Source organism: Zootoca vivipara, chromosome 7 (genome assembly GCF_963506605.1).
Source record: "Zootoca vivipara chromosome 7, rZooViv1.1, whole genome shotgun sequence".
Classification (NCBI taxonomy): Eukaryota; Metazoa; Chordata; class Lepidosauria; order Squamata; family Lacertidae; genus Zootoca; species Zootoca vivipara.
The window spans coordinates 44,628,998-45,064,906 of NC_083282.1; the positions used below are offsets into that span (position 1 = coordinate 44,628,998).

At 43.6% G+C, this 435,909-nt stretch overlaps 8 protein-coding genes and 1 non-coding gene across 16 annotated transcripts; 6 read left to right on the forward strand and 3 right to left on the reverse strand.

Annotated features, from left to right (window-relative positions):
* Positions 1 to 9,164: 9,164 nt before the first annotated feature.
* On the forward strand, positions 9,165 to 26,664 carry PLK3 (polo like kinase 3). Its single transcript, XM_035122518.2, has 15 exons — positions 9,165 to 9,484; positions 13,396 to 13,503; positions 13,601 to 13,717; positions 15,255 to 15,384; positions 15,646 to 15,733; positions 16,992 to 17,087; positions 19,056 to 19,254; positions 19,739 to 19,865; positions 20,501 to 20,610; positions 20,719 to 20,839; positions 21,500 to 21,583; positions 22,040 to 22,202; positions 23,011 to 23,140; positions 23,707 to 23,817; positions 24,396 to 26,664. Exons 1-15 carry the CDS (start codon positions 9,287 to 9,289, stop codon positions 24,588 to 24,590), a joined length of 1,977 nt encoding a protein of 658 aa, XP_034978409.1. The 5' UTR covers positions 9,165 to 9,286; the 3' UTR covers positions 24,591 to 26,664.
* A 2,322-nt stretch (positions 26,665 to 28,986) lies between these two features.
* DYNLT4 (dynein light chain Tctex-type 4) lies at positions 28,987 to 32,167 on the reverse strand. Its single transcript, XM_035123528.2, has 2 exons — positions 32,020 to 32,167; positions 28,987 to 30,110 (listed from the first exon to the last, which is right to left on the reverse strand). Exon 2 carries the CDS (start codon positions 30,088 to 30,090, stop codon positions 29,383 to 29,385), a length of 708 nt encoding a protein of 235 aa, XP_034979419.2. The 5' UTR covers positions 30,091 to 30,110; positions 32,020 to 32,167; the 3' UTR covers positions 28,987 to 29,382.
* A 4,780-nt stretch (positions 32,168 to 36,947) lies between these two features.
* On the forward strand, positions 36,948 to 79,541 carry BTBD19 (BTB domain containing 19). Of its 4 annotated transcripts, none has more exons than XM_060276945.1 (8): positions 36,948 to 37,215; positions 43,257 to 43,464; positions 46,362 to 46,415; positions 64,849 to 64,908; positions 73,877 to 73,945; positions 74,402 to 74,533; positions 76,015 to 76,162; positions 76,757 to 79,541. In XM_060276945.1, exons 1-8 carry the CDS (start codon positions 37,127 to 37,129, stop codon positions 76,873 to 76,875), a joined length of 879 nt encoding a protein of 292 aa, XP_060132928.1. In that variant the 5' UTR covers positions 36,948 to 37,126; the 3' UTR covers positions 76,876 to 79,541. The 4 variants fall into 4 exon arrangements, with proteins under 4 accessions (XP_060132928.1, XP_034978408.1, XP_060132926.1 ...); XM_035122517.2 differs by having other exon boundaries at positions 76,015 to 76,140; XM_060276943.1 differs by lacking the exon at positions 36,948 to 37,215 and adding an exon at positions 41,202 to 41,936.
* Positions 79,542 to 98,941: 19,400 nt separating this feature from the next.
* EIF2B3 (eukaryotic translation initiation factor 2B subunit gamma) lies at positions 98,942 to 179,587 on the forward strand. 2 transcript variants are annotated; one of them, XM_035121471.2, is made up of 12 exons: positions 98,942 to 99,418; positions 99,850 to 100,006; positions 101,136 to 101,275; positions 115,727 to 115,886; positions 117,182 to 117,293; positions 135,678 to 135,767; positions 150,728 to 150,858; positions 151,213 to 151,403; positions 155,119 to 155,196; positions 156,716 to 156,864; positions 172,882 to 172,985; positions 179,371 to 179,587. In XM_035121471.2, the coding sequence occupies exons 2-12, from the start codon at positions 99,859 to 99,861 to the stop codon at positions 179,421 to 179,423; spliced, it is 1,356 nt and encodes a 451-aa protein (XP_034977362.1). In that variant the 5' UTR covers positions 98,942 to 99,418; positions 99,850 to 99,858; the 3' UTR covers positions 179,424 to 179,587. The 2 variants fall into 2 exon arrangements, with proteins under 2 accessions (XP_034977362.1, XP_034977361.1); XM_035121470.2 differs by having other exon boundaries at positions 98,942 to 99,143.
* On the forward strand, positions 157,633 to 157,739 carry LOC118089585 (U6 spliceosomal RNA). The gene has a single exon (XR_004693143.1). It is a non-coding gene; the product is annotated as a U6 spliceosomal RNA (small nuclear RNA).
* Positions 179,588 to 205,550: 25,963 nt separating the features above from the next.
* PTCH2 (patched 2) lies at positions 205,551 to 265,856 on the forward strand. Of its 3 annotated transcripts, XM_060276946.1 has the most exons (25): positions 205,551 to 205,626; positions 207,206 to 207,338; positions 212,130 to 212,617; positions 213,710 to 213,902; positions 240,550 to 240,739; positions 241,036 to 241,105; positions 242,014 to 242,105; positions 247,691 to 247,886; positions 251,312 to 251,433; positions 252,811 to 252,958; positions 253,498 to 253,629; positions 253,759 to 253,914; positions 254,591 to 254,683; positions 254,802 to 254,927; positions 255,190 to 255,308; positions 255,868 to 256,270; positions 257,163 to 257,475; positions 258,283 to 258,425; positions 258,768 to 258,948; positions 259,189 to 259,472; positions 260,587 to 260,724; positions 261,400 to 261,542; positions 262,317 to 262,416; positions 262,716 to 262,964; positions 263,646 to 265,856. In XM_060276946.1, exons 3-25 carry the CDS (start codon positions 212,471 to 212,473, stop codon positions 264,057 to 264,059), a joined length of 4,152 nt encoding a protein of 1,383 aa, XP_060132929.1. In that variant the 5' UTR covers positions 205,551 to 205,626; positions 207,206 to 207,338; positions 212,130 to 212,470; the 3' UTR covers positions 264,060 to 265,856. The 3 variants fall into 3 exon arrangements, with proteins under 3 accessions (XP_060132929.1, XP_060132930.1, XP_060132931.1); XM_060276947.1 differs by lacking the exons at positions 205,551 to 205,626; positions 207,206 to 207,338; positions 212,130 to 212,617; positions 213,710 to 213,902 and adding an exon at positions 213,909 to 219,270; XM_060276948.1 differs by lacking the exons at positions 205,551 to 205,626; positions 207,206 to 207,338; positions 212,130 to 212,617; positions 213,710 to 213,902 and adding an exon at positions 213,909 to 219,239.
* Positions 265,857 to 275,702: 9,846 nt separating this feature from the next.
* On the reverse strand, positions 275,703 to 293,170 carry HECTD3 (HECT domain E3 ubiquitin protein ligase 3). Its single transcript, XM_035122633.2, has 21 exons — positions 292,401 to 293,170; positions 290,607 to 290,767; positions 289,284 to 289,376; positions 288,853 to 288,988; positions 287,093 to 287,208; positions 285,949 to 286,062; positions 284,235 to 284,317; positions 283,456 to 283,621; positions 282,962 to 283,043; positions 282,410 to 282,592; positions 281,296 to 281,348; positions 280,902 to 280,966; positions 279,769 to 279,872; positions 279,276 to 279,395; positions 278,932 to 279,021; positions 278,314 to 278,520; positions 278,089 to 278,218; positions 277,676 to 277,750; positions 277,174 to 277,255; positions 276,883 to 276,954; positions 275,703 to 276,129 (listed from the first exon to the last, which is right to left on the reverse strand). Exons 1-21 carry the CDS (start codon positions 292,755 to 292,757, stop codon positions 276,045 to 276,047), a joined length of 2,574 nt encoding a protein of 857 aa, XP_034978524.2. The 5' UTR covers positions 292,758 to 293,170; the 3' UTR covers positions 275,703 to 276,044.
* A 768-nt stretch (positions 293,171 to 293,938) lies between these two features.
* Positions 293,939 to 308,365, forward strand: UROD (uroporphyrinogen decarboxylase). Of its 2 annotated transcripts, none has more exons than XM_035122632.2 (10): positions 293,939 to 294,087; positions 295,374 to 295,486; positions 296,038 to 296,117; positions 300,966 to 301,028; positions 301,118 to 301,315; positions 302,189 to 302,350; positions 303,635 to 303,772; positions 306,086 to 306,186; positions 307,483 to 307,549; positions 307,850 to 308,365. In XM_035122632.2, exons 1-10 carry the CDS (start codon positions 293,954 to 293,956, stop codon positions 308,012 to 308,014), a joined length of 1,221 nt encoding a protein of 406 aa, XP_034978523.2. In that variant the 5' UTR covers positions 293,939 to 293,953; the 3' UTR covers positions 308,015 to 308,365. The 2 variants fall into 2 exon arrangements, with proteins under 2 accessions (XP_034978523.2, XP_034978522.2); XM_035122631.2 differs by having other exon boundaries at positions 293,970 to 294,077.
* Positions 308,366 to 311,244: 2,879 nt separating this feature from the next.
* ZSWIM5 (zinc finger SWIM-type containing 5) lies at positions 311,245 to 425,877 on the reverse strand. The gene is made up of 14 exons (XM_035124179.2): positions 425,106 to 425,877; positions 345,309 to 345,665; positions 335,475 to 335,623; positions 333,644 to 333,794; positions 324,506 to 324,685; positions 323,097 to 323,273; positions 319,749 to 319,895; positions 318,899 to 319,036; positions 317,936 to 318,196; positions 316,870 to 317,005; positions 315,264 to 315,418; positions 313,883 to 314,046; positions 313,408 to 313,489; positions 311,245 to 312,594 (listed from the first exon to the last, which is right to left on the reverse strand). Exons 1-14 carry the CDS (start codon positions 425,812 to 425,814, stop codon positions 311,732 to 311,734), a joined length of 3,669 nt encoding a protein of 1,222 aa, XP_034980070.2. The 5' UTR covers positions 425,815 to 425,877; the 3' UTR covers positions 311,245 to 311,731.
* Positions 425,878 to 435,909: the final 10,032 nt, after the last annotated feature.

Sequence of the window (435,909 nt, forward strand, 5' to 3'; positions counted from 1 at the left end):
AATAAGTGAAATATTGTTTCTCATTCATCAGCCTCTGTTTCTTAGCAATAGATCCTAAGCAATGATTCCCACCCCAAAACATGTCATAGCAAACCCTCCAAGACACTTTTAAAATGTGATTGTTTCCAAGTTGTAAATAATAATAATAATAATAATATAACAATAATGATGATGATGACAACGATGACGACGACGACGACGACGATAATAATAATAATAATAATAATAATTTAAAATCTGAATTTTGAGGAGGAAATAACAATTTCACCATTTTTATCAGCTGATCTGCATAACACTGCCTCGTTCTCCCCCTGCTGGTGAGAATGGTACAGTACAGTACAGGCATGCAACTGGTTCATGTAAATGACTCAGGCATGTGATTTGCTTTGCAGGTGTGTATGATCAGAAGTAAGGGACCCAGGTGGCGCTGTGGGTTAAACCACAGAGTCTAGGGCTTGCTAATCAGAAGGTCGGCGGTTCGAATCCCTGCGACAGGGTGAGCTCCCGCTACTCGGTCCCAGCTCCTGCCCACCTAGCAGTTCGAAAGCACATCAAAGTGCAAGTAGATAAATAGGGACCGCTCCGGCGGGAAGGTAAACGGCGTTTCCGTGCGCTGCTCTGGTTCGCCAGAAGCAGCTTTGTCATGCTGGCCACATGACCCGGAAGTTGTCTGCGGACAAACGCCGGCTCCCTCGGCCTCTAGAGCGAGATGAGCGCCGCAATCCCAGAGTCGGACACGACTGGACCTGATGGTCAGGGGCCCCTTTACCTTTATGATCAGAAGTATGGTTGTACTGAACTGCACTATATCAGGAATAGTAATGGTATTGATCCCTCCTGTGCTATAAATAAAATTTGAGCGCACTCTCATGGGTTTAGCCAAGGGGGGATCTGCTCTCCTACTGTAAATCAATACACATCAATACAAATATGAGGTTCTTCCCCCCCCCCACAAAAATTGTGCCTCTCCCCTCTGATGGAGCCCGTCTGCCCTCCTGCACACTTCCCTTGAAAAAGCCCTTTTAAATGCAGGCTTTTCAATTCTAGCTATTTCAGACTTTACAGGTTAAAGCAGGGGTCAGCAAACATTTTCAGCAGGGGGCCAGTCAACTGTGCTATATATATTCTTTAAAAGAACGAATTCCTATGCCCCACAAATAACCCAGAGATGCATTTTAAATAAAAGCACACATTCTACTCATGTAAAAACATGCTGATTCCCGGACTGTCTGCGGGCTGGATTCAGAAGGCAATTAAGCCAGATCCGGCCCCCAGGCCTTAGTTTGCCTACCCATGGGTTAAAGTCACTACAGTACCTACATGTTTTTTTTCTCTATACCCATGTGTATACATATATACCTGTCTACTTAAGATTCCACTTTATGCATTTAATATTGTGGAATCTAGTCCATGAACGCTTAAAGGTAAAAGGTAAAGGACCCCTGACAGTTAATTCCAGTTGCAGACAACTCTGGGGTTGTGTCACTCATCTTGTTTTACAGGCTGAGGGAGCTTTATACCTTCATTAATTTGTTAGATTTTTAAGGCACCACAAGACTCCTTATTGCTTTCACAATAAGTGTTACCATCTTCTATTGTCCGCATATGAAGCCAGTCTTAAAAGGAAAGCTGCAGGGACCTGATGAGAAGCTGGCGGCCCTAGCAAAAATCTAATGTTTGTCAAAGCCATTGTCACCCCCACCCCAGGGTTTGTTTGCCTTAGAAACAAAGATTGTAGGACAGGCGCCACATCCATTCCCATGAAAGATATCAAAAGACAGGAAACCCAGCTAAGCTCCATTTGCCTTCCACGTCCCATGCTGCAATTTATCTGGGTGTTTGCATTAGCTATGCCACATGGAAGTGTGACTTTTGCTAGACTTGCTCAAAATGAATCTCATCTGGGAAGGAAGGAGCAAGCCAAGTTCTGCACAATCCTTTGATTGGCCAGTAGAGGGCAGTGCCTTCCTGTCATTAATATTGCTCATTCCTTGCTGGGTGGAAACTTGGTACAGTATTTGCGTTTCCTGTGCTTTGGGACTGTGTCAGCAGCAACCCCTGGTGGAAATATATTGCAAAAACTTCTCAGGTGAAAATATTTTAGAAATACTGTATATTTTTCTCCACCGTCAGAAACAGATAATAAAACACAATTGCACCTTTAACCCAACCCAGTACAGTAACAGCTTATCCCTTTCAAGCAAGCTTCAGTCTGTCAGGATCTCTAAAGCCCTTCTTTATATCTGGTGCACAATTCTAGTCAGTTCTAATTCCAAATAGCTTACCTGGTCCCCACACTTGCATGCCTAATATGATGGGTTTCAGACATATTTAAGCCAGGATTACAAAACTCAGTACCAGAGCTACATTACCCAAAGGCATTGTTTGTTCTTTCCTTTGTGCCACTGCAACACAAGCAGCTTTCAAAGACACACAGACCTTTCAGAATAATTCCTACACATCACCACAAACATGCAAAAAGCACAAATTAGCAGCATTTCAAAAACCATTGCCAAAACTTGCAGGAAGGATCCCTGCAGCAAATCAGTACATAGGACCCAAAATAAAAAAACCTCCACCTACATGGCTCTTTGTCTTGAGATTTGACAGTTCTCAGTAGACCTACAGCTACTTCGGGGCTCAAATAACAGGTCACTTCACAGCAAACTCTGCCCTCAAAACTTAGGCTTTATCCTTCAAACTATTTACAGGTAGGTAGCCGTGTTGGTCTGCCATAGTCAAAACAAAAACAAAAAAATCCTTCCAGTAGCACCTTAGAGACCAACTAAGTTTGTCATTGGTATGAGCTTTCGTGTGCATGCACACTTCTGAAGAAGTTGGTCTCTAAGGTGCTACTGGAAGGAATTTTTTTATTTTGTTCCTTCTAACTATATTAGAGCTGGAGAAAAGGCCCCACTCATTTGCCAATCTGGCACAGAGCCCCCTCTCCTTTGCTCTCTTAATTACCCTTCCCTTTCCCTTTCCCTTTCCCTTTCCCTTTCCCTTTCCCTTTCCCTTTCCTTCTCTTAATGCCCCATCACCCAGGCAATTACCTGAAGCTAGCCTGGCTTCTACAGTATTTTAACACTTGTTGGTTCCAGGGGTTGAAAGGGGTCTCATACCCACAATCTCGTAACATTATGAACCTGCTTCTTCAGAGAGTGTGAGAAGAATTGCATTCAGAAAAGGTATCTCTTCAAGTGTTTCACTGAGTCGCCATTATTTTGTGTTATTATTACATATTTAAATGGCTGAGCTACCTTACATTTTCCTCCATAAAGGTCTGTAAATTGCATGCTGTAATAAACACACTTCACCAACCTAGCATCCTCCAGATATTTTGGACTATGAGTCCCATCAGCCCCAGTCAGCACCTGCTGGCTGCAGTTGATGGAGGGTGTGGTCTAAAGTATTTGGAGGGTGCCAGGTTGGCAAAGGCTGCTATAATTGCATGAGTTTTCCCACTACATTAGCTGAATAGAAGAGTGCGGTGTCCAGAAAAGAGAAAATATTCACACTGGTTTCTGACCCAGCTGTGGAGAACTGAGATAGAGCAATAGCTTGGAAATTGGAATCACTTCCAGATGGCCTGATTAGAGAGCATTTATTCTGGTTTGTTTGCGTACAGGTTAGATGGTTCAATCAAGTGTTAGCCAGTACATTTCCCCCATCACATTCCCTATAGCAAAAAGTCTGATTTCCTGAGGAAGTGTGATTGTTGCATAAGAGTTCCAAATCAACTGCAATTGGCTAGCCTGAATTGAGCAGTAAGTGGTTGAATCCCACTGGAAAATAGCAGTCTAGAAGCACCCAGACTCCATGCAGGTGGGGGGTTCTCTGAGAACTGAAAAACTTCAGACAACAAAAGTTAAGATCAGGTGGCTCTCTACAGATAATTTTCCTTCTGCTTACACTAAACACAGTGACAGTTGTCTGAGGGTGTTGTGGCAAGGGTGATAGACACCGGGACTTTTAAATAGTTTTATCATTTCCAATGACTGTGCTGTTACAACAAAACCCAGCACAGGTATAGAGTGTTCTCTTGAAGGATATTTACATGGTCAGGGGCAAAGGAGGACAGGGCCTCTGGTGTGCAGAAGCAGGGATGTTGGCCGATGCAACTGGTAAGGCACTTGCTGAAATGTCCTTTTCCTTTGCCTCTAGGTGGCATAAGTACTGCACAGTTGCATCTGGCACTTTTAGGCCAGTGTTTCCACGTATAACTGGAAAAGCAGGAACATTCCCTAGAAAATGTGCATACTTTTGCTTCTGGGGTGTTCTAAAGTACCGATACCGGAAAGCTGTCTCTGCAAACGCCACAACCCACACTTGCCTTGTGCAGTCACTTGAAAGTCATGCAGATGGGTAGGGACCCAACACATGCTAAAGATCACAGCACAAATGGATTGTAGAAATCGGATGCACTGCATCGACAGACACATAAAACCACCACTCCCATTAGCACCATGAAGAAGTCCGTTTGCTAATACAACATGTCTGCAGGGACAAACAATGCTGTCATCATCCTCCTCCCCTGCCATGATGTGGAAGCAGACAGTGATGAAAGAGAAGCTATAGCTGGTCCTTCACCCATGGTATGAATAGCTTCACAGTAGACATGGTAAACATCCATACCAGCAAGCTGGTTCAACCACTAGCCTTTCTTAGGATTCAGGTAGATTGTCTGCTTTGTTCTACAAAACTCACTTTCTTTCTGTCTTTCTTTCTCCATGTTATATTAAACAGCTAAAAAATGCTCTGGCGACTGGGGAGGGTGGGGTATTGATGATATTATAAAAACTAGCCAACTGGTGCTTTCCCCACCCCCACCCCCACCCCCACCCCCACCCCCACCCCCAAGCTGGCTTTCCCCCAGGTCAGATTCACTTCTGTACTCTCTCCCTTCTGACCCAGTCTGCACAAATTGCTCAGAAGGGAGAGTGCAAGAGAAGTGGAGGAGGCTGCTCTGTGTCCTCTTTCTTGGCATTGCTCAGAGAGGGCAGGTGAACCGACAGCGACACCGCAGAGGGCCATGAGGCCTGGAGTGTGGTAGTGTGGGCTTGCAGCAGGGATGTGGGCCATGTCAGGTGCCCAGTAACTCCTATCTCTGATGCAAGTCCATATTCTATAGGAGATAAGTTATCAATGGGGTGCCCATGGGTGGCTGTGTGCCCACCAGTAAAGGCCATGATACCCACAAAAGGTCTTAGTAATCATCCCCTCAAAAGTCTACATTGCAGAAGAAGTTGCTATTCCTGCTCAGTTTCTGTTTGCCTTGGCTCAGCCTCTCTTACATTGAATATGTTGTTGTTGTTGTTGTTTAGTCATTTAGTTGTGTCCGACTCTTCGTGACCCCATGGACCAGAGCACGCCAGGCACTCCTGTCTTGCACTGCCTCCCGCAGTTTGGTCAGACTCATGTTCGTAGCTTTGAGAACACTGTCCAACCATCTCATCCTCTGTCGTCCCCTCCTCCTTGTGCCCTCCATCTTTCCCAACATCAGGGTCTTTTCCAGAGAGTCTTCTCTTCTCATGAGGTGGCCAAAGTATTTGAGCCTCAGCTTCAGGATCTGTCCTTTCAGTGAGCACCCAGGGCTGATTTCCTTCAGGATGGATAGGTTTGATCTTCTTGCAGTCCATGGGACTCTCGAGAGTCCCCTCCAGCACCATATTTCAAAAGCATCAATTCTTCGGCGATCAGCCTTCTTTATGGTCCAGCTCTCACTTCCATACATCACTACTGGGAAAACCATAGCTCCTCCTTCAGGGATCACTGCCTTGTCATGACGAAGGGGCTTGAATAACTCAGAGATGCTATGAGTGAGCTATGCTGTGCAGGGCCACCCAAGATGGACAGGTCATAGTGGAGAGTTTTGACTAAACGTGATCCACCTGGGGCAGGAACTGGCCAGCCACTCCAGTATCCCTGCCAAGAAAACTCCATGGACAAAGACAACAAACACACACTAGCCATTTGATCTTCTTGCAGTCCATGGGACTCTCAAGAGTTGAATATTACACCTTGAATATGTCATTGGATGCCAAAGCCGGATACCCTCCCTCCTAGTCTGAACAGAGAAGAGATGCAAAGAGCTTCCTTCTGTATTCACAGAATAGTGGCTGGTGTAGGTGCCTTCCTGCCCCCCGCCCCCGCCCCCACAACTGATGGGAACATGCAATCTTGTGGCAGCGTCTTTTTCTGCATTTTTAGATGTGGCAGCCATATTTTTTTTTATGCCACAGTCCATTGCAGCCATTCTCTGACTGGTGTCCACAACACTTTCTCAAAGTTCTGAATGTGCCCATTGACCCCCCAAAAGATTTTCAGTCTCTGCTATAGTGTATTAGATGACAAGGTGCATTGATTCCCCATATTTTCAGACATGAGCATCATGGGGGGAAGTCACAAAGGAAAACAGCTGTGCCCATTATTTTGTGTGTGACTTGATATGCCTAGGATCTGGTTTGAGAGGCAAAACTGCACACGGAAGAAGCATATCCTGAAGGATGCTAAGCAAGATGCTGGGCAGAATCTAAATATCAGCATATAAACTGAAGCAGAGTAGCTCCAGTAATTTCTTATCTCTCATTTGTTTTATTCTTTGAACAGTAAATAACAATGCTCTTTTCTACACAATTTTATTTTGCACATATTTTTATTTTAGTTTTGGGGGTTGTTTTAACCAGCAAACAAATATGTAAAGGAAAAGGACTCTTATCTGCAGACAACCAACAAGTGTATGGAACCATTTTGAAATGAGTTCCACTTACATAGAAAAGTATAGCTATTCTCCGCACCCTCACACATGATATTTGCTTTCAATGTATACATACATTTTTGTATCTACTGGGCATGCCCAATAGGCAATTCTGAGATTCTACATAGCAGAGAAAAAGAAGCCACATACATAATGTAATCTGTACACTTTGGTTACATATACTGTATATCATGTCTGGAGTATGGAGGAGCTAATTCACATATATATGCCATGCAGGATTCTACCCACAAGTTTCAAAGTGTTAACCCAACTTAATTTTGGGTACTTTCATGTTTAAAACTGTTTCCTTACAAAGAGGAACCTCCTCCACATGGCCCCACAGTACTGTTGCCATGGCAGTTTGTGTTGTTGCTTCAGCGTACTTTTTAAGGGACAAAATAACTATTTCCAGTCGGCAGAACAAACAAAAGGACAGAAAAAACTGGGTAGGGAAATGGTGTGATACATAGAAACTCACCCACTATTCCAAACCCACCTGAATTCCTCTTGGGGGCGGGAAAATAGCCATAGGACAATTAAAACAGAGGAAGAGAAGTGTTAGCTACATTTTCCATTCTAATATGAAATCAAATGTAAACATCTGGAAAATAAATTCAGGGGAGATGGTAAGTTGGGTGGGAAAGACTTTAAAGAGCTTCTTTTAAATTTGTCTACCTGTTTAACCAATAAGTTATTTAAAACAGAGTTTCCAACCGACCCCCCCCCCCAAGTACTTGATCTATTATTGTGTGGCAGGAGTAACTTGATCATTCTGTGAATAAATAAGCACGTGAAGCTTTAAGGTATGGAGATGAACATTATCACCAGCTAATATTTCCACACCAAACTGCTCTTAAAGGCATTGTTACAAAGGTATTTGGAAAAGTTGGAAGCCCTGTTGAAAAGAGCAGATAATTTAGTTTTCTTTTAAAGTTGCATTGACAATTGTAATAAGTTTGCATTCAATATCTTGAAACAAGAGAGTTTTTATTAAATAGAAGTTAAAACAACTAGTTTTCCTCTGAAGCTCCTCCAGCTGGTCAGGCTCCACCCACTCATAGATTCTCCAGGGATCATCTTTCAACTCCCATACCAGTGTTTCTTATATGGAAAAGTCAATTACCACAATCACCACAGTCATCATATGCAATCCTAGTTCACAGGATGGATAATTTTTGGGAGTACACAGGTGCATTCCCATCAACTTGTGGTGTGGGGTATCAAGCATCTTGTCAGGTCACAATCCCACAAATTTAGGTTCGTAATAGAGTTACTTTTAGCTGTGCAGCTTTTCCTTTAATCCTTGCTTGATGTGCAGACTTTAGCAGATTATAATGCTTTTCTTCATGCTGTGAACGTAGACGGGCCATATCACCGCCTGAGGTGAAATGGGAAAGTGCTGCCCTCATACCCCTCTTTGATTACTGGGGTAACAGGGTAACATGACTGCAGCTTCTGGGTTCTGGTGAGATCTTGTGAGAGGTCTGTGAGATCTCACCAGAACCGGGAAACCAAAGCTGGTTCTCCTCACTTCTCCGGCATTGGTGGCAGAGGTGGGCACAGTACCTGTGAGGGTGCCACCCCTTGGGATTCTGCCATCCGAGGCGGCTGTCTCAGACCTCCTCATGGGCAGGGCGGCCCTGGAACATAGGGAATTGCCTTATACCAGGTCAAACTTTTAAAATAAAGAAGGACTGCAAATTCTAACATAATGAGGAACCTGTGGGACCCATCACCTTTGACCCTGCTGGGTGGGTCTGGTGAGTCGGAGTCCAAAATGTCATGCAGGTGTACTACAACTCCCACCAGACCCAGCAAGCATGACTGATGCTCAACAACGGGTGGAGGGCACCATGCACCAGGTTGACGAAGACTCCTCTAGCCAGTGCAGCACGGTTAAGATGGGGCAGAGGATGCTCTCAACATAAACTATAGGATGATGTCCCAAGTGGTCTCTCTCCTTTTCCTTTCCTTTCCTTTCCTGGGCCCTACTAAAGAACCCTACTGAGCCACATGAGGAATTGCTGAGGATCTTCCCCACAGCATAAACTAGCTCATGGGCTGGAAAGAAACAAGGCAGAGTTCACTGTCCTAGGAAAACCGAACTCAAGCCGACTTTGAATTGTATTCATTGGTCTGCCTGCCTCTCCCACTGTTAATACTCCAAGGCCTCGGTCGGGTGAAAGGGAGGGAGCGAAGAAAAGCTATTTTTATCCCTCTCGTTCCCTTTCATGCATTCTTCCGAATTTCCCCTTGGCCTCGCAGAAAAAGAAAGTAATCATGCAACTCCCAGCGGGCAGCGGCTGCTTTAAAAAAAACTAACTCCGCCCCCTGGCTGGAGGGAGGGTTCCCTAGCCGGTGACGTCTGCCGCGCCCATTGATAAAAGCCGCGGGATTCCCTGGCCGCGGGTAGAGGCAGCGTGTGCGCGCGAAACTTCCAGGGCGCCACGTGATTTTTTTGTGCGGACGTTGGGGAGAAGGTACCGGGGAGAGGGCAGACCCGCTCGTAGTAAGTGGGCCGCGTTAGCCATGGAGCCCGCTTGCTTCCTCCAGCCCCACCCGTTCGGCGACGCTGGGGTGGGCTCGGATTTGTACAAGCCTTCGCCTCCCGCGGTCGCTTCGCCCAAATCCGACCGGGTAGAGCAGCCGAAGCCAGCCGAACCTACGCGGATCATCACGGACCCGGTCTCCGGCAGATCCTACAGCAAAGGCCGCCTGCTTGGAAAGGTACCTGCGGTGTCTTGGGAGAGCGGTGGGCTACGTGGAACCGAAAGGCCAATGAGTTTCTACCTTCACAGCCCCGCTGCCTTATAATCTGAGCCGGCCGGCTTCTAGCGTGTGTGGCGTTAGTGAGTGATCGTGGTGGATTTAAGGGCCAATTCCGGACCCCCCCCCAAGCTACCCGCGAGTTACGACGGAGGAGACTTTCGCATATGGTGACGAACAGCGGCATCCGCGGCTTGTCGCGATAGGGGACCCAAAAGCGCCTCATCCGCTTCCCTTCCTCCCTCTTCTCGTTCTCTGTTTGCGTGCGTGGAGGGTTTCCTTCCCCCGCCAAGACTTCGCTTGGTCAGAGGCAGGCATGTCTAGGCACGATTCTCTCCCCCCGCCCCCGCCCCCCGCAATCTCGTTTTGTGTGGGGCTTCGGGTGCAGATGGGGCTTTAATATTTAACTACTTGTCATTCATTCCCCCACTTCGTATTTTACTGCGCTCTTCCCCGTCCACCCACCCCAAGCGACCGGAGCTTTTAAAGAAGGCTAGATAGAAATGGTTAAGCTACCCAAGTGGGTCTTAGTTTGGGGTGTGTGAGAACAGGAGGCAGGAAATGGCTGCTGTTTTTCTGAAAAAATATAATAGGCCATCTCTTAGGACTTCTTCAAGGCAGCTATGATTCCATTTGACTGAGTCAAGCACGTCTGGGACCGGATGTTCAAATCGTTGTTCTTAGCCCTTTGACGACTAGTAAGCCGTTTTCTGGTGGGTTTCTTTAGGTTTTGTGTTCTCTTGCGGATGCTGAACAGCAGCTACTGGTCTAATTCAGTGAATATATTCTGGGATGCCATGACAGATCCCGAGTGCATTCTTATACTATTTGTATAACATGGACCACAGGGATTGGGGGGCGGGGCGGGGCGGGGCGAGATATGGTTGGTGATTTAGATTATGTAATCTCCATTATTTATAGTCCTACTTCAACAAAGTAGGTGCTTGGGAAAGTTTGCCTACAATAGCTGACCACCATTCCTTACACCTTCTAGAGAGCTAGTGTGATATCATGATTGGAGTGCTGGGATAGAATGTAGCTGGCCATATTGAAAATTCTGTTTGCATGAAGTTTGTTGAGTGACCAGGCTTAGGCTGGTCATACTCTGACAACTGTTCTGTTCAGGGCTATGATTATGCTACTGTGACCTCCTTGGAAGAACGGTAGGGCATAAATGTAAAAGAAATTTAGCAGACAATTTAGGGATTGGATCCCGACAGTTTCTCATGTTTATCCAGGAGTGTCAAGTAGCTTGCTTAGCAAAAGCCTCATGCAGTAGATTGCTGATGGAGGCTTGCTAATCTGCAATATGGAGGTTTCGGAAGAGTGGCGAGTAGCTGTTTCTGCTTGAAGCATAGGTTGTAGATATTTTCCACATTTATTATGCTATTTTTGTGATATGCAAATGACATGAGAAAACATGGTATACATACATGTATAACATTATTCTTGTTTATAAAATCCAAATAATAATAAGCACATATCTGATGCTTACTGTTGCAAAGCCATGCGAGCTTGCTAAAGATGCTCAAATGGATTCTAGGCAAGGACTTAAGTGATTGGAGAAGGGGCCTTCTGTCTGCTGTCCCTATTAAAGGAGCAGGGCCTTCAGGGTTCCATTCATCCTTTGTTCCATTCTATAGCATCATTCCCTGGCAAATGCAAATTTTGCTCAGCAGCCGATTTAGTAACAAAGTCTGCATAAGGATGCAATTTTTTTCTTGACAGAAAGGAAAAAATGACAGAACATTTTAGAACAGTAAAACAAATGCAACACTGCGGTAATAGTTGTTGAGATGTTGCATGACTGCACTGGTTATATGTATTGCAAACACTGGTTTCCCAGACTGCACATACTGTAAATATTTCTTTTTTGCCTTAGAACTCTTCTGATTCAATTTTTTCCCCCTGGCTCAAAACCACCTTGCTCATTGAGCAATCTGTGTAATCAGGTTTCAGAGTAGGGGGTGGGGGGAAAGCAGCAGCATTTCCACTGGAAATCTCTCCTCTTGGTGAGCAAATCTGGCATTGTTTTAAAGATTATACTTTGAAGGAGGGGGTGCAGTCGGTTGGTTCCTTTTGCCCTACATCAAACAATGTGATGTGTCATATGGAAAATTTGCTCATTGTGTATGTGGGTGTCTTGGCACTTCCAAACGCGGTAGAGCTAATGTTAAATTTGGCAGTATGTATCATTCTCTCTCTCTCTCCCCAACCCCTGTTCTTACTGCTTCTTTGAAATATCCTTTCTGGCAATAGTAGCCAGAGCTGTTTCTGTCCTGATGCCCAAGCTAGGATTTTATGAGAAACTGGTTTCTCTTTGTTCAGGATGTTGTATAGGTGTGAGGCTTATTTTAGGTAAGGTGTAGGCTGCAGCAAAGATATATTTTATTTACAGCTGGAAAAACCTGTCTGTAGTCCTCCTTAAGTGCAGGTTGTCTTGTGAGAAGAACTAAACCACATTCTGTTTTTAAAAAAAGCATGATGACAGTGAGTGTGGGGAGACCCAAAGGAATAGACACAAACTCTAGGATAGTGAGAGCTGTAACATGAAATAAAATGTATGTCTGGAGAATGTACTAAACCATAGTCAGAAGTGAAACTGTTTCTTTAAAATGGAATGTTTTCACTGCATAACATGCTCAAATGTTTGAATTAGGAGAATATTTTGTTTACCATTATGAAAATAAGTTGGTTTTCAAGTTACACAAACTTGTCCATAAATTTTGAATATCCAAAGGGGCAGGACACAAATGCTGGACTTCCTCTGTTCAAGTTCCTCAAACTTGTCCCTCCTGACTTGGAATGGAACTTTTATTTTATCAAGCCCATACACTTGGCCTAGATTATAATTTCAATATATTGCAATGTCACTGAGGGAATGGAATGGAACGGAATGAAAGAAATGTCTTGGGCATGTTTCCCAAACTTGAAATTGTGATGCTGGATCCCTCTCATTTAAACAAAACTCGGAAGCCCGTGAAATATTTGAGTTGATTATTGAGTCTGTTCTTTAGCACCATGGTTGAGATATTACTGGCTTAAGTGGCTATGACCATGTTTTGAAGTAGTCCATCCTTAAAGGACTTGAAGGGTGAGTTTGCATTAGTTCTTGCCATCTGGCTGGGTCCCTGTTTTTGTATACTTTGCCTGAGGTGCTAAGGCAGTGATCTCAGACATATGTTAGATGTTTCTCACACTTCAGGTTAGAATGCTGTTAGTCATGCGGCAATTGCATTTTCTGTGATCTCATCCTACTTAGATCTGAATTGGGTCCTGTCCTAATCCTGTTTCCTTGCTTTTTGTGGTCTTGATGTGTCTAGTTCTAGTTTTCATCTTTCCTAGCATTCAGTGCTCTTAGGCGAAGAGCAGAGAGAATGCTGAGTAAGTTGCTAGCAGGCATATGAACCTCGGTCCAAAGTCCAACCATTGACAAGCAGCAAGAGCTCCAGGGTCTCTAGCAAAAAATGGTCTTTCCACTACTACTTATGAGCCTTTGAACTGGAGATTTTCTGTATATACAGCATATGCTGTACAACCAACCTTCTGAACTAAGGTCTCCTCTTCTGATACCCATTACGTATGAATGAAAGCAGGCAGTTCTTCCAGTAACTTGTGATACCTTAAAAGAAGAGCCTTAAAATCTATCCTCAACTAGTGTTTTATGTTGACTTCGTTTTGGTGGCAAATATAGTCCTAGCACTTTGGCTGAAGACGGCGGTTCCCCTATTTTTAATTAAGAAGTCAAATTGATGGTACAGGTGCCAGGGGGAAATGAGACCTGAGATGCTTCCCATGTTGCTAATCTATCAAGGACAAGAAAGGAGTTTTCTTTAGCCCACCCTTCTAATTGCTGCCTTATTGGTTTGCAGGGTGGATTTGCAAGGTGCTATGAAGTGACAGACCTCTCAAGCAACAAGACCTATGCAGTGAAGGTCATTCCTCACAGCAGAGTGGCCAAGCCGCACCAACGGGAGAAGGTATGTAGCTCCAAGTCCCGAGCAGAATGAGGATAGCTGGGGTGTTGGCCATGTCCTAGCTACCAGCTCTTAAACTTTCTGATTATGCTTCTTCCAGATCATCAATGAAATCGAGCTGCACAGAGACCTGCACCACAAACACATCGTGAAATTCTCGCATCATTTTGAGGATGCAGAGAACATCTATATCTTCCTTGAGCACTGCAGCAGGAAAGTGAGTCCCAACTTTTCTTTCTCCCCGTACCTTACCTTCAGGCATACTTTATTTCTGTTGGACTCGATGTTTTATTGCACTGTGAACAAAGGGCAGCAGAAATAGAACCTGTAGAATGGTTTGCACTGAACTCTAACTTGAGGCAGGCCTCTGCCTATTGGCTTATACTAGATCAGGCATCCCCAAACTTGGCCCTCTAGATGTTTTTGGGACTACAACTCCCATCATCCCTAGCTAACAGGACCAGTGGTCAGGGATGATGGGAATTGTAGTCCGAAAACATCTGTAGGGGTGAGTTTGGGGGTGCCTGTACTAGATGTATCATCCACTGGATACTTCCCATGGGTACAATGGATGAAAGTATGGTTTTCTGTTATGACTAGACATAGTAGGAAAAGGTGGGATATATTACTGCAGTACAGGGAGTTGCTGTGTTAGAATGCCTCTTATTGTGTCAAAGCAGGAGGACCAGTAATAGTGGCAATTAGTACTGCTGTCAGACATTTGCCAGGAGTGCTGGGGACCATGTAGGTCAGGCAGACCTTTCAGCATCCTTGGGAATGTAGGAATGTTCACAGGCAGGTTTCCTTACCGATACTGAATTGGCACAATTGCTGTTTGCCATTTGATACTCCTGCTTTGCATGATACAGCGCCACAAATGCTTGCATAAGAATCTGTCATACAGGTGCCCTTGGCATGGAAGCTGCAGCTGCCATGCATAACAGTCATGCTATTTTAGCTGCTTGTTCTCTGTTTGCAGTTCAAACCCCTGTAAACACAGTAAGTCAGCCACTGGCATCGTAATGGCTTTGGCTGCTCTGGGATAGATCAAACTTGATATGAAACTGCCCTGCAAGGATTACTTGTTGGAATAGTGCTTGTATAGAAAGAATTGGGATCGGATCCAGGATTTCACACAGGAACTTCATTTTTGCTAAAACAGAACTGGTTATTGCTGTCCAGAGGCTTTTCTCGGTGCACTTCAGTTGCATCTCTTAATGTTTAATAGAGTTCGTTTATCTTCATTCGGCTTGCTTGTAAGCCTTGCATGATTAAATCTGCAGTCTTCACATCCATTTTGGAATAACTGTTGGGAGAGGTCTAGTAAATCCCCCTGGACTCATGACCAGCCTCGTGTATAAAGGGCACATTGTAGCAAAACTTGGAATCTTTGTGATTAGACTCTGAAAAGAGATTTATTTTGAGAGAAGCCATAAAACATGAAGACCCATCCCTAGCTGGATTCAGAGGTTTAGGATGGGAGGAGGAGAAGAAGAAGCTGATAGTGGAACACAAGTATGTGAGAGTTTTGGAATACTTGCCCAAACCACTATTTTGAACCTGAGAGGAGGTTGGCTTAGCATTGCCCAGTGAGCTTCATGGCTGAGGAGTCCTTTGAATATGGTGCTTCTAATACTAATACTGGAACAACTACACCGCCCTGGTTCTTGCCTGCAATATACCAGGACAACGAGCCATTCTTAGACTAATAGTCTGCAAGCAGCATCTCTGTGACCAAACCTTTTCTCTTGCAGTCTTTGGCACATATCTGGAAATCCCGGCACACCCTTTTGGAGGCAGAGGTCCGATATTACCTCAAACAGATCATCTCTGCCTTGAAATACCTCCACCTTAAGGGCATCCTGCACCGCGATCTGAAACTGGGTATGTGCAACATAGCTGGGAGCGAATTTGTATTGCTGAGGTTGAAGTAACCTTCAGAAGAAAGCATCTAATCTCCTTGTAACTTAGAAACTTGCATTTAAAAAAAATACAAAAACTGGGTTTCTAGATACTAAAACCTATTCAGGAAATGCTGCTCTGTGGGGAATAAGCACAGCTTTGACTTCTAGGTACCTTGAGGAGGAACTGCTGAGACAGTTGTGCAATGTTTGACATTTAGAGCTTTGTTACTTTCTGTTGCAGGTAACTTTTTCGTCAATGAAAACATGGAACTGAAAGTTGGAGACTTTGGTTTGGCTGCCAGACAAGAGCCCGCAGACCAGCGAAAAAAGTAGGTGGCTTGATGTTCTGTATGATGCCTGGATCACTTTCGTATGCTCTTTCTCTGTTGAATGCTTCCCTAGCTTACTCCAGATTAAAGAGGTTCTCTTACAGTGTCTCCTTAGTCTGTTTATCCCACCACCCCCGCCCCCTGCTTTTGCAGCTGTGTGCATTTGGGGAAAGGGGAATTGGAGCACAACAGGGACACTGGGACTTGAAATACTCCTTTGCTTCAGCCAGGAACTTGGTGGTGAAAGGAACAAAGCAGTTACTGTGTGTGCAGTTCTGTCTAAGGCAGAAGCCTCATGTTTGCACAGCAGAAACAATGCCCAACCTTTTATTGGATTTCTGCCTCATGCAAAGTGTTCGTAGCTGCTGTAACTGCGATGGGCAAGCAAACAGCGTAGAAAGGAGTTCTGGATGGGGAAGGGTTCTTGCACACAACAGGGTAGCAGTGAGTGAGTATAGGTGCAAGGGACAGCCGAGTCAGTACTATTGCGATTCTAGTCAGAAAGATGTGACTGAGGCTACTGGGAGGCCCATGTAGCAAAGTAGTATGGTATTGGTTGGTTCAGTCACATGTTGCAGGGGCACTAGGTGGCTGGAAAAGGAGCTACAGTGAGATGCACAAGTCAGAACCTCAGCTGCAGCATGGAAAACTGGCAGAATATTGCCAGATCATTCTTTTTTGTTATCCACTCGATCAGCTGTGATCCTGTTGTAGTAAAATAAACCTTGTTCACTGTTTGCTTAGAGTTAAGAAACTATAATCCAGCCTGTACTATTGCAAAAGAGGGCGCCCAACATCTAACAGTAGAACTCTTTTTAAAAAGGGGGGGGGAAACGAGACCTTTTTAAGATAGAGTTCTGTGGTTAATTGAAACGCATGTTGTAACTTTCCCCAGGTACATGTTTACTCAGCTAAAATCTTTGCAGTAGGAAATGAATCTGAGAGGATGTTGTGAAAGTGGTATTTCTGTAGAAACTTGAGTGAAGTTGGAGTGGCTTGGCATGGTCTGTGGTAGAAGATTTTAAGATGTCACAAACAAAGCTGCCCTGAGCCCAGATCACTTGTCCATGATAGCCAAGGGATTGAGCCTGGGATCTAGTTCTGCATGCAAAGCATGTCTTTCCCCTTTATTCTTCCGGCGGCAGCATTTCCTATGCCAGAACCTCCCTTTTTGTATAGCTGCATCAAAGGTAGGCAGGGGTGGCAAGGAATCCCTGCTGTAGCCCAACTAATGACCCTATGTGTGTTTGCCTTCCAGGACTATCTGTGGTACCCCCAATTACCTTGCCCCCGAGGTGCTCCTGCGACAAGGGCATGGGCCAGAGTCAGATGTGTGGTCTTTGGGCTGTGTCATGTAAGTCCAAAGCACTTTCGCCCCCTCTGAAGGCTTCTTGCAGGCCTGTTTCAGTGCTGCAACTTCTTGGCTTTTTAGCTCTTTTTGTATAGCTAAATGGGAGGAAGCAGGATTCTTTGGCCAGCATGCTCTAGCACAACTTAAAGCTTGTTTAAGATTAAGTACTAAAAATAATAGACTACAATCAAAAGCTCGGAGTGGGCAGCAAATGCAGGAACCCTAAAGAGAAACTGCAGTGAAATTAAATGCATGAAGCATGGAGTCTGAATGCAGCCAAGCAGCCTAAATTCCAGCTGTTGGCACCTTGCTTCAAACAAAGGATTCCTCTTCTCTAAAAATGTTTAGCATTTTGATGGCTTTGTGGGGGAAATGGTTAGTTAGCCACAGAGTACCACTGCATATCCCTCTATCTGGGGCTCAAACAAAGAGGTGGTAATTGAAGTAGGGGTTATTGGAGATTGGTGGAATGAGGAAACAGTTTGCTCAAGTCTATCGGGATCAAATCACAAACTGCTTTGTAGGGCTCCTTGCTAAGTGCTTATCGCCTCCCTATTGCTTCCGACAAATGCTGAAGCGCTTGTGTCAGCTTGACAGCGTAGTGCTCCATGTTCTGCACTAGATGAAGCTCACAAACACTTGCCGAGGGCATCTTAAGAGGGAAAGTAGCAGTTGAAGCTTCTCAGTGGTTGATAGAAAGCTGAGGGCTTTGCCAATTTATTTTAAGTGCTCTTGGCTATGATAGTAGTGTGGAATTCAGGCTACCTGTTGGATCCCCTGAGCGATGGAAGTATTGGTCTGAGTATTAGATAAAAGATGCTTGTATGCTGAGCATATGTTGCTAGCATAGCTTGACTGCAACTAGACCAGGGGTCCCCAAACTACGGCCCCCGGGCCGGATGCGGCCCAATCGGCCTTCCAATCCGGCCCGCGACGACCCCCGCCGCCCGCTGCCGCCGCCCGCTCTCACGGCGCACGGCGCAGCGACAATCAAAAAAATCGGCAAAAAATCGCCGAAAATCCTTTGTGCGCATGCGTACAGGCCTCTCCCGACCCGGAAGAGGTCATTTCTGGTGCACTTCCGGGTCGGGGGAGGCCCATACGCATGCGCACAAGCGATTTTCGGCTATTTTTTTCCGCCCGTGTGCGTGTGCGCATGCGCACGGGCGCGCACTCCTCTGGCCCGCTGCGCGCGCACTCCCCTGCCGTCCGGCCCGCCGCTCGGTAAGTCTGGGGACCCCTGAACTAGACCCATAAAGCTTTGCCCAAAATGATTGCTTCAGTGTATTTATGGGCCATATTATAAGATGGTCTGTTTGGAGGACAAATTTGTTTACTTGATGAAATTCAAAACACCACAAAGCTGCTGCTAATCTTTCACAATCTTTATTGACAATTTCGTTAGAACAAATGGAAAAAGTGGCTGGCCTGTGGTTCACGGCTGGCTATTTGGCTCAGGTGCTATTCGGCTGCTTTCCGGAGTGTCGTCTTAAAAAATAGTTTGTGCCTTCAGCTCTCTTTGCCCTGGTTAGCCACAGCTTCCTGTTAAGTTTTCACAGCGCAGTTAAATGGAAATTTTATCTTGAGTGCTGGGGGATGAGGGAAGAGTGGCCTTGAACAGAGTGCAAAGGGGAGATCCCGCCTTCTCTCCTTTCCCAGTTTTCAGCTAGGCACAGAACCTCTTCTAGGAAGGCTTGGCTTGCTAGCTCTGATCACATGGTTAGGGCTGTCATGCTCTCCGGATGTGCCTCCGGTCTGCGAGCACCTAAAGCAACAGCAGTGTCTTATGAGCTTCATTACAGGGAGCACTTAACTGGGCGTTGCCGCCTGTCAGACTTCCTCCAGAGTTATTGCTGAGTCATGTGCTCATGGAGGCTGCCAAGGGCAGGCTGCTAGGCCAGAACTGCTCTTGAGCCTCCTCAGCACTGAGTGAATTCACCACTTGCCACCTTTCTTCTCCCCACCCCTCAGGTACACGTTGCTATGTGGGACCCCCCCTTTTGAGACTTCTGACCTCAAAGAGACCTACAAGTGCATCAAGCATGTCACATACACGCTCCCAGCCTTTCTTTCGGTACCAGCCAAGAACCTGCTTGTTGGCATCTTGAAACGCAACCCCCAGGACCGCTTCACGCTGGAGGAGATCTTGGACCATGAGTTCTTCACCAAAGTGAGCAGCAATCTTTTGTGTGTGTGTGCTTGTTTTCTAGGGATGTCACTGCCAAGGTAGTAAGCTAGGCTACACAACATGCTGTAAGGTGAGAAGTGGCAATATCTCTTTCTTGGGGTGATAACTTCTTCCTATTCATATGGAGTCTTATGACTGGGCCACCACCATTATTGGAATGGCAGTGATCTATTAATATGGGTGTTAGCTCCTGGGATCCTGCCTGGATTGCAATTTAGATAATTACATCCTGCTTCTAATTATCGCTTAACAATCCTCAGATATCTTTGCTCTGGGCTGCCTGGTAGTTATTATTATACCCTTTCCAAGCATGCATGTCATTTAGAGGACTTGCAAAACTTGTGAATGTGGCCAAATCCTGTTGATTGGCAATAGGGCCTTGAAGCTGGCATTGGCCCAGTATATTGTGTACAATCTGTTCTGATGCATAGCTCAGCTTTGCTAATTAGTTTCCTCAACTTTCAAGGGATACACGCCTGATAAGCTCCCGCCCAGCAGCTGTGTGATGGTGCCAGAACTGAACCCCCCCAACCCTGCCAGGAGCCTGTTTGTAAAGGTCACAAAGACTCTCTTTGGGAAAAGAAAGTCAAAAGGTAAGTTGCACATTGACCTTTTCTTCTGGGAGCTGGCTGTAGCGCCTGTGAAAACTTAGGCTCACACTTCTGCTTAATAAGAGCCCTGCTCAGTCACACCAAAGGCCCACCTAGGTTAGTGTTTGGTTCCTGCCAAGGCCAACAATATGCCTTTGAGAAGCACACAAGCAAGGCATGAGCCCCAATAGCAACATGTTGGTCCTGCCTGAAGGTAGTCACTAGTTTCCCCTTGATGCTTCATCTGCAGGGTTGGGAAACTGGGAGATATTAGGATTGGCAATAGACTAGACCAGGCATCCCCAAACTTGGCCCTCCAGCTGTTTTGGGACTACAATTCCCATCATGCCTGACCACTGGTCCTGTTGGCTAGGGATGATGGGAATTGTAGTCCCAAAACAGCTGGACAGCCTTCACCACCTGATGCATAGAATAGGAGAATATGGGGAAAGGAGGCTTGCCACTTGGATCCTTAAATTAACGCCAAGTGGCCAAGCTAGAGCAACCCCTAGAGAACTTCCATGTCAGTCCCTAACCCCTAATGTATGTACTTGAGAGTCTACTTTAAGCAGTATCTGCAGCCCTGTCCTGTTGACTTTGTGTTAGGATCTTATTAACTCGTATTCTTCTTACTTTAGTTAAGAAGGCTCCTTCAGAAGAGAGAGATGATATCTCCAAGCTGGTAACAGGCCTTGTGAAGACCTCCATCTGTAGGCAACTGAGCCACAAAACTGTCGAAGGGAATGAGGTAAACTAACTGCAGGAACTTGGCTGTTCAGTTGTGGCTTTCAGAGGAAGGAAAGAGAAACAAGGAAGTTACCCTGGTATGTGCTGATCAGACTTTCTGTCTCCTTAGGTCACTCCTTTGAATGGTCAGAGTCCTGGCTCTAGCCCAGTAGATACGGTAGCAGAGGAAGGCTCACAGAAATCTATCTCCAGGTCCATCCGTGGGACAATGGCTAGCAGCAGCTGTGAAGGTGGGAAGTGGCAATGTCTCGATGTATTTTGGTCAGATGGAATCTGCTGTCTGTCAGGACTAGCCCCAGGGTGGTAGAGGCCTTCAAGAGCAAAGCAGAGAAGCACTTCATTGTGGACAGTAGGGCCAACAAGCAGTTTAAGTCTTGAGCAGACTGACTCTGAACTGGCAGGTTCAGTCTCACAATGCCTATCAGTCATTGGAACTGAACAACAAATCCATTCTTAGAGGCGGGGTAACTCTGGATACTGGAGACAATTGAGGAGGGCCATTGCTGTCACATCCTCCATTGTTTCTGAAAAATTCATTTCTGCTCATGGTTAGATAATGAATTCTATTCTGGGTTCAATGGCATTTTGGCTGGGTCCTGTAGGTCTTAATGTTAGAAGTGGCTTAATTTGAGGATGCGAAAGCCGTGGCCTTGCACAGGTTGTTGGGCCCCAACTTCCTTCAGCCCTAGACTGCATAGCCAGTGGTTGGAGGTGATGAGAGTTGTAATTCGGCAATGGGGGCAAGGGGTCAACGGGTTCTTCAGCCTTTCTCTTCCCACTCCCATTTGAATTTTGTGCTTCGGGAGCAGAAAATCTCTTGAGCTTGACCCATGTAAGCTGAATTTGTAAAAACTTAACTATCTTCTTCCCCTCTTTCCCCCACCCACTAGTATTTGAAGACTGTGTCACAGCATCATCTGTCATTGAATCAGCCATTGGTCTTCTGAAGAACTGCCTATCTGTCATGCCACCAGGTAACTTAAGCTTCAGGGAGTGTCACAACCCCTGGGATGGTTAGAGACAAATGGGATGGTTAGAGACAACAAACTGTTGTCTTGGATGCTGGTATTAGGGAGGAGAAGCAGGAGAGGTGCAGCCCTAGTTCCTCTAACCTGCTAAAGAGGCTTTTAACATCAGGCTCCCTGGGTCTCGGTAACCTGATATTTGTTGCCATCCAGAATAAGGGCCACCTCCTTTTAGGTAGCATCCTGATGGAATGCAGAAACTAAGGGGTGGTGTGTGTGTCCATCTACCCATTTATCTAGATAAATGGTAATCCAATGATTTTGCAACATCTGGGGGTGGGAAAGATGAGACTGATTCTGTTCCTATCCCAAGCATGACCTCTTCTAACCTCATTTCAGTACCGCTTTTGAAATAGGTTTGAACCTATTCGCTTTATTTAATGAATACCTTTCTTTCCTGTCTAGCTGAGAGGAATCCCGCTTCCCTGGCCTGCCATGAGCACTTTGTCTGGGTGAGCAAGTGGGTAGACTATTCCAACAAGTATGGTTTTGGCTATCAGCTCTCCAACCACAGCATTGGTGTCCTCTTCAACGATGGAACTCATATGGCCCTCTCTGCCAACTGGAAGTGAGTGGAAGAAATGGACGTCCTGGAGGGTTTTGAGGTTGGGAAGTGTAGAAGTGTAGTCATGGTGTACCTTGACTAGGGCTCAGGTCCTACTAGCCACCTTCTGGTGTGGTGAGGGGGACTGCAAGATACTGTATGGATCAAATTCTTGGGTAATTCACAAGCATGGGAGAAGGGGCTTCCCCTACTTGGAGCAAGGCTAGAGGACTAGATTGTGGGAGGAGTTGAATATCGTGCTAAAGCAAGCATTCTTTTAGTGTGAGCATTTCTGCTTGCCAGGCAGAATGACCTCCCTTCTCCCTGTGTGTTCCGGGGGTTCTACCAACCCACCCAGAGTAGATTGAGGAGGAGAGGAGGGCAAGTCCAGTTTGCAATAGCAGGCACCCTTGCACTGGTTCCAGCTAGTTGAATGCACTTAGTTGAATCAGGCCCTATCTTTATGATTTTACGGTGGTGGGGACAGTCTGTGTTTGCCCACATAGGGGTTTGTCTTGGGTGATGCAAAAGGTCTGATTCAATAAGGCACAGACACCCTTTGAGGGTGTGTTAGAACCTTTGTTTTTTTAGCATAGCAGAAAGACCACTTTCATAAACTGAAGCTAAAGTTTTATGGGATCCACTTGGTACAAGAGGTGGCTTTTGCTGCTTGCACCAAATGGCTGGAGGGCAGTGTCACGAACTGAACTGGGTGCTTCTCTTCCCCCTGATGCTGCCATGTGTATCTACCTGCTGGCATCTGTTTGCCCCAGAATCCGTATCTGACGGCCAATCTGGCTACTGTAGCTAACTGCATTCTCTTTCCCTTCAGGAAAGTGCATTACAACCTGACAAACAGCAAGCATTTCTCCTTCCCGGCTTCAGCTGTCCCTGAGCAGCTGCAGGGGCAGATGGGTGTCCTGCAGTACTTTGCCTCATATATGGAACAGCATCTAATGAAGGTGAGCAGCTGCCTGGCTTGGCGTAGTTGGTATGTGTGTACAGAGTTAGTTGCATTGGCTTGCTGATGACTCAGCTCGATGCAGAAAACACGAGCTGCATTTTTGCAGAGAACAATTCCCCCTTGCTCTCAAGTATGTTTGACCATATTCAAGGTTCATAGGAAGAGCCTCCCTTGAAGGTCTTGTGGATACACCTGAAAGCACTGAAGCTTTCATCATGTTGGCCAAACTTTGGTTCGTGGCTCCAAACACCAAAGCATGTATTTGGTGGGCTCTTTACTGCCAGATTCTGCACTCCTAGTTGCCTTGCCATCTTTATGACTACTTCATGTACTCAAAAGTCTCGACTGATGGATGGAGTAGGACTTCCTTTCCCAAAGCAGAGATGATCCATTAAACGGATGTGCTAATTCATGTTCCTTGAATTTGGCCGGTACTTATCCTCTCCTTGGCTTGGCATTAGTGTTAGGGATAAGGTTACACGGAAAAACAACTGATAGGACTAAGCCAGCCTTGTGGTGTCAATGATTCTCTAATTTCTCTTTTTTTCTTCCCTTCTCTCCCAGGGAGGAGACTTACCCAGCATAGATGAGACTGGACAGGTTCCACTGCTGCTTCTGCAATGGGTGAAGACTAATCAGGCCTTATTGATGCTTTTTAGCAATGGAACCTTTCAGGTAATAATGGCACCAAGTCCTTTAAGCAGATTATGTAGGCCCTGTGTCCTACCTATTGATGGAGGTGGCACATGCTGGCATTTCATATCCACACCTTGGCTCAGCTGCTATAACTGTTGTGTGGGGTATAATCTGAAGTGTTGCCTTTTGCTTTGGAAAGAAGCTTTCTGTGGAGTGCTTCTGAGAAGCTGAAAGTAGATGCTGGGCTATGTGCTTTGTAGAGCACATTCAGTTTGTTATGGCTAACTCTGCTATTTTTGAGTAGCAGCTGGTGTCTTGAAATTATGAATTCTAACACATTTTAAAGCACCTCTACAAATACTAAAACATATCTGCTTTCCATAGGCCCTTTTCTAAATCTGGATTCCTATCCCTTCAGCAATTTGCCCTTTGTTTCTACTTAGATAGAGATGTCTGTGGTGGGGGCAGAAAACTACTCTCCATATTAAGGCTATGCTAGCAGATACCTAGGCGCAGGCTAAACCCAATTGAGTTGGGAGTCCCAAAGGGTAGGGAGTGCTGCGCAGAAAGAGGCGCAAGTATCAAGTGTCTGATGTGCTCCATCTCCTTTATTCTAGGTGAATTTCTACAATGATCATACCAAGGTGATCTTCAGCAAACCTGACCACACCTGCCTCCTCACCTACATAAACCGTGACAGGAATTCCTACACCTACAAGCTCAGCAGCATAGCAGAACTTGGCTGTTCACCAGAGCTCCAGCGTAGGCTCAAATACATCCTCAAGCTGCTTCAACAGCGAGTGGATGCATAAGGCTACAGGGTGGACACCTGGTATTCTTGGCCCTTTCTGTCCTTCCAAGAGCTGTGATGTTGACGGTGCAGGAGAAGGCAACTCTTGAGACATCAGAATTCTTCCTTAGACAGATGCCTTTCTACAAGGGAAAACTTCAAAACCAAAACTGCACTCGGATTGGGCCCAAGCCCTTCTTCAGAATCCATCAACTTCTGGGATGCTAGCCACCTAATGACTTTTTATTATTGTTAAACAAAAGGGATTTTTTTTTTCACTTTGACATGACTGCTCCAGTCCACATTGGAGAGGAGGAGTAGAGATAATTGCCTTTACTCCTGTGTGGCCGTTGCACAGATGGTTATGCACATTGGCTTGTTGATGGGGAGGGGAGAATCTGTGATCCATACACTCCATGGGAAACAAGTAGTGAGGGTAATAGCAAATCTTTTTTTAAAAAAAGTTTTCCGAGTTTTGTCCAGTGCCTAATGCCAAATCTGCTGTTGGATCTTGGCATCTCAGTGTATGAAGGGTTAGAGGGCTGCGAGTCCAGTTCATGTATTCAGGCTAAATCAAGTGATTTCTGTTGTGAGCCTTTTCAGGCTCTTGCAACACTACCGCTGCCTTCCCGTGGAATGCAGGTTTTTTTTTGCTCAGAGTTGCATCACTTGCCTGGTTCTGACTCATGGACCAAACAATAAATCTGTGAATTGGGTGTGGCTGCTGTGCTAAGAAGGGCAGCAGAAACGGATGCTGCAGAGGCAACTTCTTCTACAAGATCAAACTGCTTCCCTGCTTTAGCTGTGATAGGGCAACCACAATCCTTGGGGGACTAGTTAGCTGGCTGCCTTCTGGAATTGGTAGGGAAGAACTGCTACAACTCTTTAATTTGGGAGGAACAGAGGTAGGATAGCTTAATCTTCAGCCTGAAATCAGGGTTAATTCAAACACCTAGTGCTGCTGCTGCTAAGCACTCGAGGCTGCAAAGGTACATGTTGGGTAATGGAACTGTTACACTAATTAGGCAAATGGGCTTTTTTTCTTTTGTGCTGAGACTGTGAAACACCCTATTTGCCTCATTTTCTCAGCTGTTTTCATTCCAAGATGCAGCAGAGGGATTCTGTAAATTGCCATGGTACAGACTTGAACGGCTTCGTTGGAAGCTGCCAGTTTAATGTTTTGAACTTGACAAGACTATTTGTCCAGCTATGGAGCCTAAATGGTGTGAACATCCTAAGATTTATTTATGTATTTATGAGCTATTTATTTTGCACCTGTGTCTTGTCAATCATTGCACACCATGCCTCCAAAAACCCAGCTGTCTTGATTACAATAAAACTCATTTTTATTAAAAGCAAAAGAACAATGGTTACTTTGTAAGTGTCTCATTGGTGGTTAGGAGTTTCAGTGGGGCTGCCTGCGAGGCAGATAAAAAACTGTATCAATGTTTCGTTGGTCTAGACTACTATAACATATTCATGCTATAGAAAGCTGCTCCATATATTAGTATGTCCCCAGAGGGGAAACTTGGCAGGTGTGCACCTACAGACAGTAGACATACATCATGTGCTAGCTAGCAACGCAACATTAGCTGCAGATAATAAAAACAACTTCTGCTCAAGTAGTAGCAAAAATAAAGATTCTTTTATATACTTGGTTTGGGGAACAAAATTCACCTGGTGCTACAGAAAGAAGGTACATTGCTGGGCATTGCACAGTCAGGGTCCCACTGCCAAAAAGCCCCTCTTCCCAATAGCTGTCTGCTGCACTTGTTGGGGTCACCTGGAAAGGGATCTCTGAACTTGATCTCAACGTCTGGGAGGAAGCCATTGAGTGGGATTTAAAGATCAAAAACAATTGGGAGTGGAAATGGACTGGAAGCCAGTGCTGATGAGAGAGCTCTGGTGTAACATGATCAAAACATCTACTCTTGCAGGCCTATTTGGGACCAACTGAAGTTTCTGGGACATTTTCAAAGGCATCCTGCGTACAATGCATGGCGGTTATCCAAATGGGTGGTTACCAAAGCACATGAGTAATGGAAGCAAAGGCTATTTTGGTCTAGGCAGAGCATGAACACTGGGGACTTCCCTGTACACAGGCAACATGGTTGGAGGCTAGTTCAAGCATTACATCCAGTACAGAAATCTCTTGCAGCTGTTTGAATGTGGCTGAGATGTTCCTGCTTGTGAGAACTGATTTACACATTGCATAGACTAAGCTAATGAAATGCTGAGCTGAGATGTAGTGTTGGTGGGTTGTTCTTTTTAAAAAATCCCTCTACAAACAAAAAGTGTCCTTATTGTTGCTTGTGATTTTTGCTGTTCTTTCATAGTCAATGGGTACAATTTGCAGCACCTTGTCACAGTATAGTAGGTGAACGATTTCTCTAATGACCTGTCCAAAATGAACCCCCCTTAGGAATTATTGGCATAGCTGCCAAGTTATCCCTTTTTAAAGGGATTTCCCCTTATGCTGAATAGGCTTCCTCGCGCGAAAAGGGAAAACTTGGCAGCTATGATTATTGGAGGTACTTGGCATATGTTTCCCACCTTTTGCTGACTGCTTTTGTCATCACCTTGTTACCTCTAGCCTCTTATTTTACGATTTTTGATGAGTGCGCAAAGGAATTTCCTCTGGGTTGAGGTCATATGCAACAGTGTTTGTTAGACAAAGCCACCTGCTTTGTTTGGTGCCCTGACATCCCTTCTCTTGGTACTGTTGCCAACAGAGGCTTACTGAAGCATATCCGGTGTCTGCAAAAATGGGGCAGCTGTTGTAAAAAATGGAAAGGAGTTATTTTAGGGCAGAGGTACTCTGTGTAAGGTTGCCAGCTGTCTGTTTTTGAACTGGACTGAGGGGGTTCTACGTCATTCTCAGATTGGCAGCAGCCAAAATATGCCTTTATTGAATTGAATTACCATGCACAACTGAACAATGGCAGACTCCATAAGATGAGCCCTGTTGGATTTATTGATTGATTTCTACCCCACCTTTCCTCCAAGAAGCTCAAGGCAGTATTTACGGTCCTCCCCTCCCCATTTTACCCTCACAAAACCCCTGTGAGGTAAATTAAGCTGAGAGGTTATTTCAGCCAATGAGCTTCATAACTGAGTGCGAATTTGAACCCTGGTCTCCCAGGTCCTAGTCCAACACTTCCTCCTACATGTGGCGATTGGCTTGTTAAACTTAATGCTTGGACATATGTACATGTATTCACCATTAAGTGTGCATGGGATTGTAGCCTTTGTTTGCTATGTGTTGATTTGTCAAATGTTTATCAGGGTGAAGAAAGTTGTCATTCTTAATCAGCACTGAGACTTTTTTCTGAATGTTGGCTGCAGCATAGTTTAAGTGAAAAGCTTATTAAGATGGCTTAAGATGTTAGAGCCTCCTGAGGTCATGGAGTTAGTCTATTCCTTCTCACCACACCCTCATACCTACCAAAAGGAAAAAAAGTCTCTTGGAGATTCTTCTTAATCATCTAAGATACAATGTACTGGCAAGTGGGTTGATAAAGGAAATTATTTTTCTGGTACAATCAGATAATTGCATAGATACAAACTGTTCAAAGCACACCCACATGAAATACGGTATCTTCTAGCAACAGGTTTAAATTAAGCCTGTAACTTCTTATAGCACCTTGCAGAGAATTCATGGCAAATACAGTGGTACATCTGTTTAAGAACTTAATTCGTTCCAGAGGTTTGTTCTTAACCCGAAGCACCACTTTAGCTAATGGGGCCTCCTGCACGATTTCTGTTCTCATCCTGAAGCAAAGTTCTTAACCCGAGGTACTATTTCTGCGTTAGCCAAGTCTGTAACCTGAAGCGTATGTAACCCGAGGTACCACTGTATAGGCACGCAGATCCAGGATTGTTACAGTTGAAGCCAGTGTCCTAACTTTGAGTCATCTCCACACTATACAGTAGATGGAAATACATTGTATTTATGAATATTTCATGCCTCTTCTGCACTTGCTTTTCTCATGAAGTTGATGCTGATATGTGCTGAATCAGCAGTAGATGCATGTTTTCCATAAGCAACTGTATTTGGTCATAGGAAGATACAGATACAGGCTCTTACAACTTGGGCATGAAGAAAGATACCTTTCTACTTGTGGAGAAGATTCCCAATGTTATTCTGCCTGAGAACTGCTATAGAATCTACGTAGTTTAATGCTCTGTAAACGCTTTCGAGTGTTTGCCAAACTGCGCTGGTAGCACTCATGGTTCTTTCATGTCTTTGGGAATTAATTTGTATGATGCTAGAAAATATTACTCTCTATATATTGTACTGTCTATGTGTAGGTAAATAAGCAGCCTAAAGTTAAGCTAAAAAGAAACTAATAGCTCCTGAGCCATCAGAACCCTTCTATTTCATATTACAGTCGTACCTTGGTTGTTGAATGTCCTGGAACTCGGACATTTTGGCTCCCAAAGGCCACAAACTCGGAAGTGATTATTCCGGTTTGCGAAAGTTCTTTTGGAACCCGAACATCCAGTGGGGCTTCCGCAGCTTCTGAATGGCTGCAGGAGCTTCCTGCAGCCAATCAGAAGCCACAATTTGGTTTTCAAACGTTTTGGAAGTCGAACGGACTTCTGGAACAGATTCCGTTCGACTTCCAAGATATGACACTACTGTAATATATTTTTATCTGACAATGATACTAAGGATATTAAATTATTCCACTACTGTATTTCATATTAGCTTAAATATGGGTAATAACTACCCAAGTCACATTATGTATTTCTTTTATTGCTACCTAGGCAACAGGTAAGGGAGAGGGAACTTTAGGATCAGCAAAGCAAGCTCATTCAAAATAGAGTCCATGAACTGTGGCCACAGCAAAGAGTGATGAGTTAGTGAAAGTGGCAGATGCAAAACTGTCATTCTCCACATCCCAGAGGGATTGACTAGCAATGCGCAGACCTTGGTTGGCCTGTTGGCCCAGAAAGACGTTACACACCAGCTTGTAGCGAGGTGGGCTCAGCTCTTTGACTCTGTTCCGGATGAGGTCTGACAGGTTCTTGGCCACCTGCCCGCCGTTTGCAGGGTTATACTTGGCATCCCCTAGGGAGGTGGCTAGGACAGACTCAAGAACTTGCTGCACTTGGGAGGCATTAAATTTGCAGCCTTCATCTGGCTTCGTCTTGTAGCTATTTTCATATTGCGTCTCCCGCATGGGTTCAAGGAGTGGTAACCCAGAGAAACTCACTCGACCGCAATGCATCCAGGGTCCAATGGAGAGGCGCCTTCCCCCAGCAGCCAGCGAGTTCCTCCTGCTGGGAAAAGGGGCATTGAGGATGCTCATGATGGAGCTTCTCCGGGATGGTGGAAAGGGGGCTTTCCCTTCTTCGATACTCTGCAAACGAAGTAGTGGCTTGGGTGCCATATCTGTTGACTGGGAGTGCAGGGGGAGAGAGAGTGGCCCTGCCTTCGGATGGCCAGAGTCTGTGCACTCTGAGGACATCATCTGGTTTAGAGTTTCCTGGGACAGAACCTGAGGCCGCTCTGCCATGCCTAAGTGGTATTCAACTCCTGGGACACAAGAGAAAGAAAAACTAAATTACATCAATACATTACTGCTCACTAGGGCCACTATTCTCCCAGCAACCCATTTCTTTGTTCACCTGGACAAAAGTTTATTTACAGGAGCATTCCTCAAAAAGAAAAAGTTGACTCCCTCCTTCAAAACCAGCAACGTACAAATGTCTATGTAGCCAGAGTATCTGAGAATGTCATTGCATGACTTTATGCTGTTATTTTTGGATGCTTTTTGTTGCTATTTTAGGTTTGTTTTTAAATTTGCATGTTTTTATTGAGATTTAGGCCTTGATTTGTTTGGTTCCCTGCCCTGTGAGGGGGGCACATTATTGCACAAAAGGGCAGTGGATAAATATGTTAAGAAATAACAGACGGTTGAAAGAAAGTGATGGCGCTTGGGATAGAGGAACTGACTCCGTCCCTGGCGTAACACATCCAGGCTCAGAGGCTGGATTTGTCCATTAAGGAAAAATGTGTTGGGGAGGGGAGAGAGTGGTTCTAGGAAGTGGGGGTTGAAAGCAGGTTAGCTCAAAAGGCCAAGAAGTAGTTTTGTTCCTTTTTAAAATTACACATGAAAACTGAGATTTTCCCATAACTCTGTAACTCCAGATTCTATGAGGCAAGAGTCTTAAGAAAAAAAAACATAAAGGAAGTGGGATAAATGGGCCATTGCCAGGGACATTAAAACCAAGAAGGAAGAGTGGAAAGAACAGCTGCAAAATTATTTGAGCCTTCTTCACTTCTTTTCTGTTGGGATTGGAAGCAATACATACTACAAACTGCTTGAAAGTGAGTGAGGGTGCATACTAGAGATCACGTCTATGTAGGTATAAATGAAGACTTGGTTTCCTTTCCTTTCTTTGCTATTTTTAAAAACCCATTTTAATTTTTCTTTAATCCTGTGATTATTTGGCATAGACTATAATATTTTTGTAGGACTGTAGGCGCCTTAAGCTCTTGGAGATAGAGCAGGTTAGGAATTTAAGTGAAATATGGCTAATTTGATTAGAAACGGCATCCTATCTTTTAAGGAAACGTTTACATGATAACAATACAGATCTACTACTTTTTAAACTGACTTCCATGTCCCTTATTCAAACAACCACAGAAAAACAACAACAAAGGAATGATTTCCCATGGCCAATGATATTTATTCTAGAAAAAGAGGTGCCGGAACGCACCATGAACACCTCCCTTGTTCTTTTATAATGGCAATGGCACCCACCTGACAGGTGCTGGAACGGAGTTCAGGCAGGTTCTGGCTGAATAAAAGCCCTGGGTCTTTCAACTGAAAGTAATAGGAGTATTCTCACGCCCACCTGGTAACCTTTTGCATTTTAGGTCAGATTAACTAAAGATCGTGAAGCTGAGGCTCCAATACTTTGGCCACCTCATGAGAAGAGAAGAATCCTTGGAAAAGACCCTGATGTTGGGAAAGATTGAGGGCACTAGGAGAAGGGGACGACAGAGGACAAGATGGTTGGACAGTGTTCTCGAAGCTACGAACATGAGTTTGACCAAACTGCGGGAGGCAGTGCAAGACAGGAGTGCCTGGCGTGCTATGGTCCATGGGGTCACGAAGAGTCGGACACGACTAAACGACTAAACAACAACAACAACTAAACAGAACAGTATAAATCTCCCTCCTCCATTTTCAAATACTCATTAGGTGGGAAATCGGCACATGCTTAACCTCACCGGATACTGATTAAGCAAAAAGGATGACTTAAATGTGATTACAGGTAATTAATTCCCATTAAGTGATCTTGTGTGCACAGCACACAGGAGTTGCAGAGCATGCAAGAAAACCATTGAAAACACCAGCAAAATATTTTGCTCAGTCAGCAAAAGGTGTGATTTATAGAGATGGACCACAGTGATGTTCGAGTCTGGCCTATCTTACCTGGAAGCAATGAAGCCCCACACAGAGGCCAGTGGGCTTGATAGAAGTTGAGTCCTGCTACATCCGTGGCCAAGAGATAGGCTGTGGAAGCCGTTTAATACCCTTCATCTTGCTAAAGCTTGCTCAGGCTTGTTGCAAGGACCTGCCAATGCCCTCGCCCCCTACCTCCCTGCCTTATTCAGCTCCCTCCCCTGTCCTGGTAAATCATTGGCTGTTTAATGTGACAGTTCAATGAGGAGAGCCATCAAAGGCATTGCAGGAGGACTGGGCAGGCTGCCACCCAAAATACATGGTCTCCGTGGAGACTGTCTCACTCACATTATTTTTGCACAGCTTAGAGTGTGTGTGTGGCAGTTTATGCCTCTATGTTTCATGGGGGGGCAGAGGAAATATTTGGTTATGGCCTAATGTCCCTTGTAGCCATTGTAGTCAAGGGGGCTCCATGAGGTCATACATTCTGACCCCACCATTCCCTTCCTATTTGTGTCTATGGTTCATAGCTGAATATAGCTTGTTGTCCAAACTGGAGGTGATATTAACTGCATGCCTTGGGAGAGAGAGGGGAGGGATCTCTCCAGACTGGTGTTTGATATTCTTCAACATGTCCTTGACATAATGATAATGCACTAGTGGCAGGTTTATTCTGCTTTGTTGGTTTGTTCTGTGATGCTTCCCCAATGCTACCTCATTATTGCTGTCTGCAGGGGCTGCACACGACTTAAGCAGGACAAGAGGGTTGGACTGGATGGCCCTGCTTGGCAGGGGGTTGGACTGGATGGCCCTTGTGGTCTCTTCCAACTCTATGATTCTATGATTCTATGAAAAGTAAACCAGCAGGAAGTTGCAGGATACATACTGAATGGAAAAGCCATACAACCTCAAAACCTCAAACAGCATTGAAAGTGGGATTGTGTATGGCTGCCCTGGTAGCATCATGAGCACCGAATAATCATGAATGCGAAATTCTGGAGGGGCCCAGAAACCCCTTCTCTTCCTGCCACACTCCTGAAAAAACTGTGCCCTCTTTGAAGCTGCTGTATGCATTTTAAGCGAACCTACCTTTGGCAATCAGGGAGGATTCCTATGAACAGCAAAGATCAGCTTTCAGAGCAGAGCATCTTTGTAGGCAGGGTGTGGTGGGGAAGTCAGTACCATGGTAGAGTTGAGTTTTAGCTCTCTTTTTCCTTCCCACCACACAGTTATGAGGCTCCTCAGACTTCTCATAGACTTGCAAATTGCATGAGCTTCATTCACACAATTCTAGTTTCACCCTCATTCTCACTGTAGGCCCAAGTCCTGCCATGTAGACAAAACACTGTCTCACAATGGACTTATTTGGAATTGCCAGTTGCAGTAACTGGATTTCATTTATTTGCACTCTTTTTCCTTAGTGTCCCTAATGGAAAGGAAAGGAAAGAAGAAACTTAATAATAATAAGTTTATTTTACAATGTTTGTTACTGGTTCCAAAACAGCATGGCTCTTAAAAAAAATAGCCCACCGAGTACCTTGTATTCCAGAAATTTGGTTAGTCAAATATTATTTATTAGATAACATTAATTATAGGCATGTCTGCACATACACAGACCCCAACAGATGCCCATGTGTCCTACCATAAAGGGGACATTCCTCCATTTGAAGGGATGGCAGAGTACAATCCTCTATTTCAAGGGCTACATGAGCCAAAATTGGTTTAGAGATAAGGAAGAACAGTGGGAAGTAGGCACATGGGCCACACAGTTGGTGAGATGTCTTTTCTTTATATTTAAATTACTGTATTTTTATTTAAAAAATGCATCCATGCATATAAATTAGCACTGCAAATATTGTGCAAATCTGCGTCCCCTTTTCTTATGAGGCATAGGTTGCCACTCTGACACATACACACATTCCAAAATAAAATAGAAAAGTATATTGGCTGACTAAAGCTACTCAAAGCTGGATTAAATTTGTTGAAATGCCATCAACAGAGCCTTAGGATCCAGCTACCAGCTGCACATGAATGCATGTAATGAAACCGTGACGGGCCCTATTGCTTAACTGCAAAACAGCATCAGGAAGGGATGATTTGGAGCAAATAAATAGCAAGGGGAAGGGGTGCTCAATCCTGTCTGCTCCTTCACTGGTGCAACTCTATCTTAAGTGCATTTCCCCAGAAGGAAGAAGCCCATCATGGTTTTATTTACACATATACATGAAGAATGTGCCATTAAGTATACAGTTGGCTATGATCAAATGTCGAACCTATTCTTATGTTATCAGGTTGCCGTGGTTGCAGCTTCCCTGTGGCTCCATCAGTTCCAGTGATATCTTTGGTTACCCTTCATCCAAGCACTTGGCATCCACTTCCTGCAAGCAGTCAATCTATTGTCCAGCTAAAGGTGTTCACTGATGCCAGGTCAAATCTGACATTTAAGTAGAAGTCAAAAGGCACTTTCCACGTATGTCTTTTTAGAGGAAACAAAGTGATGCGGGGGTACAGCTGCGGTCAGGTGATTTCTGACTAACCAAGACTGCTTTCTTTACCTGCATAATAAAACAATTTTGACAGGACTAGCACTTAATTGCCAGGCAGAGAGTTATACAAATGGAAGCGTATTGTACACTTTGTTCTGGGGATAGGAGAGAGTAGTTTTTAACTTAGTCTGCGTACACATTACCGCTCATTCTGGTTCCAGTGCACTCTCACCACTGGTGTTCAAAGCCGAGGATACTACATGACATTCCTATCTGTCATGTAGTTTCTTGAGAAATACTGCTGTTTGGTATCCTTTCCCTCAAACCAGCTTCCATCTGATTTGAAAATGTAAGCTTTGTTCCCTTTGCAGTAAAGCTGAGGGGTGTACATTTGAGACAGCTGTTGCACATGTCAGATGACAGCTTCATGAATTCTAGGGTGGCGGAGTTGCAGGCGTGGGAAAACCAAACAGGTCCCTGACGTATCCACACAGCAACACGCAAATGCAACTTGAAATGCTGAGCAGGAAAACAAAGGTGCCGTGCTTTAAGGCAGTAATGTACATCTCACTTTAGGCATTAACTAGGCACCAGTACCTTGGGCAGTAAACCTTAAGGATTTCATTAAAGAGCCTTCTGCCCCAGAAGGCCTTGCGGAGACCGACAGTCTCCCAAATATATTATTTCAACAGCATGAAACCTATGTAGGGCAGCTCCTCAGCTAAGGATAGGTTTTGGTTACTTACAAGTGGGGTTGCCCAGTGACTGTTTAAGAAATTGAACTAGCTCCTCCTGCACCTTTAATGACTTAATATGACTAGCTCCTCCTGCACCTTTAATATGACTTTCCATCCCACACTGACCAACCTAGCTTCATTGGTGGAACTACATAATCCCTGCCCGTTGGAAAGTGCCTTAACAGATACAATGGACTGGCACTTCAGACCATTACTTAGGACAGTTAGTTTAAGGCAGTATTTGGCTTTGAATGGAAGCCTGAGGGAGCTGGTGTTAGCAGCGTCTCATTTACACCACAGAGGCAAAGACCAAATGAGAGCTACCTCCTAAAAGTGACAGGGGCTGTTAACTGGGGCCACTTATTATGTTTTATTTAACTTCCCACACTAGTCTGGTGATGCTGAAACAAGTAGCATGTGTAGTGTGTGTGTCATATAATACGATTCTTTCCCCATGTCATTGCTAGTTTCACCTCTCCTTAGGGCCAGATGACGTTATGGCATGGATATGGGGAGTTACCATGTCATTTGCCCCTCCTACCAAGTGGTATCCCTGCTTCACACATTACTTCAGCTGTGGGACATAATAATCCAGACATCCATTTTATTGTACACTCATTGTGTTGCTGCTCATGATGCTTTCAGGGTGGTCATACAAGATTCTGCTTTCAATACTATTCGCACCTGCAAAAGTTTTGGGGTGGTCATACTGCTTCATTTCCAATCAGTACACATTTCGTAACTTCCTGCAGATGTTCTGGGTTTGTTGTCCCATTTTTACTGTGCTATAGGCCCTCTGGATAGCAATAATGTAGTAGCATTGGGGAAGTATTGCAGAACTAATAAAGAGGAATAATAAAGAGTGGATGGGGAAACCCAGCCAGATGGGTGGGGTATAAATAATAACATAATCATCATCAAATCTGCCACTAATTCACGTTGCAAAATATGCCCACAATAAAACATTGGCCTGGAGGGAACCACAGAAACATCAGCCACACTAATTAGGTAAATTAAGAATCGGCCCTTGGAGAGCAGTGTCAAAGGCCTTTGAACTATTTCAGTGGCCAGGTATATGTTCTTAAGGATGTTGCTACGATCCTAAACATTTCCTCCCACCCAAACTACATCTCTGCATTGCCCTGAGCTACTATTGACAGAAAGATAGTGCTGGAGTCTGTTATACGTGGATGTCATATGACCTCAACACGTCACAATCTCTCTTTTTGTCACATGTGCGCGCGCACATGCATTCTGCGACAATGAAGCAATCATTTCTATATGCCTTCAGGAAATTATGCAAAAGACCTTAGCAACTCTGTGGCAAAGCAGAAACACTGAGGATACCAGATGCAGAGATGTGTCATTTTCATTTAGCTGACAGAGGAGTTGGCAGTCTTGTGACCTCCCAATGCCAAGGATGAGCTCCTGCCAAGTTTGAGCCAGTTCTGAGTCCCCCCCCAAAAATACACACACACAGGCAGTTTCCCCAACACAAAGGTACAGTTTGCTTGCTTAAGACAGCCCCTGGAATGAGTCTATCCCCCTTTCCTTTTTTATTTAACCCCCGCTCTCTCATTTTTCCACATTCTCCAGCCTGTTTTGCTGCGTTGCTCATGCTTTTTACAAAAGCCTTTCCCTTCAGGATTTCTGCGGTCCCTCCCAGAGCAGCTGGATTTTAGGGCCTGGGCAGCTGCTGTTGCCTGGCAATGAGCTATGTTGCTTCCCCCTTTTCTGGCCTTTCTCTGCATTCCTGCCTCGCAGCTGAGCGCCCAGCCAGCCATGACTTCTCTCAGCTATATCTTTATCACAGACAGACAGGCCAAGGAAGCCCCCGCTGAGCCCCTGAGCGTGCCTGCTGCCCTGGTCTCCTAGGCCTGGACCTGATCCTGATCCGGAGCCCATTCCCTAACCATGGCCTCTCCTTGCTCAGCTGTCCTGCTAGGGGATTCAGCTGCCTTTGCTGCCGCCCTCAGGACTCTCATCAACAACCCACAGTTCAGGTGAGCCAGCTGGAAGACCCAGCTAAGAGAGCCTGGGGATCAAGATGGAGCTGGGAGTGAAGGCCACAACAGGGAGGTAAACTGGGGAGCAGCTTTTAAGTTAGCTCTGCCAGGCTGTTGAGCTGGGAAGATTCATAATACTGGGTCAAAGTCACTGTGAAGAGAAGAAACTGACCCCACCTTGCTCCACTATCTGCCAATCTCTCTTGCAGAACTGGCTAATGACTGTCAAGGAAGAGTTATATGTTTGTAAGCGGTACAAAAATACTGTGGTGAGTGGTGACTGGTACAACATATACTGGTGTTATCTTGGATCCTCTGCTTTTAGGGATCGTGAAAAGTGGGAGGGGATATCTGAGAAAGGTTTTTAAATTATCAAAGAAAGGGAAATTATCCTCGCACCCATGTGCAAATAATCTGATGAAATATTTTTATATGCATTCTTGGTGCAGGGTGGGGAGAGGCTGGAACAGTTTGTTTTTAAATCACAGTTGTAATCTTTTTAGTGATAAGTCTATTGCTTTATCTTTTTGTAAACGACTCTGACTCCTCCCCTCCTTACAATCAAGTGGTATAATTTTTAATGAAATAAATAAGCAGTTTAGAATACAAAATATGTTATCAAGGCATGTGTCAGCTGTTCCTATGAGCTTTTCTGTTGATGTTTTTTCATGTGGAGATGGTAGTAAAGGTGAAACCATATACTGTATACCAGAAGCACAGCATGAGTGATCGGCTGCGCATTATTGTGTCATCTGGGAATGCTTTGGCTACCCAAAATATCAAACAATTCAGCCTTCACTTCACCAGTGTGATGCCCTCTTCTAGATGTTTTGACTGTCAACTCCTATCACGCCCAGCCTGCTTGCAGTTCAGAACATCTGGAAGGTGCCAGGTTGACAAAACTGGTTCAATTGATGGGCAGAGCAATCCTACAAGGGGCTGGGGATGTATGGAGTGGCAGATTCCTACCTTTCATCCATTGCCCTGCCCAAGGTAAGGGCCCTGTCCATGCTAGGATCCCCATCATGACACCATAGCACCCCACAGTGGGACTTTACACCTTGTTATCTGCCTCTTTCTGAGCTTTGCCTTTCATATAACACCTGAATCTATCTTTCATAAACAAGGGGGAGAAACGCTGGTGTAGCCTTGAGCACAGTTTACAGGCCAGGCCAGTGGGCTGTCCACACCAACATCTTGCTTTCAACAAACGTGGGATTATTTTGGCAACATGCTGCATGTCCTGCTGACCACTCTGATTAGCAGTAGTGTTGCTAGGTACTTAAAGGGTCACAAAACAGATCAGCAACAACCTGCATGAATATTATAAGGTACCTTAGACAAATGAAAATGGTAGGTGCCTCAGGTCTAACCATTGCTGCACTTAGATGCACATCCTGCGTTTTAAAAAGGGGGACCCTGCACAAAAAGCCAGAAGATCTGGGGGCCCGTACAAAAGACTCAGGGCTTCAGCCACCGAACCAAGAATGCCTTTGCTGGTTAACATCCACTGGATTTTCTGTGTTAATACTGATACTTGTTAGGTAATAGTTATTGAATAGATGCATCTTAAGCATCCTCTCCAAAGGTGCTACCCTCTTGAGTGAAGTGCTACTTACCGGGAACTTGGTACTCTAAAAGGTTCCATGTAATAGCTCTTAACTGCATGGAGAGCCTGTTATCTCTTGATTCCTGTTATGCAGTGCCTGAGCACACCCCCTTTTCCCAACAGTGATGATTGGCCCTTCAAACCCACTCCTGCTACATCAGTGATGGGCAAACTTGGCCCTCCAGCTCTTTTGGGACTACAACTCCCACCATCCCTAGCTAACAGGACCAGTGGTCAGGGATGATGGGAATTGTAGTCCCAAAACAACTGGAGGGCCAAGTTTGCCCATCACTGTGCTACATGGACAACAACATTTTGACTGGAAAACAACATTTTGAAACAATTAGCTGCTTTCACCTGTTTTATTGATCAAATTGAGCCTGTGTGTATATGTCATGTTACCTCATCTGTGCCTCAGATGATGGGCCCAGGACCGAACCTAGGCTTCTCTCAAAGGATTCTCAGCCCTACTTCCTTGATTGCTTACTTGATATTGCATACAACATGAGATGGGCATTAAACCTGTGAAATTCATTTAAAAATTGGAGCTTCAATCAGTGCTAAAGCCCTAATTTGTTAATGCTGGTTGAGTAAAAGTTTGAGGATTGAGCATTAATTAGTTTCTTAGTATTACTTCATATGTTTAATTCAGCTTAGAACCAATAATCATTTTTTGTCCTCCAAGTCATCGGAAATGGCAGAATTTGAGGTGGAGATTTCCCTCCTTATTCAATGTGGGATGCCTTGCTTTCTGGAACTATCAAGATGTGTTTTTCTAAATGCTTTTCTTATCCGAATTGTGCTACTGGTACAGTGGTCACATTCCATGGTTTTCATCTGTAATAAACAGGATCTTTTCCTATTACAATATCTAATTTAGAGATATAGCAATCGGGGATTCCATGGCACAAGTGAAGATTCTCTTCCCATGAAGAATTTGATCAGGATGTAAGGGATTTTTCTAGGGGCTTACCATACAAGATTGCATTATGTGGTTACTGAATATAGAGGTGTCTGCCTCTACATTCTAGATGAAATTTCAGTTTTTATCAGTTTATCATTTTTCCATACTTAATTTCAATGCATCATATTTCTGCATCACTTTGATTAAAAAAAATGTCCCCCAAATTTGCAAGGAGATTTGTACATTGCAGTAGTGTTGATGAGGAGCTGTCCCAACTGCATGTGAGGAGACCATTTTATTCCTCCACTGAGGGTCTTTCCAGAGAGATGGTTTGTTTGGTTTTGCACAATGTTGATTCCTATTTGTTCCTTGGGGATTCAGAGCCTTTGCTGAATGAATACTGCATTTTCCTAGCTGTCAAACGATATTATGTTGTCATTGAAAAAAAATGAAATTTTCTCCTCCCTGTTAACATGTCCATTGTGAACGAGAGTGCTGAATAGAATGTGCTCATGGGCATAGCCAAGGGGGTAGGCAGGGAGGGGCTGCCGCCCATAATTAATAAAAATAAATAGAAATACATAGCAAACTGGGGTTCTGCCGCCTAACAAAAGGCCTGCCCCCCCAACAACCTTGGCTACGCCCATGAATGTGCTCGTGTGAATATTCCAGCCTCCTATGGATAGCACCTATGACTTAATTAGTTGCACATAGCATCATGGCGTATAATAATTATTATTATTAAAATAACAATATCATCACCAATCATTATAACAATAATTATACTAGTGCAATATCTTCTTTATGGAATGCTTCCAACTAATAAAAAGACATATAACAGAAGGCTGCCTCCTTTGGTCTACAGTAGCAGATGCTATTTTGTGGTACTTTCACTTTATATTGATTTAGTTTACATGCCATCTTCAACAATGGAACATGTGTGTCCCCTGCTTTTACTTTCAAGCGTTGGTGTCCCCCTGCCCTCCTGCAGCAAGGCTGCCACTTGCATGGTATTATTCAACTGGTGCTAGCTAAGGGCTGGGGAAAACCCAGGGAAAGTGCAGCTTATTTAGCAACTGATACTGTCTATATGTTACTGCGGCTGTTTGCGTTGGTGTAGTTAGCAACTGAGATGATTGTTTTGTTTCAGAGGAATTGACATTTTTACGAACAGGTGTGAGTCAAAAGTGCAGATTAGTTTTCTGGTGCATAGAGGTCAGAGAGAAAGCCGCTAAGGTAATGGAAAATGAGGTGAAGTGCTGAGTCAATTACAGAACAGGCCCTGCTGTGTCTACCTGAGTTTACATACCCATGTAAGGTGGCAGGAAAATCTTCCTACATCCGTGCTTCGATTCAGAGCAACTGTAGCAGGGCCTTTCTCTAGGGGTAGGCTGGGTGGCGCAGGGCGCCGGGTTGGCAGGAGGGCGCTGCGCGGCGAAGTCACGCAGAAACCACCAGCCACGGAAAGAAACGGGGCGGGGGCACCGGAGCGATCTGCGCACCACGGCGCCCGGGCGCCCGACCTGCTTAAGACGGCCCTGGGCCTTTCTATAACTCTGGTGCCCTTACATATAAAGGTAAAGGGACCCCTGACCATTAGGTCCAGTCGCGGATGACTCTGGGGTTGTGGTGCTCATCTTGCGTTATTGGCTGAGGGAGCCGGTGTACAGCTTCCAGGTCATGTGGCCAGCATGACAAAGCCACTTCTGGCGAACCAGAGCAGCACATGCAAATGCCATTTACCTTCCAGCCGGAGCAGTACCTACTTGCACTTTGAAGTGCTTTTGAACTGCTAGGTTGGCAGGAGCTGGGACCGAGCAATGGGAGCTCACCCCGTCGCGGGGATTCGAACCACCAACCTTCTGATCGGCTAGCCCTAGGCTCTGTGGTTTAACCCACAGCGCCACCCGCATCCCATTACATATACTGCACAATCGGGCAATTCATAACACTGCTTGGAACACAGAAGTAAGCATCATGTGGCTGCTTTACTTAAGCCCATGTAGATTGCCAAATTATTCCACTTCTACTTCATGCTGATCTGGTCATGTGCAGCCACTGCCATGTGTTAAACTTATTCATCTTTTTTTCCATGTTGTGGCTTCCTGATCCCCTTCAGGCTCCATGCCCACCCACCCTTCAGAGTCCTATCCTGAGGCCAGCAGAATCCAGGTCACACTGGAGTGGAGAAGAGCAAGCCAGTCTGTACATTACATTAGCTACATAGATGTGCCTGCATTCGTGCACTTTTTACCCAAATTTCCAGAATGTCCCCCCTCCCCCACCCCCTGCAGCTCAAACCCAGCACCGAGGGGGTGGAGTTGTAAGGGGATTTTACCCCCTGGTTTGGTTCTGGATCAGATTAGAGTCACCCACACCTGTAATTTGTAGTATTACAGGATATAATAATGGCCACAAACATGGAAGGCTTTAAAAGGGGGTTAAACAAATCCATAGAGGATAAGGCTGTGGCTTCCAACCATGATTCTGGAGGTGGCATGCCTGTGAATACCAGCACAAATGGGGAGGGTACTATTGCTCTCAGGGCCTGTTTGTGAACTTCCCAGGGGCATCTGTTTAGCCACTGAGAGAGCATGATGATGGACTTGATGGGCCTTCAGCCCGATCCGGCAGAGCTCTTCTGCTGTAACATGTAGTTCGACCCCAGGAAACAATACATGAAGCCCAGATAGTGTATTTACTGAGTTTGTTGAAACTGAGGAGGAACAGCGGGAAACCAAGTGCGCTATTAAAAGCCCTATTCAAGTGCTTTATGCTTTATTTCTAAAATGAGAACTGCTGGGTTAATGTTACATCCTCTGTCTGGGAAGCTCTTACTCCATTCTTTCTGTATGGTGACTGGCTTTGTTCACGCAGTGTTGAAGAGAAGGCTCTCTGCTTAATGGGATTACTATTACTGCTTCATTTATTCTAGGACTAAATCTGGCACTCGGGTTGCCACCTGTCCCTAGAAAAATGTGATTGTCCTTTCTTGGGGGGGGGGGAATGTGTTCCCTGCCCTGTTTGGACTTCAAACAGGACACCTTTTTCATGTATTCAAGCACATTCTGGTCCTCCTCCTCCTTAAAACTATGTGGGCAGAGGGTGGGTCCGGTGGAAGTAAGTGAGCGAGAGCCTGAGTGGGAGTTTGTGCAGGCAGAAGGTGGGTCCACGAGGAGGAGAGCTGAGAGCAAGAATTATTGCTGGACACAGGCAGAGGGTTGGGCGGCGCTGGGAGGAGCAGTTTGAGAGAGAGTTTTTGTGTGGGCAGAGGGTAGGTGTTTGCAGCGCACGGGTCTTATAGCCCAGCAAGGAGGGCTTGTGATGAAAAAGTGGTGGGCATGGAAGGGCTTCAGCACCAGCTGCTCTACAGAAGAAAAGGGGATGCTGCTGAACATGTTGGCCTACTGCAAATTTTATTTGAACACAGGCCAGCTGAACTCTGCAATATGGTTCTTAATGGGGAGAGTAGGGCAGGGTGTTGAGAAGTGTGCATGGTAAACTCACTGCCTGTTTTCCCCACAGTGATGTAACATTTCTGGTTGGCAGAGAGCAGAAGGAAATCTTTGCCCATCGCTGCCTCCTCTCTTCCCGCTGCCAGGCACTCCATGCAATGCTAAGCCAGCCCCAGGAGATACAAGCCCCACTGATCCTGAGCCACATGCAGCCGGAGGTGTTCCTTGCAGTTATTGAGTATCTGTACACCAATAATGTCACCCTCAACAACAACATTGTAAGTATGACTTGTATTAGTACAGGCTTGGCTTGCAGTGAAGTGAGTCAATGGAGAATGGCTTAAAATTAGTAAATGGTATTATTAATGTGCTTATGAGGAAACACAAACCTTTTAAATCACCCTTGCAGATCAATTAAAAAATATGAGTCTTGACCGATCATAATAGGTCCTCCCTGCAACCTTTTCCATTGTGTGTCTGATTTTTACTGCTGGTCCTGTTTGCAGATTCAGTGTACACAATTTTAAATCATGGGTACTGTAAATATATATTTCTCTATAAAAAGTAACCCACACAGTCAATATTTTTGTTATTGTAGTTAAAAAGCAAAGGTTTTCGTCCATAAGATGATGATGATTGAAGTAAGCCGCTTCTGCTTATTATGTGCTATATTTATAATGGCAATCTGGTAAAACAGATATGTTAGTGATTATGCTAATAATGGGGAGAGAGAGATAGAGAGATAGAGGCCCTCCTCATAGCAATCTATTCACCTGGAAAGAATCATTATGCACCCCACATACATGCTTAATCTCAAGGCTATTCTAAACCACAGAAAGGGCAGTAACCCCCCTGGTATAATGCAGCTGTTGCTTGGTTGAATGTGCTAACTCAGTTCTAGTAAAACAGTAGTGATATTTGAAAGCTGAGTAGCATCAGTGTTTTAGTATTGGATTTGCTCCATCCTCTGCTGCATTGCCCTGTCTCTGTCTTGTATCACAGAGGCAGTGCTTTGAGCTGTGAAAATCCTGTCTCTTTTCACTGCAGAAGATCTAGAAATTGGGAGAGGAAGTGGGCTGGGTGTCTGTGCAAGAATGCTGACTTAATCAACCACCATTAGCAGCTTCCACATAATTGGGTTGTTACTTAGGTTTTTCTTAATTTAAAAGCTGTTGAATCAGATCTGTGCATCTCCCAGTGATTTCAGGCTGCAGCCAAGTAAGGCAATGAAATTACTTGTGAGTCAGTGCAGTAGTTTCAAGATTATGTTTAGCACCTAAAATGGAGCAGCAAGCTCATAAAATGGAGGCTTTTTTACTGGCAGAGATGAAGGAAAGTCTCTTTGATGAGCACCACGAAATCCAGTTCTCTTCATCAATGTAATATGTGTGGCACATCCTCTTTTTAGCTAACCCTTCTCTATTTTACGTTTTATTTTTAACAAATGTTTACGATAGGGGCTCTCTTTTTCACTTGTGCAGTGATTGTAGAATACTGTACAGATAATTTGGTCTGCGCCGTGCATTAGCAAGCAGGGAAGACCACATTTTTCTGTTAATGATTCAGGGACCTTTTCTTTGTTGGAAAGTTCCATCTGGATGAAGCTGTTTATTTGGATGAGGGCGGATGGAGCTGTGGCCCTTCACCATCCCTGACCATAGGATATGTGGACTGGATCTGATTGGATTTGGGAGTCCAACAACACCTGCAGGTTCACAGGTCCCCTGCCCTGATCTAGATTCACAGAAGTCTGTTCTGGGCTTGGTTTTGGGAAAGAAATTGCTGTCACCATGCTGGTTGAAAGTTTCAGTTTTGATCTGTAGATATATTATTCTAGCATTGTTTTACTGTATATCAACCACTGTGGAAATATTCCTTCAGTAAGGGCGGGATATAAATATTGTAAACCAATCAATATATTGTCATAGGAAGAAAGGGCCAACCTTAAGATTTGGGGGAAAACTTCCTGGTGTTAATCAGCAGATAGCTGCTGTTCAGGTACTGTTGCCTGCAGTACTGGAAGCATCCAATGACTCCTGTGACTCAGCTTCTCCATCAGGAGCTGCCTCCACTGGATGCTGGATAATTCCAGTGAAAACAGGAGCAGAAATTGCCAATGTTCACTTACACATCCTGTGTCTGGAATGCAAATCAATCCAGCAAATACGATTAGTACTCACTGATTTTATTTGCGACTCCAATTATTGTTTGTCACCAATAAGTCTTTTTTGGGGGGTGCGGGGGGTGCTCCAAAGCAGGTTAAAATAAAAATAAACAAAATATCAATAATAAAGTGAATTCAGGTTACAGGTAGGACTTCTGTTTCAGTGTATCTGAAGAAGTGTGCATGCACATGAAAGCTCATACCAATGACAAACTTAGTTGGTCTCTAAGGTGCTACTGGAAGGAATTTTTTTAATGTGAATTCAGGTATGGTTGCACACAGCACTGTCTCTGTGTGAGTAGAACAGACTTCTCCTCACACAATGGGACATCACCTGCCCCCCCTTTCCCCTACAACCCTCTGTGCACCCTTAATATTTGCTCTGTATTTGGAGGGGAACCCTCTGAAGCATATTTTTGTGGCACGAGTGCTGGAAGGGGGGAGGGTAGGAAGGCAAAGCCCCATTGTGTGAGCAGCAGTCTAATTGTGCAAGTCAAATTTTGCTCATAGAAACTTTCCAGAAAGCTGAAGGGCAAAAGACAGAAAATCAGGATGGATTCAGACATGGGCTATCATTGCCAAGAGAATAGAGAGCATCAAGTACCGAGAGTGTACATTAATCACTCCTATGCGATTACGGGACGTGGGTGGCGCTGTGGGTTAAACCATAGAGCCTAGGGCTTGCCGATCAGAAGGTCGGCGGTTTGAATCCCCGTGACGGGGTGAGCTCCCATTGCTCGGTCCCTGCTCCTGCCAACCTAGCAGTTTGAAAGCATGTCAAAGTGCAAGTAGATAAATAGGTATCGCTCCGGCAGGAAGGTAAACGGTGTTTCCGTGTGCTGCTCTGGTTCACCAGAAGCAGTTTAGTCATGCTGGCCACATGACCCGGAAGCTGTACGCCGGCTCCCTTGGCCAATAATGAGAGATAAGCGCTGCAACCCCAGAGTCAGTCACGACTGGACCTAATGGTCAGGAGTCCCTTTACCTTTACCTTTTATGTTTTGACTATAGGCCCTGGAGGTCCTGACTTCATCCATAGAGTATGGGCTGGATGACCTCAGAAAGGTAAGGACTATGCTTTGTGTCACTTATGGTAAGTTGATTCTTCACGAGGTGTATTTGTAATGTAATTATTTCTGCTTGTATATTACAGGGTCTAAGATTTTTTGCTCAATGACACAGCCTCTGGGATGCAGCGGGGGCATGTTATTGGCTGCTTTAAAATAGCCTGCTGATGATTGAACCCAGATTCCCCTAATCCTTATCAGTGGATCCCACACAGACATGCCTTCCATTGTGTGCTCTGTTTCACAATGAAAGGAGAATCCCACAACTGTGGGTGCTAGAAGGCCAGATCCATACAGTGTCCTCTGTCTGTATCCAAACCTGGCAATGTTAAACTTTGGGGTGGGGTAGTCCAATCTGCTTTTGGATGCATTAAAAGGGTAAAGGGACCCCTGATGTGGTGAGCAACCCATACTGAGCAACCCATACTTGGAGATCCTTCCTGACCATTCTGTTGAGCAAGGGCTCTGGACTCTGCCCCAAATCCTCTTCTAATGACGCCACTGATACTCAGGGAAGTGTTTCACCTTTCTAGCTTCCTCCTGTCTATGATATTGGGGGGGGGAGGTAAATCAATGATAGTTTTGTAAATGAAAGATGGAAAGAAAAATGCTTGCTACTGACAGTTACTATTAAGCTGTTTTGACTGAATTGGAACCCCTGTCCCTTCAACTCCTAGAGTTTAGTGGGCAGTAATGTTGGACTCAATGACTGACCTTACGTTGGGCCTGCCTTAGATGTTTATTTTCCACTAGCTAGTGCCTTCTAGCAGCCGCCTACAGAAACTCAAGCATCTGTGTTACATTACGTGTTGATTTCACTGTTGTGGTTGGGGTGGGGGCGGGAAACCTTTCTTCTTGGTTCTTTCTCACTTGTTTCAGAGGAACCTTGGCTAGGGGAATTGTGAGGGGAATAGAGGTAGGGAAGCCCCATGACAAACCTTGCAAAACAGAAACTCTCTGCTTTTAGGAACAAAGAACTTGCCTTATCTTTACAGGAGACATGGAAGCAGAGTGCACTGGCAGTTTTCAGGTTCACACCAGCCATGAAAAAAATACACCACGCCAGTACTGTCAGCAAAGCAGCCTTACATTGGCAGATTCCTGCTAGTCCAGGAGCTGCCAAACACTGTAAAATTATGTTCTAATTGCTCCAGTAAAATTCGCTTTATTCAGGAAAAACTAACCTGGACGGTTCCTGATTCTGACTGCACTTTGTGTCCATTTTGGACAACTTCCAGATCCCCTCCAGTTGTCCTGATTGGGAGCATCAGAGGCTATAGTGTCACCTGCTAGGAGCCAGACCAGGTGGGTGCTGCTCCTGGCCCCAATGAATCGAGTGCCTCCTATGCTCCCTCGCCAGTTCATTGGTGCAGGGCGTGCATGAGGTACCATGGGGTGCAGGAGAAGTACGTTTCTTCAGGCGAGAGGGCGACTCCTTAAAGAGACCCTAGTTCTCCTGGAAACAGAATTGGCCTACGCCTCCATGGACAGCTGTGAGTCCAAAATGACTCCCAGGCTGCACACCTCAGGGACACAGTTACCCCATTCAGGACCAGGGAGTCCTCCACACCTGCCCGCCTCCTGTCCCCCCAAAACAGTACTTCTGTCTTGTCAGGATTCAACCTCAATCTGTTACCCGCCATCCATCCTCCAACTGCCTCCAGACACTCACACAGGATCTTCACTGGTTCTGATTTGAAAGAGAGGTAGAGCTGGGTATCATCCACATACTGATGAACACCCAGCCAAACCCCCCGTTGATCTCTCCCAGCGGCTGCACGTAGATGTTGAAAAGCATGGGGGAGAGGACAGAACCATGAGGCACCCCACAAGTGAGAGCCTAGGAGTCTGAACACTCATCCCCCACCACCACTTTCTGAACACGGCCCAGGAGGAAGGAGCGGAACCACTGTATAACAGTGCCCCCAGCTCCCAACCCCTCTAGACGGTCCAGAAGGATGTTATGGTCGATGGTGTCAAAAGCCGCTGAGAGATCCAGCAGAACTAGGAAACAGCTCTCACCTTTGTCCCTAGCCCGCCGGAGATCATCAACCAGTGCGACCAAGGCAATTTCATTCCCATGATGAGGCCTGAATCCTGACTGGAAGGGATCCAAATGGTCCGCTTCTTCCAGGCATGCCTGGAGTTGTTCAGCAACCACTCGCTCAATCACCTTGCCCAAGAATGGAAGATTTGAGACTGGGTGATAGTTGGCCATGTTGACCGCATCTAAAGATGGTTTTTTAAGAAGCGGTTTAATAACCACCTCTTTCAGCGGGTTTGGGAAGGCTCCCTCACAGAGAGAAGCATTCACCACCCTGTGAAGCCATCGCACAGCCCTTCCTGGCTAGCTTTTTTAAGCTAGGATGGGCAAGGATCAAGGAGACAGGTGGTTGGTTTCACTCATCCAAGCAGCCTGTCCACATCCTCAGAGGTAACAGATTGGAATTGATCCCACACAACTTGACTAGACAGGACTCTAGCACTCCCCCGCCTCGGCCCTGCTCCCATGGTGGAGTCTACCTCTTCCCGAATCTGAGCGACTTTATCTGCAAAAAACTTTGCAAAATCATTGCAGGAGGTCATGTGGCCTGTACTGGGCCCCAATGGAACAGGTGGTTCTGCTAAATTGTGAACCACCTAAAAGAGTCTCCTGCTGCTGTTTTCTGCAGATGCAATAGAGGCGGTGAAGCAAGTCTTCTTTGCCGTCGCTATTGCCACTTGGTAGGCTCGACATTGAGCTCTAACCCGTGTCCAGTCAGCTTCAGAATGAGTTATCCGCCACCGGCACTCTAGCTGTCTCAGCGATTGTTTCATTGCCCTCAGATCCATGGAAAACCACGAGGCTGTCCAGGCTCCATGCAACCGGAGAGGGCGCTTCGGAGCCAAACAGTCAATAGCCCTGGTTAATTCCACATTCCAGCGGGCCACCAGGGAATCAGCTGAAAGGCCATCAACATGGAATAAAGCATGCCCTACCACTTTCTGGAAACCATTTGGATCCATTAAGTGGTGGGGGCGGACCATCCAAATCGGTCCCACCTCCCTGCAGTGGGGAGGCATGAATGCAGCTAACAATAATTTGGCCTGCAGTGTCAACTGCAGTTGGGCATTTTTTAAAATGTGCGTATGTGACTCTGAGTGTTTTAAATAGTTGTGTCCTGGGAAAGGTATGTTTCACCAAATTTGTTTCACTAGAATTCGTTCCTATCCTGACTGTCTTCCCAGAGAAGACTTAGCAGCAAAGACTCATAAAAAACGATGAGAAAGTAAGCAGAGCAAGAGGAGAGCTAGGTTCTTGGTGTGGGTGATTGAACTGGTGGTGACATTCTTTGGGTTAGAAAGAGGATCTAAGGAATGGTTGGGGGAAAGTAAACACAGGACAAGTGAGAGCTAGCTAGGAACATAAATTTTCCCAGCTGCTTTCGGATGACTTGAAAGCACAGGACACTGAGTTCACAGGGGAAATTCATGACTTGCCACCTCCCTGCTAGGTCAGGAATCCAGGAATAGATCTTATGTGACTATTAGTAGGAGTTTCCCATCTGTTACAAGGATCTGAGGCTGTAAGGGAATAGCAGGGAACTCCACTCTTGTGACTGCACACATGCAGCGCAGGGTATCTCATGGAAGGCAACTGAAAATCAGTATCATTGTCTTAGCACTTAAGGGGAAATTCTAAGAGATTAAACAGAAGAGGAAGTTTTAGAAAATGACTGTGAATGGATAGTCATGATGGATTTCATTTGAGATTTTCTCACAGAAGAGAGGTGCTGTACGGGTAGTTAAAAAGGTATAATAAAAAGGAAGTGTGAGGAGAGCAAGAAGACTAATGGGAATATTTAATGGTGGGGAAGTAAAACCATAATGAATGAATTATGATATCCTGAAGAAAAATAGTGATTAGCAAAGGTCAGTTGTGTTCACACTCCCATTTACTGTGCCCTCACTGCATTTCTGATCCTGGATTTTTAATCTGTGTTCACACAACACTATCCAAAATGCATACCAGTATGTATCCTGTACTTATAAAATACTAGTTTGATGTGTTGTTTCTCAAACCTGCTTAATACAGATTGGAGCCCTTAAGCTGCTCCTACGGTAATTCTTCTCTAGCAAAAGTGATAACACCTTTGCATAGAGTAAAGACACCCCCTCCCCATTTGTGAAACACAAACAGAAATGAATCTGACATTAATGAAGTCATGCTGATGTGAATAGCTAGCAGGGTTGGTGGGGGGTGGGAAAAGCAATGAAATGCACTAGGGAAAAACAACAACTTCAGTGCACTTTGAGGTGGTAATGTGAACCCAGCCTTTGCTTTGGGTTCCTTGATCTATCTGGCAGACCTTAATTCGAGAAATAATATGACAAATGATGGATCTATATGATGGTTTTGTGTGCCTTTTCAAATGACATTCTCTTGTGGTCTTTGTGTGTGTACCTTACACATCCCACAATATATTACTTTGGATTTACATTACTTCACCAATTATTGCATAAATCCATCCTTCCCTTTTTTCATCCCAAATAGGAGCCAACATACACCAGATTTAGGCTTCCTTCCTTAATTGAGGTTATCTGCTGTTCAGCCAGTTACATGCTGACTCTCTACTGTTTGCCTTCAGAGTTATTTAAACAAGCCTTGAAATATTTGCACAGTCTGTTAAATTCCATGATGAGGTGGAAAGGTCTTCTCTCTCTACCTTTATCCTTTGTCACTTTACAGAAGTTCAGAGCTTTTGTAAATTCATTCATATGCAAAAAGGTTCTAGTCAGAGATACTGGCAGGACAGTATGTGATTGCCAGAATATAAAGGGACAGATCAGGAATAGAATAATTCCCCTTAGCAGGCAAAACGACCCACCAACCCATTTTGAGGCATGTCCTCATTTTTCTAGGATCCAGCAGGAAGGGAAGCTGCAAACCCCTTGGGTACCAAACCTAATATCACCATGGTGTGGTTGCCCCCACAACTTTGATAGGAAATTAACCAGAAGGGCATTGTATGCCATCTGCTTTACCACATTGCTGTTCACCACATTTGTATTCTGTTCCTCCAGAGATCTCAGAGCAGCTATGGTAACACATGGTTCCATGTCATCTCGGCTGCACTCAGCTAGTTAGATTCAGCAATAGAACTGGGTTAGGTACCTGTGCAGTATGGAAGTGAATTAAATGGAGAAACACAGGGTGCTTACAGACTGTCACTATTTTGGGGTGGGTTTTAATCACATACTGGCAAATTAAGGTTTCACCATTGAAGTTAATTTGGAACTGCTGCACAAAACCATACCTTTTGCGATAAGAAAAAGTGGTGGGGAAATGCACTGGAAAATGTGAGATAAAATTTGCTTGACACAATGCCATCTAATCTTCCTGCAAACAAATTGGAATGAAAACTCAATAAAATGGCATCTGGAAGCAACCTTGGACTCTCCTTGTCTTCGGGGAAGTGGCAGAGAGAGACATCTGGGAAGAGGCTTGGGTTCTTCTTGCCTGTGATTTTAACACCATGTTTTGTTCCGATTATCATTTACAACCTATCCTGCTGGGAACTCGTGAGAAAGCAGACAGCTTCCATTCCCGGACACATCTGATGTTTCTTAGGGACATGTGAGCATGCCTTTGAGAGTGGGGCAGAGTTGTTAACAGCTTCTGATGTGACAAACAGAGAATGAGAGAAACCCATGCCCGGAGATCAGGCCCTTGTAAATGTTTATACAAGCAGATTATTTGTAGGACCTTTCCACACTGCCCTGCATAGGACTTTTGGCATCCCTACATACCTTTGAGCTTTACACGTTCACAGGGCCTTGAAAAATACAAGTGCTTCGTTACTTGAACCTTTGCATACTCTGTTTTGACAGTAGCTTGACATTAGTGAATTATACTTTCTGTTATTTAAATATGTTCAAATCTGTGTCTTGGCAACAGCCTTCAAAACCCTTTGGTGCTCACTTAACATTTTCAATCTTTTCTGCATAATGACGAGGGCCAAAATTTGATCTGTTCTTTTTTTAAGGGGATCTGCAATTCCTTTGGTTCAGCATAAATCAGGAGACTGGTTTTATCCTGTTGCCAATCTCCAAATGGAATTAACACGTGCAGCCACACTACCTCTAAAGCTCTACTCATGCCCAGTTTCAATGCATTCTGGAAAAAATCAAAACTAACCTCCAGAAGTATAGCCAGCAGCGCTACAATGAATATGTGCACATTTGGCAGATATATCACAGTTTCCCATGGTTGCTGAGTACTTTTACAGCTGTTTTAGAAAAATCGAAATCATGAAAATATGAATGCTTATGTACCTCCGTATAAGTGTGCACACAGCATTTTTAAGAAGAAGAAAATGCAAGTCTCTCCTTTTCGGATTTGCCCCTCAGATTAAGAGCATTTTCTATTTAGGAGTGAAATTAACTAGGTCAGCAGCTGCTGGCAAACTCAGTGGTGCAGTGGTAAAGTCAGTGGTGCAGGTGCTCTTCAGGACGATGCCCACAGCTGCGCCCCACAGCCATACCCCTTCTGAGACTGGGGAACAAAAATGAATTTTTGATCAATGCAGATGTTATGGCTTAAATACCAAAAGAGCCTTCCACCCTTCCCCCAGTTTGCTTAACATCCAGTCTGATGAAGAGGCTCAGCACAGATGGCAGGTGTTTTGGCCCCCTTGGACAGATAAACTAGCTGGCTCAGTACATTTATTGACTTATTTAAGCAGCTCTCTCCTACTTGCCACTCCATAGGCATGTCAAGACCTGTTGCTGTATTCCTTGTTCTGCACTGCTAGGGAAGGCAAGGATTTTGTAAAGGCCACCCAGGTGGGGACATGCTGCTCTGTTAGGTTGAAGGGCTGGGGGGGAGGGTCACAATGCTTCACTAGGTACTGTAACCCACAACAGAAGAGAACAATTGATCATAGATACAGGAAAATGCACTGCTATGCCCCTCTCCTTATCTGTTTTAGAGACACTTTATAACAAGTCTCACAATAGTCAGATTAGGGTAATGTTCATTTTCTTTTCTGGAAAGAGTCAAACAACAAAAGCCAGCAAAAGTTACGTTGGTAGATGCCAGCTCTTTAAAGCTATTGGATTTCACTTCCCTCCTCTACCTGGGATAATAGAACTCCAGAGTCTGGGTCCTTCTGGCCCTCTTGACCTAAGCCACAAAGCCTACGGTTCTCACAGAACATGAAGTCCTTGTTCCCAAGCCCCTTGTTCAAACAACGCAAACACACACACACACACACACACACACACACAATCCTCACTCCTATCTTATTCCAGCAAGCTAAACAGCATTTATCTGTGACATAGCTCATGGCACACTAAGGTCTCACTCTAAATGTATCAGGTGCCCAGGGCATTCTGAATTCCAACCAGCAAATGAATCGAGCAAGGGAAAACTGAAGCCTACAGCCGAAGTACCGTATATATCCCACCTTTCTTTCACAATGGAACTCAAGCAGCCAAAGTGTATAGATTATCAGGAGGTCTCCCAGCTAGACGCTAACCACGCCCAGACCTGCTTAGCATCAGTTATATTTCTAAATCATGTTCCTTCATATCATAGCTCTAGGTGAGACACCCTAGCAGAAAGGCATTGCATATTATTCACTTGTACCTATATTACATGGTTCTGGTTTACACTGCTTATGTTGCTTACAGAAATACATAGGGTTTCCTGCATTGGCAGGGGGGTGGACTAGGTGATCATTGAGGCACCAAATCTGTGACTTTTTTATTTGTATTTGGTCATTTGCAGAGGTGTACCTGGGCTCCCTTGTGCCCTTGGCAAGATGATGTATCGGCAAAGAGAAGTGCAATTTTTGTGCTCTACTGGGCCTGCACCCTTGGTGGGGGGGGGGGCAACTTAGCCAACCTCTAGGTATGCCTCTGGCCATTTGCTTCTTCCAGGCCTCTGTGTGTATTGTGTGTGGATGGGGAACTTGTGGAGATGTTGTAGGATTTCTGCTTCCATCATCACTGGCCTTGCTGACCAGGGTGGATGGAAAGTCCAGCAACATCTGGAGGGCCACAAGTTCTTCAAATGGCCTGCCGCTAGGAATGCATTGTCCACCCACGTTTTGCCTTTTAAAAACCCTCTTGGAAGAATTACACCAGTGCACACCCTAATGAGCAATGAATGTGTATGCTTATAAAGAAACAAAGAAACGTGTTATTTCCCATCATGGAAATTATGGAGCCCATCTGCCCAAATGAGCACAGCAGAATCTGCACAATTGTGCAAAACATAATCAAGGAAATTCCCTGCAAACCTTACCTTTTGAACTGGGAGAAATACTGAAAGAGTTGGGGCAGGGGTGTGGGATGTAGCTAACAAAAACATACTCAAGTCTAGATTCTAGAAATCACACCTGTGGCTTCAGACTTTTCTGGGATATCTGCCCAGTTTGGATAGTAGTGAATTGAAACATCAGTCCTTTGGTTCCATTTCATGCACACACATACCATGTCCTCAGAATAGTGAGGCTGGTCCATTGTATGTAAAGAGGGGTGGTTCCCAAGATTAGCAGACCAGGTGCCCCTGGGTTAAGTGCATCTTAAAGATACCACAAAATGGCACTGATTCATCAAATTAGACATGGCATGGTCTGTCATCAGGAAGGATCCCCTCTTTCATTTTTTTAAAGTAAAAGAAGCTGGTAGGCAGATGGGGATCAGGACCATGATGCTGGGGGGCAGAGGGTTTAATTTTCTTCTCCCCTTGCTGTTTTCCCAATTTAAATGCCTCCCTTCCAAAGCTTCTCTTTGCTCCAAGGTGGGGGGGGGGGGAAGAGATATGCTCACAGAGGGACTTAGGGACAGCTGACCTGTATTGCAAAGCCCAGACTGAAGCTAAAAATTGCCCTCACTTCAGCAGGGGATACAGCTGATTGTTCTGAATCAAAGTTAGTCAGAGCGGAAGGAACAGAGATCCCCTTAATCCATCCAGCCATGAGCTGGAGCAAATCTTTGTTATGCTTTCCCCCAAGAAGAGGTATTGGAAATACAACCCCTTGGCATGGCCCCATGGATCCAAGCTGCTCATTGTCTGTAGGTCAGCAGCTGCAGAGAGCTGGCTGGGGCCCATGTGCTCTGTGATGATTTAACAGTGCCCGCCCCCACCTCCCAGGCCTTTGCTTTTAGTATACAAGTAATAACTTCCCATTCCAAAGCCAGAATAGAGTGGTGGTTGTAGAACACAGCCTGCTATTCCCAGAAGGCGCGTGGGGTTATCTGAGTGTTATTTTTAGGAAATATCATCAGCATAACCAGCCTGCAGAAATAAAAGCTAAATAAACAAAGCTGCATTCCTGGGCTACTAGGCTAAACCCATTAGAGTTCCTGCAACCGATACACTGAGGATATACAAGTAAGCCAGAGAGTTGACCCCAAAGAAGCTCACTATTTTTAGCTCTGTTTGTATAGTTCCAGTCTTTGCAAGTAATAAGTGTTCCCAGACTCCCAGTGCTTAATTTGCTTTCTGGTAATGGCAACATGTTTTATTTAATTTATTTTCAGCATATGTACGGTATGCTGCCTCGTAATATAAAGTTCTCTGGGTGGATTACAATAAATAAGAAAACACAACATGTTAGATCTAGTGTTGAGCGTGTGGACTTCTCTTTGTGCAATGGACTTCTCTTCCCTTTCCGATTCTCCTTCTGCTGTCCCCAGATCTATTTTGGAGTGTCCCCTAACCCTCTAGAGCAGATTTTGGGAGGTGCCATGCTCTGCCCAACTCAGGGAGGGAGGGAGGGAGGGGAGAGCGAGTCAGCGGCCCGTCAGCTCCCCAGCCCAGCGAACTCTGCCCACACATGGAGCTTGCTAGGCTGGGGAGAGTGAGGCAGTGGCCCATCACCTATCCAGCCCAGCGAGCTCCGCCTCCGTGCGCGGCCCAGCCCCACCGTCCACTGTTGAGTGGCGGATGGCAGCCAGCAGCATGGGGCCTCTCCGCAACGGCGGCTGCTATCAGTGGAGGGGCCAGGGGGTGCTGCCCCCCGCAGAGTGGAGCGCGGGGCGGCCCGCCCCCCCACCCCCGTTACGACGCCCCTGATAAGAAGAATTACTTAGTTGGGTATGAAATAAGGGGCCTGCATTTTGTGTGTGTGTGTGTTGTAATGTAGTTATTCATTTTCATATTTAAACTTTTTTAACATGGTTGTGTTGAGATACAGCTTTGTTTACATAGGAGCATATGACATGAAGCAATTACATAAAATTCAAATTTAAGCAATAAACACTCAGATAAACATTTCTGAACATATTAGCAAAGTTGTTTCAAAGTGTATGTACCAAAATTATTGCAGATATCAAAAATCCCTGATCTACCGTAGTTTCCAACATTCTGTTTCCAACAGGGGTCAGCCAAATGTCTATGGAAAATTTGTGTAGAAAACTGAACCACAACTGGACCATAGGGCAGTGGTTTTTCAGCTGTTCTGTGTTACCACATTGCCTTGGTAGCAAATTAATAGCTAGTAGATCACATATTGCAGGCACACAGGAAAGGAAGAGGGTCAGGCCAGGAACCCATTATAGCTAGGAAGAGGCAACACATGAGATGAGCAGTACCAAAAACATGCTCCTGTGGCACTTGTAGTGAGAAAGGAATGTGGGCATGATGGGGCAGAAGCTTAGCTGGTAGCACAGGAGGATACCTAACATGGAACACCTATCTGGTAGGAAGGGGGTTTTCCTGGGAAGCTGAGGATGACTAAGGGCTTAGAAATGGGTAGCTAGAGCCAGCTGGCTTCCGTCCAACTGCTTCTTGTGAAGCTCGCCGAGCTCCAGACCACAGAGGTGGGAAAGGAAACTGAGATCATCCAGTCTGTTGCCATGTGCCAGGCCAGGAAATCCCTCTGCACTACATTCCTGAGTGCTGAGTCTAGTGTGACTTCAGATACCATGTTCACTGCTCTCTTTTCACAGTCTGTTTCTCAGCTTGATCTGTTTCTCTAACTTGATAGTAGGCCTAAACATTAACAGTTTTTTCTAATCACAGCAGCATACCTTGTCCTTTCCTGGGGGTTGCAGGCCTGTGTTTCCAGTATGGTGGGTTGGAGACAACTAGTGGAGGCTAAAACTTTATGGATGTTGAGGTTTTATCAATGGATATAGGAGGCAGAAAAGCAAAAAAATGTGATATGTGTATATAACTTCAACATAGAATGATGTAACCAGTTGTTGAAAGTTTGAAATTGCAGCCAAGTTACTTTTATGTATTCCCCACCAGCACCACTTTCGAAAACAAGCTATGGACATGTCTGCTTCAGGTGATTCGAACTATACTACTGGTTTCTGTTTACAACAGAAATACCAACCACAATGAGAAGACGTTTGAGTTATAATTGCAATGTACAGTCACCTTTCATGAATGGTCTGACTAGTTTCCAAATAAGCAACTCCTGCTGTGGTTTCCAGCCTGGGAATGGATGAGAATTCTGTTCAGTCTGCGTGCACTGAACTGATCTGTTTTGAACTTCCTGGACAAATGCCAAGATTGGAACACAACAGTGGGGACTGGCTGGCACACATTGGAGCAGGCAAGAGACCAATAGGAGGTAGAGCCAGGGCCAAGGACAGGCAGAGCCACCCACCTGACTGGTTGTAAATAAGAAGGCAGGCAGGTTGGGGGCTGGTTGAAGTTTGTGGGGCAATGTCCAGTTTGCTGAAATGGACCAGCCTCCAGTGGATAATTATCCTTCGATTTTTTCCAATTTTTATTATAAAATTCTTGTTGAACACCCTACCCACAAAATGTTTTAAAAAAACAACCTCCTGTAGTTTATGATAAAAAAACTTTTAGAAATGTGTACATTTCAAGAAAGTTGTATTTAAATAACTTTTGTGATATGTATTTAAAATCAAATTTTGCAAGGATTTTTTTTTAAACTACAGATTAATTTGAAAACAGGAAGGAACAAACTAATGAGTAAACACATGTGAGATAGATGTGGAATAGAAATAGACTGATCTGTCTATCCTATTCCAGTCAAGAATCAGATGAAGGCCAGTATCATTGTATGATATTGGCCAACAAAATTGGATCATCTTAACCAGATGTGCACCAAGAAGTCATTGCAATAAAAGCCCCTGTTATCAGACACTAGCCCTGCCTGAAGATTTCAGGCTCCTAATCAACTCTGTGTTAAATGGTTCCTTGCTGTGGCCTTTTTATCTCACAATACAAATGCCAACTTTTTTTTCTGACATGGTGCCTATGACAGCTCAAGGGCAAGTTGAAATTCACCCTGTGAAGTTTTGCCTGTCTGTCACAGGAAATCTGCCAGAAAAAGAAGGTGGCAATTTTATTTAACCCAACAGCTTTTTTTCTTAAACCCCCCCCACACACACCTTTCCTAATAAGCTATACTGTTAATCACTTTTGTAGACCCTTAACCTTTGTAGTTTGACATTAAATACCAGATTGTCAATAGGGCTTAGGATCACAAAGGCAGGAAATTTTCACACCTTCTCTATGGCATCCTTTGCCTCTGAGTTTACCCCCCCAAACCCAAACCCTTTGCTGGAATCTGTAGAAAGCTCGGCATCTAAATGCAAGTGGCTGTTTTCAGGCTGTAACCAAGCCTTGAGTAATGCCCAACTTCTCAAGAATCTCTGCTGCACTGGTTCTCATTTGGGTGCTGCATTCAGCTGCATTCAGCTGCAATTTTCTTATGCAGCCTGTGCATTGCCGATATTATGAAGAAACAGGAAGGGTGAGGCATTTACAATTCCCGTCTCTCTTCCTCCTCCTTCTCCACCTCTTCCATCTCTGTATGTCAAAAGCTGCTCTTTGGCATGGTTTCGCATGTCACAAGATTGCCTTTGCACTGGCATGACATAGATGCTTCTGCAGCTGATTTATTTAAAAAAATAAGCTATAAAATCCATAAATGTTGGCTCCTTCTCCAGTCTGGCACAGACAGCTTCTATGGCTGGCAGAAATCCCCACTACCTATGTACATTGCTACTACTGTCTAAAGAAGGATAGGGACTTCTCTTACCAAGTTGCAGTGGAAGGGGAAGGCTATTCCTAGCTATACAGTATGTTCATCCCTTAGCATCAATCCAAGTATAATACAGTTTGGCAGGAAAGAAGGGCATGTTCCCTGCCTCACTTTGCCCAAAGTGCTCTGTCCTTAGTGTTATCAAGGATGAAGGATAAATATGCACCATCAAGTTGCTGCACATGCTGTTGTTGAATATCCTGGGTATTCTGCACAGTATCCTGCTTCTCCCTCCCAATGTTTTGATGTGTTGTCCCTCCTCTTTCCCCAAGTCAGTTTCCTTAACTTTCCAAGACATTGCCTCCCAGTCCTCACCTTTGCATCCCAGAAAGCTTTCCCCACTAGATATGCTGCACTGCAGTAGGTAGCGTGATGGATTAGAACTGAGGGGACCCAGGTTGAAATCCCTACTCAGCCATGAACTTCACTGGCTGACCATCAGCCCAGGCATCATCTCTTACTCTGACCTATGTAACAGGGCTGCTGAGAGAATAAAATGGGAGTGTGGGTAAGAGGACCACGTTTGCCATCTTGAACTCCTTGGAGGAAAGGTGGGATATGACAAATACTGTATCTCTTTGGCCTGCTCTGTCTGTCTGTCTGTCTGTCTGTCTCTCTCTCTCTCTCTCAGCAAGATAAATGAGTCAGGTGATAGGTGCATTCACACCATTTGGGATAAAGTTCCCTAGTATGATGACCAGTCAACTGTCATAAAATAACAAACCAGTGTGAAGTACCAAGTGCTTTGGGAAGACTGTGCTAATGTCATCTCTTCATTTAGTTGGTTGGGTGATGCAGCACATGGGGTTGTAAAAGGTTCCCTGTGTCCTTCTTTGATGTAAAAATAGCTAGTTTGTGCAAGGCTGCCATAGTAACATGTCAGTTTCCTCTTAGTGGAGACCTTTGTCATTTATGCTTTCATAATTTCCACTGTGTTAAGAATATGATTAAAAAATGACTTCTTAAGGGGTGATTACCAACTAAATGGGAAGGAAAGCTCTGTTGTGAAATACACTTGAAATTCTGTTGCCTTACAGCTTCCTGGAGTGGAGCAGTAGTGGTCACAACCCTATTTAAAGACCTATTCATATTGTAGTTTGCTTTCTCCTTACACAGTGTCCTTTATTGCAGCATCTCTATGGTGGCCATTGTTGGTGCTCTCACACATTCCAGCCAACACTATATACAGACCTATAATATAGTATATACCCTGAGCCCATGTATCTGAGGAAACATCTTCAGTGGGTAACCAAGGTTTGTCCTTGACTTACTGCTTTTTGTTTGTTTGGGTTGTTTCATCTCTGGCACCAGCAACAGCAGGAGTAAGGTTTGATGTGTGAGCTGGCTGATAGTGTGTGTACAGCCAATTATTTGATTTCAAGAGTTTCTAAAAGGCAGAAAGCATGAGACCTATCAAATATCAAGTATCTAATAGCTCTTGTGTGAAGTGAAGTGAAGTGTGTGAAGAAGCTGAAGGGGGAATGTGATCAGTAGTTTCTAATAAACTCTTCTCCAGAACTTTTCTAATGCATTAATTTGATGGGTTTGTTGTTGTTGTTGTTGTTGTTGTTGTTGTTGTTGTTTTAAAAAAACCCCACACCATTCCAGTTCTAAATGCAATTTTGTGACTTGGAGAGGAAGCTATTAATGCCATGATGATGCTAACCATGCATCAGAATTAAAGCTTGGCTATTTGTTATGCTTTCAAACATGTCAGTTGTATCTGCTTCCTTATTTCATCTCTATGGTCTCCTTCAGGTAACCTTTTTTATTCAGCACTCATCCTGATTTGGTTGTGCAGAGTCAACACAGTGGTTAGATTAGACTGCTTGATTTTTACTGAGAATTCATTCTGATTTGCTTACAAAATACTGACCATATGGAGTGGGGTTGTAGGAAGATCATCAGGATACCAGGATACAATTCCAGGTAATCATGAAAATAGAAGCACTAGGAGAGAACGTAGGCGCAGTGAAAGCCAAGGTTATCCAAGTTTTTATTCCCATGTCTAGGTCTGCATGCTTTTTCCCTTTTCTTTTCTAGGCTCTGTTCAACTAAATGGCAGCTCCAGTTCTCTAGAGCAAATGCTGCTTTTGATCAAGTACATGCAGAACACTAGTAGTAAACCTTAGTTTACGTAAATACAATCCTGGTAAAAACACACACAACATAACAGGCTGTTTTTGGCTATGTAACATCAAATTTTAGAGTTAGAAGGGGACACAAGGGCTATCTAGTCAATGCAGGAATCGTTTGCCCTATGTGGGGCTCAAACACACAACCCTGAGATTAAGAGTCTCATTCTCTACTGAGGACAAACTATTCAGTTTAAAGAGGGTTGTGCTAAATGATGAAAAGTGCATTCATTTTACTGTGTGTGTGTGTGTGTGTGTGTGTGTGTGTGTGTGTGTACCAGAATTCAATGTTTCTGTTGCATTTTAAACCTCGCTTGGTGTGGGGAGTAGATGTGAAAAAACGAAAGAAAGGGAAATGGTTAAGCACCCCTTCCCTTCTCCATCGCAAACTTACCATGTAATCAACTGTGTAGTTTGGTCCTTAATCCTTGTCTATAAAATATGTGTGTCACTTATTTCTGATTCTGCAATTCCATTATGTTCCATCTGACTCCAATTTTAATATTTTCAGCATTAAATCCTAGTTCCCTCTAGGATTCCTTTTGCAAGAGAATATATTTGTTTAGCCAGCCTTGGTTGAAGACCAGTTGACAATGAGAGTTTTTTTTCATTTGCACTTCATGGTGAATGTGAAAGTATGTGATTCAACAAAAGCTAATTCTGGCTCATTCTGCACCACAGTGAATGGGACTATCATTGAAAAAGAGAGGACCCCACACTCCTGGCTGTTATGTGTCATGTTTAGTTGGCAGTGATAACGAAGGCGTGGAAGGATCACGCTCATCAATTCCGTCCTTGGGGAAAACCCTGCATGCTGCTGCACTTATTGCTCCCAATCTGCTGACATTCTGCTCATTGCTAGGAAACTAATTATAGCTTTGAAATCAGAGAGTGCAAGTGGGGGTAGAAAGCAAAGTAGCAACTGCGTTTCTCACAAGGTGTGGGAGTGGAAGACAGTGCCTTGCTCCAGGAAAAAAAAACTGGCACTAGGGATTAGGGATGGTGGCAAAATTCACTATTAGCAGACTGAACTGGCTTTTAGTCCACTTGTCTGCTATCTTTGCAAAGTGGTCTTTCTTTAGGTTTCCCCAATGCCAGTTTGATTGTTTTTAGAATAGAGTATGACAGCATTTGTACAGATACAATTTAGCCAGCTACCATCATCATCAAAATTTGATCTTAACTGTCTGTGCATGGGATACAGCTTAAATTTGTATTCACTTTAACTTCTATCTAGTGGATTCACTACTGAGTTGATTATGTTAGCCATTAACCAGCATTAACAGTCATTTTTAAATTGTTAACCTCTCTCTCACTAATTTGTCCCATGTGACTTACCGGTAGCTTTGTACAGATCCATCCAATTTGCCAATTTTGCTTTAGTTCTTCTATTACCAGCAGCATCTAGGCTCATTATTCAACACTGGGACTCATTTGGCTCTAAATTCTGGGTCATTCTGAAATATGCCCAGCTAGTTCATTTTTAATTCTTAGTCCCCTTGGCCATACTACCGGTATACTAAAAAGCCTCCTCTTCTTTGTTCTTCTTGTAAAGATTCATGAGATAACCTGTAATTGTAGTTGATCATCTCTGCAAGAGTGCTAGGGAGGTTTGGAGCATTTTTCTTTTTGTAATTGGCAGACGAACTCTGAGGACAAGACAAGGGTGTGTGTGGCACATCCTCCCCTGTAAATCCCCTGTTACCTCCACAGAAAACGTCAGCATCTTCCATAGCTGAGTGGTAAAACACATGTTTTTTTAATGCAGAAGGTCCCATGTCCTGGCTTCTCCAATAAAAAAAATAATCCTAATTTATTTCCCAGCCTAGTTTTAGACTGAATATTATAGCTTCAAATCTTTAAATTGTCCAAGAGGATATTTGTAATTCTACAGAATATCTTACCTTCTTTGGGAATGCTATTTTTGGTTGCTGTTGCAATGCATGTAGTCGGCAATCCTTTTCCACTTCATGTAGCCCTGGTGTAAGTGTGTGGGTGAGATTGAGTAGCATGCATCTGGGTCAGAAAACAAAAGTGACATTTGCAATACATGATGTGTGATTTGACCCATTAGCATTTGAAAATCACTGTTCAGTTGCAAGCACAGGAGGGGTTATTTTGAGCCGAGTGACTGTGTCACAGACAAGGATGACATCACTCCACTTTGCATGACCTTCACATGGTCCTATCTTACAATCTGTGCTCACTAATGAAATTCAAAAGCTTTCACTGGTTTTGTCAGTCCAGCAATCTCTGCTCCAGTATCTCTTATTAATAGTTATAGTTGTTGTGATGAGGATATTATTGCTGCTGCTGCTAATTATTATTACTGTTATTTTTATCTCACTTCTGGCTTTTGAATCATTACTCTTTTGTCACTTGCTTGATATACTTCACCTGAACGTCCAGCTTATGATTGCCTTGCAAAATTCTAGACAATCTCTCAGTGTTGCTACAGCAGCTGCCAAGGTTGAAGTGAGGGTCAGGCTGCTGCTCAGGCTCCACAATGGGAGTGATGAAGCTTAACTTTAAAATCTCTCTGACTATACAAATGCAGAGAAGTCAATTCCCAAGGCAGCAAGAAGCACAAAATGGCATAAACTTTGCTTTCTAGCAGCCCTCATTTCCATGGTTCTGAAAGCCTACTAATTTTTCTTATAAACCAAAGGGGCTAGAACTATCCCACCTAGCTCCACCTACCAAAATCTGCCTCCAAGGCTGCCCATTAAGTTCCACCTAATGCAAAACGTGGCTGGTTGAAGAGAAACTGTTTACTGTACTGCTCTTACTAGTCCTTTCTTTTTCAAATGGAAGGGTAAGGGAAAGGTTTGTTTATTTATTATTCTTACATTTCCAATACTTTAACAATTACACCACACTGGCTCTCAGTTGCCTCCCTGTGATTGCATAGGTGCTATAAGCATTTATCTGTAGTGGCTAGAGAAGGCAATTTGGGTGTGGCCATGCACTGGGTTTTGTGGGACTGAGAAAGAAGGTGTTATCTTGGGTCTGTTTTCTCTGCAGCAATATGTGGAGCAGCCCTCAGTTTGCAGTGCCATTGCTTAGAAAAACCTTATTGAAGGTCAAACTGGAACAGAGACAAAGTTCAGAGAATAGTTTCAAAGCAGCAATGTAGGTTTCCTGTTCCAAATTGGAGAGGCTGTAGCTCCAAAAATGCTGTAGATCTCAGGAAAGCGTTGGGTTGTTGCTAGTGCTACAAGCGTGTTCAAGATTCTGTCTTGCACAGTCTGATTCTCAACCTCTTTTGTTTCAGCTATGTGTTGAATTCATCAAGGACACACTGAGTGTGGAGCAGGCCTGTGAGGCCTTCCAGGTGAGTGGCATTTCTCCCTCCTCCTCCCAGTGCCTGTCAATCCTAGAGACCTAGATTAATTTACATGAAGGGGCAGAAGACCTTTCCTAGGACATCCTGTTGTCAGCCAGCTGAACAGTTCAGATTCCCTTCAGATTAGGCTGGTTCTAAAGATATGCATCTCCTCCAGTAATGAATATATAACAGACATGGGATTGTTTGTGTGATTGGGGGCAGGCTGCAGAGTGGTTAAACAACCAATCCATCTTTTCAGGGAACTCTGAGAACTGTAATTCAGTGAGGGGAATAGGGGGCCCCTATCAACTCTCAGCACCCTTAACAAACTACACTTCCCGGGATTCTTTGAGGGCTGGTTGTGACTATTCAAAGTGATATCATATTACTTTGAATGTATCATGCAGATGGAGCTTCAGATTTGAGGTGGTACCGTAATGTTTTCTCTTTAAGAGCGCCCTATCCACTTTCTTTAAAGCCACATACCATACCAATTTGTTGAAATGGAATGTAAGTAGTTATTTCTCTTTTGGCAGCCTATCTCTGTGAGGCGGGGATGTTGGCATGGATACTACCCACGTGATCCATCAGCCCAATGGGATTCTGGCCTTCAAACACTCAGGAAAGTGGCAACAGTGCCTTGATGATATATTAATTGGGACTAATTTAAAACCAGTCAGACGATTCCTAATGGGCAATAGTTACCCTATTCTTGGATCTCAATAGCTTAGCTATAGAAGGTTTTTGCTGCTATGAGGAAGCAAAGGCTTAATACAGTACTACTCTTGTTTTGGCAATACAGTACGTACACTCTCATCTCCTTTGGTATATAAACAGAAGAAATTGTCATAGCCTATCCCACTCCACCACAGACCTCATGAATACAGCTTGTATATTATTTTTACATGTTTATTTCCTAGCAATAAAAACAAAACAAAAAGCAACACATCATCCAGGGCTTGGTATCAATAAAATTGCTATTACAGCTTCAACCTTCATCTTCATTTATCTGCAGAAAAAATATCCAAGCATCAATTTCAGTTTGTGAGCTCTTTTTGCCCCTCTGTTATTGGAAATGGAGGGAAAAAACAGAGCCTAATCGCCCTCTCTGGAACAGACTTCATCAGCATGAGAAGTGCAGGTCTCAGAGTTAGAGCAAAAAAGCTGCCAATATTCTCTCAGCTTTATTGCAGATATTATGATTTTAGATTTTGTGGGTAAGAGACTAAAGTTTTGGAAAGAGGAACTGGCCAAGGAGGAGCAATGCATATGCTGGTGAGGGAGCACTAGAAATGAATCCTGGTATAAAAATCCCTTTTCCAGCTTTGTATTGCCTCTGTGGTGCCCTCCCTCCTTTACCATCTCCCTAGAGATTGTGCTGCCCCTTTCAGGGCAATAGAGGAACCATACACTCTTTGAACTTTACTCTCCCCCCTCCCACTCCACCATCTGAGTTCTCTCTACAGGACCTTAGCAAGGCCTCCTGTAGTGCTGCAGCCTTTGTTCTGCCGGCACCTGCCCCTTAAAGGCTGACACTGAGCCCTGCGGGCTGATTTCACGCCAGCTGACACACACAAGCCAAATCTAGCAGCTGAAATTCAGGAGCAGCCGGTAAATGGGACTCTGGCATCTACCAGAAACCACTCTAAGCTGGTGACCAGGCATTATAAAATGGGGAGGGGAGGAGAGTCCTGTTGTGCCCGGTTTCCTTTGCAACAATGCCTAGACGCTTCCTTTATTTTTGGTCAATTCTTTGTGTGTATCCTCTCCCCTGCCCCCCCATATACCGTGTATGGGCCAGAAGGATGAGGAGCTGCAACAAAAGGGTCTGTGCTCACTTTGCCTCAGGGAGCAGCCAGCCTTCTGTGCTGTATCAATTGCGCCCAAAGGGGAAGGAAACTACCATGCTGTAAAATCTTTGCCAAAGGCTGGGGCAGCATTCGATTGCTATGTCCTTGACACAGTAGGCCAAATACTATTGAAGGACCCCATTTCTGTGATCAGACATTGAGGAAACATTGAGACCCAGTGTGTTGTAGTAGTTAGAGTCCTCAGCTAGGACCTGAGAGACCAGGGTTCAAATCCCCATTTGACCATGACACTCACTGGGTGACCTTGGGCTAATTGCTATCTCCCACGCTAACTTACCTCAGCGGGTTGTTGGGAGGATAAAATGGAGAGGGGACAACTATGTATGCTATCTTGCGTTCCTTGAAGGAAAGGTGGGCTAGAAATGCAATCATCATCATCAGCAGCAGCAGCAGCAACAACAACAACAACATTACTGTCATACCTTGGTTCCTGAACGCTCTGAAACTCAGATGTTTTGGCCCCCGAACGCCACAGACCCGGAAGTTATTGTTCCGGTTTGCGAACGTTCATTTAGAACCCGAACGTCCGATGGGGCTTCCACAGCTTATGATTGGCTGCAGGAGCTTCCTGCAGCCAATCAGAAGCCGTGGCTTGGTTTTTGAACGTTTTGGAAGTCGAACAGACTTCTGGAATGGATTCCGTTTGACTTCCAAGGTACAACTGTATTCTCTGCTACAGTAATCTGATTTCATGAGGGTCTCAAATAGGCCTCACTTGATATAGTTTGCCACTGCTATAAGAATTTAATAATGCAGGTGTGGGAGCTCTGTGGCCCACCAGATGTTCTTGGACTCCCAGCCTCCATCAGTCCCACAAGTGGTCCCTGGTATCCATTGGGACTACTAGGGCAGAAGGCAGGGAGGCCAACAGTAGGCAGAGGCAGCGCCAGTCATGAAAGGTGGCACTAGCTAGTTGTGTCCCCATCCTCATCCCTGCTAAGTATTACTTTATAGGCTCTGAGCCCAGAATAACTGGAGATGCTCCACTGTTGAGTCTTGTTGGCTTCCATAGGAGTATGTTGTCACAAACTGAGTCTCCCACCTTGCTTCTCGCTTGTATAATGATCACATAGCATCATAACATGTTATGATCTTAACTGTGATATGATAGTAGGCTACAGGCAAACTGTGACCAAAGGTGTGTCAAGGTAGCAACCTTGAATGCAACAAATCCATATGTTCTAAATGCACCCACATCCTCATTCCATGCTTCTCCCTTGTCCGCTTGCACCACTCCACACTGCAGGTGGCGGTGGTGGTTATAGGACCATCACAAGCTGTACAGTGGCTGAATATATACCATTCAATTAAAGCACATGGCTTACTCCAAAGAATATTGGGGCCTGTGGTTTGTTAAGGGTGCTGGGAACTGTAGCTCTGTGTGGTATAAACTGCCAGATATACACACATAATCATTTAATTGTATGCCACCTTTCCACAGTTGAAACCGTGCTCAAGCTGACTTACAACATGAAAAAGTTCAAAACACAGCAAAAGTAGTCAGAAACAATAAATAAAACATCAAAAAGCACACAACCAAATTGAACAATTTCCACATAAATTATAATAAAGATACAAAAAAATAATATCACTAACAGCAACAGTAACTCCCTAACAGGGGCACCAGCTGGCGGGGGGGGGGGGGCGAGGGACCTTGCCCCCCTAATTTTCAAGGAGGGGGATAGGCCCCCTCAATATCCCGTGGCAACGTGCATTCCTTTATTTATTTAACATTTATTTATCTTTCTTTATTTAAGATATTTATACCTTGCCCTTCAATAAAATTATATGGGGATCTTGCAAAATTTCAGACACAATGAAACAAATTAAAAACATACAATTAAAAAATATGCCCCCCCCCCCCCGTTTCCTAATGCATGCTTTGTGGTTGCTGTTTTCTCAAGGGCATTTGTGAAATTTGTGGAGCTAAAGTAGGCTAACCAACTGATGCTGCTGCTATTTTTGAATGAGCCACTGACCCACATTTCTGTAGCCCAGGGGCTATCGCCATACTAATTAGGGGAAGGAAAGGGAATCCTGGATTTATACCAGTACAGTACTCTCACCCCACTGAATAGATAGTACTATCTGGTAGCACTATCTGTGCACCAATCACCTCTTATGCAGGTGATGGTCGGAAATCAGCACTTATGCGGCCCCCACAGTGTTTTCATATCCTCCAGCCTAGATAAAGAATGGTTAGACATTCTGATTTTCCGCTTGCCTGTGAGAAGGTAATCAAATCTATCCCTAAGCAGCAAACTCTGCATTGAGCAATGTGATGTGGTACATGCACTCTTTCTTCTGTTTATATCAGAAGCTACCTCTAAATTGTTTGATTAATAATAGCACAATTTCTTCATCTTCTTCCCCCTGCCTTTGTATATTTTTTACCCCTATCTTCAATGGTCTTTCATGTGTCAGCACAGGAGGGCTGCACTTCCTGGCTGCAACCTCCATCATTATGTGGTGGCCCCAGCCTCCCAATCTTATTGCATTGAACATGGAGGCCTGAAAAAGGAAACTACTCCTGCTCAGGCAACCCAAGACACCATGTTCAGTGGAGTGAGTGTAGAGCCCTACTGAACTGAGCCAGGAATTCCCTTTCCTCTCCCTAATTAGTATTGTGATTGAACCTGCCCTTGGGATCCAGAAGCCCTAGGCATGAAAGTCAAGAGTCAACGTCATCAGGACACACAACACCATAGGTGGAATCAGCACTCACAGTCCCATTCTGCCTCTATGCACATGCAAAGGTTGTTTTTGTGAATAGAGCTAATTGATTATTCTTAACCGAACTGGCAGAAGGACACAGCACCAGCTCCATATTAGTCCCCACTCCCCATTGCAGTGCACATCCATAAGAACTTAGGTCCAAATACTAATTGATCACTATCAACGTGCAGTGTGTGGAGCCTCTTTCATGCTCATGTTTAGGTTGGCTTCATCCCCACCTCCAGGCAGAGTTGGTGGATGTGAGACTAAAACGAGGACTCCTGGCCTGAGGAGTGAAAGCAGTACTGGTTACAAACAGAGCTGTGGGTTCACAGATACTCCCTCCCTTTTCCTGTTTTGCTGCAAAAGGAGAACAGGCAAAGGGTAAAGCCTCACCATGCGCTGTTGATGAACTTTTTGTGGCCGGGTCCAACCCAGTTTACCAGAATGTCATCAGCATGATGACGTGTGCAAAACTCCCTCATATCTGTCTGTCAGGCTAGGCTTCTCCCACCCATGCCAGGATGGATTCTCCTTAAGTTCTCTCCTCCCACCCCCATTACCAGTTAAAAATAATAATACTTAACTTTTGGTAATGTGGGAACATTTTATTTGTTTATAAAATGACATATCTGTTGCCTTTTGGCCCCCCAGAAAGGACCCCTAAAGCAGTTTGCAATTATAATAATGTGCAACACAAATAGACAAGAAGACTACAGTAAGTTAAGGTGGAGCTAGTTTAAACACAATCAAGTATTTATAAAATCCAGAGCCGATATAACACCTGGAAGATTTTTTTCAAAAGGTTTTTACATCTCACTAAACAAAAATGGGAGCCAAGTGCAGCTTGTGGGGAAGGTGTTCTGTGATATGGGTGCTGCAACCAAAAGGGTTCTGCTGCAACTAATTGTACCTTTGAGGGCACTTGGAGATGGAGCAAGGCCTCACATGATGAACATGACGGGTGGACCAGTTTATGTGAGGGGACGAGGCAGTCCTTCAAGTATCATGGTCCCACCAAACCATTTAGGGCTTCATAGACCTAAATGTATCTTAGCTGTTGGGACTAGTTGCATCAGCACCTCTGCTGCTTCTTTTTTTTTCCTCTCCAAAGACAATCTCCAGAGATGAAAACCATGAAGCAATTATTCAGGTCTGCAGCAACGCTACTGAAGACCAACTCTCTACATTGGAGAAGTCAGGTTTTCCCCTCCTTCGGTCTGGCTGCTGCACTGTTGTTTCGTTGTGTTGTCCGAACTCAGATGGTTCCGGCTGTTAAACAGGAAAAACATTTCTTGTTTTCACAGATGTGCCATCTGACAGAGTGCAGACATCCAAGGTTTAGCGGGCAAAAATATAAAATAATGTTAACTCGCATGACAAAGCACTCCTTGCAATTATCTCACCCAGGAATATTCTTCCCAGACCTGTTTATTGAGCATTCATCTCAGTTTGCTTGCACAAAGAGTGGAGATAATTCAATGTTAGCTGCTTCTGATTTGTTTGCAGAGAGGTTATACATAACCGAGTCAAGTGATTGTTATCTTGCACTTTCTGCTGCATTGCCCTGTCACTTTCCATACCATAAAAAGTTTGGGTGTTTTTTTTTAATTTAAAAAAGTGGTTTGCTAACTGCATAACCTAAATTTGTCAGTAAGTGACTGAATCTCACTCAAAAATAGTGACAGTTTGGAAGCAGCTTGATTTACTCTACTAGAGAATGTTAAAGTCTCCTGCTCTACAGATGTCGATGCCTTGGACAAGACATGCACTTTCAGTCTTTGGACAGAAATGTGTTTTAAAGTTGAAGTTCGTTGAGTCATTAAGTATCTGATAAGATTTGGAAATATAAAATTTCTGTTCATTTAGACAAAATTCAGGAAAAGTAAAAAAATCAGGAGGGGGAAATGCATCCTGGGCAGCGGGTAGAGGAATGACTCTTTTGCTTCTTAACATCTGAGGTGCTGGTGTGACTGCGATGCCTACCTCCAGCTTCTTCATTGATAGTTTTTAAGGAAGCATGCTGGCATCTCTCACTTCCTTCCTCTGCAAGAGTTCTTCAAGTGGACATACACAGAGAGACTGATTCTGCTAAACACAGAAAACTGCATGCCTTCTAAAAGCAGGCTGGTTGACTCCTGATTTGTCACAGGATTTGCTCTGTTCTCCCTCATGCCTTTAGCTCAGGGGTGCCTACCACCTTTGACCCTCCAGATGCTGTTGGACCACAACTCCAATCACCCCCTGACCATTAGTCATGCTGGCTGTGGCTGGTGGGAACTGGAGTCCAATAATATATGGAGGACCACAGACTCCCCATCAATGATATCACGGAAGGGTCCATAACTCTTGTTCACACCACTCTTCCCATACAAGCCGTCAAATACAGGCAGTTTTGTAAGGCTATGGCAGGCATCCCCAAACTTCGGCCCTCCAGATGTTTTGGACTACAATTCCCATCTTCCCCAACCACTGGTCCTGTTAGCTAGGACTCATGGGAGTTGTAGGCCAAAACATCTGGAGGGCCACAGTTTGGGGATGCCTGGGCTATGGTGAGAAATGGACCATATCCAACTGGAGTGGAGGCAGACAGATAATCTCCCCACCTCATGTCTCTCTCTTGGCTGAATTACATTTGTGGTATTCACAGAATGCATTTCATTGACCTGACACCCAAAGCTTAATGAGCCCTAGGCAAAACCCTTAGACATGTAACGGCTACAGAATGAGGAGAGACACAGTTAATTTCACCAGAGACAGCTGGACAATACACCCCATTATGTCAGCTTTCAAGATACAGCTCACTCAGTTGATCTCCATCCTGTTCTATGTATATAACTGGCTTCTTCCAGTTCAGTTGCATTTCAATTTTCTGTTTAGAAGAACCAGGCATTTCTACTAATATAGGAAACCCTAAGGCTGGAATGGATCATGCTGCCAAACTGGGTAGAGGGTATAAACCTGGGCTAGTTGATCTCTAAGAAACTTGGCCCTCCACCTGTTTTGGAACTACAACTCCCACAACCCCTAGCTAACAGGACCAGTGGTCAGGGAAGATGGGAATTGTAGTCCCAAAACAGTTGGAGGGCCAAGTTTGGCCATGTCTGGCCTATGCCCCTTTGTGAGGAAAGCATTTCATATCTGTGAACTGTTGTTTCTGGCAGTTCCCATGTGATACAGAGATCAATTCCTGTAGGAGATGTGAGATTTGGTGGTGTCATATGTAGTGGGCTAGCCATACCCATGTGTCAGAATTCCCCCTTTTTAGGAGGCTGGGTTGACTGGAACTCATAGTTTCTACTGCATTCTCCCTTTTACTCTGTCTGATAATAGTGGAAAATCAATGATGCTACTCTGGTCACATGTGGTTTGATAGCTGTTTACAGTGGTCAGCTGGTGCCGTTAATTGGAACCGTTAGTTTCCAGCTGCATGCTTGGCCATGTGGTGGGGCTGGTGTATCCTGAAAGCAACCAGCAAGATAATGTGGTTTGCCACAAACACATTGTTTTCACACAACAGAAATTGTTTATTCCTTGCTTAACTGCACAGCTTACCCCTCCTAACTCCCACCTGTAACTTGTGCTCAATGAGCCTGGGATTTGTCTGACACAACAATCACTAGTTCTAACCCCATGGGTAAGCAGACATCATCACTTTCTATGGGACTGATCATTTTCCTTGTAGCATTGAATCCACAGATGCTTCCATTGCTTCCAAAATAGGGACGTCCCATTCCATAATGATAATTTTACTAGTTATACCCCACACATTTTACTGGGTTGCCCCAGCCACTCTGGGCAGCTTCCAACATATATTATAATAATAATAATAATAATAATAATAATAATAATAATAATAATAATAATAAAACATTAAACATTAAGAAAACTTCCCTATACAGGATGGCCTTCAGACAGCTTGGGGCTCGAATAACTCCATACCCTCCAACATTTCTCCCAGTGAAAACAGGGATGTCCTAAGGAAAAGTAGGACATTCCATGATCAAATCAGAAAGTGGGGTGGCTTATCTAAATCAGGGACATCCCTGGAAAATAGGGACACTTGGAGGGTCTGCCATAAGTATCTCCATTGTGAGAGAGGGGAGGACTTTTGATGGTGTTTCTTCCAGGTTCCAATACTTAGAATGAAATGAGAAGCAAACTGTAGCCAACTCTCTCACTCCCAACCCATGATCCTTTTCTGCTTCTCCTCTACCTAAAGTCCCAACATTCTTTCATGGATGGGTATCTGGTTGGTCTGTGTGAGAACAGTGCTAGATTAGATGGACCTTTGGCCTTATCCAGCAGAAGTCTTCTTACGTTCTCTCAGCTTTGTCTCTTTAAACACAGCCTTTTATCAATTTTTCTTCTCGCTCTCTTAATGGCAGGCAGCTGTAGCATATGGGCAGGTGGATTTGAAGATGCATTGCCTGGCTTTCATCGAGAGTTGTACTCAGGTAAGCACAGGACAAGTGCAGAGGTTTCCCCATGAAATATGGAGGTCCTATTCTAATCAGACCTCTTCCCTATAGGACCATGTTTGTTGTTTGTGCAGTTGATATATTTATATCCACCTTGCTTCCATTACAGTAGCATATACAGGGTGTTCCGAGCTGCTGTATCATGATTTGGTTATGCAGGGAACAGGGTGCCACCGGCAGACATGACCTCTCCTCCAGATTACATCATCTCTCAGCACCTTGGTGCAATTGGGAAGGGTGGTGGTCTTTGTGCTTCATCATGGTAGGAAGAGGACTCTAATGCAGTTTATCTCACCTAGCAGACCTAACTATTTCAACCCAAAACTCTCTATGGACATATCATGGGTACCTTACTCCTTAGCTGTGGCCACCATTTTTTAATGACAGAGGAGTTCTCTCCACTCCACAGATGAGCTGCATATTTTCCCCCAGGATGTGGTGCTAACACGTGGCTTCTTGGAATTGTCGGAACTGGCAATGCAAACTATCTTGCGCAGTGACTGTTTGGCCATCGATGAGGTGAAGCTGATTCGTGCTGTTCGGGAATGGGCTCATGTTGGATCCGTAAGTGCTCATTTCGTGGGGAGAAAAGGGAACAAAGGGAGCAGGGATTGAGGATCCCACTCACGGGGTTCTCTTGGAAGATGTATAGAGCTGAAAAAGTCATGTAGGGGAGGAATGATTGTGGCTGCTGCCTGGTGATAGCAGGTTGCTGTGGAAGTGGGGAGTGCATAATTTTGCCCCACTTAAGTTGGAGAGGCAGCAACAGTAGTGAGAGTGCTGCTGCTACATATAAATACAGGCTTGCACAGTTGGTGGGTGGGACTGGTTGTCTCTGTTGTATTTCTGTATTTCAGTCAGCTAGTAGTTATTATTGTCTCCATATGTTGATTGTTTTAGTTTATACTGATGTTTAAGAGGATCTAATTGTTCTCTGTTGTATTTTTTGGTGATATTTTTATAATGTTGGGAACCACTCAGTTCTTGAAGGAATTAAACCGTATATCAATTACCTAAATAATAAAAATAACTGCAACCCATTGGCCAAAGACAGTAACTTACATCTTTCTTGAATATATAAAATGCTTTCCACAGAATTATGTGGTTGGAAAATAAATGTACAACCAACAAACCACTTCGCATTAATAGCAGATGCTAATCTACAGTTATTTGCAGGTTTTCCTTAGCATTGGTGTTAGGGCTCCAACTCTCTCACACCCACCCACACTGAGTCCACCGTCCTCATTTAACTACCACCAGGCCTGGCTCCAAGATAGAAGAATCTTGGTTTCCAGACCAGCCAATCGGGCACCGCAGCTGCAATATTCTAAACCGAATGAGCCAGTCCAGTGCTCTCCTTCAGTAAATTTGCTTAGAGCCAACCACCTACAACCAACAGAATCTAGGCCACAGTGTGTTCCAAGCAGATAAGAAAGGGTTGTAGGATAGACCAACTGCTTTGCATGCAGAAGGTCCCAGATTCAGTTCTTGAGAACTTGAGGCAAGGTTGGGAGATACTTCTGTCTGAAATACTAGAAAGCCCTTGCAAGTCCATGTAGTAGACACTACTGAGCTAGACACTACTGACTCAGCATAAGGTAGCTTCCAATGTTCCTATGATGCACTTGCCCCAGTGAAATGACAACCATCAAATTTCCCCATGTTCCAATCAAAAGCTGCCTACTAAGCAAGTAGCTGCAGCTTAACTAAGAAAGAGAGATGAGACACATCCAGGAGAACATAGGAACGTTCCTACTGGTGCCCCCATCACATGAGTTTTCCCTATTTCCACCCAGCTGCAAGAGAATTGGGCAGGGCCCACTAGATCCCAGGAATTCTGAGGTGCCTTTCTCTGACACTCCACATCTCCCATTGTTTGGCGACCCACTCCCTGGAACTGAAAATTATTTCCTTCCCTTTCCCCAGAGTTTCTGCTGTATCACAGCAGTTCAGGACTAGGACAGCTTGTGGCATGATTGCTTATCCAGGTCTGTCAGCAGCCCCTCTCCCCTGGCCTGTGCTGATCCTGAGCTCCCTTCTTGCAGGCTGTTCTGGACAGGACTGTGCACGATGTGGCGGCGGCAGTGGTGCCAGGGCTGCGTCTGGATCTGCTGTCACCAAGTGAGCTGACCATGCTGGAGGAGGAGAACAAGAAGGACCAAATGATTCCAGTGAGAGAGGCTACCCATCTCAGTAATGGCTGCATAGCTTTTTGCACCAGCTTGCATGGATCACATGTCTCTCCCTGTCTTTAGAGCGCTTGCTCCCTCTTTTCATATTTAATTAGCTAAAATGAGTGGCAGAGAAGAAGCGCCTTTTCTGTGGTTTGCAGAAGTACATAAAACTTTTAGGGGAGTGGGGAACCTTGAGGGAGGTGGGACCTAAAATAGCTCTGTGATGACCGAGAATGCTCAGTGGCTGGACCACAGAATACTGACTAACTCACTGGGGAAGTTGTAGAAGGGATGAGGATACAGGAATAGGATGGAATGTCCTGAAAGAAAGCATCACTGGCTCAGTTAACCCTGGACAAGAGCACATGTAGAGTTCTGAGATCAAGAGAGTTTGTTGGTTTACTAGGTGATGGCCTCAGGGCCCCTGAGGGAAGATAAGTGACCATCTCTGGTTCTTCCATCTGCTTCCCACTGTATCCTCCTCAATTCTCCTGTACCATCCCTGCTTAGACACCATCTTGCTGAATTGCCCACTTTGGTATGGTCCCCGCTTTTCTTCACTCCTGTCCATCACTGGCCTGGATATAATGGATTTGTTTCTACTCTTGCCTAGGTGGAAAGCCTGGCTCAAGCCTGGAAGATGCATGCACTACGGAAGGGGTGTGGAATGCGATCCTCCTTGTGCCAGCGCCGGCGTGGAACGCTGTCACGAGAACATCAACGCCCCCTTGACCCACAGCACAAGTGACAAGGTGACGCCTGAATAAGAAGGCTGTAATACCTCCATGCCCAGCCCATCCAACTTTGGTCATGTTGGCACTGGGAACTTGCAGCTGCTGCTTTAAATGCCTTGGGGGCATCCTGCCTGGAGCCTGAGCCTTACAGTCCAATTGGCAGAGAGAGGTAGGGGAGAGTTCCATTCTGTGAGGGGGAAAGGCCTGGTTTCCATCAGAGGTAGACAAGTTCCATCCAGGCTAGGGCTTTATCTAATATCTGGTTTTTTATTCTTTTGTTTCTTCCAATCCTAACCGGCTCTTAGTGTAGTGGTGAGTGTGTCAGACTGAGCATGAGCAGGGAGAGAGAGGGAGAGAGACCCAGGTTCAAATCTCCACTCACCCTTGAAGTTTAGTGGGTGGCCTTGGACCAGTCACACTCTCTTAGCCTGATCTATCTCACATGGCACCAGGCGTGCTTCCCTGGGGAAAGCACCCCACAAGCAGAGAGCCACCACTGAAAAGGCCCCGTTCTCGTGTTGCCATCCCCTGCACTTCCCTCAAAGGTGGCACAGGGAGAAGGGCCTCAGATAATGAACACAGTGTCCAGATAGGTTCATGTGGGGAGAGGCAATCCTTGAAGTGCTGGGGTCCTGAGCAGCATAAGGCTTTATAGATCAAAACCAGCACTTTGAATTGAGCCCCCAAACTAGCTGGTAGCCAGTGCAGTTGTGCCAAGATTGTTGTTATATGCTCAGACTATCTTGCCCCAGCTAGCAATCTGGCCACCTTATTCTTCACCATGGCTCGCCTACCACAAGGGGCAAAGGGTAGGAGAGGTGTGTTTACTTGGATTGGTCATGGAAAGGTGCTCCTACATCAAAGTGAATGTTTTCATTGTAGACAATAGGGGTGTGTCATAGGAAATCCTGAGCACTATCATATAACCAGCTGCCATAAACAGTGCTTTCTTAATACTTTGATGCACTTTCTGTCAAGCAATCATCTTATCACTTGAAAACTGCCACTCCAACCAACCTTCTAAATTGCACCCGTTACTAAAAGATATAATTGCATCTGCTCAGAGTAGTGCTTATACATGCTTGTCAGTCTGTGTCAAAGCACGGGAGCTAAGGTCTCCTTGACACTTATCTCACTTATCTCAGAAACATTGCTTAGTATAATATACTCATCTATATGAGTCACTCTTCCGCTAGGAGATTGCAAAAGTAACAAGGGCCAGGTTCAAAAGCTGGTCAAGTTGTGGGAGATAGTTCTGTAATGACCCAAGCCCTCATAGAAACTGGCTGTTCTGTGGGCAGGACCATCCCTTTGCACTTACACAAATAATGTTTTCTTTTAAATGGAACTAGAACCTCATCATCGTAGAATAATAAGAACAGCAAGTATTACAAATAAAACTCATTCCCCTTTAACATAATCCGAACAACTTCTTATGATCTTTAGCATTTTCCAAATTGTCCCTAATTTAAGTAATGGATAATATGAAGGAAACAAACAAACTAAAGAACACATTTGGATATTGATAGTAGCAAGATTGTTCATCATCCAAACTTGGATGTGTTTGCATGGTTTAACAATGGACTTAGTTAAAGGTAAAGGAACCCTGGATGGTTAAGTCCAGTCAAAGGCGACTATAGGGTACATTACAATGATAATGATAATGATAAATTACTAATTTCCCACTCTTCAGCCTAAGGTCCCAGAGCAGGTTACAACAATACAACCACAGAAATAAGGTGGGTCCTAAAAATATACACCCAAGTGTCAAAAACCAGGGTGAATAGGTGTGTGTAGAGATGGGCTATAGCTGAATAATAATAATAATAATAATAATAATAATAATAATACAAAAGGGCTGCCTTCAGAAGTTGTGTAGTTCTTTATCTCCTTGACACCTGATGGGAGGGCATTCCACAGGGAGGGTGCCACTGCCAAGAAGGCCCTTGCCTGGTTCCCTGTAATGCCACTTCTCGCAGTGAGGGAACTGCCAGAAGGCCCTCGGGAAACAACCTCAGTGTCCGAGCTGAATGATGGGGGTGGAGACGCTCCTTCAGGTATACTGGGCTGAGGCCATTTAGGGCTTTAAAGGTCAGCACCAACACATTGAATTGTGCTCGGAAACATACTGGGAGCCAGTGAAGATCCTTTAGGACCAGTGTTATATAGTCCCGGCAGCCACTCCCAGTCATCAGTCTAGCTGCTGCATTCTGGATTAGTTGCAGTTTCCGAGTCACCTTCAAAGGTAGCCCTACACAGAGCACACTGCAGTAGTCCAAGCGGGAGATAACTAGAGCATGCACCACTCTGGCGAGACAGTGTGTTTAAAGTGTTGAACAGCAAGGAAACACCAGGTGTGTTTTTTATACTACATGGTAGCAATTTATTTCGTACACCAATGAAACAGGACTTAAAGAACAACACTGCAACTACAGATGCCATAACTGTCTCTGTCTCCTTTAGTATGAAACAACTTTTATTTATTTTGGATGATAACGGGACTGTCGCTCAGATGTTGTACTTGATATATCATATTTTGCTGTAATAAATTACAGAAAGCTTTTATAAATGCTATGTACCTCCACTAGTGGAACAAGCTGGATGGGAGGCAGGAATAGGCTCAATTTCATTGTCATTATTTTATATATATCATCAAAATTGTTTTAGAAAACAACACATTCAGAGTAAATAAAATATCAGTTGAACAGGAGCAGTTGAAGTTTGCTATATCCAATATACAACTTACTCTCTATGCAACACAAATCAAAGGTTAGCTCCCTGAGCCATGGGGAATTCCCCCACCTCCAATGGTCTCTTTCATACAGCACATTCAGCCAATAGATGCTCCCAGAACTTCATTCTAAACTCCAGGGACTTTTTTCCCCCAATAATCCCAATGTTCTAGGAGTGGAATACATGGAAATGACCCCATCAATGTGTGTCTCCAGTGACTGACTTATGCAGAAGTAGTAAAAGCTTCGTTTTTAAAGGCCAAGAAGCAAAGGATTTAACTGTAAGGGCCAGTTTTTTCCCCTAACAACACTGGCTCTGGTGAACAGCTCAGTCTTCGTGTGGATGCTAGGGGGGTTCAGATTAACTTCTTTGGTCAAGGAGTGGTGGATACTGTCAATGTGTAACCACCATGAATGGGATTTGACTGTACTGTAGCCTCTGGCACAGTTGGCCTGGCACTCCTTTCAAAAAGAGGCCTGCTAGCCGGCTGCTTCAGGTCAGACACAGGTAGGTCCTGCCTAGAAGTGTTTGTTTGAGTACCTGGTTGCTAGGCAGGCAAATGGCCCAGGAAGTCCAGAGAAAACCTGCTTTTCACCATATTGGAATGTGCTGAGTCACCTAAGTTCAGGAGTTGCTTTTATTTGCTTCTCAGTTGTGGGAAAAGAACAGCTACCCCAGACAAAGATGTGAGCCCTTTGGGGGAATTGTACAAGACAAGTGCACTGGAAATAAAGTTGTGAGTTCAACCATTTTGAACACTGAAGTAAAACTAAGGGCTAGATTTAATGAGATGGTGGGAGATTCACAATTGGATCTCCCATGATTTTCAAAAATGATAAATGCAGCAGGGGTGGGTGGGTTGAGATTCAGATCAGGAGGTGCACTGAAGAAGGGAATTACTCCCATCTCCATCTGGTTTCCTGGTTAAAATTCTCTTTCTTCTGCTCCTACGCAGCTGCTGTTGCCCCCTCATGGATTAAAACATATGGTGTCCTCCTTCGTCCTGTAACAAAAAGATGAAGTCACAGGAACCCAGTTTCAAACGATATTAATATAAACATAAACATAAGATACAAGCCAGCACCACTATGTGAACAACTATATAATTCTCTGAACAAATTGGTATGTGTAGACAATGAAACAAATCTCCAAAATAATATTTACATTCATATCACTTTACATTGAGTTCTTGTGACTTGGTTACTTTCAGCTGGGGACTCCCTCCTCTGCTTTGCTTTTGTCTCCTTCCTCCTGTGTCACAGGCCCAATTTTCTTCTCTCCCATGGTTGCATTTGCCGTTATTTTCTAAATCTGTTGGGAAGTCAGTAACAACAGCTCTCCCTTCTTGTCTAGTAAGGTTGCTGCTTAAGAAGCTGAGATGTGTTCTCTGGTCGTGTGGGGCGATAAGATTTTCAAATAAACCTGCGTTTTCAACCACATACCTGTTTTTTCAAAGCCCACGAGTGAGTGAGGACTGGTATAATTATTATTTTAAATCAGGTTACAAAAAGTTTGTTCACTTTTTCACCTTAGGTATAACAACACAAACATCATCTACTGCAAAACATAGCAAATTACATACATACCATACAGCCATTTTCAAAACATCCTTCTAGCATTAGACAGCATCTGCTCCAGCAAAATATTCTCTATCTTTAACTGTCTAATAGGTTAATTCCTTCCAGTAGCACCTTAGAGACCAACTAAATTCGTCATTGGCATGAGCTTTCGTGTGCATGCACACTTCTTCAGATACACTGAAACAGAAGTCACCAGATCCCCACATATAGTGAGAGGGTGGGGAGGGGCACCACTCAAAAGGGTGGTGGGAAACCGGACTGTTTATGACTGCATTTGGTCTTACAGGTCTAATAGGTGTTGTGCAGCCTGAACCTATGAATGTAAATGTCATTGAATTCATTAGAACTTACCCCAGAGCCTTGGTGCGAAACTACGCAAGACACGAGGTTTGTGTTTGGTTTTCCTGATGTTTCGGTTTCTTGTGAAAAGCACCTTTGGAGCCCCAAATTAGATTGAGGGGGGGGCTTTTTACACCATTTCCCTCTTTTATCGCTTTCCTTGAGCTAAACTGATCATCCCCTCCTGATGCTATTTGCCCTGCTGAGAAAAACCGACCCCAATCTCCTCCATCTCATGTAGTTCAGTCCAAAGGCAGCAGACTTGTGCAAACTGTTTTGCATACATGCCTACAAATCTGTTATTTAATCTGCTCTTTTTAGTATACAATAAATGTTTTATTTTTATTTATTTTTAAAAGAAGAATATGCCTATTAAAAATAAGAACTGTCAAATCATTTAAAATATGGGTGCACAGTCCTTGAAATGGTCTCCACCCTCTTCATATTGGGCAACATCAAAACTGGCCACGCCTTGACTCACAGCTATTGCCTGTCAGGTAGATTTTCTCCATAAGGCCTATGGAGACTTGACAGAAATTTGTTCCAGTTGCTGCACCTTTATCTTAAGGCCCAGGGCTGGGTGGGTTGGCCCTGCTGTTGTTTGGGCCTCATAGAAACCGGGAGGTGCCAGAAACTGGATGAGGAGAATGTGTCTCGTATAAATGTTATTGTCTTTATCTGGAGAATAAGGTCATTGTGCTCACAAAGCTATTCTTTTAATAGTATTGACTGTTGTAGTATTAGACCACTCACTCATGTGGTCTAAATAACAAAAATGTGTAGCAGGGTTTTGCCTATGCCAGCTGTTTGTGTGTGTACATGGCTGGGGGAGACTGAGGGAACAGTGGAACCAGCCCACTGTATGTATGCAAAAACTGTCATCGTCTCAGCATTTTTGGGATGGTAGTGCCTGTCCTTTCCAGGGCGATTTCCTGCACTACCAGTCATATGCCTGACTGTAGAGGCTGCTGTGCAGACATACCCACAATACAAAGCCGCTACAGTGATATCTTTGACTAGATCGTCTTCCATTGGAGTATGTAATCCTCTTTCTCACACATAACTCTTAGTCAGGCAGACAGGAATGCAATTCTTTCTGGGAATGCTTTGTCTAGTGAAGCTATTTCAGTAACTTCAGTTAGTAAAGATTAGGTGCAGAGAATCACTTTTTTTACTTCTGTACTGCCCTCTGGTGGGAAAAACAGATCTCTGGCACGCGTGATGTTGTTGTTGTCCAGGCCTGTTTGAATCCAGTTTCTTTGTTCTTGTTGTGACATGGGGCACATAACAGTTCTTTTTCAGTTTATTTGTTGATGAGAAAAAGCTGAAGGAACTGAATATGCATGAGAAAGAATTAGGTGCAGAGAGGAGTGATTAATAGAATTTCTAATATTCAAAAGGTTACAATCTGGGATGTAAGAGGGTATTGATTTATGGTCCGCCACATATCAAGGGGTAGTCAACCTTTTTGGACAAGTAGGCACATTGGAATTCTAAAAAAGTGCTGTCTTTCGAAAAGGCACCAATCAGGAATGGTACCAGTCAGAAAACGCTGCCACAGACAACAGCTTAACACAAAATGACTGCCTAGAGGGGCATGGCATAATACAAAAAGGTTGCCATGGCACGCACGCACGCACGCATACGCGCACACACACATATATCAGAAAAAGAGACAACCATAAAATGGTGCTGGGGTACATACAGTCCCATCAACAGAGAAATGAAGAAAGATCCTACATCAGCCACTACCCCATTCACCTAAAGCTCTTTCCACCTCTCCTCTGTTCGGAATGGAAAGGAATGTGGATGTCCAGTTCTGGCATCCAAAGAAAGGTGGGTATGTTTAAGGAATTTCAGGAGAGAATGAACTGTGCAAACAGGAACTGAGCAGGAAGAGCAATAGACTTTTTTTGGGGGGAGCATATTTTTACTGTGACAATTTGCAGGTGTCATAGGAGGTACTGGTGAGCACAATGGTCACACTGGTGCCCCCTGATCTAAGCAAATGGTCTTGCTACAGGTTTGACATGGAACATATTTTGGACCTGCAATGAGGTGGGTATGGATTTAATCTTACTTTTCAGGGGAACGCATATGGGGAATTCCCATATTCAGCACCGGGGACGACAGAGAACAAAAATTAAGGCATTTTATCAAAAGAAAATAATACAGGTTTAAACCAATATTTTTATTTTTATAAAATGCAACAAAAAAACTAACCAAAAGGGAACTTACATGAGGTTACTTTCATTTATAAAATAAGAGATGTTACAATTAAGTAAACAACAAGAAAGATATAATATTTGGCATATTCCTGACACTGACACATGCCTTCATGAATTTTAGTTCTAGTCCAACGTAACCCCAAATACTTCCATTGGATCATGTGTGGAGTGTCAGTTCTCCCACAGCTTCTGGAAGTGAATCATTTTTATCATTATCAAAGTTTCCCAAGCATGTTGAAGTCATTCATTTTTTGTTGGTAAATTTAGTTTCTCCCAGGCTCAGGCCAATGTTGAAGCTCTGCCAGAATCAAAATGCACATCTTGCTGTTGGGTTAGCTCACCCACCTGCCATTCAGTTTGTTTGTAATTTTGTTTTTAAATCTGCTTGTTTCTTTGTAATGTGATAACTGAGTTGATTGCTGAAATATTGTATTAAATATCAGTTATATAGTGGGAGGGGGGGGGGAGTTGAATGTTGGAACAGATTGTTGAAGGTATGGTGGCAGAAGGATTCCAGGCTACTAACTTGGTTGGCATCCGTCTATCTCGAGAGACAATGGAAGAATGGACTATGTAGATGGGCCACTGGCCAGCAGGTCTCTCCTTACATTTTTAGGACATTGGCATCACTTGCTGAATGTTGATGTGAGGCCTTCCCAGCCCTATAGGAAGCCTGTGTGGGCATCCTAGTGTTCATCCATACTGTATAGTATGTAGTCATGGAAATGGATCTATATTAAAAGCTTCATTATTTTTTAAATCACGAGCATGCTGTTTCTTAGGGAAACTGAAATGATTCATCCTGTTGCTATTTTTAAAAAAGTCAGAATGGAAGATTTAGGTGCAAGCTGTCAAAATTTCAGAGAGATCACTTGAAAAATGGCTTGGCTTGTGGCAGTTTAAAAATGGGGAAGCAGGTGGTACTTATATACCCTGCACACATAGTGGCATCTGCCACTGAAGAGCAACCATAGTGAATGCTATCTAGCTACTCCTCACTCTCCTAAAGTCTTGCAGCCTTTGTCCAGTCCTCTTGTTCTTCACTATTTAATGTTAATTGATAAATGCACCCACAAGCCACCTGCTTCCATCAAGCTGCCTACTGCCAGAACTTCCAGGTTATGCAGGCTGGCTTCCCATACATGTTATCCTGTGCAAAATAGACAGCACTCAGGGATGGCTGTCCTGTCAAAGGAGCAGTGATGCAACCAATTGAGATGCAGAGTGCTGACAATTGCTTCTGGCACCTTAGACGCTTCCCGAAGTTTCATCTCCTTTCTCTAGCTGCCTGGTTGGCTAATGCAGGGATACCAGGATTGGCTAGTGGAGCGGGGAACATACAAAAGAGGGTTTGGGGCAAGGCAAGCTTTTTCTCCATGATGAATTCCCCTTTTCCATTGGGTGTTTATAGTGGCAACAAGAGTTTTGAAATGTTGTAATGCCAGGGAACCTATTAAAATATTTTCCCCTTGGAGGCTTTTGGACCCAATGGGATCCAAATTCCAGCTGATTTGGCCTGGTTGATTTCTGGAATCGACTTAGGACGGCTGACACAATTTTTCCTAGGTGTCCTGTCCCACTGAATAGGTAGCCAATTTTAGTGGGAATTGTTGCATATGAAGGGTCTGGGACAATGGTTAGAGAGCAGAAGCCAGACATCTCAGGATGAGGATGACAAACCTTCTTTTAGATTGCCAGTTTGGATCAAGGACATTTCAACTTCTTCTTGGAAAGCAGATTCTAGAAGGTGCTAGGAGGCTACTGTTCATTCCTATGAGAGGTGTTCTGTGGGGTTCAGTTTTGTCCCCCATGCTTTTTATTGTCTAGAATGAAATGGTTAGTGGAGGTCATCCACATGCAAGTATGTTATTTTCTCATTTTCATCAGATCCAAGTAGGGTGGTAGATCTCTCAAAGTGTGCAGTGCCTTAAGTGATTAAAACTGACCAGTGGTTTCTCTGATAAAGAAAATCCTGGTGGGGATTACTCACAGCAGTACACATGTAGTAGTTGCTATTTATTGTATAAAGCAAGTAGTAGCTGCTGTGAAAAGGGATTGATTGTTAAACCACTCTAGGAATTGTTGCTCTGAGGGGGAAATAGGGGCCTCTAACAACTCACAGCACCCTTAATGAACTATATCTCCCAGAATTCTCTGGAAGAAACCATGGCTGTTAAAGTGGTATAATAGTGCTTTAAATGTGCAGATGTGTCCCTGGCCTCAGTGTTGCAGATCCACTACGGACCGTAAAGGTAAAGGGACCCCTGACCATTAGGTCCAGTCGTGACCAACTCTGGGGTTGCGCGCTCATCTCGCATTATTGGCCGAGGGAGACGGCGTATAGCTTCCAGGTCATGTGGCCAGCATGACAAAGCCGCTTCTGGCAAACCAGTGCAGCACATGGAAACGCCGTTTACCTTCCCGCTGTAGTGGTTCCTATTTATCTACTTGCATTTTGACATGCTTTCGAACTGCTAGGTTGGCAGGAGCTGGGACCAAGCAACGGGAGCTCACCCCGTCACAGGGATTCGAAGCGCCGACCTTCTGATCAGCAAGCCCTAGGCTCAGTGGTTTAACCACAGCGCCACCTGGGTCCCTACTATGGACCATAGTAAACTTTTATTGCTTGGGACGTCAACTGTACTGCAGATTTACCTGCAGGTGGTGCTGCTTGGCCACATTTTAAATGTTCAGAATAGTTGACCAGCTCTGAAAAGAGTGACACAGAAGATCTAATCCCTCTGGTGTATATTGTGATCCTTGAAATTGATCCTGCATGTAACTCTTTTAGCCTTATTCTATGCATAACATTGTAAATTGGGCTAAGTGACCGTGGCTGGGTTTTTGCATGGCCATGCTGTTTATTCACTAGAGTTTTATCCTGCTCTGAGTTCTCCAAGGAACTCAGGCTAGTTCCCCCACCCTCCACTGCCTCTGTCACAACAATGCTCTTTTAATCTATGATGCAAAGTAAGAATCATAAGTATTCTTATGGGTAGACAGCAAATGCCACTGAATGCATTGGGACTTCCTTCTGAGTGAGCATGTTCAAGTGTTGTCCTGACAATTTCCTGTCATGAGTCCATGGCAGGTATGTACATGTGGTAGTTCACTAACATTGCAAGAACCATCTGTTTATTACTGTTCTCAGTTTCTTATTCTTTTTTGACCAGTTATCACTCCATAAGAAAGTCCAGCTTCTTACCACTTGTCCAGAGCAGAAAGCTATTCTGCCATTTGAGTGAACATAATTAGCCCGAGATGTGTGAGTGCGTGCCTGTGAAGAGGCAAGACACAGATCAGGAAAAAGGCTGGGGTAATGCCAAGGGAATTGAAAGCAACCACCACCAAAGAGTTCAAAGCCTCCTCAGGAATTGTGCTCAAAATTAGATTTATGGGTAATGTAGTGTACCCAACACATTCTTCCTTTTTCAGGGGCAAAAGGATTTTGTTCCATTCATTGCAGTAGCTTATTGTGAATTACCACAATAAGTGGAACAAAATATTTTTTTCTCTGAAAAAGGCAAGGCTCCAAAATGTGTTGGGCACACTCTATTTGCCACAAACCCTTTCAATGTTTTCTTCTGCGTTTTTTGGAGACAGAACCAATACAGCCGTCATATTTTTGTCTTCGGGCATCTGTGCTTTGTGACTTACTGCAACCTCCCCAAACACATAAGCACACACTGATCCTTTATTTTATTTTCAAAATTTCTATGCCACCTTTCAATATAAATATTCACAGAGCAGCTTATGCAATAAAGTTTAGTCAGCCTGCTCATATTTTATATGATAGAATTTTGTTTTTACTCTGTTATTCTTCACAATAGATTTTTAAATGCTCACCATCTGTAAAATATCTACCCAGTTGCCAAAATGTTATCAAACATCTCCTGAATTACAGCCCTATTTAAAGTGCTGGCAATTGCACAATTACAACCTTGTTTTGCCGTTTTGATCACTGCCCTTCCTGTTGCTCTGTAATCATAGTTAGGTAAAAAGCTTTGGTCAGTGACCAACCCTCGTATGGCCTCACTCAGTGCAGCCTCCCAGGTTGGCAGGGAGCAACTAAGTACTATTTCCAAACAAATTGTCAATTGATTTTTCACCCACCTTAAAGTAATTTGGCCCAGTGCGAGGGCCACACATGGAGGCAGAGCAGCCCTTCCTTGCTCCCCCATAGAGATCAAACAGCTGGCTTAGCCAATGGACTGCCTGGAAAGATCAGGCGTGGGGTGTGGTGGGTGAGGGGAATGCCCACCCCCAGTGAACAGGGAGACACAGCCTTGTGGAAGTCTTCCCTCAGGGCCTGCCCAGAGCAGTTTCCTGTGCTCCTGGTTCCACCACAACATGCAAATGCAGGAAGTGTCCTTCCTATTAGCCCACTACTGAAAGCTGGCTGCGCAATCCATCCACATGGGCTGGTGGAGGGAGCAGCAACACAGCCGGAAGCTCTTTTTTCAAGGGGCTGAAAGTTAGAAGCCCTGCTGAACCCACTAACCTGATCTTCAAAATCAGGGTATTTTTGCACATGTTCACATTTATCCCTTTCATCCCCTTCCTCTGTTATCCAGCCCTACTTGCCCCACCTGCCCCACCTGCCCCACACTCCATGCTGCTTCAGTGTAAGGTCATTGCAGCAGGCATCTGTGCTCCTCTTCCTCCTCCTTCCTGTCTTAGATTTAACATTCATTTTGGATTCCCTTGACACAGAATCCATGCTCCAGAGTTCATGCTCCTTGATGCCACGGGGACACCGCAGGAACCGTCAAGCAGGGTGGAGAAACTCCATGTTTCATACAACCAGGCCTTTGGTCTCTGACAAGGGCAGCCCCACCATGCTTAGGGGACTGGCGCAGCATCCGATAGTGTGCAATGATGTCTGTCATTCACCTCAAATCCTCACAGCTCAGGCATGCTCCCAAGTAAGAGTTTATTGAGGAAACAGTGCTGCTCATGCATGCATGCTTTTCACAGCTGCCACTGATGCTCTCAGCATCAAAATGCCAGGTCATACTTTTAACATGGAAAAACCACTGTTGTACATCCAAAGTCACCACTGTTGTGGATGCTTGTTAGTGCATTTATTTTGATAGGTGGCCCTTAATCACTGTACTATTTCCGTTTGCTCCTCATTTGTTTCAGGTGGCCCAAATGATACAAGCATGTCTATTCCCACTGATTGATGCATACTGAAAGCAAATCCCAAACTGAAACAATCCAATTTGGAGGAACTGTCTCCACACTGCTCATGTGTGAGGGGTTATTCTAGAGACTGTATGCAGCATTTACATTAATTGAATACATTTTTAAAAAATGAATAGGGAGGTCTTATGCAAGACCTCTTCATCACTCTTATGCAAGCCTTATGCAAGTCAGGTAAATATCCTTATGCAAGATCTCAGTATTGGAAAAGGAAGGGGGAAATGAAAATGGATATCACCCCCAAACAATCACCACCACAACAACAAAGCCTCAATTTTGCACATTATGAAACATAGTAATTAAGGCTGGTGATGTTTGTTCTTGTATACTTCCTGGGATTTATTCTTTTTAAAGGTGTGTGTGCACAGGTACATAAATACCTGTGCACATGCCCAGAGCATGAAAATAAAGTGGAGGGCTGAGAATTGTGAGGAGGGGCAGAAAAGCTCCACCCACTGGTGTGGGTGGCATGCAAGAGAATAGCAATGGGTATCCATGACTTTAAAAAGAGGAATGTGAGGAAGTTAATGTGCCGAACTTGCACATATTACAGTCAGATCTTTACAACCATTTGCAATGTAAACCATTTGCAATATAAGGCCATTGTCTGCCAAATGAGGAGAGCCCCCCCTCCCCCATACACACTTTCCTAGTTTGGTTGTGTGAATCATCTATCTGCTAGATTCAAGTCCAATGTGTCAGATGAAAACATGTTAGCAACATGGATAGGGGCCCTCCCCTAACAGAGGCTTAATTCAAAATTTCCTTGGAGTACTTTGTCATACATTATGGCAGGTGGAAAGAAAATAATGGTCCACTAAACTTCTTTGGATGGCTAATAACTTACTCATATTTTGTGCGAGGTACCATAGCTTTGTGGCATGTATACAGCTCCAACATAGTTAACATTAAAATACTTAGGCAAGTTACAGTATATTTATATGTACATGGAAAAGGCCATCTAGTGTTCTTTGGACTGCAAGCATTTTTGTCTCCGCCTGCTGCCACCATCCAGTTACTCTTCACCTCATTTGTTTTTAAACAATTGCTCATCTGGGGCAGTGAGTTCCAAAAGCCCATTAGTCTTAGCACGAAGCCATCTTTTATTGAATTCATTTGGAATTTAACATCTACCTTGAATTTTAATTTTTGTACAAAATGTTATTTTATATTATAAATCTCCATATACCAAAATTGAGTTTGGGGAGTTACTTTATTTTCTCCAGCCGCTTCTGATGTGTGTGCGTGTGTTTGTGTGTGTTTCAGTCCTTCTCCCCCTCCTAAGTCCTCAGCGTAAGGAGCACATCCCATTCAACTCAATAGAATTTATTTCCAAATAAGTGTACTTACAACCGCTGCATGCTTTTCTCTCTCTTTCTCCCCAAGCCATTTTTGGTGTTAATTATGTTTTTCATGTGAATCCAATAATCTTCTTGGCAAGTAGCAAGGTGGGGGGTGGGGTCTACACATTAAAGGATCCACAAATCTTGCCAAGACTGGCAAGATTTATTGAAAGCAGGATTCTGATTCCTGCATGTTGGGACAGCACTCTATTTTGGGTCTGGCTGGGAAATGAGACACAGTGGGCACATCTTTTCTTTCTCCCTCTCCTTTTTCTTCAACCCCCTCCCTCCCAGGATGGAATCTCACCCAGTAATGGGGGGAGAGAGAAAGCGATTGTTCCTGTAGTCCCAGACAAGCTCACATGAGAAATCCAGTCCCTCACTGGGTTCCTTGGCACAGGCAGGCATCTCAGCTGCTGATCAGTGATTGATTGATGGCCCCTTAGCAATAATTGGGCCTACGGGAGCAGAGCCGGGTACCAACCAGCTGGATGAATCACCCTGATCAGGATGCGTTCCCCACTCCCCTTGGCTCGTGCAGTCATGCTGAAGCTGCTTTAAGAAAAGGTAATGATTATTATGAATCTTTGGAATGGATTCCTGCTCCAAGTCCCCCTTCACACACCCTGCTGTCTGCAGCGTGAGGCATTCCCATGATAACCATCTGGCAGACTGAAGCGCTGCTGAGGAAGTCAGCTGGTTTGTGGGTGAGGCACCCCAGTGAGTCTGGCTTAGGTAACACTTCCAATTCCTCTGTACAGACAGGGAGTGGTGAGTAAGCAACTGTGGAGTTGCAATTTTGGGGGCAAGGGGTGTGTGTGTGCTTGTGCGTGCGCTCTCCTCTCCCAGGCCAAAACCACCCACTGTGTGGCCCCAGGGACGTGTCTGTGTGTGTGCAACTGCATGCCTGCACGTCTGTGCATGTGTTCAGAGGCACACACTGCTTTGTCCTCTAGGAGGCAGACACACAGAGATAGGATATTTATAACGCTACTATGATGTGCTGGGAACTAGCGAGACTTTCCACGGAGATGTTTCCTTGTGGAAGTAGCTCTGAAGTAGCCATAACGTCCACATAGTTTTGGGTATGGTCTGAAGTCACATCAGGGTACCACCCTGCTAAGGCTAAGTAGGCCTGACTGCTGAGGCCAGATGAGTGACCTTCTCGGATCCACAAGTGACACAGCCTTGACTTCCATGATGGAAGAAAGGTGGGGTATGAACACAAGAAAATACAAGAGTAAAAAGTAATATAGATTATAAAAAGGATAACTTTTTGCATTGGTCTCCTTGCTGATTACAGTGCCCTAGCTTTTATCCTTTAAAAGATTAAAGGATTTTCCTGTTAATTTTACTATCAGTATTAAGAAGAGGATAGGATACCTAAAGTAACATGATTATACCAAAGTGCTTGTCAGAAGTTATCAAAATGATGTTGTGTGACACTCCAGTTTACTCCTTGGGTGCCAGCAGGCTGCATGAAGCTGCAGGAGAAGTGATATTTGCATCAACCTTTTGTAATATTATGTTCAGGTTTTTTTAATGCACTTTCTCTGCCATTGCCTAGCATTCTTTTTGGCCAGATGCCTGCTAAGCTTATTCCTCACAAGCAGGTGAGTAAAGGGCGGGTGGGGAGGTTGAAGCTATTCATGCCACTAATTAGCAGCCATTTTTCTTTAGACTATGGGAAATAGGAATGTTTCCCCCCAGCCAACCGGGCCCCAGGAATGAATTGGAGGCAAACAAGCCAGGGGATAAAGGGGTAGGCGGGTGTTTTCCTGCCTCAGTTGGCAACTGTTTCCCTAATAAAAAGAGAAACATACTTGAGGAGGGGGCTGCAGGCCCTAATTAGAAGGAAGGGGATTAGAGCAGTGAAAAGGGGGCTTCTCTCTCTCTCCTGTATACAGGATCCCTGAGTTGATAGGAAGAAAGGGCTTTTGGGGGTGGATGGAGTCAGCATGCGGGGGTGCAGGTCCCCCCCCCTCACTGATACAGCTCAACTGCCACTCCTGCCACCACCCCATGGGAGAGAGAGAGGATGGCCTGATTTAGGAATGGGGAGGATTGTCTGAGTGGGCTGCACCCGTTTTGATCTGGCAAAGCAGGAACCAAATATCAATAACCATGTGCCTTGGGAAGGGGAGGGGCCCAATCTCTGGTGCCCTCACTTGGGAGTTGGTTTGATAGCTTTTTGCCCTTCAGAACAAAAACGTATGAAATGGAGATCTTGGCAAATGTTTCAATCCTAGAAAGTTTTCTGGCTGAGGGAGTGAGTAGCTGGGAGTTAGTCTGCTTCCACAACAGGTGTTTAGTGTGGAATCGCCCTGCCTTAGGTGCTTATATTTCACAGTGGGGGTCACACAACAACAACATTGCCCAATATTGTAACCCCCCTGTGTTTTCTCTGTGCTGCTTCTGTCTTTCTTCTTATCACATAAAGTCCGACTTTTCTTAAGGTACATTTGTAGCTGCCTTGGGCGCTACCCTAACTTCTTATTAAAGATGGGTATTTTTACTTTATTTATTTATTTATTGAAATACTTTGTATAGTGCAGTTTCATTTTAAAAATAGTTAGAACAAGTCCAGTTGAGGCATTCAGTGAACTGTCTGTTTGATCTGTACTGGATCAGTTGTGATGTGAGGATGTAGAAAAACTGCTTGAAAAAGTGTGACTGACAAACTGTCACCCTTTGCCCATCTCGGCTTCTTAAAGCTAGTCAGGAGGGTTGACTGGGTGGGTTCAGGGAGTGATCAGTGCTTCATTGGAGGTGGGGGAAGTACCATTCTCCTTGAAGGAGGTGGTGGTCATCCCCTTCTTAAGAGGTCCCCCTGGACTTTAAAGTGCTAAGCAGCTATCACTCAGTGGTGAATGTCCCCTTTGGGGGCAAGATGCTCAAGAGGGTGACATGGTGCTTGGTGCAGTCTCACTTGATGCACATTGCTTCATATCTGGAACTTATTATTCTACTTGTTTTCCATTCTAGCTATCCTGGATGTAACTCTTTCAATTGCTCTTTAACTTTGGCAAAAGGCAAATTTTACTGCATGCACCTAGCACAGCCTTCTCTAGCCTGGTGTCCTCCAGGTATTTTGAACTGCAACTCCCATCAGCCTAAACCAGCACTGCAACAACATCTGGAGGGCAGCAAGTTGGGGAAGGCTGGCCTAGTATAAGACCCAAGAGTAAGAAAATTAGGGGTTTCTTTCCCTTGTAGACTCCCCATATAGTCACTTCTGCACCCAGCAATAAATGCTTCTGGTTTTCAACATTATGCTCACAGCAGATTCCAAAGATGATTGATTACAGCGTACTATACCCCTGCCACTTTGGATAAGTCTCTGGAGTTTGAAAATAATCAAGTAGGAGTAGGGACAATGGTTTAGGGAAGGAGCCCAGGGATAATATTAGTATAGGGCAGAGTGCCTCAAATTCACATCATCCCCAGAATTACTTCTGGTTGATAGTTACCAGTCATTTTCATCCACCCAGAAAGTTTAGAAGAGATTCCATGGAGTGGTTGCTGCTGGTGGTGTCTCAGGCTATTTTCTCTACCACCCACATTACTTTTGTTTTAATTCTACCCTTAGGGTCCCATATAGAGTTCTCCCCACTCATCCAATTTTAACCTCACAATGCCATCATAAGGTAGCTTTGTTTCCCACTAAGCTTCATGGCTGATGGGGATCCCTGGTCCTAATGCGGTAGGGGCTGCCTCATGCATCCTGGCAGCAACTCCTGTCTCACCTGGGCACTCTTAGGGCCCTGCAGTCGAAAGAACCTGAGAGTGGGTGAAAGAAGAGAGACCACTGCCCCTGAGCCCATCAAGCTCCTTGTCCTCCTATCAAAAGTCATATCATAAAAGCTGGATGAAGCCAGATCACACTATTTACCACTTCCTAGGAAACACACAGATCCTTGAAAATGAAAGGCCCATATGTGCAAGTGACAGTCAGTCAGGACTGCAGGACTCCTGTGCCTTGGACAGTGGCTTGGCTGGCAGGAGGATGGTGCAGTATTCCTTACAGCACCACATGCATGCTAAGGATACCTTTGTCTGTGGCATAACTGTCACGGAGCTTGCAGAGGTATAGGAACCTGCTTTGAGCAGATAGTTTAACAATTCCAAACAGGAACAGCTGGGAGCATCCTGGGCATTGCTGCGGGTCAAGAGGTGGGCCTACCTCCTCACCTGCACAGAAGAGTCAGAGGGTGGATTCTGTACCTGTGAGAAAAGTAACCTATCGAGAAAGTAATGGGAGACAGGAAGCAGCTGGAGCACATAGCCCTTGAATTTGCATGCAGTAGGTGTGAGGAAGTAAGCAGGAGTCTGCAGGGACTTTGAGTCCACTTATGCCCTCTCCCTTGGTGATTGTAGTGAAACACTGTGTCCAGCCATCACTTGTTCTGTTCCATATGATCCTGCAAGGCAAAAGTATTCATGACTGGTCAGTAAGCTTGCCACATTTCAAAAAGTAAAACTAGGACACCCCGAAAGTTGCTTTTTAAAGGAAGACTCCCCAACTCGAAAGTTGTACTGGTCAACAATGCCATTGGCTGGAATGGAGTGCCTCATATTTGGGGGAGGCAGCACTCCCTGCTGTTGGGGGGAGGGGAAAGTGTTGGAGCAATACAGTTCAGAAAAGACACAGTGTGTGTGTAGGATCATGTAGTCAATCAGTGCAGTTATGCATTAGAGCAAGTGTTTTACCACCCACCTGTCAAAAGGTGGCCTAGAGGGTCAGTCAGATCTGGACCTGACCCACTGGACATGCCCATTTCCTTACCTCTGCTATAGTGTAGGATTGTACTGTACCCTATGATTCTGAATTTCCAAATGTGTGTTATGTTATGTACTGAGCCCAAACGTTTTTGAATTAAAGAAAGTTTATTATTTCAAATTTTCCACCATTCCATATGGAGATGAAAATGAATTTTGAAACATCAGACTCTTGTGTGGGATGGGGATTCCATTTTTGGCTGTACTCTAGCACAGACATGCTCAGGAGACTTACATTGTTCAGAGAGCTTCCAGATGTGGGGAACCTTGAAGAAATGAAGTATTAAACAAAAACAGTGAGAGCTCGCTCAGGAGAAATACTGGAGATGGACTGCCTTGCCTAACTGCCATTAATTCATCACGTTTGCACAAGCCCTGCCTAAATGTTCTTTAGTCCTGATTTTGGCCCAGATAAACAAGGTGATTTTTTTAAAAAAGTTGTCAGTTCTGTCGTTAATGTACATCTAACAATATGGAAAAAAATGTTTGCATATGTTTTAATTTCTTCGTTTAAACATTCAGTTCTATAGGAACAGCAGAAGCAGAACATTTTTGATTGGTTCATACATTATAGCTTGACTCTTCTTTTATGTTATGACTTTTGGAAACATTAAGTGATTATTGCAGAGCATATATAAGAGATGTGTTCAAGAAAACTGGAGATATGAAAGGAACATTTCGTACAAATATTACCATAATAAAGGACAAAAGTGGTAAGGACCTAACAGAAGCAGAAGACCTTAAGAAGAGGTGGCAAGAATACACAGAGGAATTATACCAGAAAGATATGGAGGTCTCGTACACCCCAGGTAGTGTGGTTGCTGACCTTGAGCCAGACATCTTGGAGAGTGAAGTCAAATGGGCCTTAGAAAGCACTGCTAATAACAAGGCCAGTGGAAGTGATGATATTCCAGCTGAACTATTAAAAATTTTTAAAGATACTGCTGTTAAGGTGCTACACCCAATATGCCAGCAAGTTTGGAAAACTCAGCAATGGCCAGAGGATTGGAAAAGATCAGTCTACATCCCAATTCCAAAGAAGGGCAGTGCCAAAGAATGCTCCAACTACTGCACAATTGCGCTCATTTCACACGCTAGCAAGGTTATGCTTAAAATTCTACAAGGCAGGCTTAGGCAGTATGTGGACCGAGAACTCCCAGAAGTGCAAGCTGGATTTCGAAGGGGCAGAGGAACCAGAGACCAAATAGCAAACATGCGCTGGATTATGGAGAAAGCTAGAGAGTTCCAGAAAAACGTCTACTTCTGCTTCATTGACTATGCAAAATCCTTTAACTGTGTCGACCACAGCAAACTATGGCAAGTTCTTAAAGAAATGGGAGTGCCTGATCACCTCATCTGTCTCCTGAGAAATCTCTATGTGGGACAAGAAGCTACAGTTAGAACTGGATATGGAAAATCTGATTGGTTCAAAATTGGGAAAGGAGTATGACAAGGTTGTATATTGTCTCCCTGCTTATTTAACTTATATGCAGAATTCATCATGCGAAAGGCTGGACTAGATGAATCCCAAGCCGAAATTAAGATTGCTGGAAGAAATATCAACAACCTCAGATATGCAGATGACACAACCTTGATGGCAGAAAGTGAGGAGGAATTAAAGAACCTTTTAATGAGGGTGAAAGAGGAGAGCACAAAATATGGTCTGAAGCTCAACATCAAAAAAACTAAGATCATGGTCACTGGTCCCATCACCTCCTGGCAAATAGAAGGGGAAGAAATGGAGGCAGTGAGAGATTTTACTTTATTGGGCTATTTGATCACTGCAGATGGTGACAGCAGTCACGAAATTAAAAGACGCCTGCTTCTTGTCTGGGAGAAAAGCAATGACACACCTAGACAGCATCTTAAAAAGCAGAGACATCACCTTGCCTACAAAGGTCCATATAGTTAAAGCTATGGTTTTCCCAGTAGTGATGTATGGAAGTGAGAGCTGGACCGTAAAGAAGGCTGATTGCCGAAGAATTGATGCTTTTGAATTATGGTGCTGGAGGAGACTCTTGAGAGTCCCATGGACTGCAAGAAGATCAAACCTATCCATTCTGAAGGAAATCAGCCCTGAGTGCTCACTGGAAGGACAGATCGTGAAGCTGAGGCTCCAATACTTTGGCCACCTCATGAGAAGAGAAGACTCCTTAGAAAAGACCCTGATGTTGGGAAGGATGGAGGGCACAAGGAGAAGGGGACGACAGAGGACGAGATGGTTGGACAGTGTTCTTGAAGCTACAAACATGAGTTTGACCAAACTGCGGGAGGCAGTGGAAGACAGGAGTGCCTGGCGTGCTCTGGTCCATGGGGTCATGAAGAGTCGGACACGACTAAACAACATATAAGCCTTCTGCATTCCCATATAGAAGGCACTCAGGGACCACAGCTTGAAACCATTCAGCAATGAGGCCCAAACTGCTGTTACAAATACAAAATAACCCCATTTACAGTAATTCCATTGGCTATATTAAAATTTACATGGAAATAAACTACAGAATGTGAGGCTATCCCTCAAAATTACCTCTGTTGCCTAATTTTAGCCTTTAAACAATCCATCTATAGTCTCTCCAGGTAAGAACACAAAAGTATGGGCATGATTCAGCGACTGAAGAAACTCAGAACTATCCATGTTAGGCTGTACAAGTAAAAAAAACCAACCAACTGTTGAGGGCAGCACCAAGATACGGTAGTAACTGGTTCTGAACTTTCATAGGCTAGGTTTCATGAGCCCCTGAAGGAAATGAGGCAAACTCCTTATCCTTTGGGAGCCAATGCATGTACCCTATAATGCCTAGCCACCAGATTTTTGGGGTGTGGGTGTGTGGTTTTTGTTCCTCATTAAAATAACTCCTTTCCATTTTACTCGTATCCAACCTACACATACCTAAGAGACATATTGCATGCTACCTACACAGTTTCCTGTATCAGTTTTTAAAATAGTTTTTACATTGTGCTGTTACTCTTTGTTTTAGAGTCAATGTGTATATGCTTCCTTTTTTCTAATTTTGCTATCTTCTCCAGCATCTTGAAGCCTTCTGTACATGGACTGATGCAAAAAACAAAACAACAAAACAAAACAATGAAACGGTAGCTGAAGATGAATCTTATTTTTCACCTCAATTTCTGGAGATGGTAATAGTGAGCAGCCAACAGATTGGTTTTTAAACCTTCTCTGATATTTCAGTGTTTCTCTGCAGAAAGGCTGGAAACTTTCCACAACCCTGGATTTGCATCTGTCACTAAACCCGTGGCAGCTGTGTTTATATTGAACCTCGGTTACCACTAGCCGGAATAAAGCTCAAATTTCAGAAACATGCATGTCTTCCAGAGCCAATTTAGACAAAACCCAGTAGTATCTGTATTGGCAGATATTCTAAGCTGAAACAACGTGAGATTTCAAGTTTCACTGCTTCCCATCAGGCAGAAGTAGTCAACGGCAAGCAACACATACAGAGAGAGATAAATCCGCGCCAGGTTGTGCGGATTGACTTGTCCCATTCGAATCCGCCTTTACTCAGCCCAGATGTTCCTGGACTACAACTCCCATTATCCCTGACCATCGCAGGCTATGTTGCTCTGCGGCTGTGGGGGGGGGGGCTGCAGTTTGGCAGGGGGGCAGGTTCCCCAACGAGAAACGGTCGATATTTTATTCTTCGGGAGTTATACTTCGGCAGCAAGAGGCAGCAAGCCACCCCACCCGCCTCCCCCTCCCTCGAGCAGCTGGGAATGGGCTCCTATCCGAATGAGCTTCAGAAAGGCGCTCCTAGGAAATCGGCAGATCGACGTTGCTGCCCCTGCGGGAATCGATAGCTCGGTGCTCTTCGCGCCCGGCTTATTTTCCCCGCCCTCAAGGAGGAAGATTGGTTGTTCGGCGCTCTTCCTCGGGGTTGTTCATCGATTCGCTCCGCGAGTAAACACGCTGGCGCGAGCCTTATGCACGTTGTGGCGGCGCAGGCGCGGAAGCAACCCTGAAGGAAGGGGAAGTCACTGCGATTGGTTCCTTGTCACTCTGACAGGGGACTAACCGGCAGCCTTTGGTTTCCAGGTGACAAGGTGAGGGGTGTGCTGAGCTGCGAAGCCCCGGCGAGTCCACCGGGGGTTTCTTCGCTGTGACTGGGCAAGGGGGACCTCGGCCATCTTCAAGCTACCCAGCATAATAAAAAAGGCCGAAGTTGCCAGGGGACATCAAATCCCGCCTCGTTTGCTTTTGAGGCCGGGGGCTGAAGTCCGTGGGCGCAGCAAACAGGCTTTAATACCAGAGCTCAGTTGTGGGACGCTTTTGGCTTGTTTTCCTGAATTTCTAGCCCTCGCCAGGCCAACCGAGTAAGGCAAGTACTGTACTGTAAACACAAAGTAAAAGTAAAATTCAGCATGAAGCAATAAAGGGAAAGCCTCTGGGCATATGAAGAGTGTGTTTCCCTCGAGTTTCCCCTGAGTTACCTACCACAGCCTGCCCAGTCCCAGAAGATTCAACTCTGGCGCCTCTGATTTTATAAACTGGATCATTGTGTTGCAAATTTTGAGTTCAGCTCTGAGGTAGGCATCCTTTGGAAGCAACGTAGCCTGGTTGGGAGTGTGTTAATTGTCTCGCGCTCCGTAAATAAGAGATTGGGGTGATGGTTGTGCTCCAAGGCAATGCAGAAGCCTGTAGATAAGTTCAGGGACAGTTACCTCAGGGTGACACTAGCTCTGCCTTTTCTTCCCTAGGAGATTGCCTATTTGCTGATTCTGTTTCTAGATCTGTAATTTGTCTTTCCAGATCTTTGCCATGGAGTTTCAAGCAGTAGTGATGGCGGTTGGGGGTGGATCCCGCATGATGGATCTGACCTCAAGCATCCCTAAAGCACTCTTACCTATTGGCAATAAACCCTTAATATGGTATCCGCTCAATCTGCTGGAACAAGTTGGTTTTGAAGGTCAGCAACAAACATTGCAGAATGCCTATAATAAGATGGCTTGTAGTGTGAACAAATTACACATAATGTCAGAAAGAAAAGAGAGATGGCATTGTGTCTCTCAAGAGGCTATTTAATATGGGGCAGCTATGCGGAGTCTGGATTTCTCTAGAATAGTTTGGTTCATTTTAATATGATTCACCAGATTGTGGCTTGCAGTTAGTTTAAAGTACAGTACCTTTCTTCCAAGTACATAGGTAACATTTTCCAGGTATAGCTTTCAAGTAGTAAATTGTTTGTATACTGCTTTTCTGCCCTAATAGTTCTCAGGGCAATTCACAGTAGTAAAATTGGATTTATAGGTAGATTACTGATTCTGCAATAGTAAATCTGGAATACCAGGTACTACTTATGGTATTAAACAGTGATGATGTGATCTGGCTCCTGGCCCTGCTCTCCTGAAATGTGATAGCTGCAAAGTGGGGTACTGGGAAACAGATGTTCTTCAATTGCTCCTCTCATACAGGTACTCTTGCCAGAGATCTGACATTGGCCAAACTTACCCAATATGTTTTGCCACCCCTAACAAGTGGCCCTGAGAGTTGATGGTTTACCCAGGGTATGCGATTAATAGCCTAATGGAATAGTTGGATGTATTTCCCACATCCAAACTAAGCATTCTAGATACTCTTCATAGTGAAGTGTTCTTACGTACCTATAAAGTCACATGTTTCAAACATGATCTATTCATGTAAATATTGAGCTGCCCATTTGAGTCCATGGAATGCCACACTGAGCAGAGGTGCTACTATTTCTTCATGTTCTCCTTATATTTTCGTTAACTTTCTTATACTTTGTGAGCTCCTTTAGGTGAGACTATTGTCTGCAAGGCTCCTGTGTCACAAATATAAAAGTAGTGTCATAAAATACTTAACTCCAGAAAATTTTAATTATTTACATATTCTACTGCAGATCATTTTTAGTCAGTAAAAAGCAGGTTTTCTAGATTTCCCACAATAGCAGCTGGTCTGTCATTTCTTGGGGGGGGGGGACTAGCTTTGATTGATTCATATTCAGTTCAGTAGATGAGCATAATAATAATATAACTTTTCATAGTTGTACTCATATGACATTTTCTTCTGCACTTTAGAAGTCATTGTGGTTACAACAAAAGAAGTACAGAAAGTGCTAAACTTGGAGACGAAGCTGAAGCTTGATATTGTATGTATTACTGATGATGCCGATATGGGGACTGCAGACTCACTGCGGCATATTCATGAGAAAATAAAGGTATTACTGTAGTTTTAAATTTTGCTTTAAATTATTCATTTAACAGATAGATAAATCTGTTTTAGTAGATAAGGATCTACTAAACCTTTTTAGTAGACCTTTTTAGTAGATAAGGATCATGCAATTATGTATAAGGAAAAGCTATTAACACAATTAGTACAAATAAGTGTTCTATAATGAAGAAATGAAATAAACTTTAAAATAAATAAATATAAGAACTTAAAATGAAATATAAGAAAGTATCATAGTACTGAAAATAGAATTAGATTTCCTGTATCCAGGAAATCACAATTTAGTATGATAATCACAATTTAGTATGATAAAATGAGCTGCAGTGAACCTTTGCCTTATTTGCTCTACAATGCAACTGTGAGAATGAGTTTGGGAGCATTTGCTTCTATTGTGGTTGTTGTATTATCAAAATCTGACAAAATGTGGCTAACTATGGTTTGAAACAAGTCAACTTTGTGCCATGAGTTATGAAACTAGCTTATTTAAAGGAACCATAGTTAACATTATTCCAAACTGTAAACTGTGGTTGAACTGTTGCTGTGGAACTAAAAGCATCCAATCTCCACTCCATAGCAGAGCGGGGAAGCAGGGGGAGAACATGGTATCCAGAGGTTTTCTGCAGCTTGTTCTTGTCTCACTGAACTATAGTGTAATGTCTATATGCAGCCAATAATTTTATAATTTTAGCAATCTGCCAGACCTTGTAAAGTCATGGATATGTTCTTGAACTTACTATTTCTCCATTATATTGTACTTGAGTGAATTTCAGTGTTTCAGTGAATAGATTTGATGTTCGTTTCAGTCAATCTCTGGGCACAGCATCTTTAAGACAATTCAACATTTGAATAAGTAGGTCATGTACACCATCCTAAGCTCCTTGGAGGAAGGGTGGGATATAAAAGCAATACATAAATAAATGTGAAATATTAATTCCATTATTTGTTTTGTTTAATACCCTTATTCCCAAATCGAGTAATATAAATACTGTACGTTCACTCCAGATGCCTAATAATTCTTCTAAGAGACTTAATCCTTTTGAAACACAGTAACAAAAAGGATGGATTCTTGACCATTTTTGTGCATTTCTCATGGTGTAAGGTATCAGTAAAACAGCTTTGTAAAAAACGTTTTAGATTTATGGGGGGAAGAAAAACCCACCCAAACCAGAGCCTATGTAAACCAAACTTTTTCACACTGTTTCATGCCTTTAGTACTTCCCTCTTGTAAGATATTTTGTTACAATTATGTAATCTCCATTGCATAAACACCATTACTAGCTAATATCCAAGTATTTTCTCAGATATTTATGCATAATCTTAAACTTCTTATTTAAGTGGTTGCCTTGCCCATTATTGTGCTACTTCCTCATGTGAAAGATTGTGGTGTCTTATTATAGCCTTTAGCAAAGCTGGCCAAAGGCAAATAGTGCCTTTCCTAGTAATTAAAATGGGACACGATCTGCTGAAATATCTTTCTATACAAGCTGCCTTTGAAATGAAATAGTTTACTTGCTCTTTCCCACGCAGCTGATGCAAATGCCTCCTCAAATCTAGAATCTCAGGTGGCTACCTCATGGCAGTTGTCTTCTCTCTCTCCTTTAGCCATACATTAGACCTTCCCAGTTTGACTGGTTAAAATCTTTTTCAAACAGGCATGCAGACAAGGGAGGGTTTCAAATAGGCAAGCAGACAATGGGGACTCAATATATTCTGGAATTCATCCCAGGTGCTGAGTAACAAAGTGGAGAAAAGTCTTGTAAAACAGTTTGGTTTGTTGGATTTGTATCCCACCAACTGACTGTAAAACACAGTTTCAAAATATTCCAATTAAAATAAAAGCGATGTTTTTCAAACAAAATCAAAAATCAAAAATGTTTTAAAACAGCAAATAAAATACCCTCCCCCATGTCAGTTTAAACACAAATGTGAATTGGCTGTCTTACTGAATCAGAACAAACAATCCAGATGCATTTTGAGTTGCTCTTGTTCCAGAGCTGCCCAAGAAATGTTGTCTTTTCTAAACATTAATCCCTTCTTTAATTTTTTTAATTTCATGTGCACTCAGCTGTCTTGCTTAAAAATACATTAAAGGTACATACATTTGGAGACATGGTGCATTGTTTGTTACCCAGCTCAAGTGGTTTCCTCACCTTTATCTATTCTTCCCTTTAATTCGAGTTTGCGGGATTTTCTGCTTGATTGCAGATTTGTTGTGTGTTTAGATAGGATATTGTGCACAGCCATTCTTATCCTATTTCCCAAGTCATGCTACCTAGCAGAATAAGCCATGATGTCACAGGTGTGGGCTGGAGTATAGCAAATGTGCATTATGTACCAGTGTTGTATGTAACAAATTCTGGTAGACCCTCAGCAAGCTGATGCCAAACAAAAGACAACCATGTTCTAACACAGCAATTTTCCAAGGGTCTCAGTGATGTTGCAATACACATCCCTGTGGTGCTTTACCAGACACTTTGTTTAGGAATTATTCTCACATGACTCTGCCCATGTTAGACTCCATTGGATAGCAGCTGCAATGATTCTTTGGGAGCTGCCTGAATTGATTTCTAAAGGTTCCTCTGTGTCTCTTGGTCCTCTCTACAACTCTTCTTCAGAGGCTTAGGAGAGGAGGCAAGATTAAAGGGAAGGAATATAAAAAGATAGTCGAATGCTCGGAAGTGCAGTGGAGCTTTTCACTAATAAGATCCTTCTAGTAACCTTCAGATATCCTCTTAGCCTTTGTAAAAAGGGTAAACTTTAGAGAGACACCTGAGCAAATTGCCTAGTAAGGCTTTTGAAGGCATTATCTGTGGTTCTTAAAGATACCTACAATGTTGCATACATGCAATTAATGCCAAGATCTGTAAAGGGAAAGCCCAACTCTTGGGACTGAAACAGTTCTATGAACATACTACAGTATACTACTTGAATGGGTACATTGTTCTGTTTGTATTTATGAAAATAATTATAATTTTTCCAATTAGTTTTACTCTGGTAATGATACAGGAAAAGGAAGATACAAATATCTCTGGGAACTATGAAGAGCAGGGGTCTCCAAACTACGGCCCCCGGGCCAGATGCGGCCCAATCGGCCTTCCAATCCGGCCCGCGACGACCCCCGCTGCCGCCGCCCGCTCTCACGGCGCGCGGCGCAGCGACGATCTAAAAAAATCGGCAAAAAATCGCCGAAAATCCTTTGTGCGCATGCGTATGGGCCTCTCCCGACCCGGAAGAGGTCATTTCTGGTGCACTTCCGGGTCGGGGGAGGCCCATACGCATGCGCACAAGCGTTTTTTGGCGATTTTTTCCCCGCCCGTGTGCGTGTGCGCATGCGCACGGACGCGCACTCCCCTGCCCTCCGGCCCGCTGCGCGCGCACTCCCCTGCCCTCCGGCCCACCGCACGGTAAGTCTGGGGACCCCTGATGAAGAGGGTCTGGAAGCTATACTGAATTCTGTTCATTGGCTGCCCAGTGCTGTCTATCTTTGGTTTAAGTCTTCTGTAGAAATAGCTTTCATTTGCAGACATGTTAGCACTCTCTATTGCTGTCTTGCTCTCTGTGTGCCTTTGTAACATTGAGTGCTTCCATTTTATTTTATTTTATTATTAAAGTGGTTCATAAACCTGTTGAAGTCATCATAATATACAATGCAGGCCATCTTCCCAAGGAGATTCCTGGAAGTCCTGGCCATTTCAGTAATTCCATAGCAAGTCATTTGGTGTAACATCTGTAATGCAAGTGGAAAACATAGGAAAATGCATAACTGACAACTAGTTGAGAGGGTGGAAAGAGTTAGTGTGAAGAAGCTAAAGAAGCAGTTTGTGATTGTTAGCATATTGGCATTCTGATCCCAAACTTTGCCAAGACGTATCTATTGTATGTTGAAACTTATTTTCATTACAAATGAAGTACTCTGGGACAAACAATCTTTTTCATAATGGAAAATGAGGCTAACTCTTTACTTTTTAAAACAGTTGAATTTCTTACAATGGTGAGTGAACGATAGTGACACCTGTACCGGTAGTATAAAATGTCCTGGTTTTTTTATATATATTGTAAATCAATGGAGCTTATACTGTTGGATCCTCAGTAAATTTGAGAAAATTCCAGGTCACCTTATGCCAGCAGTAGGAAACCTGTAGCCCTCTAGCTGTTGCTGAACTCCTTCTCTTATCATATCTTATCAATGGCCATGATGGCTGGGAATGATGGGAACTGAAGTCCTACAACATTTGCAGGGTCATAGGTTTCTCATTGCTGCCTTAGGCCATGAAATGATCCACATGTTCCACCTGGTACTCTGGTTATAATGTTTTAATGTGACTTGTATATCTGTTTACCATGTGATGAAGCGAAAATTTTTATTACCACAGCTGTTGTGAACAGAATTTGTTTTCAACTTGAAGGGCTAAGATTTGACTTCTCAGTACAAGTAATTTTTTTGAGCTGGGGTGGGGGAATATCCCATTCCCTTCCTATGTTTTGAGGCATTGTGCCCAGCTCACTCCATGTGCCCCCTTCCCACCTGGCAGGAAGTGGAAAGTCTAAACCTGGCCATAATGTCATAATTCAGTTTTCTGAGATTTAAAAGCACTTCCACCAATAATATCAGAAAACCAAAGGCTCATAGGAGGAACACATGGCATGTTTGCTTGCAATGCTCTTAATACTCCTCTTGGGAATAGGAGCAATGCTAGCATGAGAAGAAAACTCTTCCAACAAGATCTCTGACTTTTTACCAAATGGCACATGTAACAAAGGGAAATGTTGGAAGAGGTCCTTGCTGCATATGGTAGAAACCCAAACCACATAGAGCCACAGATGTGACCAGGAAGTACAGCTCCTTGAGAAATATAGGATAATAGTTCTCCTATTTTCTTTGTCTTCTGCCACACCCTTTTAATTAGGCAGATATAACTGGATCATTTGGACTATTTGATGAGAGTTTGGAATATGAAGCCAGGATGTTGGAGTATATGCATATGTTATATACTTTATTTTGTTTTTCCTAAGTATTTCTCATGCTGTTAAGTTCTTCTCCGCCTTGTGTCACTAGCTATACTCTGGTCAGCTATTAAGTTGTAGTGTTACAGCAATGGAAAATTTTTACATTTTCCTTCCTCAATGAGTTCTTAGTTAGGTGATGGAAGCCCTGACTAACACACAGCAAACCAGTTTTCCTTATTTAACCCTCCATTTTTGCTAAGACATTGACTGATGAAATTGATGAAATAATGTTCTGTCAGAGCGACTACCTGGTTTCTCCTTATTTTTTCAAAATAATTTTTTTTAAAAGGCTCACAATTCTTCCGCAGATGAAGAGAGAGTGGAATAATATCTCAGAACAGCTAAACAAAGACTGAGAATCCAGATCTTGTTTGGTATGTACATCTTTTGGAGCCACATTGTGGAAAGTGTGATGTCACAGCAGTGGTCTGTATGCTGCTGAGGATCACTGATCCGTGTAGTCTTGGATGGAGCAGCTTAGCGCTTCACTTCCTCTGTTGAAAAATCTCCTTTCCAAACACATGATGTAAGAAGGCTCACTGTAACGGCTGGGAGGTGGAATCTGAATCTCTTGTACAGTTGACGAGAACTTGGTGACCATGGAAAGAAAAACTTCAAACTCATATTAGAGATATTTTTGGACTGTTTTGGTGGATTTTTTTAAAAGTACCATGAAATTCATCTATGAAGAGACAAATGGGACCTTTTCCTCCTGCACTTAGGAGTGAATTTTGAAAAAGATAAACAGAGCAGCTAGTTTTCTTAAAGCATTTCACCAGACTCCTTTAGTGAAGCTGAAAAGACATTCTCTGTACTTTAAGGCTGCAGTGCGTCCCTCTAAAATACAAATAAAAATTGCTTTGCCTCACTTACCTCTTTTGATGGCTCCATGGAGACTCTTGTGCTTTGCATATGATGTTAACACGTTGTACAGCAAAAAAATAAGGATTCAAGGGATTGGCAGTGGAGTACATAACGTAAAAGAGTGGAATTAGCCCAGTTTGGAGCCCAATTTCACATAGTGGAACATATGTGAAAATCATTAGGTCACAAAGTGAAATCTGCATACATTTTTCAGGAAAGAGCCATAAGCAGAAACAGGCAGGAGTCTAACTATCTCTTTGCTGATATTGCAGATACTAATAATAATAATAATAAACCTTTATTCTCTCACTACAGCACCTGTGTGCAGTGAAATTAAACGAGCCCCCCCCCCCCACATGCATGCACTCAGTCTTGTTCGCACTTTGTGTGCTTGTCGGAAGTCAATTGCACCACTATTTTTTTTCCATTCAGCAGCCCAACAGCCCATGGATAAAAACTGTTCTTTAACCTGTTGGTGCGGCTGACTGTACTTCTGTATCTCCTGCCCGAAGATAGGAGATTTAAGAGGTGCTGGCCGGGGTGTGAGTTGTCCCTGAGAATTTTCCTAACAGTCTCCTGCGATGTCATCTAGCGAACTCAGGGGACAGCCCTCTGTAGGGACTTCCTGTCCGTGGCTGTCAAACCAGTGTACCACACTGTAATGCAGTATGAAAGGACACTTTCTATTGTTGACCGGTAGAAAGAGATCATCAATTTTTGTTTGACTTTGTTCTTACGCAAGACCCTGAGGAAATGGAGTCTCTGTTGGGCCTTCCTTAACGACCTGGGTTGTATTGATTTTCCAAGTGAGGTCTTCACTAAGATAAACTCCCAGGAATTTAAAGGAAGAGACTCTCTGCACACAGCCCCCCTCCCCCCCGATATGCAACATGGCTAGTTCCCCTCTTCCTCCAAAAGTCCAACACCATCTCCTTTGTCTTACTGTACTGATATTTAGGTGCAAGTTGTTCTCTAGGCACCATGTCGAGACTTTTTGAACCTCCTCCCTATCCGCTGATTCATCCACCTGTAATTAGACCTATTATGGTGGTATCATCTGCAAAGTTAAATTACAGTGGATGGATTGGATGAAATACAGTCATATGTATACAACGAGTACAGGTAGGGACTCGGCACACATCCCTGTGGGGTGCCGGTGTTGAGCTTCAGAGAAGTAGATGTAACAGGTCCAATCCTCACTATTTGTGTGCGATCCCTCAGAAAGTCTTTAATCCAATCACAGATGGTAGAGGAAAGGTCCAGGTCCACCAGCTTTTTAATAAGAATGTCTGGAAGGGTGGTATTAAAAGCCGAGCTATAATCAATAAACAGCATTGTGACATAATTCCCCGGTCTCTCCAGATGACCCGCTGCAAGTTGATAAGCTGTGGCTATGGCATCATCTATGAGACCTATTTCTCCCATAAACGAACTGGTGTTCATCAAAATATATCTATCTCTTTGCTGATATTGCAGAAGAATTCATTCTTAAGTATTGTGGATTTTAGGCAAGAGGAACTCAATCTGAGAGGGCTACTCTGGAAGATTTGGAGGTCAAGTGATATTATGCTTATTAGTTTTTCTAAACAATACAAGTTTATGGGCTGTTAATACCAAATTCCCAACACATGTGATGGGGATACACAGTTGTATTTATCTGCTCTGATGCTGTGCAAAGAACTTGAGGGGTGACTTGTAGAGTTAGAATCATCAAGCCAAGGAAGATGATGATCCCAATTTGGTTTGAAGAGAAGCATAATTGCTGTTGCTGTGGAAGAGTAGAAAGCTGGATGGTTGCATATCCTGGGTCTTCAAGGCTCTCACTGAAGCTCTTTAAAGGTGGCATACATTCATTTAGACTTCTCAGGCTTGGAGTTGTCATTATAAAGTCTGAAGTACAATGGTACCTCTACTTACGAATTTAATGCGTTCTGAACGCACATTCGTAAGTTGAAAAAATTGTAAGTCGAATCCCTTGGGAATGCATTGGGAGAAAAAATTCGTAAGTAGAAGCAACCCTATCTAAAAATTGGTAAGTAGAAAAAATCCTATCTAAACTGCATCCAAGATGGCAGACGGAGCTCCATTCGTATGTAGAAACATTCGTAAGTAGAGTTATTCGTAAGTAGAGGTACCACTGTAGTGGAATGTTAGGGTTATAAGAAGAACGGCAATGGGAGTCAGCATTCCAGTAATGTATGAGATGGTAAGGTAGCGCAAGAGAAGGTTCAAGGGTAAAGATGGAAGATGGTGAACCAAGTTACAGTGCTATAAAGTCAAGTGGGTCTTGTGCAGTAGCACTTCAGGAAGAAAAAAACATCTTGGCAGCAGTGGTTTTAATAAGTGGGTTTATATGAGGCATATCAAGTGATGATGGTGCATTAATTGAAATGCTTTTTATGTGGACATAGAGAGTTTTCACTATCCAGACAGAGTTCTATTTCAGATGTGTGAGATGCTCAACAGGTGAATAAAGATCTTGCTACAGCCCATATTGAGGGTCTGGGGAAAATGCAGAATTGATAGACATTTCATTGATGAGATTTATGTAAGTCTTGGACCATGTCACTGCTGTGAAGAAATGTAAAAGGATTTGTATTTCATGTTGAATTATGAGGTTTGTGGGAAGGAAAGTTTTTTTGAGTTCTTGGCCTACTTACTGCAATTCTGTTGATCACAACAAGCTTGATACATTTCCTTTCCTCCTAAGCATCAGTCATCACTTGGTAAGTCAGTGAACTGAGAGGAAAATACACTGAAAATGGTCTGTTCAACCCAACCACTAGTAAAATGGGGATTAACAAACAAATAATTGTATTTTAGGATAATTTTGTTATTGGTTCTTGCATGTCTATGTATCTGTTTATTACTCCAAAAGTGTGAGATCATATTAAAATGAGTGATAATGTACAACTTCTGTTGGGAGCCACCCAAAGTGACTGGGGAAACCCAGCCAGATGAACGGGATATAAATAATAAATTGGTTGTTGTTGTAGTAGTAGTAGTAATAGTAGTAGTATTGTGTCCAACTAGGAATCTAGAAAGTACAGAGCCAAAAATACTGGTAGCTTCAAATTCAAATACCGGTACCAACAATATCTATATTTAAAAGATGCATTTCATTCCATTTTAGCTGAGCATTATCCCTGCAATTGCTTGTGGTTCTTGTTGCCGTGCTCACTCGAGTAAGTGAGAGGGGGAGATCTGTCTGGTCCTCTCCTTGATAACATTCTGTCCCTGTATAAAGACATTTCCTTTCCAGCAGGCCTTTTACTTGACCAATGCTCGGCCTCTTGGCAATTTTTAAGATCTGCATTTCCTGTCTTTGTTCCCTTGTGTATTTATATTCTGACTTTTTAAAATTATGATCTGAACCACCTTAGGCATTTTTTTCCAAATGGAAAGGTAGGACATAAATACTTTAATAGATGCATTTAAATCTTCCAGATTTATGTTTGGCTGGCAGGCAAGGGGACTATTTGCTCACTAGGGCTCTTCCTCTCCCACCCTACCCCCTGTAAATCTGACTAATTCACACTTCTGCAGCATGTCAGATTTTAAATAGCTAGAATGATCTGAGAGAATGTGTGTGTGCTCTGGTGTAGTTGGGGGTTGAATGGGATGATTAGATTAACCAGAGTGTAGTTGCATCTTTCCTGTCCCTTTCTCAGCCAAAACCCCATTTCAGTTTATTGTGTACTATATAAGACATGGTTATTAGCAGCAAAAAGCAAGTCTTTGCTGGCATGGACAGACAGGTTCCCCCGTTTTTTAGTCTAGCCACTGTTAAGCTGGCATGAATCCCAAGCACAAATGTATGGGGTGAAAGGGATATGTTTGGGGGAGTGTTGCAGGTGTTCCCCATATGCAGCATGTGCTGCTTTCAAATAACTAGTTTTGGCAGTCCAGTTTTTATGGGGAAGAGAAACGAGTATCACCATCCTGAGAATCAAACTGCTGGGAAGTTTGTGCTTGAAATCAAATATTTTAGAACGGGTCTTGGCCTTTTATCCTGGTTATTTATTCTATTTTGTTTGTTTCTTAACACATTTACTGTATATGCCACCCTTCATTGAAAATTCCAGGGTGGTTTACAACAATTTGCATAAAAAGCAGTAAAGTAAAGACAGAAAAAAGATTTTTAAAATCCAGAGTAGAAAAATTCAAATACTAAAAGCTAGGTAATAAGAGCAGTAAATGATTAAGTAAATAAGTTGTATGGGTTGTACTGTTTGTTAATGTTGTTGTTGTTGTTGCTGTTAATTTAAATTTATATCCCACTTTTCCTCCAAGGAACTCGGCCTAAGTGATTTTGTGGGTAACAATTTGTTTATTGTGTACTATATAAGCCTATAAATAAATAAAACACACTAAGAGGAAATTGGGATCTGTTTATCTAACAAGGACCTAGGGTAGCGAAAGTGGGGGTAATACAAACATTTTCCTGAGGAACAGGTCTGAATGACACAGTCTGAACAGGTTGAACATTAAGAGTGACTTATTTATGGTAAAAGCAGTTTTGGCAATGGGACTATTCACCAGAATTGTGTTACTTTCTTGGTGAAAGCATTGAAGCAGAGACTGTAGTGTGTGTGTGTGTGTGTGTTTGTTTGTTTATTGCATTTACAGTGGTGCCTTGCTTAATGAATGCCCTGCTTAACGAAATTTCCGCTTAACGAAAGGATTTTTCGAGCGGAGGTTACCTCGCTAGACGAATGCGTTTTACGAAAAATTCATCTAGCGAATCGCGGTTTCCCATAGGAATGCATTGAAATTCAATTAATGCGTTCCTATGGGCAAAAAAAAATTCATTGCATTCCTATGGGATTCGCTAGACGAATTGTTCGCTATAAGAAAAGACCCGTGGAACGAATTAATTTCGTCTAGCGAGGCACCACTGTATATCCTGCCTTTTTAATCCCCAGAGGAGCCGAAAGTGACAATACACACACACACCATTTTATTTTCACAACAGCCCTGTGAAGTAGGTTAGGCTGAGAGACAGTAACTGGCCCAATGTCACCAGTGAGCTTTATGGCTGAGTTAGGATATGAACCCTAGTCTCCCAAGTCCTATTCTAGCATTCTGAAGCTGCTACACCAGTCTAGTCTTCCTTCATTCTCAACTTTTGAGGATTGCACTAGATGTCCTGCAAGGCCATGTTTCTGTTCAGCTTTCATGTACAAGTGTCAAATAAAGGATGTTTATATAAGTAATGAAAAATATATAATTACTAGCTGGCCCGGCCACGCGTTGCTGTGGCTCAGTCTGTTAAATGGACCCTCAGAGTCCCCCTTCAGACTCCTCTCACCTTCAGAGTCCCCCTTCATTTTGTTGAAATGTTTTACGCGTGCTCTGTTTACACAGGGTCATCCCTGTGACTCCCCCCCCGCCTTGTCCCGACCCATGAGCTATCCCATCCCCTCCTCCCCCCACCCCCGGCTCATCCCTGTGGTTGTCCCTACCCTGTCCCGACCCATGAGGAATGCCGCCTGCTCCCCCCACCCCGGCTTATCCCTGTGGCTGGGCAATGGGCATACCCTGTCCCGATCCATGACCTATCCCGTCCCCTCCTCCCCCCATCACCCACCCAGGCGACCCCCCACCTCCACTCGGCCCAGTCTGGAAAGCCAAGCCGAGAGGCTGTGGAGAGGGAAGCTTTCCTAGGTGCAGCACCAGTGTAGCTGTTGCTAGAGGACGCTGTTTTGCAACCTCTCCTGTACTCCCAGCATGCACTTTCATCTGATTTGTGAGTTCTGGAACATGTGGTTTTGGGGCTTTTATGTGGCCCAGGTGTGACGCAAACAGCCTGGGGTCACTCTCATATTCGCTTGGGACATTGTGTCCAAATTTGAACGCAAACAGTCAAGCGGTTTCGGAGAAAAGTGGAGACACGCCCACATGTCCAGTTTACATTTTTATATATATAGATAGGTGATCTGGGAGGTCCTATATTCTCTGTGGGGCTTTCCATGATACTTTGAATATTTAGATCCCAGTGTTTACATGAGGTATAATTTTTATCTCTTCCCCAAACTATGTTATGAAAGTATAGTTGTTCTGCATGATTTTTATTTCTGTTTGCATTGACTCAACCTGAAACATAATGCCCACTTCAGCATCAGTTAGTGTTGCTTCTTACTGCGCCCCTTTTTAATAACATGGGTTTGATCTGTCCGGTGTGGAACATTTTTAATTAAGATTTGCTCTGTTGGGATTTTAACGTTTGCAGAATTTATGAAATCAAGCGGTAAGGCCACATTTTTGCGACCCCCCCCTTTTCCTAGTGGACACTCTGTGTGTGATTGTCTTCCAATCAGTGGCTCAGCACAAAGATTTTTGAATTACTGTATATAGTTTAAAAAATACAGACTGTACCATTTATTTTCTTTCTACTGCACCAACTATTGAAAGTAAAGGAAAATACACCCTTCTACTAGGGTGCTTGCCTGGTTTATTTTTTCATTCAGCTATTAGTTTATTCTTTCAGGGGTTCCACGTTGGAAAAAGGGCATCCATCAGACAGTAAGGGCTTTATTTATGAGGGTGTTGGTGTTTCAAAGGGGAGGCTGTTGAATCCCAAAAGAGCCTTTCATGGTGTACTCTCAGCGTGCATATGAGGCCACTGCTCTGCTCATCAGGAGGAGAGGCAGAAATGTGGGCTTTACTTAGCAACCGTGTGTTTCACTGGTCCCTGTGCTCTCTGACGTTTATTTACATATTGAGAGAGTAAATGGGTAGAACAGATGGCAACCAGACATTTGGTGGTTCTGTTCCCTTGCGCTCCTCGGGGGTCTTGCATTCAGCCTTTGCCAAAGTTCATCCTAAAACTAGAAGCCTGTTCGCAATTATGAAAGCCTTGTTGGCAGTTTACTAGGGTGACAGATTAAAGTACATAGTTAAATAATTGCACGATTGAGTTAACAAGTCCAGATAGTTGTTTCTAAAGGCATGTCCATGGCCCTGACGTAGTTTTCATCGTGGATGTGAATTCTTTTTGATTTTGAAATAAAGAGGTTTCCTAATGGAAAAAGAACAGTCTAGTCTTTAACAGCGGCTACGCCGTAAACTTTTTGCTAAAGCATTTTCAACTGTTTTTTTGGTGCTGTCACAATGAACTTGACAGGCCCAGCACTCACAGGTTTCAACACTTCCATGTGTTTTTCACTCTGTTCAAGATTAGCTTATGACCATTTACAACTGTCAAAAATTAATGGTGGAATTTTATTTCTGCTGTACACAGGATCACTTCTGTGCTGAGGTAGGGTTGCTCTGAAGCGGACAAGTGGTGTTTTATCCTTTGTAATTTTGATTTGAAGGCAGGACAGGAGACAACTGCAAGAACATTATCTTTGGAAAACAGCATTTTAGCAGCGACATGGGTACTTTTGCAGTTTTACCAATGCACTTACACATTTTCTCTAGAATTTGGTTTCTTCTGGATATGTTACTATCTCTGTAGAGTTTACACTTCATAAGTGGTAGCATGGTGTTAATAATTATTCCTTGAAGACCCCGTAAAAGCTCAGTCCTGTTTTCCCTGGGCTCCTCAAAAGAGATAATCTCTTTCTGAAGCAGTGTGTTGGTTTCAAAAGCAGCAATTCATATATTCCCTTATTCAGTGCAAAGGAACATAGGATAAATGTTTTGTCTGGAGACAGTGCAATTCAATACTGTACGTATCTACTCAGCACTAAGTCCTATTGAGTTCAATGAGACTTACTCCCAGGTGAGTGTGTATAGGATTGCAACCTTAGGCTTACCTGAAGTTTTGCACCCATTGAGTTCAGTGGATATTACTTCTGAATATAAATCATTGTGCTATAACTTACCTGTGAATTTGTGAAAATTAAACTAAGATAGGCAAAATTTAATTTGTTTTTTAAAAAGATCCTGTTAAATGAGATTTAGAAAACAGGGCTTTTTAAATGAATGCCCCTTTATTTAAAATGTTTTCCATGTTTCCTTTTATCTGTGGATAAGTTGTGATCTTGAAATTTGGGGGTCAGGAGAGAATCAAATAAAGTAAACTTTATTTTCTCACATGGCACACAAACTAGGAAGCATGGGAACAGAGGAAGCTCATTTCATTTAGCTCAGTATTGTGTATGCCAACTGGCTTTCCAGGGTTTCAGGCAAAGGGTCTTTCCCTTATTCTACCTGGAGATGCCAGGGATTGAACCTTCTGTAATCAAAGTATGGTAGATGTTCTACTACTGAGCCAAGAAATGTAGCAGTTTTAACTGGGGACACTATAAGATACTACCAGTAGTGTTCTGTAACCTGATGAAAGTTGGAGAGTGGTTTAACTGATCCATTCTTGGTAGAGCACCAGCAGCAGAAATATGCTAAATGAAAACAATCATTTAAGCTTTGTATGCTATAACTAAGTATCACAAGTAAAATGTATTAGTGGAATGGCCCATTGGTAACTGATAGCTTGATGCAGAGTCCAGAAAAAGAATAATATTTGTTGGGATATCCTTCCACATTGGCTTCTCCTTGACAGCTTGTATTTCAGATGTGTTTGCATGTGTCTGATCTCTCCCCCTCTTTTCTCTTTTGACAGACAGATGTGTTGGTTTTGAGTTGTGATCTGATTACAGATGTTGCTCTACATGAAGTAGTGGACTTATTCCGAGCCAATGATGCCACACTCTCCATGTTGATGAAGAAAGCTTATGAACCTACAGAGCTTGTACCAGGACATAAAGGGAAGAAAAAGCTAGGTAAATTGGGTGCTCTTGATACTAAAGTTTTGACATTTTCACAGGGATTGCCAGCAGAAAATGACAGTTTTCACAAACTTGGAGCAGAATCTGCCAGCTGAAATGGTTCTCCGTGTTTGTGTCTGGTTCCCCATATTTGTGTCTGCCAATATCTCTTTAATCTTAGCATTGTTGCCACATTGTCCTGAAAAAATTCCAATATCCACATGTACAGAAAAAGAAATTCCAAGTATGTATGTTAATTTGTTTTAACAGTTATCAATCACTTATTGATGTCTTGACCATAGTCTTGCGGTTTGAGGCCTGGGATTAAGAGTGGGAATTGCCTTCAGAGTCAGCCCCAGATATTCATTTAATGACAGAAATTCTGACACTAGAGGAGCCTGTTCCAGTACATCTCCAGTTAGAGGAGGTTTCGTTGCCTTGCTCTCACACTATAGATGCCAGCTCAGAAGTCCTAGCAGAATCGGTTATTCTTGTTCTTTTGGACTGTTAAAGTAGATTGAACCCCTTCAAAGGAAAAGGTAGTCAGGGCTGCAGCTTAAGGCTCTGTTGGAAGTTCACTGGTGCTGAAACAACGCTTGATCTCTCTTGTTATGGAGCTGTCCAGGGTGCCACTATATCCTGGAACCCTTGCCTTGCCAGAACCTAGAATTGATTGCTTTGATTCTTCTTGGACAGAGTAAACAGTTTCTTGAACAAAGCTGCCACCACCCTGAGACCCATACAGTTACAGTACTGTACTTTGCTGTTTATGCCCCTTTCAATTTTGTATTGACACTTTTAGAGAGATGACTTGTTTCAAGAATTTATTCTGGAAACCAAAGCACGTGCCCAAGATTTTAGGTGTTGAAGAATATCCTTCTACAAAATGAAAAGCCATGAACTATGTCAAAAAATAATCTGATTTATGTTGAGAAGAGCGGCCTGTGATGACAACCTCACTATTGCTGATTCTTAATGAGGCAAATTTTAAAGCAGTGATGCAGTGCCAAAAATGTATTGGAGGAGTTCTATCTAAAATTCACTCGGTATTCTGAGGGTTGCATTCTCTACATATATCATTTCCAAATTATAGACGCAGGTAGCTGCAGGGGGTGACACATAATGTTTCCTCAGTTTTTCTGACTCCCTTGAATGGCATGAACATGCTCCAGAATTTTCAGGAATTCTTTCAGCTTTGATGAATGAACTTTGCTGACATTTATATATGCTGTGTTTCAGTTGGAATATCTATCATTAGATTGCATTAAAACAGAGGTGTAAAATGTTTGCGTTGTGATTTTCTACTTCAGTGGAACAGCGTGACTTCATTGGAGTGGATGACTCTGGAAAGAGGTTGCTCTTCATGGCCAATGAAGCGGATCTGGATGAAGAAATTGTCATTAAGAGATCTATCCTTCAGAAGTAAGCTTTGGGACTCCTCTTTCAGCTAACTCATTTGGAGTGATAGAGTATAACTAAGGGTATTGAAAATGGATTGGGTTGTTAAAGGAAATGAAAAGCAAGGAACTTGTTGTAATCGTAAATAAAGGATAGCTCCTGTAGGTAGTTGTGGGAATACAGGTACGGCTGGATGTATATTCTGTCCCTTATAAATTTTAATTCTATGCCCAAACAATAATTGGTAGTAGCTAATTTGGAGTCAGAGGAGGGTTCCTTAAGAAATACCTACATAGCTTCTGCCTCTGAGTGGAGAGCATTGCCTTGCATTTGGTTACTCAGAGGAGACCCATTAAAATTAATAGGCCTAAGTTATTTATCTTCATAAATTTAGTTATTTATCTTCATAAATTTCAGTAGATCTACTCTGAGTAGGATTAGCACTGGAAACAGACAATAGTTATATAATTTAGAAATACAGCCAATATAGACAATTCACAAATATTTCCCCCCTTCAGCATTGTTTGTATTAAATGGTATCTAGAACAACTTCCTAGACTGCTGCTCTGCCATGGATTAATGTTGAACATTTGACTTCTGATTTTTCACTTGTTGCAACTACCATGTTCCTTAATGTGCGATAACACATGCAGTTCCCTTTCTTAATCAGCATGGTTGCATTAGATTCCTGCATTGCAGGGGGTTGGACTAAGTGACCCTTATATACAAATCTATGTTTCTATGATTATTGAGTTGTCTGTATCACTTTTTGAAGTGGATTTTCTCTTGATTATGTTGTGTTGTAGATGCCATTCTTGTTTGCTGGTTCATATGCCAAATGCAACTTACTGTATTGTCTTACCAGTCAGTTGGATTGTGTCCAGTGAAGTTTTCCTGTTCATGTGTGGATTCCCACTAGCATAACAGAAGTACTCTTTTCTCTTCTCCCTCCATGTAACCTTCCCATTTGTTCTGGAGGTTCCTCCAAACCTCTGAATAAATTTGGGGGAGGGACATGGAATGAGGAGAGGGAGGGGACATTCTGTTGTGCAAGCCCTTGAGCAAACGAGATTATTTCATTGGATGCAACCCATTGTTTCTTGACTGTACTTATTTTTCTATCTTGTCTGTGGGGCATGGACTGCAAAAAGCAACTTGATTTTCATAGAAAATAACACTGATTTAAATGTGAAGATACCATAAGCAACACAGCCACTGTTGTTTTCGTTTAGGCTTTCAAACTGTCTTTCTATTGCATGCCTAATCATCTGCGTTGAGGGTTCAGCAATCCTATTTCTGCCTCAAGCATTTCTTTTCAACCCATATTTTGTTTGTTTGTTGCATTTTTATAACTTGCCTTTCAATTCTCAACAAATAAAACAAGATATAATACAACAGTAAAACAGTCAAAAGGAACTGTGAGCAGAGAGACTAAACAGCAATCAAGAAACCCAAATAAAACCAGACACTTTAAACATCAAAAGTATCATCCAGATGTTGTTGAAGTGCAACTCCAACTATCCCTGATTATTGACCAAAGTTGCTTGAGTTGATGGGATTTGGAGTCCATGAATATTGGAAGTACACCACATTGTCTCCCCTAATCTAAATAAATAGATATTTTATAAAAAGTCTGTTTTTAAAAATCAAGTTCCTGAACTTGACAGAAAGCTGGTTCTGTAACCTGGGAGCCACCACCAAGAGTGCCCTTTCCAATGTGGCTACCAACTTAATTAGTGATAGAGCCACTACACATTTTTCTCAATTAGATCTTAGAGTGGGGAAACATATTGCTTCCTTCATGCAGTTTACTTAAACCTTGTAAGCCACTGGCTCAGTTTGAGCATGACACTAAGCTAAACCATGGCTAAGTTTAAAGAGTATGTGTGCTCATGCATATTTGGAGAACAAGAGCTGCTTTATTTCTCCTTTGCTGTTGCTGCACTGCAAGAAGTTAAATGATGGATTGGCTTAGTGTTACATCTGAACCCAGGCTCATGGTTTGTCTCCCCCAAACAAACCAATGTCCTCGGTAACAACTACTAAAATAAATTAAAAGCTGCAGCAGTTAATTCAGTTGATCCCAAACACCCTCTTGACTAAAACTGTTATCACCTGGTGTCTAAAAACTAACAGAGAAGGAGAAAGGTAGGGGCTCCCTGAGGAAGATGTTCTTTAATTTCAGTAGAAGCACCAAACTTGTGTCATCATCCTTGCATTTCTGGCAGAATGGGAGTCTGAAGCCAGGCCTTCAAAGGTAACTTGTGTGGGCAGGTTTATATAGAAGAAGACAATCCATGAGGTATCCAGGTTCCAAACTGTTTAGAAATTGGAGCAGAATATGGTGATTATCTGTAAAATTGCTGGAACTTATATGGAAGAGACCAAACCTGTTGAAATAGTGACTGATCTGATGATAATACTGAATATTTTATATAAGCTGCTTAAAGTTTTTTTTAATTAAGCCCTATATGCATTTTATAAATGAATCATTAACATTGAGCTGTTCAGATTCTGTTGCACTAGAGATCTTAACTTTCTATTAAAAAATGACGGTGAGGATCCTGTTGGGTTTCCCCCCTTGTACTTTGAAAATAGAAATGTCTGCAATATTTTCTTAGATGTCAGTATTATTCTGGTATAGAATCTGAAGAGCTTAGATATGATATTTAAAATAGAGCTACACACATAACCCACAACTCAATTCGAAATTCTGTGTCATAGATCCAACAGAGAGTTAGGCTTGCGAGATTTAGGCCTATCATCTGCTCATGTATTGCACAAATCTTCTTAAGCTCACAGATAAAATATATCCTTGTTACCCTCTTTTGTGTCCATGAAAAAATACTTGCCTTAAAGTGACCAAGGACTCCTGTTCATTGTGGATCCCTTGGCTCTGACACCTTCGCACCACCTCCATCCTCACCCTTTATGCCCTATTGGTCAAAGCAGGGCAGCAGCTAGCCCAGCCCACTTTTCCTGACTTCTTGTTCAGTGTCCTCCTACCCCACAGAAGTTTCACTTCACCAAACTCCATCTCCTTAAGCATTTGGGCAAGCCATGAGGTTGGGGAAATAATGAGAATTCCATTGGCCTTCGTTCCCGCCTCCCCCCTCAAGGATGTGGGGGCTGATATATTTGTTTTCAAAGAGTGATTATTATGGGCAGGGAATTGTTTGCCTCACCTTAAGACATTTATGGTTGCACAATGAAACACAGTAAAAGACACCTGTTGGAGCAGGTCTAAATTTGGAGCATTTCCTTTTAAAATGCTTCTGGGTTGTTTGAGGATGAGCTGTCCCTAATAAACCATCCGCCTTCGTGGGTGTTCCATCTGTGCAAATGCAGGTGCAGTGCTGCTTCGAGAGGATGTGCTAATAAATCATGGTGACAATCCGGACTACTCATTACCTCATACAGAAAAGAATACCTCCTATATAAATGTATGGGGTAATTGCAAGAATGGCTTTGAAGTGACAGTGCAGCCTTCTTTTAAAAGATCATACTCATCATGTATTTGAAACAGGGTGTCTGGGGTACACCCCCCCTTTCCCTGGTCTCACTTTAAGATGCAAATGAAAATAGTCCTCTTTAAGTTCTTAATGTGGGGGGAAATTGATGGAAACCGCTTTAAGTGCAGCGATAAACAGACACACAAATGTTGGTAGATCACAGGGACGTTTGATTCCGGTAACTCCACTTAAAATGAATTTAAAATAAAGACAAAATCTAAGTTAAAACAAAAGAAAACATCAACCCTTGGGTTCACTTCCAACATTTTTTTTTTATTTTGCCACGGTCTTCTCTTTAAATTCCTTCTCTAAAAGCCAACTTGACTCCTTTTGTACCTTTGGAGTATAATACCATAACAGAATATAGCTGCTATAAAGTACATATTTCAGGTTAATTTTGGGTTTTATGTCAATGTTGAGGTTTTTACGGTTTCCTCTAAGGCATCATAAATCACCATGATTAGAAAAGGGGCAGCTAGTGAGAAGGGCATGTTAAATAGCTAAAGGATCCACCCACCCACCCTGCTTTCGCCCCTCTGGTAGATTCAGCGGATTCCTCTCCCCTGCCCCCTTTATTGGCAGTTTAGCTATTTGGCATAAGTGATTGAAGGATGGAATTCTCTGCATGTCAGACTAAGTGCTGATTTTTAAAATATAGTTTGCTATGCTTTTGGTACACTCCTGTCCCAAGCTGCCTGCAACAGCCACAAGCTCTGTCTAAATATCCTGGGGGAAATTACCAGAAAAGAATCATTTGGAAGTGATTTTTTTAAAAAAATTATTATTCAAAGAATTAAACTTTTGTTGGCAGTGTGCCTGAGTTTGCAACAGTGTGCCCGTGGAGTGAGCTGTCAGTTTGCCTTAACTCTAACCTCCTTTGCAGAGTGTGGATTTGTGATGGAGAACCTTCTGTGAGTGTTTGGATACATATATTTTTCTGCAAATTTTGGGGGTACCTTGGGTCACTATTAGTACTTGGCATCAATGCTATGAACTGATCCTGGTAGTGACACCAAATACTTCAGGGTTGTACTGTTTCCTTATTCAAATTAAGGGATCTCAAAGGAGCACAGAAAGTTGCATTGATCCATCTACACTGTCTCGGTAGACAATGGAAGAATGTGCCTTTGGGGATGAAGTCAAACTGTTGGAAGGTTACAGTGCCTGCTGTGGCTGTAAAGACTGATATACAGTACAACAGGATAATGACCCACCCACCCCCCAACAGCATAGAAATCAATAGGGCTAACCTGACCCAACAACCTGCCCCCTCCACACACATATAAGCAAGCCACACTGCAATCAACTGAATGCAACCAACCAAACTCAGGGCCCCCTAATCTCTCGCATTGTATGTATGTATGTATGTATGTATGTATGTATGTATGTATGTATGTATAAATAAAGCAAGCACCTACCTATGTGATGCTGACACAAACTCTTACACTAATAATAGGCAATAGAACAAAAGTTCTGGCGTTGTCAGATATTGAACCTGGTACCTTCTGCTTGCAAAGCATATGTCCTCTTATTGAGCTATATATCCTCTGTATGCACCCCTCTCCCTTCCCCCATTGCAGTTCTGCACATCAGCTCTTTTGTAGAACTGAAAGCTGTGCATGTATTCCTATAAAATGCATGCATACCTAAAGAAATGTGAGGGAGAGAGCTGATTAGGCCCCTATGTTCCTATGGATGCTGCAGTGCTTAGAGAAGACTGGATCAATAATAATAAATACCAAAGCAATTTCCCTCAAGTGCAAACAGCTGTGCATGGGGCGGGCGGACCCTCCAATGTTTTGAAAGCAAGCTAGAAACTATTTCAGTAGTTTGAACTACATAAAAAAGTCAAAACCTCATTAACTAGTTTAAATTAGCTATAAACTCTTCCAATAATGGAAGTCTCAGCAAAGCAGATGTGTCCTCATTGGCTGCCTGAAAAGATAAGTAGCATGCTTGGGATGAATGCCAAAGTTGCAGAACCACTTCACCATCTTAATGGCCCACCTTTTTCACCCTTCTGTGAACATGAGTGAGTGTGTGTGCACATGTGCACACACATACATATTAACTAGTTTTTTATTTGTTGCATGTGCACACAGAATGTGGACTTTTTGCCTAGAATTGAATAAGGAATTCGCTTGGGCCAGAGTTGTTGTTGAATTTAAGTGTTCCACTTCTCTATAGTGTGTGAAACGGCTGCTTGGTGCTCATATGGGAGACAATATCCTGGTGGCTTTCTGCCTGTTACTGTAACACAAATATTAATAGAACTCTATATGGTCAAATTTGGACGCGGGTAGTGCTGTGGGTTAAGCCACAGAGCCTAGGGCTTGCTGATCAGAAGGTCAGCAATTCGAATCTCTGCAACAGGGTGAGCTCCTGTTGCTTGGTCCCAGCTCCTGCCAACCTAGCAGTTCGAAAGCACATCAAAGTGCAAGCAGATAAATAGATACCACTACAGCGGGAAGGTAAACGGCGTTTCCGTGTGCTGCTCTGGTTCGCCAGAAGCGGCTTTGTCATGCTGGCCACATGACCTGGAAGCTGTACGCCAGCTCCCTCGGCCAATAATGCAAGATGAGTGCCGCAACCCCAGAGTTGGTCACGACTGGATCTAATGGTCAGGGGTCCCTTTACCTTTATATGGTCAAATTTGATATATGAAGCTTGGCCTGTGTGAGCTCTTGGTAGATCCAAACGTACAAGTGTGCAACTATGTACCTTAAGAGACACTATTGAGGGTGGGAAAGCGGTGTCAAATTTCCTGATAAGAATGTGAACCATGGTGAATCATAAATGTTCCTTTTTTATTATGTTTGAACAGGCCTCTGTGTGTGTGTGTGTGTGTGTGCACGTGTGTGTGTGATATACAATATATATATATATATATATATATATATATATATATATATATACACACACACACACACACACACACACACACACACACACACACACATACATATATACATACACACACAGAGAGAGAGAGAGAGATCTTTTGAGTTTGGGCAGCATCCTCTTAGTGGACTGTTCCTAAGCTTTCTAGCCAAATTTTACTGTGCTGTTGGGATGGCGCAGAAGGCTGAGTCAGAGGTCAGAAAAGTTATCCATGCCTATTTGAACATGGTCTGAATCTTCTTGGCCACATGTTAGACATATGTTACTCATCAATGGGCTGCGGAACTCCATGACGCAAAGTAGACTGGAATGCAAAGTGAGTTAACACCCCTGCCCTGGTTGGAAATATATTGACAAATGTAAGGAAGCAGACTAGAGAAGAAATATTACATGAAGCACTGCAAGAGTAATGTGAGGCATGTGGCTGTTCCTTCCTAAAAAGTTAAATGCCCACAATCCTTGAGAGACGTGAGACTGCTACGGTACTAAACTCATCTTAACATGTTTTCCACCCAACTTTGATAAACACCAGTTCGCCTATAGGAACTCACTGTAAACAAGTGGTACAGCGACAATAAAGTATTTCTATTTCTATTTAAGCTCTTTTTGCAGCTTCTGTTACCATCCCACAAATGTCTAATGTTGTGCCGTAGCACAGCATTTTTAAGGTGCATACAGGAATTTTCCCATACCCCTGTGGGATTATTTTTTCAGCTAACTGTGTGATCTTTTTTTTTCCTTTTCATTTTGCAAGCTACTATTGATTTGCCTTCCTCCAAGAAGCCTTGGACAGATAGTGCTGTTTTTCAAACCCAATCATTTTGTCTACAAATGCATGCAGTTTGAAAGAATAATTGAAAGTGATCTCATTGTTTTTAAACTTAGCTACATTTGGTATTGATAGAACTAACTGGAATTACATAATGCCAATTTGCTACACTTACTGCACTGGCTGCTGAGGGAATGTTGTGCCTGGCCAGTGCTATTCACTGTGGTGAAACTCAGCACCAGCAGGTCGAAACAGCAAATTAAATATCAGCAGGAAACATGAACTAGTGGATTGCTTGTGAGGTCATTTAGACATTCTGTTTTTACTGATGATATTTTAAAAATCCTCATTTTATTGGGGGGAAATCCGCTGAATCATCTTCTGACTGCTGTTCAGTTGGTCCCCAAACAGAATTGCTCTTGTGATTTTATTATTAATTTGATTGGTAGCACAGGAGAGAGAGTGCATGCGCAAATATTATTTCTCTTTAGTTTCCCTGACAGACCAAGTACAGTCGAACCTCGACTTACATCCGCCTCTTCTCACAGATGTTCCAAATTGTGACCGCGGTAAACCTGGAAGTAAACACTGGGTTTGCCGTGATTCATGCATGCGCGGAAGCGGTTTCTGCCATCTGCGCATGCACACAAGCAGCTGCTGCCTCTACGTGTGCGCAGAAGCGTGCTGCCTCCGAATGCGCATGCGCACAATGGCGCCTCTACTAGCGTCCGGTTTTGCCCAGTGGATGGGCCTCTGGAACAGATTATGATCATAAGTAGAGGTTGTACTGTAACTGGAGAAAGGAGTAAAAGACTGAGACACTATATCAGCTTTTACCCTGTTTGATGGCCACCATCTTCATGCCTTGTGGAACATAAATAGTCAACAATTGAAAGGTGAAAGTTAGTTCTCTCCAGTTGCTGAATTCACTGCCTCTAACATGGAAGCCTTTTGTGGGAGCAAGAAATTAGACAAGCCACTTCAAGGGTCTGGGTCTGGTTCTAGGCTAATCAGATGGAAGCATAAGTGAAAACAAGTGCAGTATTTCCACACAATAATAACCCGAGTATAGGAAAAAAGTATGTATGTATTTATGGAGAATGATTCAAGAAGAGAGAGAAGGAGGAAGGCAAAGACCACCTTGGAGCCTCCCCCAGCTGCTCTCCAAGTTGTCATATGCAAAGGATTTGAGAAGTGGGAGGCAGGAAGATGAAAGAGGCAGGTAAGCAAAGAAAATACGTGTTCTAGCAGGACTGTACTGCTTCTCTCTCTCTCCCCTCCTCTCCGCCCCCATAGGCAGTTCTACTATCAACTGCCCTTTGGGAATGTTCCCAGGAGAAAGAGAGAAAAGCAGGCGAAGAGCTGGATTGGCCCTTCTGTTCCCTCCTCCCTGACCTATTACTGCCAATAATCCTGTGGGGAAGGTTGTGGTTAGTTGCTACATTAATAAAACAATGACAATATTATAACTGGATTACTTGTAAGACATCTTGGAAGGATAGGCATACCAAAATGTAGGGTATGAATAATTTAAATAAATGAATGTATCAATAAATAATTTAAATTAATATGGTGTTTTCCTCAAACTGTATTTTTCACAAGTCCATACCCTAAGAGGCTTAGAATCTAAAAATAGACGCAATGGGAAACAGAAGGCAAGGCAGATGTAAGCTGGAGAACTCTAGTCAATCACTTTAGTAACATGCACTTCAGCTTGGTTGCAATAGTGTATTGGGACTACTGTATATATGAAATGTGTATACCATGTGGGTTGCAAATGCTCCTGAGAGAAATCTGGTGGACATATGAAGGAGCTTGTTGGATCATGACCACTGTCCACCGTTATATGTTTCAGCTATTATTGGCAAGTCATTACCTTTCATCTTTGGCTCCCCACATGTACTTATCTTGTGTCTTTTTCATGGTGACTCTGAGGATGCGCAGGAGGAAGGGGGATGCCATCTGAGAACTGAGGAAAAACATTTAAAAAACCAAGAAAAAGAAAGGGGAAAGTTTCAAATTGCTGCTCAAAAAATACGAATTGATTGTGGGGTGAAACATGCCCAACTAAATGAATTGTTGCAAAAAAAAAACTGGAATAAGAATGGTGAAAAATTTCGCTTGCCACTGAGTACTACCGGTAGCTGAAGTGCATAATGGATTGTGAGGATGGCCAAGAAAAGATGCCAAAACTGCTTATGTGCTTTAAAATACTATAGCAGTTATTGATATAATAATCCAGGGACTATCAGATTCCTTGCATTGCATCTGCTGTAAGCATCACTTATTTTTAAAGTTTTAGAAGTTGAACATCACACTCATTGGATAAGCTATGGTCAAATAAACGGAACATTGTTGAATATCTTTGAGCTCCTCACTTGAAACTCTGAGTCTTGGCCAGATAGAACAGTAACAACAGAATCTCAGAGTACTATAAATTCAGCTAGAACCTGGGGGGGGGATGCCAATTTCTGTTTGCATTATTATTTAAACTATTTGTGCAGGAAAGGCTTTTCAGCAAGCCCCTGATTATTTTCAGAGGGGCCCCATTTTTCAATTATTGCAGTAGAATGGGCTAGGGTTGTGGCTGGAACATTGCACCTGAAGGGCAGCCACCAGATAGAATATCTAAAAAGAACCCCTGAGAACAGGACCTCTTCAGACTCCCTTTTCTCCTGCAGCCTTTGGTTTTAAGAGTACTTGAAACATATTGTTCATCAGGTAGAGTACTGCTCTGTGCTTGGTCCATGCGTTAGCGTTTCAGTGAACACCTCTTTCCCAGGCCAAGCAGCTATTGAATTTTTTTTAAGCTTTTCAGGAAGGAGAGTATGTGAGCACATATTTAGCTGCAGCAGACGCTATTGAAAGAATAATGGATTCTTTCCACATTCAGCTCCATTCTTCTCCTAATGGCCAGGCTACTGGAGTGCGGTTGTGTCAAAATTATTTCATTTCTGTGTTTCAGTCTTACTTTTGCTCACCCTCTCAGCCCCAAGTGTACTTAATGAGAATGCTGAAGGCCAGAATTTAAAATTCTGTGTTGGGCAAAGCCCTTTAACCTGTTTGTATGTAGAGATTGCTCTGTGGGTTGTATTATTATTATTATTATTATTATTATTATTATTATTATTATTATTTGGGGAGGGGGGTCCCCCTCACTATCTGTCTGCACAATAAGACACAGCATTCCTTCATGTTCTATTCTTGTTTTCCTTCTCCGGCCTCTGCTTGATATACCGGTACCTATTCCTTAATAATAGAGTGTTGGATAGCACCGTTGTGAAAAGTACATTGGTTTATGAAGATAAGAGACATTTTGGAAGCTGGGTAGGATTCTTGCAATTGCATGGCTCATGTTACTTAAAAAGAGGAAACTGAGAAGAAAAATGTAGGAAGTCTTAAGTGCTTCCTATTGAAGATAAACCAAAGCCAGGGTGGAGAACAGGCAACCTCCAGCTGTTGCTGAACTAAAACTCCCATCAGCCCCTGACAGCATGGCCAGTGGTCAGAGATGATGTGATTTTGAGTACAAGTTGGGGAAGGCTGTTGTAGGCAATGGGGGGGGGGGTTGTTTAGCATGATTGATTTTCCAACACACTGCTTGGGTTTGCTGGGTCTACAATAGTGTGTGTGTTCTGTGAAGTGACTCCTTTCTAGTGTGGATAAAACTGAACAATTGTGGAGAACTGAATATTTTGGGTTCTTATTAGAATCCTGAAAATTGAATGGCAACTTTAATTGTTTTCAGAAAAACATGTGAGTTTAATAACCTATGCTAAAGGCTTGGGAATCAGAGGGAAAATAACAAAGGCTTTTAAACCTTAAAGTTTCAAAGCCTATTTTACAATTTTAGAGGCACTGACTTAAGGATTTTTATATCTGGGCTTAATAATTCCACCAATTTTGGCTTGCTACCTACAACAGTCATTTAAAAAAATAAGAAATAAAAGTTGTTGTCAGCTACTGAGTGTCTGGAGTAGAAACGTAGAAGAAAGCCGGCAAAAACCCTCAAAGGAGAAGTTTTGCCTTGTAATCCTATTTCCTATGGCAGTTCCTTAACTTCAGTCATCACACATCTGAAAGAATTTTTATGACCATGTGAGACAGAGATGAAGGTAGTGAGAGAGAGTAGTCTAATCTTATGATGAAAGACACTCTCCTAAGGTGCATGAATCACTTGCATTAGTGCAATTCGTGTGGATATTTTCTGCAAGGTGTCTGAATAAAAACATATTTCAGTAGAAAGAGTTTTATGAATCCAATCTGAATACAATCCCAGTCTCTATGCTACAACACTTCTAATCAAAGAGTTACTCCTGGTGTTATTCAGAGGTGCCAAAAAGGATGACACAGGTGACTCCATCCTTTTCCTTTGTTTTAGCATAATATTCAAAGTGGGGACTTCTCCTGTGGGGAGTATGCACAGAAGACTGTAGGAAGATATGGAGGTTTCTGCTTAGCCTTAGATAGTTAAATTGAAAGTAGGGCTGGGCGATATATCAATCTATTGTCCAAAACCGGTTTGAAGTTCACATCATGATAATTGTTTCATAAAATTTGAGCTGGCATTATATTGTGAATCACAATGTGTGTAAGCGCTAGGCGATAACTGGTTTTCAACATCATGATAACTCTGCAATGTTATCCCCAGCTAAACATTGCAATCTACCACAATGTCTTAAATAAGGATGGAACTATACAGAGGCAAGCAGGACAATGTCCTGGCAACTTGCCTCCGTATAGGTAAAGGAACCCCTGACCATTAGGTCCAGTCGTGACCGACTCTGGGGTTGCGCGCTCATCTCGCATTATTGGCCGAGGGAGCCGGCGTATAGCTTCCAGGTCATGTGGCCAGCATGACAAAGCCGCTTCTGGCAAACCAGAGCAGCACATGGAAACACCGTTTACCTTCCCGCTGTAGCGGTTCCTATTTATCTACTTGCATTTTGACGTGCTTTCGAACTGCTAGGTTGGCAGGAGCTGGGACCAAGCAACGGGAGCTCACCCCGTCACAGGGATTCGAACTGCCGACCTTCTGGTCCTGGCAACTTGCCTCCGTATAGTTCCATCCAACTTGTATTTTCAGCTTGCATTTTGGCTCGCCTGCTAATGAAAGTGATCATGAGGTGATTGATAATATCATAATTTATCCGTTTTGGACCCTAAGTAGTAGTAGTTGCCAAGACATTGTCCTGTTCGCCTCTGCGTGGTTCCTTCTTTGTTTCAGATATCATGATATAGCAATATATCACGATGTTCAGCTGGTGATATATCACGATATTGAAAACCAGTTGTCGCCCTAGTATGGAAAAAGTATCCTCTTTTCAGTGCTTTTGCATATTTTCTGAATTGGTCCAGAGAGAGATGGCTGTAGAACAGATATGTTAGGTCCTCTGTCCTTGAAACCCATTCAACCCAGTCTGTGTTATCTCTCTTGATGGAAAGCCATTTTGCTGTATTTCTTTCAGTGATGAAGGGACTTCGCTGATTAAATTAAAGCCCATGATTTGGCTTAGCAGGTCATGTGAACCAGCTCATAGTTCACATTTGAGCTCTGTTATGGTTCTGTGACTACCTTACCCCATATAACTGACTCTACTATCCTATTCATGTGTTCTACATCTCTACAAGATGCAAGAGGGAAGTGTGAGAAAAAAATGTGCAACTTTCTCCCACCAGCACCCAATCTCCCTCCAGGAATTGTGGCAGGGAACCTTCTCTACTCATCTAGGCTCTGCATGATATAGAACCCATATTTTCTGTGGTTGTAAATCTTGCAAGGAGCCTACTTGAAAGGGAAGTTTTCCTGCTGCAGAAGTTCCTTCTCCAGCTCATAGAGAGCAATGGGGGCATGTTGATTAATCACAGAAAAAGAATGCTTGCCCTGTTTATCCATTGCCACCTCTTTAAGATGTCATTGACACTGATGTCTCAGTTCATTTCAGGTATTTCTATGTTGCTAATGCCACTGGATATAACACTGCTGCTACTTCAGGACTCCACGCCTCTTCTACAAATATTCTATGAAGCAGTTGCTGCACTATTCCACTTTTACTGTGCAAAAACATAGTTCAGGAGGCTTAGCTCTACCATCCTGTGTTTGTCAATGCAGTACACCCAAAATATTCAAATTTACTCATAATTGGTTTATTAACCACAAGTATGTTCCATGCTAATGTTAACATAATTAGTGCAATGTGTATAATATACTGTAGTCTCTTCTTGAATTATTCCTGCAAATTCTAAATGGTCATTTCCATCTTTCCAACTGGAAAGATGTTGAGTGAGAAGCAGCACCATCACCTACTAACTGTTTGTGCTTGATGTATGGCTTTCCAGCTTTTTGTTCCATTGTATTTGACCACATGCCAGTTTTTAATAGATTCCTAAATTCTCTCTACATTTCTAAAACACCATATTCAAAAATGTCTTTTTGAATAGCTACTAGACCATTGTTCTGCATGCTTTGTATCTGATGCTTTTTTCCAGGAAGCCTTAATTTTATTCCATAAAGAACAGCACCAAATTAGATAAACTTGATGGCATATTCATATGTTGGTGTTCTTGGACTTTCATCCCTTGCACCACTTCCGTCCTCCACTGCTCAGTATTCTGTCCATAGCTCAAGTCTCTGTCCATAGCTCATATCTGCCTCTTAAAAATAGTGCTTTTTTTCTAGGGGTACGCAGTGGTATGCATACCCCTAAACATTTTGTGAATCTTTGTACTTTTGTCCATTTACCATAATTATTTTCCCCTATTTGAACTATAAAATGGTGATTTTCTTGAGTCAAAATGAGAGTACCCCTAAACTTTTTTTTTTAGAAAAAAGTACTGCTTAAAACAGAAGCAAAGTCATTGAAAATGAATTTTCCACCTCCATCTGCTTTGAATCCATTAGTCAGCATATGGGTTTTCATTCTTTATTGAAATGATTCTCCCCCCTCCATTTTTTAAGCAGTTAGGTCCTGCCCCTTGTCTTGTCTTCCAACAGAAGATTGTCATTGTGTTTTTATGGACTTCTCTATTGTCTATGGCTCTATGTCATCCCCAAAATTCTTTTGCAGCTTTTCTAATGCCCTACCTTGTACAGCTTCCAGCTATTTTCCAGCACTAAGGATATCTCCTTAGTGGGAAGGGGAAGAAATGGAGGCAGTGAGAGATTTTACTTTCTTGGGTTCCATAATCACTGCAGATGGTGACAGCAGTCACAAAATTAAAAGACGCTTGCTTCTTGGGAGAAAAGCAATGGCAAACCTAAGACAGCATCTTAAAAAGCAGAGACATCATCTTGCCAACAAAGGTCCGTATAGTTAAAGCTATGGTTTTCCCAGTAATGAGGTATGGAAGTGAGAGTTGGACCATAAAGAAGAATTGATGCTTTTGAATTATGGTGCTGGAGGAGACTCTTGAGAGTCCCATGGACTGCAAGAAGATCAAACCTATCCATTCTGAAGGAAATCAGCCCTGAGTGCTCACTGGAAGGACAGATCCTGAAGCTGAGGCTCCAATACTTTGGCTACCTCATGAGAAGAGAAGACTCCCTGGAAAAGACCCTGATGCTGGGGAAGATTGAGGGCACAAGGAGAAAGGGATGACAGAGGACGAGATGGTTGGACAGTGTTCTCGAAGCTACCAACATGAGTCTGACCAAACTGCGGGAGACAGTGGAAGACAGGAGTGCCTGGCGTGCTCTGGTCCATGGGGTCACGAAGAGTGGGACACAACTAGACGACTGAACAACAAGAGGGATATCTCTCCCACTATCCCTCAGTGAAATTAACAGAAATGGTTTTAGTCTTTAAAACACACACTTGCACCTTAAGACTAAAGCCCCCTCTGTCCCCCTCACCATCCCTACAATTATAAAAGGCAAAGGTGCTGCTTTTGTCTCATGCCTCTATGGAAGGAAGAATTTAGTGCTCTCATGAGAGGCTGTCTCAGACAGAGATATGTGACGATACTGAATGTTAATTAAATCTAGGGCCCTTGTTGCTTTGAAAGTTGAGTTTCCATGTTTTATGGGAATCTAATCTTTATCAGTCAGTTTTGTAGGTGCTCTAGTTTCACTGTGTCGGGTCAGAGGAGGGAAACTGATAATTTAGGGAGTAATTAAGAGGCCTGAATATTATTCTATTAATATTTATTTTTTTCTATTCTGATGTGTTTAGTTCTAGATTTAGCCTCAAACTCTGAGGATCCATACTTGTTTGAACTCCATGGGGCAATATTCCTTTAATCCTGCCTAGATTTGTTTTAACACGGAAGGTTGTCGTATTTGCCAGGAATAGAATTGCAGTGCTTCAGGGTTTGTACTTCCATAAATTCTTTCATGACTTTAATTTGTATTTGATTGTTGGCAGGGTTGCAGGATTTGTATGATCTGATTGACTGACTGGGTAATTTTTTTAATTAAATATAGTTTGAACTCCCTTAAAACATGCTGCATTTGCTTATAAAGGAGTTTGAAATGAGTTTTGAAGTATCTTCCCCGCACTTGGTCATCTTTAAGTAGTTGAGCAAGCAGTTAACATTTATGACTCCATTTTAATAAATGTGTTGGAGGTCTTTAACGCAAACAAAATGTGCTATTCAGGCTAATTAAATCAATACTACCATGTAGGAACTTGCAGTTTCTGGAATTGCTCTCTTAAAGCTCAGATATAAACAAAAACCTCGTTATTTTTGTGGTGTACTACCCTGAATGAGGGAGGTGTTTCCTGCTTTATGCTGTTAGTGGAATGCATATGGGATTTTTTTGTTGTAGAAATGTGACCCGCAGCTGCATTGGATTTGAGCAGAGCTGTGTGGGGTGGCAACATATGAGAATTCCAAATTCTCCAGCACATTGTCTCCAGTTTACAAGAGGAAAGAAGAAGTTTCATTTCCAACCATTTCTTCAGTGTCTGTAGTTGCCACACTTGGCTGAAACATTTAATTCAACCAATGAATTAAATAGGAAGGATACTACAGGTATTGACCCAGAAATCAGTTATAAATTATCCCAGATTCTCTGAGCAGAAGATAATAAAAAGCCAACATTTTGGCTACAATCCAAAGTTCCTTGTGTACTCAATGAAGTCTCCTATCCCATGTCAAAGCAACATACAGGGTGCGATCTACCATTGAAGTGAATGAGTAACCTTGCTTCTGGGAACCTTCAGTAAGTATAAAAGTCACACTAACAACATATGTCTACTCAAAAGCAGGTCCCACCCTGTTCAGTTTGATTTACTCAGAAGTAAATTTGTGTAAGTTTGCACTCTAAAGGTGCAATCCTTTGTACATTTACCTGGGACTATGGATTGTATCCTACAAAATCATTACGTGAGCACGTTGGCTTCTGTTTGTGCAGTGGAACTACCCTACCCTTTCCTGCCTTGTGTGCCCCCTGCACTCCCTAAAATCTCATCTGGAGGTTTTGCCAAACTTTTGGAGCCGATTGGGTTGGGTGTAGCAAGACACGTGGAAGGGAGAAGAAAATTATTCTTCTAACACAATGACTTTGTTGGATCTACCCTAGACCTTACGGAAGTGGGACTTTTGGGTAGACATACATAGGACCAGTGCTTTTTTCTGGGGGGATGCAGGGGGGTGCATACCCCTAAACATTTGGTGAATCTTTGTACTTTTTGTCCATTTACTGTATTTCCTTTTCCTGATTTGAATGATGAAATGATGGTTTTCTTGAGTCAAAATGAGAGTACCCCTAAACATTTTTTTAGAAAAAAGCACTGCATAGGACTGTGCTATAAATAGTAGAGTCCTTTCCCATGGATGTACTAAGTAGAATTGCCGAGAGAGCAAAACTGGAACCATCATCCTGCCTCATTCAAGATGCACTGATTCTATATTCTGCTTTGACCATCATGTTTAGATTCTGACCCTGATTTTGTTGCTTCATTGGGTAAGCCTGGTTTCAGAAGTCAGTGTCAAACTGTATGATTCTAGTTTCTTTACAGTACATGTTTCCTTTTACATGCAGAAGACAGGACTGAACATCAAGCACTATGTCTATGTAGTATTTTACTTTTGCTTTGATTGAGTTATCTGTGTTAAAAACATTTGCATGTCAAGCACAATTTAAAGTGATGATGCAGGTTATTAGCAAAACAAAAAACAAAAAATCCCTAGGTTTCATGTTTGTCCTCTGCATGTCATGATCTCTTGTCCATGTTGTGTGCACACTCAAGACCACCATACACACTGGCCAGACTTGTGCCCCCAGGAGGTCACTTTGGTGCTGTTAATGCAGTGCTTTGACTTCACTTCCAGGGGTGCACTCCATTGTCTTTCAAGACAGATGGATGCCACCAACACCAACATTTGTAGTACCGTCTCTTAAAAAGAAACAAACCCTGATTTAAAATGTATTCATATGGAGGAAATTCCATATAGTATATGAGAAAATGATTGTTTCTATAGAAATAACAAGCAAAGTGATGTTAGTATACCTAACTTGAAATCTTGCTACAGTTCATATTAACATGGTTTCTGCATTTAATAAAAAATAAAGAAAATATATGCAAAACACCCGTGAAGAATACCCATTGTATTAGAGGTAAAACAACAACAAACAACAACAACCAAATCAAATAGTCTTGTGGCATCTTCAAAGACTTTTGGATTTATTGTGGGTGGCGCTGTGATCTAAACCACTGAGCATAGGGCTTGCCAATTGGAAGGTCAGTGGTTCAAATCCCCGCAACGGGCTGAGCTCCCATTGTTCGGTCCCAGCTCCTGCCCACCTAGCATTTCGAAAGCGTGTCAAGTGCAAGTAGATAAATAGGTACCACTCCGGTGGGATGGTAAACGGCATTTCACCAGAAGTGGCTTAATCATGCTGGCCACATGACCCGGAAGCTGTCTAAGGACAAACGCCAGTTCCCTCGGCCAGTAAAGCGAGATGAGCGCCACAACCCCAGAGTCATCCACGACTGGACTTAACGGTCAGGGGTCCCTTTACCTTTATGCCTTTGCTGGAGCCTACAGCACTTATGGAATAAGGTCAATGGCAAACTGGATCAACAGGTGTATGTTTGTATGACACACAGTCAAGTTATGGAAGCCATCAACATTCACCTCCCTACTAATTCTACAGCAAGGGTTTGGGAACACAGATGTCTCTTGTAAAGTTTTACCATGTAGTGATTTTAAAGTGGAGCTCTTAAAATGGCTGTGGAATGCAGAGCTGAATAACTTCACTCTCTTTCATTCCCTTTCCAGGCATTCTAAAATGCACATTAGGACAGGACTGATGGATGCTCATCTGTACTGCTTGAAGAAATGTGTGGTAGACTTCCTTGTAGAGAACAGGTAAGGAAAGAGGTCTAGAGTCTAAATCACTTGTGCATTTTAAAGTGTTTTAATAATCACATTATAAATTATGTGGAATGCTTCCTAAACTCCTCTCCTCTTAAAAAAACAAACAAAACCCCACAACAAACAATAACAAACCCTTAAGCTTTTCCTGTTCTAGCAGCTGCTGTATTTTCTACCCAACCTCTATTCCTTAGGTTAATCTCTTCCATTGCCTATGCCAACCCTGTAGTGACAATGTCAGATACAAATGCCCCTTTATGCCACACAATCCCCAAATCTGCTTTGGAGGGTTGGAATGGTGGGGAGCTCAGAACAGTTTTAGGAGGCACATTGGGGGAGGAAAGGGAGAGAATGATTTGCTTAGTGATATGTTGATTACAATCCTGTCTGTATATCAGCCCTGCACACTATTAGTGGAAGAAAGCACTTCTGGTCAGACACTGTGTTCAGCAATCTTGCTTTTAGCCCTCACCTGATGAAAAATCAACTGGGCTCTGGTGAACGAGAGAAGCCAGAAGCTTCCTCCCAGGACCAGAACTACAAAGGTGGAGGGATGATTCCAGTCCCAAAGATGGGGGGAAGGTTGCAATTTGCTTTAGCTTCATACTTGCTCGATGCCAGCAAAGAGCTAAAACAAGCCTTTGCCCTCCCCATTGGCTCATTTTTGTGCCTGTGCCTCAGGTGGATGGAACTCCAGCTGCATGGCAGGTGCAGAGAAGGCCTGCAGAAGTCCGCAGCCCCTTTCCATTTCTGAACTGCAGGAGAACCGCAGAGGTGCTTCTGTTTGTCCTTGACCTTCTGCTGTGTTTCAGAGATGCAGCTGGTGTCAGGGCTGCTTCTTAGTGATGGCTATATTCTTTTAACCATTAAGTTTTTAACCAGGGGCGTAGCCAGGATCAAAACTAGGGGGGGGCAAGCCATGGTCGTTCAGGGGCGGGGCCCCAAGTGGGAACGTGGGCGGGGCTACAGGGCCAGCTGGCCTGATGATATCGTGGCGGCGGCAGCGGCAGCGGCCACCTTGTGCTTCTGGGGCTGGCAGCATCGGCGGCTACCCTGCTTGGCTGGAGAGGACGGGAGGGTCGGGCAGGCGAGAGGGGGTGACAGGGCGGGCGAGGGCAAGGCAAGGCACGGCCACAGACACGACGGCTCCAAGGCGTTGCTGCATATCAGCATAATATTTCAACCATGTTGTGGGTTCAAGCCCCACCTTAGGAAAAAATTCCTGCATTGCAGGGGGTTGGACTAAATGACCCTTGTGGTCCCTTCCGACTACAATTCTATGATTCTATTGATATATAGCCATAGTATATGCATCATTCTGCTTTCTTGAATTGTCCTACTCCTAGGCATAGCAGCCAACTCCTAGAGGCCTAGGTGCATCTCCCCCCCCCCAATTACTGGTAAATACAGTGGTACCTCGGGTTACGAACGCGATCCGTTCCGGGTCGCAGTTCATAACCCGAAAAGTTCGTAACCCGAAAAGGGCCCGAACCGCCGCTTTGCGCATGCGCAAAGCGCTATTTCAGTTATTTTTGCGCTTTGCGCATGCGCAAAGGCGTGCGGCGCTTCTGCGCACGCGCGCACGGCGAAAATACTTCCGGGTTTGCGAAGTTCGTAACCCGGGTTGTTCGTAACCCAAGGTGTTCGCAACCCGAGGTACGACTGTACTGTATTTTAAAGAGTCACCCCCCATGTTGATGGGCTTTCTATGTGGGGCTTTTCTGCCCCCCCCCCGTATTTTATTAAGGATGGAAGAGGGAAGGAAGGAAGAAATAGAGAGAGGGATAACTCATATTTGTGGTTGCCTCTGGGTGATGCTGTGATGCTGGAACTCTGCAGTAAGAGGACGGGAGGGTCGGGCAGGCGAGAGGGGGTGGCAGGGCGGACGAGGGCGAGGGAAGGCACGGCCGCAGTCACGACAGCTCCAAGGTGTTGCTGCATATCAGCATAATATTTCAACCATGTCGTGGGTTCAAGCCCCACCTTGGGAAAAAGATCCTGCATTGCAGGGGGTTGGACTAGATGACCCTTGTGGTCCCTTCCGACTACAATTCCATGATTCTATTGATATATTACCATAGCATATGCATCAATCTGCTTTCTTGAATTGTCCTAGGCATAGCAGCCAACTCCTAGAGGCCTAGGTGCCGCCCCCCCCCAATTACTGGTAAATACTGTATTTTAAAGAGTCACCCCCCCATGTTGATGGGCTTTCTATGTGGGGCTTATCTGCCCCCCCCCTTATTTTATTAAGGACGGAAGAGGGAGGGAAGGAAGGAAGAAATAGAGAGAGGGATAACTCACATTTGTGGGTGCCTCTGGGTGACGCTGTGATGCTGGAACTCTGCAGCAAGAGGAAGATACTGGTACGCCTGTACAGGAGCCTTGCAAGCAGCTTTCTCTCTGCTTGATTTACAGCAGGCACGTCCAACAGGTAGATTGTGATCTACCAGTAGATCACTGGATGTCTGTGGTAGATCACTGCTAGATCACTGGCACCCCTAAAAAAAGCTCACCCCAAATTTTCCTCCTCCCTAAAAAAAGCTGAACTATGACCTGAAGCCCTAAACAAAAATGGGCCTCCCTTCCTCCTAAAAGAAGCTCAACAAGTTTGACCTAAACTCAAAAAAACAGGGCTTCCCTTCCCATGTTTTTAACTGAGTTTTCCTGAAACATTGGTAGAGATTGCATAGTTGCAGACACAACTGCAAGGCATTGTACTGAATCACTATAAAGACGACAGCAACAACAAGAAATGACATTGATCATATTGACAGAAGGTTCACTGGCCACCAAGTCTATCCAAAATTAGTTGACCACTGGTGCCATGTGTGATATCAGTCCAATAGGGAAGGCTCATTGGTTTTAACTCATAAGTTAACACAGGACTTCTGCTTGCTGAACATACCAAATGAGAAGGAAGTTTGTTCAGTATAAATGCTTGACAGTTAACTGTATCTGACAAGACCAAAGCAAGCTGTTTAGACACTTAAATTAAATCCAAACCCTCAAATGTGTATTTTTTTATGACTGATAACTTCCCACCCAAAAGCAGTAGCAATAGAAGATGGGATATACCACACTGAACCAATAATCTTGATGGTTTCTTAGAGAAACCTAATATGTGCCTGCTTTCTCTTAATTCACATCTATTGGGGCTTCCTTGTTAACAAAATTAACATATTCCCATTTCTTTTGTGTGTATCTTCTGTGTGTATATTGTTTTGTGCATCTGCAAATCCCACCCCATCCTGGATAACCTTGCACATCTTTGATACATCCTGTATTCTTTAACTTGTTGTGTTTCTTCTATGAAACTGAGACCACCCACTGAGAGGAAGCAAAACAACCTTTTATGGAAGAAGAGAGCAATCCTGGTTAGAACAGTCCTTGTAGCAAAAAGTCAGCGCATTTGCCTTAAAATCAGGAGCAGCCCATAGTTGAGCCCAAGGACCCTTGCTTTTATTACCACTTGCTGTAGTCGTTACCGTAAATGAGATAGCTTGTGTACTTCAGTGTCTCTCATCACCTTGGAAGCCAAATGTCTGGATTTAGGAAACTTCAGGAATGCAACTCTGTTTTTTAATTTTTTTAAAAAGCTGGTGTGAGTGGGATAGAAAGAAAATCAGTAAAAATTGCTAAGTGATACAGCAGAGATAATAGTTTACTAAACCTTAACTTGTTCCTGAAAAAGCCAGCCAAGGAAGAGAGATCAGCTTCAAAAATACATATACATGCAGGATGTTCCCTTCAGTACAATGCACTTGAATGGTAAAAGGACAGGGGCAGTACTGTATTCAACTACCCACATCTCATCAGTGCAAGGATTTCCTCTTGCACAACAGGACTTTTCCTTCCGCTGTGCATACCCTGCACTCTCCACAAATCTGCTCCAAATTGTTGCAAGAGCCCCTAAAACAGGTTTTTTTTTGCGGGGTGGAGAGAGAGAGAGAGAGAGAGAATGTTCCGTTGTGCCTTTGTGCTTTTGAATATTCTATAGCCATTTGTGAGAAAGGCAGACTTTGCATTCTGTAGTGACCTCCAGATTAGGCTGCTGTAATATGCTGTATGTGGAACTGTCCTTGAAAAACGTTTGGAAGCTTCAGTTTTTGCAGAATACTGCATGTAGAATGCTGACAGAAGCTCGGCGCTCTGATTTTATCATGTGGGTTCTATGTGATTTTCTGGGTTCAATTCAAGGTGCTGATCTTAAATGCAGCTTGGAACCTGTGTGCTTTGGAAACTGTCTTACTCAAAATGTTCCTCCCTGCACATACTGAGTGTCATATGGGGCTTTGATTCAGATCCCTCAACCTTGGGAGGTGAAGCTGGTGTTAGCTGTGAGTAGGGCCTTTCGTGTTGTGCCACCTACCCTATAGAATCTCTTGCTGTGCAAGATCCATCGGGACCCCTTACTCTATTGATTAGTATGATACGCTAAAACGTGGCTTTAAAAAATGCATTTGGTTAATGTTTTAAGTTTTACTGGGTCAGTTTTGCTTACTTTTGTGCTTCTGGAATTTATTAAACTTGTTCTTAATGTATTAATCTGAATGCTTATAGGGATACTTTTAGGGATTATTTTTGTGTCCATTTTAATTTTGTTCTTAATACTGTTCGTAAGCCCCATTGAATCTCTTTGGTGAAAAAGGCAAGATAGAAAATTATGAAATGAATAAATTTCTGGTTCTAGTCCTCATGACTCCCAGCAGAACAGGACCGGGGGGGTGTGGATATCATCTATAGCAGGAAGTTCCACACCTTCCTATATCACCAGTTGCCATATATCTAGATTCAGCCTGCGTTGGTTGGTTTTCATTCATTATTACAGTTAACCTCTCCCACCACCTGCCTCCAAGTAGCTGGATACAGTTCTTCTCCATTTTATCCTCCCAGTAACCCTGTAAGGTAAGCTAGACCAGTGGTTCCCAACAGGTGGTCCGGGGACCCCCAGGGGTCCGCGAGCTATGCCAGAGGGGTCCGCAAGATGCTATTAGAATAAAAAATATATTAAATATATTTCGTATGATAACAGATTTTTTGTTTTGGCCGCTTCCTGCATGAGCAGAGTCTAGCGCAAAACTAGAATTAGATAGAGGCAGTAGTTCTGCTGTATGCCGTTAGGTGGCGCTTTACAAACACTACTGTTTTGCAAAGCGGCAGCACGCGCATTCTACTAACGCTCACCTCCCCAAGATGCTTTGCGCACGTCAGCTTCATTTGTGCGCTACTGCGCAGGTACCCTGTCTTCTCCATTACCCTCCCTCCTCCCTGGCGCGCGCTGCCTCTTTGCAAAACAGTAGTGTTTGTAAACAAAGCGTTGTTTTTCGCGGAAGCTACAGTTCGCGTAGTTAAAAATGGACCGTTGGTTAAAAAGTGGTTCGTTAAAACGACAAAGGCCTACAGATGAAGAGGAAGAACTGTAAAAAACGTATAAATATAAAATATAAAAAGACTCTTAATTTGGCTCACTTTTTAATTTTAGGATTAGGAATTAATGGGGGTCCTTGTCACAATAGCGGCTCGATGAGGGGTCCTCGAGAAATTTTTGTTGGGAACCCCTGAGCTAGACCAATAGATAGAGACTGGCCTAAGGTTCGAGCCCATTATACCACGCTGGCACTCATCTACTCCACAGCTAAGGTAGGCAATTATTTAGTAAAATGAACCTTTGAGCCTGATTCTGAGGGGGAAAGGCATGCATTGACTGAACAAGGAGAGCAAAATAGAATCAGGCACCTGTCACAAAAGGATGATTTGAGGAGGCCTCTGCACAACTTCCTCTTTAGTAACCTACCTTCTTATATATATTCTTAAATAAACCAAACTAGAATTTAAAACAGATGGATTAGTTTTGTCTTATTTTGTCAAACTTTTTATTTTTTGCCCTTAGTGAGATTCAACAGCTATGCGTGTAGCAGTTCACTGAGTAACGTGGTTACTGTACTCTGCTAAAAAGCTCATTACATTCCAGCTGAAGCTGTTGGCTGGCTTGTATTCAGACTAGCTAAATTGTCACCTTTAGTACTTCTAAAAAACAGGAATTTAAAAAACAACTATAAATCGTTGAAAACCCCTGCGTTTTGATAATCTACTTCCTTTGTAGCTCCTCTTCCTCCTCCTTCAGCCAGCCCTCCAGACCTGCCTTTCTCTGGAAAAGTGTTCCAGAAAAGATCACTTCTCCAACCTCAACTACAGTTTGAAATTCTTCTCGCGAGGGAAAAGTTGAAATGTGTCCTGTACCTCCTATGAAGAATACTGAGATTACCAGGGGGTGGGAAGCTCTGCTTCAGTGGATGAGGGTATATTTTGTCCGTACGCTTCTGCTTGATTTGCTTTGTGGTTTGTTGTACACAGAGGCCCCTGCAGGTTTACATTAAGATGCTGCCCAGACTAAACCAGCCCATAGCTTTGCTTTCCCTTCTCAATGCCTTTTTATCATTCACACTGTCACCTGTGTTTCCTGGCAAGGCCTACAGACTGTGAGGGAGGTCTGGCAGAGCCAAACTCCTGGCTTAATGCATACTTTCTCTCTCTCTTTCTCTCTCTTCTCACATGCCGAAAAGATGCCTGCAAAACAGAGCTTGCTCTGTGGACACCTAATAGAGAACACGTCAGCCGTGTGGCTGGAATGTATTTTTTTTTGCCCTGTAAAAATCAGGTTGTATAATGAATACTTTCCTTGTGATTAAAATGCATAAAGAAACAAATTTGTTCAGAAGAAACTGAGCAAATTGCAATATTCCTAGTAATCAAAATGCAAACAAAATGTATTTCCTAATAAGTTATAATGTGGAATGTGAAGGTGGTTGTCATTTTTCCTTCCTACCTATGAGGAGACCACTGCTTCACACTTCCCTACATTTTAAACAGTACCATTTATTTTATCTCAATAACTCTTAAATCTGAAGAGGTACAGAGTTGGGGGTGGCACTGCAGTAGGGGTGGGCAGAGTATCTGAAAGGGAATGAAACTTCAAGGGCACTGAAGTCACCACCTCTTCCATAGGAAGCTTTTTCTCTGCTCAGTGCTACTTACTGTAGATTTCTTTGGTGCCTATGTTTCCTAACTGGTCTCCGTTGTATTTCTAGCTTTCAGATGTCCATACTGTCAGATTTTAACAGTCTTTGTAATTGTCATTTCAGTGTGTTGTAGGTATGTGAGTATTTTGAATCATAGAACTGTATGTGAATCCTTTGATTTCTTGATATATTAAAATATGAGCAACCCCATCCAGAAGAGGCTGTTCGTCCCAGACCTGGGAACTAACTGCAAACAGCACCTCCATCTTACCTGGATTTAGCTTCAGTTTTTTTGGTCCACATGCTGCTTATTACTGCCTCTAAGCACAGATTCAATATCTGGACTTCATCTCCTGACACTGATGGAACAGAGAGAGAACTGGATGTCATCAACATAGTGATGGCACCTCAATTCAGATCCTCTAAGGACTCCACCATATAGCTGTTAAATAGCTTGGGCAACAAGATCAAATCCTGTTGGGCAACCACAGAAGAACTTTCATGGAACCAAACAGACGTCATCCAGTGTTATGCTCTAGAATTGCTTTCAGAGATAAGAGCAGAACCACCATGAAACAGTGCTCCCAACTTCCAAATTCTGCAAGTGGTCTAGGAGGATACCATGGTCAATGGTATCAAAAGCTGCTGAAAGGTCAAGGAGAATCAACAAGGTCACACACACCCTGTCTCTCTCCCGACAAAAGTCAACCAAAGCAACTGAGTCAGTTTCAGGCCTGTAGAGGTCTGTACCTGTTCCATGTTATAAAATTCAATGGCATAGAACTGTCAGGCTGCATGGAGACCCTGAAGTCATCAAACTGACCTGTGTCCTTGGACTTAAGCTTTAGTCACTAGTAATATAACAGGTACACAACAGTAGATGAACATATCATTTTGTAACCACAGCCATGTGACACTTTCAATGGCAATATAAGCACTGCATGAGGGAAATAATAGATTTTACCCAGTGCTTCTACAGTAGACATATACTGTGGAATTGCCATGCTTTCTTTGCTGTTTTTATTAAACATTGTACCACCATCCATCATTGTCATCCTGTATTTTCTTTGAGGTCCTTCCATCTATTCTCAGACTACAGAGTGACTTTTTTTCAGTAGAACAGAAAAGTAGTGCAATCTTCACACTTGTGGATGCCATTTTTTTCCAGGAGATCAAACAGGAGCTGTGAGCATGGAAAGACATGAGGCAAAACGATGTACACACAGTCCAGGCCAAAAATTGTATGCATGTTTATCTTCCCTACTGTTGTATATAACGCACATCTGCTAGCACTGCATTCTTAGCATGTCTCTGAAATTCCTAAGTTTTAAAGACATGAATCAGTAAAGAAGGTTAAAAAAAGAAGCTAATAATGGCTTCTTCCATTGTGCTCACTAAAGCCATATTGTGGGAAATCAACCCAAACCCTGTCTTTTAAGGAGTGTTAAGTCTGAGGCAGGTGGTATTAACTGGGGGCAGCATTAACTCTTTTGAAATCTCTTTTCCCTTTCCTTGAAGAGACATGTTTGGTGTGTATATATGGTAGGGGCTGTTTGCCCGCCTCCTGCATTGACAGTTTAATTTGGTCCAAGATATAAATATCATTTCCCTAATCCCCCTGTTCTTGGCATTATTTTGTCTTTTTTCTTCAAAGCGAGTTGACTTTCCCCCCCTTTAAAGCAGTGGGGATTGAGGGGGGAGGGGAATTGTGACTGGTTGCTCTAGTTTGGAGAATTAGGGGGGGGGGCGGAATCTCCAAGTAACTGTTGTTTCATTATTTGTATTCACATGGAAATTTTTAATCTCCATCAAAGGATCAGGAGAAAATAATGTTGAGATCCAACAAGAGTGCGCCTGGTTTACACAGCATTTTTAAACGTTATTTGGCTTTATCCCTTAGAACGATGAGAACCATAAACTATGTACCAACAGGTTCATAATTAACTTTTCTCTTTCTTCTGTCCTCTTTACTTTTTTGTCCCCCCTCCCTCTGCCCCCCCTTACATCTTTCTTATTTTTTTGAATCTGCAAAACTCATCAGGACTGAATTGGCGGGATTAATACTTAATTGACAAGCATCTGTTGGTTAGAAACCCATACAGTCATACCTCATGTTACATCTGCTTCAGGATGCGTCTTTTCGGGATATGGACGCACCAAACCCGGAAGTCCCGGAATGGGTTATTTCTGGGTTTTGTGCGTGTGGATCAGCAGAAGCGCTAAATCACGCTTTGCGCATGTGCAGAAGCGCCAAATTACATCACGCGCCTGCACAGGCGCAGCGCTTCAGGATGCGGCCTTTTCAGGTTGCGAATGGCCTCCGAAATGGATCCCGTTCAGAACCAGAGGTACCACTGTACTGCTATAAGTGTAACACTGGTTTATTCCTATTAAGATCAATATGAATTTCCTGGTCATACTAGAGGTAGGAGACCTAGCCAAATCTCTGCTTAAATTCTAGCCAGATATTACCAGGTGGTGGTGTAAAAGACATACCAGAGCAATATCAAGTCACAGCTCTCTAGAAGTGTCAGGTGAACTTCCCATAGGAGGTGCAGCTGGCTTGAGAGGTGAAGGCAAAGCAGTGCAGATATTAATAGTAGAAAGATACTAAAAAGTGGGAGGGAGGCAACAGAGAAACTGAGCCAAGAACCAAAGAGCTCTTTTCGAAAGCTCCAGGGAAGTAACTTTATAATTGTTTAGGCTTAATCCCTCAATATGTTAAGAAACCCTACCTACAGTCTCAACAAACCTTCAAATGAAGCAATCAGTCAGGGGGACCCTGAAATTAAAGGAACAATTCTGTTCTGTTGCTTTGGTCTTTGTAACTACTATTATACCTGAGAAAATAAGTGATGGGGTTGCTCTTCTTAATGAGGAGGGCAACACTCACACCCTGCAAGCAGTGCTAAAGAAAGGATAGCAGATTTCACAGGTGGAGGCTGGCAACAATAAAAGATTTCACACTTCATCACAGATCAGTATTTAAAAAACACACAAGGCGCTATTAAAATGCTAATACTCATTAATACTGTTTTATGGTGTTTAACTTTAAACATAGAAAATAAAAATGAATGACAGCCAGTGAAATGGGAGTGACACTTGTAGTAAAACCATCTCAAGCAAGCAAGAAACAGTACAAGGAAGCAATGGCTGTGTCCATCCCTGCCGGGGGTCAGGCCAAAGAGCACAATTTTGAAGACTGGGAGGTAGAGAAGACCATCCAAGAATTATCTGTATGACATGATTTTTGAGTAGTTGGTTTTGTTGCTTTTTGGCATGATAGTGGGCCAGATTTTATTACCAACAGCGTTGTCAAATATTTTTCAGGATTTAGGGTGTGTTTTGCTAAACGCCAGTTCTTGGGATCCTGTTCTGCAGAGGCGGGAATCTTGCTCTGCATGAAGGACTTTTTATAAATATATTGTAAGCTGTAGGCCTGTGGCTAATTTTACATATTTTATTTGGAATGGAAATTTCATCCCTTCCATGAAAACATTCATGAAGCTTCCTGTGTGATGAAGTATAGATGTTCATTTGGTGGACATGTGTGCATTACCCTTGTCCTAAAAATATTAGCCCTCAAAATAAAAAGCCAACTCCAGAATTGTTTTAGATTTGTCTTAGAAATCAACAGATTTTGCATGCAGTTTGTTTTTCTTATTCAGTTAACCTTTTGCATAAGACTTTGTCCGTGGCAATAAGGCCAAACCCCACATTTTTCAAATGAGATTTTTATGCTGCTGAGGAGTCCTGTTCCAGCCATCGGCGTGTAAGTTGCCTGCCTCTGTTCTGCTTCACTATATTCCCCCTCCTGCAGAGTTCTGCAGGCTTCAGCTGCCATGACTGCAAGTTTTCACCAACTTGTGGCTGAATGATTTTCTGTATGTGGATCATACAGTACAATTCAATCACTTGGAGGCTTTTGGGAAAGCTATAGGATCCAGAAAATATCTGGGTTTTATCAGTTTACCTCTTCTTATGCACCATCTGCAGAGAGTGATGAGAATTGTTAGAGGACTGCTATTTCCTTCAAGGAGCTACAGTTATCAGAGCTCACAGCATCTTCAACTAACTACAGTTCCCAAGATGTTTGAAGGGGATCCATGACTGTTTTAAGTGGTGTGATGCTGCTTTAAATGTATAGTGCAGATAGCACCTTTGTTATAATCTGAACAGACAGCTGCTGCTTCTGTCTTACCTGAAGAATCAAGGTGGGCCACTTTGGTTCTTCCCATCCTCCTTCTGATTGGCCTCTGTTAGTGTTAATCCTCCTGCCTTTCCCATCCTTCTTGCTCCAGCTCCATATTAATTTGCCACATTGGCTGGCAGACTTACATGTAAGATTCTCACGCCGTCACTAGTGTTGGCAAAAGCCTTAAAGAAAATTCCAAAGGCTTTATTGCTCACTGCCTTTCTGCTAATAAAACAATACCTTCCAAAAGCATTAGGCCCTGGGACAATCCACAATAAGCCCTGCTTAAGTAGCACCGAATGACCAGCATTCACATGTGATTATTTTTCCCCTACAAAAAATGTGGTAATAAGGAAGCAGGTTGATAGTGCCAAGCTAGAGATAATGCTGTTTATCACATACACCCCTATATTTTTTTAAGGGCAATATAATGCTAGGTAGAAGCATCCTGCGACAAGTGTTTGTCAAGCCAGGAATGCAGTGATCACAACCAAGCACAGCTTTGTCATCTTCCTATTTCCATCTCTTTAATGCCCTGCTGGGCAACATTGCATCAGACAATGTTGGCCTCTGCCAAACGCAGCAATTTTATATGTAATGGATCCCATAAATGCTCTGGTCAGCCTCTGAGAGAAACACAGGACTGTCAGTTTTGGACAGCATAAAACCCAAGCAGGAAATCATTGCTGAATGGCACAGCTGCATGTAAACATTTTAAGCTAGTAAACTGCCTATCTGCATACCCACATGCATGGCAGAAGGTAAGGCAGTGGGAGACGAACCATGGTGCACTCAGATTGTAAACAGCAGGGAGATATGCTGTGATTCAAGAATGAAGAGTTATTCATTAGTTCTTGATTATAGCCACTTTAAGCTCTGTGATTATTTCAGACATTAAGGACAGATTGCAAAATACAATACACAGAGGAGGGTAAAATTATGACAAAATAATATAATTATGTTTAGATACTTCAGATTGCTCCACAAGCAGTGCCTAAAATTTTATAGGGTACAATTATGAAACTTTGGTTGAAAACCTCAGTGGTACCAATGCCAGGAAAATGCTGTGTTTAATCTTTACAGTAGGTCTGGGGATGAAAGCTGAAATATCCCATGGAAGTCAGAGATGGAAAAAATCAACTCTGGCTTCAAACCTAATCCAACTCCTCTATGTCTCAAGGCCATTTTGCATATTACTTTTCAAACATCATCTCTGAGTAGGAAAAAATGTGTGTCCTGTAATATACCGGTATGATGGGTGGCTTGTACACATCAGGAAGCAAATACCACCATGGCTTCCTGATGTATGAACCTGAGATGTTCGCATCCCTCACATTTCACTTCATATATTACACTATACACGTTTTCCAACACTACAAACAATTTCCATGTTTGAGAAACTGTCATACATATGGTACTATGAGAAGACCAACTACCACAGGATTGTTCTTAGTACATATGCTGCATCTTTTAAGAATCCATTCAACATGTGAAATAACTCACTCTCCATGATTTATTTCTATGATCTTCATCTTTGCTTATGTGCCAACCTAGAAGCAATGCCTTTTTTCCTCCCAAAGGAAAGAACCATGTGTGGTCCAAGAGCTTGCAATTTTAAACAAGCAGAGTTAGCCTCTTATCCTCATTTTGTGAGGCAAATAGGTCAGCACTGCTGGAACATACAAGGAGGCAGCAAATCAGTCCCAGGTGTCCTAGTTACAAACATAGAGGCGAAATCTAGAATGCCACAAAAATTGTTTTAATCCTTTCACCACTAAATTGTTTGTCTAAAACCATGATAAGATTATAAAAAGGAACACCTGCTGAGTGAAAGCTGCTTGGTACCAACAATATTTTCAGAACATAACTATTTGGATTCTAATTTTACCCAATGGTTTAATGGCTAATGGCTAATGGTTTTATGTTGTGAATGTGGAGTGGGACAGGGCTTTTAGTGCTTGTGCCTCTCAGAGCATCTCTGGAACTTTCTAAAGCAGGAGTGGCTAATCTGTGTTCCTCCAGATATTATTGGACTGCAGCTCCCATCATGGTCATGCTGGCTGGGGCTGAGGACAGTTGCAGCCCAAGAACAACTGGTCAGAACCACAGTTTAGCCAGGCCTTTCATGCATTTGTCCCAAGGGGTAAAGTGGTACCTTCCTCAGTTCTTTTCTGATCATTGCAACATAACAGAGAACTTTATCTGAGAGTCCTCTATGAACTCAGTGATTTTACTCATTTTTCTTTCAATTTCTTAGTATTTTCAGGTAATTGGTTTAGACTCCATTTGTATTCTGCAAAAATTGTTTTAATTTTTTTTTTACTACCAGCCCAACACCTGTGACACAGTAGGTCACAGTACCTCAGATGTGGAAGCAATACGCCCACACTGAACAGGCAAGGTATTTGCTTGATATGTCTGGTTGGGGAGCACAAGATTGAGCACTGTGGCTAAGGAAATCTATCATTTTAGAATATATGCTTTTGGTAAAGGCCTCCTCTGCTGAATTGGTGGAGGGACTTTCCAGGGAAGCAGTATAAACAGTCTCTGTTCTGGCACCTTCCAACCCTGCTTCCAACCCCACTGTCCAATTGTCTTCTGATGAGTAAGACCTCTTGCCTGAGACTGAACATGCCACCAAGAAGACTTCCAAGCACTCACAGGAGACAAAGCTCTTTGCCCCTTCCGCATACTTGATTTTTATTTGCATTAAATTGAGTTTCTTGTGCATAGCTTTGAATATCATTGTAGTTAAGCAGTATATAAAGTGTTCAAATAAATAAATAGATTTCTGATGGACAGAAGCAGCCACAGTAACACGTTGGCAAAGGCATTGCGATTGCCAAGTCTCCCATCTCTGCTTCGGCTTCTCCTACTCTAGCTGCGGTATTGTAAGTACTTGGGTTTCAGTCCCAAGACCTGCTGATCTGATCCAGTTATTTACCATTCGCCCAGTTGTGAGGCTACACAGAGACCTCAAAGAAGAAAAGCAACTTGCTTATCTTACCCCTGGTGCTCTTCAAGTGGTCATCTGTATAGTATAAGAACATAAGAGGAGCCCTGCTAGAGCAGAACAAAGGCCCGTCTAGTCCAGCATTCTGTTCTCACTGTGACCAACCTCATGCCTATGGGAAGCCCACAAGCAGAACCTGAGGGCAAGAGCACCCTCCCCACTTGCCATTCGCAGCAACTGGTATTCAAAGACCTACTGCCTCTGAGGGACTAGTGGCCATTGGTGGCCTTATCCTCTGTGAATTTGTCTAATCCTCTTTTAAAGCCATCCATCCAAGTTATAGTTGGCCAAGTATACTGTGGTTAACCCACTCTCCTTCCCTGCTCCCGGTGTGTCTTCTTTGTTGGTTGGTATAAGGAGGCTGGGTGGAAGGTAATGGGCATTAGAGTGTTCTTTTCCAAATCTAGTTCTCTCTGTCTCAGGAGAAGGGACAGGACCACCAGCTCACTGGCTTGTGTCATCTTTCCGTATTATTTATAAAGAATCTAATATGTGCTCGGTGCTGTACAGAAGTCAAAACCAAAGTGCATGTCTACTTGCTCACAGTTTAAAGCTCGAGAAGGTTCTGCAAATGCTCTGCTCGGGTTTCCAATCCAATGGCATGAATGCAAAGATAACCAGTTGAATATCAATTCTAGATTAGCAACCTGTTTTTCCCCCAAGTGTTTCCAGATTTAATATCTGTACTGTATGTTGTTGTTGTTGTTGTTTTAACTTCCCCTAGGTCATTTACATCAATCCGAAGTGAGCTGATTCCATACTTGGTTAGGAAACAGTTTTCATCTCCTGCACCATTGCAAGAGGGACAAAACAACAAAGAGCATAACCAAAGGAAAAAGGACCAGAAACCACTAGGTTAGTTCAAAAAGGAGTATGTATGTATGTATGTATGTATGTATGTATGTATGTGTGTGTGTGTGTATGTATGTATGTATGTATTTAGATAGCTTATATACTGCTTAATTAAAGACAACCCCACCTACTTCAGCTGAACCACACAGATCAATTGATGGGGGGGACTGAATATCCTGTATATGTGTGCATGTATGTGAGAGCCACATCCACTTTCGTTCACTCACTAATGGCATTTTTACAGCACACAAAAATATGCATGTGTAAATGTGCTGTATGCTTTCTCAAGTAATGGTTTCAAAATATTATGCAATGTTCACTCAAATCTCATTTTTATGGCTTTTGCATATTGTACAGACATCTATAGCTTCTTGAAGGAGGATAGCCTGTTTGAATTGGGCACAGACAACCTTTGTTGGAACAATAGGAGAGGAGATATGAAGGAAGCATTCCATGAAGGGAAAGTTCGTTGTTATGTTCACATAATGAAAGATGGGCTGTGCTACCGAGTAAACACTCTTGGGCTTTACATCGAAGCTAACAGACAGGTAAAACAAAAACAAACCACATCTGCATGTTTATCTGTCTACTGGGACAATTTTGAGATGTTGCATGACTTGTGGAAGATGGTGTGTACATGTTTGCAACAGTCCAATATAGACTGTGATCATAAATGTCCTGTGATCATAAATAGACAAACTTAGGGAATTCATTTTTTACTTTGTTCTTTTGTCGGACACCCTGTGCTATCTGTTGGAAATCTAAACTGTATGGGTCAATTTATTTATTTATTTATTTATTTGATTTGATTTGATTTGTAGCTCACCCTTCGTCTGTAGGTCTCAGGGCAGTTTGCAATATAATATTACAATATAAAAAACACAAAATACAGAATAAAATTTCCAATACTATGTGTAGCTGTGGCAAAAATGCTGCAGGATTTTGTTGATTGGTAAGGTGGGAAGTTTCTGCATCTTGGCTGCATCACTTAGAGGAAGGAGACTGAGTGGCCAAAGACTACTCACACTTTTAAGGGATACCATTGCATTCTCCGGATTGCCACCATTTTGAGGGCATTTAGGTTTGTACAATCAAAATAGATTAAAGTGCTCTGGCACAACAGATCCACTTAAAAAAACAACACACAGAGAGAGTTTTTGCGGTTAGGAAAGTGACAGGGAAATGCATCCTAAAGTGTGGGATATGGATGGATTGGTAGGAAGACCATCTTGAATTCTCGTTGCCATGTAATTTCTCTGCAAACAAAACTGCACAAATGCTCAATAAAGAGCAGGTATAGCATTACATCTATGTAAATTTTGTAGAAAGAACTCAGGATAAATGCTTGATAAACAGGTAATCTGGAGGAGCCCCAGGCATTGGTCAGTAAGCTGTTCTGCCATTTGAGAGGAATGGGACGTGCTGTGGCATAGCTGGGATGGCAGCCAAAGGGCATCATCTTATGGCAGGGGCAAGAGAGAGAGAGAGAGCACTGCTGCTACCATTGCTAATTTTGAGCAGTATGGCTAAGGGGACCACTACTTGCTGTCAGCCTGTGTAAGAAGCCACAAAGTTGAATTCATCCAGAAACCGTGTGGGTTGCCTCTAACACACACATCCCGCCGCTGCAGCCCCCGCCGCTGCCTTTAAGATATCTAAACAGTTGAAGCATTTGGGGTCAGGACTGAAAATGTGTTTGCACCTGGGTGGTAATCCCAACTAATGTGCAAATCTTCACAGGGGTCTCGATGGTCAGAGAAGATTTTCCTTGAATGTTTAACTTTCCAAGATGGTAACATTATTAAGGAAACTATGCCGAGGGAAAACATCACAGCAAAAGTCAATGAGGAGTCCTTAAAAGGGAGTGTTGTTTCTAACATTCTGATTTTGTTTTTTCATTTTTTGGTTCGAGGTGCTCCTTTTTAAAAATCTGTATTTGTTTGATCTGCACACGTACCCCGCCCCACTTTTTCTGCTTTAATTTTTGGAGTTGCATTCAGAATTCATTCACTCATTTGTTTGTGAGCATATTTAGCCCACTGGTACAATAAAAATTATGCCAAATTCAGCATTTTTTTCCAGAAAGCAGAGTCTTTACCTGCAGCGTTATTCTCTTAAGCCTGCTTCACATATTACTGCTTTCTTTGCACCCTTTGTGTGCATGTTGCATAGTTAGGTTTGGAGTGGCTACATGTCTACCTGTTCCATCACATTGGGGGGGGGGGAGAAGATTAGCTTCTGCTTCACCATACATAAGCCACACCATTAAGGAGATGTGCACACAGTATATTCTTTTTTTATCAGTAACTTGCAAAACAGCTGTTAATGCTTCAGCAGCAGAAACAGAACAGCAGTTTACCTCCCTGCCCTTGCAGTCAGGAAATGTTTTACTTGTTTTCAGTTGACCTCTTAAGTTTGCCGCTGCCTTTGTGTGGGCAGGTGGCAGCAGGAGGGAGTAGCTCCGAGAACAGGAAGTAGGTTTCTTCAGAAAAACGAAAAGCTAAGCTAAACCTCCTCTTGACCCTGGCACTCCCTGCATATCTCCTTTTTCTATGTATAGCTGCTGTCTCTGTCCACTTTTTATGCTAATATATGGCCTCCGATATTTTAACTGAGGATTGTGCCTTGAATATGCACATTATGTATCTTACTCGCTCCTCTGAAGACGTGACTATTGTGGAATAAAACATTTTCCTATTCTTTCATGCATTTATTGAAGCACCTGGAATTTACTACAGTCAGCATTAGTTTGACCTGGTAGAGATCATGCTCTTCTATCTACCCTTATGTCTTAAATCTTATTCTTGCTACACGCCTCCCCTATACCAGAAGCCTTCAAACATACCTTGAGAACTCATATATTCCAGATGGCCTGTCTTTAACAGTCTTTGCCACTTCTTTTTTTACAATGCTGGATTCTTACAATTTTTGAGTCTTCCAATGTTTCTTAAAGTATATCATCTCATTGTTTCCTGCCTCATGAGATTTCTCCCCTGAAAGGTAGCCTATAGGTACTTTAAATAATAAATACATAAATACATAATAAATATATTCTGGCTCCTCTCTCCTCATCTCTTAAGTCTTCAAGGTAGCTAAATATGTCCAGCGATATGCACAAGGTCTTTAGCCCTTACGCAGGCAAAACAGGCCTTCAACTTGGAACAAAAAGTGACCTAACAACTGCCTGATCCTGAGCTAGCCCAAAATTGTAATTGGGGAGGAGGGGCCTTTGTCTCTTCTTCATGCCTGGTCCTTGCCTTCTATATAGCAGCAATTGAGTTTTCCTACTCAACTTCTGATGTGTAAATCTAGGTAGCAGAACTAGCATAGGGGGAAAATTGTTGGGTTGTTTGGAATGTTTATTTCTTAGGTGCATAGCTGATAGTTGCCTCTTAGTTATTTTCATTTTCTCAATAGGCAACAGGAAGGAATGGTGTCCTTTTAGTTGACAATTTTTGCATTATTTAACTGGGGTACACATTTTAAAGCTTCACAAAGCTCTTGCACCTTTTCTTCTACAGATGGGCAGGAAAGGAGCTTGTGATGGAACAGTTTTGAGCAAGGAAACGGCTGGAAGGGAAAGAGTTCAGCAGTGCTTGCAAAAATGTGTATATTAGTAAAAACTGCATACAAAAAGAGGTTTATTAGGAGAAATTCACACTAAAATGCTGAAGAAATTTTGTGAGGATTGACAAAAAAGATGCAGAGAACTGACTTTCAGATTGGAAAAATGAGAAACTGAGAGAACTAAAATTGATGGTGCCCCAATATTTCCCCGACACATCCATTCCTAGCTCTAGGTCATAGCTCTCTAGTCACATAGCATATTGCTTCTAATAATATTGCTTGCTTTTAATTAACTAGGACTAGTAGTATTTTTCTCTCTCATCATGAACACCTCCCTTGTTCTCTTAAAATAGCAATGGCGCCCACCTGAGAGTTCCGGCTGAAAAAAAGGCCTAAGACACCCACAAGATTGTCTCACCACATATATACCTAGACAATCACTTTAGTCTGCAGGAGCACTCCTTTAGATACTATTGCATCAGGAGATTCATTCCATATGATGTACAAATCAGATTATTAACGTGGTGGCAGCTACACTTTGGAACTCCCTCCTGATATATATCAGATAAATGCATTTTTTTGCTGTCTTTTTGTACCTATTGAGGACCATTCTGTTCCAACAAACCCTTTGGGTGTAGATTTTTATCCCAGTTCTGCAACGGATTGTAACTTGTGACTTTGGATATAATCTTTCAGGTTCCTAAAATGCTGTTTTCGCTTTGCCCAGAAGAACCTCTGGTTCACTGTACTGCACAAGTAATTGACAGAGGTCTGGTGAGTAGCAACATCTCTGTATATGGGGTGCTGGGACAAAAAAAAGTCCTTAGTTTACATGATTTCCTTCCATATTAACAGTCTGTCTAATACAATGAAAGTTCTCATTGCTGAGATATGAGTGATAATTGTGTTCATGCATGCAGCCACACCCTTTTGCAGCATGCCTGAACATGGGCATAGCCAGGATTTATTTTGGAGGGGGGAGGCTTTATATTGGGAGGGGGGCAGAACCGAGTTATCTGTGACACAAATGGTCAGTTAAGTATATTTATTTCTTTACCTGATTTAGGGGGGCAGCTGGGGGGGCAGCTGCTCCCTGTTGCTATGCCCAGGTGCCTGAATGCAGTATGGTTGTCCCAAATTAACCCTATTTTTACATTTCATCTGAACCAGGAAACCGTGGTTACCAACTTTAGAAAAAGACAAGGTCTTAAACAAACTCTCAAACATGGTTAAAGATGCTGGTTTGTTTTGAGGCTAGTAACCATAGTTTCCTGGTTTGGATATATAGGAAACTATGGTTAATTGAAAACTACCACACTGCATTCAGGTGCACTGAAAAGGGAAGTGCTTGCATGCCTACAGGCATAAGGCTCACACATAGCTCAGCTTATTTAACCAATATATAATTGTACAGACTGGGCCAGAATGCATCCAGCTTCAAGTCAAGTCAGCTCCTCTCTCAAACTGATCCATCAGACAGGCATCGTTGTTATGTATCAAATTTGTAGATCTTGAGGTAAGCATTCAGTCAGATCTGTCTTCCCCCACCTAATGCAACCAATTACCATTTACAACAAGATGTATTGGAAAGTATTAAATTCTAAGTGAGAGCAGCAACCAACAGTAGTATTATGCTTTTTCCTGCATCCTCATAGACTCTGACCATTGGACACCATTGCTCTACTATGGTAGCTGTATTTATTTATTTATTTATTATTTGTTGTTGTTGTTAATTTATTTATAGTGTATTGCACCAGCTACTCTGGGCGGCTTCCAGCATATGTACACATAGTAAAACATTAAACCTTAAAAAGCTTCCCTATACAGGACTGCCTTCAGATGTCTTCTAAAAGATATATAATTACTCATCTTCTTGACATCTGATGGGAGGGCATTCCACAGGGTGGGTGTTGTCACTAGCTGTAGTGCACACATACGCAGTTCTACATGAGCAAAGATTGCACCACCCTCTTCAGTACTAAGACTCATATCCTGGAGCCAGTTCTTTAGTTCTACAGCACTGAAAAGAAATAAACAGACCTTGTTTATGTGGAAAAGACTCTTGGGTCACAAACATGCTTCATATGACATGGGGAAGGCATAGCTTTTTTCAGAGATCAAATATCTGTCTGGGTTCCCATCTCCTAGTCTGCTGTAAGGGACTGTTCTTCCCTGCTGGTTTTCATTTAAGCTTCCATGAATCCTTTGTATCTGTTCTGTGCTCATTGGACTAGAAGCACCCATAAAAGGAAAATAGGAAGTTTAACTATGTTTTCTTTCTGCTCCTCTCAAGGTTGGATCTGACAGCATTGTAGGTGCATCAACACAACTAGGAGAGAAAACGGCAATTAAACATTCTGTCATTGGTACTGCATGTGTGATCAAAGACAAAGTTAAAATTACTAACTGTATCATCATGAACTCTGTCAGGATTGAGGAAGGGTAGGTAGTTTTCTTAATTTTTTTGTGGTTTGACATGTTTAAGTTTTGGTTACTGACTCACCAATGTCTGCTGAAGTAAGAGTATTCCGAGCACACTTGATCTTGGCTGAAAGCCCCAGGACAGAAGCTTTCATCTCCCAAGACCAAAAGAAAAATGATGAAAGATAAATAAGTGTTAAGTTGCAAAGGTAAGAGGTTGCATTCAGTGTAGCACTACAGTGAACGTTACCTTAGCACAACCACAACCTTTCTAGGTTGGCAAGCCCCATCTGTCCCTCACTTACCGGTACCTCTACAGTACGTGCAAAAACCATCTTCTTGACTGTTGGACTCACTACCGGTCTCACCTGCTTGATACACCATAGCCTGTCTTTCCATGCAGGGGAAGTCCCTAACTAACTAAGGGTTTGAGACCCATCGGTTACCCTCACCTGCTTTAGCTGGACAGTTGAAGCCGTTTCTAGGATATGGCTGCTGTCACATGCTGACAGCTTCCATCAGCCACAGGTGAGAGATGAGTGCAGGGTGGGGACCAAAGGTGGACAAACTACCCCAAAAGGAGCATTGTGTGTCCTCCTAACACCCCATACACTCCACAAATGCTAAGTGGCAGCATTTATTATTTGTTTATGTAGGACTCACACAGATTTTCCCCAAGGATTGCAGCCTCTGCCTGTGGATTTTCCCAGGGCTTTCCGCAGTCTTTGTTACACCGACCTTCCAGTCCTTCAGCATAGTTTTATCCCTTGATAAAAACAAATGGTTACTGTGCTTGTTCCGGCAGCACACATGCTAAAATTGGAACGATACAGAGAAGATTAGCATGGCCCCTGTGCAAGAATGACATGCAAATTCATGAAGCATTCCATATTTAAAAAACAAACAAACAAACAAACAAACCCAAATGGTTACCTAAATGGCAGCTGCCATGACAGTTTTCTGCCTCCCTTTACAGAGCAGCCTCCTCTGAGCACTAGTGTATAGGAAACTCTACAAGTATTGACTCCTTTTCCTTAAGCTTGACATTGACTCATAGCTCTCATGAGAGTGGTGAGACTCCTGAAAAATGTGAAGTTGGTTCTCACAGGCACATGCTTGGGTGGAGGGGAGGAAGCAAAAGATGTCAGATCTCTGGAGAACACTGTACTTAAAAAAGGAAACTACAGGTGAGTGTGGTGCCCAGTTGTCAAACATTGAGGACATCATAAATCCTTTGGCTCAAAAGTAATGGCTAGCCTTCGGTTCATTTGTAAATTGATCCCATACAGTTTTGGTGCCATGAATTACACTTGATAAATGGCACTCATATTCTGTTGAGAGTTTTACCTTGGAGAGAAATAGTTTTTTGGTGAAAATGGAAAGCTTGGGATATAAGGATCTCCAGTGTATAAACAAATGGGATATTTTAAAGAGTAACTGCAGGTTTTTATTATTATTCTAATTTAGCACCCTGCATTTGACAAACAAAATGGCTCTGGGTGCTTTAAATACTACATTTAGCAGTGAATATCAAAAGCTGATTGTTCATTGGGTGAGGAAATATTTTGAATACCTCATGTGTGAAATTATTCTGTACCTTCTGCTGTGGCATTAAATAATACTTTCCTACACTATTCTAATTATTAAATATTTTAAAACTCCATTACGCATCTGCTTTGCTGTCCACGATTCACCCTCTGATAGAGCTCCTCTGTGTTAGATTGAGTATTTCTTCTAAGGTATATGTGAAATCCCATCAACCCAAAACAGCCCTTGTGCTGCTTGGCCTTCATGAAATGAATCAGGAATTCAGCACCAAATAACAGATAGGATCTTCTCTTTAGAGTTGTAGTTTAGCTCACTTTCTCACCTGAGAGTTTTTACAGTGCTGTTTTCAACAATAAAGAAATGTGGAGACATTTAGAATTTGCATCAAGGCCACTCTTTAATAATGTTTATCTTTAAATTAGAGTGCATGTGCCCATTGATTTGCTATGACAGAAATGGTTACCATATCTTGTAGTACTCAACAATGATGAGCCACTTCTCTTTTACATCAAGTCTAGATTCCTAGTTTGGTTAAGTAATCCTCAGCATTTTATTTTTTTAAAGAATCCAATATAGCTAAGTGAGATAATCAGTTGTCTCCTTAATGCTTTCCTCACTACACCACTTGCTCTTCCATTTCAGGAGGCAGTAAACTAACGCAAGTTTCATATGTGCTGAAAGACAGGCATGCTTGACCAGGTTTGGCAGGCAGGTGGGGTGCGTTGGTAAAAGCTGTTATAGGAAGTAATTTATAGAAGAGTATACCGTAAGTGCTGAGAGATGCTGGCAAATCAGGTGACAGGCAGGAGCGTAGAAAATGCCCATGTTTCCTTGTGGACATTCCCAAGGGCTCAGTGACAAATGACTGCACTGAGTTGTGCAGCCAGGAGGAAACTGCTACCCACAATGCAGAGACTATTCAGTTGCCAGCCAGGTGTATCTATGCACAGTGCACAGTAGCCACATGCTCTCCTTCAATCATTACAGCAGCTGGGAAATGGGTGTTGGCTTTTTTTACTTTGGCTAAAGTGTGTCAAGGTAGGAGTCATGATTTATGCCTCTGAGTGTTTGACACTTAAGTCTTGTTTTTAGGCTGCTTACCATGCAAACAGCTACGGGGCCCTGGCAATAACTGAAAGGTGACCCTTGGCTCCAAGCTCTCTCATTGGTTCTGTTCTGCTCTTTCTGCCACATATGTGACCAATGGAAGAGTGTGGCTTGCAATGAGCAGTGAGCACACAAGCTGTATTATTGTGGTTGCCTTAAGAAGCTGGTGAGTTAATACCCAATCTCTGCATCAAAGCTAGTTCAACTAAATAGAAGCAACTCTCCCCCAGCCCACCTCAACCATCCCTAACAGTAGGTAATCTGCCTGAGTTTCTACAGCCTGAAATCCAGTTGTTGTGACCAGTCAAGGATTGTTGCACAGTATCAAAAGGTGCTGGGGAGAGAAAATCTTAATAGAAGCATAGCTTCAAGATGCCATTCATATTATTCCATTTACTGCTTCTTTCACCAGAGCAAGTGAGCCTCTTTTTTGTAGCATTAAAGTTGATCCTAGAACCCCAGAATGATTCATAACTAGTTTTACTCAGAGCCAAACTGGGTGTCAGGATAACAATCCATGAATTTAAACCTAGATATTCCATAGCCATGTAGAAAGTGGAGAATTAGAATGGTCCTGTTTAAGGATCATAACTATGGTCACTGTAGTGGCTCTTACTTATGCTGCAGATTCTAATAGATGTTATGGCTAGAGGTAGGAGATTCACAAGAAGTATGCTGATTCTCAAGGGAAATGGAACATCAGACAGTGGATGGGGAAGGAACAATGATACAGTGGTACCTCTACTTACGAATAACTCTACTTACGAATGTTTCTACTTACCGTACGAATGGAGCTCCGTCCGCCATCTTGGATGCGGTTTAGATAGGATTTTTTTCTACTTACGAATTTTTAGATAGGGTTGCTTCTACTTACGATTTTTTTCTCCCAATGCATTCCTATGGGATTCAACTTACAATTTTTTTCGACTTATGAATGTGTGTTCGGAACGCATTAAATTCGAAAGTAGAGGTACCACTGTATACTATCTTGGAAGCAAAGTTGACAAAGGACAAACTTGCATATTTCCATTTAGTCAATAGTGGTAGAGATATCCACCTTTGGAGTTGCTAATCCTGAATTTCATCAAGTTGGGGGGAAAACAGTGAAGCAGAAACATCAAGGTCTTACCCAAATTTCAGTTTTTGACATGTAAATGGAATGTAGAGGAAACACCTCAGGGATACTCAATTGACAAATTATCTGTGCATTGTTTAATTGGAATGTCTAGGTGTCTAGTCTCATGCTCAACCAACACCTTGAAAAGGGATTCTGTTGCTACTTGTCACAGAGCTCTACAATTTATAATTATTCTCCATGTTAAAAATACTCAGTTTGCTACTATAACATGGGCAGGAGACTGTAGCCGTTCCATTGGGAACTTCTAGCCAAGTTCTCACAGCATTGAGCTGGCTTTGCCTATCATGTGGCATGCACAGCACATCTGGGGAGATTGCTTGCCAAATGACAAGTGGTAGTGAATGTCATCAGAGTAAAACTGATGTCATTGGTAACAGTAACATGTTTGGCAGGCTCTTTGCTCTTATTGTATAATTCAGTCAGTTTTATTTTCAGCATATTACTTAAAACACTGGATGTGCTCGGCTGCATTCCAAGATGCCATAGGCTTAAGCTGGCTATGTTTGTATATAAAATGTTTGCCTCTGGGTCTGCATGGTTAATCCATTGGGATAGAAGTGTTAAAAGACAAGATAAAATCAACAAAGTACTTTCTGGGCCACTTTTTTTGTTTTGTTTTTTCCCAAGTGAAGGCATAGAGTTTTTGCCTATAAGCATGGTAATAGAACACTCAATCTAGGAATGATAGATGACTTCTAATCCTGCAGTTTTCTTGCATTTTTAGAACTGGTCTAGATAATCCATATTGGCCTCCATTTGTTTGGTGTGTAAAAATACATTTGATGCTTGAACCTAATAAATCTTTAGCAGCCACTTAAACATGTCCCCTCCCAGTTAAGGGGCCAGAGAGAATCGCTGCCCTGATTTGCACTTTGATGGCAGTGGGAGCCCCTCCCCCTCACAGACACCTCACAGAATGTGTGAGCCAGACACACTAATGGCACATGATCGTGCAGAGATCTCACACCTGCTGTCCTCACCAACCAGGCAGATATGCTGCATGACTAGGGTCTCCATCTGAAAAGATGTCATTGTTGAGGATCACTTGCATATTCTTCAAGGGGAATGCAAGTGGGTGAGCTTCACAAGCACAATACAGTATGAAGTTCGATTGAGGTATTGTTCAGTAATAGTGCTATGACTCTTTGTATACTTAGACACTTGTTAAATGAGGTAACTTGCCTAATTAGGTAATTTACAGGTCAATTCAAGGAACAGGTGAGGATAAAATCTTGGACAGGGATTGGGTAGTGATCTGAAGGGCCTTGAGATTGAAAGCTTGGTATCATGTGATAAAACAGACAAGGGAGGTCACTTGTGGGGATGATGACTTGAGGGAAGTGAACAGGCACTTTGGTATCTGATAGCACCCTTGCCACAGGGCACAGTCTATGGGGAAATTCTGCTCATGCTGCTTGAAAATGAATGGGCATTGCAAAAGCAAGCCCTGTCCTTTTGTATAGCTCCTGTTCATTCAGTGGAGTGCACCAAGAGAATTGCTCAGTTTAAATGCTAAGGATCATTGTGATGGGAATCAGTGTGGTCAGACAAGGAAGCTGAGGTGAAAGAGCCTGGATAAGTTGTTGGGAGTTTTGAAAGGGTTGGGGAGGAATAAGCAACAATATTTGAACACAACCTAGATGATACATGTGGCATCCAGAATCTGGAACATTCTACACAGGCCAGTACACCTGGTCCCATCACTGTTCACTTTCAGATGAGCAGTGGCTTTATTTCAATGAAACAATTGGGAGATAAAGATTTTACTCCTACTGAAGCGGCTGCTGTGAGCTGGCTTACATTATGTTATTGTACTTAATTGTTTGTAAGCTGCCTCAATTATATTTTATATGGAAAAGGGATAGAAATATCTGGGACCTTCTACAGTCAGTCATAGTTAAGAAATGAGCTGCTGCTTGGTGGTGGTTGTGTTTTTCTAAAGCACCTTTTCAGTTACCTGCCTGAGTGGATGATGTAGATGCATTCACTGTTCCTCAGGCAGCAGGCTGATGGGAGAAAGAGCACATGTGTCTAGTTAAGCTCCGCTGCCGCCTACCACATGTCTCCAATTTAATGCTACTTTCTATGAGAATGTGTACAAGGGTGGGGGAGGGGAGAGAAAAACCCAACCAGCAAGGCAAGAGGAGTTGGCTGCTAACTGCAGATTGATTGTGAAGTTTATGAGTTGTTTCCTCGATGGTGCCAAATCAGCACCTGATGTACAAAGTTGCAAGCGATCTGAAGAAAGTTCTAATTAAGCCCAGGGTGGTATTGGGGATTTATAGGGGTACAAGCACAGAAGCTTTCTCCCACCCCCCACCTTGTATAACACGTACAAGGGAACAAGCCTGCTGCCAAGGCAATATTTGTGTGGCATCATAAAATATATTTTACAACATAATCCCTCTTGAGTAGGAATGAGAAAATGAAGTTGTTTCCAACCTCATAGTTGCAAAGCTGCAAATAATGTGGAACTCATGTGGAGATGATCAAAACATTTTATATTGTGGTGGTCTGCATCCTAGGATGGTAACTGTCACAGGAATGCCTCCTCTTCAGTTGCCAGTTTGGCATGCTCCTTGTGGGGCTAGACTAAGGATGATCATATTGGACACACTGATGCAGGCTACTTATGTCCAGTGATAAATGGTAGATTCTTTCTGGAGGACACTTTGCCATCAGTCAGGCAGTTATGGTCTGAACAAAGTGCTCTGGCATTAATATGAACCAGAATTTGTTTCTGTTCTGGAGAAAGCATTTGCCCCACAAAACTGAAGCAGCACGAATTTGGAACTCCCTGTTTATACTGAGTGGGCTTTGTGGAAGATGTCCACCACTTAAAAAGGACAAAAATATTCTACATATAAGATTTATATTTAACGCCAAAGCAGCTCTTGCCAAAGACAGACAAGAAACAGCCAGCAAGATGCTTGCTTTGGCGTTGGGCCTGGCCAACTATGCCTCTGGAGCTCCAGGATGAGCTCTGCACTGCATTATACTAATAGAGAATGTCGCTTCTTGACACCTTACATGTCCTTCACCATAATGAAGGACTCTAGTTAGCAGACCACCCAGAACCATTGCATAATGGCCCATAAGCTTGTAGGAATGCCCACTGGATTTAATAGGAGAGGGGGTGATGCTGTTGCCCTGCCAAAAGACCAAGTCCCCGCTTGAAGAATTGAGACATTTGTACCATTTGCCCCCATCCTTCCTTATTTTACATGATGCATTTTACACTGAAGAGTTCTACAGAACTGTTCATTGCACTTTGCTGGAAGCAACGATGAAGGTACATAATTGAAAATATTGCAGGAAGTAATGAAAATATAATAGCACTTATGTGACTTCTCTCTCTTCCCCTCCTCCAAGTCAGAAGGCTGTTTCACTCTGTTTTAAAGTTGGAGAACGGCACCTAAATCTGAAGAGAACTTATCTGAATGGATAATTCTCCATATCAAGCATATGAAATATGTAGGTACTTTATATGAGAATAGAAGGTGATGGGGTCTGCTGTTACTGCAAACATTAAACTATTTCCCAAAGCAGTGCCATAGCCTTTATTGCCTTATTGAATTCAGCAAGTGGCCACAGTAAGAAATTCTCATGCTGTTTTTAGGTGTTTTTTAAAAAAAGAAATCTGTTCTGCTCTTAGGCAGAAAAGTGAAAGGATGGAGAGTGCAGGTGCATTGCAATGAGTGTTTGGGGTTAAATTTGATCCAGAGGTCTGTGGGACATAATCTCAAAAGTAAAGATCCGACCACACAAGGAAGAATAAAAAGCCTTTCCATTATGATCCAATGATCAAAGATAAGATGTTCCAGTAACACAAACATTGTAACAAATACATGGCTGAAATAAATGTTACAGTATTGTGTTAAGCAGTTGGGAAATAACCTAGGGACAGGGTTTTGACAACTGCACTAATAATTCCTGAATATAAACATATTTCGGCAACAACTGAAATGTATCTAAGCAGTTCTGACAAGCAGGTACTGTGACATCTCTGTTTTGGATTCTGCTTCAATAATCAAAGTAAGCTTGTAGTATTTTATCTGCAAATTGCTTTGCAAAAAAAAAAAGAGAGTCCACATTAGCTTTAAATACCATAATATTCAAACATGGGAAACATAGTCTCTGTACCAGCTAGAACAGCACTTCTGGGCATAACTGTGTTGGTGATTTTTATGCCACATTATAGCCCTTCTAATTGGCTCTGGCATATTTCGTCAGATTCAAACTTGCATTGTCACTCCTGCTGCTTTGCTTCTCTGTAAGCAATGTAATTGACTGAATCTACAATTATGGGTGGCTTTGGAGTAGAGTAGAGAAGCACTTAGGAGCAATTGTACCAACAGCCTCTGTGCTATATTAGACCTTTTTCTAGAAAGCGACTACATCTTTACCTTGAAAACTTGTGAATTAAGTGAGTTCCGGAAACGATTCAGATCCATAGATCAATAGTCCCTGAGAGTCATGCCCTGACAAAGCAGTCAAAGGTAACATTTCAGTCCCATCACAATACAGGTTAGCAGATTCCAGGCTTGTATGGAATTTAAAAATCTACTGTATATCCTGCCACATCTGTGGGGCTGCCAATACAATACAGAGATCTGTGGTTCCCTCAGGAGCCTTGAAATGTTGAGCCAGTCTTGACACCCTTGATATAGATGTCGAAGTTTTCTAGGACACCAGGTCCTGGAGACACAGACACCAGCTCTGAGACAGGTTGATCAAGATTGTTTTAAGAAGCTGAATGTTCAATACAGCTGCAAGATTTCTAGACTATCCCAGGTTCTGACATGAAATATGCATATTCCAAACTTGCAATAATTTTGACCAAAAGGATGAAAACTTTACAAGTTCCTGTTCCCTTACTGGGGCTGAATGATTCATCACATATTCCTTCACAACTCTTCAGAGCAGCATAAGCCCTCGTGCAAAATCCAGCCAGGGCTTGTTGAAGTATGCCACATTGCCAGCCTTGCCCTGTGTCAAATAATAGATGGCTGCTGCTCCATTAGCCATTACCCTGGCATTTAAAAGCACCCCATAAAAGAATAGATGTGTTGTGCTTCTCCATGTCGGTAGACTGGCTGCAAGGCAAGGGTTTGTCATCCATACCTTTTTGGGTAGCCAAGTCTAGGGCTGGGGCTCTGCTTGAGGTCTTGACCTCAGTCATCTAAGCTCCTTTTCCTCCATGGCTGTTCATTACTTTAATCACTGAGTCCTAAATAATTGGCGGGTAGCCTGTAATTATGGGCTGTGTTTTGGATTTCTGCAGCCTGTTCCTTGTATGCTGAACGCTGCAGATTTTAGTCTCCCGCCCTTCCCATTCCCCCACTCCTCCACACTATGTTTGATTTCACTCAGATGCATTTTTCTGGGGCTAAAGAGAATAGAAGACCACAATTCCTTGGCTCTCTCGCTACCTTTAGGTGGTGGAGGCTTTGCTTTTCTCTCTCTCTTTAAGTATAGAGTTAACTTCCCTCAACGCACTTGATTTATAGACAGATAGCAAGCTTTGAAAGTCAGCAGTCCTGGCACTGTGTAAATCAGCTTTCCTTATTTATAGTTTCAACAGGAAAAGGAATTATTTCCCAATTCTTTACATTTCTTTCCGAAGTAATCGACCACCCTGTCCTTTGGTTTAAAGCTGTGTAGCTTTACCACAAAATTGGGGGGGGGGGGAGAGAATGAGGCCTGGGATTGCTCTGCTATAAAAACTCCAGATTGTATGTTCTTGGACATTGCCTTTAAAACAGCTTCCTTCAAGCCCACACAAGAGATGGCCTGTGTCTTTGCCTCCCTCCCTCCCCCTTCTTTCAAACAATCTCTGACCTCTTAGAAAAATAAATAAAAGATAAAGCAAGGCCTGGAATGCTGCAGAATGAGTATACATTTTACTCTCTGTTGTTTTCTGCTGGGATTAGTTGTTTACAATGGAGGCATGGGGGAGGGGAGGGAGTGGGTTGCGGCTTTACTGAAATTAGAAGCATTTCAGAGTCATCTTGTTAGGTGGTCTCTGCTTTAAAGACTTAAATCCTTGTAATCTACCCACCCCCACCAACTTCTTGGTCATCACTCCTCTTCTCCATGCTCTCCCCCCCCCCCATTTCTCTCAAAAGTCAGGCTCCCAACCCCTTTTTTCTCTGTATCACACCTGGTCAACATATTAACATAATTTTAGCATCAGATGGCTGTGTCTGCATTAGCATCACAAAATTGGGCTAAATTCCTTCCTCTCCAGAGAAGACCAGTTCAGCTACTTGGATTTGCTTGAAGCCGATCAAAACTCCTAGTTGTAATTTCAGTTCTAAGTCAAACTGTTTGTGGTGCCTCACAGTTTTGTTGTGGTTGTTAGCTTTTTCATTGTTAAGTTTTTTTAAAACTCTTTAAAAAAAACTTTCAAACAAAACAAAAAAAGAATACACAATTATGCTACTGAACTTAAAAACCTGTATAAACATTCATATACAAAGCCTTCCAAATTTAATGAATAGATGCCATGTTTTCACAAAAGTTTCCATTTGTTGGCTTCCTTATCCCAAGTTTCACAATCTCAGTAAGTTTAGACATTTGTACAATGTACCATTCTTTGGAGAACCATTTTTAAATTGTTTTTTTTTTTTGGTCCATGCCCATTTTTAGCAACTAGTCAATTGGCCACCTCCATTTGATGCCCTTTTGCTCATGAAAGGGCTTTTAATCTCATGCAGAATCCTAGAATTGTAGAGTTGGGAGAGACCACAAAGGTCATCTAGTCCAGTCCCTTGCAATGCATGAATCTTTTGCCCAACATGGAGCATGAACCCATCACCTAGACCCTGAGATTAAGAGTCTCATGCTCTGTCATAGGAGCAATCAAGTGGTATCCACTAACAGCACAGAGAGGTGGTTTTTGCCAGTTCCCCCTTCTCCCTATAGCTCCTTGTGCCACTCTTCACCCTGTCCTGGAGGGTCCCCCAAACCCCTTGGAGCTAGTTTTCAGTGGGAGCTGCAGAGTGTTTGTGAGAGGCAAAAATGCCTCCACTCCTCTTCCACTAGCATGAGCACAAGAGCACCAGTTGAATTCCACCCACTATTAATAAAGGAGAGGTGAACATGTCATATTTATCTCTCACCATTCCATCCAATAAAGCAAGTACGTTGTAATGTCAGAAAACATTTCCATGACACATTATCACACAATAGATCACATCTCCAGCATTTATGAATGACATAATCATAGTTTTCAGTTTGTTGGGGCTCAAATACTATTATTATTTTATAATGTTTCCCTCATATTAATATTAACTGACATGTCAAAACATTTAGTACAGATTTTATCCCAGCCAGGCACTGCACCAATTTTGTTCAAGCATATTTTCTCCACTTAAAGATTTGTTTCATACTAGTAATTAACAGATAGCAAATTGACAGTGAATTCTAAATAACATTTTTAGAATCATTCCAATTAACAACTAGTATTTCAAAATCAGTGAATGCTGTTTTTATATTTTTCCCATTTCTCCATTCTGTATTTCGATAATGAGATCTTTTGTTACTCTCTAGTTTTCTGTATACTTAGAAACACACAATTTCTTATCTGCCCTTCACAGGTTGCAACAATAAAATATACCACGCGTTCCCAAAGTGGTCACGTGGTCTGCACTGTGTCTGTGAAGAACTCACTTGCCATTTGAATTCCATAGAATTCTGTGGAATTCAAATTGTTATAGATACAATACTGTACAATATAAGAAATAAAAAAAGCAATAAAGATACAAATAAAAGCCATACAGCCCCTATCACGGTATATTGTGATTGCTACAAGAGGCAGAAAAATGATGAATTGGTCCACCAAGATCCTCAGCAATTTTTAAGTGGTCCGTGGAGAAAACCACTTGGGAACCACTGAATATACCATTATAAAAACAAAACCACTACAATTGCAAAACACGTAAAACAGTTCCAAATGGAACAACGGAATATCTTCCAATGGGCTTGTGCCATGTATTTAATGTGTCATTTTCAGTGCCATGACAAAATAGTAAGAGTTTGGGCAGGCTGTTCTCTTTCTCTTTTGAATTCTGCAAAGAAACTCATTATCATTTACCCTACCAACTAAAGTTAGATAACATTTTCCTGCCAAGTTGTCAGTATTTGTACAGGTATACTAATTGGCACATGTTCAAAGACAAAAAGAAACCTCAGGAGTGTATTAATTCTAACAGCATCAACTCTGCCCATGCATGACATTTTTAATTTCATCATTTTCCTTAGACTTATTAAGCAAAGAGACCACCCTCGTTACTTATTAAAATAATAATAATTACAAGATACCTTACAGGTTTTTCAGCGCAATAAATACTATTTTGTCTCATAAAGTCTTTGTTGATTTCTGTGTTCTATTTTGTATACAGCCTGAAATTTGACTATGGCTCTTAAACAAAGCTTGAGTTGTGGAATTTAATGGGCATTAAATATATTATGATTGGCATAGAGGCTGATTTTGTGTTCACATTGGCCAATTTGTATACCTTTAAATCACTTGTGACTTGTTAATAAGGTGAGCGCTGCAGATTTTAGGATCAGAAGATATCTACTTTCACAGTGCTGAAAATGTAGATTGTCCTTTTCGCAACAATAAATGTGTTTCCTATTAGAAACCACTCTATCCAATACATTCTTACATAGGTGACAGCTAGCATCAAAGCTGTTATACAGGCTAATGTTATGTTTGTAGTTTTATAAGGATACAGTACTCAAAACTGGAAATCAAATTGCCAGGAAATCAGATGCTTACCACATAAGAAAATAAGCTTATTTATTGACAGTGGTAGGACAGGGGTGGGGGGACAGAAAGGAGTTTGAAATAAAATAAACACAAAATTCTTCTGTTGGCAGGCTTTATACTTTGATTTTTAAAATGTGCACAAAAAAGCATTTGCAAGTAATTTCCAAATGACTGTATTACATCTGTCAGTGAGTGGAAGGAACACCCAGAAAATGTGTTTTACGTCTTCAATTTGTTTTCCACTCCTGTGGTAAAATCTGGCCAAACTGCTCTATTGTGGGGCAGGGCCATAGTGGGAGCTTAGAATTATCAGTGTGTGTTTGAAATCCTGCATATAGATACTGAATTTAAAACGTTTCCAGCCCTGGTAAGCTTTTGTCATCCTGGAGCTGGAAAATACGTTTCCCTTGTTTTGCTGAAATCTGACATCCAGAATGAGAGTTCTTCTCTTTCACGGATTCTTTCAGCCCAACAGATGTTGAAAGTAGCCAAATTTTGTTTCTTAATAAGCCCAAACAAGAGCAGTATTAGAATGCCTTTATTAGGCCAAATAAAAGCCACAAAAAATTAAGCGAGCTTTTGAGTAACACAGAACTCTTCCTCAAGCTCCCTGTTAAAAAAGGTGGTGGAGGAGGGATGGAGGAGAGGGTGAGGGTGAGGGTATTTGCCTGTTTGCCATATGTCTTAAGAGAATGCTTCTGGAAGTTCTTTGCAGACTAATTGATTTCAGTTTTTCCCAGTGTAAAAGATTTTGTAACACCAAAGCATACTGGTATAAAGAACTTGCCCTTTGAAAATATAGAGGTGAGCAGTTTACTTTATGTATCTCCTGAAATCACAGCCTAGCATCACAAATGAAGCCAACTTAGAAGCTTAGGTAAATTCAACAGTAAAGTGAGTGTGTGCTTTGATTTGTTTTCCATGACATTTGTTTTAGAGTCACTTGGAATCAAGATGTTGAGAAACTTTCAGCTTCGAAAGTTATAGTTTGCAGTTCTCTGCAATGACCAACCATGGGTGTCTTGCAAGGGCTGCACCTGAACATAGAGTGCATTTTTTAAAATCCCAACAACACTCTGGGTTTCCAGTGTGTAAACCAGTGAATCCTATGTAGATACTCTTCATGCTATCACTGCTATGCAGTAAATGGAGCTGTTGGAAAGGAAGCAGCTGTGTCAGTGTAGCAGGGATAGGGAGCAAAAGGGGAGAGAGCTGTCTACACAGCCTTTCCCCTCTATTAACATCTCAATAAGAGGCCTTGCCAAGGCAACCTGAGCTAGATGACTCCATCATGCATAACTCTGCAGCCTTGCTGTATGAGAGGGGAGGCAGTTGGGTTTACAGCAAGGAGAGTCTTGCCTGTTCAAAATGTCTCCCTTTTCATACCATAGGCCTGCTCCTCTCTGAGCCCTATGATGTCTTACAGAGGGAGTTAAATTCTTTTCAACAAGAGGATTGTCAACTCAGCTTTGACTGGAGAAGCTCAGTTCCCAATTGTCTGCCTGAGATGGGAGTCGGTCTCCTTAGCAACCCGGGGCATTATGATCGTATCCTTGCGAATTTTCATTAAGTCCAGTCAAGGTCTCTGTCTTGATATTTGAAGCCCTGTATATGCTGCTTGTGCTCACAGGACAATCTGCCTGCTTTGAGAGCCGTGTTCCACTGGAACAGTGACAAGGGCAACCAATAGGGGGAGCAATTTCTCAGGGTCTAAATCTACGGTATCCTGTGCCAGGGGACTTGAGTGCAGCTTTCTTTAGGTGCAAGTAGGCAACTTTGGAATGAAACATGAAAAGTTTGAATTTTACATTTCAAGTGAGGCTGTCATTTTCTTCATTCAGAAATGAGAAAATGTCATAAAATGTGAAAATTATTAAAACTTTCCCCCAATTCACCCAGGTTTTAACAGAGCTTTGGAATTTGATACCAAACACTAGGTGATGAAAAGTAATACTGTATAGAATTGTGTCTCATTGTGAAAGGGCCTAGGGAAAGCACTGGGAAATTGCATAGAAATCCAGCCTTTTGGAAGTATTCAAAAAGCATTATGGTTTCTGAATTTCTGTGTGCTGTTATTTTCTGTTCCCACACAGAATCGAAACTTCTGGATTTGCTTTGAGATTCCTGCATTGCAGGGGGTTGGACTAGATGACCCTCATGATCTCCTCCAACTCTACAATTCTATGATTCTGTTACATAATGAAATCACATCTGGTCAAGTAGCTGGATGCCCATGTAGCTTTTCCGTTTTTGTACTTTTTTGTTCACAGAGAAGAAGCCTATGATCTGACAATGCTTTGGTATGTGTTTGAGAAGGAAATTGTGTGTAATGCCAGTGAATATTTCTAACACTGATTTTCACAATCCCTGTTTTGTCTGATGATGGATTCTCATGAGACAGAGATGCAAAGGAATAGTGCTGCTTACGTGTATGATTTTGAGAGAGCTGAAATTAGGAATCTGGTGCTTGCTTGCTTGTTTCTCCTCTGACTCTTTAACTGTGACTTTTAAAACCATCCTTTTGCAAAGATTGTGGCAGGGTAGTACCGTAGTATACCTTTCACTATTTTGGCTATGTCCTTGTTATTCTAGCAAACAGTGTGCAAGGTTGCACCAATTGGGAATCCCTGAACCAGAGAGCATTCCAGGCTTTATTTCCTTGGCTTTTGTTGGTTTAACATAGCAGGGTATTTGTGTGTGCATGAATACAAAGTCAGTGGCAATATTTACCCTAATACAAAAGGGTGGGGGGAGCTCTGCAAGGCAGTAGAAGCTGCAAATAGAAAAGCATCCTGAATGTGAAAGGTGGCAACTGTCTTGTCTTTGTCCTTTTGTATGCTTCCTTTGTGACATCTGGCAGCAGAGCTCTGCCATAGCAACTAAGCACCCAGGCTGGGAAAGAAGAGGACTGGAATTGGAAGAAAGGCAGGTTTTCTATCCCAGGTCTGCTCATAGGAAGCTGCCTTATACAAGGATAGGCTATTTGTTCATCCAGTATTGTCTGCTCTGCTATGACTGGCAGTCATTTTCCAGGGTCTCAGGCAGGGAGTTTTTTACTCACCTACTACCTGATCCTTTTTTTACAACAGAGATGGAATCTGAGACCATACAGTTATGGTTCCTGTCCCCTGGTGGCAGTAGCGGTGCTATTGTTGGTCAAGGAGTCACTACTGTTCTTGGTCTAACTTCCTGCTGCATTTCAGAGCCAGCATGGTATGGTGGTCAAGAGTCCTGGACCTGGGAGACCAGGGTTCAAATCTCCACTTTGCCATGAAGCCCCCACTGCATGACCTTGGGGCAGTCACTAGCTCTCAGCTGAGCCTACCTCCCTGGGTTGCTGTGAGGATCCAATGGAGAGGGGGACAAATGTGTACGCCACCATGAACTCCTTGAAGAAGGTGGGATATAAATGTAATAATAAAACAAATATCATAATAATAAAGCCCCATTTATAATTGCATTACAGGTGCAGCTTACAGAACTGTGTTGTGTGCCATAATGCAGTGATAGAGAGTGGAGCCGATATCAAGGACTGCTTGATCGGAAACAGCCAGCATCTGGAACCCAAATGTAAGCAGATGAATGATCTTTTAACTTTACCACTGTTTTCTAGAAGGGCTACTATTCCTCATCCATCACCATTTCCAGTATTTATCCTTTCTCAACTAGACCAATATGGATAAGTACACATGATTAGCCAATCAGTGAACCCAAGAGAGTACATTGGTGGTAAAAGCAACATCGTGAAATGGATATTATTTAGAATCCTGCCCCAAATGTAGACCATAGCATACTCAAAATAGCTCTGTAGTGAATAAAAGTTATCCTTAAAATGATGGTGGTCCTTAGATCACACACAAGTGTCAGGCAACACAAGGAGTTACTAACTAACTAGCTATTGTCACATGCCCCAGATCAGGTATGCTTGGTGGCATGAATACAAGTGGGAAATTAGATTGTGGCCATTTTGAGGAGAGGGGTTGTCAATATATCCATTGTTGCCGGTCTATAGTTTGGTTCATAAATTCTCATGGCACCAATTTCAGCAAATAATTTGAATTATTTGAAAGTACCTCCTAAAACATATGTGCCTGTAAAATGAGTTTGTGCTCAGAGGATACGCAGCCTGCCAAGTTGGACCATGCTGACTCTAACCTTTGAAAGTACTGACAATAGAAGTTGTAGGGACCAACATGCTGCCTTGTGCCTGGAGCCATGAAGCACACACTGGAATCAAGGTGGAACATACACACGTGAAATAAAAAGTAGCCTAAAACAGTTTTGCTATAATCATGAGGTGCATCAAAAACTGTTCCCTACAGTACAAGGAGCTGGTATTGAAGTCTTAGCAACTGCCCATCTGAGCTGGAGAGCCCATGGTTGATGAAGGACCAGCTGTTCAAACTATCTTCTCTGAAACCTGGGTTTTTAAATGAGTGAATGATATGCTTGGGATGTGGAACTGTGACAAAAGCATTGCACCCAAGTGGTTAATTTGTGGTAGAAATGGTTGGCTTGCCTTCTCTCTCAAGCTGATTTTTAGGCTTTAACTGTAACGGAAAGGCTGGCTGGATTTGTATACACTGTGTATGACCCGAGTTGCAGAAGTGTTTACACTGTGTTTTGTCATTTAATTTGGACACTAATGCATTTGGTTCTCATGGGCATGAACAGACACCGCAAAGGCTTTCTGATCATAACGATTTTGTCATTATTTCTTTTACTTGTTTAAACCACACTATCCCCCACAGTGTAAGCTGGACAATACTTCAAAGTAATAAGTAATGAATCTTCTAAATTCTGCCTTTTAAAAGACCCTCATGCTCATCCTGGCCATGGATAATTTGTGCAGGCTTGGACTTTGTACGGTTGCTAGAACTTCCAAAGTGAGGAGCAGCCCCAGAAATACCTATTTATATTCCTTGACTGTTTGCTTTACTTACCCCAGTCAGAAGCAGTATTTCCTGTTGCTAGCAATTGGAGCTATTGCCACATCCCATCAAGAGTGCACTTTGCTTCCACTATTCCATTTTTCATGTTCCATATTGAAGGGAACGCAAGAGTAATCTAATTTTCCCACTCACACAGGCCAAATCTTCGAGACTTAGCATATCCCTGGGGACATGAATGGAGCAATCTTAACCCCCAACCCATGCTGCTGGGTGCAGAGCCGTCTTTCCCTTAGTGGCTCGTTGCCCCAAGGATTAAAGGCAACTTAATCCTTCCTCATGCTAGAAATTCTTTACACTCAGCTCTACGTAATACTCAGTTCTGTGTTTCTGACCCTTCCAATTCTCTGTGATGCTGCTGCACTTCCTTGGAAAAGCCATCAAAGGTCCAGTGCTAAGGATTTGAACATACTTTTTTATTTTCTAATAGATTTAGAAACTTAAGAAATAATATTTTTCAAGAACAGATGGGTATATAACTCTTTTTGGCATGCTGCTTCTTATGGTTTTGTAGGTCTTAAACAATTTGTTATAGTCATGAATCCAAGACCTGCAAGCATTCATCTTTCACATGCCCATTAAATATAAAGTCAGCTTTACAACCCGCCTGGCACATTTGTTGTAACCAATAGCTAGCAGTAGCCTTGTAATCCAGTTTTACCTTCTTCAGTGGAAACCAAGCTGAAGTTAAAAGGCTGCTTGTCTCCTTGAAATGTAAAACGTTTCTCTGTTCTTCTGTAATAATGATCATACTTTTGCAGAAAGGTCAAAAGAGATCAGACTCTGAATGCAGAGGTCTATCCTGGACTAGAATCTATCACAACAGGAAACTGCTCTGTGTGGCCTGAGGTTCTCTGTAAACAGCCCATGTGAGTCAGAGACCTTGTTGTTAGCTGTCCAAATCACTGCATGACATTTGTATAATCGCAACTGTGCATCTGGAAGGCCTTGGAAATTTAACTACAGGGAACTGACTTTAGGAGCTGTGTACATGCAGCCTACAGTGGCATCTCCATATGGGTGGCTCTGCAGAAATATAGAAAAAACACATTGCAAGAACCTGCAGTCCCATTCATCTCATGTTCTTGTTTCTTCCCAACTCACCTTCAGAAGTGGGCTGAGGAGCCCTGGATATGCATCTGTCACATATGCACCTGAAAATGCTGACAATGCTTTCCACAATTTTTCTACATACCATACATTTTAAAAATATTGTTTAGCTCTGCTTCACAAGCATGCCATTTTTTCCTCTCTCTTTATTAAATTTAGGGACTTGGTTGCAAGAGTAGCAGGCCAGACTTGATGAAATCTCTCTTGCTCAAATAATAGTACCGTAGGTACCCATAAAAAGACAAAATATAGACTGACGTGAGCTAGATATGAAGATATCTAGATTCTTGCTAATTCAAGAAGATTGTTGTTTAACTCTAGTACTGTTGGTTCATAAGAAAATAGATCTCCCTTGTAGCAGCTTATCTGCAACATGTGATTGCAGAATCAGTGACAGACACCTTAAGAGATTGCATATAGCCCTCTCAATGAGACAGAACCACTGGAAGGGAAGGCCTTGCCAGTCTGTTCTTTAACCCTTCAGGTGGTTCTTGTGGTTCTCAAGGGAGACATCGTTTATACCTGAGCCAGCAATGAACACTGGGAACTGCCCAGGGGCTTGCTCTGATCTTTTTTGTCTTGCCCTTGACTTGACGAAGGGTCTGTTTATCCGCTATCACTTTCCCATCAAGCCCCAACAGAACATGATACCACGTTGTGTGCAGTGATCTCAAGATTCAAGTGCAACAGTCTTTGAAGTAATGGGATTTTGATGCTCCTTTGCAATTCCTTAAATCCTAAAATATTAGTCTTAGAACTCTTCAGTTTTTTCCTTCTCAGTTGTGGAGCTCTGCTAAATCAGCAAACCAATCTCCCTTCTGTTTCTGGGTACAGTAGGTCCAGCGGGGTTTCTAGGTTTGGTTCTGGAATGGGGTTGTCTCATACCAGCATTCCTTCCCTTTGTCTTGGCTTGCAGACTCTTGGAGAGCATTAAGCTCCTGGGTTCTCCTGGCACATCTACTGACTTTGTTCTACCCAGCAATAGAAGGGACATGTCTGTCCTTCTTCTCCATCTGTATGCCTCCTGGACTTCATCTGCTGGCTCTTCTTCCATTCGTCTAAGTCATGGGTACCCAGCTTGTTCATCTTCAGATGTTGTTGAAGTTCATATCTCATCAGCCCCAGGCAGCATGACCAGTGGTCAGGGATAATAGAAGTCAGAGTCCAGAAACATCTGGAGGGGGTGCCATTCTGCCTTCCCCTGGTCTAAATGCATGAGGGGCAACCTATCCAAACTGAACCAAGTAAGCAGCTTTCTTCAGGGATCTTGAGCATAGTTGCTGCAGCTGTTCCACCACCTCCATCATGATCACAGAATATGTCTAATTTGTCAGAAGCGCGGAAAGGTGCTGAATTCAGAACTTTGAGGCAGAGCTAGTGATTTCCTGCTACAGCTAGATGCATGGATATTCCAATCCTCTAGATCAGGCATCCCCAAACTGCGGCCCTCCAGATGTTTTGGTCTACAACTCCCATGATCCCTAGCTAACAGGACCAGTGGTCGGGAAAGATGGGAGTTGTAGTCCAAAACAGCTGGAGGGCCGAAGTTTGGGGATGCTTGCTCTAGATATTTGCAGAAGCAAATTCCTCCTGTTTTGCCCCTAGTTGCCTTGTCCATTGTTCCTCTGTAAGACATTTACTTTCTTGCCCAGCTACCAGCACTTACACCAGAAGACATCAGTCCATAATTAATATTGGTTAAGCAAGACTTTTCACTATGGGAATAGCTTTCTGGGGCTAACTAGTCCCAAACTGGGGCTAACTAGTCCCAAACTAAGTGGTTATTGTCCAGGCAGAAGTCTCAGATTGTTTTCAGTGAAAACGTTTTGATAATAGATATTTTGGCTGTTTACCCAACAGGTGAATGCAACAATAGGGATTAACTACGTTTTCCCCCATTTATTACACCTGGGAAGACCCAAAGGCACTCAGCGCCTTACTGACCCACCCCATTATAGTGAGTGCATCAACTAACTAACAAAAGTCTCCTATTTAAATGGAGCATTGCATCCTAGGAGCTGCAGTTGCCCCTGTTGATGGCTAAAGTGTACAATACCATCCACCACATTAGGCCTGTGAGGCCACCACTGAATTGTCTAAATAAATCCTGAGCAGAATAGAGCAAGCATTTATGAGAAGCTCCCACTCCCACTCCCAACACAAACAAACCAGCCCCGCACCACCTGTTTCCCTTCTCCCTCACCACATGGAACTTCCGGTCCCCACCCCACCTCCTGACCTCTAGCTGCAGCTGCTCCCTGCCTGTGGGTATCCCCTCTATCCCACCTACCATCAGATCAAGAGAGAGAAAGGAGTTGCTTTTTGCACTAGCTCAAGCCACCCAGAGAGTGTGCTTTTTCATCTATGCATTTCTGCAATCTCAACCCCACCCTCTCCTTTCTTTTCTATTTTTTATTGTTATTGTTATTGTTATTGTTATTAATTCATCTCTGGCTTTTCAGGAGTGCTCATACACAGCAGAGTATTTCATCACTACTGTATAATAGAACAGGAACTCTGTGCCAAAGACTGTTTTCTATTTTATTTTAAGGGTTTATAAAACAGTGTATGTAATTGAGTGAGTAAACTGAACGTTTTCTGGAGCCCCTGAGGGCTGGAACTTCGTGGTGGTCCTGGGTTTTGGCCCTAGCCCCTTCTCTCTCTTCCCACACACCCTTTCTCCTCCTCCTCCTCCTCCTCCTCCTCCTCCTCCTCCCTCTTCTTTTACAGCTTAGCTTTGCCATCACCAGCAGCAATCTGTCTGGAGCTAATTGAGCAAACAACAAGGAGATGCTTTCATATTCCCCCTGAAGGCAGGGCTCTCCAGGACAGATGCTTCCAGTGAATAGCTGCTGTCCAGTGGAGGAAAGCACTTTGTCATGAATGCCCAGTGCCATGATGGAGTTTTGCTGGGACTGAGTCATTTCTGTCCCTGTGTTTATTCAAATTGCAGTTTGATTGCAACAGAAGTTCATCAGCCTTCTAGAGCCCAAGCTTTCTGTGAGGGGCTCTCTCTCTGCGTTTCCCAAGGAGTTTGCTTGTTGCAGCACTCTTCTGTTCCCAGCAGAAATTCCTGCGTAACAAGTGACACATTTTCCGAGCCCATTCAGGTTGGAGCACCCAGAACAAATGGGCCAGGCAATGCTCCCTCACCAAGCACTAATCAGACATTTTGATGTGGCTCTGGATCTGCTTGGCACAGATGCTCTCAGTCTGAAACAATTGTGCCAAGCAGAGCCCAAATTCTGGGACCCTTTTGAAAGTACCTTCTTTAATCCCTCTCTTTTCTTTGCGGCTTGAATGCATCTGTAACCTTGCCAATGGCAAATAAAAGACAGCCTGGTAAGAAAATTTTGAGGAGGTGGAGAATTTGCAAAACCCTATATGGGTTTTAGAACAGGGTGAAGCCAGCTGAAAAGAACTGCCTCTCGACCCGGGATGAAAACTCCCATAGAGCCCTTTTGTTTCTGCTAATTCTGGGCCCACTTCTGTATGGGGCTGACAGAAGAGGGTTCAGCCTCTTGCCAAAGGGAGGTTGGTCTGGGTGGGGTCGAACTGTGATTTAGTTTCTACAGCATTTCCTTCCTTTAGGCCAGTGTGACTCCATGCTTATTTCCAGATATACACCTGCCAGCTACAGCTGCTAGTTGATCTCTGCCTTTGTTGCATGTGGCAATGATCGATACTTGTAAGCACTCTCATTCAAGGCACCACCTACTGTTTGGTTAGGTACCTGCCTCAGACAGGAACAGATCATTTGTTTGCTGTGCTTAACTTGCAAAAGAATCTGTGCCCCTCCCCCTCAAAAATAAATAAATTCCTTTCTGAATTGGACAAGGCATAGGTTTTAAATAACTCATTTTTTTTTGAAATATGTTTCTCTTTCTCTCTTACAGCTAAGCACATTAATGAAGTTATTATGGGTACTGAACAGCTGATGGAAATCTGAATTTGACAGATTTAAAAGAGGGTTTTCTGGCTGCCTGAGATTGTGGCATGGCTAGAGCCTGCAGTCCTGTTTCATGATCTGACTCCTAGCATCGTTGACACCGGTATCCTCTCCAGCTTTTAACTTCTTATTTACACCTTAATAAATAAATATTTACAAGAACATCTCTCTGTTTCCTCTGTGTGACTCTTCCCTCCCCCCCCCCCCCGTCATATCCTCCCCTCATTGACATGCATGCTGCCTTGCACAGGGTGATATTGGTTCCTGTAAATCCAGTGAATGCTGTGTGTTGCCAACCAAGCTAAGAGCAGGGACCACACAGATTGTACTCAGTCAAAAGAACAGCTTAGCTGATCTCACTGTGATGAAAGTGCCAACTTTGTGGGTTCCAGTACCTTAAAAAAGCAAGATAGTACAAGATGATTCAGTCTTAAGGCTAACTACACAATGTTACAAAACGATTAAATAACAGTGGGAGGAGAAGCAGTAACTGCAAGGTGATAAACAGTGAGAAAAATATTCTCTGCTAAAAATCCACTTTGATTCTGAATTAACTGGTCTCACTCAGGCATCTGTGCCTATCGTCCCTAAAATTGTCAGTACAAAGCACTGCAGCCCTCAAAAGGCAAGCAGAATGTTGGGGAAAGAGGATAAAATATTTCAGAAACCATACATACATTAGCCCAGCAGTCAGTATACTAAGAATTGTTTAGGTGTCTGCTGACTCCACCTTAAAAGAATATAATAAAACTGAAAGATCTACAGTTAAAACAAGATGGTCATGAGTATGGAATGCATTCCATGAAACCAAGGGAATATTTTTTTTGAAAATGGACAGAGGACAGGAGAGAAATGGTAAACCTGAGTCCAGTTTAAAATCTCCTAAGCCTCTTGAAGGTTAAATATTGATTTAAATGTGAATATTACTATACCAGCATAGTCATGGTAAAACAAGCTCCAGTGGAGTGGTATGCATCTAACCCCCTAGCCAAAATAGTTTTATTTAAAACAACACACAATTCAAAATACAATTCCAGGATCATGGTGCAAAATACAAGTTCTTGAACTTTTGTGTGTCAGAAAGAGCCTCCTCACTTCTTAAAATGTTTGGTTCACAGGAATCTGACTAGCAGAACTCTTAAATTGCACATCTAAAGCCTGGTTGTTTGGTCTCTGCTACCAGATATTGGCCCAGAGGAATATTAGTTCATTTTCATTAGACAAAGTAATAAACATGATCCTGATCTTTTTTTCCCCTAAGGGGAGCAGCATTTTTTCCCCATTTAACACAGGAGAATCAAAATTATCAGCCAACCCTGCCCATTCCTTCATAAATTAAAAATAACCACATTAAAGAACTGGCTCCAAATGGAAAGATGTGAAGCAGCAGCTGTCTAAGATGAAAGGCTGCCTGTCTCTCCACATGCAGCCCTGTGCAGCTCTTTGGTCCTCCTGTATGGCCCAAGTTAACCCTGCATATAGTCCTTATAAACTGCTCCAGCATCTAACGTCACATTGCACTTGTGGAAAAGAATGCAGAAGGATAACTTTGTTCCACAAATACCCAGAGAAAACTTAAGCACCCCATTAGCTTTTTAAAATGTAACTAGCGATAGAACTCAAGGTACCAACATATTGGACTACATTCTGGAACATCCTGTGAGGAGGTTAAAAAACAAAAGCATGCCCACATATTCAAGGCATTTTGATGTATGTCTACATAGCACTGATATTGCCATAAACTCTTGAGATCTGTCTAAAGTTCAGGTTGGTGGATTGGGCAGAAGCCTGCAGATCGCAACCGCCATTTTAAAAACTGAACATTTTTACTTTAAAAAATAGAGAATCTCATCCATTGCCCCTTTGTGTTATTCTACTGTAACCCAATGTTGCTCTACTTCATACATAGCAAGATAACTCAGATCATATTCTGATTCATTCTATAATTTTGGGGCTTGCTAAGTACAAAATGTGCATTGCTTGCCTTTGCTGAAAATGGTTCTCATGCATTTAAACCTGTGTATTCGCATAGAAGCAGCAGTTGGGAAAAGATCAACCTTTCCCACTCTCCTAAGTGAATTCACTGAGAAAATCACAAAGGTGTGCTGATCTTAGGTGACACAATATGTCTGTCTTTCGTGTGCAAGTACAGTGGTACCTCGGATTAAGAACTTAATTCATTCTGGAGGTCCGTTCTTAACCTGAAACTGTTCTTAACCTGAGGTACCACTTTAGCTAATGGGTCCTCCCGCTGCCGCCGCGCCACCCACTATTTCTGGGTTAGCAGAGTCTGTAACCTGAAGCGTCTGTAACCCGAGGTACCACTGTATCCTAAATACAAAATGTAAATTGAGAAGTGAGCCTGAGGAGTTAACATCATAGTTTTTTTTGCAAGGTCTTTGCTCCAAGATGACTCCCCATATCTATATCAGATGTTATCTCCTTGTCTTCATAGTCCTGTTTTGCTTAGTGTCGTGAGATGGGATGGGAAGCCTCAGTGAGCAAATTAGAACTGAGGTCCTCAATTCAAGTTTTCTGCTGCTTGCAAGTGCTATTGACTGCTGGAGGAACCGGCTTTTCCTTTTTGCCTTTTATGACCTGCAGGTGTTTGGGGCAAGATAAAAGTAGATTATCAAAGCACAGATTTGCTCTTGATGTAGTCACTGTGTGTGGCAGCAGTGCAATTATGAATAATTCCAAATAATGGTTCCTCTAGAAATCACAAGATAGCTGTTTTAATTTAACCCTCTAGTGATCTGGCAGTGAGATTATGGGGGTTTGCTCTGCACAAGGCTCACCTTACACATCCTTCCAGTAAGAGAGGTGCTTCCTCTGGGTTCATGCTAATGTAGTTGTGTCTTGCAGCAGGCACCCTCCACACGGCTAGTTCCTGCTCCCTTGCATCCTAGCAGCTGCTTGCCTCAATCCTCTTCCAGGTGGAAACCATCAGCTCGAGTCCGTACAACTGCGCAAATCTCTGCAAAGCAGGGGCTTCTCTAGTGGGCTGCTCTTATACTGTAGTTATATCTTGTCTTTATCATTTTACTTATTGTGACCCATTTCCATCACACTTCTTAAGCCATGATACACCGTAGTTCACAGTACCTCCTTCAAAAAGCCCTGGGGCTCAAGCAGCCGCTGCCCCGCCCCCAAACACACACACAGAGCAATCATTTTGAAGTTGGTGGAGCTACAAGTGTGACCAACAGGTCCAATTTAAACATGAAATTATATGGCCACATTAAACTTAAAGAGCTCACACTGTGCTATCAACACACATGACTAGCACCACATTTTCTTTGGCATGGAGTGTCATGCAGGCACATGAGTATCAAAAGAGGCAATAGCCACATCTTTACCTCTTTTTCCCTTTCCCATTCTCATCCCTGCAGATCTGCATGAGGCCAAGTTTGAAAATGTGTCAATTACATGTGGCTGTACTCTTAAAATAGACAGGATGAGGGCTCCAAGACTACCAATACCACATCAGGTGTTTCCTCTTCAAGCATCATCTAGAAAAGCACTCTGCACTGTGGTAAAAAATAGCTTGGCCCAAAAGGACACACTTTTCTGGTGTAATGGGGTTTCCAGCTGTGGGGAAATCTCAGGGATTGCTTCATCCCCCCAAAAGAACTGTAGACCGGTCGTCAGAGCCTAAAGGTAGAGATCTCTCATCAGGGCCCAGGGGAGGGAGGTGGCCTCTAGTGCCAGTGGGTCCATACAGGATGGTGCAGGGAGTAGACCCACCTCCTCCTTGGAACTGTAGATGCCAAGTACTTTACCTCCAAGGAGTCCTGGTCTAGGGCTGACACCTGCCCCCTTCATCATGAGCTGGTAAGGGTAGTTGGCCCATCACACTCTTTCTGTTCAGCTGATCTGAGCCTTGGAAAGTGCACAGAAATGAAAGAGGATATGGAAAAGGCCATTTCTCTTTCAGTTCTATGTGCTGAAAAGCACACATCACTATGCACTTTTTCATCACCACTACCCCGATAGCCATCAAATCACAGATCACAACTACCTCCATTGACTGAACCATCAAAACATGGCACTAAAACGTGGATCTGATACATAGGTCCTTATGGATCTACACATTTTTTTACAAGGAATCCCTGAAACTCAAATGTCAGATCATCTCTGTATCCACAGAAGTGTTTTGTGACTTGTTGTTGGTTTGGATGTCCTATTTAGTAAAAATCATGACGAACCATGAAGATCTGTGCCTTTGATCAATGTTTTTGTTGTGGGTAGCACCTAATCCTTGTGTTTCACTGCACAGGCTACTAATGTAAGCTTTAACTTAAGGCTAGTATAAGGGGGACCCCATATAAAATCATACCAATTTATGAGGATCCATTTTAATACTACTAGATACTTTTACCAAGACCCCATAGAAGAGCAAACTTTGTGTGCATACACTTGTGTGGGGATGTGGGGGCTGGCCTGAGAAAAGCAACCAGAGGGAGTAGTCCACACATTACTGTCCCAAGATTCAAAATGGGCCCACAACCCTAAAGGAAGGTTGGCAACCCCTGTTTTATCCTTTTATTTTCATGGGACTGAAACTTTTATAATCTGTGCTGCCCTTTCAGTAGTATCTAGTTTCTTGACATCTCAAAATGTGATTATAAGACCTGGAGACTGACTTATGGGTTCAGTTCTCTTCAGGGAAGTATTTCTTTCATTAGAAATGTACCTTGTAACTGCATTTGCATTGCATTTACAAGCCAACGGAGCAGAATTGTTCTCCAAATGCTGTGAGGCTCAAGAGACACCCAACGTTTTTATAATAAAATCAACAATATATTTGTTCTGGTGTGTCATATGCTGCCTGTGTGTTCTGATAGATATACCAGCCTATCTTGTGGCAGGCCAGTTTAGCAATGTAATATTATCAGAGTCCCATTTTTGTCAGACCAGTTATGAATGTGTTGGCTGAGATTCCTGTTAGGAATACTGAAGATACAGTAGCTACTCTGCTTTCTGGCAGGAAGGGCAGGGAAACATGGCAGATTGTGCATTTATCACTCTGTCTCTGCAGATGCCCATTTTCCAGCCTGGAAAACTAGATGACAATTTAAAAAATCTTGTTTGAACACAGCAGCAAACTCTAGGTGTAATTTTAAAGCTAGATGTAAAACAAAATTTACTGATGTGCTTTTGGCCCTGGTGGGTGTGTGGCCAAAACCAGCGGCGTTGCCAATTAATTGGTGTAATTTTGCAATGAGTAAATAGCATTTTCCTAAACACACTAATTGCTGGGAAGATATGATTTTCTTCATCTTAATGACATACAGGGTTGTTATAGCTGAAGGTCTAGAAATCTGCATACCGTAGCTTCTATTACATCCCAAGGCACTGAGCTTTCTAGCACGGGATCTACAAAACGTTATGCACATTACACACATCTAAGCAAATTTGCAGCAGCAATTACAAAATTCACATGCTTTGTTTCAGACCTTAAGTTACAAGGTTTAGTGCAGATATCAATATACACATGAATACATGGAGCCATACATTTATACCAACTCTAACTAAGCTGCCAACCCAGAGTGGTAGCCTTTCAAACATATCCCAGGAACTACATTTAGGAACATAGGAAGTTGCCTAGCACTTAGTCAGGACATGGAGCCATCTAGATCCTTATTATCTACCTTGACAAGCAGCAGCTCACAAGGTTTTCCAGTGGGGTCCCTTCCAGCCCTATGTGGGAATGCTGGGGATTAAACCTGGAACCCTTTACATCCAAAGCTGAGGCTCCACCACTGAGTTATGGCTCAGGGCCATTTAAGTCAACGTGCACAACAGCCAAGTGGGATAGCTCAGTTGGTACAGCATGAGGCTCTTACTTTCAGGGTTGTGGGTTCAAGCCCCACGTGGGGCAAAAGATCCCTGCAATGCAGAGGATTGGACTTGATGGCCATCAAGGTCCCTTCCAACTCTACAGTTTTATTATTCTAAGCCAATGTGCACAGCAGCTTCAGACAATGGACATTTGCAGGTATCCAGTGTCCCAGCTCTACAAATGCAGTGAACTAGGGAGCTCAGAGCCTGCTCCAGCCCAGAAGAAGGGGTATGTGCTCAGCATTTCTTGGGAGAGCTTGGACAGTAGATGTTTGTGGACTTAACTGCTTTCCCTGCTCCATGGCCAGAAGTACAAGAAAGAGGCCTTGAGGAAATGGCTCTGGCATGCTCCGTGTGTGTCTACGCGAGGGCGCACACCAGTTTCTGAGCCCTCGCAGTCATTTAGACACTACAACACAGCTGCCAAACCAACGTTCAAACAGAGGCTTCTTCTGCCATTGTCAGGCTCTCAAGAGAGGAAGCACCTGTATATACTCCTCTTCCCCGGTGCTGGTAACTCCAGTTAAGGAGTGCGGCTAATCCTGAAGTAGCAGGGTTTTACTTCATCTCCCAGGTTTGGCTTGCTGTTCTCATGAGAGGTAAAAATATTTATACATCAGCAGACTATGTCCTTACATGTGAGTACTTGGTAGGTATACCTGCGGGGGAATGATACTCTCCAGGTCTCTTAACATCTCTCTGATTAATCTGCATTTGAGAATACAGGTTACCTCCACATATGAGTGGCAGTGGGTCGAGAAATAACTGTTGCAGGCACAACAGACCGGTGGATAGGCAAAGCTCATAAACAGATAGTGTGTTAAGGCAAACTTTGGGTTTATAAGGTATCAGAATTTCTGGGTGCCACATCAACTGGGATGCTTAAGGCTGTTTCAGTGCTGACCATCAAGATAAGAAAGCAAGGAGCTTGTGAGGCCTGCACTTGAGGGCAGCTGAGGAGCCTGCCTTTGGGCCTTTATCATTCAAGGAAAACTGGAGGGGTTAGGGGATTTTCTTGGCTTTTGTATTTTAGCGGAAAGTAAAAGATCTGCCCCCTGGTTCCTTGCCCCCACCCCCCTTCCGCCCCCCACCTCAAGGAAAAGGGCTAGCGTCTGGCCTTGTATGCATAAGCTAATCCTTTGTGCAACATCTAAATGGTTAATTGTGTTTGAGGAAGACGTACAGGCAAATGGGGGGGGGGGAGACCACCCAGCATGAAACAGACAAGAAAGAGCAATCTTTGCAATGTTTAACCAGGGAGAGAGCAAAGTTGTTTAAAAATATTTAATTTACAACATTCCACTCTGCTGATTATAAGCCAGGCAGCCAAGAAAACGCCACTGCGTGTGGGGAACCATCCAGGAAGTTTGCAACAAATTCCTTGGATTGTTTTTAATCTTCCTCTGTCAAGCGCTTTTTAACCCAACCACTGCTACACTTAGGTTGCCAGAGGCCAGTAAAATAAGAGCCCATGCCTTCCTTCTCAAGAATTGTGTTTTTATTTTACTTTATTTTTAAGCAAGCCAGAGCAGAGAGGGAGCAAGCAGACTAGTGGGAAATGGCCTGGGTTATCTATCTATCTATCTATCTATCTATCTATCTATCTATCTATCTATCTATCTATCTATCTATCTATCACATTTAGATTCTGACTTTTTAACAAAGAGCTAAAGGTAGTGTTCATGGTCCTCCCCCCATTTCATTTAATCCCCACAACAACCCTGTGAGGTGGGTTAGGCTGAAAGACAGTGACTTGCCCAAGTTCCCCCAGTGAGCTTCATGACCAAGCGGGGATTTGAACCCTCTTCTCCCAGGTCCTCGACCGGCACTCTAACCACTACACCACACTAGATGTCCAGCTTGAATGTTGGTCACTGACACAGAGGATAATCCTTTTCATAATACTTTTGGCCAGATGTCTGTATCGCTTCACTAGCTGAATAAAGAGAGACTGCATCTTATTTGGCCCTAAAGTGCCAGTTCTGTTACCTTTGCAATGTAATACCATGGTAGCACCTGTCAAGCTCAAGGCCTACGGTAGAGTTACCTGCCATTCCACTCATTTCCACATCGGCAGCTTTTTGGACTTCTAGAGTGGTAAACTGATGAGAATTGGAGGGCACCACATTGGCTACTCCTGGATAAGAGTGTCAGACTAGGACTAAGATGACCCATGTTCAGATCCCTGCTTTGGAAAGGAGCTCACTGGGCGTCATTATCTTTCAACCTAATCTTCCTCACAGGGTGATTGTAAAGATAAAGTAGGACAGGATCATTTATTTATTTATTTATTTATTTATTTAAATATTTATATACCACTGTATCATAAAGATATATCACAGTGGTTTATAATACTGTAATATAAAATCATAAAAACAAACAATAAAATCATAAAGTTAAAAGCAAAAAAGGAATTAAAAACAAACATCATCATCATCATCATTTATTTATTTATACCCCGCCCATCTGGCTGGGTTTCCCCAGCCACTCTGGGCGGCTTCCAACAAAATATTAAAATACAGAAATCCATCAAACATTAAAAGCTTCCCTAAACAGGGCTGCCTTGAGATGCCTTCTAAAGGTCTGGTAATTGTTGTTCTCTTTGACCTCTGGTGGGAGGGCATTCCACAGGGTGGGTGCCACTACCGAGAAGGCCCTCTGCCTGGTTCCCTGTAACTTGGCTTCTCGTAGCGAAGGAACCGCCAGAAGGCCCTCGGCACTGGACCTCAGTGTCCGGGCAGAACAATGCGGGTGGAGACGCTCCTTCAGGTATACTGGACCAAGGCCGTTTAGGGCTTTAAAGGTTATATGGTCTCGGCGGCCGCTCCCAGTCACCAGTCTAGCTGCCACATTCTGGTCATCAATAGTACTTATGCTGCCATGATAATCCTGGATAATATACTCTACCCAGAGGTAGGCTCACTCAGTCAGATCTGTTCACATATTGCAATTCATAATGCTCCCATATTCTGCTGGAGGCAGAAGAGAAGACCTTGTGGTCAGTGGCTTTATTCAAGGCCACAGCTGGCCCTGCCATTAGGCAAAGGGAGGCGGCCACCTTGAGAGGCAGCTGCTGAGCGTTGGGGGTGGGGAGTAATTCGCCTCTGTTGAACAGCAGAGTGATATATGTGCCTCATATCCTACTCTGTGCTTCCAAAAACTAGCCTGCTATCTTCAATGGGACATTGTCATGCTGTTAATGATGAAATACAATTCAGTTGCCTGCCTCCAGTTGATTTCTGAATGTTGAATGATGGGTGCCATCTTGTCCTTGGCTTCATGCAGTAAGGCCGCACCCTGAAGGTCAAAGATGCCCAAGCAAGATCTGGTTGGCATATGGTGTAGGCGGGGTGGGTGGGGAAAGATTGGCAAAACACAGTTTTGATAACAGATTTACCGTAATAGAACGATACTCTGCCAAACAGGGAATGAAGCAAGATGTCTCATTCATTTCCTTGTCTCTACTTTTCTTCACATCCACACTGTACATTGAAAACACTCATTGAATCATAGAATCATAGAGTTGGAAGAGACCACAAGGGCCATCCAGTCCAACCCCCTGCCAAGCAGGAAACACCTTCAAAGCATTCCTGACTTACGGCCATCAAGCCTCCGCTTAAAGACCTCCAAAGAAGGAGACTCCACCACACTCCTTGGCAGAAAATTCCACTGCCGAACAGCTCTTTCTGTCAGGAAGTTCTTCCTAATGTTTATGTGGAATCTTCTTTCTTGTAGTTTGAATCCATTGCTCCGTGTTTGCTTCTCTGGAGCAGCAGAAAACAACCTTTCTCCCTCCTCTGTATGACATCCTTTTATATATTTGAACATGGCTATCATATCACCCCTTAACCTTCTCTTCTCCAGGCTAAACATACCCAGCTCCCTAAGCCATTCCTCATAAGGCATCGTTTCCAGGCCTTTGACCATTTTTGTTGCCCTCCTCTGGACACATTCCAGCTTTTCAGTATCCTTCTTGAACTGTGGTGCCCAGAACTGGACACAGTACTCCTGGTGAGGTCTGACCAGAGCAGAATACAGTGGTACTATTACTTCCATTGATCTAGATCAGGCATCCCCAGACTTCGGCACTCCAGATGTTTTGGACTACAATTCCCATCATCCCTGACCACTGGTCCTGTTAGCTAGGAATCATGGGAGTTGTAGGCCAAAACATCTGGAGGGCCGCAGTCTGGGGATGCCTGATCTAGATGCTATACTGTACTCCTATTGATGCAGCCCAGAATTGCATTGGCTTTTTTAGCTGCTACATGACACTGTTGACTCATGTCAAGTTTGTGGTCTACCAAGATTCCTAGATCCTTTTCACATGTACTGCTCTCAAGCCAGGTGTCACCCATCCTGTATTTGTGCCTTTCATTCCCCCCCCCCCAAGTGTAGTACTTTACATTTCTCCCTGTTAAAATTCATCTTGTTTGCTTTGGCCAATTGTCTAATCTGTTAAGGTCATTTTGAAGTGTGATCCTGTCCTCTGGGGTATTAGCCACCCCTCCCAATTTGGTGTCATCTTCAAACTTGCGCAGGATGCCCTCAAGCCCATCATCCAAGTCATTGATAAAGATGTTGAATAAGACTGGGCCCAAGACAGAACCCTGTGGCACCCCACTAGTCACTTCTCTCCAGGATGAAGAGGAGCCATTGATGAGCACCCTTTGGATTCGGTCACTCCTATGCTACTTTAACAGTCATGGCCTACCCCCACCCCTGAATCCTGGGAACTGTAGTTGTTAAGGTTGCTGGGAATTGTTGCTTTATAAAGGATCCCCTAACAACACTCAGCACCAATAAACTTCCAGGACCCAGAATTCTTCAGGGAGAAGCCATGACTGCTATAAGAGTGCTTTCCATATATGGTGCAGATGTGATTTCTGTCTCTCTCATCTAAGTAGAGGATTGTGGGAGACTAACTTGCTTTCAGAAGCAGACAGAAGAGAAAAACTGGGAATAATTGCCTTACATGTGCTGTAAATGGAGTGTGGTGAGTGGACAAAACGGAAAGTATTTATTTTACTGTACTGCCTTTATATCCCATCATTGCTCCAAGGAAATTTTCCATTGCATCTACCTTACCAGGCCAGGTCTAAGGTTATGATATAGGAACCTGCCTTATACAGAGGGAGACTGACCTGCTGTCCAAAGAGAACGCCCATTGGAATGCCCTGTGATCCATCAACTCCATGGGGGATATGCTCAGATGGGAGCCCCTGTTGAAGACAAAACAGGTAAAGTGTGTCAACTCCAAATTGAGCTTTGGCCCTTGGTACAGAACCAGATCCCAAACCTTACATTTCTTTCCCCAGAGAATATAGTCCCAGAAGCCATTAGAGCAGCAGCAACTACTCTTTCTTAGTGAGTTCTGCCTTGCCTCTCTCGGTGACTGGGGCCCCTCCAATGATATCTGCCATAGGCACCAGAAGTTCAGTCTTGTCCCGGTGAGTTTGGTCAGCTTGTGGGGTCTGTGGCAGCCCAATAACCCCTTTCCCAGAGCTCTGAGGGTTTGGGGAGTAAAAGGTCCAGCAGACCTCTGGCTGGTCCCTCCTTAGGACATCCTCTTTTTACTTTCACTTTTCCCCCCTTCTTTTTTAACCTCAATCTTTCCTGATAAAGGAAGGCGCAATTGTATTTTTACTTCTTCACAAATTGTTTCTGACATTAGTCATCTGTGTATGTTGCAGCTGGGATTTGTGATCTGCATTTTAACCTATTTTGCATTTTGTGGAATGGTTTTATTGTGCACAACTTAGACACATCATTTTGAAGTGGTAAGTAGGTAAATAAATAAATAAATAAATAAATAAATAAATAAATAAATAAATAAATGTTGGTTTTATTCTGTACCGTTTATTCCTTCTCCGTAGGTCAGAAACTCTTTGCTTCTCTCCCAGACCCACTATAGAGATGAGAAACATGTCTTAACTTATCCCAGTTCCTGCTGTTCCACAAAACTGACAAGAACCTAGATATGCTGTGCAGTTCACAAGGCTAGCTTCCAGTTGTGAGTTAGGGGGTATCTCTGGGAACGATACCTACCAATTCCTAAAGTGCTTCCTGACTGTGTACTAAATCACTGGGCATAATTATGGAAGAGGAGTGAATACAAAATGGGGTATAAGTGGCTTGAACCACTGTACCACTACACAGTGGAATAAAATCCAGACATGGTTGTGATGTGGGTTTACAGGGTAAACAGATGACATACATTAATGACAGGGCTCCAATCTATTGCTTCTCCAAGTGGGCCCAAAACTCTGGTGGTCTGCTGCCAGTCAGTGGGCCCATTCATATGCTAGTGCATGCTGCCAAAATCACTGCCCTCCTGAAGCTGGGAGCAACAAACCACAAGCCTTGGCTTCCCATGGCATATGAACCAGCACTCATGGTTTGTTCAAAACATGATTTGAAAGCAATGAGCAAACCTTGGTTAACCATTGTGGTATGTTTGGAGCAGGGGGCATACCCACGAGTGCTGCTTCAGATGTCATAGTAAGCCAAGTCTTGTTTGTTCCTCTCAGTTTGAGAAAGAGTGGAGTAAAATGGGAGTAATTCAGCAGCATGCACTAGCACTCTGCTTGTTCATAGTTAGCCATGGTTTGTGGCTTTCTGCAATGTGCAGACAGGACCACTGACTGGTAGCAATTCTCCATGTTTGTGGCTGACCATGCGGCATGAGCACAGCCAGTGTAATGAAGACAATGAGTCAGGTGGACAAATGGGTATGTCATATGGCACCTTTGTTGCATCTTTCTCTGCTGTTTGCCTTGTCGAAGGATCATTTCAAGCTAGTTGCTGTCACAAGCAAGGTACACAGAGAGACCATTCATCTGACGTAATAAGGACTTTGTTAGGTTATTCTGTAAGCCCCATGAGTTGTTTAATGACTGACACTAAGCAATATCTTTGTTCTTCTTTGTTTGAATCTCTGAGCCAGGCCTTTAGGTCCCTCTTAGTATTAGAAATAGAGACCAGCCTTAGGAGCATGATAGACTGGGCAGAGATAGCAACGTGGCTTTCGAGAATACTCTGTTCTGCCTGAGCTAACTTTATAAAGACTTTTTGGCTGCTGATGTGAGAGGGTTTGGTTTGTCAACTCTAAACATTCTGATCAGAGCTGTTGTCATGGGAGGAGTCTGGCTACCTTTGGCAAATTAGGGGCTTCATTCCTGAATTTCCTTTTTCTTTCCTTCTTCCCCTTCCCCCCTTCCCTCAAAGTCTCTAGGCAATTTATACACGCAGATAGAAGGGCAGACAAATTTCTACCCAATTCCTCACTCATTAGTAATACCATTATTTATTTATTTTATAGTTGTTTATATTTGTCAGGTACCTCATAAATAAGTTCTCCGGATATAATGCATATACATGAAAAGCATAACAGCACCATAAAAATTCAGACTGTAGCTTAATCATCTAGCCAAAAGAACAACAGAATAAAATACAATACAACTCACAGGAGCTAAAAAAACAACAACTGGCAAATATAGAAATACGTAAAGACCACTAAGATTATCACAGGGACTAAAAAAGAAAACCAGACTCATGATATTAAATGGCTTGAGAGAACAGAAAAGTCTTAAGCCTGATGCCAAAAAGAGAAGAACATGGATGCCATAGAAGACAAACTTGGAAAAGGGCACCCACAGATGAGCTCACCATATAGGCAGGAAGAGGTGTCCCTTCAAGTCCCAAGGCCCCAAATTGTGTAGGGCTTTTAGGCCCAAACCAGCACTTTGAATTAGAAGACAGTGAGGATGAGAAAAGTGTGATACATTATGTTCATAATGTCTGGTCCCAATTAACACTCTCACAGCCATACTATTTGGCATCTGCTGAAGCTTCCCAACTGACTCCAGAGACACGCAGCCCCACCCACAAACACATTCTAATAATCCAAATGAGAAGCTACCAACGCATGAAAGCTTTCAAACACACCTATATTTGCGTCAATCCTCTTCCCCCAGACTTTCGAGTGTGGGTAGAATCCCAATGGCAAGTGGCATAATTCAGGACTCTACATCTTGACTAGTTCTTTTCCTTGCTTCACCTGAATGTTTTCAGGCCTGGGACTTCTCAGTGCCTGGATTCTAGTTGGTCCTCCACAGGTTTGAAGCAATCCCTGGCCTTGCCATCTTACCCAACAGGCAAATAACTTGAATTCCCAGCTGAACCACTGCCCTTTCCTCAGGCATTTTGTTGGTGAACTGCTCATTTATAGAGATGTGTGCGTGGTGTGGATCCTGGCTGCAAGTTGTGTAGCTGAGCTCAGCTTGTGTAGTGGTAACCTTGCCTGACACTGTCGATTGCTTGCTTGGCAGCCTTTAAAAGTGTTTTCCTTCTGTTAATTAACTCCTGGTGGGAGCCAGAGACTTCCTTGTTTCTAGCAGTGGCCTATTAAGAGCAGGGAGCCCTGGGACACTGGCGAACCGCTGTGGGTTTGGCCTGCTCTCTTCTTCATGGCTGAGAAGGCCTGAGGTGAGTGCTGGGCAGCTTGTGATGATGCAGCCAACTCCAGTAGTTACTAGGTAGAAGAAGGCCTGGAATAAAAGGGTTTCTGTCCAGGTGCCAAGGTTACAACCACCTTGCCAGCCAACTCAAACCTTCACGCTTCCCATGACGCAAGAGCCTGAGCCAATTTAGTTCCCCCCTGTTCAGCATGGAATCACAGAGGTTTGTTTCTTCACTGTGAACGCATCAGAAAGACCGTGGCTAGCAGAGGCCCAACTCTGCCATCACTCCGCTGATGTCTCCTCTGCTGCAGCAGCCACAGCAACTATTGCACACATACACACACTGCTGCTCCCAGTGAGACTCTTATATGGGGGCTTTTCATACAACCACAGGAAGCTGCATTGCACTGAGTCAGATCATGGGTCGGTCAGTCTAAACCAGGCATCCCCAAACTTTGGCCCTCCAGATGTTTTGGAATACAATTCCCATCTTCCCTGACCACTGGTCCTGCTAGCTAGGGATCATGGGAGTTGTAGGCCAAAACATCTGGAGGGCCAAAGTTTGGGGGTGCCTGGTATAAACCTTCTGACTCTCCAGAATTTCAGACAGTGTTTACCATAACTTCCAGGCTTACCTTACAAATTTCTCCTTTCTTTTGCTTTAGGTCACTACTCTCCTCCCAGCATCTCTCCAAACCAAAGGGAGATAAATTGCCATCTTGTACAGTCATACCTCAGTTTAAATACGCTTCGGTTTGAGTATTTTCAGTTTAAGTACTCCGCGGACCTGTTTGGAACGGATTAATCTACTTTCCATTACTTTCAGTGGTAAAGTTCGCTTCAGGTTAAATACGCTTCAGGTTAAGTACAGACTTCTGGAACCAATTGTGTACTTAAACCGAGGTACCACTGTAATTTCTTTTACAAGTCAAACTCTTCTTCGCGTCCTAGGGTGGGAAGGGGGGGGGGTAGCCTCTTCCACTTTCATTTTCACTCTTATTCTGCCTCCTTTGTGATACTCATAAGGGTTTTTTTTCTGAACACCACAGTCAAATAGCTGTCTTTGATTCCTGCATCACACACTTTTATAGCACAGGAACTCTCTTCTTCCTTTTGCTATCATCATGTGGTTACTTGTATAACACTGTTCCACAAAACTGTGCCCAAAGTGGCTCACAACATAGTAAATAAACACTAAGTATAAGAATTCAAAAAAACACATCACCAGCCTTTGATCTTTTGGCAACCTACTTAACTTTAGATTCATTGCTGTCTTGCAGCCAGACATGATGCAGAGATACATGGCTAGTTTCCAGTAATGCCCAGCAGGAAACTTCCCAATTTATGACCTCTAACCTTCGGCTGTTCCTGGGATTCCACCATGCTGCCAGACTCCATCAAAGTTTCTGAATGAAAATTCCAAATAGCATGGTAAGGCAAATTTTCATATCAGTTTCTCGTATAATATTCCTTCATGAGCATATTTTATGTTGAGAGGTGGTCCCAGCTCATTTATTAACTTGGGCTAAATGAGGCTCAGAATATATCCAATGGTGGCCAGCAGCTTCCCCTAGTGGGAGTGCCAATGGGCTCTCAGATGCATGGGCCCAGACATTATTCAGCCCCCAAGATACATCTTTGTAGCACCCAACCGATGTCTCCAGCTATCTTACTGAGGAAGCATTTGGAGATTGGCTAGGAAGAAATGGTCATTACTTAGGGCTGCCATATTTCAAAAAGTGAAAATCTGGACACTGTTTCCGACCACCGAATCACGGCTATGTCCGGGAAATTCCGGATGTATGACAACCCTACATTAATCTAAGCCAATACTTAAGCCTTTAGGGTTCCATTGCAGGGGCATTCAGTAGTTATAACAATGCTTTAGAACTATTTACGGTACTTGTGTAAAATCCACACATCTGCTGCAAAATGCATGATAGTCCATAGACGTGCACAGCACATTTCATTGAGGTGTGCACCCAGCGATGGATGGATGGATGGATGATTTATTTATTTATTTATTCATTCATTCATTCATTCATTTATACAAAGGAGGGGGGGGATGACAAGACAGACAAATAAGGGCAAGGAAGAGGTAAAGAAGAAAAACAAGCTAACAAAATAATCACATCCAGAAGCCAAAACATTAGATTTTTCCTGCAGAGAAAAAGACCCTTGCCAAGCTGACCAGAGGCAGGGTAATTCTGGCTCCTCCTCCTTGGTTGCATGCCACAAAAGCAGCCCCTCACCCCACAGATCTCTCTCCACAAAAGATGGCCAGTGGAGCTTGGATGGAGACAGAGCCAGAAGAAGAAGAAGAAGAAGAAGAAGAAGAAGAAGAAGAAGAAGAAGAAGAAGAAGAAGAAGAAGAAGAAGAAGAAGAAGAAGAAGAAGAAGAAGAAGAAGAAGGAGGAGGAGGAGGAGGAGGAGGAGGAGGAGGAGGAGGAGGAGGAGGAGGAGGAGGAGGAGGAGGAGGAGGAGGAGGAGGAGGAAGGATGGATGGATTTGTAGCTTTTGCCTGAGAAGGAGGGAATTTCTGCTCTTTCCTTACTGCCACCACTGGAGCCAATCACCTTGTCACCGCTTCCAGGGACTGCCGCAGACAGCAGCTGCAGATCCATTCCAGCCTTTTTATTCTGCTTGCAACTCTCTCTGTCTGCTTCCCTTGACCCCCTGTTTTTTTTAATAAAAAAAATAGGGTGTGTCTGAGCCCACCCCCTTTGCATGTCTATCCCTAACCCAGGGACACATCCTGACAAAATATGAAGATGGGCCTGCTATTGCTCTGTACTGCCTTGTAATATCCAGGCCATCAGAATAATCCCTTTTCCACCTCTGCCCGGGACTCTGATGTCACAGCCACTTAGTCTGATCTGCAAATATCGTGGGCTGACACCTTGTTAAACACTCACAGGGGGTCGTGCTTCCAGGCCTTTTCCTGACCTGCTTTCTTTTTGCCCGCTGCAAAGTTTCAGTTGGCAGGCACTTCCCTTGCACTATTAGGTGTCATTCGAGGAACAAGGCACCCAGATCACTTACGAATTAATTTGGAGTTAAAACTACAGAAAATTAGGAACATGTTGCTTTGCAGACTTGGCTAGAACTCAAGATAAATACATGGAAAACTCCTTCATTTGTAACTTTGCTCTGTGTAAAGGGAGGGGGGGAAGTCACAAGCATTCCTGCTTCCTGCCTCTTAACTGTTGTCAAGGCCTTCAACAGCTGTTTAATGGTCTGAGGCCTTACTTCCCAAGGAAAACTGAAGCAAACAAACAAAGGATTGGAATTGTTTTCCTTAGGGCCAAATTAAGCTAAATAAAACTGATGAAGCACACAATCTAAAACCCTTGTCAACCATTAGTTTTGCAGAAGAGTCACCTTGAGGAGCTGGCCCTTTCCCCCTGCCAAAGGAAAAAAGAAAAAAAATCCTGCTAGCAAGTTCTGTTTCCACAGTCATCACTTTGTCTTCAATGTTTTCTCACTTCTGGGTTGTCAGCTGAGGAGCCACTCTTAAAAAGACCAAATTGTACCCAGCAGGCCTCTGGTTTTAAACCTCCAATCTAAAAGCCGGTTTCATTGGTAATCATCATGCCAACCAATACAGGGTTAGAGTAGTGCTCAGTCAGCATAGACTGACATGCCCTGGTGTGCACAGTCATAGGTTGTAATGGTATCATACTGTAATACCACAGCAGGGCAACTCAGCCTTTCTATGCTTGGCACAGATGCTATTGCCAGATGCAGAGTTGTGGCATTGTGCATGTAGCTTGTAACATTGTGCATGTGCATGTAACAGGGCACAATACCTGAAAACGGTTCTTCCACCACGGAGCTAGCTACATAGCCACAAACCTGTGCAATTAATTATTGCTGATAAGATGTTGTTATGCGTACAGTAGGCCTGCCCACTTGCCTCAATTTGAGTCCCTACAATTCATACCTAGATCACTATGCATATCTGTAGCTACCCAAATATTGGAGGGTAGGGTGTCATTGGTCTACAAAAATATATATAAGGATGCATTCCATTGGTGGGCTCAGTTATGAGCTCAATTTTAATGCTGGCACTCTCATAATGTTTTGCCATGCTGTACCCAGTAAATATTTACTAGGTTCAATACATCTTATTATTATGAAATAGAATTATAGAGTTGGAAGGCACCACAAGGATCATCTAGTCCAACCCCCTGCAATGCAGAAATCTTTTGCCCAGCATAGGGCTCGATATTATTACTATTATTATTACATTTATATCCCACATTTCCTGCCAGGAGCTTAATAGTTCTTCCCCTTCTCATTTTATCCTCACAACAACCCTATAAGGTAGGTTAGGCTGAGAGGCAGTGAATGACCCAAGGTCACTTTGTGAGCTTCATGGCTGAGTGAGGATTTGAACTCTGGTCTTCCAAATCCTAGCCTGACACTGTAACCACTATACCACACTGGTTTTCTATGTTTCTGTATGTATCATACAACACTTTCCATATTTCCCCTCAGACTATTGCAACATTTTACTCTTCTTGCAATTAAATATATTGTCACGGCCAGTGCTGTCTAGAACAATTCCTCTGTATGCATCTATCTACACCCTGAGATCAATGGGAGAGGCCCTTCTATGCCCTCTGAGGATGGGAATGCATAACCGGGCCTTCTCAACATCAGCACCCACTCTAGCCACTGCCCCAGAATATTTGCCTCTCTTTGAGTGTGTTCAGATGGCAAGTTTAAATAGTTTTGTTTCATGGTACTGCCAATATTTTTAATATTGTCCAGCAAGTGTTGTGTTTTTGTGCCCATACATCTTGAATATTGATTAATCCATTTTTAATATAAAAAAACTTTACAATGTTTTATCATGTTATTAAATCTATTTAAGCTGCTCTGATGACCCTGTGTTGTTGCAAGCGTGAGATATAAATATTTAATTAATAAATAAAATAAACTCAGAATTCCATGCTAGGATCTAAGCAGGCAAAATGAGCTACACTAGTATGGCTCTGGAAAGGCCATGTTTTATGTCTTGCTATTACAGTACATGACAAATTTCCTCCTTAAAAGAGCTCTATTGGTCTCTGCAGTCTGACAGTCTTACTGACCATGGAGCATATGACGCAGTCAATGGTCCCCAATGGCGGCTGGTGTCCACTGGGACTGGCAGGGCAGAAGTCAGGGAGATTGACAGTAGGTGGCGCCATAGCCAACAACAGGCAGAGCCAACTCCTTCTAGTTTTGTCCCCATGCTCTTCCCTGCTGAGTTTTAGAAAGGCAACACTGAGATTAAGGAAGAGGAAGCTGACATACAAGGTTGCCCTCTGGACTGGTTGAAGGTAAGAAGGCAGGCAGGTGGGAGCTGACATAGCTCACTGAGGTTGGTGGGGAAGTGCCCCCATTTGCCTTAATGGAACAGCCACTGCTGAATTGGCCTCTGATTCTAAGAGAGAAATCTAGAGACCTTGCATTCCCCCTGCCATGTTTCGGAGTGTGTGGGTGTGTGCGTGTGCGTGTACTTGCATGCATGTACCAGTCAATAGATGTCTGGGGGGCAATGTGTGTGCATGCCTGAAGGGTACATGCATCCATGCTTGAGGCGTGTATGTGTGTGCAAAGCAGATTGGACCGACTGCTGTGTGCTGGGACTCTGAGTGGGCGAGTTCCCTGCTCCTGCTGTCCTGTCCCTCCCCATCTCCTCCCCCTCCGCAGTTCAATGCCCTACTGCAAAGAACTGCGCCTCTATTGTTTCTCTCATGCAGATTTTGGGGTGTGAGGAGAGGAGGAGTGAGAAGGGAAGAGCAGGGACAAGATAAAAGCTTTGCTCTCGCCTCACCAGGCAGAGGCAGAGCCCACCCAAGTTTCAAGGCGTTTGCTCAGACGTCTGACCTCTGTGCCTGCAGAAGGTGCTTTCTTACATTTTTCAACGCTGCTTCTGAATTGCAATTTCCTCCCTCGCAAACAGGAGGACTATGAAAGGGACTACAGGGATGCATCCCATTCCCTACTTCGTGATGCTATTTCTCTGTTGAGAACTAGAAAGGCCAAGCCTCTAATCATGTATTGAGTGGTGTGCCCCATTACCTGTTTATAATCTCCCCTACAAACCCTTTCTGCACTACAGATTCTTCTTTGGGGCTTCCAAGCTGAATGTTGCATTAATGTAATCATTCTGGCAACCGGGTAGATTTCTGCATCCTGTAAGAGTTGTTACTTTATGAGACCCAGAGAATTTCAAGATGCCCCAAAATGGATGAGGTGCCGGCATGGTGCTTCTGTGTCCTTACCAGTTTCGTGCCATGGACCCTGCTGCCAGCCATATCCTTACCATGCAGGTAGCATCAACAAAAGCACTTTCTCACTGGTCCTGACAGATCCTGGGCTCCTTCCAGAAGCCGTGCAACCACAAGTCCTGCTTAACCCATCAGGCATCACCTTTCCCACCATTTCATTGCCAGATTCAGAATTTTGGACATCTAGACTTAGTGCAGTGAAAGGAGATGTATTTATAAATATGCACGAGAAGAGAGAACATAAGTTAGTATTGGGCCAGCTTTTTTTTTCTTTTTTGCCTGTCACCTTTATACAACCAGAGCTTAAGAGGATCAGGCTGGCACTCACAGAGCCACTCTTGGTCAGGGTGAAACCTTACTTAAAGGCTGGAAAATATTTGAAAAGGGTTGTTGAGACCAACAAAGCTATCTGTGCTAAAGGGTGACTGAACCTCGTTCCTCCAAGACATACCAAATCCAGATGGAGTTCATCAACCCCAGCCTTGCCTACCCCTGCTATTTCAGCTAGGAATGCCCTCCCCCCATATCCAGTTTACGTTGGTGCCATTTATGTTGGTAAAGAGCATTAAATATTAACTGGCCCAAACCCTCAGTTTGGAAAACTCCAACAAAGTCCATCTTGTCCAGTTTTATTTTGCTACTCTCTGCCTAGTACTCAAATTTATCAAGTTGATCTGTTTTTTGAAATGTTTGAGATCCCTCCAAATATCACTCTGTCTTCAGATTTTATAAACATGCTCAGTGTGCTCATCATAGCTGCCAAGTTTTCCCTTTTCTCGCGAGGAAGCCTATTCAGCATAATGGAAAATCCCTGTAAAAAAGGGATAACTTGGCAGCTATGGTGCTCATCCAAATCACAATGAAAACATTTAACACACAGCCCCCCCCCATTGTTTCTGTGGGACATAATTTGGCATCCTTTTCCAAAAGGGTGTGGCGCTTTGTACGCCAGAGAGTCCATTAACTCTCTATAGTAGTGCCAGTTTCATTAGAAGTTTCATTAGAAGTTCTTTGCCTGTTCTTGCATAAAATAAGCAAGCATCCTTCATGTGCTTTCTAATATTTAAATCACTGCAGAAGAAACCATGTTCTGCTGAGTACAGAAAGCAGCTCTTTTAGGGACTCAGAGGCGATATTCCTAAACTGTAGTTGCCTGCAATACATGTGGTCAGTTTCCCCACCACAGTCTTGGGACAAAATAGTTTCGCAGGTGTATGTCATATTTTAAGATGTATTGTGAATCCTGAAAAGGCTCAAGAAGCATGACTAGCACAACTCCATTCTGAAACATTGGAAGCGGTGCAGAATCAAGGGACGTTACTGCCCCTTCATCTCTGGACGGCACCCCTAATTTTGGATTGCTCTGCTCTTTGTAGCAGTTGATAGAACAGATACTGACATTTTGATTTGGGAGATCTGCTTGCAGTGGTTTGTCTAGACCTGCTCACATGTGAATGCAGGATAGAGAATACAGATTGGGAATTTGGGAGTGACTGGGAGTGAATTTGGAGGATACAGGATGGGTCCCATTCCATGGGAGGTGTGTGAAGTGAGAAAGAGACGGGGGGGGGGTTCTCTCTGAAACTCCCCTCCCCAAACAAGGAAGTTTCCTATCACTATCAGTGCAGTGAAACTGACTGAGGAGCGTCTCTCTCTGCATCTTCAACCAGGCTCACCCCCCCCTTGCACAAATCCACCACAGGAAAAGAAAAGCCCCCAAGGAAGACAAAAGAGCCTGTTTTGGCCATGCCACCTGCTATCCCCTACCCTACAATACCGCCTTAAAAACTGGACAAACAAAAGGCCTTAAAATCTTAAAGGGGCCCATTCATTAGGGTGACAAAAGGGAAAAGAAATACATTATCATAATTAATCCTGCGGTTGGCGGTGGGTGGCGAGGCCCTCTGTCTCCCAAGGTGGCAGTGGCGGTCATGTCACCAAGCCCTGCACTAATGTACACTGGGTAGGCAAAGCAGGATGTGAAATAAAGTCCCAGAGGATGAGTGCAGGTTTGTCTTCTCTTTGCCTGCCCCCACCTCTGCTTCCCCCCACTGATGTATATTGGTTCCTTCCCAAGTGCCTCCCCACCCCCTCCTTCCCTTGCTACCCATAAAGCCATCCCTGTTTTGCAGGGCTGGAACAGCCCACATTTGTCTGTGCCTTGTTCCTCACGTGCACAGACACACAAGCATTGTGACCCTCCCTTGCAATCACAGCTCTCTATGTGGTGAAGAAATGTCTCTCACCTTCTCTGGCTCCTTAGGGCAGGGATGTCTTCCCGGGAAGCTGTCAAAAATCTGCCTGCAGTCCAACCTCTATGTTGAGCCTATGTTGGTTATTTCAGGAAAATACACAAAATGCTCTAGCAGTCCTCTGCCTAACCATCCATCCATTTCCACCTACTCAGCTTCCAGGGCTAGAACTATAACAATGCATCTCTAGACCATCTTAAAAGAATTTCTCCCAACAGCATGCAGACACAGACGAATTAAGTCCCACTTAATGCATGATATGGGAGATACAAGCCCCCACTGAAACTGAGTCCTAGATGTGCTTTTTGGGATTATGTTCATGTAAACTATTATTTATTGCTCAGCTTGGATTTGGTCTCCCCCCCCCCCCAACATTTCCTTAATTCAGCAGTATTTTGTTAACTTGCAATTGGCTACTGTTTTTCTTGCTGCTTCTGTTGAATTTTAAACCTGCACTGCATATATGGCATAATAGTGGATTAGTGGGGGCAAGTTGCATTTCTACCTCCCCTGCATAAATCCTAAAGGTACAAAAGTTCTGCCTCTATGGCAGCTTCCTCTAGGGCCTATGATGGGGGGGTGTCTTCCTACTGTAGCATTAACCCTGCTAGCTTTGCCAGGCCTGAACACTAAGAGGGCTCCTTTAGGATTCTAAAAGAAGAATGTAAGAAGTACTTTAATCCACTGCACCTTTTCTCTTCTCAGTGCTGCAGTGATAACAGGAAGCTGCGCATATGCATACAGCAGAGTGTCCTCTTCTTTGCAACTCTTAAAGATACAGGAGCCCCCTCAGGGTCTAGATCTCACATAAGTATGATGCTGGGCAAGCCATTCCCAACCAACCCAACCAAATACTAAGGTGGGTGGGTGGGTGGGTAGAGAAACCAGGCCTTTGTGATTTCAGGGATCCCCAAACTTACCCGGCTTTGGGCCGGTTCCTCCGGCGCCGATTGCGCGGTGGGCCAGAGGGCGGGGGAACGCGCTCCCATACGCACGCACACTTGCTTTTTCTGGCGCCGCATCAACCCGGAGATGGGCAACCGCACTGCGGCGTGCCGGTAACAGCGGGTGGCGGGGGTTGTTGGGGGCCGCACAATTGGCTCGCGCGGGCCACATCCGGGCCCCGGGCCTTAGTTTGGGGACCCTGACCTATAGGCTGAGCTTGTAAGGGCACCACTTCCCTTGGTGACACTTCTGCCTTATGCAAAATGTTGTCCAGACGCCCTCTAGCTATGCATTGCCCTGGGAGCTCTCCAGCATTTTCCAGATCTGAACTTTTGACACATATTTCTCAAATACCGGTAGTTATCTAACACATTGTTTCCCAACCAGGGGCTATATGGCCCCTGCCCCCCCCCCCTGGAATATTCCAAGGGGGCCCACAGTACAAGTGAGAAGTGAAGGGGGGTTCTGATTGGGTGGCTATCTGCTTGGCCAATCACAAGTGGGTAAGGGGGTGGCCCACCAGGGTCTAGCACTCCTTTTTGCCAGTGGTTTTCTTGGAGCAGTCCTGGTTTGTTTCCAGTGGGAGAGGACGATCACTGAGGCTCCCTTTTTGACCAGCAGAGCCCTTGATCCAGAACCCCCAGTTCAGGTAAGTGCAGTGGTGGGGTGGCAATGGGTAGGGCTGGGTGAGCTGCTTGTTGCTGCCGCCAGTGCTGGGCCCAGTAGCAGCCTGGGCCTGACTCTGCAATGTGTAGGGTGCAATCCACCCCAGCACCTAGCCAAGCAGGGTCAACTGATGCTGCTGTCTTGCATCTAGTAAATAACTAAGAGTCTACTCAGAAGGAAGCCACACTGTTTTCAGTGGGCCTTACTCCCAGGTAAGGGTGTGTGGGGCTATAGTGTTTTATCTAGGCAGCCAGGGCTCCTCCGGATGACAAGATCTGTTTGCACCAGGTCAGTGAGGACCACTTCTTGTTGTTTTTTTTAAAAATCCCATATACTGTACAGTCATACATCGGGTTGTGTTCGATGCAGGTTGCGTACTTTCAGGTTAAGTACACGGCAGACCCGGAAGTGTTTATTTCCGGGTTCCACCGCACGTGCATGCGCAGAAGCGTTCTGTGCGCTTTGCGCGTGTGCAGAAGCACTCTATTGGCGCTTCGCACATGCACTAAAGCGCTGCTCAGGCTGAGTACTTTTCAGGGTGTGAACGGCACCCCAGAACGTATTGCGTACTCAACCCGAGATATGACTGTACGCAGAACCTCCTATGCACCTTTTGGACTGTATCTGTAGGTTTCCCCCTCTGTGTCAAATAACGGGGGTCAAATAAGTGTTGTTTACTTTTTATAATACATGGAAGATGGATCTCCCTCAGTTAGTTCTGGACTCTCCTTTCTTGGAGGTTTTTAAGCAGAGGTTGGGTGGCCATCTGGCGTGGATGCTTTAGCTGAGTTCCCTACATTGCAGGGGGTTGCACTAGAAACATAGCCCTTGGGGTTCCTTCCAGCTCTATGATTCTCTGTTTTTCTGCTTCAACAATATTTCATTATGTTCCTATCATTTTATGTAATTGTTTTTTGTATAAATTATAAAAATTGTAAACAAAACATTTACATAGATACCTTTCGACCAGTAGGGGGGGACATGGATGTAGCCAGGATTGGGGGGGGGGGCTGGCTTTTGTTAGGAGGGGCAGAAACTCAGATTTGTTTTGATTTTTTTACTTATTTGTGGGACACAGCTGCCTCCTGACCCCCCCCTGGCTACACCCATGGGGGGCCACGATTCGAAAAAGGTTGAGAAACACTGGTCTAATGGTAGAATGCAGAGATTGTGCAAGCTAGGGTGCAATAGTGATGGGACAGGGTACCCTTCTTCTGTAGATGTTCGAAGGGAGGGAGGGAGGGTTGGATAGTTGGTGAGCTTTGTTTTTTCGAGACTGTAGCCAATAAGCAGCACTATTCTACACATTTTAACTCAGTAGTATGTCTCAGGTAAGTGTGCATATTATTGTAGCCCCAAAGTGTATTGTGCTACAAACCTGCTTCATTAGAGTCAGTAGGAGTTTTTACTTCTATAGGTGCAGGACTGTGTCTTTACAATGTGTGTCTACTTAATTGGACATAAATCTCACAGTGTCTAATAGGGCTTCCTCACTAGTAAGCCTAAGTTTGCAATTCCATACATACACATTTACCTGGGAGTGAGTCACATTCAACACAATGGGCCTTACTGCAGATGCTAACTTTTATTAAAAGTGCCCATATGTCTTTTAAATGGGGTGGAGCAGCAACCAAATCTAATACCTCATGATACGTCCGCTTCATGTTGCCTCTTTTCGGGTTAGGGACGCACCGAACATGGAAGTCCCGGGACGGTTTACTTCCAGAACGGATCCTGTTTGCAACATGAGGTACCACTGTAACAGGCATGGGAGAGGAGAGGGGAAACACGTTCAATTAAAAAACAATGGAGGGTGGAGGAACGGACACACTCAAAACATCCCATCAGAAATTGTGTCAATTACAGTGCCCACATACAGAGGCAAACAAGGACTCACAATGACAAGGGCTGGTTGGTCATGTCCGTGGAAGTGCAGACATGCTGGGAATGTGGGCTTGAGAGACCACATCTTTGTATGAGACTCTGACCTTCCATGTGATGTGCAAAATCTTCCTGACTCAGTGCATACGGAAGGCGTTGAGGCATCACTCCTGGCGGGTGTAACTTGCCCACAACTCACTTCCATAAAGCAGCATGCTCAACACTCATGCCTGGTAGACCTTCATCTTGGTATTGGTCGTTAGCATCACAGTCTCCCATACCTTTTTGGAGAGGCGAGCTATTGCCGTAGCTGCCTTCCCAATATGCTTGTGCAGCTCAGCATTGGTGGTAAGGTTGCTGGTTGTGGTAAAGCCCAGGGAGATAAAATCATCTACCACCTCAAGCATGTGGTCTCCCATGCTGATGCATGGCATGCTGGCGGTGTCCTAACCCAGAATGTTGGTTTTCATTGGGCTGATGGTAATCCTTGATTATAGCTTTCAGTGATTTTTACCAAGGTGGCTCCCAATGGTGTTCTCCTGTAGCATATTATTCCTGGATACCATTCTAGCCACCATTTCAATTCATTTGGTAGATATTGCAATGTAATAAATGGCTGGAATTGTGCATCTCCGTCCAATGGGTCAGGAGAGGTGCAAATGTATTACAGGGCTTGGCTGTAGTTGATGGGATGTGTTAGGGCTCACCCACACTTCCATTTGTGTTGTGCCTAGAAAGCACGGGTCTGAGTGGTTATCTGCTTGACCCAGGCTTTCTAGGCACAGGTCCAAACGGTTTCCCTTTTGCCCCACCCCTTTCCAAGGGAAAACTCACTCTTTGGCGAAAGATTGGAACAAGTGGCAGTCTAGGGAAAACCCAAATTGACATTTGTTTCCATTAAGCACTAAAGACCGGTTTCCCTGGGGGTGGGGGTGGGGGGGAGCAGTGGGACCAGAGGACGTGTGGACAAGCCTCTAGTCTTTAAGGTGCTACAATGCTTTTTCGTTTTTGCAGCAGCAGATTAACGCAGGTACCCCTCTGAAAATATAGAGCTGTTCTCTGAAATCTCAGCATTTACCAATTTCAGCTCATTCCTTCTCATTGTCAGAATTTATCAGCATATCATATTCTGAAAACTTTCAGTGCCTGTGCACTACAGTCTTCCCTTGGTAATTTGCCACTAATTTATGCAAGAGGAGGGAGGGAGAATAACACAAAATTTACATTATGTGGCAGCTTATCCCACCATTGTCCACTAGGGGGGCTCTCGCTCCTTTTTGTGTTCTGGGTTTTTTGTGTTTTTGTGTTCTCATTGACCAACTGAGTTAGTGGAGCCATGAAGCTGTCACAGTTATTATAGTCCTCTCTAGGATTAGTGTTTAATGTTAGATATGCAAGTGGTAGCTTTCATCACAGTGTTTCACATATTTTTTTCCATCACATTGCAGAAGGCATCTAGCAGTCCCACCAGGTGCGATGGGTTCCAGCCACCACTGATGTCCAATGAACATTAATTCAGATAAAGCAGAACTGGGATCATGAAGTGAGAGGAGAGGCATCCTCCAAGCCAGGCCTTTGCTGGTGAGAGAAATGAAACCCCATTGAGACCAAATGATGATTGTGAAGCTGTATAAGGGATTGGGGAAGATGTGTGCTCAGAAACGGAAGCTGTAAAGACTTACAAAAAGAACTGGTATGAGCCTGCAGCTTCTGAAAAGGAGACAATAAGATGGCATGATACTATTCTGTATACACACACATCAAAGGGAAGCAGGACAAGTGGTACTGCTCTCCACTGTTTAACAGTCTGGCAAAGATTGGGAACCTGAGGTCCTTTCGATGTTGTTGGACTCCAATACTCATCATCCCTGACCATTGGGGCTGGTGGGAATCCAATAATATCTGGAGGGCCAACGGTTCCCATCACTTTTGTTTAAAAAAAAGGACCAACCACTAGAGTGGAGAGGTGAAGGAAGACCAGATCGATCCTATGGGATTCACTGCCCCAGAAGGGGAGCATACACCAAAAGGTATAGCAATATTCAAGAAGAAAATTATTACAGCCCATGAATTAGACTTTACATGCCGCCTTATGTAGGGGAAAGTAACACTGTTCAGGACCAGCGTTTGCGGGCAAACTATTCTTGCAGGTGCTTAATGTAAGATCTGATACTTCCTCCTGCTGCAGCACCAGCTGCTGTCCCTGTAGAATGGAAACACTGAATGCAGCCAGGTACTTTTAGACTCAGGACTTAATGGTCTTATGGAGGCTCCCTTTAGATGGCCATGTATATTCCCTAAATAGTGAAGCACACAACTGTTTCTCATTCTATTTCTCTTTCTCTACCTCACTATGCCAAAACAGTGACCAGCATCAGTCTACGAGAGCTGGCATCCCCACACTGGCCCAGGTGCTACCGTAGTGCCAGGCCTGTTTGCCAGTGTTCACAACATCTGCTTCTCTCTAGGTTGTCATCTTGGAGATCCCTGGAGCTGTGGGTTTTGACACTAGCTCTGGTGTCGTGAACCTTTGGTCTCCCAGATGTTACTGAACTACAACTCTCATCGTTCCTGGCCACTGATGAGGCTTGTTGGGACTGATGGGAGTTGTGGTTCAGCAACATCTGGAGGGCCAAAGGTTTCCCACACCTGTGGTAGCTGCACCACCAGAGAGAAAGCCAGGATACATGGCCAACAGCACAGCGCAAAATTGGCCACTGCCATATTTCTGCAAAGACCATCATCCTCGGAGGCTCATCGTTTCCTGTGGGTGATGTGTGTTTCAAAAAAGGGGATAGGCGGTAGAGATTTCTTTTTAGGCTTTTGTGAAAGAAGCCCAGAAGCCCCAATGTTAAATAGTAATACCAAATAGGCAACTAGCCAGTAGATGACAGATGAATTGTTCTTAGATGGGAAAAACCAGGGCCCTCACTTACATTGCTGACTGGGACCCGAGCAAGCTAGTAGTTGTAAGGAAGTTGCATTTCAGGATATAGTGGGGGCGGGTGGGTGGGAAAGAGTCATCCTTCAGCTGGTGCTGTGCACACAGAGACAGACAGAATGTGTGGGATGTTATGCGAAGGGCTTGTTCTCATTACCTCGGCTGCCTTAAATATGTCAGCATCCCATTGCCTCAGAGGAAGGATCGGGAGCAATACTGTGCTAATGGGGACTGAGGCCTTTCAGAAACTTTTAAATCCTATTGTCATTTTGGCTTATTTTCTGACGATTCAGAGTATGTATGATCTTGGTGAAGAAAAGGGTGAGCAAAGGGGGATATAGTGGCAAAAGGCCACTTTTAGGGGATGCTGAAGGTAGGCAATTGTTCTGGAATCAAATATTGTGGATTCCGCAAACGCTTCCCCCAGCAAAAACATGAAACCATCTATCACATATAATAGTAAAGACAGAGTTACGTCAGTAATGCATTTTCCTCACCCTGGTTGTTGGTAGGAACACAGGGCAGGGTAGGGATGAGGGTGAGGGAGAGAGTAGAACACTGTGAAGAAGATTACTGGATTTTAATGGTAGTGGGTGGTGTTTCAGGTCTGGCTGACCATCCAAGGAAGCCCCCAATAGGAATTTTTAAACATCTGTCTACCTAGTTTGAAATCTTCTCTAGTTCCCACTTGATCACTTCAGAAGAAATAAAATGTTTCACTTTTATAATTTTGTCAGTGTCCAGCTCCATACATACCTCCCCCAAAAGCCACTACATAATACTCACATTTATTTCAAAAAAACAGCATGTACATGCATTCACGCTGTACTACACATGCATAAACCCTAACACAAAAAAACCAGATAAACGATATCCAATATGTAATATGTTTCTTCTTCCTTACCACCCAAGTTCTTCTGTGAAATTTATATTCCCAAATATTCATCAAAGGAGCAATCTATTGTTTCCTAATATGGGAACAGCAGTGGTTGTGCCTCCATCAAAGGAGGATGGAGAAGTGCAATTAAACGCTACTGGCTTTGGTTTTGGTTCTCCTTATTAATGCACACTCCCATTTACTTTGCATCCAGTACACTCCTGCCACTGGTTTCGGGAATTGTGTATACATACATTTTGATGCATTTTCCTCCAAACCAGCTTCAATCCAAATTGGGACTTGCTCATTGGGTAAGAAAAGTCCCACCTTGTCTCTGTCTACCAGTGGAGATAAACAACGGGCGACTTAGATATGCATCAAATCACGTTCATGAGTACAACAATGTGCAAACATGATGTGAAATGCAGTGATATGCAATGACCTCATCGCATGTGTACATGTGTAACGTGTACAGGCCTTCACTTCAGTCCAGAGTGAGTCACATGATTACTCAGGCTGCCATCTCTCAGCCATATTAGTCCCTCCCACATAGTGGGTCTGTTTTCTTCCAGTCTAAGTTCTGCGACTAGAATCCAGGTTGTTCATTGGTTTCCTGTTAATTTTGCTGCTGCCTCCTTCTCTGGCAAAGGAAGGTTTAATGGGCATCTTACGGGGCTGAGAGAAAACAGACCTAATGGGAGCTCATCACCTGTCACTTTTTTTCTGTATCAAAGAAGTGTACTTCATGGTTACTTTAGAAAAAAAATTGTATGAGGTTCTGAGTATGATGCAGGGGGTGGTACAATCCTGCCCCTTTGTGGACCACCAGCCTGGTTGTATCAAAGAAGTGTATTTCAAGGTTACTTTAGAAAAAAAAATGTATGAGGTTCCGAGTATGATGCAGGGGGTAGTACAATCCTGCCCCTTTGTGGACCACCAGCCTGGTTGTATCAAAGAAGTGTATTTCAAGGTTACTTTAGGAAAAAAATTGTATGAGGTTCCGAGTATGATGCAGGGGGTGGTACAATCCTGCCCCTTTGTGGACTACCAGCCTAGTTGTAGTTTCTCAGTGGTGGAAAGTGAGGCACTGACTTTGCAGCTGGCTTTGTGTTTCCTGGCTTTCTTGTGGGTTTGGTCAAGTTTGTCAGGAAATTTCCAAAATGAAATTCTTGGGTTTCAGGCCTGCCTGGATGTCACACCGACTAGAAACCCATCCTTCCCTCAACCCCCTCCCCTCCCTAAAAACTGGATAAAGTTGTCACTGCTCCAAGGCGTACAAAGGCTAGTGATGATTACTCAATGATGAGTACTTTGCACATGTTCAGAGATTATTCCTCCCCCGTTTCCAAGACTGGCAGTGCAATTCTATATGTCTTAAATATTTACTCCTAGATATGGGATTATATGATTGCAACCTAAGTTTATAACTTGAAGGTCTGGAGGACCTTGGCTCATATTTTGGCCCATCCATATGGCTAAAATAATTAGTTATTCCATTTTTATGGAAATACAGTTTTGTTTCTGATGTTGGCTATTATTATTATTTTGCCCCCTTAGGAACCCTGCATGCTTCTGAAGCAAGAGTTCCTTGGTTTGGTTTGTTTAAAGATGTGATAAATTTGTTTTCTTGGATTTGTATCTGTTCCCCTAAAAATGTACTGAGTTCAAGAATCTATGCCATGTGATACGGCTTAATTTCTAAGCGACAGGTGTTGTTGGGGCTCCATTTTGGAAGTTTCATACTCATGCCTGCTCACATGGAAGGTATTCCCTCTGTCCACGGGGTGTGCAGAATAATCAGGGTTTCTCAGTGCAAGGGACGGGGACTACAGCACTCTGTACATGTTCAAAGGCCTTTTGCCCCTGTGTGCTTTACAAGTCCTGGTGAGGGAAAGGGCGTGTGTGCATGTGTGTGCATGTTAGATCACACACACACAGCTCAAGAAGTCATTACAAAGCCATTACAGGATAAGAAAAGTTGTGTTGTGTGTCTCTCTCTCCCCCCCCCCCCCTTGATGACGGTGATAGTGCCACTTTGGCTTCTCCCACTGTTTATTCCTATTTAAGCTTTTTCAATAAATCAGTCCTCTCCATCTGCCTTTTAAAAAACCAAAACAGCAAACCCCAAAGTTTTACCCTTTTCTCCCCAAATCTTGGAGAGTCCACACTGTCCCCCACCCCCGCCCGCAAAGTTTGCAGCTGTCCCACTACATCGCTGCACCCGCTTGCAATAATAAATAAAGGAGCTGGTTTGGATTTGGGAGGGGGGCAGCTGAGAGGGGGCAACGGGCAGCATTTGAAAATCTGTGGAGCAGAATTCCTGTGTTGAAGGCAAGTCTCTCCCTCCCTCTGCCCTCATTGATTTGAGGCGGGGAGGAGGGAGGCGGGGGAGGGCTCTGCCTGGGTGGTCTCTTCTCTCTCCACTTTGGTGAGCTGTTGCTTAGCAGCTAATAATAGGAGATGTTTGCGGAGTAATTTGCCTCTTCCTCGGCCAATGGGAACCGGGGCACTTTCCCATCAAACCAAACCTTCCTCCCCCCGCTCCTCTTTTCAGGATCTCGAAGGAGACTGTTTGTTCCAAATGTTGGTGGGACGGGATCCGAGGCACACTGCACCGCCGGGCACCCGGGCGCCTCTCGTTTCTGGGGCTGTGTGAGTTTTCGATCGCCGTCTTCTGCCGCGCGTCGAAGGGACCACGCTGGGAGGCGCCGAGGGCGCATGGGGCGCGCTTGGATGGCCTTGGATTCGCCCCCATAATGTCCACATGGGATCCCCGCAGCAGCCACTCCTCTGAAGCCTCCGACCCCGCGCTTCTCCCCTCTGGATTACCGTTCCCGGGAAGCCGCCTGCGCCCCTGTGCCTCCCGCCAGCACCGTCCTCGCTCGACCCTGGAGCATGGCTTCGGATCGGCCGGTCCCGGGGGCCGGGGGCTTCCTGGGAGAGCTCCCGCCGTCTTACGCGGCGGCGGCAACTGCCAACTCGGATCTTCTCCGGAGACCCAGCTACTGCCACGCTGCCTTTGCCCTCAAACAGATCTCCAAGGTAAGGGAATGGGGCGAAGGCGCTTTCCCACGGGTGGGGAGTGACTCCGTGGGGGGGGGAGAAGTAAAGTTGGGGCGACCCCGTCCACCCGGGAGAGAGGCGCGCAAGCAGCTGCAAGGAAGGGGACAAAAAAGGCGAGGAATCGGCGCTTCTGGGCCCGGGGGGCTGGAGAAGGGGGGTCCTCTTAGAAGCTTTCGGCTTCTTTGGGGCCAGGGAATGAAGGAAGGGGGCAGGCTTTCGCCGGCGTGCTCCAGAACGAGCCCGCGCCGTGGAGTTTGTTTATGGAAAGGGAGCCGTCCAGGAGGGACGCGCGGGAGAGGCCAGCCCGGGATCGGATCTGCGAGGGGAGACGGCGGCTCGGGGGTGGGTCTGCGTGGAGCGTTTCGCTCAGGAGCGAGAAAGGGAGGCGGGTGGACTTGAGTCGCTGAATCGGTGGAAGGAGAGGGAGGGAGACAATGGGAGAGTCTCCCGCAAGGAAAGGCAAGAAAACTTGACAGGTCAGAAGGACGCACCTGAGGAAAGGGTGGAGCGGACATCTGCTCTCCCCAGAGTAGGAAACTAGACTGTAGTAGGACTCCTTAACATACCGGCTTGCGATTTGCAGGGCTCCTTTCCTGCCTCCTTTCTAACAGGGCACTTCAGCTGCTGGGTTGCTCTGGAGGTGAGGAGTGTATCTGGAACTGGGGAAGGGAAGCAGACCACCGCTGAGGAACAGAGGGGGGAGATTCCTGCTGGGCAACCTCACAGACTTAACACATGGATTGTGGCAGGAGCTTCCCAGCGGCCTGTTTCTCCACCCTGAGTAAGGGATTCATCCACATCTACAGCTGTCACTCAGGAGTTCATCTCTCTGCAGACTGGGAGGATATGGGCACTGGCCTCCACAAGTTCCTAGCAGATGGAAGTGCTGTAGGGACAGGCAGGCGCACACATATATGCCCCCACAAATAATCTATGGCAAGATTCTTGCTGAAATGCTTACTCCCAAAGGCTTGAGGTCTGCTTTAACCCCAGTGCCAGCTACCCTGGGGCAGGATGTTGCTGTTCCCTGTAGCAACAGTGTCTTGGCTAACTCTTCATTTCTCTCCCCAGGGTAAGGCTGTGGGCCAGAAAGCCCCGCTGTGGCTGCGGGCCCAGTTCCAGGCCCTGCTGTTTACATTGGGCTGTTGGATCCATCGTCACTGTGGCAAAGTACTTTTTGTGGGGCTGCTGGTCTTTGGGACGCTGGCTGTAGGGCTGCGAGTAGCCTCCATAGAAACGGATATTGAGCAACTCTGGGTGGAAGGTAAGTTCCATTTTTTGTGTGTGTGAATACTGGGAGGGCTGCATAGCGCTTTAGGACATTGTTGGGTGATGGTGGAGCAGTTGTCCAACATAGTGGAAGCAAAAGGCCTAGAAAAGCCTTTTTTTCGGGAGTTGTTAGCAAAGGGGCCCCACTCTAAGCTCCACACGTGTGTAAATCCAGATTTGCACACAGTTTCTTGGAATTGGCATCTTGGGAAAACTACCAAGTAACAGGGGGATAGAGAGCACTTTCTTGGATATAAAAATGTATTCCAGTTTGAGGAACTAATAAAACCCTGTTCCCCCATTTTAACTTTTTTTGATAATTGAAGAAGAGTTTGTAAGCCTTGAGAAAAGCTTGAATTATGTGACTGTCAAACAGGCTAGAAAGACTCCAAGACCAGCTGGCAAAGTGATGAAAACAAGAAGCTCTTTTATTTAAAAAGATAATTGCACAGGGAACGATCATGCTGGGAACTTCTTCTGTGCAAGCCCCATTGATATGAATAAGAGCTGGATGATAATGTGCGAGTGCCCTTGTGCAACTCCATTCAAGCTGACGGGGCTTCTCCCAGAAATGTTTTCAGTGGGTTGTGCCAGTGGTTTTTAAGCCAGTTCTCTGATTTTTAGAGCCCAAATCAGAATTCTTTTGAATGTTTGTTAAATACTATTTTCCATGGTGGTAATGAGCACTGTTTGTGAATACTGAATGATGGGACAGGCACTTTCTATGCTCTAAATTTACATGTAGACTTGTGGGGTGACCTGGTATAAAACTGGAGAATGTGGGGCTGCCTTAAGTGCTTTTGAATAATTGAAGATTGTGCCAACAATTATGGTTTGGATTTAGAGGCACCTGGCAGTTCTGTTCTTGGAGGTCTCAGTAATGAGATGTATCACATTCATGACACCCTGCCTTGCAGCCCATTCTTCCTCTGACTTGCTCATAGTGGTTTCCTTACATGTGGTTTCCAGGCAGTCTGCCATCCAAGCACTATACAGTGCTTGACTCATCCTATACCTTCAGACCACCTTCCAGAAAGAAAGGTGTTGTGGTGATCCCCACTGACTTCCTGTCCAGGCATGGACTTTTCTTCCCTTTTTTTGGATTCATTCTTGTTTGGATATATTGGTCTCAATCTATGAGAAACAATGATTTATACACCAGAAATATTGGGAGACAGACCTCTCCCGTAACCCAAAGGGTTTGGCGCTGTTGTGGTGTTATAGAGAGAGATTTCTACCTTGAACTTGTTCCGCAAGAGTGTGTGCGAGTGTGCATAAACCTTCCTATGCTGCTCTGCATGTGTGTGCCTGTGTTCGCCATGCTGTGTATGCAGTCCAGATCCCTATCGGTGCAAATACATGCCCCCACACAGACAAGTGCAATTAAATTATTTTCCCCATCTCAGATAATATGGTTTTTTCTTGCCACCGGGCCCTGCTTGCTGCATTGCATTATTGACATTAAAATCCTAAATTACCTTTCTGAGGGTGGTGCTGAAGGAGAGGATAATTACTGTCTACAGCAGAGCTGTCAGTTGAAGTTTAACTTGGGTTACACTTGCCTGCCAGCTGAGAATGGAATCGGGTTGAATGCAAATAGCCGAAAGCAAAAGGGGTCACCCAGGAGCAAATCCTAATTTCCTACTGGAAACATTTGATAAAAATGATGCCTTTGTTATTAATAAGTTCAGCATGCTATGTTGCCCCCTCCATTCTCGGCACTGCTGTCAATCCATGTGGCAGTGCCTGGGGTTTGCTCCTTGCTTTCCATCCCCTGCTTATTGCAGTCTCCTCTCTTTTCCAACACCAGGTTGTGCTGAGTTTTCACACCCTAGGATTTTTATTTTATTTTTATTCTTTTTTTAAACAAAAAAAATTGCAAGCAGCCTGGGAGCTTTCCAAGAGCAGATGTTTCTCTGTGATGACTGTCAGCGATCTTTGGCGTTCCACACCTCCTCCCCCTGCACAACCCCAGCTCCATGTGTGGTCCTAAACTACTCTTGGATTTTGTTCAACAATAGAAGCAACTTCACTCTTCCACCCTCCCACTCCCTTTTAAATAAAACCCACACTCACATGAATGCCAGTAAAGTTTACCCACCTGTTTCACACACTGAAGGGGGACTGGAAAGGGGAAAATGCCTCAGCCTTAGCCTTCTGCCCCCTCCCCTTCTCTCCTTGCTTCTGCCTTCCAGAGGCTTGTAGCAAAAAGGAGATCCATCAAGACCTGCAGCTGTTAAACATTTAGAGAAGGGAAATCCCCTTTTTGTAACCAGCCCATCTCAGCCCAAATCAAGAACATCCCCAGAGAACCTGCACGGTTGGGCTTGTACTTATTTATTGCTTTTGATGCTGACATTTGCTCAGCTTTAAAAGAAGAAAAAATCTGTTGGCTGTCCCATAGTTGGAGTGATGGCCTGTAAGCTACATAAAGCAGACGGCACACAGGATCTAGGTCTTGGGGATGTTGCACTGAAAAGAGCACTAAACTCTGTGGATCTCTTTGGTTGGACGTTTTGTTTTGCTACAAATTTATATTTGGATATATGTTCATTTTGAGATTAAAAAGTGCTCAGTGATACTATTTTACTTTAAATTATGCATGTTAGAACTAAGTACTGCAACAAACAGTGTAAAAAAGGCAATATTCTGATTTATCACTTGCATTTCCTTGAATCACAGTTTATCCTCTCAGCTGGCTGGCATTTGCCAAGCGGGGCTTTGCAATATTGTCTTTTGGTTGGCTGCTTGGTGTGTGGCAAAAAAGCTGGCTGGGAAGAGTTGGCATACAAATAGAAGTGGAAAATGTTCACAGCTGTAGATCTCCTGTTGTGGATAGTTCTAGTGTGTAAAATGTTGCTGTGATTACTTGTTTGCTGTGATACAGGCTCCTTTCATTGGAACCCCATGACACTCTGAGGATACTTCTGTGAAGCTGTGCTTTGAACTGTACTGCATCCCCCTTATCTTCTGTTGTGGGCCATTTGGATCAGAAATGGTTTGCTGTCAAGATTTGGATTCCTAGACCAGAAATTCCTTAGCTTCCCTTGCATCCATGAAGAGCAACATGCAGCATTGATAGTGAAAAACCAGCTGAATCTAACTGTGAATTATTCATTCTGCGATATGGCAGTTGCTCCATGACTGAGTTTTGTTCATGCCATGCCCTTTGCCACATTTGTTTGATCTGATTTGTGCATAGCACTGTACAAATGCCTCTGGAGAAAGCTTCTTTTCATAATGATAGTATAGATGCTCTTTCTACCAGTGGTGCTTTTCACTAACTTAAATTAGACAAATCCAGGAACACATAATTTGAAGGAAGTGACCATTGACTCTTGTTTGAAGGTCCCAGTCTCTATACTCACAACTGTTCTTTGAACAAATATCTGTGGTAGCTTCTCACACTTTTTGCACTGTGGTACACTTCAATCACGCTGGAAAAGGTGGTTGAGTGTATTTGTGCTCAAAACATGAAGCTGTCATGCAGTGTGTGGACCAGAGTGTGTATGCGCAGGGTGAAGCACCCTGACCTTGTGTATAGTGGAAAACAACAGAACATCTGATTGCTTAAAACAGATTGGTGTATCGTTCTAGGCATTAGTGTAACCATGGGTGTCTCTCCTTCCAGCCCAATGGTCTTCCCTAAACTACTCCTTCTACCAACCTCTTCCATTTGTAATGCTGTTGTGGATCAGCCTTTGCCAACATGGTCACCTCCAGATATTTTGGAATATAACTCTCATCACCAAACAACATGAGAGATAGCAGGAGAAAACATGTTTAAAAGAAGGAACATGCTTCTGTGACCAGTATGTTTGGCCCTTAGAATGTTCTCTCTCGGTGTGTGTGCACATGTTTGTTGTCCACAAGAGAGAGAGTAGGGAGGAGTATAGATACAGGAGTTTAAAGAACTGCCAAATTGAATTGAACCACTTGAGCCTTATTTATGAATGGTGTTGGATTTTACTGAGGCAGGTAAACGGAAACACTGTGGGAATAGATCAAACAATTTGATATTGGTGAATGAGCTGTTTGCCCTACTGATATCCCATTTGGGGGTTATATGAAGTGGTTGGTAGATCATGTCCATGGAACTGTGCTGTATCCACTGATGCACTCTGACTTCACACTGTTGTTTAGTTTAGATGAGGAGAGGAGACAAAGGACCTGCTGGGTAGTGATGGGATGGCAGTGTGTCATCCCAGGTCCATCTTAACAGCAGGCTCTGCTTGTTCCTTGTATTGACATTTGGCTTTAGCAGTGAAAGACTGAGCTCCTCTCTCACAGTTTGGGCATATACTGTATGCCTTTTCCTTAATTCCACTCTTACTGTAAATGCTCATGTTTAAGAAACTGGCTTTGTTTCCTATGTATAAAGTGACCTCAGAGGACTGTGAGGAACTAAGAAAGATCTATTCCATGAATATCCACCGAGTCTTGTTAGAATTGGCATCTTATTTTTGGAAATGTTGAGATAAAGGAGGAGTGTTGAAGTCTGAAAACAATTTGGTGTAAAATGCACGAATATATCCCACATCTACCCCATGCAACAGTTTATATGGCAAGTGTGCATTTCTCTCCAGTTTCTGGGTCCCCTTCTGTGCAATGGCAGCTGAAAGCCTTGAATTAAGCTCAACTGAAAACAGCAAGGTTACCCACCTTGACTAAGGATCAGGTGTCTCACTGTGTGATATACCATCTATTCTACAACAGTGTTGACACCAGACACCTCAACCATTATTATTATTATTTAAATTTGTATACTGCCTTTCATCCGTAGATCTCATGGCAGTTCACAGCTTAAAAATACGAAATAAAACCACAAAAGTAAAAATGCAGTGAATGGGGAAATGCCAAGAGCTGATGTCAACAGGAACTGACGGTAGGCACTTATAGGTAAACCTCTATAAAGGTACTTGCCTGTTGGCATAGTTATGACCACGGTAGCCTGCTGAGTGGGAATTAAACCCTAGAGCTTGGGGCTTGAAAACAAACCAGCATTGGAGAGGCAAAAGGTCATGGCTGATTTATAGGCTAAGGGTGACCTCAAAGGAAGGCAGGTTTAATCTTTAAGCAGAACATTTTGGTGTAGCTATGTGGCTGCAGGGCCTTTTTAAAGGTTGCTGCTACTGAATGGCTGTTCTGCCAGAGGAAATGTTTTTATCTTTGAATTCCTGAGAGTGTGGGGAGGCAAGAAGAACCAATGAGGGATTTTTGCCCACCCATACTGGAACTTGCAAGGATTTGGAAGAAATGAAGAGTTTGATGGATTACTGCTGGGGCAATGGATAGACACCCTTGTAGGACAGATTGCAGACAGCATGCTGAGGTGATAAAACCAGTATGCAGAGATCTGGAAGGTACTGTTCGAGAGACTTGGTGGTGAGCCCAGTTGCTGTTCTGAGCTGGCAGTCAAAATTGACCTTGAACATGTTTCTATATTTTGAACGAGTCAGAACACCCAGAGTGGACAGTAGTGACATTTTCCAGGATAAAGTGTTGTAAGATGCCTTCATGCTGGAGAAAATGAAATTGTTTCACTGTACTGGCCTATGTCTTGGGATAGGATAATGTCAATATATAAAAAGGAATTAATTAATTAGCACAGGATTTAGTGAAGCCAACTCCTGGCCTGTAATTTGTGGAGTGGCGTGATTGAATTTCTACTTTATAACCTGGGAGAATACTTTGATGCCAGATGCAGCTCAGTTCTCAGTAGTGTTTTGAGGGAGTGAACATCTAAATAGATATGACTAGAGGTAGCTTGTAAGGGAGGGAGATTCTGTAGTTTGGATGCTTGTAGGGTACACAAAGTGGGCATTTAGCTCAGAATGACTGGGGAACCTAACCTCATTTGGGGACTTCAGCTCAGTATAACAATCATGCACCATCGTCTTATCTGTATCTGATGCCCAGTGAAAGATGTCTAAACTGCCCATTTGAAATGATAGCAAAGAATGGTTCCTTTAAAGAGTGCTGGGGTTCTGAGTTGGTGACATCTATCTTGTCTGAGAGAGCTGATGCCTGACACATTTACAAACTTAGCCTGATATTCCTGCAGATGGGAGAGGTGAAGCAGCCTTTAAATCAGGTCAGACCTCAGGGTGTTTGAGACTGGAGATGAACCCCATGAAGGCAGGCCATGTGAGAAATACTAGAAGGCCCAGTATATATTCAATGAGGCTTTTCTGCTCTGAACTCTCCTTCTGAACAGATAAATAAACTGTGGATGTGGGGCCTGCATACCTCGCTCACAAGAGCAAATAAACAAGCCCCCAAAGCAGCTGAGTGCAGAGGCCAAGGGGGCTCCAGTGTATATATGTACGTAATGTTCTTGGGTGGCCAGCAGAGGTGGGTGGCCTAGTGGCTAGCAGAAGGCTCTGAAGTGGCCTTGGTGCTGATAAGGGTGAGAGGACAACTTCAGGAAGGATGAGAGCCATGGGGGAGATGGGTGACGTGAACAAGTGTGGTTCCTTTCCATATTGTTGGACATTTGCATTCCTTAGAGGCAAAGAAGGCTGGCAGCAGAATTAAGGTATCTATAAAAAAGAGTTTATAATCTCACATAGACAGTGTGAAAGTAAACTGTACTATTTAAAGTGGAAAAGCAAACTCCAGAATGTTGTGATGCAGGGGAAGTATATGGATCCAACAACGATAGGAGAAACTAGGTAATTCAGGGAGTCTGGGTATAAACTTAAGGCCTATCAGATTTCCTCCATAAAGAAATCCACCAGGCTGCCACAGGGGCACACAGTTTCTGCATTATTTTTGGAGTGTGTCCCAGCATCTTTCCCTCATACCCTCCAAAATTTTATAGACAATTCCTCATTGTTTCCAAGAAAGAAACTGTATATCTTGTACTTTTTTTCCACGGAGATGTCTGCTGGTATGTCCTTTGATAGTTTAAATTTGGTTAAGAATCTATGTGTTTTCTCTTCCTTCTGTAGAAGTGATGATTCTCCCACACTTGCTATATATTAAATAAATCTCCTGGTGTGGAAGTCTTAGGTAATGATCAGTCTAGTCTTAAGCCAACCTATTTCCTAGGTTCTTCCATAGTCACCTTGCCCCTTTTCTTGGGCTGGCATTTGACATGATTCAACACACAAACTTCGGCACAATGAAGAAAAGAGGTTTTAAGTTGGGCAGAATCCATAGATATGTTTTAAAAACAACACCACACAAATGAAAAAGCAATTGTCTATGGGCCACAATGGAAAAATGCTACTATCAGTGCAGGTAGGAATGATGATGACAAACAAGGACAAAGTCCAACAAAGAGGGAAATGCCATTAGTTTTGTTCTTTTTCTTTGTTACTACCTATTTCCATTGGTAGTAAATGCCAGTAGCAGAGTAACACTGGAGTTAACTAAATGCAGTTGTTTATAACCACACTTGAAGAAGAAAAAAATAATTTTACAATTCTTATATGCATCATACGGTAGTATTTATTGTGATTGCTAATAATTGCTGTGAGGGTTGCACATGTGATCGCACATGCAAGTAGTAAATAATACCTGCAGAATAGAAAGTATTGTAACTACTATTTAAAAATAGTGTATTTGAGGATACCCTTCAGCCTCTCTATCCTCTAAAAGAGAGAGAAAGAGTGGGAGAGCGTTGGCCATTATCCTCTAAATCTGCTTTGTTTTCTGCCTCTGCTTTGACATTTGCTCTAAGAGGCATCTTCTACTGTGACCATGGCCGGCTTTGAAAGGATCTTTCTTTTCTCAGACTAGCTCAAACTTGCTAGAGTTGCCACTCAGGCTGTTTCAGTTTCCCAAAGAATTGAAGGGTTGGGGGAGGAAAGAGCTCCTTTTGTTGAGGGGGGGGGGTGGACAAGGGAAGAGTGAGAGGACGGATGCTTCTAGATAAAGATGGGGTCTCCCCACCTCGCTGATCTGGTTGTACATATGGAGATTCCATTTTTAAATGATATGTGAAGAAGGGTGTCTGACCCAGCCCTAGAGATTTTATTTTTTATTTTATTAGCAAGAGCTGTGAGTGGGGAACAGAAAGTGGAGAGAGAAGGAGAGAGTGTTATTCTCTGATCCATCCCCCCTGGCTTGGAAAAGTGGTCTGAGTTCAAAAAATTCATTTCTTGCCTGAATGAAGGCAGCAATGTGGAAAAATTTCGCCATTCAGAGGGGGATGAATGTATGTTTCAACCGCACATTAAGTCACATTAGCAGGCAGTGGAGTGCTTAATGTGGGCATTTTTCACAGCGGCCAACAGAGGGGATGATTAGCATAATTAGTCCAGGCAACTCTATACATATGGAAATGCCAAATGCGTAAATGCCAACACCAGTGGAAATTTATGTCAATGCTGACAGGAGTCTTAGCAGTGAATGGCTCCCAACTGAATCTCTTTTAGCCCCCTTTTTCGGGGGTCGGGCTCTCCCCTCGTCTTTGGCCAAGGCTCCTTCATGCCGTTCCTCTCCCTCACCCGCCCCCTCCACACTGGGAACCTGAGCCCTTCGGATTTCTGGTAAATAAAGACATTAATTTAGGTCTGGGATAAACAAAAGGCCAGGCCAGGCCTGGGGAATGGGGAGTAGGCCTCAAACGGGCCTTTCAGTGCTCTTCTTAAAGCCAGCTCCCCCATCCAGCCTGCCAGCCACCTCCACCCCCTCTGCCTTGTTTATTTAGAAAGCAGCCCGGTGTCTCTGTCTTTGTCAGAGTAGGTTTGTTAGAGAACAAGCACCAAGGGACACGGCGCTGCACATCTCCCCCTACTTCGGCCCTCAGCAATGTTTAGCCCCAGGGTGTCATTTTAATGGGGTGCTTGGGCTCCCTTGCTTGTCTTGATGGAGCTAGCTGCTTTTCCATGGTGAACAGGATCCTGGTTGGACGTGTTTTGACAGCCATAGGCCAGCTAGCGGCTGGCAGGCCTTTCAGAGCAGCCGGGACAGGTAAAAATGGCTCTTTTAGCACGCCCCCAGCGAGACTTCCTCCCGAGCAGCATGGCTCCTTTCACAGCCTCCCTAATCCAGCTAATCCGCCCCTCAACACTTTGAAGGTGGCCCAAGGCATGTGCGCACAGCACTGTGTTGAGGACGCTGCAAGAAATCAGATTCGGCTGCGGCTGCCACTGCCATAAGGGAGGGAGTGTGAGAGGGGGGTGGGTGCATATTAGCCTTCGCCATCCTTTCTTCACTGCTTCAGGCCTGTCAAGGAATCAGATCTCCACATGGATATGGAGGGGACACAGCTGTCCACTTACTCTCTGTTTAGCTGCATTATTGAATTTGTTGCTGATGGGAATAGTCATGGATTAAACCAAAACATAAGCTGTCCATGATGAAGCCTCACTTTCAACCTGGCTCAGTTCCAAGCCTATCTAGACTAGTATCCTGCTTCAGATCAGGCAGCTTCTAGTTGTTGGGGTTTTTGCTTTTTGCTTTTCAGGAGATTTCCCAGTGAGTAGAGATGTGGGATAATCTGCCAAATTCACAGTTGATGCCTTGACACAAGCAGTCAAGGATAAGATGTATTCTTTATACTTCTATGTCATCTAGATCAACATGTTCACAAATGCAGTCAAAACGTAGGTCTCTGAATCCAGATAAACCCGTGCAGTTGCAAAGAAGACAAACATAAGTCATCATTCAAAAAGATTCACATTTAACGCACTATTGTCTTGGACAACAAATAAGCTGTCTTCAATGTGTAGCTATAAAACCTAATATTCATGACAGTATTGATTTGTTTAGATCAAGGATCTTAAAGCAAAATACCACATTACAACAATAACATATTTTATCACACTGAATTTCTTATTAAGTAGTGCATTTCTTAGGAACAATATCGGTTAATGATTTCTTTTGTTATATATAGCTGTTTTATTTCTCTTTTACTGGCCTTTAAGTTTTTATTTCTCAAGATCCCTTGTGTAAATATGCAATTAATGAAGGATGCATACATACCTATGTGCATAATTAGTGTGGTTTGCGCTGCAATCCTATAAACATCTATCTGGGAATAAGCCTATCCTTATTTTTTTGTTTCTGATTTATCTGTTCTGCTGTTCATAACTATCCTAATTAATGACCTTAGTTTGCCTCATATGGTTTTAGATCAGGCCTGCAGAACTTATGTCCCATTAAGTCAAGCCCTCCCACCATGTCTTGTGTCTGCCTGCTACCTGTTTGCCTGTCGTCCTATATTTTGTTCCTTTTCCAGTAGTTGTTTCTCCAGTTTTTCTTATGTGTCACTCCAAAATGTATGGAAGCACCAAATATTCTCTGTGGTTGGCTGTTGCAGAAGGCCTTTATATCCCATCTTGTAGAAAATCTAGGATGTGGGGGACTAGGGCTAGGACCGGCCCACCTATGAGGCAAGGTTAGATGACCACCTCAGGTGGCAGGATCCACAGAGGCGACAGATCCTGATGTAAATCTTTATTACTCCCTTGTTCCTGTTGTGGATTTTCACTTACCCCTTCTTCACTGGCGGGGTGGTGGGGGAGGCTGTGTTTTGTGGTTTTCCCTCAGGTGCCTAATGGTATTGGGCCAGACCTTAATAGGGTTTTGACACAAATGTCCTCCAGCTAGCTTCATAAATTCTATTAGTGGACTGTCTTAGTGAATATCACCTCAAATACCCAAAGACCTTGTATGCTGCTGGCATCAAGTGGTCAGATTCAGAATGTACAGATGTGGATAAGCCACTGGGTTTTGGAACACACTAGGCTGTGAATCCATTCCCATAAGTTGTGAATCCACAATCCATGAGATAAATACAGGGTGACTGAGATCACCCAAGTCTCTTGCAATATTGCAAAGCACCTTGCCTAGGATCAGTAAAGGTGGAAATACATACAAGAGGCCCATTGGCGCTTCTACGGTAAGATAGAGAATCTACTCTACTCCCAAAGCTAGTAAAACTCTATTGTAGAACAAATCTGTCTTTCTATTCACTTTTGAGGCAGAAAGGCCCTCTTTTTTTTATTTCCAAGGCTTTGAATTGTGCCCTTGAAGAAGTCCTGTTTGAGGAACTGTTCTCCTGAGTCCAAATCATGATAGATTAGGTAGTTCTTCTAAGGATATCCTCTGATTTTAAAAGGCAATTATCAAAGTTATGTGTAACACTGTCAAGAGAAAAGTTTTCCCCCTCTGGATTTCATGAAGCCTGGTTCCACTTTGCTTGTTTATCAAGACTGCAGCACTCACGCCGTGACTGAAGGCTGGATACAGATAGTGCTATTTATGGGGGTGGATGTCATTTAATCATCTAGTTTCCATGCAAAAATTTAAAGTCTGATGAATTTATTGAGATGAATATAGAATAAGTCTTACTCCCCTATTATGATCTTTTCAAATTAGAAAAATGAAAGAATGAACACTACTAATACCCTGCTGAGTATCTAGTACCAGTTCCACAGCTTGGGATTGTAGCAAAGTTTGGATGATCTCTTTCCATCTGGAGTCAGTCACACTTCTTCTTGTTGGGCTGATGATGAGAGAAGTTATAGGAATATTTTTATGTCCCAGTTGAGGTTAGTTTGTGCTGGTACAGGTAGCTAGAGTATCAAAATATTGGTTGATGAGTGTTTTGTCAGAAGAATGAGCTTTGGAGGGCCAAGGGAAGGACCATTGTCCTGCTTCCAAATCAGTGAATAGCTTTTCATATGTTCTTTGGACAGGTTCTCACTTGAATAAGGCAGTTTTCCATGCCCTGGATCAGAGGGGTTTGTGGTTAGCACTACAGAGTCTGGGCCAGGACACACACAGACATTATGCAACCAGACAATGTAGCAGTCTTTAGGCGAGCACCCACTGCTCAAGACATTTTGTTGATGTTTAGGCCCACTTTTTGTCACCCTGAAGCTGAGCCCGAAGATCAATTAACCAGCACCAGGGAACTCTGCAGCAGAGGCTTTAAGAGCACACAGCTTTCATTTTACCAGTACCCTTTCTTTCTTAAACTATGTAGATCAAATATTGCAAGCTGTGAGGAGTGCTGTGCCCTTCATTAAAGCTGCATCTACTCAAAAGAAGCTTGACTCGAAATACTTGAGAAATAAGCTGAGGTTTCTCATTTATAAGGTGATCAGAGCTAAACACTTCACCCGCACAGTCCCTCCTATGGAGAAACCAGAAATTATAGAATCTTGATCTGGCTGTGGTGCTGGCTTCAGCTTCCTAAGAGCAGTCTCTGATGGGGAAGATTTTCATGCCACTTGACCCAAATCATCTGACTTTTGGGATGCAGGCATGCAGAGTAGGAGAGGGGTGTCCTGCTTTGTTTGTGGCCAGGGTTGTTGTTGTTGTTTAGTCGTTTAGTCGTGTTTGACTCTTCGTGACCCCATGGACCATAGCACGCCAGGCACTCCTGTCTTGCACCGCCTCCCGCAGTTTGGTCAGACTCATGTTGGGAGCTTCGAGAACACTGTCCAACCATCTCGTCCTCTGTCGCCCCCTTCTCCTTGTGCCCTCAATCTTTCCCAACATCAGGGTCTTTTCCAGGGAGTCTTCTCTTCTCATGATGTGGCCAAAGTATTGGAGCCTCAGCTTCACGATCTGTCCTTCCAGTGAGCACTCAGGGCTGATTTCCTTCAGAATTGATAGGTTTTATCTTCTTGCAGTCCATGGGACTCTCAAGAGTGGCCAGGGTAGTTGGTGATAAAATGTGGCAGTGATTAACTTTGAACAGTTTGTGGTGTCGCAAATCACACAAGCATAGTAAGACCATGCAAATGGTCTAATAAGAGACCCCAAACTTCAGTTCTGACTGAACTAAATTATGTTTTCTGCTCAGGTACATAATGCAAAGGTGAGAGAAAACAGCAAGTGAAAGGCCCAGGTTTCCCCTCTAATTGGGTCTTACATCCTCTTACGGTCATCAATTGAACCTTTAGAAAGGTGGGAAGATAGTAAGAGTGTGACTCAATTCAAGAAGTGGATGGTTATTTGTCCATGTAGTTCAGTTGCCATTCAATTTGAGGTTTCTGGGGGCTAAGGCCAATTTAAAGGAACTTCTACTAATTTCAGTCTGCCCTTATAAACTGGGCCAGCAACCCAAAGGATATTCTACTCAAGTCTCCACAAGGAAGAGATTAGAAAGCAAAACTGTCCACTGTCTGCAACCATTTGCTGGAGCAAAGTATGAATGGGAGACTTGCAGGAAAGTTTGGAATGTTCCTATAGTATAGACCTTAGTCCTTCTTTTCTACATCTACAGTATCTACCTTTTCTATTGAGCTGGAAGCTCATATATACTAGGATGGTACAGGTCATAGCCCGAAGTTACTCTGGTTTTCTTGTGTCCATTCTGTTAAATCCTTATTTAAATTTTTGTTCTGGAAGCCAAGATTCTGCCCTTGTTCTAGCACCAAGTAGGTTTGTTGCAGAAAAGGATCCAGAGAGTTCCCCATATCCATTTCCGGCATGCTGGCTTTGAAGGATGCTCCTCCCAGCCCCAAAGAGTCCACCCAGCTGTTGGTATCTGATAACTGAAGCCTCGTCTCTGGCAAACTGCTGTAGGCAGAAGAATCCCAGTTGGATCCTGGGGTGGGGCAGTGTCTTCAACCTTTGGATTCAGGGCTTTATTTTATTTTTATTATTTTGAAAAGATGGAGCTATAAAAGGTGTCGAGGAACATTTGGTTATGGTCCCTCAAAACAGCCATAATAGGAGATCAAGTTGAACCCCACAAAAAAGGATATCATATATATCAATATCATACTTCTTTACCCCAGATGACTTTCATCCATTGGACTACAAGAAAGGTGACCAAAAATGTTCTGAAGGGTTGATGTCAAAATATACAGAATTTTGTGGCACCATAATAGACTGTTTTCTTTTCACATAAGCCATAATAAATCTGTTTTTAAGGTGCCACAAGTTACTTTTGTGGGGAGGTTTGCAGTATCAGACTAGCATGACTATCCCTTTGGAATTCATCAAAATATACATATCCTTATAACTGAGAAAACAATGCATTGTAAAACTTGTATCTTGCAATAGTCACTATCTCCCAAAAGATGAACATGTTTCAAAATTCAGTGAATGCTGTGGAAATGGGGAAATAAAATCAAGTACTGTAAGCCAGTCTTGTACTACCGACAGAAACACAAGTGGCAGGTACACTGCAGTATTGGGTGCACATGTTTGCACACGATAAAAGGAATGAGAAAATATGTAGTCTGCTTATTAAATAAGCACATTGGGAAGATATATGATTTCCGGGATGTTACCATGGCTTATATAGAGGTGCCCACAGGCATGTGTTTTCTATTGGATGGGATCTCAGCAGATGCCAGGAACGTGTTCTTTACTGATACATTAAGAGCATTATATTTCCCCTCCAGCAAATAATTGTGGGGAACTGCATCCTTTGAATATTGGAAGAGACAGATGTGTGTGAGAGACCTATGTCTTGAAAATGCTTCCATGCTTTTATCTGGAGTTCATGGGTCCCATATTCATGTCTGACCCTCTTGACATTACAAAGACACACTTTCCTATGTTTAAAAACTGGATTGTTCCTAAGAGACTACAGTTCAGGTGCTGTTCAGTTGCACTCTAAGCTCCATCTAATTCAGAACAACCTTGGACTAGGATTAATATTGTTGCTTTGGCTGCTATAGTTAGAAGCCCACCCCTGACCACTACCACATGGTCTCCAGGAGTTGATGACTCCTGCTTTTTTATATATACACCCACTAGCTTGTTTTGTCACATTCAGTCTAGTTTGCTTTTTAAAAGAGATGGGTTTCCACTTTGGACAACAAGCCCTATATTTTTTATCCATGGCAACTTTTTTGTTTTCATTTACTTTGTTATTTATTATTACAATATTATTATGATTATTATTATTACCATAACTGCCAAGTCTCCAGTTTTTCGCTGGAAACCCCCATTTTTAAAGGCGTTTCCCACTGTTGCCCCGAATGGTGAAATATCCCATAATTCCCCCGGATTTTCAAAAATCGGGCAGAGTGGCAACGGAAGTTGCTTCTACGCATGTCCAGACATGCGTAGAAGCGACTTCTGGTGCCGCTCTGCCCATGTCTGGGCACCGGAAATTGGGCGGCGGCGGCACCGGAAGTTGCTGATCCCGGATTTTTCAGTCCGGGAGTTGGAGGGTATTATTATTATTATATACTTAGTTGCCTAAAGTGACAAACAGTCTCAATGCAGCTTACAACCAATATGTAACAAGCAGAGGGCCTTCTTGATAGTAATGCCCTCCCTTCAGATGTCAAGGAAATAAACAACTATCTGACTTTAGAAGACATCTGAACGTAGCCCTGTTTAAGTTTTTAAGGATTGATGTTTTTAGATAAGTTGTAAGCCACCCAGAGTGGCTGGGGGAACCCCTCCAGGTGGGTGGGGCATAAATAAAATAATAATAATAATAACATATAAAACATGCCAATAACAATCAAAAAATCTAGCATACAAATGCTACTGCCACACCATCCCATAAAAATACCAGAAACATCACTAGTACAGTAACAATTTAAAATTGTCAACCAAGAATTGGTTTCTCTGCTGCACATACTTCTATGTCCAACATCATAGCTTCTACTTATCCTAAATGTCTGTGATTTGCATTTTAAATGGAGGTTATGAGATACTTGAAATACAGGGATCAGCTTACTGTGCAGTGTTAACATGTCCTCCATAAGAGGTGCTTCCTCCATATTATTTTTCAAAAAAGGAAGACTGTTAATTATAAGTTCAAATAGAAGTTCATAATGACAGAAACCACCATTACAGATCAGACATCACAGGCAGAGCTTCTGAGCCTTCTCACTGGAATTCAGAAATGGTGGGCACAATCAGCAAAAGCTAGTCACAACTAAGATTCATTCAAGAAATGAAATACAACAGATCATGAATACTTTCCCTTGAATGTGAAAGCACTTTTAAAGTGAGGCAATTTTGTACATTCAGCTGTACAAAGTGATTGCTTGGCCACCATGAGGACGAGATGGTGAACTAGATGGTGCTTTGTCCTGGAACTTAGGCAAGTCAATCTAAAAACTGCAGGGTTTATTTATTTTTTTATTTTTGTGTTTTTTATGTATAAAAGAAACCTCAACAACTTGTGGAGTGTCCTGGTTTTTGCTTTTTGAAATATGGCAACCCTAGATACACAGCTCCTAATTCTGATTGTGAATTTGTTCCTTTTGGTTATTGGGGTTCCCCATTTCAGTTTGATTATTAATACTTGCAGTGCTACTTATACAATAAGTATAGAAAATTATAATTTTTTGAAGTAAGTTGGTATGGGCACATTTCGTACAAAAAGTGATCTTGTACAAAAAGTGAATCCAGCTCCTTGGAAATAAGGAACTGAACATATATGGACACTAAACAGTGCACAGAACGGTGCCACAGTGGGTGACAGAGCCCTTCGTCTTCAGGTGGCTGAGTGAAGCACGATGGGGTCATGCTCAGATATCTTACGACAATGTCAACCTTCTCAGTATAAAATGATGGTGTGTGCTAGATTAACATGAGCAGTTCAAATCTCAAAAGTCCTCTATTTAGTCTCTTGGTTTCTGATCCTGGGCGAGTCACTTAAAATTCTGGGGCTTCAGCTGCCCAACTGAAGTGAAATCCTTCTGTATTTCCAGCAGTAATATAGTGGGTAAAGGCAGGATGAAGGACAATATACTGAGGGCGCATGGTCAAGAGGCATCTACGGCATATATTTATCCATGTTTTAGCCTCCATTTTCCAATTGATATTAAACGTGAACATTTCTGAAAATGATGAAATTTATTTAAACCATTAAGTATCAATAATAATAATAATAATAATAATAATAAATAATAATAATAATAATAATAATAATAATAATTTATTTATTTAAACCCCACCCATCTGGCTGGGTTTCCCCAGCCACTCTGGGCGGCTTCCAACAGAAAAATAAAATACAGTAATCTATTAAACATTAAAAGCCTCCCTAAACAGGGCTGCCTTCAGATGTCTTCTAAAAGTCTGGTAGTTGTTGTTCTCTTTGACCTCTGATGGGAGGGCGTTCCACAGGGCGGGCGCTACTACCAAGAAGGCCCTCTGCCTGATTCCCTGCAACTTGGCTTCTCGCAACGAGAGAACCGCCAGAAGGCCCTCGGTGCTGGACCTCAGTGTCCGGGCAGAACGATGGGGGTGGAGACGCTCCTTCAGGTATACTGGACCGAGGCCATTTAGGGCTTTAAAGGTCAGCACCAACACTTTGAATTGTGCTCGGAAACGTACTGGGAGCCAATGTAGATCTTTTAAGACCGGTGTTATGTGGTCTCGGTGGCCACTCCCAGTCACCAGTCTAGCTGCCGCATTCTGGATTAGTTGTGGTTTCCGGGTCACCTTCAAAGGTAGCCCCACGTAGAGTGCATTGCAGTAGTCCAAGCGAGAGATAACTAGAGCATGCACCACTCTGGCGAGACAGTCTGCAGGCAAGTGGGGGTCTCAGCCTGCGTACCAGATGGAGCTGATAGACAGCTGCCCTGGACACAGAATTGACCTGTGCCTCCATGGACAGCCGTGAGTCCAAAATGACTCCCGGGCTGCACACCTGGTCCTTCAGGGGTACAGTTACCCCATTCAGGACCAGGGAGTCCTCCACACCTGTGGATCTGTGGGGCTCTCTTAGGCAAGACACTTTTGGGGTGGTGGGGTCTTTGCTGTGGAGCCCCAGCTGATGTCTAGCTTTTCACCCCCTGAAGTGGCAACAGATCTGCCTCAATGTAAAACTAGTACACTAGAGGTACCACTGTATCCCTGTTTTCATGCATTAAATGTTGAAAATTTAAAAAGTAAGCTTTTGCTCTTGCTTGCAGGCAATGGTGGACTTTATTATTTATTTAAGGAATTTATACCCTTATTTTCTTTATGTGTCTTAAAGTGGCTTTCGGTAACAATATTAAGTACTGCTGCCTTCACAACTGGGAGCAGAAAATGCTTTTCACTCAGAATTCCTGATAGAAGGATGCAAGGTAAATATCACGGGTGTCAATTCAGTGCTTGTGTGAAATTGATTTGTTGTACCTTAGTTTCCATACAGACTAGTTCCATACTACCGGTAGTTCCATACTAGTTAACATTTTCAGGTACTGAAACCACTCCTTGTCCAGTTTCTGATTTCTGCAAGTAGCTAGAATTTAGGATTTAGGATTTTACTCTATATCATCTGTGTCTCATGAATCAAATCCAGAATCTTTTTCAGCAGCAAATGTAAAATTGTTGCTCATGTACTTCAGGATTTAGTTGTCTTCCATCAAGTGCTTTTGTTTCAGGGATATTTTATTTTCCCAACACAAACTACAATGTAGTTTCAATGAGAAAATCTCCTTAGCTTGAAGGGCCGGTGCAACTTGAAGTGTTAATATGATATGTGGCTGCACAGGTGTCACAGGTTTTAGCAGGATATTGCACAACTGTTGTGGATTATGACTTCTGTGAATATAATACTAAAAGACTATGTCTGAGATTTTTTTTAATCGTTTGGATAACCCTTGAGGATCCTAACAATCTTCCTGAGGCAAATTTCTATCCTCTCACTTTATCCGGATGATCTTTTGGCATGCTCTTGGATTGTTTGTCCCTTTTCCTTTGGTGACCTCTGATATCTCCTGTTAGGTGCAAATGTACATTATGTGTGTTAATACAAGGAGTAAAGGCAAACTCTGTGTTCCATTGTTATTTGTAGTCACAATGCCTAGACTGAATGGAGAGGGCAGACTGAAGGTTTTATGCATGGGGAAGGGTCTTCATGTCCAGTTGATTAATTACACAAAGGTTTCTTAATGCCTTCTAGTCACTGCATCCCTGGAGGGGCTCAAACTATGAGTCTATTCTCTGCCCTACAAGCTAATGCCAGGTGATTTCTCTTTTTTTTGTCTGGCCCAATACTTGCTAGTAATACTTACACCCCATCCAGGGCAAATTATAGGGTTGCCCTACTCATGGAATCAAGGCAATTGTTTTCCCTAGATAGCTCCAGATCAGTAACATTCAAACTGCCCAGTTCTGTACTCCAAGTGAGTCAGACGAGGAAGCTACAGCAGCCCTATGTGGGCTTGCTGTAGGTTTCCTGCTCATGTGTACAAAAAACCCTTGTGATGAAAGTGACCACGTATATTTTCCTCAACCTCAAAACAGTTACAAATGCTTTTTAAAAAAAACCTCAAGGTTGAGTTTCTGTGCCTCTGCACACCTTTCACTCTGGAGAATTACCCCCTCCACCCCTTCTCCCACAAATAAAGAGAGAAGGGGTGGCAAATGTTGGAATTTCCTTTCCTTGGAAAACATGGAATTTGTGGAGACTGCTGTTACTCATTTGTTATATATGGGAAACAGACAGCTTTCCTCAAGGAAGCATTTCTGTTTCATGCATTTTGCATTTTTCCAGTGCTCAAGCAGCAGTATTAGCTGAGTAAATGATATTTGACCCCCGCCCCCTTCTGTTGTGAATACAGTACTGGATGGAACAATATGGCATGAGAGTTACAGACACCTATTCGATAGTGTTTGTAATGGCTGCCCCCACCAAGTATCTGTGTGTCACTTCTCAGGGTCTGGTACAAATTTGTAACACGAGTCTTCTTTCCTCTCTGCTGCTCCCTCCCCCTTCTCCCAACCCCCCACAAAAGGCTTTGTCTATTTTGAAAAATTAGAGGCTTGATTGGAATATGTTAGCATAAATAATGGGAACTAAGGAGGCTCTTTCTATTAGCGGCTGCCTGATTTGTATTTATAGCCAGATGTGGCAATATGGGGTGGGTGGGTGGGTGTCACACTAAATGCTGTATAGGCACTGTGTTCCCTTGCCATGGATCCATTGTAAGTTCTACACATTGTGAAGACTAGAGGCCAAATATGTTTGCTGACGTATGTTCTGAGACCTGCAAATCCTATCAAGCAGCACTCTTGTCTTGCTGTCCCTGGTTGGTACAGTGCTTGTTCATCCCTCCTTCTGGCAGCCAGATGCCAAAAGTGTTGGATCCTTGTGTACTGGGATTTTATGTTTAAAGACCATCATATGTGGTGGTCTTGCAGTTAAGGTTAAAGCTTATTGGGAAATGATATATAATGAATTGAAAAAGATGCTTAAAATAACATTTGTTTTAAAAAACCTAGAAGCTCTACTTCTGTGAATTATAGGGATAGAGCTACCAAAACAGTATAGAAATTTAGTAATGTATGCGGCAAAAACGTTATTTGACAAAAAAACGGGAAGAAGTCCCGATGAAAGAAGAATGGATACCAAAACTTATGGACTTTGCAGACATGGCAAAACTTACTGGAAAAAATAAGAAATCAAGATAACAAACTTTTAATAAAAGAATGGAAATGGTTTATTGAATATTTACAAACAAATTTTAAACAGATAAGGACATTGGCAGGATTATTGTAATAACCTGCAGTTTCATAAGAGTATACATTAAAGTAGATGAGTAACTGAAAACCATAAATAATTTTTAAAACAACAACAGTAGTGTTGAATTCTCTTGAGTGTGCACAGGAAATGTCAGTGGGAACATAGGAACTCTGGAAGTTGTAGCTCTTGGGAGAGCATCTCATGTAAAAGGGTCTACATCTCTTTGACACAAACGATGACATTATGTTAACTACATAAGTGGCTTTTGTGTGTGCTTTTCTGTACCTGTGGTACCCTTTGTCTCTGCTGTGGCCCTGACCTCCCAGCTGCTGTTTTCACCAGGAGGAAAGTCGTCATTGGTCAAGGCTGTCCCACTTCTGCCCACATGCTTGGGCCCTGGGACCCCCCTTTTAACTACTCCAGCATGTTAGCAAGGAACGCTCTCTTTGCAGCAACACCCTTTTTAGGATGCCTTTATGTATTTTTTACTAAGTGGTGGGTGAGTCACCTCCTTCAACAAGACTATGTCCACAGCAAAACTACTATGAATTGCTTTGGAGACAGGATATTGTGTTACTGGATCCTGCTTTGAATAAAAGCTGGGCTTTTTAATGTCTGGGAAGGCTCTGAGAAGGGATTCTCTCAAGAGCTTTGTCTGCTGCTCACTTGTCACCCCTACTCTTTCTGTTCAGTCTATGGGGTGATGTTTTCCCACAGGTGCTATGGGCATAAGGGTTTTGTTCCCTTCTTAGCCCCTGCTGTGGGGCTGGAGAAATTCCAGTCTCTTTCCTTCTATGGGCCTGACTTTCCTCTTGCCCAGTCAGACCAAAATTTCAGTTCTTTGAGACAAGAAATTATCTCTTACTTTTTTGTGTTTGGGGCTGGATCTCTGCCTTCTACCATAAATATTAATAATAATATCCATATAATATCAATAATAATAATAATAATAATAATAATAATAATAATAATAAAGCTTTAATAACAGATTACTCCTGTATGGTAGCACTAAATTGGTTGACAGGAGGTTTTACCCTAGAAGAGGGTTGGCGTTTTCTTTGGGGGGGGGGTGTTATTGACCACACATTTTCTCAAGCCAGGTGGGCCCTTAAGATGAGAGCCCTATCCTGTCTCTTTTAATTGAAGCTCTCTTGGGCCTCCCAGCTGGTGTGGAAACAGAGCAAGGGGCTGCATTTGGGTGGCCCAGCTGGGAGGGAGGAGGTGCCCAGCCCAGCAATTTATCCAAGAGCCTGTAATTATGGGTATAATTCTGAAGGCCTGTTCCACTGCCTGGGAAGCAGCTCTGCTGAACCTAGGGGGAGAGAAAAGGGAGAGACGTGTCAGCGTGTGCAACCCAGGACTGAGATAAGTTGCTTTTGTCAACACCAGGTAATTGATCTCCCCTGCTCCTCAGTTACATAGCTACCCATTTCTCAGCTGGGTTAAGAGATGACCCTTGCCTTGAGGGCAGTTGACCATGTAGCCAGGCTGAAGCAGCACTCTGGAATCCACTAGGATGTCATAGTGAATCCCAGGGTGTGGCTTGGAGTGGCTTCTCAGGAATGAGAAAGGGTGGCAGGAAATAAAGTCTTCCACAGAATAACCTCGCTATGAAGCTCTGCTCCAGTGCCCTGTTGGCACTGGTACTTCCAGGCATGCTCTTGTGCTAGGCTTGCAACCCAGACTGTTTTTGCAAAAGCAAATTGGCTAGGCCCTTTAGACACAAGTCCTGCCGGACGTGCTGTGGGGATGTTCCTAGATCAGCCAGCTCTGGGTGACTGGGCATCTCTCCACTTGGCTCCCAACCAATTCTGCTTTTTCGGCTGCCCTTGTTGGTACCCAGCTCTGCTGCTGTGGGGAGACAGGGAGTGTTTCTGGGAGCATGCTGTGAGGCATCCTCTGAGCCAAAGAGGCCCTGCTAGGGGGGGGAGGAGTGTCCACACAGTTGGCTTGTCTAGCAAGATGGAGCAATGTAAGTATGTCGGACCCCACACAGTGCAAGGGCCAACTGATGGGATGGAGCTTGCAGCCTCTCCTTAAAGAAACCTGGGAATCTTGAGTACAAGAAGACCCTAATGTTTACAAGGATGTGGTCCAGTATTTTCATCCCTGCTGTTCTGAAGATATTTGGATGTTCCTGGGGAGGCTGTGAGAGTGAGATATAGCATATCTGAGGTGTGTACGTGTTCAATACATGTGGGGTAGAATGAGGGATAATCCAATCTAATACTCAAAGGTAAAGCAGCAGTACAATTGGGAGTTTGATCAGGAGGGAGAGGGACCCTTTGCATGAAAAAGGAGAGGGCTTCCTTTGTTAATTGGAGTAAAAAAGAATTTGCATAGGGCTCCTCATTAACATGCTCACTGTTGCTACCTCGCTGTAGCCCAGAATCCCCTCCCCAAACTTTGTATCAAACAATGCTGCTCTCTCAGTGGAGGGGAGGGCGGTTAAGCAGGAGCAGCTGGGGAGGGGAAGGCTGTGGTACATAGAGTGACAGTACCTAAGTTTAACGCCCTCCCCATCAGACAAGAGAGTGCCCCATGTAAAGCATACTTGGCAGCTTCTCTCATTTTGCCTTGTCTTTTCATGTTGCTCCCTGGTTAATTAGGGTGTTGGAATTTGAGGCTTCCTCATTCCCCTTTGAAGCTTCAGATTGTCCTGTTCCAAATTAACCCTAATTACAATGAATATCTCCCTCTCTTCCCTTCTTCACAACACTTGCAGATGTACTGTCATTTCAGCTCCGAACGTTGTTAATAAATAAATAAGGCTCCCAGTGTCCACTTCCTACTATCACTCATCCTGGGCAATGACAAGAACAAGGTTGTTGAGAGGGTCTCTCTCTCTCTCTCTCTCTCTCTCCCTCCCTCCCTCCCTCCCTCCCTCTCTCTCTCCATATTTCTGTCCTGCCCATCACATGGCACAAAACCATCTCCTGGCACTTGTTTAAAAAGAGGCTTTGTACTTAAAGACCGTCTGATTAAGGACTCCTCTAATTTTTGGGATCCATCTTCGCCTGTGGCTTCAAAGTTTGGCCTGAATGTATTCCCCACCCTTCCTCTACATTCTGGTTGTACGTGTGGTTTCTCTCCTGGGTGGCCTAGTCAAGATCAGCAGAGCTCAGCATGACTCCTGGTGCCTTGCCTCCCAAACAGCCTGGAATGGTTTGGATTCTGCCTCTGATGCTTCCCTCCCAGCTCTTCCCAACTCGGACAGATGCAGAGTGTCTGTCCCCTCCCTGTGTTCCTTGGCATAGCCTCTCCCTCACTGGCATCCCAGCTGTTCCTTTGGGAAGTGGGGTGGAAACAAAAAGCATGCCTGTCAATCAGCTTGGGTGTATGTGATATATATATATATATATAAGCTACGAAATATAAAAAGAAAAATTTATACTTACAAAAAGTGACAAAATAGCAGGACAGGATAGAATTGTTGAGCTCAGCAGTGAGACTGTAGTAAAAATGTCTACATAAACTCACTCTTACCAAATAAAAAAATTCCTTCAGTAGCACCTTAAAGACCAACTAAGTTTTTATTTTGGTATGAGCTTTCGTGTGCATGCACACTTTGAAATATAATTTATGATGAAGAACCCAGAATGATGGAGGGGGAGAAGCACCAATAAGCAAGAGAATTATCAGGCTGTGGAATATGTGGTTTTTATGTCCTCATTTTCTGTTAAAAATAAGGTGAGCCAGAGAATTTGAAAAGGAAAGGATAATACATTATGTGAAAAATGTTTTTTTATTTTAATATGAACTCCCACTTGGTGCCCTCCAGATAGAAATATATATTTTTTTTTTTGGACAAAGTAAGAAAAATAAATAAAAATGAGCACTCTGCCCACAAGACCATTCCATTGTAGCTATCCAACCTCCCAAAAATTCAACACGTCTTGTGATGGTTTGACCCCTATATTTTTATAGACTACAACTCTCATCATCCTTGACCATTGCTCAGGTTGGCTGGAGTTGATAGTTTTAGTCCAAACCACCTGGAGGTCACCATGTTGAGGAATGCTGTACTAGAGTCAAATAGTTGGGAGCTACTATAATGGCAAGCACCCTACAGTGCATATTATGAACCTTCCATTTGTTGTGCTCCACAGCTGCTGCCATAAGACGTACCTGTGTCACAAACTTATTTTGGTTTTGCCCCAGTTTAGCTGTCATTACTCCTTCCTCCTCCCCATCTCAGCTGCTGCCACCATCAAATAATCCTGGGAATTGCAATTTGTGGTGTTTTCTGGAGAGAGGCAATATGTATTAAACCAGTTAAAGACAGATATGTCCACACACGTTTAGAAGAAAAGGAGTTGGGAAAATCAAGAAAATGTTAGAATGCATTGGTGTTTCTTGGATTCTGACCCTCAAGAGACAGCTATGTTGTCATTACGTAGCTCCATAGACCTGGAGCCAAACATTGAGAGTCTTCTGCAATGGCTTGAAAATGGGAGATTGTAGTCAAAACAGAATTTATCTTTGGGTTCAGTAATCAGTCTCTCAGCCTGTGTCTTTATATCTGCAAAATGGAAATAGTGATAACTTCCCTCACATGCTTATTTTAAGGATGATTAAGGAAATAGCTACACTATAGACCCAAACCAGTATGAAATTGGTTTAACTGCCATTGATTTTCCTCTGGAGAAGTTTGGGAATTGTAGTTGTTTTTTTGAGGTTGCTTTGAATGCTCAGATATAATCCCTTGAAAAAAGCACAATGACCACAAAGATGGTTTAAACTTATAACACAAATTACTTAACAAATTACTGAAGCAATACTGAAGCAATGTAAATTCAGTGTCAATTTCCAAATGATATATTTGTTGTTAACTTTATAAATAAAATTTTATGAGGACATTGGTGCAATATTCCTCAATGAGAAGTTTAACCACTGCAAACAAATGTCTCAGAAAGTCAGCTTTATCTGTTTAGCTTCCTATCTTCTGCAATGTGCAGCCACAGAAGCTTCTGTGTGCTAGGGTGTACTTTGTACAGAGTGAATGTGAGGCTCAACAGGCTTGGGCATTACAATGACTGAACTGAGTACGCTCTCTAGAATATTTCCCAGAATCCTTTGCTATATACAGCGGTTCTGTGGCAAGCAGGCAACTTCCTCCGCAACTCGCACTATTTTGGAGCAAAGCTACCATTGGGTCATTCTTCAGAGTGGAAGCTTGGGGCACAGTGAATTTGCCTTTGGCATTATTAGTTCACTCATCCCACTCAAAGCCATAAGGGGGAAACAAAGTTATTCCCATTCAGTTTTTAATATACTGACTACATTAGTCATATTTATATACTTCTTATTGTGGCTTCTGGAGCCCCAGGTCAGTTACAGTATACAGTGAGCAACTTCCTTTGGCAGACGATGAACTATAGCACTCTGTGCTGGTAGCAGCTTCTCAATATGTAGTTTCTCCTTCCACTCGCCCTTTCCCTTTCTTTTTCAAAAATAAAATACAGTCCCAGAAGCGGCAATTACAGAGGAAGACTGTGGGGCAGGCAGTTCTTAGCGCTTTCCCTTCAACAGTTGTCTCCCTGGCCCCCCCCCCCTCTGTAAAACCGCTCCTTGCAAGTTGCTGAACTGCCTGCCTCCTCTCCAGTAGGATTTTGCTTGTGGGTGGGGAGCTTATCAAGCAATACCACTCCTTCTTGAGCGCCTCCTCACTTCTACCTCTGCAGCTGCATTTTGTTTTATGTTTTAAAGATAGTATATGTGCTCAAGCACAACACTTCTCTGTGTCTTTTAATTTGTCTTTTAACACAGGGTGAGCTCCCTTTGTTCTGTCCCAGCTCCTGCCCGCCTAGTAGTTCGAAAGCACATCAAAGTGCAAGTAGATAAATAGGGACCGCTCCAGCGGGGAGGTAAACGGCGTTTCCGTGTGCTGCTCTGGTTCGCCAGAAGCAGCTTTGTCATGCTGGCCACATGACCCAGAAGCTGTCTGCGGACAAACGTAGGCTCCCTCGGCCTATAGAGCGAGATGAGCGCCGCAACTCCAGAGTCGTCCGCGACTGGACCTAATGGTCAGGGGTACCTTTACCTAACACAGATTAGAATCATCAGTCTACTACGGTAGTTAGATCTTCCAAGGGTTGGGGAAATATATTCTTTTAACCACCATGATAATGTGAAGAAGAATACATGTGTTAAAGGGAAGACCAGACTGCATGATGTTCCCCTGTGGACCTATTCTCAGTTCTAGGGTCTCTCATGTGAATAACCTAAGAGCCAAGTAAGAGGAGAGAGGTAAGTGGGAGGTATATTAACTCCAGTGTTTCTTTCCCTTTCCCTCCAGAGGGCAGCCGTGTCAGCCAGGAGCTCCGATACACAAAGGAAAAGCTAGGAGAAGAGTCTCTGTACACACCCCAGATGCTGATACAAACTCCCAAACAGGAAGGCGAAAACATCCTGACCCCAGAGGCCTTGGGAATGCATCTCGAAGCTGCTCTGGCTGCAAGCAAAGTGCAAGTCTTACTTTACGGAAAGTGAGTTTCAAAATGGAAAATCTATGTTACTCTTCTAAGAAGAACATACACTTTTTAATGATGGATTAGATGAGGATCTATCTAGTCCAGCATTCAGTTTCTATCAATTTTCAGGTGTCTCTGAGTACTCACAAGCAGAGCATGAAGGTTATGGCCTTCCCCAGTGTTTGTGCCCAGCACCTGTTACTCAGAGGTACATTGCCTCTGTAGCTTCCATTTAGTTAACATTCCTCTTTCCAGCAATACTTCTGACTTCTTCTTTTTTTGACATTCATTGCCTCTGCTTCTTCTTTCAGGTCTTGGGATCTCAACAAAATATGCTACAAGTCAGGTGTCCCCATAATTGAGAATGGAATGATTGCACGGGTGAGTTGCCAAGGGAATGCATGCATCTACAGGGACAGGGGTTGCACTAAAACCCATAGAAATTAGGTAGATCAGCTGGGGAAATTCTCTTTGTTGGACGGCATAAATAATTCCCTGGGGTCTAGCTGGTTGGCTAGAGAATGGGGTGGGTCTTAGAGAGGATATCCAGGTTGCTATGGGGATAGGGTGGAATCCTTAAAAAAGGATGGTGTTACAAAGGAGCAGCTTCCCAAAGCACCCTTCTGGGTTCAGAGACTTGGACATTTCTGCATAGACTGGACATGCTTCTTTTTGCTAGACTCCTAACCCTGGTAACAATCACTCCTGTGTATCTGAGATAAGAGCTAACTATGAGGCTTTATCTCCCTTCCAGCCATGTGCTGGGGGAATAGAAAGAGGGAAATCTATTTTATCCTCAACTGCTTTCAGCAGTGCCTGACCTTTGGTGATAAGGGTTTTACATCCTGCATGCCTCGGTTGCAAGAGACTGCTGTCCCCTTAGGTAGGTATCCTCAGAGTGAAGACTTCACATGGCCCACTGTAGCCCATTTGGCTAGGACAAGTCTTCCAGGTTATCACATCTGGGATCTGGTCATAGAATCATAGAGTTGGAAGAGACCACAAGGGCCATCCAGTCCAACCCCCTGCCAAGCAGGAAACACCATCAAAGCATTCTTGACATATGCCTGTGAAGCCTGTTCAGATTGAGGGCTTGTATTTGTTCCAAAAGACTGCAAGGGAGAGAATGGGGAGACAAGGTAAGTTAAGTTGCAGTAGGACACTGGTTGTAGAGAGGGTAGTTCCACCTGCAGTAAAATTATGTGAGCATTTGGGCAGGTCAAGGAAGGTAAGGGACAAAGAGAGCAGAAGAGAACTGGAAATGTGACCGTGGCTCTTGTCATTCCCAGATGATCGAGAAGCTCTTTCCTTGTGTTATCGTGACCCCACTGGACTGCTTTTGGGATGGTGCCAAGCTGCAAGGGGGTTCCGCTTACCTCCCGTGAGTACCTGTTTTTCAGGTGTACTTTTCTGCCCTGCTGTGATTGGCCGGTGAGGCCAGGCCTGTGTAGAAGACTGTCTGTAGGTTAAGCATGTATCTAGCACAGGGATTGGGACCTGACATGCTTTTAGCTATTTCTCCTTCGTTTCCTATTCCACAGACTTACCTGGGCTTTAGGAAGCATGCTTGTCTATACACATACATACTCTCACACACTGTCTGAGGGGGCACTATCTGAGCCCCCCTCAGCTATTTGAGAGTGCTTTCAAGCTCTTTCACAGGATGTGAAGTATGATCATTTAGCATTTTCTTAAAGTGCCCAAAGCACTTCCCTCACTAATCACAATAATAAATATAACAAACTTTTAAGGTAGGACGGTCCTATTCTTCCAGTATTAAAGAAGGCATTACTAAAGGCTCTTGCATCCCAGTGTGTTAGTGGATGAGCTGAGATTTGAACTCATATGTCACACCTCAAGCTCTTAACCAGCTCATATGTCACACCTCAAGCTCTTAACCTATAGTACAGTATCCTACGGTAGTTCTTATTTCAGTGGCACCTTAAAGACCAACTAAGTTTTTCTTTTGGTATGAGCTTTCGTGTGCATGCACACTTCGTCAGATACACTGGAACACGAAAGCTCATACCAAAATAAAAACTTAGTTGGTCTTTAAGGTGCTACTGAAGGAATTTTTTTATTTTGTTTCGACCCAGACCAACATGGCTACCTACCTGTAACTAGTTCTTATTTGTAGCTAAGCCAAGGTCCCAACAAGGAGAAAGACATCTGAATGTAGCAGGAATGTTTGCCTGCAGTCACTGGTCAAGAATGAGGAGTAGAGGAAGAACCAGTCATGATAAGGAATGTACATGAGCCTGCCCAAAAAGATGGTGGCATCTTTTTGTGTTTTGTCAATAATGCTCTTTTACCACTAAGTCAGAGCTGGAGTTACCTGTTTGCCTTTAAGGCCTGCAGGCTGGATTGGCCATGGCAGGCCTTGTTAGAAAGCACAGCTACTGATAATGGAGGAGGACGGGTTGCAAGACGGGTTGCAAAAACACTTTGAGGCTTCATAATTTTCCTGTACTAATAAGCGATAGGATCTTTGCCTAATAATTGGGTTTCTTGCTTGGCACCTGTGGACAAGCTTCCTTCATGTATCTGGTGCTTCCAAGGTACTTACCTACCTTTCAGTATGTTTTCAGCGTGCATTATTGCTTGTTTGGGGAAATGGAGACATAGTTCTCATTTTCAGTGGTACATATACTATAAAGGTGGCACCTGTGGTACAGGAAGGAGAGTACTGTCCATCTGCTGTAGAATAGCATAATTTGCCAGTTACCACCATAATACTACAACTTTTCTCCTCTTACCTATTCCACCACGGCATGGCCAAGGGGATTTTGCTTACGCACACACCCCTTATTCTGCGATACCACATTAGGGAGGGGGGTGGTAACAGTTAGTGGGTGGTAGGATAGTCTCACATCCTCCATCCTGCCCCCACAGAATTTGGGTATAGGTCCACAGCCCCAGCAGTTTCTCTCTGTCCCACTTCCGAACCAGAGGGAAAACACTTTCTCTAGTCTCCTACCCCCTCTCCTAAGTTTCTACTTTGGGGCCAATTGCTTTGTTTTGTTGCTCCTGCTGCCTTGTAATTATGTTTCTATTAAGGTGTACAAAATGGGGGATGGAGGGGGAGAGAGGGTAAAGATGTGGGGACCAGCCCCACTGGAGGCACTGGGGGAGGGAGGGCCAGGAACAATAGCCAGCATTCTTTCTGTTTACAAGTGTGTTTGTCCATAAAGGGCCCTGGAGACTTATGCTTTGTCAGCAAACGGCAACACCACGTATTCTCATGCTAATGATACTTTGAAAGCTCCAAGTTGCCCAACAAATGGAATAGTAGCTTTATTCAGCCTGCTGCTGAGAGAAAGGGGACAGGGTGGGAGGGAGGAGAAAACAGATTTCAGAAAAATCAAAAGAGGGAGGGATTTTAATATCAAACTGCCCAGAATAAGGGTTGGGATAGGGTGAAGTGTTTTCCCTTGAACTCAGGAGCAGCACAAATGCAAGGTGTGGGGTTTTTTTTTTTAAGGGGACAGGGTCTGTTTCATCTCACTGAGTTTATCTCATACGAATGTTGGGTGCTGTTTGCAGGGTGATTCACTGGAACAAAATGGAGAGTTACCCCCCAAAGGAGAGCATTTTTAAAATTAATTTTTTTTTTACAGAATTTGAGACATTGGGGTGCTTTCAAGCTTCCTTTTTCTTTTCTTTTCTTTTTTAAAGTAGACGAAGTATGGGGTTTTAAGAACACACTTTTCATAATAGCTCAGACTCATGTGCAAACCAGGGCAGTTAGCAAGGAAGCCTGGGGATTTTCTTGCTCTTCCTAGATTCTTCCATGAAACGTCATGTCCTTGCTCCCTTACTTTCTGTATCCAGTCTCTTGGGCTCCTTGTTTATTTATAATGACTCTCGTATCCCCCCTCCTCCACTGCTCAGAAATTTCACACACACGTCCCAAAGTTTTCTTGTCAGTGGCTAGAATGGGGGAGTCTTTTCCTCAGGTCCAGCTTCCGCTTCAGTTCAGCTGAGGGTCTCTCCCCCCCCTTTAACGCAAAGGGAGAGAAAACTTGGGAGAACAAAGGGCAGCAATCTATGGAAAAACAAAAGGGCCCGACTTGGCTCAGTGAAGCAAGAAACAGCAGATAAAAGAAGCTCTCTTTGGGAGCAGGAGCTGGGCTGTTTGGAATGTGGGAATCAGGCAAGGAGGAACCTTCTTGGGACCTGGGGGTTCATGAATGATTGGAGAGTGATTCTGCTCTGAGCATGACAAGACTTTCCCTGCCCTTGCTTTCTTCCTTACCACATCTTGGAGTTTTGCTTTTTCCTTCTGTTTTACAAAAAGAAAATAGCAAGCAAACCCTAGACTTTGCTTTGTGATTCCAGCTGAAAGGGCAAAATGCTGCAACTCCCTTCTTCATTTCCAACCACTCCCCCCCCTTCAACTTATATTGGTTTGTTTGGCTTCAAACTTGTGTGGAGAGACAAAAAAAATCCCTAGCAGCCAACTCTCTAGAAAGAGTCTGAGAGACAAGCTTTGCCTATCACGGCTTTCAGTACAGCAATTTGATAGGCTCTGAGAGTAGAGCATGTAGATCTTCAGGCCCTGATCCTGCATGGACAAGCTCCTCTGATTTTAATGGCTGCACAACAGGAACAAGAACAAATTCTCCCATTAGAATGGGGAAATGAACATGGAAAATCATACCTGGCAAATTTCCTTGCTGCGGAGCTCTTACAGACCCAGAAACTCAGGGGCTAATTACTCCGGGGCTATGTGAGCAGGATTGTTTCTAACACCAAACCACTGGGAAGAAGTATGGTTGCTAGGATTATATCAAGGCACTGAGGGAGACTGCAGTCGCCTTACCACTTTCCCTTGCTTCTGTGGCCTCAATGCTGCAGCCACTCTGTGACAGGAAGTTGAAGACAAGAATGCATGAGAGCACCAGTGGAAGAGTGAGTGGCGTCAGAGGAACTGTAGCTGCAGCCTCAGGGTTTTTTTTAAACAGCATTTAAAGCAGAGATGGGGAGCCTCAGGCCCAGGGACCTAATGCAGCCCTCCAGGCCTGTATGAATCTCCCTGGGCCACAGCTCTCACTCGCCCTGCTTTTTTGAAATAGGCCTCTTGTTAGAAATTTGCTTCAGTCCTGTTAGGAAGATGCTGCATTTTGCTTCAGAAAGCAAAGAAATTTGCTTCAGTCCTGTTAGGAAGATGCGGCAGTGGAGGAGAGTGGCTGGATATAATCAGACCTGAAACAAGATGCCAGGATTTGTTTGGATTGTAGCTATAACCTTGATCTCAAAGAATGTGACACAAAGCCTGGATCAATTACAATATACTGGCTAATTGAGTTCACTGTCAAATTCTACTCTATGAAGTTTCAAAACCTCCACCCTTTCCAACAGGTACTGGTCTTGGGAAATATCTTTTATCAGTTAATCTATTGTCAGACCAAGCAGAGGATTATCCCTCGAAATGTTGCCCATTTGGAGAGTTTACTATAATCAGAGATCCCTTAAAGACGATTCCCCTTTCCGCTTAACTGTATTGTTATCTGTCCAGAGCTGGAATTAATTCCTAAGCAACTCCCTTATACTTTATACAGGTAAAACTAACCTCTATGGCTCATTGTGGCCTTTGGGAACTACTCTTATTGCCTCTTCTCTGACCTTCACCAGTACTTTATATGTTGCCAAAAGCAGTTGCTTGGGCTTAGTTCTCTGAATTTCTTGACTCAGTGACACTTCTCTCCTAGCCCCAGGTACTCATTTTGGTGGGTCACTGACCCTTTCTCACAGTATGAAGCCAAGGAACATTTTCAGCGAAACTAGAAAGTGACCAAATAAGGGAGTTTTCACAAGATTCTTGTGACATTTACTGTCTCAGGATGATGTTGGGCAGAACTTGGCACAATTTGCCCTTTCTTTGGTGGGTAGGGAAACTCTAGGTCTAGCACGACATTTTCCGGGGATGTGACCTTTCCTCTGTAGTACAACAGATCTGTCATTGCAGTGGTTGGAGATGAAGCCTTCCTGGGATAGATCCTTCCACACTTGCTCGTTAAATAAGTTGCATGTTACAAGGGTTACCCTTTTTGTTTGGGCAGGAGCAAAATGCCTTTTCTCCCATCAAGAAGCCTTTTCAATATGTGTATATTATCTAGACATCTATATAAACAGAAAGAATAAAATATGCACACAACAAATTATACTGCTGTGTACATCCCTGTGCACAAATGCACTGGGCCAAGTGTTGGGCATGGAAAATACCCCTCTTCCCTTTCCCTTTTGTTGAAATATTATCTTTTGCTTCTGGAATACACCCTGATGCCCCTACATGCGCATGACCCCAACCTATGGCACACACAGCTCTGGTGCTCCCAGAGGAGGCACTGTCCAGATCCTCTGGAGCTGGCACTCTAAACCAGATGCCAAATGAAAGCAGCATGCCTGATCCTGTTATGCACGGGAACAAAAGGAATGAAGCCCTATATCAGCACTGAGCAGACCCCCTCCCACTCCCTAAATGAGTCTTGTGCAGCCAGTCAGGGCAATTAACGCCAGCGTGCTAACATCTTGATAGAGGCAGTGCTGGGAGACCCAGGGCTCTGCATGCAAGGGAGAAGCAGTAGTACATAGGACAAGGGAAATGAACTTAAATTATGGCCAGACCCAGTATGTGGTGTGTGTGTGTTCAGAGATCTTCCTTCTTGGGGGACAAGTCCACGTTCCTTCTCTAGCCTCTTTATTGCTCCAAAGGAAAATAAAAGCTGCTCAAGTATGCATTGCTGCATAAGTCTGCTACAGCCCAGACGTTAGGTCAGGTTTAGCCTTACAAATATTCACACAAATTAGTAGCCTACCAAAAAATGTAGTTACCTGCCTACTTATACATATATGAATTTACAAGCCTCCTTTTAAAACCATCCATTTAATATAATCCGTAATAGGAATAAGTGATGCTATCTGGATACTTTTATTTCCCTGTTAACCCACATTTTATCTCTGTAGGGGCCGGCGTGATATCCAGTGGACTAACTTAGACCCCATTCAACTGATGGAGGAGTTGGGTCAGTTTGCCTCGCTGGAAGGATTCAAGGAGATGCTGGATAAGGCAGAGGTTGGCCAAGCCTATATGGAGCGGCCTTGTCTTGACCCCTTTGACCCTGAGTGTCCTACAAGTGCCCCCAACAGCCAAAGTCGGCAGGTGGGTTTGAGCCAGGCATGTTCCCCAACTACTCAGTATATTTCCCAAATGCATATGTAAATGAGAAAATGAATTCTCTCAAACAGTATACAAGGGGGTAAATCTGTATGTCTTGGCTGTTCTTCACACTGCAGATGACAGCTCATACAATGGCATACTATCCAGTAATAAAACATTTGGAACTTTATCTTGCTTTCAACACATAATAAATATTTTTGTAAGAAAGCACATGCTTTGCATGTAGACAGTTCCAGATTCAGTTCCTGTCATCTCCAAGTAGGACTGCAAGTGACTCCTGTCTGAAACCCTGGAGAGCCACTGTCAATCAACTTTGACAGTACTGACCTAGATGGACCAGTGGTCTCATATCATGTAAAGCACCATCTTCTGTTCCTAAGGAGGAGAGTTCCATTTTATGGGTGTCTAGATCTGATATTAAGAGATGCACTAAGATGCAACACACATACAATGCAACCTTCCTGTTATGGCCTTTTTGAAAAGGAGAGAATTGTAATATTGTGAAGTGCACTCAGTAGGAATTCTGCAGAACAGACACAAAATTTGCCACATGGGCAAAGAATTTGGTAAATGATGGATCTTAATTGGGATCACAAAGCTAAAAAGATCTGCAAATTCCATAGATAAATGTGGCAAAAAGGTGAGTGCCATTCAGTGCTCCTAAGACATGCCATCCAAATAAAAAGCAGTTTCCCCAGTTCTTATACCTTAGCTTCAAGATACCAGTTGCCAAGGTACCATAGGAGCCAACTCCTTTGGGCCCCCAATAAAATATTTGAGGGGTCCCCCCCCAAGTTGGTGGGCATTGCCATTCAAATGGTGTGTGCATCCTGCATCTTGTGATTGCTTACCTGCCTCCCCCCCCCCATATTTTATTCAAGTTGGCACTCCTGCAAGGTACACATTAAATACCATGACATAAGACTGATGTAGCCAAAGAAAATGAACATTCTGGCTACAAAATGTAGAGCTGATTCTCTGGCCTGGACTCTGGGAGGGGTGGGGAGGAGGTTCGATGATGTCACAGAGCTCTTCAGATTGTAACACATGTGCAAAGCAACAGAATAGCTTCCTTGTGTCTTGTTGGAGCTAGGGACCTCTTTTCAGGCACCGAGTGCCTCAAAAGGCTGGACTCACTGTGGGGTCCCCCATTTGGTTAGCTTTGCCCTTCTGCATCCAGGAGTGTGTGGAGATGTGGAATGCAAGGCTCCATGCCAGAGAGGCACAGGCAGGAATGATGATGCTGATCCAGGCAGACGCAGTGCAAGTGCTCACCAGCAGGTGGTCATAGTTGGAATGTGTCCCAGAACAGATGGCAGCTCTGGAGCTTTTGGAAGGTGGAGGGGGGAGAGAGCAGTGTGTGTGTGTACACACACGGAGCACATATGACCAAGGGCAAGCACAAGGAGCGGGAGGATGGAGTTGCAGCCATAATTCCACATTTCCTGGCTTGAAAGCCAGACTGTTATCATTATGGCTATCCAGTTTCTCTCGCTGCCACCACAGGAGCAGGAAGGAGATGCCTGTAGGATTGAAGGGAACACCCAGTGTGCCTGTGGGCAAGCACACACACACACAGGATGATATAGTCAGAATGGATTCTGCAAACTCCTCAATCAAATGAAAATAGACACTATTATTTATATGCAGAAAGGCATATTAATTCCCTGATATAATACTGAGTCTTCTTATATTTCTCTTGGCTGGATAAGTATTATCAAGCATTAGCTGAATTGAATTCATCCATCTGGTATTGTCCAAATGGGCTGCTTGTTGTTGTTATCCTTGTTGGCTGAAAATGCGGCACTGATGCTTTGCAAGAGAGAGAGAGAGAGAGAGAGAGAGAGAGAGAGAGAGAGAGAGAGAGAGAGAGAGAGAATGTGAAGTCATGATTGGCATGCTTTATGAAAGTGCTGTCCCCCAGCTTACAAGGTGATAGGAATTTTCCTGCTTTTCCCATTGCTTGATGTTTGTCTTATGACTGTGTGGGTGACTCACTGGTGATTGCAGGGTGACAGAGCCAGAATGATTTTGGGTCTTCATTCTATATGAATACATAGACCAGGGGAGAGCCGATATGGAGCACTGTCACATAAAAGCTAGACTCTATCAGATCTCTTTAGCTCTGCTTGCTTTCCCTGCATAGAGATTGTGTGATTTGTTATGTCTCAGGGTTCCAGGCATTTTGATAATGGTGGCAATGCCATATGGCATGTCGCCGTCTTCTATCCTGGCCAATCAGGGAGGCATCAGGCTGTTCCAAGGAGTAGTTATTCTGACAGTTGTTAGTAAACCTTCTTAATTGTTCCAGGCCAATGTCACTGAACTGAAATGTGGATTATTATTGTCAGATGTGAGGTTACATAGCTAGGAGCAGAATGGATTATTTCCAGAGAGGATCTCAAGCCTTGCCCATTGTTTTTAACCAGCAGAATATGCAATATTATCATGTTTACATATGTGGTGTTTGCTAAAAGAGAGCTTCTGTCTGTTGTCTGCCTTTCAAGGGCATATGTGTATGTGGGGTCCCTATCAGCAAGGGACTGACCACCCAGGGTCATGATTGGAGGGCAGGTTTAGCCCCTAGCACAACATTGTCCCAAAGGGCAGAACTTTACTTTTCTCCACGGAAGTGGATGTCAGCTATTCACTAATGAGAGAGGCACTTGGGCACCTCATTGGCGTTTGGGCTACACCAGTTCCAGCCAGTGAGAATTAAGCCTGTTCCTATTTGTATAGTTCCCTATAAGGTTCAATTTCTTGGTCACTCCTGGATGTGACAGAATGCTGGAATAGTGTTATGGAATAATGGGAAATATTGTTTGTTTTATTTATAGAGACATGGATTGTTCTAGTAGCATGATTAATGTCTAAAGTGCTTTACATTTTTTTCACTATTTTATTTCCATTTATTGGATGCAAAACTGAAACTAATAAATGCTGACTTTTCCAAAGTGCTCAATGAATTCATGGTTGAGCAGGAATTTAAACCTGTTTGGGTCACTCAAATCCAATATTCTGTTTGCTAGAGCTGGCTGCCCGTCCTACTGAGAATTTCATGTGTGTGGTTTTTGTTTTGTTTTGTTTTTTACATGTGACATTTGCAGAGGAGCAATATTTGCCCTTGCTTTCCATAACAGCTGGGTTTTGTTTTATTATCTAGCTAGTCAGGGATATAGCATAGAATCCCTTAGTCTTAAACAGAACAGTTCTGCTTCAATAGTAGTAGTAGTAGTAGTAGTAAATGTACACAGTGCACAGGTCAGAAGTGTGCAAATATACCTATTCCTCCATGAAAAGCAGGAGATGGGGCTATAGTGGTGTCCTTAATATGCATTCAAAATACCTGTGCTTATGTCTGGAGTTTATGCTGCTATTTTACATTCCGTTCTTGTTGTCTCCACCAGGAACCAGACATCCCCTCAGAGCTCACAGGTGGCTGTCATGGCTTCTCACGAAAATACATGCACTGGGAAGAGGAACTGATCCTAGGTGGCACTGTGAAGGATTCCCAGGGCAAACTGCAGGGGTAAGTATGTGTTTGTGTGGTGTGTGCGCCTGTCAAGTTAGAGGTCTTTGGCCAGGAATAACTCAGTAGCTAAGGAATTCTTTATGCAGAGCAGATGGCTTTTCCCTGCAAGCAGGGCCAATTAAAAAGGATGGACAAAGTCATAAATGTTGTGTTTGAATGGTGGCTCCTGGGAACTGCTTGGACTCTCATTGCTACCCCTTTCACAGTTGGGGGTGGTAGTAAACTGCCTCCTGAGCCAGCTTGTAACTTGATGCCACCGAGGTTCATATTCTCGTGGGTGCATGTCCGTGACCTGACCCTAGGAGCAACTGGCTTGGGCATTCCTAAGCCATGGGATTTATGTTGATCCCTGGAGCTCTGGCTGCCATCACCCCTTGCCTCCCGAAGCCACCTCCCCCCACCCCAATTCCTTCCAGCTGCCGTGGATGCTGGAAGACACAGCACAGACACCTGCTTGCAGCAATCCGCAGCCCAGATCCTAGAAAGGAAGTTGATTCCACACAAGTCTGCACTGTGCTGGCACCTGCAGTTATCTGTTCTACAGGTTGCCATACCTTCTGTTTTGGCATGGTGGGGCACGTTCCGAATCCTTGTGGGGGCAGTGTCATAATCGGTGCCAGCTTTTAAAAACCATTGTTCTTCAGAGGGGAATTCTCGTGTCCCTGAACCCTTCCATATCTCACAAGGCAAAGAGCTGCAAAAATGGCTAAGGAACGGGCAATAGATTGGGGACAAGGGTTATTGCTGCTATACATCGCCTTGCTTTGGTTTTAAAATCCCATGCGCAAGGAGGCAGCCAGAAAATGGGAGAAAAGATCCTCACCTTTTAAAGTTGGAAGGCTCAGGTAGAAGAAAGAGATGTGCTTCTGATATTACAGAGAGGTGCATCTGCAGCCATTTCCAGCTCTTTTCATGCATTTCTAGAACACAATACACGCAAGCTTTTCTTGTTGTGTATAGATTGGGATGTATACATGGTGAACTTTCTATGCAAATCATCTGCTACAATCACAGGTCGGCTGGGAAAGCCTATTGGTTTTTCTTATGTTTTGTGTGGAACGTACTAGTCATTGACTTGTTTTCCGTGGCAGCTGATTGACATAGCATGCATACCTTTTGCATACCTTTTTGATAGGGGTAGCTAGGCACCTGTTTCAATTGAAGAAAGCCCCATAAATAGGCTTGTGAAAGAACTGTGCACTGAATGAGGGCTGACTGTGAGATAGCAGAAATCAGGCTTTTGGTTTCTGCCTTGAGCCTGGGCAGTGGGAGAGCAATGGGGTCTAAAGATTCTAGTTCCAGAGCTGAAAGGAGTCCTGCCTCCTTGACTGCGAGTAGAAGGGTTGTCTCTCATCCAGCTTCTGTTTCCTGCAGAGCCGAAGCCCTACAAAGCATGTTCCTGTTGATGAGCCCACGACAGCTCTTTGAGCACTACCGGGATGACTATGAGATACATGACATCAGCTGGAGTGAGGAGAAGGCAGCTGCTGTGCTGGAGGCCTGGCAGCGGGAGTTTGTTGAGGTGAGATGGACAGGTTGGTTGGTGTGCGTGGAAGGGAAGATGCTAGGAAGGTGACATGCAAAACTGCATGCAGGTCTGTCAGAGACATAGCTGCCAAGTTTTCGCTTTTCTCACGAGGAAGCCTATTGAGCCTAAGGGAATATCCCTGTAAAAAAGGGATAACTTGGCAGCTATGGTCAGAGAGGAGCAGAATATTATGTAGGACTGCATGCAGATATGCATCTGCCAGTGTAAAAAGGTTGGGTGCCACCATGAATGCTGACGAGCTCGTAGAATGGCATGAGAAACAATTTATAGGGTGAGAGCATGGGCAGTTGTTCTTGAATTGAGTGTATGGACCCTTTACAGTTTTCTGTCTTGTTTGGTATTACTACGTGACATGTATAGCAGCATATATGCTCCTTCATTCCTATGAGGCTTCATGCCTATGCGTGGCATGTAAATGGATCCTGTGGATGCATTTATGTATGTGAGAAGGATTCCAGCCACTGAGGTGACTCTTCTCCTCCCAGTATCTCATGAGTCTTGCTTCTTTGCAGTTGGCCCAGGAATCCCTCCCTGCGAATTCCTCCCAGACTATCCATGCCTTCTCCACCACCACGCTCGATGACATCATGAAATCCTTCTCAGATGTGAGCGCCATCCGTGTGGCTGGCGGGTACCTGCTGATGGTGTGTAGCAGCTTCTTCCCTCTCCTTCCCCCCTCCTATTCCTTTATCTACCATTGTGTACTAAAGCATAGCTTTTCCATCCTCGCCTTTCTTCTCATTAATTGCTGTCTCATTCTCCTCCACTTGCAGCTGGCGTATGCCTGTGTCACCATGCTGCGTTGGGACTGTTCCAAATCACAGGGTGCTGTGGGCCTGGCTGGGGTTCTTCTGGTTGCGCTTTCTGTGGCAGCAGGACTTGGACTGTGTTCTCTGCTAGGAATCTCATTCAATGCAGCCACGACCCAGGTAGGCCGCATTTTGGAGAGGTCTGCCTTCCCTAATGACCACCATTTGTTCTCCATCAAGCAGGAGAACTGTCTACCCCATCAATTTCTCAGGTTAAGCAAGGCTGAGGTTATGTTCTGCCTCTCTATCCCTGCTTGGCATTAGCAGATGCTGTGTTGTAGAGAGCACTTGACCTTCAGATGCATGGCTGTTCCTGAGGTTCCAATATGACCATTGTGCTGTCTTCAGCAATCAGATCACTCTAGCTGCCTACATGCTGTTTCTTGTTCAGAAGTTCGAGAGGAATGTACGATACTGTATATTCCCTAGCAGTTGAGTTTTTAAAAAAGAACAACTGTCCATTTGTACCGGGGCAGGATCCTTTACACCGCAACAGACTAGGAGTATGCCACAAGGTGCCTGCAAGGCAAAGAAGGAGCCTAATAAACCAGGTGCAGGTGGCTCAAATATGTGACAGCAGAAAGCAGAAGCCCGCCAGAGTCACCAACCAACCTGACTTTGGTTAAAATGAGAATCATTTAGAGCCTGAGTATAACAGCAAAAAGAATTTGTGGTGCCTTCCAGTCACAGTTTGCCGCCTGAGACCTGTTTCTACTTTTGTGGGAGTTGAGCAAGTCCTGGATGTGCTCCTCTAATTGGGATTCCTCCCATTGTGCTTTCCTCCATATCTGTATAGGTGCTGCCCTTTCTGGCACTGGGCATTGGTGTGGATGACATGTTTTTGCTGGCACATGCCTTCACAGAGACCAGCCAGCACGTCCCTGTCAAGGTAAGAAGGTTCCCTGTTTTTGTACAAGCCTTTGAGTCCCTATGCATTGCCAATGCACGCTCAACCCTAGTCCTCAACTCTATTCTCACGGTTCCTCATTTGCACCTTTTCAATGCAGGAGCGGACTGGGGAATGCCTACGCCGCAGTGGCACCAGTGTGGCACTCACTTCTGTCAATAATATGATTGCTTTCTTCATGGCTGCTCTTGTGCCCATCCCAGCACTGCGTGCCTTCTCTCTGCAGGTAAGCCCCTCTACTAGGAGCTCCTCCATGCAGGTTTGTCAGCAAACTGTGCTTATGCACATTTGCATTTTATTTGAATCTCACTGAAGGCAAGCCTTCATTTCCACCCTGGAGGTAGCTGTGCCCTCAGTCTCCATGGCCTTGGCTGGAAAGCTGGGTGATCCCTCCCCTTGAAAGATGGATGCTCCTCTTTACACAGAGGGTGACCTGGCTCAGGATCTTCAGCATGTTTAATTGTTCTCTCTCCTTCATCTCCTTGCAGGCTGCTGTCGTGGTAGTGTTCAACTTTGCCATGGTGCTTTTCATTTTTCCTGCCATCCTGAGTCTGGACCTTCACCGGCGTGAAAACAAGAGGCTCGATATTCTGTGCTGTTTCTACAGGTACTGTCTTAAGAGTATCATATTTATTTGTCCATAAATAAATATGTGTAGCTGCTGGCAGTGGAGGGACAGTTGCCTCCCCCCCCCCAAAAAAAGTCCCTTCTCCTTTGGGGCAGTACTGCGCTCTTCCTGGCTAGGCTGGGCTCCATTCGATCTCCCAGGAGAGGAGACGCATGCTGCAATTGGGGGCAGTGGTTTGGAAAAGTCATTAAGCCTAAGAAGAGAGGATCAAATGCAGCTGAAATGAAAACAGCAAGAGAACAAAGCCATCTGCACAGATGGTAGTCCTCTCAACAACATTTTGAAAAACACATTTCTTTATTATGGTAAAAGTTTGCCTATATAAGAAGTCAAAATGGACATCAAACTGCACATAAAATCAGCATACTCTGAAAAGCCCCTTTATAGACAATGTGAAGGGTATCTCTATCTTCTCACCAAGAGAAGTGGAACTTTTTGTGATAGTTATATCCAGATGCTGGGTGTGAGTTAGGATGCCTGGCTGGCTAGGGGGCTATGTGTTGTCCAGCAGTTTCTCAGTGTCTTCTTCTCCCCACAGCCTCTGCTCCTCCCACGTCATCCAGATTCAGCCACAGGAATACACAGATGCAAATGACAACTCCACGGCACCTGCTTTCCCACATGGACATCCAGCACTGACCACCAGCACACGCATCACCACTACGGTTCAGGCCTTCACTCAGTGCGATCCCTCCGGGCGGCATGTGGTCACCATTTTACCACCCACTCAGCATGTCTACACCACCCCTTCCACTCTCCTGCCTGCCAACCCTTTGGGGTCGCAAGTCTTCACCCCTGCCAGCTCCACCCGTGATCTTCTGGCACAGCTGGATGAGAAGAAAAGTGCCCAGGAGTGTGTGCCGTTGCCCTTTTGTCATTGGAACCTCTCCCGCTTTGCTCGTGACAAATATGCACCTATCCTGCTGCAGAGCCAGACCAAGGTAGGCAGCTGAGAATCACTTTCTTTGTGGGTGGCATTCTGCCCTACATTGAAAGAAGGGGGGGAGTACGGCATCCTAGGCAGCAAGTGTGTGATGCCAGCACTACATCCAATGGAGAACTAAAGCTCCCTGTTCTTCTCAGAGATGAGAGAACCAATCTGAAATGTAGTCATTGTGCATGCCATCCTATATGAGGACATTGTGTTGCTCTCCCCTATCCCCTAAAGATTGCATGTCCCTTGTAATCATTCGAAGACAAGAGCTGTACATCTTTCCTAGTCTATTTTTGTACATCTAGGAAGTTAGGAATGAAGGCTCTGCATCTTCCTTGGGTAATTCCAGATGAAGTGGCTATGTCAGTCACAGATAATCTAGATGGTCTGAGATATTGTGTGTGTGTTTACCTTCAGAGAGAGGGGGGGTCAGGTACAGAGTCAAAAGAACTGTGTTCTCAAGGTCAATGTATGTGTGTGTTATGTGCCCCCTTGCATGGAAAACTCCCTACCTGTCATTATTGATTCTCTTGCCTTACAAGTATGCTCCATACTCCCACAACATGGCACATTTTGATGTAAACTCCATTAGGGGCAATTCATACCCTACATGTACTGTAGGTATTAGGAAGTGGGGCTGGGTGGTTGCAGTTCCAGCCCCCAGGCAGTTGTTTGCTTTTCTTGTGGGCTTCTCATAAACATCTGGCTGTCCTCTGTGTTAATAGGGAGCTGGACCAGATAGGCCTTTGGTCTAGCCCAGCACAGATTTTCTTCCATTCTCCCTATGTTTGTTAAGTTAAGTCAAGTCTCCTGACAGCAACAGAGGAAAAGTTAGCTTCTGCAGAAGAGACTGGGGCCTGAGTGCATCCATCTTCACTCTTTCCTTTCTGCATTTTCAGGGAATTGTTGTAGTCCTGTTCCTGGCACTGCTGGGCCTGAGCCTCTACGGTACAACCAAGGTGCAGGATGGACTCTACCTGACAGATATTTTACCGCGAGGCACAAAGGAGCACGCCTTCATTTCAGCTCAGTTCAAATACTTCTCCTTTTATAACATGTTTGTGGTTACAAAGGGTGGCTTTGACTACCCCAGCTCACAGGAGGCCCTCTACAGCCTGCACCAGGCCTTCAACGCCATCCAGTATGTTGTGCGTGATGAGAACCGCCAGTTGCCGAAGATGTGGCTGCACTACCTCCAGGACTGGCTGCGAGGTGAGTCAAGGACAGTTGGCCAACCCTCTCTCCTGTTCCTGCACTGCCTTTGCCCCAAGAAGTGGGGTGGGATGCCCTTCTCCAGCTCTCTGTGCAGGATGCTTTTAGCACAAACCTGCTTGAAGGCTAGAAGATGCATGGGAGTTTGGATGAGGTGTTAGAGTGGCCAGCTGCTTCCAGGGAAGGAAAGCATCAATGTCTGTTTCACAACCATGTTCAGGATAAGTGCTAGAAATTATTTTTAGCTTCCCCAGAGCCTTCTCTACAGTGCCTCCCCATCTGTGGAATGCTCTCCCCAGGGAAGTTCACCTGGCACCTTCATTATACACCTTTAGGCGCCAGGCAAAAATGTTCCTTTTTAACCAGGCATTTGGTTGATTTGATTGACATCCTTTACCCTTTAAAAATGTGTTAGGGTTATAGGGTTGTTGTTTTTATTTTGATTATGTAGTTTGTAGTTTTTATATTCTGATTTTATTCTGTGAACCACCCTGGAACCTGTGGGTATGGGGCAGTATATAAATTCTATATAAATTCAATAAATAAATATAAATGTTTGTGTACATGCTCACCTGCACAATTGTACAGGTGTCCTTCTGCCTTCTCGGATTACCAGCTCTGTTCTTGTTCCTCTAAAGTAGGGACAGAAACATGCCACAGGGGCTGAGAGATCTGAGTTAAACAGCAAAGGGGTGGAGGCCATGAAAGAATGGAAGGGATTGGCATAGCTAGTGAGAGGAGCTCTTGCTTCCGGGCCTTGGGTTCCACAGGTGGCACTCCCTTAACTGTATACCCCCTGTTCTGCAGGTCTACAGGCAGCCTTTGACCGGGACTGGGAAGCTGGGCATATCACCAAGGAGAATTATCGCAATGGATCAGAAGATGGTGCCCTGGCTTACAAGCTCCTCATCCAGACAGGCAACAAGAAAGAACCCTTAAACCTCAATCAAGTAAGTGGGGGAGCAATCTAAAAGTTGGGAGTGGGCAGGCAAAGAGAACCCAGTATGCCATGAGAATTAAGGGTGAGTCCTTGGTGTACCAGGAAGGAAAGAGGAGATAGTTCCCCACTGCAAAAGAATGGAGAGAGGAGAGGGAAAGCTTTTCCACAGGCATGGAGGAACACAGGAGATCTACATGGCTTTGGGAATGGCCAGCTGGTGCCCAAGCAGGGGCCTCAGCCCTATTTCCTGCCAAATGATAGCACCTGTCTAGTAGCACCCTGACCTCTGCTACTACTTACTATTAGTTACTATACTTCTAAACCACCCTGCATCCCTTCCATCTGCCTACAGCTGACAACTCGCCGCCTGGTGGATGAGAATGGGATCATTCCCCCTGACATCTTCTACATCTGTTTGACAGTGTGGGTGAGCAACGACCCTCTTGGCTTTGCTGCATCTCAGGCCAACTTTTACCCACCACCCCCGGAATGGATCCATGACAAGTACGATGCCACTGGCGAGAACCTTCGAAGTGAGTTCAGGCAGCAGCCTCATTCTTCTTCCACTTTCCATCATGCATTACTGTTTCAGCTCAGTCCTATCCCCACTTCTATGGCAATTCCACAGTGTAAATCCTTATGATGTATGTTCCCCACATTTGCAAGCCGTGCCCGGCACATGGGCAATGGAAACAATTCATTTTTGGCCCTAGAGGTTGGGAGTAGGGGGCAGAAGGCCACTATATCTGATGGGCTGCCTCTCTTTCTGACAGTCCCTGCTGCACAGCCCCTGGAGTTTGCTCAGTTCCCCTTCTACCTCAATGGATTGCGGCAGACATCAGACTTTGTGGCAGCCATCGAGAGCGTGCGTGCTATCTGTGACGAGGTGGCTCAGACGCATGGTGTCCTCAGCTACCCTAGCGGCTACCCTTTCCTCTTCTGGGAGCAGTACATTGGCCTTCGTCACTGGCTTCTACAGGCCATCAGTATTGTGTTGGCCTGCACTTTTCTAGTGTGCACCCTGCTACTCCTCAATCCTTGGACCGCCAGTATCATTGTGAGTATCCTTCTTCATGAGCAACAGGGTGCCTAGCAATAAGGAAGATGTTTTAGCTACAAACGTTATATGTAGTTGCAATATGGCATTGTGCAACAAGGTACATGGTTGTCAAACACGGTCACTGTTAGTTAAATCAGTATTTTTGGCTCTCGTGTTTAGGACAGGAAACTTGGGAGTGGGGGAGAATTTGTGTGATGCTTCCTGTAATTGCGCAGTTGCCTTTCCGTCTCCCTTGCCTTACATAGTACCCTAAGAAGTTTTCCTTCAATACCAAAGATCATTTTAAACCATTCAGGTTCTGCCCAAACTCAAAATTTTGCAGCTGTGATACATAAAAAAAAACTCACTGCAGTAGTTTGCAGAATTTATTCTGACTGCAGAAATTGAGTGTTTTGTTGCAAGTCTGGAATGTTTTCATACCTTCTCATATTCTTTTTTTAAAAAAAAAACAACCACAAAACTTGAACATACACATATTTTCCCATAAATGTATTAAGGTATGCACGCAACAGACATAATGTATGTATTGTACAGGTGTATGTACCAAGGAGCTGGGAATGAGCACCAATTCCCACTGTATGCAGATGCAATGGTAAACACACATCTGCTACCAGATAGGCTGATAGAGTGTAAAGTAGAGCTTTACCTTTGCAGCAACAAGTAAATATCTCTTTCTCTCCTCAAGCTTCTCTCCACAGTGCTGAAAGGGTTAAGCTTGCACACTAACATGCAGGTGCTCTACTATATTTGCAACCTTTGCTAGGGTGTGCACAGTCCCATACCCCTACTGTTTACCATACAAAAGCGTATAATGCCACTTAAATAAATGAAGAAATAAAGTTAACAGGGTATCAAACAGGTATGGTAGTAGTGGGTGGATCATTACTGTTAACTAATAACCTGGTATTTATGTGCCACAATGAGATGTATGCATTTTCTGAATTAATTCTGAATTCAGAAATTACATACATATGAGCATATGGATTTGTAGGTACCTATTCTTAATCTACCTGTTAACCACTACATTGGGCTTTGTTCATTGCTGTAATTGACATGTCCATAACCATAGCTTGCAGGTAAGATACTGAGCTGTCCCTTCTCTCTGATGTAGGTATTTGTTCTAGCTATGATGACAGTCGAGCTCTTTGGGATCATGGGCCTGATGGGCATCAAGCTGAGTGCCATCCCAGTAGTCATCCTCATCGCCTCTGTGGGAATTGGTGTGGAATTCACCGTACATGTGGCTCTGGTAAGAAGCAATTGTGTGAGCACAGACCATTCTGCTACCATGTCTAGGGCATGTGGTTCAGTGAGACTTCCTCTTTTTGAAGCTCTGTGGGTCCATACTGAAAGGAATAGGGTTCCCTGAACACCCTTGCAGAGCTTTCAAGAGCGCTTTTTCACGCCAAAGAACTTGGTGTGAAGTATTACAACCATATACATTCAAATAGCTTTAGTGGCCCCCAACCAGAACATTTAGATTATTAGGTTTTTATCTGTTGTATCAAACCTGATCAGTAATGGATTCTGTAAGGAAGAATCAATAAATTCTGGGTTCATTACCCCCTTAATATCCCTTAATATCACCCTGTTGCAGTCTGGGTAGTCAGAGCAGAATTTAATCCATAATTGTGGGTGCAGCACCCAAGGGTTGGCAGTTCTTTTAATTAGTGCTGAATATAATGATATAGCTGTGTATGGTAGGAAAAGCAGAGTCCAAGCTGTCATTTCGAGATGAGCCTGTTCCAGTTCTGGCAATACCAGCCGACTCAGTGTGCAAGAACAGATTTGGGCTTAGCTTCTTGTTCTTTCTCCCAGTCTGGTGGGCCTCCCAAGATACAGTGTGGTGATTGGCCCCTTTATGAGGGTCTGCTTGGACAAGTCCCTCTCTTTAGTCGCATTCTGACTGTTCGTCTTTTCTCAGGGCTTTCTCACGGCCATTGGCAACCGGAACCTGCGCACTGCTGTGGCCCTAGAGCACATGTTTGCCCCTGTGATGGATGGTGCTGTCTCCACGTTGCTTGGCGTTCTTATGCTAGCTGGTTCAGAGTTCGATTTCATTCTGAGGTGATTGTTATGTGTCTCTCTTCTCCCCTTGTATTCTGGTGGTGCTCTGGACCAATGTGCTGGGGGCCATTTCCAGAGGTATCAGTAAAAGGAGTGGACCAGAGAATGGGAAATTGTCTTTCTTGACATCTGTTGGGAATTTGGGTAACACCACATGGGGCAATAGGTCTGAAGGTCTCACTGATCAAGAATGGATATAAAGGCAGAATCTAATAGGGTTCAAGGCAGCCCTGGAGGGGCACTGGTACATTCTGCCAAATTTGAAGAAATCTCCCTGTTCAAGAACACAACTTAAAATGGGTTGAGGGGAGGACATTGTACAAGAAATTTATTCCTTCTCTGGCACTTTCCCTTACAGCAGCTAAGGCTTATGAGCTCTACAAGTCTGCTGGCTCAGAGAGAGGGATGCTCTTATCTTCTATAGGGAGCAACCTTGAGTTGAGACTGAGGGATAGCACTTGTCATTGCATGGGTGTAACAGTAATGAGTGTGCAAGAGAATGTAAATGAATGTGTGCTGGTGAACTAACTCTATACTTGGCTGCCCTGATAAGAGGCTGAGATGCTTTACTGACATCTGCTGCCAACTGGGTAAATAAATAACCCTCCCTCTTCACAAAGGTCACAGAACTGTGCTGCATCTCAGCTTCTTGGGATGGGGAAGAAAAATATACAGAGCAATAACTGATTCTTATCCTAAAGTTCTATTGTATGCAGATGATTTGCACAAATGACAAATCTGACCATTACCGACCACCTTGATCTCCCCCCAAAGGTATTTCTTTGCTGTGCTCACCATCCTGACCATTCTGGGACTACTCAATGGCTTGGTGCTACTGCCTGTCCTGCTGTCTATCATTGGACCACCTGCAGAGGTAAGAAAACTTCTGTTTCTCATCAGGTTGCTCTAGTGGAGAACCATAGAGAAAAGTGGAAGGGGTCCTATATCTTACTGTCAAAAGCCACTGCCAGATTGAGGTGGAGGGAAGTACTTGAACAGTCACACAAGTTGTAATAGAACATAGGTCTTGGCTTTCACCTGCCATCAATAGATTTCAGGATTCACTACAATGAATGGAAAGCCTGTGCCTCTCAGGGATCATGTTTGACAGCACATATACCCTGTATTTGACACCCCGTTTTCTCAGTGTGCTTTCTGCTTTTTGTCATATAGGTCACACCAGCAGATAACGGTAGCCGCCTGCCGACACCATCCCCTGTCCCCCCACCCATCAGCCACCACAGCTTCTATGTACAGCGGCACGGTGGAGCCTTTGGTGACTCCTCAGACTCCGAGTACTATTCAGAGAGCACAGGAGCATCAGACACGGGTGAAGATGACCGCAGCACCTACATCATCCCCCCAGCGCAATCACACATCTTGGTCAAGGCCAGCAAAAGCCCCAGCTTCCCCAAAATCACTGTAAGTGCCCATCAAGAGCCGGGGAAGCCAGAACTCTGCTTTCTCTGGATGGAGAGAGTGATCTCAGCGTTCAAAGGCAGCTGGATTCTAGTTTGAGTGTAAAGATAGTGTCCCCAAATGAGTTGGGAGGCAAGGCAAGAAGAGAACCAGGAATGTTTGTTTCTGTTCTTATGCTAGTATGTCAAAAGGCATTAGACTGGGGTGGGCAGGTCTCTGTGAGACAAAATTCCTAGGATCTCTGGGAAAAACAGGCCATAGCACCTTGGAGCATATCTTTGGTGCAATGTGGCTATAGTAATGTATAATGGGGTAATAGGAGGCTAGCTTCTATTCCCAGGTCCCAGGAGTTAAAACATATGGGACTAAGAGAGCTCATAGAATCATTATTAGTTGGAAGGGACCGAAGGGTCATCTAGTCGTGCAACCCCCTGCAATGCAGGAATCTCAGCTAAAGCATCTGTGACAGATGGACAGTGGTTGAAGTCTCCTCTTTAGTACCTTAAGGCAACATAATTCACTCTCTTTGTGCTTCAGATTCTTCTTATTTAATTCACTGCTTTATGGTTTGAAAGTTCTTGGAGTTGCTCCGTCACAAGGACTCCATGCCAATTGCACTTGTGTTGTTGCCTCCTTCATTTCCATATCCAATACACTAACATCAGCCTTTCCTTTCCTGGGCAGGTGGTGAAAAGCTACAAGACCAGCCTAGAATCGCCTCTGTCGTTGTGCAGCCCAGACTGGACCCAAACTGTGACCCCTGGAGGACATTTGCCATCCACTGTCACAGAAGTCAAAGACGCTTCACAGCAGCCAGAGCAGCCAAACCACAAACAAAGGCCTCGGCTGGCACAGACTGCCCCCAATCCCCCTCGGACCGACCCTACTGCCCACAGCACCAAAGTGCCGCCTCCTGCATCTGGTGGCACCTTCACCACAGTTACAGCCACTGCCTCAGTGATGCTGGCCTTGCACCCACCCCTGCCTGGCTCATGCCGGGGCTACACACACGAGGGCTTTGAATCTGATGGACCTGAGGAGCCTCGTAAAGACGCACCCAACAGCTTGGAACTGCGGAACCTAGAGCAGAGGCACTAGCATTTCACTTTTGCCAGGCCCAAGACGTTGGGTCTAGAACTCCTGCCTCAGGGATGGGATGTGCACAGTATCCCTGGTGGGGTCAGGGGCTCAGATTGTTCACACGTATACATACCACAGACTGTGAAGCAGGATGGCTACCTGGAAGCTCTTGCACTGTGTTTCAACAACTGTAGACATAGACGGTGCCTTTGAGAACTGGAGCAAGAAGGCCAGATGAGCTACTGCCGTGAAAAGGTTGATGGGAGAATCTCTCAGCACCTGGTACTCCAGTCTCCCATGCCTTGTTTCTCTAGGTGTTATCTGCCACCAAAAACATGCTGGGTTTCTTGGTTACCAGGACTTCTGGCTTCAAAACATCCCTAGTTTGCATCCTTACGTTGGACTGTGATAGCCCAGATAACATTGCGCCCACTCACCTGCAGACAGGCAAAGTTCCAATCCCATCGAACCTGGAAAATGAAAGTGACAATTCCCCATATGCTGTGTGAACTATCTCATGGCTGTCATCGGGGCAGGGCAACAGAATTGCCCGAACACTGACCCTCCCATGGAGAGAACAGGACTCAACTTATGCGTGGGGAACTCCTCCCGCATTGTGCTGCTATTCTTTTATTTTTATTAATATTAATATTATTATTTTAAGCTGTATAAAAGAGTCACGAACCCTCCCCCTTATAATTATAATAATTATTTTTTATTATTTTCACAGCTCCCTCATTAAAAAAAAAAGTGGAATATCCCTTCAAGGGGAAACACCAGGGTGAGGTTGTAATGGAGAGAGGACCCCCTGGGCGTGTGGAGTGGAGGGAGCATGCAATGGAGGGGCACAATGTGTCTTCGCGCCTTCTATGCAAGCTGTGTGGGATGGGCTGCACTCTGCTCCTGCTTCCACCGGCATGTCTGCCTATGCCAGCATTCGCCATCTGGCTGTTCCAAATCCTGTTAAATTCCTCCCTGTCCTATCCTACACTACAAAAACCTTCCTTTCTGCCCTATTCTTTTTGCTTGCATGCGTCTTTATCAGTCCAAGGTAGCCCATAACACAAGTGTCCCATAAGTACTTCCTTTTAGAATTTACATTTTAAGCTTAATCATTTCCCAAGAATATGAATGAGGAATAATTTGTGACTAACAGAAGATGAGAATCATTCAGGGCAGGTTTTTGGGCCCTGCAGGACATTTACCCCACACAGTTGGAGATCAGAGCAGGGCTTTCTGGAAGAGCAGTTTATATGGGTTTATGTTTTTTCTGCTTCCATGTTTTAAGAGGTACTTCTCACAAGTGAGTTTGTAGTCTGAGACTGCTGCCTGAGTACAAAAATGTATGTGTACTGTGTTGGTTTACGAAGGAAGTGTTTCAAATGGAAATTTAAGCTTACTTTAATAAGAAAGCTGGGCGAACTTGTGGTAAATTCAGCCATTCATTGCCCTTGTTAAGGACAATGCACCATTTTGAGTTTTTCAACACATGTTTTTCCTATACTGAGATTATTAGCTTCCTGACCTGCATAGTTTCAGCATAAACATTCGTGCTGCACCTTCACAACTGGTGGTGTACAGATTCACAAATATTTCTGTGTAGGAAAAAAAATCATGTGCAAAATTATCCTTTGATTCTCTCCCACCTAAGAACATCCCTATGTAGTAATCAGAGCAGAAAATGTTCAACGGGAGAGACGAGTTGGGCAAAACATTCCATTTCCTGCCCAAAAGTATGAGTGCTGCGGTTGCTTTTTCTGTTTCTGAATGATCTATTTCCGGTTCAGCTTCTTTGGCTGAAAAACAAGAAATGAACTGTCGCTTGGCAGCAGGATTGGTTCTCAAGGACCAGTTCCATTTCCATCTGACATGCTTGGTTTCCACATAGCTAAGTCAAAATTGCTTTATGAAATGTTTCAGTTTTTCCATTCTGGTTCAGGACACAAATCAGAAATTTGCACAAAATTCAAAGTGCAGTTTTCTGGCCAGCTCTGCCCTGTACATCAATCACAAAAGAACAGCTCACAGCCTAAATCCTGAGAAACAATGCTTTTTTTAAAAAAAGTTATTTTATTTTCTTTCTTACTGACCTACTCTAAAGGAAAAAGATGGCAGCTGGAAAAAATATTCTGTGTTTGTTAGGATTCTTGATTAATTTTGGAATCTGATGGATTTGCCACAGTTTTCAGCCCCCCCCCTTTCTTTCAACAAGATGCAAGGTTTGGGACCAAAAGTATTTTTCACCTAAGACAGTGAAATAACTTTAGGTACTCCTGATTGCAGGTTTGGAGATTTTGGGCGTCAGGAAGGGACCCCTTCAACTGCAGAAGTTGCTCAACATCTTTCTGCACTGCAATTATATACCCAAGTAGATTGCCAGTTTCTCAGTGGCACTGACATTTGTAGTGGAATAACACTTTACAACTTTGTCTTTAGAATGAGATAAATTAAGAAGTGTGGATGTCTTCTAGCTGTTCTTTGCCAACATGGAGTTGTCCCTTGTGAAATTCTGACCCACTTGGGCATAAAATTGTGTGTAGTTTTTGGGCACAGAGACTGACGCACCATAGCTTACTTTTGTGAGAGAGCAGGGCTGATTCACCTTTAAATCCACTTCCTCAGTGACATTCTTCCTTCTTGACCGCAGGCACTTTATATTCCCCCTCCCTTTCACCCATTAACTGCTGTAATTATATTCCCCAAAGTATGCCAGATTGCCTTATTCACTTCTTGCTGCTAAGGGAGTTTCTGCTGAGATTTTCACATTTTGGTTGTGTGAACCCCCTTGGCAGCTTCAATAGGATTGGGCCTTCTATTAAAATGGATTAATTCAGTTGATTTAAAACTAAGAACTTCTTCTAGGATCTGGAGAGAATTCCCTGCCCACAGAAACTTGCCATGTGGCAGAGATTCCTCTGACCATTTAGATTTGTCCTGTTTTCTCACCACAAAACTATTTAGATCAGAAACCACTGTCAAAGGTAGAACCTAGCAACATTTGACATGTTTGCCCCACTTCTTACGCTCTCTTTTCCACCCACCCACTGCTTTAAAAACTGCTAAATGCTTCTAGCTAACTCACAATAGAAATTGTGTTTCTCCTCCCTCCCCCGCCCCCCCCCACCAACAAGTCTGTGACCAGCAAAGCATGGGAAATGGTGGAAAGGGGGACACATTGTGTGTGCATGTGTGTATCTGTGTGCGCGTGTGCATGTGAGTATGTAGCAAGTGTGCTGGAGACCTTTTAACCTGAAATGTTGTCATGCCATATAAATTATTTATATGAAAAGAAAAAAGATTTATTTTTGTAGTTTGTACAGACCTCTAGCCTTGCAATGGAAGTTTTTATTTTTAAAAGTAAATATATATTATATATAAACCTATCTTCTGATGGTGCCTGTGTGCAGTTCTTTGGTCCCCGCTTTGGAGTCTCTGTGTTTGTGGTCAAGAGTGTAGATTGATGCAGGCTGTACGCATAGGTTTCTCTTAACAGGACAAATAACAGCTGGGGGAGGAAGCTTTAAGCTGGGAGGTGGTGCTGGGGGGGGAGGGTTAACCGCCTTTCTCCTCAGCACCACTGTCCTGGTCTGAATCTCCCTTTTGGCTATTATTTGGTAAAACTTAATAAGGATGCAATCCCATCACAGATTTCTGACATTGTGCCTTGTTTTGCTCTAGAGAAGGGTGTGTTGATGAGCAACAGGAGTTTGTGTATGTATGAATAAGGATGCACATTGCATATAATTAATATATATGATGATGCATGCATAGCTGGACATTCTTCTGCTCCCAGAAAGATCAAATCCTGCCCCCAAGAAAGTGCAAGCTTTGGCTTAATTAGTTAAAGGAAACATTTTAATATAATTTGCATATTTTATTCTGACTGACCTGTTCACACAATTTAGAATGTATTTTCAAGGCCTGATAGGGCACGGAAAGTGCTGGTGCAGGAGGTAGATGGAACCATCCAAAGTTTACTTTTTTCAGTCTTCAGCAAATACTGTGCTTCATTTTTTTAAAAGGAAGAAAATATCTGTGTGACTTGACTTGAGTGTTATCTCTGGGCATTTTCACAGGGGGGACTAAATTACTTTCGATCTGAATTTATGATGCGGGAATATTACTGAGGAGACACAATAAAGCTAAAGAGAGATCACTTAAAAGCAAATGTACATTTCTACTTACGGTAGTGTAATTTTTTGTGCAATTTACAGATGCAGAAAATGTAGTCAAGTACAATTTGTGAAAATCAGCTTCTGCAACCAGCCTGCCAAAGGCAGCAGGAGACCCCAACAGATGATGTTGACATGGCCAAAGATAGTGTGTAACAACCTGTAAAAGCATGAAATCTCTGCAGAAGAGGGAGACCATTCTGATGTAAGATCTTGAACTTGGTTGGGGGTGACAACTTAGTCTCAATTCTTTATAAACTTTAATTTATGTTATAAATATGCACAAGTCTCCACAAACCTGCAGAAAACAGGTGTATGAAGTGGGAAGCAATTGTCCAGTGGGATAAACATTATCTTTGCTTCTCTGGAAAGTGCAGAGAGGGAGTATGCAATTAGATCAACTTGTGGAAGAGGGCCTGTGTCTGCTTTCAACTCTTATTATGCTGGAAGTAAGACACTGTAAGTTCAGAAGTATGGAAAGGAGTCTGGCCCAGGCACAACACCCACCAGTCCTGTATTGCCCTCCCTGGCACGATCAATTTCTTGAGCCTCCAACCCCATCTCAGCAATGGCTGTACTGCAGCTGCCTGGCAGTGTTTATTTTTCCATAGTGTGTTCAGGAAGCCGGCATTGTGCAGCCCAGTCGAAGGGGGGGGGGGCTAGGAGGTTGTCTTGTCAGCAGCCACAGGAACCACAGCTGATCAGATTCCGCAAGCAGAGCAACAAGCAGAATAAAGAAAAACAAACCAAGACCAGAGCTTGCACACACACAGGCAGCATTATAGACTCAGTAAAGGGCACCCTCTTCACCAAAGTCCATCAGACTTGATGGCCCTATTAGGAGCCCCCAAAGTTGCTTTGTATCTTGCCGTTTTTTTTGCAGAGAGAAGTTGTCTATGGGAGCAACCAAAGCACTGGGGGGGGGGGAAGGCAAATGCTTGAATATACCAATGTGCAACTTCTGTTCAAAATTCAGTGGTTACTCCCTGGGGAAAGAATGCTGAACTGGAATAATGGAGAGCAGTGGAAGAGCACTCTTAATCTTGCTAGTTCCAACCCTTCCTTCTCAACAGGTGTAGATTTCTACTACCGGTAGCCCATTAAAAACAACTGTGGTCTGGGCATTAAAAACATGGTTCACTCAGCAGCTTGTATGGATCCAGACTTTGTGTCTGAGCATTAAACGCCCTGTTCCCACTACCTGCCTCTTCCTTCCCCCTGCAAGATGCTTCTCAGCATGATGTCACTACATTTCCCACGGAGGAGAAGCTTCCTGTTCAAGTCTATTGCACTTCTACTTTCGCTTATGGAACTCTTCTATGAAATACACTACTGCCACAAGATTTTTCTTTTTCTTCTTGTTCAAACACTTCTTGACATAGCAGCTGCTCCTTGTCATGTTCTCCCCCTATGTTGTAGCCATTAATTCTGCATGATGCAAGAACCTGATAGAATTTACAAGTAGCAGCCTATGGCTTAGTCTTGAGCTCCTCATTAAGTGACTCATAATTACCACCATCTGCAGTCTTCTTGAACTTCTTCCCTCATCACTTTTCGAGTTTATCTTATCTCTTCTTTGGCACCATCTCTCTCTAGGTTAATTTTCTATTTAACGTCTCATTTTTGGCTATGCATTCCTGAGTACAAATACCCAGGCAGTGCATTAGTTATCAATAGTGTACAGCCTATTCCTTTCCTGACAGACACTTCCATGCATATTTCAGGGGGCAGGGGGGAAAAGCCATTTAAGGACAAATAATATGCGCCCCATTGGCACATTTACAAACAGGACAACCTCTCATAGGCAGCATGCACATGCCACAACCAAACACACACTGTGGCCTATTCTATTGGCTACAATTCTTCAAGCATCACAGTGGGAGGAGGAAGCAAAGGAAGGGTGCCAAGGAAGGCCTTTGTGGGTGGTGCATGTGTTCCTGTGGCATGCAGCATGTTGATGAACTCTACAGCAACACATTTAACGAAACCCCAATAGACCCTTTTCTGTTAACAAAGATGGCTTTAGAAAGCTCAATTTTCAGTGGAGAAATAGTGGGGCAAGGAATGAGTGCTTTACCCTTTTCTCACCTGCTGTTTTCTCATGATAAAAATCAGGGCCAGCTCTAGGTAAGGTCCCGGTGACGTAGGGCGCCGGGAGGCGGGGTGCGGAAGCCGGGTGGGACACTGTGAGGGCGGGGGCGCCGGAGCGATCTCCGCGCCTCAGCGCCCGACCTGCTCCAGACTGCCCTGATAAAAATCACTCCTCCACTGCCTTTTCTCATTTTTATTACAAGGGCACGTTTATAAATCTCGGGGTAAATTTAGAATAGGACAGCAAGCAAGAAATGTACAAAGCATCCTTTGCCTTCAGCTCCCTCATGCAAAACAGCAACCTCTCAAAGTTGCTTTTCTTAATAAAAATATATACGGAGGCAACGTTACATATTTTTTCCACTTGCCCTTTATATATAGGTGCATCACTCACTAATGCTGCACTATGTATTTTGTACTCCATGTTCAGTGGCTAAAATGTGAATTGGGCTTCTGTTACTCTTAGATAGACAGACTTCAGGAGTTCCGTTTCTGCTTCTTTTCTTTTCCTTTCTCCAAGAAGCCAGAATAGTGCACTTGATAGTACATATTAGAGGTCCAATCCATGCCCGTAAAGCTGATTAGTTGAGATATCACATTGGCCCTGAACAGGTTAGGAGTTGTGCTGTTCAAAGTTTAGAGTACAGACTCTAGTGTGTAGGCACTTGGCCCTCTTGCAAGCACATTTAACCCAAAAACAACAGAGAAGGCCTGGAAGGCGCAAGCTACGCTAGTCAGGAGACAATAGCTATTAGTGATGGTCTACTTCCAGTTTGTCTAGGCCTGAGTTTAAAGGCGCTGGCTCATTCCTGCCTAGCTGCCCTACTAAATCAGTGCCAGTGGTTAGAGATGGTAATTAATGTGTTTATTAAATTTCCATATTGCCCTTCATTTGACAATCACAGGTGGCTTACAATATAAAAGCACAAAAACGCCTAACAGAGGGACAAACAAACAAAAACGATAGCCCCCCATTTAAAAAGCCAGAGATTGTTTAATTAGCTCATGAGAAGAGGAATGTTTTAGCCTAGCACCTAAAGATATGTAACAAAGGCACCAGGTGAGCCTCCTTGGGAAGAGCATTCCACAAACAGGGAGCCACCACAGAAAAGGCCCATTCTCATGTTGCCACCCTCTATCATGCAGGAAGCACATGAAAAAGGGCCTCAGATGATGACTGCAGGGTCTGGGTCAGTTCATAGGAGAAGAAAAACCCTACAGCACTCTTAGGCTGCAAAGCAAAAATACAGCCCTGAAGAAAGCTGAATCTACACAGAATGAAAACACACAGGACCTGTGGGGCAAATGAAAGAAACGTCTTTCAACTGTCTCACAGGCCAAGTCTTGTGGTGCTTCAGTACAACAAATTTATGTCACTATCAGGTTGTTCAGATCTATTTTTTTCTGATTGTGCAATTGGCACTCAGTTTTTTCAGTCTTTTTTTTTCAGTCTTAGGGACCCAGGTGGCGCTGTGGTTAAACCACTGAGCCTAGGGCTTGCTGATCAGAAGGTCGGCGGTTTGAATCCCTGCAATGGGGTGAGCTCCCGTTGCTTGGTCCCAGCTCCTGCCAACCTAGCAGTTCGAAAACACGTCAAAATGCAAGTAGATAAATAGGAACCACTACAGCGGGAAGGTAAACGGCGTTTCCATGTGCTGCTCTGGTTTGCCAGAAGCGGCTTTGTCATGCTGGCCACATGACCTGGAAGCTATACGCTGGCTCCCTCGGCCAATAACGCGAGATGAGCGCGCAACCCCAGAGTCGGTCACGACTGGACCTAATGGTCAGGGGTCCCTTTACCTTTACCTTTTTCAGTCTTACGTTTTTCATATCGTTGGTTTCATAGCAGTCATTGGTTTCATAGCGGTGGTCATTGATGGAAAGCTTCCATGCTAAGTTTCTGGGCCCTCTCCTCAGTTACTACATTCACCCTCCACTACTGTTCTCCATTTTGGGTTCACACACAAGTATTTCTGTACCTAGGTGCACGAACCTTTTTCAAAAGAAATCACTGGAAATTTTAGAGTAAAAGAGAAAATGTTACTAGCCCTTGGCTATCATGCTTCTAAACTGGCAATATGGAGGGTGCGGCTTTTGAGTGGGGAGGGTGGACAGTCTATTTGGTGTTTTGTTTGTTTGTGGCTTAATGCCAAGTTTTTGCACAACACCAGTATTTCGCTGTACCAAAACTCTGATAAAGAGTTACATTTTTGTTACTTAACAGATTTTCTGCTGCAAGACAAAAGCCACATTAAATGTAAAAGTACGGGCTGTCATCTCGATTGCAATGTTTTGGAGACGGTGGTGGTGGGGGAATCATGCCGGGACAGCACCGATTCCACAATAAACATCCGTCTGGAAGCGACCTTGGCTTGACTGCAAGCCATCTCGGGTCTTTCACACATGGGCTAGACTCCAGTGCCCCCTGCCGGGAATGCTATCAGTCACAAGAAGTCGGCTCACGCTTGCTCTCAAGCAGCTTTTGTGTGAAAACCAGCCCGAGAGACCCCGTTAAGCAACCCACGACTCATTCAGGTAGCCACAACTTGCGCAATGTGACGCATGCGCCTTGCTTCCTCAGCTGCGACTTCCCGCTCTGCTGCTTCCACCTCTGAGGCCACTCGCGCCTCAGCGCCTCTCTCACCCCCCGCACCGCATAGTTAGGTTGGTAACGTGCTTGCTTAAAGGATAGGGGCCGTGCCGTCCTTATGGCTACTACCTTAAAAGGAGGCAGGTTGTCCTCACCTGCGGTTTAGGTTCTGTCAAGTAACCACCGAACCACGGGATCGGATCTAGAGCGAGCCACGTGCAACAGAGAGCAGGGGTCCGCCACACCTTTCACAGCTGAGCAGAGAATTTCAGCAGGTGCAGCAGCTGGCGATGCAAACGGCTGAAATTCCCTGTTTTGCACAACTATTAAAGGTGGTGCGGGAGCCCTTGCTCTCCTTTGCACCTGCGAGTTGCGCGCTCTTCCTGCTTCTAGACGCGCGTGGCCTGGGGCCTCATCCCCACCCGGGACCGGACCGGCTGTTGTCAATCCCAGGCCGCGAGAACTGCTGCGCAGAAGGGGAAATGTTGAGCCACCTGCAGTTCCTCCCTCACGCATCATGGCGACGTCGGGAGGGCAGGAATGAATGTTCCCCTTCTGCGCGACTCTCCAGCAGGCGCGCTCTGGAGCCCGGGACGCGGCCCTCACTCCGCGCGCGGCGGCGCTCTCGGTGCCCCTCATATTTGGCCTGCTGTGTGGTCTGTAATTAATCCCCCGCCGCAGGGTGTCGGGGAGTTACACGTCCTCGCCCAGCAGGGGAGCCCCAGCATCCCCGGCTAATCCCCGTTTTTTGTCGCTCTCCTCAGGGGGCCCGCCGGCACCTCCAGCAGCCCCTCTTCCTCCCTGTCAAATTCGCAAGTGGCTGTGCGCAGGCCTAAAACGGGGGAGGGAAGCTGCCATTGCCAGGGCAGGCGGTGGTGTTCGCCTAATTTACTGAGCTTAACCCCGCAGCAAAATCTGCACACGGTCCCGCTCGCCGCCTCCCCAAATTCCCTAAGGCTCTCATGACTCTTAAGTGGGGAAACCCGAGAAGGGGCGGAAGCGGCTGGGAGGGTTGCAAGAACCACGCCGGCCGAGATAAGAGAAAGCGGGTGGGGTGGAGGAGAGGAGCATTGAAGAGCAGCTCCGAGGTGCTGTGAAGTCGCGGGATTTAAGCTTCCCTTCCTGCCCCGCTTTGCATGACAAAAAGCCCAGCTGCAGAGATGACACCGTCCCTCCCCCCCCCCCCACGCCAAATTCACCTCCCCAATTACCAATCAAGCCCATTATGCGGCTACAATAGCCGTCAGCTCCGAGGCCCACCCAGGCAGCCAACATACAGACAGTACATCCTCGACCCATGAATGGAGCCATTTTGCCAGAGTGTTCCGTCTCCCCGCTTCTATTAAACGCAGCCCATTGCTGTTACTGGGAAATAAATACCGTACAGTACTAGTAACTGCTGCTATTTGAGTAAAGTGAAGCTCGTTGCTTTGGAGGGCCACAGTCTCCATTTAGCATTGGGAGAAGGCAGACCTTGCTGTTTTGGAAAGCTTATCTTCAAAAAGTGTTTCGCAATCCCCCCAAACATATATTCCCGGTTCTGTATTCCCACCCCACCCCTCAAATTCTTGTCAGAACTCGGCCTATCTTACCAAAGTGTCTCTAACAACAACTAGCCAAGCACGTTCTGTTTCCCTCAGCCAAAGTGGGACAGCTTTGGTGAAAGGCTTTAATGAAGGTGGTACCAGAGAAAGCCTAACATCAAATTGAAGCAGGGATTAGCAGGAGTGTGGCCCCTCACAGTCAGCAAAGCAGAGGAGGGGCTGACTTTTCCTAAACCTCTGCATCATCTTATGCTATTATATTATCTCATGGGTGTAGCCAAGTGGGGGCAGGGAGTAAAACAATAGAAATACTTAACAGATCAATCACATCGGTTCTGCCACCACCACCCCCCAAAAAAACCTGGCTACACCAGGCCGTGGGATTATATTGTGCCATACCAATATGCTTTGGACAGGTAATAAGGGTAGCTGAACAATTTGAACAAAACAATCTTAGAATTAGAATGATCAGACCACTCCTTTTAATTATGGTGCCATAATGCCCACTGGTGGCCAGAGCTGACCACTGCAACTGCTGAGACAAAAACAGGAAGACTTGGAGGAAGAAAAGTGGGTGGAGGGAGTATTGAAAACTTTGCACTGTAGTTCTGCACAGAAGCAGGCATGGAAATCACTACAAAGAGGAGGATCCTGAACTGCAACCTGAGGGTGAAGACATTAACAATGTTGGTGTGTAATGAGGGGACAGTGTAATTTAGTAATAAGAATTTGTGGTGCTATTGCTTGTGAATTGAATATATCCCCCCAATTTAATAGATTTTTAGCACATTATGTGTGCTAATTGGCTTATCAATACCAGAATGTCTATGTCACCAAGAACTTTTTCAAATTACAAGTACTGTATTAAGTACATAATTATCACTGTACTTTATTGCATTTCCTTTCCTTATTACAACCCTCCTCCCCAAACAATGTGCAGCTCATGATAACACTACACAGATCTGATGCACTGGATGGTAGACGATGACAGCTTGTGTGAGTCATTAAGGTGCTGTAAGATTCTTTGTTGTTTTCACTGCAAAAAAACCCAATACTCCTCTAGAACTTATAATTAAGCTGTGGCCCTCATGTTTATCTTCGGCTAGAAAGATTGACAGAGGAATCTTATAAACATCACCTCAGGTCCATGGGATTTGCTCCCAAGTAAGTGGGTTTGGAATTGCAGCCTAAGGAGAGGTACAGGTTTCAGAGGAGAATTAAGAATATTCTAAAATATTTTAATAAAATGTTAACTAACAACAAATATATTTTGCAACTGTCTGCATTTATTGTTTGATACCTTTCCTGAGAAAGAAACCAGAATTATTGAATTCTGGAATCCTACATGCCATTGTCCACTTGCTGGCAACTTGTGTCAGAAATGAATAGTTTTTCACCATTCCCATTTTTTGTTTTGGGCTCACTAAAATCCAAGGGCACAGGCTGTCAGTTTTATTGTACCTGCTTATCAATAAACTGCAAGCCTCACACTTGGTAATTTATTATATACACACATACATGCTTTCTGGATCTTGATAGTAAGAGATTATTGCATGTAGGAACTATGTAACACGGAAGAAATGTTTGACAAGACCTCAGAATAGACTCACTCCTCCCATGGGCTCACATCTGTGTCAATAGCCACACAGTTATAAGCCGCATAACGCAACTTTTCCTCGCAGACTTTGGCCCTATAAGTGAAAAAGAAGAATCACATCAACATTTTCATGTACCATCTGGTAATCCCAAACTCATCTCTGACTCCCCAAGATGCTATGCTTCTGTAATTAACACCCCTCATTGCTGATACTCCCATCTCCATGCATATTATTCTCAATGGCAGCCACACTTCCCAGTACATTGGACTACTTCTTAGCCCTTCCCCGTATCTCCCCCACCATAATCCGCTTTGCATTGCCGCACTACAAACTGGGAATATGATGTCCCTGGTCACTTGGTGATACTCTAGGCCAGGGGTCCACAAACTAAGGCCCGGGGGCCGGATGCGGCCCAATCGCCTTCTAAATCCGGCCCATGGACGGTCCGGGAACCAGCATGTTTTTACATGAGTAGAATGTGTCCTTTTATTTAAAATGCATCTCTGGGTTATTTGTGGGGCCTGCCTGGTGTTTTTACATGAGTAGAATGTGTCTTTTTATTTAAAATGCAACTCTGGGTTATTTGTGGGGCATAGGAATTCGTTCATATTTTTTTTCAAAATATAGTCCGGCCCCCCACAAGGTCTGAGGGACAGTGGAACGGCCCCCTGCTAAAAAAGTTTGCTGACCCCTGCTCTAGGCACCTTGAACTCGCCAGATGTTCTTCCCATGGCACGCCCCCCCCCCAAAAAAAACCTTTCAGCTGCCTTTCCCAGGTCTGTGCCACAACCACTGGGATTTTGTCCAATACACCCTTGCCCAAGGGATTTATAGAACAAGACTTACGAAGCATAGTTTGGCAAAAAAAGTGTGCTGGAGCAAGTGGAAGATTCAGGAAGTGCATCAGTGGTTTCAGAGCTTTGAGAGAAGAGATAACAAATCAATGAGATCTGTGGCGAAGGCTTTACCACACAATAGAAATACAAAATGGCTGCCAATCCATCATCACTCACTCTGCAATATGATGCACATTATCAGAACATACGGAGAGCCCTACAACTTCAGATCAAAGGCCCATCTTGTTCAGCATCCTAGCACAACAGCACTCTCCCCACCTTCGATTCCCACAACACTCACCCTAATTTGTCAGGATAGATATAAATCCGAGCAGGAAGTCGGCTTCTTCCAGTAACAAACCTCAAGAAGCGACTGCGATCCTCTGAGGGGAAGAGTAAACAACCATCAAAACTCCCAGGGAGATCTCACCAAAAGTCATTATCCACAACAAGCTTGCCCAGTATGCATGTAGGAATGAAAACAAGACCCCAGCTTTGACTGGGAGCCAGTCAGTGTTTGAGGTGGGAGTAAAAACTGACCCTCCTAAACAGGGGGAACCATTCAGTCAGGGGAGCTGTTGTAATAGCCTGTTTGGGGCTATTTTTCTCCATTCCCATCTCCCATTGCCGCATTGCTGAGACTCCCTCTAAGTTAAGTCTCTTAAAAACAAAACCACTTTCTGGGAGTGGTTATGAGCCACAGTGGGAGGAGCCTCTCAAAACCCACTGAACCTGCAATTCATAGCACCAATTTCTTCACATCACCACTCCACAACAGTGTGCATATGCTAACATCTACTTACCGTTAGTAAAGTTGTTCAAGGCCTCCCAGAAATACTGAATTCTAGTATCTGATGGTTCAAAATCCTCAAAGCGAGCTGTGAGAGAAGAAAAACAGATACATGGTGCAGGTTACAGAGAAAAATATTGCTGGCACAGAACCAAGGTCCAACCGAAGGGGAGAGGGAAAGATGGCATGCCCATTATTTGGGCAGAACACATTGAGGAAGAAAGGAATACCGGTATATACCGAGGCACATGGATATGAGGTGCTAATATGCTAGCTCAAAATCATAGTACAACCCACCGATATGGATATTGTATTGTGAATCTCCACTCAGTGCAGTAGCTGAATGTGGAGTCGCCGCATGTTTTATTATGACATCATGTCATGTAGACATCATGTCATGAAGAGTGCAAGGTCTCCCACACTTACTGAGCTTCTTTAGAGCCTCAACGGTAACTTCAGGGTCACCACAGACCTTCTTCTCCAGTTCCTGCCAAGTGAGCAGATCCAGTACTGCCTGAGGCACTACCTTGAGAAGTCCAGCCTGCATGGCCGCAAGCTGAGAGAGTCAGGAAAGAAGAAACAGATTAAGATGGGGTGAGAAACCACCAGTCAGCACCAAAAACCTATTGCCCAAATGCTGTACTGAATTACCTGCTCCTTGCTCTCATTTAGCCGTGCCTTCTGCACCAGGCGGATGAAATCCAAGCGGTCCTCATAGTGCACCACAGTGCGAGTACCACCAGGGATAAGCTCCACCATGCACTGGTCGCTCAGCACAGTGGTGTACGTCAGCTCATGCCCAAACTTGAACTCAAAGGTCTCTTTGTCCATTCCTTCCATCATCTCCAGAAGCTTCACCTGAAAACAAGGAAAGGGATAATCACACCTGTGCCCAAGACAGCAAGGAAGTGGGAGACGGGGATTTTATAAAAAAAAAACATAGCCATAAATAAACAGTTATTATAACATATTGCCAAACACTTTCCATCACCTGGAAGCATGCATTATGTCTAAAACTGTGCAGCTGTTATGGTTGGAAGCTGCAGCATTTGTGGACCATTATTACGTGTTCAACATCATGAAATGTTGAAGGAAATTTACTTACACACCCCTTCACCCTCCCCACTGGCAGTTTTAGAAAACAAAATGAAGCCAGCTGCTCTGCCATGCCAGTATCCAAATGCATAGGTCATGCAGATAAATGCTAAATAGAAATCTGCACCCCATGTTTCAATAGCAACCCCCTGGATACACGTCCCAGTGACTCACCAGCACAGAGTCAACAGCAGGGAAGTCCTTGCTCCAGCTCACTTCCTCCCCTGTCAGTTGCTTCCAGACAAAGCCTGGTAGGGCCAGGACCTTAAAGATAAGAAGAAGGAGAGAAGCAGCACTGCAACATGTTGCCTCCAGATGTGGTCTTTTGTGTCCCACTATGCTCAAAGGAAAGGTTCAGGAAGGAAGACAAGGCAGCTTCTAGATCTGATTTTATAAGAATACTTGCGATTATGAATGATTAGAAAACAATTTAGCACAGTTAGGAAGAAACAGGAGAAGGGAAGTCTGGCTTCCACTACCGGTATCGAAGAAAGAGCCAGCCTTCATCCTATACTCACCAGGAACTCCTTGCCACGCAAGGCAGCTCCCATGATTTGCCCAATCCACTCATATTTTGTGAACTCTTTGCAGGACGGGTTGGGGACATACATGTCTCGGGCCTCTCCAGTACCACTGCCCTGAAACAACAGACAGTTCAGCTCAAATGTCCTGATAGGGACATAAGAATGAATGTTAAAACACATGTACAATCCAGTCTCTCTGCAGTAATTTCCCCATGCAGTAGTGGCATACTAAATTTCCACACTGACCAGGACCAAGTAGAGGGTTGATACAGCAGGAATAAAAGTTGGATTCTGGGAAAGCTGGAACCAAAGGCTAGTGCTTTGGTGTCCATATTCTCCCACCCCAACCCTCAGAGAGCACTGCCTTCTAAGCACTTTCCTTTCTCCAGAGCTTGCCCGAATCCTCACCCTGACAGTCTCTTGAGACTCATGCTGCTCTAACATCCTTAACAGGAGGAAAGGGTTAGCTTCATCAGGGAGCAAGCACCTGGTTGGACGTGCGGACAAAAAAAGGCAGTGGCACTGGTGTCTCAGCTGAACTAGGACACAGCTCCTCAGACATATCAGCAATGCTGTCTCGGAAACCGCCACCTGGGAGAGAGAGCACATGGAAGTGTGTGATCAGCCTTGCTATGCTGTCACCACCTGCTTGCGTTCCTGAATACATTAGCTGGATTTCAGATTTTCCCACTCCCGCTCTTGAGGCCTATCCAATTTTCTGTAGGATGCAGAAAATCCTGAGAGGACACAAGAAAAATATTTGAAACTACCCTGTTTCTCCAAAAATAAGACATAGCCATTAAATAAGCCATAGCAGGATTTTTAAGCATTCAAGGAATATAAGCCATACCCCGAAAATAAGCCACAGTGATAGGCAGTTTAACCTTGTAGGTTAAACTGTACCATACTTAATAAAAAAAATAAGACATCCCCTGAGAATAAGCCATAGTGTGTTTTTTCGAGGAAAAAGAAATATAAGATCTTATTTTCGGAGAAACACGGGTATGTTTCCTCCCCAAAAAAATCTGTTCACATTTGGCATTCTCCCTGGTGGACACATTGGAGGAGCGGGGCTCAGGCCTCCATTGAACTCTTCTGCTGTAACCAATACTTTGATCCCCTTCAAGGATGCAATTGGTTTAAATCTAGAAAGGAGGTATGCAGATAAATATGGTAAGTCATAATTGCAATATAGCAGAGGCTGAGAAGGAGAGGGGAAGAGATAAGTGGGAGGGCTAGGGTAAAAGTATATATTGGGGATTCGAATGTATTGGAATCATTACAAATGTCATTTATCTATCGACCCAGTTTTACTTTTGTGTTTTATTTCTGTAATTTGCAAAAAATCAATAAAGTTTTGTTTTAAACTTTAAAAAAAGGATGCAATTGGTTTAACAGCCAACTCAAAGGCAGCAGCAGAGTTCTCAACACTGAACTGCTGCACTACAAATGACCATCCGTATTGTTTATGCTCCTAACCAGAACTCTGTTCAAATAATAATAATCTCCAAAACGGACTCAAAAGAAAACCCAAATTTTCAGCTTCAAACTGTGGAAACTGTCAAAGATCTCAAATTTCTATTAGCTACCATTTTGGACTACACGAAGTGCAAAACTTACCCTGATCAATGATGCCCTCAGCAATGAATTTACACTCCCACCACTGGTCGTAACGCAGCGGCCACCTGAAATGAATGAAAAACGGTCATTTAAACCTGCCTGTGGAGGTTTGCGGAAGGTACTGCATTGCTGGTGAAAGTGTCAGGGCCAAGAGTAATAGTGCGATATTTCTGTGTGGCCCAGAACCTACTAAGGTCCTTGAATAACTGGTGTGTTGCAAATATTTGGAGTAAGTTCTCATTTATGAAAATAAGGCTCTGTTTTCTTTCCGAGGATTCAGCTTTCACTTTACTTGAAACTTTCTGGTGCTTGGCATTCAGGTACTTAGGCTAGAGACACCAAGCTGGAAGGGGCAGGGAAGACAGACAGGTGGCTGCTGGATGAAAAAACTCACCTGTAATCCAGGGCCTTCTCATACTTGTCAGAAGGTTTTAGTCCCTCATATACCTAGGAAAGCAAAAAATGCAGCAGAGGCATTAAGAGAAGAATCCTGGGCAATGCGCTTACAGATAGCAAAGCGGGAATAGGCATCCTTTGAAGGTCTTGATGAATTTGTTACATGAGGACTGGCAACAGGCAACATGCACCAAAGATGTACAAGAAGTTCTTTTGCGCACTGCACTGTCAGGCAGATCCCTAACAACCACCAATGTATGTGTAGCAAGGGACACACATTAAATTAAAAGGCTAGCATGACAAAGTGGCTAGAATAGCTAGGGTTGGATGTAGAAAACCCAAGTTCAAAACTCTTCTCAGCCATGAAGCTTATTTAACACACTTGGGCAAGTCACTAACCCCACAACATTAAGAATAAAAAGGTATAACTTCATTTACGTCAGCTTGAGCTCATTGGTGAAAAGACAGGATAAAACAAACAGTAAACAAGCAACGAACTACAATATCCAGTTACCCCAATGCCTTAGAAAGGAGAATGAACCATAAACACACAATCTGAACTAACATACACCTTGAAATTAGAGTTCAGAGAATCGTGAAAGGTTTGAACCAGGTATGTTAGTTATTTAACCCCATGTGAAAGAGAAAATAATAATAAGAAAAGTCTGATAATTTTATCTGAGGTGCATTGTGCATGTGCGTCACCAGCGGCCACTGCTGAATTTATTCTAATATTATAAAGTGATGGGCTCCAAAAACACACGGCTCCCATTAGCATTGTGCAGCACAGTAAAAGAGCAAAATGGCTAGGGAGGGGCAAAGTGACTGTGAGCTCCTCTCCCCGAGCCTGTATGCTCATGTATTCATGCTAAGCCAGGGTTTGGGTTAGTGCGACATGTAAACTAGGCCACTGAGTGGGACTCCCAACCACACAGAAGCTGCATCACCTTGCAAAACTGTTTGCTGAGCTTATGCTCAGAGCTGGATCTTGTTTTGAAGGTATAAACTGAAAAAATGCTTTTCTGGAGTATAATAGGACGGAACATGTGTAGCAGGTGGCAAAGGCAGAAGACTCCCCCCCATCCCTCTTGCCACAGGGTGAGCTGGCTTACCTGAGTGAAGACTGTGTTTTTGCAGCTGGGGTCAAGTGCAGGATTGTCACGATGCTCCATGGCCAGGCGGCGGTTGATGTAGAGCCGTGGCATGAAGTTGGGCTTGCTAGTCTCTGAGTCCTTGAGGCACTGGGTGATTAGCACTGTACGTCTTTTGGACAGCAACAGGAACTGTTTGATGTGCTGTCATGGGCAAAGCAACACTGGTCAAAGTCAGGAATATCCCGCACGGTCCTTCTCCTACTTTACAAACCAGCTGGCTCTACTGCCAATATCACCGCAAACTATTCTAGCGCCTCTCTTTCCCAGTAGGAAATCTTTTGATATATTATTCTTATTATTTCCATTTCATTTCTATACTGCTTAACATTTTTAAGAAATGAAAAAGTCTCAAAGCAGTTTACACCCTACCTTAAAAGATCAGATAATAAAACAATCCAGAATGAAATATTACTGAAGAAAGTCAAATATAAAGTAGACATTCAAAGCAATGGTTTATTCCCCTAAGATAGAAAACACAGAAATTGGGAATCAGAAAGTCCCTCGCCTCACCTTGAGTTGGCTGAAGGTGCCAAGTGTGTAGTCCCAGGCTGGAACAAGATGGTGAAGAACACTATCCAAGATCTTGATAAACCTACCCAAACCAAAAGTGCAATAAATAAATACCCAAACCAAAAGTGCAATAAATAAATACCAATAAATAAATACCGCAGATGGCGGCAGAGTAACCAGACGTGTTAAATTTGACCCCTACATTTACTCCTACATTTCTTGCTATCTCTGTTGGCTTCCCTCCCTATTTCACCCAATGAGCTAATTAGGCAGGTGAGGATTTACAACTACAGGTGAAACAAAACAAAAGGAAAAAATAAATAAATTCAATAGGGTTTTACAGCATGGACCCCTGGTGTTGTGCCACAATGCATGTACTGTACACGCACATGCTTAGCCCACTACCACCACAATGATTGTGGGAGCTCTCGCTGACAACAACAACGGCAACACCGAGGCTGGAGAATGTTCCTCAGCCCTGCCCTGCTCCATACCTCTGGATGATCACAGCCCGCCGATAGAGCACATCAGGGTCTCTCCCCTCCAGGCGAGGATACCTCACCAGGTTGGCTGGCTGAAACATATCTGCATTGAGCCCCAGTTCCCGTTGCCGAGAAGATTTGATCTTTATTCCCCGTAACCGAACATCTATCCCATCATCTGTATTAAAAGGGAAGAACAAAACAGCTTAGGACACATCGGTCAAATAGAGAATGGTTTCTCCTGGAGGCGGGAGAGAAATACTGGGGGAAAGAGTAGGGATAAGGGTCCCTCTTTATCACAAATTGGGGGTGGGTGACTACTGGAGAAATTCCAGGGCTTTATTCATCACTTGCCACAAAAACAGCAGACCTGTGGCAGCTTAAAGATTAACAAATGTATTGTGCCTTTGCTGTTTTTCCTAGATAAAATAATCACAAAAAGGCAGCCCCCAAAAGGGAAGCACCGGGGCAGCTGCAAAATATTAAAAATACAATAAATCATCAAACACACACAAAACTTCCCTAAACAGGGCTGCCTTCAGATGTCTTCTAAAAGTCAGATAGTTTTTTATTTCCTTGGCATCTGATGGGAGGGCATTCCACAGGGTGGGCACTACTACCGAGAAGGCCCTCTGCCCAATTGTACTCTGACTCTAGATGGAACCTGCTAGGTTACGTAACTACAAAGGGAGTGAAATTCTAAACTAGAGCATTTAGAGAAAAGCAGGGAGATCATTGTACCCCACCTCCCAGGGATTAATAGGCACATCCCCAAACTGACGCCCACACACCTCTGCATTCCACAATGCGGATTTCAATGACAGGCAAGTGAGCAGTCATGTCTTCCAGCACACACACATCCCCGATGTAGCTCCTGGAGACACAAAAAACATCTATTTCCTCTTGCACAAGGTAGGCTTACCACCCCCCTCCAAAATAGAAATCCTTTAATCTTAAATCTTCAGGGAAAGTTACATTAAAGTGGATGTGGGAGCCAGAAACCAGAACTCCTGGGATCTGTTTCCAACCTTCTGGTTGCCCTACAGTGATCCATCAGTCACCTTCAGATAGTTATTGAAGGGAGCACAGGGAACTTTTATGCTCACGAAGGCAGTGGGTTGGGGTGAAAGGAAATAACTTGCCAACAGGCATTAATTACACTGTATGTTTCTCCCCGAGACACTGTAGCACACAATGGTAGCTTTATACATTACCTCAGGAATATGAAAGATGCCAGGAAATGCCTCCTCATAGTATAGAGCAGAGATGGGGAGTCTGTGGCCCTCCAGACTATATCTCCCATCTTCCCTGATTTTGCTGAAAGCCACAGTTCCCCCATCCCTTGCATAGATAAGTATTTACCACACTTTATTGCACTTTACCACACTTTAATGGCACTTTATTGTTGACCTCCAGTCTGCCCTGTGTGTGGCATTGTTTTTGCCTTTTGTACTTTATGAAACTGCTTCTATTTAGCCTCGAGTCGCAGCTGCATTTTGTACATACTGCATTTTACTGGACAGGTATAAACATGTGTTAGTTCTCCAAGTGCTGGAGTGTTTGACTGGGGTTGGTGTGTGGACTATTACCAGTAACTATGTTCCTTGATGTTCACTTAACTCTGAGGTCATATACTGGGCCCTGATTATGTGTTTTGGGGGTTATAAGGGTGTGTATGCTTATATATCAGTTGCTATGGACAGAGGGAGAACTAATGGTAGAGAATGGATAAACTGGGAGAGTCATGGGCATAGCCAGGGGGGTGTACGGGGGCAGCTGCACTTGCCTCAAGCAAAAAAACAAAAACAAAACTTAAGTAACTGACCAATTGTGCTGCAGATAACTTGGTTCTGCCTGCCCTAACACAAGGCCTGCCCCCCCCCCCTAAATCTGGGCTACACCCATGGCATGAGCCACAGTGGCTGCACAATTTTTATACAGAAGCACTGGTAAAAAGCACTCCTTATTGCTGAGGCCTTTTGTGGTCAGGATTAACCAAATGTGAAGGTGTTTTTTAAAAAAGAAAAGAAAAAAGTTAATAATAATAGTAAGATATTTCCTTCCTTGAACCCGTTGGGATACAATAGGCTACAAGCTCAAAAACAAAGAGCTGTCCGTTAACCGCTAACATTTCAGGTCTAGGGTTTTGTTTCTTTTCTTCACCATCTGATTACAATAGAACCCTTTTCACCTTCACTTCTTCTCTCCCCCTTTCCATGCCTCATGAGGTAAAATCAAAGGTGCCGTACAGGCATTGGCTAGAGGCAAACTCGGCTCTCCAGATGTTTTGGGACTACAACTCCCATGATCCCTAGCTAACAGGACCAGTGGTCAGGGATGATGGGAATTGTAGTCCCAAAACACCTGGAGGGGTGAGTTTGCCTATGCCTGGACTAGAGAAAGAATCTGAGCCAGATTTAGGCTCAGTTTCACACCTGGCTTTCATCAACAACCAAATTCTCTCCCTCCTACCCACCCACCCCCGGCCTCCCTCGTCTAACTCACTCATCAATGCCCACGTCACTCAGCTTCTTCAGGTTATCCCCCTCGCCACCATACACAGCCACCCTCTTGGGCATGAAATTCTCATCTGTTGTGTCCACAGTCAGGAACAGCTTCCTGAGGGAGAGAATTAAAGGGCAAATGTGAGACAACAATAAGATATAGGACAAGTTTCTGGCTTTTAAAACTACTTCCCAGAGTTCCTATGGGCAATGAAGGGTCCAAATATGCTTAGAAACCTTCACTGCAAAGAGCTGAGAAATGTGGGGAAAACAGGGGAAGGGAGGTGGGGAACCTGGCAGGCAAGAGAACTGGCTATGAAGTTTCCCCCAGGCTGGATTTTTATGAGGCTTGGAGGAAAAGCTTAAACCTTTCCCAGGGATGAACCAAAAAGGGCCAGACTCAGCCATTCTGAATCGAGAAGGGCGGTTTTTGGACATCACTAGTACCACATTCTGTACAAACCTATGTGATCACAGAAATCTTCCTTAACAGAAAAGCCAAGGTGGGTGGAAGAAGAGGTGGGGATGCCTTTGTTTTCCATATGGAAAGGAGAGGGCAGATTCAAACAAATATTTTGCTGCAAACCTCAAAAGGGCCATTTTGAAATTGCTCAACATTCAGTTTCATGGCAGTGGTCGAATCACAGTGGTATATGTGAGAAAAGATCATTCCTTTGTTGTTGTGTGTATGGAGGCACAAAATAGTAGTAGCAGTAATAGTTTACTTTTCTACCCACCCTTCACCCTGAGGTCCCAGAGTGGGGAAACAACCATTTAAAATACAGCACTAAAAACAATTTAAACCAACTTACAGTCACAAAAATAGGGTGGGTCCCAAAAATATGCATCTCAAGTGTCAAGAGGTACATCTTCAGCACCAAACCTAAAACCTCATAGCACCTAACTAGAAGTCTTTTCCATGATTCCATCTTTGGGCAGGAAGAAGCCCAAGCACAGAACATTCACGTGCATTAACATGACCCAGCTGCTCTCGATGTAGCTTTTACACTCAGTGAGAGCAGAGGAAACACGGTTTAATTATGATAGTACTTATAGGAAGGAGCTGATTAGGCCAGGACAGTGAAGTGTCTGCCAGTGATGTCCCCATATATAAGGAATAGGCTAGTAAAGGATAGGGAACTCACTTGATAATGGTCCCTTTCTTCATGTTGAGACGGACCCAGTGCTGACCTTGGGACCCATCACTCTCCCAGTAGGTGTCTGCATGGTTGTCTGTCAGGCATGAAACATTGAATTCTTCCTGAGGAAAGCAAAGACAGACTGAGGAGAATTAGAAATATCCACTTAATAGCTTGCTTTCAGGCAACTCACAAGATTCCTCCCAAGAGGATGCCAACTCTAGAACCTCAGAGAGGAACTTTTAGTTTGAGACACTCAGGCATCCAGTTGCACCTTCCTACTATCCCTGAAAATAACTCAGCACATCTTCCTCCCTCAAGGCTTCCTGGATTTTTACCACTCTCCCTTCACCTAGGAGAGGCAACCTGCTGATCTATGAAGAACGGTAGAGGATACATTGGGCACAGTGTCCTAGCACTGATCAGAATAGTTAAGCCAGGCATCCCCAAACTTCGGCCCTCCAGATGTTTTGGACTACAATTCCCATCTTCCCCAACCACTGGTCCTGTTAGCTAGGGATCATGGGAGTTGTAGCCCAAAACATCTGGAGGGCCACAGTTTGGGGATGCCCAAGTTAAGCTTTATCAAATTTCAGAGGAAGACTTGATGGCCACTAAAATCAGCAGGTGGCCAAGTTAATCTGAAAGTTTGCAGACCTATGCCAAGACAACACAGAATTCAGAAGTGTATATATTCCTACAACTATAAAAGTAGATCAAGTAAAACACATTATTTCACGCATTATTTTCTTTCACTTTCTGGAACCAAGAAAACAACTGTCTAATAACCCATTCCAGGGGCCGGTGAAGTTAATTTCATGAGTAGAGCCCTACCATTAGACAGAATAAGGCAGACACTTCAGACAGCAGATTCTGGAGAGTGGCAAGATTTTGGAGGAAAGAGCTCTGTGTGCCATGTGGCCTACCCTGTACCCCCAAAGCTAGCCTGCTGCCCTCAAGTGTGGCTGGTCTGTCACCAGTGTTAAAATAAGATTCAACTGCTGGTCAGGTTGTACATAGCATTGGAAGGTACAGTGGTACCTCGACTTATGAATGCCTCAACTTCCAAAGGTTTCGACTTACGAAGTCCGCAAACCCAGTTTACAAGTAGATTTATTAAACACCGTCATTGTACTCAGAGCAGCTCCCATGGGCTACTGTCTCTGGGCTCTGATTTTAGCACCAACAGGAAGCACGCCAGAACCCCGCCTTCCGCTTCCTTGATTGACGCCTTTTGCTGACCCACCTTAACCTATGGGAACGGGGAGATTCTGGCTGGCTTCCTACCTCTTCCTCTGATGAATCATCCCTCCCCTGTGTTGTTGCTAGGGACTGCTTATCAGTGACTTAGCCTCTCTCCAGCCCCCTCTTCTCTGGCTGAGGAGAAAGGGTTGCGGGTGACTGTCTTCAAATGGCTGAGAAGGAAGCAAAACTACTCCTTCCTCCTCTGACTCTCTGTCCCCCTCATCACCCTCATCGTCCCTCTGGGGATCCCTGCCTTTGCAAACCCTTTAATATTAGCAAATGATGGCCTAGTGCAGGCTTCCCCAAACTGCAACCCTCCAGATGTTTTGGCCTACAACTCCCATGATCCCTAGCTAACAGGAACAGTGGTCACTGATGATGGGAACTGTAGTTCAAAACATCTGGAGGGCCGAAGTTTGGGGATGCCTGGCCTTGTGGTTGGGATGCTGAGGCAACAAAGGACAGCATGCATGAAGGAGAGGTCTCTATGCAAAGGAGCCTGGTTGATGGTGACACTTTACCGTGTAGGAGGACACATCAATGCTGTCCACATATTGCTTGATGCTGCCCAGATTCTCATCTTCCTTGCCAATGTGGTCATAGAGGAAGTGCACTAAGTCCTCATCACATTCGTAGCTCCATGTGGGTGGTACAAATCTAAAATGGCAAAAATTGGTGTTAATAGTACAGGATGAGAGAGAGGGGGCTGGGTTGACAGAAATTTACATCCCCGATCATGCTCTCCACTACCCAATTATCTCCTCCAGGATATTATTTTTACTCCCCCTTCTGCACAAGCACTACTCTCAATAGAATTAAGTCCTCAGGCATACAAAGCCTGGATAATATGTAGAAACGTCCAGTGCTGCAGGCCCAGTTATCACTTTCAAATTAAGTGCATTGGCTGCCCCACTTTTTCTTATTGCTGTAAAGGAGGTTGCATGCCCTTTACCGGAGTCTCTCTACCGCAGCTGCATCTGGCTCCATGATTTTTGGCTTTGCCCCAAGACGGAGGGAATATGTTAAATCCACCACCTGCTCCCATCTGGAAAAGGGAAAAAAGCAGAATTAACAACTATAAACTTCTGTGTAAGCGAACAGAAATTGGAAAAGTTCTAACTGCATTATTAGCTACTAAAACTAATAATGTTTCATTAAAGGGTAAGTATCTGAGAATAAATCAAAGAGTTGATATATAGCTCTTTGTTTAATGCTACAGAGGATCTAATTTATAACGCTTACAGTAATAATAATCTTTGCTGCTATTAAAATTAAGAACCTTACATTTATTAGATAAAACAACAAAATGGACACACGGAACTTAACACTTCTTAGACTTACTGATAAGGTTTGAGCCAAGTGATGTGTGTGTTTGTGCGTGTTTGCACACATTTTTGACACAGTTGTGAATCTCTCTCCCTTTTTTACAACTTTGGGAGCTATGGACAAGAGTGACAGTGTTTGCAGTGCAGTAGCTGTATTCCTTGTTCCCTAAAAGACATTCAAAGTGAGGGCAACACTTCCTACTTTCACTCTGAATTGGCTTCGTTTCATCACGACAGTCTAATTTGATTGGCTGTTTTCCACTGTAATGTCATTACACAGCTTATCTGATCCCCAATTGGCTGCAATAATGTAATCCAGAAGAAGAGAACCTCTCTCCCCCTTGGCACACAAGCTGTAGATCAGAGGAGGAAATCAGCCATCAGGAAAGAAGCAAACAAGAGATGAACCACCTAAGAACATATGCCACTCCCCCCCCCCCCGCAAAAATATAAATAAATCTTTGAAATTTACCAACACAAGTTTCTATTAGAAACTAAGAACTGAATGTAGGTAAAGTGCTCTTGGTTGATTCTGTTAGCAAAACAATTGGAAGCTACTAATTTAGCTTGCAACCATAGATATTTCTGAAAGTCGCACATTCACTTATAGTATTATGTACAATATTTGCTTTGGCCACCTCGTGAGAAGAGAAACCTCTCTGGAAAAAACTCTGATGTTTGGTAAGATTGAGGGCACAAGGAGAAAGGAACGACAGAGGACAAGATGGTTGGACAGTGTTATAGAAGCTACCGACATGAATTTGATGAAACTCCGGGAGGCAGTGGAAGACAGGAGTGCCTGGCGTGCTCTGGTCCATGGGATCACGAGGTGTCGGACATGACTAATCGACTAAACAACAACATGTATTTGCTTACAGCGAGTGCCTTCCGCAATGGTCCTCCTCAAAAGCCAATCAATCCAAACAAAATGTAGAGATGGTTTTCAGTACCTGATTACAGGCTTATAATCCACCCCAAAGAGTTGCTGCTGCCTCTGGATTCTCTCCATCGATTCAACTGGCACCAGCCTGTCCCCACCATCTGCATGTTTACACATGAGGACCCAGCCTTCCTCCAGGTCACAGCCAATCTTGAATTCCTCCAGCTGCTCCTATGAGGGAAGAATATGAAATCATATGTCCAGTACAAAATACAACATTGGAGATAACTAAGGAATACAAACAGTTTATCAAATCATCATACATCATACAAAGAGATTTACGGTACTCAGATGGTTAAGAACACTGATTATCCATAGAGAAATGTACAGCTCCTACTAATTGATTAAAAACCAAAATGCATGTCTTTAGTCTGTGCTAATGAGTGTCTATGACTACTTTTTCTGGTCCCTACAGACCAACAACAGTTCCCTTTCTCACTTGAAAGAATGCACACGCATGCAATGTCAACAAAACGGTATTAAACTGTCCTTCCAATTATAATTATAGGAAATTTGGTGAATTCTAACAGATTGTAGGAGGATGCCCAGGTATACATGCATAGGAATTACTGAGGTTTACTAAGCACATGGGACCCAGGTGGTGCTGTGGTTAAACCACTGAGCCTAGGGCTTGCTGATCAGAAGGTCGGCGGTTCGAATCCCTGTGACGGGGTGAGCTCCCGTTGCTTGGTCCCAGCTCCTGCCAACCTAGCAGTTCGAAAGCACCTCAAAATGCAAGTAGATAAATAGGAACCACTACAGCGGGAAGGTAAACGGCGTTTCCATGTGCTGCTCTGGTTTGCCAGAAGCGGCTTTGTCATGCTGGCCACATGACCTGGAAGCTATACGCTGGCTCCCTCGGCCAATAACGCGAGATGAGCGCGCAACCCCAGAGTCGGTCACGACTGGACCTAATGGTCAGGGGTCCCTTTACCTTTACCTTTTTCAGTCTTACGTTTTTCATATCGTTGGTTTCATAGCAGTCATTGGTTTCATAGCCCAAGAGTCGGTCACGACTGTACCTAATGGTCAGGGGTCCCTTTACCTTTACTAGCACATAGCCTTTGAGGGCCATGCAGTTATCAAAAAAAATCTCCCCAACTATGATAAGTAGCCTTGTTGGCATTACAGCTGTTTACATATTCTTTATTGTTGCTATTTCCCAAGTGCAAAATGTGACAGCCAGTTTATTGCCACACTAATGCTAAAAGGGAAAATGATAACCAAGGCAGAAAAAAACATCATATGGGTCAGGAAAAACTGAAAGGCTCTTCTGTCAGCTAAATTCGTATCAAGGAACCATAAAACTAGCTGATAGCAAACTATGTCTGTAACAGTGCCAGTCTCTGAGAAACGTAGGAGTACTTGTGCCCCGTGTTACCATCCTTGAGTGTGCATGTAGGACCCCAAAAAGCAATGGGAAATATAAGATGAGATGCCTATGTTTATCTCTATTACATGTGTCTTAAGCCTCCATCGATATTTGCTCTTTCATGCAAATTATGTAAGTTTTTTTTTTGGGGGGGGGAGGTGTCAACCCTAAAACATTTGAAATTGTAATAACGGCTCAAGTGCCTCTGAACATGGGTAGAGTGCATTTCCATCCTCTTCAGAAAGCATCCTGGCTGGGTTGCCAGTTCACACCAGGAATTATGGACAGCAGGAATTATTACACGGTAGGAGGAATGTGGCACTAGCAGGCTGGAGCTCCAGCAATTTATCCTCCTCGAAACTTCCGCGTTCAGCGGCTGCAGGTGCCCGTGAGCAGCAGGCCCCGCCGGGGGCTATACCTTGTCACACTCACCCTTGCCAGCTTCACCCAGAGCCCGTTCCCGTTGCAGTATTCCTCGCCGCTGGCTCGGATGCACGAGCCCTTGCGCAGCTCGATGGTGCCCCTGCCCAGGCCCTTCCTGCCGCCCGACCCGGAGCCGGAGCCGGCCTTGCTGGGGTTCTCCCATACCGAGAGTAGGGTCCGGCCGGAGGCCGAGGCGGGCCCGGGGGCGCTGGGGTCCTTGCAGATCTTATATTGCACCTCGCGGGGCACGTAGCACAAGGCGGCGGGCAGCGGCTCCGCGCGCGTCAGGCACCCGATCGCCTCGCTCAGGAAGCGCAGCCGGCCTAGCAACTGGTGCGGCGACTCGCCGGCCGTCGGGGGCATCATACTGGCCGCCTGCAGCCACCCAGGCGGGGTTGGCCCAAAGGGAGCAGCCGCCGCAGGAGCAGCTCCGCCGGTTGCCCCTTCCCTCCCGTCCCGATTCTGGCAGCCGGCGAGTCTTTCCCCGGCGCAGCGACCGGGAGAAGGGTGGCTGCGGCTGCTGATGCTTCCTGCTACTCTCGCCCTTCTTCCTCCTCGGTTCTGCCGGGTGTACCGTAAAGCAGCCTCTATCGGCGGACGAGTGAATGTGCAAGCCTAGCAAGAAGCGAGGGGAACCGCGCTATGGGAATGGGTCGGCAGCAAGCTCCGGACCCCGCCAGGGAGGTTTAGGCCTAAGGGTGAAAGTGGCCAAGGAAGGTCGACGCGCAAGATCTCTGGCTGCGTTTCACTTCAGTTCCTGGGCTCATGTGGCTGGCTGGCGATGAGGCAGATCATAAAAGTTCGCGTTTCCAAAACAAACAACAGGGCAGGCGGAAGGATCTCTGATCATGTGCCACGGAATTGACACTAGCAGTAATATAAAGAGTGGCCTTAAACTAGGGATAGGGGATTTGCGGCCTTCCACACTTTGCTGACCTGGATTACAGCTCCCATCATCCCTGATCATTAGCTACGGTATACTAGCCTTGGCTGATGGGAGTTTTATCTATTGGTCCCATGCGGTGCTGTGGTTAGGGTAATTTTTATCTCCAAGCAAAGAGCACAATGTATCCAAGGAGGAGGTGGTCCAAAGTTTTTATCAGCCATGCACAGAGAGTGGCATTTATCGGTTAGGACAGGAAAATACCACATATTTTATGGATGTAGAACTAGTAGCCTATGTACTAGCTCAGCTGCCTTGCCCCAAGGGTTTGGTGCATTTGTCTAGCTGCTCCCATAAACTATATGGGTTGTTGCAATGCTCTCAGTCCTGTATTTAATTTAATTAGGAGTTCTAATGCCAGTTACTTGTTGGATGTCTGTGCTCAAAATAGACCAGAGGCGTTTTTGCTGCCACCACTTGGGCGTCTACGAGCCCTGCTCCGAGGTGCTGGTTCACTTCTGCCCTCTCTCCACCGCCCCAGACAAGCGAGGGCGCGTGTGCTGTGCGCCTCCCTTCCTAACTTTTCCGGGAGACGTGCTACAGCGCGCATTACGGTAATGTCGGTCCTGCCCCGGCCACGCCCAGCGGGAGCCGTGGGTGGATTCCACAGGCACCAATCATGGGAGCTGGAGAAGGAACCCGGAAGTGGGGAGGAAGAGGCGTGTTGTTCTCCCTGCCAGGACTCGGGAGTAGGGCGGCCGCAGCAGCAGCGCGAGCGGGATGGAGAAGAACGGGCCGGTCGTGTGAGTGGAAGTGAGAGGGCAGGCATTATGCGGGCGTGGGTTCATGGAGTGGGACAAGAGTTCCGCGCAGGGGATGAGTGACATTTGCCGCTTGTTCCCTTGGCCGGGCTTCTGCGTCTTCAGCGGCTGCAGGGAAGCAACACCTCAGCCGCTGACGCCCTTTCTGACATGCAGGTCCACACGTGCAGTACTTAGGTTTGAGCTCGTGTTGCCGGTGCAGGCAGGGGTGACACGGTGGCGAGTTGTCTGCTTTGCGCCGAATGTCGGTGCGCTGAGCACCAGTAGGCAAAGTTTGGGTTAAGAAGCGTTTCCACCTTGCTTTGCACTGCTATTACCCATTAGACATTAAGATGCAGCGCTACAGAGTATGAGGGGAAAAAAGAGGGGCCCCTTTTTCTGTTTCCCCCTTCCGGCCCGCATTTGAGATGAAACTGCGTGCTGTAAGCAGACATTGCTTGCTGCAGTGAGATTCTTTCTTTCAACTGGGTTGCTCTACTTCAGCTTCTGTGATGGTATTACTCTCATTGTGGCTAGCGTCAAAGCACTTTGCAAGCCATTATATTAAGCCTGGCAATACTACACACATTTACTTGAAACTTAGGCCCCACTGGGCTTGATGGACTCTGCTTTTGAAGTAATATATATACAGTTGTGCTTGCACATGTGGCCATGGCAAACCAGGCTTTTGAACACTGTGCAAGGGCTAAGTCCAAATCTAGTTCTGATCCAAATGACACAGCGTAAAGCGGGGCTTCCCAAACTGTGGTATCTCAACTACCAGCAGTCCATAAACTTCATTCAGGTGGTCCACAGCATGTCTGTTAAATAAAACTAGAAGTAGTCCCCCAAGGGACTAATATATATATAGAATGTAGAACCTGTAGTTCTATGAACTACCTAAGAGGGGAATAACTGTTCCTGTCTGATAATTTAATCCATGATAGTTCCATGGACTGGACTGAGGTTTGTGTGTCTTTTTCCCTGTGGCTTCCCTCGGATTGCAATGCAATAGTTTGTTTGATAAAGTAAAACAGTCTGCATCCCTCTTGCAGCAAAGAATATCACAACATGGTAGTGAGAGAGGAAATGGTCTGTACATATTTTTTCCAAGTTTTAGTTAGTGAGTGCCACTTACTACCCTCCCTGGTCATCAATTTAATATTTGAAAGGGGGAGGAGGTAGAGAATCTTCTTTCACCTGTGAGTCACATTATATTGGATGGTTTTTGATAAATGGTCAAACACACCTCTTCACCCACGCCTTTGGATGAGTGGCTGTTTTCTGTTCCCTGATAAGTCTCACAGAATTCCCTGAACTGAAGAATGATACCTTCCTCCGAGCAGCACATGGAGAAGAGACAGAATACACCCCTGTTTGGTGCATGAGGCAAGCAGGAAGGTACCTCCCGGGTAAGTGAGGTGACTGAGGTGTTTGGAGCAAAGATGTTTGGATCTTGTCTTCTTGTCCTTGGGGCTGGGATGGCCTTGAGTTCTGAGAGAGGAGTACGATTATCTGAAAACGAGTAGGAGGAGAGGGAAAGACGTTCTCAAACCAGAGCCTTCAGAGGATTCTGAAAGCAAGTATCCAGCTATTTGTATCTGCCTGCAAAATGGATCTGGGAGAAACTTCAGCTCTGAAAAGCATTAACAGATAGTGTCCTGTGCCTGGGTTATTTTCCTTGCAAAACCTCTGTAATTGACATAATTAGCCTTTATCCATTTCTGAGGGCCGGTTCCTCTAGTCCACAGATGGAGGGAATCTATGGCCCTCCAGATGTTGCTGGAATCTGACTCCTATCAGTACCACCCAGAATGGTCAATGGTCAGGCATTATGGAAATTGGAGTCCAACAACACCTGGAAGCTCCTAGGTTCCCCACATCTCTCCTCTAGGTTAAGTTGCATTCCTTTTGAGAGGCATCTCCCTGCCACTCCATTTTCTTTCTTTTTCTTTTTTTGCAGAGTTCCGAGAGACGCGAGCAGCTCAGGATTTCTTTGCTACCTGTCGATCACCAGAGAAGTGTTGTGAACTTACTCTGCAGGTGTGTTGTGAACTTATTCTGCAAGTGTGCGAGGTTCCAGGAGGGAGATTTCTCTCTCCCTGCCCCATTCACAATTGAAGGTTATTCCTATTCTGCAGACTGTGGCAGGAGCTGAATATGCCCCAGAGTATAAACTGTGACATTTGCTCCCACAAGATGGTCAACAGCATAGTTTTACAAGAGGCTTCCCAGACTCACCATCTCATCTGCCTTTCTCTAACCAATTTCATTTGTCTCTTCCATCTAAATAGCAAAACTGAAAAAAGCAGTTATTGATTTGGGTTTTAATATCCTCCTTGCTGCTTTTGCTATTCAGTTGCATGGGCATTTTATATATTTAGGTCAGGGGTGGAGAACTTCAGATCCAGGGACCAAATGTGGCCTTATCTGTCCCTTGGGACTGTCTCTGCTTCACACCCTTCTTTTTGTCTGGCTGGAATGTGTAATGAGCTCTGATAATGCTTCTTGCTTGCCTGGGTGGAGGAGAGAGAGGGGTGTGTAGAAACCCCTTGCTCATTGTGCAAAGGGAAAACTTACATTTGTTGCTCTGCTTACTTTTGTCTCTGCCTTGTGGCTCTCAGGCTAAAAAAAACACACCACCGCCCCAGTTTTTAGAAGCATTGCAGACTTCTTCATTAGATGTATCTAAGCATTCTTCAGGATATAATTTGATATGTTGTTCTACACAGTTCCTTGAATATAAAAGCAATAGTTTCCATGGGTGGAAATCAACATAGTGAGAAGTAGGCTGTTCAAAGTGGAACGAGGTCTGCTTGCACAATGGGACTTCTCTCCAGCTCCCGTCCACATGCCCTCTAAACCTGATCTGAACTGTTTCCCCAATCTTCCAGATCAGGTTTTGAGGGGAGTAGGGGAGGGGAAGTGCTCATTTTACTCATGCAACAACTTAGCTGAATTCCACCCCATTTTGCGATGAATGTGTTGACCCCAGCAGTCACAAATGAAAATGCATCTGTTGGCTTGAAATATGAAAGAGGGATTGTGATAAAATATGAAATATAGGTATATAAGTAATAAGTTATTACCACAAATGTAAAATTACTAACAGAACATTATAATTTTGATAAATGCATTTTTGTGTTTCTTTCAATACAGTATAAATATTTTAAAAAGAAATACGAAAGAAAGGGCTGACTAGCTAAAACATGCAGTGGTACCTTGGTTCCCGAACGGCTTAGTTGTCTAACAAACCGGCTCCTGAATGCCGCAAACCCGGAAGTAAGTTATTTGGAAGCCAAATGTCTGACATGGCTCCATGGCTTCCGCTTGAGTGCAGGAAGCTCCTGAAGCCAATCAGAAGCCTTGGTTTTCGAATGGTTTCGGGAGTCAAACAGACTCCTGGAACGGATTAAGTTCGAGAACCAAGATACCACTATACTTCAGAAAGTTTTGGCCACTCTACTACAGTCATACCTCGGTTTAAGTACACCTCGGTTTGAGTACTTTCAGTTTAAGTACTCCGCGAACCCGTCTGAAATGGATTAATCCACTTTCCATTACTTTCAATGGGAAAGTTCGCTTCAGGTTAAGTATGCTTCAGGTTAAGTACGGACTTCCAGAACCAATTTCACTCATACTTTGGGTTAAGTACGCTTCAGTTTAAGTACTCCGCGGAGCATCTGGAATAGATCAATCCACTTTCCATTACTTTCAATGGGGAAGTTCGCTTCAGGTTAAGTACAGACTTCCGGAACCAATTGTGTACTTAAACCGAGGTACCACTGTACAGTCATACCTTGACATCCGAACGACTCGACATCCGAATGACTCGACTTCTGAAGTCAACAACCCCGGAAGTCTTTTTGCCGCGCGTGCGGTTGGCGCACGCGCAGAAGCGCAAAATCGTGCTTCACACATGCGCAGAACGGGCGCTTCAACAACCGAAGACTTCGACTTACGAAGACGGCCGCGGAACGGATCGTCTTTGTAAGTCAAGGTACCACTGTAATAGGAAACTGATATTTCCACTGTGACTGTCACTCTTTCCCTCACACAGACAGTGCTTGGCTGAGCAATATTGGCTCTGTTGGGTGTTCCATGTAGCAGGAAGGGTAGCAGGGTGTGTGCATGAAGCCTCTGCTCCAGTGTCGCTACATGTTGGCTCTATTCTGAACACATTCATTTGAACTTGCTTAAAACATCCATGACTTGAACCCTGATAAGGCAGAGGTCCTGACTGCAGAGAGGCTTCTAAGTGCATTCCTATGAATAAGAACGTAAAGAAGAGTCAGGCTGGGTCAGGCCAAGGGCACATCTAGTCTTGCATCGTGTTCTCACGATGACCAACCAGATGCCTGTGGGAAACCCATGAGCTCAAGAGCCCTCTTCTCTCCTGCAGCTCCCTGTAACTGGTATTCAGAAGCATTGCTGCCTCCGTCCATGAAGGCAGAGCCTAGCCCATTGCGGCTAGTAGAATGCCCTTAGTAACTGTCTTCAGATCTTCATGCTCAGCTTCCAAAGATCTGAAGCTTCCACATGGGGATGGGGAGGTTGGGGGGGGGAGCTAACATGCAAGCCCCTCCCCCCTACACACCGTTTTGAATGCCTGGCAGTGGACTATTGGTACATGTGCACAGATTTCCTAATTCAAAATGGAAGCATTTGATCGGAGTCTGTGTGCTTTCAAATCACAAAGGCACGTTGTACGCTCCAGCAATGTCCTGAAAGGCAGATGATGCACAGTTGTTTCCTAAGACCCGTTTCCTTCTCAAATAACATGCATCTGTGCAGCTTGCTTTCCCTTTGTCCTTTTATAATGTGTCTACTTCTCGGACCTCCTCCCTTTCTCTGCTTTTGGCACTTTCATGTTCTCCCCATGTTCTTTTTTGCAACATCATTACAAATATATCTATTAAGTCTATTTTAGTAACATTCATTAACAACCTCCCCCCCCCCCACGCACAGCACTGTCTTTCTCTTCAAAAATGTTATTAATGGCTTAACGTTTGTTCCTTTTTGTTCAGTTGTAAAAGAAACCCCAAAATTCTATGCGCAGCTGACTGCTTGAGGAATTCTTCCGCCTCTTTTTTTAAAAATAAATAAATAGATTGTATTTATACAGTGCTTCCTTCTGTTTTGCCTCACTTCGTTATACAACCTGCCAATATGTTTTTCAGTGTTCATTGTCCATCTGACAGCACACCTGTAAACATTACTGTATTTTTTTAATGTTCATGAGTCTCTCTCTCTCTCTCTCTCTCTCTCACACACACACACACACACACACACGCTTTCTCTTTTTCTACACATTCTAATCTCATTCTGTTTTGAACTGTTTCAGCTTTTGAGTCAACTTGAACAGATTATCGTTTTGGTTCTTATTATCTTTGTAGTCTTTTCCTGCCATTAAAAATAAAATCACAGCGCCTTTATTTTTGCAGTTTTGAATACTAGAATCCTTTTCTTTTTAAAACATTTTAATAGAATTTCCAAGAACTGTGGGGATTGTGGACTGAGAACACATTCTTTGAACTCCAAGGGCTCCCCCCCCCCATCTCCTGCCTTAAGCCCTGTTTATCCTGAAGGGAAACAAGTGGCAAGCAAGTTCTGTTTTATATGCATAGCCATTGTCCGCCTTTTTGGGGGGTGGGGCGGTGTAGAGAGGAGCTCCACAAACCAACATTGTCCTGTGTATTGGTGTCTGTGTATCAGTGCAGTTTTCCTACATATCTGTACTTAAAATGGACTCTGGGAAAGACATACCCTCCAGCACACGATTCCTGCATACCCTCCAGCACACGGGAACCTATTTATGTCTTTCCCCATGTCCCATGCTGTGGTCCACATACAGCACACCCACTTTACCTTTACAGGAAGCGATACTTCCTCACTGGCTTAATTTGAATATTTTGATAATAGTATAGTGGTGGACGTGGGTGGCGCTGTGGGTTAAACCACAGAGCCTAGGGCTTGCCGATCAGAAGGTCGGTGGTTCGAATCCCCGCGACAGGGTGAGCTCCCGTTGCTCAGTCCCAGCTCCTGCCAACCTAGCAGTTTGAAAGCACGTCAAAGTGCAAGTAGATAAATAGGGACCGCTCCGGCGGGAAGGTAAACGGCGTTTCCGTGTGCTGCTCTGGTTTGCCAGAAGCAGCTTTGTCATGCTGGCCACAAGCTGTACGCTGGTTGCCTCGGCCAATAACGTGAGATGAGTGCCGCAACCCCAGAGTCGGTCACGACTGGACCTAATGGTCAGGGGTCCCTTTACCTTAGCATAATGGTGGTAAATCAGGGGAGATGTGGACTCAGAGGGCCAATAAGCCCAGGCTGCGGGAAGATCATCTTGTGCAGTACACAGGCAGGACTGTATCATTGTCTGCTGAAAATCTAGGCTGCAGGGTTTGGACTGCCTATTGGAATGTCTGCAACACCACTGCCTGGCATTCTCTTTTGTGAAGGAGGGGCTGTAGCACATGGTTAGAGCATGTGTCTTGCACACAGACGGTCCCAGGTTCAATCCCCAGCATCTCCAGGTAGGACCGGACTCCTACCTGACTCCTGGAGAACAGTTTCCAGTTAGTATAGATAGCACTGAGCTAGATGGACTAGTGGTCTGATTCAGTATCCTATGTTCTGATTCAGCATCCTATGTTTTGGTTTCATATGTTACATCTATAGTGCACTAGCTTTTGGGCCTCAGTAGAAATCTTGCCCTCCTTCCCCGCTCCAGTTTTCCCTTGATTCTGAGTTTTCAGGCTTACTGCCTTTGTATTTTCAAATATTTCCTCTCTCCTATGAGAGAGTGGTCCTCTTTCTACGCATGTGTAATTTCTAGCTTAAAAACGGGGCAGGGCACCCTCTACAAGGTCTCTGTGTTATTCTTCCTTCCAGCCTCTACGACGCTTTCCTCTCGATGCTGCCATCATCTTCTCTGACATCTTGGTGGTGCCCCAGGTAAAAGATGCTGGACATGGGGAGGTGCGGTAGGGGGAGGCTGTACCACTTATAGAAAGAAATTTCTTAACATCCTGCCGTTTTCCTAGGCGCTAGGCATGGAGGTAGTGATGGTGCCTGGCAAGGGACCCACCTTCCCTGAGCCACTGAAGGAAGTCGAGGACCTGCTGAAACTCCGCCAGAAAGTGGATGTGGCAGCAGAGCTTGGCTACGTCTTCCAGGCCATCACGTTGACACGGCACAAATTGGAGGGGAAGGTGCCCTTAATCGGCTTTTCTGGAGCCCCGGTAAGTACAGTTCTTTGTAAATGGGCGTCTCCCAAAGAGGCTCTGTGTCATTCCCTAAAAATGATGGTGGGCGCTGGAAAATGTTGGGGTGTGCTGGTCATCTGTGCCGCTGCATGAGGCCAGGTGGATTCTGGGTACCATGGATTTGTAGCTGCAGCATTTGACAACCTCTGCGGAGGAGAGAGTATAATGGGCGATGTCACTTACAGGCTGGCATATTTCACGCTCTCTCCTAGTAAGGCCATTGAGTCCCCGACTCCCTGCCTTAGTTTCTGCTGCTCAAACACTGACTTCATAGGATGATATTTGTGGAACTAACTGATGGATGGCAGGTGGCTGAGAGAGGTGGCTTTTCTATGCCTTCCTTTCCAGCATTCTCTGCTGGGCAGGGAAGGCTCACTGGAAAGAGTGTGCCAGGTATCTCCTTAAGGTATTGCTTAAAATAAGTATGTTGCATTTCATATAGGTGAACATTAAAAATTGTCATGCATTTGACTGATTACAGTTGGCCAAAAGTCAACTTAAGAGCGGAAGCATCAAAGCTTGGGCATTTTAGTTTTGGGGCAGGAGAGGCAACTGCATGACATCTTTAGAAGTGAATAGCGTCAGTTAAGGCAAATACAGCTTCTGGTTAGTAGGAATCCAGAGGGGTTGAGTCCTGGTTCTGAACTGAACAAGTAACCTGATATGTTGTGAACCGCCCTGAGATATGCAGGTGAAGGCCAGTATGTAAATTCAATAAATGAAATAAGAAGAACAGAGCTGCCTCACAGTTTCTGCAAGAACCACTTGCCTTGGGTATGGTGAGGCATTGCAACAAGTGCTTTTGAGTTCATGCCTGCTTTCACTTTCTGCTTATTGTTTGCTTCCTAGTGGACACTGATGTCCTATATGATTGAAGGTGGTGGCTCCAACACAATGGCCAAAGCCAAGGCCTGGCTCTACCGCCACCCTGAGGCCAGTCGCCGTCTACTCACGTTATTGACTGATGTAATTGTCGATTACCTGGTGGGGCAGGTGGCTGCAGGCGCTCAGGTGAGTGGAAGAAGAAAGTGGCATCATCCTGCTTGAGAAGAGCTGTAGACTCCTGGGCAGCTCATGCCCACAAGCTTTCAGGCATAGCTGTAAGTTGGACAAATTTGCCACTCATTTTTCAAGGCACTTTTGAGATACCCTTCGTCTTCTACAGCCACGACCCTTAAGACAAATGAGATCTGGGAAAAAGCTTACTTTAGGAAGGTAAAGGGTGTCAGCAATAAATCAGTAGTGCCATGCCGCTGATCATAATCTTATCATGTAACCTTTTATTGCAGAATACAATCACTTTGTTTTTAGGAATATGCTTTTAGCCCTCGTGGTTGCAAATAAAAGAAAAGGAAACCAGCTTTCCTCTGTTGTCAAAATTGATGCCTGTTGGCACTCTGCATAACTCAGCAAACTTATCCTCCTCCCCAAGATCATGCCAGCTGGCTTCAGCCCTCACTGGTTTTATTCATTCAGCACTAAGGTGACAATGGGCTATGCATATGATTGGGGAGCATGGCAGGGTTCCCAATCATGGGGACAAGCACTGTGCACCAGATGCTCCCTCTTGCGTTAAGTGGAATGCATGGGAGGTGGGGTCAGCTGGTGCGATTCCTACCCCCTCCACACATTCACATAACTTACGGATGGAACATGAGAAGAAGTAGCCTTCCAGCTGATTTCCTTAGCTTGTGACAACCTCCTAGAGCACAACCTTTTAGATGATGATGATGAGAATAAGGACTGTAAATTAACTCTCTCATCTTATTCATATGTACTCAGATATAAGCCCCACTGGCATTCTTCCGCCCCCGTGTGATTTACTTCCAAATAGGGGGTTTAGGATGGCAGCCTAAGGCAGTTTAATTATAGCATTGGTTCCAGTTGAAGAATTCTAGATTGTTTATTGGAATCGCTTGCCTTGTGTCAGGAGAGATTGGATTAGGGGGGAAATGCATTGTTCTGTGCCAGGGCAAACCTTTTTGGTGCCAAGGGCAAACTTTCTCTGGGGTGTGGGTGAGTGGAGGAGGCCCACTTGTGTGCTATGGGGAAGGAACAGTCCTTTCTGATATTTGTAGAAGAGTTGCACTTAAGAGGGAGAGATGTCAGCCAAGAGCAGGCATCCCCAAACTTCGGCCCTCCAGATGTTTTGGACTACAATTCCCATCTTCCCTGACCACTGGTCCTGTTAGCTAGGGATCATGGGAGTTGTAGGCCAAAACACCTGGAGGGCCGCAGTTTGGGGGTGCCTGGCCAAGAGGGATGCTGATTCCTTGGTGCTGTCTCTCTTGGCAGGCTCTACAGCTTTTTGAGTCCCACGCAGGACACCTGGGGCCAGAGCAGTTTTCAGAGTTTGCCCTCCCTTCCATCCGTTCCATTGCCAAGCGAGTGAAGAGCAAGCTACGGGAAGACGGCCTGCCTCTGGTGCCCATGGTAAGAGACAGATCTCTTGGGTTCCTTTTGGGATTCTTAGGATCAGCAGATCTTGGAGCTGGAAGGACTGTTGATGTTTTCTGCTCATCCTAAAAACAAATACCACATGGTGATATTAAGGAAGCAGCCACGGAAGGCCACTCCATCTGTCCATACCAAGGGTAGGACAGAAGGCCTTTGGGAGCTGCCTTCCAGAAGTCATATAGATGGGCAATATTGGTGTATGTATGGGCATCTCCTCTAGTGTGCCTTGTGCACAATTAAATGCAGAGGACCATGATGCCACAAGGCTGCAAGGAAATTCTTGTAGAGTCAAAAGGAGAACAGAGAATAAGGTGATAGCAGGACTGCGTATCCTTCTCTTAAGTCAGGCTCCTACTGTAAGAATTGGGGAGCAGGAAAATTCTACCCTCTCTAAAAAACAAAAGTTTTCCCCAACTCATACTGATTAAAACAAAATAAAAAAAATCCTTCCAGTAGCACCTTAGAGACCAACTAAGTTTGTAATAGGTATGAGCTTTCGTAAGTGTGCATGCACACGAAAACTCATACCTATGACAAACTTAGTTGGTCTCTAAGGTGCTACTGGAAGGATTTTTTATTTTGTTTTGACTGCATCAGACCAACACGGCTACCTACCTGTAACTCATACTGATTAGATAAGGTTGGCTACGAATTTTCCTAAATCCTGGGGAAGTTTGGCTTCTGGCATCTATTTACTAGTACTGTGCACACCTATGTGCTGGAGGTTATTCCTTAACACACTCAGTACTCAGTTTGATAATCTGGGACATCCCTACCTCTGCATTGCGAAGGAGTATAGCTCTGGGAAAAAGCTCAGGATATGCACGTGGGAGGTGCCAGGTTCAAATCCTTGCATCTTCCATTGAAAGGACAAGGTAGCAGGTTTCCAAGCCCTAAATGGCCTCTGCCCAGTATACCTGAAGGAGCGTCTCTACCCCCATTGTTCAGCCAGGACACTTGAGATTCAGCACTGAGGGTCTTCTGGTGGTTCCATCACTGCGAGAAGTGAAATTACAGGGAAACAGGCAGAGAGGGCCTTCTCAGTCGCTGTGCCACATCCTGTGGAATGCCCTCCCATCAGATGTCAAGGAGATGAGTATCTGTATAACCTTTAGAAGACATCTGAAGGCAGCCCTGTATAGCAGAGCTTTCCAAACTGTGCTGTGACATGTTAAGTGTGTCAGCTGCAGTGTGTAGGTTTGCTGTGCAAACACTCTATTCACTCCTCCCAGGGCTGGAAGGGGGTTTAGCTTAACCTCTGGTTTGCTAGTAAAGATGAATTACTGTGTCATGAACTGATGCATGTCTAAAAAGCATGTCACCAACACAAAAAGTCTGGAACGCTCTGCTGTACTGTACTGTATTGGGAAGCTTTTTAAGCTTTAAGGTTTTATTATGTTTTTATGTTGGAAGTCACCCAGAGTGGTTGGGGCAACCCAGCCAGATGGGCAGGGAATAATAATAATAATAATAATAATAATAATAATAATAATAGGAAGGAAGGAAATAAATCTGAGACCCTGGAGAGGTATTGCCAGTCAGGGAAGATGGTGCAAACTTGGTCTGACCTGGCTCATAAGGCAACTTCTCAAGTTCCTGTGGGATAGCAGGAACAGCAGTATTGACCGGAAATGAAGGAATCCTGCAGAAGGAACTTCCTGTGCTCCTAGATTATATACCAAGCTGTGGACAGCTTGGGGGGGATCTGCCCCACACAACCTCCCTTGAAATCACCTGCATTCCAAGCCAGTTCTGGGATGGCAGGAGGGGCGGTGATGGAAGATATTCCAGGCTGGAGGTATCTCTTAGGCTGCCTGCTGCCTGTCCCCAGTCCCCGTTTTCTGTCTTTCCTTCTAGCTTGGGGCTGATGTGTCTGTGTTAAGGAGAACCCCACCTTTCAAAATCAAAAGCAAAGTACAGTGTTGTAGTAGTCCTGTTTCACCACTAGAAGGCAGCCAAGTAATGAAGCAATGCCAACTGGGCAAGCCAGAGCGGTCAAGGATCTGCCTGCATATAGAAACTTCTCCGTTGTCCTGTTCCCCACTTTCCCATCGTGCACCAAGAGAAGCTCTGCTTGTTTGTGCATGTGAACGTCTTACAATGGAGGATACATGTTGACCTCCAGATTCTGCTGGATTCCTAACTCACAGGTGCACTAGTACCGGCCAGGGATGGTGGCAAAGGTGGCCAGACTGCATCTAGGGGGTCACAGGTTCCCCATTCTTGCTTTGGTGTCAAGCACGCAGCCCTGCCCACCACGTTGTCCTGTTTTTCTGTCTCCTCCCTCAGATCATCTTTGCCAAGGATGCGCATTATGCCCTGGAGGATTTGGCACAATGTGGCTATGAGGTGATTGGCCTGGACTGGACCATCTCCCCCCAGGCTGCTCGGTGAGAAATGGCCTTCCATAGGGACTGTTAGGAGGGTTGGTAGGATTTCTAGCGTGCTTTTGCCAATATCAGAACCTTTTCGTTTCACATAAATTTTACTTCATACGGTATTGTGGATACAACAACTACTGGCTAAGTGGAATGGACTGGGGATGGTTAATAAGGGGCTTATGTAAAGTACTAAGGAGCCAGCAGTTTATAAGTGCAGGGAGCTCCTCCATTGAATTGCCACCATGAAGAGCCAAACCCTGCTCACATGCAGCAGTTGGGAAACAGAGAGCTGATGGTTTCATGCAGCTAGAGCTGAGTGAGCCCCCCAGCCAAGATGATCTTTGAAACGTCTTCTAAGACTAGAGGCCAGTTTCCCAGGATGGTGGGTAGCAAGTAAGACTGTGCAGCAAACGGGGCAAAATGTCTCATTGTTATGCCTTAGGAAATTAGTTCTCTCCAGCTTTTCAGAAGCAAGGAAATGGTATTGTTTTGTGACCTGATATGATAGCTGTCTTCCAATATCTGAAGACTAGAAGCAGTGGCGGAGCTTCATGCTCCAGCACCGGGGGGGGGGGCAGAGAGCAGGCAGGGGCGGGGCTGGCCACCTGTAGGGGCATGGTGTGCGCCTTGGGGGTGGGGCACATCACCTGCAGGGGTGTGGCTCCCAGCGCAGGCAGGCAAGGACAGCTGCAATGGCACCCTACAGGGATCACACTGCCGGGTGCGGTGTGCTCCCCCTCTCACTCCTCTTCCTCTGCCAGTGACTTGAAGACTCTCAGGGTCCCTTTCCAAATCTACAATTCTATGGTTCTATCACGTGTCATTAGAAGAAGGTGGAACAAAGTAATTTTCACTCTACTGTTTCAGGAAGCAGGGCTAGAAGGAATGAGTGGAAACCACAAGGAAGCAGAATTTTGGCTAAATCTTGTTAGAAATGTCCTAATGGGAGGAGCTTGGCAGTGAGCTCTTCTTTGCTAGAGGCTTTCAACTCTAATATTTTATGACTTTGCAACATAAGTACAACCTGGATAAGTTTAATTAGGTACAACTTTCTAACTAGGGCTAGCCAGATACATCAGAATTAGACCCAAAAGGCACCTGGGACACAGGTGTCAAGTAGATGTAGGCAACCATCATTAGCTCTTACGGCTTCCAACCATTGCTCTTCCTGTTTTAAAACCATCTGATTCCGTAAGTATCTCACATTCTTGTGATGAGGAGGAGCTACATCTTGCTCTGGTGCCTACAAGTATCTCCCCTCAACCTCCAGAGCAGGTACTGATATTTTGTTTGTCTTTGTTGCAGTCAGCGGATCGGGAAAGACATTACCTTACAAGGGAATTTGGATCCATGTGCCCTCTATGCACCAAAGGTAAAGAGGCAGGTGTCACAAGCCCCCTAGACAAACGGCAGGGAACCTTTCTTAGGGCTAAGGTCATGTTACTCCAGTGGAAAGCTGTTGGTGGGGGGGCACATTTCAGTAATGGGCAAGGTTGGATCCAACACACAAAGCCACAGGATGCTCCTAGTTAGCAAACAATGGTTGTAAGGACTGTCTGCCCTGAGTCTGTCAAATATGCTTCCCCCCCCCCCCAATCCAATACACTGTAAATTAGCCTAGGTTGGTTGCTTCAACTGTCTTGCCCTGCTGATTCTTCTTCGCTTTTGTCAGGAGAAGATTGGGGAGCTGGTGAAGAAGATGGTGGAAGGCTTTGGCTCCAAGCACTACATTGCCAACCTGGGTCATGGCTTGTATCCTGACATGAACCCGGAGCATGTGGGGGCCTTTGTAGATGCTGTACATAGGCACTCTCGCCATCTCAACAAATGTTCCTGAAGACTTGGGGAGCCGGATGGAAAATGGACAAAGCATCAAAGAGACTGTAGCAAGAGAGGATCATGTTTGTGAGTGCTGGAGAGCCAGTCACCAGGACTGATAGAAGGAACAAGGATGTGGGTTTGTAATAGCACACTATTAAAATGCTTTCCACTCAGAATGGCACAATGCTTGCGGTGATGGGTGGGTTGTAGAGGGGGGGGGGAGAATGTATGGTCTTGGGCATTTCCTGAAGCACTCAATGCTTTTGATCCTGCCTTTATCCCTACACACTACAAAGCTTATTTGAGAAAGGGGTGGATCCTTTTAATGACCTTTTCTTGCCCCTTCCAACCAGGGGCTAGATGTGGCCTTTCTTATGCTCTGTCCTCCACAGCGGAGTACGTTTTTTGCCGTTTAACATAGGTGGGTTAGGGTACCTTGTATCCCCCAATTGCTCAGTTTGGGGCCCTCTTTAGCAATAGCCACGTGTCTCTACGATGCGCTGTCCATGCGCCATACCACAAAGTGAAGTATTTACAACAGTTTCCCATCTGGATTAACAATCCAGCACATGGTGTTTAGTTAAATGATTGAATCTTCCTCTGCTTTGGTGCTGCTGTTCTGGCTTAGTCAAAGTCTGCATATGCACAACCCACTCAGGAAGGATGAGCGACCGTGTCCTTGCTGCTGAACAGGAATAAGTGGAAAAGACTCTTGTGATGTTTATTCTCAATATGAACATGCTGTGCTGCACTGTGCCTCACTCTCTGCTGTTCATTATCCCGCAACAGCTAAGCAGGTTCCTCCAGTAAAGAAACCCAGCCTTCCTTTTCCTGTATCTCTGCTGCCATAGTGATGACTGTGTCTGCCTCAGCATTCAGCCTGGTTGCATCTGACAGTTATCAGCCGCGTGTCATGATAAGGAAACATGTTTATAGAAGACACAAGCAGCACCAGCCCCCTCAGAAAGTGTGTTGCTTGTGTGTGATATGTAAACACACCAGCGGATGCTTTTCTTAGAACCTGGAATAACTATGGTGGTGAAGGCAATGATAGCTTTGTTAACAGGTATTTAGGAAGGGGATGCTACAGTGTTGAGGCTGCAGCTAGTAAAGGTGGCATCAGCAGCTAAGAGGAGCAAGGCTCTTGCAGAGACCTGTTAGGTTTTTTTCTACACTGCTGTTTACATAACACCGCCATCTCCAGCAGTTCAGATAAAAGAACAAAACCAAAGAAGGCATCATCAGCTAGCAGAAAATAAAGCTCAAGCCTTAAAATTGAAGCAATGAGAGTCTGACTCTTCAGTCATATATGGAAAGCAAGTGCCAGTAACACTGCTTTCTTTGCCTGCTGAACCACCCTCAGGGATGGCCTAGTTTTACCTCCTTTGAGAAGGATTTCCTCCAAAGTGCTGCCACACACAAAAATCTTCTGTGGGCAGGACATATAGCAGGGCCTCCAAAGAGGACTTCAACCTACAGCCATGTTCTGATTGCGGATGGTGGAAAGAGTGAGAGAGAGGTTTTTTCAGGTTTCATGTCCCTAAGCCACAATCATCACAGATGTTATGCCAATGTATCCCACTGTATATAAAAGATCCATACTCTCTTTATAGGATTGTTTCTGCACAAGAAGTATATTCCATCTGAGGCAGAGGGTACTGGCATATAAATATTTGCTGGTAAAGTAACTGGAGCCTCAGTACAGGAAGAGGCAAAAGCCACATGTGGTTCTTTCCAGATCAAAAGGATGCAAGGCTGGTGGTTTAACAGGCATGTCCAACAGGTAGATTGTCATCTACCGGTAGATCACTGGACGTCTGCGGTAGATCACTGATAGATCATTGGCTCCCCCCAAGGAAGCTGTGGCTCCCCTTAAAAAAGCTAAACATTTTACCTCCTCCCTGGAAAAACTCAACTTTGACCTGAACCCAAAAAAAGGGGGTAGATCACTGTCAGTTTTTAACTCTGTGAGTAGATTGCAGTTTCTTGGGAGTTGGCCACCCCTGGTTTAGAAGGTTTCATTCACTCACATCCCTCCCATCTCAACAACTGCCTTTGAACAGCTGTCTTTTTATTCCCTATTAATTGGCATTGCTGACAACAGAAAGGGCTGGAGTGATACAGAAGTGGTATGAACATCTTCCTTCTTTTTTATTAAACATTGGGTCAAGAGGTTGTACACAAAATAAAATAAGTCAGACGTGAAGAATGATACTTCTATGGCAACAAATACTGGGGTGAGCTGGGTTTCCCTGGCCCAGTTTTCTAGGAGTATTGTGAAAAACAAAACTGGAGTCAGACAGTAGGTAATTTTAATCCACATTTTCTAAGCTACCCTTCAGCCCGACCCCTGCCCCACCCCACCCCATTCCCTCCCTGCCCCCTTTAAAACTAGGACACACTGGAACAGGGGAACACAAAGACAAGTGGAAGAGTCGTGTTGCTCCTACTGCCTACCCCCCCCCCAGCTTTATTATTCATTGGAAGCAGTTAAAAAATTAAGATGAACCACTTAAGCAGTGGGGGGAGGTGGAGCAGCAAGAAATGGGACCAGGAAGGCTGTCCTCCAGAGGGCACCAGACTCTGCAGGTGCCATCAAAGGCAATGGTTTAGAAATGGAGTTGTAAATAAAAGAGACAAAGAGAGAAAAATGTGTTCTCTGCTCCCCATCTGCCAAAGGAAAGAGACATCTTCCCACGCGCATATACCATGCAGCTCTTGCACGCATCTATCCATAGGCATGTGGAGGAAGGCCAAAAAAATCGATTATTTACACTATGGGCTCAACTGTTTCACAGCCAACTATCTGGCTTCCTGGGGTCTTTGTATTCCATAATTGGAACCACAGCATAAACCAGCAGAGGCAGAGCGAGTGCTGTGGCTGACAGCCCATGGGCCAAGTCCACACACCCTGATGGCCTTGAAAAGGTGGAGGTGCACCGGGCTTTGCCATTTCCACCTTCGTCTCCTCTCTTCCAAGGCTGTTGTGTCGTGGTAGTTCTGCATTAACTCTTGGTCCATCCTCTCTACTCATCAGACACCACCCACCAGCCCCTCTTCACCAACAGTGCTGGCCGGGCAGGGAACCTGAGAAATGTTCATCTTTTCTCATGTTCGGATATGCTTAACGAAACCAAAACCAAAATCCCCAGCCCACAACACATTTCAAGTATCCCCCAAACAAAAGAGAATAATTATAAATAATTAGAACTTTACAATTTAATAATCGACACATATACTATCGTATTTACAGTATCATAAATGCTTCTGTTACTTTTAGTAAAGCAATCCCTGAGAACAGTTAACGTTAGTTTTTTTTTTCAGTTAAGGATCTTCACAAAAAAGAAAATGGTGAAATGTGCCCATCTTGGCAGGCTGCACCTCTTACAAGGCCAAGAGCCAAGGTGGCAACGCAAGAGGCTGAGCGACGTGTTACCATGCCTCCTTCGAGGTGGTTTGCTTTTCAGCCTCCATCCGCCATGCCCTTTGGGAAAGAGGTATTCAATTTTTCCTGGTTAGCTTTTGGTATTGCCGAGGTGTTTGCGAGTGGGTGGGAAGCAAACCCTTCCTGCCGTGCTGCTTTTGGTTTACGTTCCTCAAAAAAAAATCAAAAAATCCAGGAATCCTCTCTGGATGGAAAACATAGTCCATCTGGCCCAGTAGGCATGATTCCACCAACAGGGATTAGGGTTCCTTCTTTCCTTTTTTTTTAAAAAAAACCTAATGCAGAAGCTCATCCAAACCGTTCCCTCACTAGCAACATGAGCTTCTTCTTGCCCTTGTATATCTGCTTGAGGTTGTCTATGAACTGCACAAACTGAATGTGGCCATCCTGAGCCAGGAGGAAAGTCTCCCGAGCTTTGCTGAGAAACTCTATGAACTCCCCGTAGTGCCGCGGGCTGATGTGGGTGAGCCGGGAGTGTGTTGTGTTGATGTAAGCGCTTATTGTCGCATCCAGCAGTTGGCGCAAAGGCGCTTTGTCTGTGGACATCAGTTTCCCAGAGTTCCTGCGGCCAGGAATCCCTGCAAGGCCTGGGGCTGTCATGGTGCAGCGGCGCAGGATGTCGGACAGCACCGTGGCACAATGCACGCTCTTCACCACCAGTGGAATGATGGCCGCCAGCTCATTCTTGCCCAGAGAGTGGCTGAGGGCACATGCCCAAAGCACGTCGTTGATGGCCGGGTGCGTGTCCTGGTTATAGGCAAGGTTGAGGTGGGTCATGGCGAGAGATGCCAGCTTGAAAGCCCGCAGAGGGTACCCACGGTGCTCCATGTACCGTGCAATGGTGAAGAGCTGTGAGTAAGTCATGCCTGTGGAAGCAGCATCTATCACAATTTGGTAGGCAGTCTCAAAGGCGATGTGGTCTTTCTCGCAGAGGGTCAGGGCGGAGAGAGCGCAGTTCTGGGGATCCTTCATGGCGCACTGCAGGGCCAGCGTGCGGGCACAGCTGGCCAGTTCTTCTCGCTGCGGGTAGTCCAGGCTGAGGCGCAGGATGGTTGTGTGGGACATCACCGTCGCTGCTACTATGCTGGTGGCTTCAGTCGGGGTAAAGAGGGTGTACCAGCTCTGCAGGATGCTGACTAAGGCCCGTACACCTGCAAGAAGGGAGCACAAGCTTTTCAACCAATAGTAAAGTGGCAAGCATGATGTTGGAGCACTTGTGGCAGTGGCAAAAAAAAAAAAGAGCCGAGTGACTGCTTCAAAAGTGTCTTCATAAATATTATGGTCATTGGGCTCTGCAGTGATACAAAGGTGCAGGCTAAGTCAGCCACACCCTAACCTCTTAGTCTGTATCCTAGAAGCTGGACATCACTGCTAAAGTTGGCAAGGCTCACAATGAAGGGCTGTGCCAATAAGCAAAACTGCTATGATCATAGGAAGCTTAATGTCTGGCTTAATGTTATAGGTGGAAGGCCTCTGGTTTATGTTAGCCAAAAAAACAGGTTAGATGTTTTTAAAAGCTGCACACAATGGTATCTTCCTTAGTATAACATTGCATTTATCTGTTGTTGTTGTTGTTGTTTTGCTAGTGCAGGGATTTTATAACTTGGGAAACGGCTACATTTGTGGACGTTTGGGTACTGATGCATGTAGCCTACAAGACATGGAGCTATGACTCAAGATGTCCTTGATTTGAATCTCACCTCTGCCACAAACTCAGTAAGAGTTCTCAGGCAAGCCCTTCTCTTTCAGTCCTCACATTTGAGACATGGGGATGACCAGTGCCCATCTAACATAATTGTTATGAGGATTTCAGCAAGATGTGAAGTCCTTTTAACACTTGACAGTGCTGTCTTAAATAATATTATCCTTTGTGTGAGCAGGACCTGCCACTGGCTCATCAAAATGTACAGACTCGCTTTGGGCTGCAGCCCTCAATGCAAGATGTGAGAATGAGAGATACCAACCCACTTCTGTAGCACAGGTCACCAGCCATCGCACCATTTCCCTCCGTCTCCAGTTCAAGGTTGATAGGGTCATGCGCATTACCTGGAACGGCAAATGAGTGGACAATGATTATTTCCCAGAGACAGTCACAAAGCTTGGACTTGCACTTTCCTAGATCAGTATAACCCAGAGAATGATATGAAGACTGGATGTATTTCTGCTGCAGAAAATAAGCAGAACTGGCTTCATAAGCTCCTTAGATGAAGTCTACCTGAGAACCATGCATAAGCTGCTTTGAACTTTTCAGGTCTGTAAATTCTGTCCATTAATTAACAGGTAGAGTTGCATGTTAAGAGTCCACCATAAAAGCAGCAAGAATGCCCAAGTTCTGAACCAGGTTCAGACCCTACCACTGGCTTCAAGGGAGGCTTGCCCTTCAAAAACACAGCCCTGGAAAGTACCCCGCTTTTCCTAGCGATTGCCTCTCTCCCTTACCTGCAGTCCTAGCTCCAGTGCCACATTGAGCAGGGTTGTGTCAGAGTTGTTGTCCGCAGGTGTGGCAATCTTGAAGGCATCCTGGGCCAGCTTAAAGATCAGAGAGGAGGAATGGATGTTCTTTTGAATGGCTTCCAGAACCGTACGTAGGCGCAGCATGTCCCCTGGATTGGAGACAGGAAAGAGCTCACCTACTGCCTGGCAGGTTGCCAAATCCCTACTAAGACATCAGCATTCTCCTGATTAAACTAGACAGTCCTGCACTCCTAAACATCTGGGAGCAGAGCAGAAAAGTAAATTCTTCCTTTTCCTCACAGCCTTGCTGGGGAGAATAGGGATAAAGTGCACATAAAAGGGACACCTTGAATTTCAGATCAAAGCCTTTTCGTCTGCTCCATTAAGTGTTCACTTGACCCTCCTCAACCCCCAAATTCTACCCACTTCAGTCTTTCTCAACTCAAGCAAATATCCCATGGAGAACAACAAGAGTGCTTAGGAACAAAGGAATCTGCCGTATACCGAGTCAGACCACTGGTCTATCTAGCTCAGTATTGTCTACACTGACCAGGGGCTCCTCCACACTTCTGCTTGAAAGCATGAGTCCAAGCGGTTTTCCTTTTCACCTGCACTTTCTAGCCACGAGTCCCAAGTGGTTTTTCCCTCACACGGCTCCTTTCCGATGGAAAACACGCTCTTTAGTGCTAAATCAGAGCAAAGGTCAACCTGGAGAAAACCCAAATTGCCCTTTGCTCCGACTGAGCATTAAAGAGCGGTTTTCCACAGGGGAAAGCAGTAGGACAGGAAGAAGTGTGGATGAGCCCTAGTGGTGGCTCTCAAGGGTCGGGTGCGGGATGCTAGACATTTGGTCTGAGCCAGGAGAGCTCATCCTACACACCGTAGACATCCTAATAAAGATGGAAATTTAGTAATGGGAGTTTTAAGTGATTAAAGGCAAAGCCCTGACGATAAATAGAAGCCAGAAATGTTGCAATGATCACATTTCTCTATAGGGCATGCCCCAAACTGATTAAGGGAGCGCCTGTAAATAAAACTGGAAGTCCTTGCTGCAAGGTCAAGGAACAGAGACAGCAGTTAGCTGGAGCCTCATAAAACCAGTTCTCAAGGAAATGCCATGTGGGTGGACTGTGCCTAGAGGAAGAGAGCAAGTTATGGGGCAGCACAGATAGGAGGGGAGTGCTCATTGAGGCTACCTTGTCCAAGGGCCACCCAAAACGTGGGAGTCAACCCACCCACCAATGGCCAAAGCCACTGATTTTTTTGAACCACACTGGCTTTCTTCATCGCACAGGTCCAAATGGTGAACAAGCCAGCTAGAGTTTCTGGTGGCTATAATCCATTACGCAAGGAGTCCTTCACCCACCTTTGGCTGCTGTCAGCATAGTGGAAGCAAGTTCACACTGTTGTGATTCCAAGTGTCCCAGAGTAAACCAGCGCGGGTATCTGCTAGGCACCACTGAAACAATATGGTGAGGGTGGGTGACGTCGCCTGAGGGAGTTGTCTCTAGAACGGGCAGCCTAGGGAGAACCAAACCAGCAATGTCAGGCCAGTGAAGAAGGGGTACCTGCCAGGGGTCGGGTCAGTCTAAATTTTTAATCTGGCTTTCTTTGTCCATAGTATGCTGTCTGTTACAACTCTGTAGTAAACCTTGAGGTCTTCTACAACATATGGATGCAAGACCAGCCTTGAACAAAACTTGAAAGGCCACTAGAGAGAACTAAGGAGTGATTTATAAACTTGTAAAGAAAAATATAAGTTTAAAAACATCCCCCTCTTGTGCTTTCATGTCAGAGCCAAGCATGATTTGCACACAGCAGTCATCTGGTTTTGCTTAGAGATGGCGGGGAAGGGGGGCTGTCTTGCCCCAGGGCATCTGCTGCAGTTTGGAGCTACCTGCTCACATGTTTCTACTTAAAGCCTCCCCCCCCCCTTCTGCCTTCTGGAAACCAGAACTCTCCCTCCCAGCCCAACCTGTTTGCTGGGACACACAGCCACTACAACACCTGATGGCTTCCTGCATTTCCTGTTATGCCCTTCCTGATAAGAAGAACAAAGGTACCACCCAAGAGACCAAGGGCATTGCTCTATCCAGTCCTAGCCTGCTTACTCTTTTCAACGCACTACACAACCTGGTTCGCACGACACAACAAAACAAACTATGGCTCAGTGAGACTCTGTGGATGTGCAGGGCTCCCACACTTTCCAGCTGCTTTTCTCCCACCCCCCATCCTTCCTACTGCCAGGCCATAGCTGAGGGTTGCCGCTCATGGATAGTGAGGAGAGAGCTTAAGCCGGAGTCCCCATTCCAACAACATTGTGAGCCAAACCTTGGCTTAATCTTTCATGGTGCAGCAGTCAAAAGCCAGGATGAAGCAAAGCCTCCTCTCCTGGGATCTTGCATGTCCATGTGGTCTCGCTGAGCCAGCTTGGCTGTGTCATGGGAACCAGCTCTTCTATCTGGCTGGAGCAGCCATAAGCAGACTCTTTGCATCGGTTACTATGGGTGGAATGTGGGGTCTCCATCTAGGAGCATTCCCAACCCTCCAGTTCTGTACTCCATTGCTACTATTTGCCTGAAACCCACGTGACGATACTAGAACTACTGGGTCCTTAGAATTTCAGAATGCTCTTCTGACTAAAATACCCCTGGTTGTTGTTTTTTTAAACCCACCAGTATAAGTAAGGAATAAACAGCCTTTTGATGAAACAGACCAACTGCACCTGCTAATCAGTAACTTTGTCTTTGCATTCCTTTTTAAAGGAAAATGCATACTAATTCTTCCTTTAAAAACCTGCCAGGAAAATAAATAGTACTGTAGCAAACTGGATGCTGGAGAAGTTTTAGGACAGAATAATTGAAGACGCAGAGTAATTTTTTTTTTTTTGGGGGGGGGGGGACTTGCCATTCCCACCTTCCCATTGCAAGCTGCCTTTTATTAAATGAAGGAAGGGGAAAGGTGGTACCAACCTCATGGAGCGCAGTGCCAGCTTGTAGGCCAGGTCAGCATCATGGGGCAGCAAGGCAGAAAACAGGTACTTAGCAAAGGTGTGCATGGGGACGCTTTCGCGGTGGATGACCTCGCCAAGGCCACTGAAAGGGCCACCTAGTCAGGAACAGAGCCATGTCAGTGTCTATCCTGCAACCAGACCCTTTAAATTTAAGCCAGAGTTTTGCTGGCTCAACAGTCCCACAAGCAAGAGGATACCTCCCAACTGGCCTCTGTTATATGGTAGAGATTCAGACCAAAGAAGCTGGGTTCCTAAGTATCGGGGAGGGCATACTTGATTTTGTTCTACTCAGGAGTTCTAAAATTGCAGACCCAATGGAATCAGACGCACACACCCCTTGAATCATCACACAGAAGGCCTGCTGCTCCTCCCCTTCCTCTTGATGCACCAGAAGCTAGCAGGGGACAAAAGACACACACACCCCGCCCCCGGCTGCTGCTCTGGCCACACACTGAACTCCTCCTCTGTATACGGGGACTGCAGAGGTTTGAAAATGCTGGCACAGTGGAGAGTATGGGGAAAGCAGAAATTTGCAAGAGGCTGACTAGGATTTCCTTCTCAACACAGCTGCAAGTGGGGAGCCTTGCGACAGAGGAGCTAAAATCCCCACTGCAACAGGTTCCTGTTCAGTGAAAAACCTCCTCGAACCAGCGTCATGTGTTTTAAGCGGGTTTGTGAGTGTAGGGGAAATTGGGGGAAACAAACTGTATGGAGAGCATCAAAGCATAAGAAAGGGGGCTTGTTTTTGGTTTTGGTGGGATTTCTAGTGCTCAGGGAAGGGTGATATCTATACTGAGTACCTCTCTTTGAGAGCCTGTCTTTTTGAGATCCTATCTCGTTATGGTCCCAACCCCCATCCCATAAACATACATTGCTCTGATCAAATATCCTTCTGACCATCCATACGTGAATGGTATAAGTTATGTGATCGAGGGGGATTTTCTATAGAATATACTGCTTAATGCAGGGAACTTAAGGTAGTAGGTTCAGCAGAGCGGTTGAGGGCAGCATCTCAGTCCTCTCACCTTCCAGGAGCAGGATACACTGTTTGCGTAGCGTCTGCACCAGCACAGCGTCCAGCTGCAGCTCCTGCAAGCGGGCAATGATTTGCTCCTCGTTGCGCCACACTTTGTCTTGAGCATAAAGGCCCTCTGGCATCACCCGCTGCTGCCCCATCCCCATCAGCGCGACTTCCAAAGCGAGGGAAAGGTAGGATTCCCCGCTCTCAGGGCAACTATTGGCCACAGGCACATGTTGATACACGGGAGGCTTGGCATCGCCAGCATCTGATGGAGAAGAGAGTTATCAATAAGATGGGGTCTCCCTCCTGCCTCCTTCCAAAATTCATAGCCTGACTGGCTCCATCACTGCCATTGGTCCTTCTTAGCCTACTTGCTTTTAGAAGACAGCACAGTGCCTGCCTCCTGGCACTGCTCACATGACCAGATGTACTGGGCTGAGCTGTGTTGAGCTTCACAGTCCTTTAATTCATACCAGCATTGGGGAGCTGCAAGGTAGGAAGGCCATAAAGCACCTGAGCCCCTCAATTCACCTACAGCAGGCAGAGAAAACTTACGACTCTTCAGTTGTTGTTGTCCTACAACTCTCTGGCCATGCTGGCTGGGGCTGATGGAAGCTGGACACCAGCAATATCTGGAGGGCTACAATTTCTCCCTCCCTGATTGACAGGGTACATTGGGCCAGAGGCAGCTGAACACTCAGACAGCCTGCAGGCCAGCATTTGTTTCAGGGACCAACAACTGGCTTTTGCATATTTCACAGAAACGGTTTGCCCAAAGACCTCTTCCTCTGGTCAGCACAGGGTGTCCCACAGGAATCCAAACCACAACAGAATAAATAGCCTCTTCCAACTCTATAGACTGCAACAACAGAAACTTGAAAATGGCTCCAACATGGAAGCTCAGGGAAAGAGCAGAAACTGCTCTGGGCTCAGGGTTTGGCAGTCTGGGGTTCTCATATACTCATACCTGAAATCTCAAGACAGTTTTCATCCTCTACTCGACATGCTTCTGTCAAAGTGAGAAATAAGCAACCAATGGGATTGAGGGGGTGCCCCACCCAGCTCTCCAGATTTGTGATGGTGGTTGCTCCTCTCTGCAGCAGTTCTGGAGTAGAAAAATAGAATAAGGGGAGTGGGGAGAAAATCCCACAGTAATTACTCATGAGCCTTCCTTTCTGCCATAAGAGGCATAATCTCTGGTTCCATCTTCCAAGGCACAAAGTTTCACAAGCCCAGCAGAGGACAATCAAGACTCCCCTGCACACATCTCCCTTTCCATTTGCTGTGTTGGTACTATGTTCTTCCATTGTGACAAGACTGAGCTTACTATTAGGCAAGGTGAGCTGGTCACTGTCCTGGCTCCCAACCTCAGACAAAAGACTTTGACTCTCAGCTTGGGAAATCCCCAAAGGCTTTATTGGTAAAGTCAGCACAGAGTTTCAGCATCAGCTGCAAGGGCCTGATAAGCAGAATTCTAGGATGAGCAAAGCTGTTGTCCCACAACTTGACACACCCGTCCTATGGGGAGCTGTTGGATCTGTTCATCCTTGATAATGGGATCAGAATCCTACCCTCCCCCCCCTCCATCTCAGCTGGCTCTGCCAATTCACCAGCTGCCTCTTCAGCTATCCAGGGATAGGTGCTCTCAGGAGGTGGAATGAGTCTAAAATGTTGGAAGAGGGGTTTGGGGGCTGTTGTTGTTTTACTGTTTGGAAAAACTCTAGGCAGCTTCTGCTGGGCCCTACAATGCTCATAAAAGCACCTAACTATCCTTCAAGATGGCCAGCCTAAACCCACAACAACAGGCCAACTCATACCTTTCTTTTGATGCTTGTATATCTCCAGCTGCCTCTGCTGTTGCAACCTCAGGGTGTTGATAATAGCCACCGTTAGGCGGAGTGCTTCCTTAGGGTATCCATGGGAACGAAGGGCATCGACACGGGCACAGGCTGTGGGAACGTGTTCTGTGGCATAATACAAACAGCATGTGCAATTAAGCCCACAATATAGGCAAATGGTATTGTCTATATAAGCAAATCAACTCTATGATCAGGAGCTTGGGATTCGATTTCTGTATCTAAATTCTCTATTTTGTTGCCTTGTTCTTTATTAGAACCAAACCATGTGTGCATAAATATTACATGGGATTGTTGTTTCACATAGAGGAATTTCCAAATATACAGTCCTCCACCTGTAATCTGAAGTGGCGAAGATCCAGGTGGGCTGTCCTATGTTATTCTGATCATACGGTTCAGATCCTAATCCTGCCAGCCCACTGCTGTTCCTGCCAGAAACAATAAAGGACCCACCTCTTACTTTCCAATGCAAACAAGTCCTACACCACCCATCAAGTTAAGGGGAGGACTCAGTGGAAGAGAAGAACATGCTTTCCATGCAAAAGGCCCCAGGTTCAATCCCTGCTAGTCCTGGGAGAGATGCCCATGTGAAACCCTAGAGAGCTGGTGCCAGTCAGTATTGACAAAGCAAAGCTGTATGGACCAGGGGTCTGACTCAGTATACAGCAGCTGCTTATATTCCATCAAGTTAAACTAATCTTTGAAGATAATGACTGATTCCAAACAGGCAGAAATAGCATGTGGTGCATGTTCCAACTTCCAGCTGCAGGTGAGGAATTGCATGTTAAGATGTTTCCTCGTAGGAAAGACCTGTGTTTCATAGGGAAAGCTGCCAAGTAAAGGATAAGGTTTTCAGCCTGGCCTTCTCCCAGGCATGCTGATTTCCATTGGAACAAAGGCATCTGCATTTGCTTTGTATAACTGATGCTGAAAATGTTCCCAGCATCCAGCTCCATCCCAAAAAGCGCCACACTTAGCTGTTCCACCCCTCACACCTCTCAACTCTCCTTGCCTAGGAAAGACTTGCATCTCATCCTGCAACTTGGGCTCAGCTCCCTGAATCCCTCACTGGAAGCACTTCTCCACTGAGTGTGCATTTTGTGTCATTCCTGAGGATCTCAATTACTCAGAAACAGCTTGCCCCTGTGAGCAAAACCATTGTGTGGCACAGAAATTCATCTGTTCCTGCTGGTTGATCTCCACCTGAAGTCACAGTTGCTGTGGAGAGGATTGCGACTCTGAGGGAGAGGTCGTAAGGGAGAACAGATGACACGCACGGGGGTGGGGGGGAAGCAACAAAGGGCCCGCTCCTCCGCAAATGTCTCTGCCATGGGGAAACGTAGAAGAAGCCAAAGCTAGAGGAGCATGACTTCCTCTAAAGGAAGCATTTTCTACAAGGTCTCCAAAGGCCTTTAAAATGCAGCTATACTCCCTCTTCCAAATCTCCTGTTATTAAAGGCTACAGATGAGCAGAAGGCTTGAGGCACAAACCTTTCAAAAAGAATCTCTAGTGATCGTGCATCATATAAAGCACGGCATCATTCAAATGCTGCTGGCAAATCAAAAGCAATTCCATGGTGCTGCTGATGTCCTCTAGGAGGAGCTCCAAAAAACCCCAGAGAGTGGGAAGACAAGACAACAACATTTCAGAATCACAACGTGTGGGATTAATTCGTTTGGCAAGTCAGACATCTTGCAAGCTAGGGAGGAATTTATGTAAACCACTGAGGCCTGAGGAGCAGGATGAAGCAAAGTTTCACCCAGAACTTTTTGTGGCTCCAGACGGTTGTTCCACATGATTCAAATGGTGCCACTCAGGATCCCATGCATTGCTATGGATGCCAGGCTGTGGTACTGTACTTGAATTGTGCCCAGGCACATCTGCTGCAAGGGATAAGACAGGTGCACCCCTCAGCTTCACTGGCACCTCTTAAGATATTGCCACCCCAAGCAGCGCCGTCTTAAGCGCCCCTGTCGCCATGGTGCGCCGGATCTCTCCGGCGCCCTTCCGCCCCGTTTCCCACCGCGGTGGGCAGGTGGGCAGGTGGGCGCGGCGCTGCTGCGCGGCGGGCGGGCAGGCACAGCGCGATCTCTCCGGCGCCCTCCTGCTCCGTTTCCCAGCGCGGTGGGCGCCATGCGCAGCTGTGCAGCGGACCGGCGGACCGGCCGGCCAGCGGGCGGGCGCAGCTCGCGGCGCCCTCCTGGCGGGCTGGCGCCATGGTGCCCTGCGCCACCGGGGGTCTACGTAGAGCCGGGCCTGACCCCAAGCAATCACTTGGGTTGCTGGTGCAGTTGGTTCAGCTCTGGTGGGGTGCTAGAGAGTCCCTGAACTTCAGTACTCTGAACAGCATAGCAAATGTTGATCGATGATGCAGCCTGAGTACTCAGCTGTAGAAGCAGAGGCTCTGGGAGAAACTGCAAATTTGTCTTCCTGTGATGACCACATCTATAGCACTCTGACAACATGTGACTAAGCACATATGCAGTGTGAAGGAGTTCGGGTATCTTGGTTTTGGCCTTGCTGATTATACGTATGCACACATGTGCGTCACACTATCTTCTTCCTGTATAGCTGCTACCACAGCTCAATGTTTGAACCACAGATGTGGAGTCTCCTGTTTAGTGTCAGGCAGATAGCCATCTTTGTTGGCATTACAGCCTTGGACAAACTTCTCCAAGACACCGTTGCCTTAAGTTACTGTGCAGTATAAGGCTCTTCCCATCCTGAAACAGAGAAAGTTTCAAGAAGGGAAGGAATTCAATGTTGTGCTATATGACCATTCCATCAGCGCAAATATTTCTGCTTGCCAGATGGAACTATCTCCCCACTCCTTCCCCCGTGTTCTGTTTGAGGGGTTCTTCCAACCCCAACCCCAAGCCAATTTAAGAGGTGCAGGGAAGGAGAGGGAGGAAACCCTGTTGCACTTGCGGGACTCATTACACTGGCTCCTGCTAACACAACTGCTTAGTTTAATCTGTCCCTTGGTATCCCAAGAAAAGGACCAGAGGCCAGGTAAGATGTCTTTGAGGCCAGGCACAAGCTTCCTGTTAAGGGACCCAAGTTTGCATAGGAAATGACTAGATGCCATAAATTCTCAGGTTCCGCAAGGTGAGTAGATGATGTGTTCTTCCCTAAAGTGACCACAAATGTGTACTTTTCTTATTTTACCAGAGTAGGATTCCAAATTTAATTTTCCAGTCATCTCTTGAGCAAACACAATATTCTTCCTTCAGCATACCGGAATCCCCAGAGTAGTGTGCTACCAAACAAGAACATAATGGCTGCTACCAAGAAGAGTGACAACTTACCCAGCCACAAAGGCTGTCCTTGTGAGTTGAAGAGGAGGCCCTCGCCCTCCCTTTGATAAGAGGGAGAGATGTAGAAGTCGCTGCTGATTATCCGCTGGAGGTGGCTATCCTGCCAGTGCAGGTCACAACCTTCGATGGCACGAGTGAACACTGTGCGTCTTGACCTTGCTAAAGAGCCTACAAGGAAAAGAGCACACAGAGTAGCCAAGTGTGTTGCATGGACTTAGTTAGTTTTTGCCACCATGGGTCTGACCACTGAGGTGCTCGGCCATCACCACAACAAACCACACCACAATAAGCAGAATTTCCTGTCACCATGTTTTAAAAAATTAAACCATATCCAAACAAAGTAATTCACTAGAGATTTGCTACCACGTCTGTCTAATATATCCCTCCCGCTTGCAGCAGGACTGCTGGCAAGCAAAGACTTGAAAATCCCAGATTGTACCATTGCTATAAATTAATTAGGGCAAATCAGCATGCATTCAATCTAAATAGCTGTCCAATTTAGAGATAGATTTGAGGCCAAAGGGTGAGGAGGGCTGATAGTTAAGAAGCTTTGGGTTTTTAATCCAAAATGTGGGAGTGTTCGCAGTTTAGCGGGAGGAGGCTTCCAATAACTAATTATGCTTAGAATTGCTAAATGCCCTACAAAACAACACAGATGCAGTTTCTTCTCTCCACATGGGTTGCAATGGACTCTTCACAATGCAAAGTACACAGCTGGCGCTTGTGCAGACTTCACCCTAAAGTTCCAGCTATACGAATGGGCTTCGTCACAATGAAATGCAGCACAGGGGATATTTGAGGACACTGAAAGGATTCACAGTAACTACTTCTTTTTAAATGTATTGGTTCTTGTTTGTAGTAGTAGTATGCAAAACGACCAATCCCGCAGCAGTACCAGCCCTCCCTGGATAACCATTCCTCCCATGACCCAAACCCAGCAAGCGTGGATAAAGAGAAGGATAGCAAGAGAATGAATGGGGTGGGGAAAGCATGAGCCACCAGAGATACCTAGAAATAGAAATGGGAAAAGTCAGTATTCCAAAAGCTCTAAGAATTCAAGCCAGGCAACATTTGCATTTCAGCAGTTTCCCCCTCAATGAGCTCTTTTAAACAAAACACGTATGAAGTGTGTAGTGTGGAAGAAGCCCTACTGATAGGGCTGCATGTCTCCATACTGTAAACATCACCCTGGTACTTCCATAGAGGAGTCTACCAACTGGCATGCAGAGGCAACAATAGGGATAATCTCTCACCTGAGCAAGCTTTTATATTTGTGCACAGCTGGGGTCTTTCCTTCCTCTTTTTTTTTTGTTCAACAGCTTGTTATAACACTGGGGTTCCCCAGTGTGAAAAAATTACATAGCAGAAGACAAGACACTCTCACCCCCCCCCCAACTTACTTTGCCTGTGACTGGAGCTCTGAGTAAGTGCACTAGTGATGTTGGGAAGTTCATTGCCGTAATTCCCATCCTCCAGCGGGCAGACATCCATATCTCCCCACTTCCGCAGCTGTCGCAGCCAGCATCCCTTCTCTTCTAGTGTGCAGTGTGGATTTAACACCACACACACCCACAGGGCCCCTGTATGAATGAACCATGTGCAGAAATGCAGAAGGAGTTATTCACTGCTATTTTGTGTAAGCATGCAGCAAGGTTCCCCCCACCCCCCACAATGTTTCCCCACCTGGGGAATTTTTTTTAAGAAACATCCACATCTTGCTTCGGGAAATGCACTGCACATTGGGAGGGAGGATTTATAAAAGCAAAGAAATAGCTAAAGTCAACATTTTTCCATACAGAAACTCCACTGTATTCTTGAGAGATGGAAACTGGGAGACAATAATTGCATATGCATCTGAGATTATTTCGATCTGCCAGGACAAAATTCCTGTTTGAACTGCACATCAAAGACTGCTTTAAAATACCACAGCAAGCCCAAGAGTCAGAAGTTCCAAATGATAACCTGATTTTTACCCAGTAAACGTTTGCTCCACTTTAGAAAAGCAATATTCACAATGGCATTTCATCTGCCATTGTTCTCCAGCCTATTTGCATTGAAGAAGTTTTTCATGTTAATTGCTGAAAACTACTCCTCCAAAACTTGAAGTTTTTCACAGCACCCTGCTGGCATAATACTCCTTACTGTGATCTTGGCATAGCTGTCAAACAAAGCAGTGATCAGAATGCATAGAAGAGGCAAGGAAGAGATAGTTAAGTAAGTTTTTGGACTACAACTCTCATCATCCCTTACCAGGAGCTGATGGGAGCTATAGTCCAGCAACATCTGGAGAGCCACAGAATAGCCACATCTGCCCTAAAGCAACATACAATGCCTCTTTGTTAATAATAATAGAAAGTTTTGTGGCACTTTAAAGACTAACAAAAATTATTATGGCATACATTTTTGTGGACTGCAGTCTACTTCATTGATGCTTTTATTCTTAGTTACATGCAAAGGGAAGACAATTTCAACCATACCATACTAAAAATAGTGCCAAACTTTCGGTCCTGTGGTATAGAACCTTATTCCAGCCAAGGAAGAGAATTCAGCCTTCAGTGAAAGCTCTATAGCAGAAAGCTATTTATGCTAGTCCTAAAGCACACACATGCGCGCGCGCACACACACACACACACACAGAGTTATATGTTTGATTGGGCCAATTTCATGGCCTGCAGGAGTTCTATGTACGGTAACTCAAAAACCTGCATACATTTCCATCAAGAGAACATGCTGTAAGGAAAAGGTATCATTATATCCAGAGCTAATCTTGAGCTTTGCACAACTCCAACTAAGCAAGCTGCTCTCCTCTCACAAGTGGCACTGACTGGGACTCTTCCTGCTGGCTTGGGAAATTACCAATTCCACTCGCAGCCAGAGACTGCAGCAGGCCTGCATAATATATGACCTACTAAGCAGCACAGAGCCCACCAGCTATGTGTGGGGCTACCAGGGGCTCTGAAAACCTCTTGCACTTGCCTGTTTGCTAAAACAGGGACTATGCCAAGCACCTGGTGGGCTTCCATACACCTCTGGTGGGCCCTGTTCAGATCTGGTAGGTTGCAGGTTTGGGCTATAAGGCAGCAAAAGCCATCCATGTTTGCCCATTCTGATTAGTTCATCTTGCCCTCACCCCACTTGAGAGTCTGTTAATCTCCTTCTCCGGCCTTATTTTAAGCGGCTCAGACTTTTCCACAAATCTCTGGAGAACGAGCAGGACTTTTTTCCGCCTCCAGAGCATTCTGAACAGCAGCGGCATGGAACTGTTTGGGGGCATTTCCTGGCATTTCCTTTTTGGGCCCAACCACAAATACAGGGCAGCCATCCTTGAACTTCTAAGAGTCTCTTTCCCTTTCCTCATACAGGGTAAAAGAGTGCAGCTCTATAGATCTGGCTTTTGAAGTCTCCCAGCCGGCAAGTCCTCCCATGGAGTTCAATGGCCTGCAGCAGGGCTGTTTCCCCAACGCTGCCAATTTAAAGAGTCAGTTCTTTTGATAAAGGGCTGGGAGAGTGCCACAATGCTCAGCATAAATTAATTCACAGAGTTGGCTCCTGGGTGGCAGGTTTTTAAACTCTCATTTGGGTTTATACAAAACAGCTGATCTAAACCTCAGGCTGCTGGAAATGAATGACAGGGGATAGACCGCTCTCTAATTGCCCTGTTCTGAAATCTGATACCAGTTACTGTGTTGGAGGAGGGTAATAAGCTACACAGAATGTGTGTCATCAACATATGACTTAACACAGAACACTGGTCAGAGCCCACTAGCATCACAGTACTTCCTTGAAGTACTAAAGCACAAATCATTTCTGCACAATAAGTTTCTTGGACAATAAATGTATAATTTGTTATTCATTCATATCAATGTTGTACATCTCTCTTGTGGATGCTGAAACTGCAGCAGTGCCTACCTGGAAATATGCAATGCTTCTTCAAGATACCATAGCTGACTTATAGAATCAACAAAAAGTTTGTCAACTTGTGTGGGAACAGCAGAAATCTACACTGGCAATGTTTAGAATGCCTCTATTTCAGGAAATATCCAACTTCAACTTACAAACATTGATATTTTTATATAGATACAGTGTTTCTCATATTATAAGACATGTCTTATATTTTTTTTTCCTCAAAAAAACACACTATGGCTTATTTTCAAGGGATGTCTTATTTTTTTCCTCCTCCTCCTGCCGCGGCCGGCATTGCTGCTGCGCCTATCACTATGTCTTATTTTCGGGGTATGGCTTATATTCCTTGAATGCTTAAAAATCCTGCTATGGCTTATTTTATGGGTATGTCTTAAAATATGAGAAACAGGTAGAAATATGATGTTAATTATAAACCATAATGGCTATCCAGTGTGAAGAAGGCTGGCTGGGCTTATGCCTTTCCTCTGGTTGTCCACACCAATTTGAATATCTATTTACCTCTTCATAAGTGATTTGTTGCATGAATGTGCACTTTTGCAGCAGGGGACACAATGAGAAAAAGAAAGAGAGAACTTTATTCAGATTTGGAATGACAGAATCCAGGAGTTGGAGTGCAGAATTTGTGTCTATGCATAGATGGCAAACTTGCAAGTGAGAACTGTATAGGAATTTGGTTAGCTAATTGACAAGCTACACATGTCCCTAAGATCTGCAAGACTTATTTGATGCCCACAAAAAGTGGCAGCAGGATTAACTTGAATGTATTCCATCAAATTAGTTCGATCCAAAGGATTACAAGTGATGATAGCAAACAGATCATAGTTAAGGAGAACAAACCTTAACCATGATTCCAGGTTTCCTTGGCTTGTTCTGAAAAGACTAGAGAGGAACAAAGCAGGTATGAGTTCCTCTCCACAAACAAGCATCTTTGCACAGTCCTGGTAAGTCATAGCTTAGTCTACCATGACATGCAAATGAAACCACTATCACACAAGTTTGATATGCAGGAGCTGCCACTGAAGTGAGGCTTAGAATGCTTTGCTTGCTTGCTTGCAAGCAAAGAAGGAAGTGGGTCAGATTACACTTGCCCATGTTTGGTTTCGGAAAAGTGTGCAAGTAATAACAAGACATTCCTGACCTGAACTCCTGAATCTGGCGTATGTTCAATCCTCAATAGTATCCTACCTCTTGGACAATACCAATGCAAAGTAAGATACCAGATGTCCACCTTATGTCACCTTTGCTAGAAATCCAGATGGATATGCTTTGAAATGAGAACCAGTATATTCTGTGCTAGATGTGAAACAGTCTTTCTAGCGCAAGCCCTGACTGCTGCTGAGACCATTATTTCACAGCCTAAGAGCAAGGAAAAACTGACAACCTGTATGGATGCTGTGCTTTGCATGTTCTGGAGCAACTCAGTCTGCAAACTAAGCTTACTCTGCAATCTGTGGTAGCCTACGATGCTTGGCCTGTCTCTAGGTCTGCAGTCTTCAACTGCCCTGCCCTCACCTAGCCTCTCATGCTGTACACCTGATTATTTGGTTTAGGGGACTAAGCTTTGTTTGACCAATTTTAAAGAAATGTTTTAGTTGGTTCTCATATGAATGATGAAGATTCACCCTTTCCAAAACAAGGGTAGATTTTAGCTAAAGTATGTTTCTCTCTTCAAACTGGAATATGACTAATGTTATCAATGCTTGCTTGAGTCTGAGCCATTTTAAAGGTTATCGCATTCATGTAAGAGCTGTCGAAAGGACATTTTAATGTGGTGTGTTTAAATGCTTCGTGTCTTATGCACCACCCAACTATGCAGGCAGAACATCCGCACTGGCATATCCTTGGAGATGTCAGTGCTGGTATGCATGGGCACTCTATCTAATCTGGAAATGTTATACCTTGCCTTTCAGTCTACAGAGGTACCTCTGGTTAAGAACTTAATTTGTTCCAGAGGTCTGTTCTTAACATGAAACTGTTATTAACCTGAGATACCACTTTAGCTAATGGGGCCTCCTGCCACCGCCGTGCAATTTCTGTTCTCATCCTGAAGCAAAGTTCTTAACCCGAGGTACTATTTCTGGGTTAGCGGAGTTTGTAACCTGAAGCGTCTGTAACCTGAAGTGTCTGTAACCCGAGGTACCACTGTACTTTCCAAAGACTGGGTGATATGCACGGTGTAAGCAGTATTTAAATGTTACAGCTTCACAGAAAGCACCATGGAAAAGGACAGAGCAGTGTTCACATGGGAGTGGTTAAGTCTAAAATTAGCCCAAGTGGTACATATACTAAAATCCCTAGTAATCAGTACTGCTATTTACTGCACCACTGGCTTTTCCATATCGCCTTGAAAAGGTGCATATATTAAAATTGCCCATATCATCTTGAACACATGAACTTGCCTTCCAGTGCTGCTTCATCTATCAGTAATGTCCAATCCACCCAGAATAATTCCCTGTGTCCTTTTTTTAACCTGGAGAGGGATCCTGGGATCTTATGAATACAAAGCACATTCTCTATTGAGCTACAGCCCCACTTAAAAAAATTAATTAGACACAATCCATTTAAAACAGACACAATTCCAGAAGACTGTCTCACCATAAACCCTTTAGCTGCACTTTATAAAAAAAGCTGCTCCTTTCACTCAAAATAGTATACTGTTACCAATGTATTTATTTATTAAATACATTTCCATAAAATCTCATAACAAAAATTATTAGCACAACCTTCTTCTCTCTTTCAAAACCTCTCTCGCATAGGCATAAGTATACTCAACTATTGTCTATCCTTTAGATCTTTTTTAAAAATAATTTTTATCAGGATGGTAGTAGATTAAGAAAAAGAAAACTTTACCATTTTTCTCTTAAGGCCAAAGTTTTCCATGGCCAGGATTTCACAGAAGCCTATAAGGAATTCCACAAGGATATTATTTGTAATGGCAGAGAAAGGACTTGTCCATGCATAGAGTAGCAGCTTAGACCCCCCCCCCTCACAGGCCTCACTGGTGCTGACACAAACTGAGAATGTGCCTAGAAACACACTCCCAAGACCCTCCGCAATGTGCAGATGTTTCTGTGGACAGGAATCTTGAACACCACTGTCATAAGGAGAGGCTAGAGGTGACCACAGTGCCACTGACTGTACTGAAACCAAAACCCAAAGTCCAGATGTAATAACGCCAAACCTGGCACTACAAGAACAAGCCTCGGGCTCACACATTTCCTGCTCTTCCTCTATTGACTTGAGTCCAAACGAAATGGCAAATTATAGTTTATGGAAAACCAGGAAGTGTGGGAGGAAATTGGAGCTTGTGGAGCCTGAGGCTTGTTTGTTTTGTGTTTCATCTGAACTAAGCCTATTTTCCCCTCATTTTATTCTCTCGACCCCACCCCCCTGCAAACCTAGCCCAATCCCCAACTGTAAACAAAGGAAATACATAAACCGTCTCCAGAGAGATTAAGGTCAAGCTGTAGTCCAACTGTTTTCAATCTACTTCTCACAATTAGGATCTAATCTCCAATAGTGCACTGCAGCAATTAAACCTCCAAAGATTCTCATGCAATGGCAATATTAGTTTTGCTCTTGCATTTCAACTGGCAGAATAATCTGCACACACCATTTGTGCTTTAAAGAAATGTCCGACAGTTACTGGGAATAAAAACCCTCCTTTCCATGAATACCAGTTGCTGGAGAGCAAAGTGCAGAGAGAGCTATTGAGCTCATGTCTCGCTTTTGGGTTTCCCAGGCCAGATGAACCTTTGCTGATGCTGTTATGCTTAACATAGATCTCAGTTCACATTGCAAACTAGATAGAGGTTTTTAAGTGGAATAATTCAGCCTGAGCTTGAAAGCATGTAGTTCAGGATGGGCAGCTTTCTTCTTCCTGCAAAGACCAGTAAGGCCTTTCTGGAATATAAAAGAAGGCTTTCTAAACTTGGTGCCCCTCTCCCCAACCTATAAAGGAAAAGGTTGAGGTGCCTTACTGAGGGGCAGTGGACCGGTGTTTTTTGCAGCCTTTAAATGGGAGGTGTGTTCTTTGGCACTGGAGAGAAGGAATACATAATTTTCATAAGGTCCATAAGAGGCAGCAACGGTCTAAGGAGCAGAGTTGGGGCAGTCTTGCTGCACAAACCATGATTTGGCATTACATGAATGAGCCTCTGGCTCACACATTCCCTCCTCTCTTGATGGTGCTTGCCTCTCCTTTTATGTTTAAATGGTTGGGCAAGCACACACACACACACACAGAGAGAGTAATGGCATAGTGGGGGAAGCACTCAGCCTCCAAATAAGGAGAAGCAGCCTATGCTGTTTGTCACCTAGCTGATGTTGTGAGCATGATTTAATATGTATCTGCAACACTTTTGCAACCATGCTCTACACCAGTGTTTCCCAACCAGTGTGCCTCCAGATGTTTTGGGGCTACAACTCCCATCATCCCTAGCTAGCAAGACCAGTGGTCAGGAATGATGGGAGTTGTAGTCCCAAAACATCTGGAGGCACACTGGTTGGGAAACACTGCTCTACACAGCCCAAACAGTCATGGCAGCTGGGGTGGAGGGCTGAGGATAGAAATTGTCTGGCTTGCCCAAAAGAAGAAGAAGAGGAGGAGGAGGAAGAGGAGGAGGAGGAGGCTGAGAGACTTCAAAGAAGTGTGACTAGCCCAAGGTCACCCAGCAGCTGCATGTGGAGGAGCGGAGACGCAAACCCGGTTCCCCAGATTATGAGTCTACCGCTCTTAACCACTACACCACAATGACAACCTGCAAACCATCTATAAAAGGTAGCAATGCATACTTTAAACCAGAAGTGCAAAGAATACTTTCTTCAATCCTCATTATGCCTTTCCATACAGATAACCCAGACTGCTTTGGGGTGACAGGTTTGCGGTCCTACTTATGAAGTGTTGCTTCCACATGATTTTGCTGGATCTGGCACAAACCTTGAAAAACAGGCTTCCTCTCATGAATGCAAAGAAAACCCTGAAAACATGTAGGCAGTATATGCTAAAGGCTTAGAAACAAATTGTTAAAGGGGAGGAGTCTGGACTTCAGAGCTCTCTTCGGGGGTCAGCGGGCACATATTTCCCTGCTCCAGGGCTCTCGGTCCTTCTTTCCCTTGCCTCTCTGTGTTTCCCTCTCTTACTGCTACCCCAGCCAAGATTATACATAAAAATATACACATTTATACTGATTAATTGCACTGAGTATTCCGACATACAGAACTGCACTCCTGGAGTCCTGGTCTCTCTCTCTCTCTCTGTTAAAGATCAAACAAAGTGCTGGGTTCAGCCTGGCAACAATATTCCTCTCATCACCTCTAACAGTACAAACTCGGCTGTACTTCAGGCCTGGGCTGCAGCACTATTTTCATTTCAAATCTGGATCAAACACTACTCAATTTGGCCGATAGAAACAGCAGGCTTCTTGGCTTGCAGGATAAATACTAGCTGCCCTGAAAGATATAGCAGTTGTATTTGGACATCATAATAAACACGGTTTATTTGATCAACTTTATTATGACAGGAGCAATCCAAAATTCGGGTTCACACACTCCTCATTACTACATTTCACTTTTGTTTCAGATTAACCACAACTTGTCATTTTGTCACAAACTGACAAATTGTGGTTAATCCTAACCATGGTTTGTTTGAGACAACCCCACTTCAAAGCATTGGTTAAACTGCAGTTAGTGAAAAATGGAAGCTGAAAGCTTCCAATCTCTTTCTTGCAGCCTGGCCAGGCGAGGGGAGGGCGAGGGGAAAGAGTGCTAAAGGCTCACTGCAGCTCTTTCTCATCAAGATAAACCATGGTTTATTGTGACATCCAAACTCAACCACCATCTCCCAAATAAAAGGCTATGGCAGATTGTCTTGGAATATAAATCTCTTCCCCAGTTTTTAGCCACAAGCAAAGTTCAAAGAGGCTGTTTGCATGGCAGCCTACAGGCCTCTATTACGCTAACTGACAGTGGCAGGCACTTGCCCTGGCTGCTAAAAGGCAAAGATGTGGCCTGCAGGCAAGTTAGCTTTCTATGCATTGCTCATTTCCTATGCAGATAAAGAACAGGAGGGCAAAAGTTTCTCCAAACTCAGATATTAAATTGCAAGACAAGCCTGTGAAAAGGGGATGGGGATAACCATATCTTGGGGAGGCACCATAGCTCAGTTTTAGAGCATATGCTTTGCATAAAAAGCTCCCACATTCAATTGCTGGCATTTCCAATTAAATTAGAATCTGGCAGATGATGAGAAAAAGGCTTCTGTCAGAGACCCTGGATAGCTGCGGAGAATATGATGCTAGTTGGACAAATAATCTGACCTGGTATCAGGAAGTTTCCTGTGTCGCTAAATCTGAAGGGAAAAGTTTACTTCTTGAATCAACTTCCCATCAAAATAATTCTCTCTCTCATGTACACAGTTGCCTATGGAATGCTCATTCCTACCTCTGTATAGTTTCCAGCTGCCTCCAGAAGCCACTTGCCCAGAGCAGACCAGCAAATGTAATGTAGCCCATCAGACATGTTTTCCACAAGGACTCCTTCTAGCTTCTCCCATCACAAATGGTTGGACAAACTGGCCTCACTCTAATGGGACACGCAGAGACACGGAAACTCACCTAGCTCATCCCAAAGCTGACGGCATTTGTCCGTCATGCCAGTTCCCTGCTGTCTCCAGAGAGCAAGCCGTGGATCTGCCATGAACTGTTCAGTTATTAGTGTAAGCATCCTGGCTCCATTGGAATCTCTCATGCGCAGCATTTCACGGACCTAAGGCAGCAGAGGAAAAGAGATGTTATTTCAGTTACATGCAGAATGCATTTAGAGATAGAACTATATTTTGCATGCCTGTGGAACTACATACTTCTATGGGCCAACATGCTACCTTAAATAGTTGTGAAGTCATATCACTAATAAGCAAGCTTCATCTAACCTGAGTCTATTCAAGGGCAGCTGGACAATCCAAACTAAGAAATCTCTCCCTTGAGAATCAAGAGAGAGGCACAATCTGACTTCAACAGAGGAAATCTACCATTTATTGACTCCTAGGCTGTTCCTGCTTTGAAAACTGGCCCATTTCTTTTGCCTCACCCTCATTCCCCACTTAGCTACCTGCAAGAGGAAAGTAGATGGAGCAGTTTCAGCTCCATGGTCTCATTTCTAAGGGTGGTTTTGCTTCATTCTCTACAATGCAATGGTTAAACAGGAAGTATGAGAAGCAGTGTGGAAGACCTGCACAGTGGGAGAGTTTGGATAATCATATCTTAGCTTAATAAGCCAAGATATGGATGAGGCATTCCCTCCAAAGCATGAGTAAACAAACCAGGAAGTTTCCCATTCAATATAGTTTCCCATTCCATCTAAACAGGAAAACTACAGTCAACACCTTTAGAACAAGTCAAGATATTAAGCCGACTTCACTGGGAAAGAAAATCCCTAAAAGCTGAATGAACAAATCTAAGTTCAGTTTCAAGTATTGTTGCTGATTCAGCAACATGGTGCAATACAGGAAAAAGAATGGGCTCTAGTTGAAGGAAGGAGATTCAAACGGATAAAACCTAGCAAAGGCACCATGCTAGTTGGAGAAGAGGAACCTCTGGAAGTGGAGTGCTTTCCTTGCCACCACAGCACTGGGCTGGCAGGAGCTCCTCATACCCCAGTGTTTAAATGGAAGGGGAAACTGCTCTCTGTGCTCTTCAGAGTTCGCTGTCTGAAAACTGATCTTTGAAGAGCACATATAGTGTTTTTCTCTTCATAGCACTTTGGGGACTGCAATGGAGAGGACCACTCCCAACTTCTCTGCTGATTGGCAGGGATGGGCTATGTCTGCCGGGATGGACTATGTCTGTCAGACCCATACACCAATAGATAATTCCAGGACTACAGTGCCTCATCATCATCCATCTAAAAACGTACCAAAAAATGGACTGTTTTCTTTCTACCAGCAACTAAGGGCTCTGTCAACCCAGTTTTCTAGAACAACAGAAAAGGTATGTGTATACAATGTATGTGTACTACACATTCATCAACTCAAAATGACCTGCATATCATACATGATATAATACACTTGTGATACCAGTGTTTGGCGATGGCAGGGATATCTAAGCCAGGGATACGTTTGGTATGTGGTGAAGCAATCAACATCCTTGGTTCCCATATTACTTAGTGGCTACATATATTTATTTCATAGCATTAAAATAAGTTGATTTATGTTCCTTTGGGTGGACCTTTCTAGTGACAAACTAGCAAGGGGCACTATGCTTCCTATATTATGCAATCTAAACCATGCCAATGCCTGTAAAAGGAGTAAAATAAGTGATCTGAAAAGCACCAGAAGTTGATTTCTGCAGCTCCTAAGGACAACAGCTGCAAAGTGAAGGAGCACTATAAGATGTCAAGCCACATGGTTGCAGAGCTTTTGGGGGAGGGAAGAAGAAAGCCACGCCTCACCTTAGCAAACATGGAATTGAGTTGCTTTCCAGAGCCATAGTACCCTCCTTGGGAGAGGAACAGCTTCACCTGCTCTCGAACCTGTTCCTCATCCAAATGCCAGCAATTCTCGTCATCTATGCTTGCCCCTGCAGTGGGGTCTGGCGCACCTGTGGCAAGAGAAGCCCAGCTATTAAAAGAAACCATGTTCAGAGGCATCGGTCCATCCTGCCATGTAAATTTGTTATGAGGATACTTTCTATTGCATTCAAAACAGGAAATGAAAACCATTCTCTTATGCAAACCAATACTGCAGTATTTCTACGGTTGATTTTTGTTTTCACTAAAGAACAAGTATCACTGCAGTGTAGGGGCATTAGAGCCAAATAGGAAGCAGACACACCAGCTTATAATAGTTGACCCATAATGAAGGAATGATAAGACCAAACAATACTAGAGGATAAAATTTCAGTGCCTTGCTGTCATTATAGGTACTGTATGGTACTTACAGTGCTGTTAATCATTTGTTCTTAAACCTAGTAATTCATGAAATGAACTAGGATAACTGTGAGTGTTAGACCCTTCTGGGCTCCCAAGAGCTTTAAAACATACTACAGTACTTTAGGCTGAAGACCCACATCTGCCATGTAGTGATCCCCTAGACTTAGCGAACAGTCTGGATGACAAACACTCCATATTTCGTCCATCTTCTGGTGCTGATCTGTGCCCAGCTTTTCTTGTATACGTATCAGCAGAGAGTAACCATGTCTCTAAAACAGTGCAATTCTCTGTTCCAGGCAGTGAACACATACTGTACAAGCAACCATCAACTGCTGGGTCCAGTGAATCTAGTGAGCTTGAAGGAAGGTTAGGAGATGTCCATGCAGAAGACATGCAATATCCAAGGAATAATTTAATCCTAGCTAATGGACTGGGAGGCAGTGGAAGACAGGAGTGCCTGGTGTGCTCTGGTCTATGGGGTCACGAAGAGTCGGACACAACTTAATGACTAAACAACAACAACAACAATGGACTGGGCTTTCAACTTCCAGGAAGGCTCAACTGGGAGCTATGTGAAACAGTTCCAGGATCACAAAGTAAGATGGAAATGCACTGTAAGTGCAATGATTGCAGGGCGACATTATTCAATCACTTTTGGATTACCCTTTTCCCAGAATGAGCAAAATTACTGCCTTTGGTACACATATGGCTGTGGCTAAAGGTGGCTTAACAGACGGGCATCACAAGGATGGCCAACAGTTTAACACATAGGGCACTAGACCAATATCCAGGCTGACTAGAGTGCAAGTCAACCCCAAGTGATGGAAGTAGACACAGATGCCCTTCTACCACTTTAGGCAACAGCAAGCTTCAAAAGTACCTTTGCAACAACCAACCATCAAATGAAAAAATGCAATTCAATGGGGTGGGGCTTAATTTTCTTTTCCCTAAACTAGTGTTAGAAAACAAGCTGCTTCCTGAATATCTATATGACAAGAATGTTCATGGCTCAGCTACTTGCTGTTAGATGGGGAATTCCATTCCCCCCCTTCATCCAGCAGCAGGAAAGAACAGAAGGAAACAACAGACAAATTTCTGCTTTGCCAGGCAAAGCCTCCTACTTCTGGAAAGTCTGAGGCTCCTCGCATGTGTGTGACCAGTGTGTGTGTGTGCACGCATGCCTGCTTCTTGCATAGTTCTGAGTGCATTCAGGGAGGAATCACTGAGACTACTGACCCTGGAATTGTACTTAATGGGTGACTTGTCTTGCATTGACTTAGGAGAATCATCTTGCTTTAGCTACTGTTTAAGAGGTTTCACATCTCTGGAGCATCTGGAGACTGGTAAGATTTTGTTTTGCAGGTAACTCTCCTCCTATGTAATGCTCACTGTGGGGAACAGGAGCCAGACTCTTAAATGGCTCATCTGGAGTGTTTTATTAAGAAAGAATAATCATGCCCTAAAGAATAGGCTTCTGTTTTCCTTTCTCAGAGCCTCATGTCTTCCTGTTTTAAGTTTCTCAATATAGTTCTGATTAGTTCCTCCCCATCCTCACACATTCAGTGTCTTTTACTCTTCATGCTTACATTCAGGAATGCTGCAAGGCATGCAATGGTTTGCAAGAGCAGCTGGTAGCCCAGTTGATGTGCCTTGCACAATTAAATGCAGAGGATGCCACAAGACTGAAAGGAAATTCTTGTAGAGTCAAAAGAAGTTGAGCTTAAAACTGAGAGATGCAGAGTTTACCAGCTTTCCTTCCTCCCTTTGAAGCTATGGGGAGGGGAGTAGCTTGCACTTGAAGAGGACAAAGCAATATTTATGAAGCACTCTGTTGTAGAGCACTCCCGTGAAATTAGAAAGCATTCTGCATTGTCGTGTTGCAGTCAATTTGCACAAACCAGGAAAAAAATAGATTCTATTTTCAAACCTTTGAAATGCTTCAAAGGCAGCTTTGTGAAGAACTGAACAATGCTTCTACTTTGTAGAAATTATCAGCATCTCTGCATCTGGATGCTTGACATTAGATAACAAAACAAAAAAAACCCCAAGTTCCCTACACCAGACTGTCTCTGTGCACAGAAAAAGCTGGGTGAAAAATCATGACAATGAAAAATCATGGTGCCTGGAGCATGCTCTGTTGAACTTTAACCCACTTGCCTCATGCTTATTACTACACTTCAGTGAGTAAAGGGGTCATTGCTGGAACAGCAAGGCATGGGCAGCAGAAGGAAAGGAATAGCTACTGCACTTCCCGTTCAGTCTAGTCCACTAGAATTGTGCTTGGTGTTGTCAGTAAAGGTTTACCCCCATTCAGAGATCACAGGTTAAGAAATCTGCCCAGATCCTAGTCCAGATGGTGGGTGGGAGAATAGGAATGTCCTGCAGGAGCTCCACTCTTACTCTGCCACACCCTTTTATGGGCCACGGAGCAGCCGAGGTGGTGCAACAAAGCCACTTTCCTGACACTGATGCTACTGGCATCTGCTAGGATGGTATGGAGATGGGGAAGAGTGGTGGTGAGGTTGGAGCTGTGCAGGAGCACGGGCAGAGCCAATCTAGTGCTTCTGTTGGTTTGGCTGCACATCCCAACTTCCCCGCTGCCCTTCTCCGTCCCAGTAAGCAGCTCTGTCCTGCCACTTCTGCATGGGCTCAGTGGCAGCTGGCATTTTCAAGCCCTAGAGGAGCCAAGATGTTGCTCAGGGAACCAAGGCAATATGTTTTAACTATGCACCTAAAAAAAATTTCCCCCACATTGTAATCATTCCATCAAAAAAAAATCAGCTGCTTCACAAGAACTTCAAAAAGAATGGCAAAGCCATTTTGCCATCCACAGGATTTTTTTTTATATGACAAGATACACTACCTTTAAGCAATCAGCATGAGACACTTACCAGCCAAGCCTCAAAGACATGGTTTGCGTCTTACAAGAGGAAAACACTGTGCACTATTACCACAGGTTCCAAAATGTCAGGTGGCCATTAGGTAAACTAGGTGTGGTCCGAAAGCACATGATGCCATTGCCTTGCTGCTGCTACCGTAAGCAGGTCTGGGTCTGCCCAATGCCTTGATGAGAAACTGTCTGGGAGCCACATGTGTGGGTTTGTTCCATGATAGGTGGGGTACAGATGTAAGGAAATATATATATATTTTTAACAAACAAAGAGAAAGGACTTCATCCAGTGCTCATATTACCCAACTGTTCATAATTTAAACAATGGGCCAGGTTCACTGTCAAGCAGCAAATGGAAAAATTCTAGCATTCAGCTTCCATTACCCAAACCTTTCTTCACATTCACACATATTAGAAGAAGCTGTTATCCCATTATCTGGTTTGCAAAGGTTTTGAGAATCCCCATGCTCTATAACGACATCAACGAAAAGTACAGGAATCAGTTCCGAAAACAAAGTTTTTACCTATATTTCTATACGTAAGCACACTTTATTTGTTTTTCTGAACATGAGCAAGCAGTAAAGAAACAAAAAACAAAACTAACAGTAATTCATTGCTTTTTTGTGCTTGTTTCAAAGAATCCATGCTACAAGTAAACAAAACTGAAGAGCCACGATGCAGCTTAAACTGTTGAATATAATTTATTTTCATTTTCACTTTTATATATTGAGCCCGATATTAATTAAACTGCAACAACTCCTTCAATTAAGGCAGGGGGGGTGAATCTAATTAGCAATCAGTGAATTTGCTTATCAGAAATTCATAAAAGAATGCTTTAATAGGCTCTGTCGGACATGGCACAGATGAAAATAATGTGCTATAAATTACACTGGAAAAACGGGTACACATTTTAGACTAAACAACAGAATTTGCAACATGCTCAAATATTAATAAGATGTACTGTCATATTCCTTTTGCCAACATTGACATGCTGTTAAGCCAACCAGTGGCACACGGTAACACATGGAAGACAATGGGCAATTGTCTCATCTTAGCTCCAAACTGATTGAGGACTGAACAAAGAGAAGGCCTTGAGACCCCTTAAACTGTCACTCATATAGCAGCAACATTGCTACCTTCAAAATCTGGTCTCAGATCAGCTTTACAGACATTCTCCTGGGGGATGTTTACAATACACAATGATTATTATTTTTCTAGAGATAACAACCCCTTAAAGCTTCAGCCTCAGCCTTGTACATAGACTTAAAAGTGAGGTGCCTGGAATAATGTGAGGTGTTTTCCTCACCTTGGTATGTTCTATCACTTTTCTGCAGCAATCTGCCACATAAATATTGCCATGGTCAGTACCTGCACAGCATAAGAATCGTAAAGAGGAGATGCACAGAAAACCTGATATACCCAGTCTGGCAATCTGTGTGGATCTCCAAAGCAGTAATAAAGGAACCAAAGCTGAGTTTATCCATTCAATATATATATATATATAATATTAAGAGATTCTATCCTACTGTGCTATTGGTGCTATTGGTGCTATTGGTGCTACACCCAATATGCCAGCAAGTTTGGAAAACTCAGCAATGGCCAGAGGATTGGAGAAGATCAGTCTACATCCCAATTCCAAAGAAGGGCAGTGCCAAAGAATGCTCCAACTACCGCACAATTGCGCTCATTTCACACGCTAGCAAGGTTATGCTTAAAATTCTACAAGGCAGGCTTAGGCAGTATGTGGACCGAGAACTCCCAGAAGTGCAAGCTGGATTTCGAAGGGGCAGAGGAACCAGAGACCAAATAGCAAACATGCGCTGGATTATGGAGAAAGCTAGAGAGTTCCAGAAAAATGTCTACTTCTGCTTCATTGATTATGCAAAAGCCTTTGACTGTGTCGACCACAGCAAACTATGGCAAGTTCTTAAAAGAATGGGAGTGCCTGATCACCTCATCTGTCTCCTGAGAAATCTCTATGTGGGACAAGAAGCTACAGTTAGAACTGGATATGGAACAACTGATTGGTTCAAAATTGGGAAAGGAGTACGACAAGGTTGTATATTGTCTCCCTGCTTATTTAACTTATATGCAGAATTCATAATGCGAAAGGCCGGACTAGATGAATCCCAAGCTGGAATTAAGATTGCCGGAAGAAATATCAACAACCTCAGGTATGCAGATGACACAACCTTGATGGCAGAAAGTGAGGAGGAATTAAAGAACCTTTTAATGAAGGTGAAAGAGGAGAGCGCAAAATATGGTCTGAAGCTCAACATCAAAAAAACCAAGATCATGGCCACTGGTCCCATCACCTCCTGGCAAATAGAAGGGGAAGAAATGGAGGCAGTGAGAGATTTTACTTTCTTGGGCTCCTTGATCACTGCAGATGGTGACAGCAGTCCCGAAATTAAAAGACGCCTGCTTCTTGGGAGAAAAGCAATGACAAACCTAGACAGCATCTTAAAAAGCAGAGACATAACCTTGCCTACAAAGGTCCGTATAGTTAAAGCTATGGTTTTCCCAGTAGTGATGTATGGAAGTGAGAGCTGGACCTCTTGCAGCAGGTGATGCCTACAGGGAAACGAGAAACACATTGGTGAGAGGAGGAAGGTATACCACAGAAGGAATCCATCAATGAATGGGAGGATGAAGCGAGTACAATATGCTGCAAACAAAACCCATTGCTGATAACAGCAGGCCCATAGCTCAACCACAGATGCATCTTATATCTTCAGAGCCATTTTCAGCCTGCGGCAATGTCAGATACAGAATATAGGGGAATGGATGTGTTACAAGTTCACGGAATGGAAAAGCATAAAATGGAATACTGCAAATAAATCAGTTCATTTCCAAACTACGTAGAACAAGCCTAAGTAACAAAGGCTACATCTCCAACTCACTTTTTGTCCCTCTTACATCTGAACTGATGTGGTACCAACACTGCAAACAACAGGACCAAACACGCATCCCTGAAGACCATGCCCAACATCACAAGTGGAGGTCCACAGGGGTCAGCTGGAGTCAAGGATCAGAATCCAGGGAATTCTACATGCCTGAGAATCTGAACTGACCAAGGAAAATGCACATATAACTTAAAACATCTACAAATAAGAAATCTGTACATGGTCAAAGTGCAGAGGGAAACTGGCAGGCAGATGTATGAGGTTTAATTTCTGCCAGCAGAATTGCTCCCTTTGGGTATTTGACAGCAAGCATCCTTAACCCAAGGATCCTTTTTTTCAATGTTTGTATATTTTCCATATTTCACATTCTGCTGTGTGCTCTCATGATGGAATCCAGTTAGCCAGTGTATCCATGTTTACATTGCTGATTACGGTAAGCTAATAAGACATACTGGACTTGGCAAGAGATGCTCCTGAGCCATTAACCATACAAGTCAGCTCAGGGGACAGATGATACATCTCAAGTTCTCTGGGCCATGTCTGAATGATGGTATGCAAGGGAGAAGTCCATTGATTTAGGATTTGTTTCTTCCTAATCAATGCCAAGGCATGAGGCATCTTTAATCCTACCCTGGGAAGCATGTTTTGTGTGTCATCAACTAGGATCAAGGATACAGGCTCTGCATTTGGCAGTTAAAAAGCAAAACATGTTTCAGAGAAGATGCTGTGAATATGAGCTGTTTTGTCATCTCCAAATAATTAGTTAGATCTAAACTGAGGGTTTTATTTTTAGTCACTCCTCCTCACTTAAAAATATCTACAAATAGAAACAACATTGTTTCCTAGTTTTTGAGTATCACAGTCAAAAAGCCTCTGGGTACCTTCTGCTAGCACTCTGGCAGCTGACAAATCCCCACATGCTAATATGCTCAGGCACCAGATTTTTAAACCACAGTGGCTATGGATCTGAAAGTTATCAACACCCTTTGAATCCTGGACTGTCTGCCCCACTGCATGATCACACTGTAAAGATGCATTACTCTAAACACCGAGGAAGGATACTTGAGACCATGGATTGACATGTTGATATCCATCTATCTCGAGAGACAATGGAGTGCACCTCCTCCGGGGGTGAAGTCAAACCACTTTGTTAGCAGCACCAAAGTGACCTTCCCAGGGCACAAGCCTGGACAGTGTGTCTGGAGATCCCGGGCTCCCCAGTCAATTCTTGCCTTGCTAATGTGGTCCAAAGGAAAGCAGAGCATTATGTTTGGCACCAGCTTGGCTGCAGGATTTGCCAGAAGGAGGTTTACAAGATGCCATCCAACCATCTTCGGGACTCCGCTACAAATTTGTGTAGGGTTGTCCCTCAAGTCAGCAGGTTCAGATTGTTCCTTGGGGTTTATTCCTGAAACCTTTCTCACAAATGAGTATAGCTGCAAGGCAGCAAAGGTTTAGGATCAGTTTTCCTTCTCCTAGCTCCTTTCCCTTTCCCTAACTCACCAAGGGTTTGAGACCCTCACCTGGTTTAGGCAGCCAGTTGAAGCTGTTCCTGGGGTGTGGCTGCTGACAGTTCTAGGAGCTGAGTGCAGGGTGGGAACCAAAGGTGGACAAATTACTCCAGAAGGAACATGATGTGTTCCCCACCAGAGGTACTAGCCCTCCCATAACACCCCATACAGCCCTATAGTAGGAACTGATACCTATTAGAGATACAGGGATTAAGTTTTTCTTTTTCACATACTCCTGAGCTGATAGGTACATGTGCTATCACCTTAAAGAGCAAAGCCCTAGTCACTATATATAGTCCAAGAGTATCACAACACTAGAAGTACAGCTAACTAAGAAGATGTTGTTGTTGCCTAGCAACCAGTCAGAATAGCATGATCCTTGCTAAGGTAACTTGTGCTCTGGTTGCCTGTGTAGTTCTAAGGGAGTTTTCCACTGTGTATATTCCTAGTATGGGCTTGGCCTGAATTCTTCAGAAACACAAAATCCCTGTTTATTTCTCCTCATATTATGTACTGTTTTTGTTCAGTTCATCACATACAGTGTTATCAATTCGTTCTCTTTCTGGACTAAGACTGCACTACAGTAAGCCCACAACTTACACAAGGGGTTACATTCAGGAGATCACACCTAAAGCCTAAATTGTGTATAGTCAAAACATGTTGGGTTCAATAGCTGGTGGGATTGCCAAAGTATTTTTCTGGACACCCACCCCCTTTCAGCTTGTAAGGCTGTTAAATGCTTGTTAAATGCTGACTGTATTTAAGTAACTGCAACACTCAAGTCCTGCTTGTGGGATTCCTATAGGCATCTGACTGCCCACGATGGATGGGTGGGTGGGTGGGTGGGTGGAAGCTGGACAAACTACTAGGCCTTAGATGTGATCCAGCGGGGCTCTTCCTATGTTCTTAATGGGATAGGACTATATGCATTAAATAATACATTGTCATCCAGATGCCACACAGGTCCATCTTAAGCATATCGGGCACCCTGGCGCCGTGGTGCGAAGATTGCTCTGGCGCGCCCCCCCCCCTGCCCCGTTTCCTGCCGCGACTAGCGGGCGCAGCGCACAGCACCGCTGCAGCAGGCACAGCCGCGCGGCGCCCCCCTGGCGGCCCGGCGCCCTGGCATCCTGCGCCACCCAGCCTTGCCTTAGAGCCGGCCCTGGTGCCACAAGCAGAGAACGGAAAGGTGCACCATGTCTGACACATCAAGGAAAATGAGAAAATCTGAAGACTTTCAGAAATACCACACAAACAGAAAACTAATATTTCCTTATTGCAAAGCACAGCAGTGAGTTCCTAAGCATGAAAGGGAAAACTGAAAATAACCACTTGCCTATGCACATCCCAGAAATCCCACATCTTCAAGAATAAAAGTTTCCTTATCCTTTTTAGTACTTGCCCTAACAAGCAATTGAGTTTTTTTTTAAAAAAAAGCAGCCACTGCACACTTCTTCCCACCTCCAGCAAGCTAGCACTGATGTATCAGAATTATATGTATGTTATTCTCAAATATCCAGGCCCATTTTATATCTACTGATTCATCTCTCTCTCTCCCCTACGTAACTTTTCACCTTCAAAGTATTTGATGGACATTAATTCACCCCCACATCTTAATTCCTCCATCTCACCACACAAGCAGAAATATAGTGAGGATGAACGTTTAATTGGCAAGCCGTGGAAATGTATTATGTAAGTGACTTAAACAGACCAGACAGAAAGCAATAAGAGGTGAGGAGATCCAGGCCTCAATGATCTTCTCAGGCCGTGATTTCAGTGTCAACTCTTAATCAATATTTGCTTCAATACCCATTTCCAAGTGGGGAGTACAAAGCACACTGCAAACTACCAGTTTGGCTCTAATCACCAGCTCTTCCCTCATGAGTAAGGGAAAAATCACTGACAACATTTTGTACTGGAACATTAACAAGCATTGTATTTAACATCTCAGCTACACTTGCTTACCACTGAGCAAGAGTTATCTGTTAGTTGGGTTACATGCTGCTATAGGAATTTATCAAAGGCGATTTTCAACAGGCAGACTTACCATGCACTTGATTGATTTCAGAGTTGGAGGACAAGATTTCATCAGCCAATTTCTGGGCTGTCGGGAGCACTTCAGTGTGGTGGGCTGTGATCAAATACTGAACAAACTTTTGGAGCTGGTCTCTGTTCATTTGGAAAAGAGTCTCTGAGATAGGAAGACGGAGTTTGACCTGATCAGGCTTGCGAATCCTGTACAGTGAGAGTGCCACTACATGTGCACAGTAAAAAATGTCCTTGTTCCCGCAACCACATGTCACAGAAGTTATTTTGCACCGGTCAAAGCTGATGGCTACCTTGTAGGTCATTTCTGCTTCTGCTGCAGTGGCAGGTTCTGTTACTGTGCCACTCAGGTGGAAACCTGGAAGGAGAACAAGAGAAGGATATTTAGCTTTGCAAAGGAGTGTTATAATAATAGCCCACTAACCTGCTCAAATTGTATAAATGCTAATAACAATGTGCCACAGCGACAAATTACATTGCCCTCACTCAAAAATGAACATATATTTGAGGCTCACTATTCTGCATGAAGATGTTTCAGCTGAACAGTAAAGTTCTGCACTCTTTGACCAACTCAGAATAATCCCAAAGTGAACTAATAGCAGTACCCAACCGTATGTAAGAGATTGAATTTGCTTTTGAATTAGCTGGGCTGGCATAAAATTCATTCCAGATTGTCTTAAAACTCTTAAGCCACAACCAAACTTAGAGGAGCTGTTTTATTATTAGTTCCGTGAGTAGCTAAAGGGCAAGGATGAATCCTGCAAAGCATCTCTCATACTCCATTGCTTCATTTTATTTATACTGCCGAAATGAGGAGGGGTTGGCTGCAACCTGAAGTTTCCTTCTTCATCTGATGGAAGAGTGAGTTTAATATCATGCTCGATCTTGCTCATTTTCTCTGCCAGAAGACATGATGTAGTATATCTTGGCAAATGCAAGCTTTTCAAAATCAGCTGAACACCAGATCCTCATGCAAGATACAACACATGATACCAAATCTGGTTTAAAAGGACATTAATTGCTTTTGAATAAAATTTCAACATGTGTCTATTAAACATCAATCCATATTTCTTCGCTTTAAGGAACAAAAAATGAGCAATGATTCACTAAAAAGTAGGATGCAAAACCTAGAGCAGAATTCTGCACAATATTGGCAATAGACAATATTGCACAACTGTATAATAGCCTACATTCATTCCCATGCCGTATTCAACTGCCCTAATCTCCAAACACATCTCAAATGGATTAGAAAATGGGAAAGAGCATTCTTCTTCTGAGTCAGCTAGGAAAATTCCATCAAACTACCAAAGAGTAGAAACAAGTCTCACCAATTCTATATAGTTCGAAGTAAATGAATAATTCTTTATTTTGCCATGATGCAACAGCGGGTAAGAAAGGGAGCAAATAAATGTTAACAAATACATAAGTAATATCACACTGCATTAAAATATTTACATTTTTCAAGTCTCCTATTTTAAGACCTCAATCAATAGGAACAACATTCTAGAAAATGTTTCAATTCCTGCATTTATTCTACTTGAAAGCACAATTTCTGGGTGCACTCTAAGACCCTAAAAGTGCACCACACTCGGCTTTTAACACAGGGCAACAGTGATTGTGATCTACATCAAACCTGTTCAATTAACACAGCAACCACCTAGTATCATCTGCATGTAGGCATAAGGAAATTGGATTTAGTACCATGTGACAATCTCTAACTTCTTCCTTTTCAATAACTACGGTAGTTTTATTTGTCATGGCAAGCAAGAGCAAGAACAATATTCACTGAGTTCTTAAAAGTCTTCAGTTGTTACCTTATTTGCAGAAAATCAGTAAGGAAGAGCCATCGTACTTCACTCCTGGCTGGATTGCCACCATCTAGAGGCTGGATTACCAGCTGTTAGGGAAGCTTTGCTAGTAGATTTCCTACATCAACAGGAGATTGGAATAGATCAGGCATCCCCAGACTCGGCCCTCCGTATGTTTTGGACTACAACTCCCATCATCCCTAGCTAACAGGACCAGTGGTCAGGGATGATGGGAATTGTAGTCCCAAAACACCTGGAGAGTTGAGTTTGGGGATGCCTGCGATAGATTATCTTTGATATCCCCTTCTAACTGAGATTGTCAGAGGAAAATCCACAAAACGGGGTAATATCTTCCAAACAACAACATCAACAACAAAGCCCCATTGAGAGCCACAGTGTGGTAAGCCATGAAGCTCACAGGGCGACCTTAGGTCAGTCACTGCCTCTCAGCCTAGCCTACCTCACTGGGTTGTTGTGGGGTTTAAATGAGGAGGTGGAGAACCATATATGCCACCTTGAACTTCTTGAAGAAAAAGTATGATATAAATGCAATAAATAATAAACAGTTTCTAAAATGTGCGCCTGCACAAAACAGTAGTTCTCATCACATATCTCTGGCTAATGATGAAAATAGTAAGCTAAAAGATCATCTGCTTTTCCTAAACTCAAAATAGGACTGGTCAAATGGTTTTATAGGAAATCCATGTGTCCAGATTCTTAATAGACAGCTTCAACCACAGTATCATTTCCCTTCCCCCCTCACTGATGCTCTTTTATTGCTTATACCGCTGGAAAGTTTCTAAGAATGTACATTTCAAACAAAAACTCACACTAGAGGAAACTATAAGATAGCAAGAGAAGAGAAAAATGATTAAACCACGTTAACTGCATGAATCCCTTGTGTGTTTGCCAACCCTTATAAGATTTCTGAAACAAATTCTACCAGAGGTTTTTAATCAACAGGATCAAAACCATCTATATGCTGCTATTCTCTTTCAAGCGATGCCAAAACCCACATCCAGATCTGATTAAGTATTGAGAGGTTTCTTTCACTTTAAGAACTGGATTTTAAAAATTGGCCTTGTAAACGACCATAAAGGGCTGTATTACTTGGATTGATATAAAGGCCAGAAACATGCCCTCCCAAGCATTGACCATTCAAAACTTGTCTGATAAACATATCCACTCTCCTCATATAATTAGTTTAAAATAAATCTGAGGCAACTCTCAGGCTGTGTACAATTATTTATATGGAACAGCAGGAGCTACTTCCTCCTGTACCACCACACACTGACACCGTGTGCCAAGGGCAATTATGGCTCTATATCAATTGCTTCCAAGAATATGAAAGGCTATAATCCACAACCCCCAACCTTCCTCTCTCTCGGTTATTATTATGCTGTGTGATTTCATCACAAGCAAGCAGGAACAAAGAGCAAAAGTTTGCAAAAGCTTTTGGGTATCCCGATTGTTTTGCTACGTGTTTTGAGCGCTGAGCATAAGAATTGTCTGTCAAGAGTGGTAACAGACCCAAAGGAACCCTGTTTGCTCAATGAAGAACCTTCCCCGCATCTATGCAAACGTACTTATTCTCCAGCCTGCCTCTCTTTCTCTCTTACCATAAAATGGTACTCTGCAATCACAACTGCACCAGAAATAAATGCAGTTCCATGAGCCACCAAAAATACTGCTGTAGTGAAAGGAAAGCTGAGGGTGCATATTTCAAACTTAGAACCACAGTGCTTCTGAATCACCCTATTTGTGTAAGGATAAAAGTATCTCATTCAGTGGCGGAACTTCATGCTCTGGCACTGGGGGGCGGAGAGCAGGCGGGAGCGGGGCTGGCGTTTGTCCTGGGGGCGGGGCAGCCGTGATGGCACCCTGCCGGGATCGCCCTGCCTGGGGCAGGGCGCTCCCCCCCCCACTCCTCTTCCTCCGTCAGTGGTCTCATTTACCCATTACTCCCTCCCACTCTGAACCAACAGGGTCCCAATGAACATTCACCACATTCGCTTGCATTGAAAGCAAGAAACAGTAAGTGATATAAACTGCCTATGCAAACTGCTCTGTAAACATCTATTTGTGTATTTATTATTTGCCTTTCCTCCAAGGAGATCAAGGTGATGTACACAGTCCCCTTTTTTATGCTCACCACAACATTATGAGTTGGGTTAGGCTGAGAGATGACTACTTGTCTAAGATCACCCAGTGAACTGGTGCCATCCAGATATTGTTGGGACTCCCAACTCCTTGGGCATGGCTGGCTTAAATGCCCAAGAAGCGGACTGGAGGGAAGCCATGGAGACGTCTCCCCTCTGGTATGCTCCCAAAGCTGTGTCCCCAAACTCACCCATGAAAGGCTGCCAACACAGGCAAGCCCCAGCAGGCAGTGTGGCCAGTAAAGGAGGAAGTGATGTCATCTCCCAGCTATACCAAAGCTAGAGGGGCGCCCACAACTGTAGGCTGCATTGGACCACAATTGCTGCCTCCCCGCCAGCTAGCAGGTAAATCTACTCTGGATCTCCTAATAATTCTCAGCATCCGTAACAAACTAGTTTCCATGATTCTTTGTTTAATATGATGTAATACTGCTTTAAAAGTATACGGCAGATGGTGCCTTAGACTAATGGGAACATTTAATTTCTTCTTTGCCTGAATTAATCAGTTCATGATCACATTAATATTACTTCAACTTAGCAAACTGTCTATTTCACCCATATACAGAATTCTTCACCACAGTGAGAACGATTACTGCTCTATTAGGATTACCGTTTCTGAGTACTATAAGGCCTGTTACATGCTGGAAAATCTAATTCTGTACACTGCATGATAAACACCATGGCTTAGTTCAGATGATCCCCCATGGTTTAGGATGCAATTCCTAGGAACACTTACCTGAAAGCATAGCTGAACTCAGCCAGATTTATTTTTCAGGACATCTGCATAGGACTGTGCTGCTGAGAATTTATTACAGCTTTGTGTGCTCCTCTCTTCCTCTACTGTCATGTGCTTCCATTTCCAGGTTGTTGAAACCATAGTTTGTCACATCGGAATCAGGCAACTATGGTTAGCACTAGCTTCCAGTTCACAGTTTAGAATAGATATTAATGCTAACCACTGTTTGTTTGGTTTTGTATGTCATTGCAAACTATAGTGTCAGCAATCCAGAAATGGGGGATAGAATAAACATGCAAGAGGAAGAAAATGTGTAAGAGAAAGTCTGCTGCACATTCCCAACCCCCCCAATCCCCTGTGATCATCTGTATTTGCCCAAATGTGACTCTCTGATCTGCATACTCAATCTCTGAAGGTAAGGTAGACTCAGAAGCCAACTGAACAGCTCTGTTTTTATCATTTGCTTTCAGGTATCATGAAACAACCCTAGAGTCATATTACATTTAGCCAAAATTTCTATCCTTTTCCAATTTTGATGACAGTGGAAAACAGTCTAAGAGAAAGAAGACAAAGCTCACATCCTACATGTTTGTATCAAATAAGCCATAAATATATCTGGAGTCTGCCAAGTTTATCTAGTGTTTAGCTTTAAATCTAGTGTCAGTTTAATTTCTAGCTGTCATGACAGCACATCTATTACAGATTAACTAGGGAAAAAACACATGCAAAATATTTATCAAAAGCTTAGCCAGAGATTAAACACTGTTCTGGAAAAAAACAAGCTTGAGTACTGTAGTCGTTTTATTTACAGTCTTTACATCAGCACTTGGAATGTCTTTGGCTGGCTGGCCGGCCAGCCACACTAAGCTTGCCCTTGAAAGATAATACCGTAGTAAGCACTAGTAAACCCCAGTACAAAACTGGGAAGCAAACTCTTACTGTACAGGACAACATCTCATAAGGAGAGTCAGGCTGCCACCCTGGAAGTGGGAATCTCATGGCAGGGTGGGACAAGTCTATTAGAAGAGAAGTAGCACACACTCATTAACTACAGAGAGATACAGAAAATTACTGAAGCAAAGAGAGATAGGTGTGATGTAGTGGATAACATGTTGAACTTCAAAGATAACGGTAAAGGGACCCCTGACCATTAGGTCCAGTCGTGACCGACTCTGGGATTGCGGCACTCATCTCGCTCTATTGGCCGAGGGAGCCGACGTACAGCTTCCAGGTCATGTGGCCAGCATGACAAAGCCGCTTCTGGCGAACCAGAGCAGCACACAGAAACGCCGTTTACCTTCCCACCTATTTATCTACTTGCACTTTGACGTGCTTTCGAACTGCTAGGTTGGCAGGAGCTGGGACCGAGCAATGGCTCACCCCATCGCGGGGATTCGAACTGCCGACCTTCTGATCGGCAAGCCCTAGGCTCAGTGGTTTAACCCACAGCACCACCCGCGTCCCATGTTGAACTTCAACTTGGGTTCAATTCCACAAACCTGTTTCCTTTATTTATTTAAGTGGAGGAAATTACTATTTGGACCTTTTTTTTGGTGGAGAAGGAATAACTTCACATTGCTTGGACTGCGTTCTAAGTTCTCTCACACTCCTTCCCCCACAATGTTCTAAATTTAGATTTTAATCACCTTAGGGCATTGTAAGTCTTTTATTTGTGTTATTCTATGCTTTTTGATGGTGCTATATCAAACAACTTTTCAGCTTTGGGAATACAAGCAGTTCTATGCTAACTCTCTGCTTCAGCATGCTGCACCTTCATTGTTTTTGATGCACCACTCATATAGCATAGAGCAGGGCAGGAAGTGCTCAGTGGTTGCTTAGCAACTGATTGACATCTTCCACAAGCAGTGCAGGACCTTTTCCTTGAGTCAGCTTTTAGTGGCAAAGAGTAACCCAATACAGAAGGTGTGTTGTAATATATACTAGGCTTCATTCATTTCATTTTTTTCACACATGTTTATGAGTATACCTGTACTGAACCTTTAGAAGGAAGCAGGCTATAGTCCAAATAAATAACACACAAATACACAACCTACTGAACAACAATTTATTGGCACATTTACTTTATTTTCTACCAAGGTCCTGTTCTTGGCTGCCAGTATTGTAATTACTTTATACGAAGCTTGGTATGGGCAGTGTCCAGTGCTGGTTGCCATCTCTCAAAAAGATTACTGCAGAACTGGAAGGGATGCCCAAAAGGGAATCCAAAATCATCAGAAGGGTGGAGCAATTCCCCTATGAGGAAAGGTATCAGTGTTTAGCTCATTTTTCATTTTAAAATGGACAGAATAAAGGAAGTAGTTCTTGACATAGCATATAAACTATGGAATTTGTTACCACAGTATGTGGTGATGGCCACCAACTTAGAGGACTTTAAATCAATTCAAGGAAAACATAAGACAAAGCAGCTCAAAGGCCTATCCAGCCCAGTTCTGACAGTGGCCAACCAGATGGCCTGTGGGAAGCTGAAAAGCAGGGAAAGAGAGAAAAACCCTATCCTGCTGTTACTGACTGCAATTCAGAGGCATGCTGCCTCCAATCCTGGAGGTGGTTCACAGCTATCATTTCCATTGGCCACTGACAGTTTTCTCCTCCATAGATTTGTCTAACTCCCTTTTATGTAACCTAAACTACTGGTGCATGAGTCATAATTCAGCTTTACCAGAATGTGATTCAGGTCATACCTAGGAAATAAAAAGGCCAAGCAATTGCACTGATTCTCCTTCATTCCTGTTTCATTTTTTTGTAGTACAGTACTGTAATCCTGGGACCCAGGTGGCGCTGTGGTTAAACCACTGAGCCTAGGGCTTGCTGATCAGAAGGTCGTCGGTTCGAATCCCTGTGACGGGGTGAGCTCCCGTTGCTCGGTCCCAGATCCTGCCAACCTAGCAGTTCGAAAGCACGTCAAAATGCAAGTAGATAAATAGGAACCGCTACAGCGGGAAGGTAAACGGCGTTTCCATGTGCTGCTCTGGTTTGCCAGAAGCGGCTTTGTCATGCTGGCCACATGACCTAGAAGCTATACGCCGGCTCCCTCGGCCAATAATGCGAGATGAGCGCGCAACCCCAGAGTCGGTCACGACTGGACCTAATGGTCAGGGGTCCCTTTACCTTTTACTGTAATCCTATCTCAAACATATGAACCAAGCTTCGTCCCTGGAAATAACACTCTGGGCTCAAAGTGGAACAGTTGAATGTATTAGTTGAACTGGGTGCTCATATGAGAAGTGGCTTAACAAAGAAACCTGGAAGGAATATTTTGATCTAAGAAGCCTTGTTTACAATCAACAATATGCACTCTGAACGCTACCTCACTGGTTTTTCTGACAGAGACCTTTTTACCTACAGTGGTACCTCTACTTACGAATAACTCTACTTACGAATGTTTCTACTTACGAATGGAGCTCCGTCTGCCATCTTGGATGCAGTTTAGATAGGATTTTTTCTACTTACGAATTTTTAGATAGGGTTGCTTCGACTTACGATTTTTTTCTCCCAATGCATTCCTATGGGATTCGACTTACAAATTTTTTCGACTTACAAATGTGCGTTCAGAATGCATTAAATTCGTAAGTGTATAATAATTTTTTCCAAAGCATGTGCCTACACAGCAAACAAGATCCTCATCCTTTCATTCACACATTAGTATATTTTAATATTTTCCCTAAATAATTCATTAATCTCCACAACTGGTGAACTAGAATAGCTGAAGCAGCCATCCTGAGAACCCTGTGCCTTTTGCAATTACTATTACTTAAGTTTCCCCCTGTGTTGTAGATTACAGTTGCTCCAGAATTTGAGCATTTTCACATGATTTCTGCAAAACCTTCAAGCAGCTACTCCAATGATATGACTTGGGGGCTGACCATAGCTGGGAATTGCTCCCTAAGTCCTTCTGCAAAGTTTGTACTGTCACAAAATATTTCATTATCCACCAAGTCTACTTCTTATAAAGTAATTCCAAAATCTATGATCAGGGCACATTTCTGCAACCAGATCTATTTAACGTAGCTTTCATGTATCATTTTCTTATTTGAGAAGTGAGGAAGTGTGATGGCAAAGAGTTCCCTCGTTCAAAGCCCACCTCAATCACAAACTCATTACCTAGTCCTAGTCTCAAGCAAGCCACTGTTCTTTCAGCCATCTTTGATGTGGGGATAGTGCTGGCTTATTTAACAGGGTTCTCATAAAAATCCCTGAAATAATGCATGTAAATAACTTTGAACACTTGAAATAATTCTATATGAGCATTAAGATTTGGGAACTTTGGTGAAGAAGCAAGGGTATAAATTTCAACAAGAGTGGTGATCATAGAAGCTGCTTGTTGCTCACAGGATTGGTGTTTTTCTGTAACAAGGGAGAAGTGCTGAATACATTTTGTTCCCAGGAGACATTGCTAATACAGTACATCCTTGCATACTATCAGCAAGGTGCAGCTGCTCAGAAGCCAGCCAGTTTTCTGCTTCTCTCCATCACTCTTCACTAGCACAGTATCTTTATGAGCATGTTCAGCCTTCAGTTCTGAAACACCCACATCTAATCAGACTACCCCAATTTCAACTACGGTATGTTGTCTGCTGCATAGCAGCCTGCTGTCCGATTATAGAGTTGCCTGAGACCAAGGAAATGCAATGGTGATGAATGGCTAATATCACATGGCTCTTCCTGAACCAGCTTGTCTTTTCGTAAACATTTCCCTCACCTTAAACACATCACCCTTTCAAAGGCCAAAGAAAAGGCCAATCATGGGTCATCATGAACTAGTTGGAGAATGGCTTGTCTGTGGTGGAGCCGTTTTCCCTCAGGGTGAAAAACATACTCCATGTCTTATCCCTTAGGCAAGCAAATATGTTGAAAAGGAGCAAACAGATAAGGCAGGGACTGATAGGGTTGGGCAGATGTGCACAAGTTCCCAGTACAAGTCACCAAAACAGGATTATCCAGGCCAAAATTGTGCTAGATTACAGAATCCCTCATCGAAAAACTATACCACATTCTATCTCTTCACCCCGTACTTCAGGGAAAGAAGCTTGGGAAACAAAACATTTGTTGTTTTCCTAAGAAGAAGTCTTATCCAGCACTAAATAACAGTTGTCACACTGTCAGTTACATATGCCACACTAATTGTCACATTTCCAAAGCTAAGAAATTTTTAATTGCTAGTTGTGAACTCAGGACTGTCAATATAGGGTGTAGTATGTACACACACAAACAAACCCACATTCAAAGCTATCTGTTTGCTGGCGCAGTAGGGAATGGAGGTAAGCAAACACTTTCTAGCAAATAGATCAATTGCTCCAGCCAGCTGAAACTGACAATTGCTCTATCCCTGACCTTGCATTTGGAAAGAAGATGGGCTCATGAACTCATTTCCACATGACAATGCTCCAGCAAAGTGATTTGCTTGCCTGTGAGAATAGTGGAGAGTTCTTCTCAGTCCCGTCTTCTCAGGCTCAATTGAAAGCAGCTCAGTGATGGCCTTTTGTGCTATAAGTGCAAGAAAGACTCCACAGAAGATGTGTGCAATTAAACCCACTTTGCTTGCTGCTCTTTTGATTCACAGAGACTCCCTGGGCAGGTGTTGCCACACACAATGGAGAAAGAAAACCTAATCTTTCCAGCAAAATGTACCACTCTTTGTCGTCCCCCTACCTCACACACCACCAAAACAAAAAATAAAACCCACAGATGGGAAAGTAAACATTTTACTGTAATTTCTCTTTTGTATACACACACACACACACAGATTACTGTGATCGCTATTTTAAAAAAGAATATGGCTGCTATCAATATACAGTACATGTTTTCTTACAAAAAGCAACTTCTATCTATGACTAATGGATGGTGTATGCTGAGCAGCAGCATCCAAGGAAGACCTTATTGTGTGGGTCCCTCTCCTTGGCAAGAGGAGGATGCTTTTCTGCAGGAAGAATGCTGACACAGCAGAAATAGAGGGACTTCATTAACTTTGCACATTTTCTTTCCTGCTCCCCCTCCTTGCTATTTATTACCAACACACAATCCGGAATTCTGTCTTGATGAATAAGGCCACAATAAACAAAGCATCTGGCTTGTGAGCAAAACCTAATAACCAGGAATCTAAGCAAAAATGAAACTGTGTTAGAAAGCTTTGCCAGAACATCAGAACACAACCATGCAGCCTGCACAGAAACATACAGATGAGCCAAAGGTAGGAGCAAACACCTATGTCTGCAGGTTAAGGTGAACTGCTGTGATCCTGGTGGAGAGAAATGCAGGGAACTGCTTTAAAATGAGAGGCTCTAAGTAGGCTTGTTTGTATTAGAGGTCGCCATAAACTTCTCTGAGCAGCTGAATAAGCTGCAGGGACGTTCTCTTTGCCATCTGCTCCTTTCCCAGAACACCTCCTGCAAATCAAGAGTCAGTCTGCTGGTTTCTATTCCTGTTAACCTCTAATCACCCACAAGGGCCCTTCCTTGCTTTGCTCTTTATCTGCGCCAGCTAATGCGTGAAGCGGCCTTCGCTTCCCATCTGTTCCAGCATTAGTAGAGTTAAAGAACAATGCAGCTTGCTCGTTTCAAGCATTCACTTACACAGATGCCCTGGTATTAACTCAATTTTCCACTGTTTGCAACTACTATCCATACAGGATTTGGAAAGTTTGCTTATTTCAAAGCCAAAAAATAGAACTTTCTCCTATTTGCTGGGTGCTTTCTTACTGCATGTCAGCAACACAAATCAAACTCCCTCAATCCCCCATGCCCATCTGATTCAAATTATTAGAAATACAGAATTTATTAGCGCATGTTCTTTTAAACAGGCCTAGGGTGTCTCCTTTCCCCCCAGTCAGGACCCAAGGCATTAGTCAACACATCCACTACTAGGCTGTCATTCCTTAGACAAATTGATTTTTAATCTGCCCATGCATGCCTGAATTACATGCAAGGTTTCTCAAAATAAAATTGAAAATGGGAATGAAACCTTGGCATTAATCAATCCCAAACAGTCTGACTTCACTAGCAGTATCAGCTATATCTATACAGTATATCTGTTTGTAGTAGACCAGTTTTAGAATGAGGCGAGTTTGTTCTGAAATTCACACATCATCAACACCCGTGTTCATCAGCAGAGTCAGCAGAGCTGGCTACAGCAAGTTGCTTGTGAACTACATCATCAGCTTGCTGTCATCTCTTCCAACAAAATGAAAAGCTTTGGAAATGGCAAAAATTGATTACTAAACTGACTGATGCTTGTAAGAGTTCAGCCCCACCACAACTCAAACCTAAGAGCCCCCTCAGGGTCGTCCACGCTACCAATGTCTGAGGAACCACTAATCCCACACCAGCACCATAGTGCCAAGCTAGCTGTATGTGAGGCTACTTGGCCTAAGGGGGGAAGTGCATGGAAGCACCTGCTTGGATCAGAGCCTAACTGAGAGCCCAGAAAGGTTAGAGCAGGCACCCCCAAACTCGGCCCTCCAGTTGTTTTGGGACTACAATTCCCATCATCCCTGACCACTGGTCCTGTTATTTAGGGATGATGGAAGTTGTAGTTCCAAAACATCTGGAGGGCCGAGTTTGGGGATGCCTGGGTTAGAGCCTCCAGCTCCTCTATAAGCTCCTGAGCTGCTTCACTGCTGAAGTAACAGTTCATATCCAAGCTGTAGCCAGTGGCGGAGGAAGGGGGGTGCGGTGGGTGCGGCCCACCCTGGGTGTCATCCCTGAGCAGGGGGGGTGACATCGCCACCCCGCCCCGGGACGCTCACTGTGGGCGGCGCCCCCTGGGACACTAGCCCTGCCCTCGCAGGCAGCTAGCCCACAGCTGCACAGCATATGCGCCGCTCCGGGTGCCTGAGCAGCTAGCTCCGCCTCTGGCTGCAGCCTTGACCTGGGAAAATGGACAATGCTGTATTAAGGAGAAACAGATCCATTTCTTCAATTTTGCCAATAGATGTGGTCATCTTTTGTTAACTGTCAGAATGAACATTCTGATTTCATTGTATTAAACTACAGCTTGTTTTATTAAATTTTGTTTTTAAAATTAAAATAAATAAATCTACAATTCATTAACTGACATTTTCAACTCTAAAATGATCTGTTAGCATGGAGGTTCCCCCCCCCATACAATACACATTGTACTATCAAGTTGCCTTTTAAAATATAAATAAGCTGAATGCTGGAACACAGTTCCTGACAGCCTTGACTCTTAAAATCAGCACACACCAAACTCTTACTAGAACCCTTTTGCGTCTCTCAAACACAACGCTTAATGGGGAAGGAGGGATTTCAGATGTACATCCAGTAGTCAAGATCTTCCAGTTGCATAAATAATATCTGCTGACACTGCAGTCCAACACATGGTGTGCAAATACACCAAAGTAGGTAATTAAATGTTTTATTTTGTTTCAGCTATTGCAGGGAGCCAAGGATATTTCAGATCTCCCTGAGCTGTTCCAAAGATCTGCGGAGGTACTGCCTAGCATCAGCATCCCTGCCTGCATAAAAATTGAGTTATGTCTGCTTAATCCTGTTAATCGGTCATAGTCTCCTTGTACCCATTGTCTGTCTCCTGGTTTTCGTTCTTCCCTGCCAACTGCCCCCCCCAAAAAAACCCACTTCAGTGCATGGAAACGTCCTTTGCTGTCTGCATTCCCAATCTCAGTGATGACCTGCTTTTCAGTGAGACAGCCTCCCTACCACGTCTGTAAGTTTTCCAGGCCTTTTGTTCTCTTTGGGCACATCCAGGCTCCAGGCAGCAGAACAGGCTTATTGGTTGCCTCTAGCCAGAACAGCTTCTTGGTGACAGCTTGGTTAGTAAGGCGTAAAATGAGGGGTTTTGTCCTGATATGCATATGGCTAGACATGTAAATGGAAAACAATTTAGTATTAAGAACCACTATTAGGTAAATCTGCTGCTGTTTAAAAAAAACCTACAGCCATCCTTGCGAAAATTGCAATAGTCCAGCCTGTGAATGCCTCACTCCCCTTTTCACAAAACTACAAAGGAGGCATTTTATAGGTTATTGTTACCACTCAAAGCAATATGGAAAGCACACAGAAAATGTTGCTCAGCCCTATGTACAGCTGGATGCTGCAATATAAAATATATATTCACACATAGAGCAAGTCTGAAATCTGCCATTACCCCTAACAATGGGTGGCCAAAAGGTACTTCATGGGGGAAGGAATAATGTGCCCATTATTATTGAATAAACACTGTGGTCTAAACCACTGAGCCTCTTGGGCTTGCTGATTGAAAAGTCGGTGGTTTGAATTTGTGTGACGGGGTGAGCTCCCGTTCCTGTCTCAGCTTCTGCCAACCTAGCAGTTCGAAAGCATACCAGTGCAAGTAGATAAGTAGGTACCACTGTGGTAGGAAGGTAAGCGACATTTCCGTGTGCTCTGGCTTCCATCACGATGTCCCGTGGCACCAGAAGCAGTTTAGTCATGTTGGCCACATGACCTAGAAAGCTGTCTGTGGACAAACGCCGGCTCACTCTGCCTGAAGCAAGATCATATCTCTTACTACCTTTCACTTCCAACTAATTCTTAAGGACACAATAACATCTGCTTTATTTTGTGGAACAGGCCTCTTTTTAAATAAGAGTTCCACCTTTCAGCTTCTCTGGCAGCCAGTGCTAGTTATTTTGTGGAGAACTTGACCACAGGACCAAAAGCAACAGTGGCTTGTTTGTTTGTTTGTTTAAAATGTTTATATCTTATATTATCTTTCCAGTAACAAATCCCAAGGCAGCTTTAAAAAGAACAATAACAGCAAACAGCAATACAAAAAAGAGAACAGACAAAATTTGTTAACAGGCAACATACAACAATTCTGCAAAATAATTCAAACATTGAGGCTTCCAACAGAGCAGTTACATTTTAAAGATTATTTATTCAAAACATTTTTAGGTTGCCTTTAAAGACAAAAACTCAACTGAAGCCAGCCTGAACAAAATCTAAAACCATAAAACAACAAATGCAATAATTCACCACAATTTTAAAACAACAGTTTACAAAAAAAAAAAAATCCCAGGAAACCAACAAAGCTATGGCTAACGAACAGGCAGTTTAAAACAAAATACACCATCTATAATCCAAAAAGCCAGAAGCATTCTTAATCAAAATCACCCCTTTTAAAGGCCATTCAGAGCCCCTCTGTAAGACAAAACCTATGAGAGCCATGCCCCTTGGAAGGGAACGGCACACATTACCGTAGGTGCCAGTGCTACGGTAAAAAGACCCTGTGCCTCATATCTGCCCATCTAACTGACTTTATCAGCAGGCTAGCAAGCACAGCCTATGAGCAAACTCAGGTCACATCCATGCTATCCATTAAAAAAAAATCATTTAACACATTTGGCTCTGTTCAAATAATTCTGGGCACTGTAGCTTGTTAAGTGTGCTGGGAATTGTAGCTATGGGATGGGTAAACTACAATTTGCAGTGAGTAGCCATGTACTTTAAATGTATGGTGTGGATGTGACATTTACCAGTAACTAGCTTCCTTAAAAATGAAAAGAAAGGTCTTTACACTGCAGCAGAAGGCCATCAAGAACTAAGGTGAGTCTCACTAGGAAAGGATTTTAAAGGCTTGGCACAGGGAGGAAATATAATTTCTGAAAGGAGATTTGTCAGGAGAAGCTTGTCTTAAAACACACACACACACACACACCTCACTAGGGAATCCTTCATCCTCTCTGATCTCATGTATGGACGGAGTCATCGTGATTATTGCTTTTTGTGTGGCTCAAGTGCACATATTCAGTAGTGCCACGTATGCTCCTGGGTTGAATCCTCATGGCATTGTGTCCTGATGAGGTTTAACCAGACCTCCAGCATCTTCTCTTTAGGTACACAAACATCAATTGTCATGGGGAAATTACGGTATGTCTGCTCTTGATTTAAATTCACATTTCTCTCTGCTATGAATGTATTCATACAATGCAAAACAGCAATCTGAAACAGCTGAAATGATGCATGTTCAGGATTAGAAAGAACCCAAGTTGCATCTTAACACATTTAAATCACTCTTTTGTGCTTACAGTCAGAATGGTAGAAGTGAGCCTTTCTTCCCAATTCAATACACAATTCTGTGTGGAGTGGCCATTCTGTTGTATGAGTCATGGGGAAGAAATTGCCCCAGACTGAAGTAATTCAGACAGCAGCATGATCTGACACACTATGGCTAGTTCTTTTCTTAAAGAAACTGGTCAACTTTCAAGACAGCAGATAGTCATTAATTCTACGTCAACACACAATGAATTAGCAATATTATACTGTTCAAACCTTATCCAAAAGTAAAAAAGGAAAGATGATGTTGTAAGATACACTGGCCTCTCAGTAGGAGGATCCTTTCTGGTCAGAATCCTTGATTTATAAAGTTTTATGCAACAGAATACACAATTTCATATTATAAATGGAAAATGACTCAACGCATCCAAACTATGGAAGTCGTATCTGTCACCAGTCTTAAGGCGGAGGCGTTTTGCAGGCTGCCTCACTAAAATTCAAACTCTTGATTAAAACCGTGCTAGGAAACATTATTATTCCATACACAACTATGCTGCAGCCACCTTCATTTGTTTTTGGTGCAGTGCAAACATCTATAATGATACCATCATCAGGGTGACTATTGCTATAAGGAGAAAAGATGCAGATGTAGAATGAAGAAAAGTGGCACTTGTCCTGCATGAAATCCATAATACAAATCCTCAGGGGGGTGGGGGGGTGGGGGGTGGGAAGCAACGATCAGAAGGGAAAGGAGAGTTGTAAAGCTAGGAGTGAGATTTTCTTTTTCTTTCTTTTGGTCTGAAGTGATAATAAAATACCACCGGAAATTGAACTTGCTTTTCAGATATCCAGTGTTACATAAAACAAACAAACATATGTATATATGCATGTGTTTCTATGTATTAGAGCACAATCTAACCCACCGAGCAGTGCTGCCTGAGGAGGTCAGAATTTGGCAGAGGTGTTCCTCCACTGAGCTCTGCACCTGCCGAAAGCATACAGAGGGTCCTGGGGCATTATGGGGTGGGGTGGAGTTGGCTAGCTATGGATCTACTGGATCTCAGGTCAGACTGTTTCCCAGAAAGGGGCTGACTTGAGCCCTTCTGCTACACCATCCAGGTGCTGGCACAGTAAAAATTACCAACCTCACATCACCGCCTAAAAAACACCCAACCACCCAACATTGAAAACCTGATGAAAACCAAAGATGCCTATGAAGTAAACATAAAAATCCCATTTTATGCCATATAATCAACTATGAAGAGCTAAAACAATTTCCTAAGGACTAAAATATAAACCAACCACTATCAAAAGTGGAAACTAAGAATATTAATGTCACTCTTTAACATACCGTATATCAGTTTTGAAAGATAATACTGTACATTTTAAAAGAGTATTAAACAACATTAGGTGTTAAAAGGTATTGGGGAATTTTTGAAAAGTTTATTGCTGCTGAAAAAATGTCAACCTAGGACAGGTGCTAGGTGGGACTCTCTAGGAGAGAGCATTCTGGTGCCAGGGGGCCAGTGCAGAACAGCTCCTGTGACTTGTAGCTGCTTTCCATATTTCAGATTCATAGGGCACTCTAAGAAGGGCCTCTGCTGCTTATCTGAGGGCATAAACAGGAATATATAGAAAGAGATCTACCTTCTGGTACCAAGGTCTCTAACCTATAGGGCCTTATAGGTCACAACCTACACTTCAAATTGGGCCTGGAAATGAATTGAACACCAGTGCAAGAAAGAAAGGACTGTCATGCTGTGTTGACAATGCCCGGTGCTAGTTAAAGCTCTCACCATTATATTCTGCATAGAGTGAAGATTCTGCACCCTCTTCAAAGCTACACAGAATAAGATGCAGTAAAGCAAATAGGAGGTTACCAGAGCATGGGTCACTGAAGTCAGGTTATTTACATCCAGGTAGGCCAATGCCATGGTAGAATTCAGTCACTATGGAGTAGGAAAAAGGAATCCAGAAAGTAAATTTCAGCAAGGTGCTGGAAAAAAACATGAAGCATGGAATGTGATGTGAAAAAAGACATCTAAAAGGACAATGTTAGTAAGATTTCAAGAAGCAACATTCACATTTCTGCATAGGAGGTATTTAGCACTATTAAAACTCCATAGAATAAACCCTGTGATCTCAGATGAATGCTGGAAAAGTTGTGCAGAAAGAGGAAATTACTTTTATTTGTGGTGGGAATGAAAATTTAAAGGAATTTGTTTTTTGGGTTTTTTTCCCTCTACAATTTCAATTATTACAGGCTAAATAGATTTGGGCTACTGTGGGTTAAACCACAGAGCCTAGCGCTTGCCGATCAGAAGGTTGGCAGTTCGAATCCCCACGACGGGGGTGAGCTTCTGTTGCTAGGTCCCAGCTCCTGCCAACCTAGCAGTTCAAAAGCACGTCAAGGTGCAAGTAGATAAATAGGTACCGCTACAGCGGGAAGGTAAACGGCGTTTCTGTGCGCTTCTCTGGTTCACTAGAAGCAGCTTTGTCATGCTGGCCACATGACCTGGAAGCTGTACGCTCCCTCGGCCAATAGAGTGAGATGAGCGCCGCAACCCCAGAGTCGGTCATGACTGGACCTAATGGTCAGGGGTCACTTTACCTTTAAGTTTGTGTTCTGCTTTTTGTATCTATTGTAATTGTGACAACTTTGAGAATATGCTCTGCCTATATTGATGTTATTATTGTTTTCTTTCTTGTTAATTGTTAAAAATAACTAAGCATTTTTAAAAAAACGATTCTGGAAAAGAAAGGTCAAAACATTTTACCAGAGGTGGCCTGTGCCATTGCTTTCTAGGTATCTGCAGTGCATACACATACTGTATTCAAACCACAGCAAATGCGAAGTTCTAAAATTACATTTACTCCCTTTCTCATTCTAGCTATGCTGACCATGCACATCACATTTTCCAGTAGTTTTTCCAGAGGCATAAATCCGTGCAATGTCTATGAACATCTTTCCTGCCCCGTGGAATTACAGGGACAACTCGATATTTACTTTGCACTGTTGAGCAAAGGGTTTAAATTGTGTTGGAAAAGCCATCTGTTGGGATTAATAACTGCTTTGTTTCTCAAGCAACTCTAGCCCCGAAGTAATGGATTTGTTTCAGGCTTAAACACAGAGCCATTTTCCTTGCCATTTCATGGTTGAGTTTGCACATGCCTGCAGAAGCGTCAAGAGCTGGACAAAACAAGTCTGGTTTACAATTCCAGAAATACAATTTCCAACAGTTCAAGGAGAAATGTTGAAGCCTACTTTCTAAATAAAGTCTAAAGCTCTGAAGAAATTTCTAACCCTGAGAGAGACTGACATATCGCAGGCAAATTCAACAAATTTATAATTCCAAATAAGGTGTGATCCAAAAATCCATGACAAACGTGATAGGAAGGGACTGCAAGTTCACCGTGTCAAATGCTTTTTAAGGGGTATGCTGGAACCACAGGGAGGAGGTGTAAGAGAGAGAAAGAGAGAGATTGCATGAGTGCACAGTGGACCTAGCACATGCTCTATGTGCTATATATAAGAAGCCAGATCTCTAGTAGATGCTGACAACCCCAGGGCACAAAGCTAAACAGATGGACCAACAGAAAGCTGATGGAGGCCAGCAGGACTGGGTAGAAGGGACCTCTGACCAATCCAATGCCCCAATGTGGCACAAAGGGGGGTTGGTTTGCTCTGCCCATTAATAGCTACATTTTAATTGTACACTGTTTTGAATTCTAAGTTGTAAACTTCGTACCCTGCCTTATGTGCAAAGCATTATAACAATGCCTTAATGAATGAATGGTCAGTTACTTTTCATCACTATATTATTGTAGTCCTAGCAAAAGATTCCAATGATGGATATTCCACAATGCCCACCCTTAAAAGCTATTCATTCATTTTCTATGATGGCACAGTTCAAAAAGCATATTGCCCAAAAAGCAAAGCCCATTAACTGATTTCACAGTTCCATGAACCCATTAAAAATACTGGATACCTAATACATATACTGTATATGATGATATCCAGCATTAGTCATACTTGGAGTAGACCCATTGAAATTAGTGGGCTTAATCTAATGATTTCAATGGGTCTGTTCCATGTATCACTAACATTGGATATCGCCCACAGTGTTCAGGACCCTAGTTTTGGAGAGGGAAAAACTAATACTTTGTTATTCAATAGCCCCCTTGCAGAATTAGACTTGAGGATTTTAGAGTGTATTTACAGCAAGACCCAGGTGGCTCTGTGGGTTAAAGCACTGAGCCTAGGGCTTGCTGATCAGAAGGTCGGCGGTTCGAATCCCTGTGGCGGGGTGAGCTCCCGTTGCTCGGTCCCAGCTCCTGCCAACCTAGCAGTTCGATAGCACATCAAAATGCAAGTAGATAAATAGGAACCGCTACAGCGGGAAGGTAAACGGCGTTTCCGTGTGCTGCTCTGGTTCGCCAGAAGTGGCTTTGTCATGCTGGCCACATGACCTGGAAACTATACGCCGGCTCCCTCGGCCAATAATGCGAGATGAGCGCGCAACCCCAGAGTCGGTCACGACTGGACCTATGGTCAGGGGTCCCTTTACCTTTACCTTTATCACTCATAAATAATGTCCAATATGTGATCCATTCTAATGCACATATATTATTCCTTGTTTGCTCTTAGAAAAACCTCAAAAGCTTAAATCGAGAGTCTCCAGTATTTAGCTGTGCCTTTTCTCTGTAACAATGAAGGCCTGTTGTTATAGACACGACTCCGCTTGTCCAACGTATTTGCTATAAGTAACAGAGCTACCATGCTAAAGTCACACTATACAGTTCTGATATAATGGAAATTTGTTCTGTTTGGTGAGCATTTTACTGAATAGTTTTTAAGTTGCTGTTCAACTTGCATTGCATTCTTTTTTTAAAGGAACATTTGTAGCCTGCTTAATCAGAAAGTTGTCTAAGCAATGTGCATAATAAAACTGTCAATGAAACACAGATAAAAAAATTGAATCCTGTGCTGTTGCACAGTATTTTTACCCGCACTTGGCTGCTAGATGTGCAATGCAAATATTGTAGAAGCTTCTCTGTACTGTATTGTGGGCTGGCAAGCAGAAAAGGGGAAGGCAAAATTCTAGCTAATTAAATTGCTCATTTGGAGTCATGGTTTAAAGGCAGAAACAGGATGTTGGACATTTGGCAGGTTTTGTCTTACATTCTCTAAGCTACTCATATTTTTGAACTCTTTATCTGAGAGGTTGAACTGGTCAGTCAAGAGCTTTGCGCCTTTGCCTAACACAGATGTCAAGTTCAAACTCATGAGGATCTATGTTCCCATTTGAACTACCCAGTAACATCCTCCCCCCCTCCACCCACAAGTGCCTGCCACGTGCCTCACACAATGACCCTCTCGATTGCCTCAGCAGAGGCTGCCCTGCAGGAATGCTGGCTTGCATTCCAGAGGCACTTTTCAACTATCCCCATGGCTTCGGCAAGGAGAGGCATTTCAGAAAGAGAGCCAGACCAAGGCATTCAGCCAAATCCCAGAATTACAGCAAGTAATTTAGGAGGAATGGGGTAGCTGGCTTTGCAACCTGAGCATTCAAGAGCAAAGAAATTACTGTCTTTATGCCACTAAGAGAGATCACCCTTTGAGGAGGATGTAACCTCTTAATACCTCTTCATTAGATTTTCTGACTTTGTTCTGCGTACCAAGTTGGAATGCTCCAGCAAACAAAACAGCACTTGTTATGTGGAAGCCAAGCAACCTAAATTCCTGCAATGCAGGCCTTTATAAAGAGAATAACAAGATAGAACAATGAAGTGCACAGCACTGAGTGGGGCAGGGGAGTGGAAGCATTGTTAAAGGTCCAGTTAGGTCCAGTTAGTTGTGACCGACTCTGGGGTTGTGGCGCTCATCTTGCATTATTGGCTGAGGGAGCCACATACAGCTTCCAGGTCATGTGGCCAGCATGACAAAGCCGCTTCTGGCGAACCAGAGCAGCACACAGAAACACCGTTTCCCTTCCCGCTGTAGCGGTACCTATTTATCTACTTGCACTTTGATGTGCTTTTGAACTGCTAGGTTAGCAGGAGCAGGGACCGAGCAATGGGAGCTCACCCCGTCGTGAGGATTCGAACCGCCGACCTTCTGATCAGCAAGCCCTAGGCTCAGTGGTTTAACCCACAGCGCCACCCGCGTCCCAGGAAGCATTGTTAGTCCTGTTTAAAAAACTGGCTGATTTTCACAATAAGGTCCTGCTGCTTCCAGAGTCTAACCAACCACTGCATGGCTTCTCACACACCGCTTGATCCAACACAACAGCTCTGATGCAGCAAGATGACAAAAGGTTAAGAAATACACATCCCTTTTAGTCTGTATCAACACTTGCGAGTTTGCCACTACTGCTGTAAGATGAACCATCCCAGACAGGATATATCTGATGCAATATGAGGTAATATAGTACAGTACTGACACTTCTCTTGACACAGTCACTACACTAGGGAGCAGCGCACCTATCCTCAGTGCTGACTGCATGAGACTGCAAACCCCCCACCCACCCACCACGATATATTGGTTAAGGCTGCTATACAGCCGGATTTTCCCGGACATTAACAGGATTTCAAAGGTGGAAATGACGTCTGGGGGAAATCAACGTCCTGAAATATGGCAACCCTAATGTTGGTTAGCTGCACATCATGGAGTCAACCCATGGATTTCAGCTGGCCCAGGCACCATTTGATGTGAGACAACCTGGTGTCAGTGCCACTCTTGGTACCATGTCACCCATGCACGACTAACATAAAGCAGGTCCTTTCTCTTCATGCAAATATGCACTACAGCTATGATAACCCCCAGATTGGTAAACATGTGGCTGAATATTGTGTGGCAGCGGGTGGCTGTGGCTAATTAGTTCAGAATCTCTCTCTCTCTCTCTCTCTCTCTCTCACACACACACACACACACACACACCTCTTGTGGCATGCTTGTACAGCTAGCAAATACAAGTGACACCAAAAAGACTTGGAGGTTGCACCATTTAAAAGTGAATCTGGGACCAATTTTGGACGCTGGACCAATCTGCCTCTGATTTATTAAAAGCTTTTGTACTTCTAGCCTATTGGGGGAGGTGGAAAGAATCTCCTTGGTGCAAAGTCACTTCATAAATTTTATTGGAACTAAGCTCTGCAAGTCTGGAAGCTCTCTTGCCATTTCCTTTAAGGTCTTCAGATCTGTTAAACGTTAACTGTAAAAAAAATAATCATATCCTTCACATGACAAAGACACTAACAATCTGAGTCCAATAATTCACAGGGTAATGAAGGGAGTGGCCTTGTGGATTTTCATACTTCTAATGCCCCTCCGGCTTCAGAACAAAGACACCCATTTCCTCTCTGAAAGTTTCAAAGCCAAAATCTCTAGCTTTCCACAACAGACCACATCAATACATTCTAATGCTACATCTCTCATGGCACACAGTCAGCTTCAGAGTCGCACATAAAAACACGCTATAGATGAGATACACAGGATGAGGTCCGCAGGCCTTGGGGAGATCTAATGCAAATGAGGCCAAATAGTGCTTAGTGAAAAACACAACATACAGCAAACAAAACTGACTCTACTTTTTGGCACTCAGGGTGCAACCAGATGTGACATCGGGAGATCTGTGATCAGATTTCCTATTGTTGTTTTATGTAAGCTTAAAAGCAGCTGCAGGTCTCCCTGACTCTGGTCAGGACTGTGGTTTTGTGGGAGATGGGGTTCAACTCTTTCCTCTCTGTGATTCTAAATTCATAATCTGTCAACAATGTAATCATGTTGGACCCCGTTCACACAATACCATAGCTGACATACTATAGGTCAGAGGGAAATATTTAGACTACCAATTGGTCAGTGTCCTTGGGATCATTGTCAGTTACTGCAATTCCAGGATGCAGAAAGGACATCTCCAGGGGGGAGGCTGCACCCATTCTCATGACAATTGCCAGAGGTGGATTTAGGTAAATGTGACCAGTTCAGTCACACTGACCGACGAGCCTCGGGGGCACCACAGGAGATGCCACAACTATGCTTTAGAATGGAGCACAAGAAGCAGGCGGACAGAATTTTGGGGTGCATAGGGTGCCACAGAAATTTGAGACCCCAAGGCCCACCACTGCACTTGCACATCCTTGACATCTCTTTCAATACTAATGAATTCTCCTAGAGTGGTTTCATAAGTTGGGGATTGGGGGTACTGTATAACAGTGATTCCACTGCTACTAGAGAATATTAGTGGGAAACTCTTGCTTGATACCATTACATTTGTGCTGTGTGGTCCCACAGGGTTCTATTTTGTCCCCAGTGCTCCTTAACACCTATATGAAATTGTGGGTAGGTGTAATCTGGAAATTTTATTATATTGATTTACCATATATACTCTAGTATAAGCCTACCTTTTCAGCACCAAAAATGTGCTGAAAAAGCTGCCCCCTCGGCTTATATTTGACTCTCCGAACCCCTGACCTATGCCTGCTCTGTGCGAGGCGGCGGAGAGGGAGAAGTGGCGAGGAAGGGGTCCTTCCTCGCCGCTTCTCCTACCACCCCACCACCGACAGCTGAGAAAGGCATAGGATGGTATTCATTTTATTTTTGAAAATTTACCAGTAGCTGCTGCATTTCCCACCTCGGCTTATACTCGAGTCAGTAAGTTTCCCAGGTTTTTAACGGTAAAATTAGGTGCCTCGGCTTATATTCAGGTTGGCTTAAACTCGAGTATATACGGTAGTATATTTATTTTAGTATATTGATATCCCACCTTCCATCCATCACGGAACTCACGATGGTGTACATCTGGTTCCTATGCAGTCTCCCATTCAGGCACTGACAAGACCCCGACCTGTTTAGCATTTGTAATGTGGCTACATCATATGCCCTCGGGGCTAACTAATAAGCACCATTATTAGTAGCAGAGCAAATAACAGAATGGTATTTGCATAATGCACAGAAACATAAGGAACATGGGGGGGGAGTTTATTCACCTGGTTACATGTGGATCTTTCATAATGGATGGAGCTTCAGTATAAATTTTTTATTAAAACTCTCAGTTGCTTCCCCTTCTTTTCAAAGCCAAAGAGAATAATTTGTCAGCAAAATGCAGCCATGTAGTACCATTACATGGCATTCAACCAACAGCAGTTACTTTAGCAATGACCTACAAATTTATAAGTGATTTTTTTAAATTAAATATACAAAATGGGATAGTGGAAGGAAAATCATCATCATCATCATCATCAACAACAACAACAATCAACCTACAGAAAAAAAACTGTGGGAGAAGATGCTGAAAAGAGCTACTGTACTGGCATTGCCAGAATTGAGAATGACTTTGCATTCATTAAGTTAACTGCTTAGGAGAGCAAGAGAATATTTTATCACCACCAGGTGAGAAACTCTGTCTCTTTCCAAGACATGTTGTTGAAAGTGTTTGCTGAGGTGAAATGATGAGTCAAGAAACCTATTGTGAAATATTTATACGATCTGAAGAGAAACCAGAGTATAATAAAGGAAATTGAATTGAAACCTATTGCATAGTGATTCTCTGCATGCTATTGCTCACTATGGCCTGAACACAGGCAGCTAAATATTGAGAAGTTGGGGTTCAACAAATGCCACTGAGAACATGGAAATTAGAGAGTACAATTTTCCCCTTCTATATTATGTGCTGGCTATCTGTAATAGTGGACTGGTTTCTGCTGTTGCCTTGGTATGGATTTCAGCACCAATCTTAATTTGTTATATTGTGTTTTATAGTTTTAATAAATTTGTATATGCATAACTGCCCTGAGGCTATGAGGAAGGGTGGTATAGAAATGAATGAATTAATATATGAATGAGGTCCTGCCTACAGAACTAAAATCTAGGTAGCTACTGTGTCTTGTTCAATAGGATGGCAATCCCAAAAAGTACAACAAAAAACATGTCTTTAAAAGAGTCAAGAATAAGGGCTCCAAATCAGAATGCTAAATATGAAAAACTATTCAAGTTGCAACTCACTCTCAACACCAAGGGCAATCTCCGAATCTCCTCGTGACTGTGCCCTCCACTGCACAGCTGATTGGAGCCCATCAGCAGGCAAAAGTGAGCATGGCTGAGTCATGCTGCAAAAAAAACCCTCCATGCTGCATGGAGGAAAAGATTACTCTGTTCTCCATGGGCAGTTGGTTGTATTTCCATGGAGTGTAGAGAAATAAGAAGAATGCATTGGATGTGGGTGGGAGAAGATGCAATGGTGAGGTGTGTTCTTTTACATTTTCCAGGTTTTCTAAATTTACAATCTTGCTTTTAAGCCAATTCTCAGAGCATACACAAACAAAAGTAAAATAATAAACAATAAAACAAATTTTCAGAAGTAACATGAAGTCAATAGAACAGAAACCACAATCATATACATTACCTGAGAATATAGAAAGTATTTGGCCCGGTGCCTGAATATGAGTAAGATAGGCAGCAGTAATGCAGCCCTAGTGAGAGCATTACATGATCAGTGCAGACCCTCCAAGTGCCCCTCTTTTCCATGGACAGTCCTGGATTTACAGAACCCATCCCGTTTCTGATTTGATCTCAGAATGTCCTGTTTCCCTTAGGAAGTCCCTATTTTCACAAGAGAAATGTTGGAGCATATGGAGTTATCTGACCCCAGAGCCATCTCAAGGCAGCCCTGTATTGGGAAGTTTTTTAATGTTTAATGTTGAAAGTCGCCCTTCGTCCAAAGATCACAGGGTGGTTTACAGCAAAACAAAACAAAACAAAACACATTTTAAAGACCATAGATTGTTTAAACAGCAAAGGCCTGTTTACCATGTTGACATTGCCTTGGTACTTTTAAAAATCTGTGATATAGGTTATAGTGCAACGTCAGGCAAGAAGGAAGGATTGGGTTATAGTGTTGGCATCGCAAGAGGTAGATGGAACTGTAATGGGAAAGCACATGGGAGCGGATGCAGAGTTAACTACCACATCCATAGGCTCCTCATATACCAATCAGATAAAGAAAATACACCTAAACGGAAGTAATATAGTTCTAGTTACAGGTAGGTAGCCGTGTTGGTCTGCCGTAGCCGAAACAAAATAAAAATATTCCTTCTAGTAGCACCTTAGAGACCAACTAAGTTTGTCATTGGTATGAGATTTCATGTGCATGCACACTTCTTCAGAAGTTTGTCATTGCTATGAGCTTTCGTGTGCATGCACACGAAAGCTCACACCAATGACAAACTTAGTTGGTTTCTAAGGTGCTACTGGAAAGAAGTAATATAGAGTACACATAAGTTATCACACTGCCCATGAACCAAATATTATCTTACAAGAAAAAGGAGGCTGACAGAGCAATCCTGTACATTGGGGATAACCAATGTAGTGCCCTCCAGATGTTGTGGGTCACAGCTCCCATCATCCCTGACCACTGGCTGGGGTTGATAGGAGTTGCAGTCCACAACATCTAGAAGGCACCACATTGGCTACCCCTGCTGTACATGCTTACTCAAGTCCTACTGTGTACCTTGGATTAAGTGTATGCAGGATTGCTGCCTAAGGTGACAAACCTACACGTACCTAAGTAAGCATCAATGAGCATATTGACACTTACTTCTGAGTAATCACAGCAGGGGGTACGCTGTTAAGAACTGTAGTTGTGGAGCGTTTCAGTAATGCTTCTCCCAGCTGGTGCCAAATCTCTGCAGGCAGGAGTCAAAGCTCTGAAACAATTTTACATCACAGTCTTCTGACAAAACATGGCTAAAAGAAGCAAAAGCACTGAGCCACTGGGGACAACTCAAAGGGAGGGTGATATACTTTGTTAAAGCAACCATCTGCTATTATGGATAAGCAAAGAAGATTCCTATCATTATCTTGGCAAAGAAGGGTTTGAATGTGGTTATCTGCAAAAGGTTCTGAAACCAAAGGTGGTGTTTGACAGGAGTTTCTATGGATCACGAGGGGCAATGTGCTGTTGAGGTCATGTCCTTCTTGGAGTTTCCTATAGGCCTCTGACTGAACACTGCTGGACCAGATGAGCCTGTGATCTGATTCAGCATGGCTCTTCTTATGTTCTTATAAGGCAGGGAATCCATGCTCTGCACGGGTGCTTGCCTTAACTTTTCTTTCAAATTTCCTGGTTCCTATCACCTTGTACCCTTATAAGTTCACCCCATATTATACCCTCTCATGTCAATGTTTTCCTTCACATTTAATAATAATAATAATTATTATTATTATTTGTACCCCACCCTCCCCGGCAGGAGCCAGGCTCAGGGCGGCTAACATCATAAAACTAACATAGTATACAAAGAACATAAAAACAATCAATCAATTAATTAAAACACATCTTAAAATTAGTTCAGAGCAAATAAAAATCTAGACAGATGGCAGTCCACGGGTAAAATTGAGAGTGGTTAATATTCTCCAGGGTCAACTGTTACCACTGGTCTTAAAGTTTCAAAAACTATTCTGAATTCTATTAGATCAAAAAATGTTGCTGTTAAGATAACACACACACACACACACACACACCTTTTCTACCTAGACTAACGGATGTGGCTGGAGCTCCTGACGCAAATGAAGGCTCAGGTGCTTAGTGGGGAAGAAGCGTCTATCTTCTTCTTCTTCTTCAGACTAAAGAAGAGTTCACATCACATGCTAAAATGCTTCTGCATGGAATTCACTTTCCAGGCAGAAATTTGTGCAGATCACCATTTGTCTATGTAGAGATTTGCACACATGTAGGCTCGTCATACCTAATTACAGACATGTTGAATTTGCACAATTTCCTACATAAAATGACTTCGGTTTAAGAATTTTAAGAAGTGGCTCCTGGTCTCATCGAGTGTTCTTCAACACTAAGTGCATTGCAGATGACTGCATTTTGAATTAAATTCTGTTCCAAAAAGGCAGCACAGTGTGCCACCATAAGAACAGGGCCCACACATGCATCTTTAATAGGTTTGCCAAAGGGATTGTTAATAAACAGGCAATTGCTTACATATAATAGTTGAGACTTGGTTATTAGACACGTAGGAAAAAGTTGAGTGAGAAATGTGGTGCGGGTGGGTGTCCCCCCTCCCCACCCCTGCACTCTCGTCCCATCAGGTATGTGATACTCTTACTCTGTCCATTCCCCCAAACTCCATTGCCATAAAACAGAGTCCTTTGTACCCTGTGATGTCCTACCTCCTTTTCATCCATTTTCATCCTCTGGGGGCAGGGAGAGATTCTGCTGAGGAGAGTTAAGACAGAGAAGAGAAAGCCTACAAGGACTTCAAGGCTTAATTTAACTGTCACTGGGATGAAGCATTATATAGACTGCAGCTCAATAGCAGAGTTCTGAATCCATATGTTTTATATACAGCAAGCCACTTCGTAGCTGCATAGAAACATGCTCTGATTTAAATACCACTCGGAGCAATTTCTATGCACAAACTAAGTGCATTCTGTTCAGTGACTGGTCTTGTGTTCAGGGAGGGAGGTATTATTGGCCAGGGAAAGGTGGATGAGGAACACCAACAGCTATACAAAAGCAAAGCTCAATTGTCTCTGAAAAGAACCCAGTGATTAGCTGGACATTCTTTCAACTGCAATGTCATCCTGTGCCTTTTAGAATGGTATGGTTGCAAACTGATCTAATGGTCACAAATAGACTCTTCTAACTATGCACAAATAGTTTTCATTTCCATCCTTTGGCTGCAGGAAGAGTCATGGACTGTGTGTCCTAAGAGACCTACATTGGCTCCCAGTACGTTTCCGAGCACAATTCAAAGTGTTGGTGCTGACCTTTAAAGCCCTAAACGGCCTCGGTCCTATATACCTGAAGGAGCGTCTCCACCCCCATTGTTCAGCCCGGACACTGAGATCCAGCGCCGAGAGCCTTCTGGCGGTTCCCTCACTGCGAGAACCAAAGCTACAGGGAACCAGGCAGAGGGCCTTCTCGGTAGTGGCGCCCGCCCTGTGGAACGCCCTCCCATCGGAGGTCAAGGAGATAAACAACTACCTGACATTTAGAAAACACCTAAAGTCAGCCCTGTTTAGGGAAGTTTTTAATCTGTGATATTTTAATGTATTTTGTATTTCTTGGAAGCCACCCAGAGTGGCGGGGGAAACCCAGCCAGATGGGCGGGGTATAAATTAATAATAATAATAATAATAATAATAAATCCCATGCATGGTATTAGGCCCAGAATTCAACAGGCTGAGAATCAAATCTGAGCTTGTTTTCCTGGAAGTTTCTAGCCCTTTGTGGTTGTAAAAAAGATAGACATGAAAGCACCTGGGCAAGGTCTGATGGGATCTCGGCAGTTAAGAAAAGAGGCTGAGCACCATTTCCAATGTTCAGGGAGTAAAGCTCCAATGTCCTCCCCTTTTGCGATGGGCAGAAACAGAATAAATTGTGCAATATAAGCTAATACATCCACAATGTATGAATCTGTTTATAAATTATGGACTGCAAATTTCTGCTTTTATTGGTGCAGAGTATAGGATACCTTGCCACAAATATTTTAATCTGTGTCAATAACCACCACTGGTTATTTTTAATAAACAGAAAGTAAGGCTTAATTGGTGAAGGGTTTAACAATATTTATTCTAGCCACCTTCTCAATAGCTCTTGACTGGTTAATCATAGCTATCCTCCAATTTACAAAGGGGAAACTGATGCTGACCAGCCTATGGCGAAGGGACAGGATGATGCCTTCCCACTTTCATGCACAAAAGCCTCTTGGACTGGCAACAGAACCTTACTTCACCACTGGTGATGGGGCAGCATCATCTACTGCACTTGAAGGCAGCAGGGTAGCTTAGGGGCCACAGGGAAGTGTATATGCCATACATAGCTCTGTCTTGAAACACCTTGCTGCCACACCCCACCTTAGACACCTGTTGGTGGGGAAACGAAGATGGAGGTTGCAGAGAAAAGAGAAGATGAGCAATGATGGAGAAGGAGGAAGCATGAACAGAGGTGTTGAGAGGGAGCCTGCGTGCTACAGACAGAAAATGAAAGTTAAATATTTATTTATTTATTTTAAGAAAAGCACCATTGTGTTCAAATGGCAACAAAAATGCTTTCCCATGTTCAATAGGGTAAAAGCAGCTCTTGAACTGATAAAAAAACCTTTAAGTGGCCCTCAGAGCAATTTGAGGATGTACTTTCTGCTAAATAGAAGAGAACTAAATCCCTTTGAGAATTCCTCCCCACAGGAGGCGTTATTATTACAACAAGGAGGTTAGCACATCAACACAAAGCCCTGTCTAAGGTGCAGGAGCAGATCTACAAACTGGACTTAGGAGTACCTAAGTGTAAGCAATCTGCAGCACACGCTCTCAATATACTTTTCTTCCATTAGAATCACATGTTTCTTTCCTTCAGAAGCTTATGGGGTATAATTAAATAATTTAATTTGTACCAGGAAATGAGAGGGCGAGAGATGGAGAATCCTTGTGGCTCACATGAAGACCCTCCCTGGAGCCCAAAGAGCACTTCACTGAGGGCAGAGAAGAGACTGGAGGTGCAGCGGTGTTTTGTTTAGGCTGGTCAGCCTCCCCACCTAACAGCTGATGTGTGCTGTGGCGCAGCAGCCACTTTTCTTTGCATCCCCCAGCCTCCAGCTGGCCCCAGAGCTTCAATTTCAGTTGTGGATATTTTTGCCATGGTCTTTTTTATCTGGATTGGAGAGAAAGCTGCAGAGAGGGCATTTAAAGGGTGTTTAGAGGGTGCTCTCCACTTACCTGATTTTCACTGATGTGTGCCAGAATGTAACCCCCATGTAAGTGGGGAATTGCGTGTATATTTGATTCAATTAGTTTCACCTAGAGTTGTGCAAAGAAGATTCCAACCCCTGCTACCAATTCTCCTTAAATTCCAACCAAAAAGTATGGGGGATCCTGCTTGAATCTCTCCCCTTGCCCTCTGATCTTAGGTTTTATAAAAGTTCATTTTCATACTTAGGTGCCAGAATTAAAAACCCTTTAAAGAAAACCAATGCTTCAAAAATGCCATACATGGTCAATGGTGAAGCTATACAAATAAGAGTTTTTCACAAACCACTTACAAAATGTTTCCAGGTGTTGGCCTCTCCCATGATGGCAGCTGACAACTTGGTCGCTGACCACAAGAGGAAAAGGAGAACTTGTGAATTTAAATGTAAGTTACAGATGTCATATAAACTTCCATATGCAATTAGTGCAAAAAACCCCCACCAACCATCTAAAAGATTCCAAAAATATTTCTATGCCAGTTAAGACTTTTGCAATATCTCTTATACACATAGATGGCTACAATTCTGCATTACTCAGCAGAGGCACTTTCCAGTTATTGATGTAAGAAATCAGAAGGCAAGGGCCCACAGCACTAATACTTCTAACCTATGATAGGCCTACTGATAAATCTTGGCTTTCTCTCATGGCCTCTCCCCTCTGTTGCATCTCCAGGAGAAAATTGGTTGCATATGTAATCTACTGCTTTTCAGCACCACTCTGCCTGCAAACCTAATTTAGTACAGTGGTAAAAACCTTATAATGCAAGCTTACATAATCTATTGAATCAATGTCTGAAACTAATTGCTCTCATGGAAAAACTGCTAGCCTTGCAAGACAACCCAAGCTACCATCTCACCACCTTTCACTTCCTAGAACCATTAATCACACCCAGATGATTTATAGGTTATTGGGATTTTCTGATTAATTTTCCACATCTCCAGATCTGTCTGCCTCAGGTAGATACAGAGGGCAATATGAAACCACTTAAATTTGTGAACAAGTATTAGGTGCCTGTTCCCAATTTGAATGTGGTCAAAGTGGGGTAGGAGTGGGGCAGAGGGAGGAGATACTTATTATAGTCTTGTTCCATAAAGTTTCTTCCCTATTAGCATTCCAATGGTTTTAATCAGCTCCCAACATTTTATCTATAACACAAGATAACAATGATTTGAGGATGTTTGTTACATCAAACGCCTTGGTACTCAAACAACTTGGAACCCAAATACTGCAAACCCAGAAGTAACTGTTCCAGTTTGCAAACTTTTTTCGGAAGTCGAACATGTTCCATTTTGAGTGTCACACTTCCGTTTTGAGTGTTACGCTGAGGTCTGTCTGTTTTTGCTATTTATTATGCGTTTTTGTTTTTGCTACTCTTTTTTGTTTTGTTTTTGTGACTGTGTGGAACCCAGTTCAGCTACTGATTGATTGATTGTGTGACTGCAGTACATTGTTTATTGCTTTCATTTTATGGATCAATTGGTCTCGTTACATAGTAAAATTCATGTTAAATTGCTGTTTTAGGGGTTGTTTTTAGAAGTCTGGAACAGATTAATCCTATTTTGCATTACTTTCTATGGGAAAGCACGCCTTGGTTTTGGAATGCTTTGGTTTTGGAATGGACTTCCAGAATGGATTAAGTTTGAGAACCAAGGTACCACTGTAAGTCTTACCATCATTAACAAACATTCAAACTGCAAATACCATCAAGCATTATTTTTTGCCCTGTTAACATGGATAAAGAAGGAAAGCCAACTCCAAGTCACTGACCAGGAACACGGAACAAAATAGAACCAAGTCTTTCTTTCTTCTCTTAAAGCCTAAGACTTTCTGATGGAGACTGTTGGGTCAGGTGCTATAACTGAGGTTAACTAGTAAGAAACAGTTTGCCAATGTCATGCCCTCCATGTACTGTGGACCACAATTCCCATCCTCCCTAACCACAGCTGAGGCTGATGGGAATTGTAGTCCAAAACATCTGGGGGGCACCAAGTTGACTAGCCCTTGTAGTAAGGCACTCATGGTAAGGCACTGATCAGAAAGCTGTACGTCCTGATCATGTACAGCAAAATTTGAAGCCACTTATTCCAGGTTAATAATTAATGTTACTTTCATTTATACTTTCATTTATACCGAAAAGTATGAACTACTAATATACAACCAAGTGTGGCCTTATGAACTCGCTCTTTGTACATCACAGAGACACACACAAGTGGTTCTATCATTAAAGTGTGGGGTACTCTGTTAAAACCACAAAAATTCAATTCAGGATGTGGAGAGTATACTTGTCCTCTCCCTCTCCACATTCTCAACCTATCAACCTTTCTGTGCCATCCCGCACTCGCCCACCCAAATTGAAGCAAAACAAGAAAGCAGCAGGCAGCTAAATACTCACTGTTGTCTTCAAGTTTCAGTATTACAGTGGAACCTCGGTTTATGAACACCTCGGTTTATGAATTTTCGGTTTATGAACGCTGCAGACCCATCTGGAACGGATTAATTCATTTTCCATTACTTTCAATGGGAAAGTTTGCTTCAGTTTATGAACGCTTCAGTTTATGAACAGACTTCCGGAACCAATTACACCGATGCTTCAGTTTATGAACGCTTCAGTTTAAGTACTCCGCGGACCCGTCTGGAACGGATTAATCCACTTTCCATTACTTTCAATGGGAAAGTTTGCTTCAGTTTATGAACGCTTACTCCGCAGACCGTCTGGAACGGATTAATTCACTTTCCATTATTTTCAATGGGAAAGTTCGCTTCAGTTTATGAACGCTTCAGTTTATGAACAGACTTCCGGAACCAATTGTGTTCATAAACCGAGGTACCACTGTACTTTGAACATGCAAAGGAAGGGGACTGGGGCTGAAATATTAAGCGACAGAACAGATGCATGCCACATCACTTGTAAGCAAGCTCACTATGTAAATAGTGAGTCAGTACAACTTTACTACTGTACTTGGTGAGTATATTATGGCAGGATCTGTAAGTTACGATGTCTACGTTTTCTAAAGCATGAGAGAATTTGTACGTGCCTCAATTCTTTTAACCCAATGGTTTTTGGATCTTAGGAAATTTTATGTGTATGTGATTCCCCACCCCACCCATATGTTGTATTGTGCTTTCAGCAGCAAAGCCTTGGACACTGATTGGCTATGGTGGTGTGAACATTGCAATTGGACTGAGAGCAATGCTGTTAGATTTGTATGGGAGACAGAGGCAAGAAAGAAAGGGAAGGAGAGAAACAACATAATATTAGGAGAAGCTGTATGTTCGAAGAGACTTCTAGGAAGTATTGGGAAGAGGCAGAGTATGCTCAAGAAAGGGGGACAAAATACACAGTGGGCTAAAAGAAGGGACCTGGGGGAAAGTGTGGGTGCTAGGGAAATGGAGCTGGAAAAATAGAGGCATTTGGCAGAGGGCAGGTTTCACATTGGGCCTAGTAGCAGGCTAAACACTGTTTTCATAAGATGGGCAAACTCAGAAGGCTGGAAAGCTTAGGGCTGAGAGACAAGGAGGCAATGGGTCATAAGGTCGTTTTAACTAGAATTTAGACAAGTATTCCCTTCCTTTGCCTCAAAAGAGCAAGTTTTGTCAGTTATGGCTACCACTGTTGCTGTACCACTGTGACCTGATAACCCCAAGAAGGCATAAAGGAACTGAAATTGGCATACTGATTTGAACTTAACAATTCCTTTGCTACAGGTTTCATGCACATGTATGTAAGCAGAACTACAAACCTTCACAATTATGTACTTATGCAAATTAAAACAAATTGCAATCTTTGTTTTTCAGGAACTGTTTTCAGTAGCAGCCAGTGTGGTGGGGCAGAGCTGCCACCCCACCCCAGCTGTACTATAGTTTACCTGGATGGTGAGGTGAAAAGCAGATTGGCAGTGAAGCCAGGGCAGCACAGACACTGGTGGACCCAAGGCAGCATTCACATCAGTGTGTCCGCACAATGTGACCTCACTTGAAGTATAAATGAATCCTACACATGCCTACTCAAAAGCCAGTCCAAAGGATGTCATATAGAAGAGGGTGAAATGTTTATTTTCTGCTGCTCCAGAGAAGTGGACGCGGAGCAATGGATTCAAGCTACAATAAAGAAGATTCCACCTAAACATTAGGAAGAACTTCCTGACAGTAAGAGATGTTCGATAGTGGAATTTGCTGCCAAGGAGTGTGGTGGAGTCTCCTTCTTTGGAGGTCTTTAAGCGGAGGCTTGACAACCATCTGTTAGGAATGCTTTGATGGTGTTTCCTGCTTGGCAGGGGGTTGGACTGGATGGCTCTTGTGGTCTCTTCCAACTCTATGATTCTATGACTCTATGAGTTCAATGGCACGTAAGCCCAAGAAACTGAATGTAAGATTGCAGTCTAAGAGAGCGGTTTTCAACATCAATGATTGTAACAACAAAAAGACTCATTGGAAGAGATGGCATTGTGCAGAATTGGGGAGGGGAGAAATACAGAACAGGACTACTGCATACCCTGGCTGAAAACCTCCTTTCTTTTCTCAATCTTCCTCAGCCTGTTACTTTCCTTGTTCGGAACAAATGGGGTAGGTGGCCTGAGGTTATGTCTAGTATAGTCTGCAAATTCTTTTAAAATGAAGGCAGGAAATCTCAAGACAGGCGGATTTTGCCTGAACTCAGATTTCACTCAGCATGGTCCAGAACTCATAAGGCTCTATAACAGAAAAGTTGTCTTAAGTGGAATCCTAGAACTTGCTACACCAGCAAATAAGTGTTAGGAAGAAGCATACAGAGTGCTGCGTCAAAAGCATTAGGTTACTCCAACACTGCAGGGATGTTAACTCTGATGTTTTAAGGTAATATGTCAGCACAAATTTTTAGGAGAGGAATGAGAGATTTGCCATTTCTAACTCTTAATTTCCAACTTCACATTTTAAAAAATTTAAAAATGTGAGATGTTCACTTTTGGAAAACCACACTATTGATGCATTTTGGAAGCGACAGCAGGCTTAGAATATGTTTTCTATACATCCATCACATATGCATCAGGTTGGGCAATTAGATATATTTAAGCATATGGTACCCTAATTCAGTCCAGCAGGGAAATAGAATTTGTTAATCTTATTAAGTTCAAGCCATGCTGCTGCTGCTATTTGTAGGAGGGTCTTTCTGGCCTTATTTTCCAACCCCATAGGCATAATATACACGTGGTGTCACAATTTAAACAAATGTATGATAAGAGATTAAAGAACAGACCACCAACTATATACTCTTCCACCACTGGGTGATGAAAGCAACAAGCATTTCCCCATCCTACCAAGAAGTAGAAGAGAATATTGCAGTTCCTGCCCTGCTGTCTCAATATTAAGCTATTAAAACAGTAAGCTATTGCCCACACTAGCCTTCCCCAAACAGCTGCCCTCCACATGTTTTGGACTACAATTCCCATCAGCGCCAACCATCATGGTTTGATGATGGGAGCTATAGTCCAAAACATCTAGAGGGTACCAGTTTGGGGAAAGCTGGTTTACACTGACCAGAAATAACTTTTTTTCCGTTCAGAAATGAGACTTTCCCAGTCTTATGCCTCAATTGTAGACGGTTGGACTTGATGAATCTCAGGATCCCTTCAAACTCTATAAATCTATGATTCTATCTGGAAATATCAGGGATAAACCTGAGCCCTTCAAGAATGTGTTTTTGTTTTTTTACAGGATGGCCACATTGTTCAGTTACTGCTACAAGAAAATGACAACACAGTATTGCAACCAAAGCAGGAAACGGTATAAGGACTTATTGTAATCCATAAATAAGTAGTAAAAAGAAATCTGAAAACAGGACTGAAAATCCAATGTGTTTGATAGCTTTTACATATGTTTAAAATTGTGTATTCTGCAAAGCATTATCTTCAGCATTCCACAATGATCACTGCAGTATCCAACAACAATGGCAGAGACTTTTACCTAGGCTGAAACAAACGCCTTCTGTTACCCTAGTAACAGCTGACGGGCCTTCTTTGCCTTGTCACAATTTTTCAAAATAATTGTTGCCAGTCTGCAATGTAGCATACAGCTGGGGAACTGCTCTTTAAAAAAACAAGGTGAAGGTTGCAATCCTATGCATACTTACCAAGGAGGGGTAAACCCCACTGAACTCAGCAGGCCTTCATTTTCAGTAGGCATTCATAGAATTCACCTGTAAAACCCCTTGAGATCATCAAATATCTTTTCACAGTTCATTGGATCATGGCCATTGATCCAGAAGTAGGAATGAACATGGACTTATTTCCACCTCACAATTTGCTGTGCAATGGAATCAATCTGGAAGATTTACAAGGGAAGACATAATATCCAGGGCAGCAATCCTAATCCGGGAGTAAACTCCACTGAATTCAATAGGATTTATTTCTTGCAGCAGAATGTAGTGCAAAAGTGCTGCCTCTTCTTTTCACATCAAGTACTGGTATATATGATCACAGCTTTACCAGAACAAGCACCTCTGTAATTCAGAAAGCTGGGGTTACAAAGTTATCTCACTAGCTTGCTGACAGACCCAACTCCTATGCTGTTTAGGGAAGCTTTTAATGTTTAATAGATTATTGTATTTTACTGTTTTGTTGGAAGCTGCCCAGAGTGGCTGGGGAAACCCAGCCAGATGGGCAGGGTATATATTAATGTTGTTGTTGTTGTTGTTGTTGTTGTTGTTGTTGTTATTCTGAAAAATGCTGCAGCTTTCCCACAAGCTACTAGGCAGGACCTCTGATCTGTCCTTCCAGTTGCCCTGAACTAAGCCTGCTGCTCTAATGCCTTTTCCATTAATGCCACTTTGAGCACAAAGGTGCAGCCAGGACAGGCCTGAAAACAAATCTAATTTCTCCCATTCCCTTCCTCCTATGCTTCATTTCATTCAGACTCTTTGGATTAGGCTAACAAGAAGGGTTCAGAAAGCTGCAGCAACTCTATAGTCTCCCTGCAGGAAGCCAACATAATTCACTTAACTTCACTTACATGGAGGCCTGGGAGTTTATATCAAACATTTCTATGTGAATGGGAAAACCACAATTCCGGGAGTGCCCCCACAGCTGGCTTCCAGCTGCCAGCCAACCCGACTTCAAACACAATTGCAATTTCCCTCTCCCTTACACAGTGCTCAGCAAAAAACCTTTTTGCAAAAGACAAATACTTAGGCTGCCAGCTCTTCCAACATTAAAGCTCCCCCTGCCTTTCTTTCCTTTCTTTAAATCCATAACCACCCGCTTTAAAGCTTTAAATCAATATCCCTTCTTTCTATCTGTATTCAAAGGGGAATTATTCACATTGGGTGCTTTAAAAATTAAGCTAAGCTTCCAGGGCCATGCCAAACTTAAATCACAACAACCTTTAAAATTGGATCAGGGACACAGCAAAGCCCTGTCTGATCCCTGTGGCTGCAGGGGCCAAGGTAGTTTTACTATCAGGAACAAAAATGAACATGGTTGTTCTATAGGCAAAGTGACTCTATATAAGGTGGTCAGTTTAGACTGCCCTGTCTTTTTCTGTTATTAAATTGCAGAAATTATTATTATTGTTAGGGCCTTTGCCGATTACGTTAAAAATCTACATATATATCAATATCTATTTATTTCTTATTTTTTATTTATTACATTTATATAGCACCTTTATCTTCCAAGGAGCTCAAGGTGCTTACATGGTTTTCCTCCCCATTTCATCCTCACAACAACCCTGTGAGGTAGGGGAGGCTAAGAGATGGTGACTGGCCCAAGGTCACCCAAGGCTGAGTGGGGATTTAAACCCTGCTCTTCCTGGTCCAAACCTACTGAATGGCTGCTGGGCAAGTTGGTGATCATATCTTCAATGGAAGCACATGCCTAGGTCTTCATGTACTGCAACATAGAGAACATTGCTGAGGTTGGATTAATGTACACTTGACGCAGAAGCAGTTCCGATTGCTGCAGAGTGGCTTCTGCCAGGAGTGAGGCCTTTGTCAGCACATGGCACTTAGAGCTCTGCACAGGCTGCCAATTTGCTGCCTGGCCAAGTTCAAGGTGTTACTATTAGTATATATAAAGTCCTCAACAGCTTGGGACCAGTTTACTTTTGGGATCACCTCTTCCCATATATGCACTCAACCACTAAAATCTGCAGAACTGGCACTGGCAGAGGTGCCACGTAATACTCATGCTGCAGTTGTAAGAAATCAATCTTTGAGCAGCACCTGAACTTTGGAACTCCCTGGCTATTGACACCAGGCAGGCATGTTCACTGTACTCTTGCTAGCACCTACTAAAAACATTTTTGTTTAGGCAAGCCTATTTAGACATAAGAAGTTACATGTGTTTCAATCTGTTCATTGTTGATTTTTAAATGTTTTTAAAATACCTGTCTTTTACTGTCTTTTATTGATTTTTTTATTTTTTGTCAGCTTCTTTGAGGTTTTATTACAATTTCGTTAAATAAATCTGTATCTACACATTATTATAATTTACTTATAAAGTACTGTATCTAATAACTGAGCTCAACTATGTAGGTACATTTACACATAGTGTCACCATCTTTGGGAGTTGGATATAATAAGTTTGCTAGCTTGCCCTGTACTTTTACATTTTTACACTGTAAGTTTAACAGAATTTTAAAATTCAAAATATGCTTTTAGGGGCCCTGGAAATCTAAAAAAAAAAAAAAAACCCTTCAGTTGTGCAAAGTATCACACTCCCACCTAAGCCAATAGGCTTGCTTTGTACCAGACTATGAACACCTTTCTCTGATTAAATATTAAACAGTCATCCTGGTTTTCTAAGTTTTATTAAGGTGTCCAGCCAATGGCATTTTTATCTTCTTTTGGGACCTACCCTCAGAAACACCCAGTCAAAATGGGCCTCCAGCTGTTATTCACTTTGATGCAAAGTCACCAGAACATAAAGCTCCAGGTATAAAATGAAAGTGGAAAGTAAACAGTGAAATGTAGCTTTCACTGCCACAAAAAGCTACTTTTTAGCATTATTTTAAAATATTCAACTACAGTATTTAAAGTTGCAGCAATAAAAGCCAACATCCAGACCCATATTGTTACTCATACAGCAAAGCAAAATCACAAATGGCATTATTATGCTAGCAACAGAACAGACCAAGTTGACAATAATGCCTTTATTATCATCTTTGCTTATAGATTGACCCATTTGCGAAATAACAACACAACACAAAAATTAAGCAAATCGCTGTATCTTTGCTTGGGTTGGAGAGAAGGCAAGGCGCAGGCTACTAGGGTCAGCAAGGCTCAACAAATTGCCAGAATGCCAGAAAGAAAAGACCAAGAATAAGTCTTTTATACCCAAGAACAGCAAGAGGGTAAGGCGGCGCAAGCAATGATTGATACATTTCCCAAGCATAACCCTGCTAGCAAAAAGTTACCGGTATAAAGTGATAGGCATAATCATTAGTTTAGAAGAAACTGCACATTTGCTTAACAGAATTGTGATATAAAAGGGGATACAGATGATGGGGTTAAGTAAAGTCTGTCAGGTGTATTGATTATATGGGAATTTACTTATGCACTAGCAAGCAGCTTACTTTTAAAAATACAGCTTTTTTACCCAATATGTTGGCTGAAAGGTGCAGTTTATTCTAGAAAATCCAAAAATCAGAAGGCAAAGCCTACCGTAGTAATCTATCAGAGCCCCATACATCAAAGAGAAAGTTCCTTCTATGATTCCTCCAGTCCCCATTTTCCTTACAAAATTTCATATCACATGGTTTGCAGAGGACCACAATTACAAAGACAAATGTAGATTCTGTCTCTGTGCAAGAAATCCAACTAAAAGGTTAAAGTCTGGCTCTCCCAAATATTTATGCAAACATCAGTCGACTTCCAAGACTTCCTGAAGTACAGCTCTTGGTTGTTGGCACTTGCTAAAATCTTGGCCATTAATGCCAGCATGTTGAGTTTGTCCTGACTGTATCACTGCTATAGTTATTGTGTTTTTTATATTTTTTATGATGAAGCACGTTGAGATTGTTTTTATAAAAGGCAGCATAAAAATGAAAACAATAAGGTTTTAAGTTGTGACTTCAGGGGAAGGGAGAGGGGAGAGATACTGCTAGTTTATTCTTTTAAATATATCTACTAAATACATGACCACTACATACACAGCCCAGGAACGGTTTTACTACATCATTGAGCAGTTTGTCTAGGTCAGGCCAAGACAATGCGCATTATCTGCTGCCAGGTTCTTGAGACTCAAGATTCTTAGCTGAAAATCCCAGCAGTGTCTGCAGCACATAGCTAACGCTAAATAAATGCTTAGTAGAACCAAGCAACAAATGTCATGGTACAACCATGCTTATTCAGATTCCCAACAAAAAGAGAAGACATGCCATTATTAGATGGATTAATAAGAGATATGCCTAGATTACTCATGCTTCAGTAAGAGAAAGACTATAATGGTTAACATAAGAAACTCCCTTATAGTGAGTCAAACCACTGGTTCATCTATCTCAGTATTTGTCTAGGACTCAAAGCAGCTCTTCAAGGTTTCAACCAGAAGTCATTCTCAGCCCTATCTAGTGAAATCGTGGATTGAACATGGAAACCTTCTGCATGAAAAACCGAGCTACAGCCCTCCCTTCAGTTGCCCCTGCTGAGCTATTACAGAGCCACATTTTGCAATAACTGCAAACTGCAGAGGCAGAGCCACATACCCTATGTGCATTATGCAAACTATCCATATGTTTCATTCTTTTAAGGGTGTTCTTGGATTGCATGAGCTCTATTATCATTTTCTCACCTCATAACTTTCAAAGCAATTTTTCCAGCAGGATTTGTAACCCAAACCTAATTATTCTTAAAAGCCATGCTGTGCAAAGCATAACAAAGAATAGGACAGGTGAAACTGGTACAAAATGCCAAAGGAAATGGAAGAAAGCTACATCTTGAAATCCTATCTGCTCATTGTACTAATGGAGATAAGAAGCGTATTTCCAACATTCAACAGCAGGGAATTCACAAGCCAGGGGAATAGAGAAAGTCTCTGATATATCATTGGCAAGTTAAGAAAACTTTAAGTCCTATGTTTTCAGCCAAGTATCACTCAGCAGCCATTAAACATATTTTTTACCCATTAGCAGAACATTAGAAATTCCATGAATTTAGAGTTTATTATTTCCATAGTTCAGTTTATACTTTTTATGGGATTTATATCTTTTGGCTGAACTTCCCCAGGCATAAATAAAACCATTTACTATGCTGGCTAGTGCACAGGAACATATGACTGGCACTTTTATGCACATTGGCTTAAGAAGGAGGATTAAAGGAAGGGCCAGACACATCTGATATTTGCTTTTAAAAACATTTAATAAACCTGTGGTTAGCTTTTCAGACAAAAAACTGGGAAAACACATGGATCCTTGCACCTTCTCAAGGCCAATTCAGATGTAACTAATTCCTGCATGCCACACATTTTCTGTGTAGGAACCAATATGTAACACATGTGTCATTACTGCAGTCATACACCCATGTAGTTAAGTTGCATGTATACATGCTGTAATGTCAATAATTGTTCATGAAAATGAACCTCTTCAGTAGACTGCTCTAGGCTCCAGATTGATAGTGGGGTGCAGAGGTGCCAACTTGAATAAAATATTGGAGGGCCCAGGTAAGCCCAGCCCCACATAATCGATCACATGACACGGTGCACACACCATTTGCATGGCAATGCCCATCAACTTTGTGGGAGCTCAGCCCCCTCAAATATTTTAGGGGGGGCTGAAGCCACCTTGGCCCCTAGGACTTGGCTCCTATGGTGGTGTGCATTACTGAAGTCTTGGCTGAATTGTTCAAGTGTTCATGAGTTCACATGAGAGAGATGTTATTGGTGTATCTCAAGTACAGGAGAGGCTTTTGGGGACAGGAGTTGACAAAGTGGTGTTCTAAGTGTGCTGTGAAGATGTTGGCAAGTTGTCAGGCCTTGCAAATGCCCATGGCAGAGCCACTGATCTGAAGATATCTCTGCAACTGACAAAGGAACTGCAGTGCATTACACAGGAAGACAACATGAAACTCCTGAATTACAATTCATCAAGAGGTTAAATGCTATAACTTGCGGAATGATTCTGGACAAAATGCGTTTTAAAAATCACATTAAATGTGTTAATTGGATTACCAAAGCCAGGGTATCTATATTATCAATAGCAACTGTTTTTGTGTGTGTGTTAGTTACATGGTTATCACTGCTTGTGCTTTCTGCATTTTCCTTCTGACCCCACCGCTGAGAATCCTCCCCATTCACCAACCATTTGTATATCTTCCTGTAACTCAGGGTAACACTTCATCCATCCAGTGCAGCGGACTATAATTCATGACAGTTTATGCTAGAATAAATTTGTTAGTCCTTAAAGTACCACAAGACTCTTCATTGTTTTTTGGCAGCCACAGACTAACACAGCTACCCCTCTGGCACCTACTTATGAAGCAGCATCCATGTTAACCACATCTGAGTAATATTTAAACTATAAATAGAATAAAATGATGCCCCTGACAAAACAGTATTTTGTAAACATTCAGCTCAGTTTCCCCCAGATATCACTAGCAGTGTGCATACCACAAAATAGAGAGCAAGACTACAGAAGTTGGCAACTTGTTAAACAAATTAAGAGAGAGATGACTGGAATAAAGTATGAGATTTTAGGATTATGAACTCCCTCTCAGCCCCTCCCTTCTCACACATGGATTTCTTCATCCTCAACCATGGCTATTGTTCTCTACCATGAACCAATGATATTCACCACTATTATCATTAACCAGGGTGAACTCCTAACCTAGGATTCAAAATAAAGTTATGAAGGTTGTTGCAAATCCTAGGTTGTTGCAAATCTCTCTTCTCCAGATGACAAATGCACAACACAAAATAATTGTTTGCACTAACACTTTAATATTAATTTGGGGCTCTTTGACCTTAACTGTCACCATTCACCAGCTTACGCTATCTGTTGTGGCAGGCAGAGGGATTTATTGGCATGTCTTATCACATACTCTCCAACTGTCACCATTCACCTCCTGCAGTTCCAGTTTTCTGTCTCCTGTCCCAGGTGAATCATTGCCAAAGTAAAAATCTGGTTTTCTCCTCAATTATTTTTTAAAACAACAACAAAATATTAAGCACCCAGGTACACAACGCTTCCTATTTCTTTCTTTCCTCCAAATACATTCTTTCTCTCTCAAGATCTCAAGAGTGTTCTAGGAAGGGCAGGGCTTTGCTTGAGGCACTGCACACATCTTATTTTTACTTCCTACCTACCAAATTTGTTGACTGCAAAAGGCAAAAGGCGGGTGCAAGTGCATTAGTCGCTGCTAAGCAGAGAATGTGCAGATTTGAAGACAGTTCCTGTCCTCACCAATGGCTAGAAGGCAGAACAGGAAATAGTTCTGAGAAGATACCTATGCAGTCTTTAAGGAGAAAAACAAACAAACAACCTCCCCTTGATGACTAGCCATCTAGCTATACCTTGGAACACCTGGTCAGAGAACCAACCACTGGGGAGGCAACCCTGGTTGCAATTGTGACTAGTGCCAAAGATTAGGTGTACATTTCCAAGTTGGTTCAAATCAGTGTTGTTATTTTGATTTCTTCCCTGCACTCTACTTTAAGGTCTCAGGACGGGTTACAACAATTTAAAATTCCATATTAAAAACAGTTGAAAATAAATTACAATCACAGGAATAGAGTGGATCCTGAAAGCATGTATCTCAGGTGTTAAAGGTCAGTGTAAATCAATGCATCTTGTGCATAAATAAATGCATCTCTGTGGAGGAGGAAATTTCACAATCTAAGAGCTGCTGCAAAGAATGTCCCCACCTGCGCCGCCAGCACCAAACTTCTCTAGACAGTGGAACTACCAAGATCAGCAAGTAGAAAGTTTCCCAGGCAGTCCAACATGGTCTCATTCATTCATTCATTCATTCATTGATCGTGCCTTTCTACATGTAGCACCCAAGCCAGCTGTGAACGGTTCTGAGACCTGTGGGTATAGGACAGTATATAAATTCAATCAATCAATCAATCAATATAAAATAAGAGTGACAATAAAAACTGGTGGAAAACAATATCAAGCCATAATTAATTACATAGGAAAATAAGTCTTGCTTTAGATAGAAGAATCAATTATGGCTTCTGCATATGAAAATCCTGCTCTTGGCACTCTTTGAGAATGTCAACAAGAATGCAGATAAGTGTGATCCACAAGACATTATACACTTGGGCTTCTAAACGGCTTTTTACCAAGACTTCCAAGAAAATAGTTTTAGGTACTGAATTGCAAAGTTGAAGGATAGGAGCCAAGTTTCAAGTTGATTATCTGGAGCATGTAGCCTCCAGTCCAGAACAGCTATTTGACCCTGCTTGTGAGAAGTAATGAGGCATGTGCCTAGCTCAAAGCTCACTTCTGCTATGAATTCAGCAGGGCTGACCAGGGTAGTGGTGAGCCACCACCCTTTCAACAGCAACAGTCTTATTGATGTTAACCAGGGAAGGACAAGGATGGAGCAGGGCCATGTGAGAAAACCAGCAGAAGCACTGGGTTAGTTGCACCACTGCATCTACATAACTCTGAGTTGGCTCTCACCCTGCCCTCATTTGTGAAATGCTGAGAGCAGGGTGTTTCTCCACTTTCAGTGCAAAGAACACTTTTGCTCCTACATTTTGTTATTCTGAGACATTGGCCATTCTGTAAACCAGCTAATGTTTTATCACCAGACTTGTTACATACTGTTGCATGGACAGCAAAAGTTATCAACAGGCTCTGAGATCATGCCTTCCACGCTGCCATACATTGTAGTAAACTGTAATAGGTTGCTTGGTTAAACTTGCTTTGAGATGTGCCTTTTACAGCTTTGGAAGCTGAACCTCCCATCCTCCCGCGGTAAGCCAGCAATGACAGCTTCTCCATTTTCCTCTGTGATGCTACAATTTAGTCACACAAAGCACTGCAAAGCAATACAGTATATAGTTTTGTCCAGAGCTTGGGCTGCTTTCTAATGCACTGCATCTTTTTCAGTATACCACAATGCAAAGTAAGACACCTGAATCCAGAAATGGGGAGAGGAAATCTAGCCTCCTTCCTGAAAATGGAACCCATCCTTCAATCCAATCCACAATATGGAAATGTGGAACTAATAATAGCAGCAGACTTCTCAAGCTGGCTTCATCCCTCACATTAATCACAGCAGACATCAGACTGGGGAAGTTGCCATGTGCTGAGTCAGACCACAAGTCCATCTAGCTCAGTATTGTCTACACTGACAAGCCATGGTTTCCCAGGGTTTGGGGCAGGAGTCTTTCACAATCCCACTATACAATATATATAATACACAAGTTATTTGTAATCACTGCATGACATTTTGGAAGTTAAAATAAAAAGGAACAAGCACCCACTCTTAAAAGTTTACAACCCACAATAAAACAACATTAGAAACTACATAAAGGGAATAAGTAAAAGCTCATTTACCCAACTAAGCCCCACGACATTGGTGTTAATTGAAAACCTATGGAATTAATGTATTTACATATATGCTCTGGTAAAAGCTACATCAAACACCAGTGATCAAGTGAGAGGAGATGACTGGGTTGATGGCATACCATCATAAATCTTTCTTGCTAGAAAATATCAAAGGGTACAAATACAATTGCATGCACCAATTGAATTGGTTTGCACTTTTATCATGCCTTTAATGTATGTATTTAATACATAAAGAGCATTGCATCCCTTATGTATTTTTTCCTGCAGCTCTAGCAACTTTATTAAAACACATCACTATTATTTCCATGAAAAAATAGTGAAATAATGACTTATACAAAGCAATTCAAGCCAACTCAAACTTTCTTGCCACAATGTGGATAATGTCCAAATGGCTGTGGGCCCATAGCTCAGTGGTGGAGCCTGCGTATACACCACACATTTAAAGCACATTGCTTCCCCAAAAGGATTCAGAAACTAAAATTTGAAAGAGGTTACAATATTCATTTTAAACAGAGTGAGAGTTAGACTAACCAATGTGCATACCCAACATGGGTAGGATTGTGTCTAATAATTGTGGACCTCCAAATTAAGAGTGCATCTGTCCTCCCTGACTTTTTTGTTTTTAATTGTATTTTTCACCAAACAGAAAAGAAATCCTGGGTGCAGGCAGATTTGCTGTTTTCACCTCCTTAAAGAAAGGAGCTGTAATTGAATGTTAAAATGGATGGCAGAGCAATCCTAATCCCGCCCAGAGAATTTACTGGGAGAGCCATCACCACATCAGAAGCCCTACCTGGGTAGGCAGCTATCTTGTTTTCCCCTTGCGCCAGCTCTAGACCCCACAGCCCACATCAACATTGGGGGGGGTAGGATTACTCCCTAAAGCAGAAAATATTGCTGAACAGAACAGAAATATAAAGGATGAGAACTTGAATTAATTTGAATGCAACATGCACTTTTTATGCTTTAAATATGTACTTAATTAAACAACCTACACATGTTTTGCCTAGCCTATGGTTCAACACAGAATAAAATATTTCGGCAAACATTTTGTTTCAAAGTCTTTGTTTTGTTTTGTTATTCCTCTAAGTAGACTCAGGCAAATAATTTTGTGGGATCCAGTTAAAGAATCTCTCTCTCTCTCTCTCTCTCTCTCTCTCTCTCTCTCTCTCTCTCTCTCTCTCTGTGTGTGTGTGTGTGAGAGAGAGAGAGAGAGAGAGAGAGAGAGAGAGAGAGAGAGAGAGAGAGAGAGAGAGATTAGTGAATGGTAACACTTTGGTACTTGACACATTGATATGATGCAGGGGTCAGCAACCTTTTTCAGCCGTGGGCCAGTCCACCGCCCCTCAGACCATGTGGTGGGCCGGACTATATTTGAGGGGGGGGGGGGGAATGAACGAATTCCTATGCCCCACAAATAACCCAGAGATGCATTTTAAATTAAAGCACACATTCTACTCATGTTAAAACACACTGATTCCCGGACCTTCCACAGGCCGGATTGAGAAGACGATTGGGCCGCATCCGGCCCCCAGGCCTTAGGTTGCCTACACCTGATATAATGTCTGTCTTTATGGGAAACGAGAGATTGATATTGTGATATTGTTCACACCAGACAAGCAGGAGAAGCTATCACCAGTCCATTGTCTGGGAAGCCTTTGTCTAGCATGCTCACAGGGACTTGGTAATATGCTAAGGGGGAAAGCAGTCAGTAAAGACTCTGATCTCCTTACTCGAAGCCACCCATGCTCATATGACAAAGGGCTTGAATGCTTCTTTGATTGGCTTGATATTAAGGAAACTATCCCTCTACAGGGGGGCTGCCATCTGCAGAGCAGGCCCAATTTTTTATCCTTGAGCAGGAAAAGGAGTTGTATTCAGCAGCCAAAATTGAAATATAGAATGTGGTAATTATTTCAGCCAAACTGGTATGCAGCTATTTCTGACTCAATAAACTTTTGCTTCAAATTAAAGACGTATTTATTTAGACAGTTGCCAGTTCCTTTATCTACTTCCACTGTTCAGGGTTGCCTCTTATGCAATTGTATCATTCTCATTTTTGAGAGGTAGGAGAGAGCCTTCCCAGGTCTCTGAGACATACAGGGACAAAGCAGACCTGCTAATGCAACAGAGCCTTATTTGCCCTTTTCACCAGCTGGCCAAGAGCTTTCTTTCCACTCCATCTCTGTAGTCCCAGGTTATTGAGAAGGTAAATCACCTGGCCACCATAAACTGAATAAATCTTGAAAACACACACACACCCAACTCAAAGAGGAAGCTTTGCTTTTGCCAACACAAAATAATGCTGGCAAAATCAACAAAAGTGAACTTAGTATGAGGGACTATCTTCCTCCAGAAATTAAACTGGCCTCACTTTTTGCACTTGGTCATCATCTCTGTCACATTCCCAAATCATCCAGAGTATGTTTCCCTGCCACAACTCACATGCATGCACATGCTCCCTCATGCTCACACATTCACAAAGAAGGTCTTTCTGTTGCCATAACTAAACAAAAGGCAGAGGGTGAATTGGGCCTCAACAGGGCCCCTCCCTTTAATGAATTTAATTTCAGCTCAAGTGAATATTCATAAATTACTCCTGCTCTACTTCGCAGAAAACACTCGCCAGCAAACACACACAGTTGGCTCCAACAATTTTGATTACAATTCCCCTTACCTTCATTTATCTTGTATATCTGCTTAAATTCTGAGCTGTATACATGGTCATCCCACCACCACTCACACCAAGGCTGTTTGATGTTACTTTACACTTTTATTATAACATTCCCTCTTGTTTCTGCTATTCAATCAATTTAAAAGAAAAATGAACACGAAGAAGAGTGTTGTCTGGGTGGAAAATTACATTTGGATGCTTGAGAGGGGCCTGAGGGGCTCTCTGTGGGTTTTGGCAAGAATCTTAAGCTTGGTGAGGGAGGAACACTGGTTTGATTTCCTCTTTCCTTCCCAGCCCCTCCTTCCCACCCTTTCTTTCCATATTATATATGTCGAGTTGATTTCGCTTTTCTTTTTCTGCATGTGCAAACCACTTGAAGAACAATGGCACAGATTAGATGCCCTCCTTAGGGCTGTTTATGAATGCAGTTGTAGAGTTCAGCAAAGCAGAAACATTAAATACAGTAATTGGACATTTAATTACTAATGAAGCTAGCAACTTAATATTTTTTTTTCTGAGGGTCTGAAGTAATCTGACAGCCTTCTTTTTAAAAAAAGAAAAAGAAAAGCTCTTTCACTGCAGACTTAATTACAGTTTCAGATAAGCTTTACTGGACAAAACTACGGGTTTAGAAACTGTTCCACCTTTTATTAAATCAAAATTAAGATAGCATCTGCTTGAGCGTCTAAAAATTGAGTTCAGGCCAAATGGGCAAAGGGAAGCCGAGATGCACAACATTCACACCCTGAAGCAACTGAAGCTGTACTTCCAAAGCAAGGGGATTGAGGGGCAAAGCGTGAGAATGCACAGCAGGCTTCAGGAAAAGAGTAGGCCTCGCCACATATTGAGATGAGAGACCCATTTGGTTAATCCAAACCAGGGGGGTTATTAACAGGGCAGGATCCTCTCCTGTCTATCATGCTGCTGTTTGTATTTCATTTTCCCCCCTATGCCTGACTCTCTTCACAACTCACTTGTTCCTAGGAATCCAAATATAGCAAGCAGAGCCATGGTTTATCCTCAGTTTTCCCTGTGCCTTCAGTTTTCCCTGTGCCTTGTGAATGTTTACAAAGTCAGGAGAGAAATTACTAAACAAATAATCAAAAACAGTTGAGGGGAAACAGCCTTTTCATATTAAGGGAATCAAAATATGAACTAGGTTACAAATAAATATATGCAAGATATTAGTTGGGATTTGGTTCAGTTTCACCAATGAGATTCTAAAGAAACAGTTTGAAATTATGCCTTAATTTTCCTTAACCAGGAAAATACTCTACAGTGTTTGGGAATCTCAGTGCTTTCAGTTTCATGGGATCTCTGTTACCTTTTTACATTGCACTTAGTGACTCCTTAAAGCCACATGTTTGTCTCTATTCACAGAGTTCTTTACTCAAACTACTCAACTTCCACGTATTTAGAGACATGTGAGGTTATCCCTAAGGAGTGATGAACATGAAAAAATAAACCTTACTGCCCCTAGAACTGTCCAGAAAAGCTTAAAGTGAATGGTGGTGAACTCACTCCGACATTTTTCATGTGTCTCACTCTGAAATCTTTGGCGCTAACCACCATAATTAACACGATGCACAATTATATACAGATCTGACCCAAATATATTGGCACCTAAAATAGAAAATCCAAATGATGGGGGAAATGAGTAATAGACATTCTTGACTGATAACACGACTCAGATTTGCCACTCAAGGCAGCTGCCTCACTCAGGCCTGTAAAACAGACCTATTAAAAGACTGCAGGGAAACAGAAAGAAAGAGTGATAACTTGAGAATACTTTGCACATATTTATTTATTTCATAAAATTTATACACTGCTTGGTTATAAAACTCCTCAAAGCGCTTTACAAAACAGTAAAACAAGAAAATAAAGAAAAATTTATAACCATATTTAAAATCATACAAAGTTTAAATGCTAAAACTTATTAAAATTACCATGACTTTTTAAACATCTGGGTAGGCTTCAGATTTTACTACAGACACAAACCTACTCAGTTACCCAACTGAAAAATTATGACCTAAGACTTTTTATTTTCATATACTGTATTTACTCTCTTCTTTAAAAACTGGTACTATTCACAAGTGACTAAGCAAACTGGATTTTGTTGTGTCTGTGTGTGGTTATTGTTTTTAAACACAAGAAACTGGCAGGTGAGGAACATCTCTCTCTCTCTCTCATTCAAAACCAAGCCACTGGAAATCAGCCAACAATACAATGCAAACAAACAATAAAGGAATCAAATGACAATGCAAGTGCACCCTGACTAGAATTGGGGAGGGAGAGAGAGAAAGAGAACATTTGTACAGTATGCTGAATCTTCCTGGTAATAGTTCATTAAAATAAATCAATAAAATCTTGCCAGATGAAAATTAGAATGTTAGAAGGACTTTATCCTCATACTATGTGGAAGTCAGTTTTGGGATTATTGACATTACAGACAACTTTACAGTTTTTGAGATGGAATGACTTGCTGATTACTTTCCATGTATGAAGCACCCACAGATAGAAAGCATCCTGCCACATCATGCGTTTATCTAGCTTAGTATTGTCAACACTGATTGGCAGCAACCTTTCTCAATCCATTAGATGCCAGAGACATGGGACCTTTGCATATAGTGCGCTGCAATTAGGCCTGTACCCAGATCTTTAACTCACTCTTTTATGCCAGAATGCAAAGCAGCACTGCTAAATTTACAGAAACTACCATCCCCCAATTACTACCTCCCAATTTTTATATTGACAGAGCCAGGGATTATTTTTTTAGTGGTGTACTAGGTTAAAATAAAGACAATAGAAGCCAAATTTCTCTAGTGGCAAGCTTTTCCTAGAGGTTGGAGGGAATGTTCTTGTTACTAGATAAAGAGTATGTGGCCTTGTTTGCATGTCACTTTAAACCATAGTGAAACTTAACTATACAGTCGTACCTTGGATCCCAAACGCCTTGCAAGTTGAACCTTTTGACTCCCGAACGCCGCCAACCTGGAAGTGAGTGTTCCGGTTTGCGAACGGTCTTAGAAACATGAACGTCCGACGCAGCTTACGCGGATTCTAATTGGCTGCTGGAGCTTCCTGCAGTCAATCAGAAGCTGCACCTTGGTTTCCGAACTGTTTTGGAAGTCAAACGGACTTCCAGAACGGATTCTGTTCGATTTCTGAGGTACACCTGTAGTTTAAACGTAAATGCACAATGTACTAGTGCACAGGTCAAAAATTGCCGACTCTGCTCCTTCCCTGCTCCTGCTGCCACCACAATGCTAAAAGCTATACTATCTGTGTGTAGTGTTAAGGTAAAGGTAAAGGGACCCCTGACCGTTAGGTCCAGTCGCGAACAACTCTGGGGTGGCGGTGCTCATCTCGCTATACTGGCCGAGGGAGCCGGCGTACAGTTTCTGGGTCATGTTGCCGCATGACTAAGCCGCTTCTGGCGAACTAGAGCAGCGCACGGAAACACCATTTACCTTCCCGCCAGAGCAGTACCTATTTATCTACTTGCAGTCTGATGTGCTTTCGAACTGCTAGGTGGGCAGGAGCAGGGACCGAGCAACGGGAGCTCACCCCGTCGCGGGGCTTCGAACCGCCAACCTTCTGATCGGCAAGCCCTAGGCTCTGTGGTTTAACCCACAGCACCACCCGCATCCCCCTGTGTAGTGTTATGCCCCACAAACAAGCCATGCAAGGTAAGCCAAACCAAACCACAAGCCCAGTGCTAAGCCAAATCATGGCTTAGCTCTCAGCAGTGCAGAAGCAGGTGGAAGTTCCTGTGAAAGAGAAGCAAAGCTTCCAAGATTTTAGCCCCATGCCCCAGTATGGTACATGTTCAGCTTTAAACCATAGTTAAATACAACTATGGGTTAAAGTGATATACAAACCAGGTCTCTGTATTGGTGGACCTGACTCCCATATGGCTGCCAATTATAGAGCCTCATTCCTCCATTGACTATATCACATAACACCCTAATGCCTTGCCCTTGCCAGCTGCACATAGGCATTCTTTGTTTCACGAAATCTTTGGCAATACAGTATTTGACTGTAGTCAATTGATTGCTCAACTGATAACATCTGCAGTGTCAACTGACCCTCTGAACAATACGTTTACTTGGCTGCAACTTCTGCCACCTTCCATTTGTTTTGGGTAGGAGAGTGCCAACCCAGATTGTTTGCACAGGTCCAGTGGAGAAGATCAAGACTTTTTTTTAAAAAAAAAATGCGGCCTACAAACAGTCTTTAAAATGCTAACTCAAGCTGCTGCTTTTAAGACCTTTTCCACTTATTGATAACAGTACTGCAAATGCATTTTCTACAGACTCTAAAATCTTTGAACTTTTCTATGTTATTTTATGTAGTAGAAAGGGGTAAAATAAAATCCCTTCAACTAGTATCAGGAAATCTTGATGAACATGTAAACAAGTGTGACATAATTCAGGAAAAGCATCGCTGCAAAACTTGTGCTCTTTTGAATTTGCTTCATAAGAACATTTCTTTTTTTTCCTCCTGCGTTCTCATAAGCTAACATATCTTAATGCAAGATTACCATGCAATTCTGTGCCAGTCAGACACTATAGCAATTCCTTCTTCTTAATAAATGAGCTGCCATGAATATCACAGATCAACACTTCAGTCTCAAGCAAAAGGAGATGGGTTTTACATTTCAAAAATTCCTAGTTTAATCACAGATGTGAGAGAGGTGACAGCAGCTCTTCCAAAAATGAAAAATATTCATGAAATCCCACAGGAAAGGAAAATTGATTTCAGTTTAAATATGATTACACTGTATATTTTAAAAGGCTCCCCAGTGCAAGATGGGTCTAGCCACAAGTGTAATTTACACACCTTGTTCTTTTAGCATTTGCAAAGTCACAAATTATTTTGAAGACACTTCTGCAGAGAAATGTCCACAATTCCTGTGAAGAAGTTACTTTGCCCTCTGCAGATGAAGGTCTGCACATTTCCCCCATCATGACCATTGATACTCAATTACAGTCATATACAAGCATTAATATTCTTATCCTATAATGCAGAAAGTGGACCTGAGAGACAAGGTTCTTGCTAAAACACACCTTTCAAATACTGTACAGGAAAACCACCAGACTCTGCTACCCTTGCTTAGCCTGGGTTTGTATTGCACCCTCACTTAAAGCCACTGCATTTTGCTCAGACTCAACCTGCCCTACACTTGTTTGAACTGTCAGTACTGCCTCTTCTGCCTGTCAAGGACCAGCATCACTAAGAGACAAATACCTTTTTAGACTGCATTGATAATTAAAAGAGAAACTAGAATTAAAGTAGAAAGGTGGCAGGCAAATAGGATGGCCAGCTGCAGGGTGCATGTGATGTAAAACCAACTGACATTAATGTGAAAATAAGTTGAAAGGAGTTTTACACACACACACACACACACACACACACACACACAACAAATAAGTAGAAACTAAGGAAGTAGGCAAAGTGAGAGCCAAACTAGCTGTGAAATGAGAGATCTGTGATAAAATCCTCCAAAATATTTATTTTTGTTAAATGCAGCCACAGTGCGCTCACACACACCCTGATCTGGATCAGGCAGTAGGGGAGAGGGAGTTTAACACATGCAACATTTTAATGACTTAAATTATTCCTCCAAAACAAGTGTCTTTTCTCCTCTCTTCAGCTAAAGGCAAATTATTTCTCCCTGTGCTACAGCGCTGACCCAACTCCCCCCACCATGCTGCTTTTAAACAAAGAAATATTTATTGGAAGGCCTGATGACATCTCCTGTGTCACATCTAGTTTGTCCCAGAGTAAATTGGAGATAGGACACATAGTGGCATCTGCAATGAAAATCATAGCAAACAGTATTTCACTCTGAATATAGCATGGGCAGGGGAGGTGGTCTAGGAAAAACGCAAAATGTGTGCCTGTGGCATTTTTATCTCTATTTTCCCCACTAGGTTCTTTGCAGGAAGGGTGGGGCCTTAACACACCAGGGCAGTTTTCGAACAATTATAGGAAATCTCCACAAGTAGCAGAAGTCAACTATTTTGCTTAACAAATATGCCTACCCCGTTTACTTGTTCAACACCACAGAACTAATTCTATGGTTAGACACCCATCAATTAAAGAGCCCTAGGAACGTGCCTGGTGCAGAGAAATACTAGTTAGGATACAAGTAATCAAACTGTTTTGTCACTTGGTGGCAATTAATCTTAATGTAAGCAATATACTAATTTAGGAGTGCAGCATTCAGCATACCCACCAGCAGTTCCTAGTTATTCTAATAAATATATTCAGCTGTATCCTAAGCCAATATTAGCACAGGATGAAACCTGCTTTTTATGGACTCTTCAGACGTTATTATAAGCAGTAACTTCTCATTACTGTACCTTAATAACAACCACAACAAGCAACTCATGCAACACTGTAATTAAACTATTAACAAATATTGTTTTAAAATCCCACGCAAATAGTTCATCTGCCTGACTTTACTGCAGTGGCTAAGGCTTCCTCACATATCATATGGAAGCAAACCCAGGTTTACAAGCAAGTGCGCACTTCACTTCACAGGGAGTTGCAATGCATCCAGACTCTCTGATGAACATATCAGTATATAGTGCATGTATTTGTCTCATTCACATATTAGGATTTTAGAATGCTTGGCGGTGCGGAGCCCTTAAGCGTACACCTTAAAAATTTGTATGTTAGCCCTAATGTTCCAAGGTTGGAACATCTAAACCAGTGGTTTTCAACCAGTGTGCTGTGGCACCCTGGGGTGTCTTGAATGATGGTCAGAGGTGCCACAGGCAACACTGGTCTCTGTCTCTCTTTCCTTCCTTCCCTCCCTCCTCTGATGCCCTCTAGTGTCTCTGCCTCCCAAAGGCTTGCACAGCTGTTTATTGCAGCAGCCCTGGCTACAAACTCCGCAGGCGAATGGTACCTCTGGGAGGCACCTCTCTTTGGGGTGGGGGTGGGGAGCTCAGGAGACTGAGGGAACACTCCACAAGGGAGGGTGCGAGGCTGCCAGTTCTGCAGGCAAGGAGTGACATAACTGGGCTCCTGAGCCCCACAGGGGTGCCGCAGAAAGAACGTAGTTGGTCAAAGGAGCCATGGACTCAAAAAGGTTGAAAACCTCTTATCTAAACAAATAGAGAGTGGATATATTTGATGCACAGTGGCTGGTTTCCTAAGCTTCTGCAAAGATTTAACAAGTTTTGCACGCAAAACAAAATGGAGACTTCCAACTATGCTGTGAGATTTCTGTGTGCTGAAGTAATCACAACAATTTGACAAATGGATCCGGTGGAGCTTGCTGGGCTATTACTTAGCTCTAGAGGGGCAAAATGTCAGCTGCGTTTGCTGCTGATTAAGTCTGCTGCTTAGGCATCAAATTGTCACTTTGGTTTACAACTTGAAGACAGTCAGATATGGTTTCTGCAGAAGTTTGGGTTTATCTTTACATTTTCCAGCAATCAATCAGGCAAAACTGATTTCTGCCGCAAACACTGTTTGGAGGGCCAGCTGTAGGGGAAATGCGGGGAAGCTCAGGGGAGAAAGATAAACACCCCTCCTTCCTTGCTTCTCACATCCAGATTGCTCCTCCTACCTACTCAATGTTGCTTGACAGCGAGAAGCAGTTGCCAGTTTCAAGCACAAATTAGCCACAGAATATATAATTCCAGCATCAACTGCAGAGGTAACAGAAACAAATAAAAAACGCTTGCTTCAAACCAAAGAGATTCCCTATCAAACTCTCAAATGTGCAGCGCTGAATTATGCGTTCAGGAATACAGTATTGTATGGCATAGTCTTTCCAGAATGATGTCACTTCAAAATGCCAGGGGCAAATCACATGTTTCAGTAGTCTTGTTACATAAACTGCTACCTCTGCAGAGGAAACTAAGACATTACAGAGAAGGCAAGGTAATGCCTCCCCATGATGGCTTCCCAAATATAAGAATTTTTGTTACAGAGGAACATTCAAACGAAACCGTTTCCCTCCAGTCTGAAGCAATGTAGTCCAGTAAAGACCACACCACGTGCTGTTTCTGAATTTACAGCTTCCTTTTTTTGTTTAAGATGGGAAAGGACTATTTGCTGTCTTAATACTTGCTCAACACAGCCAGCGAACCTCCATCTGGTGTTTCTAGCATTAGCCTTCTAGGTTCAATTACAAGATGAATGTGTATTTCCCAAAGAATCTCCAAATGACAAAGGCCATCCATGTGCCTTGGCAATTTGTTTCTGCAGCCAAACACAAATTTTAATCAGTGATGATGGATCATTCCTAGACTGACATTTGCTGAAAAAATCTGCTCCCAGCCAGATCTTGTGCATTCATCCAATAGACTAAAAAGCTTTTATCTGATTGCCTTGACTTTGCTTTCAGCCTGACATCAATCTGAACCTCAACTAATGGTGAGCTACCAGATTATACATGTGTCACCCTCACTTTACGCAGGACAGATTCGATCTCTTTTCTTGGTCTGAGTTATCCAATAGCTCTTCAGCAGCAAAATGAAAATAACAGAGTCAGTTCTAAGCAGTGAGAGATCAGCCTCTAACTGTTATCAAAGTACATGCCCAGAGGGCAATGGTAAGTTTGGTCCATCAGCTTCTTCGCCACATGAGGTGCATGTTCACACACAACAGTACTGGATGCCATTCTTAAATCTCTACCCTTTTGCGAGAGGTCAAAGTTGTTTACATTTTGCAGGCTGCTAAGCAACTTTTAAAAGCCAGCTCATGTGACCTCCTACAGCTTTGTTCCATGAGCAGAAAGACTGAATAAAACATTGGGGCCATGCATTGTGTGTGTGCAATGCACAATATAGCTCAGAATTCTGATTCCCAAGAAACCTGGCTTTGTTCCCCACCAAAGCAAGTTTCTTGCCCTCAATTCCACTATAATGTGCATGACCACAGATTTTGGGAGGAGCTTGGCTTAGTGAAGAAGAGTTAGATGACTTTCAAGGCACCTTTAAAACTATGGTTCTGTGCAAAATTTATAGAGTAAGGAATTTCCACCTAAGGTTCAGAAGTCAGATTAGACTTTTGTGCTTACCTGTTCACGATCACCTACATTTTATTCAATTGCATACATGCAGAGCTTGCTTACTAATTTACACGTTAAAAGACAAATATTGTCTTTGAACATTTCAGATATTCAAAGCACTTTGCATACATTTCTCTCAGTAATTATTACAACAGCCCTGTAAGATGGGTCCATATATTTTATCCTGGTACAGCAGATGGAGCTGAGGCAGACAGAAGTAGTTAGCCGAAAAGTTGTTAACTTGTTGAGGAATGTCTGTCACACCTTTTCAATTCCAAATGATGGCTCAAGACACTAACATTAACAATAAAACCGCTAAGCATGAATAATGAAACTGTAATACAATATAACAAGATATAAAAGAAACAAATAAAAAAGTCAAAACTATGGAGTATCAATAACAAATTCCCATTGAAACAGCAGACAAGCCAAAAGCTTGCTTCAGTTGGCGAGGTTGGCAAAATAAATCTCCCAGGATGCTGAGTCCCACATTTGGAATGTCACAGCCAAAAAGGCATTTTCATGCATTTGTGCCTGCCACACTTTAGAAAGTAATGGGTCATGCAGAGCTACTTTTGTATCTGCAGCCCCCTTACTCATGCTAGCCAGGACAAAAGATGGGGAAGATAGGGAAATATTGCAATTTTCCTGTGCCAGTCCATTGCTAGCAGTCAGACCGACTTAGGATCCAGTGGATCCTTGGCTGGCATAGTTCTGGCCTCTCACTGACCTTCCCCCTTTCCAGGGTATATGCCAGCAGTAGCTTCTAACTGCCTGAAGCTTAGGTGGCCACAGTTAGGAGTTCTGCAATGGCAGAGACCCAAACCAGCACACCTTTGCCTCATCTAAAACCCCTCCAGTGTGAGGGCTTGGGTTTGGATGGCTCTGCCCATCATCCAGGGTACATACATGACACAGAGCAGTATGTGTAAAGTCTTGCTACTTCTCTGTTCTGTTCTCATAACATTTTAAAAGTACTTGCCCTATCCTGCAAAAATGTAACTGCCAGTCAAGATTTTAACTTAAGTAGCTGTTTTCCTTTGGCATTGCTTAATTTGGAAATTCTGGAAACACGCACTGTAATATTGGCAGAAAAGGGCAAATTTATACAGAGCGATACACTGTCAACACACACACACAGACACACATAATCCAGAGGCTGATCTGTAAGAAATACAAAATGAGTGGGACTATTTTCCTTTGAGAATACAGTATCACTTAAAAAAGGAAAGGAAAAGATTCACATGACTGTGAAATTTCACACTATTTGTCTTTCTATTGCTGTGCATATCTTTTTAGGCCAAGAAGTCTTAAAGTTTATTCTCAGCTGCTCTCTCCTGGTTTATAAATGTAAACACAGATGCATTAAAAATCTGCAAGTACAGAGAGGGGGGAACCATCTATTTCTATTACCTAAATTTTTACCAAAAACACTTGGATTATTTTACATATGAACAGAAAAATTATCATTTTTGTTTGAATAATATTAAATTACTTGAAGCCAGGAGTAAAAAGATATCACAAAGGGGGGGGAAATACTTTTTTACATAAAACATATGTATGAATGCTACAGAACAATTTGCCAAGAGGTTAGCAGGTATGTTTAGTCCATATACTTTCAGCAAAGTTTCGATTCCCTGGCCCCAAATCAGAATTAGCTTGCCTCAAGCTAGAAACACAGTATGATAATGCTATCTATTTATTTGACTGCTGGCAATGGGAACAAAGAACAAAGTGCTACCTACTCACAACACATTATCTGCCAATAGCCTCCCATAGTGCAATACAAGCACCGCCACAAGCTGGAGGCAACCAAAAGAAAAACTACCCCATTCCAGTGAGCTCTTTCACAAAAAAATGCCCTGCTTGGTGTTGTGTCAGAATCAACTCTTGTTTCCAGAGGTAGCAAGGCACAAGGCTCACTCCTCCTGGGCGTAATACTGTGGCCTCTTACAAACATGGTAGCTGCATTGTTCGGTCAATCTTTTCTCATCTTTTCTACCCCCCAAATCCACAGTGCTAATGAATACATGTATTTGAACTGTGCATATGAAACTATTTCCAAAAGCTAAGTTTCAATGGCATTCCTCATTCAAACTTGATGTAATATTATTTTTCTGAAAAGTAAAGGGTTGTTTAGTCGTGTCCGACTCTTCATGACCCCATGGACCAGAGCACGCCAGGCACTCCTATCGTCCACTGCCTCCCACAGTTTGGTCAGACTCATGTTGGTAGCTTCGAGAACACTACTGCACTGTAAATTAAATAAAATTTAAAAATACTGGAAATTAAATAAGAAAAATTATAAATGTATACCGAGTACTGGGAATATTAAGGCAGCAATAAGATGTTGCTATTCGGATGTTTACGACCAACACCCTTTAAATAAGATGGCAGTAATGATTTAGCAATAACATGTATGCTGTCTGCATATAACCTAATAATGCAAAGTAACCAGACACAAAGCTTTCCAGCCTTTCATCAGATCTATGTCATCTTCCCCCTTTTTCAAACACAATAAACATACATCCTCATTGCTTTCCTAGCCTTTTATCTGGGTCAGCATAACCACAATCCCTGCCCTATTGGTTGTTGTCAAGGTTTGTTAAGGCCAGGATAACAAAAAGGGGGGGTTAATGTGTGGCATTTGTGCAGGCTGTCTGACAACAATTGTACTGCAATGGATAATTTCCACTGTTCAATTACCTGAAACCTTTCAGGACTACCTGGCAAAATGTGTAAGGGTGCTTACTTGTCTTCAGATTTCCTACCAAAAAAATCTGTTTGAAGTCAGAAAAATTCCCTTCAGTTGTACTGAAGCCATTTCAGATCAAGCTTGTCTAATTTATATGCATATTCATAACCCTCATGTATTTAATTAAATTCTTCAGTCCCTGGAGTGTCTTTCCTAAACAATGGTAATTTATCTTACACAGATAAGGGGACCTTGGATATATTCAAGTTTGTAGCTAACGACATTCCCTTTTGATGCAGCACAGGAAGCTGATACAAATGGAGATATTTTTTTAAAAAAAACGATAAAATAAAGAATTTTTTTTCAAAGTTCATTGTTTTAAGCACCACACACTTTCCTGTCACCACCAAGTACTGATACCATGCAATCTCTGCTCATTTTCAGTCCAGCTGGGGCAATAGTAGCACACCTTGAGTTGTCCCTTTAAAGCTTAACAGTGTAAATTCCTGAAAAAGTTCCCTCCTTTCCAAACGTAATAAACCCTATAAAATGTATTCCATTTATGATTACAACAGATATTCATGAACACCAAGGGAAAACCTTGGAATCAGGTAAAGGGACCCCTGACCATTAGGTCCAGTCGTGACCGACTCTGGGGTTGCGCGCTCATCTCGCATTATTGGCCGAGGGAACCGGCGTATAGCCTCCGGGTCATGTGGCCAGCATGACAAAGCCGCCTCTGGCAAACCAGAGCAGCACATGGAAACGCCGTTTACCTTCCCGCTGTAGCGGTTCCTATTTATCTACTTGCATTTTGACGTGCTTTCGAACTGCTAGGTTGGCAGGAGCTGGGACCAAGCAACAGGAGCTCACCCCGTCACAGGGATTCGAACAGCCGACCTTCTGATCAGCAAGCCCTAGGTTCAGTGGTTTAACCACAGCGCCACCTGGGTCCCAGATAAAATGTATTCCATTTATGATTACAACAGATATTCATGAACACCAAGGGAAAACCTTGGAATCAGCTACACAGCTACAATTATAACACTGTAAGTGTGTTATAAAAATGTGACACCAGGTGGCGCTGTAGAGCTCAATGGCAAATTGCACATATACAGTATTTTTATAGCTGTTTTTTTCCATAGCATTTTTTATATTTGTGTAGATCCAGCCCTTGTTTCTCCAGACAGCAATAAATTTCAGGTGCCTGCTTCAGAAGCTGCACTCATGGCCAAGACAACTACCGGTACTAATCCATTCACACATACCAAGAGTCACTGTGACCCATCATTATGACAGAAGTAGTTAATCTTCAACATGCCAAAAGGGCAACATTTTTAAAAGGCCAACAAAAAAAAGGTACTACGGGCCACAAACCTAGGCTTGAGCCACAGAACTCTTGTTGTATAATATGTACTGTTACCCATTGTCACATATTTTGACATACGCTTAGCCTTTTCCCTGACCCTTGCTCTTTGATTTACATAGCTGCATAATGCCACTGAAGGCCAAACAGTGCTTCATTATTGCTAGCAGTACTGATGGTGCACACTGCCATTCTCTCTCTGGCTACGAGCCTGACAGATCCCACAAGGTCAGCAGTACTTTCCCAGTACAGGAAGTGATGGGAAAGAACACCGAGAGAAAGGCTCTATTTTTGTCTCCTAGACTACACACTTTCACTCACTTGTCAAACAGAAGTAAATGCTTTGTATAAAAGTATTCAGACATGGTAACATAACACCAGGTCTGCACAGCATGAGGCCCAGGTATCCCTTTCTCCTGATATAATTCCTATTGTTTGTAGCCTGTACCCATCTTTTTATGGGAGCCTCTGAGGCCACACAGGCCCATCAGCTGTGGGGATGAAGATAGGAAATTGTTCTCCTCCTCCCTGGTGTTAATAGAGGCATTCAGAGTTTGTTCTGAATTTTCCCCAACTGCTCAAGCCAGAAAGCTATGCTATACAACCTGTCTCATCTGAGTTGATTGACACACTACATTTCTTAGGTGTATATGGTAGTAGCCTAAGATTTTTTTGTGTGTGTGTGTGTACATCTAAAAATGTTATTTATTTAGGATATTTACATACCATTAATCACATTTCTAAGCATAAATGTACATAAAAACAATCCACAGAAAATGGGACATCAAAATATATATTTTTAAATCTAATACCGTCTTAAAATGCCTTCAATTTCCCCATCTTTAGATGAGATAAGCATGTTTCAAAACCTATCTAACATACTAGGACACTCTTTAGAAGCCAGTATCGTCTACTACCATAATTCCTGTCAGGAGCACTCATTATACATGGAAATACATTTACTGCAGGACAGAAGTAGAGTATAACAAGCACCTGAGCATGCAATCCTATATATATTTACCTGGAAGTAAATCCCACTTCCAAGTAGAAATGCATAGGATTGAACTGTAACAGAAGCAAAGGGACATATGAGAGATGGTGTACTAGAGATGGCAAGTTCAGAGTTATCTCAACTTGGGACCTGAATAGTTCCATAAAATTGACTCAACTACTGTGAAAATGTTCTAATGGACACCAACTGAAGTTCATTTGGTGGGGATACATGAAGCAGGACCTCTGAAGTGCAAAGGAAAGAGTATATAGTATTCTCCCTTATTCCTTTCAGCTTCAGACTTACTGCACAGCAACTCATTGTCTATTGTTTTAACTGTGTGCCGTGAACCACTTTGAATTACCCAAGAAAAGCAAGAGAGATTTAAAAACATAATTAGTAATTAGTAATAATAACTAATTAGTAATAATTAGTAAAGAAAGCAAGGTGGGGTATCTAAGAGGTGGTGCTGCTGTTGCTGCAGAGAGCACAATGGTGATAGGAAAACACAGACGGCAGAAAGGAAAGAGGGTTTATCAGAGTGTAGAAGTGTGACAAAATGCTTTTCCACCACTAACATAGCAGTGCTGCTCTCTTGAATTAATAAAAGCATAAAAGCGACTCTCAAAAGTTATATGAAGTCATCATCCCTGTGAAACATCAATATTTGATGTCGTGCTACGCCCCTTGTTCCGTCAGCAAGAGGATTTCTGCTGACACAATGGAATGTTCTCCCCCTGTTGCCGCCTAAATCCATTCCAGTGGTTCACTCAATCCTCTGAAGCAGATTTGGAGAGGGTACAGGGCACATACATGTGCAGGGGAGTCCCACTGCACAAACTGAAATCCTTGCACTGATGGAATGAGGTACAGTCCTTAAATACAGTCCGCTGAAGCAAGAAGAATTGAAATAAACACAGAAACCACAGTCAAGCCACAAGGGTAGATATATGCTGCACTTTTGCAGCTTGCAGGGTTTCAATCACTGGCCTGGGGAAGACTGCCATAAAAAAAGTTTAGGAAGCTAGGTAGTTTTCCCTTCCATCTAAGGCAGGAATGAGGAAATTGTGGCCCTCCAGATGTTGTTGGATTACAAATCCCCTCATCCCTGGCCAATCGGCATGGTGAGGGCTTCATGTTCCTCAACCCTGATCTAAGGACTGGTACTGATATAAGCAAAAATACTATAGAAAAATAATTCTGAGAGCATATGGTTACACAAGTGTGTCGTTTGTTAAGGGTGCTAAGAGTTGCTAAGAGAGCCCTATTCCCCTCTCAGAGCTGCAGTTCCCAGAGGGGTTTAACAATCCCTCTTCCCAGGGAGCTCTGGGAATTGTAGCTCCATGAGGGGAATAGGGCTCTCCTAAGAGGCATTACAATATGCCAACAAAACAAAAAGTTGTAAGAGCTGAGCTTTTGCATTCTTGAATGGCTACCTGGAGTGGTTGTGCAGTATATTGCCATTTTAATATTCGAGATACATTGTCTAAACTCCCTTTAAAGAAAGGGAAGTATAAAGACACAACTAAATAAATATACTCTAGCTGCTAGGGATGAAGGGTATATGTAATTTATTCACATGTATTTAAAGTGGAACATTGGTGAGGAAATCAGACGTGAGCAGCATTCATAATTGAGGAGTGGGGTAGGCTGCTGTCCAAACATTAGTCCTGTGAGAAGCAGCCATCATAGTGGTGATGATTATACTTTGACTGAGAAAATGTTAACTTTCTCTGTAAATATATGCTCACCTCCTTCATATAAGTTTGCTGGGGCTTTTTATTTAAAAAATAGCTGCTCTGTTAAGTTTGTTATATTCTGAACTATTCAAAACCTCAGTTACTTTATGCAAGCCGTGTGTCATGTAAGTTACACCTAAATTCCTCTTCTACACAATTACTAAGGGTGTAGGACCCGTGTCCTCTTATGCATCTGGTCACACTATGTGGCTGTCAGGAACTACTGTATGGGGTATAGACATAGTACAACGAAACTGAATACAGGAGGACATGGACTGAATTTGAAATAAGCAATACCAATGGTATAAAAACTACTACGCTTATTTTGCTCATGAGAAGTTTCCTTTGCATGGCTCCTTTTTCCTACCAGATTACAGTATATAAAAAAACGTAAAGCTATAGGCAGCTGGGCTGGCTGAAACAAAACCCAAGTCAATGGCTTTTAAGGAGACTAGAGTTGTGCAGGATTGCAGCCCAAAATGGATCTAAAAAGTCCTCACCCAGTTACTAAAAACAGTGATTTAGCAATGACTGAACTATATTAACTGCAGGTGAAAATCTTGGATTTAATTTAATTGGCACTACTGCTTGTAAAACAATATTGTTACTAGTTGTAAATGTTGCAAACAATTTATTTCTGTCTCTTAATTCAAGCAGTATTTTTAAAAATGATTTGCCATACAAATGATTTCTATTATATTTAAAGGAGAGGAAGTAAGCTATTAAGGAGAAACATATCTTAACATACTTAATTGAAAAATAGTTAATCAAAGGATAAATGTCCCTTAATAAGTTGGCAATTGTACTAGAAAATGAAAATATGTTGTATTTGTTTACAGTTCTTTCACCTATCCTTTTAAACAATATTTTGTAATGTGATATCAACTTCCATGTAAATAGTGTTATTTGCAAAATGAGTCCTTTGAATTTTAGATATGACATGTCTCCTATGTGTGGGTGAAATGATCACAGACAATTTCAGGGGCTTGTATCCAACTAAATGACTGCACAAGCAGAATGGCTTCCACTCACATAATGGAATTCCCCTCCCTTCCCTTCCTTCCTGTGCCCCCCACAAATCTGTTTATGGGTTTTCCCCAACCCTCCACAGCATATTTGGGAGAGTACAGGGAGCATGTGGTGACCGGGGAGGGGGGTAGACATTCCATTGAGCAGCAACTCAACCCTGGGACTATTTCGCATTTTCAGAACATTCTGCACAATGCTGAATTTCCTTGTGGAAAACCATTATCTCTACTAAATCCATCATGCTTTCGAATCCACTCAAATGCAGCAGAGACTTTAGGGCAGAAACAATACTGTCTGCACAAGAAAGATGCAGCGCTTGGATTTTCCATTTGCCATCAAAAGAGCCTGTCACCATAATTACAAGTAAAATGTTCCACACTGTCTCAGCTCCAGGTGAATGCTTATTTAATGTATGTCCCCTAACCTTTGTCCTATCTCAGTGCTTCTTTGACTTTTGTTATTCAGTTGCAAAACAAAACCCAGTGTTAGACTACAATGCTTACTGCCCTGAGAGTAAATCCATTGAACTAAATAAGAACAACTTTTGAGTAGTCATGCATAGAAACACCCTGTAAAAATAGTTCCTAAGAGCTATCCAGGGATGGCCAATGGTGGCTCCAGATGTTGCAGACCACAACTGCAACCAGCCCTGTGCTTTGTAGTCCAAAACATCTGGAGGTCACCAGATTAGGGAAGGCTGATCTAGAGGAAGCATTTATTCTCCCCATGAACTTCTTTTTGGTAGCACCGCCATGCTGTTGCTATCTAGAATGCAGCTACATTTTTATCCTGCCCCTTTGTCTATGAGACTTGGAAACATGGAATTCCCAGGTGATCCCCCTTCTAGGGACAAACTAACAACTTTTTAAGATGACATGCCAGACCTGCTTAGTTTTAGAGATGGAGTCACATCAGGAGTTCTTGGACAATTCTCAGTACTGAAGACCATGATGTTTCATTCAGTATGTGATATTATGTGATTACTACACGGCCATGGGAATTTTAACAACAAAAAAGGATGTAAGGGTTGCCCTAAGACTGCAGAGCTAAAAACAAGCACGCTCCAGCCTTCACCATCTTACAGTGCAGCTATGTTCAAAGAAGGTAGCACAGTCAGTCAGTCAGCTAACATACAGTAACTTATGAAATAATGACTTTTTATTCCTGCATTTCCTTAATAAAAGCAGGCTTTATAAACTGAGGAGCAACAGATTTCCCCATGCATGCATGTTTATGTTCTATTTCCCCCACATGTTGCAGCTCATGTGCATGGGCACATATGTAGATATTCTTCCTGGCTTTTGTGGGGAATGAGAAGCATATGTATACCTCCCATATCCGCTCCAGACTGCTTGCTATGCTTAGTCAAGGAACATCAGCTTGGTGCTCTCCTTCTTTCACCAAGCGAAGGAGGGAGAGCAGAGCAGGGGTGCGGGAGGTGGACCTAGAGCAGGCATAGGCAAACTCGGCCCTCCAGATGCTTTGGGACTACAATTCCCATCATACCTGACCACTGGTCCTGTTAGCTAGGGATCATGGGAGTTGCAGTCCCAAAACATCTGGAGGGCCGAGTTTGCCTATGCCTGACCTAGAGCCACAGTTCTCAGTACCGGTAATGATCAAGTACACTGAATGTGCTTACCCCAAGGGACAAAAGAACCACTGTACTGTAGACTGAAATGAGCCAATCCAACAGTTTGCATACATGATTCAGAACTCCAATTGTAGAATTTTGAGAACTTGCAAAAAAGAAAAAGAAAGAAGAAGTATGTCATAGATTCAAACCGCCGACCTTCCGATCGAAAAACCCAAGAGGCTCAGTGGTTTAGACCAGGGCGCCACCCACGTCCTTTTATGTCATAGAAAAGGTGCTAAGAATGAGGGTCAGGTAACTCTACTTCCTAGATCCTTTTTCCAGACATTGCCAATGTGCTTTCAAATAAATTGCCAGGGGCTATAAACTTTCTTTATTTTTAAACAATGAAAGCTGACATTCTCAGTAATCTGAATCTTGGAACATACCAAACAAGCACTGCATGCATGGAACTGCAAAAGATGAATTACATGGATTTCAGACGACTAAGAATCCTGCCATTAGTATGATAAGATAGGAATAGAAAACCATACTTTCCCACCTCTCTAGATGTCTGGGAGAAAAGGATTAATACCTGGGACATGTAATGTAAGGAATATGTATTCCTTAAAGAGCCTTAAAAATAACGACATATACCTGGCCTTGGTTCTACAAGAAAAAGGGTGTGTTCTGCTTCCTTGCCACTGCAGTATCAGGCCCTCTGTATAGGAATAATTCAAAATGGCTACAGTTGGCAGCAAAATAGCAGATGTGTCCATTTAAAGCAAACAAACCAACCATTTTTGACACTTTAAGAGGGGGAAAGTCCGTACTCAGAAAGGAAAGGTTGGTTTAAAAGAAACCTAACCCCTTATAATATTGAATGGTACCCTTCCAACCAGAACACATCACAAAAAAATTAATTTATTAAAAGAACCAGTGTAATGTTAATGTGTTTGTTTGTGTGTGTGTTTGTGCGGCGGGGGTGCTGATAGGGATAACATTTGAATTGTCTGCTCTGGCATGTATCTGACAAATATTAATTTAAGTACTGTAGATATTGTCTCCTAAACCAAAGTCCATTGAACATTCTCTCAGCCTATCAGCCATGCAAAAGCAGAACCTTGAACAGCTCTGCTGACTACTACAATATTACCTTTTTAAAATGGGTTAGCCTATTTTTTTCCTGCAAGATGAAAGGTCATAGAGAAATTTATATTATAGAACCCTTGGTAGCATAAAGTAATGCAAAACAAATACAGTTAAAAGAAAGTAAGAAAATGCTTTGAAAAGAAAAAGGTCACAGTTTCATAGATCTTTACAGTGCAAATTTCACTTAATACACAGAGAGAGCCTTGAATAAGCGATTTTAGCATGTCCTCTTGGGAGACCTAGCAACGTGTACCAACAACACTAGATTAAAAAAAACCCACCATGGATTACACTTTTCTGTACAAGTTAAGTTTAATGGGCAGAAAACATCTTGTTTTTGTGCAACATACTCCAGGGTATGTTATGCCTGGTCAGATGATGTGAAGTGGAAAGAAAGAATTCCTTTCCATGAAGGGAAGAAAAAGGAACCATAGCTTGTTTGCAATACATTTCTCACTACGGTACATCTTTTTTTTTTCTCCCCAGAGATGAGGGCAGGGGAGAAGCTAATTTGCTGCAGATATATTTATTATTGTGGGAAAGTGTTATTTTTGTGTAGCTTAAAGGAGCCTCGGCTTGGTCTGTAAAAATGATTGGGATGGAGCAATCCTTCCTATAGTTCGTTTTAAAGCGCCTTCAAAACATAGAAATGCACAACCAGAAAGAGGTACTCACACTGCCAGTTCCTTCCTGCAGTGGCACAACATTCATTGCCTAGCCATTTGACCAAAGCAAAACAGGCAAAGCACAGGGGGAAACAACATCCCTCCTAAATTAGCCAATAGTCTGCAGAGTTCCACCCAACCTCTCCTATTCAAGCACATTGGGGCATTTTATTCCCTTTAGTAGCCAGAAACTTGATCTGCGGATGTCATCAGCTGTGTGTGGATTAACATAGCTGCTCAGATGCCACTGAGGTGGGGGACAGGACCAGAGTATAATTGCATGCAATATATTTACCTTTGATTTCTCGTTTGCAATCAAAGCAGCAGGGGAAATGCTAGCAAATACCATATTCTGGCATATTAAAATAGTATGCTCCCCACAATGATGAGCACACACACACATAAGTAAATGATTGTTGCAGCTTTCTCTCAGACAGGCTTCAGCATCAATTGCTACTGAAATGTACTTGAATAAATGTGTACCCTTAAAACAAAACTAGTAGATGCAAGGCAAAACCTATTGATGGTTTCACAACCTCTGGATACATTTGTGTAGTTCTTGTGCTTAGCACCATAAATGGTTTTATTTTAAAAGCCTGTTTTGCATGATGCAACTCCTCTTAATTCAGTGTTCATCACTGTCAAGGGATCTGATGCATTTCCAAATGCATTTATGGCATCTGGCTTCAGAAAGGAAATTATGAATGCTTATCCCTATTAAATAAATTAGGTGTGTCGATGCTCATTTCATATGCACATAATAAAGCACACTAACCCTTCCCCCATTGTAAAGGTGTAGAAGGAGGAAGCTTTTATTTTTGGACTGATCAAAGACCAGCTGAACCACACTCATTCTCTCTTGCTCTCTCGAAATTCAGCTGCCACCTGTGAAGGCCCACAGCTATTACTGGAGCTTCCATGACACATATGTTTCTTAGTATTCTAACTGCTGTGGGGAAAGGTTTAAGAAGAGCCACAGTGGATCAGTCCAAAGGCCCATCTAGTCCAGCATCCGCTTCCCGCAGTGGCCACCCCTTGGGAAACAAACAAGCAGAATCTGAGCGCAACAGTACTCTCTCCATTTGTGATACCCAGCGACTGGCCAGGGCCGTCTTAAGCGGGTCGGACGCCGTGGCGCCATGGTGCACGGATCGCTCCGGCGCCCCTGCCCCGTTTCTTCCAGCGGATGGTGGGTGGGCGCAGTGCACAGCGTGGTTTCCGTGCGGCTTTGCCGTGCAGCGCCACCCAGCCTACCCCTAGAGCCGGCCCTGCGACTGGCATCCAGAGAACATTGCCGCTATGGCTACAGCTCTTAATAGCCTTGCCCTCCATGAATTTGTCTAATCCTCTTTTAAAAAGCTGTCCAAGTTGGTGGCCACCACTTCCACTTGAGGTAGCAAATTCCACAGCTTAACTCTGCACTTTGTGAGGGTGTTTTTTCTTTTGTCTGTCCTGAATCTTCCAATATTCACTTTCATGGAATGGCCCTGGTTTCTAGTATTAAGAGAAAGAGAGAAAAACTTCTCTCAACCAACTTTCCTCCACACTATGCATAATTTTTGGCCACGGCCCCTTAGAAAACTGTCAGCTTAGCTGAGAGCAAAATGTCACACCAGGCCGCAAGGCAGGTGTTGCAGTTTGCAGCTTGCAGGAAAAAGGGCAAATTGCAGCAGTACTGGACATTCAGGGAGGCTGAGCATAGTTATGGAAAGAGAGCCTAGAATGCAGGGGAGTAAAGGGGCAAGGAGACCGTCAAAGGCAGGCACAGAAGACAGTAAGGCAGGCATCCCTAAACTGCGGCCCTCCAGATGTTTTGTCCTACAACTCCCATGATCCCTAGCTAACAGGACCAGTGGTCAGGGAAGATGGGAATTGTAGTCCAAAACATCTGGAGGGCCGAAGTTTGAGGATGCCTGCAGTAAGGTAAGAAGTGGGACTTAAAGAGAAAAGTGGGTAGGCAGTGTCTGGAGGAATAGGAGAGTGGACTTAAAGGGAACAGCCAAGGGGGAAGAAAAGCTGAATAATACTTGGCATCTAGGAAAAGAGCAGATCCTATTGGTAGGGACTGGAAGAACTTTAGAGCCAGGGATCAGGGAGGGCAAAAAGAAGGTTGCTGTGTGAAGCAGATCTGAAATAGACCACTCTCTATGGGCAGAACAGAGAGGTCATCTAAAGGCAGTCCACATTTAAGACATCAGCAGCACATTTCTAGAACAAAACATACGCTGAAAGGGTTCTAATGGGTGCATTTCAATCACCGGTTACTTGAAAAGTTACTTGCGTTAATAATACAGCTTTGGAATATGGGAAGTGTTTGATGTAAAAGAAAATGGTGGGCTGTATCATTATTCATTACAAAGATTGGCAGCAGAGACATCTTTTTTCCTGTTCTTTTGGGTTTGGGGAGGGTAGGTTGGTGAGACATCAAGTGTTAAGCCACTCATCTCTTCCTGTGTATTAAGAGCAGCAACTGATACCCTCCTGATTGCTCCACATCCAAGGGAAATCTGTTATGTAGATACCAGGGAGAGGGCTTATTCTGATGTGATCCTGTGGAATGTCCTACCCCTTGGAAAGTAGTACCAGCTGAAAACCACTTATTCCAGCATGCCTCTATGCATGGTTGGCTGCCTGGTTGGACATTGAGTATTATTATCCTTGCTGTTTCTCCCTGAGGTTTTATATTCTCCTTCTGTTCTTCTGCTTTGTTTTAAGCTTCATGCTTCAAATTTATTTTATTGCACTGTATGCTGGTATCACACTGTGATGAAGGGCAGGTTAAAATATTTTGAATAGAATATAAAACAACAATTTAGATAATCAAAGTGTAATTTCAATTGGGTTGCCCCAGACTGCCCTCCTTTCCTTGTGGTGCAGCTGCACTGAGTAATATCAATAGCGCAGTTTGGCAAAATAATATAATCAAGGTGTTGGAATGGTTCCTCAAAGACCACCTAGTCCAGGCATAGGCAAACTCAGCCCTCTAGATGTTTTGGGACTACGACTCCCATCATCCCTAGCTAACAGGACCAGTGGTCAGGGATGATGGAAGTTGTAGTCCCAAAACATCTGGGGGATGAGTTTGCCTATGCCTGATCTAGTCCAATTCGTCAAAAAGCAGGAAATCCTCCTGGCTTGATAAGGAAGAAGTTTAACAGCTATCTAACTACACACAATCTTCACAAAGAAATGTCTCTTATTACCAATGCATGTTACTTGAGAGCAAGCCCCACTGAGTTCAAGAAAGTTGATTATGTAATATTTAATAGCAGAGATGGCAAAACTCCCCCCCCCCACTCAAAAATGATCATATAATGACACCATGACAGTGACATGGTTTTGCTCTGGTGGCAGCACAAAAGAATCACACTCTGCTCTGTTAGCCATAATTTTTAACCTACAAGTCTGTGTCAAAGTGTTGCTACATGATCACGTAATGTTGTTTGAGGAGGGGGTGTTATCATAGCTGTCAACTTCTGGATTGGAAAATAAGGGATCAGCAGCGGCGCGGCACGAGAAGTCGCTTCTGCACATGTCCAGAGATGCGCAGAAGCGACTTCCGGTGCTGGCTCTGCCCAATTTCCGGTGCCCAGACATGGGCAGAGCGGCACCGGAAATCAGTTCTGTGCATGTCCAGACTTCCGGTGCCGGGCTGCCCATGTCCGCATGTCTGGCCACCAGAAATCGCTTCTGCGCATGCCCAGCATAGCTGCCAAGTTATCCCTTTTTTACAGGAATTTTCCCTTATGCTGAATAGGCTTCCTCGCGAGAAAAGGGAAAACTTGGCAGCTATGATGCCCAGGCATGCCCAGAGGCGATTTCCGGCAGCACTCGGCAAGTGAGCAAGCAGCCAGCTGGGAGCCGGGATGTTTACGGGGTATTTTACAATCCGGGGTTGCAGCAGGAAATGGATTTAAATGCGGGGGTTTCCCATCAAAAACGGGAGGGTTGACAGCTATGAGTGTTATGGAAAAGGGAAATGGAATCTACCAGTTGGTAGCTAGCCAGAGGTTTATTATCTGCTGGAAGAGTCTCACCCTTTACCCCTAATAGCTCTCTCCCCACAAAGTTAATCAAAATTCCTCCTTTCAACTAGCAACATTAAAATAGGCTTACTTTACATGCATGTAACATGACATTTGGTCCTCTGCCTCACATCGTTACCAGAGAAGCCTTGCAGTACAGCTGAAGCAGAACCAATTAAGAGATGTAAAACAAAACTTCTTTATAACATGTGCCTTTGACAATCTCTTGAAACACATCCGACTAGCTAATATGTGACGATAGCATGTCTGGCATCAGGCTATCTGAAGTGCTGGTTCCAACAGGACTAGAATTTTGAGGCGGAGCGCTTTTTCTAGTGGTCATCTTGAAAGGCCTCCCAATAAATGCTGAATTCAGGACCAACTTAAATGTCACAGCCAATGAGGGCAGGATCTCTGTGACAGCTTCTCCACGTAACAGCCTTAACACTCTCTACAGCTGAACTGCACATTGCTGAAAGATGCTGGTGTGAGGATCAACAAAGCAAGTGCCACTAAATGTTAAAGCCATTGTACACAGCAACAAAAATCACCCCAAGCCCAAAGTTAAACACTTTGCTCTTTTTAACTGATACTTCTAATCAATTTCTATCAATTTAGCAAGGCATCAGGAGTGGAAACGCTTGCTTGTTTTTCCTAGGAACAATTTTCAAAGTCTTGACATAAAAGTTTTGACATAAAAGAGCTATATTAATTTATTTGTTTTGTACTGCCTTCCTCTCTTGTGTTTCCCCCAAAGAGCCCATTTCATCTTCACTACAACCCTGTGAGGTACATTAGGCTGAGAGACAATGACTGGCCCAAGGTCTCCCAGTGAGCTTCATGGCTGAGCAATAATCCGAACCCTGGTCTTCTAGGTCCTAGTCCAAGGGTCAGCAAACTTTTTCAGCAGGGGGCCAGTCCACTGTCCCTCAGACCTTGGGGGGGGCAGACTATATTTTGGGGGAAAATATGAACGAATTCCTATGCACAAATAACCCAGAGATGCATTTTAAATAAAAGGACACATTCTACTCATGTAAAAACACACTGATTCCTGGACCGTCCGCAGGTCGGATTTATAATAATATAATAATAATAATAAATTTTTATTTATACCCCACCCTCCCCAGTCAAAAACCGGGCTCAGGGCGGCTGACACCAACAGAATTACAATAAAACATAAAAACAACCAATTAAAATACAGATTAAAATACAGTATTAAAATTTAAAGTGCAGCCTCATTTCAAGGAGTCCATAAATCCAAGCCATGAGGGAGGAAAACACAGGGGTCAGGCTGAGTCTAACCCAAAGGCCAGGCGGAACAGCTCTGTCTTGCAGGCCCTGCGGAAAGATGACAAATCCCGCAGGGCCCTGGTGCACAAATAACCCAGAGATGCATTTGAAATAAAAGGACACATTCTACTCATGTAAAAACACGCTGATTCCTGGACTCCTGCACAAATAACCCAGAGATGCATTTGAAATAAAAGGACACATTCTACTCATGTAAAAACACGCTGATTCCTGGACCGTCTGCAGGTCGGATTTAGAAGGCGATTGGGCCGGATCTGGCCCCCGGGCCTTAGTTTGCCTACCCATGTCCTAGTCCAACTCTCAGACTTCTTCACCACACTTGTAGTTATTTTGTTTCCCAATTGGTGAATAATGTTTATCCCAGATGTGAGCAAAACTGCCTGAAGCACAATATCAGAAGAATTGTGATAGTCTAAGAAAGAGACTTGGGATTTACAGCAAAATCCTAAGCATGTTTATTCTGTGTTCAATGGGATTTACAGGTAAGCATGCACAGGATTGCCCTGTTGATTATATATTTTTAAAAACTTTTCTGATGGCTCTACAGTAAGTTTTTAAAAAGTGAATTCCCCTCATGTATCTAGAAGCACACATACACTTCTCTGTAAGCATTCTAGTATTGCAGGATATAAAACAGTGAATTTCAGGTTTATGGATGTATTTTCTATATTAAAAAGCTTGATAGTTATGGCTGACAGTGTGTAAATGTATCTTTCCTTGTCTGGGAATGTCCTGTAGTTATAAAGAGTCACAAATACACACACCCCATCAAAAAACAAGACATCTGCTTATGAGTATGCAAGCATCAACTCAAGAACAAACAATATTAAATTAGAAGTGCAAACTAGAAGTGGAACTTTTTGTGTTGGACAACATGTTGGATACAAGTTTACTATCCATAAACAATATTTTCTCCAAAGAAAATATCTTCCATGTGCATTTTTATTGCTATTTAATGTATATTTTATTTATTTATTTATAGTTATTGAAAATTTATTGAAACTGAATTAACTTGTTAAAAATCAACTCCCTCCTTTAGGGATCCCAACAAACAGAGTGCTTTATGTTAAGGCTCAATATTCCCCATTCCTCTAATCTTTCCTTTATCCATCTACTAATTTCTAAACAACCCTACCATAACTGCCACACAAAGCTAAGGAGGTCTTATGTAAACAAAAGACAAAGATGCTTGTGTCCAGCAGCCTTCTAACACTGAAAAATCAATTTAATGACTCTAGTGAGATCAGGCTTAAGCTGTGTTTAAGTTTTACTAAGCATGAAGGAATTATTAATTGACCATACACCGTAAACATTGCTCAGATCTTTAGAATGCCAGGCACCAAAAGGTTAAATATATGTGAAAAATCTTTTATCTAGACCACCGCTACTGTTCTGATCACTGTAAAACAAATATTTGCTTGTCTTCATTTGAAATATCCACTGGATGTCCTGAAACAATGTTAAGAACTGCATCCATACAATTTTAACAAGTATGAACAGACATCAAAGAAAGCAGTGAATGGATGGGATCACATTATGAACATACAAAAATGTAGAGCTACAGATGTTCTTTATTATAAATTAACAATATTTTTTTTAATTTCGTGGCCAGTATATATTTTCCCTTAAAACATAAAGGCTCTCATACATCACAGCATCAAAAGTTCCAATTTCAATGCAAATGCTTCCAAGACCAACAAACCTCTTTGTTGGTAAGGCTTACCCTATCTTACACATTAGTAGATGTGGTTACCAGTACAGATATGGAAACTATTATGCTCACCATCTGCATGAGATAAACATTCAGAGCTTCAGAGCATTTTGTTTTATTTAAATTCTCTTTCAGCTCCTCTCTTGGAAAGGGCTTACAGTATTATGCAAATGTGCACCAACTCCTTTCCCTATTAAATCAGCCGTCTTTCATCTCATTCTCCAGCCCTGTTATAAATTTATCTATGGCTTGTAAACTTTAAAAAGAGAGGGGGAGAACATCAATGGAAGCTGACAACTTCTTCTTATTGTCGGTAACTGCAGCAGAGGTTGCCATTCCTATATTATGGAATATATTATGTTCAATAAGAAAAACTCCCTTTCCCACCCTCCTGATACTAGTGGTGTACTGTATTAGAAAAACATTATATTTAGATTGAATAGGTATTCTGTTTGCAGCTAAATTTTTGCATTTATGCAGCATGGTACCTGACAAAATCAGGTGCCCTGTTGCGAACTACAAGCCACAGGAGGCTACTTAATCTAGTCATGGAACCATGAGCAGGCAAAGACATATCAATGGAAGAGGGCCTAGCCCTAGATAAACTGGTCTGCTCTCAGTCTAAAAATAGTTGCATTCCGTCTGCAGCTTTGTGTGTACTTTCCTTCACCATTTCCCTGTGTCGTTTACAAAATCCTCTACTTTCCCACCCGCCCCAAGTATTTTAAGAAGAGTCATCTTTAGAGGAAACACTCCAACTGCTGCAGTAAATATTGACAATACAGTACAAAATACTGTAAGTTACAAAGGCTTCTAGATTTCTAATTCAAGAAATACTAAACAATGTATCCGTTAGAATTATTTATTCAGAATTTTGCACTCGGTTGCTCGCATTATCATAAATTCTTTAAAAAAACAACAGTGCCGCACCAAATCAGTCCAAAAACCTCCAGTCCTCACATTCACATGTCAATTAGTCACCCATTACAAAATCTACAGCCGATTTCATACCTATTTTGATACGAAGTTTTATAAACCATTTGTGTTCTTGTTGAAGTACATATCAGATGTAAATGTTCTGTAATCCAAGGATTGCAAACTCCACAGTCAAATCATATTCAGAGATTCTTTATAGACTTATTTCTCTTCTCACAACATTGTTTCATGTTGCCATTTCAGCTCTTTACTCCTACAACCACCTACTAATTTAGTCATAGTGGATAACAGAGCCCTTTGTATGAAATATATATATATATATAATTTAATTATGTATGTATGGTTAAAAGGTATAAGCATTCCAGAGGAGGTTTTATAAAGGGAATGTGTAGATACAGTATATAAAAATCTGTACAACCACTTAAATTGTGCTGAGCACTGCATCTTTCAGCTTGATTATGCCTGTATTTTTGTGATGACTAATTTTTTTGCAAATAAATTTGACTGACTAACTCCTATTTTTCTACAAGAGGAGGGTGGAATAGCCACACACACTGTTTATAAGAGTAAAACATTTTTTTAAAAAAATCTGGGGAGACCTAACAATACATGGCAATGGGCATCGGCATAAAATGAATTTACTTTTCAAATGTGCAAAACAAAATTATAACAGAATATCAGTTTAATGGGAACACTCGTTTCATTCACCTCCACTAACAATGTGAAACAGATTATTTCTAGCGTTCCACAAAAGCAGATTTCAGGAGGGAAATAGGATGGGAGGAAAACAACCTTTGTCACTCATTCATACTTGCGAGTCCCCTGACAAGGCTCCTAATAATGAACCTTGTGTTGAATGTCAATAAAGTCAAGGACTTCATTTCCATTTTCAGTTTCCAATGGAATCCATATCACACATATACTCACACAAGAAATGGAATGCCATGATGACAAAATTCCAAACATCCAGGCACTAGCAGAAGTTATACATTATACATTACTTTGGTTCCCCCACTCCTCCTAAAATAATCCCATTTGTTTTGTTCAATGAGATTCTCAAGTATTTGCATAGAAGGCTATATATTATTACATTTTAAAGGCAAATAGAGTTTTCTAAAGGCAAGGAGCACTAATGCATTGCAAGATGTCCTAACCTAACCCAACTTTCTCTACAGAAATAATCTTCTGATGTTTTTTTTGGGGGGGGGTCCTTCTCTAACCCACGGGTGGGAGAGAGGGGTTTTGGAAGCAGGCAACGTTGTGGGGGGAGGCGTTTTGACAAAAGAGTTCGAATCCTTTCCCAAAGCAAGTTAAGGACTCTATGATGCTGGCAGCTGCCTACTTCCTTTGGAAAACTTCCCCCCAACATCCCCTTCACAGCAACACCCCTACTTTAGGAAAAGGGGAAAAGATCAAAGCCGACTCCTTCTCAAGCCCACCACAAAGCAGAGCTTGCATAGGGTGGGGGGACACCCTCTCATTCTCCCTTCCAACCTCCGCCCTCCGGGGTGGTGGTGGTGGGGATACTGTCAAGCAGCAAACAGACCAGACAAAAGGCTGCGATTGTTGGAGGAGGGAAATCTTCAGGGTCTTAAAGCACAGAAGCAGCAGCAGAGATAAGGGACCGAGCGAGAGAATAGGGGGAAAGGCAGGTTGAGGGTGGAGAGAGAGAGAGAGAAGGGATCGAGGAAAAGGATACAGTAGGGGGGGAGGGGAAAGAGGAATGGCATTTGACAGGAGGGAGGGGAATGAAAGGGCAGCCCGTGAGAAGGCAAAGAGGCAGCGGGGAAGGAGGCGAAGCCTGGGAAGGAGAGCGAGAGAAATGCGAGGCAGCCAAGGAAGAGGGGGAACCAAGGATCCTCGAGCGAAGCAGCGGCCGGACGCGCCGGCGGAGGGCAGAAGGGGCGGTCTCTCGCCGCCGCCGGCGCCGCCGAAGTGCCTCACTCACCCACTTGCAGCACGTTGTCCACGGCGCCCGTCTCCAGGAGGCGGATGCCTCTGCGGAAGGGGAGCCCTTCGGTGACAGCGGCGCTGGCCGGGACGCCCGAGGCCGGTAGGGGAGCCGCGCCGGGGGGGAGGGCTGCGCCGGTGACGGCTCCCGTGGCCGCCGGACTGTCCTCGGCGCCGCCGACGCCCGTCCCGTTGCCCGCGACTCCCGTGCCGCCCCCCGAAGCGCCGTTGCCGGGCCCGGCGCCGCCTCCTCCGGGGCGCCCGGGCTGGAAGCTGGAGTACATGCAGATCTGGCGCTCGCTGCGGGGGAAGCTCCAGTAGACGATGCGGCGCTGCACGGGCTCGGGGATGCGCTGGAAGCGGCCCTCCACTCGCTCGAAGGCCCAGCTGCCCGCCACTCGCTTGGCCGCCGCGTCCAGCAGAGACTCGGGCTGCTGCAGCGGCAGCAGCGGCCCGGCCGGCCCGCAAACAGGCCCCGGGCCGGGCCCGCCCGAGGAGGGACAGCACCCCCGCGGCCCGACCACGGCGGCGTTGGCTGCGCCGCCGCCCGCCCCGGCCACACCGACGGGACCCCCCGGGCAGCCCCCTGCGCGGGGAGCCGTCACCGCCGCGCCCACCCCCCGGGAGCACAGGCGCTTGGGGCCCGGCGAGCCCGCGGCGGGCAGCGGCGGCCGGAGCAGTTCTTCTCCCTCGCCTCCCTCCGCCATGGCTGCGTCCGACCCACTGAGCCCCAGCCCGTGCCTGCCTGCCTGCCTGCGAGCGCGACGGGGGGGGGCGGTGGAGGGAGGAGACTGCGGCGAAGAAGGGGGGTGACGGAGGGAGGGAGAGAGGGGGCGGACGGGGACCACGGCGTGGGCGGCCGCCCCAGAGACCGGAGAGGGGGGTAGGTGTCACGTGGCCCCTCCCTGTGGAAGGAATCTCTCTTTCGGAACATTTGACACTCCCCCCCACCAACAATTGCTCTTTCTCCTGACTTCAACCTGCGTAGGTGAGAGATGGGGACTCCCTCTAGACATTCCCCGAACGTCTCCCCCCTCCCCGGCCACCGTTTCACGTCCTTTTAATAAAAGCAAATCTCTTCAGAGTAGGAGGTTGACTTTGAGTAGCGTTATAAGTGCTCTTTTCCTCTGGAAAGAAGCGCAGAGATACGTTTCGTGAAGGGCAAAGAATGCTTTTGTTTGCGCGGTGGGGGCTTCGTCGACGGGGCTTGCCCAGTTAGTAACCTTTCGTATGGGGTCTGTGGGTGGGTGGGATTCCTTTGCGCCAAGAGGCTCAGCTTCGGAATCTGCTCTCCGTTCTCCTTCCTAAGGGGCTGAGTCCTGCTGGAAATAGAAGTGATCAGACGGAGACGCACCTCTCAGGATGAGCAGAAGGTCTTTATCTGGCCGCTGAGTAATAAGCAAGGCGGCTTGTCCCCCCTCGCCTACCTAGGATTAGGCAGTGCTTCAAGGGCAGATGGCAGAGAGCGGCTGCTAGGCAAAGGATCTCTCCTTTTAGAAACGCAAACCCTCAAAAGCATTCATTGCTCCTCTTGACCTGCAGTCTGCAAAGTCACCCACTGCCACTGGCATGCCTTGAGTGCCCCATGGAATGAACCTTGCAGCTTCTCACAAAACCCTAGAAAAAAAATATGAATGTACAGCCTAGCCAACACTAATTCAGAAAAACCTAGAGACTGGCACCTGGGAAGGCAGAAATATGTACTCCTCCTATCTTACAAGGCAGCAACTGGGCCATTCAGTATAAGCTAATATAAAACAATCAGCTGTAACATCTGCTGTATGGTACCCCACAGACTAAACCCAGTTCCATAGATCTTCTATGATGCTACCTCTGGATCCATCAAGCTCCCATCGCAGACACCCCCCCCCCCATTGCACCAGAAACCCCCCTGGCACCTCTGGATTCTTTAAGAAACTAGTTGTGCCTTTGGGGGGGAAACACAACAACCTTCATTTGCACAAAGATGAACACAAGGGAAAGTGCATTGTTTTTATCTTACTATATAGAACAACAGCATGTAGCCATGCTACCACATATAATTCTGAGCACTATTTTGAGTAGGCTATGCATGCATTAGTGCTTGCAGCTGGCTTTTATGCAGAGATAGATAGGCCTGACAGGCAGAGCTAGACAACAAACTGGTTTAGGCATTCCCAATTCTCTTTAGAATCTGGTTGCATAGCACAATTGATCTTCCAGGCACAACATGCCTAAGTCAAAGTATCCTTCTGTAAGCAAAGTAATGTGTACAAAGGCATTCTAACCTCCTTAGACCTATACCACTCACTCCATAGAATCCTAGGCAAGTCCTTGCATCACTCCTCGCTTCAAAACCTGTGTTGGGAGTGACTGGTTCAGTTAGTGGCTGAAAGGAGCTCCTGCCACATGCTGTGCAATCTCAGTAGTTTGCTTTTCATCAAAGCACACACATACATACAGATGTTATCCATAGCCTCAGACAATAAACAGGCAGACCAACATCACATGGATATAGAAAGGGAGAGAGTGAGAGGAACAGGTGAAAACCTGGATTTTGTAGCTCTGTAACATGGGTGCCAATGTTTCCAAAAGTAAACGGTTATCTACCTACGGTAATTTTGATAACTAAAATTAACCTCAGAGGGCAATATAGATTTTAAATGCTATTTACTTTGACATTCAATGTGAATGCAACAGAAATATTTATGAGATACAAAGAAGCCCCTGTATTCACAAATTATCAAGAGATAATTTGTAAATTGCATTGCATTGTAAATGTGAGAGTAACTTCTATGCATCAGCAGACAAAAAGGAGAAGCAACACTGCAGTGCCTGATACCTCACAAGTTCTAATATTGGATCAATGATGAAACACATAAGAGGTCATGCCACAAAGCACCGTATCACGTTTGTTGGGTTACTAGATCTGCCTTTGCTGAGGCATCTGTGAGCACAAACACTGGCAAAAACTTTAGCAAGTCAATGTTCCAAGTTTAGAACTGTAGGCAACTAACTTTTACTCCGAGTAGACCCATTGAAATTAGTGCACCTAAGTTAGGCATTGCCAATAATTGAAACAGGTCTACTCAGAGTAAAACATAGTTGAATGCAACCCTTAATTTTGAGTTGTAATCCTAGATCAGCTGGCCATGTTCTTCTCCTGTACCACTGTAGCTGACTTCCTGCACCATATACAGTTTCAACTAGACTTCTGCATATATAAAAGTTACATTCTCTGCTTTTCGCAGATGAGCTCTTTTAAAAAGAAAGGAAGCACTGTGATCCAAGTAGCAGCTGCTGAGGAGAGGTTTAACACCCCTAGAGCAACTGGTTTGCTTTATCCTTTATAGTTCATTAGTGTCTCCAGTTTTTCCGTGTTGGCTCCATGCATTGAGACATGGCATCAGATCAGGTTTTGTCTTTTAACTGGATCAGTGGACATGCCTTTGCAACCAGAACATGACCACTTGTGTATCGCAGATGTTCCACTGGTGAATTTGTCACCCCAACAGCATATAGGGAAAGTCTGTAGCTCAGAAGTAGAGCATCTGCTTTGTATAGTTTCCCGGTTTCAATACCCAACTTCTGCAGGTAGGGCTGAGAAAGTTGCTGCCACTCAGTGAAGACAATACTAAGTTAGATGGCCCAATGGTCTCTGACTTGGTAGAAGACAACTTCATATATTCCTCTGTATCTTGACTTCCGCCAGCATAATGAGGCTTCCACCAAATCCTGCACTCCTTCAGCCAGTGGACTTGCACGCTAAAACAGTCAAAAGTCAATATTAAAATTATTCTATGATTGCTTTTCCTCATTAAATCCCATAAAGAATCCTTGTCCTGCTCAGAAAGTTAATCCAATGTGTATGGAAATTTAACAAGTTCCAAGGTTTAGTTTTGTTACATCAGAGCAAGTGAGAATGACCAGACCTTATAAAAGCTGTCTCACATTTGGCATGCCTTCTCAAGCTCAAGTGTTGAAAACTGAGCAGGTGAGGAAGGAGCAGGTGGGATTTTGCAAAAGGAGCGGAAACAGCTCCAACACAAATATAGGACATCTGTTACAGTTAGGAACACTGGTTAAATAATGAGAACTTAGCAGAAATAAAGCACTTGAGGTCCCGATACAAAATGTAGTTCCTTCTAACTATCCTGCTTTCACAGTATTGTCTTCTATGAGAGCCAGTTCAGATTTTAAAAGTGTGTGTGTGTATCAAGCTGTTTTTTATGCTTTTAATTTATAAAAATAATTTTTATTAAAGATTTTCTTGGTTTACAAAAATACATGCATTGTCTCTTTTTTCAGGTTGTAAAGTCTTTTCTACAGATCAGTTACATTTGTCGTGAGACATTATTAAATGCTTTTAATTAATCAATTAAACACTACCAGATGGCTGTTCAATATAAGATGCATAGGTGTGCAAATGAAATATGTAATCTGGTTATTAGCTGACAGCAGACAAAAGAGTTCTCAGAATATATATCCCTGTTATATGCTGTTCTGGTACTAGAAGTAAGGACATGAAACACATATAAAAATAAGGTGCCTGTTACAGTTCTCACCTAAAATATCTTTATTTAGTGACCACTGTGGCTTCTGCCAGCCAATAACTGCAACTATTTGAATAACTGATGATGGGGAGGGCTGCCTCCAGGGTTGAACAGGACCTTGACAAAGTGCTATCTGGTGAGCTTCTTACAATGGAGGGCATCTCAGTTGGTGGTATTTCTGGAGGCAGCAGAAAGTAGCTGGGAAGCCACCATTTTGAATTTCCCATGGTGCCTTGGAGCAATCTATGTAGCATCACTCTGGGCCATTTAAAGAAATTTAAAATGGTGGCTCCCCCAAATCAGTCACGTATTTGTGTGTGGCTGGTGGATGGCATTGGCTGTGGTGGGCCCTGGTGCTCGCTCTAATTATGAGAATGCTTCTGTTAAGTAGTTTTTAAAACCCCATTGATATTAATGAGAAAACTTAACTCTCCCTTTCAAATCAATGGGCTTTAAAGCTGCTTACCTTTGGGTTGGATGGTGTCCCACGTTTTTACAGATCACTAAATGCTTAATGATTGTGAGCCATAAAGCTAATGACCAAGTAACAATGCTTACAGAATTCTTACGCAGTACCACAGTGTAGCAACACCCAGAACCAAACAGTGCAATCCTATGCATGTTTCTTCAGAAACAACTCACATTTAATTCAATGGGGCTTACTCCCAAGTGCGAACATGGGGGCTTACTAGGACAGCTAGGGCAAAAAAATTGAGTGTAGATTTGGGTTTAGGAAAAAGAGGAAGCTGACATAAGATCACTGAATAGAATACGAAGTAAGGCAGACCCTTAGGCAAACAAGCACTTTCTCCATATGGATAATGTGGCTGCTACATTTTATATTAATAGTTTAATTAGTATTACAATTATTTATGCCCTCATTGTACATGAACAATTTTATAAAGGGATAAGCAGTCATGCTAGTGGTGCCATTTTGACACAAATACTTCACATTCTTTAATTTGGGTTACTAAAAGAAATTATGAAAATTGGGAATATTTACAGATACTGATTTAATTTCACACTTACAAATTGAACAGTGTGCCTTTCGTAGACTCTACCCCTCACATTTGTAGGCATTTCCCTTATGACCACAGAAATCTACGTTTACACTCTGAAAAGTTAACTTCTCTGGTCCACCTGCACAAAACATTTAATGAGAGTTTGCTAAATGCAACCATCCAAACATCTAACGTCCTGGTTAGCCTCTGGTTATAAAGGTCAATCTTGAAAAGATGTGTGAAATCCATGATTTTATCTCATCAGGGCTGTGGCATAGTGAGGATTCAGCCCTTTTCCACCTGGCTAGTTTCCTGGTCTGAAGTCTCTCTTTCTCTCACACACACATTCCGTCTCCCCCCTTGCTCATTGCATCACTGAAGGAAACATGCAAGTGCTAAATTATAAGGTATGAGAACAAAGCCTCCAAAATTACTTTATTCAGGTCACTCTTTCTATCCAGGAAACATCTATTATTGTCTGTTAGTTTGAAACAGGTTTCATACATATTTCGATCAAGGTAAAAAGCACAAGTTATTGCATTCTTTTAGACATTCTTCCCACCACATGGAAATTGTTTATCCACAACATGCAGCTGGGAGAACATTTAAATTATCCAACCTCCCAGTTGTTGGTTATTTCCAATCGTCTTTTTAAATGTTTTCCCAGCTGTACGGGAGCTGCTCATAAACAGGTCCCATGTGGCAGGAAAGAATAAAGGGTGCTTACTACCTCTTTAGATGTTGACCTAAGAAGTCTCTTTATATTTGGCCATGTAGAATGTCTAGAACCTTGCCCAAAGGTTTACATAAGGAATTAATTAAACTTAAGCTTCTAAGCTCGATGTAATAAAAGAGAAAGAGGATGCTTCCCATGTTGGAAACATGGAAAACATTCATAGGTGACACCCTGGTTCATATCTTTTTTAAAAAGAATATTTTGTTAATTTGATAGCAAAATAACAGCAATCTATTCCAAACTTGGTTCACAACTATACTAATTTTACAAATCAATCCTTTTAAGAGTGGCCAAGTGCCCGAGTGAACTCTCCTGCCTTGAATTTAATACCCACCCACCCTCTGATCCACTCTGAACGCTTCTACATTTTCTGTTCTCTACGAATGGCTGATGTCAAGTTGGAAAGGACAAAAGGCTAACCAACCCATGGCCTCTCGGGTGTTCCAGGTGAAGGCTTTGTTTTCTTTCCTGCAGTGAAACGAAATAGGCTTGATTTTAATTAATGCTGTTTTATATTCCAGGTCCCTCTTGTGGTAGAAACAAGGAAAGCAATGTTAAAAGTCCGTTTCAAGAGGAACGTGGGAGATACCGTATATCTCAAGCCTTTCATTCAGTTCCTGAAAGCTGCAGTAGCTGTGGAGATAGATGTCTATTGCAAAGGATCAAGCTATCTAGGCTAGTAGATTTTTCAGCCATTTGACGCTGAACACTATGAGATGCTGCAGGTAAAAACTGAATTGGGTTCTGTCCCCCCCACCCTGATTTCCTGCTCCTTTTTGCACATGTTATATTCAGTACTTATTATTTTAAAAGAGGCAATACTTTCTTTTTGTTCAAAAAGCAGGCAGTTTAAGCAAGGATTGAAAAGTGTAATGAACATTCTCAGCTTTTCTCCTTCCCAGTAGGAAACAGGAGCTTCAGTATATATATATATGCATAGTGTCCTTGACTGGAGAGAAAAGCTGACTGACAAGGAGCGACCCAAGTATACAGAGAACCTTTTCCAATTGCAAAATGTCTTATGTACCAAATCTCAGCAAGCGAGTGCTTGCATGGTGGAGACCAATGGCACCACACACACACCCTTCTAGGGCTTGGTCTGAATCAAAATGGTGTCCGGCATCTAAATGTCAATGAAGACTGCTGTTCCCACCTCAGTAACCCTCATGCCAAGTTTGGCAGCGATATCTGGAGGCAGCCAAAACTATGCCAAAAACGTCACCCCAAAGCCACGTTTTGATTTACGTAAATCAAGATGGCACCGCACCCGGCATCCAAACAGTGACAAAGTCTGCCACCCTTCATGCTGAGTTTGGTGGTGATATATTGAGAGGTAGCTGAACCTACACAAAAAAATTGGGCAAAGTCATACCCAAGTAACATTTGGGTTCTCCACCTTGATTCAAAATGGTGTAGTAAAATTTAAGCTGGTTCCTATGAACCCAGAGAAATGGATCCTGCCCAGGGAGAGCCCAAGGATCCAGGCAAACAGACGAATTTAAGCGTCTCCTGCCTACCAAATAACAAAGACCAAACCAGGACATACGAAGCAAGGCACTTTTATTTTCGCTGTTGCAACAGGGTCCTTCCTCTCACTCAGGAGAACAAGGAAGGAACCCCAAACAAAGATGTCTTGTCCTTAAAAAGAGATTTGAAATTGGTTTCAGCCCACCCCCCAGAAGCATCATCCATATGTCACAGAAGGGGTGTAGCCCAAGACCCCTCCTCCCTAGATTCATCATAGGCACATCATGAACGGGGAGGTCTGGTGGCAGTAATCTGAGCAGTCTGGACCCTGCCCCCTGCCCCCAAAACCTAATCAACAAAATTGAGAGATATTTACATTTCCCTGTTTCCCAGCCAAGTTAATCACACCCTTTTGTCTGGCACTCAGGTATCAGGATGCCAGGGTTATCATTTTAATTCCTGAGACAATGAGAAGGTTCCCCCCCCCTTCTTCCTTGCAGAGGAATGCCAGGTCTGAGAGAGTCAAAATGGTGTCAGTCGGGCCTATCTTCCTGTGCTGCTTCAGACATGTTTCTGTACATTCATGTACATGTTTTATGAACAATTATTATATATATATATGACCTTAAAATTCTTATAACAATGGCAACCAGAATCCAAACTCCAGCAACAACTGTCCCCCTCTCCACCTGTAGCTCAGGAACCCTCATGCCAAGTATGGCAATGGTATCTCATGAGAAAGCTGAACCTATGAAGAACAGAGGGACAGATAGATGGACAAATCACTTTCCAAAATATATAGTAGATGCAAAGGGCTGGCAAATAGTGCCTAAGGAGATGATATCCTTTTCTTGCTGTGAAATAAGTGGAGCTCCACACTACTGAATCTGAGATGGCAGAATAACCAATTTTATTGAACTTCCCTTTAAAACCCAAAATGTAACCATGTTGAATATAGGCAATACAGTATTTATACCTTAAACAAAATTCAAAATGTTTGTACATAATAATTGCCTCTCATATATTAACTAACCTTTGTGGGTGGCAGCCTGATGGGTAGGTAGATATAAAGCTCCTAACTTTGTACAGTTTAACAGCAGCACATAACTGGACAGGCAGGCCTTTGTGTGAGAAGCCAGGGTCACATTGTGAAGAGGCCGTGAGGTCCACATTTTGGATTCAGATCTAATGGGAAACCATGGTTTACAGTGTAAACTTTACACCAACCACAGTTTGCCGAGACTTCTCTATAGTTGTATTAACTGAAAAGTTGGCAAATTATGCACAAACGCGCTGCCACTCCCCCCCCCCCCGGTTTCTGATTTCTTTTTAGTTTTCAATCTTCCCTGAAGGTGTTTCTCCCCTGCCACATCGTGGCACAACTTCTTCAGCCTACAAAGAACTATAAGTAATTGTTCCGTCTTTGAATCTTCAGCCAGAACAGCTTCAGTCTGAACTGTAAAAGACTAGACTTCCTTTCAAACCTGGTACCCACATGGTAAGCAAAGGACCAACCATCCAATGCAGAAGACGGCTCATCCAACACATTACTTCACATTTCTGTTACAAATACATTTGCTCTGAATGCCAGCAACTTTTATGTCCTGACAAATATCAAGATACTGGCATGTGAAGCTTGGGTTATTGCAGAAAGAATTACTGCCTTTTCCTCTCCTCTGGAGGAAATGCTAATAAGGGGGTTGAGATCCAAAATGTTACTCATTGACCCAAGAGAGCAGGCTTCTGGCCCAGCTGGCCTTGGCTGAAAGCAATGCTGAGTTCAGCAAAAAGAAGCCCCAAGCACACACACCCTAATCATTCATGTTCACTCTAGTTAATTAGAAATACTAAAATAACATGGGAAACGTTTTTGCCAGACTGAAAGAGCATGAATAAATCAAACAAAAACTATGAGTAAAACAGGACACTTCAAATTAGCTTTCCAGAATTGTTCCTTCATCAATTCAAGCTAGTTTCAGTGTACAGCATGGTGGTAAATGATCAACATGGCCTTTTCCCTAGGCCCCCAAGGGCTCTTTACTTTGAAACCCCAACTTTTGCAATAAAGAAGAGAAAACTCTTTAAGAGCAGAAGCATCCAGGTGAGCAGGCATGACGGATTCTGCAATTCATTACATGACTGTAATTCTGCAATTCTGCAATTCATTACATGACTGTAGGAAACTTGCAAGGAAAGGACAATTCACTTTATGGTGATGTGCCTGTACTAAAAGGGAGGAAAACAGACATCCTTGAATTTCACTTTAGTTCCAAACTACGGTACCTTATAACATTACAGCTAAGTGTGGGGAAGCAGGGCTGGGTCAAGACATTTAGCTGTGGAGGTGGAGCAGCAAATAGTGCTCACCAAGCTGATTGCCTCCCTGTCCCCTCCTCCACCATCCTGTGTGGCTGCTATCACTTACTGCACAATGCTTTTCTCTCAGGAAGGATCCTTATTCAGGGTCCTTATTCAGAGTGAGGCATTGCGGGGCAAGTGGGCACTGGAAAGGCAAGCTGTAGGAATGCTGTCCGTGCTTCTGATTTGCTATGGCAAGCACTGCTTAAAAGTGTAATAGTTTCCTGCTTAAACAGCTTTTGCCACAGCAGCAAAGCAACAACAGGTGGACTTACAGATCTCACCTCTGTAGCCTTCTCAACCCACAATGCCATGCTTTGAGGAAGAAAGCTGCCTTATGTGTGGAGAGAGGGAGGTGGAGCAAGGGCCCATGGCTGCTTTGTTGTGGTAGCAAAAACTGCTTAGTTTCCCCCCATAACAGTGGCAGGAACTTGTGGGACTCTCCTGCTCATCAACAGCAGAGAGCATACATAGCCAGTTCTCTGTCCCTCTTTGGGGGGGGGTGATAGAAGGGACCCCAAGGGTCAGCTAGTCCAACCTCCTGCAATGCAGGAATCTCAACCATAGCATCCATGACAGATGCTTAAGCGAAGGAGAGCCCACCACCTTCAGAGGGAGTCCATTCCACTGTTGAATAGCTCTTACTGTCAAAAAGTTCATCCTGATGTTCAGTTGAGATCTCTTTTCTCAGGACTGGCCTATGGTTGC

Excerpts from the sequence above, each read along its gene's own strand:
- PLK3 (XM_035122518.2), top strand. The coding sequence starts at position 9,287 with ATGGAGCCCGCTTGCTTCCTCCAGCCCCACCCGTTCGGCGACGCTGGG. Across the intron at positions 20,840-21,499 it reads GGCTAGCAGCAGCTGTGAAG|TATTTGAAGACTGTGTCACA; the intron begins GTGGGAAGTGGC and ends CCCACCCACTAG. Across the intron at positions 21,584-22,039 it reads CCTATCTGTCATGCCACCAG|CTGAGAGGAATCCCGCTTCC; the intron begins GTAACTTAAGCT and ends TTTCCTGTCTAG.
- DYNLT4 (XM_035123528.2), bottom strand. The coding sequence starts at position 30,090 with ATGGCAGAGCGGCCTCAGGTTCTGTCCCAGGAAACTCTAAACCAGATG.
- BTBD19 (XM_060276943.1), top strand. The coding sequence starts at position 41,779 with ATGTGCAGCCACTGCCATGTGTTAAACTTATTCATCTTTTTTTCCATG. Across the intron at positions 43,465-46,361 it reads TCACCCTCAACAACAACATT|GCCCTGGAGGTCCTGACTTC; the intron begins GTAAGTATGACT and ends TTTTGACTATAG. Across the intron at positions 73,946-74,401 it reads TCATCGAGAGTTGTACTCAG|GATGTGGTGCTAACACGTGG; the intron begins GTAAGCACAGGA and ends ATTTTCCCCCAG.
- EIF2B3 (XM_035121471.2), top strand. The coding sequence starts at position 99,859 with ATGGAGTTTCAAGCAGTAGTGATGGCGGTTGGGGGTGGATCCCGCATG. Across the intron at positions 155,197-156,715 it reads AAGTAATTGACAGAGGTCTG|GTTGGATCTGACAGCATTGT; the intron begins GTGAGTAGCAAC and ends GCTCCTCTCAAG. Across the intron at positions 172,986-179,370 it reads CCAGCATCTGGAACCCAAAT|CTAAGCACATTAATGAAGTT; the intron begins GTAAGCAGATGA and ends TCTCTCTTACAG.
- PTCH2 (XM_060276946.1), top strand. The coding sequence starts at position 212,471 with ATGGCTTCGGATCGGCCGGTCCCGGGGGCCGGGGGCTTCCTGGGAGAG. Across the intron at positions 256,271-257,162 it reads TGCTGCAGAGCCAGACCAAG|GGAATTGTTGTAGTCCTGTT; the intron begins GTAGGCAGCTGA and ends CTGCATTTTCAG. Across the intron at positions 262,417-262,715 it reads TCATTGGACCACCTGCAGAG|GTCACACCAGCAGATAACGG; the intron begins GTAAGAAAACTT and ends TTTGTCATATAG.
- HECTD3 (XM_035122633.2), bottom strand. The coding sequence starts at position 292,757 with ATGATGCCCCCGACGGCCGGCGAGTCGCCGCACCAGTTGCTAGGCCGG. Across the intron at positions 286,063-287,092 it reads AAGAAAGGGACCATTATCAA|GAAGCTGTTCCTGACTGTGG; the intron begins GTGAGTTCCCTA and ends TCTCTCCCTCAG. Across the intron at positions 276,955-277,173 it reads ATCTATCCTGACAAATTAGG|CTCTGAAACCACTGATGCAC; the intron begins GTGAGTGTTGTG and ends CTTCTCTCAAAG.
- UROD (XM_035122632.2), top strand. The coding sequence starts at position 293,954 with ATGGGAGCTGGAGAAGGAACCCGGAAGTGGGGAGGAAGAGGCGTGTTG. Across the intron at positions 301,316-302,188 it reads TCGGCTTTTCTGGAGCCCCG|TGGACACTGATGTCCTATAT; the intron begins GTAAGTACAGTT and ends TTTGCTTCCTAG. Across the intron at positions 303,773-306,085 it reads GCCTGCCTCTGGTGCCCATG|ATCATCTTTGCCAAGGATGC; the intron begins GTAAGAGACAGA and ends CTCCTCCCTCAG.
- ZSWIM5 (XM_035124179.2), bottom strand. The coding sequence starts at position 425,814 with ATGGCGGAGGGAGGCGAGGGAGAAGAACTGCTCCGGCCGCCGCTGCCC. Across the intron at positions 314,047-315,263 it reads TATGCTGACAGCAGCCAAAG|GGGACATGCTGCGCCTACGT; the intron begins GTGGGTGAAGGA and ends TCTCCAATCCAG. Across the intron at positions 312,595-313,407 it reads GACCTGTGCTACAGAAGTGG|GTGTACGGGCCTTAGTCAGC; the intron begins GTTGGTATCTCT and ends CCCTTCTTGCAG.